The sequence below is a fragment of the Pan paniscus genome, chromosome 4, assembly GCF_029289425.2.
Source record: "Pan paniscus chromosome 4, NHGRI_mPanPan1-v2.0_pri, whole genome shotgun sequence".
Classification (NCBI taxonomy): Eukaryota; Metazoa; Chordata; class Mammalia; order Primates; family Hominidae; genus Pan; species Pan paniscus.
The window spans coordinates 38,955,675-39,532,390 of NC_073253.2; the positions used below are offsets into that span (position 1 = coordinate 38,955,675).

Sequence of the window (576,716 nt, forward strand, 5' to 3'; positions counted from 1 at the left end):
GCATGGCCTAATTACTGAAATTTATTGAGGGCTTACTCTGTGCCTGACACTGTTCTAAATACTTTACATTAACTCAACAACCCCAAGAGGTAGGTACTATTCTTCTTTTTTATTGATGAAACAAATGAGGGACAGAGAAGTTAAGCAACTTATCCAAGGTTAACTAGTTAGACATGATAGAGTATGGAAATGGACACAGGAAATTTGGCTCTAGCATCCATGTTCTTTTTCTCTTTTTCGAGACAGAGTCTCACTCTGTCACCCAGGCTGGAGTGCAGTGGTATGGTCTCGGCTCACTGCAACCTCTGCCTCCTGGCTTCAAGCAATTCTCTGCCTCAGCCTCCCAAGTAGCTGGGATTATAGGCACCCGCCACCACGCCCAGATAATTTTTTGTATTTTTAGTAGAGATGGGGTTTCACCATCTTGGCCAGGCTGGTCTTGAACTCCTGACCTTGTGATCTACCCGCCTTGGCCTCCCAAAGTGCTGGGATTACAGGCATGAGCCACCATGCCCAGCCCATGTTCTTAACCATTACTGCTCTACAGGGCACCTAAAGATTTAGCTTTATTATATAGAGTCACATTACTCATGTACAACCTTCTCTGGTACAGTTAGCTGCTGAGTTAAGTGGGCAGTGAAACCAAATGCTGACAAGGATGTGGAGCAACAGGAACTCTCATTCACTGCTGGTGAGAATGCAAAATGGTACAGCTTTGGAAGTCAGTTTTGCGGTTTCTTACAAACTAAACATATCCTTACGAATAATCCAGCAATCATGTACCTTGATATTTACCCAAAGGAGCTTTTACGTCCATACAAAAACCTGCATATGGATGTTTATAGCAGCTTTCCTTATAATTGCCAAACTTTGGAGGCAACCAAGATGTTTGTTAGTAGGTGAATAGATAAATGGATGCACCGTGGTACATCCAGACAGTGGAATGCTATACAGTGCTAAAAAGAAATGAGGTATCGGCCGGGCGCGGTGGCTCACGCCTGTAATCCCAGCACTTTGGGAGGCCGAGGCGGGCGGATCACGAGGTCAGGAGATCGAGACCATCCTGGCTAACACGGTGAAACCCCGTCTCTACTAAAAATACAAAAAATTAGCCGGGCGTGATGGCGGGCGCCTGTAGTCCCAGCTACTCGGGAGGCTGAGGCAGGAGAATGGCGTGAACCCGGGAGGCGGAGCTTGCAGTGAGCCGAGATCGCGCCACTGCACTCCAGCCTGGGCGACAGAGCGAGACTCCGTCTCAAAAAAAAAAAAAAAAAAAAAAAAAAAGAAATGAGGTATCAAGCCATGAATATACATGGAGTAATATGCATGGAGGAACCTTACATGCATATTACTAAGTGAAAAAAGCCAATCTGAAAAGGCTACATACTGTATGATTCTAACTATATGACATTTGGAAAAAGCAAAATATGAAGACAGTAAATGATCAGTGGTTGCCAGGGGTATGGGGTGCTGAAAGAGGAATGAATAGTTGGAGCACAGAGGATCTTTAAGTCAGTGAAACTATTCTGTATGATTCTGTAATGGTGGATACATGTCATTATACTTTTGTCCAAAACCATAGACTGTGCAACACCAAGAGAGAACCCTAAGGTAGACTATGGACTTTCGGTGAAAATGATGTGTCAAAGTAGGGTCATCAATTGTAACAATTACCACTCTGGTGAGGGGTGTTGATAATGGGAAAGGCTGTGTGTGTATCAGGGCAGGGGATATTTGGGAACTCTCTGTACCCTCTGCTCAATTTCACTATGAGCCTAAAACTGTTCTAAAATATAAAGTCTATTAAATAACATAGCTAGGACCGGGCACGGGTGGCTCACGCTTGCAATCCCAGCACTTTGGGAGGCCGAGGCAGGCAGATCACCTGGGGTCAGGAGTTCGAGACCAGACTAGCCAACATGGTGAAATCCTGTCCCTACTAAAAATACAAAAATTAGCCGGGCATTATGGTGCATGCCTGTAGTCCCAGCTCGGGAGGCTGAGGCACCAGAATTGCTTGAACCTGGGAAGAGGAGGTTGCAGTGAGAAGAGACTGCACCCCTGCACTCCAGCCTGGGTGACAGAGAGAGACTCTGTCTCAAAACAAAACAACAACAACAAAAAAACATGTCTGGGCATAGGTAAGAAATAGGAAGGTACGTGGTGGAATGTGCAGCCGCCCAGATCTCCCTTTAAGATCGAGGCACTCATTCCCCAGCTTCCCAGAGTTTTGTTTGCTGGTGGCTCACAGCCTAGTCCCTCTCCAGACCATGCCTTTGGCAAAGGGTGCTGTTTCACCCAAAGTTATCCCCCATCCATAGATGGCCCTCATTCAATCATGAGGTACAAATGGGGGTAAAAAGGCCCTGTCCTTTGCTTCAATATGGCACAATTCTGAAATCCATCCCATATGCTGAGCCTCCCGTCAATTTGGCTGAGGCCTCTGCTGCATCACAGCTCAGCTTTCTCCTGCCCAGGCCCACTTTCTTCACTTGTTTTTTCCCCCTCTTTTTTCCCTCTCATTTCTTTATAAGAGTTCTTACCAAGAGCTTTTTATCAATACACTTCCTGCACTTTAATCTCTCTCTTAGAGTCTGTTTCTGGGGAAATCTGATCTAAGAAAGATGCACGGTGGAAGGGCCTTCTAGGTAGCGGAGACAGCACAAGCCGAGTTGTCTTGGCAGTGTCTAGCAGCAAGCTGTGTGCAGGTGAGATGGATTCACTTGGGCATGGTGGGAAGGGAGGCGCCAGTGGGAGGCAGGGGCCAGATCACAGAGGGCCTTGTATGCAGGTTGAGGAGTCGGTTTCATCCTCAGCTTTTTCATTCATTTATTCATTCAACAAACATGAATTTTGTGTCTGCTATGTGTAAGGCACAGTCCAAGGCCCTGGGAATACAATGGCAAAAAAGTGCAAACAAAATATATACATGTATTAATCTCTTTCCTATGAGATCAAAGTGAGTGTAAAATGAAATAACATAAAGTACTGACCGCAGCACTGCCACATAGCAGGTGCTAAGTACTTGCTAAGACCTCTCCCTTCTCCCTTCTCTCCCTGGGGGTAATTTGTAGGGCACCTAAAGTTGCAAAGGAAGCAGAGGCAGGAAATTAGAGCTTAGACTCAAGCCAGAGAACCTGGGACTATATCCAGTGAAGTGCTGGAGTGTGTTGTACTGGCTCACAGAAGCTGATGCTAAATTTTCAGGAATTTTTGCAAGCCATCGTTAAACACAGCCATTGTCAAAAGCTAAGTTATATAAACTTAAAATTAAACAAATTACATTAAAAACAAAGGTAGCAAATCCTCAGAATGTATCGCGTCCTGATTGTTTTCCTACATATACCATTATGTGCGCACTTAAGGTTATTTACACCTGTTGTATCTGTATGGTGGAAATACTATAGAATGATAGGATTGCACTTCTCCCAACTCCACATTTGGAGACATTATACTGGTAGCTTGAAATTAACCATGGTGGAAGTAATTACACCAAGGAAATCTGCAAACGCTACAAATCTGGAGAGATCGTTGTTAAATACTTACCAGCACAGGTCTGGCTATATCCCTTTGCTTATTGTGAACAAAAATGACCTTTGGGCAACTAGAGCTCTGAGGAGTGGTTTCATGCATTTGGTATTTTGGGGCTTTCTACACAGAGAGGCAGTTGAGGGTGATGGAGGGGTGCAGATGCTGGAGCCTTCTGCCTGGGTGCCATGCTAGGCTCTTCCCTTGACTAGCTATGTGATGTCAGGTGGGTGACTCACTCTCACTGTGCTTCAGGTTCTTCTGTAAACAGAAGTGCTCCCAGCTAGGGTTCCTGGGAGGATGAAATGAGAAATGTTTTGTAAAGCACTAGAACAGTGCCTGGCTCATATTAAATGCTCTGTAATTGTTAGCTATTACTATTGAGTTGGCCAACAGATGAAAGAGTACTTTGGAAATCACCCTGACAGCCGGGACAAGCCAAGATGGCTCAGCAGTCTCTTGGCCTCACTCCAAGAGTATGAGCAGAGAAGGGTGGTGTTCCTGCTCTAGGGAGCCTTCCCTAACCCTCCTGTCGGGGCCTACTTCTAGGAGCCCTGATAATGTCAGAACTTCTGCCATCATAGTACGTGTCATATTGTCCTCGCCTATTTACTTGTCTGTCTCCCCAGCTAGACTGTAAGCTGGTGGAGGAGAAGCTGGGTCTATCTTTTCCACCCTGCCTGTCTCCAGCACCCAGCACAGTGCCATGCACATGGTGACTGATCAATAATATTATTGAATAAGTGTCCTAAATGAATGCTTATTTGCCGTTTGGAGAGTCTTCCAGGTGGAAGCTCTGTGAGGGCAGGGACTAGATCTGTTTTTCTAAGCCATTGTTTGTTGGTGCCTAGTTGAGAACTGGCATGTGATAAACTTGCTTACCCTTCAATGAATTCATTCTAAATACCAGAATGCTGACACTCTCCCTTCTACTTTTGAGCTTGCCTTTCCCTGTTGCCTAAAAAGGCAAAAGAGAGAATATCGAGGATGTAACATCTATGCTGGGTTAGTCCTGAATATGCAAGTATGGTAGCCTAGTAGTTAAGATTGTGCACGTTAGAATAAGATTGAGCAACTTAGGGTTGAATTGTGCCTGTCACTGACTAACTGTGCATTTTGGGACAAGTCATTTAACTTCCCTGAGTGTCAGTTTCCTCATCTATGCAATGAGGATAATAATATACCCACATGGCTATGAAATAACTGTAACAAAATAGTTCATTCTAAATTACTTAAGAAACAAATGCATCACAAATAGTTCATTTTTAATTTAAATTATTTAAAATACAAATATGTCATAAAATAAGTTTTTAAAAATTATTTACTTATTTATTTTGAGATGGAGTTTCACTCTTGTTACCCAGGCTGGAGTGCAATGGTACAATCTCAGCTCACCACAACCTCCGCCTCCCAGGTTCAAGCGATTCTCCTACCTCAGCCTCCCGAGTAGCTGGGATTACAGGCATGCACCACCACGCCCAGCAAATTTTTGTACTTTTAGTAGAGATGGGGTTTCTCCATGTTGGTCAGGCTGATCTCAAACTCCTGACCTCCGGTGATCTGCCCGCCTCAGCCTCCCAAAGTGTTGGGATTACAGGCGTGAGCCACCGCACCCGGCCTAAAATCATTTTTAAATAAATTAATACAAACAATGTCTGTAAAGCACCAAGTCTCATAGATGGAGCTCAGTTAATGGTAACCATTATATTATAAGGAAGTCTGGAAAAAGAGAGTGTCTCTTTCCCATAGAGATGTATTTCTTTTGTAACAAATCAAGGGCAAGCTGCCTTTTCTGAATTTTCTTTAGTGATCTTGGCATTTAAAATCATACTTATTTTGGAAGCTGAGGTAAAATACACTTTAGAAGGAATCATAAAAATGCTGGAAAACAGGGAGAAGTAGAATATATAATTCAGGCGGATGTGTGAATGCTAGAAAGAAGATGGGCAGGGGACAGAGGTTGGATGATAATGGGTGAGTCTAGGGTAATCTGATGAAGGCAATGTTTGTTGTTGCTGTTGTTATTTGAGACGGTCTTGCTTTGTTGCCCAGGCTAGAGTGCAGTGACGTGATCACCGTTCACTGTAACCTCAATCTCCAGGGCTCAATCAATCCTTCCACCTCAGCCTCCTGAGTAGCTGGGACTACAGGAATGTGCCACTACACCTAGTTAATTTTCATAGTTTTTGTAGAGGTGGGGTTTCACCATGTTGCCTATGCTGGTCTTGAACTCCTGGGCTCAAGCAATCCACCTGAAAGGCAGCATTTTTCCATGGTGTCCTATATTTGGCACCGGCTGCTACAAACCTTGTTGTACATGTCTCTTGGTGCACATATGCAAACCTTTCTATTGAGTGTATACCAAGAGGAATTATGCAGCTTTAGCAGGTATTTCCAAACATGTTTCTAACGTGGTCAGACCAATTTGCCCCCCTCCTCAGCAGTGGGAGTTCCTTGGTGAGTGCTCCTTGTCAGCACATGGTATTATCAGTCTTTTAAATTTTAGCCATTTGGGGGAGTCTCTAGTGGCATTTTACCATGGTTTTATTTGCATTTCCTTCACAACTAATGAAATTGAGCACCTTTTCATATGTTAAATGGCCATAATCTTCTGGATATTTTTTCGGTGAAGTTTATATTTAAGTCTTTGCTCTTTTTCTATTTGGTTGCATGTCTTTTTTGTATTGATTTGTAGGAATTCTTCATCTTGTCTGAATAAAATACCTTTCTTGGTGATTGCAATTGTCAATACCTTTTCTAACTCTGAGGCTTGCCTTTTTACTCCTTTAATGATGTCTTTTGATCTTCTGATGACTACTAAAGATACACAAAAATGAATTCCAGCTGAATGTAGATCTAAATGTGAAATGAAAAACAATAAAGCTGCTAGGTGAGGAGAATGTCTTCCTGACCCTGAAGTAGACAGAAATCAAAGCACTGACCTAAACGGAGAGGTTGATAACTTAGACTACATTACAATTAGGAACTTCTGTGCATCAAAATACATCATTAAGAGAATGTAGGCCAGGTGCGGTGGCTCACACCTATAATCTCAGCATTTTGGGAGGCTGAGGCAGGAGGATTGCTTGGGGTCAGGAGTTCGAGACCAGCGTGGGAAAGAAACATAGCAAGATCCCCATCTCTATCAAAAAAAAAAAAAGAGAGAGAGAGACAATGTGTTCTATGTATACCAACATACCATGTTGTACACATTAAATGTATGCAATAAAAGACTGAGTGTGTGTTTTAAGCACTTGGATTATATTATTCAATCCTTTCAAAGAAGAATATCCCAAATAAGTATCCTCATTTTACAGATGAGGAATTGAGGCCCAGAGAGGTTAATGAACTTGTCCTGGGCCACACAGCTTACAAGTGGAGAACTTAGGTGTGAGCTCAGGTCTGTGTGAGTCTAGAGACTGAGCTCCCAACTCCTGGCAGTGCTGCTCCACCTTTACCAGCTCCAGAGTGTGCCCTGTGGGGCCTGGCACAGTGTTGGGCTCCAGACATTCACTGTTGGCTTCCTGTGGTACCTTCCTGTGTGTATAGAGATCACTTCACATGGCCTTGCATTCATCCTCGTAAATTATTCATTTTCTCCACCACCGTTTTGTAAACTTGGCCTGCTGTGAACAGTTGCTCTTTGGTCTTCTTTTTAGTCCTGAGGAAGCAGGACTCCTTCTCCTGGTGTGATTTGCTGAGGCTGCACCTGGAAAAGACTCAGAGCCTTGGACAAACATTCTGTGCCTGTAGCTTCTCTGATCTGGCAGGATGAATGGCAAAGCCTTGGGTAGCAGGGGAAAGGCAGCCTTGATGAGTTGTGCCAGGTCTGCCAGGCTCTGTACTGTGTACTCACGGCCTGCAGGAGTTGGTAAGGTCCCCGTATATGCACGACCACTTCCCCTTCCTTCTCTCCTTCCTCCTCTTTCTGGCTGCCGGAGGCCCTCCCTTGGAGCTGGACATCTGTGCACTGAGAAGGGCCCTGTGCAGGCTGCTTTTGTGGGAAGCAGAATCACAGCAGGGTTTGGGGTATGTGGGTAAGTCACTTGGAGTTGCTGCCAGGGTCACCACAGGCCTAGGTACCTGCTATGCATGCCTATGATAATAGAAGCTAGGAATAATTCGGTCCTGCAAAAAGTCTTGTGAGAGTTAGGCAATGCCAAGGTTCCACCCCCTCCCCACCACCCCATTTCGGCACCCCAAGGGGATCTGGCTCCCATGATCACCACATGCCAATATCCTCATAGTGAAAGGAAGTGTAGCTCTGCCTCCAGGAGCAGATGTGAGCCAGTAGTGCTAATCACAGCGGCTATGATTTAGTGAGAATTTGTGTGTCAGGCACATTGCTGAACCTTTTATATACATTTTCTCAATCCTTATAAACCCCAGTGAAATACAAACTATCATCATTTCTAATTCACAGTTGCAGAAATGAATGCTTGGAAAAACTAATTTTTGCTTTCTCAATGCATCACATCACTGCTAAGTGGCCAAGTCAGGACTCAAACCCATATTGTCTGACTGTAAAGCTCAGAGAAATGTTTACTATGAAGCTACTGAGACTTAAGCCCTGGCACCTCCATTTGCATAAGTCCCTTCCCAGGTGCTAAGTGGATCCTAGCAATGTGTTCACTTGGTCATATGTGTTTTTGTTGTTGTTTTTTTGTTTCATGTTTCTTGTAGAGATGGATGCTGTTCAGGCTGGTCTTGAACTCCTGGGCTCAAGCAATCCACCTGCCTTGGCCCCCTAGAGTTTTGGGATTACAGGTGTGAGCCACCATGTGTGGCTGGTCATATAATTTTTAAAAATCTGTGGCTGGGCACGGTGGCTCACACCTGTAATCCCAGCACTTTGGGAGGCCGAGGTGGGTGGATCACCTGAGGTCAGGAGTTTGAGACAAGCCTGGCCAACATGGTGAAAACCCGTCTGTACTAAAAATATAAAAATTAGCTAGGCATGGTGGTGGGCACTTGAAATCCCAGCTACTCGGGAGGCTGAGGCAGGAGAATCTCTTGAACCTGGGAGGCAGAGGATGCAGTGAGCCGAGATTGCACTAGGGCACTCCAGCCTGGGCGACAAGAGTGAAACTCCATCTCGGAAAAAAAAAAAAAAAAAAAAAAAAATTTTGTAAAACTAGGCCAGGTGCACAGTGACTCATGACTGTAATCCCAGTACTTTGGAAGGCTGAGGCAGGAGGATAGCTGGAGCCTAGGAGTTCGAGACCAGCCTGGACAACATACCAAGACCTCGTCTCTATGAAAAATAATAAAAAATTTTAAAAATTTGCAAAACTAGAAAATTTGCAATCTTAGTAGTTTGTTTCCTTACTCAGTTAAAACTACTGTTTCTTTCCATTCTGCCTTGCTTTTCTCCAATTTCCTCCAGTGTTGGGTGGAGCTGGGCATTTTGCGGATAGGCTAAGAGGAATCTGAGTTGGGATATTCTTCAGTTTGAGTTGGTGGGATATATTAGTGTGCCTTGCAGTCCCTTCTGAGATTAAGTTATTGCTAGCTGTCCCACTGCAGGATGGCTTCCAGGAATATCCTGCTGCCCACTGTGCCCACATGCCTGTGTCCTGACTTGATGTACAGAACTGTTAACAGAAAGGGGTCCCAATCAGACCCCAAGAGAGGGTTCTTGGACCTCACACAAGAATTAGGGGTGAGTCCATGCAGTAAAGTGAAGACAAGTTTATTAGGAAATGAAAAGAATAAAAGAATGACTACTCCATAGGAAGAGCAGCAGCTTGGGCTGCTGGACTAAGGATACGTATAGTTATTTCTTACTTATATGCTAAACAAGGGGTGGATTATTCATTAGTTTTCTGGGAAAGGGGTGGACGATTCCTGTAACTGAGGGTTCCTCCCCCTTTTAGACCATATAGGGTAAATTCTTGATATTGCCATTGCATTTGTAAACTGTCATGGCGCTGGAGGGAGTGTCTTTCTGCATGCTAATGAATTATGATTAGTGTATAATGAGCAGTGAGGATGACCAGAGGTCACTTTCCTCACCATCTCGGTTTTGGTGGGTTTTGGCCAGTTACTTTAACTGCAACCTATTTTATCAGCAAGGTCTTTATGACCTGTATCTTCTGTCAGCCTCCTATCTCATCCTGTGACTTAGAATGACTTAACCTCCTGGGAATGCAGCCCAATAGGTCTCAGCCTCATTTACCCAGCCCCTGTTCAAGATGGAGTTGCTCTGGTTTAAACGCCTCTGACAAAGCCAGACACTGGACTACAAAACTGAATGTGGCCTGTGTCTTCAGCACAGAGAGTATGTGGGAAGTGGAGGAGAAATGAGAAATCTTCTTTTTTTTTTTTTTTTGAGACAGAGTCTCACTCTGTCACCCAGGCTGGAGTGCAGTGGCACAATCTTGGCTCACTGCAAGCTCCGCCTGCCAGGTTCACGCCATTCTCCTGCCTCATCCTCCTGAGTAGCTGGGACTACAGGTGCCCACCACCACGCCCAGTTAATTTTTTGTATTTTTAGTAGAGACAGAGTTTCACCTTGTTAGCCAGGATGGTCTCGATCTCCTGACCTCGTGATCCGCCCGCCTTGGCCTCCCAAAGTGCTGGGATTACAGGTGTGAGCCACCATGCCCATTGAAATGAGAAATCTTAAAAAAACCAAACAACTATTACTAATCAAAACCAGTTTTTATCTTTCTATTCTCTATATAGGCAATGATATCACAAAACTGTTGCCACATGAAAATGAAGAGGCAATCAAAGAATATGCACTGAAAAAATATAGAAAAATAATTTATAGAAATGTGTCAGGCAGTTAATAAAAAGGATTGTTATTTTTCTGGATTTTGTTAAAATTTGTGAATTTATCAGTTTTTTAAAAATGCGTAAATTGTGAGGACCTCTTTTCTCATTCTAGTTACTTTTACGTTAATTTTGTGTTTGTAATTTTGTATTATTTTTCTTAAAGAGGACCCGTCTTCCCAAACCTTGAGGTGACCCTGCTCAAACTCATGCACTTAGCAATGGTGACACAGTGTCTGCCTCTGAAGCTTCCAGTCCTCAGTTTGGAAAGAGAAATGGGGCTGTGAGGTGTGCCCAAGCCTGAGTGTACTTTAGAAAGTACTGTAAGCCGGGCGCGGTGGCTCACGCCTGTCATCTCAGCACTTGGGAGGCCGAGGTGGTTGGATCACCTGAGGTCAGGAGTTCAAGACCAGCCTGACCAACATGGTGAAACCCCATCTCAACAAAAATATAAAAATTAGCCAGGCATAATGGCAGGTGCCTGTAATCCCAGCTACTCGGGAGGCTGAGGTGGGAGAATCGCTTGAACTCAGGAGGTGGAGGTTGCAGTGAGCCAAGATCGTGCCTTTGCACTCCAGCCTGGGTGACAGAATGAGAATCTGTCTCAAAAAAAAAAAAAAGAAAGAAAATACTATGTTTGTCTTCTACTGAAGGTGGGAGGCTGAAGAGGGGGCAATAGCACAGCAAAGCCCCTCAGAGAGGGTTAGCAGCAGCAGACTGCAGTGGGGGTGGGATATGTCCAATGTTTGCAAAGAGCAAAAGAGGGGTGGGGCAACTTATACATCACTTAGCCCTTTGTAATGTATGGTGGCTTTCCTTATAGCCCCACCCAAACCTGAATTTGCTGATGCAGTTTCCTTGGAAATCTCAGTCCAAAGGGCATTTTTGGTACCACCTTGAAGGTGAGGAAGCAGATGTTAGGGAGTGGAGCTGCTTCACGTGCTGTCTGTTCAGCCTCCCTGAGGGCTCTGGAGTAGAGGAGGCAGAAATATGGCTGAAGGCAGGTGGCTGCTGGTGCACTTGGAGTCAAGGTTGGAGCTTATCCTGTCCTCTGTGACCCAGACTACCCAATCTACTTCATTCTGGCCCCAGGGAGTTCCAGTGGCTGCAGGGCAGGAGCCTGGCTTTCCTTCAAGAATGTGTCTCCTTTTGTGGTTTTCATTTCTCCACCTGGTGTCTGGACTGCAAATTACAGGAGAGGATGATGCATTTGCTCTCCCCACTGAACAAAGGGATTGCAGTAGTAGTAGGTGGCATGGTCTTATCCAAGCTCCAGGAATGCTGCTGCCCCTGGCTCCCCTTGGAGCCACCAGGGCTCAAGCTGGTCACTGTCTTGGAGGAAGCTTCCCCTGGAGACAGGCTCACAGAGAAGGCTGCTTCGTTCAGAGGCTGTGGTGTAGGGAGAGGAAGGATGTGCCTACTGACTGCAAGTTTGTTTTTTTTTAAATTACTGTGCAGAGAGAGCACATTCTCATCTGAAATTCTAATAAACGGAGAGACAGAGGGAGGCAAATAACCACAGTTCTCAGAGTAGCCTAGCCAGGCTGCCCTGAGGTCTCCCCCAGAATTATCTGTTTCTGGCTTATGAGTGCAGGACCCTTGTTCCTCAGCCTGTCTTTATCATCCCCTCTGAATGAACAGCATGCACAGGTGTGAATGCATGCACACAGCCCATGCTACCTGCCCATCAGACCATAGGCACATTCCATTCCCTTCTATAACAATATATACACAGCAAACTTCTATACACAGTATACAGTATACATACACAATCAAATAGGTAGTATTTGGGATAATGCTATGGGCTGAATTGTCTTCTTCCCAAATTCGTATGTTGAAGTCCCAACCCCCCAGTGCCTCAGAATGTGATTGAGTTTGGAGATAGGGTCTTTAAGGAGGTATTCGAGTTGAAAAGAAGTCATTAGTGTAGGTACTGGATGGGGTTGGACTACCTCCTAATCCAGCATGACTGGTTTCCTTATAAGAAAAGGAAATTAGGACACAGATATGTAAAGAGGGAAGACTATCTGAAGACACAGAGAGAAGATGGCCATGCACAAGCCAAGGAGAGAGTCCTGAGAAAAACCCAACCCTCCCTGACACTTGGATCTCGGACTTCTGGTCTCCAGATCTGTAAGAAAAGAAATTTGGTTGCTTAAGCCACCCAATCTGTGGTATTTTGTTACAGCAGCCCTAGCAAACAATACAGATAATGATAGCAACTTCATTGCATCAGATATCAACAAGCAGGAAAATGTATACCTCAAGACTTATGTTGCCTTGTTTTAACACACTGATTATTAGGAATTTCACATTTGGGGCTTTGGAGCCACTGGTCCATGCCAGGCCTGTTGTTTCCTTCAGAACTCGCAATGACTTTTGCTAAAGTTATCTGCACCCCAGCATCCTCTGGTGAATTCCTGTACTTGCCGTCATCCCTGATACACTAGGGGTTTTGAAGCCTGTGGACTTTTCTTTTCTCCCTCATTCAACAGCCTGATCATGAAGCAGGAAAGAAAGGAAAATGTGTGACTGTAGCTTTTCTTAAATAAGGAATAGGGCCTACAACTGGAGGAGTGGAAAGCTGGACAAAGGGTTAAGATCTATATAGAGCGATGGGCTGGGTATCAGAAAAGGGGGAAAGAAATTGCTACAGCAAAGAAGGAGGATCTAGCTGGGGGAGAGAACCTGGAAGAAGTGAGAGCTGGTTCCAAGAGAAGGAACAGCCTGCAGAGGGGTATGAATGCACAACTAGTAGGATAGCACTAGCCAATAGCACTTTTGGTGATGATGGGATATTCTATATTTTCAGTGTTCAATATGGTAGCCTCTGGTCACATGTGGCAATCAAGCATCTGAAATGTGGCTAAGTGTAACTAAGGAACTGAATTCTTCGTTTTAGTTAAGTTTAAATATAAATAGCTACATGTGGCTATCATATTAGACAGCATGGTTCTAGAGCTCAGACACAGCCCACTGTTGCTTGCTTACCCAGCAGTTACCTGCCTTTTTCCTTGCTTACAAACCCCCCATTTTGTTCAGGCAGTCAGGAGCCATGTGCTTCAGGAGAGACTGGGCCCCTTACAGCTATAGGGGGAGAGGTGACTCTTGATTAGTCTAAGCCAGTTATGGTAATTATGTTCCTCTTGCTCGTGATTGGTTTAGGAGTTGGCAGATGATGCAAATGCAGCCAATGAGACATAATGGGGAGTCTGCTGGAGGATTCCGAGAATGTTCTCCTTGATCTTAAAAAGGGGTCAAAAGGAGGGACTAGTTCTCCTTCTGGCGCTTAGATGTGTGAAGATGTGATGCTTAGAGTTGCAGCCACCATCTCATGCCCATAGGGACAAAAGCCAGTATGCTGAGGATGGCTGATCTAAAAGATGGAAAGAATCTGGGTCTCCAATAATGTTATCAAGCCACATCAGAACCAACCTTGGGATGGCCCCATCCTCTTTGTTAGTAAAGACAGTTTATTAGGAAATTAAAGGAATAAAAGAATAAAAGAAGACTTGTGTCTTCTGTTAAATGCAGTCACAGGAACTCTTTTGGGGATAGCAAATATGCGGCATTTCTGCCTCCAATGTGTTTCTGTGTTTCTGCCTCCAATGTGAATTCCATAAAGTATAGCACTTTTTCTCATTGTTCTTAAACCACTGTTCCAAGCAGCTACTACCAATCAAGTGGATTTAATATGCTAAATAAAAATCTGTTTGCTATTCCTACTCTAGGGCAAAAGAACACAAGCATCTGCTTTGCCACAAACTCCCCCACGAACATATTCTTCCCACTGGTCCTGGCTAACAGTTGGAAAATACTCACGTAAGATCAACAACACATCAATACCCGTGACACCAGCCCACAGAAACAAATCAAATAAACCTGAATTGGAGAAACAGGTTTTCTCTATACCTAAGGACATTAAAAAAGTGCTCATTTTTTGAAGGGTCAATTCATGCTTAGAAGGGAAGCCAGTCACACAGCAATCTGTATTTGAATATAATGGAGCAAAAAAAAATGCTCTTTTATTAATCTGATATACACTAAATATCTTTGCAGCTGTTACATGAATGTTAGATATCTGGCATATAAATGTATACACAATTCCAAGTTTGATAGATTTATGCTGTACACGAGCCATCCCACATGGAGCATGCCCTTTCACAAGGATACGCATGGCTGTCTCGGGATATTTGTCAAAACACACTTGGTCAAACATTTTGGCAATTGGAAATCAGACACAGAGGAGCATACAAGAAAGATGAGTTCACAACAGGACCAGCTGTACTTAAGATGAAAACTCCAAAACCTGAAACAGAATTTACTGGGGTTCACACATGCAGCACACATATATACAGTACAATAGGGATAACTGGAACATTCATAGCAGGAGATCTTACACAGCATTAAAAACAGGAAGAATAAAAAAAGAAAACAAAGCCAAACAATCCAAACACCAAAACCGACAGGACCATTGCCAAGATCTCATTAAAAAAGACAGTAGATAGCACGTTTAGCATATGTTCAAAATGGAAGTTCACCTGAAAGAGAAAACTCTTCTAGCACGTTATTTAGTGTATCTAGATAGTAACAAAAGACATATGATCTGTTCAATATGTTCCTAGATCAGGATGAGGATACATAACTGCATGGATGCTAAGAAAGTGTATATTAAAAAAGGACATTTCTTTTTTCTTCTGACTGACATAGGACATAGATTCAGTAAAGCAAATATATAACAATAGCAGCAGAGATGAAGTTAGGCCAATTTGTCAAGTTCTATCTAGGTAGGCCTGGTGAATAAGGCAAGGAAGGAGTTTCCTTCTTGGATGACTACGTGGGCGCAAGAGGGGAGACACTTTGCAACTTCAAACTAGTTTCATTTTGTTTGCATAGCATAAAATAGCCAATTTTACTGTACATTCTTTCTGAAGGAATGACACCCATAGATAACAGTGGATTCTCTGTACTGGGTCCTATTCTGAGTCAATACAAATGCAGAAAGAAACCCTTTGTGAATCATATGAGGTTGAGCTTGCTAAGTCTTTCCCCTTCCTTGGACTTAGGGGCAATGCTGACCCATAAATCCATGAAACTCAATGTGATGTGGCCGGGGTCTATGCAGTGGGAGGCCAAGCATTCTTTAGGGCTTTAGATGGTGGTATGCTGGCAAATGTTTAACAACTGTCTTAGGGGTTAGGAGGAGTCTGATTTGCATGGCTTTGTTGCTTTCCATGGTATAAATACCACCACTATAGCTGATCTCAAACTACAAAAATACTATCACTTGGGAAGGTGTGTGTAGTAGTATACCTGTATACAGTATTTCTACCATACAGACATAATAGGCATACATTACCTCATGGGCACAGATAATGGTAAAATGTAGTAAAATAAGTAGAAAGTGATGAGCTTTGACTATATGTTGCCTTTGCTTTTAGCTATAATTTATCTAATCTTATTTAATTTTTTAGTAATAGCTATGTTTCTCAACTGACTCTCAAAAGTTCTGAAAGTTTAACAATCAGTTCTGGTGAACTGGTTCAAAGCTGTTCCAGCTCATCACTAGCTTTAGATGACTCCAGCCCCTGTGAGCAGGCTGCCTAGTCACTCCCCAGGCACCACAAAGCTGTTTTGGACTTTGCACCCCTGCTGCTGGGGTAGATTACCCGCTTGAGTTGAAACCCGTCTGAGTCTGAACAAAGGGTTGAAAACTGCTTTCTGCTCCTAGTCCTGGGCACTCTTGGATCTAAGGGGAGCATGAATGCAGTAAAGTAGGCAGAGAGTGGACAATCTCTGCAATTTCAGCATTCAGACCTGACTGGAAGGCACCTAGCCTTCAGCACCAAGTGGGGAATCTTCTGCAGACATGGAGAGTACCATCTACCTCCACTAGCCAATGAATCTCGAGAACCCAGGTAGGAACATCCTGGTCTTCCAGGAGTCAAACGCTGAGCTCTCAGACTTCTGCTCTGGAGATGGGCTGCTCTGATTCCATACCAGCTGTGCCCATCCTATCAGGGCACAGGCACTGAAAAGCAATTGGAAATCCAGCCCTGCACAGGGAGCTGTGCCAAAGCCAGCAGCCTTGCATTCACACTCCCCCTGCACCCATTCCTATTCTTCACCTTCTCCCCCTCTGTGCCTCCACAACAGGCATGGATGGGCCTTTCATCCCAAGTGCCCCAGGAAAGCTTGGCCTTGCTTTTGTACACTGCTAGAATTAAGAGGTTGTCGACCAGAGGAGGAAAGGAAAAAAAACAAAAGGGAAATAAAGGAAATGAGTGGGCATGGCCCTGAGGAGGTAAGAAGAGAACTGGTGGGCAAAAATGGCAATGGAGCTCTCAGAGGAGGGTAGAGGGTCACTGACAACTACCCTCTTTCTGCTCTGCCCCCCTGCAGGCCCTAGAACCCCAAACATCCTTTGCAACTTCAAGACACTTGCAACAACACGCATCAGTTTTAAACTGAAACCCAAAATGCCCCCGCTACTGGCTGTCAGAACCTGTTTTCTGGATGGCTTATCTGCTGAGGGTAGAGAGGAGGGAAGCTGCTTTAGGATGTCTGCAAAGATAATTGACTCACCCACAAATCTTCAAAATCAGAAAGGAAACACCCTGGGAGGCACAGACCAGGGGAGTGGCAGCAGCTGCAGGCTTTGCTGACTTAGCTCTGAAGAGAAAACCCCAACACTATTCGCTGGGGAACAGACCCCCTAGCTCCTGTCTCTGGTTTCACACCATGAAAAGAACACCTCAGAAGAAAGCGGGACTTTAGGCCAGGTGTGGTGGCTCATGCCTGTAATCCCAGCACTTTGGGAGGCCAAGGTGGGTAGATCACTTGAAGTTAGGAGTTGGAGACCAGCCTGGCCAAAATGGTAAAACCTCATCTCTACTAAAAATACAAAAAATTAGCCGGACATAGTGGCATGCACCTGTAATCCCAGCTACCTGGGAGGCTGAGGCAGGAGAATTGCTTGAACCTGGGAGGCGGAAGTTGCATTGAGCCGAGATTGCACCACTGCACTCCGGCCTAGGTAATAGAGCGAGACTCCGTCCCCCGCCCCCCCAAAAAAAAACGCTCTAGAGAGATGGGGCTATCTCTGCTCCTGATTCTTTTCCTTGAATAATATCTTAGTGCAATATCCTGCTGAGATTATTTAAGGGAACAGCTTATGTGTGGTTTCATTTTTCTCATTTTCCAAGTACTAGTTAATAGTCTCTCCAACAAAAACCAGGTAATCAAGGAGCTTTCTCCTCTCATCAAAGGTAATCTCAATGACTGAATAGTTCCTGCACTGCCTGCTGAAGGCTATTATTTGTTTTACATATGGAAAAATAACACTTTGTGTTTATGGGGGGGGCGCAGAGGGTTCATATGTAATGGGGGTCAGTGTGAGAGTGTTTTCTCTCATTCTGTTTTCCTTGCCCTCATTTAAGTCCTCCGTAGGCTTAATTATTGCACACAGCAGTGTCTCAATACGTATTACATGGGAGGTGCTCAATAAGTATTTACTGGATAATCATATGAAATGACAAGAGATCAGTGAAGGCTCGGCTCAGCTCTTCCCCTGCCCAACCATGCTAGCCTTAAGTAAGAGCTGAAACAGACCCATAAACTGTATTCTTGTAACTCAAAATCCTGGGATTACTAAACTGCATTTAGATATTGTTTAAGAAAGACTGAAGGGAGCCCTGGCAATGGCTCTGTGACTGGTTGGTGAGAGACGGGCGACAAGAGGAATGGTCAACATTTAGAGCAAAAGAACATCACACGGAGAACTGTTACGCCATACCTGAAACAATGAAGGGACACGCAATACATCCAGAATATACTAACAGTTTTTTTTTTTTTTTTTGTCTACATTACAGATAACAAGAGAAGCTTTACTTAAAATACATACTTTGCTGAGCAGAAACAAAAACTGTGAGAAACGTATAGTCCACTTCAGAGTTTCAGAAGTTGTTGCAATACTGGTGTTTTTAGGCTTAGTAACCAGACTAAGTTTGGCACGATGTGAGGATTAAAGAAAACCTAACATACAGCCGATATGCCCCTTAACACCAATATCCCAGTTGTCTTTCTGTGATACCAGGTGAAGGCCAAATTCAGACATTCCTGGCTCCAGAGCCTTTAGTGCATGAACAGATCAGGTATATTACTGAAGAAATAGGTAAAGGCCATTTTGACATCAAACAGAAAAAAAATTGGAGAATATCATATTCTATCTATTTTGATTGGCAGAGGGAATCAGAAAGTATTCCCCTGGACTGCTTTGGAAATGATCCCAGCATTTAGAAAGTCTCTGCTGTGTCCTAATCTCTTTGCTGGAACCTTATCAGTGGTATCTTGGACTCTCCCTTCTGTCACTACATTTCTTTTCCCACCTCCCCTTTGATCTCTTAAGGTATCTTGAAAGACAACTAAGCAGTTTTTGGTGAAAACCTGAACTCTGATTTGGTGAGATTTGTCTATTTGCCAATATAGGTAAAATCACTGAAAAGCTGTTTCTGAAGCCTACGTATAATACTTAAGGCCATGTTTCAAGAAAATAATGGAATAAACAGTCAGGAGAGCTGTAGGGTAATATTGCAATTATAGTCTTCTAACCTAAGCGCGTTTATCTGGCAAGGCGGGGCCCTTTTCTGGCTGGGTGATGGTAACTGTCAAACCTGCAGTGAACAGAGATACTAGTCAGGATGCTGAGATGCTGGCAGGGCAGACAGCATGGGGACTGTGCTTTCTGGCCTATTCCATGCGGGCTTCCCAAACAACTTCCTACACTCTTTTTATGCGTGCCTATTTCCTAATTTTTCAGTTTATAAACTAAACCTATTTAGTGCTTGTAAAAATGAGTTGAGGCCTCCAGTGGCTCACGCCTGTAATCCCAGCATTTTGGGAGGCTGAGGTGGGCCAATCACTTGAGGTCAGGAGTTCGAGACCAGCCTGACCAACACGGTGAAACCCCATCTCTACTAAAAGATACAAAAATTAGCTGGGCGTGGTGGCGCATGCGTGTGGTCCCAGCTACTTGGGAGGCTGAGGTGGGAGAATCACTTGAACCCGGGAGGCGGAGGTTGCAGTGAGCAGAGTTCCCACCACTGCACTCCAGCCTGGGCAACAGAGTGAAACTCCATCTAAAAAAAAAAAAAATGAGTTTAGCATAAGAAGGCAGATAAGATGAAGCTATTTTCATTACTGTCTTCTAGAATGCTGGAGAGTGGAGAGCAGACTAGTCCCAATCCTTTATTTTGTGCACGGGGAAAGTGAGAACTAGAGATGTTCAACGACTTACAGTCTCCACAGCAAGATCTGGGTCCCTGTACCGCTTAGTGGTGAAGGTCAGGCTAGGACCCATCTATCGCGTCTCCCAGGTCTGTACTCTGGTGTGAGATGATTCAGGCAGCAGGACTGAATGTGAGTTGGGTGCCTTAAAACCCAATACCTGGGATAGAATGTGGTACATACGGAATTCACAGTTTGAAGCAGTTGTTTGTTTTTCCCTACTGAGAAGATTCTGTGATAATAATGGGACTTGGGAGCATTCTGGATTGATTCCAAAGAGCAACAGGGAAATTTTAGTTAGAAAAGGTGGTAAAAATATAGGAGCAAGTGGACTATTTCCTAGGTTTTCATTTTTGTACAAATTTTCATTTTCCTTCTACTGTAGGTGAAATGAGATGCCAGTTGCATGTTTAGGTGCCAGTGGCCTGCTACACTGATACAGCTGAGAGTTTCTGTTTAATATCCTGGCTGTTTCTTAATCTCCAGCTAAATCTGGAGCAAGCTATACAGGCCACACCACATGCTTTGGAAATGATTTGAGCTCTCTTAGAAAATCAAGGTGATGGACAGTCTCAAGGAGGCAGGGAAGAGTGCACAAAAGGTGGGAGAGGTGGTGACCAAGAAGGTTTGTGACCACAGACTGTCCAGGAGATGAGAAAAGATCCCTCTTAGGCCACCAAGGATGCTCGGATTAGGTAACAAGTAGGCCAAGAACGGTCCTTCTGCAGGGGACACGGATGGCAGGTCTCATGAAGTAAGGTTTTGCTGGTTTATCCTATGCTGACCCAACCCAGTGTTCAAATAAAATTCTGAATAACTGTGCTCTGCAGCTTGGGAGATGTTTTATGCATTTAGACCCCAGAGCAGACATTAGAGATATTTTGAAAAGTAAAGGTAGTCTAGTTAGCAAAGTGAACTATCACAGAGGACTAGAGACAGCGATGCCCATGTACATTTCTATTTTTCTTTTGATGGGTTGATGGAGATGCACTCCTGGCTTTTGTAGTTATTTCTGCACATGCTGCATTCAACTAAAAGACCTGCTCAGGTCCCCAAATGTCTTTTTAAAGAAGACAAATCAGGGAGAGATAGGTGGGAAAATGGGTACATGTGGAAGAAGAAAAACATACAGGGTACTTTCTTGGGTTGTTTGACTGCTGTCTTTGTTCTCCAATAAAATGATAGGAGGCAGAAGTGAGAGAAAGTTGTTTCTTTCCCTGTGCGGTTGGTATCTTTCAAATGCATCTTGTCTAGCCTTCAGTGATTTTTCTTCTTCCTGCCACCTTTGCAGTTTTTGGTTCAGGTTTTCCTGATGTTCTAGCCCTGATCACAGACCCCCAGGGAACCACCCTCTTCCCACTGCCCCCAACACCAGTCTTCCCCCCTCTGCAGACCTGAATTATTTCAAGGGGAAGTCGATTAATGGCTTATGTTAATGAAAGAAGCTTTTCACTTAGTCTGAGCTCTGCGAGGGATCATTAGGAAGGGGAGGGGGAGGCAGGGGGGCCTCAGGGGAGTTAGGACATCTCTGAATATCATGATCAGTGGAAACAAAAGCTTTCCCTTCCTGGAGGCCCCAAGCTATGGCTTGCCTGAAAATGCCTATAATAAGTAACAAGAATAAACCTCTATCGAGGCAGTTAAAAAAGGAATATTGTTTAAATATGGGATTTATTCCTGGCTTCTGGTCATTGGCTACAAGTCTACAAGGAAGGTTCAGATTTCAAAGAAGAGGTGTAAAAAGGACGAGCCTGGGGGAAGGGGAGCCTGAGAGGCGAGAAGGTCATGTAGCTGACAGCGGGCCCGTGGGAATGTCCTGGCTGATCTCTTTCTTCCAAGCCCAGGCAGATTCCAGAGGTAAAATGAGCAGTCAAACCACCACAGGGAGATGGTCTGTCTGTGAGAGGGGCCCTCAGGAGTCCAGGCGGGCTGTGATTTTACAGGGAGCCAGGAGCGCATTGAGCAGTGGGCCAGCCCTGGGGAAACTAGAGGGACAAACCCTCTTTGCTGATGCCAGCTGGGAAGCTGAATGTCAACTGCGGGCCAGGTGGGGTGGGGGTCCTGGCGGGCCAGTCCCACAGCAAAGAGGTACTGGAAAGAGGTACCATTTTGTATTTCCAAATGGCTCTAGGTGTGAATTTCTTCCTAATTTGCAGTTTACAATTTAGCTATCCACTGGCAATCTCTAGACTAGAGATAGTGTGGGTAAGTGGCAGAATCAGGTAGGCAGACAGTTTTTAAGAAGCAGCTTTCTTTCCCTGAATCTGCTGTCTGGCAAGACCAAGGGCAGCTGAAGGAGTGGGATTGGTAAATGGAGGCAGAAGCTCTCTCTCGGATCTCTGATTTTCAAACATTCTGAACCACATGCCACAGTCACAGATACTGTTACAGTTCTTTTTCCTCACACTCTTCAGAGGTTTAATTGGGCTTTCTGACAGAAATCTTGCTTATGCAGCTCACTCAGATTTTTGCTGCTAATTGCAGAGCTTTTATTTTTCTTGTCAGCAGAGTCACCTTAATTGTCTTGCCCCAAAGAGCCCCACCCAGCCCTGTTTGGTGCCACATGGTTTTCTTTGAAAGGCTCTGCTATAACAGTGAGAATTACTGGGTGTCCTTTCCTAAGTAAACAGGAAATATCACTCTGTTAGAAAAAAAAAAAAAAAGAATCCCTCTTCTCAGCACAAATGCAATAATGTGCCGACTTATATTTCCTGTTAATGTTAAATTAGGAGCAGGATCTATTTCTTACACCAGCCCAGTCTTCTTAGCTTCTAAACTTTCAATGAGCAGAACCCCAGGGAAGCCTGGCTGCCTAGGGCATTTTAGAAATGCTTCCACTGATTTGCGGGAGGCAGTAGCATCACAGTTTGGAAAGATAACAATGCATTCAAACAAAACAAACAAACAACCTGTGCAAAATCACAAAGGGGCAAGATGATATGCTTCTAAATTTTAAGTCACAGCACGTGTTTATGTTCTGATACTTGATCACCTTTCTATATAGGAAAACTGAAGCCTTGAGTCAGGAAGGAGAATTGACCCAGGGCAGGAGGAAGAAACGCAGGAAGGATGGCTTTTTTTCCCATTACATCAGAACCTGGGTTCGTGTGTCAGGCAGGCGCAGCCCAACGAGTCCTCCACACACGAGCACAGTAGAAGCCAGCAGGATGGGGATTGATTTGGTGATGCTGACCAGAGAGCCAAATATTAAGTTTCCCAGGACGGCTGCTGCCTTGCATAGCGCATTTAAGAAGCCAAAGCCTGTTGCCCTGCAAAGGAAAGAGACATGAACAAGGTTGAGAAAATGCCTCCCCATGATTCCAACTTTAGAACAAAAGATCCTAGATTTTCAATGATCTTCCCTCAGATTGTATTGTATATCAGTGGAGCAAATCAATGCTTGTTAGCAAATCTGGAAGTAGAGAATCCTAGCTGTTGGTATTGTTCCTCCAGCCCTCTGTTGACTTTCTTACCATAGCTTCCATTGACTCTTACTCTGCCTGTAAGTCCCAATGTATTGTGAACAGAAAGAGAGAAAAAATTGTAGGGAGTACGAAACATCTCTACTGGTTTAATGTTGTTGGAAGGAAGGGTCTTTTTCACTTTTATAGAGATTAGGTCTTGCTCAGTTTCCCAGGCTGGAGTGCAGTGGCATAGTAATAGTTCACTGCAGCCTCAAACTCCTGGGCTCAAGCAATCTTCCCACCTCAGCCTCCTGAGTAGCTAGGACTACAGGTGCATACCACCATACACAGCTATTTTTATTTTTATTTTTGTAGAGATAGGGTCTTGCTATGTTGCCCAGGTGAGTACACTGGTACAATGATAACTCACTGCAGCCTCCACCTCGCAGGTTCAAGTGATCCTCCTACCTCAGCCTCCTGAGTTGCTACCTGGGACTACAAGTGTGTACTGCCATGCTCAGCTAATTTTTTTTAAAAATATTTGTAGAGATGGGGGTGTCCTCCTGTGTTGCCCTGGCTGGTCTCAAACTCCTGGGCTTAAGCAATCCTCTTGTCTTGGCCTCCTGAAGTGCTGGGATTACAGGCATGAGCCACTATACCCTGCAGGAAGGGTCTCTTAAAACAAACTTTAATCTCCTCTATCCAAACTCTTCTCTCAGGAACAAAACAGGCATAAAGCACAGTTCATTAGAGAGAGGCAGGTCACCTCTGCTCAGTGTGGGAAAAGCTGGGTTACCTCCTCTTATCCCAGGCAAAGGGTGGAGAGGGTGATATAGAAAAATTGAGCAGTTTCTCATCTCCTTACAAGAGTGACTTGTTATTTTGTTTTGTAAATTCCCATAATTTCAGAAACATCTATGTTTAAATGGAAATTTAAATTTCATTCCAAAGTTAAAATGTATGGCAGGCTGAGCAGGGTGTCTTACACCTGTAATCCCAGCACTTTGGGAGGCTGAGGTTGGAGGATTTCTTGAACCTAGGAGTTTGAGACCAGCCTGGGTAACATAGACCCTGTCTCTATCAGATAAGTAAAGAGAAAAAAACTGTTGTTAAGTGCAACAATATATTTACTTAGATTGTTTACTCCCTATTTTCCTTAATTTATTTTCATGCTAAGTGTTTTATTTTTTATTTATTTATTTTGTATTTTACTTTCAGTTCCGAGATACATGTACAGAACGTGCAGGTTTGTTACATAGGTATACATGTGCCATGGTGGTTTGCTGCACCTATTGACCCATCCTCTAAGTTCCCTCCCCTCACTCCCCACCCCCTAAACAGGCCCTGGTGTGTGTTGTTCCCCTCCCTATGTCCATGTGTTCTCATTGTTCAACTCTCATTTATGAGTGAGAACAATTGGTGTTTGGTTTTCTGTTCCTGTGTTAGTTTGCTGAGGATAATGGCTTCTAGCGTCATCCATGTCCCTGCAAAGGACATTAGCTCATTCCTTTTTTATGGCTGCATAGTATTCCATGGTGTATATGTATCACATTTGCTTTATCCAGTCTATCATTGATAGGCATTTGGGTTGGTTCCAAGTCTTTGCTATTGTAAATAGTGCAGCAATAAACATTCATGTGCATGTGTCCTTATAGTAGAATGATTTATATTCCTTTGGGTACATACCCAGTAATGGGATTGCTGGGTCAAATTGTATTTCTGGTTCTAGATCCTTGAGGAATCGCTGTACTATCTTCCACAGTGGTTGAACCAATTTACATTCACACCAACAGTGTAAAAGTGTTCCTATTTCTCCACAGCCTCGCCAGCATCTATTGTTTCTTGACTTTTTGATAATAGCCATTCTGACTGGCATGAGATAGTATCTCATTGCAGTTTTGATTTTCATTTCTCTATGATCAGTGATGTTGAGCTTTTTTTCATATGTTTGTTGGCCATGTAAATGTCTTCTTTTGAGAAGTATCTGTTCATATCCTTTGCCCACTTTTTGATGAAGTTGTTTATTTTTTTTCTGGTAAATTTGTTTACATTCCTTGTAAATTCTGGATATTAGACCTTTGTCAGATGGGTAGATTGCAAAAGTTTTCTCCCATTCTGTAGGTTGCCTGTTCACTCTGATGTTAGTTTCTTTTGCTGTGCCGAAGATCTTTAGTTTAATTACATCCCATTTGTGAATTCTGGCTTTTGTTGAAATTGCTTTTGGTGTTTTCATCATGAAGTATTTGCCCATGCCTATGTCCTGAGTGGTATTGCCTAGGTTTTCTTCTAGGGTTTTTATGGTTTTGGGCTTTACATTTAAGTCTTTAATCCATCTTGAGTTAATTTTGCATAAAGTGTAAGGAAGGGGTCCAGTTTCAGTTTTCTGAATATGGCTAGCCAGTTTTCACAGCACCCTTTTTTGAATAGGAGATCTTTTCCCCATCTCTTGTTTCTGTGAGGTTTGTTGAAGATCAGATGGTTGTAGATGTGTAGTGTTATTTCTGAGGTCTCTGTTCTGTGCCATTGGTCTATATGTCTGTTTTGGTACCAGTACCATGCTGTTTTGGTTACTGTAGCCTTGTAGTATAGTTTGAAGTCAGGTAACATGATGCCTCTAGCTTTGTTCTTTTTGCTTAGGATTGTCTTGGCTATATGGGGTCTTCTTTGGTTCCATATGAAATTTAAAGTAGCTTTTTCGAATTCTGTGAAGAATGTCAATGGTAGTTGGATGGGAATAGCATTGAATCTATAAATTACTTTGGGCAGTATGGCCACTTTCACTATATTGATTCTTCCTATCCATGAATATGGAATGTTTTTCCATTTGTTTACATCCTCTCTTATTTCCTTGGGCAGTGGTTTGTAGTTCTCTTTGAAGAGTTCCTTCACAGCCCTTGTAAATTTTATTTCCAGGTATTTTACTGTCTTTGTAGCAATTGTGAATGGGAGTTCACTCATGAGTTGGCTCTCACTTGTCTATTGTTGGTGTAAAGGAATGCTTGTGATTTTTGCACGTTGATTTTGTATCCTGAGACTTTGCTGAAGTTGCTTATCAGCTTTCTATTTTCTTTTATTAATTAACATGCTAGGTCTTAAATAAGAAGAGCCCACGGAATTTTCTCAGAAAATTAGGGAGGGTGAGGTTCTATCTCTCATCTTTCAGATACTATGGAGGTGAAATACTCTGCTATCTTGCCAATTATTTTTGGTAGCAGGCAGAAACCAAATACTGAGCTGGGGAGCACACCAATGAGCCAATGTAACATTTGGGAAATCAAGTCCAAGAAAATATGACAGAAGAGAATCAGTTGTGGGCCTAGGAAGATCTTGTTCCCTCTCTTTAAGATATGCAGGTATATAAGTAAGACACATCCCACTTCTTAAGACATTTTTTAAAAAAGAAAAAATTTATTACCTTTAGTACACATGAACAAGTGATCTTCTAGGCAGAAAACTTAATTTTTTTTTTTTTTTTCAGAGATAGGGTCTTGCTCATGTCACCCAGGCTGGAGTGCAGTGGTGGAATCTTGGCTCACTGCAGCCTTGATCTACTGGGCTCAAGTGATCCTTCCACCTCAGCCTCCTGAACAGTTGGGACTACAGGCGTGCACCACCATGCCCAGCTAATTATTGTATTTTTTTGTAGAGATGGGGTTTCATCATATTGCCCAGGATGGTCTCAAACTCCTGGACTCAAGTGATCCTCCTGCCTTGGCCTCCCAAAGTGCTGGGATTACAGATGTGAGCCACCATTCCCAGCAGAAACTTAATTTTGTTCATGAGCCTGCGTACACCACTGACACCATTAGAGAGTATGAATTTCCTTCTGACTTCATGCCAGTTTACTCTTTTTTGGCTGTCACTGAGTTAAAGGCACATTGAATACAGGGCAATTTTTGGATACCTTGTTTTTTTTTTTTTTCCCTAAGAGGGAAATGCATCTTATAAGCTGCAAAATGCAGCACTTAGTACACATCTTTCTTTCTTTGATTTGTAAATTTGTAAGTGTGGGTTTTTCTTTGACAAGTCAGTCATAACTACTCATCACTACTTGTACTGTACCTAATGATAGTTTCCACAATGTGTGGACTCTTCACAACCGAGATATTTATTGTGGTTATTATCCAGCCATCCTCCTTTCTGCACCATGGGAAAGGAATAAACACTCCTCCCTGAGCTGCACAAATCCAGTCTGTGAGTTAGTGCACAGCCAGTGATTTTGTGGGTTACATCACACCTAATAAAGGGCAGTAAGCACGGATTTTCTTTTTGGCTAAGACACCTAGAAAGTAGAGTATGCAGGCTCCTGAAGTGAGGCAAAGTTGCCAACTGTTTGGAATGTGGGAAGAGTATGACGGAATCTCTGACTGAAAGAAACTTCTTGAGAAGAGGGTAAGCTAATTTCATATTCTTCCTCTTCTTTTTTTAAAGCAAGAGACTAGTAATGGCAGCAACCACTAAAAACATAAGGAGATTTAATATACTGATAACTACTTTCAAATGAAATTGCTTGAGCCTGTATGTTGGGTACCAAAGACTTAATTATACTAGAAAGACCCCATCACCACCTCCCCCACCTCCATGGATATGCCATGAGGCTAAACTGTCTTTTTGCTGTTTTTTAGAAAAATGAATAGATGTTTTTGAGCAGCTTTAGGTTTACAACAAAAAAAAGTGAACAAAAAGTAGAGTTCTCTTATACTCTCAGTTTCCACTATTAACTTCTTGCTTTGGTATGGTACATTTGTTACAACTGATGAGCCAATATTGACACGTCATTAGCCAAAGTTCAATTACATTACATTGGTGGTGTACATTCTGTGGGTTTTGACACATGTATAATGACATGTATCCATCACTACAGTATCATGTAGAATAGCTTTACTGCCCTAAAAGTCCCATGCTCCATCTATTCATTCCTCTCTCCCCGCAACCCTGAACAATCACCAATCTTTTTACTGTTTCCATAGTTTTGCCTTTTCCAGGATGTCACAGAGTTGAAACCTCACAATATGTAGCTTTTTAAAGACTGACTTCTTTCACTTAAAAAAAAAAAAAAAAAAAGGAAGACGAGACGAGGCTATTGATATGTTGCCCAGGCTAGTGTTGAACTCCTGGGCTCAAGCAATCCTCCCACCTCAGCCTCCCAAAGTGCTGGGATTACAGGTATGAGCCACCGTGCCTGGCTTTTCACTTTGTTAAACTAACATTTTAGTTTCTAGATTCTAGTGTCATAAATGACCAGATATATGTTGTAGTAGTAAGATAAGCTGGATTCTTCCGGGGAAAATGGCCTAAGTGTATGTTGCTGATAAGAAAAAGGAAACCATTTTTCTGTCATGAAGAAGTCTCTCAATGCTGAAACTGCAGAGTAACCCAGATAGGATTTGCATCTAGGTTAAAATAACCATATTTTCCCAAGCGACGAACCTCTGGTATAACTCAGAATAGCGTATAAAATGTGGGCTGCTATCTCCTTGTATCACTGAAACTGTATTCGAGGAATGGATGACTTCCTGAGATTCCTGGGCAGACTAAAGGCAGATGCGTTAGGAGCATCTGGTATCTGAGGGTTTTGAAAAAGACGATCAAATCCTTCTTAAGAATCTCCATTTTCATTTACCAAGCAAAGGCAGTTCTTTAGATGAAAATCTGGTGTGGATGCAAAGCACACAGCCTCCGTAAATTAGCGTCGGCATTCAAGAAAACGTGACTACCCTTTCCTTGGAAAAGTAAATTCTTCTTTCAAATATTTGCAGCTGAAGCGTGTAATTTTTCTTTTCTTTTTTTCTTTTTTTTTTTGAGATGGAGTCTCGCTCTGTGGCCCAGGCTGGAGTGCAGTGGCGCGATCATGGCTCACTGCAGCCTCGACTTCCTGGGCTCAGATGATTTTCCCACCTCAGCCTTTTGGTAGCTGGGACTAAAAGCTTGCACTGCCGCACATGGGCAATTTTTTTTGTGTTTTTTTTTTGTAGAGATGCGGGTTTCACCATGTTGCCCAGGCTGTTCTTGAACTCCTGGGCCCAACTAATCTGCCTGCTTCGGCCTCCCAAAGGGCTGGGATTACAGGCGTGAGCCACCACGCCCAGCTGGGCATGATTTTTCAATGCATCAGAGACACAGCTGTATTAGAAAAACCATTCACAAAGTGATTCTCCCTTGGGGTTATCTGTTTATAAAATAAATAGGCTTTTAGTTCATTTACTCTCTGTTCTTACTTAAAGGAAACTGTATTGCTTCTGCAGACACCCAAAGTACGAGTCACCTTGTGCTCATAAAGTCCTTTGAGGGTGGGGAGCTCAGAGCTTGCAGAACCCTGACTTGCCGATTTCTCAGCTGTAGAATGAGTTAATGCATTATTTTTCAGATCAAATATGTTTTCATGCCTTCTCTTAAACAACAAGCACTGAAGGGAAAGAATGAAATGATCTAGTGTCATTCTATTGCTCCATCCTTTGCTTCTCATCTCTTCAGCCAGAAGCCTTTGCTCTCAATTTGTACTCAATCTACCTATTTAAAATTTTTAAATGTAAATTATTTCCCCCAAAAGTACCCTGTGACTGCAGCTGCCTTGTTGCTCATTCCATTAAGGTGGCTCTCCTCCCTGCATCATAAACTTCCTTGGTCTGAGACACATGTGCTGGTATATGGAGCTGGTTTGCAGCAGCACTTAGACTCACCTGGTGGGGATGTGGCCACCTCTGCAGCTGGACGGTGGCTCCCTCTCTGGGGCCTTCACGATTTATTGGGTTCTAGTTTATTTATATTGTTTCATGCTGTTTTTTTTTTCTTTCTTTCTTTTTGAGATGGAGTCTCACTCTATTGCCCAGGCTGGAGTGCAGTGGCACGATCTCGGCTCACTGCAACCTCCGCCTCCCAGGTTCAAATGATTCTCTTGTCTCAGCCTCCCAAGTAGCTGGGATTACAGGTGCGCACCATCATGCCCGGCTAATTTTTGTGTTTTTAGTAGAGACGGGGTTTCACCATGTTGGCCAGGCTGGTCTCGAACTCCTGACCTCATGATCTGCCCGCCTTGGCCTCCCAAAGTGCTGGGATTACCGGCATGAGCCACTGCATCTGACCCATTTTATGTTTTAGTTGGTGGTGGGGAAAAGAAAACTACTGGCTCCATTCTGGATAAAATGAGGATAATTTTGTCCTCACATCCAGCCTCTTTGTGGATTTTTCTGTCTTTAGTGCAGGGCCAGATATGGGTTTTTTTTGAGGCTCCTAGGAAGAAGAAAAGGACACTGAAAAATGGTGGCACTTAGGGCAGTGCCTGGCATGTGGTAGGCACCATGTGACTATTAGCCATTGTTTAAACACTGGCTGAATATCTACCCCACCAACTGATAAGATTATTAGAAAAGAACAATTAAGTGCTACATTTTTGAGGCAGGGCCTTGCTCTGTTGCCCAGGCTGGAGTGCAGTGGTGTAATCATAGCTCACTGCAGCCTCGACCTTCCAGGCCCAAGTGATCCGCCTCCTCAGCCTCTCGAGTAGCTAGGACCACAAATGTGTGCCAGCAAGCTCAGCTAATTTTTTAAATTTTGTAGAGATGGGGTACCCACTATGTTTCCCAGGCTGGTTTTGAACCCCTGGGCTCAAGTGATTCTCCCACCTCGGCCTCCCAAAGTGTTGGGGTTACAGGCATGAGCCACAGCACCTGGCCTAAGTGCCACATTTTAAAAAGGCCTGAAATGGTGTAGATCCAGACTTAGCTCATAGAATTTACCTGTTAAAGGGTAAAAGTGTGTGTGTGTGGGGGGGTGGTTCTTTTTGTCTAGAATAAATTTTTGTAAATAAGCTTTTTCTGGACAACTCAGTTAAATAATTGGTAGAAGTTACAAGAGGGATACTCAAGACTCAGCATGGGGCATTTTGAAAAGTATAGGCAGTCCTTAAATCAGGAGGACATTGTGATCTAAAGATTCTTCTGGAAGTTGGTTATTTGAAATACACAATGAATTTCATTTATCTTAGAGAAAAAATATTAAAAATGATGGCTAGGTCATCAGGTTAGCCTAAAAGAACTTTTGTAACACTGAATCCATCTAAGCTATCACATTACAATGCTAAAAGTACAAGAAACCCTTAAATATTTGTCTAATACGCAGATTTGTCCTTAATACACTCCTAATTTACATATTCTATGCGTTTTTTCATATTCATATAATCATTCATTAAATATCTGCTAAGTGTCAAACACTGCACTAAGCTCCAGAGACCCCAAAATTAATAAGATGAAACCTCCATTTGCACTAAGACGGGTGAGACGAGATCATGGTAACATACATGCTGAGTGCAATGTTGAAGATACCCACAAAGTATTATGCAGCCAGGAGGATAGAAAGTGATATCGAGCTGAGGGTAGTGGCAGTTGAAGGAAAGCTTCTCAGGGGGGCTGGACAAGACAGGATTGTGCTGAAAGGAATAGTAGGAGCTTGCCAGGAGAAGGATGGCATGTGGATAGGGGTGTTCTCTGCCTCTCCCCATACTCTCACATCTCCCTAACTTCCCTCATGGTACCCATTCAGGTTTGCCTTAGACACACCCCTAAAGGCTTCTTGAGGGAAAGGCTTCTTGAGGGCTAAACGGCTTACCTCCCTCCAGCCCCTAAATAAATTTCCTACTCCCAAGCAGGTGTTTTCAACCTAGGATTAGGATAGCAATCTGATTGAACCAAAGTGCACGTATAACCATGCCCTCACCTAATGATGCTTAAGCTTGGGTGCATCAGAATCACCTGGAGGAGCTTTCAAACCATAGTGATGTGTTCAATACTGATGCCTAGGGCCACATGCACAGAGATTCTGAATTTATTGCTTTATTGGGGCCCAAGCATTAGTATTTTTTAGAAGCTCCACGTGACATGAAGGTGTATCCAGGGTTGAGAATCCTGCTGTCTTCCCAGGGATGTCTGCATTCTTTGAATTGATGTGGGTTTCATATACAAAGGAAATTATAAAAGCAAAACATCCACTCCACCTTTCTGACAAATGGTTTTCATTTCTGAATTCCCTTTAGTGTATTTCCAATCATATAAATCACAGGAAATCAGAGGATTTAGACAATTTTGCTTTCTGCTTTTTTTTTCATTCATATTACTGTTTTCTCATGTTGATGTTTTGTTTAAAATGAAATGATTTATTTAGCATGGAACCATTATTCTTGTAACCATGCCATTGGCTAATGGGAGCTTTCCAAATTTGGGGTAACAAATGATTCTGCAATTAACACCTTCACATATATGACCTGCTTCGTTTGTGCGTGTTCATTAGGGAATATCAAGCAGCATAAAACATCCAAGGGAAAGTGTTTATGATGTGATGCAGGGGATACTGAGGCCAGCAAAGTATGCTTTTCACACTGGAGAGGAGAGAGAGAGGGATCCAACCCAAAGGCTTCCCATCCCTTTTTTCTTCTCCCTTCCTGCTTAGGCTCTTATTAAACTCCCTTGTTTATTCTGCTTCTCACAGCACAGAGCTTAATTCATTTCACCAGAGGCAGCTTCTCACCTAACCTGAATTGTTTCCTTCTCTTCCAACTGTTACTCAGTTGCCTCAACTTGATTCCCTCCACGCTACCCTTCCCACTCCCCTCCAAGGGCTGGTTTCTACCAATCTTGCACATCTCCTTGTCCAGAATTAGCCTTGTTTAGGTCCAGGTCACCTCTGGGGGAGTGGAGCCTGGTAGTCTTTGTAGTCACTCAGCACCACCTCTTCTCAGGACCGGAACAGATACCTATGATACTTATTAAATGAAAGACTGAGCTAACAAATTTCCTGAGATCTTCCAAATATGTTGGAAGTCGATTTTTGTAATAGACATTTTAATGGAAATTAGTTGGGTCATATTTGTTTTTTTGATACCAGACTATCATATTTTTTTTCAGAGAGAAAAAGTGAATTTCATATTAAGTCAGAAAAGACTGAATGCAATTGTTTTCTAATCTTCAAAGAAAGATAAAAATCTGTCTTACCCTAGTATCTATTGTGTGTGTGTGTGTGTGTGCGCGCCTGGCTATGTTCCTTAATGAGGGCAAGATGGCACCCTGCACCCCTTCGAGCAGGGCCTTCCTTACACTCAAGTGGAGAAGGACTCACCTACAAGTTGTGAGCTGACAGGAATCCCTGGATCCCAAGTAGCCCTTTATCTCCCTCCCATCTCCACCACCATAAGGGGCTTTTGACTGCTTACTCCTGTTGAAATCAAATATTATGGGAAGGTAATAACAGCAGCCTTTATGTCTTGTTTATCTGATTAACCTAGCTAGGGAGTGAGGGACTGGGCCAGGGTAAATAATGATAGAATGACTGAGCACCCCTTGGAGTTCATCTGTGGCCAAGGTCATGAACATGGCTGTGCATCCCAACAGCCAAGTGAGGTGTTTAAAAATAGATTCCCACACCTACTGGGAGGGGAGGTAGATATGTCTGTGCTGGGAGCAGCACCACTGAGTCAGACATCTGGGTTTGAGGCTAAGTGATCCAGGACAAGTTACTTCCCCCTTCTGTGCCGCATTTTCCTCACCTGAACATGGGGTAAGAATACCTACTCTTACAGGATTGGGATGAGAATTAAATAAGTTGAGATCATTTAAAATTTCCAGCATCATGCCCAACCCACCCTCCACCACACAGATGAGGAAACCAAGGCTCAGAAGGGTGAAAGGCCTTTTCCAAATTATCCAGCTATTATTTTTCTGGCAGTGACTGCACCTGAATTCAGTGACCCCTAGATCAGAGCTTTCCTCCACTTTGTTGATGAAGTAGAGGGAGAGGGGGAGGTGGATCTCTAATAGGCAATGCTTTATGAGGAACGGGGAGCTGACAGCTGAAGGATCAGGAGGTCTCAGGCTGTGATGGAAGAAGTGGAAAGGGACCCAAAGGACAGCAGAGAGGACTGAAGACCAGTGCTCCCTCCCTTACACTGGCCCAAATGCTCACTCTGGAAAGTCGGGAGGCTGGACCCCATACGGGGAGGAAAACTATCATCCATAGCCAAATTAATTCTCAAATGCATATTTCATTCATTCATTCACCTAGAGTTATGGCAGTAAATAAGGAAGACAATGTCCTGCCCTCAAGGAGCTAACATTCTAGTGAGTTAAACAAGTACACATGCAACCTAACATCCTCTCATCATAAGGTCTGGGTGATAATTTCCTTTAAGTACTTCAGTATAAACAATATGATAGATAGATTGTCTCTAATGCATACCCATACAATTTAAAGCACATGAATCAAGAATCAACAGGCCAGAGATGGTTACTTAGTGCTTTAAAGATCATTTTAGAAATCTGCATGAGAAGGTTTGTTAATGACCACGGAGATGATTTTTTCTCTGGTGATGTGAGTGCTGTTCTGTATAAGCAATGATTGGAAAGAATGTTCTGCCCTTAGCCTAATGAACACACAAGCGTCCTCCAAGCCCTGCAGCCTCAAGTTGGTGAAATGGTACTCCTGGTCTAGACTCCAGATTCTAGAGCCCCCCTTATCCTGCACCCCACAATTAAAGGGGCATTCCCTTGTTTAGCTGGCCCACAAGTCTGGTGGCCCTGCTGTCAGCATATCAAGCACATGGCCCTTTCATGCAAGGGCTTGCTCAGTACCCAAGGACAGCGAGATGGACTTCCTTGGAGCTCAAAAACAAACTTTGTGACTGTTTTTGTGCTAGTACACTTGGCAGGATTTGCTTCCATTGTAATATATTGCCTGATGGCAAGTTTGTGGGAGCAGGAAGCATATATTCCCCACCCCCTCACCCTCTACTTCTAACTACCAGAGACAAAATGAATCTGACGTTTGCTGGATAGCCAAAGCATAAACATATATAATATAATGATAAGGCATATAAAGAAAAATCAAGCAGAGCAGAGGGCCAGGGATGGAGTGGATTACATAGGTTGGTTAGTCACCATAGCTGAAAGATTCCTCTGTACCAAAATCTTCACAAATAAGTGAGATATTTATCTTTATATTAGATGTAGAATGTATTCAAAAATGAATGAATGAAATTGCCATTACAGAATACCAGATGATGACAGTGAAGAGAATTCTAGAGCTAGAAAGGCCCTGAGATACTATTTATTTCATTCTGCTCATTTAAATCTCAAACAATCCAGGCCCAGTTAGGCTGAGTGGTGTCCCTGAGGTCGCACAGCTGGTCAGTAAGAGATCCAAGATGACAGACCTTCGGAACTGAAGAATGGGGAGGAAACAAGAGAACTCTGTCAAAACAAGGACAGTCCTAAGGGAAGGGCTTGGGTTGCTTAATTCTGGGAAAATGTTTTGATTTTAGCTCATCAAGGAAGAGACCAATCCCACTGCACTGGGTGATGGCAGCAGCTGCCCAGGACTCTCAGGGATTGGCAGGTGCGAACAATCAGATCCTCAAATCCTTTCTGACGTCATGTCTGAAACTGTGCATGCATAAGGGGGCATAAGGGGGAAAGAAAAGGGAAGAAGGTAGGCAGAGAAAGGCAGGAACATGCGGCCAAACGACACCATGAGACAGGCTTGCCTGGCTCTGGGAGTCTGTGCAGAGTTGCAGGACGGCCCTGAGAGCATGGGCTGCATCTCACAAGATGTGTGCTCCTGGCCCCGAGCGCCACGGAGGAGGGGTAAAGATGGCCCCTAATGGCTGGGCACACTGGCTCATGTCTGTAATCCCAGCACGTTGGGAGGCCGAGGCAGGCAGATCACTTGAGGTCAGGAATTCGAGACCAGCCTGGCCAACACGGTGAAACCCCGTCTCTATTAAAAATACAAAAATTAGCTGGGAGTGGTGGAAGGCACTTATAATCCCAGTTACTCAGGAGGCTGAGGCAGGAGAATTGCTTGAATCTGGGAAGCAGAGATTGCAGTGAGTGGAGATTGCGTCACTGCACTCCAGCCTGGGTGACAGAGTGAGTGAGACCCTGTCTCAAAAAAAAAAAAAAAAAAAAAAAAAAGTGGCCCCTGAGCCATAAGCACACAGGAAATGTGAGCAGGGGACTTGGCCACAGCCACATAGTGGCAGCAGAAAGTCAACACCTGGACGCAGAAAAACATGAAGGCCAAAACCTAGAACTGGAATGCGCTGGAACAGGCCTATACCGCGTGAGCTACATTTATGACTTTTGAGAGATTTACAACTTTCACAAAGGAGGGAGAGAAAAGTAGGGACCATGATGGATGGAAAAAATCCATTTCAACCTGTCATTACATATACTTTCGTTTTGAAGATTTCAAGATAAGGGAAAATTGACTTATTTTTCCCAGTTAGGGTATTGAGGGAAGCTGACCAGCACAGACTAAACCCAAAAAATGAAATGCATCTTCTGTTGGTGTTCTCAGTTCTACCGCAAAGAGGGTTGAAAGTAATTTTGCTGGTGGCAGGGACTGGGGACGGAGAAATGAGGGAAAAGGAAGCTCCCCTACACCAATATGTTAGATGGTTGGGGCTCCTTTCAGATTTATGGCAAGCTGGAAAATCCATTCTATGTCTGGCTCATGTCACATTTATATTTCATGTCTATTAGAAGAATCTCACGCCACATCAATTGTTTGTGATCTACATTACATATAATAGGCTCTCTGCTTATCTTTGACACAGGTGAGGGGCTGATGTAGAAACTGTCAAAAGACTATACAATGACTTGTATATTCAATAATGGCTCAAACTTCAAAGGTCTATCATTTTGCCCTGCTCTTCATTTCTTTCCTCATAATGCTTCTCAAAGCAATCTTGTCTTTCCAGCCTCACAATCAAGGACAAATTCCTGAATGCAACATTTGCTTTTCCATCTTCCCGCTTCACCTCACTCATCCCTGCAGAAGTATAAGTATTCCTCGCTTCTTCAAGTCCATGCCTAAGAATTAAGAACCTTGGGGAGAAGGGTACTGCATCGACTACTGCATCTCAATCATTGTGGCAGATGTACCACAGCACTGGGAAGTTGGCCTTGGCAAGAATCTCAAGCTGTTACTACAGAGTTGGGAAGAAGGTTTAGGATCAAGATAGAGGTGACTGACCAAGGTGAGTGCATGAGCAGAGAGGTGCCTTCAACTTCCACTGCAGACAGTTCTGACATCTTGCCTCTACCTGAGGCGAGTTCTAGTCCTGGGCAAGTCAGTCCAGTGAATGTCGTTGAGAACCAGCTGCAAACTATTACTGCCCTACTGACCTAAGCACAGAGGTTATAGGGAAGTCTAACTTGCAAAGCCTTCTCTCAATGTCACACACCATTTTTGAAGATCAAGACATCTCCTTAATACTTTGACCACTTGCTTCCAGGCTAGTTTTTTTGTATTCCACTCTGCCAGCCTGAGTTTCTAGCTCACTGAACTCTTGTCTCCTGGCCTGGTATCCTAACTCTGGTGTCTGTTATTTCTTAGTCCAGATCTGTGTTACCTCTGGATTTTCTTACGTTGATGGATTTACCCCCAGACTCCAACTCTTGCCTCTCAGACATGTTATTTCTATGGAGACCTTTGTTTTCTGTTTCCTTTGACTTGAACTATTCCAGGTCTCTCTCTTAGACATATTTTCAGAATCTAACCACTTTCTCACCACCTCCACTGGCACCATTATCTCTTGCCACATTTCTTGCTGTGGCCTTCATAAGTCAGTTCATGTCACTCATCTGCCCCAAACCCCACACTGGATTTCATTTTACTCAGCAAGAAGACCAAAGCCCTTTTAGTGTCCACTCTGACCCCATGGCTTCTTACCCTCTACCTTGGTCATTCTGCTCCAGCCAGACAAGCTTTGCCTCTCTTCCAACTGGTCTCTCACACTCCCACCTCAGGACCTTTGCACCTGCTGCTGCCTCTGCTGTGAATACACTCTCTCCAGATGTCTGCCTGGGTCTTTGCTCAAATGTCAGCTTTACAGTCACATCCCCCTAGACCATTCTACTTACAGTTGTAACTCTCCTTACCCCAGCATTCTCCACGCTCCACGTAGCTTTATTTTTCTCTACAGCACTTAGCACCATCCAATATACTACATCTATTTTACTTATCTGTTTGTTGGACTGTCTTCCTCAAACTATTATAGAATATAAGCTCTATCAAGGCAAAGCTTTCTGTCTGTTTTGTTCACTGCTGTCTCCCAATGACTAGAATAGTTCCTGGCACAGGATATGCATTCCATAATCTTTTTTTTTTTTTTTTTTTTTTTTGAATGAAATAGTGAATGACCTCTCTATCCCCAGCTCAGGTATCTTTCTGGCATCCAAACAAAAATATTCAAATGCCAATCGGACAGCCCCAGGTTGACGTAAAAACTCAACTTGTCCAAAATGGAACTTATTACCTTCTTGACCACAGCCCAGACCCACTGTCCCTCCTGTGTCCCAGCCTCAAAATGCCATTGTGCTCCTGCAGGTGGTTTTTAAAATTAAAAAACATAAACAAAACCTCCCATCTCCATTCACTCAACTGCACACGCAGAAACTGGAATCATCTTTGACAATCTCTTTTCTTCCCCCTAACATCTAATCAAGCACCAAGGTTTGTTGAATGTATCCCTAAATATCTGTGAACATGTTGAGTGTTGACTTTTCCCCTTTCCAACCTACATTTTTCTTTCTTTCTGTTTTTTTTTTTTTTCTTTTAGATGGAGTTTCACTCTGTCGCCCAGGCTGGAGCACAGTGGTGCGATCTCGGCTCACTGCAAGCTCCGCCTCCCTGGTTCACGCCATTCTCCTGCCTCAGCCTCCCGAGTGGCTGGGACTACAGGCGCCAGCCACGATGCCCGGCTAATTTTTTGTATTTTTAGTAGAGACGGGGTTTCACCATGTTAGCCAGGATGGTCTCGATCTCCTGACCTCGTGATCCGCCTGCCTTGGCCTCCCAAAGTGCTGGGATTACAGATGTGAGCCACCGTGCCTGGCCTCCAACCTACATTTTAAGTGTCTTAACCAGCCTCCCTGCCTTCTTTCTGGCCATTAGAGGGAGCTCTCTAAAGGCCAAGAATGATCTTGTCATTCTCTGTAAGACAGCTCAAAGTCTCCCCGTCCCCACACAATAAGGCAATGTGAAAGAGTCTTCATGACTTGTTCTTTGAGTAACTCTTTTACTTCCAGAGCTTGTTAGCTGGTATTTGCTCTAACTGAAATGTTCTTTCCATCTTTTTGACTGGTTATCACCTACTAGATCTCAATTAAATGGTTCTTCTTTCAAGAAACCCTCTCTGATGCTCTGAGCATCATGCACTTCCCACGTAATAACCCTGACCACTATATTACAACTGAAGTTTGCTTGTGCTTATGAGAATAAAGACCACAACTGATTTACTCACGGTTGTATCATAGGTGCTCAAAAAAATAGTTGTTGAGTAAATAAACAGTATTAAAATTCACACTGAGATGGAATAGATATACTTTTCTTATTCTTCTTGATAAGTACAACAAAATATCCTGGACATTATATATAAAACAAACAGAACAAGACTGAAAGAGGAAAAAGGCAGAACTGCTAGGGAGCTTGGGGATGGGGAGTTCCCTACGTTTGCCTTCTGCTCCATAGATCTCAGACTTGGAATTGAACAAGTTGCCAACCCAGAAATGCCAATAGGCACAGACAAAGAAAAGCCCCAACCAAAGCCTGCTCTCTCCAGCCCAAGGACCAGGAAAACGGCAGTCTAGCAAGATAGAAAACTTTTAGATAATAACCTCTCTCCTCAGACCAAACACCAGGAAAAAATTGTAGCTCAACTGCCAGCTACATCAGCAAAGGTCTGGTGGTAGCCTAGACTTCCACCCTTGTGAAACTAACAAGACCTGTCAACACTACCATTGGGATGCCATCAGAGAAGGGTAAGTAAGGAGCTGGGACTTTCATCCCTGCTGGGTGGTAATGAGCTCCTCCTTCCCTCCCTCCCATGGTATCCATGATCAGGAAGGGAGTGTGGACTCCCAGCAGTAATGAGAATGCCCACTCTTGGGTGTCACTGGAGCTTAAGTGGAGTACCTGGACTTCTACGTCCACCTGGTAATAATAAGGCAATGCCTCCCTTTCTCTTGCCAGAGAGGAGTCAGAGAAAGCCAATTCAAGCAAAAGGCTTAAATAAGATCCAAATTCTCATAACATAATATGTAAATGACTGCTTCCAATCAGAAACTGTTTGTCATACAAATAAACAGGAAGATTTCAAACAGAATGAAAAAAGACAATCAATAGATGGCAACACTGATATGACAGAGATGTTAGAATTATCTGATGAATATTTTAAAGCAGCCATAATAGGGCTTCAGTGAGCAACTATGAACACACTTGAAACACATGAAATTTAGAAAGCATCATGGAAAAAATAGAAAGCCCTAGCAAAGAAGTAGAAGAAATAAAGAAGAATTAAATGAAAATTTTAGAACTGAAAAATATGATAACCAAAATAAAAAGCTTAGTGGTTGGGCTCAACAGCAGAATGGAGGAGACAGAGGAAAGAACCAGTGAACTGGAAGACAGAACAATGGAAACTATCTAAAGTGAAGAACAGAGAAAACAAACTAAATCAGGGACCTGCGGAACTATAACAAAAGATCTAATATTTATGTTGCTGGAGTTCAGGCAGAAGAGAAAAAGGGCAGCACTGAAAAAGTATTCAAATAGTTAAATTTTATGGGAGGCCATTGTTTTGGGCTAGTCTCCTGCACCTAGGCCACAGCAGACCAGTCCTAAGCAGAATGGAGTCACTCATGCTAAGTGCCACCTAATCAAATTGAACTTCGAAAAGAGCCAGTTTTCCAAAAAACAGGTGATTCTGGCCAACCCAAATGAGCATAATAAGGAAGTCCCCTCTGTTTTAGCCCTTTACAGAAAGGGACTTTGAAAGGGCTATCTGCTTTTTGTTTTCTGTATCTGCTCTCTTTAGAGCTTTTCTGCCTATGAAGCCAACTTTCTCTGCTCAGCTCATTAGAGCACTCACCCCATTTTATAGAGTGAGGTGTTGCCTGCTTCTAGAATAGCAGATAAAAGTCAACTAGCTCTTTACACTAAATTTGTTGTAATTTTGTTTTTTGACAAAATAAATAATGGCTGAAAACCTCATAAATTTGGCAAAAGCTGTAAACCTACAGATTCAAGAAGCTGAGCAAAGCCCAAACATAGTAAACCCAAAGAAATCCATGCCAGGCAAAGAAAAAACCTGAAAAGCAACCAGAGGAATCAATAGTTTATTCCTACTGGGAAAAAATACTTAAGACTGTAGATCATCCCCCTCTACAAATGTGGTATCTGTTTTCAGAATTCCCACAACAGACTCAGCAGTAACCCCTCACTTGCCCCAGAGAACACTGGATCTTATCTATCTTTTAAATATTGGCTTCTCTGAATAATAGGAGAAAGCTAAATGTCATAATTGCTTTAATTTGTAATTAATTTTTACTATTAGTGAAGCTGAGCATTTTTATATGCTAAGTGTTTGTTGACATTTCTTTATGAATTTCCAATTTATATATTCAGGTTATTAATTCATTTCTGTTTCAACCCTCTCCTGCCCTCAATTTATCATTTATATGTGCCTATGGTATTTTTTGCTGTACAGAATTCACATTTTGTTTTACCCAGAGAATTCTTTTAACCTTCTCCCTGATGGTTTCTGGTTTTGAGGTCATGCTTATAACTAGCAGCTAAGGTTTTAGGGAATGTAGATTTGTTTTTGATTTGCTGTCCAGGGGTACAGTTTCCCACCTTTTGCATAGCTAAATCCTCTGAATAATAAATTGCACTTTAGTAATAATCTCCAGCCTTAAATATATGGTATAAGTAAATAATAAATATTTGGTCTTCATCCCCAGTTCCCAGCATTGAGCTCCTAAAACCCTTGGATAAGAGTATCTTTTGCAGCCTGGCACAATGGGCCATACCTATAATACCAGCTACTTCAGAGCCTGGGGCAGAAGAATTGCTTGAGGCCAGGAGTTTGAGACCAGTCTGGGCAACACAGTGAGACCCCATCTCTTAAAATAAAAAAAATAAAAAAAATTAGCCTGGCATGGTGATGCACATCTGTAGTTCCAGCTACTTTGGAAGCTGATGGGGGAGGATCACTTGAGCCCAGGAGTTTGAGGCTGTAGTGAGCTATGATTGAATCACTGCATTCCAGCTCTGGTTACAGACTGTAGCTCTGGGCAACAGAGGGAGACCCCATCCTTCCCCCTACTCCACCAAAAGAGTGTCTTTTGTAGGCTAATGAGATGACTCTTGGCTGAGAGGATCCTAGATAGCTTCTGGATTGGGCTGGTCTCCAGAAAAACCAACCATATGTCCAGAGGGTTGGAATGTTCAGTCCCCTGCCACCTCTTTTTGTGTCCCTTAAATCATCATGTCCCAGTCATTGTGTAAGTGCTCTCTAATCTGGGGAAAAAGCTAGAATGTCACCATGCATCTGTTTAAGATTGCAATTGTTATGCTCATTTTTGCTACTGAGGTTTTGAAGAAAGGAGGATGTTGATGGCATTTACAGAATGGAAAAATGGTTGTTTCATTTTTTTTGGCACAGAAAAGTGCTATTCAGTAAGTACATCTAGATTTAATTCCAAAATTTCCTGCCTCTTTATCAAACGATCTAGGTAGGACAACTTATAAAAGACATAAAATTAATAAAATGGGCATAAGAGAGGGCAAATCAAGATAAGGAAGAGTGAAACAAGTATCTGGACTATGCAGATTTAGCAGAGACACAGGCTCTCTGCTTCCTGATTGCACAACAGAGAAGGAAATGTGAAGAATTACACAATTTTTATCATATGAAGTGAGGACACATAACAGCTTCTCAAAGCATGGGTGGAGGAATACAAAATGATTCCTAGAACCCACCCCTGAGATGTTCAGTTTTCATGGTAGACTCTGAGTAGAAGAAGATGTGTCCTGTAATGAACAACATCCTCATTAGTATATTCATAGTAAATGCAAATGTAATCCTAATAGAGATTGGATGTGTGCCCCACCCAAATCTCATGTTAGAATGTAATCTCCAGTGTCAGAGATGGGGCCTGGTGGGAGATGATTGAATTATGGGGGCAGATTTCTCATGAATGGTTTAGCACTATGCCCTTGGTACTGTCCTCGCAATGGTGAGTGAGTTCCTGTGAGATATGGTTGTTTGAAAGTGTGTGGCACCTCCCCTTGAGCTCTCTTGCTCCTGCTCTTTACATGTGATGTGCCTGCTCCCCCTTTACTTTCTGCCATGATTGGAAGCTTCCTGATGCCTCCCCAGAAGCAGATGCCACTATGCTTCCTATGCTTCCTGTATAGTCTGCAGAACCATGAGCCAATTAAATCTCTTTTCTTATAAATTACCCAGTCTCAGGTATTTCTTTATAGGAATGCAAGAACAAACCAATACAAATCCCTAGTAAAATCAAAGGTATAATATTAGAGGTATAAGTCTGTAATGTGGTTGATAAATGTGGCTTGCAAGTGTTATAACTTTCATAGCACTTAGAATATACCTTAAATTATATTGCCCAAAGATAATTTTGACTGGGATTTTGGCAGGAGTTGGCCGTTCAATGGCTCAAGAGGGGCCTGGACTCATTGTTCCATTCTGATTATTAAGGGCAGATTCTAGAAACTGGGCAGGAAGTTGGCAGTGCTAACATTCTATGATGAAAATTACAGTCTGCTATGTTTTGAATGTTTGCACACCTCCAAAATTCAAGTTGAAACTTAATTCCCCAATGCAACAGTATTAAGGGAGGGGGGCCTTTAGGAGGTGATTAGGTCATGAGGGCTTCTCCCTGGTGAATGGGATTAAGGCCCTTATAAAAGAGGCTTCACACAGTGTTTGGCCCTTCCTGCCCTTCTGCCTTCCACCATGTGAGGACACAGTGTTCGTCCCCTCTGAAGGACTCAGCAACATCTGGAAGCAGAGAGTAGCTCTCACCCAAGACACCAAACCTGCCTTGATCTTGAACTTGCCAGCCTCCAGAACTGTGAGAAAATGAATTTCTCTTCTTTATAAATTACTTAGTCTCAGGTACTTTGTTAGAGCAACACAAGCGAATGAAGTAAAGCACAGCCTCTAGCCAGAATTTTTGTGTTCTATTCCTGTATTCTTGTATTCTATCCTGCCTCCATGGGGAGATGAGGCTATAGAGTATCTCAACTGGTTGGGATGTTCCTCTAATAGCTGAGTTAGAGATCAGTGGAGACCTCCTAATGCAACCCAGAGAAACATGGAAATGGTGGAAGAGGTTTTAGCCTGAAACATTTTCAGATACCCACTAATTAGCTCATACTAGCGAATTTACCATGGCCATGGTCACGCTGCTCTGGAGCACAAGTCATCTTCTAGATCACCAAAGGAAATGACTTCCTGTGATTATCTGATGACATCTACTTAAGTGCTGGAGAGTGTCTGCCAGCAACAGCGTGACCGCGCTGAGAATGCACCTGGCAGACCTTTGTGTTATCGTGCTGGTGTGCACAGAGGTGTTTTCCCACATGCTGCTCCCAGACAATGACTGGACATGACAGGACTATCACTGCAGGCTGCTTCCTGGGTCACACAGGACTCCTCTGAGGCTGATGTTGTCATGATCCCTGGGTCTCCAACAGCCTTGCCAAACCTTCCTTAGATTACTGGATAGTCTGGGAGATTCCACCCAAATGCTCCTTCCTCCCTCCTTCACTCAGGCTTAGAGTTGCATTGCAGCTCTCCCATACTTCACTCCCTCTCCATCTTCTCTCAGTCATTTCCTCTAATAACATTTTTGCATGTTTAATCCCATCCTGACATCTGCTTCATGGAGGACCTGAATTAATACAAATAAGCAACATTTGTTTTTATTTCAATTGATATTTAACCTTTCTGACAACAGAAACACCATAGGTCTGTACTTCTCACAGGAAGGACCTGACCAATTTCAATTTATGAGGGTTTTTTTTTTAAAGCCAGATTTTTGTCCTAGGTAAATATTCATCCTTCTATTCCTTATGGCAGAGGGATAAGCAGCTGATTCTCCTAAAACAGTATCACACTCTTACAGTATACAAGAAAAAGGAAGGAGGCTATGACCTAGCCTTGCTTTAACATTGAGGAGGTTATTTTATTTTATTATTTATTTTTTGAGACAGGTTCTCTCTGCTGCTCAGGCTGGAGTGCAGTGGCACAATGGGCTCAAGCAATTGAGGGGTTCATTTTAAATGTATAGTGTAATCCACATCTAAGCTCTGTTTGCAGAATGAGAGGTTGATGAAAGAAAGCTCAATGAAGCTGCAGAGTCTTAATCTTGCTTTTGGCCGCACCAGCCCTGGCAGGACCTCGTTCACAAAGACAGAGAATTAACATTTGTTGAATGAACGAAGGAGATGCCATACAAAGATTGTATGGTTCCTTTCAGAGCCTAAATATTTAATAGGTGGGTCACTGAGGGTCTGAACTAGAATATTTGATAAGCAGACATCCAGGGTTGAGTGTTAGATGTTCTGCAGGGAGATGGATGGAGGGGTACCTACAGGGTTCTGCAAGCTCAGTAATAGATGTTGTTGAAGAAGAAATATAAGTTAGAGACAGGACAGGACACACAGAGAATGCACCTCTTTGGGGTCAATAAAAAAAGGGAATGAGCCCAGAGGAAGCACTCAAGATCAGTTGCAAATTGATATCCCAAATGTTTTGGCATAGTTCTAGGAAAAAACTCTCCTACATTTCAAAGTCCAGATAATACTGACTCCATCCTCTGGCACAGAGGACTTCTATGGCAACATAGCACAGGAGTGGTACATGAAGGCAAAGTCCATTTGTCTTAGCTCATATCAAATGGTAAAGCAGAGCTTCTTTTATTTTAATTTAGCTATTCAAGCTGCTGAAGCTATACCCAAAAGCCCTAGCCCTTTCTCTGATATGAGTCTCTGTGTTTCCATATTGGGAGCAATTTTTTTTTTTTTTTTTTGAGGTGGAGTCTCACTCTTGTTGTCCAGACTGGAGTGCAGTGGCATGATCTTGGCTAACTGCAACCTCTGCCTCCCAGGTTCAAGCCATTCTCGTGCCTTAGCCTCCTGAGTAGCTGGGATTACAGGCACCCGCCGCCATGCCTGGCTAAGTTTTTTTTTGTATTTTTAGTAGAGACGGGGTTTCACCATGTTGGCCAGGCTGGTCTCAAACTCCTGACCTCAGGTGATCTGCCCGCCTCAGCCTCCCAAATTGCTGGGATTACAGGCATGTCCCACTAGGCCCAGCACAATTGTTTTTTATAACTAGAAATGTGTTTGGCTTTCCTCCAACAAACCAGGAAGGTCAAGAGATATGTTCTAGATACCTCTTTGTGGTTGCTTAATGCAGAACTCATGCAGACACATCTGCAAACCTAAGGAAACGACCCTCTAAGGACTGGTTAGCCACTTAAAATGTGGGCCAAGATAGGCTATTAAATTCTAATCCTCACTGCTTCATTACAGCTTCCTCATATTGTTAGCCTACAAACTAAGTTAAGGACACACTTAAATTCCTTCACTGGCTTCATTGCCCTATTAATTCCTTCTAGCACATATGTTTCCCTATATTTTCTTTTTAAAAGATATGAGTGGAACCTACAACTTTGTGAAGCCAGATATTTTTGGATTTTTACTTTTCTGGGGAAGTGACAGTTTGGCTTTTTTTTTTTTTTTTTTGAGATGGTGTCTCACTCTGTTGCCCAGGCTGGAGTGCAGTGGTGTGATCTTGGCTCACCACAACCTCTGCTACCTGGGTTCAAGTGATTCTCCTGACTCAGCCTCCTGAGTAACTGGGATTACAGGCACCTGGCACCACACCCGGCTAATTTTTGTATTTTTAGTAGAAATGAGGTTTCACCATATTGGCGAGGCTGGTCTTGAACTCCTGACCACAGGTGATCCACCCACCTTGGCCTCCCAAAGTACTGGGATTACAGGCATAAGCTACCGTGCCCAGCCAGTTTGGGTTGTTTTAAAATAATTTTTCAGTGGCCTCACAGGGCTTAGAGTGCCTCTTACTAGAGGCCCATTTCAACATACCTCCGGTCTGTGGGGTACAGTTCCACAGTGACCACGTCAAGAGAGTTCCAGGCTGAGATGGTCAATCCATTGTACAGACACAGCATGCCTATCATCATGGATTCACTGGTGCCGAACCAAAGGAAGAAACAGCTGATCCCCGAAAGCACCATAGAGCCACCTGCCAACAATGCAGACAAAAGGCTGGAATGTTTCCCGTCATCTTAGTAAAGCAAGAACCCTTGGGTCCTTGGGATTGCTCAAGAAAACTGAATTCTAAGTGGAAGCTGCAGGATGGGCTCCATAAAGCTCAAGAACTGGTGCATTCACCTGAATGAAAGGCTCTAACTGCCTCTGAACGCAGAAAGTATGAAATGCATATCATCTTTTACTCAGCTACTTAAGTGGGAAAATATACATTTTACACATAGTTTTTCAGTCTGTTAACTCATGGAAACCACTCAAATGAAATGTAATTAGACATAATTTTCACTATAATTTAGTCCCAACGTAAGGTCTAAAGGATTTCTCCTCATTGGATGCAAATCCCTAATAGATGGGAGTACAGGGGGAAACAGGGTCCCTCTGGATTGCAGGGGCAGCTCTTTTATTTGACATGAAACTGAGTACATACCTAGCATTGTTAAGCGCCCAATTCTGTCCATCAGCAGAGCAGACACAATGTTCCCTGGCAATACTGCCAATGTCCCCAGAAAGTTGACAAAATAAATCCAGTAGGCACTATAGTCATCATCAAAGGTAATCTGACATCCCGTCTTGTTGTGAAAAAACGAGCAGTTTTTAAATTCACTGTCAATGAATTTATATGGCTCAAAATCTGTAGAAACAACAACAAAGACAATTCATCAAGCTCTTACCAGGCATGCACCAGTATAAGAAAGCCTATGGAGAATTCGGAGAGGAATCCAGTATTGTAAATTCCTTGAGGGCTTTCAGGCCTATGCTAGCTTGACTTTTTGGGTCTTCTGGCCAAAGCATAGGATCTAGTCTGGGTCTTCACATCATAAAGTAGGTGAATGATGAGATACCTTTGCTGAATAAAGGAATAAATTAAATTAAGGGGTCCAGTTATCTTCTGATTTCCTATGGTTGGCCATTGCTAATTATATTACTTACTTACTCCTTTACAATATTACTTTGTCCTAATTATCATGTTACATAAAGACTATCATTGTAGTACTAATAGTGTCCATACTACAATTATAAAAACAATTTGTTTCAAAATGTGCATGGGCTGGGTGTGGTGCCTCATGCCTGTAATCCCAGTGCTTTGGGAGGATGAGGCAGGAGGATTGCTTGAGCCAGGAGTTCAAGACTAGCTTGGACAACATAGTGAGACACCATCTCTACAAAAATAATAATAATAATAATAATAACAATTTTTTATTTGAGGCCGCAGTGAGCTGTGATTGCGCCACTGTACTCCAGCCTGGTATGACAGAGCAAGACCCTGTCTCTAAGGAAAAAAAAGTGCAAGAGTCAGCCTTATCATTGCCATTTTATGAGACTAGAGGGCACAGAGAAGGAACAAGTCTTTCCTGAGGCTGAATTTATAATTTAAAGTCTATGTGCATGAATCTACTGAGGAACAAGAGTCAGCCTCATCTGAAGGTCACCAGCATTCATTGCTAATCTTTCCTTGAATTTGAAACCATCCAAGAAGAGTTGCAGATGGTGGTGGTTTCTGCTAAAAGGCTGTGAGAATTGAAACTATCTTCCTTGCTGATCAAGATCTGACAAAATGTTCGTCTTCTGAGGTTTAATGGGTTAGAAGACAGGTAGATAGCATTGCTCAAAAAACAAAAAAACAGAAAGACACCTGACCCCATTCTTCTTTGGAGCTAGGCAGAGCCCTTGTCTGAGCACTAAGAAGGCAGGTCTGGCAACAGGGCAAATGCTGATGCTCCTGCCAATGCCACGCTGTTATGCTGGATTCATTTTACAGGACACACAGACCAATGTTTGGGAGTGGGAAAGTGGAAGGCACAGGCTTTGAAATCAAATAAATCTGGGTTCAAACATCTGTTATTACTAGTTCTATAATTGTGGACAAATTACTTAATTTTCCTAAGCCTCAGCTACTGTGAAAACTAAATGAGATAATGAATGTCTAATAACCTAGAGTAGAAAACAGTATATAGGTGTTCAATCAATGCTTGTTTGCCTTCCTTTTTTCCCCCTGGGGAGTTTAAAATACCCCATTGTATGGATTTGGCCAAAATATATATCTATCTGAGCATAGCCACATGTTGTCTATCTCTGTTGGCTATAGAGTTGAGGCATTTAAACAAACACCAGATTTTGAACCCAGGATTATCAAAACAAATAAACTACAGGTTAGGTCTTTGCTTTAAAAATTTATCCATCAAAGGATTTTTTTGTTGTTGTTGCCAACTTTTGAACTTTGGCAAGCTCCATTTGCACTAAATCTGACAAAGACAAACAATACAAGCCAACCTTTGATCCAACCTGATTTAGAGAACTTGTTCCATTTATTCTTTAATATCCACTTCCCGCATAAGCCTCTGCCCACATTATCACATGGTTATCGCAGTGAGCCCTTGGAGAGGCCTCAGGTAGAGGCAGTACTAAGTAGCACACCTACCTGTGTTGTCAAAAACAGTGTCAATAAATGTGCAGTTCTTGAAGTAGGTGTTCACTGAAGTTACATCCTCAAAGGTGCAGGACTTAAAAATGGAGTCTTTGAAAGTCACAGATTTGAACTTGACCCCTATGAATCTGCCCAACACACAGAAAAATTCATATCAATCAATGACTGTGTCCATCAAAGTTCAAAGCTAAGTCAAATAGTTTTAGAGATGGAATGCCCCACTATGGACTATGGACTGTCTTAATTATAAAGAACACAGAGTTCTGGATTTTCTTAGCTCTCTGCTTTTTCCCCTTTTTCTCATCCAGGCTGACCTTTGGCTATCTTGTTGCTTACCAATATTATTTTTCACCAGGAAAAGAGATGACACTCCTAACTTCCCTTAGCTTTTTGCAATGTTGGTAAAAAGTTTTGTGGGGTATGCAATTGAAGATAGTTTGGGGATTACCTGGGGCTATTCTTTAGGTTTTAATCCTATCATCTCTTCATGTATATCTTTATTTGAATATTCTCTATTTGGGGTTAATGGCTCTAACTTAAGGATGTCCTCCTACCCGATCTTTTAATAACTTTATTTTTCCCTAGCTGAAAATCCAAGTCTTCTTCATTCTAGTGTAGGGACCTCTAATTATCCTGAAGAGAGAGCACGAGAATTCTGTTTCATTTATGTGAAGAATAACTGACTTGGGGTTGAAGAAACTCATAGGTGATGCTCATTTCCAGGATAATTTTTCTTCTCACAGCCAATGGATAGTCCTTGAACCAAAAGGAATTATGAGAACTCTGCTTATTTTTGGAAACATGAAGAATGATGAAACCTGTTCAGGTACATTTTTGGGTGTTATAAGGGGGAATTCTACGTGGTAAAGATGGTAACAGTCATAATGATCATAACATCTTAGAAGAGTCCATGATCCAGGCCTTATCAGCATTGATAAGGACTCCCAGCAGACACAGATAAATATTCATTAATGTGTCTTGGTACTTTATTAAGAGACTATGAATGTACACTTAGCCAGTCACTGAGAGGAAAATGCTTGTTCTCCTGGGGAAGGAGTTGTTATGTCAATACCACTCTTATTAGGGGCAGAAAGGGACTGATCCTTCTAGGTAAGTAGGTTGATTTAAAAGCAGTTTACTAACTATTGAGTACTTTCAAATTTATTCTCTCCCTAATACCCAATTACGTGTGTTGGCTCAAAATGCACATGGCCTCACAGACCAATCAGCTTAAAAAAAAAATCATTCCCATGGTACATTACCTGGAAATAATAATAATGATCTCGTTTCAATCCCCACTCCAGGGACCCAGAGTAAAAACATCTAAATGCACCAAAAGAGACTAAATAATGGCACATCTTTAAAAAGTTATCAATTTTTTCTGTCATGGAACTGAATTTGGAAAAGGGAATGAATCAGTTTTATTTTTTGAATGGATAATTCAGACAGTACACATGGTGCACAATTCGAAAGGTTGAAGACGGAAAAAGTCAGTCTTTTCCCATCCATCCCCAGGCCACAAGTTCCTCTGCCCAGAATAACCATTGTTGTCAGTTTCTTGTGTGCTCCTCCAGGAGCATTCTGTGTCTAAAGTACACCTGCTTTATCTCCTTCTAGTCTACCTTGGAGGTTATTCCGTACCAGTACATAAAGAGTTGCCATTTTATGATGCTGAATAAAAAAGCTATTTTTTAAAAAATGATTTTGTTAATGGTATTTCAAATTTTCCTGAAGGACAAAAAAATTGTTTCTATCATCTTTTAAAATAAATGTGTAACATATACGTTTTACAAAAACTGTAATACTATTAAAATTAGTAATCATTATATTGCTAATGTAAAAAAGTTCTAAGCAGTGACTGAATATCCAGTTTAGAACTTTAACATATATTACTAAAACTATGACTGTCAGAGACACAAACATATATTAGAAATTTCTAATGGAGTAACAATACTTTTGAAAGTCAATTTTCACCCTGGCATCACAGAGGACTTGACACTAAGCTTTCTGTGAAATGTTAAGTGCAGATTCAAGTCAGTATTTTATGTGGGAGAGTGAAGGTGATCCCACTTGGCTTGGATTATGATTAGTTCCTTCATTGAATTGCTAATTTGAACAATTACCTCCTAGTTAGTAACCCTCTTTTCCATTACATAGATCATAAGCATCCCACTGAATTCTTTTTCATCTTTCTAAACTGGTTTTTGCCCTGGGGAACTTTGATCATTTTAGAGTTTTATTTTATCACTTTTGAAATTGGGACAACTTCCTAAGAATGATGTAAATTATCATGAACGTACATTGGCAATTATTTGTTCAGGCAACAAAAATACTTGGATATAAACAAGTACTTGGTCTACTTTTTTCCATCTCTAAAAGAATGACCCAGGACCACCTCCCTGAGTCAGTTCTCTCTTGTCATCAAGAAGTATTTCAGATCCCATAAAGGAGACCCTTCCGTCTTTCAAAGCCCTTTACTTTGGGGAATGATTCCTGTTCTCTAATTGAAACTCTTCCTGATGCAATTTAACCTCAATTCTGGATTCAGTGTATTGGGAAGGATGAATTCTGAAAAGTGGCTGTTTCTCAGGAATAGAAGACTCATATAATCACATTTCAGATTTCTTCTGTGAATTAAATAATCCTATAGCCTGTCTTATTTTCCCATACTCTTCACTCTTCTCTTCCTTCCATTATTTTTGTTGCTCTCCAACATTGCTCTAAATTTTCCTTCCACACCAGTCAAGTCCACTACCTAATAAATATGAAGCAACTTAGCTGCAAAAATAGTTTTAAGTGAAGTAATGGATACATTTGTACCTTTTATTTAAAGCCTATTCAGAAGTATTGAAATTCACCATGAAAATGACTAAATGTACAAACTAAAACAAACAAACAAAAAACTATGCCTGTTTCAGTGCAGGGAAAGCTAAGAAGAAATAAGTTTTTGTGAATAGGTAGCAAATTAAATTATTTCAAGTTTCTAGACCTGCCATTGTCGTATTCCATTCCAGTATGAATCTGATTTTCCATTGTAAAGTTAATACTGAAATTTGCATATTTATCTCTCTCCACATTTCTGGTTAGCAATGCATATTCATCGGACTGCAGATGTTTAATGACATCAGGGAACCAAACAGATAATCCATAGTACCTGCAAAGACAAAGAAATGTGAGTTTGTAAAGGCGCTAGCATGCCAGAGGCCATGAGCAACTCCCTGATGTTTTCAGAGTGGTAATAACTCCCGGAGAATGGCTGGCTCCCTATAACATTATGAGTAATTCATCATACAGCAATCCATGTGTCCCTCTCCCCCAGCGTTAATCTGCAAAAATCAAGCTTGAGAGATGGCCTATGGTTAGCTGGAGAACCCCAGGTATGTAATTCCTAAACCCTTCCTTTGGGAAGAGACATGCAGAAAGCATCCGATCCTATGCCCATACATGGTGCCTGGTCTGAATGTGTCCTTCCAAAACTTATGTGTTGGAACTTAAACCCCAATAGAATAGTATTAGAGGTGGGGGCTTTAGGAGGTGATTAAGTTCTGAGGGCAGAGACCTCATGAATGAGATTAATGTCCTTATAAAAAGAGGTGCGAGGGTGCTGCCTCTCTCACTTTTTCCCTTCCATCCCTTCTACCACTGAGGACACAGTATTTGTCCCCTCTGGACGACTCAGCGACAAGCTGCTATCTTGGAAGCAGAGACCGTGCCATTACTGCACACTGAATCTGCCAGCAGCTTGATCTTGGACTTCCAGTCTTCAGGACTGTGAAAAATAAAATTCCTATTATTTACAAATTACCCGTTGTGGTATTTTGTTATAGCAGCAGAAATGGAGTAAGACACCTGGCATCCTGGCCCCAATATCTTTCTCATCATTCCAGTCTGCTCTGAGAAACTCTCTCTCCCAGTCTGGTGGTACAAACTCCTGGGATCTAAGCACGGTGAGAGCCCCTAAAGAATGACCTCTTTTGCTAATGGGGAATCTTTCTCGGTTCCTACAGTGCTGTGATACTGCTATCCTGGAGGTAGAGTTCCAGTTCCCAAGGTAGTTAGAGGCTGGGAAGAGGACATTCGTGTTATTCTCAGAGATTCCAAGTTATTTCCCCTTTCTGCCTCTTGACCTCTAATGTGTTATTCTAACAGCTGTGTCATGCTGCTGTGCTGTTCAGTACAGAAGCCACTAACCACGTGTGCCTACTAGGCAGTTGAGATGTGGCTGGTTCAAACTGAGATATACTATAAATATAAAATACCACAGGATTTTGAAGACTTACGGAAAAAAAGAGGGTAAAAATTGTTGCTAATAATTTTTATACTGATCATATGTTGAAATGACAGTGGCTCACACCTATAATCCCAACACTTTGGGAGGCCGAGGCAGGCGGATCACAAGGTCAGGAGATCGAGACCAGCCTGGTCAACATGGTGAAACCCTACCTCTACTAAAAATACAAAAATTAGCCGGGTGTGGTGGTGCACGCCTGTAGTCCCAGCTACTCAGGAAACTGAGGCAGAAAAATAGCTTGAACCAGGGAGTCGGAGGTTGCATCGAGCCAATATCATGCCAATGCACTCCAGCCTGGCAACAGAGTGAGACTCCATCAAAAAAAAAAAAAGAGAGAGAATGAATGAAACAAAATGTAGTATTAAAATTAATTTTATCTGTTTCCTTTTACTTTGTGTGTGTGTGTATGGCTACCAGAAAATCTGAAATGACATCTGTGGTTCACACGATATCTCTATTAGACTGTGCTGCTCTAAAGTAGTACCTCCCAAGGTAAGGTCCCCGGACCAGCAGGATCATCATCCCCCACAAACCCAGGTTCCAGTGAGACCTGATGAATTAAAAACTTTGGCAGGGGAGTCCTCCAGGGATTCTTCTGATGCACGTTCAAATTTCAGAACCACTGCTCTAGTTTATTCCCAGTGACACTTAGCTACACAGGGAAAGAAGAGGGTATGGGCATAGCCTTTGCAGGAGGACAGGCTGGGTTTGAATCCTGGTCTTGTCGCTTACTAGCTGCCTAAACTTGGGCCAGTTTTCTAAGCCTCAGTTGCCCATCTCTACTATTGGAATGATGGGAGTATCCACCTTCCTGGGTGGTTGCTCAGTTTAAATGGGATGTCAAGTACCTAGCACATAGAAAGTGCTCAGAAGACAGTATGAGTTATTTTTATCATCATTGTCATTAGGATTCCAGAAACATCTGTGCCTCAGGATTCCCACCCCTTTTCTTCATAGTAATGACTGTGGGGGTGTGAGGGTAGTTATTGAGGAAGAAATGACTTAGGGGTACAACATATATGGCATTGTTCTCTAGTCACATACATTCAGCACAAACCTTGAAATGGCAACAATGAGGAGGGCACATTACCCTGGAATGTCCATCCATCATCAATGATGTGGGGGGCTTTTGGCTAATTTGTCATTTATTTAGCAAACATTTACCGAACATGTACTAAATACTAGGCACTATTGAGGTTCCAGGGATATAGCAGTAAAACAAATCATAAAGCTTAAAATATGATCAATAATGAATTAGTAAACAAAATAAACAAGCCAGATAATGATGATTACTCTTTACACCTTGACAGCAGGACTTCCTTCTTGCTTATCTTTGTCGTCTTTGTCTTTAACCCCTTGCTTAGGTACAGAGTAAGCACTTAATATAGGTTAATATTCAGCCTTCCCTTCCTTCAGAGATTAATGGATTTTCTAGAGCTTGGGTGGGAATTACTTTACATATTCTAAGTCAACCCTCTTAATTTAGAAATGAGGAACTGAGAAATGTCTCCAAGTCACAAGCTAACCAAGTCACCCAGCAGAATGGGCTGCTAGGTCTCCTGACTCCCAGCTTCCTTCTTTCTCCATATTCCACCTCCTCAGGCACTAAGAAAGAGTGGTCACCTTTGATCACTTGCTTGGTTTGATTTAGGGATGTTAAGAGATGAAACTTGCAACATAAATGTTAGGTTCTATAAGGTACTGAGATCCTGCTGACCTGAAAGTGTAGGGTATTATCTAATTTTTCTTTTCTAAACAGCAAATTAGGCAACAATAGAGTTGTACACACACATTGTAAAGTGACTATGTCAGCGATTAACAAATAAAATCTTGTTATTTTCTCCCTATTTCCTCTTTTCCTAGAACACATATATGGCAGTTTAATTCATTTGGCAACAACTATTTATTGAGCTGCTCTTACATGCCAGGAATATACATCAGTGAACAAGACATAAACAAAATTATTATTATTTTTTTAGAAATGGGGTCTTGATATGTTGCCCAGGCTGGAGGGCAGTGGCTAGTAACAGGTGTGATTATAACACACTTAAGCTTCCAACTCCTGGGCTCAAGCAATCCTTCACCTCAGCTTCCAGAATAGCTTGGAATATAGGTGGATGGCACCGCACTCAGCTTTGAACAAGGCAGTTAAAAACCCCTGTCCTCATGGAGCTTCCAGAGAGGGAAGCCAGAGCTTTACTCTTTATACAGAATAAAGGAGTGTTTTGCATATTAGAAGGTAGAAAGTGCTGTGGGGTAAAGTAGAGCTGAGAAGGGGATAGGGAGTGTGAAGGGGCTGCAATTTTTTAAAAAGAGAGGATGACATCACTGAGAAGGTGACATCTGAGGAAAGAGTTGAAGAGGGTAAAGAAATGAACCGGGCAGATGTCTGGAGGGGAAAGCAACTCAGGCAGAGGAACACCGCAAAGGCCCGAGATGGGAACTGTTCTAGAATGTTCGAAGAAGAGCAGAGAGTCTGGTACGGGTGGGGCTGGGCAAAGGAGGACAGGACAGAGAAGTCATGGGGCAAATCATCCAGGGCCTTACTGGATTTTGCAGATACAATTGGTTTTGCTACCTTAGCTTTATGACAAAACAAATAAAATAACTGGTTTATAAAAACCATAACTCTCAGCAAAACTAAGCTGAAAAAAATTTCTTCCTTAGCAGGTTAACAGCATCAGGCAGTATCAGAAAAGAAAGCAGCATGGCTGGGAGTTACAATGTGGACATTGAACGATTTTGCTTGCCAAGAATTTAAATATCACTTACCCAAAGGACAGGGTGAACCAGACAATTGTAAGCTTTATTGTATTATCCCTGACTGGGTAGTTGAAACATCTCATAAAAGTCAACCAAATCTGTGAAATATTAGAGAGTTAGTTTTCTCATGCAGTTACTTAGTCAACCCCACTCCCCGACCCCTTCCACCAAATTATAAAAAATGCTGAGTTGTCATTGGGTTGGATTCATTTCACCTTAAAATGTAAAAGTTAAAGGTAATTGGAATTTTCATTCTTCAGCTTCCTGGATGTCAATGGACAAGGTAACTCAAGATTTGAAGGCACCCTGCCACTGCCAAGACTCCTGGCCTAACACTTTCCCTTCCCACAGATGGAATGTATTGGCTAAATGCTGGTCGAGTGGGATCCAATTACCTGGCTCTAGTCCAGGAGTCAGGTGTCCTGGGCAGCAGGAAAGAACCTCACTCATAGGGCAGGCCCAGTAAACCCCTCTTCTGACTAACCTCCAATGCAATAAATTAACATGCAGGTCATCATGGGACTTGCTACTTACTCCATACAGCTCGGTGCGGATCCGAACAAAACACCTCCTATACCATGTTCCTGTGTCACTCTCAATTTCAATCAGCTCATCTATTTGTTTAGGAGTTTTTATTTTGTTTACCTGTAGAGAGAAACAGACCAAAGCGCTAAGTTACCTTCTCTGAAGTTGCTGAGTGTAGGGTTATAATTTGTTTTTACAGGAGCAAAAACTGACTCCGGCAAGAAGTAGGCGGTATTTGGTAATCACTTCATACATATATGAGACCATTGGCGTAAGTATATGGATCCAAACAGCACCTGGAAGAACTGAAGAAGGAATGAGTGAGAGGGAAAACCACAAAGAAATGGGGGAAGGGAAGGGCAAGTAGTAATAGAATAATGTGAAACCAAAATGCCCTCCCTGAACCATTACTACAGAGACATACATTAGCAGACAAAACATCCAGATAAGTTAGATTCTGGATTAAGAATTATTTAGCTTGGGCTAAAGTGAGTGTGCACATTTTTTTCTTTGAAACCTACTTATTTGATGAATTTGACCCCTAACTATAGTTCTGAAAGCATTCCCATCATTATTCTCAGAGCACCACTTCCGGTCCTTTTGTTCCTTCTCCCACAGCCCAACCCACAGTGGCTAGTCAGCAAATACCCACAGGTAGCCATGATTCAAGATTAAGTGAAGGATTTTTGATTGCAAGCGTCAACATGAATTTCTCAGCCATATAAGGGAAATAAATGATACAGGTTCAGCATGAGAAGCAGCATCTATGACTCAGTTAGCCTCTTTTTGCTAAGGAAGAGAACCGCAAGACAGGAGAAGCACAGAGAATGAATCCTGAAAATAGAAAAAAAGGAAGAATGGGTCCTTTGTGGGCCTGGCCCGCCTTCTCCTGCTAATCAAGATTTACCTGTTTTTGATAAATCTGAGAGGACATGGAAATATGTACACATTACCCCTGCCAGAGGTTTGAACAGGTTTTTGCGGACATCCTGCCAACATTTAAAGGGGTAACTCTATTGGCAGAGTACAGGTACCTAGGCCAGTTTTGGATAGAGGTGGCTTGGGGACCCTCAGCACCTTTCAAATTATACCAAGTAGGCAGTAGCTTCTTTCTGGCCAGGTAAACAAAGATGTCTGTACTTAGCAAAAGTAATCTCTGAGTTAAATATGGAATTCCAAATCAAATGCAATCGGCTCAAAATAATCCATGTAGGAATTATGTTTTTTAAAACTCTAGATTAAAAAAGTTTTTTTTTTCTTTTCTTTTTACATTATGGGATAATCTTAATCCAACATACTACTTTTGGGAGGCTTCCGCTTTTTCACTTATCGATATTTGTTTGTTCATTTATTCATTGGCACCCATGCGGGATGCAAACATAGGCAGCCATGTGGCTCCAAACAATTACCATACAAAACGAAAAAAAGTACTCTAATGGGGATCTATAAAAGACGGGAAGGAAATACCGTTCAGAACAACCTACTTAACCTGGAAGTGAGAGAGAGGCTTCAGGAACTGCAGGCTTATAGAGAAATATGCTATCTGCCATGGATGTAACCTGCTTGGAGGACATTCCAAGTGGGAGAAATACCATGTGCAAACAAATGTCCAGAGTTAGGAGGGAAAATAGCGCACCGGGAAACTGCAAAGAGTTTGCGATTCCTGAAGGATAGTAGAAGGTCAGAGGGCGGTGAATAAGGAGGCCTGCACCAAATCAGCAGCAGTGGAGTGATATTTAGGAGGTGGAATAATAGAACATAATGGTTTCTTAGATGTACCAAAGATAAAAGAAGGAATATAGTTTTTGGGTTTAGGTGGTGCTGGTGGTACCTACTGATGAAATTTAGGGCAATGATGAGGCTTGGAGACTCCTTAGGTGATAAATTCAGATTTAAAGATGCCATTTTTCCCCACCCCTCACTGCCCAAAGATGCCATTTTTGAAGGGCCTATGTGATCTAGAAGGATGCCCACAAAGTCCTTCAACCTGCATGTGTGGAGCTCAGGAGATTTGTGCATTAGGATACATGCAGGAAATAGCTGAGATCAGCTAAGGAGAGTGAATAGGGTTAAAATGGAAGTTAGCTGAAAATGAAGTCTTGGAAAACAATATTTAAGGCAAGGGCACACTAAGAAGAGCTTCAGAGGACACCTTAAGAGGGCCAGGCATGGTGACTCACATCTGCAATTCCAGCCCTTTGCGAGGCTGAGGCAGAAGGATCACTTGAGCCTAGGAGTTTGAGACCAGCCTGGACAACATAAGGAGACCCGTTGTTAATTATCTACAAATAATTCAAAAATCAGCCAGATATGGTGGCACATGCCTGTATTCCCAGTTAGTAGGAAGGCTGAGGCAGGAGGATCACCTGAGCCAGGGAGGTTGAAGCTGCAGTGAGCTGTGATCACACCACTGCACTCCAGCCTGGGCAACAGAACGAGACCCTGTCTCAAAAAATAAGGAAAAAAAAAAAAAAAAGAAAAAAAAAAGAAAAGGAGACCTTAGGAAAATGCATGCAACTTTGCTGTACCGTGGATTTAAAAAATAAAAAGATAAATTTGTTATGGCAGAATCATGTAACAACTTTTTGAAAGTCACATATAAATGACTTTGAAATTATCAATCACTTTTGGAGTATATCCATCTTATTCTCTTCTAACCTTCATGTAACAACATTAACACATCGCCACTAGTGGACTTGGTAACTCAACCCTTTTGGAAGAAAAGGCAGGTAAGTAGGGCAATGAGGCCCTATAGAGACACCTTCTCAGAAGGTCTGGTAAATAAAGGGTTTTTCTTCATCTGGCTGAGAAGAGTTAAGTGATGTTGTATATCCAGATAATGTCTCAAGATTCTTCCAGCCTTATGATCCTTTAAATTAAAATTTTCCCCCTTTATTGTACATCTACTCAAAAGAAGAGAGTCCTCAAAAGCTTTCAGGCCTTAATTGAAGATATCCATTACTTATCTTCATTTCTCCATTATACTGCAGAGAAAATTTTGCTAATTAAGAATCTGTGATAATTTGGATAGAGGCCAAATTGCAGTTTATCTTTACAGTATGAAAAATTCATTTCCTAAATAAAATGAAATTAATAAATGAGATAGCAGGGGACTATTTAATCAGAAGTGATTTCATGTGTTTTAAGAACTGTAATTGATGTTAGGTATAAGCCACTGAAGATCTTATTTAGGTTCCCACTTATGTCTTACCGTATGTCCCTCCAACCTATTGTAGACAAAACACTTTTAGTCTATTTTTTTTTTTTTTTTTTGAGATGGAGTCATGCTCTGTTGCCAGGCTAGAGCGCAGAGGCACGATCTTGGCTCACTGCAATCTCTGCCTCCTGGGCTCAAGCCATTCTCCTGCCTCAGCTTCCCGAGTAGCTGGGATTACAGGCAGGTGCCATCACACCCAGCTGATTTTTGTGTTTTTAGCAGAGATGGGGTTTCACCATGTTGGCCAGGATGGTCTCGATCTCCTGACCTTGTAATCCGCCCACCTCGGCCTTCCAAAGTGCTGGGATTATGGGTGTGAGTCACCACGCCTGGCCATTTTTAGTCTAATTATATGACTGCGTATATCGAAAGATTTTAAACAATTGTTCCTTCCGAAACATTTCCTGCAACCAATTTAAATTAATTTATACTGGCTTTCCCCATGGAGAATCAGCTTTGTAACTAGAGATGGAGGAATGTTCCATGCAGAGGGAACAGCAGCACCGTGGCAGTGCTGTATAGTAAGTCAAATGTTGAGTGTGAGGAGCTGAGGGATGAATGTAGCTGCAGAGAGAGGGGAACTATAAAGCAGGCAGGAAGGAGACTGGCAGGGCCTTAGTGTCCGGAGGGAAGGTTTCTGTCTTTATCCTGAGAGCAATGGGAAGCTGCTAGAATGTGAAACTGGGGTATGTGTTATGTATGTGTGTGCCCATGTGCCTGCATGTATAATAAAATGAAATATATATTTTTGGAACTATATCTATGATTCTTTTATACCTTATGTTCATGTCCAGCTATATCAAGTTGAAGCCACATTCTTGGATTACCTTTCTCTGGTTTCCTATATAGCTACTTCCCTTTACCAAATTCTGATTAATTATTAACCTAAGAAATGGCCATGTGTGAAATGTCTGCCTTTATGTAAAAGTGTTACTGAAAATAATGTCCATTATATTGTTCAATATCCCTTATAATAAGGCCTATGAATAAACTTTTCACAAATTAGAACAAGATAAAATTGGCCTTTCCTGAAAAGTGAATACACTACCTGAAAAGCATTTCCTGAAAAGCGAATACATTGCTTTATATCAATAATGATATAATTCATTAAATTTATCCTTTGCTTTGGTTGTCAGGTGATATGGTTTGGCTGTGTCCCCACCCAGATCTCATCTTGAATTGTAGTTCCCATAATCCCCACGTGTTGTGGGAGGGACCCAGTGGGAGGTAATTGAATCACGGGGACAGTTACCCCTATGCTGCTGTTCTCATGATAGTCAGTGAGTTCTGACGATATCTGATGGTTTTACAAGGGGATTTTCTCCCTTTTGCTCAGCATTTCTCCTTGTTGCCGCCATGTGAAGAAGGACGTGTTTGCTTCCCCTTCTGCCATGATCAGAAGTTTCCTGAGGCCTCTCCAGCCATGCTGAACTGTGAGTCAATTAAACCCTTTTCCTTTATAAATTGCCCAGTCTTGGGTATGTCTTTATTAGCAGTGTGAAAATAGACTAATACATCAGGAAACCCAGAGATTAGTTTTATGTTGTTACATTGCTTTGATCCTTAGTATAATTGTTTTCTCACTTATTAGATACTGTTTTTTTTTGTTTTCAATAAATAATTTTACCATTTACTATGTATTCCAAGGTCTGTTAAAGGCCTCATGGTGGTCCTAATAGAGGCATACCTCTCTAAGATGTCTCTCTGACATCTTAGAGAAAATGTTATGGGGCTGCTATGAGTATACACCTTTGTGGGGGCTGAGTGTCACTTGAAAAGTTGTGACCTGGCCGAGTGGAGGAAATGGCCCTGCACAGCCTGGCTCTCTTCTGGTAGCAGGTCAAGGAGAATCAGCTGGCAGTCCCTACACCAAGAATCTCTTGTCCTCGGGTACTGAACCTGGGAGTCAGAGAGTAAGTAAGTCTGTGATGAAAATGCAGTCTTTCCACCTTAACCCCATCTCTTGGGTTGGTGTTATCATTTAACCAACCACAGAGCCCTCGAGTCCTAGATAGGCATAAGCAAGGTTGGCAACCTATGGGCCAAAAACAGCCCTCTGCCTGTCTCTGTAAATAAAGTTTTATTGACACACAGTCATCCCATTTATTTTAACATTGCCTATGGCTGCTTTTGCACTACAATGGCAGAGCTGAGTAGCTGTGTCAAAGACCGTATGACTTGCAAAGTCTAAAATATTTACAATTTTTCCCTTGACAGAAAACATGTCCCAATCCCTGGTGTTGAGGATTCTCTGGGGAGAAGACTCACCGTGAAGACCTTCTCAGGCTGACCCCGGGCTCTCATGTTGGTGTCATGAATTAACTTCAGAATCATCCAAGCTTCATCATGTTTTCCAACCTAAGAAATGAGAGTGGACAATGAAGCGCTAGGAGTGACACACTTACCCTCCCTGATTTTCCAATAGCCGTCTTGCATTGTCAGATCAAATGAGGTGTAATTGTGCAAATGTATCTCAGTACATCCCATTGGAACATACAGACTATTTGGATATCACTGAATACATGAGCAGTTCAAATAATATGGTTATAACTAGAAATAGTATCTCCAGATGGTAAAATTTCGCTATAAAACAATAAATCATGTTTTCTTCATTGAGCCAAGTTATTTGTTTAAGGAGAAACATGAGTGCTTTCTAGCCATAAGGCAGCTTTTTTACATGTTGGTTGTTGTAAGCAGGTCTCCATGAAACCAAACCCTCCATCATTCTATAATAGGAAGGGAAAATGTACCTCTCAAATAGGCAAATGTGCTTTCCTAGAATTAACAAGGAACTTTTTCCAATAGAGGTGGGCTACCTGAGTATCTGCAATAATAAGTGTTACCTCCAACAAGAATCGTGGGCTTTCAGGCATGAATGTGAGGGCCACCACGGAGGAGACACAGGGGAGTGCACAGACGATGACAAACACACGCCAACTGTGAAACTGGTAGGCCGATCCCATGCTGAAGCTCCACCCTGGAAAAGGAGGACAGGGAGAGTGAGGGAGAGCTCCTCCCAGACAGCCTCCTGGGAACATCACCCGGGATGCCCGAGCCATGGACTTATTAGTCAAGTCTTACAATCCACAGAGCAGTGAGCTGATCTGGGCATCATCCATGGTGGCCAGCTCAGCTTTAAGACCCATAATTGCAGAGCTGAGAAGAAGGGTGCTTGGAACCAAAGGGGTCAAGGCCTAAGTATGGGGGTGCAGGTATGCATGTACCAAACCCCAAAGGCCAACATAAATTTGGGATGCTTTTTCCAATAGACCACTGTGCTAGTTATCTTCTGTTTGCTCTTCCAGATCACTCTCCACTCTTTCCCACTCTGCTGTGTGCTAGGGAATGGCCCTCTATGGACTGCATCAACCGGCTCCCTTGCCCACTGGCTTGTAGCTAAGTTTGAATAAAGGAAGGAAGGCAAGAGAACAGAGTGAAGGAGTGTTGGGATATTATTTCCCTTGCTTCCCTTCTCCCTTCCCCCTGACTGGCTGGAGGTCTGGCAGTGGGTGCTCTCATTTCCTGGGCCTTCTTTCACAGCAGCCACAGCTCTTGTCAGGGTCTGGCCACCCCTCCCTCCTGTTGCTCTTTGAGGCATAGGTGGATCCAGGGTGCTTTATTATTCCTTATTGCTTTCTCTGAATGGTTCCCACATCTTCATAAAGAGTCCCTTCACTAAACACCTTTCCACGGCCCCTTTTGAGGGTGTCACTAGCTTCCTGCTGGCACCCTGACCAGTACAATTATTAGGAATTGGCGGTTGCTGCATGTCTCCTCATCCACCTCATGAAATAGATCCAGAGAATTTTACATTTCTAAATAGAACACTTTAACTTCTAAATATTATAAAAATATAAATTTTTATATAATAGAAAAATAAGCATAATGGGATATAAACAGAAATCCTTTCAAGAACTAAAAGAAAGCTAATATTTGAATAAACATAAAATGGTTGAAAGCAAACCATTTTATATCCATTCAAATGAATATAAAATTCATTCAAATGGCTGGTTCTGAATGAGAAATAATGAGGCATATCAAATCTAATTGAAAACAGAGAGGAGATTTATAAAGGCATAGATGAATTATGTGAGGTGAAATTTTAATTTATAGCAATGCTTGGTATTTATATGCCTTTTTGTGAACAAAAATCAGATAATATACATCCTATCTCCAGGAGAGCTGTATAATTACTCATTGTTTACCTGGGAGCCAAGTGAGATTCTGAAGGTGATGTAACTTCCTCAAGGCCACAGAGCTGAAGTTATACCTTAGTCTTTCCTGCCAGGACTTGAGACAGAATCTTACAGCCACACACAGCCTCATGTGTGTGCATGCTTACTCATTCTTAAATGCTGAATTTGTTGACAAATGATGTAAACATCAATGACAGGCTATATTAATCTTAGATTAGTAGACTCTGGGAATTTAATATATGAAGATAGTGTATATTACCATATTAATTATATCATAAACTGTAGGGTGTATGATTGCTATGATGTTTTATGTAGCAGAAGTTCAAAACTCTCACATATCCAAAATGCAGAAAAAAACCCTATGATGGATCAGAGAAAACAACTTGTTGACTTCACATTTGATCTCAGAGTTTCATATAAAGAACTTCTTTTTAAAAGCTCTAAATCCTATTACTTTAAGGCACTGAACGAAAAATAAAAGCTTTAGGTGGCTGAGTTAAGCAAATGCAATGTTTTAAATTTCAGGCCACAGCACATTTCATAAAGTATAGGGGGAAACAACGAAGGCAAGAGAAGGGAAGATCTCTGGTACCATTGTTCTTTTGCTTTTGTTTTTGTTTTTGTTTTGAGATGGAGTCTCGCTCTGTCGCCAGGCTGGAGTGCAGTGGTACAATCTCAGCTCACTGCAACCTCCACCTCCTGGGTTCAAGCAATTCTCCTGCCTCAGCAGGAGTCCCGAGTAGCTAGGACTACAGGTGCACGCCATCATGCCCAGCTAATTTTTGTATTTTTAGTAGACATGGGGTTTCACCATGTTGGCCAGGATGGTCTCGATCTCCTGATCTTGTGATCTGCCCACCTCAGCCTTCCAAAGTGCTAGGATTACAGGTCTGAGTCACCGCGCCCAGACTTGTTTTTGTTTTGTTTTGTTTTGTTTTGTTTTGTTGAGATGGAGTCTCACTCTGTCGCTCAGGCTGGAGTGCAGTGGCACGATCTTGGCTCACTGTAATCTTTTCCTCCTGGGTTCACGTGATTCTCATGCCTTAGCCTCCTGAGTAGCTGGGATTACAGGCGCCTGCCACCACGCCTGGCTAGTTTTTTTGAATTTTTAGTAGAGACGGGGTTTCATCATGTTGGCCAGACTGGTCTTGAACTCCTGACCTCAAGTGATCCTCCTGCCTCGGCCTCCCAAAGTGCTGGGATTACAAGTGTGAGCCACTGTGCCTAGCCTCTGGCACCACTGTTCTAATCAATTGTGGAGGAAAAGTTAAATATTAAATTTGAACTCAGATGAACATGGACACAAACAATGGTCACCAAGTCCCAGAACAGGTTGTGTGAGCCACTTGAGGCATTCATCCAGCACTGTTTCAGAGAAATCTCTATTTCAATCGACTCCTACACATTAGTTATTGAAAAACAATAGACAATCACAAAAACAGGTTGACTTTTTTGTGTTCCTTGAGCCTAGTCGAGAAGGGCCCTCATGACTGGGCCTCATGCCAAACAATTTGTTACAAAAAGAGCTGGGGTCCCAGACTGCGCCAAAGCTTCATGAGACCTCTCCTTGTCTGTACATGGATGAGTGGCTGACTTTGGAGTCCAGGCTGTTACTTCCCAGTCTGGGGGTGAATCCTCCATGTCTGGTGAATGTAAATCTCTTTTCCCTTCTCTCCTTCCCATTGCAATTTGCTTATTATGTCAATCTGCTTATTATATAAATTTGCTTATATCATTTGCTTATTATATCAATTTGCTTATTATATCTGCATTGCCATTTACGTGGGATAAAGCTTGTTTACCCTTAAAGGTATTGTGTGTGTGCCTTTTCTTCTCCCCTCACGTGTTTCTCACACAGAACCTCAATTAGTTCAGAAGGTAAGTTTTCAAAGGCAAATAGGATGAAGTGATTTAACCAAAGAGAAAGTCACTACAATGGATACAGCAGGAAGCTTCTTATGGTAGAATATTCCCTCACCCCTAAAGATGTCCTCATCCTAATCTGTGAATATGTTACCTTACATGCCAAGGGGCTTTGTAAGTGTTATTAAGTTAAGGATCTTGAGACAAAGAGATTATTTTATATTATATGGTTGGGCTCAATGTAAATACAAATGTCCCTAGAAGGAAAAGAGGGAGGCAGGGACAATGAGAAAGGGAGATGGGTTGAGGGAAGCAGAGATTAGTTTGGAGAGAGACTTGAAGATGCTGTGCTGCTGGCTTTGAAGATAGAGGAGTGGGTCGCAAACTAGGGAATGCAGGTGGCTGGTAGAAGCTGGAAAAGACAAGAACACATAATCTCTCCTAGAGCCTCCAGAAGGAGACTCTAGAAGCCCTGCGAATCCATTTAAACTTTTGATCTCTAGAACTGTCAGATAATAAATTTGTGTTGTTTAAAGCCAACATGCTTACAGCGATTTGTTACAGCAGCAACAGAAACCAATACACTTCTTCTTACAGTTAAAGCTCTACTGCTAACTTGGCTGATAGAAGTTAAGTTGGAGAACTGTAGCATTCTCTATAAAACTTCAGGCTCCCTGCCTTTTTTTTTTTTTTTTTTTTTTTTTTTACTTTGCATAACAAGTTTATTTTTAAAAAAGGCATATAGACAATAAACAAAGTAAATTTTAAATCAGATCTTAACTTCCGTCCTAGAATCGTTCCATTAAGTTCTAGTCTATGAAAACTTTTAGTTCAATAATCGTCATCTTCATCAGAGTCTATTACTTTTCTTCTGTTGAATTTCACTGTTGTTGTCTTTTCTGTTTGTCGGCTTACTTTTTTTAAGGATTTCTATTAAACCTAGTTGTGATACCTTCTCACTTAGTTGTCCATATCTTGCCATCTGTATAAGGTAATTCTCTACTGCTTTAGTTTTTTTAGTCTTTACAAGTGCTAAGTTACTTAACCTGGCCAGGGGCCGACTGATTTAGAACTTGGGCTAAGATACTGTTTCTCATTTCTGCCTCCCTGTGCTTTGCTTCCTGTTGGGCCGCATCACCAGGATCCTGTCATCCTGGCAGGCTCAGACCCTGTCGCGCTCTCAGCACCGGGAACAGAGCGGACCCTCACTTGTCGGCTGAACTTGGGTCAGAACAACTGAATTCCAGAAAAACTGAATTGGGCCCGGCTGCAACTGCTGGCTCCAAAAGCTGAGATTGTGCTTAGACCTAGGCCTGGCAGGATGAGCCTGCTCTGGGCCAGGGGACCCCACACCCCCACACCCGGGCAGGTCCCGCACCTGGAGGCCCCTGACGCCTGCCTCCCAGGCACCCCACGGGGAAAGCAGCCAGGCCACCTCGGAGCCGGCCACGAGGCCGCCGGGGCAGGCTCCCTGCTTTTGCTTGGACTTCTCCAGAAGCCTCTCCAAGGACGCTGGGCTCCATCTTGACAGCTGGTCTCGGGAATTTTGTTGAATTTTGTTCTTCACTCTTACTGCTCTGGAACATCATATCAGCTGATGGAGAGACTGATTGCAACATTATTCCAGTCGGGCGGTTTTCAGCCTCCCAAGGAATTGGACCACAATCAAAACCCAGAAGAGAGCTAACTGATGCAGAGTCCAGCTCTGCTCAGCTTAAAATCGTTTCTTCAGGTGTAGATTCTTTCATTGAACAGCTGAAGTTTAGCCTACTTGTTGCTGTTGAGGTCCTTCTCTCCTTCATTGCTTAGTGTGTGTGTGCATATGCGTGTGTGACACACACATATGAACACACACATGCTGGTGGTGTGTCTCTCTCTCTAAAGGGTGTGTTGTCCACTCATTTCTCTCTCCATTTGTTTGTAATATGCTTTTTTTCCCCAGTATCCAAAACCATTTTATACCTTTTTCCATTTCTCTTCGAATCTCCAGCAACCAACTCCACTCCTGGCACTTGACCTTACTTCCTATTTCTTAGAGGAAATAAACACAGAGAGAACTACATACTCCTCATCTTCTCATCCTTGAATCTATTCATCCACCTGCCCCTGTTCCATCTCCCTGTCTTCTCTTTGATTACAACAGATGAGCCGTCCATGTGCCTAGCTAAGGCCACCCTGCTCACATGGGCGGTGGAGCTCATCCTTCTCTTTCCCTCAAGGATGGAACTCCTGTAAGTATCTGTTCCTCCTCTCCAACCCTCATCGTCATGTTCTCTCGCTTTACTTGATGGGCCATTCTATCAGCATATCTCTTATCTGACACCTGAGAAAGAGCCCTTCCTCCACTCCCACAGGCTTCTCCAGCTGCACTGCTATTCCTCAGTTCCCCTTTACAGTAAAACCTCAAAAGGATGGTCTATAGCCAGTCTCCAATTTCTCCCCCAGTATTCTCACCCCAAACAGGCTGTCCCCAAATTCCACTGAAACTGCGCTAACCAAGGCCACCAGTCTTTGTCATATTTAATGGTTGCACTCTAATCAAACTCTCTAAATCATTCTGTATAGCTGTCCATTCCACTGTTTTTTGTAAAACTTATTTCCCTTGGCTTCCTCATCACTACGTGCTAGTTTCGTTCCCACCTCACTGGCTTTCCTTCAGTTTCCTTAGCTGGCTCCTCTGACTGGCCCCCAAAGGTTGGCACAGTCCAAATCTTGGTCATTAGTCATCTCCTCTCTCCATAGGCCCTTTCTAGGGGCACTAATCTATCTCCACGACTGTAAGTGCCACCTGCATGCCACTGTCTCTGAAATACATTCTTTTCTGTTCCCAGAGCTCCAGAAATATACCTCGACCTGCCTACTTACATCTTCACAGAGATGCCTAATGGGTGTCTCAAAGTTACCATGTCTAAAATGGAATTTTGGTTTCCTGCCACACTATCAAGGAAAACTCTTGTTTCTCTCTTACCCTTCCCTATTTCAGCACTGTCAGACCCCAGATACACGTGTCAAAAACCGAGACCTCATCCTCATCTTCTTTTTCCCTCACAATCCCCAATGTTCAATCCATCAGCAAGTTCCAGCTCTAAAATCTACCTCAAAGCCACTCACTTCTCCCTATCTCCATGGCACTGCACAGGTTCTGGCTGACGTGGACCTTCCCCTGACCTTTAGCAACAGCCTCCTGTTTGGTCTCCCTGTCACTCTTGGTCCTCCATAGTCCACTCTTCCTATAGCAGCCAGAGTTATCCTTTTAAAATGTCAATAAGGTCACTTCACTCTGTCACTTGAATGCCTCCCACAGCTCTGAGTACATTTGGAATGAAACCCAAATGCCTCACCGTGGCACCTAAGGCCTATGTAGACTGCTTCCTATTCATGTATCTGAGCTCATCTTCTGCTGGTCCTCTAACTGGCTTGAGCCAGTCCCATGGACCTGCTTCCAGTTCTCTGAACATAGAGCTTAATCCCATCCTAGGGGCTAAGCCTTTTTCCTGGAAGCCCAGCCACGCATGAGAAAGGATAGAAAGGATGTTTGTTGTATTTTAGCCAGGCTTTCTGAGTTTTGAAGTGAGGGTTTTCAATGTTGTCCCCTAGGAGTCTTGGAATGTGATGTTTTCCTGGTCTGGACAGCTCTACTTGAGTATTTGCATGCATGGCTGCCGGCTTTGTACCTTCCAGGATTCAGCTTAAGGTTGTCTCCTCAGAGAGGCTCACACACAAAATCCCACTCATGTAGGCCTGCTTTATTGTCTTGACAGCTCTTATCACTATCTGAAGTTGTCATATTCATGTATTGTTTACATATTACCTGTCCCTCTCCCACCAAGAGAGCAGGAACCCTGCTTTTCCCACTCATCAAGACCTCCTAAGCAAGTGCTAGTCCATAGGAAGTGTTCTTTTAATGTTTGTTGAACACACACACACACACACACAATGTGTACATGAGCATGGGCAAAATCACTGCAGGTTACAGGACCACAGACCCAGATTTTCTTTTGATTATTTTCTTTCTGAATCTACACTAAACAGCAAAATAACCTTGATTCACTTTTTCAAGTTAAGTTTGTATTATCTTCATAGAGTAAAACTTTATTTGTTTTTAGTTATACAGTTCTATGAGCTTGACAAATGCAGAGTCATGTAACCACCATCATTATCAGGGCACAGAACAGTTTCATTACCTCAAAACATTCCCTCCTGCTGCCCCTTGAGAGTCACCTCTTCCTCCAGCCCTAACCCCTGGCAATCACTGATCTCTTGTCTGTCCCTATAGTTTTGTCTTTTCTAGAATATCATATAAATGGAATCATATTGTACATAGCTTTTGGAATCTGTTTTTTTTTTTTTTTTTTTGAGACAGGTCTCCTCGGTCACCCAGGCTGGAGTGCAGTGGCGTGATCTCAGCACTGCAGCCTTGGCTTCCCAAGTGATTCTCCTGCCTCAGCCTCCCAAATGGCTGGGACCACGGGCAAGCGCCACCATGCCCGGCTAACTTTTTGTAGAGACGGAGTTTCACCATATTATCCAGACTGGTCTTGAACTCCTGGGCTCAAGCCATCCTCCTGCCTCGGCCTCTCAAAATGCTGAGGGTACAGGTGTGAGCCATTGTGCCCAGCCTTGGTCTGGTTCTTACACTTTGCGTTACAGTCGAGATTTATGCAAACTGTTGCACATACCTGTGGTTTGTTCTTTTTCATTGTGTTGTAGTATTCCGTTGTGTAAATATATCACATTTAGTTTATCCACTCACCAGTTGAAGGACACTTAGATTGTTTCCAGTTTTGGGTGATTATGAATAAAATTGCTATATACATTTCATACAGGTTTCTGTGTGCCCCCAAAATTTCCTTGGGTAAATATGTAGGAGTGGAATGGTTGAGTCACATAATAAGCTCATGTTTAGCTTTACAGCAGACTGCCAAACCATTTTGCACACTGGTTGTGCCATTTTGAATTCCCACCAGTAGTGTATGCAAGTTCTAGCTGCTTCACATCTTTCCCTTCACTTGTTAGGTTTCTTTTCTTAAATTTTAGCCTTTCTTATAGGTATCTAGTGGTATCTCATCACAATTTTAATTTGTGTTTCCCTAATGCCTAGTGATATCTTCATTTACTTTTTGTTCATTCATTCCTACTTTAGTGCCTATATGTGCCTGTCATAATGCTGTGATATGGAGACTGATTCCCTGATCTCAAGGAAGTTATAATCCATTGAAAAAGGCAGATATGTTAACAGACAAGGCCAGATGTGTTGGCTCACACCTGTAATCCCAGCCCTTTGGGAGGCCAAGGCAGCAGGACTGCTTGAGGACAGGATTTTGAGACCAGACTGGGTAACATAGCAAGGCTTCATCTCTAAAAAAAAAAAGAAAAGAAAGAAAGAAAGGAAGAAAAAAGCTAGTTGTGGTGGTGCATACCTGTGGTCATAGCTACTAGGTGACAGTGTGAGATGCTGTCTCAAAAAAAAAAAAAAAAAAGGCCAGGTACTGTAGCTCATGCCTGTAATTCCAGCACTTTGGGAGGCTGAAGTGGGTGGATCACCTGAGGTCAGGAGTTCGAGAGCAGCCTGCACAAAGTGGCAAAACCTCGTCTCTGCAAGAAATACAAAAGTTAGCCAGGCGCATGCCTGTAGTCCCAGCTGCTTGGGAGGCTGAGGTGGGAGGATCACTTGAGCCCTGAGAGGGAGTCCTGGAAAGGGTGTTGGGTGCTCCTCCTGCCTTGTGGCATGTCCCATGGCAGGGGGCAGGGTCAAAGGCTGATGGGTGATAACCCGTGGCTTGAATGAGAGATAGACACCATGAGGGCCTCAAGAAATGACCCTGCAAATGCTTTGTAAAACTATGATACCATTCTCCGGGTTAAACATAGATACAAGAACGAAGGTGTAAAACACTGACCACCATCACTACTCAGCCATCAATTCTCAGGACCTGCTTTTGAGCTCCATTTTAAGTGGCTTAAATTTGAATTTGAGAGCTACACAAAGCCTACACTACAAAATCAGAAAGTGGAGAGACAGCAACGTGGAATAAAGGACAGGAATGGGAAAACAAGCCACAATCAACTGGGAAAGTGGGTTGTTGCTTTTGGATACTTACCTGCAGTTAGTAAAATGGATTCTTTTAAATGAACCTTTTATATTGGCACCACACCTTTTTGTCTTAAAAATATGTCTCGTATGAGTGATGATTCTAATTATCCTTTGGACTTTGTTAAGATACTCAAATGTTAAGACATTCAAATGTCATACCGAGGAATTTATCTACAGATAATATAAGTTCCATGCAAGGAAGGATCTCAATATTACAGAAAGCAGTTCTAGCACAGCACTAATCAGTGTGGAGCTAATAAAAGTATTATATGTCATGAATAATAATCAAAGCTTTTTACCAGCCTTAAGCTGATGTGCTCTGTGACCGCAGAAAACAGCTGCCTCCCCAGTTGCCTGACTGTCTGAAACCTTTCAAGGTGCCAAGGCAGAGGTATGTGACACACATACAAGGATGCTGGCTTTCATGTTCTTGTCTGGGCTCTGTCCCTGATCCCCTGGGGACTTGACACCTACTTTGCTGATCTATATTTGTTTTGTTTTTGTTTGTGTTCGTTTTTTTTTTTTTTTGAGACAGACTTTCGCTCTCTTGCCCAGGCTGGAGTGCAGTGGCAGGATCTTGGCTCACTGCAAGCTCCGGCTCCCGGGTTCACGCCATTCTCCTACCTCAGCCTCCCGAGTAGTTGGGACTATAGGCGCCCGCCACCATGCCCGGCTAATTTTTTGTATTTTTAGTAGAGATGGGGTTTCACCGTGTTAGCCAGGATGGTCTCGATCTCTTGACCTCGTGATCTGCCCGCCTCGGCCTCCCAAAGTGTGGGGATTACAGGCATGAGCCACTGCACCTGGCCTACTGATCTGTATTTGACTGTCGGTTATGTGATATTATTAATGAAATAGTTTTTGGTAGGAATGCAGATTTTAGGTACAAGACACAAACCCAAGGTTCTAAACGAAAACATTAAGTATCATATGTGAGATCAATTTTGAAGCTAAGAAGTAAATCACCTGTATTGATTTGTCTATGGTCTTCTTTACTCACAAGGCACCTGGCCAACTAAAATTTTCTTTAAAAAGGGGCCCAAAATCCATTTTTTCAAGGGTCCAACAAGCTTAGGAAGAGGACAATGATCAGATAAATTTCTGATTTTGTTCCCACAGATATAAAATTTTATCCCCTCAACATGTCACAGGTTTAAAATATAAATACTATGTAATCTGCACGAAACATTAATCCTTGGCTGGAAACTCAGGTTGTCATGCATCTGTGACTCCACCAGATTTAACCAGATGCAGCTGGATGGTTCCTGTTGCTAATACCAGCAGAGATTTTTCATCTCCTTCTCAATTTGTAAAAAGAAAAAAAAAAAAAAGGAGAAAAAGGAAAAAAAAGGCCAAGTAGTAGGTGGAGGGGGGCACATGGAGGGGAGATAGTTAAATAAACTATGGTATAGCCTTACAATGGAACATCATATAACTACTGGGAAAGAATGAGGTCGATTTTTCTAAACAGATATATGGAAAATGTCCAAGTGACATTGCTCAGTGAAAAAAGCACTTTTAAATAATAGTGATTTCATTTATATATATATACATAAAACATATCAGTTTTTATATATATACATAAAACATATCTAGAAAATGACTAGGAGGAAAACCCACTAAACTATTTAAAGTGGTTACTCAGGGTAGGGAGGAGAAGCTCATGAGGACTTTTACTTTTTGAAAAAATTATAGTCCTCCATTCTGAAGATTTTCACTTGACATTTCTTTAATGTTTGAATTTTGTAGTGTCTTGTATAACTTTTTACCCAAAAAGGAAAAGAGAAAGCTTTTCAAAGAGTTGCAAGCCTTTACATTTTTTGAGACACAGGCCCTGATGGGAGAAGAGAGAGGAGAAAGAATCAAATTATAATTGTGCCACTATTCAATACTTACATATTTTTCTGAACTAAACGAATGTTAATTCTGATTGTGACAAATCTAAACACTGACAATACAGGTCTCACTTATGGATACCAAGGCAAAAGTGCCAGAGACTGGTATCCTGGTATCTCTGGGTGAAAAAGAGAACAATATTCACAGACCTTTAATCTTTTGATCTATAACCGCAGTCATATTCTAATCTTGGACCCTTGGGGCTGTGGCCGTTCTCCTTGAGCTGAAATCCTGTGAACACTATTGCCAACAGAGATGCACAAAGCAATCACAATAAAAATAATTGGCAGCGATCTGCCTGCAGCACATAATCATGCATTCAGGAAGTGAGAGCCAATTATACGTCCCAGGGAGAGAGTCCAGGGGTTAAATTCCAACAAACTCCAATAGTCATCTGTCTTTAAGAGCAGGCCCGAGCAACAAGCCAACCTTTCCTGCGAGTTTCTCTATTTCTGTTTCCAAGCTCTGGTCTTGCCCTTTGGAATGCGCAGAGGAGCAGCCAGCAGTGGAAGGAAGTCACATTATGCCTCTGCTTCCTGAATTTGACTTATGACCCTAACCGTGCTTTCGAAGAAGCACATTTTCTGGTGGCTTTTGAAACTCACAAATTCATGGGCTTATTTTTTTAGGGTCATTTTTTTTTTCTGGAATGTCTTCTGTGAGTGCCCCAAATATGCAAAGAGTGAATGAGGGGAACTTTTCAGAAAGGGTTCCTGGGGCCAACATGTAAGACTGACTCAAGCATGGTGCTTCCCAAACTCCAGTGAGAGAAATGATGAGTCTGAGAGTTGAAAAAAGCTGACAGCATGAAATGTGCATGTGTATGTATGTGTGTCTATATTTTAGGCAAAGGTCCTTTGGGATTTTCTTTTGTATATAGATAATAATATAGTATTAACGTTATGATAGTATAGGTCAATCAGCCTGAAGTTAAAAAAATATATATATGTGTATATATATATATATATATATATATCTTTTTTGTAAAAGATTTTTATGCAAATTTATACTAAAAGAGCCTGTAGGATAGTCAAATGTTGACCAAATGCAACTGAAGCTTATATCATAAATGCATGTTAAGTCAGCTCATTAGTCTATAAATATACATTGTATATATTCATGTTATTATCTTAAAGCACAAATAGGCACACATTAAGTTTCCTTCTCTATTTTACTCACGTAAATGTTTATTTAAAGTGAAATGTATACTTTTGTATTTATATATAAACTATTATATTAGCTGATGTCTGTGGATGAATAATAACAAATCAATTATGCTGATTTTATGAACACATACAGTCTTAGGAGACTGAAAAACAAACAAAAGTAAATATTGGCAATTCTTACATTGGGTAGAAAGTTGGAATACTAGCCTCTAAAGCTCATTCCAGAACTAAAGTTCTCTCTGATTCTAAGATCTTGAGTCTCGACCAGATAAGGCCACAAGAAGGTCCTTTCAAGTATAGATCTAAGGCAAGAAACGAAATACTTTCAAAACAAAAAACAAAACAAAACAAAACACCTTCTAAACTGCAGTTAGTTCTGAGACAAGTGTCCAAAAGTTGGTAGAGGACTTGCAGCAAAATAGTGGTGCTTATTTCACATATTAGCAACTTAGTCAATCTGCTTTTCAAAGTAGCTGTCCGTAAAAACCCAAAAAGCCCAACAATAGTATTCCAAACAACTGCCTGGTTCTCATTCTCTTCCAGATCAAATTTTCTTTTTGCTGTTTGCACATGGCCCCAGGAAGATCTTGCTCATGATCAACAAAGCTCTCTGTTTATTCCTAGAAGATTTTTGTGATAACAATACAAAAATTCTAGTGGAATCCATCGTTAGGTGAAAGATTTTTCTCCCGGGGGCAAGGGGGAGAGATTACAGAGCGGGCTATAATATTTCCAGCATTAAGACAGCAGAGGTCAGCCCAGGTGCTCTTTGTTGCTGATGCCCAAAGGGCACACTTGTATACCTGTGCTAACTTGTTGACCTCTGTAACCTGTTTCTTTTTCCTAGCCCCATTTCTTGCCTTATAGTCTCTGATCCAGAACAAATCATTTAACACTTGACAATTGAAACAGCTGCTTAGCTCATGACTTGGGCCCAAAATGACCCTTAGAGTTTTGTCATTTTTGTCAAAGAAATTCCATTCTAACGGGTGGGGAAATGCATGCAACTACAATGACTGGGAGCTCTAATTTCTGGTCCTTGTGCCTCAAGCAAGGGGACATCATACTCTCCCTCCAAGTACAGTGGATGAAAATGTGACTCTGGAATTTTTAGAAACATATTTATTATGTTTCCTAATTTTCAAAAAGCTGATTTCTTAGCTTAATTTCACTGTGATAAGAGCACATACGCCGGGCGCGGTGGCTCATGCCTGTAATCCCAGCACTTTGGGAAGCTGAGGCGGGCGGATCAGGAGGTCAGAAGTTCGAGACTAGCCTGACCAACATGGCGAAACCCTGTCTCTACTAAAAATACAAAAAAAAAAAAAAAAAAAAAAAAAGAGCACATGCTTGGTAGTTTTTTTGAAATACACTGGAGCTTGCTTTATAGCACAGTATATAGTCCATTTTTATAAATGCTCCACGTATGCTCCAAAAGATTGTGTACCCTACAGGTATTGGGTGCAGTGTCTACATACATCTATTAGGTCAAGTTTGTTGATTGTGTTGTTCAAATCATCTATACACTCACTGATTTTTTCCTCCTATTTGTCATGTTAAACTCTTTTCGGTTGTTTTTTGTGGGTAGTCCCAATAACATAGCCCATCACGTTACTGAAAATGGAACAATATACCTGTTATAAAATCAAGACACATCTATATTCCTTTGCCAATATACTTCCTGGCACCCTAATATCTGGCAGAGCGTATGTTAAGGAATTGGTGAGCCCCAAACTGTGGGATTGAGGAGGAAGAAACATAGAAATTCATGATTACTTGAATTACCACTGAAGACACAAAATGGAATCGTTCAATTTTTATTTCTTTTTTTTCCCTTTTGACATTTCTTCTTGCCTGATAATTTCACTTTTAAAAATCATAGCGATTAGGTCAGGCGTGATGTCTCACACTGGTAATACCAGCACTGTGGGAGGCCAAGGCAGGCAGATCACCTGAGGTCGGCAGTTCGAGACCAGCGTGGCCAACATGGTGAAACCCCGTCTCTACTAAAAATACAAAAATTAGCTGGATGCAGTGGTTGGTGCCTGTAATCCCAGCTACTAGGGAGGCTGAGGCAGGAGAATTGTTTTAACCCGGGAGGCAGAGACTGCAGTGAGCTGAGATTGCACCATTGCACCCTACCCTGGGTGACAGAGTGAGACCCTGTCTCAAAAAAAATAATAAAAATAAATAAATAAATCATAGGGATTAAAAAATGAAACACCTTTCTGTTGAGTAGCAAAGCCATAAAAGGCTTCGCATCTGCTTGTTTGAGCCCCAACACAATATACATCCTGCCCCAACGCAATACACATCCCAGCTAGATATGTCCCCAAGCTATTCTGTAGTGTCATAGCTGCCATTTTGTATTACCTTGTTTCAAAACAGTTTCCCATAGACTTGCAACTTTTTATAAGTTGGAGATGATCAGCAAAGGCTCACCAGCAAGAATAAGCAAATGCAAATCTCCAGCCCACTCTCAGGCTTTGCTGGGAGCCATCAGAATCATTTACTCTTGTTTTTCCTCCCCTGGGCTGTGATTACACTTCTAATGATTCATCTCACTACAGTCAGACAGGAACGGGGCTTTCCCCCAAAGCAATGAATGCATTTTTTTGTGAACAAACCTAGTACTTCCCCCACACACAACTTAGACTTCCTTCTGGAAAAATAAAACATTCAAGAGTTAATATACTGATATGTAACTCAAAGGAGGCTCTTCCTACAATACAGCTTTAAAGCATGTTTCCTGCAGGTTATATGAATCATAGAGATTAAAAGAAGCCCAAATTAATTAAATTGTTGGCAGAGATGCAATCCACTTTTGCCCATCCAGATTTATGACCCTGCAGGAGACATTCAAATGCTATTTTTCTTCATTCCCCATCCCCTTTCTCCTTTGTCTCAAAATGTCAGGCAACTACCCAGAGTTAAATTTCACCTCTGCTCTCTGGAAAGGCTATTTGGGTCATTCATCTTGGCTCAGAAATAAGTTCCTAGCTGCAACTGAATGTGGAAATGATTGGTCCTGCTGCATCCCAGTGAACGGTTTTCTAGGGCTATGCTGCCGGAAAAATCAAATGCAGAGTGACTGAGTCTGGGACTAATGCAGCAGTTTTTCATTCACTATCACTTCTCTGAATGCTACTTACCAGAAATGATCTAATGACTCAGGGAGACCACAGTGACAAAGTGCTCGAGCATAGGCAGATTGATGCTCCCTCCGGCAGAGGTGGATGTAAAACCAGCTTTGACCAGAATGCTAGTTCCCAGAACTTGCAGACTCACATGTGGGCTTTCTATCTCCTCACACCCACTCTCATGACAGTTTTGGCAAAGGATAGGCAGGCTTGAGTACCAATTGCAGACTACAGCAGGGACACGGGTAAAGTGGATTCAAAGGTACGCAGCGGATTCCTTGAATATTTATAATGCACCCACCATATCCAGGCACCTCACACACATCCTGTTTCGTACATCAACGATCTTGTTGGCTGCCCAGGTAGGGCAATCAAATAAAATACAGGCCAGCAGTTACATCTGATAAAAATCCGCTTTTAGTGTAAGTATGTCCAATGCAATATTTGGGACATACTTCTACTAAAAAGTTTGTCCATTATTTGGAATTCAAATGTAACTAAGGGTCCTGTATTTTTATTTTATACATCTGAGAACTATACCCCAGGAGACATTTGGTAAAGCCTGGAGACATTTTTAATTGTTATGACCTTGGGAAGAAGGGTTACTACTGGCATTTTGTAGGTAGAGGCCATGGATGCTACTAAACATCTTATAATACACAGGACAGGCTCACCACCTTCAAACAAGAAGTATCCAGCCTAAAATGTCAACAGTGCCTAGGAGGAGAAATCTTGCTGTGAACTAGTCACAGTGTCCATCCATGTCATAGGTGAGGTACTCACAGGTAATAGACCAAAAGCTTGAGGATACTTCGAAACTTCGTTTTCTAACAGAGGTGTGAAAACCGACTTTTAGGAGACCCCTTTTTATTCCTGCATGAATGTGTGTTGTTTTTGTGTTAGTTTGTGCTATGCAATTATAAGCTCTTTTGAATATACTTTTTTGTTATAAAGTTAAACTATAGGGGTTTCCCATACTCTTTTTATGCACCTGGAAGCAACTTTATGTACCCTGAAGTTGACAAGTAAAGGTGACACACAATGAAAGAGTAAAAAGAGTAAAGAAGTGATGGTCCCCCTGGGGTTTTAGTAAGAGTGTAGCATTCTCCATCAAATACTTTCTGAAAACACCCACAGCTTATAAATGGTTATTACCACAGAAAAGTAATAACCATATATTTCCTAAAGCGTTTGCATTCTTGTCTCATAAAAATGGGAGAAGTTGGTTCTCAAAATTCCCGTGAGTCCTCAGGAATAGGGAAACAGCATCCTTAATAAAAGCACCTGGCACTAACCACATGTCCCTACAAGTTTACACCAATAAAGCTGCAGCCAGGCAGCGGGACGGGCCCACACTGGGTTCCACAAGACCTGCAGTGAGAATGCTGGGAATCAGTGTTCTCTTCAGGTCTCTCGCAGCTCCTGCCTCCTGGACTCCACGCTCAGTTCTCATGCATCATCGAGCCCCGTGAATCCAGTATTCACGGCCGTGAATTCAGTATCACGGAGAGTGTTCATTGTCTCTCAGCCCTCATCCACCATCACAACTCACCTCTCATTAAGAAAACTTGCTTCACTGCAGCTGCACTTTCCCTTCCCCCTCCCACCGTTTCCAGAATCTGCCCACTATCAGGTTATCTCCCTTCTGTCTACCTTCCAAATACAACTGCCTATAGTACAAGATCCTTTGCAACCTTGCCCCAGCCTGCTTCTCCACACTCATTTCCAACCACGGGCTCCCCAATCCAGCTCAGTGATCCCCTCCACTGCACTTTTGTGTGCTAAGAATCACGAGGAGGATATCGTTGAAAATGCACATTCCCCTCCTCTGTTACTAGAAATGTCCCACTTAGGAGGGCTGGGCTGGGACCCAGGGATCTGCTTGTGTGGGATCCAAACAAGCACCCCAAGTGGTTCTTATGCAGGTCTGCACAATGAGAAACACAGCTTCAGTCCTACTGCATTAATTTCTGTTGCCTGTACCCACTGTCAATGTGATGTCCCTTGTGTCTCAGCCCAGGCTCTTTCCTTTGCTTAGAATATCCCCTCCTCACCCCTGTTGTCTGCCTGGAAAATTCCTACTGATTGCAGAAGCCACATCAAATGTCACTTTTAGAGCTTCCCCGACTTGTATCTTGCAACAGCCATGCTTGGCATCAATGCCTTTCTCTTTGGTATATTTACAGTGATGTAGACAACCACTCTCCCAGCATGTATCACCTGTTCTACATATTTGTTTATAATATATACTCTGCTAAATCCTGCTAAATTCCAGAGACTGAAAAATTTAACCTGTTTGAATCACCTTAAGTAGAATGGAATATACAAAAGAATACTTTACATTTTGATATACCCTCCACAGTTAAAAAGGCTTGAAAGGTACAGGCCATCAAGTAATGAAAAAAATCATCATATTGTACTTGGACTTCATATAGATGTATTTTTTTAATATTAAATTTTCTTTTCTTTTCAGGCAGCCTCCTGAACCAGAATAGGTTCAGAGACTCCCTCATATATATGCATTAACCATAAATTTCCAAATATTTTCCCGTACCCACACATCTGTAAAGTTTTGCCCTTGTAGCTAGTATGTCTCTGGCTACACCAGGTATATTTTAAAAATAGAATTAGAATAACCACATCAGTCACTCATTCCCACATGTTACTATGAGCTGTCTAGTCTCTTCCTCTATTATTTCTGGAGATGACCAGGAAACATGTCGTGTGTTCAGGAATGTCGCCCTCCCAATCACCGTGTGGTGGACATTTGTTTCTCTTTTTGGAGAATCTTTTGCCACATATTTATGCCTTTGATGTCCAGCAAGGACCAACAGATGCCTGCTAGCTGGTGCCACCTCCCAATTTGGAAGTGTCTCTGGAAAAGGTAGACAGTGCAGGCTCTGAACTGGAGCAACTGACTGTTAATCCTCATTCTGCTCATTACTAGCTCTGTGTCTTGGGCAAGTTACTTAACTGCTTATTTTGTTTTCATTGTGATAAAATATACATAACATGAAACTTCCCATTTTAACCTTTTTTTTTTTTTTTTTACTGTATAATTCTGTGGCATTAAGTACATTTACATTGTTGTGTAACCAGCACCACCATCCAGCTCCAGAACTATTTCCATCATCCCATACTGAAACTCTACCCATGAAACGATAACTCATCATTCCTGCCCTACCCTCATGCTCTGGTAACCTCTATTCTACTCTCTGCCTCTATGAATTTGCCTATTCTAGGGAGCTCATGTAAGTGGTATTATACAGTGTTCATCTGTTTGTGACTGGCTTATTTCACTTACCATAATGTCTTCAAGATTCACATATGTTGCCTGGGTGCAGTGGCTCATGCCTCTAAACCCAGCACTTTGGGAGGCTAAGGTGGGTGGATCACTTGAGGTCAGGAGTTTGAGACCAGCCTGGTCAACATGGTGAAATCCCATCTCTACTAAAAATACAAAATTTAGCCAGGGGTAGTGGCTCACACCTGTAATCCCAGCTACTCAGGAGGCTGGGGCAGGAGAATTGCTTGAACCTGGGAGGCAGAGGTTGCAGTGAGCCAAGATCACACCAATGCACTCCAGCCTGGGTGACAGAGTGAGACTCTGTCTCAAAAAAAAAAAAAAAAAAAAAAAGATTCACACATGTTGTAGCATGTGTCACAATTTCCTTCTTTTTTAAGGCTGAATAATATTCCCCTATATGTATATAAGATATTTTATTTATTCATCCTCTGAGGGACATTTGGGTTGTTTCCACCTTTTGAATCTTGTGAATGAACATGGGTGTACAATTATCTCTGTGGACTAGCTTTTAATTCTTTTAGGTATATACTGGATCACATAGTAATTTTGTGTTTAATTTTCTGAGGAACTGCCATACTGACCTAAGCCTTCTATATCTCAGTTTCTTTGTCTGTGAAATGGGGCTGTTGTACGGATTAATTTGAATGGGTTATAATGTGTGTCAGGCCCTGGTCCTGCTAGCATTACTGACAGGCCTAGACCCCAGGCTTCTCTGTCCACTGTTGAGATATCCTTTTCTCCTCTCTTGAACTGCATTAGGTTCCCATGATTTTTTTTGAGGACGTGTTTTTTAGTTCACTTGAGTTCCCTCTCACTGGTGTTCAAATTAAAAAAGGATAAACTAGCTGGGTGCAGTGGCTCACGCCTGTAATCCCAGCAATTTGGGAGGCTGAGGCAGGCAGATCACTTGAGGTCAGGAGTTCGAGACCAGCCTGGCCAACATGGTGAAACCCTGTCTCTACTAAAAATACAAAAATTAGCTGGGCGTGGTGGCACGTGCTTGTAGTCCCAGCTACTCAGGAGGCTGAGGCAGGAGAATCCCTTGAACCTGGGAGGCGGAGGTTGCAGTAAGCTGAGATTGTGCCACTGCACTCCAGTCTGGGTGACAGAGTGAGACTCCATCTCAATAAAATAAAATAAAATAAAAAAGGATAAACTATAATCTGTGGGCAAAGAAACTTCACTATCTCCAATGGCCATATTTGGGCCACTGGCCATATTTGTCTCTTTGGCTTTCTTTTCTCAGCATCTTTCTCTCCCTAGTGGCTCCTCTCACCTTCTGCAGGTAGAGTCCTTCTGGGCACACCCCACCTGCCTTTCAGATATGCTCAGATAACACACTTAGTTCAGGTTCCCCTGCCATAGCCCGTTTTGTAGATTTTAAAAGTGATGATTAAAAAAATCAGTCTTGAGGGCATCTGGCAAGATGGCCAAATAGGAACAGCTCTGGTCTGCAGCTCCCAGCGTGATCAACACAAAAGGTGGGTGATTTCTGCATTTCCAACTGGGGTACCCTGTTCATCTCACTGGGACTGGCTGGGCAGTGGGTGCAGCCCACGGAGGGCAAGCAGAAGCAGGGTGGGGTGTCACCTCACCTGGGGAGTGGGGAGTGCAAGGAGCGGTGGAGGGGGGCCTCCCTTTCCCATCCAAGGGAAGCCATGAGGGATGGTGCTATCCAGCCCAGATACTACGCTTTTCTCATGGTTTTTGCAATCCACAGACCAGGGGATTCCTTCGTATGCCTACACCACCACGGCCCTGGGTTTCAAGCACAAAATTGGGCAACTGTTCAGGCAGACACCAAGCTAGCTGTAGGAGTATTCTTGGTTTTTGCTTTTGTTTTTGTTTTTTTCATACCCCAGTGGCACCTGGAACCCCAGCGAGACAGAACCATTCACTACCCTTGAAAGGCTTCAGCCAGGGAGCCAAATGGTCTTGCTCAGCAGGTCCCACTCCCACGGAGCCCAGGAAGCTAAGAACCACTGGCTTGAAATTCTCACTGCCAGCACAGCTGTCTGAAGTCAACCTGGGACACTCGAGCTTGGTGGGGGGCAGGGGCATCCGCCATTACTAAGGCTTGAGTAGGCGGTTTTTCCCACTGTCAGCACTAAGGAGGCCTGGAAGTTCAGACTGGGTGGAGCTCAACACAGCATGGCAAAGTGGCTGTGGCCAGACTGCCTCTCTAGATTCCTCTTCTCTGGGCAGGGCATCTCTGAAAGAAAGGCAGCAGCCCCAGTTAGGGGCTTATAGATAAAACTCCCATCTCCCTGGGACAGAGCACCTGGGGGAAGGGGCAGCTTTGGGCACAGCTTCAGCAGACATAAATGTTCCTGCCTTCCTGCTCTGAAGAGAGCAGCAGATCCTGACAAGGAAGGTTCTCCTAGCACAGCGCTCAAGCTCTACTAAGGGACAGACTGCCTCCTCAAGTAGGTCCCTGACTCCCATGTCTCCTGACTGGGAGAGACCTCCCAACAGGGGTTGACAGACACCTCATACAGGAGAACTCCAGCTGGCATCAGGCTGGTGCCCGTTTGGGAAGAACCTTCCAGAGGAAGGAGCAGGCAGGAATCTTTACTGTTCTGTAGCCTCTGCTGGTAATACCCAGGCAAATAGGGTCTGGAGCCGACCGCCATCAAACTGCAGCAGACCTGCAGAAGAGGGGCCTGACTGTTAGGAGAAAAACTAACAAACAGACAGCAGTAACATCAATGTCAACAAAAAGGACTCCCACACAGAAACCCCATTCAAAGGTCATCAGCCTCAAAGATCAAAGGTAGATAAATCCATGAAGACAAGGAAAAACCAGCACAAAAATGCTGAAAATTCCAAAACCAGAATGCCTCTTATCCTTCAAATGATCGCAACTTCTCTCCAGCAAGTGCACAAAACTGGATAGACAATGAGTTTGATGAATTGACAGAAGTAGGCTTCAGAAGGTGGGTAATAACAAACTCCTCTGAGCTAAAGGAGCACATTCTAACCCAATGCGAGGAAGCTAAGAACTTTGAAAAAAGGTTACAGGAACTGCTAACTAGAATAACTAGTTTAGAGAAGAATATAAATGGCCTGTTGGAGCTGAAAAACACAGCAGGAGAACTTTCTGAAGCATACACAAGTATCAATAGCTGAATCAATCAAGCAGAAGAAAGGGTATCAGAGACTGAAGATCAACTTACTGAAATAGGTGTGAAGACAAGATTAGAGAAAAAAGAATGAAAAGGAATGAACAAATCCTCCAAGAAATATGGGACTATGTGAAAAGACCAAACTTACAATTGATTGGAGTCCCTGACATTGACGGGGAGAAGGGAACCAAGTTGAAAAACACACTTCAGGATATTATCAGGGAAAACTTCCCCAACCTGGCAAGACAGGTCAACATTTAAATTCAGGAAATACAGAGGACACCGCTAAGATACTCCCTGAGAAGAGCAACCAGCAACCCCAGGACACAAAATTGTCAGACTCTCCAAGGTTCAAACGAAGGAAAAAATGTTAAGGGCAGCCAGAGAAAAAGGTCAGGTTACCTACAAAGGGAACCCTACTCACCAGAAGAGAGTGGGAGCCAATATTCAACATTCTTAAAAGAATTTTTAACCCAGAATTTCATATCCAGCCAAACTAAGTTTCATAAGTGAAGGAGAAATAAAATCCTTTACAGACAAGCAAATGCTGAGGGATTTTGTCATCACCAAGCCTGCCTTACAAGAACTCCTGAAGGAAGCACTAAATATGGAAAGGAAAAACCGGTACCAGCCACTGCAACAACATACCAAATTGTAAAGACCATCAACACCATGAAAAATCTGCATCAACTAATGGGCAAAATAACGAGCTAGCATCATAATGACAGGATCAAATTCACACATAACAATATTAACCTAAAATGAAATGGGCTAATTGCCCCAGTTAAAAGACACAGACTGCCAAATTGGATAAAGAGTCAAGACCTATCAGTGTGCTCTATTCAGGAGACCCATCTCACATGCAAAGACACACATAGGCTCAAAATAAAGGGCTGAGGAGTATTTACCAAGCAGATGATGGAAAGCAAAACAAAACAAAACAAAAACAAAAACAAAAAAGCAGGGGTTGCAATTCTAGTCCCTGATAAAACAGGCTTTAAACCAACAAAGATCAAAAAAGACAAAGAAGGGCATCATATAATGGTAAAGGGATCAATGCAACAAGAAGAGCTAACTATCCTAAATATATATGCACCAAATATAGGGGCACCCAGATTCATAAAACAAGTTCTTAAAGACTTACATAGAGACTTAGACTCCCACACAATAATAGTGGAAGACTTTAACACCCTACCGCCAATATTAGACAGATCAATGAGACAGAAAATTAACAAGGATATTCAGGACTTGAACTCAGCTCTGGACCAAGTGGACCTAATAGACATCTACAGAACTCTCCACCCCAAATCAACAGAATATGTATTCTTCTCAGCACCACATCATACTTATTCTAAAATAAACCACATAATTGGAAGTAAAACACTCCTCAGCAAATGCAAAAGAACGGAAATCACAACAAACAGTCTCTCAGACCACAGTGCAATCAAATTAGAACTCAGGATTAAGAAACTCACTCAAAACCACACAACTACATGGAAACTGAACAACCTGCTCCTGAATGACTACTGGGTAAATAATGAAATTAAGGCAGAAATAATAAAGTTCTTTGAAACCAATGAGAATAAACAGACAATGTACCAGAATCTCTGGAACACAGCTAAAGCAGTGTTTAGAGGGAAATTTATAGCACTAAATGCCCACATCAGAAAGCGGGAAAGATCCCTTAAAATCGACACCTAACATCACAATTAAAAGAACTAGAGAAGCAAGAGCAAACAGCTAGCAGAAGATAAGAAATAACTAAGATCAGAGGAAAACTGAAGGAGATAGAGACACGAAAAACACTTCAAAAAAATCAATGAATCCAGGAGCTGGTTTTCTGAAAAGATTAATAAAATATATACGCTGCTAGCCAGGCTAATAAAGAAGAAAAGAGGGAAAAATCAAATAGACACAATAAAAAACAAAAAAAGGGATATCACCACTGATCCCACAGAAATACAAACTACCATCAGAGAATACTATAAAACCTCTATGCAAATAAACTAGAAAATCTAGAAGAAATGGATAAATTCCTTGACACATACACCCTCCCAAGTCTAAACCAGGAAGAAATTGAATCCCTGAACAGACAAGTTCTGAAACTGAGGCAGTAATTAATAGTCTACCAACCAAAAAAAGCCCAGGACCAGACGGATTCACAGCTGAATTCTATCAGAGGTACAAAGAGGAGCTGGTACCATTCCTTCTGAAACTATTCCAAACAATAAAAAAAAGAGGGACTCCTCCCTAACTCATTTTATGAGGCCAGCATCAACCTGATTCCAAAACCTGGCAGAGACACAACTGAAAAAGGAAATTCCAGGCCAATATCCCTGATGAACATCGATTCAAAAACCCTCAATAAAATACTGTCAAACCAAATCCAGCAGCACATGAAAAGGCTTATCCATCACGATCAAGTTGGCTTCATCCCTGAGAAGCAAGGCTGGTTCAACATATGCAAATCAATAAATGTAATCCATCACATAAACCGAACCAATGACAAAAACCACATGATTATCTCAATAGTTGCAGAAAAGGCCTTTGATAAAATTCAACACTCCTTCATGCTAAAAACTCTCAATAAACTAGGTATTGATGGAACATACCTCAAAATAATAAATCTATTTGTGACAAACCCATAGCCAGTATCATACTGAGTGGGCAAAAAACTAGAAGCGTTCCCTTTGAAAACCGGCACAAGACAAGGATGCCCTTTCTCACCGCTCCTATTCAACATAGTATTGGAAGTTCTGGCCAGAACAATCGGGCAAGAGAAATAAATAAAGCATGTTCGAATAGGAATAGAGAAAGTCAAATTGTCTCTGTTTGCAGATGACATGTTTGTATATTTAGAAAACCCTATCGTCTCAGCCCAAAAACTCCTTAAGCTGATAAATGACTTCAGCAAAGCCTCAGAATACAAAATCATTGTGCAAAGATCACAAGCATTCCTATACACCAACAACAGACAAGCAGAGAGCCAAATCATGAGTGACCTCCCATTCACAATTGCTACAAAGAAAATAAAATACCTAGGAATACAACTTACAAGGGACATGAAGGATCTCTTCAAGGAGAACTACAAACCATTGCTCAAGGAAATAAGAGAGGACACAAACAAATGGAAAACAATCCATGCTCATGGATAGGAAGAATCAATATCGTGGAAATAGCTATATTGCCCAAAGTAATTTATAGATTCAATGCTATTCCCATTAAGCTACCATCGACTTTCTTCACATAACTAGAAAAAACTACTTGAAATTTCATATGGAACCAAAAAGAGCCCATACAACCAAGACAATCCTAAGCAAAAAGAACAAAGCTGAAGGCATCATGCTACCTGACTTCAAACTATACTACAAGGCCACAGTAACCAAGATAGCATGGTACTGGTACCAAAACAGATATATAAACCAATGGAACAGGACAGAGGCCTCAGAAATAACACCACACATCTACAACCATCTGATCTTTGACAAACCTGACAAAAACAAGCAATGGGGAAAGGATTCCCTATTTAATAAATGGTACTGGGAAAACTGGCTAGCCATATAAAGAAAACAGAAACTGGACACCTTCCTTACATCTTATACAAAAATTAACTCAAGATAGATTAAAGACTTAAACATAAAACCTAACACCATAAAAACTCTAGAAGAAAACCTAGGCAATACCATTCAGTACATAGGCATGGGCATAGACTTCATGACTAAAGCACCAAAAGCAATTGCAACAAAAGCCAAAATTGACAAACTGGATCTAATTAAACTTAAGAGCTTCTGCTTAATAAAATAAACTATCATCAGCGTGAACAGGCAACCTACAGAACGGGAGAAAATTTTTGCAATCTATCCATCTGACAAAGGTTTACTATGCAGAATCTATAAGGAACTTAAACAAATTTCAAGAAAAAAATAAACGACCTCATCAAAAAGTAGGCGAAGGATATGAACAGACACTTCTCAAAAGAAGACATTTATGCAGCCAACAAACATAGGAAAAAAAGCTCATCATCACTGCTCATTAGAGAAATGCAAATCAAAATCACAATGATATACCATCTCATGCCAGTTAGAATGGTGATCATTAAAAAGTTAGGAAACAACATGCTGGAGAGGATGTGGAGAAATAGCAATGCTTTTACACTGTTAGTGGGAGTTTAATTAGTTCGACCATTGTGGAAGCAGTGTGGCAACTTCCCAAGAATCTAGAACCAGAAATACCATTTGACCCAGCAATCCCATTACTGGGTATATATCCAAAGGATTATAAATCATTCAACTATAAAGACACATGCACACATATGTTTATTGCAGGACTATTTACAACAGCAAAGACTTGGAACCAACCCAAATGCCCATCAATGATAGACTGGATAAAAAAATGTGGCACATATACACCATGGAATACTATGCAGCCATAAAACAGAATGAGTTCATGTCCTTTGCAGGGACATGGATGAAGCTGAAAACCATCATCTTCAGCAAACTAACACAGGAACAGAAAACCAAATACGGCATGTTCTCACTCATAAGTGGGAGGTGAACAATGAGAACACATGAACATAGGGAGGGGGAACATCACAACTGAGGTTTGTTGGGGGTGGGGAGTGAGGGGAGGGAGAGCATTAGGACAAATACCTAATGCATGCAGGGCTTAAAACCTAGATGACAGGTTGATGGGTGCAGCAAATCACCATGGCACACATATACCTATGTAACAAACCTGCATGTTCAACACATGTATCCCAGAAATTAAAGGTAAAAAAAAAATTCAGTATTATTACTGAATAATCATTGATCAACACCATTAGTCTTCAGAGAAATGCAAATTAAAACCCCAGTGAGATGCCTTCCCAGGCCTGCCTAAGGTTGGTGAGGACACGGGGCAAGTGGCATTCTCATACTTCACTGGTGGGAGTGTAAAATGGTCCAACTTACGAGAACTGACAGGTTTTTATAAAGTTAAACATACATCAACTCTATGACCCAGCAATCCCCATCCTGGGAATTTATCCAAGAGAAATGAAAACATAAACAGAAGTGAGGCTGCTCAAAAGACAGGTATGAGAATTTTCAGAGAGCAGCCTTAAAAAAATTAATTCTTTCCCCAACCCTGTAAAAACCCCACAAAAAATTGGAAACAACCCAAATGTCCCCCAATAGGAGAAGACAGGAATTAGTTGTGGTATGTTTATATAGTGGGATGCCATATAACAATAAAAAGGAACAAACTACAGAGCCACACATGCAACAACCAGGATGAATTTTAAAAACATGCCGAGTGAAAGAAGCCAGAAGGCTCCATATTTTATTTAAATGAAGTTCAAGAATGGGCAGAACTAATCTTCAGTGACAAAAATTAAACAGTGGTTTCCTCTGGGGAGGAGAGACAGTGACTGAAATACGGGTGATGGGAATGTTCTATATCCTGATTTGGGTGGTGGTTACATGGATGCATAAGATTGTCAAAATCCATTGAACTGTACACTTAAGATTCTTGCATTTTTTGAATGTAAATAATAACCTCAATCATAAAGAGTGGTGCGATAACAACAAAAAAACAGCAGCAAGATTACATTTCCACAAAATACCAAAGCTCCAGGCATAGACACTTTATAAACTAATCTGATTTGGTATCATTCAAAATGGCATTGCTGTGGATTTCGCACTATTTCAACTGGTTGTAAGGATTCATTTCCATCTGAACATTCTTCTTGCTGTTTACAGTAGAGGTGACCGAAGGTCAAGCTCCTTCCAGCCATCTCTGGCCATCATCAAGCTCTCACCAACTAAGATAGCTCCTGAAGAGGACATTTGCAGCCCTGGAAGACTAACAAAGCTGGTTAATTTCTCCTTGCCCAGGGGAGATTTCCTGAGGCAGTTGCCCCCTGCCCGTGTCCTTCTGTCTAGAATTGTCTGTAGTAGACCATCTGGGTGGATCAAATACATCCAAAGGGCCGGGCAGCAGTTACTGTTTCTAAGCATTCAAGCTGCTGTGCAGGAAGCTCTGACCTTTGTGGTCGAAAGAGTACTTCACCTCCAACAAACTCCTTACACACACATACACACACACACACACCCCATATACCATACACCACACCCCCACACACTTCACACACACCACACACCACACCCCCCATACTACATAAACACATATATCATATACCATACACCACACAATCCACACCCCACACACTACACACATACTACACACACACCCCATACTACATACACCCATATATCACACACCACACGTCTATACCCCACACACTACACATACACCACACGCATACACACACCACACACACACACCCATATATCACACCACACATGTTCAAACCCCACACACTGCACACACACACCACATACACCTACCACACACACCATCCATACTACATATACCCATATATTACACACCATAGACACACCATCTATACTACATACACCCATATACCACACACCACATGCGTCCACACCCAACACACTACACACTCATACACACACATATACACCTACCTACACACCTATACATACCACACACCACACCACACACACGCCACACTTCCATGCACACTACACCTACATACCCACACCCACACACACTACCATCTGCTGACACTATAGACACCCCATACCACACATATCCATGTCCCCCCACACATACACAAACCACAGACTCATACACCACACGCTCATACACCACACCACACACCACCCTCACACACAGGACACTCCCACACACCCATACACACCGCTATCCCCCACACTACACACACCCATATACTGCACATTACCCACACACAAACCATACCACACTACCCCACACATACTACACGCACCCCCCACACCCCAACACATACAACCATGTAGTACACACACCATACAGATACCACACACACACTACACACCATACAGATACCACACACACACTACACACACACACACACACACATACACTACAGCCCCCCACCACGAGCTATAGAGACTATTTAGCCTCAGTGACAACAATAAGTATAAAAATTAATATATAAGATATATGTTAATTAATAAGATTAATAAGTAGGAACATCAAGGAATTTCTTTGCTGAATTCAGTGGCTCTGGAAGTTTACGGCACATCAGAACACCTGTGCAGGTTTCTAAAATCTGCAAATGCTTAGAGTCTGACAACTGGCCTAAACAAAATGGAAACGTGCTTTGATACAGAGGTAGATTAAGCAAAACGAAAGGAAGAAAAAGACTTCAGATGTCTGGAGGCAATTTTCATTCAGCTAGAGGCAGGTAGAAGTTCAAATGCAATTTTAGAAACTTACAACCCCAATCAAGAAGAACTCGTTCATTAAGTCTGTTTAACAAGTTTTTTGGCCTTGTGGGAGCAAAATGAAGATGTAAACTAGACAGTGTTTGTAAGTTTTATGAAGGTCTGTATAAGGAAAATATAATGACATTTTAAAGGGGGGGGGCAGATTAAAAGATGATTTGGTAGCAGGCAGGATTCTTGCTGGGAGATGAATTTCCCTGGAAACTGCTCTCTTTCAGAGTTCAATTTGCACAAAGGCAAATCAAAGTGAGTTTTTAAAAGTACCACATAAGCCCTCTGATAGACTGAATTTACAGAAGTAACAAAGGCAGGAAAAAGCTTCTGCAGAAAATTAAGAGTGATGGACACAAGTCACAAAGCTAAAACGTTTAAGGGTTGCTTCATTCTAGGGTGTTCTCAGAAACAGTGGCTTGTGATTAACCCTAGCCAACACTTGAGGGCACCCTGGGTTCACAAGAGACACACAGACGCTGCGCTATTAAAAGCCTCTTCCCTGATGACTTTCACTTGCATGCGTGAGTGGATGTTCCAAGCAATCCAGACTCTGGGGTTGCCCTGAAAGTGTCAAACCTGGGGGCCACAGAAGTGACAGTGATTTTTCTTTCCTCCAGGGCTCGCATTCACTCAATGAGTCTGCATTCTAAGTCAATTGCTGCATTCTTAAATTCAGCCTGGAAAGGTACTCCCCAAGGGGACAGATACAGACTGGAAGGCCAGCCCCACCCTCTAGCTCTGAGGGCCAGAGACTCAGGCAGAGCAGGCAAAGCACAAAGTGGCCTTGGTGAAAGTCTTAAGAACCCAAGGGTCAAGCATGTGCCCTTGAGAGCAAGGGCTGCAGAGAAGAAATGTTTAATGGGGCATTTTTTTGCCTAGCATTTCATAAAAACAACCTAGCACATATTTTGCATTCTGTCCCCTTTATTGATTTTTAAAAAGGCATCAGGCAAACCGGCCTGACACTGTATTTCCTTTCTACGGAGATTCTAAGAATCTGAGCCCTCTTCCCCCAGAAGGGCTGAGATGGGAGCCAAGTTGAAGGAAGAGGCAGGAAGAACTGGGCATTTGGTGGGAGGTGGCTGCGGAGATGAGAGTCTCAGGTGAGGCAGCCCCTCCTCCAGTGGACCAGTGGCTCAGCAGAACCTGAGGGGTGAGGGGGGCGCATAAGGTGGCCAGGCGTGACCACTCTGATAACGATTTCACCAGGTGAGGGGCTTGGCTTTCACAGGCACGGTGCTGACAGGTAAGGGTTACTTGATGGCAACCCACAGACTGGGATTTGGTAGGGAAAATCTAATAGAGCAAAGGGATGCCTGGCTAGACAGACAGAGATCCAAGCTAGGACAGTGGGGCCAAAGGACCACTCTAGGGCCACAGTTAAGAAGGAAATGTGATACATTCCTGAAGGACTAGTGAGAAAAGGACTCTAGAACCAGGGACAAAGGAAAGGGACAACCATGGACATTCTGGGGTGGAGGAAGACAGGGTCCCTGCATGGGAGGCTTGGGTGACATGGGAAGATGGTCTCCAGACCGGCTGATCCTGTCTCCAAACCACGTGCTATCATTATAACCAGAATGCGTTTGTGAATTCCAGTCTGGGAAAACAGACAGATTCAAAAGAGTGAGCTAGAAACATATACTTTATGATTTTGATAATGCTTTATGGTTTTAAAAATCCCTGGCAGGAAAATAAACTTAATTTATCTGCAAAACAATCTTTGGCTACCTTGATGTATTAGAAATTACTGGAGAGATCCACAGAGCTTTTTAATGATATTAAGAGTGATCATTAATATTATATGAATAACTGTTCTTCTTTCCATAGGACAGAATAATAGGGAAAAGCTCAAAATCTTAGGTTAACAGAGTATTTCCTGACAGTGAGTATTAAAAAATGTAGACAAAGTAAAATCCATTTGGGGGTGGGGTGGAGAGAGGATTTATAAAAAATAAATATAAATCAACACTTAGAGTCTCATTTGTACCAGGAAAAGGGGTGGACCCCAGCCAATATGCCTGTCTCAGATGCTTTTGATCATTTTCTTCTACCCTCAGATAGCAATGTGATTGTTTCTTGGTTACAGTAATAATACATGTCTATGTGGCAAGCAATACAGAAAATAAAAGAAGTAAATAACTCCAAGTTTCATCACTCAGAGATAAACATAATTAACATTTTGGATTTAGTACAATTATTAGTATTTAATTAAGCCATGAGAAGATTTAGTGACAGTCTTGGGGAAAGTAGAAGCTTCATTCATTAAGATTTTTGAAATCTGAATTATGGTTCAGAACACATCAGAGGCAGTCTGTGTATTTATTTCACATTGAATGTTTGGGCATATCTATGTCAGATGTTACCTTCCATGCCTGGAAATTTCCATGGAAAATAGGCAGTTCATAAGGGCTAAAAGAGTGAGATCAAGTGAGTGACACCATTGTAAAGCTAAACATGGAGGTTTGAGTAATGTTTGCCTTCTGTCTCACTCCAGCTGGGGCTCTCAGAACCGCTTCCACCGACACTCTCAAGGAATAGATGGAAAAGTAGGGATGCAAATAATGCTGTTATTATGCCACATTGGCTGGCTGGATGTGTAGATGCATTACATTTATTTTTAAATTTTTAATATCTCTCTCTCGATATATATATATATATATACACACACACATATATATACACACACATATATACACACATATATATATACACACACACATATATATATACACACACACATATATATAATAACACATATATTTAATAATAGAGACAGGGAGGTGGTTTCTCCCTATGTTGCCCAGGCTGGTCTCAAACTCCTGGCCTCAAGCAATGCTCCTGCCTTGGCCTCTGAAAGTGCTTGGATTACAGGTGTGAGCTCCTGCACCCAGACAATGCATTACATTTCTACCTTCTGCCAAGTCTAATGAGGGAAGCAGTTCAAGTTTTTGAAACTCAGTAAGAATAGTCTGCAGCAGAATCTTTAAAAACTTATGATAGGGAGAAAATTGAACTAGTTTTTCTTCTCGTAATACATGGAGATAATTGTTTCTAAGTTAAATTATGCCTGTAGGTAAAGCTAAAAGATTTTGACTCGGTGATATTAAATAACTAAGAAACATTGATTTCACAAAGATAAAATCTTCGTAGTAAGGAAAGGTGAGATATTTTTTTTTTTTTCCCCTTAGGGAGGAGAGGTGGTGGGGAAAGGAATAGAACTGTCCCAGAAACGGCTGGATGCAGTGAGTAATTAGAGGCGAGTAATATGGAACCACACTTTATGCTCATCTAATCCCAAAGAATTCTGAGAAACCATTTCCCTCCCATCCTAAATGGTAAAATTTCTGGCATATTGCAAATAACAGCATCTTTAAATAAAACCATGTCATTAATCTTTAAAATGTAGCCAATGGAATCTAAGTACCATAGCAATTTTGAACCTGTCACTGGCCACTTGAAAACCCCACAGACAAGCTTTTGATCCAAAGGAGATTTTCGCTTGAGCCCGGCAGACTGAGGTTGCAGTGAACCAAGATCATGCCACTGCACTCCAGCCTGGGCGACAGAGTGAGATCTCGTCTCAAAAAAACCAAAAAGCAAAAAACATAAAAAAACAAAAATCAACCCACAAAAGGAGATTTTATGTTTCTTCTTTCTCTTTGACCTTGAATTTCCATTCCACTATCTGCACAGAATTCTAACCTAATGCAGTACATTTTTAGGCATGAATCATGCTTTTTCTGATTTTATTGATCAACCTATTATAATTCTCTGCAACAAACACATGTATCTAAATTTAAAAGGTAAGAGTCCTGTGACCACAAGCTCTTTAAGTGATAAAACTGTATCGATTGAACCATTATTGCAGTTATTATTACACAATTGATCAATATAACAATATGTATTACACAATTTTTGATAATTTTTAAACTAAAAAATAAAGTTTTATTGGATATTTATCTTTTAATAACATGAAGTGGAGGGTTTTTTCCCCAATTGGCTCATATATCCATGGATGAATATTACTTGTTGATAGAATGAGACAGAGTTTGTCATTAATTCTTACTCATATAATAGATACAAATGGAAGGAGTTTTACTTCTATGGCTACATCACTCAATTCTGTGAACTCTGAGTTCACTTAGTTATCCATCATCAAAATTGTTAACGATCTACTAGCTTATCTGATTCTTTTTCAATGTTGTTAAAAGAAAAATATTCGAAACCACCTGACCACAAAAGGATTTATTACTTGCCTATTTAGAGTGATTCACGTTCTCACCAGCTATACCAATATTTTGAATCACCTCTTTGTTCAGAGCCTAGAGGTTACTAACTTGATGCTAGTGAAAATTATATCTTTCTCTCATAGATTAGAAGAAGGTTGTGTTCTCAGGGAGATCAGTTTAAGGAAAGAATGCTTATGGATGTGGAGTTTCTTAAAATTGACTTTCTTAAATGTATCACTGCGGCTGGGAGCGGTGGTTCACGCCTGTAATCCCAGCACTTTGGGAGGCCAAGGCGGGTAGGATCACCTGAGGTCAGGAGTTTGAGACCAGCCTGGCCAACATGGCAAAACCCCGTCTCTACTAAAAATACAAAAAATTAGCTGGGCATGGTGGTGGGAGCCTGTAGTCCCAGCTACTTGGGAGGCTGAGGCAGAAGAATCACTTGAACTCGGGAGGCAGAGGTTGCAGTGAGCCAAGATCGCACCATTGTACTCCAGTCTGGGAGACAAAGTGAGATTCTGTCTCAAAAACAACAACAAAAAAAGCATCACTGCATATACTCCTTGGACAGTGAGTTTGCATACTCTAGTTTGAAGATCAAAAAGCTCTGGAATTAGTCTGGTTAATGCTCCTAATTCCGAACCTCAGTTTTGTCATCTGCAGAATAGAAATAATAACAATAATCTTTGGGCTTGTCTGCAGGTTTGAATGAGGTAATGGAGTAAAAGTGTTTTGTAAACTCAAATTCTATGTCAGTGTTATGTACTGTTCTTTTCATGCTAACAATCCTAGTTTAATGATTAAATTAATGATTAAGTGGTCATGTACATAAGTGATGTCAGTCCCTGGAATAAAGAGACCTTGTTAGCAAGCTCAAAACCCTGGTCTCCTGAACTTCAAACAATAAAATGAAGAATAGGTGCATGGATAGCTCTGACACTGGATACCACTGGTTCTTAAAGTGTGGCGCTTATATCAGCAGAGTGAGTATCACCTGGGGTTGTGTTAGAGATGCAAATTCCCTGGTTCCATCCAGACCACTGGAATCAGAAATGGTGGGGTGAGACCTGGCAACCTCTGTGTGTGTGTGTTTAATATTTTGTTTGTTTTTTGAGACAAGGTCTCACACTGTTGTCCAGGCTGGAGGGCAGTGACACAATCATAGTTCACCGAAGCCTCTAACTCCTGGGCTCAAGCATCTTTCCACCTCAGCCTCCTGAGTAGCTAGGATGACAGGTATGGGCTGCCACCCCCGGCTAATTATTATTATTATTATTATTTCTGTAGAGACAGGGTCTTGTCACATTGCCCAGACTGGTCTTGAACTCCTGGACTCAAGCGATCCTCCTGCCTCAATCTCTCAAAGCACTGGGATTACAGGCATGAGCCGCCATGCCTGGACACAACCTGTGCTTTGATGAGCCCTGCAGCTTTGATGTGCTTTGATGACTCTATTGCATGCCAAAGTCTGAAAACATGGCTGCTGTGATGCTTTATGTGTGGGGAACCCTACAATGTTTCTCAGAATAGTGAGTGACATGAATAATAATGCATGACATAAGAGGAAGCATTTAAAGGGAATCAGTTCTGAATCAACACGCTACTACATTTCCCTAGATGTGGGAAATGCTCCTGATGCACATGCTGTGGTAACTGCAGTGGGTCGGGGAAACAATAGGACCTCAGGAATGGAGGTGTGGGGTCTACCTGGTAGTTTTCAGATCGTAAGTAACTTAAGAGCTCTCATAATACACAGCTGATGGCTGCCCTTCTTGTAGGCAAGGGCAAGAAGTCCTTTTAATCTTCTCTTTTATAAAAAGAGAATCACAAGAAAAAAAAAACATCCATTGAGATTTCAAGAGAAATTAATCTGTGCCCATCTGGCTACAAATAATTGGGTTTTGCTCTTGATGATATCGTTTTCTGCTTAGTACTGAGCCAGCATAGCCAGCATAGCCAGTGTAGCCTGTTCCTCCTTCACTCCAGGCTTCTAACGCTGACCCAGGAGCGGAGACCCTTCTCAGACAACCTCAACCAAGTGCAGATAGGCTGCTCTCAGTGGGGCAGGGGCGAACCCCAATCCATTATGACTCAAAGAGGAAGAGTGTCTCTAGCAGTTTTTCCAAGTGGACACATAGCACCTTTCCTCTAGTACAACCTATTGGATGCATCTAGAACACAGGTGGAAAGCAGTGGCTCAGATGCTGTTTCCACAGAACGCTTATTTAGTGCAAATAAATAAGTGCAACAACAATAAACCACAGTGTGCCAAAGGAGAGAGGCAAGATTTCAGTCAGGGCATTGCTGAGAGCGCTAATGTCCTATTTTAAAAATATAAAGTATTTTTTTGGTTTAAAACACATGTAGGAAACAAAAATCAAGTTAAATAATAGCAATGTTAGGTATTTTATTTAATTTACCAGTTAGGTTTGAACTTTTCTTCATCATATTTTAAAAAAAGCAGGACGCGCAATAAAAGAACAGCCAGAATGACATGGAGAAGAGAGTGAGGCAAAGATGGAGCACCTGCCAACATTTCTTTACCAAGGCAGTAACCCTCGAAACTTGGGTACACAATGAAGAATTAAGGTCTTCAATTATTTGAATTTCACACCTGATTTCTATGTTGTGGAGGAGTGACTTTGAGAGAGAACTGAAAGATCATTCCACAAAGCAAACGTTCAGAATAAAACGTTCCCATTGAGGGGTAATGTTAAGCCAATACCATTGAAAAATCTCATTACCAGGATTGTGGCACAAAATTGAGCTGCTGTATGGTTGACTGAGTCAGAGACTCTGAAGATTTATATACCCCATGGCTCTGCAGAGTCTTCCATTGGGTCTCGCTCAGTGCTGCCACTGACACCGCACAAAAACACAGCCATGCGCATCAGCAACACACACCTACCTGCCATCATTTTCATCATAGCAGAGGGAGGCAATGATATCCTCACACTATCTTTTTTATGTTAAAGAGAAACCTGTACAAATGGACATCTTAATGACAAGATGAATATATTTTCAGTATATTTTTGTTAAATATATTAATTATAAAATTATTCATCTTACTAACCAAATAAAAGCAGCTGCTGGTATTAACACAATTATTCAAAAGCCTCAAATCTTATTAAAATGCTACCCAAATTGACTTTAAATTACAGTGCTACAATATTTTCCAAAGCCAATGTTGAATATTTAATGGATAATGGGACTGCATCGTGCATCTTTCCAATTTACTTCGCATGGTCTTTTTTTAAACTTTGTGACTATGGGGAGATGTAAAATTGATAAATGTTTTACATCTAGCATCAGGCATTTCTTGTTTGAATGCATTAAAATAAACAATGGGCTCTAGAGTAAACAAAATCTACTACAGAACCACCCACTTAACATTTTCATAAACTCAGAAGTGCTGCTAATTGCTTGCAATCAGCTTTAAATCACAAGATATGATAGAAGCAGCTCTTGGAGAACTCCTGTGTGTACACTTCCAACTGTGTCCCTCAAAGAGACACTATCCAAGTCTTTCCTCCTTGTCTCTTTATAGGGGATCTAGAATTTTACTTTTCTTCCAGGTTTATTAAGGATATAAATATTTTTTAAGAAACTGATTGCTATTTTCTCTGAATGGTCCAGTTGCAACCACAGCATCACCACACTCCTCCTAATAATACCCACCCTTTTCTCTCAACACAGGAACTTCTGGCTAATTCTTTTCATTCAGTCATTCAAAAATTATTCACTGAGGCCAGGCGTGGTGGCTCACATGTGTAATTCCAGCAATTTGGGAAACCAAGGCAGGTGGATCACTTGAGGTCAGGAGTTCCAGACCAGCTTGGCCAACATGGTGAAACCCTGTCTCTACTAAAAATACAAAAATTAGCTGGGTGTGGTGGTGCATGCTTGTAATCCCAGCTACTTTGGAGGCTGAGGCGGGAGGATGACTTGGACCCAGGAGGTGGAGGTTGCAGTGAGCCAAGATCGCACCACTGCACTCCAGCCTGGGTGACAGAGCAAGGCCGTCTCAAAAAAAAAAAAAAAAATCACTGAGCACCTACTATGTGCAGGGCACTGGGCTAGAAAGATGGCTGCTGTTATGGGCTGAACTTAGTCCCCTCCAAACTTATATATTGAAGCCCTAACCCCCAGTACCTCAGATCTATATTGGATACAGGGCTTTTAAAGAGGCAATTAAGCTAAAATGGGTTCATTAAGGTGGGCCTGAATTCAATACGACTGGTGTCCTTATAAGAAGAGCAGATTAGGACACAGAAAACAGAGAAATGACCATGTGAGAACACAGCAAGAAGGCAACCATCTAAAAGCCAGGGAAAGAGGCCTCAGAAGAAACCAAACCTGCCAACCCCTTGATCTCAGATTTCTAGCTTCCATATTTGTGAGAAAATGAATTTCTGCAGTTGAAGCCACCCAGTCTGTGGCACTTTGTTATGGCAGCCCTAGCAAACTAACATAGCTGCCTATGAACATGTGTGCTATGCATTTGAGGGGTTCTAGATGACGCTCGTGGAAGGCCAAAGTACACAATAGTGTGTTCTTCCCTTAAGAATATTTCCAGTTTTGCAGCATTTTAATGGCAAATAGGACATGCATATAACTTGATCATTAGCAGCTCTGAACCAAAAACTCTCCAGGTTTTGGGCAATTAATTTCTTTCCTTCATTATGGCCTTGCTTATTCTCTTTCAGTCACCTAATAATCACTTCATCAAATACCTTGCCAGGTGAGGAAGGGATAGCTGAGAGCTGACTTTTGCATGCCTTATTATTTATTTATGAAATATTAGCATGCATGTAGTCTTATATTGTCAAATTTAATCTCAGAAGCTAATGATATGGCATTGTAGAGGCTTTGGTTGGGGCAGCTGTTTTCTGTTTTAATACAAAAAGAAAGACTACTTTTGGTCCACAATTGTTAAAAACTTTGACTTAAATTCAAAATTCAAGTGCACAGACTTTCTTCCCAATAGATTGTTAGAATTACCCTAGTTCCCCGATGTTGTATTACCCTCCCCTTGGCATTTGATATTCGCTCCTGTGTGCCAATGCACAGCAATTGGAAGAAAGAACAGGCATTACCAGCAGTAATAATTCATAATCTGAAATGAACACACAGATAATAAATAATCACGTTGCAGGAGAAAATAAGCTGTACTCAGTAAACAATGTTTTTTCTATTTCTCATTCACACCTCACAGTATCCACTTCAATCCCTAGATATGGAAAGGGAAAGTTGGTTTTAAGTGAGTGACAACTACAGATGAATAAAGCATGAACAGGAAGCATACAAATAATCACAGCATATGGCCACGGGAAAGCATTATTCAATTAAAAGTACCTGTAAGTGTTTAGCGTCCCATCTGTTGCACACGGCAGGTCATAAGACACAATCATTGTTCTGGCTCAGTTATTTCCTCTCCTCTGTAGCATTTGCTAAGGTCAATACAGCACTGTGATCCTTAGTTAGTCCTTCTTCAAGGTGTGTCCGCCTCACTGGCCCCCGTCTTACCAATTAGGGAACTAGGACACTCTGGGGCTAAAAGATTTTGAGTTTCTAATCTTTAATCTCTGGTTCTTCAATTTCCATTCTGTAAAGGTCATCAATATATCTCTCAGCACATACATCATTCCTAATCATTTCTTTGATAGTTTCAGAGGAAAAGCAAAGATGCCACCTGAATCTCTTCATACCTCCACCCATACCATCCATCCATGGCTTCCATTTCTGTGAGTATTCCACTAACTTAGGCCCCAGATTCTTTTCACTTTAGAGTTGACACAAGAAGGGGCGTTAGTGTGGAAAAAGCAAGCATGTATGCATGTTCATGGGTGCATGTGTATATGTAGGGTAGGGAAGGGTGACAGAGGTGGGGACACTGAGTCTTAGTGTCTACGGGGAGGGAAGCAGCACCACTATGTCTTGCTTTGCTGGGCATAATTTTTCCCTCTTCCCTTTCTAACCTGATTTTCTAAGAAGAATTTCTCTTCTGCTGTGTGTGTGAGTGTGAGTGTGAGTGAGTGTGTGTGTGTGTTGCTATTTAGGATTTGTGCTGTGTGCACCCAGAAGGTGCCTACTTACACAGTCACAAACAAGTCAGAGATTTTCCTCCTGAAAGGACTTAACTGACCAATTGTTTTAATGGTCCACAGCTACTGAAAAAATGTCTAGCTACCTGTCAGAGTTAGGTCTTCAGCAATAAATAAGACAGTCCACTGGACAGGAGGAACATAAGTCTAGGTTAACTCTGAAGGCATAAATAAACAATTATTCAAGACAATCACTTTTATGTTACTGATAATCACTTATTTTTCTATTTAGATAAATACTGAGAACTTTTAACTTGCATTCTGGTTTCTTAGTGCCAGTAATTTTGACAAAGGTAACCACAGACCCACAGGCCTTATGATAAAAATGAATGAATACTCAGGAATATGGAAAGACGAAAACTCACACTGGCCCTTAAAAATTTGAATAAAAGGTATTGTCTTTTTTTTCCCACGTGGTGATTCCCCTAACTCCCAGGAGTCCTCAGGATGAAATCACAGGGCTAGGAACTTGACATTTCCTGATGGTGATGGGTACATTGTAAGCAAACTTAAAAGATAAATATATGTCCTTCAGAATCCCCCAACCATAATCTCTATATGCTGGAAAAAAATCCTTTTATATCCTGTTTATACCCTTTAACACACACACACACACACACACACACACACACACACACACACACACACACACTCCCCTGCCTCAATAGATGGAACTAGAGTTCCTGTTTTAGTTTATACTGCAGTGTTTTAGTGGGCCATTTACTGAATTGTCTTCTTTGATTAATCACATCTCTCTTCCTGGCTCCAATAATTCTATCCTTTAAGTATCTTTAGATCAGATGCCCATAAATCATATGAAATGCCCCAAGCCAGCTGCAATTCGCTCCCAATTTCAATTAGCATACAGAGTTAACAGCTGTCATTGGTGGAGACTGCAGTAACTAGAAGAACCACAGCTGACCAGACATTAAAACTGGACCATGGCCTTAGAATCCAGTCTACTCACAATATTTAAAATATCGAAAACTCTTAAACCAAGGACATCAATACATTTTTGAACTTATAAAAAAAGTATTGAGCTTAGGTTGATCTGATTGTCTCTTGTAGGCTCCCATAAAAGTGGCTTCCTGCTTATTAAGTCTGATCGTGTTTTCTTAGCTCACATCTCCTTGGACTCTTCAGAATCATTTGCCACTGGTGACTTTTGCATGAACTGAGCTTCTATCTTCATGCCTGGTCCTTGCACCATCCTGGAACCCCTTCCACAGCCTGTTTCTCCATTCTAGCAGGGCTAGTCGTTCCTCTTCCTCTTCCTCCAAGTCTTGGCCATTTCATTCATTCATTCATTCATTCATTCCTACAAAATTTATTGGGAATCTGGCATTGAGGAATTAACAGTGACAGCTCCTGGCCACATGAAGTTTATAAACTCGGGGGAAATGCAAATATAAATAGAGAGCAATTGAAACATAGAAGGGCAAACTGAAGATGGTAGACATACAGGGTACTCTGGGATCTTACACTTGAGGGGAACTAACCCAATTTGAGGGTACCATGGAAGATTTCCTAGAAAAGCTGATATATAAATTGAGTCCTAAAGAAAGAGACAGTTCCTGTCAGGAAGAGGTTGTGTACAAAGGCAGTATTCAGACTTTGACTCTCTTCTTTATATGATCTCTTCATGAATGTATTCACTTCCCCACATTTATACACCTCATCTATTCTGTTAGACCTGGACTGCCTAGTACAATATGGCAGCCACTAGCCACTGGTATTGAGCCCTTGAAACATGGCTAGTGTGACTGAGAAACAGAATTAGGACTTTTATTAATTTTTATGAATTTAACTTGATTCAGTGATTCAAAAACCATTAAGTATGTTTGGATCAACTTGAATATGAACTGACATTTTGTAAACTTTATGGACTCTAAATATAGAACAAGGGTTTCCAATAAAAACTTGCATCTGAATTGAAATGCATTGTAAATGTAAACTACATACCAGATTTAAAGGATAATACCAAAGAAAGAATGTAAACTATCTCATTTTTATATTGATTACATGTTGAAATGACATTTTGGATATTTGTTGGGTTAAAATAAGGTAATTATAAGAACTAATGGTACATATTTCTTTTTACTGTTTGATGTGGTTACTAGAAATTTTAAATTACATTTGTGGCTCATGTTATATTTCCACTGGACAGCACTGGGCAAGACCAAAACTCTTTGAAGGCAGGAACTTGGTCTTACTCATCTTTTGCCTTGGCACCATGTTTTGTGTACAACAGGGGCTCTATAAATCATTTGTCAATTAAGCAAGATATCCTACATGTGGCCAGCCCCAATCCACACCAGAAATACTTCATTTGACATCTCATTCTGCTTTTTGAGAGCTTACCGTGTTTGGTTGTTTTCTAGGCCTGGGGACAGAGTAGTAAGTGAGACAAAGTCCTGCCCACATGGAGTTTCATTCTAACTGAAGATGCCATATTGAATGTGTGTTATAAATCAGTGTAAGGAGCTAGGGGCTTGGATTGAGAATGGGTGTGCTATTTTAGGTATTTTAGGTAGGGTGGGAAGGGATGGCCTCTCCAAGCCACAGAGAACTGAATGCAGAGAGAGGGCAGTCCCTGTGGATGTCTGAGAGAACATTTCAAACAGAGGGGACTACATGTGCAAATGCCCTGAGAGGGAAATGTTTTTGGCATATTCAGAGCAGAGCAAGGCCAGTGTGGCTGCATGTGAGTTGGAGTGGGAGGATGTGAGGTAAGCCAGGACCTGATTGGGCACACCCAAGGAGGGCCCGGCCAGGACTTGAGGTTTACTTTCAAGTGTGATGAGGAGACACAGGGGGTCAAGAATAGGAAATGACAGAAGAGATCTAGATTTTTGAAGGACCACACTGGTTGTCTTGTTGAGAATAGACTGCGGGGCACGGCACAGAAGCAGAATCAAAGAGAGCAGGCAGGAGGCTTTGGCACCAGTCAGCAGTGACTTATTGAGCATCCAAGGGTGTATGCAGCAGGAAAATAAAATGAGATGTGTTCAGAATCCCACTGTGTATTTTACTACAAATTGAAAAAGATCCAGGAAAAGCCATCTTTTAAAAAAATCTCTCTTCCCAGTCAAAAGCATTATGGCAAGCCCAGAAGATGCTCATGTGGACTGTCTCTGTGCTCCCAGCTGCTGTCCTGCACTCAGCTGAAAAACCCTCAGAGGAAGTCTTTGAGCTATACCAGGAAATAAAATCCCCTCAATACGCATTTGTTGACTGTAGAACTGATCTGAGAGCATTCTTGTGGAATCCTTTACTTGAGGTTTGTAAGTCCCTAGCAGATTAACTCTGTTTTTAGAAAACATGCATTTTTTTTGATTCCATGCATTTCTGTAGTGCAAGTGTATTATAGCTCTGTGTGTGCACAGCAACCATTTACTGAGCACTTGCTATGGTGCCTTGCCCCTCACCAACCTCTTTACATGGCTCATCTCATTTTATCCTAGTAATGACCTAACAAGTAGATGCCACTATCTTCATTTTCTTTCTTTCTTTTCTTTTTTTCTTTTTTTTTCTTTCTTTTTTTTTTTTTTTTTTTAGATGGGGTCTCGATCTGTTGCACAGGCTGGAGTGCAGTGGTGTGATCTTAGCTCACTGCGGCCTCAAACTCCCAGGCTCAAGGGATCCTCCCACCTCAGCCTTCCGAGTAGCTGGGACTACTACTAATTTTTTAAATTTTTTGTAGAGATGGGGTCTTGTTATGCTGTCCAGGCTAGTCTTGAACTCCTGGCCTCAAGCAATCCTCCCACCTCAGGCTCCTAAAGTGCTGAGATTACAGGCGTGAGCTACCACACCTGGCATCATCTTCGTTTTCTTGATGAAGAAACAAAATGCTCCAAGATTATGCAGATGGTCAGTGCAGAGAATGGCTTCGAGTAAGACACACCTGGATTTTAACTCTAGCTCTGTACCCACTATCTGTGCGACCTCGCAGCATTTTGTTTCTGTACCAATAAAACAAAACATGTCTCACTTGAAGCCATGAGGCCAGCGTCTTTTAAAGTGTGGTTCCTAAACCACCTACATAAGAATCACCAGGGTTCCTTATTAAAAGTGCAAACTGGGCTGGGCGCATTGGTTCATGCCTGTAATCACAGCACTTTGGGAGGCTGAGGTGGGCCAGATTGTCAGGTCAAGAGATTGAGACCATCCAGGCCAACATGGTGAAACCCCGTCTCTACTAAAAATACAAAAATTAGCTGGGTGTGGTGGCGTGCGCTTGTAGTCCCAGCTACTCGGGAGGCTGAGGCAGGAGAATCGCTTGAACCTGGGAGGTGGAGGTTGCAGTGAGCTGAGATCACGCCACTGCCACTCCAACCTGGGTGACAGAGTGAGACTCCATCTCAAAAAAAAGTGGAAATGGGGTGGGATCTGGGAGTTTGTATTTTTAATAATAGTGGATCTAATCAATGATAAATATTTATCTGGCATCTGCCTGTAGTGTCATAACTAGGATTAATATACTTCAAAAAATTGGTCATTTTATATTTACATTACTTTTCTGAGGCATTTGGAGCCTCGTGAAATTCTGTGTTTTGAGGTGGTGTCTTAGTTTGGTTTCCCCAAATGGAGCCTGAGACAGGGACTTGTGTGCAGGTGGTTTACTTGAGAGGTGAACCCAGAGCACAGGTGGAAGGATCAGAGAGACTGAGAGAGGAAAGGAGGAAAAGCATATAAAGAGTATATAACAGAACTGCTTACTGCTAGGAACAAGAGGGACTCAATCCCACTTGGGGACCCTCTAAGGAATCATGTAGAATGTGTCACAGATGGTTCCTCCAGAGGACAATTATTCACTGCCTTCTGTTGTCTTTTAGTTGAGGGTTGATTCCTAGTTAGTTACTTCTCCTGCATTTCGAGGCTGAGTCTGTGTGGGGATGAGAGGTCTTCGGAGAGAGCCCTGAGGCAGAAAATCAGAGACCCTAAGGGGATGCTTGGGGTAAAAGATTGGTAATGTACACACTACTGTTTACACAGCTACACTGATATCAGGGGACAGGTGATGTGGTCAAAATATATCTGCTTTAAGCAGAAGTTATCACACAACTGCTGTGTAATTATTACTTGCCACATTTGGGGTGGGGGTGTGGGAATGCAGTCTCCCTTGGCTGGCACTGAACCAACACTATGTTCTCCCTCACACATGCCACAATTTTATGCTGTAGGGGTGCCACCAAAAAAAATAGTAGGCATTAGATTCTTCTCTTTTGCTTTCACATTCTTCATCTTTCAAGATTTCAAAGAAAAAGGGCACAATATTTGATGAATGGTGCAGAATAAAAAGCATAAGAAAGGAAAAGGAACAAAAACACCAACATCTTAGCTTAAGACAGGGAGAAAAATATTTTTTCTAACTTCTTTCCAACACAAAACCATGTTGCAAAGAAGGGAAGCAGATAGCCCTCCTGGGAGTTGGGCATTTGTGACAGCTAGCCTCCAAGATGCCCCTAGCGATCCACATCACCTGGGATTCATGCATTAATGAATTGTGGCTGGCATGGGTGGCAACAGAATGCTGTAGAAGTGACAGTGTGTGACTTCCCAGGCTAGGTCAGGAAAGGCATTGCAGATTTTACCTTAGTTACTCTTTGATCACTAGCTTGGGGTTAGGGGGTGCTAACCTTTGATAGTGAGGACACTCAAGCAGGGTGGAGAGGCCCATTTGGGGAGCGGCTCATGTGGAGATGAACCAACTTGCCAGGACCAACTTGGTAGCCATGTGAGTAAGCCCCCTTGTAAGTGGATCCTTCAGCCTTAGATAAGTCTTCACATAATACTAGGCCCCCAGCCTTTGATACTGCCAGCAAAGACCCCAGGCATCATGCGACAGAGACAAGCCATCTCCTCTGCACGCTGTCTAAATTCCTGACCCAGAGAAACCATGAAATAATAAATGGTTATTGTTTTAAGCCACGGAGTTTTGGAGTGATTTGTTATGCAGCAATAGAGCACAAATACAGCATTTATTTCCTCTGCTATCTCCTTTGATTCCACATGGAGAACTTATTCTTGACTGCTCAATGGACATGGCAGACTAAATATCATTCTGTCATTTCAAACATCACTACGTAAGGGTAAAGGAATAAAGAACAAGAACAAAGAAAACTGGAGAGGAGATAATGAGTGATGAGATCTCGACAAGATTTTGGAAGACAGCAAGCAGACAGAGGAAGAATAACTGGCTTAGTGGAGCCAAGGAAACTGTGGTGTCAGGACATACAGAAGGAGGGGGAAGACTATTTATTCCCTAGGACCCCAAAAGGGTCAGATGTTGAAGGCACCAGATACTTAGGAGGATAGGAGTGAGACACAGGCTGAAAATAATGAAATTCATTGAAAACCTGTGAATGCAGTGGGCAGACCTTCAGACCTCTCCCCAGCCAAGCAATCAGAGGACTACCCTTCACTCATGTTGCAATAGTCTGGACTTGGGTAAATCAATCAGAAAGAAAATGAGTTAAATGTGAGACTAAAAGTAGGGGATTTAAGTCAAAGTTTTCACCAGTGTGAATAGTGTGGCATTCCCCTCCACATCCTTCGCAGAACCCCAGGAGTCAGGCTTACTCCTCCAATCTGGAAAATGAATTGTTCGTTTTCACAGAAAATAGTCTTCTAAAAAAGAGACAAATTCAAACAATTAGAGTACCTTTGGATTAAAAGGCTGCCTGCTGCTAGAACACCTGACTGTGACACACCCTCACCCTCAATCCTAGTTGACAAGCTCCCCTTATTCAGTTTTCAGTCAGATTTTCGTGCTTCGCTCTTAAATATTAATAGATAACTGAAGACTTTCAGGTACTAAGAGAGTGTCCAACATGAAAGAGAGACCAAAACAACAGAAAAAAAGAAACTCAGAAGGACAGACACTACAGGGAACAAAACGCGGATCACTCCCATCCCAAAACCTCATAGTCAATCCCTTAGAGATGTAGGAGAACATGATACAGCCATGAAACAATGAAAATTTGGATTAAAAAGGGCAAAGAACATACACACACACACACACACACACACACACACACACACAGACCCCTCCTTAGAAATAAAAATATAGTAATAACAGAAATAAAAACTCAATAGAATGGTTGGAAAATATAAAGAAGCTCCTAGAAAGGAGAACAAAAAGACAAAGAGATGGATAATAGGAATGAGGAGATCAAAATATTAGAGAATCGATCCAGGTAGTTCAACACCCATTAGACGGACATTCCAGAAAGTGAGAACAACAACAAAAAAAATGGTGGTGAGGTATATATATGTGTGTGTGTGTGTATGTGTGATTGTGTGTATATGTATGTGTGTGTGTGTGTGTGTGTGTGTGTTAGTCCTCTGGACTAGGGCCATAAGCCTTCAAATTAAAATGGCTCAATAAGTCTCAGCAAAGTGCAGAGAAGAAACAGACGCATTTGAATATTATGATCATGATACCACAGATAAAGAGTAGATAAGAACTCACAGAAAATACAGGTCATATATAAAGCCAAGGGAATCATAAAGGCATCAGATTTATCAACAATGCTGGATGCCAGATGATAGTGGGCAATATCTTCAAACATTCTGAGGTAGAATGATTTCCAACCTAGAATTCTATGTCCAGCCATACTATCAATATAGTATGTGGTATGATAAAGACACTGTCAGTTGTGCAAGGACCAAAACACAATAACAACAGCAACCTACTTCTGTTTAACTTTTCTATAGAAATTGCCAAAGATTATACTTCACCGAAAAGAAGGTATAAGTCAGAAAGTCCAGGGGTTCCAGAAATAGATCAACTCAGGAGAGCAGTGGAGAGAAGTTCCAGGATAACAGATATGCAGCAGACGTAAGAAATGGAAGGACCAAGAACTCTCGGAGAAATGTCTTCAGTAAAAAAATGGTGGTAAGATAGTTCACCCAATACATTTCATTATGTTGAAAACCTACATTATGAGGCTATAGATATGGGAAGAATTTGTGAAACACACATAGAAAACTAGGCAAATAAAAACACAATATAATTGTTAACTCCAGGAAAGACAAAAGTTGTATGAGAAAGTAATCATACTCAATATACTACTTGATTCAGTAGAAGTCAGAATAATGTAAATTCTCATTACTGATTGGTATAGATTGGTGTGTTTTTCCATTCTCACACTGCTATGAAGAAATACCCATGACTGGGGAATTTATAAAGGAAAGAGGTTTAATTGACTGACTCACAGTTCCACATTGCTGGGAAAGCCTCAGGAAGCTTACAATCATGGTTGAAGGCAAATGAGAAGCAGGCACCTTCTTCACAGGGCATCAGGACGGAGTGAGTGCAAGCAGGGCAAATGCCCGATGCTTATAAAACCATCAGATCTCATGAGAACTCACTCACTGTCATGAGAACAGCGTGGGGGAAACTACCCCCATGATGCAATTACCTCCACCTGTTCCCGCCTTTGACATGTGGGGATTATGGGGATTACAATTTGAGGCAAGATATGGGTGGGGACACAGAGTCAAACCATATCAATTGGTTTCATGGTGAAATTTGACCCTCAGTGTTGGAGGTGGGGCCTAATGGGAAATATTTGGGTCATGGGGGTAGATCTATCATGAATAGATTAATGCTCTCCCTGCAGTGGTAGAAATGAGTGAGTTCTCACTTTATTTGTTCCGATAAGAGCTAGTTGTTAAAAAGAACCTGGCATCTCCCTCCTCTCTATTTCTCTCTCTCTCTCTCTCTTTTTTTTTTTTTTTTTGATACAGGGTCTCATTCTGTTGCCCAGGCTGGAGTGCAGTGGTGCGATCTTGGATCATTGCAACCTCTGCCCCTGGGTTCAAGTGATGCTCCCACCTAAGCTTCCCGAGTAGCTGGGATTACAGGCACCTGCCACCATGCCTGGCTAATTTTGTATTTTTAGTAGAGATGGGGTTTCACCATGTTGACCAGGCTGGCCTCCAACTCCTGACCTCAGGTGATCCAACTGCCTTCCTCCCAGAGTGCTGCGATTACAGGTGTGAGCCACCATGCCCAGCCTAGTGTATTTGATTTTTAGGACTATGGACATGTTACTTTGATTTTCAATATTGACTATAAAAGGTAAAATGTATTCTGAAGCTATGAAGTAACTTTTACGTGCTATCCATCGTGCCACAGAGCCAGTTTTGTTTGATAACTAAAGAGTTGTCTTAGAAGTCTTTGGGTATGCTGCTGACATGGTGTGTGGAGCATGTGCCACCAAAAAAGTTACCTCATTTTATCTTAGAGAAGAAACGGCTCAGCTAAGGCAAAAGATCAGTTTCTTTGTAAGAAAACATGGGAACCTCCACTGAGCTCTGCAAATACAATTTCTATATTAAGATCACTCTGTCTTCTACAATACATAAATTATTCAATTTCATATAGAACCAGCGGGGGGAAGACAACTCATATCACCAACTGTTCTCTATTTTAATCAATTTAGAAGCAAAAAGAGTCATGCTCAGCTGTAGGAGACACAATTAATGAAATGTACTAAGTAACTGTGAGCTAAATGGAAAGGAAAAAAATATGGATTCTTAAAATAATGATGTTTTTCTCTGGATCTGAAAATGAGTCCACAGACATTTTATTATGCTTGAAAAAAAATCTTAATCCCTTTTTTTATTGCACTAAGCAAAGGCCATGTGAAATTGATAGCCTGGGATTTTCCATATAAGCATTCACAATACACCTCAGTGACAGCATTCTGTGTTCTGAGTTTCGGCCACACTACAAACATTTAATCACACTGCAGTACTCTTCCTATGTAAATGTTTACATTGATATGATTTTTATTATTTTTATTTATAATTTCAATCTCTCTATAAATATACTTAAAATCATACTGCAAATGTCCCAGCTTCAGACATGTTTTCTTTCACCACTGATAAAGAAAGCTTTGCTGTCTTTCCCTTTACCAACCAATGTATATCATGCCTTAGAAAAATCCATAACATTACCAGAAAGAAAATCTACCGGGGCCTCATTTACCTTGCTGCCAAGACATTTCATGGCATTTCTGCATTTTACTAATGATATTCACTTATTCCTTGACTTTAGGCCTTTCAAAAATATCGTTAAATGTCTCATCTCTACTTTACTTCCTTTTTTTTTTTTGCCCTTTTCTCCATGGATAATTCTCCCTTTGTCTTTTTTCTGATCCTTTTGTGAAAAAAAAAAATCACTTAAAGCAAATCACAATTGGGTACAATCTTAAAAGGCCAAGTTAATTACGATAGGAAAAGTGGAATGTTAGCTGGCTTTAAAAGCAAAATGAAACACAAATGCATCGCCTTTAACTGTGTTAGTTCTTCCATCTAAACTGATCGAATGTCCCTGTCTTAGCAAATGCAGTAAATAATTCTGATGAAGTCTGGCCAGCATGTGTAGTTGCTCTAGCTTTTATCTCTTGATTACAGTCACTGTAGGATGAGCAGTGTGAAATCCCTCACTCGTGTCACCTTTCATTATAAATCAAGTAAGCACAGGCCACACTTTTGATTGGCTATGATATACTTCATAAAGGAAGCTTCAATTTCTCACTAAAGTCTGCACCAGAGGGAGGCAGGGGAAAATGAGCAAATCAATAACCTTTTCCCTAAAATGAAACCATGATTTATAATGCTCTTACAAAGGGCCAGAATGCTTGTTTTTAAGGACGGTGGCAGTGATTCTGTGGGCAACCAGGAGAAACAGAAGGCTGAAATCAGGTTGTTATGATGAAGTGGAATAATATATCAGAATAAAACTTCATCCCTTTGGATTCCTCCAATTCCGGAATCACAGTACCAAAGACAAAGCATTTGATTCTTACTGAGTAAAAACTCCGGAAAACTTTCCTCTAAGAAAATTTGCCAGATCTTTTGTATAAGATCATTGAAAGAACACCTGGAATATGTTACACTGAGTTTGATAAAATGGACATGTTATTTATAAATCGTGCTTTAGAATTTGAGTCATAATTTTTTTCAGAAACATGCACAGACTGATATAATAGTGACCCTATTGCTCAGTGTGAATTGATACACTTAATTTGTTGCAGCAAAAAGAGAAAATATTAAATTGCTGTGTGAGGCAGTTCTAGGAACATGTCATAGGTGTTTCTGAATTACTAGTTCCTTCACATTTAAATATTTATTGAATAACACACCACATCATATACTATAAACTGATATGCTCAAATACATTCCGGCTTATAAAAATTCATGACATATTAAACAAATAACATTTGTTTAAAATAATTATATACATAGAAGTCTCCCTAAAAGAGCTTGTCCCTCCATGTTGTGAATTAATGTAATTTCATTGCTATGACATAAAAAATATTTCAATAAAAAACTTCCCAAGACTAGAAAAAATAAAATCAGCCATGAGCTCAGAGACACAACCAAAAAAGAGAATTTTAGACCAATATCCTTGATGAACATTGATGCAAAAATCCTCAATAAAATACTGGCAAAACGAATCCAGCAGCACATTCAAAAGCTTATCCACCATGATCAAGTGGGCTTCATCCCTGGGATGCAAGGCTGGTTCAATACATGCAAATCAATAAATGTAATCCAGCATATAAACAGAACCAAAGACAAAAACCACATGATTATCTCAGTAGATGCAGAAAAAGCCTTTCACAAAATTCAACAACCCTTCATGCTAAAAACTCTCAATAAATTAGGTATTGATGGGACGTATTTCAAAATAATAAGAGCTATCTATGACAAACCCACAGCCAATATCATACTGAATGGGCAAAAACTGGAAGCATTCCCTTTGAAAACTGGCACAAGACAGGGATGCCCTCTCTCACCACTCCTATTCAACATAGTGTTGGAAGTTCTGGCCAGGGCAATTAGGCAGGAGAAGGAAATAAAGGGTATTCAATTAGGAAAAGAGGAAGTCAAATTGTCCCTGTTTGCAGACGACATGATTGTATATCTAGAAAACCCCATTGTCTCAGCCCAAAATCTCCTTAAGCTGATAAGCAACTTCAGCAAAGTCTCAGGATACAAAATCAATGGACAAAAATCACAAGCATTCTTATACACCAACAACAGACAAACAGAGAGCCAAATCATGAGTGAACTCCCATTCACAATTGCTTCAAAGAGAATAAAATACCTAGGAATCCAACTGACAAGGGATGTGAAGGACCTCTTCAAGGAGAACTACAAACCACTGCTCAAGGAAATAAAAGAGGATACAAACAAATGGAAGAACATTCCATGCTCATGGGTAGGAAGAATCAGTATCGTGAAAATGGACATACTGCTCAAGGTAATTTACAGATTCAATGCCATCCCCATCAAGCTACCAATGACTTTCTTCACAGAATTGGAAAAAACTACTTGAAAGTTCATATGGAACCAAAAAAGAGCCCGCATCACCAAGGCAATCCTAAGCCAAAAGAACAAAGCTGGAGGCATCACACTACCTGACTTCAAACTATACTACAAGGCTACAGTAACCAAAACAGCATGGTACTGGTACCAAAACAGAGATATAGATCAATGGAACAGAACAGAGCCTTCAGAAATAACGCCGCATATCTACAACTATCTGATCTTTGACAAACCTGAGAAAAACAAGCAATGGGGAAAGGATTCCCTATTTAATAAATGGTGCTGGGAAAACTGGCTAGCCATATGTAGAAAGCTGAAACTGGATCCCTTCCTTACACCTTATACAAAAATCAATTCAAGATGGATTAAAGACTTAAACGTTAGACCTAAAACCATAAAAACCCTAGAAGAAAACCTAGGCATTACCATTCAGGATATAGGCATGGGCAAGGACTTCATGTCTAAAACACCAAAAGCAATGGCAACAAAAGCCAAAATTGACAAATGGGATCTAATCAAACTCAAGAGCTTCTGCACAGCAAAAGAAACTACCATCAGAGTGAACAGGCAACCTACAAAATGGGAGAAAATTTTCGCAACCTACTCATCTGACAAAGGGCTAATATCCAGAATCTACAATGAACTCAAACAAATTTACAAGAAAAATACAAACAACCCCATCAAAAAGTGGGCGAAGGACATGAACAGACACTTCTCAAAAGAAGACATTTATGCAGCCAAAAAACACGTGAAAAAATGCTCATCATCACTGGCCATCAGAGAAATGCAAATCAAAACCACAATGAGATACCATTTCACACCAGTTAGAATGGCAATCATTAAAAAGTCAGGAAACAACAGGTGCTGGAGAGGATGTGGAGAAATAGGAACACTTTTACACTGTTGGTGGGACTGTAAACTAGTTCAACCATTGTGGAAGTTAGTGTGGCGATTCCTCAGGGATCTAGAACTAGAAATACCATTTGACCCAGCCATCCCATTACTGGGTATATACCCAAAGGACTATAAATCATGCTGCTATAAAGACACATGCACACGTATGTTTATTGCGGCATTATTCACAATAGCAAAGACTTGGAACCAACCCAAATGTCCAACAATGATAGACTGGATTAAGAAAATGTGAAAATGTGGCACATATACACCATGGAATACTATGCAGCCATAAAAAATGATGAGTTCATGTCCTTTGTAGGGACATGGATGAAATTGGAAATCATCATTCTCAGTAAACTATCGCAAGAACGAAAAACCAAACACCGCGTATTCTCACTCATAGGTGGGAATTGAACAATGAGATCATGTGGACACAGGAAGGGGAATATCACACTCTGGGGACTGTTGTGGGGTGGGGGGAGGGGGGAGGGATAGCATTGGGAGATATACCTAATGCTAGATAACGAGTTAGTGGGTGTAGCGCACCAGCATGGCACATGTATACATATGTAACTAACATGCACAATGTGCACATGTACCCTAAAACTTAAAGTATAATAAAAAAATAAAATAAAATAAAATAAAATAAAATAAAATAAGCCATGAGCTGCAGCAAGCCTCAGTACGTTAACTCCTGGATCTTTTCATAAATTGACAAATAATAACTGTACATATTAATATATTTATGGTGTACAATGTGATATTGTAACATATGTTTACATTGTGAAATGATTAAATCAAAGTAACTAACAAATCCATCATTTCACATACTTATTAAAAGGTAAAAAATTTCAGTAGGACATGAAGAATAAACTTTAGTGATCTATTGCACAGAATGGTAACTGTAACACTTAGGTCTTTGAAGGCCAAAGAAAAACAACTGAATCGATGAGGGGGTGTTTTGTAACCTTGGAAATGACTGTGGCTATACTGTATTCACAGGCACCAATTAACCCTGCAGGTTCCTGCACTGGGCAGAGAAATTTCATTCAGAGAGTTCCTAATCCATTCTTTGGCTTTTGCAAATTACTTACACAGGAACTCAGGATGTTATGTTAGAATTAAATAAACATGTTCTAGTTAATGTGTGTCAGGACTGAGGCTTCGAGAACCCAAGGGTGCAAAGGTGTAAGTAAGAAAATATAGCCTCTGATTCATAGTCCAGGACTATGTTATTCCTTTTCTTTTCTTACTTTCTTGCCTTTCTTTCTTTTCTTTTCTTCCTTTTTTTTTTTTTTTTTTTTCTTCTGAGACAGAGTCTTGTTCTGTCACCCAGGCTGGAGTGCAGTGGTGCAATCTTGGCTCACTGCAAACTCTGCTTCCTGGGTTCAAGCGATTCTCCTGTCTCAGCCTCCCAAGTAGCTGGGATTACAGGTGCCCGCCATCACGCCCAGATAATTTTTGTAATTTTAGTAGAGATGGGGTTTCACCATGTTGGCCAGGCTGGACTCGAACTCCTGGACTCAAGTGATCCACCCGCCTTGGCCTCCCAAAGTGCGTGGATTACCACGCCCAGCCATGCTATGTTATTTGTTCTTTACAAATCTTATGCTTAGACAATATTGCCTACATGAATAATTAAAATGAACTCCAATGAAACTCTTGACATTTTATTTTCTTTTCAACCTTAGGTGCAGAGAACTGAATTCATTACCCTCCCCATGACCACATCATGGTACCACATCATTGATGCTGTTGATACAGCATTGTGCAAATAATGTGCATTGTTAATTATCCCTTTTATGAACATTCTTCACTCTCATTCTCTTCCATGACTGCCATCATAGCCAATGTGTTTTAATTGTGGATTTGAATGTGAGTAAATCCTTGCAAGATAAATTTGTGTCTTTTCATTTACATAATGACAACACGATATAGTCCTCACATTTTTCTTACTTTACACTCAGCTGCTTTTATGATGTATCAAATTACCATGATTGTTTCTAATTGATGCAAAGTACTGCACTGTCTTGTGCATACCCATTCCCGTAGTGATGGACAGACAGATTCTCTAACTCTCTCCTTTCACAAACAACATGTTGTGAACATCCTTACTCATGACTTACATGTGAATTTCTCCGGCCATATACCAGAGATGGGGGTATGCTTGATTGGTGTGTATATATTTACATATTTTGACAAGCATCATCGATTGTTCTCCAGAATGACTGCACCAGCATACAATATCTCATGTACTTCAGAATTTTAGTTCAAGCTTCCTCTCCCCAACCTCTTCACCCTCCCCATCACTCTTCTTTCTCAGTTATTGAGGTCCAGCCTCAGCATGACTTTGAGAAAGAGGGAGGGCTTTCGCCCTTGTTATGCAAGCCCCCCAGGGGATAAGGGCATTGTCCACATATATGTCCTCTCTCTCCTCTGCTGGGTGCCATCTTGCCCTGTCTAAACAGGAAATGGTAGGGGCTAACTACACTTTAGCTTTGGAATTTGGAGGCTCAGACTTCATCAGAAAGTGACAAAGAACTTATGTACAGGTGAGCATGAAGGTGGGAAAGTCTTAAAGGAGTGAGGGTCAGCTGACATGGCTCCTAGTAACTAACCCCACTGAAGGACTTGCTCCAAGTCCAAATGGAAAGAAGAGGGCCAACAGCTTGGGCTGCCTGCCTGGAAGGAATAGTTCATCGCATCCATTTTACTACCCTCCTACCCATTTCTAATTGTCCAGCCTGAAGGAAGGAAGCAATGTGAAACCTGAGAGCAAATCCTGTCTGTCCAGAGATCCTCAAGCTCTGAAGCAACCAACAGCACTGCAAAGTTGGATGGGGGTAGGAAGAACTCTGAATGGCCACATGGCCATCCCGCACCGGGGTGAGGATCCTCAGCCTGGCAGACATAGGCAGCGGAGTGGGGAGGATGGAGGATGGGTGTTGGTGGGGTTTCCACTTTCACCCAAAGTTTATGCAAATATTTCTAGAAATTTCCCCGCTTTCTCAGCTGGGCCATTTGGAGGACACGTTTTGGGGGCAGGGGAGGAGGGGAAAAGGCATTGCCCTTGAACTTGAGGAATGTTTGACAGAAAGCTGGGCATGGGCCACAGTGAGTACCTGTGGCTTCTTGGGTGTCAGCCCAATGGAATGGAAAACCACATAGTAAAGCCACTAAGGTTGTGGTATCTGGAGGCGTGGCATGGCCCTGAATCCTAGCTCCTCCACCTTACTAGCTGGGTGACCTAGGGCAAGCCATTTAACTTCCCGGCCTCAGTTTCCTCACCTGTAAAACATAGATAATATTAATGCGTACTTCATAGAATAGTTGTAAAAATTAAAGACTATATCTTCACTTCTTGGAATGAAGTATGATACATAATAAATGCTCAATAAACATTAGAACAGGATGCTACTGACACCAAAGTTTTTATTCAAGGGGTGAGTGAGGGGTGTTTCTCCCCTACTCTCACCTCTCAGTTCCTCTTGTTTTCCCCGGGGGGAGCGACCTCAGTCTCAAAGATAAAACTGTGGCAGTCTGGAGGGCAGACTTACGGTTTCCTTGCCTTAATTTTCTAGCTGCTCAGTTACGGGTTTTTCCATCCTCCCCACCCTCCTGCTGAGCCTTCCTGAAGTGCATCATCAGGCAGCTTGCCCCGCTACCTGTGACAGTCAGATTTCTGATTTTCCGAAGGCTCTCCACTGTGTGATTCCTCTGTGAGTTACAGACCAACTCTGGGGTCACCACAGCCTGTCTTCTGCCCTGTCGCACTTCAACCATACAGCTCAGCCCTGTTCAAACCATTATCATGCTGACAGGCTTTTCTTTGAGAAACGCCCAGGTGAATCTGATTTGGCTGGAGTCGACGCTTAATAGCAGGGAAATTCTCCCTGATGGTGCAGTACTTAATGAATGCCTGACATGTTCAATAAATGCAAAAGTCTGGATCCCTTGAGCAGCCTGCAAAGGCCACTGATACAGTGCCTTAGAAAAAATGTGAGTCGCAGGCTAGAAAAAAAGAGAGAGAAAGAAAGAGAGAGAGAGAGATAGAGAGAGAGAACCCCAGAAGCCTGAGAACCATTTCAATTACAATAATCTTGCAGTAGCTTAGCAATGATAAAACCTCGGGTGGTGGGAGAACTACTTGCGATTCTGCTGGCCCGCGTGTAAGCTCCTGCAGAGGTCTCAGCTAAGTGAGCCGCGATGGGACAAGATGAATGCCTCCCCTTCAAGCCCATCAGCTAGGGCCACCACCAGGGTGGTAACCCATTCTGGAAATGCCAGTTCACAAAGGAAAAAACAGCCCCACAGCACAAGCTTATTTAATAAAACTGATCAGAACTAGATGGAACTGTCTCAACCGGATGTGTGGAGTGGACTGACACCCCTGAGTAGCCTGTTTATTACAGGGCTCTGTGACTCAAGTCAGCAAAACACTCACCGTGGGCTTATCTGGCTCATGCATTGTGTTCAGTGCCACGGAGGTTATAAAGATAACTAAGACTTCAGCTCTGGCCTCAAAGAGTCCAGAAATTGCCTAGAGTTCTAAAGAAACATATTTATTATTTTATTGCAATTATAAAGACAATTCTGTAAGATAGAGATGTGTATCAGGCACAAGGAGAGGGTGGTAGGATGCCCTAGGAAGGCACTGGGTTACTGGTGCCTCCAGAACCCCCTTTGAGCCAGACGGGGGGGAAATGCCCCTTCTACAGCTTTTCTTTCTCTATGTTTGTGGAACCCCATCCTCTGTCCACTACAAGACAGAAACCATACCCTGGCTTGGAGTATCCTCGAGCACAGACCACACATGGCAGAGGGAAGGTGCTCCTGCAAGGAGCTGGCCCAGCTGCTTGTTCACTGTGGGGTCTTCTGCCTGGCCAGCCCCTGTGCAGTACAGGCCGTCATGCAGTTTGGCTTTTATCTGCATCATGAGATGATGTTTCTGAAAATCTTCATAAATCACCAAGGGTACTTCTCATGTAAGGTGTCATCGCCTGCCAATCAGATGTTTGGTGTCTTTCCATCCCTCCCGGAAGGCCCCTGAGGTCCTTCCTTTCCTTGAGCAGGCCCTTTCTGTCATCACTTCCAATCTCTGTCTGAAACCAAGCTCTTTCTCTCTCTGATCCCTGGAACTCTTTTCCTGTGGGGCCCGCTTAACTTCCTTTGGTTTAAGGACACAACTGCTTGCCAGACACAGCCAGTGATCATGGGCATCCCACCTGCCTTTCTCCTAATTCTGAGAATCTTCCCCTATTCAGGCTCCCAGAGAGACACATCTTTCTCCATCAGCACAGGCCCATCACCCGTGTCTTCCTCTCCTGGCCAGTGCAGCTCTCCTTATCATTGGGACACATCTGACATCTGACCTGCACGTGTGTTCTGTTAGGCCTATACCTTGCTTTGAAACTTCCTGAATTAGCTGCCAACATTTAAACATTGGAGGATTATGGGAAAGTGACTTTAGAAACAGTTTAGTAGTTTCTCATCAAGCTAAACATGTACTTACCAAATGGACATCTTTGGGAGACCATTATTCTACTTACCACATATGTAAATTGTATATCCATAAGAACACATAAGAATTAGAGCATTAAAAATGGGAGAGATTTCATATAAATATCCAGAATTTTGCCTTTTTTTTTGGAAATCAGATCTGTCCAAACTGGGCTTTAATATCTGTATGGCTGGAATCTGCTGCAGCTCAGTAGCTGCTAATCCTCTATAGAGGGTGTGGGCTTTCTCATTTGCTTCTGTTCCCTTTTCTGCCAGCTTCATTTATTCATGCCACCTGCTTGGTTCCTAGGATATTTAAGTTGCCCATCTCAGTCTTAAATTGTCAAGCCAAGACCCCTGGGACTCTTCCCAACTCATTTTCCTTCTGCCCCACTGCTCCCCAGCCATCCACCTAACCGCTCAGGCTAATGTGTACCCTCCATCTAACTAGGAAGACCAGTGTAGGTTAAAGAACAGAGTGGAATTCAAAGTGGCCCCAGCAAGGCTGAACTCCCAGATCCATTACAGTATTTGAGGAAGCGGTTCGTTGAACTCATAAGCTGAAACAGGCAAGATGAGAAGCAAGGATTTTCATCTTCAGGACTCTTTGCTGTTACCCCAGACCAGAGATTTCTTCGCAGTCCAACCTTAGCCTAGAAGCATTTCTGGCTTCCAGCATGGGGCCAGGCACAGACGGATGCCCAATGAGCATTTGCCAAACCCAAAATGTAGTGTTATACTCTCATCAAGTAATTTAAATGAAGGCTCAATCCCAGTTTGTTTAGCTGTAATGGAGGCAAAGCCATTGAATCCACTTCTTTGTTGGATACTTTAGACAGAGAAAATATATTTGTTCCATGGCCCTCAACCAGTTGCCTAACCCATGCTGGTCATCTCATTAAGATGTGCTACTAATCATTGAAAAGACTGGGCATGGAATACATAAATGGCTTAAATGGCTCATCTCTTCGGCTACCACTAGATTACACAAGAGCAATTTTTTTTGTTTGATTAAGATCTACAGTAACCACTTCACTCTGTTCTAACCCATACTGTTTCCTTTCATCACACTCTGCCTCCTTTGATTTCACCAGATCTCAAGGCTGACCACTGCCATCTCCCGCCACCCAGTTCTCAGGCTCATTGTTTTCCAACCTCTTTGCAAGTATCCTGTCCAAGCCCCAAGTAACTCCCTTTTGTCTTATACATTCCATGGTGTGACAGACAGCACAGCTGAAGAGCTCCTTGAGGGCTGAGCATGGGAATGAGGAAGAAGTGGATCATGCAATTTAATTTATCCTCAAGTGGAAGCATGCCTCAGTGTTACATAAAAGATCAAAAACCTCCCAAAGAAGAAGCCCCTTCCATCATTGAGAAGGATCCCTAGGAATTACTTCACTGCATAATTAGATTCCCTGTCAAGCTTTCAACCTCACACTCTGTCGTATTTAGCAATCTATTTTTCTAATGCTCTACTCTAGGCAGTTGATTGTACATCTCAGGAAATTAGTCACATAGGAAACATCAATGTGGCCCAGTGGTGCTGAATGGCCACACTGGCTAAGATGCCATACCAAGTGTCCCCTTGGATTCTCTTGAGACCTTCTCAAAGCAACTCAGGGCAAATCTAAACTTGATTTTGACAGAGACAGCTGAATAAAATAGAAACACAAAATCAGCCCATAAGAGAATAGGGAACTGGTAGGTAATTTAACATCAATGCCTCTGATGGTAGGTTATGTAAAAAAATAAAGTTTGGCTTAGTCCTTGCAAATGAAAGAATACTGTGCTTGTGAAGAACAGATGGGTAGCTCTACAATTTTTTACCTTAACAACCTGGGCAAATTAAGGGAGTACTCCTTCTGGGGACCCCACTCTAGATATGGAAGAAAAAGGATTTTGAGGTTATTCAACTTGTACCCTAAGATATGAGGGAAGCATTCTCTCCCTTTCCACAAAATTGTAAGTATCTCTTGTCCTGTAAGTCACTTAATATTATTTATGGAAATCTGGGGAACAATTACAACACTCAAACAAGGAATACTTTAGAAAATGATGGCGATTTTTGTGTCCCTACAGGTGAAAGTTAATTTAGAAACACAGCGGTGAGTTACTAAGACTTGCTAATGGTGTTAATTGTAAGCCTTTGATAAAGGATCTAATTAGGTTAATGATAAATTCAGCCCAGCAAGGGTATTTTCAGAACAGTTATTTTCAAAGAAATACACACATACACACACATACATATTTTGTCTAGTGCAGAATATAAAAATGTGCAGGAAAATGAGATGGGGAGTTCTTATGGAATCATAATGATAGCACAAGACCTTATTTTAGAGAGAAAAGATATCCGTGTTTCAAGTTAGGTTTGCAGTAGGTAGCTAACAATAAAACAGCAGGAAAAAACCCCCCCAAAAATCCCAGTGCCTTCAAAGGGTGGAGCCCTTCTAGTAGCTAGAGGGCCCTTTGTTTGCTAAGATCATAATGGGTGGTTTTATGGACTGAATTATGTCTCTCAGATTCATTGTGGAAGCTCTAACCCCCAATATGCCTGAAAGTGATAGGGTCTTTGGGAGGTAATTAAGGTTAAATGAGCTCATAAGGGTGGGACCCTAGTCTGACAGGACTGTGGCCTTATAAAAACAGAAGAGAGAGATGCCCATCCCCCCACCACTTCCCCCTCCCCACCAAGTACAGACACAGCAAGAAGGTGGCCAGAAGCCAACTCAGCCGACATGTTAATCTTGAACTTCAAGCATCCAGAACTGTGAGAAATAAATTTCTGCTGTTTAAGCCACCCAGTCTGTGGTATCTTGTTATGGCAGCCTGAGCAGATTAAGACAGGTATGCAAGTTTGGAGCCAGAAGCTGGAAGAGTTTGATTTCTCTGACTAATAAGGGGTTGGGGGTGACAGTGGAGTTAATTCCTGGAGGAAGAGAGGAACTAGAGAAGTTGCATGCTGTGTTGGGAGAAGAGAGAAGTTATGTTGTCTTTGAGGGAAACACAAGTATCAAATCAGGATTTATCAAATGTGGGTTATAAAGCATGTGATGTAAAAAACCTCTTCAGTCTCTTATGAAATCTTTATATACATATATATATATATGTATATAAAGAGACAGGGTCTTGCTCTGTCACCCAGGCTGGAGTGCAGTGGCCTGACCATGGCTCATTGTAACCTCAAACTCCTAGGCTCAAGCAATCCTCCTGCCTCAGCCTCCCAAATAGCTAGGAGCACAGGTGTGTGCCACCATGCCCAGCTAATTTTTAAAATTTTTATAGAATATATGTTGCCCAGGCTGGTCTCCAACTCCTGGCCTCAAGCAATCCTCCCACCTCAGCCTAAGATAATTTTTAAAACAACAAAAAATTCTGCATGCAACTGGTTTTTCTCACGGCAAATGATGAAGGCTTGGGTCTCTGAATGCTTGGCAAGGGGCTGTGAGAGCATCGCCTGGACAGACAAGGGGTAGCTGGCATCTGGGCCACACATGCACACTGTAGAGGCAGTTGAAATGCCCCAGACACCATTCCAACTCTGTGTTGCTCTCTGGAGAAGTTTCTTAGCTTCTTCATGTACAGAGAACATTTTGAAGAAATAAGGATCAAATGATTGCTTCTAATGTCTAATCTTCCATTATCTGTGTCAATCTGGGGAATGGCCAAATTTCTATGCAACAGGATCTCTATTCAAAAAAGGGTAATAATAGTTACTGTTGTTTTTCCCCCCAAAATTGTTAGAATAAATAGATAATATATGTAAGACTGCCCTCTTGAAAGGTATTACTCATTTGTTTTCTACTTTTTATTTTGAATTAATTATAGATTCACAGAAGATGGTACAGAGAGATCCCATGTACACTTCATCCAGTTTCCCTCAATGGTTAATCTTACATAACTATAGACAACATCGAAAGCATGGAACTGACATTAGTGCAATGTGTGTATATAGTTCTGTTTCATTTTATCACATGTGTAGATTCACATAACCATATTGAAAACCAAGACACTCAACTATTACGTCAACGCAAGGTTCTCCCAGATGCAACTCCTTTATAGTCATACACCCCCCACCCCCCAATCACCCCAAACCTCTGCCAATAATTAACGTGTTCTCCCACCTCTATATTTGTCATTTCTAGAATGTTACATAAATGCCTTTTGAGATTGGCCTTTTCACTCTGCAAAATGCTGTTGAGGTCCATACATGCTGTTATAGCAATCACTTCTTTCTTATTGCTGAGTAGCATTTTATAGTATTGCAGGACATTTTGGTTATTTTCAGCTTTTGGGTGTTACAAATAAAGTTGTATGGATAACCATGCATACGCTTTTGTGTGGATACAAGTTTTTATTTCTCTGGGATAAACGCCCAGGAGTGATATGTTAGGTGTATGTTTGGTTTTTAAAGAAACTGTCAAACCACTTTCCAGAGTGTCCACAACTATCTTTCATTTCCACAAGCAATGCATGAGAGATGCTGTTTCTCTGTATCCTTTCCAGCATTTGATATTGCCATTAATTTTTTAAACTAATTTTTTAATACTATAAAATGTATTCACGATTTATTCACAATTTGTTTTCAGGACAAACCCCAACATCAACAGCTCCTGGAGTAGGCACCTACATCTACAATAAGTAAAACCAATGTTACTACTTTTATTTACCATAGGTATGGGTGCCTTTGTCTCTTCTGTATGTCAAGGTCTCCAGGATTTGAGGGGGATCTAGTCTGCTGGTAAGGCTCAGATTCACATTTGGTTTGGGGAAGACCCAGGATCTAGCCAACTGTGATCTGAGTACCAGGGAAGTCTAATCCACTCTGAAATACTAAAGAGGAGTCACACTGGCTTGAGGGTCTCGAGACCCCTGTATCTACATTCTCTGAAACCAAATAGAAAGGCCACAGCAGCCCAAACTATGCCTACCTTCAAATGGGCCCAGATTCTCCTCCCGACACACGTTAGTGTGTACTCAGCACTTATCTGAATGAGGGCACTGGGGTGACTTGTCCACAACGTCATGCTTGGGTAATTATGATTTACTAACAGCAGGCAGCACCCCTAAGGATTGCATCTTGCAAAGACAGCAACTCCCCATGACTTTGGAAGAAAATCTAACAATATTAAAAGCCCCTTGGGGCACTAAAACTGAAGTTGTGTAATTTGGGCCAATTTTTGTTAAACTGTAAGTGTTTTCTTTGGGTCGGAGTGCTGAAATTTTGAGTTTGCTGAAAGGCCATGTAAGCCATCTAAGGAAGGATTCCTTTGTCTTCTGCTGTTTTCTGAGCCTGTTTCTCCAGCCTTCCTGACCATTCCCTGAGCTATCCAATAGCCTTCCAAGAAATTCCTGTTGAGTTAGCCAGAGTTGCTTTCTGTTTCTGGCATCCAAAAATGGATGGAAGGGCCACACTTAAACATTAGATTATCAAATGCAGGAACATTCCTAAAAGATTTTCCAGAGTAAGAATGAAATGGTGCAGCAGAGATGGCCAGTTGCCTCCCTGTGTCCACTCTACACTGATTTGTATTCTCCCTGCTGCTGGGAATAAACAGCTACTCTACATTTCAAAGACTTTCTTTGTCTTGAAATTCTGGCCAATGAGATTCAAGTGGATTTGTGTGGGACTTCCAGGAAGATTCTTTCTGGGAGTACAGACATATCCTTATGAATCCTTCCCACTTTGTGCTGCCTAGAATTCCAACCCTACAGTTGGAACATGCTACGAATGGAGGAGCAGTAAGAAAAAAGGAATTGGGGCCTTTGATGATGACCGCTGAGCTACTACACCAGCCCCGGACTGCCTCTATCCAGACTGCTTTCATGTGATATAAAACAAACTTATATCTTGCTTATACCTTTGTTAATTTGGCTTTTCCTTTCTATCTAGTCAATTCTTTTTTTTTTTTTTTTTTTAAGACAGTGTCCCTTCCTGGGAAGTTCAAGCAATTCTGGTGCCTTGGCCTCACAAGTAGCTGGAATTATAGGCACCTGACACCATGCCCAGCTAATTTTTGTATTTTTAGTAGAGATGGGGTTTTGCCATGTTGCCCAGGCTGGCCTCGAACTCCTGAGCTCAAGTGATCCACCCACCTTGGCCTCCCAAAGTGCTGGGATTACAGGCATGAGCCACTGCACCCGGCTGTCAATTCTAATTTTTAACTAAAGTGAAGAAATGGATTCTGGAGAGAATCTGGGGTCCAGTGGTTTCCTAGGATTGAGGAGAATGCACCAGTTGATTTCCACCTTCTACACTTGTATCTACTTCAAAATTGTGGTAGCTACTAGCCCTGTCACTAGATGTTGTTACTTAATATGCTAATATATTTTGATAATACTATTTTGAAACAATTGATTTCATTTATAATCCTATTTATTTCGCTTTATGTATATAAAAACATTATTTTGGGAAGAGGTCTGTGGGCTTCACCCACTTACCAGAGGGACGTATGGTCACAAACCCCGGGTTGACAGGGTCACCTGCAGTGCTATCAGCATAGGAACATGCAGTTCTTCACATGAGCACCAGAGCAGGAAACCGCCATATTTTAAACCCCATTTCCCCATTTTAAGATCAGGTGCCTAAGATAACCTACCTGGTACAATGCCTGGGACACAGAAAGCTCTCAGTAAATGCCTGACATCACTTCCTTTTCTGGTGAGCTTGAATGGAAGAGTTCAGACTTCAATTCCACAATAATTGGCTTAATTCACAGTAGGGGAGGCAGCTCCTCTGAGTTCAGTATACATACCTCAAAGGTCAGCGTGAGAATGTTGAAAAGTGTTTCCCAGATCTGGCCAGAACTCTCAATCTCTCAAGAAAGTAAATAGATGTCTTTTGGGTCTGTGGGGACGATCTGCATCCTAGCTGATAGATGCCTTCCCTACAGGCTCCATATTACCCCTACTAAACAAAGAGGATGGGGAGAGAGACAAGAGGCTGGGCTGGGAGACCTGGCTTGTGGCCATGTTTCAGCACGTGAGACTTTCCAAACACTTGCTTCTGGGTGCCATGAACAATGAAACAGATGCATTCAAAGAAATGGCCATGCACTTAAACACATGATAATTTTTTTTTAATTTCACATCTACTTTTTAAGCCCTTAAAGACTATATCATCAATGTTTATTTGACCGATGCATCTTATTATTGCATGGGGAAAAGTGAACCATCACTGAAGGAAATCGGAAGCCAAGGGTTCTTTCGTTGAGATAAAATATAAGATTGATCATAAAATTAACAAATTAAATTAACAAATTAAGAAATAATACTGGTATAAGTCAATGTACCAAATCACTTCCCTCTGTCATGTCTTACTCTGACTCTTGAGCATAAAATCATCAGGGCTGTAACATTCAGTGAAATATGGCAAAGATGAGAGGACAGGGCTCTGGGCCACCTGTCACCTGCCTGTCCTGGCTGGGCTGCTGAGAGGAACCCCAGTTATCATGTGAAGCCTGCCCTGACACCCTAGAGTAGTGGGCACAGGACACTTTGGCATGCCTTACAAGTTCTGTTCCTGTACTTCTAATCTTTCTTATCCATCTCCACAACTTCAAATGACAGGTGAACCATTGAGAAAACATGGTTAGGAAAAGGTAAATACAATCTTTTAAATATTCCTCTTTTTAATTCTTCCTCCCTGACCCAAACTTCAGTCCCAAATATGAAAATATGAGACTACACTTAATGAACATTTGTGCCAGGCACTGTGCAAAGACTACACTTAATGAACATTTGTGCCAGGCACTGTGTCAGGCACTTTTTGTATGCCATCCTTTAATACAGCAATTGTATTTTTTTATTTTATTTTACTTTGAGTTCTGGGATGTGTGTGTAGAATGTACAGGTTTGTTACGTAGTTATACATATGCCATGGTGATTTGCTGCACCTATCAACCCATCATCTAGGTTTAAAGCCCCACATGCATTAGGTCCTAATGCTCTCCCTCCCCTTGCCTACCTCAACCAACAGGCCTTGGTGTATGATGTTCCCCTCCCTGTGTCCATGTGTTCTCATTGTTCAACTCCCACTTATGAGTGAGAACATGTGGTATTTGGTTTTCTGTTCCTGTGTTAGTTTGCTGAGAATGATGGTTTCTAGCTTCATCCATGCCCCTGCAAAGGACATGAACTCATTATTTTTTATGACTGCATAGTATTCCATGTTGTATATATGTCACATTTTCTTTATCTAGTCTATCATTGATGGGCATTTGGGTGTGTTCCAAGTCTTTGCTATTATAAATAGTGCTGCAATAAACATACATGTGCATGTGTCTTTATGGTAGAATGATTTATAATCCTTTGGGCACATACCCAGTAATGCGATCGTACAGCAATTGTATTAGGTCATACTATTATTATCCCTGTTTTATAGATGAGGAAACAGAGGACCAGAGAGCCTAGGTTACTGTCCTAAAGATGACAAAGCTAGAGAGGGCAGAGGTGGCTTGGAAGTAGGGCCTTCCCTCTAAGCCCATGCTGTTAACAATTGCACTGACTGCCTGTCTCCAGGATCTCTGACATCTTGGTGCTGCGATAGAGCTTGGCTCTGGTGCTGCCCATATAACCCGCAGAATCAGCGGGTAGTTGATGCTCACAGGTTGGAGTTGTCAGACTCTCGTTATTTCTATCTGGGAACGATAGCACCATGGCCTTGAAAATGGGTCTTTATATAGTACATGCCCCTTGAATATTAAATTACCCAACAGAAAAATGGAGGATTCTGATTTATTGGGTAAAAAGTCATCAAGATTTTACAGTATTGTTTTAATACCTTGGTTCTCTTTTATCTTACCTTCTATCCTTTTTTTTTTCTTTTCTCTGACTTCTCTAATCTCAAACTTTAGGCAGGGTTTATGCTTTTTAGTTCCTTCTCCCTCTTTTTTCATGTAGCTCACATTTGGGCTGCTCTGACAATCTGGGTATCCCATGTAGGATGACCTGATAGCAACAAGAGCTACCATTTTTGAGCATCAAATACACACTGGGTATTCTAACAAGATTATTTTGCTTAATCCTTACTACAATGCTGACTAGGAGAGTGGGCTGGATCAGACTGAAAAGCTTTGACAGAGCTCACAGAAGTAGCAGGTCTGAGACTCAAAATACCTCTCACTTTATACCTCTTTCCCTTGGCCACAGTGCATTCCTTCTTGTGAACAAGGAAGCTGACTTTCTTCTTCCTTCTTGTTGAATATCTGCCTGGTTGAGGAATCAGGAATCCTTCCCTGCTTCCTTCTTCAATTAGATAGCTATTGCCTCTCCTGCCAGCCAAAGGAAGTAGGGACGTTTTGGTAATTTGGACAACCTTGGGAATACATGTATTTTTAAGCCTGGACATCTCATCACGGCTGGAGAGGTAGGGTGGGGTAAGTCTGACGTTTATGGGAGCCCCAAGTTTGACCCTATAACATCTGCAGTGAAGGGCTAGCCAGATAGAGGCCATGGGGCTATTCTGGGGGCTAGATGAGGCCCAGTGTGCTGTGGGCTTTCAGAGCTGTGGCCTTTCATGCTAAAACAAGAACTTTCCCATTTAGCTAATTGAACGCCTTTGCTACACACTGTAATGCACACCACAGGGGAGAACACCTCATCTGATGCGCACATGAATTTAAAAGGGAAAATGATGACAGAGGGTTTAATGGAGCAGACAGTGCCGCAGTCTAGCAGCAATTCCAAAGCCTGGGCCTAATGAAAGCTCTCAGCCAACGTAGAAAGTGCCTGTGATTCAGCTCTCTGTTCCCATTTCCCCTGAGGTACTGGGGCTTCCATTAAATGCTGATGTGTCCTGATTATTACAGAGTGTGGAGAGAGAAAGGAAGGGCAGGAAGGCTGAAAGAGAACCTTTACACCTGACCTATCTGTTCTTGAAGATACTGCTTATTTATTTCTGAACCAGTAGCCAATTCCCACTATGGGTCAGAAGGCCTAGGCTTGAGAATGGGTGTTAGGTCAAGAAGAGCCAAATTTTCTCGAACTCCTGGCTTTAGGCAATTCTCCTGCCTCAGCCTCCCAAAGCACTGGGTTTACAGGTGTGAGGCACTGCACTCGGCCAAGCCAACTCTAAATACCTATTTTCAGCTGTTACAGGCACCTGATTTTTGAGGCAAGGGCATTTCCTTCTCAGTTTGTTGCTCTTCCTCCTCCCTTGTTCTAGTGGACTGCTCTTTGCCATGGGGGAGACACAGACGGCCCAGAAGTTCCTGAATGGAGTGGTGGCAGGGAAGGTGCTGGCGTGAACACAGCCAAGCACTCTGCCTCCTAAGGTCTTGTCAGCATTGGGTGAGGTCCATTCAAGTTGGGAACCTTCAGATGTTAGCAACCATCTGTCTCCGGGGAAAATTTCAACTCTGATAGCAGTGATATGAAGAGAAAGCACCATCATTATTCCACACTGGTACAAAAGCTAGGTCTCAGCAGGCTGGGTGGACTCCACTGTCCACCAAAAACTCCTGGCCACAGCCCATGTCTTAACTCACTAGCCCTTAGAGCAATCCAATCCCTTATTCCAGTGTCTAACTTCACAAGAATCCTTCCAGATTTCCTTCCAGAATCCTTAGTGACCCACTCAAGGTCTACTTTGCATCAGAGGCTCGTCAGGGGCCAGAATTCCAGTCTCACAGCATCAGGCTCAGGCTTTGTGCACTGACTGCTCTGCCCTAATTACTAAACGGCGACACCCAGAAACAGCGAACACCTCTGTCCACGAGCCTCTGTGTTATTTATCATTTGAAATACACTTGCAATGTGGATGCCAATTATCCATTCCTTCTCTCCAGAGCAAAGCCCATTACTAATATGAGAAGGCTGAGGTCCTGGCTCTGAGTCACTTTATTACACTCCTGTGTTCATTCTCTGCAGGGTGCAAACTCAATGCACAGCGAGTGGTGGGCACTCAAAGGCCTCCTCAGTGAAAGAGGACAGAGCAGCAGGGGCGGACCCACTCTTGTTTCTGTGGACTGTGGCATCATTTATACAATGCAGATTTCAGAGGAGAGATATAAGCCTTTAGTTTTTTTCAGAGGCTTCAGGGAAAGTGGATAGACTTTTAGCCCCTTGTCTATTTTAGGTAAAGTTAAAAGATGTATCACTGAAAAGAAGAGATATCTAGATGTCAAAATTACTTTTTAAGTGTGATTCTAAACCAGATGGACAGGAAAGTGTTTTTGCGTGGATGAAACCAACAATATGGAAACTCAAACACTGAACAGATCAGGCTCACTGTTCTCCTTATTCTCATTCACATCCCCCCACTCCCACCCAGTACATACCATCAAGTTCTAGGGGCCCAGCAGAAAAACAAACTTCTGAGGTCACCCATTGGGCCTTTCATGGACAGGAAGCTGAAGAATCTCAAACCTGGCTGCACATTAGAACCACCCAGAAGCTTTAAAAACTATTGATGTACCTTAACATAATCAAGGCCATCAATGACAAGCTCCCAGCTAACATACTCAATGGTGAAAATCTAAAAGCTTTCCCTCTAAGACTAGGAAGACTCTTGTCATTTCTATTCAGGATAGTACTGAAAGTCCTAGCCAGAGCAATTAGGCAAAAAAAGAAAGAAAGGGAATCAAAATCAGAAAGAAAGAAGTAAAACAAGAGTATGTTTCTGCAGATGACATGATCTTATGTATAGAAAATTCTAAAGATGTCACCAAAAAATGTTAGAATACATGAGTTCAGCAACGTGACAGCATACAAAATCAAGAGACACAAATTAGTTGTGTTTCTACACAGTAATAATGAAATATTGGAAAAGAAATTACTAAAACAATCCTACTTACAATAGCATCAAAAAGAATAAACTAGGAATAAATTTAACACAGAAGGTAAAAGATTTGTATGTTGAAAACTATAAAACTCTAATGAAAGAAATTGAAGATGGCAAATAAATGGCAAGATATATTGTATTCATGGATTGAAAGAATTATATTGTCAAAATGTCAATGCTACTCAAACAGATCTACCTAGTCAATGTAATCCCTATCAAAGTTCCAATGTCATTTCTCACAGAAATAGAAGAAACAATCCTAAAATCTGTATGGAACAACAAAAGACCCTGAGTAGCTAAAGCAATCTTGAGCAAGAAGAACAAAGCTGGAGACTTCCTGATTTCAAATTATATTACAAAGCTATAGTAATTGAAATAGTATAGTATTGGCATAAACACAGATACATAGACCAACGGAACAGAATAGAGAGCCCAGAAATAAACCCATGCTTATACAGTCAACTGATCTTTGATAAAGGCACCAAGAATACCCCATAAGGAAAGGATAGTCTCTTCAATAAATGGTGTTGGGAAAGCTGGATATCCATATGCAAAAGAATGAAATTGGAACCTCCTTTTGCACCATAGATAAAAATCAACTTAAAATGGATTAAAGACTTAAATGTAAGTTCAGAACTATAAAACTGTAAAAACAGTAAAGCTTTAAAACTGTATGTGTATACTTATGTACATACATACACACACACATATATGCACATATTGGAATTTTGTTCAGCTTTTAAAAAGAAAGAAATCCTTCCCTTTGTAACAACATGAATGAACCTGGAAGGCATTATGTTAAGTGAAATAGGCCAGACATGAAAAGACAAATGTTGCACAAACTCACCGATATGTGAAATCTGAAAAGTTGAACTCATAGAAACAGAGAGTAGTTCAGAGTGGTTACCAGGAATTGAGGGATGGGGGGAGATGTTGGTCAAAGGGCACAGACTTTTGGTTATAAGATGATAAGTTCTGGAGATCTAATATTCAGCATGGTAACTATAGTTAATAATATTGTACTGTATTGTATACTTGAAACTTGCTGAGAGTAAGTGTTCTCATCATACACACATGAAAGATGTTAACTAGCTCGATTGTGGTAATAATTTCACAATGTACACATATATCAAACCTTCAAGTTGTACATATTAAATGTATATAATTTTTACTTGTCAATCATACCTCAATAAAGCTGAAAAAAATAAGAATAAAAACTCTCAATGCTGCGTCTCTTGTCCAGAGAATCTGATTTGATTGATGTGGGGCAAAATCCAAGCATGAGTGTTTTCAGGGTATGGGGGAGGTGGTAAACTTACTAAAAAGTGTTTGTGAAAAAGTGTAACATTCATATAGTAACATGCACAAATCTTAAGCACTCAGTTTAATGAATTTTACAATTCAAAAATTCATTAAAAACCTCCACCCAGCTCAAGATATAGAATGTCATTAGCACTCCAGAAGCCTCAGCACAGGATTTAAAAAATTAAACTTTAAAACAAAAATTAAAACTCTTCAAATTGCAAGAGTACAACAAGGACCTCAGGAAAGTTATTTTTAAAGCTTTTCATTTTTAATTTTAATTTGTGGACAGAATTGAATGAAATATATGTTTTTTTGCCACACTTCTGGCCATGGAAAGCCTTTAGTAAAGCATGGGCATAAGGTTTTCATATTGACATTACTCATTTCCTAACCTGGTCATTATTTCTCAAGGTGTTGTCAACATAAAAGTTGATGTCAGCCTCCGACATTTAATTTTGTTGTGTCATCATTGTTTTTTGTAACTTTTCATGCATTGTTTATGATTCCCAACTTTCCCTCATTCTAGTTATATATGAATTAATTAGCCCTTGTAGCTATAAACAAGAAGTATCTTAAGTGTACTTTGGAAAAAGGAAAGTGGTGATCATGCTTATTCTTTGTGGGTTGGCCACTGACTGACCGGTGACAAGGCAGGAGAGAAAATCTGGAACCATCCAGAGTTCAAGGGCAGGGATGTGTGAAAGGCAGAGTCAGAGGAACTGAATCCCTAGTGAGAAAAAAACCTAAAAATAAAAACAGTCATGCCCGGGCTTGGTGGACACATGGACACACGTAGGCTGCAGAAGCCAGTGTGAGTTACGTGTTTAAGAAGGCCAGCAGGTGAAATTCTGAGTGATATGATGGGAAGGGAGGACCAGGAAAGAGCCATTAACCAGGGAGACAAGGGGCTCCAGAGAGCAAGCTCAGCGAGAGCCAAGGAGCAAGGCTCTCATCAGAGGCTGAAAAGAGAACAAGGCTGGCCTGAAGGCCGGCTAAGAAGGTATTAAAAAAAAAAAGAAAAAGAGAGAGAGAGAGAGAAAAAAAAAGCACTTCAGCTGCTGTATAAATTTGCCAGGTTGAGCCCTCTGTGAGTAGTTGGCAGAGATGATAAGTGGGGCAGCACTTCTGGCTACCTACCTGGAGCAGCCCTTATTTGAATATGCACAAAGAGTATGAATGGATAGACTAGCAGTGGCTCTGGAGCAATGATGGGTAAAGCTGGACTCTGCATTTCCTATTCACCTTCTTAAACATAGTTCCTATAAAGCAATTCCTGAGTGGCTTTTCCACTTGAACCAGTGAGTTGAGTGGGGCATGAGTTAGACGCTGCTCTACCGAGGAAGGTTCTGAGGGTGGCTGAGGTCCTGAGATCTCAAATTAAAAAAAAAATCTTGAATTCCTTGGATGGTGGCAGAAGACAAGCCTCATGGTGGATATGGGGACCTGCCTGTATGAGGGCATCTCTGGCCCAGAAGTGACCTAAGAGTTTAAAAATGAAAAACCCACCACTTGAGCTTGGCACCCTGAACTCAACGTAAATGTTCAGCAAAGAAGTTCTCTTCAGGCCAAGTAACCAATTCCTTATATCTTGCTTTTGTTGTTGTTAAATATGACTTCAGTTTTCATGTAACTTTTCAGGTTCATCAAAAGAAAGCGTGTGACATGATTTTGTAACTCAGCATGTTAAAACTCAGTTAAAAAAACAAGTTAAAGACATCTAAATACTAAAGTCTATGTCTGATTTTAGCAATGAGTCAACCTCACCAAGGTTGTTCCCTAACAGAACTGTGTTTTATAATGAAATATTACCATGTTCTAAAACAAAAGCAGAGAAATAAAAAATGAGCAAAGAATGAGTTTTTGAAATCTAATTTTTTAGATTAGAGCAGAGAGTGAGTTTCTGAAGTCATGTGGTTTTAATTTATACGGTATTCCTATTTTGCAAACTTTAGCCTGTTTGGGCACATGTGCACATGTGTGTGTGCATGTACACACACACACACACACACACACACACACACACGCAACCAGAACACTTCTCTCCCCTTTCCTGATATATTGAATTTGATTTCTGGATTCAATTGACCTTTCCATGCATTTCACTGCTTATAGATGAAGCAACTTGGAGCTTTTGGCTTCTGAGGGGTATTGCTCAGAAACATGCAACCTGTACAGGTTTCTGAGGCAGCAGAAAAGTAAGAGCTTAGGAGAAACTGAGGAGGGGATCTGGGAGTGTGGACAGGTGGAGTCACCTCTAAAGTTCTGCAGTTCAACAGGCCATACAACAGGAGTTTTCCTGCTCCCATTCCAGTTCTGAGTTGCCAGAAGAGGTGGGGCTGATGTGGAGCTGAGCTTTGGACTGAGCCCACAAGAGTTGAGTAAAGGTGCTTCTGTGTGTTTGATATGTATGGCAGTCCCAAGAACAACTATAAGTCATGTTGTCTTATATGCTGCTGCTGATCTGTGTATCCTCCCACCTCTACTTAGGGTAGGAGAGGCAGAGGGGAGAGGAATCCCCAGCATTGATAGCACAGAGGAAACAAATGAAAGAGATTACTTTAAACACAGTAAAATGCAACAGTACACTATGATGCTGTGATTATAATAAGAAACATATGTGTTCGTCGTCATTCATGGTTCCTGACACTTCTATTTCCTGGGAATTTCCTGGGTAATAGGAGCATCTTTTGTTCTAACGAGACAACTGTTTGTGGGCTCCTGAGTGGGACTGGTCACCAGAAAGACCAAGCCATGATCATAAGCTTGGAGCTTTCAGCTCCACCCCCATCCTCCAGGAAGGGGAGAGGGGCTGGGGATTGAGTTAATAATCAATCATACCTAATCAATCATGCCTATAGAAACCTCTATAAAAATCCCTGAACTATGGAGTTTGGAGAGCTTTTGGGTTGTTGAACATGTGGAGGCACTGGGAGGGTGGTGAGGCGGAGAACTCATGAAAGCCCCTCACCTCTTCCCACATACCTTGCCCTGTGTTTCTCTTCACCTAGCTGTTCATCTACATCCTTTGCCATATCCTTTGCCATAAACTGGTGAATGAGAGCTGTTTCCCTGAGTTCTGTGAGCCATTCTAGCAAATGATCAAACCTGAGGGTGGGGGGTATAGGAACCTCCCATTTATAGCTGGTCAGTCAGAAGTTCCAGAGGCCTGGACTTACAATTGGCCTCTGAAATGGGGGGCAGTCTTGTGGGACTGAGCCCTTAATCTGCGCCATTTGACTCCAACCCCAAGTAACATAGTGTCAGAATTGAGTTAAATTGTAGCACACCCAGCTATTGGAGAATTGGTCAGTGGGAGAAAACACCCCACACATTTTGGTGACCAGAAATCTTGTGAAAGCATAGTAGAGGAAAATATTTTCCCCCCATTACATTCATATAACCAGAAGGGCATTTGATACAGTCTTACTTTATACAGATCTCTACACAGAGGGGAAAAACTCCTGGACACTATGAAAGGGAGAAACATGATGATGAGTAGTTTTTCTCAAAGTAGCCCTTAGAAGAGAGGAAGAAGATGGGAATGGAGCCTGAAGCAAAATGAAGTGACTGCCCAGCTGGGGCAAGGCCAGCCTCTTACCGTAGTGCGGGATGATGGCCCAGGCCATGGCAGAGGCGTAGATGCCACCGATCATCCAGAACATGCAGAGCCAGCTCAGGTGTTCGCCCCGCTTTTCCCGGGCCAGCACTTCAGCAAAGTACGAGAACACAGTGGGTATGGCTCCTCCAATCCTGCCAAAAGGTACAGAGAATACATGAAATCAGGGTGTGGACAGCTCATGTGAGACGCAAAGGGCAGAGCCAAAGCAAACTCTAACAACACATGCTTTCTCCCTATCCCAGCATATCAACAAACATATATTTTCTATTATTTTACAATGTAAAAATTATAGTCTCTGTATTTAATATAGGTTTATTATGCCTCCAAAAACTTGAACCTGCAATTAAGCTATGTTACCAAGAGGTGGCAGTGGTGTTTGTCTCAGGTGGTTGATAGAGCTTAACATGAGATTCCGCTGGCTTTTCAGCTCATGGTTGTGTTTTGTGTGATATTTATCAAAACTTACATTGATTTCCTATAATCTAGTGAATATTTTAATTAACTTGTTTTTAAAAACTGATGCTGTGCCATGTCCCATTCCTGATGTGGGGACTTTGGAAACAGCTTCAAACACCTCTAGGGTACTGTCTGCAATCTGTATTTACTCACTGCTACCCCACAGCAGCACTAAATTAGGTTAATGTGTTGACAAACATTAGTTGAAATGACTCACGGGGTCATTTCCAAGATTAGCTCTAGTCCCAATCCAGTAGATATTACTGCTAAATAAGTAAACATGAAAGGGACACTTGTAGAATAAAATAAGGAGCTGGTGGTTTAGATATCAATAGAATGGAATATAATGCTTCCTTTCAGTAGGAGCTAGTTATACAAGCTGCTGACTGAGCTCTGGGGAGATGACAGAAACAGTGACCTCTACCCAGGGTAAGGGTGCTCAAATGAGGGTTTATGGAATCAAAATAGTGCTCATTTTTAGGAGATGGGCCATAGATTTCATCAGAATTTCAAATAGGTCTTGGCCCTAAAACTTTAGGAAGCACTGCCTCAAAAAGCAAGGTAGTAAAGAAAAATATTACTATCACTCCAAGCAATATGTGAATTTTAAAGTATTTGTTTAAAAAGACACACAATATAAGTACATTGTTGAGATGACACAAAATCTAATAGAGTTAGGAAGTGTGCACTGATTCATTTTTGTTCAGATTTCTGTAAGGTAAATTGCTATTGACATTTCATGCAAATTTGATGTCAAGGACTAAAGCATGTTTATTTATTTAGCAATAACTGATTTTCTTAGAGCCTTTGATATGATAAAGAAGTATTGGCAGTGTTCTTAACAAATGCAATTTAGGGAAAGGTCATTTTGGCAGCAAACTAGTGTACCAAATAAACCACGGGATTTACAATGTCATCCTGCATCAACTGGTAGGTGAAAATATGGCACCATTTCATGTATTTGCCTCTGTTTAAAGTGATGCCATAGTTACGCATCAGTGGACATGGGAAGACCACTTAGGCTGGTGCTTTTCAATCTATGGGTTGCAAAATTTAGTTTAGTAGCTATAAACGGTAAAGAGCATTTTAAAAAATGAGATAGTGATAAAAATATTTAAGTGCAACCTAAGTAATAAGGATAAGCATAAGTATCATTTCATGAAATTTGTGTTATAAACATATTTGTAATGTATAATATACATATATAAAATATATAATGGGTCACAGTGTGTTTCTTAGTGGGAGTTCCTGTTCAAAGAGTTTAAAATTCACAAACTTTAGGCATCTATATCAGTTTCTCTGGGCTATGACAGCGGTGGTTCTACCTAAAATTCTTAGAGGTGTGACTCAACCTGTCTTCAGATTTAGCACCATCACACACAGAGGCAGCCAACCAAGTCCAAGTCCATAACCAAACCCTCAAACAAGAAACAAATGCATGTGGTGGGGGCTCAGAGCTGGCTCTATACTGCACCGTATTAGACTCATACAATTCTCTTGCCTGGGCTTCTTGAGGAGCTCATACAATGGATAGCTAGTTGAATTTTATTTTATTTTATTTTTATTTTTTGATGGAATGCAGATAGTAAAATTGAAAGACATCATTTAATTAATCTTCTGTGCCATGAGACTCCACCAGGCTGTCTACAAAGACCATTGGGAGGCTGAAGATCACTTGAATCCAGGAGTTTGAGGCTGTAGTGAGCCTTAAAGGGCCACTGCACTCCAGCCTGGGTGACAGAGTGAGGCCCTTTCAAGGGGTAAGCTGCATGCTTGCTTGCTATCTGTGATCATTAAAAGCCCTGAAAACAAATATCACATATTAATCATGACAAAAAACAAATGTGTGATGCTTATTGATACAGTAAGCTGGTTGAATTTTAAAACTCAACAATATTTTGAACAGATTATAAGTGGTTTCACTATAACACACAATCCTAGTATGAAATAAAATGTCTGTGTCACAAATAATTTAATGCTACTCCTTTTTTTCATTTGATGTGAAGAATCCGTTTCTCTGCACCATAAAATCCCAGCTCCCTACTCTGTGGCTTAACTTCTTAATGCATAAAAATAGTCCTAGTTTTTACTGACTTTCAACATCCTCATTAATGTTTCATCAGGACTCTGGACATCCTCTTAATAGCTATAACTTAAACTTCATGAAGGCACTATTGTATGTCAGGATATGCCACCCCCTCTGGACCAAGATAAATGTACTTCAGTGTGGCTATAATTTCTTTCTTTCTTTTTTTTTTGCAGTGTGGCTATAATTTCAAGTGGAAGACTGTAGATTTGCCTGTTAGTTTTCTACAAATCATTGTTACATAAGAAAACACCAACTTGTAGGGGCTTCTAGGCAATCTGGCTGGTTTTTATTCAATGCCTCTTTTTCACGTGGTTATTTTTTCTGGATGTCTCTCAGTACTTGTTTGTAAAGCAGGCTGCAAGGAACTGCTAAGGAATACTAAGGGATAAGTGAGTCTGAAGAATTAGAGAAGGCTTCTATTTAAATCCTTTGCAAAGTTATTTAGACTCAGCGATATATAAAACAATCCAAGCATTCACATTTCTTATTGTGGGCTGATGATATATTTTGGGAAAAAAATTACTCCTTGTCCTACTGTGATGTCCTTTAAACAGAGAAGAAATTATTACTATTACTAGTGTTTCACATCCCATAAACCCCTTGAAGGTAGGGACTTCATCATATTCATTCTTGAGTCCCCATTAACTGGCCCAGTGGACATGTGCTAAGTGTTTACGCAAAAGAACTGAATTTCCCAGACTCTTCAATGTTGTAGTTGGCATACCAAGTCTCCTGGAGTAATCTGTTCTGATGATTTAAAGATCTCCAGTGAATAGAAAGATACACCTCACTTTCTGAACCAATATGACCATAATAGAAGTTGAGGGTGCTAGACTGAAAGTTTTGACAGCAATGGAGCCCCCAAAGGGTTCCTGAGTTGCTCTATGCCTTAGTTGCTGTGGTCACCCCTTGACCAAATGACCTGATGGTCCTTGTCGTGGAGAGAGCTCCCTTGAACTGCTCAGAGGACACTGGGCAATCCCACTGGGCATTCCAGGAGCTTCTATAACACCTGTGAGCATTTCAGAAAAAGGTTGCAGATGCTATAATGATCATCAGAAAAATATTTAGGGAAGAGATAAAGCAAGAGCTTTCAGGTCTTACAACATAATTTGGTTCCTCTGGTAAGTTTTGAAGATAAGAAAAATCTGCCACTCCCCAACCCCCAAATCTTATAAATTAAAAAGAAGTTTCCCATTATGATTCTACCTCAATATTGCATGTGAGGGGTTAAAAATTTCCTTATTTGTTGCTTTTTGGTTGTTTATTACACTAAGATACAATTTCTGAAAATATATGAAGAAATTAAAAAAATGTAAATGAAAGTCCTTAAATTCCCATGTATCAGTAGGTCTTAAATAGAGCTGACTTTGCTCCTCTTTGCTCCCTGAAGATATCTGGCAATGTCTGGAGACCTTTAGGTTGTCATACCTTGGGGGCTGCTGCTGACATCTAGAGGGTAGAGGCCAGAGATGCTGCTAAACACCCTACAACTCACAGAACAGCTCCTTACAAAAAAGAACTATCCAGTCCAAAATATTAATAGCGCTAGGGTTGAGAAAGTTTTGCAGTGGGGGGCTAATGTGGAAAATATAATTGGTTTTATATAAAAGTCCATAATATAAGACACAAATATCTTTTACATTAACTGATGGGTAACACATCCTTAAATCCAGTTTACATGGAGACCTTAGTGTTCGTTATAGAATGATCAGTTAGCTACTGTTGAAATCTGTTCAAGTTCATTTTTTTCCAGTTATATTTAATGGAACATTTACATAAATGAAGCAATGAGATCAGAGTGGCTTATAAAGAATTTTTCTCAGTATTGGATATTAAGTCTATTTTATTAGCTGTCAAAAATGTCAAATCTTAATTATCCTTGGTAATAAGAGGCACAGAAGGAATAAGAATAGAAATTCACACTCTACGTAGGTGTGAGATTAGCCAGATTCAAAATAATTTAATTTATACAAATGAAATAGAATGTTAATATTTGGAATTTCAGAGTTGGAGTTATTCCTTAAGAAATATTAGTTCTAGGTTTTTGCAACTTTAATTATACAAATATAAAGAAACTAAAACATTCTGTATTAAACACATTTCTAGAATGAATCAGAATCTCCCCAACGCACAGGCAAGCAGACACAGACACACACACACAAACACACACACGCACAACACCGCAATAGGTCTGCACATGACTCAATACTAGGCATCTGGTAAATATCATGAAATATATTCATTTATTTTCCCCAATAATCTAAGGCAAATTCACAAGTGGCAATATTGTGCAAGGCAAAGAATGTGTTAGCATTACAGACAAAATTTCTCCTCTGCTGGGAAATGTGAGGCACACAAGTTAAACCAGTTTAGCACAACAGGATGACAGAGTATGCCAAGTCTTCCTGTATGCACAAACCTCATTGGGAAACTGGGAAGCCTGACTGTGAATTTCACAGCCACGCCTCGTCTTACTCCAGTTCAGATGGCAACCCAGTGGGGATTATGTTTGTTGCTGTGCTTCATCACACTGATGTACGCTGTTTCAGGCAAAGGTGGGGAGGGGTTTAGGTTTCTTCAATGAAAGAGGGAGGTTATAGATAAAAAGAGTAATTGTACTTAAAATGGCTTGAAGCATGGCATTTTAGAGAGAAATTATGGAATGTTTGATGATTCTTTGTCTTGAGAAGGGATTCTACTGAGTAATTCTATTCTGCTTTAATTTTCTAGCTAGTATGTAACAAAGAATAATTCATTCTAACTTATTTCACCATATAATTGTCAAGCAGCCCTTTACCTCAATCTTCCATTTCCCATTTCCACTGGAAAATGGGACATTCTGCAAGAACATAATTAAGGAGACAGTTGAATAATCATTGTAAAGTCAATACAATAATACAATGTTCAATACAAATAATAAACAGAGGGCAGAGTCTACCAAGAGCTGACTCTGGCAGCTTTTATAAGACAAGTATTATAGGATTATAAAAAGATTAGTGAATGGTCTGGCCTATGTCAGGAATCACAATTACAAATAACTTGCATGAAAAATATTCTTTTAATTCTTACTCGGAATCAACAAAAAGGAGAGAAGACACTGAACTGTCAGGCAAATTGCAAAGCAATTCAGAGCCAATTTATTATGTTATAAATTGGACCCAGAAATAAGGGATTAGAGCAACAGTCCAAAGATGAATCTTTCAGTCTCTTCCACTTTATGAAAGTAGAGTATCACAGACCTTGGGGAGATTGCTCAGAGGCTTAGATGAAAGAGCACACACCTAACACTCTTTCTGAATAGGCTAGGTTGGCACAGAAAATAAGGTTGCTATATAGATCAGAAGGCACATGTTTGCTATCAGTGATAAAGATAGAAATGGGAGAAAAACACATACTGGTAACCTAACTCATCATCAAATCAAGAACAAGAATTTCCTTTGCCCAGTGGCAATGCCAAAGGATGGATGATTTGGGTAGCTTTAGTCTTCAATTTCCAAAGCCACAATTTGAAAAATAATATTCTTCGATATATGAAGTTGTCATTTTCTAAATATTATGTAAACTATGAATAGAATAATGAGTAGAAAATTTGGTTATTTAAAAAATATTGATCTTTAAGTATATAATTTGTGGGGAAAACTGCATTGCTAAGAAAACAGCTGCAATTCAACTCCCTTAGCCCTGGTTTGCTATCAGATTGGTGGCCTAACCCCCTAAAACTGTGGAGGTCTATGCATCCACAGTAGCAGACTTAGTACCACTGAGGGAAGTGGGGTAGTCATGGATCAAGACTTTAATACTGTCTTGAAAAAAAATTAGCTATTGATAGAGTTGGAAGAATGCCTTCCCATAGCATCTAAAGGTGCCATGAATAAAGATGGTGATGATCATTATGATGTTCTATAATTAATGATAAAACATGCAGATGTATCTAGCCTCTTGCTGTATACATTTCCTCATCCATTCCTGCACTCATCCTCCCACCCACCCTTCATTTACCCATTATCCACCCATTATCCCTCTATCCACCCCCTCGCCCAATCAAACTCTGGGCCAGGCACATCACCAGTTGTTGGAGGCGCAGGCATGAAGCACACAAATTCCTGCTGTGGGCTCCAGAGAGTGAATTCTAAAGAGTGCATATGGCTAATTTTTCACAATTATACACTGTGGGTCTGGAAGATCTTTTGTTCTGTTCCTTCTCCTTTGTGATCAATAGTACCTTTGCTAAAGGGTATACTGGGAAACAAAATGTGTCCAAAAGGTCAGCCTTTTTGTTGGAAAGTAAAAAGCATTGCCTAAGACAGTGCTTTCCAATAGAAAATGTGAGCCACATATGTAATTTTAAATTTTTCCAGAAGAGACATTAAAACAAAACAATCATGTAAAGTTAATTTTAATATATAGTCATTTAACCCAATATATGTAAAATATTATTTTAACGTGTAATCAATGTAAAATTATTGAGATATTTTGCATTCTTTTATATGTTCTAGGTCTTTGAAATCCACTGCTATGTATTTTATACCTACAACACATCTCAACTTGGACTAGTCACATTTCAAGTGCTTGGTAGCTACATGAAGCTAGTGGTTACCATGTTGGACAACGCAGCTCTAAGAAAACACTGACACACTGTTTACAATTTGGGTTTTATATTATTTTTGGATTAAAGATAATCTTGACTGTTGCCTCATTTTACATATTGGGGAAGGTCTTTCCATTCTGATGCTCTGGGGCCAGAGATATTTTTGGACTGATCTGTTCAAACACGTATGAGCACATATCATGTATACGTTGTGCCATATGAAATCAGAGACATTTCTGGTTGAGTCTGAAGCACAGCACAGCCTGATGGTTATGAGCATGGGCCCTGGAGCCAGACTGCCTGGGTATGAAACCTGATTACATTACTTATTGTGTGACCTCAGATAGGAACTTAACCTCTCTGTACTTCAACTTCCTCATTTATGACATACAGTTAAGATATATGAATAATGAATAGCATCTTTCTCATCGGGTCACTGATGAGAGTCAATATTTACTAATATAAAGTGCTGAACACAGCATCTCTCACGCGGCAAGCACTATAGAGGTGTTTGATAAAATACATTTTAAAAGTCTTAAACAATTTTAAATGACTGCATTTTTCCAATATGATTATTTTAAGAAAAAGACTACTTTGAAGGGAAAAACCTCATAGCTCAGAATCAGACCAAAATTCAGAAGACTGGGTGTCTGTTGAATATTTGGAAGCAATAATGAATCCGTGCCTCAATTTTCTTTTTCTTTTCTTTTCTTTTTTTTTTTTGAGATGGAGTCTCGCTCTGTCGCCCAGGCTGGAGTGCAGTGGCGCGATCTCAGCTCACTGCAAGCTCCGCCTCCCAGGTTCGCCATTCTCCTGCCTCAGCCTCCCGAGTGGCTGGGACTACAGGCGCCCGCCACCACGCCTGGCTAATTTTTTGTATTTTTAGTAGAGACGGGGTTTCACCATGTTAGCCAGGATGGTCTCGATCTCCTGACCTCGTGATCTGCCCACCTCAGCCTCCCAAAGTGCTGGGATTACAGGCATGAGCCACGGTACCTGGCCTCTGTGCCTCAATTTTCTAATAAAAAAGGCACACAATTTTTACATGAAAAATTATTTAAAACAATTGTGGAAATAAATGGGATGCTACATATAAAGCATTCTGAATAATTCCAGTTAATGGTGATGATTTCTACAAAGCCAAGGTATTCTTACTATAACTCAATACAGCTAATGAATGAATATTGCAAATAGCTATGAAGTACACATTTGGTAGGCTCTATTCACAGAGGAAGAAATTACTATTCTTTCATTTACGATATACAGACACGTTGAAATTTCATTTTAATTTCTGTTGCTGTTATATTTTTCTCCTGACCTTCCTGCTTAGCAGTGCCAGGCCCTCAGTGAGAAGCTCCCGACTCTGATATTGCCTAGCATCCAAAGTACTATCATTCCCATAATTAACAGTGACTGGCTACAAATAATTTAATTCTGGGTCAAATGAAAATGAATCAATGGTGCCAACTCCATTTCCCATCTTTCTAATTTTCTATAACAAAAGAGGGGAGGAAAGTGTCTGTTTCTTGGTGTGAGATTCGTTTAGGAAAGTGATAGACAGATGAGTAATTGGTGATGTCCTAGTCCTCCTTCCCACACAACGCTGTTGTCCCCAGGCAGGAAAATCATTCATTGTACCGAATAAACATTTAAAGTCATATACAATATGTCAGCTGGACATATTTGTGTTTCTAAGAAGATATGCTCATGACTTGGTTTGATGAATTAAGAGGAAAGCACATTTGGAGACAAAAAATATATAAACCCAAGTAGATCTCAGTTTAAAACAAGAGCTTGGCCAGGTGCAGCAGCTCATGCCTGCAATCCCAGCACTTTGGAAAGCCAAGGCTAGGAGGATTACTTGAATCCAGGAGTTTGAAACAAGCCTTGGCAACATAGGGAGACCTTGTTTGTACAAAACATTTTTAAAAATTAGCTGGGTGTGGTGGCATGCATCTGTGGTCCCAGCTACTCAGGATGCTGAGGTAGGAGGATCACTTGAGCCCAGGAGGTCAAGGCTGCAGTGAGCCATGATCGCACCACTGCATTCCAGCCTGGGTGACAGAGTGAGATCCCATCTCAAAAAACAAAATAAAACAAAAAATAAAATAAAATAAGAACTCCTTCTAGTCCCTTTTATATGCAGAAACAGTGCTGCTAATGATGCTTCAGCAATGAAATAAGACACAGCAACTGGAAATCTGTAGCATTTTTGATAAAATCAACACACAGGTAAACCTTGGATTCAGAATGTACATTTTACTTATTTACAGAGTTGCAAGTTTAAAATGACTTTAAGTGCAATTTAAGTCCTAGCTGAGTTATTCCTGGTTCCACCACTGCACCTCAATCTGCAAAATGAAAAGTCTGGACTCTCTGAACTAGAACTTCTCTTTGTTCTAAAATTCCTAGTAAATGTTGCTGATGGACAGGCCCTGTACCAATTAAATGTGGGGATTCTGTACCAATGTGGGAATTCTGCCAGCTGCTGAGTAGGTCTGTTCCAATTATGCAGTCCAGAACTGTGGAATCAGGCACGGGATGGATTCAGTGCCTGACTCACTGGGCCCACTGTGAAACAGACCTGAGCTAAAACACCATTGATTACCTGCCTTCCATAAGCCCCTGCTCTGACTGGTTGACCACAGTGACATTTTGTGTCTCCTGGAATTAGTGTCAGTTTAGAGCCAGTGTCCACAAGCCCTGAGAAGTCTGATTATTTCCTTTCTCCCATGCACAGTCATACTGGTAAAAGGCCTTCAGTCCCTTTGGGGAAGCTGGGAGAAAGACTAACAGTATAAATATTTAGCTGGGTACAAAGATCCTTCTTCAAGGAGGCCCAGCCTCCCCTTCATTCAGTTGGTTCTGGGTCTGTAAAGCAGCTCCAGTCTGGGAATGATGGAGGGGACATGACTCAAGTTAGATTTTCATTCACTAGTCATATAAGTTTTCTACTTATACAGATCAAGTAAGAATTGAGTAGGCTTCCTATCTATTTCATTTCATGATTAACTAGCCAATGACACAGATGGCTGCAAGTCAGACTATGCTGGTTGCTGCTTGAACTCCACTGTCTTCTACAATACCCATGCCCACTCTGCCATGGGCAATTAAGCAATGTTGAACAAGACGACAGTCCCAGCCCTTTGGAATTTACATGCTGGTGGAGGAGAGAAAGAAGAACATAAAAAGTAAATATTTTCAGGCATCAATTGTAAGTGCTGCCAAGGAGACAAAACAGGAAACTCTCTGAGACCCATTGGGTGTGTGGTCTCAGGAAATGCCTCTGGGAAGCTGTGAGTGGGAGGGCCCTGGGAGAAGAAGCTTCAAAGCAGAAAGGATGGCAAGTACTGTACTCCTAGGAAATGCGTGGAGTGCGGGGTCTCTGTGCACCAGAGGCCCACAAAAGAAACATTCCCAACATTTTGGAATGTTATTTCATCTAGTTTTTCTCAATTTAAAAACTGGACCAGATATGGTTGGAGGGAGTTGTTTAAGTAGATAAAACATGGTCTTTTATTTAAGGTCTCTAGGATGAGAATCTTAATTCTCTGGCTTAAGTTTTAATAAAGAAAGTTTAAATAAAAAAAAGAATATATAAAACTTCAGCTGCTTCTGTACTGAGTTAATAAGTAATAGGAATGAAGGGTTTAAATATGATATGCCTTTGAAAACAAGAAGATCATTTAAATAGAAATTTTCTTATTCCAATGTTATTATTGTTTTCTCCCTCCTCTTTGAGATTCCCGAGCCCCTTGTGCCCTCTTTTCAGGCTCTAATTCCTGGAAGGTGGGGACTGGAAGAGCTGCCTGTCTGTACAGACTGTAAGCACCTTGAGGTGAAGGCTCAGCTATGTCCATGAAAGGCCTTGCATGGTTCCAGTGAGTAGAGTAGGTGTTACAATGTTTTTTGAGTTGAATTGGAATGGAATTGGAGAAAAAGAGACTTTGATGAGACTCCTCAGAGATTCAGAAACAGAGTTCCCAGATAAACTCTAGACTGTTGAGAAAAACCCTGGGCCATGAAGGTAGCATTTCACAAAGCAAGCAAAAGTAAAATAGCCCATAAACTTTGGCGAAGAAGAAAAATATTGCAATGGTCAATTTTACATGTTAACTTGACTGGATTAAGGGATACCTAGACAGCTGGTGTCTTAGTCCATTTTTGTTGCTATAAAGGAATACCTGAGGTGGGGCAGTTTATAAAGAAAAGGGGTTTATTTGGCTATGGTTCTGTTGGCTGGAAGACTGGGCATCTGGTGAGGGCCTCAGGATGCTTCCACTCAGGAGAGAGGGCAAAGGGGAGCTGGCATGTGCAGAGAACACACAGTGAGAGAGGAAGCAAAAGAGAGGGCTGGGGGGTGCCAGGCTTATTTTTAAACAACCAGCTCTCATGAGAACTAATAGAGCAATAACTCACTCACATTAATCTATTCATGATAGATCCACCTCCAAGACCTAAAAACCTCCCATCAGGCCCCACCTCCAACACCGGGGATCAAATTTCAACATAAGATTTGGAAAGGTCAAACATCCAAACTATAGCAGCTAGTAAAGCATTATTTCTGGGTGTGTCTGTGAGGGTGTTTCTGGAGGAGATGGGCATGCAAATTGGTAAACTGAGTGGAGAAGTTCTGCCCTCAGCATGGGTGGGCACCATCCAATCGGTTGTGAACCTGGAGAGAACAAAAAGGCAGAGGAAATTCTAATTTGCTCTCTCTCGGAGCTGGGACATCCTTCCTCTCCTGTCCTTGGACAACAGATCTCCAGGTTCTCTGGCCTTTGGACTTTGGGACTTGCACTAGCAGCACCCTGAGTTATTAGGCCTTTAGCCTTGGAATGAGAGTTATATTATCAGCTTCCCTGGTTCTGAGGCCTTCAAACTTATACTGAGCCATGCTACTGGCATCCCAGCATTTCCAGCTTGCAGAAGGCCTGCCATGGGACTCCTCAGCCTCCATAATTGTGTGAGCCATTGCCTTAATTAGTCCTGTCTCATATCTATCTATCTATCTATCTATCTATCTATCTATCTATCTATCTATCTATTCTATCCATTCTTTCCTATTGGTTCTATCTCTCTGGAGAATGCTGACCAATACAGATTTCTTCCCTCATTTTCCTTAATAACTTCATTTCTCAGGTCCTGTCAGCCGCTGGATCCCACAAAACTCTGCAGAGATTTTGCCACCTGGACTAAGGTAACTAAGCTCACATGACTCCCCCCTCAGCCCTGTCCCCAGCCTAGGTACTCACCATTTATTATAGAGATTAACTTGATTTATGCTTGATTTTACTTGCCATGTTTTCTCCCAAATATTTTGTCCCTGATTAGGCCTTTCTGTTTCTTGCATGGGCCAGACTTGAAATTTAAAAAGCCAGAAAGGGATCTCTTTCTGCCTCCTCCCCTGCTGTCACTCCAAGGCAATCAACATAGAACAGCTTAGCAAAATGTACGTGAGGAGGAACAAAGGAGATAAGAAATGCCAAACTATGAGTGAGTGTTTCTAAACATTATCCTACATTATCTTCTCTACCTTGTACTTTCAATACATCATCTCATTTGATCTTCACACTCCAAGGTAAGAATGCAAAATCCTAATGTCTTCTTTTACAAAAGAAAAAGCAGGCAGGAGAGCCTGCGTGACCTTCCTAAGACTCCATGATAATGGGCAGGAGTAGGGCACACCTGGATTTCTTGATTCCCTGCCCCCGGCAGTCCTGACCTGTTGGCTGAAGAATGATTTGTCTGCAGTAGGAATGAGGATAATATCAAGAATACATCTAAGTTGTCTCCGCTTTTATGTTGCCCTTGAATTCGCTTCTGGACAGGCCATTGGTTTGGAATATTTTGCAGCCACCACAATGGACCTTTTTCTCTACAGTCTGTTGGGATGACCATGTCTCAATCCAGACTGGCAATTAAAATTGCCACAATAATTTGACCACAGTCATGTACTTTTGGGTCTTTGGATATTGCTTCAATTTCCCAAAAAAGATTGCAAACTGAAAGGACTGGAAAATTCAGCACTTATGCTGTTAGCCTTCTGTTGACAGGCTAGTGGTATTATATAGATAATAAAAGGGAGAAGGAAGCTTGGCCTTTCCTGGTGGCAAGAATATCTTATCCTATGGATCTACTCACTGAGAAGGTCCTTTAACAAATAGCCCCAAGTAACATCTGTTCTTCATTCATTCATTCAATCATTCAACATTTAGGTCTGCTGAAACCCTTTGAGTCCATAATCCAAAATCCATCTTCAAGTCAGCAGCGTATGTAGCCAATCTCACAGAAACTGAGCACCAAGGGGCTCCCCTGTGGAGAAAAAGCCTCCTCTCCCCTTTCTCCGTTGCTACAAAGCAAATGATTGATTCTGAACATTTTTTTTCCCCCAAGAACAAAATATTTTACACTTTCCCAAACTCTCCAGCCATCTTGGTTTACTGAAATGCACTGTCTTCACTCTAAGGAAAGCTCCTAAAATTTGTGTCACTTAGTCAAGTATTTGCTAAGTGCTCATTGTGTGCAGAATGTAGCATAGGAGCTGTGGGAAATGCTACTATACATAATTAAGAAAGACATGCTATAGTCCTCTGACCTCTTTTCACAAAACTGTGTTCTGCTTTGTAGGTTGTGGTGATGTATCACTAACAACCACAACTGATAGCTTTTAAAGTTTATAACCCAGCCCCGTTTCCCTCATTTTCTTCATTTATGTTTAAAAATTGTATATTATTCCTACAGATTCATTTTGTGTTAGACATCTTGAAAAAAAAGTCTAAGTTCTTAATCATGAATCAAAAATTTTATATATAGATATATTTAACTTTTAAGTTCAGGGGAACATGTGCAGATTTGTTATAGAGGTAAACTTGTGTCGTGGGGGTTTGTGGTACAGATTATTTTGTCACCCAGGCATTAAGCCTAGTACCCATTCGTTACAAAAATTTTATATTTTTACTATGTTTTTTTCTTATTGAAGCAAAGTTTCTCATATATTCCTTATTCAGCTATTAGGTTTTTCTATGCTTATGGATTCATTTAGTATAGTTACAAGTGCTTTAAGCTCTTTAAAGAAAATGACCATCGGCTACACTCTACCACTGCATTTGGGTAATAGCACAACTTCTGTTAATTCAACAGAAGTCAGGAACTTAATAAAAATTACATCTCAAGGAGGCTTTCTACCAAGTTAAATATGCCAAGTTAACATAGACCAATAAAAGTGCATTTATTTGAGACACTCTAATCCTGAATTTAAGAGCATGCTTGAATGGTTCAAACCTTTAATTAGTTCATAACAGGTAGGACGAGAGCTATTTCCTACTTACGTTAAATTTTCAGAAGCAGCATATATGTGTGAATGTGTTCTACCATAGAAACAGCATTCCATTTAAAACAATACTCTTCTTCTAGAAGTAATAATCAGCTATGAAAACATAGGTGTGTGTTCCCTTCTGTCCTGTATTAAGAGTTGATAATTATATTTCTAAGAACCAGCATTGTGGTTTCCAGGGCTGACATGAGGATATGGAAGGAGATGTGTGAAGGGATAATTTCCTCCCAATAAGGTTCTCTAGAGTGGAGAATTATGAAGAATAAACACATTACTATAAAATATGAAGGAGAAAACCTTACCCGAATCCAGAAAGTAAGCGACAGAAGAGAAAGAAGCCATAACCTTGGACAAATGAAGAAAGGAAGGCAAAGAATCCGTTGACAGACATGCAAATCAGAAGAGACTGTTTCCTTCCCACTTTGTCTGCCAGTCCTCCCCAGAAGAACGCCCCCACCATCATCCCGAGGTACACTATGCTGCCTGCAACACACAGAAAACAAAGAAACACATCAGAGATTGGGAGTCAATGACACATGTAACAGCAAGTGAACAAGGAACAAAATACATTCCAGCATTTTGCATGAGGAAAATTTCCTTTAAAAATATAACCTTCAGGACACAGTAATCAGTTTTCAAGTTGAAGAGTAAGCAATATGGAAAAAACACTTGGCAAGGTCTCACGACCCTCACATCAATAATGCAGGGATGCTGTTTTGCAGATAGCTGAGTACACTCAGCTACAGTGAATGGTGAATGTTGTGAGCAATTGTAAAATAAAAGCTGTCTTTATTTAGGCTGGGTTACTACAGAGAATAGGGTGGTCAACCTTTGCCTGGGTGTGGAGGGTATATTTTTCTCTGTACTATGGTGCCGACTATGGACAGATCATCCTTCTCAATGGAGATTCCTCCTGTCATGAGACCCAGTGTGTGTCCTGGAGACAATTTAGAGAATGTATAAGTGCAGCACGAGGGATTCCAAAAGCAGAAGGATTGACCCAGGGAAATGCCTATGTAGCCGATCTCTTATTTATAGCATAAGAGGCTCAAGTTTGCCGCTCATGCCTCTCAGAAGATAATCACTAGCTAAGCATCTTTATAAGAATATCTGTGTCTTTTAAAATGCCTACAAATCAGAAAGTGAGCTTTTATAGATCAGGAGCGGCCTGTGGATGCTGTGATCTAAAGACTTGGGAGTCTTTCATATAGCTCCAGCCCAGGGAACAAAGCCTCCCCCATCCCCTTCTCCTTATGTCTTTCAGAATTGCCCCCACCCAGACCCTGAGCCCTGGGGTAAGCCACCTTGATGGCAACAGTAAACCAAGATCTCTTGTGGTCCACCTGAATTATCTGACTACAGAAAGCATGAGTAACACAAAGACAAGCTGTCTGCATTCAATCAATAACCACTTATTATCTTTTAAAGATAATAGTAAACAACAGCCCCTGGTACTACTTTCACTGAGTGAGCATCTGTTTGTGCCAGGCACTCTTTGAGGAACATTCCATATGTTGGTTCACTTAATCCTCACCACAGTCCTGCAACGTGAGTATTATTAACCCATTTTACAGATGAGAAAACTGAGGCTCAGACAGATTATTCAACTTGATCTAACAGATAGTAAGTGGCTAGCCAGGGTTGTGAAATGATGTTTCTCTGACTAAAGCCTGGGGGTCTTTCTCAGGGCTGATATTCCATTTCACCAGGCTCAACTGCCCTGGCCCCTCCACTGGGAAGTCCTGGACTTTCCCTTGATCCAGTAACTAAAGGGTTAAAACCTGATGCTATAGGGTAAAGCTTAGAGCTATAAACATGCTATTTTGATTCCCTGGCTATCCTTGTTATTAATTATTTTGAATATTTCCACTGTTCTTTCTGCTAAGCTCAACTTGGGAGCCCCTGTTATGTGCAAACCAGAAACCAGGTGATGTGAAGCAAAGTCTTTAGCTGGGTGTTAATTTCTGCTTGAGCTCAACCCTGTTGTGTTTAAAGAAAATGCATCTGAGATCTTGGGGCAAGGCAGGTTAACCAAGATTCCTACTGCCCCCTAGACTATCACCATCCACTGCTTTCTGCATTCCTCCTACCACCTTTCCCTGAAGGCATTTGGACTTTCAGACCCCTGAGAGTATGGGATTTACAGTCTGGGGAAAGTGGCTTATCAAAAACGAAGGCAGAATGGCCTCCTGGGATCATAGGATCAGAACAGAACAAAGTGTAAACTCATGTACCTGTGCTCCAAGTCATCCAAATTTTTTTCCTACTCTGTCAGGATGGCTTAAGGAGCTCGTAATTCAGAGAAGGACAAAAACAGATACAAAACTAAATGAGCTCAAGCCCAACCATGTGGTGTGCACCCGAACAGCAGTGTAAATAGGAGCAGAGGGGCAGAAGGTGGCTACTAATTCTCACGTGGCCTCTGGGAAGATTTTACTAACAAGAGAACATCAGAGGGGAATCCGAAGGATAAGAAAGATTGCAAAATGGTATTAAATTCCTCCATGACTGACACAGTTAGTATAAAAAATGTCATATCAAACTGTATCTTTACTTGCACTCTGTTTAAAAATATTTTTAAGATCTAAAGGTAGTAATCTTTTGTGACTACACTTAGTTTGTATTGAAAACTAAACTGTTCCATTGGGCATTCTGTGGAAAGAATTAATCCTACCCAACAGCTTATTGGAGACAAACACAGCACAATTAGAACGTTCATTTGTGGATTGTGTGATCTAATTAAAGCCAAACCTTTAAATGTTGGCAAAGGCATCAGGTGAATAATTGTAACCACTCTGGGATTGTCAGACACAAACGGTATTTCCTTCCCTGTTTGCATTCACTTTTCCTTTCTATATTCACAGTGTTATAACGGGGAGTCCTTGAAAACTCAGAGCAGAGATCAAGCTCTAGACAATCTCCAGCCTTCTCTCTCTCTGTGCCTTGAGATGCTGCAGACGGGCAGACTTAAAAGGTATCTTCATCCAAAGCCTCTCATTTTACAAGTAAGAAAACAGTTGTCAGAAGTCAGAACTTGAAATCAGGACTTTTAGATCCTCACTTCTCAAAGTATGACCCATGAACCAGTGAAACCAGTACCCCCCCTCCCCTGCCCTGGGGAGCTTACTGGAAATGTAGACTCTTAGACGCCACTCCAAACCCACTGACTCAAAGTCTGCATTTGAATAAGACCCCCAAGTAATCTGTGTATACCTTAGAATCTGAGGGTGCTTTCCAATAACACAGACAACATTTCTAATACATTTTTAACTTAAAGTTTGTATTTTCTTAAATACATGTTTGAGGGGAGGAGATGAAGGCTACAGAGTATTTTAACTCCAAAGATGTGAAACAGGCAAGACCTGCTAGATGAGCTGGAGCTCTCAAAAGGGCAAGCAGGAACTGTGGAATTAGAAGCTGCTCACCTCCCCTGGGACCTGCCTTCCACAGAACTAGAAGCTGACTTTCCATTCAATTCCAGGAGAGCGATGTTAAAAGAGGCCAGGCTGTGACTCTTGTATCCTTTCATGAATTTAATGAAGACTTTAATTCAGCTGGGATTTCAGGAGGTTGAGCCTGACCTGAGAAATAAACTCAACCTACTCTTCCTACCATAGTTCTGGTGAAGGCCATTCCTGGCCAGTCCAGGCTCTTAGTCTTTCAGAAGATGACACAAAGGCCTCAAGTATGACTTCCTCATTAAGGTATTTTCTGACATGGAGGCTGGTTCCATTTTATTTAATCATACCCTCATTTCCCCTGATAAATACCACATTTACATTTCTGTCTCTTTGCTAAGCTGCTTTTGATTCTTTCTGACAATCCCTAAGGGGACATGTCTTTTCCCCCAACACCATTTTAAACCATATTTAAACAAAACAGAACAACTTTAGGAAATGATATATAGTGTTTTTCTCATACCAACTTTTAGTCCATCAGTTTTTAAAAATTATCTTAAGCACTTCAGTAATGCATGGCTAATGCATTACTCTAGAATTCCTTGCACCATTTATTTATAAACTGATTTTCAATGAAAAACATTCTGTACTAGTATTCAGAATTCATTGATGATAAGGTTTGGGTCTGTGTCCCTGCCCAAATCTCATGTCAAATTGTAATTCCCAGTGTTGGAGGTGGGACCTGGGAGGTGATTAGACCATGGGAGTAGATTTCCCTTTTGCTTTTCAAGATCTGGTTGTTTAAAAGTGTGTAGCACCTTCCCCTTCTCTCTCTTCCTTGTGTTCCAGACATATAAGACATGCTTGCTTCTTCTTTGCCTTCCACCATGATTGTAAGTTTCCTGAGGCCTCCCCAGCCATGCTTCCTGTACAGCCTGAAGAACTATGAGCCAATTAAACCTCTTTTCTTTATAAATTTCCCATTCTCAGGCATTTCTTTATAGCAGTGCGAGAATGGACTAATACAGAAAATTGGTACCAAGAAGTGGGGCATTGCTATAAGGACACCAAAAAATGGGAAGCAGTGTTGGAACTGGGTAATGGGCAGAGGTTCAACAGTTTGGAGGGCTCAGAAGAAGATGGGAAGATGAGGGATAGTTTGAAGCTTCCTAGAGGCTTTTAAAATGGTTGTGACCAAAATTCTGATTTCAATAAGGACAGTGAATTCCAGGCTGAGGAGGTCTCAGATGGAAATGAGGAACTTATTGGGAAATGGAGCAAGGGTCACTCTTGCTATGCTTTAGCAAAGAGACTGGTGGCATTGTGCCTCTGCTCTAGGGATCTGTGGAACTTTGAACTTGAGAGAGATGATTTAGGATATCTGGTGGAAGTAATTTCTAAGCAGCAAAGCATTCAAGATGTGGCCTGGCAGCTTCTTTTTTTTAATTTTTATTTTTCCATAAGTTATTGGGGTACAGGTGGTATTTGATTACATGAGTAAGCTCTTTAGTGGTGATTCGTGAGATTTTGGCGCACCCATTACCCGAGCAGTATAAACTGCACCATATTTATAGTCTTTTATCCCTTGCCCCCCTCCCACTCTTCCCCACAAGTCCCCAAAGTCCGTTGTATCATTCTTTTTCTCGTTTTCTTTTTCTTTTTTCTTTTTTTTTTTTTTTTTTTGAGACAGAGTCTCGCTCTGTCACCCAGGCTAGAGTGCTAGAGTGCAGTGGCGCAATTTTGGCTCACTGCAAGCTCTGCCTCCCCAGTTCACGCCATTCTCCTGCCTCAGCCTCCCGAGTAGCTGGGACTACAGGCGCCCGCCACTACACCTGGCTAATTTTTTGTATTTTTTAGTGGAGATGGGGTTTCACTGTGTTAGCCAGGACATTGTATCATTCTTGTACCTTTGCGTCCTCATCGCTTAGCTCCCACATATCAGTGAGAACATAACAATGTTTGGTTTTCCATTCCTGAGTTACTTCACTTAGAATAATAGTCTCTAATCTCATCCAGGTCACTGCAAATGCTGTTAATTCATTCCTTTTTTATGGCTGAGTAGTATTCCATCATATATATATCTTGCCTATGTTTATATGCATGAGCAAATAAATGACCTGAAACTGGAATTTATATTTAAAAGGGAAGCAGAGTGTAAAAGTTTGGAAAAGTTGTAGCCAGGCTATGCTTTAGAAAAGAAAAACTAATTTTCAGTGGGAGGAATTAAAGCAGACTACAAAAATTTACATAAGAAGAGTCAATTGCTAATAGCCAAGACAATGGGAAAAATGCCTCGAAGACATTTCAGGGACCTCCATGGCAGCCCCTTCCATCAAAGGTCTGGAGGCCTAGGAGGGAAGAATGGTTCTGTGGGCCTGGGCCAGGCCCAGGGCTCTGCTGCCCTGTGAAACCTCAGGACACTACTCCCTGCATCCCATCTGCTCCACCTCCAGCCGTGGCTCAAAGGGGCCCAGGTACTCAGCCTGCTGCTTCAGGGGGTGCAAGCTGTAAGCCTTGGCAGCTTCCATGTGGTGTTAAGCCTATGGGTGTACAGAGTGCAAGAGCTAAGGCTTGGCAGCCTCTGTCTAGATTTCAGAAGATGTATGGAAAAGCCTGGATGTCGAGGTGGCAGCCTGCTGCAGAAGTGAGACTTCTAGTAGAGGTTACTTCCTAGTAGAGGTTCATGGAGAACCTCTACTAGGGCAGTGCGAAGGGCAAATGCGGGGTTGGAGACCCCACAAAGAGTCCCCACTGGGCCACTGCCTAGTGGAGCTGTGACAAGAGGGCTACCATTCTCCAGACTCCAGAATGGTAGATCCACCGACAGCTTGCACTGTGTGCCTGGAAAAGCCACAGGCACTCAATGCCAGAGCTTGAGAGAAGCTATGCAGTCTGAGCCCTGCAGAGCCACAGGGGTGGAGCTGCCCAAGGCCTTTGGAGCCTACCTCTTGCATCAGTGTGACCTGGATGTGAAACATGGAGTCAAAGGAGATTATTTTGGAGCTTTAAGATTTAATGACTCTCCTGCTGGGTTTTGGACTTGCAGGGGCCTGTAGCCCATTTCTTTAGGTTGGTTTTTCTGTTTTGGAATGGCGGTATTTACCCAATATCTGTACCCCCATTGTATCTTGGAAGTAACTAACTTGTTTTTGATTTTATGAGCTCATAGGTGGAAGAGATTAGCCTTGTCTCAGATGAGACTTTGGACTTTTGAGTTAATGCTGGAATGAGTTAAAACTTTGGGAGACTGTTGGGAAGGCATAATTGTATTTTGAAATGTGAGAAGGACATGAGATTTGAAAGGGGCCAGAGGCAGAATGATAAAGTTTGGGTCTGTGTCCCTTCCCAGACCTCATGTCAAACTGTAATTGCTAATGTTGGAGATGGGGCCTGGTAGGAGGTGATTGGATCTTGGGGGTCGATTTCTCCTTTTCTGTTCTTGTGATAGTGAGTGAGTTCTCATGAGATCTGGTTGTTTAAAAGTGTGTAGCACCTCCCTCTTCTCTCTCTTCCTTCTGTTCCAGACATGTAAGACATGCCTGCTTCCCCTTTGCCTTCCACCATGATTGTAAGTTTCCTGAGGCCTCCCTAGCCACGCTTCCTGTACAGCCTGCAGAACTGTGAGCTAATTAATCCTCTCTTCTTTATAAATTAGTCCGTCTCACGTATTTCTTTACAGCAGCGTGAGAATTGACTTATACAGTTGATAATATCCATGAGGTGACAATCACAATCACTTTTTATATGCAGATCTTCTTAGGTTAAAACAAAATTTTTGAGTCAAAGAAAAATAAAAGTAGATTTTTGTTGAATGGTAAGGACATTTCTGGAAATGGTTGAAAAGAATAATATGGACTGACATTAAATAAAGCTTTATTACTCAAATAATGCTTCATTTTTTTAGATGTTATTACTTCTTTCATAAGAAGTAGGTGCATTTGTTTTCCCAAAGGTAGAGTTTCTTCCACAAATCTGAGGTGTGTCTACAATAGAGGCCCAGTGACACACAATCTCTCCTTGACCAAACCCTAGTCTTTGGACCACTCTTCTCAACTAGACTATGAAGTATGGACTTCTGTGTTCATTTCTGCATTGCCCAATTTTAGCAAGAATCCTGCCAAGTCAGAGAATCCCCGACTCTAGATGGCTGGTTGTCTTCAATATCTGATCAGATCCCCTGGGCAATGTCTGATCACCCTGCTCTGTCTTCAGCAAGAATCCAGTTAGGTCAACTTACCCAAAGTCTTCTTTACCCCTAATGTTTCCTCTTGGAAATTTTCTGATGAGACTGGGTGCATTCAGGGTGATATGGCGGTAGATCCCTCTTCGTAATTTTCTATCCACTAACTCTCCCACCCTGGACCTTGGCTCTAAATTCACACTTTTCCTTTTTGTACTAGGAGTTGAGCCTGATCTCTCTTCTATACTGCAAAACCCATTGCAGTGGTCCCTACACTTGTTATGATGGTCCTGACTATGCTTTAACAAGCATTACAAATAATTTTCCCTTTAACATCAGTTGGCCAGTTTTCATTTCACCAACCCAATAAAGTAACCACCCCTCCCACAAACACACCAAAAACCATCACTGAAAGTGTTTTCCTTTCACTCACTCATCTTTCTTCTGCTTCCACCAGCAGCACTTTATGCTTCTGAAGAGTTACCTATGTTTGTACCCAACTTTTTTATGCCAGTTCTGTTTGTTAGTAATTATGCATTTAATTTAACACCAATCACATAAATAATGAAATCTGAGTGTGAAAGGAAAGGGAGCTATTTCTATGAAAGTGAATGTAAGAAAGACTTGGGGAAGATGACTTGCAAAAGAAAATCATTGCAATGTGGGCAATACAAAAAAAAAGACTGAGAAAAATCATTAAGATGAAGGATCCTGTGCTCAGATTGAGGCACATGTGTTTTTACGGTCTCACTCCACTTTAAAGAAACTTAAGACTAAAAATCAAAGCTGCAGAATGACTGTAGTGATGCAAAGAAAACAATGGGGAACTCCAGTTTGAAGAGCCCAACTCAAAGGAAAAATCTCTCACTCTGCATCCAAAGATGGTCAAACGAATGTATGCTTATAGGTTAAAACACCATATTTACATACATATTTATATTTTTGCATGTTTTCCTGCATTTACCAACTTTTCTACTAACCAACTAATTACTAGACCTGATTTAGTCAGGTAAGGGGGTTTCTACCATGCCTCTGAAGACCCCTAAAAGTATGCTTTGTGCTTAAAGAAATCAGCTACTGGAATAGTCACTGCAAATTGGTTTGTTTTATTACTAAAGGCAACACTGAAAATGATATCTTCTTAAGGGCAATTCTAGGAAGCCAAGGGAAGACCACACTCAGCCAACAATTTTGGGGTTCCAGGAGCAGGGACAACAGGGCAGCAGCTGTGAAAGCTTACACATCAGTGTAAGCTCCGTCTCTCCTATTTCCTCAAAGAGTCATTTTTTTTTTCATTTTATGCTAGAAAAATCCTTGGACAAAGGTGCCAAGGTACCCTGGACTAGTTCTAGTCTCCCTCTAACTAGACTTAAGATCTCAGGCCAGTCTTCTAGCTTCCGCCTGTGTCAAATGCTTGGTTTGGGCTAGATGTTGGGTCAGTCAGTCCTGCAAAGTTGGCCCAGCCTTTCCTTTCTGTGTGCATGGGGGTGGGAGTGGGGTGCCTCTCTCCCTTTTTGGCCTCTTATGGACCCTCCCCACCTAATCACTGAGGTGTAAGCTTTCACAGCTGCTGCCCTGTTGTCCCTGCTCCTGGAACCCCAAAATGGTTGGCTGAGTGTGGTCTTCCCTTGGCCAGACTCCATCAGAGTCCATAGAAGGCTGACTCCAGGGACCACTGTCCCTCTCCAGCTGTCCCTGCCCCCCACCCAAGATGCTAAGTAGGCTGTAACATCTCCTTGTTATCCACAATTTGCTATTTTTTGTCATTACTGGTTACAAATTCTGTGTCTGATTAGAAATGATAGCATGAAATCTCAAGCTCAGTACTTGTTCTATTAAATTCTTTCATTAATAGTGCTGAGAAGTGAATCCATTATTAAAGTAATGGGGGTTAAGATGGGGGAAAAATAACTTTATTATTTTTTAAATCAAATGCAGTATGCTTAGTCTTCATTCTACTACCATTTACCACTCTGAACTTTGGGTCAGGTAGAAAATAGTTAAGAGCCTGGGCTCTTAAAACAGATGGCTTAGATCTGAACCCTTCCCCAACCAGTTCCTAGCTGTGTGACCTAGAGTTACTTAAGTTCCTTGTGCTGCCTCAGTTTTCTCCTCTGTATAGTGGGGCTAATAACAGTACCTACTTCACAGGGTTTTGAGAGATTAAATGGGATAAAGTGCTTAGTACTGTGTAAAACACACAGTTGTCCAATAAGCAACAATTATTATTATTATTTTTGAGAGGGGGTCTCACTCTGTCACCCAGGTTAGAGTGCAGGGGCATGATCTCAGCTCACTGCAACCTCTGTCTCCCAGGTTCAAGTGATCCTTCTACCTCAGCCTCCCAAATAGTTGGGACTACAGGTGCGTGCCACCATGTCCAGCTAATTTTTTGTATTTTTCGTAGAGATGGGGTTTCACCATATTGCCCAGGCCTGGTCTCTAACTCTTGAGCTCAAGCAATCCACCTGCCCTTAGCTCCCAAAGTGCTGGGATTACAGGCATCAGTCACTGCACCCGACCAACAATTATTAATATTACTATTGGCATCACGTGAAGAGAAAAGCGGAGAAATAAAATAGTGATGGAAAAGAAAAAGCAGGAATTAAAGAAGATGGATCTGGAATGGTAGAAAAAGTGGAATGACAACTTTTCACCTTCCTTAACTCAAGTTCTGAAAAGAAGATACCTGAAACAGCACTGAAAGAGTAATTTTCTAAATCCCAAAGACATATTTTTTTTTTTTGCAATTTGAAACTATTTAAATACATAATTAATAGGCTTCTAAAACTGATCCCTCACTTTTTCAATTACTATTTTTAGTAGCCACAAGTAGGGGCCATTATGTGTTCAAAAGCATCTGTGGACTTTCACAAAATCAAATAAAAGCAAAGAAAGTAATAACATCAAAGGCATATGTACAAAGGGGGGAAAACCTTTCTAATTTGCATGAGAGAATATTTACCACAAAAGCCAGCTCTTCTTAGCTAGAAAGAACTGTAAATATCAGATGCAGTCTATAGCATATCTTTGACTTTTACCTTAGGAAAGTCTGACATTTAAGTTTGCTGGTCCAAGCAGAGACCAAACATGGGCAGATAATGCCATGTCAAGCAATAGTGCTACTTGTTACCTAAGTTCACCTGGGCACTAAAAAGCACATGCGGGCCTAAGACACTTTTCCTGAATCCAATGAGCAAACTGTAGAAGAAGAGGCCTAATAATGAAGCCCAATCTATTCTCTAATGTCGTTCCTCAAATGGCTGTTGTACAGCATGCCCATCAGACAGGGGAGGAGACATTACAGTGTTTTGTGCATGTATGGCTCTGCAGGCCCCCTTGTTATTTGAAGCAATTTTTTAAAAGTCTTAGGAATCAAGAACATTAAAGCGAATCACCTTGTGGTGTACCATGGACATCGCATATCAGTTTAACACCAATGGGATCCCCATCCCTTGCGAGGTTCTCCTACTCCAAGTTCTGTGCTGAGGGAGAAAAGTGGTGATATGCTCTGGCTCTGTGTCCCCACCCAAATCTTACCTCGAATTGTAATAATCCCCATGTGTCAAGGGCAGTACCAGGTGGAAATAATTGAATCATAGGGGTGGTTCCCTCATTCTGTTCTCATGATAGTGAGTGAGTTCTCATGAGATCTGATGATTTTATAAGGGGCTTCCCGCTTTGGTCAGTGCTCATTCTCTCTCCTGCTGTCCTGTGAAGAGGTGCCTTCCACCATGATTGTAAGTTTCCTGAGGCCTCCCCATCCCTGTGGAACTGCGAGTCAATTAAATGTCTTTGTTTGTTTGTTTGTTTGAGACAAGGTCTCACTTTGTTGCCCAGCCTGGAGTGCAGTGGTGTAACCTTGGCTCACTGCAACCACCGCCTCCTGGATTCAAGCGATTCTCTTGCCTCAGCCTCCTGCATAGCTGGGATCACAGGTGTGTGCCACCATGCCCAGCTACTTTTTGTATTTTTAGTAGAGATGGGGTTTCACCATGTTGGCCAGGCTGGGATCGAACTCCTGATCTCAGGTGATCTGCCCGCCTTGGCCTCCTCAAGTACTGTGATTACAGGCATGAGCCACCATGCCTGGCCAACCTCTTTTCCTTATAAATTACTCAGTCTTGGGTATTTTTTCATAGCAGTGTGAGATGATTGTAAGTTTCTTGAGACCTCCCCAGCCATGCAGAACTGTGAGTCAATTAAACCTCTTTTCTTTATAAATTATTCAGTCTCAGGTATTTCTTTATAGCAGTATGAGAACAGACTAATACAAGTGGTAATAGACTGAACCTAATCTTCAATAATCCCAATCACTGACCGAACAAATGAAGCAGGTGATCATTAATTCCACAGCTCTTGCTTGAGCTCCTGCTATAAACCAGGCATCTTGCAAAGTATGAGGGTAGGGAGGGAGGAGAGGTCCACAAACTTGAATAGGACACAGTTTTCACTCTCCAGGAGATCACAGCCTAGTGCAGCAAGGTTTCAGACTCTGGCTGCTCACTGGAATCATCTGAAGAGCTTTAAGAAAAACAAAACACTGATGCCAGGCCACACCCAGAGGTTCTTTATCTATAATTTGCTTTTTCTTCTCTATCCAAGAGGCAATGTGAAGCTTAACACCAAGGTTTTGGCATAGGGTTCAGATGACAGTATTTCTTAAAAGCTTTCCACGAAATTCTAATATGAAGCCGGGGCTTTGAACCTTTGGTTTCCTGGGAGATTAAAAACATGCAAAAAGTAATTACCACAGAATGAAACACGTGCTATAATTAAGGTGAGTACATTATGCTTAAGGGGAAAAAAGGAAAGACTACTTAATTAGTTCTAGGGAATTCTGAAAAGCTTCACATACAGAGTGATGGTTGTACTGGGTTTTGAATAATGAATGCGAAGCCTCCAAGTAAAAGGCACTCTCGGAGGAAAGTTCCAAGGGAGGGAAGAATATCATCTTCAAAGGTTTGGAAGTGTGTCAGAGCATAGCACACTAAGAGGACTCTAGGTAGTTCAGGGTAGACGGAATGTGGAATTCATGGGTGGGGGGAGAGTGGCAAGAGAGGAGGCTGGAGGAAAAGTTGGAGTCAACACAAGGAGTTGAGCTTTATCCTTGGGGCAGCTGAAAAACAGACTAGATATTATCTGTTCCTTCAAATATCATTTTAGCAAGGATAAACTGCAAGGAGGAAAGATGGAGAGAAAGGGAGGGTAGAGGTGGTGATATACTTTGGATATTTGTCATGCCCAAATCTCATGTTAATTCCAATTTAACATGAGATTTGGATGGGTTTGAGAGCACAAACCCCAGTGCTGGAGGTGGGGCCTGGTGGGAGGTGTTTGGATCATAGGGGTGGATCCTTTATGTCTTGGTGCTGTCTTCAAGATGGTAGGTTCTTGGCTGGGCATGGTGGCTTACACCTGTAATCTCAGCACTTTGGGAGACCAAGGCGGGCAGACCACCTGAGGTCAGGAGTTTGAGACCAGCCTGGCCAACATGGTGAAACCCTGTCTCTACTAAAAATACAAAAAATTAGCCGGGTGTGGTGGCAGGCACCCGTAATCCCAGCTACTCAGGAGGCTTGCTTGAACCTGGGAGGTGGAGGTTGCAGTGAGCCAAGATCACGCCACTGCACTCCAGCCTGGGCAACAAGAGTGAGACTCTGTCTCAAAAAAAAAAAAAAGATGGTAGGTTCTCATGAGATGTGGTCATTTAAAAGTATGTGGCACCTCCCCCTACTCTCTCTCTCTCTCTCTCTCTCTCACATACACACACACACACTCTCTCTCTCTCTCTCTCTCTCTCTCTCTCAATCCTAGTTTCACCATGTGGCGTGCCTGCTCCCACTTCACCTTCTACCATGATTGGAAGCTTCCTGAGGCCTCCCCAGAAACAGATGCCGCTCTGCTTCCTCTATAGCCTGCAGCATCACAACCCTTTCTTTATAAATTACCCAGTCTCAGGTATTTCTTTATAGCAATGCAGGAATAGCCAAACACAGGGAGGGAGAAAGGCCACCAGGACTAGGGCAGGTCACTGAATCTCCTGAAGTGCCTGGAGCACAAAATTTAAGGAGCCTCACTCTCACGTGCTGGCTCTGAATGTGCACAACTCTGAGAGTGTGTGCTTCCTTTCATCTTACGCCCGAGGCACCTCGCTTTCCTCATTCTAGTACTGACCCTGGAAAAAAGACCAGCTGAAGGACTATCCCTGAGCACATAACTGTAGTAGGCCAAGGAAGAAATGATGGCCACCTGGTCTAAGGCAAGAAAAAGAGAGCAGGCTTGGAGAAGAGAGAAAAGGCTGTAAGTATTTTCAGTTATCAGAGTCCATAGTTGTTGTAAACTGACAGGTGAGGCAAAGAAGAGTTGAAGTTCACATTAAGGATTCCAGCTTGGGATAGGTCATAACAAAATTGATATAGGAAATACAAGAGGAGGGTAGGTCTGGGGGGTCATGTCTTAAACAAGTGAGGAAGATGTTCACAACAGAAACCCTCATTCTACTCTATGTGAACAGGGCAGGATAGGGCAGAGCAGGCAACACATGCAAATCAATAAAGCAGTGGTCAATACAGCTGACCATCAGGAAATGATTCAGGAGCTTCAAAAAATAAAAATAAAAACCAAGGAGAATATGAACAATGAGAGGATAGGTGGAATGGCATTTTTGCTTTCTTTCAGGACTACACAACAGTCCTGGAGAAGGTCTAACGTAGGAGGCATGAGAAGGTTGGAAAGGTCAGGAGGATAGGTGTCTGGCAGGAATGACTGGGTTTAGTGTGTGGAGAAATAAAATTGGGCTTGATGAGTATGAGAAGACTCCTAAATATCAAAGCAAAAGCATTTAAATTACTTATACAGACAATGAGGAGTCACTTACAGGTTCCTGCGTGGGGAAGGAAAGCAATCAAAGCCTGATATTGTTTGGCTCTTTGTCCCCACCCAAATCTCAAGTTGAATTGTAATCCCCACATGTTGAAGGTGGGGCCTGGTGGGAAGTGGTTGATCATGGGGGTGGTTTCTAATGGTTTAGCCCTGTCCCCCTAGTGCTGTCTCCTCACAGAGTTCTCACGAGATCTGATGGTTTAAAAGTGCAGCACATCCCCCCTTCCCTCTCTCTCCTGCTCCACCACGGTAAGACATGCTTGCTTGCCCTTCACCTTCCGCCAAGATTGTAAATTTCCCAAGGCCTCCTAGCCATGCTTCCTGTTAAGCTTGTGAAACTATGAGTCAGCTAAACCTCTTTTCTTCATAAATTACCCGGTCTCGGGTAGGTCTTTATAGCAGTGTGAAAACAGACGAATAGAAAGCCCTAGTGTGAAAAGGCGAAGGCACTGTAGAGCAGGACTGGCAGACTTTCTGTAAACGGCCAGATAGTAAATACCTCAGACTCTGTGGGCCATACGGACTCTACTGCAATGACTCAGCTCTGCTGCTGCGGCATGGAACCAGCCATAGACAACATGTAAACAGATGGGTGTGGCTGTGTTCCTACCAACCTTTATCTACAGAATCAGGCAGAGGGTTGGATCGGAGCTGTTGGCTGTCATTTGTGGACTCCTGCTTTAGAGGAAGCGTTTGCCTGAGGGTAGGTGTGTATTAATTGAACAGGTAGGGGGATGGCTGAGAGGCGATGGAAAGTGTAACACCCAGGCTGGGGTAAGGAAACGAAGAAACATACTTGGGAGGTGGCAGCATAGCAGGGCAGTTGAGAGCCTTGCGAAATGTGATTTCCCTGCAAGAATAAGTGAAAGGATATGACCCAGGCTCAAAGGATATGGCCAAGAAGAAGTGAAAGAGTCAACCCTTGAGGATAGTGACATTTAGACGGCAAGAAGGAAAAGAAGTCAGAGGTAAGAAAGTGTGGACAAGGAAATAAGAAGAAGGGTCTGGATAGAGCAGAGAAGACCTCAGAAGAAAAACTGAAGAGGAAAGGCTGCTCAACAGTGTCCACAGCATGAGAGCTCAGAAAAGACCTTTGGGCCCGTCCTGGAAGAGGTCACTGGCAAGGTTGAAGGGGCAGTCTCGGGCCAGGAGGAATGACGAAGGCAGAGAACAGGAGATGAAAGCAGAGGGGGCAGTGAGAGAAGGGAGGCCCGGGACGTAGCTAAGTACAACTGCAATTCAGAGGAGCAAGAGGGTACCATGTCACTGGATTGAAAAGAACTGGAACAAATGCGTCAGCACAGGGCATCAGTGAAGACGGAAGAAAAGCATCAAGTATATTAATATGGACATGACTGCCTTGAAACCATAGCTGCAGATGTAATAGACTATAGCAAAGGGCTTATGCTATTGGAAGAGTGGGCTATTTTGGAAGAAAAGTGCTACTATGTGTCTTGTCAGAAAATGCGTGAAAAACAGACTTATGAGAAATGTATTAATCTTAAGTTTAAGCATAACTACCTTAAAAATTTTTTTTCCAGAAAAGTCTCTTTTATATTAATATCAGCACAGTGAATAAACAAAGCATAAAAATCTAAAAGGAACTGGTATTTTAGAGGAACAAAACAAGAAAACAATTTTTGATCTATGTTCATATTAAATCTTTTGATATTTTACAGCAACAGAAAGGCCTGGAGGGGCAGGGACTCTCACTGCTTAAGTCCGTGCATTTCTAGATGATGGGAACATGATTGTGTATGGCAGGAAAACAGGACTGAAAATGAACTCAAAGATCACACAGTGCTTGATCAACATTCATAGGAAAATAATTGCACAAAGCCTCCAAGATCCCTCTCTTAAAAAATTATCTGTAAGTTTTTTTTCTGTTGTTGTTTTTAAAGTTCAGATGGCAGATATCAAAACAACCAGACTAGATCATAATAGATTCCAGTAAATGTCTAAAGAGAAAATCCAGCAGGCCATTACTGATACTCCTATGTGACCTTTTGTTTCCTGAAACAGGCAGACACCTAAGTTGTCAGCCCAGAGCAGTGAGTGAATAAATATCGGGATCTACTTTGCACTAATGGATGTTGCCCCTAATCCATTGCTGATGGCAAAGTCGAGGTGAATTCAGGGCAGCACTTCTTGACACTTGAGATTTATTTTGTCATTAGTGATGAAGCATCACACGAGGGCTCCTCGATCCCAAACTGTCAGAAGCACTCTTCGGCGTTTTAGGAAAGGTCACCCAGATATTCAGGTGCTGACCCACAGTACTGAAGCTGTTACTTAGTAGCTGATTCTTTTTATTATGACTATTAATGATTTATGTCTAGAATGAGCAGTCAGCCATCCGCTTCTCGGAGAAGAACATGGTCACTTTGAGAGTAAGAAAAAAGTAGGAATTTTAATCAATTATTATATTGTGACTCAAAAACAAGCAAAAAACAATGCTGAATCCATTTTCTTTTCTGCTCTGAAACCTAAGATAAGGCATGTTAAAAACCATTGCATCCTAGAATCCCTAAATGGCCCCTAAGCACACTGCATTCATTTATTCATTCTTATCCACGAATCCTCATTCAATTAATCATATATGCAACATGCTCCTCTTGCCTTTCATCCAAATTGTGTACCTTGAACTTCAACTCCACATTCATAGTGAAGACACCCAGACTACTATAGTTTGCGTGGGTAACTCCTATACATTCTCACCCACATTCTAACTTGCATTATTTATCAGCATTTCATAAGTATCAGTCCTATCTCTATAATTAATTTTCAATTTGACTCCTGGCAGGAACTATGTATTATGGCATCCTTTTCTGAAACTCCATGAGACTACACTATTCTAGGCACATTTTGAAAATCAGTAAAACCTCATTGATTTAATTTAGAAGGTTGAACTCAAACCGCAGTCCTCCTCACATAAAGCTAAGCAATTGACAGAACTAACTCAAAAATGAAATTATGACCATAAAATCTGGAGTGTCCCAAGAAAGTATAAGTGGCATACTTGAGACCTTTTGTCTAGAAGAATAATTCCCAAATCCAATCTACCAAAAAGGCAGGCTCCATGAGACAGTTTCCACCAGCCTGCAGTTAAACAAGAAAAACAAGGAAAATGATATGTCTTTTTCATAAAGATAAATTTCTTCAATTTAAAAAAGGTCCTTTAAGCACATGTCCTTCCTATTATTTTGACGTGAACATGCCTTTTGTTTTATAAAATGATAGTGAGTATAAAGAGTAGTGTGCATGTTATTGCAATCATTATTTTTAAATGTTCTTCCTTAGTAAAATAAAGGGGGGCTTCCCTTTGTCAATGTTGCTCATTCTTTTTTTTCAAAATTGGAATTAAAAATCCAAAAGACTGGGAGCCACTGCTATAAAACTCAATGGTGGGAACAATATTTTGGAAATACTACACCTGAAAAAGAAAAGAAATTTACTCTAACATGTAATAGAATGGAGATGTCTCCTGTGTGCATGTTTGGTGACTGTACAACACAGCTGCAAATTCTGCAATGCTCTTCCCATGAAAAGGTGAAGTCTATGTTGTCTCTCCTTGATTCTGGGTAACTGCTTGAAAGAATAGTGTATGACAGAAGTGATGCTATGTGACTTTCAAGATTAGGTAATAAAAGGCCATGCAGCTTCCACCTTGTCTACCATAGCACTTGCTTCTGGAGCCCTGAGGCCCCATCTGTACATCTGACTACCCTGAGACCGATATGCTGAAGAGGTCACAGGTAGGTGCTCTCACCTACTGTCCCCACTGGGCCCAAAATGCATGAGAAACAGACTTATGAAAAATGTGTTTATCTTCTTAAGTTTAAGCATAATTATAAATAATGAAAGTATGGTTTTCTTTTCAGAGAAATCTCCTTTATATCAGCACAGTGAACAAAGCATAAATATCTAAGAGGAACTGGTATTTTAGTGGAACAGAACAAGAAAACAATCTTTCAGCCATCCCTGCCCAGATGTCAGTCATCTTAGACTCTCCAGCAAAACACCACTGAGTGACCTCTGTTTAAACCACCAAGAACAGAAGAATCACCTAGCCAAGACTTGTCCAAGTTCCAAATTCACACAGGAGTGTGAGATACAATAAAATGGCTATTGTTTAAAGCCACTAAGATTTTGGATAGTTTGGGACATAATAACACATATCTGGAATAGCATACAGTAGTTCCCCCTTATCTGAGGTTTTGCCTTCAGTGGTTTCAGTTATTCGCAGCCAACCATGGTCTGAAAATATTAAGTTATTTTGAGAGACAGAAATACCATATTTAGGTAACTTTTATTATAGTATATTGTTATAATTATTCTAGTTTATTATTTTATTATCAGTTATTGTTATTCATATCCTACTATGCTGAATTTGTAAGTTGAACTTTACCATGGGTATGTATATATTGAAAAAACAGTATATATAGGGGACGGTACTATCTGCGATTCTAGGTATCACTAGCGGGTCCTGGAACATATAAGGGAAGACCTCTGTACTTCCCAAAACACTGCTGAAAATATTTCATTCACTGGGATACCCAGACTATAAGAAATACAGCATTAAGAATCATATATATAGATTAATATATTTGTATATATTATTTGTATATATTAATATATAATATATTGATTAATATAATTGATTATTAAATATATACACTTCTGTACTTTCAGTTTTTTTTGTTTTTTTTTTGTTTTTTTGAGACAGAGTCTCGCTCTGTCGCCCAGGCTGGAGTGCAGTGGCGTGATCTCGGCTCACTGCAAGCTCCGCCTCCCGGGTTCACGCCATTCTCCTGCCTCAGCCTCCCGAGTAGCTGGGACTACAGACGCCCGCCACCGTGCCCGGCTAATTTTTTTGTATTTTTAGTAGAGACCGGGTTTCATCGTGTTAGCCAGGATGGTCTCGATCTCCTGACCTTGTGATCCATCCACCTCGTTCTCCCAAAGTGCTGGGATTACAGGCGTGAGCCACCTTGCCGGCCTCTACTTTCAGTTTTAAAGAAAATCAAAATGGCTTAATTGCTAATATTTCTTTCAATGCTGCAAATCATTTCAAAAGAAGAACATCAAAAGCAATCTCATTCTACTTTTCCCCCACAATTCCAGCCATAAACTAAACAGGGATTGGGGGTTAGAAAGTTTTCCCTCTTGCTGCTGTCAAGTCTTCTCCAGGCAATCCCAGGAAAGATGTTTTTGGCTTTTGTTTTGTTTTAATGAATAGATTTTAAAAGTAGGGGAAAGATAGGAATTAAGTAAATGGGGACCAGGATTGAAGCAGAGGGTGTTTATGGGTGGTGGTGGTGGGTGATTTGGTTGTAAGATTGGAGAATTGATCATGATGCAAGGAGAAGAAATATGTAGAGAGAACTTTCTCACCAATAAAAATACATTAATTAGCTCTTAGAGGAAAGAGCACAAGGACATAAATTCTGTGTGTTCTGGAGCATGTCACCTACAATATGGCTGATTAATAAAGCTCTGAGACAGGATGAAACAAAACCGCAGCTCTTCTTAGAAAACTGGGTAGCAGATTCACTACCATGGTTTTCTATTTGCACAACCATTCTCCCCCGAACTGAGAACCTCCAGGCCACGTCCTATTTTCCCCATCGGTAATCACTTAAGTCTTGAACATTTAAATCTCCAAACCCAACTTAGACTAAACGTAGTAAACTTTGGCTCCCTGTGTGTGTGTTGGGGTGGGGGGTGAGGGAGAACACCATGCACACAAGGTTGTCACAAATAACAAATTGCTCCTGGGGGCCTGGCTGGAGCCTCACAGCTGCGTGTGCAGATAAGCAGAGCAGTGTGGAAGGTAGGGATCCCAGGGCTTTGTGTTACCTTCACTTTCTCATAGACTTTCGGATGATGCTGTCACCATCTGCAACCTGACCCATCCCCATGCAGAGATTCTGACAGAGTGCAGTGGGGGCTGTCAGACAGATCTGACAGGGCTGGACTCATGCCTTTATTACTGATTGCAATCCACCTCTAGGGGACACACACGCTGGCTTTCCCAAACAGACTCTGACTTGTTAAACCCTTGGGTTGTATGGTTAGCTTTTATTTAGAAAGTTCTAATTTCAGCTGTTGGAAATAAATTGTATGTGATTTTCTAGATCTTACATCTTAATTACTTAGCAATTTAACATACAATTGTAGATGATAATTTTTCTAAGGTCCACTGCCCTCAGGATTCGTGTTAAAAGTATCTCATCAGCACATCGAGCTGCAAACAGGAAGTTGTCTGGGATATGGGGGAAATTTTAGCACCATGTTACTCTTCTGTGTTAGATCTAATTTTCTCTCTGTACTTTAACAATGATGACTGTCACTAATACCTAAACATGCACTGTTAGATTCTGTGTCCATTTTTCTTTTTAGTTAAAGCCATATATATATATATCCCCCTACTTTAAAGGATAAATTCCCTTTTTAATTGAATTATACCTAACCCCTGGGCCATTTGAGTAAAATCTAGTCATGGTCAGCTTTCCTTTTGTTTTACAGTAAAGAGCAATTCATATTGTGTTTCAGGTCCTACCTGTCGTTGGCAAACTCTAGCCTCCAGGGGGAGCCAAAGACTCCCCCACACTTCATCTAGCAAAGAAGAGCTCTGATTCTGTGAAGGCCAACATGGAAACTGGACTTAAACACCAGGCCAGTGTAGGGGTTGGGGAACTGACCTCTTCATTTGGGTCATCTCTTTTCCGTGTAGTGTTTTCTCTGGTATCTCTTACCACGCCCCCTCTCCTTCCCTTCCCCTTCTCCTGCCTCTCTCAAGAACTGTGAGGGGTCTGAGATTTCACCTTACTTGAAATTTAGTCAGTTAGCCCGCCAGGCTCACGGGTGCCAGCAGAACACATGAGATTCTTGGCTCTGAGACTTTAACATTCACAGCAACAGCAGTAACCAGGGTATCAGCACTTGTGCTGGCCAAGAGGGCATGAAGCAGGAGCCAAAGCCTGCCTCCAGCATCAGCGTTGGGCTAGATGAACAGGAGGACCCTTGCTTATCAGGATAGGAGACCATGTCCACATTTGGAGACATATTCTTAGCTAGTAACAAAGAATGTGCAGGTCTGTAGCAGGGGTCCACGAACTATGCTTTCGTGCAGCGTACAAGCTAAGCATTCTTTTTTACATTTTTTAAAATGGCTACAGTAAAGAAGAAAATGTGATAGAGACCACAGGTGGCCTAAAAAATTTGACGTATTCACTATCTGGGCCTTCACAGACAAGCTTGGTGATTCCTGGTCTATAGCATCGTCTGTGCTTAGGGCCCGAGGTGGGAGTGGCAGTGCCATGGCAAAGAAGATTCAGGATCTCTCTCTTTCTTGTTCCATCAGAGACACACATTGCAGGCCTGATGGGAACAAGTACATTATGAGATTATTTTGCTCTTTCATTATTAACTCCCACCCCAACATAAACACCAGAGGCAGATGGATTTCATAAAATAGGATTGAGATGATGACTGCTTGTCACATCAACATTTTTGTGGAGAAAGTTGTTATTTATTTATTTATTTATTTTTACCAATATCTTTCTTGTATAGTTTGATTTCTAATAGCTGCCACCCAGCCCTCTAGAAGACATCTCTGACCTTCTTTGGGGAAACCACTTTTTTACTACCAGACACAATCTTTCTCCACAAATTGACACCACTATTCCACTAACATGGTTTCCACAGCTGGCCAAATGATCTGGCTACCTAGCAAGCTAATTCCTCGAGGGCTGCCTTTCTCAAGCCCCTCAAATTCCACGTGCTATTGTTGCTAGGACTGGTTTCCAAGCAGCATCAACAGTGTCTGTGAGCTTCCTTAATGGGTTTAATGTGAAGGAACCAGTTAAGGGCATTATGAATGCCAGTCTTCAGTTGATGCAGGATTTACCCAAGCTTTTGTTAATTGGGGAAGGTTTGATGCAGTTGATGGATTCCCCTAGTGCTACTGAGAAACATAACAGTTTTATGCTATCTTCTTTGATCCAGTAGTTCCATCGGCTTTAGAAAGAAAATCCTAACTGACAAGTCTGAGATAAAATATACCTACTTATGCCTTTGTAATACCCTTAATTCCCAGTTTTTCACCACCCTGCCCCCTACAACTAAGAGGGTTCCTGTGAATATTACGTCATGTCTAGATGCTAAGCACAGTGCCCTAGTCATACAGCTCTGAGCCCATCTCGTCACATCAGTAAATTGGAATGACAGCCATCATATTGCCACAGTGATTCTGGAAATTGAAGTGCTTCTAAACAGAGTCCCCAGCCAGACCTCACCAACTGCTGACCATCCTGGGCTCCTGCATTAATTCATTTCCAACACACATTCAGAACTTTCCTCCAAAGTGTTTGATGGGATAATTGTTCATTCTTCTACTTTGTCCAGTAAAATATATTTTATCCTTTTGTTTCATTTTATTTTTCTTTCATGCCCAGAGTAGTAGAACTGCCTGACTCAGGAACCCAGATAAGTCAGCAGTACTTTAAATAACAGTTCATTAATTAATAGGGAAAAATAGGGGAGGCCCACTAGAGTACTGACTTCAGACTTCAGTTACATTAGCACAAAATGAGATCCCCAGGATAAATGTCACGCTGGAGGAATTAGTAAGCAATAGTGTCTACAGGGCAGGCTTTGAGAGCAACTCAAGAGCGGGGCAGGGATTTCCTCTTCGGGGTTAAAAGTGTCGCTGGCACTGCCCTGGAACATGATGTCAGAACTACTGAAACCCCCACAGTCTACATATTCTCCCAAAAGGGAGGTGGTTTTATATTTTACGAGAAAATCTTGTGAGAACACAGTAGAACATAATTTAAGAGAGAAGTAAGGGCTGACAAGGAAGGGAAGATATATTCACTCCAGGCTATCGTGAAAGCAAAATGAACGGAGAGAGAGCAACGCAGCATAAGAAATGCAGCGCGGCCCGGAGCCGACCATCTTGGGGCATTTGGTCAAAGATCACCATACCTCCTTCATGACATCATCTCCAAAAGGAGATTCAGAATTTTATGAGCACATTTTCTGCTACTGTTTTTGGCCAACCTGATTAAAGGTGGTAAAGGAGTTCCACATATTATTATCTGACTGGATCCAAGGTAAGGAGGGGTCCAGGGTGAGTCATCCTGGTGGGCAGGGGTGGGGGCAGCTACTGTAGTTGGGCAAGCACGGAGTTGAGTCAGCTAAAGTAGCGAGCATTAGACAGGGACACAGGGTTCAGTCCCAGAGGTCGGGGAAGGCCAGTGAAGGCTGCACTGACAGAAGGAACCATCCAGTGAAAAACAGTTCAGCAGGACTGGGGAGGAGATTCAATTGGGCAGGAGTAGGTACCTCTGGGCCATGGACCTTGATTCTATCTGGAAGAGGTCAGTAGCTTGTGTTTAGGGTCAAGAAGCCTGAGGGTGTTTGGAGACTTGTGCATTTATACAGGAAACTCAAGGACCATTCTACCAAGATGTCCTAACCAGGATTTACAAACGACTGGATTTCATTGCGAGGAAGAAGAAAGCAATTAGAAGCTATATCCATGAATGTGGATTCCATGAATTTTGTCTCTAGATTAGAAGCTGTTCTGCCCCACATACTGAGCTCCTGACTTTCCTGTATCATTTTAGGACTAAAAAAGGGTAAAAAGTGCCTCTTCTAGGTTGGGATTAAAAACAAAAAGCTTCAGTATAACTCAGCTGATAAAGGTTTGGATTCGGGTTCCTGGGTCTGAAGACTCTTCACCACCAGCCACTCAGTGGAGCCAGACTGCATGGCTTCCTATTCAGCCTCTGACACTTATTGGCCATATGACCTTGGACAAATGAACTAACCTCTCTGACCATCATTTTCATCAATCGTAAAATCAAGATAATAACGGTCCCTTCTTCATAGAGTTTTTATGAAAATAAAATGAGTTAACTCTTATAAAGTGCTTAGAACTGTATCTGGCACACAGTAAAACCTACATAAGTATTTGCCACTATTATTATCCTGGCTTTCCCCATTTGTAAAGACAAGCTAATGCTGTCCACTGCTAGCTCACAAAAATAACATGAATGCAGAAACTCAACTCTGAAAGAGTCATGGCAGGTTGGGGCTTTCCCCCTCATACTAATCAATCATGTTCAAGGCTATCAAGACACAAAGACAAGGAAAATACAGAGCTAAAGGGGACGTGTGAAACTGAATCACACTACTCATTTTACAGATGAGAAAACTAAAGCTTAAAATTACTATGTCCCAAAGTTAATTTGTCAATAGAACAAGGAATAGAAATTAGTAAAGTGAATTTCCCAGTGTCTGAAGGTGTAGAATCACATATTAAAATCAGGTGCCTGCTAGGTCAGTGTTACTGTTGTTTATTGTCAGCCTGGCCTATTCTCCTTTCCAGTAGCATGACAGAATATGAAAACGTCTTGAGCTCTGCAGAAGAGGATCACTATGTAATTGTGTCAGGGCTGTCTAAGAGTGGGGCTCAACCATGATGCAAACCACAATATACTAAAATTGGAATGGCTTGACTTCCTTTAAGTGCTGTAATTCTTCTCTACCCATGTCAAGTGTAGAGGAGACCTCTTGGGTCATAAAACCCCACACCCAAGCATCCTTTCTGAAGAGAAGGACTCTTTACCCTGGCAAACTTGATCCTGAACACAGGATTCTATCAAATGGAAAAATATCTCTGCTGTTGAAAGCTTGGTCTGTGACGTTGAATGAGGTTTGTGGATGCCTAAAGAAGGGTTCTGGTGTTAGGCTGAGTAATCCAAATCATTTCTGTACAGCTTTGTGGAAGGGCCAAACATAGCTGCATTCAGAAACTGGAAGGGGAGGGGAAAATACTTCAATAAAAAATTTTCTGAGGCAGCACTTAATAGATGCTGCTATCTACTAGTTTGACCCTAGCTCCTAGATATTTGTGGGACTGCTCACCATAATACCAAATGATGACCTCTACAAAGGTAGCTTTTATTTTAATTCCTAGCTCCTAGATATTTGTGGGACTGCTCACCATAATATCAAATGATGACTTCTACAAAGGTAGCTTTTATTTGAATTTGTTTCAAGTTCCATTCCTTCTATCTCTTTACAATCAGATCTTGGCTAAGCAAAGATGTTTAGCTACCAAATAGGGGTTTGGTGGTCCTAATTATAAACTTGGAATTAAGAAACCCAGTTTCTTCTTCTCTCTCCTTCTTCCCCACCATGAAAAAGCCTTGGAATTTGAGCCAGATCACAGATTCCACACTGCAGGGTTGTGGAAGCTACTGTGTCATTATGTGTTAGGTCAATGCATAGGAATTTGCTTTACTTTGAAAAAATGCATAAAACTTTTGACCACGGGGTATCTTTATTTCTATTCTGGGCATAATATTAACATAAGATACTACAGAGCAGAAACAATATCAGGAAATTCCAGGAGAACAGTGTCCCCTAAGGCCTGGGTAAGCCAGGGACAGGTGGAGGGAACACTCGGCTATTATTCTCCAACTTCCCCTGCTCAACTTTCCTTCTGGGAACCCCTCATTCTTGACTGGAGTTGATTCTGGGCATGCCTCTGCTGCAGTTCTCACTCTCCTGGTCTGGGTTGGAGCATGGCCTCACCTGTCTCACTCTCAATATCAATTCAGTTCCTGCTTTCCACTCTGCTCTGTACTGCTGCCTCTCTCCCAGCCCCAACCTTGCCTTATTTGATTCCAGTTCCTGAATCTACTTAGCTACTGACTTGATCTTTCTGACTTTGGTCTTAACCTAACAACAAATACACCAACAAATCCAAGCTCAATGTATATTGCTCATACTATTCAACAATAAATAGGAACAAAAGATTAATACACATAACAACTGATGGGTGTCAAGGGCACTATGCTAAGTAAAAAAAAAAAAAAGCCAATCTCAAAAGGTTTCAGACAACATGATTCCATGTCTATAACATTCTCAAAATGAAAAAATTATAGAGATAGAGAACAGATTAATTGTTGCCAGGGGTTAGGGTTGAGGACAGGGTATGGCTGTGAAGGAGTAACATGAAGGAGTTTCTTTGTGGTGATGGAACAATCTGGACCCTGATTGTACTGGTGAGGTTATATAAATCTACATATGTGATAAAACTTCCTAGAACTATACCATTCCTCCACACACACAAACAGAAACAACAGTGGATGTAAAAAAATGGTGAAATCCAAATAAAGTCTGTATTTGAGTTAATAGTATTGTACCAATGCCAATTTCCTGGTTTTGACAATGTACTAAGGTTATGTAAGATATTATCATTGGGGGAAGCTGGGTGAAGGGTAAACAGGAATGTTGTACTATTGCTACAACTTCTAATGGGTCTTAAACTGTTAAAAAAATCACACACACATAAACACACAGACACACACACACAGTCAAGCCTTGCATACCTGTGGGTTCCACATCTGTGGACTCAACCAGCTGCAGATCAAAAATATTTTTTTTAAAAAAGGATGATTGCATTTGTACTGAATATGTACAGACTTTTTTTTCTTGTCATGATTCCGCAAACAATATAGTATAACAACTATTTACATAGTATTTACATTTTATTAGGTATTATAGGTAATCTAGGGATGATTTAAAGTATACAGGAGGATGTGGGTGGGTTATTTGCAAATGCTGCACTATTTTATATAAGGGACTTGAGCACTTGAGCATCTGTGGATTTTGGTATCTGCAGAGGTCCTGGAACCAGTGTCCCAATCCCACACAGATACTGAGGGATGACTATCTATATATATGTTTACACACACACACACACACACACACACACACACACACTGAGTTCCATCCCCAACAGTAGCAAATCCCAAGAAAGGACAAAAAGTGACAAGCAGAGTCTAATGCATGGCATTCTTAATGAAAGCATTATATGGAATTCAGTGTTAAGTTGAAAAAGCCTTGGTATTAAGAAAACCAAAAGACCAAAAACCAGCTTAGTCACATGATTTAACTTCAGCTGGCAGAACTCAAACTGTGGGCATATAAAATGGAGACAACATAAGTTAAATGTGCCACATCACTCAAATCTAGCTGACTTTTCCTTTGGCAATTGTTTTCTACCACATAGATCTACTACATAGGACATCCTATTGTGGAGATCGTAAATTTCCTTCTGACACAAATAATGGTCCCTAACGTATGTGGCTGTTGCATGAAAAATGATCTTGAGACTTTCTGGAAAAGGAACTAGGTAATTCTTTAACAATTTATAAGCTTCTGAAAGGTATCAAAGGAGCCAGGGGTATCAAAATAACCTTTAATACTTCTAAATAAGATTATTTAAAAGAAATATGGCATCTTAAAGAATTGTTTTCATATGACTTGAGTGCTTTAGGAACTTTAAGAAAGGAGGTAGTTGAAGTTCTTTGCTTAGACTTGACAACTGACTTAAGGCATAAATAATCCCCATCTTTGTTGAAAGAAGAGCATAGATGGGTGAATACCTATTTTCCCAAATTTCAGAAGACAGTAGGGTGAAAGTATTTACAGCATACCTATTGGACTCTGAGGATTGTAGAAGGCATATAGCCAGCCAGGAAGCTCCAACATCAGTGTCTGCCCTACTGTCCCTAACCCAAGAGCTCAGGAGACATTTATCTTTGCATTTGCAGAGGTTCCTTCCATTTGCCCTGAGCCTGAGTTTATGGAAACTCAAAAAGAATACATAAAAGTTTCTCCTTCTGAGGACACAGGGGAAAGTATCAGGTTCAAGGGTGCAAAGAAGATGTTGGTCTTGGAGTAGAACATTTATAATGATGGGGCATCATAGGTCTTATTTGGTTTTCATTATGAAAATTCTTAAAATGTTTAATCTGTGTGAGAAAAAGAAAAAGACCTCAAAGAGCAGAAGGGGGTCTGTCAGTGAGGCTGGAACTGCAGGGCTAATGGAGCACCAAGGTGGTGCTGGGGCAGAGTCAGGCCAATGCCACCAATAAAAGACATGGCACCAGTACAGGTGGTTATAAACTAGGTGGTGTGACAGCACCCTTCAGATCTCAAACCTGAAGCTCTGGTTCATGGGAAAAATCCTTAACAAGCAGAGCTGATTTATACTATGCAAGCTTAATGCGTAAATATTGATTAGAAGAGAGATTAGCTGGCTTTTGTCCCCCATGTACACATTCATTTGTTCATTCAATTATTATTCCACAGATATTTCTTGAGTAATAACTGTGTGCCAGGCTTTATAATGTCAGGAACTGTGCCAGGCACTGGTAACGCAAGGATGAATCAACACAGCGCAACCACAGAACAGGTCTAATTCGGTTTTCATTATTAAAATTCTGAAAATGTTTAATCTGTGTGAGAAAAAGAAAATGACCTCAAAGAGGAGAAGGGGATCTGTCAGTGAGGCTGGAACTGTGGGGCTAATGGAGCACCAAGGCGGGACTGGGCAGGGTCAGGCCCAGGTTTTCTGGCGGCAGTGAATTTTGATACCTATTTGGAGGTGTCCAAGGCAGGCAGGCCTCTAAACTGGATTCCTCTGAATTCTGGTTCAGTGAAGTATTAATATGTGCTCCATGATATAAAGGGCTTCATCAGAGTCTCTTCATTTTGGAAATGTTGTATTGGTTGTCTCAAGTTAGCATGTTAATAACTGAGAAGTCCTGCACTAAAGACATCAGGCAAACTTTATTACCTTACAAAATCCAGTTTGGAAAACCCTGCTCTCAGGACTACCGACTGGTAAAAGAGGTGGAGGAGCATATCTGTAGTGAAAAGACAGGATCAAGCAAGTCAGTTTTCATGCCCCATGAAACATTCCAGGGCCCAATTCGTGTAAGCCAGTTAATCTCCAGAAATGTCACTGCTACCCAATTATCTGAAAGGATTTTGTGTGAAATGTATGTAGTGCTTTTACTAATTTCCTTCTGCCTAAAATACAGAGACAATTCATCTTTCACAGGAGTTCAGCATCACAGAAGTTGGAGGTGATAAGACTGTCAGGAAGCATCTGGTACAATCCTCCTACTCAACAAATGAGTCTGGACTAAGCTAATCGGTAACCCAACTCTTGAGAAACCTGGGCTCCGGATTCTCAGCCCAAAGCCCAGATGAATAAGTACCTGTCTTCTATATGCTCATGCTCCATACAGCATTCAGTGTACTGTGGGTGCCGTGACAATTACAAAGTCCCTAAAATAAGTTACAATATTTGTAACATCGCAACATAAAGATCAGAACAATAACAAAACATTCTGCCATTTCTTTGGAAGCATTCATTGAACATTTCAGGGAAAAAAAAGTGTACTAGGGCTAAAGGGTTAACATTGCTTCAACCTCAAGAATATCATTATCTGACAAGATCCCCTCCCATCACCATGTCATTGAGATTTTTAAAAATATACCTTTGGTGTTGCTATAATCTTATTAACCTACTGGCTCACAGAGCTTATTACTCTGAAAATAGCTTCTTTTTTTTTTCTTCTAAGCCAAACTTATCCAAGAGCATCAGTCTAAAGACTATAAATAGCCCAAGTATAATGATCAGTGACATGAAAATGTAGGCTACAGCTAATAGAACTGAGGAACAGGTTTAATTTCAAACTGGAGAACTAGGTGATAAGGTCCCACCACTTTATTGTTTCTGTCCTGGATTTTATATAATCACTAAAATGGCACTGTTCACAAGGAATGTATACAGATATACTTGGCCTAACTTTACAACGCAAGCAGTCAATTTTCCAAGCAACCTTACATGTCTACTCTCTTTTTAAAAAACAGCTTTATTGAGATATAATTCATGTACTATCTAATTAATCCATTTAAAGGGTAAAATTCAGGAGTTTTTAGTATATATACAGATATATGCAACTGCTAAAACAATCCATTTTGGAAAACTGTCATCAGCTCAAAATAAGTCCTGTACCTAGGCTGAGTGTGGTGGCTTGTACCTGTAATCCTACCATTTTGGGAGGCTGAGGCAAATGGGTCGCTAGAGCCCAGGAATTCAAGACCAGCCTGGGAAACATGATGAAACCTCATCTCTACAAAAAAAAAAAAAAAAAAAAAAATTAGCCGGACTTGGTGTCATGTGCCTGTTGTCTCAGCTACACTGCACTCCAGACTGCATGACAGAGCAAGAAGAAAACAGAAACCCTGTACCTTGTAGCTGCCACCCCACCGCCATCCCATCCTCTCATCCACCGCATCCCTAAGCAACAGATAATCTACTTTCTGTCTCAATAGCTTTACTTTCTGTCTCAATAGCTTTACCACATTTCATATAAATGAAATGGGGTCTTTTGTGACTGGTTTCCTTCCTTTAGCATAACATTTTCAAGGCTCATCCAAGTTGTAGCATGCTTCTGTACTTCATTCCTTTTTATGGCCAAGTAATATCCCACTGTGTACATATTCAAAATTTTATTTGTCTATTCGTTAATTTATGGTCATTTGGGTTGCTTTCACCTTTTAGCTACTATGAACAATGTTATTAGAAACGTTTTTGTTTTTCCATGGCTTTTGTTTTCATTATTCTTGGGTATGTACCTAAAAAATGGAATTGCTGGGTCATATAATAACACTGTGATTATCTGTCAGAAACTGCTAGACTTTTTTCCAAAGTGGTCACACCATTTTACATTCCCACCAGCAGTGTGTGAGGGTTTCAATTTCTCCAAATCCTTGCCAACACTTCTTATTATCTGACTTTCTGATTCAAGCCATCCTAGGGGCCTTGAAGGGGTATCTTCTCTGGTTTCAATTTGCATTTCTTGATAATTAATGATGCCAAGCATCTTCTCATGTGCTTATTGGCCATTTGAAAATATTTCTTGGAGAAATGTCTACTCAAGTCCTTTGCCATTTTAAGTGGGTTGTCTTATTAAATTGTAAGAGCTCTTTACATATTCTGGATACAATTCTCTTATCAGATATATAATTTGCAAATATTTTCTCCCATTCTGTGGGCTGTTTTGTCACTTTCTAGACGGTGTGCTTTGAAGCACACAAGGTTTCAGTTTTATTAAAGCCCAATTTATTTATACTTTACTCACTTGCATTTGGGTGTCATATTTAAGAATCCTTTGCGAATAATATTTTTCCTACATTAGATGGTCTTGGCATTCCTGTTGAAAATCAATTAACTATAGAGGTTTATTTCTGGATTCTCAATTCCATTTCATAGAGCTGTATGTCTAATTTTGTGCCAGTACCACACAGTCTTTATTACTGTTGCTTGGTAGTAAGTTTTGGAATTGAGAAGTGTTAAGTGCCTCCTAGTTTATCCTTCTTTTTTGAGATTGTTTTGGCTATTTTGGGTCCCTTCAAATTCCGTATGTTTTGAAATCCCATATTAGTTTTGAAATTCTATAATAACCTATAAATTTCTCTAAAGAATCTAGCTGGGATTTTGATAGGGATTGCATTAAATCTGTAGATTCATTTGCGAAGGATTTCCACCTTAATCTTGTCTTCCAATCTAGGATCATGAATGTCCTTCCATTTATTTAAGTCTTAAAATTTCTTTCAGCAATTTTTTTAAAGTTTTTGAAGTATTTATTTATTAAAATTATTCCTAAGTATTTTATTTTTTAATACTATTATAAATGGAATTATTTCCTTAATATCATTTTCACATTGTTCAAAGCTAGTATATAGATATATAATTAATTTTAGTAATTAATTTTGTATCTTGTAGCTTTGCTGTTATGTTTGGATTGTATCCCCCACCAAAAAGATATGTTGGAATACTAACTCCCACTACCTCAGAATGTGACCTTAGAAGTAGGGTCATTACAGATGTAATTAGTTAAGGTGAGGTCATACTAGAGTAGGGTAGGCCCTTAATCTAATACGATTGGTGCAATTACAAGAAGAGAAGATAGACACAAAGGATGAAGACAGTCATATGATGATGGAGGCAGACCCTGGAGTGATGCATCTACAAACCAAGAAATACCAGGAAAGGCCAACAAATACCAGACACTAGAAAAGGAAAGGAAGGATTCTACTCAGTGTCTCAAAGGGACTCCTAACACCTCGATTTTGGACTTCTAGCCCCTGTAACTGTAAGAAAATAAATTTCTGTTGTTTTAAGCTACCCAGTTTTTGGTACTTTGTTATGGCAGCCCCAGGAATCTAATGTACTTGCTGGACTTGTTTATTAGTTTTAATGGTTTTTTAGTGGAGTTCTTGGGATTTTCCATATACACGATTATGTTACTTGCAAATAGAGATACTTTTGCTTCTTCTTGCCAGTCGGGATGTCTTTTATTTATTTTTCTCACTTAATTGCCCTAGCTAGACACTCCAGTACAATGTTGACTAGAAATAGCAAGAGTGGGCATCTTTGTCTTGTTCCTGACCTTAGAGAAAAAGTATCCACTCTTTTCCAATCAAGTATGATGTTACCTGTGAGTTTTTTGTAGATGTCTTATCGGACTGAGGATGTTTCCTATTACTAGTTTTTTGAATCTTTTTACCATGAAAAGGTGTTGAATTTATCAAATGATTTTTCTGTGTATTGAGATGATCACGAGGTTTTGTTTTTTATTCTATTGATACGGTATATTACATTAATTGATCTTGGCATGTTAAACCAACAGTGCATTCCTGAGATAAATCCCACCCTGGTGTATAATCCTTTTCATACGTTTCTGGATTCAGCTTGCTAGTATTTTGTTAGAAATTTTTTCCATGCATAATAAAAAATATTGGTTTGTAGTTTTCCTTCCTTGTGATGTTTTTGTCCATTTTTGGTATTAGGGTAATACTGGCCTCAAATAATGAGTTAGAAAGTGTTCCTTCATCTTCTATTCTTTGAAGAATTTGTAAAGAATTGGTATTAATTATTCACAGTGTTCTGAGAATGTCTACTAGGTATTGTTGGCTTTTAGTATTGTTCATGCCTTCTATTTTCTTATTGTTTTCTGCCTAGTTGTTATATCCCTCTTGAAAATTGGGTATTGGAGTCTTCAACTACCATTGTTATCTATTTCTTCCTTCATTTTTGTCAGTTTTTACTTCACATATTTTGGCACTCTGTTGTTTACTGAATATATGTCTATAATTGTTATATCATCCTAATAAACTGTCTTTTTTATCACTATAAAATGTCCCTCTTTACCTTTGGTAACTTTTTTTTTTTAACGTCTATTTTGTCTGATATTAACATAGCCTCTCCAGCTTCCTTGTGGGTGCTGTTTACATGGTATATCTTTTCCTTTCCTTTTACTTTCAGTCTATTTGTATCTTTGAATATAAAGTGTGGCTCTGTAGACAGTATATAGTTCAATCTTGCTTTTTGTTTTTAACTAAAGATTGTTTAACTCTCTGCCTTTTGATTGGACTGTTTAATTAAAAGTATTTAATGTCATTATTGATACAGTAAATTTATGTCTACCATTCTACTTTCGTTTTCTATATGTCCCATGTTGTCTTCTCCTCTATTCCACCTTTATTGCTTTCTTGTGCACTAAGAGAATATTTTCTACTATAGCATTTAAATTTCTTTAAGGATTTTTTTTACTACTTTAAAAAATCATTTTCTTAGTGGTTGCTCTAGGCCTTCTCAGATACATCTTATCAGAATCAGCTTCAGATTTACACCAATTTTATTCCAGTGAGATATAGAAATGTTACTCCTATATAGCTCTATTCCCTTTTCTCCCCTTTTGTGATGTAACTATACTATTACATTTAAAATGTTATAAGCCCAATAGTACATTCTTATTAATTATTACATTACATAACATTATGTCTTTTAAGGAAGCTAAGTGAAGAAAGGAGAACAAATATATATATACATATTTATATCTTTTGTTATGTTAACTTTATTTATCATTTGTGGATCCCTTCGTTTGTTTATGTGAATTCGTTACCACTAGAGTCATTTTCTTAGCCCAATATAATATTGCCTCCACCTATCTCCTTTGTGCTATTATTAGCAAATATGCTACATTTCTATAAGTGAAGTCTCAATGATAATATATATATGTATGTGTGTATATATGTGTATAGTTTAATGCAATTGCTTTTTAAATCAGTTTTTTAAAAGGGAGGTGATATATCCATTAATACTGTCTTTTACACATATATATATGCTCATTTTTTTTTCTTGAAGATTCAGATTATTGTGTGAAGTTACTTGCTTTCAGACTAAATAACTTTAGCATTTCTTGTAAGGCAGATCTGTTAGAAACAAATTATTTCTGTTTTTGTTCATCTGGGGATATCATTATTTTGCTTTTATTATGAAAGATAGCTTTGCTGAATATAAGATTTTTAGTTAACATTTATTTCTTTATGTAATTTGAATCTGGACATCACTATTTTCTGGCCGCTACTATTTCTGAGGAGAAGTCAGGTTAGTCTTCTTTGGGTTCCCTTATAAGTAGTAAGTCATTTTTCTCTTGCTGCTTTCAAGATTCTCTCCTTGTCTTTGGATTCTCAGCATTTTTACTATAATATCTCTGACCTCTTTGTGTTTGCTAATCTTCCTTGGAGTTTGTTGAGCTTTCTAGATATGTACATTAATATTTTTCCAATACATTTGGAAAGCCTGGAAATAATGAAAAGCTATTATTTCTTCTAAGATTTTTTCTGCTCCTTTCTCTTTTTCCTCTCCTTCCAGTATTCCCATTACATATAGGTTGGTGCACTCAATGGTGTCTTGTAATTCTCTAAGGCTCTGTTCATTTTTTTCTCTCTTCAGCTTGTATAACCTCTGTCAATCTTTCTTCTAGTTCATTAATTCTTTCTTTCGTCAGTTCAAATCTACTCTTGAACCTCTTTGGTTAATTTTTCATTTCAGTTATTATACTTTACAATTCCAAAATGTTCATTTGGTTCTTTTTTAAAATTTGTATCTCATTTATATTCTCTGTCTGATATGACATTGTCATATTACCTCCTTTTATGTATTTAATCATGGGTTTCCTTTAGCTCTTTGAATGTATTTATTATACATACTTTGAAGTCTTTTTCTTTTAAATTCAACACCTGTTTGCTCTCACAGCCAGTATCTATTGCCTAATTCCCCCTAACCCCTACCCCTAGTGTACAGGTCATATCTTTCTGTTTTTTGGCATATCTCATAGTTTTTCTGCTGGAAACTGGACATTCTACATAACATATTGTAGCAATCAGGATGATAGATCCTCCCTCTCTCCAGGGATTGCTATTGTGATTTGTTTATTTCTTTAGTGATTAGTTGGATTATTTTACTGAAGTCTGTTTCCTTCCCCCCATAGAATGAAGCCTCTGATGTTACCACTCAGGGGATGTAGCCTTGGGTATGTCCACAGCTACCCTAATAGGACTTTGGCAAGATTCTGTTTCACTATCTCTTTCCCTGACCATTCCTAGCTGTTGAATTAACTGAAGGTTGATTACTATGGGTATATGTTGTTTCCTAGATTGATTCAATCAAATTTGGCTCCTTTGAAAAGACAGTTTCCAAGGCCAGTGCTTAAGATTCACTCTGACTCCAGGAATGCTCCTCTCAGCTGTCTCTTTCCCTAGTTTCCAGCAAACTAGCTGGCCTACAACTTAATCCATATCTACAATGAATCTACCAATCTCTTCCCCATTGCCTTTCACTACAACCTCTACTTTTTCTTTTTTTTTTTTTTTTTTTTTTTTTGAGAGAAACCTTGGGCATAAATTTCTCCACAGTTTGTTGCAAACAAAGTCAGCTCCTTTGGTAAGATACTGAGAGGTCTCTGTTTTACAACCTACTTCTCCCCCAGGCAAATCTCTGAGTTAGGGCTCTAGAACTGCAGATGGAGACAATGGTATGCTTCTCTCTGAGTGACACCCCTACTCTTATAGTTGAGTTCTCAGTGGTGGTGGGGCAGTAACCATAGGTCTTCTCAGCTTGCTTCTTCCTGTGAGAAACCACAGCTTTCAAGCAAGGGCAAGGATAATGTGGGTCCCAGGATTCTCAGCATGCCACATTCAAGGTAGATTCCTCTGTCCTATGGGTGGAGGCTGGATGAAAGAAAGAACCCCACACCTCTGGGCTGCACTTGCCTGGAACTTAGTCTCAAAAACAGGTTGCTGAGGGCAAGACGAGAAAGGCTGACATACTGTCCTTTCCAAGACAACAGGTCTCCAATTAGGAGCTGGGGTAGAAGGAGCTCTGTGTTCTTGGTTGCACCAGTCTAGAGTGAAGTTTCCATCTCTCTGAGTTTGGAGTAGGAGAAGAAAAGTGGAGGTCTTGCTTCAAATACTACAGCTCTCACCTTTGTAACTGAATTTTAGTAGATTTTCCTGAATAAGTATTTCTTAATTTGCTGAATGTCCATATGCCTGGTGAAAGGAAAATAAAATCTCGGCATCCCAAATTCACTATGCCAGGGAAAAGTTAAGCTGGAAACTGAGTCATGTAAGCAACTGCCTTTCTTTTTGTTTCTAAACAAATAACTTAGAAGACAGAAGGCTAGATAGAAGGCCAGATGGCTCCACAAATAGCCACTCTATGTTTACTTTATCTTAGGTAGAGTCCTAATTTACTGAGTGTGAGATGAATGCATAATGACTATTTCTCTATGCTTTCTTTTCAAAGGTAAAATGTGAATTCAGTGAATGCTGATCAAAGACTCAAAGGAATGCAACCCCTCTCTTCTTTTATCTACCCTCCTCTTTTATTTTTCTCTTTCCTCTTTGTGCTACTACCTGCTCTTTTTCCCTTTAAATATAGAAGTCCCAAAACCCTCTTTGGAAAATAGCATGGATCACAGATTGTTCCTGTGGTTTTGTGTTCCTTTTCTCTGGACACATCCTTAACCTTGGCAAATAAACCTCAAAATTGATTAAGACCTGTCTTAGATACTTTTTGGTTTACAGGCCATTTCCAGATACTTTAAGTGGTTAGTTTTATGTTCTTTAGTAATTTTCAGTTTTTCTGTGGATCAGGTCCACAGAACTCATGCTATAATGGCGGAAGTGAAACATTCACATCTACTCTTAAGGGTGCCAGGTGTCCGTAGAGTCTGCAGAATACAAATTCTGCTATGCATGCAGCTCTGTGTGGTCTGGAGTGTGATGCAGGGTAGCACTCAGGATGAGCTCTGAGATAGATGCCAAATACCACCTAGTGATTCCATCCTCATTGAATAAATGCACAAATTTCCTCTAGGGAAATCCTATTTCAAACAATAAACGCTTAAGAGCTCTTAAATCTGTGGCTCTCAGTGGCCCCAGTGGTCATCATCTTCCCTTACATTCAAATCAGGCCATCACTGGTTTTATACATTAACAGAAAGAGAAGGCAAGGGAATATGAAGGAAGCAAAAGACAGAAAAGGCAGATACTAAAGCTGAGTGATCCTGGAGGACACCATTAGCACTGACAGCTGTGGAAGAAAAAGGAGGGAACAGGGCATTTTTGGAAGGTGAGTCACTTGGCTTTCTGGTAGCAGGTTGACAATGAGTGGGAGATGTATTGATTAGTACTGTTCTAGTACTAGATGCTTTTTGTACATTGTCACCAATCCTGACAGCACCTCACTAAGGTAACAGACTCTGTGGTCCATGCTTTCTTTACCTTGTAGTCCATGACTACTAACAGGTCACTGATGAGTCTCTTTACCCTGCTTCTTGTCTGCATGCTAACACCCCTCAATTAGGAACTGAGGATGAGAAGCTCTGGAAAAGTGATGATCACAGTATTTTTCAATCTGCAAGATAAAGAATATTATCTGTTTCCTTGTTCCAGAGTGGTAAACTCCTAACTGACAGATCTAGGATTCAAGTCCAGCTCTGCCTCCAAGCCTCTGTCCATTCTTTCTTTCTTTCCTGCACAACCTAATGGGAATATCTAACAAAACATTTGAAGCCACAAGCCTGGAAATCATCAGAAAAGTCTAAGGTTGCCTCTACTAAATCTTGCCAGTCTTGCCCTTGCCCCCTGACAGCACTAACCATTCCTTCTTTTGAATCTCCTTGGTATAGCATCTGTACAAATTAGGTGCCCTACTTTGTTATATGTCTGCTTCCCTCTCTGGCCTGTAAACTCTCAGGAGCAGGGATCATGGCTTTGCGACTCCATCACCCAGTCTGAAACCTGTGGCAGAGGTAGATATGAAATAAGTGTTTGCTGGATGACTAAGAAAGGCAATTTGAGTCACAAAACACAGACAACCAAGCACCAAGGGCCAACTCTTGGGAAGTCCCTCTTCAGGAAGCAGAGAGAAGACTACAGGAGGAACATTAGGAGAGCCGAGAGACATCAGAAGGATGCTGAGCTGCCAAGGCCGAAGGAAGGTACAATATCAGGAAGGGTGGGGTGGTCAACATTTTACTGAGCTCAGCCTCCCAACTTAGTTTCCTCCAAACTCAAGTCAGTCCACTAAGATGAGAGGAAGCTCAAGGAGACAGGCTACTCCTAGGAACTCCTTTCAGCCTCTGAGCTGGGGAAAGAGCTCGGGGTCCCTACAAAATAGGAGCAGCTCAAGATGCCCCAGAGGGTTTGGAGGAAGCAACGTTCCCAGGCTGGAGAGAATTTGGCAGTACCCTGGCCTTTCCTGGGTTCTCCCTTGGGCTTCAGGCTTCAGAGTGATCCATCCAGGGTGTGCCACTCCCATATAGCAGCTATATAATTTATTTCTCTTTAAGGAGGAAATAATGGCATCTCTGGGGGAATAATTCACTGCCTTTTGGCAGAAAAAATATGATCCGTGATCCCACACACCATGTGATGTGCAGTACCAGCCTACAGGGATAAACATCACATTAATATCAGCCACATAACTGCCTACATCCCTACCTTATAACGGTAGTGTGCCCAGTGTTGGGAGGGGCTGGGGGGCAGAAGAATTCTTTACTGATCCAGCAGAAACCCACAGGGCAAAGTTGTAGTGTGCAGTGTTAGAGGATCCTCTGACTTTAGTCAGCTCAAATCAAAGGAAGGAGTGATCAACTGGTAGCTGTCTTCCCACCACACCTCCGCCCTGGGCAATTCTGTACCACATTATAATTGCTATTTGACTATCCACATGTTAACATTTCAGCAAAGTTCATTTTATTTTTAATCCAGAGGTACTTGTAACTGACACAGTTTTCAATTTGGAAAAATAAATAAAATGAGATAGCAGCAGCTGACCCAGTCCTCTCCTATTTTGCCAACGTATCTCCTATATATACATACCCTGGATGTGATTACTGGCACTCAATGACCCAAATGGCTACAAAGATGGAAATTTTCCGTTGCAGAAGATGACTAATATTTTTTCAGCTGCTCTAGTCTATAGTATACTTTTGTTATTAGAAGCATTATCTAAAAAATATATCAAAGTACCTTGTAACCAATGTTTAAACACTGATTTGTTTCCTTCCCTTTAAAAATCTACATTAAAACCAAATCGAGCAGTTCATCTGACATCTGTCCCTGCCACCCTCCAGAACAGCTTTCTCATGGCCACTGCCTGTGTCCTTTTCTCAGCCCCGTCCCCTCAGAAGCACTCATCTATTGTGCCCACTTGCTCCTTCCTGAAATCCTTTTTGTTCTTGGCCTCCAGGCAACTGAGACTTTCCCTACATTCAAACCATTTATTTTAGGACTTCTCTCACCACCTAAGGCATCACTAAAGCTCTGTCTGTAGAGCTTTCTCTTTCCCGAGGGCTCTGTTACACTATTCCAAGATTGCCCAAGTTCCATCTCTAGGGCTAGGTTCCCCGTGAGGCCCCAGGAGCCATTTCCAACCGCCTTCCTGGACAGCTTCCTCTTAGCAGCTTGGCTGGCATCTCAACCTCAACAAAGATTCACTGGGCACCACTTGCCACCCAGGCTCTGCTAAGGGCACTGTGTGAAGAAGACACACTCAATTCTTGCTGTTACAGTTCAGGATAACCAAACACATCTTCCTTCCTACACGTGGGCTCTCCCACCTCCCCACCAACCTCAGAACTCTCGTATTAAAGCATAACACCTGGTCTGGAGGTCCCAGTACCATATGACATGGCCCTCCTCCCTGCACCCATAGCTCATGGTTGTTAAGGTTCAGGAATTTGCCCATAAACACCTTCTCCCCTCCATCACTCACAACAAGGCCCTCATCACCTGAAGGCTAGACTATTTCAGATGTGTCTCAGCTGATTCCCATCTCAAGTTTGTGCCTGTCCAATCCATTCCACACACAGCAGTCTCCCAAATGACATTTCACCATGTCCTCTTCTGCTGCTCACACGTCAACCACTCCCCATTGGCACCAAAATGAATTCATTTCAAGCTCTCCAACAACAGGTAGGTCCCACCCACGTTTCCAATTGCTTCCCTGTAAGCATGCTACACTTTGACAAACTGGAACTGTAATCTATTCACAATACTCCATCCAAGATTTCCATGCCTTTGTGCCTTTGCTCAGTTTGTTCTGTCTTTCAGAAACACCATTTACCCAGCTCCATCTCTGCAAGTCCAAATTCTATCCACAACTTGAAGCCTGGCTCAAATACCACAGTCTCCTGAAAGCTTTTTTTAAAAATCCACTCCTCCTTCAAACAGAATGAATCTCTCAGTCCTTTGCTTCCTGTGTCATTCTGATGACAAGTGACTTTTGCAGATAGTTTGTATCTGGTTGATCTTTGTATTTGCCATACAACAGATTACAGTGGCTTGCACCGACTAGGTAAGAATCTGGTGAATGGGCTGAGTGCCATGTTTCAAGCCTGTAATGCCAACACTTTGTAAGGCCAAGGTGGGAGGATCACTTGAGGCTCGGAGTTCAAGACCAACATGGGCAACAAAGAGAGGCCCCCATCTCCACAAAAAAATTTAAAAATTAGCCAAGCGTGTTAGTGCACATCTGTGGTCCCAGCTACTCAGGAGGCTGAGGTGGGAGGATCACTTGAGCCCAGGAGGTTGAAACTGCAGTGAGCCATGATTGTGCCACTGCACTCCAGCCTGGGCAACAGAGTGACACCTGGTCTCAAAAAAAAAAAAAAAAAAAAAAGAATTTGATGAATAAACAGACGAATAGTTGGGCCACTGCTGGTGTGCTTTCTGTGTGAGAACTGCTAAATTTTGAAAGGTGATATTCCACAAAGACATCTCCAATCTAACCTCTGCTCATCTCATAACTACAAATTAGAAAAATAAACAGAGGCCGGGTGCCGTGGCTCGCGCCTGTAATCCCAGCATTTTGGGAGGCCAAGGTGGGCGGATCATGAGGTCGAGAGATTGAGACCATCCTGGCCAACATGGTGAAACCCCATCTCTACTAAAAATACAAAAATTAGCTGGGCGTGGTGGCACACACCTGTAGTCTCAGCGACTTGGGAGGCTGAGGCAGGAGGATCACTTGAACCCGAGAGGCAGAGGTTGCAGGTTGTCACCAGCCTGGAGACAGAGCAAGAGTCTGTCTCAAAAAAAAAAAAAAGATATTAAATCAACAGATAAAGGGACTGAGAAGCTGACCACCTGTCACCTACATAATCTGCCTTCATTTGAGTGTGCGTGTTTATGGCTAAAGTGATCGTGCAGCAGGACTTTCTTTTGTCCTTGTGAGCAGTTTGATTAACTCTTTCGATTTTCCATCAGTTCTTTGACACAGTTGTACCTTAAATATTTCTGATCTAACTAGATTCTGCTGAGTAAACTAAGCTACTCTCAATAAAACCATTTACTTTCATGCAGCTAGGAGGGAAGAAAACGGAAGGAGTCACATTATAACTCTATCACCATGACTCTGGCACTGAGAAACTATTTCCACAAAGCCAAGTCACACTGTGCCCTGCACATCTGGAGTCCATTCTAGGATTTGAAGCTGTAAATGTGATTAGGGACAGATGTCCCCCCACTGTGTATAAGAAAGAAAGACCAGCGTAAATAAGTCAATATCCACTTAGTGGAGGAAAAAAATGTGCATCCCTCAGCTGCGGATAAGACATTTACTTTTTGGAAAAAAAAAAGTTTCCTAAAAAATGGCACACAAAACTTCACCCTTCATACATAGATGTTACTGTATATTGGTGAATAAGCCAAATACTTCCACTTATATCCCCACCTCTGATTATTTAAAAACATAGTATCATGTATAATCTTCATTATCACAACTCCTGGGGGTGCTGCTGCTTCTTGGCTGGGAGGCTCAGGACAGCACCACTCCAAGTGGGATTCACAACCAGCAGCCTCAGCGTCTCGTGGGAGGTTGTTGGCATGCAGAACCTGAGGCCCCACTCCAGGTCTGCAGTATCGAAACCTGCACTTCAGCTCTAACCTCAGGTGACCTGCATCTGCATGATGTCTGGGGGGCACTGGTCTAGGTCATGGTGTTTCTGTAACTCCCTTTGAATAGGAATCACTTGGAATGCTCATAAGACATACACACAATTTCCCAGGCTCCACACCTAGCACTGATTCAGAAGGTCTGGGATTGGATGTGATTCTGATTAAATGAGATAATGAAATTAATATGACTGATATGACCATGCCTGGCATACAGAAGGCAAGAATCAAACTCTAGTCTCTCCTCCCTCCTGCGGACATCAACACTAGTGGTAGGGTTGCCCGGTGACATTTGAATTTCAGATCAACAACAAATAATTTTTTAATATAAGCATCTGGCAACCCTAACTACACCGACCTTGGAATATCTTGGGGAGGAGAGTGAGTGGCAGATTAAGACTGGAAAAACAGGCTGAAATTGTGCAGTTTTGAATGCCATTCAAAGACGTTTAAAACAATCTATGTACTAACTAGCCAAGACTAGATGTGACCCGAACCCTCCACCCACTTTCTCCCAGGAAGAGTCAGAACAACAATGGCAAGTAGGCTGTGGGGACAAAAGCCTCTATCACAAGACCCATTAGAAAGGGAGGCCAGAGGCCAGACGTGGTGGCTCAGGCCTGTAATCTCAGCACTTGAGAAGCCAAGGTAGGAGGATCATTTGAGCCCAGGAGTTCAAGACCAGCCTGGGCAACATAGTGAGACTCTGACTCTACAAAAAAATTTTTAAAAATTAGCCAGATATGGTGGTGTGCACCTATAGTCCCAGATACTCAGGAGGCAGAGGTGGGAGAATTACTTGAGCCCAGGAGGTTGAGGCTACAGTGAGCAGTGATTGCATCACTGTACTCCAGCTTGGGCAACACAGTGAAACACTGTCTCTAAAGAGAGAGAGAGAAAAAGGAAGCGCAGAGGATGAAAAGAATAGTCACGGCCAGTGACCATATAACAAAGAATAAGGGAGTTAAAATTTTTAAATCTTAAATCCATTTTGTATTAATTCTAAACTCTTAAACTATTTATACCGCCAGACACATAAAAATAATTTAAGCCTACTACTTGACTTTTCTAACTGGTGCACAGTTGAGCACTGGCCCTGTTTGCAGAGAGCTATTTGCGGTTTGAAAAAAAAGATATATAGTGACATATCAAAAGCCAAATTTCCAGTGTCCTTAGCCCACTCTTCCAGAACCTTGAGCTTGGTTTCTGGACACCCCACATATCTGGCCCAAAGCCTGGTTGTAAAACCAAGCAATGACTCCATAACTATTTGCTCTTATTTAATATATAATTCTTAACGAGTCTCTTTATTTAGCATCCTAAGCCACAGCACAGAAACATCAAAGAATGAATTAGGGGCAGTTAAAATGACAGCAATAACAGCATGACAGAAAGGTGTATAGGAAAAAAAATGTATTACATAAAAAATAAAAATAGATACCCTGAATCATCAGGATGCATTTAAATTATGTATGATATATTTCAAAAAGAGTATATACAACATGTTTGATTTCCATTTAAAAAATAAGCTTAAGCAAAAAGAGCTTTGACTCTTGTAGAGGTAAGCTTTATTTACCTAAAATAAACATCTTGTCAAAAAAGTTACATAAATGAAGTCACATTTTTTAATCTAATGATGATTTTATCTGACTGCAAGTGAACTACAAATGACCTACAGAATGTTTTAGGTTGCATACTTGTTCCCCTCTGATTTCCAAGTAGCCTAATTCGGCCATAGCCAAGTCCCACCCTCTACTCTCAAATTCCCCGGGAAGCTCAACAGGAATTCAGCAATCCAGACAGATGAGAGGCCGTTGTGGCAAACTCCATGCTGAAGTGCTCTGGACCCCTCAAGAAGAAAGCTACAGGAACAGCTGGCACAGACACAGAATTGGGACCACATATGCATCCTGATTCCTGTGAAACTTCAAGACACAGAGTAGAGAAGGCTGTCCTGTTAGGACATATCTGCCTCTACATATACACACAGGATGCACTGCCAGTCCCAGGATCTCCTCAAACACAGGAAAAGAGTGAGCCCTCCCTATCTCTGAGTGTGACTAGGAGCACCCACTCACCTCCAAAAGGACTTCTTTCAGACTTTTTCTTTTTGTATTGTGTTAAAATTTATGTAGCAGAAAATTTTCCATTTTAATTATTTTGAGTGTACAATTCAATGGTATTGATTACATTCACAATGCTGTCAGCCATCACCATTGCCTATGTCCAAAACTTCATCATCACCACAAACCTATAGCTAGCTGTACACATTGTACCTTCCCATTCCCCTCTCCCTTGGATGGAGCTCTGGATAATTCTAAAAGAGTCCCTCATAATTCTAATCCATTCCCCATCTCCATGAGTTTGCCTATTCTAGATAATTCATAGGCAATATTTGTCCCTTTGTGTGTGGCATAATATCATGTTTTCCAGGTTCATCCATGTTGTGGCACATGTCAGCACTTAATTTTTTTCTTTTTAAAACTTTTTTTTTTGTTTATTTTCCATTTGGTATCCTTGTTTTGTTTTGCTTTAAAAACAAAAAAAAAAACTCATTCCTTTATCATCTTTCTTTCCAGTTCTGATGTCATTAGCCCCCATGTCAGAGACATTTGAACCAGAGCAACTCCATCTTGAATAGGAGCTGGGTAAAATGAGGCTGAGACCTACTGGGCTGCATTCCCAGAAGGTTAAGGCATTCTAAGTAACAGGATAAGATAGGAGGTTTGTACAAAATACAGGTCATAAAGACCTTGCTGATAAAACAGGTTGCAGTAAAGAAGCCGGCCAAAAGCCACCAAAACCAAGATGGTGACGAGAGTGACCTCAGGTCGTCCTCACTGCTATACTCCCACCAGCACCCTGACAGTTTACAAATGCCATGGCAATGTCAGGAAGTTTCCCTATATGGTCTAGAAAGGGGAGGCATGAGTAATCCATCCCTTGTTTAGCATATCACCAAGAAATAACCATAAAAATGGGCAACCAGCAGCCCTCGGGGCTGGTCCATGGAGTAGCTATTCTTTTATTCCTTTTCTTTCTTAATAAACTTGCTTTTACTGTGGAGTCACCCTGAATTCTTTCTTGCGTGACATCCAAGAACGTTCTCTAGGGGTCTGGATCAGGGCCTTTCCTGTAACACCCACATGGCTGCTCTTGTCCAAGCTTTCCCTGGTCGACTTAAGAGGCAGGAGATGCTGATGCCCCCTCCAGGTGAGTAGCTTCATGACACTTCAGCTCAGTCCTTGTCAGGAAGCACTTTGCTGCAGAGACAGCAGCCTTGCTTTTCACATGGAGTGGAACACATTGTGTTTTCATTTCCACATGAACCCCTAAGAGAAGAATTTTTGTGTGTGTGGTAGAAATATATTTGCTACACCAACTGAAATGAGCTTACAGAAGGCAAGGACATATAATTATTATTATATTAGTGTTGGAAGGAGAGTTCAAACACGGCCACAGGAGTAAATTGGATTCTTAAATGTGAAGGTGAAACTGTGTTCCCCCAATCTCTCCCAAATGTGTCCCACCTATCTTGACAATGGCACCACCATCTCCCAGGAGGAGAGGAGGGGCCACTTGGGTAGATTTGGTTTAATTTAGTCATTAGGAAAGGGTAAAAGGACCCCTCCCATCCCCACTCAAAGATCTTGGTTGGGAGCTTAAAACTGGGACTCTCCCTGTCGATTCTGTCTCCTCTTTGGTGCCATGCCATGTTCATATTAACTGGGTTAAGGGCAGGCCTTTGCATCATGTGGCATCAGCTTCTTTGCAGAAAAGGGGACACACAGACTTCATTCTCACTTTGGTTCAGCAAATCCCTCTCAAGGACTGAGATATTTTTGGTAATGACTTAAAGCATCTCTTTCTCTTCTCTTTGGACATCATAATTTTCTAAATTTAAATATTAAAATCCACCAGGACTCTAATTTATTTTGTGTATTGATCTTTGGCCATTCAAGCACTACAGAAATATTCCACAAATGCTTCTCTGAAGAACAACAACAAAATCTTAGTCTCTTAGAAGAAAGGTATGTTCCAGTACCTACTTTGAAGTAAGTACCTTATTGACATCCCATACTAAGTAGAGCAGCATCTGACTTTAACATCTTACCTCCCTAACCTCACAAAGTGCACACCAAACATTAAGGAGCTCCTTTAACTTCCACTCTAGGAGCTTGCTCTTCTGCTATGTACCTAAACAGAATTGCTCTCCCAAGAACTCCTGGAGAGGGCAGCTATGGTGATGCAAATTGCATGGGCCCCTCCCAGTACGGAGGTAATCTTCCCCACAAAATCCCTGGTGGCTGTAGCTTAGTTCTGCTCTGTGTGAGCTCTTCTCTTGGGCCTGGGACTCAGCTAGAGAAGATGGTCCATTCTCTCCAATTCTATTATTCTGGGTCATTAACATGCAGTGTACTTATAAACTCAAAATTCCCTCATTTCTCAGAATTTCCCAAATATTTTAAGTTAATTAGACACATGATTTGCTAAAAAAACAAAAAACAAACAAACAAAAAACACCTCCTATTAATCTGACTGTACTTAAAATCCAGAACTGTAACTGCTTACGTGAATATTTACTGAATTACATTTGCACTTTAGTTACATTTTCCCTTTGAACGGTTCTCAGCTTCTGAATATTCTGCATCTGCCCTCAGTTCTTGGAAGGGTCAGGTCATGGTTTCTTATATCCCTTCTCCTTTTGTATCTCCTCAGGTTCCCCACTGTCTAAAGTTGATCATCAAGTAACAGAGCCTCCTGGCACAGAAGACACTTCTACATGAATTGGGAAAAGGCAGATTCATCTGGGTGGATGAATTACGTAAAGGAGCTCCTTCAAGGAAGAGGAATTAGCAAAGATCATCCTTTCCTCCAGATAAATAAAAGCAGCCCTAAACCAAGATGAATGGTGAGTGAAAGGGCTGGATTCCAACCCCACCCCTTCCACAAACCCAGGTCCTTTTGTGCAGGTCACAACCTGCACAATTTTACATGGCAGCCCCACAAGGTAAGTTGGATCTGGAAAGTGCTTTCGTTAGGGTTTTCAGCAGTTTCTCAGCTGTCAGCTTCACTGTTTCCAGGCTCAGTCTTTCCAGTGAAAAAATAAATTTTATTGCAGAAATAAGCAATATTCCAATATTGATAAATAGCTCTTCATTCCTAAATGCATAGGAACACTGCATTTTTTTAATTGTATAAAACACACAGAACATAAAATTTATCATCTTACTATGATGTGATGTTGAGTACATTCACATTGTTGCGTAACCACCACCACCAACTGAGATTGTGTACTTTTTGGATGAAGAAAATCCCAGTCTGAAAATTAGGCACAGCAAGTTTTTATGCCTACCTCACTGGTAATGGCATGTGCCTCTATGTGAATCATTTCCTCTTTATTTGACTTCAGTTTTCTCTTCTTCAAATTTAGGGTTTTTGATTCTGTGAGCACTAAATCACCTTTCCTCTCTAAGCTCTACAACTCCAAGAACGGCTCAGTTGATGTCCAGCTTGATTTTCTAACACATATTCGTTAGTTTGAAAAAATTCAAGACCATTGTCAAGATCAGTAGAAGATCCTCGATGTTAAAACCACAATCCTAGAAGATGTAGAACCACTACCAGGAAGGCAGAAAGCCAGCACAAGAGACAACTCTTCTGTTTCCCCCACACTGAACTCCAGTCTCCACTGCTGTTGTGGTAATACCACCACCAGAGCCTGAGTCCTGGATCCTATTGCTTCCTGGGGATCAGGTAGAAATATGTATTTGAGAGGCCTTGTCTGGAGTGTGGTAAGGCACATGTTTTAAGGAATGCCTGGGAAGCACTGCTCACATTTTGTGGACAGAGGCCACAGCTAGTAAACATCCTGCAATGTGTGAGACAGTGTCACACAGCACAGACTTGTCCCTGTTACTAGGGCTCCTGTTGAGAAATGCTAACATAGAGTTGGACATGGGAGAATGAACTCATTTCTGGGGTAAGGGATTAGGGGCTACTTCAGTGTTTGGAGGGTAAGTACCTAAGATGGGACACCTTTATCGTTGCTCTGTTTCTCATCATCTGACCACTAATGTTTTCCCCTGGGCACACTAATGCCTTTTCATCATCATCATTGCAACCAATTTCCTTAAGAAAAAATTGAAGAGGCCAGCCAGGCGCGGTGGCTCACACCTGTAATCCCAGCACTTTGGGAGGCCAAGGCAGGTGGATCATGAGGTCAGGATATCGAGACCATCCTGGCCAACATGGTGAAACCCCATTCTACTAAAAATACAAAAATTAGCTGGGTGTGGTGGCAGGTGCCTGTAACCCCAGCTACTTGGGAGGCTGAGGCAGGAGAATTGCTTGAACCAGGGAGTCAGAGGTTGCAGTAGTGAGCCGAGATTGCACCACTGCACTCTAGCCTGGCAACAGAGCAAGACTCCGTCTCAAAAAAAAAAAAAAAAAAAAAAAAAAAGGAAAAGAAAAAGTTGAAGAGATACCATATTTGGAGAATATGCAAAGGACTTCCTAGTCAGCCTTGACTGTTCCCTGGGCCTGTGTTGTCTGGCATTTCCAACATTATTGAATATTTGCCATATTATTTTCTTCTTTCAGTATTACATATGTTAATGTTTTTAAAAAAGAAATTAAAATATCATATACTCATTAGTAACTTTCACTCCTGCTTTGGGGAAAACATGCCAACTAAATGTCCCAAACAAAAGAGTAATTTTAATAATGACATTAATTGGAGCATTATTTTCATATAATAAGCAAAGAACTGGATACATTCAAATGCTCAGTAACAGATGGCTAAGCAAGGGACTGGAACAGTGAATTATGAATGACCATATACTCACTGATGCCCACAACACACTGTATTGATTCTCCAAAATCTTTATGTGAAATAATGTGAAGTTAGCAAAGATGAACTAATCTGTATTTACATAATTGCAGTTATGATTATAAGCACATTAAACAGAATCAAGACAGAGAGATGTGAAAATAATTTAAAGATCATTAAATTCTATTTTTAAGCAAATTCCTGACAGTAAAAAAATTTTTAATTGGAAAAACTCATTGTTTCCTCATCATTTTCAATTTGATTAGAGACCTCAATTTTGAAATTAAAGGTAAGAACTACACTCATTTACTTCTTTTACTTTTTCTCTCACAATCTTACAGGCCAAAAAGAAATTTCTAAATTTAGGGTAAAAATGTTGGTTTGCAAATATGTGTGTTAGAAATACTTAATCAGTAATTTATCAGACTAATTCATTAAGATGAATGTGATGAACAGTTTCTTATACTGAAGTGTTCAGCAGGAAGCTCAGGCCATTTAAAGGCCCTTGCTCTTGTTTATGTGAGAATACTTGGATGTTAGATTTCACATGAAAGGGTGCAACTGCATACTGATAATCTGAAATCAAACCTATGAGTCTGTATTATTATATTTGGCTTGATCCAACTGTTAGATAATTAACAATTCAACTGCCTTATTTATTTTTAATTTTTTAATATTTTAAATTTTACTTTTTTTTTTGAGATGGACTTTTGCTCTGTCACCCAGGCTGCAGTGCAGTGGTGTGATCTTGGCTCACTGCAGCCTCCACCTCCCAGGTTCAAGCCATTCTCCTGCCTCAGCCTCCTGAGTAGCTGGGACTACAGGCACATACCACCACGCCTGGCTAATTTTTGTATTTTTAGTAGAGATGGGGTTTCACCATGTTGGCCAGGCTGGTCTTGAGCTCCTGACCTCAAGTGATCCACCTGCCTTGGCCTCCCAAAGGGCTGGGATTACAGGTGTGAGCCACCGCGCCTGGCTTCAATTGCCTTATTTAAAGTGAAGTCCACATGAACAAATTCTCCAACCTGAAAATACATCGGCAAGTTCTCCAGTGACTTTAGGTAGAGTCTCAGACTGGATCAATGTATGTAAGGCCAGTGCTCTCAGTGTTAGTGAGGATTCCTATCAGAATCCTCATCCTAGAATGTTCTAGGATATAGGGATACCATAATTCAGAGTGTAGAAATAGAGAAATCTGCCTTCAGGTTCAGAGCTGTATTATGGAAAACCCTCAGTGACCCTCAGGGTGGCAGAAGGATATTTTCCTATCAAATTCTCACCGTCTTAGAATGCTACTTATTGGCAAGTTTCAGGAATGAGGCAGAGAGATTCTGTTCATTTCCTGTCCTGTGAAAGTGAACCCGACTCTTTGGATGGAAGAGTCTTTTCAGGCTGCTCAGTCCACCTCCACTCGGATGTCAGAAGCCTCTCTCCTCCCAGGAGAATTTGAAAGGCAAGAGGAAATAAGATCCAGGACCATAATGGCGATAAATTATTGAATCTTCTTTTCCAATTCTGCAATAATGAATCCAAATAAGATTTTGCTAGTGTTGGTAGACAGGATGTGCTCTATGAGCCAATAACTTTTTAATTCCAATTAGGATCACTGTGATGCCTGAGAGGCTAAACAGAGACAGAGGGTGCATACACAACAAAGAATAAAGTTCCATGAGAGGTACCCACATAGATGCTGAGGACAAAGAGATCAGGCAGGGTATAGAGCTGCTGATCCTAAAGTCTGCAGTGTACACTTGTAGGGAAAAAAAGTTATGGGTCTTAAAATTTAGGCCACACTCAGATGCCAAATCATCACAAATTTGGAATAAAGCTAAAAGAGGAAAAACTCTGTGTCCCTCTATGTCATCAGCTTGGATATGCTGGTCTACCTGGCAGCACTGAGCAGGGGTTAGACACATTCTAAAAAGATTGGTTCAATGCACTGTGAGCCAGTCACTGCACTCCACCTGCAGTCTAGTGGAAAATAAGAGTCTATGAAACTAGCAAAGGGGAATCTTAGAAACTTGAAGGTGTTGTTTTCAGACCCAGCTATCTCTCAATAAAGCAGCTAGAAATCCCAACAGAATATTTATTCTTTTGTTAATCCCTAAAGGAATAAGGGTTCAGGTCATATCTATCCAGCTCTTCTCTCAAAGAAACTACCCTTCCTAGAAGTGTCAAACAAAGCAAAGGGGCATGGGAGGAATGAATTCTGTATATTTCAAGGAATTCCAGCATCCAAGTAAAAACTACAGAAAGAGAAGCTGAAAACATGATCAAGATCTACCAGAGATATTTTCTGTTTTATTACTATTATATGTCTAGAGTCTAAATAGTGCTTGTCACATAGTAGATGCTCAATAAATTTTGGTTGAGTGAACACTCTAGCTATCAATGGAAGATATAGGAATGCCAAGTAGTCTGACTTGGTACAGTTGATAGGAAAGTTTTAAGTAAAACAAAAACAACTACTCCATTTCTATCCAAAAATATATCCCAGATTTGTAAATATCTATATTTATTCTAGAATTATTTAGAAATATTTTTAAAACTTTCAAGAGCTTCTAAAAATGGAAAAAAGTCAAGTAAAATTCCAGTTATATGTAAAAGTATTGTCTTTTTAATGCTTTGATATTATTGGTCTAGCTCTGTTTTCGTCCAATATACCAATTGACTCTAGCTAATATTGCAGATGTTTTAAAGAAAACCTAGTATCTATGAAGTTGGAATATTTCTCCAGGAAACTAGGTGAACACCCAAGTAGGTCTACCAGGATGCAAGACTGGTTTGGACCTCAGTCTTATATGTTCAGAAACCCGATATGTCAGCACACTAAAGACAGATCTATCTCTTAGAAGCAGTCTCCCAATGGTCAACCTCACCACGACTGATAGAAAAAAACAGAATGCCAGTTGGCCAATTAAAATGAAAAACAGGACTCCCAAGAAAACTGGCATTCTTTGGCCAGCATATTTCTGATGGGCAAGCTCTAGAGAAAGCTGAATTTGAAATCCTTAAGTTGCTTTGGAACATGTAATGAGAATGAGAGGTCTTAGCTACAGCATTCGTGTCTTCACAAATTCCAGGCCAAGGATGTCTAATGCATCTTTCCCTACAATAGAGAAACATGTGGCCACTAGATAGATAGGCTAAATCTTTAGGTCAGGGCACCTCAACCCTGAGCACTATTTGGAAGGGCACTGCCAACATCTGCATCTATGACTTTCTCTTTGGTATTCCTCCTCTGCTGAGTTTCAATTCAAAATAATACATTCTTTTTTTTTTGAGATGGAGTCTCGCTCCATCGCCCAGGCTAGAGTGCAGTGGCACGATCTCAGCTCACTGCAACCTCTGCCTCCTGGGTTCATGCCATTCTCCTGCCTCAGCCTCCCGAGTAGCTGGGACTACAGGTACCCGCTACCACACCCGACTAATTTTTTTGTATTTTTAGTAGAGATGGGGTTTCACTGTGTTAGCCAGGATAGTCTAAATCTCCTGACCTCGTGATCTGCCTGCCTCAGCCTCCCAAAGTACTGGAATTACAGGCGTGAGCCGCTGTGCCTGGCCCAAAATAGTACATTCTTATTTTAGATATGTTCATATCTTGACTTAGGTCTCAAAGTGTTAAAGATCTCAGAGACTGTCATTCATTCATTCAACAAATATTTGTTGAGATCCTATTATGTACCACACACTGATCTGGGCAGGAGGATACAGTAGGGAACAACAGACAAAATCCCTGGTTCCCATGAGGCTTACATTCCCTTTCTTTATTTTTTCTGTCACTCTGCCTCTTTAAGATGACTTTGCGCTATGGGCTAATTTGATAGGTTAATTCTCTGAGGCAATCAAATTTCTCATTTGTGACCATATATTTGCCATTATGTACTGTTTATAATTACAAAAAACAGGTGATATCTTCTATTAAGGTTTTTGAAAAGTTCAACAGGTGATTACTCTGTTGGACTTCACAAGCAAAAAGTGAATTTCCAAATCATCTTTATCTTGCTTGACATACCAGAGTGGTGTATTTTCACCAAGAATGGAGAGCCTTGTGTTCTTCTCAGGGTTATCCCCATTGAAAGTGCTTTAAATGAAAATGTGAGGGAACTGGAAAGGAACATAGGACTAAGAGTGGGTATATGTGTTCCAGAGTCTGCCTCAGCTAATACCCAGCTACAGATCAGGCAAGCCAACCGAGCTCTCCATGTCTCCTATCTTCATCTTTAAAATGACAGGGTTTGCCTAAATCACAAAGGAAACAACAGCTGGGAAATATTATGATTCCCGCTGGTAATAGGAGCCAAACCTTATTCATCTCAATCTTTCTTTCAGGGCCTTGGGCCATGCCCCACACATCCTGGCTACTTCATAACACCACTTCATCAAACACTGAACCTGTAACACTAGTGTGACAGCTGAAGTCACTGATATTCCAGATAAGATATTAAAATTTTTTTGTTGTTTAGCTATGGAATCCTTTCCTCACCTAAATGGATGAATCTGAGTCTGCTCTGATGAAGAAGAGGAAAGGGATGCCAGAAGGGGTCCTGTCAACCCTCCTCCCCACTTCCACTCCAGCTTCAAAGAGGGCTCTGTAGAACAAGCACATCTAATTGGCATGTCTAGAGAAGCACATAGACCAAATTTTAAACATGGCCACTGGTTCTGAAGGGAAACAGGAGATTTAAGAGGATTGTAATATGATTTTTTAAATTAAAAAATATAAAAGTGTCATGCAGAGGAATTTACTTCTGGCTGTTAGTTATTTTGGGGCTGAAAGACTCTCTAACCCCTTGCTAAGCTGTCTGATACCTTCATTAGTCATTGTCCACCTCCTGTTTAGCTGTGTTCTCTGGTTAAACCTCCCTTTTCAGAATCTCACATCTGCCATTCTGGTCCTGACCTCTTCTACCTACCAGACTAACACCCTCCAAAATGAACTTCATCAGCCTCCCCATCTGCTCTGCCTCCCCTGTACCTGCCCAATGCCTTGGCTATCATCCTCAACTACCTGCTTATCTTTCTCATTCACCAAATTTTTCCATTTCTCTTCCAGAAATACTTCCGATTCTGACACCTCTGTCACCCTATAAACTGATACACTTAGGGATTTCTTCATGTTTTGCCTGGGCTATTGCATTAGCCTCCTAACTGAAATTCACACTTCTATTAATTATTATAGCAGCTATCATTTATTAGTGTTTGCTATATATTCAATGCTTTGCTAAGAGTTATACATATATTATCTCATTCAATCCTCCCAATCTAATTGGGTATTCTTATTGCCAACGTACAGCTATGAAAACCGAGGCACAGAGAAATTTAAATTACTTGCAAATGGTCACACAAGTAAGTGGCTTAAAGTCTATTTGACATTTTAAGTCTCTCTCCCATCTCATTCTCTCTCCACACTGCTGCCAGAGGCAGCTTTCTAAAACACAGGTCTAATGATTTCATGATAAAGTCCAAACCCCTATCTTGGCATTAAGGTCTTCACAATGTGACCTGTCAGCTCCAACACTACTACGCCTACCACAGATAAGTTCACATAATTGCCTACCAAGTCCAGGCTATTGGGCAATTATAACATCTTCCTGAAGTGCCATCCTTCCTTTTATCTGCCCGGTAAACTCTTGTCCAGCTCTCAAAACCCTGTTTATATTTTTTATTTTAAGTTCTGGGATACATGTCCAGAATGTGAAGGTTTGTTACATAGGTATACATGTGCCATGGTTCAAAACCCTGTTTAAATGTCAATTCCTAGATGAGTTTTCTTCAGTTTCCAAAGGTAAGCCTGGTAGTTCCCTCCTCTGCAATCCTATAGCATTTTATTCAGTATCTTTGTCATAGAAAAAAAAAACATAAAGCACTAAAATTTATCACAAGTGTATTTGTCACATTGTAACAACAACAACAAAAAGTTCCTGAATGACACAGATCACAATATACTAATCAGAATATCCTCTCAATATACTTTGCCAGGTACCTGGCTCAGAGTTGGTACTCAATTAATGCTTATCAAATGAAATGTTCTTGCTGTCTCCATTTTTCTCAACAACATTCATGTTTCTTCCCAAAGCAATCTGGCCCTGTCTCAATTATGCTGCTAAAACTCCTGTCCTGAAAACTACCAATGCATATGGGAATTAGGGGTAGCAGTTGATATTTGCCTTGAAAAGGATAAAAGAAGCACAGGATGTTTCACTATTAATTAGTTCAGGTTTAGTTATAAAAGTACATTTGGGGTTAGAATATGTTGCTTTGCATCTATTTTGTATTAGTCAACACCTGGCTGTGATAATATTTTAGTTCCTAAATATCACTCATCTTTGTAACCCTCAGCAATAAAGCAGTTGAACCAATAATGATCATTTTCTCTGCTTCACTGGATGGGTCTTAGGAGGAAATAAGCCAGTGAGTGGGAGGCCAGCCCCTCTGATGCAAGGGAAGAGGTGCCAGCAAGCTGCTTGTTCTGCCCTAATGGACTAGAGTCGGGGTAGGGCTGAGCTGAAAATGGTTGCACATCTTTCCTGCCTAGGGGTAATCTTAGAACCATACCTGCCCCCCTCAACAACCACTGAACAGAAGCTAAGTCAGAGGGCTCACTTCCACAGCATCCACTCTGAGTCCCAGCAAATGGGAAGGGAGAATGCCTGATGTCCTGGAAAACCCTGCCTTGTGACCAGGGGCTGGAAATCAGGAGGACACATTTTCACTTTATTCAATAAGAAGTCTTAAAAACTTACTAGTCTGGCTCATTGTGTTTATTGTGCTCACTGTGTTCATCTTAAGAGATGTCTGCAGCAGCCAATAACTCTTAATTGCCAGCCTCTACTGCAAGACTGCAGCGCCTGAAAGCTATACATCCCTTCCTTCTTCCAGCAAGTTCCAGACCTCCCCTTTCTCCTGGCTGCTCCTTTCTCTGGCTTCTCCTCTACCTCCTTAATGATTCCTCCTCCACCACCAGCCCCATAAATAGTATTCAGCGGGAAATGATTCTGTCCCTCATTAAGGTAATTGGCAGTGTTTTCTTAAACAAGATGACTTCCAAATCTCTGGGCATTTCAGCTCAAATGGGGAATAGCCCATTGGCACTCCTCTTTGATTGTCCCCAAGGACCTCAAAATGAGAGGGTCTCAAACTAAACATTTTCATCTTTCTCCATCCTGCTAAAATCTATATTCTGCCTTACCTAATTTAATGAACTGCCATTCTTTCATTAATTGGTCCCCTCCTCCCCACTTGAAGCTAATCAATGAGCAAATCCTTGCTGACTCTACCTCTGGAGTAGCTCTGAAATCCATTCCTTCTCTCCACTGCTTTAGTCAGGGCCTTACCCTGTAACATGTTCTCCCTGCTTGAAGTCTCTTTATTTACACTTGTCTTATGGCTACTGACACTTGGTATCTAGACTGGTAATCTACTCATTTGTGATTTCTCCATACTAGACTATAACTTCCTTGGATAGAGAAACCTTGCCTCTCTTTTTTGTCCTATTATCCTTGTGACAATACTGTGCTTTACACACAGTAAGTGCTTAATAAATAGACTTTGGCAATAGAGAACAGATTATCTTAAAGTGACTGCCCTTGTTCTTCCAAAGAGCAGATCATTAGATAATTAAATATTTACCCTAACTTCTTCTGGCCCAATTAACAATGTTATATATACACACAGACTACGTACACAGATACAGGCACACACTGTATGCCCTTAGATACCTTTAAGTCAATCTTTTAGCAAACACAAAGAGAGGCTCAATCTCCCAAATAATTAAAACATAAATTGGGCCGTATTTTTGTTCCTGGTCTTCCGTGAGGAAAATGACACAATGCTTAGTAGCAAATGAGAAATTATTTTGCAAATCTATATCCTCAAAATGCCACCAAACATGGGTCATGCATCCTGCTTTCTTGCATTTTGATCCTATTGCTATGACTTAGTGTGGTAATTATATTACAAAGCTATTATTTGATGAAATGAAAATGGCAAAACAATTTAAATGCTTGTCTAAAAAGACTCTGTTAGAATGCAATTATGAGTGAAATTACAATGGCAAAATAAATGAAATGCAAGTCTGGAAGGCACAGTTATGAAAGCATTAAAATGCTCCTGTTGGGGACTCACAACACTGAGTGAAACTATACACTCCTGGGGACATATTTTTAATTCACTAAAGCAGGCAACATTTATGGGCAGATGAGAATATCTGTGCTCCAATTGTTCTGCAGCATTATCTACACTTCCAAATGCCACATGGGGGTGGATAACATCACCAGGGTTTCTGGGTTTGGAGGATAGTTTGATAAGAGAACCGTATGTCATACTGTGCTTTCATACAGCACCAGGAAGATAAAGGCATAGGGCAAGTTGGGCTTAGATTTTTCTGTAGTGTTTCCAGTATAAATGGTGGGATCATAACATTAAAATATTTTTTATTCTAAATTTAAGCTGGCAATTATTAAATATTTGTGTGAGTATATTTCTAAGGGTCTATCTTCTTTACACATTCTGCTGACATATTCCTTTAGCAAAATCTGAATACATATTTTGATGTCTAGGCTTACATTTGGATATACTTGCTCACCAAAAGAAAAAAACCAAAAATGATATACAGTGCTAGATACAAAACCAGTCTGCTGAGATGATCAATTTGACAAATGACCAAGGACCCTCCTCTGAAGCGTGGTGATGTCTGCATTTGATAGTGGAACACACAAATGAGTGTACCAGTGAAATATGCACAATATGCTCCTGACTCCCACCCCTTCAACCTACACAATCTACTTTCATGGATCCATTTATTTTAGCTAAGCATAAAGAAACAAATACTAGGAGTGGGTCATATAAAAGAAACAAGTGTTAAAGGAATAAAAAGATGTATATCATTTTCTCATTCATGATTATCTCTCTTGTGTTGTCACAGAACAAATTAGGATATGGCATTTAATTTTAATCACCCAGGAAATTTCTCAGCCTCAATGATAATAACATTACTTAATAAAGTTACTAGGTTTCAAGAATTGTATACTTTTGTTTTTGAAGCTTTAGTTTTAAAGAAGTCCCTTGGAAACATAGATACTAAGTATTCTTTCTTTCATAGACTCTGAAACACGTAAAGATTTAATATGCACATAAACATGTTCTCTGAGGCAGGATTTGCAAAAGCAGTTTGAAAATCCTCCTGATTTTATATCCCAAGTGTTTGCTGTGGATCCTTAAACTGCTGAGGGGAGATTTCACTGCATGCTTGCTTCTTGCCTACTTATTTTCCCTCGTACAAACTCGGAGAGTGTTAACTATAGCTTTGTAAAAATATAAACCTGAGTCCATGGTAACTTCAAAACAAAAATCAAATCTGCTGTATAGATATTTTATAGAGAGGTTATATTATTTTTAACACACACATTTAAATATTTATATGATTTAAAATAATATAAAGAAATGAAGTTTTTCTAGTTTGGGCACAAAGTTACACAGCTTGAAAAAGATTAAAAATCACCTATAGAAAATTATACGAATAAGGCTAGTTGAAAATCTAAGCAAACATACACATAGATAATAGAAAAAATTAAAGTTATCAGGGTCCTAAAATATTTAAACTACTGTATTACACATAAAAATTGACATTTGAAATCACATTTGTCAGAGTTTTACAGAACTAATCTCTGTATTTAGAAAAGTGTTAAATATAACAGCATTATTAACTTCCAAGAGAGTAGCTTTGGAATTTAATAAAGGAGAAACCAATGCAACTATGATAAAAATATAAGTTAAAACATACTCTAACTTACTTTGAAATGCATAAAAATAAATTGGGTTGATGGAGAGATGATAAAGAAAATATAGTAAATGTTAACTACAGAATCTAGGTGGTGGGTATACACAGGTGTTCACTGTACAATTATTTTGATTCTTTTGTATGCTTAAAGTTTTTTGTAATAAAAAATTTGTTAGAAAAAATGCAGTACTCTAGATGAAAAGTATTTATTCTCTATGTTGATAACTGCTTAACAAATAAGCCAGTTTCAGAGTTGGCCTCACTGACACCACACACTCACCTAGCCATCCAGATCCTGAATTTGGGATGCAGAGGTCTGTCTCAGCACTGGGTAACACGAAGCCAACGACAAACACCTCTACACCGTCTGCCATAAGAGCCATGCCCAGGACGAAGAAAAGGGCCCACTGAAAACGACCATGACCGCATTCTTGGATTATCAGCTCATACTGCTGGGCTAACTCTTCCTCGTCAGCTCTCCTTTCTGATTCCAGCTCCCGCCGGTCCTTGTACTCATCGCCCTTGGGCTGCCCCACTGACACGATGCTGTCCTTCGCTTGGTTCATACTGGGGATGCCCTGATACTCCCCCTCGTAGATCTCATCATCTTCATCATGCCCCTCAGTGGCTTCACTTGAGCCTTCGTCATCGTTGGCCTCACCATTATAGGTTTCTCCAGCCGGGTAGTAGTCATCATCATCTTCTTCATCTTGGAACCGACTGTAGGACCTCTGGGTGTATTCATCCTGGGCTCGGTCCACAGCTTGATTCACCTTCTTTACTGTTTGTTTCTTCACCTCTCTGGCAATGTCCTTGGCACCCTTCATCAGTGAAGTCCTATCCTTGTAAGAGTCTTCCATCTTATCTCAACTGATGGCCAATGAGAAGATGGGAAATTTTCACAGCCTCCTTTCAGTGGTTCAGCTCTGACAGCATCATCCACTTTGGGTTCAAAACAGAACTGCGAAAGAAGAAATAGAGGAGATACTTATTATTCCTTTCTCTCTATATATTTTTTACCGTCTATTTCTTGACCTCTTTTCAGTGTCCCACAAACTACAACACAGAATTAGTTTTTCCTTTTTTATTTTTTGATCTCACTGTATATACATGTACACCCTAGGCTGCTTCTCTGCTTAAGTGTGAGCATCACTTGGAGTATTTAGGGTTTTCGCTGCTATTATTATTGTTTTATTTTAAGGAATTCTATCCCCAGGGTAACAGTACACAGGAATTCCCCTGAGAATAAAACAGAGCATCTTGCATCTTTAAAAGCATGCCCAACACATTTTGAAATGCTACAAGCATATACCTTGATTGAGAAAAATAGTATTGCTCACAGACACGTACAAATATTGCAAAGACAAACCAGGGTATTAGAAGAATCCTACTGGGCCTATTTCCTCACATTGAAAAGCAAGCAGCCCCATATACAATTGCTATCAATCAAACTATAGCTATATTTGTAAAATTGAATTTCTCCCCTACTTAACATTGTGTTTCCTTCCAACAAATGGTAACAGAGACTCACATGGCACCCCAAACTGGCAAGGAGTATATTCCCATAGCATAGTGTCATATCCACAGGATTGTCAGACTTCATCAAATGATTTTATGGCTGCATTTGATATTGAATTAGAACATATGGTTTGTTTGGTGGGAGTCTGCCCTTTCAGAAACTACCCCCAGGCCTTCAGGGACAGGTAAGCTCCATGCCATGTCCCTTCACAACCCCACTTCTATTTTCTTCATCTCTGGATACCCAGTATGCACACACACTCTCTCTCTCTCCCTCTCTCCCTCTCACATCCTCCCAACTGCCACTCTGGTTAGCTGCTGGTTTGGTAGTAAAGTCTGGACCTTCCAGGACCTGTTATTTGGTTTTCTTTTTCACTGATAGTCCCCTCATGCCTTGGTTCCTTAAATTCAGGCTGACCTCAAGGTAACTTATATTCCATTTGTCCACTCAGCTGCCTCTTCTGGTGGCTCATGTGAGTCACTGACAGGTTCATCCTTGTACACAGATGATAACAGAGGTTAAAAAAGTCTTTCTCCCCCATCATTAACTCCCCAAGCCTTAAGCTATGGCAGCATTCCAAACATTGATTTATATAATCGTCATTTCTACTTTTTCATTTTGTACCTAGTTTAAAATATTTAAAGTAGCTATTACTAACATACATTTAATTACTCCTCCAAATGTCACAATCAAACCCAGCAATAAAGACAAACAGATGTTTGTTTATAAATGGACCGTGCTTCATTCCCACTGAATACCTACAAATGCCCAGTAGGCAAAACAGGAGTATGGTTCTCACAGGCTGCGTTTTGGAAAATGATAAAATGAAATTAAAATAAACATATGATATGATTGCAAGGTTTTTAACCAAATGTTTTAGTAAATGATTTTTCTGTTTGTTCTCCCCCAGCTCTTTTTTTTTTTTTTTTTTTAGAACTGAGAGGAAGAGAAAGGGAGGAAGAGAGACATGGGAAAATCCATGAGAACAGTAGGAAAAAATGGAAAGGTGGTGAGAAGGGAGGCTGAGGATGGGGTGCTCAGAAACTCAAGAAGTCAGGGAAAAGGGGCAGAGAGGACAATGACGAAATTGAGAGACATTTCCTAGTTTAAAAATTAACAGAAAATCAGAATATTTCACACAATAAATAAAATAAACTGCCATCCTATCCATTGAACGGATGACCACATCAGACACTGCATATCAGCTGCTTCCTGTACATAATCAGCTCCAGAAACACCATTAAGTGAGTTCCAAATCCCGGTTAGTTGAAAGCAGAGTCTGAATGACCCTACGGCACTACCCCAGTGCCTTTCATAATGGAAAGCTTCTGCCATAGCTGTTTCCAAGAAATTGTTTTTTTTTTTTTTTTTAATTATACTTTAAGTTTTAGGGTACATGTGCACATTGTGCAGGTTAGTTACATATGTATACATGTGCCATGCTGGTGCGCTGCACCCACTAACTCGTCATCTAGCATTAGGTATATCTCCCAATGCTATCCCTCCCCCCTCCCCCCTCCCCACCACAGTCCCCAGAGTGTGATATCCCCCTTCCTGTGTCCATGTGTTTCCAAGAAATTGTATATCAACTGACTGCATTTGGCTTTTTTGCTTTTGTCCTCAGCCACAGGTATCCTTACCACATGCTTTACAGGGTTTTCATCCCTAAAGAGGTGCTTGTATAGGAGCCACCTCTGTAAGAGGCAAGAGGTATGATATCTTAAATGTCATAGTTATGGCTGGAAAAGTGGACAGTTCTAACCCCCTAAGTAGTCTAAGCACTTGAGCAATGAGAAATAAAATAAAATAAGAATTTTACAATTAAATATTCCAATTTTGAAAAAATTCTTGCAGAAATCTTAGTTTTAATTCCAGGACAAAACAAAGGATGTGCACATATAAGTTCTCTTTTTGTCTTTCAAGATTTCTCATCCCCCAAATCGAAGCTCAGGTAAGTTCTTTGAGGGAAGAGACTTGTTCTTTAGTTTGTAGTCTTACTAAAGCAAAGAAGATTTTTCTGTGCTCTTTCATAAACAAGAAATATGAATACTTATTCAAAAATGCTATATAAAATTAGATGTTTGTAGATATTGCCATTGGGGTTAGCTGGTGAAGGGTACAGGGGTCTCTCTGAATCATTCCTTACAACTGCATGTGAATCTACAGTGATTTCAAAATACGGAGTTAAACCAAAACCCCAAGTTTGTACTATCCTTATAAAGCCATCTTGGAATATGTGCAGGATGATTGGCTGGGGGCAGACTGTTCAGGGGCAGAGTTATAATTCTATGGCTATTATCTCCCTCTGGTAAATGGAAAAATGTGAAGAGCTTGGCTCATTCCAGATATTGCCAGGAAAATGGCAGATTCGTATCTACATGGGAAGGTTATGCTTGAATTAAAGCAGCACTTCTCAAGGGTGGGGCTTACACACCAGGTGTGGCCTATAAGAAGGTCCGCAAGCAACTGTTTATAGCATCATCAATATTTTCTTTTGTTTCTCGAATCGATTATGGAGTTATGCCACATAATATATGTCAGACTTTGTTTCAATGAAAAACAAAACAAACCACCTTGATTTGGTGCTTACTATATGTGAGGCATTGTGCTAAAAACTTCCTGTACATCGTTTTATTCTTTTATTTAATCTTTACTTCAATCCTACAAAATAGACACTATAGTCTTCCATTTTACAGATGAAAAATTAAGGCTTAGAGAGATTAGCCCAAAGTCACAAAGCTTGTTAGAGGAGATGCCGGACTCAAGCTCAAATGTGTCTGACCCCAAAGCCTTACCCCTTATCTTCATCTGCCTCACCCAGTGGTCTCACTGAGGTCTTATTAAATGCAGTGGCCTTCTTCCTAGTCATTCCAGTATTCCAGCAACTTTTTTCCTACACTAAAATTGTTTTATAACCGCTTCTCTAAATTGTCTTCTACATTCTGAAGTAAAGAGAATTGTTGTGAGACCTTTAATCAGTGACGAGCTTTATATGGGTAATAATTTTAAAATGTGGTCTTGTTTGTTCCAATAAACTACCCTAGGATGGTGGCTGTACTTCAAAAGATAATGTAACCCTGTTAAATAAGACATCAGTGGGCCAGAACGGCAGGAAAGTAGGCAAAGCAATGAAACTCTAACAACCTCTAAGTACATGATGCTCCTCGTTTACTCAAGTCAGTTTCCTTCTCCACGAAATAAGGGTAATAATAACCACCTTCCAGTGTTGTGAGAATTAAATGAGTTGTTTACACCGGTTTTAGGACAGAATCTAACATATATTCAGTGGTTTCAATTCAGTTTCCCCAGGAACAGACCTAGCCATAAGGAGTCAGCTGCAAATCATTTATTAAAGAGTAAGGGAGTCAAGGAGCAGGGCGGGAGGGAGCGATGGAAGCAGGGCGGCAATTTTAGGTGTTCTACCATGCAGCAAGCTTCAGGAAGAACTCTGGAGTATAAATTACGCCTCGGAATTTTTCCCCACTCGGGCAAAGGTGCTGGGCTTTCATAACCCCATGCCAACTGTTGGCTGAGGGGTCCTGGGGGCAATGGTGGAATGTAGGAACTTCCTGTTCTCTGCACCAAAAGGCAAGGCAGTTCCAGTAGCCTGAAGGCAATCCTCTGAAGGTGCTGGCCGAGGAAAGCAAAGGCACACTGAAGCCAAGTGGGGAGAGCACAGAGATGATGAAAGGGGTCCAGGGACCCAGGGCATTAACAGTACCTCCTGTAAAAGCATTTGATAAATATTTGTTTAGATGCCCTACTCATCATGCTAAGCTGCAGGATACATAGCTGATTGAAAACTGCATTTATAGAAGCGGCTGTTAAACCAAATAACGTTCACAGCAAAGTGAATCTGATATAGTCAATGACATACACAATCATTGTGTGTGATATTTTGCACAAATATGTAAAATATAAAGAATAATTATACACATGAGCATTATTCTGGCAAAACACAGTTTTTCTTCTTTTTGCTCCTTTGATGGTTCATGACAAACACACATATCCAATACCACTACGTACTATTTTAAAACTTTCCTACACAAGCTCCCACCCTACACAACCCCCAACACACAGATGTTTCTCTTGTTGTTTCCCCACACCGCCCAAACATGCAGTCTTCCCTTTGCTTTACTCCTCATCACCACCATCAATCAAAAGATCTTGGATAGCTCCTCCTCCCGCAAATGTTCTAGAATCTTCTGGATGCTGGGAGAGTCCATTCTTCTAACAATTGTATTTATGCAGCTTTAAAACCATTGTGCGCTGATAGAGTAATGATAGCAATAATAATGGCTAATCCGTTATGTCAGCCATGTGCCACGCACTTCAGATGCATTATCACACAATAATGCTCACAAACATTGTATGGGGTAGGTACTTTTAAAAATGCCCACTTCACAGATAAGAAAACTGAAACCTGCCCAGTAACAATGCAACCCTATGCAATGCTACTCCAGAGCCCAACCACATACCCACTACATCTGCCACGTTTTTGTGGAAATGGGAGCCTGTGATGGAAATAGGGATCTGAAACAGCATGGGTGTGTAGAAGGCAGCCCCCATGCCAGTAGACTCGGGCTCTTCTAAAGTACTTGCAGATATGTAGTGTGCTGGGATTGGGCAGAGGGGCTCATAACATCCCTCTTCCTCTCTTAAGCTTGGATCTAGAAGAGACATTCAACACAGAAGACAAATGGTGAACTACCTGCCAGCTGACTGGACAACTGTGTCCAACTTTATCCCTGATGCCACACCTCCCTCCCAAGTCAGGCATGCTGGGCTACACAGGACTCCTTCTGGAGTGGGGTGGGGTTGAGAGGGTAGCTTTCCAAGAAGTTTCCACACTGAGCACATCTTTGAGATGAAGAAATAGAAACTGACCCATCATCCCAGCCTGTCCAAATCCCTGACATTAAGTGTTTATTATTTAAAGACACCTCTTGCCCTCCAACCCTGTAAACTACCTGTATGCCTACATTCTCATTCTTTAAGGTGCAGTTCAAAAATCACGGTTCAAAAATCACCTATTTCATGAAACGATTTCCTTTCTTTATTGCTTAGCCTAATCACATCTTGCAAGTTAAGTGTAGCTGGTTTCCTCCCAGCATTCAATCACATCAATACATGTGATGGCCTTCCCTATTAGAGTGTAACTTTCCTGAAAACAGGAAACTAGTAAAAAGAAACACCATAAAGTAATGTTATTGGGTTTTTTGTTTGTTTTTTGAGACAGGGCTTCACTCTCCCACCCAGGCAGCAGTGGTGTGATCATGACTCACTGCAGCCTCAGCTTCCTAAGCTCAAGCGACCCTCCCACCTCAGCCTCCCGAGTAGCTGGGACTACAGGTGTGCACCACCATGCCAGGCTAACATTTTATTTTTTGTAGAGATGAAGTCTTTTTATGTTTCCAAGGCTGGTCTAGAACTTCTGTGCTCAAGCAGTCCTCCTACCTCAGCCTCCCAAAGTGCTGGGATTACAGGTGTGAGCCACTGCACCTGGCCTTAATGTTATTAAATGAGGACTCAAGCACCATAAGGGGTCAACTCTTAGTTCCTCCACTTTCTTTATCAGGCAGTTGTCTGGATCAGTAGTCCCCCAAGGTGCAATCTGCACCTTGTGGTCCTATAAAGTGCTCTGACTTTATATGACTTTATATACTCTCACACTTACTTCATGTGGAGTATGAGTAGGACGGTTACAGTACAAAGCCTGTTATAAGGAACCTTGCTTAAATTTGTTACCCAATCATTTCCAAACTTTCCTAATAACAGAATTCCCCACCCTCAGCATGACACCAGTGAGCAGTTCTCATTATATATTTTATGGAAATACTGTATTAAGATGAACACTAAAATCCTTTAAATTCTAATGTCTCTATTATAAAATACCATAACACTAATTAGAATTAATTGAAAGAAGCAGGATAAAAGGCAGAAAATCTACATTAAAATAATATTTCTAAAATAAAATACAGTATTTCTTTCAAGTGTATCAAAAACTGAAACTAAGTTTTCCAAATGTAATTGCTTATGATTTTTAAACAGACTTGCTATAAAAATAGAAAGTATTTAGCATATCTGTGTATTTTTAAAGCAATAAGTCATTCAAAGAGCCTGGAAATTTTAATTTTAAGTATATTAACGTTCATTTTTATGCAATTTTGACACAGTTAATTTGCTCTATGAAGAATAGATCTCATAAACCAGGGTAAAGACCTCAGCAGTTGTCCAAATCTCTACAAACCCCAGATTAGTGAAATCTAAAGGCCTCACACAAATGGCAAACCTGTTTGCATATATAAACATTTGTGAAGGTCCCAGAAATATCCTCAAGTGAGTCAAAGTGGGCACTATCCTTCTTTGAAGAAATACTTGAATTCAATTTAGTACAGAATCTTTCTTTCTGATTACAAAACCAAAGCATGCTTATTTTAAAAAGAACTGGACCAATGCATACCAATTTGGATGGCTACTAGCAAAAATCAACAAAAAACAAACAAAATAACAAAATAACAAGTGTTGGCAAGGATATGGAGCCATGTGCACTGTTGGTGGGAATATGAAATAGTACAGCCTCTGTGAAAAATAGTGTGGCAGTTCCTAAAAACATAAAAATAGAATTACCATATAATCTAGGAATTCCACCTCTAGGTATAGACGCAAAAGAATGGAGAGCAGATTTTGGAGAAGATATTTATACATCTATGATCCTAACAGTGTTATTAACAGTAGCTTAATCAAGGAAGCAACCCATTGGCCCATTGACCAATGAATGGATAGGCAAAATGTGGTATACACAGACAATGGAATGTTATTCAGCCTTAAAAAGAAGGAAATTCTGAAACATGCTATAATATGGGTGAATCTTGAGGATACTATGCTAAATGAAATAAGCCAGCCATAAAAAGACAAATACTATATGATTCTATTTATATGAGATCCTTAGACCAGTCAAAATAATAGAGACAGGATATAGAATGGTGGTTGCCAGGATCTGGGAGAAGTGGGGAATGGGGAGTTTTCATTTGATGGATACGGAGTTTCAGTTTTACAAGATGAACAGAGTGATGGAGATGAATGGTAGTGTTGGTTGCACAACATTGTGAACATATTCAATAGCACTGACTGTACACTTAAAAATTGTTAAGTGGTAAATTTTATGTGATGTGTATTTTATCACAATAAAATTGGGGGAAAGTAATAAGTTAAAAATCCAGGAAGTCATAAACAAGAAAATAAAAAACATTTGTATTTCTGCCACCCAGAGATGCCCACTCTTGACAATCAGCAATTTTATTTCCAATATTTAGACTATGCAGATGCATGAGCATATAATGAATTTAGACCACATCATACATTTGGAGTTGAAGTCTATTGTCTCTAACTATTTGGGAGTGAATTTTCTCATTTGTTGGGTTAGTGACTATCTCAAATAGGAAAGGACTTTATCACAAGTTTAGTAATTCTTGGCTGTGAGCATATGTTCCATAGTAGTGGTTCTCAAAGTCTGGTCTGAGGATTCCCAGAAAACTCCAAAGACTATTCAAGAAACCTGTGATGTCAAAACAATTTTCCTAACAATAGAAATGTTATTTGACATGAAGCGTTGTTGAACTTTGTCAAAGGCCTTTTCTGCATCCATTGAGATAATCATGTGGTTTTTGTCTTTGGTTCTGTTTATATGCTGGATTACATTTATTGATTTGTGTATATTGAAACAGGCTTGTATCCCAGGGATGAAGCCCACGTGATCACGGTAGATAAGCTTTTTGATGTGCTGCTGGATTCGGTTTGCCAGTATTTTATTGAGGATTTTTGCATCAATGTTCATCAAGGATATTGGTCTAAAATTCTCTTTTTTGGTTGTGTCTCTGCCAGGCTTTGGTATCAGGATGATGCTGGCCTTATCAAATGAGTTAAGGAGGATTCCCTCTTTTTCTATTGATTGGAATAGTTTCAGAAGAAATGGTGCCAGTTCCTCCTTTTACCTCTGGTAGAATTCGGCTGTGAATCCATCTGGTCCTGGACTCTTTTTGGTTGGTAAGCTATTGATTATTGCCACAATTTCAGAGCCTGTTATTGGTCTATTCAGAGATTCAACTTCTTCCTGGTTTAGTCTTGGGAGAGTGTATGTGTCGACGAATTTATCCATTTCTTCTAGATTTTCTAGTTTATTTGCGTAGAGGTGTTTGTAGTATTCTCTGATGGTAGTCTGTATTTCTGTGGGATCGGTGGTGATATCCCCTTTATCATTTTTTATTGCATCTATTTGATTCTTCTCTCTTTTTTTCTTTATTGGTCTTGCTAGCGTTCTATCAATTTTGCTGATCCTTTCAAAAAACCAGCTCCTGGATTCATTAATTTTTTGAAGGGTTTTTTTGTATTTCCTTCAGTTCTGCTCTGATTTTAGTTATTTCTTGCCTTCTGCTAGCTTTTGAATGTGTTTGCTCTTGCTTTTCTAGTTCTTTTCATTGTGATGTTAGGGTGTCAATTTTGGATCTTTCCTCCTTTCTCTTGTGGGCATTTAGTGCTATAAATTTCCCTCTACACACTGCTTTGAATGTGTCCCAGAGATTCTGGTATGTTGTGTCTTTGTTCTCGTTGGTTTCACAGAACATCTTTATTTCTGCCTTCATTTCGTTATGTACCCAGTAGTCATTCAGGAGCAGGTTGTTCAGTTTCCATGTAGTTGAGCGGTTTTGAGTGAGTTTCTTATAAATTAGGTATTGATGGGATGCATCTCAAAATAATAAGAGCTATTTATGACAAACCCACAGCCAATATCATACTGAATGGGCAAAACCTGGAAGCATTCCCTTTGAAAACTGGCACAAGACAGGGATGCCCTCTCTCACCACTCCTATTCAACATAGTGTTGGAAGTTCTGGCCAGGGCAATCAGGCAGGAGAAGGAAATAAAGGGTATTCAATTAGGAAAAGAGGAAGTCAAATTGTCCCTGTTTGCAGATGACATGATTGTATATCTAGAAAACCCCATCGTCTCAGCCCAAAATCTCCTTAAGCTGATAAGCAACTTCAGCAAAGTCTCAGGATACAAAATCAATGTACAAAAATTACAAGCATTCTTATACACCAATAACAGACAAACAGAGAGCCAAATCATGAGTGAACTCCCATTCACAGTTGCTTCAAAGAGAATAAAATACCTAGGAATCCAACTGACAAGGGATGTGAAGGACCTCTTCAAGGAGAACTACAAACCACTGCTCAAGGAAATAAAAGAGGATACAAACAAATGGAAGAACATTCCATGCTCATGGGTAGGAAGAATCAATATCGTGAAAATGGCCATACTGCCCAAGGTAATTTATAGATTCAATGCCATCCCCATCAAGCTACCAATGTCTTTCTTCACAGAATTGGAAAAAAAACTACTTTAAAGTTCATATGGAACCAAAAAAGAGCCTGCATCGCCAAGTCAATCCTAAGCCAAAAGAACAAAGCTGGAGGCATCACGCTACCTGACTTCAAACTGTACTATAAGGCTACAGAAACCAAAACAGCATGGTACTGGTACCAAAATAGAGATATAGATCAATGGAACAGAACAGAGCCCTCAGAAATAACGCCGCATATCTACAGCTATCTGATCTTTGACAAACCTGAGAAAAACAAGCAATGGGGAAAGGATTCCCTCTTTAATAAATGGTGCTGGGAAAACTGGCTAGACATGTGTAGAAAGCTGAAACTGGATTCCTTCCTTACACCTTATACAAAAATTAATTCAAGATGGATTAAAGACTTACATGTTAGACCTGAAACCATAAAAACCCTAGAAGAAAACCTAGGCATTACCATTCAGGACATAGGCATGGGCAAGGACTTCATGTCTAAAACACCAAAAGCAATGGCAACAAAAGCCAAAATTGACAAATGGGATCTAATTAGACTAAAGAGCTTCTGCACAGCAAAAGAAACTACCATCAGAATGAACAGGCAACCTATGGGATGGGAGAAAATTTTTGCAACCTACTCATCTGACAAAGGGCTAATATCCAGAATCTACAATGAACTCAAACAAACTTACAAGAAAAAAACAAACAACCCCATCAAAAAGTGGGCAAAGGATATGAACAGACACTTCTCAAAAGAAGACATTTATGCAGCCAAAAAACACATGAAAAAATGCTCACCATCACTGGCCATCAGAGAAATGCAAATCAAAACCACAATGAGATACCATCTCACACCAGTTAGAATGGCAATCATTAAAAAGTCAGGAAACAACAGGTGCTGGAGAGGATGTGGAGAAATAGGAACACTTTTACACTGTTGGTGGGACTGTAAACTAGTTCAACTATTGTGGAAGTGCGTGTGGCGAATCCTCAGGGATCTAGAACTGGAAATACCATTTGACCCAGCCATCCCATTACTGGGTATATACCCAAAGGACTATAAATCATGCTGCTATAAAGACACATGCACACGTATGTTTATTGTGGCACTATTCACAATAGCAAAGACTTGGAACCAACCCAAATGTCCAACAATGATAGACTGGATTAAGAAAATGTGGCACATATACACCATGGAATACTATGCAGCCATAAAAAATGATGAGTTCATGTCCTTTGTAGGGACATGGATGAAATTGGAAATCAACATTCTCAGTAAACTATCACAAGGACAAAAAACCAAACACCACATGTTCTCACTCATAGATGGGAATTGAACAATGAGAACACATGGACACAGGAAGGGGAACATCACACACTGGGGACTGTTGTGGGATGGGGGGAGGCGGGGAGGGATAGCATCAGGAGATATACCTAATGCTAAATGACGAGTTAATGGGTGCAGCACACCAGCATGGCACATGTATACATATGTAACTAACCTGCACATTGTGCACATGTACCCTAAAACTTAAAGTATAATAATAATAATAATAAAAGAAAAAAATAAAAAAAGAACAATTTTCAAAACAAAAAACAAAACAAAACAAAATCTTTGATGCGTAGCTGAAAAAAAAAAGAAATGTTATTTGACTTTTTCACTCTTATTTTTCATAAGTATATAGTCACATTTGCGAGATGCTACATGATATACAATTATATCACTGCTCTGATGATTTATGAAATGTGTGCTCGTAGATTCTTTTTAAAAATTTTTGACACATTATAATTGTACACATTTATGGAGTACAATGTTGTCTTTTGATACATGTATACATTGTATAAGGATCAAAGCAGAATTGTTAGCATTCCATCACCTCATGCACTTAATATTTCTTTGTCATGAAAACATTCAAAAACCTCTCCTTTAGCTTTTTGAAATATACAATACCTTACTGTGCTTGTAGATTCTTGTGTTTAAGGAAGGTTCTCAGTTTTAGTTTCTACTATGGTAAATATCAATAGATATTACCCATAAAATAAAATCTCTTTCATCGTTAATAATTTTTAAGAGTGAAAAATGGGTTGTGAGACCAGACCAAAAAATTCAGAACAGCTCTTCAATAGGAATGTTTGCCTGCTTGGACCCTACATTGTGGAGCTTCCTCATAAGGCTGTTTTTTTGTTTTTTGTTTTGTTTTTGTTTTTGTTTTCCCATAGGGTTTTGAGTTTGCCTCTGCCAGAGCCCCATGGGGTCACAAACTTCTCAATTAGTTTTTCTGTCGGTGGCTCAATTCTGGATTTCCACATTGTACAGAAATACTGGCAGGCTCAGGGTTTCCATTTCAGGTGGGTGATATTTCCTACCTCTCTTTATGCAGGGCAGTTGTGGACTGTCCCTTCTTCCAGGTAGGAATGGGCAGTATGGCTCCCAGCTTGCCTTCTGACTATGTTTATGTCCTGGTCATAACTTGGAATGTGCAGTGTCAGCTCCCACACACTGCTATATCTTCCTTTTCCACTTCTGGCATCTGAGATGTTTTTCTTCTTTCTTTTGAAGTCAGTCATTTGTTATCCAACAGTACTTTGAAATATCCTCCACACATGTGCAATAGGGTGCAGGGTGGGAAAGAGGGGGTTTAGCATGTGCTTCAGCCACCATCTTGACCCAGAGGTTGACATGTTTATAACCTGCTTTAATCACACACTTTATATTGAAAATGTCCTCATGCTTTAAAATATTCTTCTACCATTTTTTTCCTGTGGTACACCATAATTCATTTAACCTGTCTTCTGTCGTTGGGCATGTAGGCTGTTTATATCACCTTAGTGTTATTAATATGTGGTGATGCATACCCATATGGGAAGTCTTACTCAGATTTCCTGAGGTCAAAAGGAGCACATAGTTTTGATGTCTTTTCTTTTCTTTTCTTTTTAAGACAGGGTCTCGCTTTGTTGCCCAGGCTGGAGTACAGTGGCACGATCTTGGCTCACCACAACCTCTGCCTCCTGGGTTCAAGCGATTCTTGTGCCTCAGCCTCCTCAGTAGCTGGGAATACAGGCATGTGCCACCATGCCTGGCTAACTTTTGGTATTTTTAGTAGAGATAGCGTTTCGCCATGTTGGCCAGGCTGGTCTCGAACTCCTGTCCTCAAGTGATCCACCTACCTCAGCCTCCCAAAGTGCTGGGATTACAGGCGTGAGCCACTGTACCCAGCCAGTTTTGATTTTTTTTATATATAATATCATACTGCCCCTCAGAAAGGTTGTGACAATTTATAATTCCAGAAGCATGTAGAAAAGCCCCTATTTCCTTAGATTCTCACCTATACTGGAAAATATCAGTTGAGATTAGTTTAAAAAAAAGGTGTTTTATCATTTTTAGATACATTTGATTATTGGTGAAGTTGAACATGTCTTTTCTTGTGAAATCTTTTATCCTTTTCCCATTTTTGTATTGAGGTTTGTATAGATTGAACAGTGACCTCCAGAAAGATACCCTAACCTCCAGAACCTGTGAATGTGACCTTATATGGAAAAAGATATAAATATGTTAAGGATTGTGAGATGAAATAATCATAGATTATTCAGGTGGGCCCTATATCCAATGACATGCATCCTTATAACAGACAGAAGACAGAAGACACGGAGACAAAAGGAGAAGACCATGTGAAGATGGAGGCAGAAATTAGAGTTACACAGCCACAGGCTGAGGAGCACCTGGAGTCCCCAGAAGCTAGAAGAGCAAGGAGGGAGTCTCCTTAGAGAGAGTGCAGCTCTGCTCACATCTTAGTTTGGGACTCTGGCCTCCAGAACTGATAGAGAATACATTTCTATATTTTAAGTCATCCAGTTTGTGGTAAATTGTTAGGCAGCCACAGAAAATTAATACAAGATCCTTTTCTTGTTGAATTTTAAGAGCTCTTCATATAGGAAGGATATAAACTCTTTGGTTATATATGTTGTAAATTGTTTCTCAGATGGCCTTATGCACAGTGTTTTTCACTGTGAAAAGCTATTAAACAATTTTTATATAGTCTATTTTAAGGTTTCTTTGTTCATGTTTTCTGCTTTGTTGTAAGTTTATTAAGGCCCTCCTGAACTTCCAAAACATTCATCTATATTCGTTCTAATTAACTTTAGTTTTATTGTTTAATGTTTAGTTCTGGAACTTTTTTGTTATATGAGGAAGGGATTTTTTAAAAAATAAATAACCGAATATCTCAGGAATAGTTATTAAAATGCCCATTTTATAAGAGAAAAAATTCCTGCATGTATTAGTATCTGTTCAGTTTTTTATTCTTCTGTTGCCTTTATACCATTTAGCTTTAATTTTTGTCACTTTGTTACATGTTTTAATCTCAGTGCATGTATCCTCCATGCTTCATCTTCTGCAAGTATTTATTGATTATTCTCATCTCCTTTTTCCTCCAAATAAACTTTAGAATTGCTTAGCTACTTTTCAAAGAAAAATTTCATTAGGATTTTGCTAAGTTTATAAATTAATTGCAGAAGTGAGTCATCTTATTTAGAAAGACATCTATTATTCAAGCTTTCTTTTATGTAACTCAGTGAAGTTTAGATGTTTTCTTCTTACAGTGCCAGTTATTTAATGAACAAGATACATACCTATATATAGAAAACATATATTTAAACATTTTAAAATTCATTTTATATTTGCATATAGTTTTCTCAAAACCATGATATATAATTGGCCACAAACTAGTTTCTGCCAGATCCATTGGTTGGGTCAGGAAACGTGCTGTCTCCTGCAGTAAAACATCAGGATTCATGGGGAGCAACTCACTGAATTCCATTTGTGGAACAGAGTGGATACACTACAAATAAGGGACAGACTTGCTTAAGGATAATTCAGAAAGACAAGGCTCTAAACCATGCTGACAGTCCTGCCTCACTTTTCCTCTCCATATCCTTCTGTAGATCTGGACCCATCTTAGGTAAAGTATGTACAGGAGCAACTTTGCAAGAAGAACTGGCAAGCGCACCCAGAATGTCTTCATTCGAGCCCAGGAGGAGTGCAATACTCCTGGATTCCTGTCCCTAAGTAGTTACCAAGATCTCATAGCTCTTTGGGGGAAAGAAGATGCCCAAGGAGCATCAAAACAACCTGCATTATGAAGCATAATCAGCTACAACACTGTCGTATGTAATTCCTGCTCTTAAGTAACAGTGAGACATTCTCTTCCATCCAATGGCCAAAGGCATTCTGGCAGATGGTTTTCCCTGCATTAAACAGGCACCACCAGACTTGAAAGGGACCATCTGTGAATGTGGTAATGACCACTCAAAGTCAATGTGGTCAGTTCTGCCTCTTTCACTGGAACTTATGTGAGGGAAACTCAAAGAGAAACAAAGCCAGGACCTGAATTCCTTCCCAGAAGGCGAGGCTTAGGGAAGGCGGTGGGGACTGGGAAGAGCAGAAGGCAGAGGGGGGACTTCCCTCAACAATTCTGCTTCCCTCTCCTGGGTTTAAAAGGTCCAATCACTCATTCAGGAAGTATTTATTCTACACTTGTGATGTGGCAGGAACTCTTCTGGGAGCTAAAAGTCAGAGACTGAACAAAACACACAAAGTCCCTGATTGTAGGAAGCTTGCTTTCTTGAGGCAAGACAGATAGCAAAACAAAGAAATGCAACTCCATGTAGTGGTGAGTGCCACAGATAAAAATAAGGCAGGGTAAGGGGTTAGAGCAGCTCTGTCCCATAGAACATTCACAATGGTGGAAATTCTGTATCTGACTGTCCAATAAAAATACAGTAATTTAAATTCAAATGACCACACATGGCTAGAACCTACGCTATTGGATGGTGCAGGGTTATAGGGTGTGGGAGGTACTGCTCTTCTAGGAAGAGTGGCCAAGGTAGGAGACTGAGCAGAGGAAATTTAAAGAGAAGCCCAATTAAGGCTAGGGCATAGGCCATGCTGCTCCCCAGAGGCTCAGAGCTTTCCTGACATGGAAGACACCAAGAGTAAAGGGGCTCAGGCAGAGAATGGCAATGAGGCCAAGTGGCTGAGCAGAGCCAGGGAGAGGGGGTCAAGGAAAGTGGCTGGGACATATCACCCAGGACTTTTGAGAGCCACAGTAAGGGCCTTGGGATTTCTAAGAAAGATGGGTTTAGAGTAGGGGGAGGTGACAAGATCTAGAAGAATGTACCCTAGTGGAGCAAAAAACAAGAAGTTCTTTTAAAATCCTGTTTACCTAGATATTGGCAATGCCTCCTTTTCTTTTACTAGATCTCATTATCCCTGCTCTTTCACATTTGTTATCCTTTTTATTCCGACTACGATCACCTTATAATGAGCATGGCATCTTTGAAAATAGGTAGCATTTATTAAATCTCATTAAAGACAGGTTTGAGGAAGGAGGACAGTCAGAGCGAAAGTTCAGCAGTGCAGACAGAGCAGTCAAAGAGAAAAATCCAGCTCTTCATTGTACCTGGTAGGTGCTTGATACGTATCTATGATCAGCTACCCTTCTTCACCTCCACATTCACTCAGTCTCTCACCAGAGCCATTACAAAATAAGACTAGTTTCCCTTTCCCCTGTACGCCTATCACTAAAAGTAGAAGGAAAAGACAATCTATAAATTAGATATTCCTATCTTGCATATTTAAAACTTGGCTATAGAGCCAAATACTGGTGTCAAGCAATTACTTAGACTCAAAGATGGAAAACTAAAAGCAGTCACGCCATTCATATACTACCTCAGTGGGACCAACGCGCGATTGTTCCTAAATTTATACAGAAACTCTACAACATCCCTTGAGTAAACAGGTATCCCAGACATATTAAAATGACCCAATTTAACAGACATAAACAGTGAGTTTGTTTATGAGTCAGACACATACTTGGGCTCCCATACTGCCTTTAGCACTTACTAGCTTTGTGACATTAAAATGGGAAATAACAGTGCTGTTGTTAAGATGAAATAACATCAAAAAGGCAAATCATGGTACGTGGTACCCATTCAGTAAATGCTAGTTTACTTGAATTTAAAAAGAATAAAAGAATGTAATTTATAAATATAATTCATCAGCCAGCAGTGATAATACTGGCAATTTCCTATTTTGAAAGGAAACATGATTGTTAAACCTAAGTTGGTCAAGCCTTTCCCTAGCCGGCGAGCACAGGCTGGGAGCCATGAAGCCACAGCACACTATTTCAGAAAAGGCTCACCCCCAGTGTTTACAGCTGTTGCTGAGCTACACACCCTGGGGTTTAGCCCACAAAAGAAAGCTCAAAGAATGTCTACTTGTCTGCCTGTCTTTTCTGAGGGAATCAGGGCAATGTGATTAACATACTTGCAGAGTTTTAATGCAATTTAAAAGCATAGCCAGATTGATCAAGTCGGCCTCATTCCTATTACACTGATAACAGCAAAACACATTTTCCTGGACCTCAGGAAACTCTCATAGATGTCAACAAGAGGAGGAAACAGAGCCCCCAGAGCTTGCACTGTTCTCCCTTTACTGGCTAGAAATGTTGTATTTTCTCTTTCTACTTTGTGTTTTACTTAGTAAATATTTCATTTTGCAAGGTTCTTAGGGTGGTGGCTATAAAAAGCAGCCGCCTTTGTTTATTCAGCCCTTCCTGAACACCATGATAAAATCCACTCCCATGGCATTATTCCCATGGTGATGGGGGATGGGGAGGGATGCTGTACTCATTGTTTCCCTTGCTTGTGGCCTCTAGAAGGGAGGCATCAGGGACTTACTGAACACCTCCACCGGTGCTCTGTAGCTAAATGGGAGCACAGCTTTGAGACCAAGGTGTTTCAGTGGTGCACAAGTCCCCACAGAGCCATCTGCAAAGCATGAGAACTGGAGCATTCATTTACTTAGCATGCAGTGTTCTGCCCAGGGTTCTGTTGGTACATAAGAGATGTGTGCTGAGAAAATGCCATTCGAGGCAGGTCTGTGCTGCCACAAGCCTGGTGTGTATGTGTGTATGTGTGTGTGTGTGTGTGTGTGTGTGTGTGTATGATTGTGGGGAGGAAAGTACAAATCTATGCATTAGAAAGAGTAGCGTAAGAGATCTAGGTAGCCACTGAAAATGGGCATTCTTTCCTGTCTTTTCCAATAAAACCTTCTCTTTATTGTCATTGGGAGAGAGTTGCTAAACTAATTCACAAACAACATGTAAATAAATGGCTAAGGAGTTCCTTTCCCCGAGGTATTTCTCTCTTAATTCCTTAGTCCAAGAAAATGGGTAAATTGTGGAATTTCAAGCTCAGTAGTTGGGTTTATAAGTTAGATATTGGGGGACAAGGACTTCTCGGCTTAAATCCTCCCAAGTGGACTACTGAATATTCCACCAATGTTTGAGAACTGATCTGGCCTCCAAAGCAACAGTCACAAGGGAAGTCAGAATTCATCCATCCACCCTATCAGACTACAAGTGCCTAAGGGAAGGGACCATGTTTTAGCTCATCTCATATTCTTCATAGCCAAGACAATCCTGGACATTCATTCATTTACTCATTCTTCACACAGCTATTTTGCACCTGCTCCACAGAAGGGTGTAAACCATCCTTAGATGCTATGCATACAGGAACTAAAGGTACAGGCCCTTGCCAGCAACGTATCTTCCATTTACTGGGGCCACCCAGCAGACAAACAGACAATTATATTATGATGTGATAAGAGCAATGTGCTGGCACATGGTATTATGATATTATGGAGTGAGGTCTAAACTGAGCTGGCCAGGCAAAAGGTGGGCAAGTAGAGGTATTCACTGATTAAGGGCTTGCTTATTAAAAGACATATTAAGAATTCTATGCGTATAGGTATAGGCTGAAATTTTTTAAAAACACAAACACGTACTGAGAGGCTTTTGCAAACCTATACTTGTGCTAGATGCAAAACAAACAAAAATAAAAACAAAAACAGATTCCAATGCCTTCTTCAACTGTCATACCTCTGGGCCAGTACTGTAACTCCACCTTGGCCTTACTTGCTAAACTTAAAATTCTAAGTTTCTTTCTTTAGCTTTTTTGTGTCTTATCTCCCTGACATTGTTATCCACTATGAATTAGTGCCATGGAGGAAGGTATAAAGGCACTTTTGTGACTGACAGAAATACATGATCGACATCTGATTACATACAACAGTATTTTCCAAAATTCATTATGGGAAATAATTTTAAAGTGTTCCTTAAAAAGAAGGTTTATGGCCAAATATGTTGAGGAAACACTTGTCACTTTCTCACCACTTCCACTACTCTTTACCTGGTCTAAGCCACCATCACATGTCACCTGAACACTACCAGGGCCTCCCTCTTGGCATTCCTCATTCTACCTTTGTCCCTCAGAGTCCCTTCTCCACAGAGCAGCCAGAAAAAACTCACCAAAGGTGTGGCAGGAAACCTCACTCCCCTACTGAAAACCTTCAGGGTCCTCCCCCCCATCCCCTTGGCCCCACAAGGCCTCGCCTGCCTCCTCTCTGGTCTTGCCAGCCAGACTGGCCTCTGAGAGGCCAAACGCTTCCTGCTTCTGGCCCTTTGCACTTGCTGTTCTCCTGTGTTGCAATTATCTCCCCCCAGAGAATAGAGGCTGGCCTCCCTCCTGCACTTCCTTTTGGTGTTCTTTCAAATGTCACCTCTACATAGAGCCCTTGACCACACCACCTAAGAGTGCCAGTGCCTCACATCACCATGCCCTGATCCTTTATGCCATTTTTCTTATCATCTCTCACCATCTGACAACATACAACATATTTTGTGTTTGTTCATTGCCTGACTCTCCTTGCCAATCATAAACTTCATGAGAAAAGGAACTTTTCCTATTTTGTTATTAGCTAAATTCTAATACCTAGCAGAATGCCTGATACATTCTAAAATATTCATTAAACAAATGACTGAATAAAACACTAAGTTAAGCAAAGTTAAAACTTTTTTGCAGGCCTTCTCAGAGCCTTTGATATGCAAATGTGGATTGTGACCTTTTAAGAAAGGAAATGGGTGGCGTCACCCAAATTTATCTGACCTGAAAGCACTTTATTGACAAAGCATCTTACAGAACAAGCATTCCCGGGACAAGTGTCCAGAAACCAGGGATGACACACATCAGGGTGAAAACATTTTTCTGGTGTTGCCAACAGGAGAAGTTTCAAGAAAGACCAAGGCCTTCTCTTGCCAACAAACATGACTCACACGATGCAGGAACAGGAGAAATGCCACGGCCTCTCAGTATAATACTGAGAAAGTAAATTAACTTTGATATTTCCTGGTCTAATCCTGGGGAGGCAAATTAGCTTGATGCTGTCACTGAGTAGTGAACTGTTTCTGCCACGGCCAGTACGGTCTGGAGAAAGACGCCTGCCTTTGTCTTCCAGTCTCCATCGGCAGCAATGGAATCTAATTATAACAGTCCCATAGGTCACTCTCTAAATGGAAATGCACTGCTGAAAATATTCAGGGTGGAGGGAGAAGGACAAAATACATTTCCTCGCTGGAAAAGTGCCTTACTTTACCTTCTTTCAATTTCTCTCACATAATTCACATGAATTATTTAAAAATATTCATCATTAATAACCACCTTTGCTTTAGTCATAAGAAAATCATACATGATTCCTTAAGACAGACAGGTCTAGATATAAAAGAAAGAAAGAGTTAGTGAAGAAACTTACGATTCAAAGGGCATTAAAAAAGTAACTCCCAGAGCAGACAGATCTGATAGATTCTGCTTCCATTTAGAGGATCTTTTAGAATCCGTCCCCACCTCTCCTCCCCCAGAAAAGGTTCCTCACCTGGTGCATAACACAGAGATTCTAATATAGGCAATATTCAACTCCCAGCCCTTGGATTTTTAGGGATATGCATTCATGGGACATCATCTGCTTGCACATTTATACTTATAAAGTAATTTCACATGTTTTGTCTCACTTGATCCTCATAAGTACCTAGGGTAGATCTTATAGAAAAAATAATTGAGATGGAGAGATGCATTGGGACTGGCCCAGAGTCACACAGAGCCGGTTCTAGCAAATGTGAACCCATATGTAAGACTTCCTGGCTCTGAATCTTGTTCTCTCTCAGCTGCTGAGCCCTGGGGAACTCCCAACATTCATGTTCTTTGCACCACTGTGGCAAGCAGGCAACACTGCATCAGCTTTCCGATATGTTTCATGCCATCCTGGTTTCAGAATTCAGTTTCTAATTTCTCGATAAAATGTCCGTAAGGAGACAAATTGAGAACAACAGAGCTATGCCGTGAGGGTGGTGCCGACGGGCTGCTAGGCTGGCTCCTGTGCCCAGAACTCACTTCTGCACACCAACCTTGCAGCCTCTGTGATCAAATGCGTGCCTCAGCACAATTACTTCAATTCAGTGACTCCTGAGACTTCTCTCGATTGTCCGACCACAAATGTTAACTCCAGAAACCCCGAGAGTCTGCTGAATTAGAAAAATAGCTCTTTCAGGAACATGCCTTTGCTGGAGAGAGTGCCCTGCCTACTAACTTCATATGAAAATGCAGCAATTCCACCCAAGCAGATTCCTACCAAAGACATTCATGCCCCTACTTCCTGCAGTCACAGAGGAGGTACCAAGTGATACCGTCCACCATCCAAGCCATCCACTTCCCAACGAGCACAACAAATCACACTCCATGCCCTTGACTTCAAGTAAAAGGGGCTGCCTCAGTTTCTTTTTCTGCTGCCTCTGCCCCCACCAGCCCTTCTCATTGTTTTGACATAACCCCATAGCTTCTCCCCTATTCAGCAGGGTTCCTTTCCTAAAGATTTCAAAAAATATAGAAGTCAGTCCTTTGGGGTATGCATGTTAGAAAACACGATTTGATTCAGAGGGACACCACTTACAGTTGTTAGGTGACTAAAAATACTGTGGACGGCCATACCTCTGAAGAACTGGACTGGTCATAATGAAATGCAACCACTAATTGTTATTCTATTTCTATGGAAAATCAGAGTTGACTTAAGTCATTGTGGATTTAAATGACTTTCCTAGACATAAACCACTGTATTAGTTCCCCAGTACTCCTTTTCCAAGTAAAAATATACCACAAACTGGATGGCCTAAAACAATAGAAATTGATTGTCTCACCCATTCTGGAGGCTAAAAGTCTGAAATGAAGGTGTCAGCAGAGCCATGTTCCCTCTGGCACCTGTAGAGAACCCTTTCTTGCCTCTTCCCAGCTTCCTACGGTGGCCAGCAAGTCTCGGCATTCCTTGGCTTGTAGGTGCATCTTTCCAGTCTCTGCCTCAGTTTCTCCCTATGTGTCTGTGCCAAATTTCTCTCTTTTCATAAGGACACCAGTCATATTAGTGCCCACCCCAATGACCTTAACTTGATTGCATCTGCAAAAACCTTACTTCCAAACAAGGGCACATTCACACGTATGGGAGGTTAGGACTTTAACATTTCTTTTCGGGGACACAATTTAACCCATAACACCCATCCTACTAAAGAACTGACTGTATATGAAATGAACCCACATTTGATTATACTTAAGAAGAATTATAACATATTTCATTGGTGTTTTCCCTGTAATCATTCCCCCTCAAATTTTTAAGTGAGGTTTGCAGATACTTCAAATCTCAGCTAGATACTGTTCGTTGGACATAGTAAATGGCACTATTCTTGTAATCTCAAGAGATTGAGCCCTTTGCAACTCTTCTGATATTAGACTAGAAAGAAGAAAGATAGAATATTTATGAGCACACATGAACAATCCTATCACTTTCCTTTGCTCTTTTCATTCCTTCTCATTCACTGAAAACTTTCAACATATTTTAAAGTTATATGTAGTAATACAGTAAGCAGTTAAGGCTTGGAAATTCGTCCTCTAACACAAATTCTTCTTTTGAGTCTCCTCGTCCAAGTGTTTAAAAGCAAAAAGGATGGTTCTATAATTATAAATTCACAAAGATCATCAAAAGAAAAAGAAAGTCACTGACATCTCTCATTGGCCAGATATTGGCTGGGGACATTGGGCTATTCACATCATCTCTAACACTAACAGGACAATGTTGAGATACAAGAAAACACCACCAGCAGATAGCTCAAAAGTTAGTCAACTTCTTTGTCTACATGATGCCAAACAACCAAATTATATTTTTTTTCACCACAGTTAATGAAACTAACACTTTATCGCCATTTGCTTTAGTGTGGGACTCACATTTGATCGATTTGATCCCCAGGTCAAGCAGCAAAAGATAATTTAAGGCTTTAGCTTGAAACCAAAACATGATCTTTTATATCCTAAAAGGTTAAATGAAGTTAAGGTTATCCAATGAAAAAAAATTTTTGGCCTCGATGGAATACAGGTATTTATTTTTTGCATAAGAGAAAGGTATTCTCCCCTCTAATATGGTGAAGAATACAATTTTAAGAACACCTGTGCTTAAATATTTTATGTTAAAATATAGAAATTTAAAGACTTCCTTAGAGCAGCTTCTGCAAAAGTTGTGCATGTCTCTAATACTCAGACTCTCTGTTCCCATATTTCTATATTTGCCTTTCTGTGTGACTCTTCCAAATTCTTTTATCTCATTCCATTTCTTGTGTCCTCTTTTATCCCTAGAGAATGCACATCACTCCAATTTTATCTCTTTTAAGTGGCCACATTATATAAGTTAACTTTACTATTCTCACATTATTGTTTAACTACATATCTTTGCTATTACATTTTGAAAAGCAAGAACTTTAAAAAATGCTTTCTAAATACGCCAAAAAAATCCTTAAGTTGCTTTCATATTACATAATCTTTTGTTGATTCCCCACTCTCTGTCAATCACAGGTCAGTGGTCCTAAAATAAGGTGCCCTATGCTCCATGTAGACCAACATCCAAAAAAGTATCCTGAAAAACAAATATATGCAACATTTGCCTACTGTGCTGTATGGACAAAATGTGATTGACCTTTTCCCAAAATGTGATTTTTGCATACTTAGGAGCAATGCAAAGTTTAAGAAGATCTGTAGATATTTTACTGACTTCAAGAATTAAACATTATTTTAAAATGACAAATCTTAACAAAACCTCATGAAAATAAATTCTGTTAATAAACTTGCTTTTTTTTTTTTTTTTTGAAATAGGGTCTTGATCTGTTGCCCAGGCTGGATTGCAGTAGTGTGATCTTGGCTCACTGCAACCTCGACTCATGGGTTTGAGTGATTCTCCTGCCTTAACCTCCTGAGTAGCTGGGACTAGAGGCACACACCACCATGCCAGGCTAATTTTTCATATTTTTGGTAGAGACGGTTTCACCATGTTGTTCTCGAACTCCTGACCTCAAGTGATCCGCCTGCCTTGGCCTCCCAAACTGCTAGGATTACAGGCGTGAGCCACCATGTCCAGCCAAGACGATTGCCTTTTTTGTGGGTCTTCAAAGATACTTTATGTAACTGCTGTAATCAATTCTTAACTGTCACAGTATCAAATGAAAATGTAATTAATAATAATCTGAAAACTGCAAGGTATTATTTCTTATTATACGTAAATGCGTATATGCAAAATCTGACTCACGAGGTAGTCAGTATTTCATGGCAGCATTTCCTAAACCGTGTGAGGTATATTGTAGGTCAGAGAAGTATTAACAGGTGTTATTGTACACTAAACATTTAGAATTCACAAAAGCAACAAGCTCTCATCACTCTCAAATTGTTGGAATTAAACAAAAAATTTATAATCCTCATATTTGGAAACACTCTGTTGCTCCTAAATTAGAATATTTTGAAACTTGTTGTTAATCACCTCATTTTTGGATTGCTTACTGATTTTCCTGAGAAGTCTAATACTGGAATTGTATATTTTGCCATTGGATTATTTGGTTATTCCTGGCAGTCTTTAATTCCTTTGTATACTCATTTTTGTGGTCTACTTTACCTCAACTGCATAACACATCTCTTGAGTTTCTATTTATGATCTGTGAATACGTTCATTCTTTTAACACTCACGAGATATAAACTGCTATGTGTCAGGCACTATTCTGGGCACTTGGGATGCAACAATGACAAGCAAGACCCTGCCTTGTGGAGTTTACTTGCTAGCATGGGGAGAAAGACAATGAACAATAAGCACACTAAAATTAGCCACATGTTTATTCGAAGATGATATATGCTATGAAAAAAAAGAGTAAGGCAAGGGGGATTGTGAGTAGGGAGGGGGTAGGTTGTGTGATAATTAGAGAATTCAGGGTAGGTCTCATAGAGATGAGATTCAGGCAATGACTTAAAGAAGGAAAGAGACATCCAAGAGGATCTATGTAGTAGGAATGTTCCAGGCAGAGAAAACAAAACAAAATCCCTGAGTCAGGGGCATGCTTGATGCATTAAAGAAACAGGAAGGAGGCCAGTGTGGTTGGAACAGAGTAATGAAAGAGAAGAGCAGAAGATGAGCCCAGAAAGGTAAGAAGGGGTCATAGGATATAAAGCCCTGTGTACATCTGTAAGGACTTCGGCTTTTACTGTGAGTATGCAGAGGAGTCACTGCAGGGATTTGCACAGAGAAGGGACATGATCTGACTTCTTTTAAGAGATTGCTCTGGTTGCTATGCTCAGGATGAACTCCAGGAGGACAAAAGTAGAAGCAGAGAGGTACGTGGGAGGCTACCTCAGTAATTCAGGTAGTTCAGATGGGAGGGGGCACGGGATAATAGACAGCAGTGGGAGTGGCAAGAAGTGGTTACATTCTGGTTATAATTTGAAGGCAGAGGCACAAGCACTTCCTGATGCGGTACACAAGAGGAAGAGAGGAAGGGAAAGGATGCATTTCCTATCAACTCAGATGGGGTAGGGTAGAGAAGCAGCAGGTTTTGGTGGGGGCAGGTGCAGAGAAGGCATCAAGAGTTCAGCTTTTAGGCATATTAAATCTAAGCTATTGATTAGACATCCAATGGAGATGCTGAGTATGTAGCTGAAGTTCAGGGGATAGAGGTCTGGGCCAAACATATGCATTTGGGAGTGAACAGCATATAGATGGAGTTTGAAGCCATAAGAATGGATGAGATCACCAAGACTGTTAGTGCAAGATGAGAAGGGAGGAGAGATGAAGAGAAGATTGCTCCCTGGATCACAGGAAAGCTAAGAGATTGGGGAGAAGAGCATAAACCAGCAAAGAAGATTGAGGAGGTACCTAGGTGGCAGGAGGAAGACCAAGAGACTGCAATTTCACTTGAAATTAATGGTGAAAGACTATCAGGGAGGGTGTGTATATGTCAGCATCCAGCTGGGAGACTGAACGCAGATAATTTAATGTAAATAATTATTAAGTATGAAGTTGTTAGCAAGGTCACAAAAAGGGCAAAAAGAGAACTGTAAAATATCACAAAGGTAGCAACTGCAAGGAAGAAAAACTATAACCTCTAGGGCTGGGGGAGCAAAGGTATGAGTTTTAATTATTAAATAAACTTAGAGAAAGGGCCCTACAGAGCTGAAACTCAGACTTCTGAGAAGCAGGTGCTACTCAACTGGTTCGAGGAACCGAGAGAGAACCCCTGGGTTCCTTTGTTTAAAAAAGGGTGCTATCTGGGGCTTGTGTCTGTGAGAGGGCTATGATGAGGCAGTATCCATTTCCTAAGGCTGCCCCACAAATTACCACAATCCTCATGACTTAAAGCAACAGAAATGTGTCCTCTCATAGTGTGGAAGCTAGAAGCCTGAAATCAAGGCGTTGGTGGTGGCAGGGCAATGCTCCCTCTGGAGGCTTTGAGGAGGAATCTATTCCCTGCCTCTCCTAACTTCTGGTGGTTGCCAGCAATCCCTGGCATTTCTTGACTTGAAGATGTATCATTCCAATCTCTGCCTCGGTCTTCACATAACCTTCTTCTAAGGACACCTTGGATTTAGGGCCCACCTTCATCCAGTATGACCTCATCTTAACTACTTTCATCTGCAAAGATCCTATTTCCAAATGATATCACATTCTAAGGTTCTGGGAGAACATGACTTTTTGGAGGAAATTATTCAACCCATAGAGACAGCTTCTGCAACTGTGGGAAAAAACTGCAAACGAGAATCATCTGCTGAAATAGGAAGAAACTGCCTCTTCTGGGGTGAAGAAGTTTTTCTAAGGCATGACACCCACAACAACCGCATGCAGACAAAAGCCCATGAAAAGAGAATGAGAAAGAGCATGAAAAGAGAATGGCAAGACTCCAGCTTGCCAGTCTCTCTCATCTCCCTCTAGTGTCTCCTATTGGCAGAGCCTACCATGGAGCCATCTCAGGAATATAGTCTGCAGAGTCCCATCTCTAGTATCACAAACAGAATGTAGAAAGGTAGGTTAGGAGCTAGAGAGTATCTTAATAATTAGCACAAGAAGGAAGTGATTAACTATGTCAGAGGTTGCTGATAAAGCCCTATTCACTAGTATCTATTGAAGAAACGTTTTTGCAGCCAGGCACAGTGGCACACACCTGTAGTCCCAGCTCTTTGGGAGACCAAGGCAGAAGGATTACTTGAGCCCAGGAATTTGAGGCTGCTGTGTGCCATTATCAGGTCTCTGAATAGCCACTGCATTCCAGCCTGGCCAACATAGCAAGACCTCGTCTCTTAAAAAAGTTGCTGATAAATATAGAAATATGAGAACTGTGAATTGTCCCCTGAATTTAGCTTCAGTTGTTTCCTGATCAAATAAGTTGAGGAAATTCTGTTGTAGTGGGTTTTGTTGGACTGGCCAGGCATTTCAGCACTTTGGCCAGCTCCCTTCCCGTGGGTCTTGGCCAATACTGACATTAGAACAGCTAACAACTGTCACTTACAGGCAGGCATCTACAAAATGCTCATAGTGCTACCTACAGCTATCACATATCCTGTCACTCCTCTCTGCTGACTTTTATTCTGATGTTTGCAAATGAGTTAAAGTCACCTAAGAAATGAACATATTTCTAGGGCCTTCCATAGACTACATAGAATGAAGTTAGTCATGATGTATATACTTTTTATACATTTCTGGATTCAATTTGCTAGTATTTTCCTGAGAGTATTTGTGTCTATGTTCATGAGGGATATTGGTCTGTAGCTTTGTTTTCTTGAAATATCTTTGTATGGTTTTAGTATTAAAGTAACACTGTCCTCATAAAATGAGTTGGAAAGTGTATCCTCTTTTGCTATATTCTAAAAGAGCTTGTGTAAAATAGGTATTATTTCATCTTTAAATGTTTAGCAGAATTCATCAGAAAACACCTTAAAATTGTACCAATCTCCTAGAACTGTGAGGTTTAAATAAGATAATGCATACAAACAGTCTAGGTGCCCTAACAGCACCCAGGCATTCAATAAATATTTGCTATTATTAGTCTATTAATCAAGCTTAATATAAGTAACTAGCATATTGCTATAAGAGCATACAACTGTCTGGTGAAGCTATGGCTGTCTTTATGTGCCATAGGCTGACATATAAACCCATCTAGGTTGGCCAGAAGTGGTAATGGTGAAAACTCCAGAGATTAACATAATCTGAAGGAGAAGAATTTTAGGTTTCTTTGCACAATCATTATATTCCCTTCTAAGACACATAGTGAGGGGACATTAATATTTAAGATAATTTCAGTATTATACTACTTGAAATATTTTGTTTTATAAATTATTGTTTAAATTTCTATGTGCTCAGGAAAAACATAATGCTATTTACTAGAGTCCTTAAATTAGGAATAAGCTCAGATGCAGGTGAATAATACATCAAAGTTTCTCTCTCTCTCTCCCTGCTTTGCATTTCAGTGACTACAAAAAGGTATGAGGACTAAATACAGACTGGTAAATAATGAATCAAAGGTGCTACAACTTTAGAGACCCATTAAACAAAATACTAAATATTTCAGCAGTTTTAATTATGCATTATTGCATTCTCCATTTTATTTTTTACACATTCCTGTATGGTCTTATGGACTGATACTCTAACAGAATGGGGAGAGGAAGCAGTGACACATATCAGGTGCTGTAAGAAAAAGCACTTTGTCAATGTCCAATAGAATATTAATGAACAAAACTAAAAAAAAAAAAACCAAAATCTAGCTCTTCTAAATGTTAAGGCTGCCTCTGGATATAAACAAGTGTCAAGCCTTGGCAGTTCTAGGTTGGTGATAATCACAGAAGCACATCAATGAAAGAGACTACTAAAGTCAGGGGCATGTTTTTCTGAGTGATTAATAACATATATTTATTCAACATCTCTCAACAAGGCTACAAGTAAACCATCTAAGCCAAACGAGTCTTTATAAGGCTCTCACACGGCTCTGTAGAACACACAGATTCCCTTGGTATATGGGCAGAACTTGGGTTTTTAAGCCAGACAGGTATAAAAGCTCTATTTAAAACTCTGTGACCTTGAGCAAGTAATATGTGTTCTCTGGGATTATGCCCTTTCCTTTCTAAAATGCTGATTCATTCCATCTATAGTGATTGTGCCAAGCCCTGTGTCACCTCCTGGGTTCACCAGAGTGAACCTTCAAAATACAGACAAGAGAATGAGCATTCACAACATAGAGTAATTGCTACTGGATAACACAACCCACTGGGAGGGTGCACACTGGAAGGGTGCCTAAGGTGGACCTTAGAAGACAACGAATGACTTCCCTAAGGAAATCATCTTTAGTTGAGTCCTGAAGGATGAGTGAGAGTTAGCTATGTGATCTGGTGGGTGGGTGGGAGGTGGAGAGTCTCCAGGCAGGCATAAAGGATCAGAGGAGGCAGAGGAGAGCATGATGCCATCAAGGACTTGAGGGAGTGTACTGTGGTTCTGGTAAAGAATTGCTAATTTATATTAAGGGAAGAAACAGCCACTGGTGATTTTAAACACAAGAACAGACATGGTGCTTTTGTGTTTTACAAAGGTCATTCAGGTAGGATAATGGTATGAAGACTGACAAAACTGAAGTCCAAAGATCCTGTTAGGAAGTTGTTATATTATTCCAAGTGAGAGATGACAGTGACCTGGACTGAGGGTGTGATAAAAACTAAATATCAAGTGACCAGCAGCACAGCAGCATGTGTTGGGAACCTTGCAAATGTTAGTTGCCTTCTTTCCTCTTCCCCTTCTACTCTGTCTCAATGTCCTCATAATCATGCAGTAAAGCCTCTCTCCAATGAATAAATTTACCAAAAAAAGTTCTTAATAGCAGAGACTTTCATGTGCCAATAGGAGAAACATATATTCTATTTTACCTCTATTTTTGGCCACCTTTGGGTGAAATTTCTAATAAATGTTGATGTAAAAAACTATGAGTATGTCTGAGTTTCTTATAATGAATTTTATAATAATTATTAGCAGTCACTGTCCCTGACATCAACTGCTGCACTGTCTTCATAGCATTTAAGTACTGTTTGAAAGTTCTTCTGATAGTTTCATTTTTATTTGGTAATTGTCCATCTCAACCCCTCTAGACTGTAAACTCCATGAGAACAGGCACTTTGTCTTCTAGGTTCTACCTCCCACAGCTGGGGCAGTGCCTAGCACTTAAGAGACATGATAAATACATATGGGCTAGCCACTTCACAGAATGAATGAAGAACAGAATTTCTTTTTATTTTTTATTTTTATTATTATTTTTTATTATTTTTTTATTATACTTTAAGTTTTAGGGTACATGTGCACATTGTGCAGGTTAGTTACATATGTATACATGTGCCATGCTGGTGTGCTGCACCCACTAACTCGTCATCTAGCATTAGGTATATCTCCCAATGCTATCCCTCCCCCCTCCCCCTACCCCACCACAGTCCCCAGAGTGTGATATTCCCCTTCCTGTGTCCATGTGATCTCACTGTTCAATTCCCACCTATGAGTGAGAATATGCGGTGTTTGGTTTTTTGTTCTTGTGATAGTTTACTGAGAATGATGGTTTCCAATTTCATCCATGTCCCTACAAAGGACATGAACTCATCATTTTTTATGGCTGCATAGTATTCCATGGTGTATATGTGCCACATTTTCTTAATCCAGTCTATCATTGTTGGACATTTGGGTTGGTTCCAAGTCTTTGCTATTGTGAATAATGCCACAATAAACATACGTGTGCATGTGTCTTTATAGCAGCATGATTTATAGTCCTTTGGGTATATACTCAGTAATGGGATGGCTGGGTCAAATGGTATTTCTAGTTCTAGATCCCTGAGGAATCGCCACACTAACTTCCACAGTGGTTGAACTAGTTTACAGTCCCACCAACAGTGTAAAAGTGTTCCTATTTCTCCACATCCTCTCCAGCACCTGTTGTTTCCTGACTTTTGAATGATTGCCATTCTAACTGGTGTGAGATGATATCTCATAGTGGTTTTGATTTGCATTTCTCTGATGGCCAGTGATGATGAGCATCTTTTCATGTATTTTTTGGCTGCATAAATGTCTTCTTTTGAGAAGTGTCTGTTCATGTCCTTCGCCCACTTTTTGATGGGGTTGTTTGTTTTTTTCTTGTAAATTTGTTGGAGTTCATTGTAGATTCTGGATATTAGCCCTTTGTCAGATGAGTAGGTTGCAAAATTTTTCTCCCATGTTGTAGGTTGCCTGTTCACTCTGATGGTAGTTTCTTTTGCTGTGCAGAAGCTCTTTAGTTTAATGAGATCCCATTTGTCAATTTTGGCTTTTGTTGCCATTGCTTTTGGTGTTTTGGACATGAAGTCCTTGCCCACGCCTATGTCCTGAATGGTAATGGTAATGGTTTTCTTCTAGGGTTTTTATGGTTTTAGGTCTAACGTTTAAATCTTTAATCCATCTTGAATTGATTTTTGTATAAGGTGTAAGGAAGGGATCCAGTTTCAGCTTTCTACATATGGCTAGCCAGTTTTCCCAGCACCATTTATTAAATAGGGAATCCTTTCCCCATTGCTTGTTTTTCTCAGGTTTGTCAAAGATCAGATAGTTGTAGGTATGCGGTGTTATTTCTGAGGGCTCTGTTCTGTTCCATTGATCTATATGTCTGTTTTGGTACCAGTACCATGCTGTTTTGGTTACTGTAGCCTTGTAGTATAGTTTGAAGTCAGGTAGTGTGATGCCTCCAGCTTTGTTCTTTTGGCTTAGGATTGACTTGGCGATGCGGGCTCTTTTTTGGTTCCATATGAACTTTAAAGTAGTTTTTTCCAATTCTGTGAAGAAAGTCATTGGTAGCTTGATGGGGATGGCATTGAATCTGTAAATTACCGTGGGCAGTATGGCCATTTTCACGATATTGATTCTTCCTACCCATGAGCATGGAATGTTCTTCCATTTATTTGTATCCTCTTTTATTTCCTTGAGCAGTGGTTTGTAGTTCTCCTTGAAGAGGTCCTTCACATCCCTTGTCAGTTGGATTCCTAAGTATTTTATTCTCTTTGAAGCAATTGTGAATGGGAGTTCACTCATGATTTGGTTCTCTGTTTGTCTGTTGTTGGTGTATAAGAATGCTTGTGATTTTTGTACATTGATTTTGTATCCTGAGACTTTGCTGAAGTTGCTTATCAGCTTAAGGAGATTTTGGGCTGAGACAATGGGGTTTTCTAGATATACAATCATGTCGTCTGCAAACAGGGACAATTTGACTTCCTCTTTTCCTAATTGCATACCCTTTATTTCCTTCTCCTGCCTGATTGCCCTGGCCAGAACTTCCAACACTATGTTGAATAGGAGTGGTGAGAGAGGGCATCCCTGTCTTGTGCCAGTTTTCAAAGGGAATGCTTCCAGTTTTTGCCCATTCAGTATGATATTGGCTGTGGGTTTGTCATAGATAGCTCTTATTATTTTGAAATACGTCCCATCAATACCTAATTTATTGAGAGTTTTTAGCATGAAGCGTTGTTGAATTTTGTCAAAGGCTTTTTCTGCATCTACTGAGATAATCATGTGGTTTTTGTCTTTGGCTGTTTATATGCTGGATTACATTTATTGATTTGCATATATTGAACCAGCCTTGCATCCCAGGGATGAAGCCCACTTGATCATGGTGGATAAGCTTTTTGATGTGCTGCTGGATTCGGTTTGCCAGTATTTTATTGAGGATTTTTGCATCAATGTTCATTAAGGATATTGGTCTAAAATTCTCTTTTTTGGTTGTGTCTCTGCCCGGCTTTGGTATCAGAATGATGCTGGCCTCATAGGATGAGTTAGGGAGGATTCCCTCTTTTTCTATTGATTGGAATAGTTTCAGAAGGAATGGTACCCGTTCCTCCTTGTACCTCTGGTAGAATTCGGCTGTGAATTCATCTGGTCCTGGACTCTTTTTGGTTGGTAAACTATTGATTATTGCCACAATTTCAGCTCCTGTTATTGGTCTATTCAGAGATTCAACTTCTTCCTGGTTTAGTCTTGGGAGAGTGTATGTGTCGAGGAATGTATCCATTTCTTCTAGATTTTCTAGTTGATTTGCGTAGAGGTGTTTGTAGTATTCTCTGATGTTAGTTTGTATTTCTGTAGGATCAGTGGTGATATCCCCTTTATCATTTTTTATTGCATCTATTTGATTCTTCTCTCTTTTTTTTCTTTATTAGTCTTGCTAGCGGTCTATCAATTTTGTTGATCCTTCCAAAAAACCAGCTCCTGGATTCATTGATTTTTTGAAGGGTTTTTTGTGTCTCTATTTCCTTCAGTTCTGCTCTGATTTTAGTTATTTCTTGCCTTCTGCTAGCTTTTGAATGTGTTTGCTCTTGCTTTTCTAGTTCTTTTCATTGTGATGTTAGGGTGTCAATTTTGGATCTTTCCTGCTTTCTCTTGTGGGCATTTAGTGCTATAAATTTCCCTCTACACACTGCTTTGAATGTGTCCCAGAGATTCTGGTATGTTGTGTCTTTGTTCTCGTTGGTTTCAAAGAACATCTTTATTTCTGCCTTCATTTCGTTATGTACCCAGTAGTCATTCAGGAGCAGGTTGTTCAGTTTCCATGTAGTTGAGCGGCTTTGAGTGAGATTCTTAATCCTCAGTTCTAGTTTGATTGCACTGTGGTCTGAGAGATAGTTTGTTATAATTTCTGTTCTTTTACATTTGCTGAGGAGAGCTTTACTTCCAACTATGTGGTCAATTTTGGAATAGGTGTGGTGTGGTGCTGAAAAAAATGTATATTCTGTTGATTTGGGGTGGAGAGTTCTGTAGATGTCTATTAGGTCCACTTGGTGCAGAGCTGAGTTCAATTCCTGGGTATCCTTGTTGACTTTCTGTCTCGTTGATCTGTCTAATGTTGACAGTGGGGTGTTAAAGTCTCCCATTATTAATGTGTGGGAGTCTAAGTCTCTTTGTAGGTCACTCAGGACTTGCTTTATGAATCTGGGTCCTCCTGTATTGGGTGCATATATATTTAGGATAGTTAGCTCCTCTTATTGAATTGATCCCTTTACCATTATGTAATGGCCTTCGTCTCTTTTGATCTTTGTTGGTTTAAAGTCTGTTTTATCAGAGACTAGGATTGCCACCCCTGCCTTTTTTTGTTTTCCATTTGCTTGGTAGATCTTCCTCCATCCTTTTATTTTGAGCCTATGTGTGTCTCTGCATGTGAGATGGGTTTCCTGAATACAGCACACTGATGGGTCTTGACTCTTTATCCAACTTGCCAGTCTGTGTCTTTTAATTGGAGAATTTAGTCCATTTACATTTAAAGTTAACATTGTTATGTGTGAATTTGATCCTGTCATTATGATGTTAGCTGGTTATTTTGCTCGTTAGTTGATGCAGTTTCTTCCTAGTCTCGATGGTCTTTACATTTTGGCATGATTTTGCAGCGGCTGGTACCGGTTGTTCCTTTCCATGTTTAGCGCTTCCTTCAGGAGCTCTTTTAGGGCAGGCCTGGTGGTGACAAAATCTCTCAGCATTTGCTTGTCTGTAAAGTATTTTATTTCTCCTTCACTTATGAAGCTTAGTTTGGCTGGATATGAAATTCTGGGTTGAAAATTCTTTTCTTTAAGAATGTTGAATATTGGCCCCCACTCTCTTCTGGCTTGTAGGGTTTCTGCCGAGAGATCTGCTGTTAGTCTGATGGGCTTCCCTTTGAGGGTAACCCGACCTTTCTCTCTGGCTGCCCTTAACATTTTTTCCTTCATTTCAACTTTGGTGAATCTGACAATTATGTGTCTTGGAGTTGCTCTTCTTGAGGAGTATCTTTGTGGCGTTCTCTGTATTTCCTGAATCTGAATGTTGGCCTGCCTTGCTAGATTGGGGAAGTTCTCCTGGATAATATCCTGCAGAGTGTTTTCCAAGTTGGTTCCATTCTCTCCATCACTTTCAGGTATACCAATCAGACGTAGATTTGGTCTTTTCACATAATCCCATATTTCTTGGAGGCTTTGCTCATTTCTTTTTATTCTTTTTTCTCTAAACTTCCCTTCTTGCTTCATTTCATTCATTTCATCTTCCATTGCTGATACCCTTTCTTCCAGTTGATCCCATTGGCTCCTGAGGCTTCTGCATTCTTCACGTAGTTCTCGAGCCTTGGTTTTCAGCTCCATCAGTTCCTTTAAGCACTTCTCTGTATTGGTTATTCTAGTTATACATTCTTCTAAATTTTCTTCAAAGTTTTCAACTTCTTTGCCTTTGGTTTGAATGTCCTCCCGTAGCTCAGAGTAATTTGATCGTCTGAAACCTTCTTCTCTCAGCTCGTCAAAGTCATTCTCCATCCAGCTTTGTTCCGTTGCTGGTGAGGAACTGTGTTCCTTTGGAGGAGGAGAGGCACTCTGCGTTTTAGAGTTTCCAGTTTTTCTGTTCTGTTTTTTCCCCATCTTTGTGGTTTTATCTACTTTTGGTCTTTGATGATGGTGATGTACAGATGGGTTTTCGGTGTGGATGTCCTTTCTGTTTGTTAGTTTTCCTTCTAACAGACAGGACCCTCAGCTGCAGGTCTGTTGGAATACCCTGCCGTGTGAGGTGTCAGTGTGCCCCTGCTGGGGGGTGCCTCCCAGTTAGGCTGCTCGCGGGTCAGGGGTCAGGGACCCACTTGAGGAGGCAATCTGCCCGTTCTCAGATCTCCAGCTGCGTGCTGGGAGAACCACTGCTCTCTTCAAAGCTGTCAGACAGGGACATTTAAGTCTGCAGAGGTTACTGCTGTCTTTTTGTTTGTCTGTGCCCTGCCCCCAGAGGTGGAGCCTACAGAGGCAGGCAGGCCTCCTTCAGCTGTGGTGGGCTCCACCCAGTTCGAGCTTCCTGGCTGCTTTGTTTACCTAAGCAAGCCTGGGCAATGGCGGGCGCCCCTCCCCCAGCCTCGCTGCCGCCTTGCAGTTTGATCTCAGACTGCTGTGCTAGCAATCAGCGAGACTCCGTGGGCGTAGGACCCTCCGAGCCAGGTGTGGGATATAGTCTCGTGGTGCGCCGTTTTTTCAGCCAGTCTGAAAAGCGCAATATTCGGGTGGGAGTGATCCGATTTTCCAGGTGCCTCCGTCGCCCCTTTCTTTGACTCGGAAAGGGAACTCCCTGACCCCTTGCACTTCCCAGGTGAGGCAATGCCTCGCCCTGCTTTGGCTCGCGCACGGTGCGCGCACCCACTGGCCTGCGCCCACTGTCTGGCACTCCCTAGTGAGATGAACCCAGTACCTCAGATGGAAATGCAGAAATCACCCGTCTTCTGCGTCGCTCACGCTGGGAGCTGTAGGCCGGAGCTGTTCCTATTCGGCCATCTTCGAAGAACAGAATTTCATCTCTACAAAGTAATGGAAATTGGCCACTCCTAACTGGTATTTCTACCTCAAGGCTGTTCCTGACCTAAGCCACTGTACACCTGATTTCAAATTAATCTTTCTAAATGTGTGGTTCTGATAAAGGTAACTTCTGCTGAAATTGAACCCAAACTGCTGCACCTGACCTTCACAGAGTCCCACCCAACCTTCAGCTCAATCTCCCACCACTGCCTGTGTTTCTGTCCTCTCTCCCAGACCAAGAGGATCACTCGCCACTCCCCATATCACCCAGGGTGCTCCACCTCTGCACCTCCATTCACAAGATTCCCTCTCCTCATACATCCTGTATCTCCCTCTTTTGGCCTGATAAAACTTACTGCACTTTAGGGAGAATGTCAAAAGCCATTTTCTAAATCAGTGGTTATTAAACGAGGGCAATTTTGCACTCCCCCCAACCCCCAGCCTTGGGGACGTGTGGAAATATTTTGAAACATTTTTGGTTGTGGCAATGCAGGGGAAAATGCTACTGTCATCTACTAGGTAGATGCCAAGGCTGTCATAAGCCATCTTACAATGCACAGGACAGCCTCTGTCAACAAAGAATTATCTGGTCCAAAATGTCAGTAGTGCTGAGGTTGAGAAACCCTACCTTGAGCAAACACCAGACTGTTGCCTTCAAACCACCATGGAGTTCTGGACTTCTTTTACTGAATCCTCACTCTGTTGCACAGGGCTGATAGACAACTTGTCTGAGCTCTCCCTCACAGGTACGCATGCTTATTGAGATCCCACCCACCTCAGTTCTCCTAATTAGCATAGCATATCCCTTGCACAAGGGAGATGGTCAATTTGTTGATTGATTGAAATTTCTATTTCATTTTTAAAAATATTTCAGTTATCTCCTAATGTCTATTTTCTTCAATCCTGTTAAGAAGAGAAAATAGGCATTATCTTTTGGCATATGCCCTTTAAATACTTAAAGGCTGTTATTAAATCACTGGTGTGACTTCTTATCTCTAGAGAAATTCCAGCACCTTTTATGATCCCATAGGAAAGAGTGCTCTTTAAGGGCAATAACTGATGCTAAGTTGAATTAAGTTTATAATTTAATTCAAACGTAGAAAAAAGTTGAATTTGATGCTAGTTTTCTTACATACTGTGAAGTTGCATTTATTTCATTTAGCATAGCTGTAGCTTATGAGCTAATAAGCAAATAAGTAGCCAAACTTGACCTCCAGTTGACCCAAAGGCAGCTTTACACAAACCAGAACTAAAAAAAGGTCATGATTTCTCTAAAGCTCCTCCTTTTCCTATTATCCTAATATTTAACAAAGCTAAAAAGAATTTGCTAATTTTATGGCTAATTGATATAATAAATGCTTACTGAGCATCTTACAAATAAAATATTTTGGCCAATTTGCTGACATGGCTGTACATTCAGAGACTTTGGGCATGTTCTAAAAATTCAAATAAGAGCCAGAATTTACATCTAAACACAACTCTCAATGTTACCACTTCTGAGACATGAGAAATCTGAGCCTAAAAAATACACTGTCAGAGACACATATTAGTTCTTAGAATTAAACTTGACATGGTGGATGAGAAATTCAGCTTGGATGAAGAGAAGGAAAACCTGGTATGATCAGAAAATACAATACGAATCCTTCTTATTGTTAATAGAAGGTTAAGCTGAACTACCTTGAACATAAACCCAAATGTCCTACAGGCTAAGAATGAAACCAATAGTTAGCCTGAGAAGATGTTATGTTGAGAAGCTAGAGATCCTGATTCCCAGTGCTGTCAGTCAAAGACACAGTGAAAACTGCTATGAAAGAGAATTCTGTGTTGTCATATGTCAGCCAGACTAAAAATCAGTGGTTGGTTATCCTGAGAGAGAAGAAGGAAACCCTTATAAGCAGAAAAGTACAGTGTGATCAGAGAACCCTGAAAAGGCATTTAATGATGTCATGATTTCCTGAGTGAAGATGTTACAACTCATCACTAGCAGCAACAGGACATGAAGACAAGACACACAAACACACACACACACACGACCAAAATAAAGCACTAATATGGCAAACAGGAAGTACAGTAAAAATATTTCAAAAACATCACTAGGAGTCTCAGGAGCTCAGGTATACATTTTATAGCACTTCAATCTTAGGCAAAGATCATACAATTTTTAAATTTTGTAGTACCCAATTTCAAAATTATCTAGTAAGAAAAAAAATTCTAAGCCAGCAGATCACATACAGCATGAACTGTTATTTTCCATCATATCTGGGACTTTTATTAAGTGAAATATGATGTTACACCAACTGTCTGACATGATAATCAACATAGCAACTCATAGGGTAATAAGGTAATAATATATACTATGGTAATAAGGAAGTACATAATGCCCCAAAGCTGGGAGCAAATAAATTAGTTCTTCATTGCAAAGCATCCCTTTAATCTTGGCTCAGATTCTCCCCATCAGTGGGCAATTTAGGCAGCGCTCCAATGCCTCCACATCTTCTAGGGCCAGCAGGTTTTGCTGATGTCAGCCCGTAAGAAGAATTGCATCATTCTCCTGATATTAAATAAAGGTACAGGTATAAGATGACCTGGATTCATGTCTCACATTTAATTATATTAATCACTGGCTTTTCTCCTCAGGCTTTCTGGGAAGTGGATGTTAACCTTTACAGGTTTATTGTTTGATTATTTGTTGTTTTTGTTTTGTTTTGTTTGTTCATTTTGCATTTACTGCTGTTGAATATAATCAAACTTTGTGCACACACATCTGTATGCCAAAAGGCAGGCATGATCATTACGTATCAAGTTCAGAGTGATGAATGTTTGGGAAAATAATTAGCTGTAATGTATTTATCAATAAATGAGGATAGCTTTGCCCCAACAACAATGTCTTCTGCATGCCGCAGATAGAGTGTGATGCCCTTATCAATACTCCAGCTTTAGACAAAAAGGCACACTGAGCAGCATCTGTTATTTAGTCCTGGGTCACTCTTTCAATGTCTTCTGATTTATTTCTTCTGAATTACCCTTAAATCAGTTTCAATTAATAGGAAAATATAATATCCTTGAGCTTATGGACAAAGATTGGTCACCAGGCCTTCAGCCCCTCTTTTGTAAGAGTCTCTTCAGGAAGCAAGTCAGGAGGCTCCCACTCTTAAACACAGAAGACTCTGGCAGGGGACTCCCACAGGAAACACTGACTGACAGTGACCTCTAAGAATAACAGAATTTAAAAAATAGTATTAGAAAGAAACCACCAGATTCCTACTGGGCATCTCCCACAGTTGTTGAAGCAGCCATCTTTGAACACCTGTTTCTTTTCTCTCTAAGCTTCCCCTGTTCCTACTCATTACTCATCAAAATTAGAGCTGCACAGTAAAAAACTCAGGGCCTTCACAGGACAAGCCTTCGGACTGCCCAGGTTTCAGGAGAGCCTCAGAGTCAGAATTATGGTAAAGGCTTGCACATTTTCTCCAGATCACCCATCTCTGTAGGTAGGCCCAGCTCACACACTACCCTCTCTCAACTACTGCCAGAGAGAGAATAATGTGACTGTCTTCACAGAAAGAACATGTTCCCTTCAGACACAATGTTAAGATAGAAGAGCTCTCTGTATTATATCCTGCTCCTTTCCCACCTCCAAATATGACAGCTTACTACAATGTAGTGCTAAAATACAGAGGATTTAGAGATGTTCAAAAGCACCTAGTAATAACACATATTTAGCAATGCCTTATTAAATAATATTCATAGATATTATAATCTACCTCTACACATAAATTTAAAATATCAACATAATGCCTTAAGGGCAAATAGAAGAAATAATAACAAATTATGTTTTAAAATATGTATATGTTCCAGTGTAACAACTCTCAAATACAAAATGAAGACATCGGATGCTAATATCTAAGTGTAGAATCATCACAAATGCAACAAATGCCAGTGTAGACAAATACAGGTGTGCTTATTAGCAACTTAATGTCACAAATAGGTTTGTCACCAGTGGTAATGTGATATGCAGAAATGATGAACAACTCTCAGTAAGACTTTAAACACAACAAAATATAGTCTTCCCTTGATTTACAAGTAGTTTTACTCCTGGAAAATTTACAACATATCAAAATTGTGCAAAAGATACTGTGTTTATATATAAAACAGAATATAATTCTAGGCTTAAATTATTAGAAACAGATTTTTTTACCTAAATAGATATCTGCTGGGACACTGGAAAACTGTGCGATATGCAAGGCAAGGCTTTGCTTATGTGGAACTGTATTGTGCACTGTAGGTCTTTGGTCAATGGAATGTGGGCTGAGTGGCGGTGTACCAGCTCTGAGTCTAGGGTTAAGAGGTAGGTATTAGCTTCAGAGAAACAGAACCAGAAGGATGCATATGGATATAAATATAGAGAGATATAATAAAGAGACTTGTTATAAGGAATTGGCTCATGCAATTATGGAGGCTAAGAAGTGTAGACCCAGGAGGGTCAATGGTATAATTTAAATCAAAGCCTGAATCCAAAGGTAGAAAACCAATGTCCCAGCTCAAAGACAGTCAGGCAGAGAGAAAGAATTCTTTCTTAATCAGCCTTTTATTCTATTCAAGCCTTCAACAGATTGGGTGAGGCCTAGGAATCTGCTTTGCTCAGTCTGCCAATTCAAAAGGTAATTGCCTCTAGAAATACCCTCACAGACAAACCCAGAAATAATGTTTAACCAAATATCTGGGCACCCCATGGCCCAATTTAGTAGATCATAAAACTAATCATCACAAGGCATCACATGTTTCTGCTCACCTTTCACATACTTCTGCCACCTCCATGCAGAAAACATGAACTGGGTAATTTATTAACCCAGGAGGATAAAAGACCTGAATTCAAAATGCAACTTGAAAAAACCCCAGCCATGCTCAGTCTAGACCACCTAGCCCTCAGCCAATTTACAGATTTGTGGATGAAAATAAATGATTGTTGCTTTATGTCACTAACTTTTAAAGTGGTTGATGTAAGCAGCATGATGTGGTAATCAATGTCTGATATATCAAATGAGACAGTTTTCCTTTTTTCTCAGCATAAAGAATACAAGTATTCTTAAAAGAAGAATAGGAAAAGCCAATAAGAAATTTATGATGTTGGACATGGAATTGATAGATATTAGGAAAAAGAAGCAATGGGTAAAATATAGGGAAAAGATAGAAGTTAACCAGTGCAATATAAACATAAATGCTCAATCCAAGCTGTATGAGGTGCTGGGTATTAGAAAAACCCTTCAACAACTCATACCAATGTGTATCTCATGAACTCACTCCCCTACAATCACGTGGAAAGATAGAATATGTAAAGTTTCTGTATCCTGACAGATTCATGTAAAAGCAGGCAGAGATGTAATAAGGATTAAGACCCATAGTTTTCACAAAATAAAGCCTTTGTTATCAAAATTCAAATCAGAATTCATTTATCCTTTTAGATTTTAAACATATACAGCATTAAGTAATGAGTAGACCCAAAGAAAAACCCACGAGTAATTCATTTTTTTATCAACAGTTTTGCTTTCAAAGGGATTGGTATTTTCCACAAACCTGGCTTCTATCACTTAGTTATTTTTCAAATTAACTAAATATACCATTCTATCTAGTTACTAACATTCTGATATTTTTAGAGCTTTTATTCAATGACAAAGAAAATAAATTATGAGTTTAAAAAACTTGTATATAACCACAGGCAACTAATCTTCCATTTTCTAATGAAATAGAAATGATTCTTAAATAATTCATATATATTTTTAAAGGTCTTTGGATAATGCCACATGACTTTGGAAGACTCTATATAAAAACTTGACTGACCTTCTGAGAAGTCAAAGCAATGAAATAAATACAATTAGATACAAGAATCACAGAGTCTACAAGATAAAAACAAACTAGTGATGATAAATAACTATGCAATAAGTTTGACAATCCAGATAAAATCGACATATTTCTTTTTAAAGGCAGCACACTAAAGCTGACATAAGAAGAAACTGAAACTCTGGATAGCCTTTATTAAAGAAACTGATTTGTTAATTAATAAGAGGCATATCAATGAAATTCTACTACTTCAGTTAATAATAATGTATCAGTAATGGCTCATCAATTGTGACAAATCTACTACACGGATGCAAGAACTGGGAACTCATGGGGGTGGAGTAACTGGGAACTCTGTACTTTATTTTCAGTTTTTCTATAAACCACTCAAAAATATAAAGTCTGTTAATTTAAAAGCCTCTGAACTGTATATTTCATTTTAAACAAAAATTAAAATGGAGTATAGACCCAATTATAAAATGTAAAACTATAAAATCTCTAGAAAAAACATTGAAAGAAATCTATATAACCTTGGGCTTTTTGGTGAGATTTTTAGATACCACACCAACAGCATGATCCATGAAAGGAAAAAAAAGAGAAAAATTGGACTTTATTAAAATTTAAAACTCTTTTTCATCAAAAGACACTGTCAATAGTATAAAAAGACAAGCCACACTAGGAGGAAATATTTGCAAACACATATCTGATTAAATACATATCTGGTATCCAAAATACACAAAGAACTCTTAAAATTCAACAATAAGAAAGCAAGCAACCCAATTGAAAAATGGCAAAATATATAAACAGACACTGTATCAGAGAAGATATACAGAAGGTGTGGTATGCAGAAAAATGGTTCCCCAAAGATATATTCACTACTTGATCCCCAGAACCTGTGAATACTACATTACATAGCAAAACATGCACAAGGATGTTCATAGATACTTTATTGATAATAGCTCCAATCTGGAAACAACTCAAACATCTACCAACAGATAAACAGAGAAACAAATTGTGGTATATTCATATAATGTAATACTATGCATTCAGTAATGACAAAGAATTGACTATTGATACACAAAAAAACATGAATCTTTTCAAAAATACGGTGTTAAAAAAAGAAAACAGACACAAGAGTACATACTGTATGATTCCTTTTATTTGAATTTCAAGTATAAGCAAAACCAATCTTTGGTGATAAAAATTAGGACAGTGTCTCTAGGAAAGGAGGCAATGAATGAAAAGGGATACAGGGAACTTTCTAAGGTAATGGAGATATGCTTTTGGCTACACAGATGTATACACTTGTCAAACTGATCCAGCTATATATTTATAATCTATGTTTTCTGTGGAAAAAAATTATGCCATCATGAATTTAATTGATAAAACAAAATCATTTCTCAGGAGACTCATAGTTTCTTATAGTGCTGAAACTCCAAAGACATTTAATTTATTTATTTATTTACTTGTTTGTTTGTTTATTTACAGAGTCTCACCATTTTGCCCAGGCTGGTCTTGAACTCCTAAGCTCAAGCAATCCTGTTTAAACCTCCCAAGTAGCAGGGACTACAGGTGTGTGCTACTGCATCCAGCTCCAAAAACATTTCTTGAATAGACAGTAATGAATAGGGCAACGGGTAATATAATGGGCAACATCCTTAAAATAAATATGGGAAGTTCCTTAAAACTGTTTCTTGGAATAGTGATGTCAAAGGGAAAGACATTAGAAGCAAGTCTACAAGGGGGAAAAATAATTTGATAAGAGCCCAGGGTTCTCCAATGAGTTTTCTTGGCCTTGTGATAAGAATTCAGAATATTTAGTACAGAGAGAGGGATGAATGCAATGTGCTTTATCCAGATCACTGCGGCTCAGAAGCCAGCTGATAGAGGAGAAATTTGAACAGTCTGGAAGTCAGTTTGTTGCATTCTGATTCACTGGAATGAGTTCAAATTTGGAGGGTAAGAAGAATAAGGCCCAGGTCTAAAGGACCGTGCAAGAGCAGTTTTGTGAAATTCTGGACAAGGCATGGAGGTCAAATGATAGAATTGCTCATGAGGGGCTTAGAATTTGGTCACAAGCGAAGCTGCTTTGCAGGGCCAATGGCTAAGTGTGCAATTAATTAGGGGCTCTTTTCTCTGCCTCTACCTTGTGGACTGAAAACCTTGTGGACTGGAAGTTCTGGGCACCCAAACAACATTCTGGACACAGTCACACCACTCGCATGTCCACTGGCAGAAGCAAGACTCTGCCAAGCAGCTTCTCAGACCTTGCGCATGGAACAATGGAATTCAGAGCAGGAGAGGGAGAACTTGATAAGCACCTCCAAAGGACTGAAGTCAGGATAGTGGGAGATAGTTATGACTGGAAGGAGCATGCAAGGGACCTCTGGGGCATTAGAAATATTCTTTCTGATTTTTGATGGGTGATCTATAAAGAGACATGTTCAGTTTGTGAAAACGCAGCTATACCCTTATTAAATATGCACTTTTCTTTCTATATAATATACCTTAATAAAAAAGGTTTAAAAATAATTTAAAATGCTTCCAGCCCCTATGTGTCCAGTGCCAGGAGTTACAAATATCTCAGTGGCTTGGCCTCTTCCTCAAGGTATAATAGTCTAGTAGGAAAATACACATAGAGCAGCCACCATGACATAATATGAGAAGCACTCCACAGCTGGAGCTGCAAGGGGCCTAGGAGAGACTGAGAAAGAGCTGTGGAGTGTCATGAAAAGGGACCTTCGAGCTGAGGATTGAAGGATGATTAGGAGACTTTTCCATAGAAAATATGTGTATGGCGGGAGTTGGGGAAGAAGAGATGGTAGGAGGGAGAACATTCCCAGCCCACGGCAAGAGAAGATAAAAAAATGCCAGTCTCCCATCCTGTCAAATACATAGTCATAGTAGAGCGAAAAAATGTGCCTAAAAGCAAAATATTCCAAGTATTAATACAGGCTTTTGACAGCTATTGGACAAATAAGATTTATTGAGGATGGGGGTGGAGGAATGGGGGTTGATCCTCAGCTCTAGTGACCTAAATCAGCAATGAGCAGCCCCTGCTCAAAGGCCACTGTATTGAGTGTTTATAGCCATGTTCCTTTTTCATTCAAAATGAAAATAGTTGTATTGAGTACCAAAGCAATTTACGTTCTCACAACTTAGATGACCTCACCTACATTATTGCCTGGAAAAATATCCATGAGAAAAACTGGCACGCTTTTTTAGCCACTGGAACACTAATACTTTTTTAGCCACTGGAACACTAACACATATGCTTGAAAAACAGCATTGCAGGTGTATATTGAAATTAATATTTACCACCTCTACTGGTGCCTTAATTACAAAAGTCATGTGTGCTTATTGTTGAAAACTCAAACAATTCAGAAATATATAAAGTAAAATATGTAAGGTCCTTTCCATACCCTAAAAGATAAGAGAGTTTGATCTTTATTCTTCCAAACTCTGTAATGTACCTTAAATTCTTTTTAGTAGAATCATACTATATCGGTTCTACTAAATATATATATTTATATTCTGGTCATAAATTGCTATATTTTTAACTAACAACATCTTCAAAATATTTCCATTTTACCATGTAGGTTCACGTCATTCATTTCAGTGGCTGTGTAGTATTTCATTATTTGGAGTAACCATAATTAATGTGATCAGGTTCTGATAGACATATAGGTTGTTTCAGTTTTTCACCACTGCAAATAATGATGCAATAAACATATAAAATTCTGATGAGTATTCTGATACCTCTGAGCATGATTAGAAGGGGAGGGACTAAGAAGTCTCTTGGGATTTTATCTCAACTTGGAAGCTGAGCAGGGTCAGGCCTGATTAGTACTTGAGTGAAAGACCACCTGGGAACACGAGCTGTAGGCTTAAAAAAAAAAAAGTCTCATAGAAAGCTTATTCTGAGTGAAAGCCAATTTGAGGCCCATTATTTATGGTCCTAGGACAACGGACCTGCATTAGAGAGGGAAACTGATCATAAATACAGTACACTGTATCACTTGGCATGTTCGTACACCAGCCCTCATACATTCACAGATTCTCTAAACTCTCCAGGGACATCAACAGCACAGGGCAGCATCAGCAGATTCCACAACACTGGAACCAAGGCATTCTGGGCAGTGAGAGGCAGGCTGGGCAACACTGTGGTGATGTTGCTGCAGGGACCAGAGCAGGAGACAAGAACTACAGAAGCAATCTTCAAGGACTCAAAGAATAGTGAGGAATCTTTGAAGCAGGCTGGGAATGCCACAATTGGGGTCAGACGAGAACCATAGAAATGATTATGGTTGCTATTGTGAGTCTGTAATTTCTGCCTTCACATGGATGTGGCCAACAGGAAACACAGGTTGCAGATTTAATTGGATGCTTCAAAAAGTAATAGTCTTTACACTTAAATTGTTTTGTGTTCAATGCAGCTAGTGATGTGTTTAATATGCATTGACTGGAGTATGCTGTCTTGTGTTGAAGAGAATGGTGTGAGGGCAAACATGACAATGGCTCCATGGATTTATTAGAATATCACTTCTTAGATATGAAGCACAAAAATGAAATAAAGAAAATTGGCGTGCTTAGAGCTACTAAAAAGTGATATTAAAATACGTGTATTTTAAAAGAGGCTAGTCGGAGCTTGAAATGACAAAGTGGGTCACCTTCTCTACCCACTGCCAAAATGCATGGCTGTTCCTTGCTGCAGAAACTCCCGTGCTGCGTGACTCAGCTGGGTAATTTAAAGCAAAGAATAAAACATCTCAGATATTTCTCCTAGATAAATTTTAGCCCCCCAAAGTTCACTACTTATCTTGCATACATTTGCAGATTTTAAAACCTAAATATTGGAAGAGATAGCATCTTAGAAATCAAGCTGCTGGTGTTCCTGGTGTTTCTACAAAGGCAGAACTAGAACTTTAAGTTCCATTTGTTCAGCAATTACAGGAGCAGTGATGGCAGCAAGGATTCACTGCAGTCACCGAAGAATAGGAGACCTAAGGATATAGTCTTTAAAAGCTCCAGATGCTCATCTAAAGGTCTGAACACACTAGATGATTGTAATTAGGTGAAGACAGGCATGATGTAGCAGAAAGAACACTGAACTAGGTGTTTGATTACTTGGTTTAGTTAATTATAAGCCATGCATCTCAGGAAAATCACAAGTTCTCTGAGTAAGGAGAGGGCCAGGGTTACCATGAAGACTAAATACAATGCTCTGCATGCATTTGCTGGATACAAATATGCATAGCTTAACAAGACCACCTACACAATTGGCAGGGCCCAATGCAAAAGGGAAACATGGGACCCCATGCTCACAGAATTTCAAGAGGTGATAGCAGAACACTAAACCAAATGTAGCGTTCTTCTAAACGTGAAGCTTAGTGTGACTGTTAAGGTTAAAGACCCATGAAGCTGGCCCTAGGTGTTATCAGCCCACAGATAGGTGCTCCTTGAGAACAGGACTTTTGTAACTGCATAGCTGAATCCTCCGGACTACCTTGCATTTGGTAAATACTTGGGAAACATTGATTGCTTCTGAAATTGCAGTATAATGAAAACAAAGTGGAATTTTATACATCAAAAAGGTATCCTCTCATTTTACAAGATACATATGGAGACAAAAGAAAAGATACCTTTTAAAGTACAGTGCCTATGAAGTAACATGCTAGGAGCTTTGCGTATATTCTCCTTATGCTGTCTCTACATGCAATCCTAAAGAGTAGATTACAAAATCATCTTTTCACAGCTGAAAAAATTTAGGCTTAGAGAGGTTAAGAAACTTGTTCATGGTTTAAAAAGCTCAACATATCTGATCATTAGAGAAATGCAAATCGGAATCACAATGAGATACCTTCTCACACCGGTCAGAATGGTGATTATTAAAAAATCAAGAAATAATAGATGCTGGCAAGATTGCAGAGAAATAGGAATGCTTTTCCACTGTTGGTGGGAATGTAAATTAGTTCGATCATTGTGGAAGACAGTGTGGCGATTCTTCAAAGATCTAGAACCAGAAATACCATTTGACCTAGCAATCCCATTACTGAGTATATAACCAAAGGAATATAAATCATTCTATTACAAAAACACATGCACATGTATGTTCGTTGCAGTGCTATTCACAATAGCAAAGACATGGAATCAACCTAAATGCCCATCAATGATAAGGTGGATATAGAAAATGTGGTACATATACACCATGGAATACTATGCAGCCATAAAAAGGAATGAGATCATGTCCTTTGCAGGGACATGGATGGAGCTAAAAGCCATTATCCTCAGCAAACTAACGCAGGAACAGAACACCAAATACTGCATGTTCTCACTTATAAGTGGGAGCTGAACAATGAGAACATATGGACACAGGGAGGGGAACAATACACACTGGGGCCTGTCGGGGAGGGACTGAGGGAAGGGAGAGCATTAGGAAAAATAGCTAATGCATTCTGGGCTTAATACCTAGATGATGGGTTGATAGGTGCAGCAAACCACCATGGCACATGTTTACCTATGTTACAAACCTGCACATGTATCCCAGAACATGAAATTAAAATTAAAATTAAAAAAGAAACTTGTTCATGTTTATACTGTTTTTCTCCAACATGTTGGTCATTAATTCAATATTTATTGAGCTCCTACTATGTTCCAGATACTATTTCAAACACGAAAGACAAATCAGCAAGATTAATACAAGACCAATTTATCCCTAATCCTGTCCTCAGTCTTCTAGGGTTTGTAGATTAGTGAAGGGGGACTGGCATTAATGAAAGAATCCCATTTTTTTTTTTTTAAAAAGGAAATTGTAAAATTAGTGAGCTTCATAAACAGGATTGCTAGATTTGGCAAATAAAAATATAGGACACTCAAATAATTTTAAGTTTTCAATAAACAACAAATAATGTTTCAGTGTAAGTATGTCTGCTATGGTCTGAAAGCTGGTGTCCCTCTCAAATTCATATGTTGGAACTTAATCCCCAATGTGATAGTATTAAGAGGTGAGGCCTTTTGGAAAATAAGTAAGTCATGAGGGTTCCACCCTCATGAATGGGATTAGTGCCCTTATCAAAGAGGCTGAAGGGAGGTGCCTTGCTCCTTCCGTGTGAGGACATCTATGAGGAATAGGCCTTGACCAGACACCAAATCTTCTGGGAACTTGATCTTGGAATTCCCAGCCTCCAGAATTGCGAGCAATAAATTTCCATTGTTTATAAATTACCCAGTCTAAAATACTTTTGTTATAGCAGCTGGAAGGGACTAGGACAATGTCCCATGCAATATTTGAGACATATTTATACTTAAAATTTTTTATTGTTTATCTAAATTCAAATTTAACTGAGCATCTTATATTTTCTCTAATAACTTTATGAGGAAAAGCACACTGTATTAAAAGTAACCTCACAACAGAGGCGTAGAGGCTGGACTGAAATCTGAAGAGCATAAGGAGTTAATATATTAGAGGTAAGTTGGGGCAGGTTGCAGAAGGAGACTGATGATTGAAGGTTGCTGGGGATGGAAGTGGTTTGGGGCTCATGTAAAATGAGGCTGCAGAAGTGAGCAGAGGCCAGACCACCTAGGGCTCTGAAGGCCATGCAAAGGTTTTCAGCCTTTATTGCACTCAACTGACCTGTCATTACAATGTTCCTTCTGCCAATGCCCTTCCCTTCTTTGCTACCAAATATATAACTGTCTCCATGGAGTCATTCCCAACCACCCATGTCACTCACTCCTATGGCTTTTACCAAAGAAGTTAGTCCTCTTTACATTTGTCTCACAAAACAGAATGGTATTTCACTGAGGGCTTCCAGCAGATACTTGGTAAATATTAAGGAGGAAAACATAGCTTAGAAAGTCCATGCATTCTGGGTTCTTGCTATCCTATCTAGTACTAGTTCAAGTGCATCTGCATATGTGGTTCCCCTAATAACATCTGACTCACTTGGCAGAGCTTGATAAACAGCACATTCTGGACCCAAACATGGAACCATTAATTTAGAATGTCTAGAATGGGGCTCAGAAATTCCCACTTAAACAAGCTCCCCAGAAAAATATGATATACACAACTATTTGAGAATCGCTGGTCTATTTGGCTACTCTAGGATTCTAGGGTTTCCAAACAGTGGAAAATGATCAGAGAAAGCTCTCTTGGTTTCACTTGTCATAAATCTCACTCTACTCTTGACTTGTAAGAGGGTCCAAGGTTGTCAGAAGACTGAAGCCCATCCCTATAGTGTCCAGTCTTAATCATTTGTATTATATACTATCTATGGGAAAAGATGTAGCAAGCATAACGCACATTAGGTGATCAACAGAAAATATTTTAAATGTCACACTAAATTGATCTGAGTATCTTCTTTATGTTAAGCAGGAATTATTTTTCAAATTTGATCCCTAAAATTGTTTTAATTCATACATCTAATGGCATAATACAAAATCTAATGGACCACTTATCTACAAAAACAGAGCCTATAGCTTCATGTAAAATTTTAACATGAGTTAATTTATTTTAAAAACACATTTTCTATACTACTTATAAGCAAAGTTCAAACTTAAAATATAACTCATCATATATTTCTCTATTTCCTGGAAAGAAAGAATATTAGAACTAGAAAGGACCAAATCATCCAATCCATCCTGTCCATTTATTTCATTTTGTTCAATACCTCTCAATAGGGAAGCCATCCTCAAGTGCAAATACTACTGCTGTCCCTAATTAGGAGGGGTTGTTTGTGATAAAATAAAATTGTGTTTTAGTATCCCATTAAGACATATTTCTAGCAAGAATCAAAATCATAACTTCATTCCCATTGTTATTCTTAGCTGTCTCAAATCAAGAAAAAACCTCCAAATTCAAACCACTGCAACATTTTACGCTGGTTGCTCAACTGTGCAGAGATTGAAAAAGCAAAGCAGAGATTGAAAACAATGTGGCAATCTGTGCAGAGACTGAAAAAGCAAAGCAGAGATTGAAAATAATGTGGCAATGTTGCATCAAAACTATATATACCTGCCAGGGGCTGCCTTTCCTGGGTTTACAAACAGACTTCACTGAAATGATGAGTTTGTGTTTAAATGGAGAATACTATGTATGCTGTGAACCACAGTCAAACAGGAACCTCACCAACATGGAACCAAGAAATACGCTGGTGTATTGAAGGTTTTCCCCTGATATAGCTGCACAGAATAAGAGGCATTTTGCTTTCACTACTCACAGAAATCTACCATCATCTGGAGTAATATGAATAACAACAGTGGGCTGGTTAAGGAGCCATTTTGACAAATCACATGCTTTTATTCATACAATATGTCATCAAGTTTGCTTAAGAATAAGAGCTAACACTCCTAATTATAGGAAATGGGTTTTCTGGTACTTGTCGTCACGTGATATATTGCACATTATGATGCCTTTGCCGTAATCTCCTGGAGACTGGGAACTGGATCCTATTATTTGAAGCATTTCCACACTTAAGGAATATGATAGGGTTAATAATGAATAGGAGTTTTAGTACAAGCTGTTAGACCAGTCTGCTGCTCAGATCAGAGAAGCTACTTTCACTGTCATTGGGTCATGAAAAATAAATCTGATTTCTCCACTACAGGAACAAAACACTCAGATGTGATCCAGAGCTTCTTTTTTTCCTTCTCCAGACAGTCAGTAGCTAATGGCATTTGATTGCATATTAGACTGTTAGGAAAAGTCTGCTGTCTGCATTTGCTCACATTGAGGGCCAAATTTCATTAAAAAAACAATGCTGGGAAAAGTCTCTATAATTTTTTAAAAGATAAAATTCTCTCTCTCTCTGTGTGTGTGTGTGTGTGTGTGTGTGTGTGTGTGTGTAGGGGCTTTGTTTGCTAATATTTTCCATTCATGGAAAATTTGTATTTCCGAAGCCAAAGCTCTCTGAGATTATCTCTTTTGTCTTCAAAACAACCCTGTAAGGTACATAAGAGCTAGTATAAGCTATTTTTCACAATTCTCAGAGGTGGAAGATGAACCCAAGAGGGTAAATAACCTGCCCAAGGTGACATAACACAATATTTGGGGAAATGGTGACTAGCATCTGTGTCTCTGGGTTCCTTGATAACTGCTTTTCTTCCTCCCTCCCTTCCTTTCTTTCTTCTTTCCCAACCCCGTCCCCTTTCATTCATTTTGCCTACATACTGCAGATTTGGGCTCCTTCAGTAAAGCCAGTAGAAAAACTTTGTCACTGGGTTTCCAGAAAGTGGTCTTTAAAAAAAAGAATAAAATGGACCGTGGATTTGATTTATTATTTTCCACCAGAGAATGCGTTATCAGTAGTGTTTTTTAACGCGTATTTTTATGCCATGAAAGAGGAATGCGGCACATTGTTTTTTAAGACATTCTTAAACCTCACTTAGAGGCCTGGCCTCCTGCCAAAAATCCTGCAGAATGGTGGCGCAACGGGTTGGCACTACAGAACCTCACGAACCTCAACACCTAGGCGTTCACATGAAAACTTGCCACGAGCACGAGGCCTTTCGGAACTTGCCATGGAAAATGAGTGAACGCCTGAGAGATTAATGCCACATTCTTTAGAATTAAGGATAAGAATTAAACGGAAGCTACCGCGCTAGCAGTCAGCTAAGTATGAAGGCAGTAGGTTCAGCGGGAGAGGAGACCATCACGGCATCCCGGTCTCATCTCCTTAAGGCTCTCATGAGCCTTAAAAGACGCCTCATCTCCTCGGTCCCCCGGGGAGCGCCCGGTAGCTGCGGCTCCTTCCCGGCACTGCGGCGCACTGCGGAGCCGCCTGCCCGCCAGCCCAGGCTGTGCGGGGCTTTCCTCGCCGCCCCGCGCCGCCGCAGTCCTCCCGCCCCCCGCTGCCCCGCCGGGTCGCCGCTCTCCGCGCCAGGCGCGCCGCGGGGCATCCATCAACCCAGAGCTTTTGACGCACACACGCGCGCTCCCAGACGGAGACTCCGTCGCCTGCCCCCACCCGCCACCCCCGCCCGCCCCTCGCGGGTCTGCATTTGCATCACTCGCACACGTAGCAGGTGACGCGAGCGCCCCCAGCTCAGGCCGTCCAGGCGGCACCTCTAGCCCCCGTGGCTCAGTCCCTCCCCCCCGCCCCCGCGCGCCGCCTAAGGTCCCCGCACGCCCACAGATCTGCTCCCGATTGTTCATCTGCCGCGGGGTGCTGGCTGCCCCAAGCCAAGTTCATCCTTGTATTCCGCAGTCCCCGTGGGCCCAGCCCGGGGCGCTCCCCGCGACGCTGTGGAGAAAAGTCTTCCCAGTTCTAGAACCCAGGCGGAGGGGGAAAAGCCCACTAAGAGAAAGGGTCAGAGGGTCGGCTGATGGCTTTTGCTGCCCTCATCGCCATCTAAGATTACCTCGGTAGCTTATTTACTGGGATCGGTCCCTCTCCTCTCTGAGCTTCACAGCCTCGGGTCTGCTTCGCCTGGCCTGGCGCACAGCAGGCGCCCAAAAGGTTTTTGCTGAATGAAGACGTTGTAACGTAGGAAGTGCAGGCGCTGACAAAGAGCCTCAGCCCCGCGGGCTCCCCTGCTCTCCAGCCCTCTCTTGCTCTCTTTTAGACGCTAGACAGGCGCTTCGGGAATGTATGTGGGAGAGTTTGAAAATTCATGGTGTTTCTTTCAGGGTCTCTCAGCACTTACTGCGGCTACCTCTGCTCTCCCGCCACCTGCACGTCTGCAGAGGGATCCCCGCCGAAAAGTTGAGCCTAAGGCTGCTATGAAGGTATAGGTCCAGGTACCCAGCCCGGGGCTCTAGGCTGCTAGATTTGAATCTGCCTATCCCTGCCCGTCAAACCACACAAGCAAAAAAGAGCGTGGCGGTCGCTGCAGATGCGGCCCCTGCATCCCCGCTGCTGCCCACCCACCTCCTCTGGGAATCCCAGATAAAGTGCGACCCAGTCCCCAGACCTACCCTAGCGAACCCGGGGATCACTGCATCTATTTTACCCCTACTTTCCTGGTCCCTCTCCAACAAAGGCGCCTACACAGCAGCGGGCACCTGCAGCCGCTTCCCCGGGGGCAGGCGGGGCAAAGTTGCGCTTCCGAAAGGCTGCAAAAACTTCCCCAGGCTGCAGCGCCCGGCCACCAGTCGGGAAGAGAAATCCAGCAGCGGGGGAAAGTCTCCCCGCGGATGCCCGCTTCACCTCCCCCACTCACCGCTCCAGCCGTCGGAGACCCTTGCCCTGAGTGGTGTCAGCACTGTAGCCGCCTCAGTGCGGGCGCCGCTCCGGCTCGCTTCCCCGGGCTGCCTCCGTCTGCCACTCTTGCCTGCAGCGCGGAGTGGTGACTCCTCTGAGCGTGTCAGCGGCGAGAGGAGGGGCGGGAAAGTGGCTCCCGGCTTGCACGCTGCGGTCCTCCTCCCCTCCTCCGCCTGCCTCCTCCCCCTGGTGCTGCAGTGCCGGGCGGCGGCGTGGCGAGAGTACCAGCGGTGCGCAGGGAGTCACGGCGCGCGGGGGAGGCGGGAGCCGCGCGCCACTCGCGGTGCTCCGGCAAGTCGCGGTGCTGAGGCGCTGCTGCGGTGTGGGACTGGGGCAGGGGGCGGGGAAGGAGAGCCACCTCCAAGTGGTAGGTACTTCTGGAGAAGTCAGGGCTCTGAGTTTGTAGCAGGTGAAGGAGAGGGGCGGCAGTCCTTAATTAGTCACCAACTGTGACTGTGCGTTGCGCACTTGGCGGCGCCCCGGGTCAGGTCCAGCGTGAGACGCAAGGGAGTTCTGACTGCTGGACTTTGTTAGCACCGGACAAAAAGAGGGTTTGTATTCTATTTCCGGGCCTGGGACTGACTTGTTCACTTCGACTTGGCTTCCAGGGAGCAACCAGGCAGAGCTAGGTTGCCTACTTCCCCCAGCCCCCACCCCGACGCTGGCAGACAAGTCCAGAGGAAACTTGGGCACAGCAAGAGCAAACAGAAGAAAACTTCGCTGGGTTAAGTCTAGTGTCTCCCCAATGCTAGATAGGGCCAGACAGCTGGGCTCACAGGCAGATATTGAAAGTGGCCCCTTAGATGGGAAACGACCAAATATGGGGGGGGGGAGGAGAGAGATAGAGAGAGAGAGAGGAGGAGGAGGAAGAAGAAGAAGGAGGAGGAGGAGGAGGAAGAAAGAAAGAAAGAAAGAGAAAGAAAGGAGGAGGAGGGAGAAAGAGAGAGGAGAGGAGAGAGAGAGGGAGAGAGAGAATTTTGCTTGTGTTGTTAGAAACAAACATTTCTCCCCTTGGCGTGCAGGAGAGAGAATTTTGCTTGTGTTGTCAGAAACAAACATTTCTCCCCTTGGCGTGCAGGAGACCCCAACTCGAGCTTCACTGTTCCAAAGCGGTGGGCCAGGCGGCTGGAGAGAAACTCGCTCCCGCGAGGCCACACCCAGGCCTGGCGCAGCCACCCCGCGGCAGCAGTGGAGGGCGTCGCCCTCCCGGGCCTTCCGACGCGGACCCTGCCATCCGGATGCTGCGGGAAGTAGGGCATCCTCACGTCCCTGACTCCTCCGGCTCCGCGCGCTCACGGAACCCAAGTGGAGTGGGAAGCGGTCACACAGGCGTGTGCCGTCCCCGAAATCGTTGCTCCTGTGGTGGTGACCCAAAGCGAGACAAAGCGCCGCGCCAATATGGGCTGCAGTGATTGGAACTCAAACACACACATCTCTCCGCGAATGTGTTCCATCCGTGTAAATATGCCTGGGTGATTGAATGGATGGCTGAATGAACGCTGTGTGGATAGAAATATAAATGTTACATGTATAATACAGGCGCCGGGGAAGGAGAGCTGTCAGGCACCCCCAGGCTGGAGCCTCCCGCCCAGAGGAGCCGGTGGAGCCAGGCGGTTCGCCCAGGGCGGTGTTGTTAGCTTGGGCTTTCCAGTTCGATTTGTGCCACTATGCAGGATACTGTGAAGAGAAGAAAATGGAGACAACTCTTGGCCTCTCATTTTCCCTCCTCTCTGGTTCAGACACTCTGGAACTAAAAGTTATGATTCTCATGTGCTGTTGAACCTACACTTCCTTGCTGATCTGTCTTGTTCTGGTGAGAGGCTTTGCAGTCTGTGACCATGGTGCTATGAGATGGTCAGGCAACATGAAAATTAGTGAACGTGCTCATTTTCATTTCGTGGATTCTTCTTAGTAAAATAATCATTTAAATAGTTAAATAATTTAAATAGTTAAATAATTTAAATAATTATTTAGGCTAAAATTAATGTGCTGCTACTATGACAAGGAAGTGCCTATGAATCCAGCATTGGAAATACAATTGTGAAATTAAAAAATAACAAATCCTATCTGGATTCCCCGCATGTTATTTATAAAAATTTGAGCTTCCAACTGCAAAATGTGCTGGCAATTCACTGAGTTCTCAAACGGTTACCTTTTTGAGAACCTCCCCCAAACTGTTGCAGAATAATGGATTGTTTCTCCAAGTGATGGAAATTCAGAAAACCATGAAACAAACTTTAAACGTGATCAACGTTATTTGTGCTATGCTGTATCTTCCTTAAATCATTCTCCTATCTTGTCCGTGGAAGATATTTTTTTAAAGTGGATTGATTTTTCTACTTCTGGATTTTCGTGTCTTGATGCATTTGAAGGTAACAGCTCCTTTAGGAAAATCCCTGATTGTGAGTTTGCCGGAAACATCCCATTTAAGACCAGGTTGCACTGGAAAAGGCTATTTTAACGTTGTGTCTTTGGAGGACATGAAACATTTTGCCATGATGATGTTGTGCCCTGGTTCCTGGACTTGCCCTCTAAAGCAGTTCTGGTTCTAGGGTCCTGCCTGGCACACACCTTGGCCCCAGGCCCCTTGGATCCAGCACTCAGACTAGTTTTATTCATGCCTTCATTATAATGAAATGTTTTCTCTCTTCTGAAAACACTTGTCTTGTAGAAGCGGATGGAGTGAAAAGGGGTATACCCTCCATCCCCACAGAATCCCAGTACTCTAAAGTCATTGCCCTCCTACACCTGAGGACTTTTGTTCCTCAATGCAGGGTGTCGTCTTGTGATGCTAAAAAACAAGCTGTGAAAGACACCTAATGAGCATGAGAGGTCTGTTTTCGCATCAGCAAAGTGGTTTTCATAAAAATAACTCACACTAAGTACAGATGCTATAGTGGTTATATTTTATAATATACACAAGAAGCGCAGTGCCTAGTACACAATGGGTATAGAATAAATGTCAGTTGCTCTTCCTCTTTTAGTAGTCAGGGCAAGGTTTTCCAAAGCCTGCGCTTTGGAGAACTGGTTTTGTAAGATGCTCTGGAAAGTCAGAGTTACACCTGGCTTCCACAGCAGATGTCTGAAGACAGCCCCATACTCTTGGACCAAGTCCACACAGCTCTCCACTTCTCCTCACTATCATCAGGAGTCTATAGCAAAGTGCAGACACCTACTCTTCTTACCCCAACACTCAGCTTTCACAACACTCAAAACTATTTTTTGTCTCTTTTGTAATTTTAATCGAAGTATTACTATTCATTTTTTAAACTCTGTCTTATAAGCACCACATTTTAATATCTAAGTCAATATTGGGTGAAAGAAACACCACCAAGAACTTCCCTCCAGAACAAAACAATGATGTTCATTCCTCCAAACATCCAAATTGAAAGTCTATCACAACCAAAACAAAAAAACAAAGCCCACGGAGAAATAAAAAGTAACAAAAATCACATTCTAGGGTGTTAGTGCATTTGGCAGTCCTTGCTGTGCTGTTGAACCATCCTTCAGCTGGCTTTCAAAAAAAAAAAACACCCTAAGCTCATCAAAATATACATTTGCCATTTGCTTTTTAAAATTAAAAATAATAATTAAAAAGAAAACTTCAAGGAATTCACAATCAATTGCCTGACTTGTTTCAATGTCACGTACAGCATATGGAAGTGAAAAAGGCCATTTGCAGCACATGTGATTAAGGGATATTCATCTTCAGGGTTTAGCTTTCTTCCAGACAGCGTAAAATACCCACAATTCGAAGTTTGAAGGGACATAGACGATCTCCTTTGAGAATTCCACAAGGCAATACAGGCACCCAAGCTGTTCTTCATAGAGTGGCAGGGCTTCTGTCAGATTGACACAGTTTCCCTGTGTAAAATATTTCCCATCCTGTTTCAATACATTCATTCATGGGTCAAAAATCAGTCTGAGAAACTCCCACGTGGAATCTTGTTCCAGAGATGTGGAGATTGGAACAGCTGTCAAATCGTTAGTCACACAATCCAATTCTCTCCTTTCTTTGGTGTGCCTCTTCAGTATTGGAATGCAGTCTTCTATCAGAGCCTGATAGCAGCCTCCTTTAAGATTGTCTACAACATCACCACATGTTTTTTGCATATATTTCTTACATCCATCAATCACCATTTGGTCAATCTCTACCATAGTGACCATCTTTGATTTTAGTCTGACTATTTCACATAATATGCCCCCATCTCAGCCTCTGAGAATCAGTACCTCTTTGCCAGTGAAATCTGCTTTGCTGCTGCCCGTGATGGCCAAGGTATATGCCAAATCACTCTGCCGAATCAACATCCCTACTAAGGATGAGAATATTTCCAAATTGCTTCTAGTGTAGAATTGTAATGTTCCAATAAGGTGAATCTTCATTGTACACCACTTCATCTATGTCATATTCAACCAGGCACCCATTGGTGGTGGACCAATGTCTGTTGATGGCCCCTCTTCAAACTACAGGTGGTAATCGCTTCACCAGCCCAGTACTGTCTTGACTCAATTCTTTCAATCTTTTTTCTACATTGTTTGAAAGGCTGTCGATCTCTTCTTTGCCCTGCAAGTCATCATTGTAACTCTGAAGGTCCAGCAACACCAATCCATGTAGGTAAATTCTCAAACTGGCAAAGATGCTGTTTTTGTGTTACCGTTTGTAGGTTGCTAACTAGCCATTAACCTGCCAGGTGTGCAGACTCTGCCATCCCCTGCTCCTGGAAAATGGACTGGAGGCCTTTTAGAATGGTCTTGCCATCAGCTTTGGCACCGAGCATGAAGTTGATCTTACTGTGCCATGCTGCTGTGACAGTGAGGCGAGGCCCTCCCTGTGCCATGCCTCCGGTAGGCGGCTGTGGGAGCCAGGGGGTAGGGGCATGCCCGTGTCAGGCTGTGGCCCGCGGGAGTCAAAACAGTATGTTTTGAGTCTACCAATGTTCGTCTTGTTAAGCCCTTAATGCCTGCTTGTATCAGTGAACACAAGAAGCCCCAAAATCTCAAGTGCTTTTCTCATCTCTTACATTCTAATACTCATAAGGCTCAGCACATCCAGTATCCTGTCCCTTTCTCACTATCCAACTCCTGAAACCCTCTGACTATGCCTCCTGGACTTCAAAGTCCACTGTTAGCAAAATGCCCAATATCCTCAACCTCATCTCCAAGTATTCTCTTCACCTTTCTATTCTCATGGAAGTATGGCTTGCCCTCCTAAGAGGCTGCTCTCCCACAACCCTCTCAAGTGATGGCTGACTTTTCCCTCCAATGCTTGCATCACTTGTGCCTGGAGATAGGAAGGTGATGTCCTTGTTCTGCATTGCTACTTCCAGAACATTCTTCATCCCTCCTCCCTGAAACCTACTGCTATAAATCTCATCAGGTTATTTCACCCACTACTCTTAGATGTGGCTAGCATGCTCAGACCTCCAGGTCACTCTACAACTTTCCTGATTGACTCCTAAGTTGATGTCACTTCCTGAACACTAATCCTCCCTTAATCCTTGGCAATTTAATATACACACAGGTATTCATTCCAACCAGTACAATCCTTAGACCTGGGCAAACAAGGGGTTGGTCTCCATGCTACATATATTAAACAACTCTAAAGTTTAAGAGGCCACCTCTCTGGTGGCCAGGTTCTATTGGTGGGGTCCTTTAAGCCTACACCCAGATCCACATGGACCCTATCCCTGTTTCTCCCCTTCAGTGTGCTCTTCAGCTTTCCTCTGACTCCAAAACTCATTGTAGTCTTGACCAAATGCCCCAAGGAGCTGCAGAGCTCCCACTTATGAAGTCAGCCATGGACATGTGGACAGGTCCTGGTTCTAGGAAGAGGCAGTTTGGCAAGTGGATTGCTCTTGTGGCTGGTGCCTCCATTTCCTTTCCAAAATTGTGGAAGATCAGCAACCAGAACCAGAAGGGTGCTGCCACACTGAGTTTGGGTAACTCACATTGTTTCCATAGACACCCCTGTCTCCTACCTTCCTACTCGCCCTCTTATTTTATGTTTTTAAAAATTAGTTTGTTTGAATCAAGATCCAAATAAGGTCTACCATACATTGCAATTGGTTGATATGTCTCTTAAATCTCTATTTATCTATTGGTTCATCCTTCCTTTCTTTTCCCTTCAGAATTTACTATGGATGAAGAAACCATATGTCCTGTAGAGCTCTCCACAGTCTGGATTTTACTGATTTCATTCCCGTTATGCTATTTAACATGCTCTGCTGCTCCCTGTATTTCCTGCAATCCAGAAAATAGATCGAGAGGCTTATCAGAGGCAGGTTTTGTTTTTTTTTAATGAAACTACTACATATGTGTCGTTTAATTAGGAGGCATATACTAATTGTCACTTTTGTGATGTTAGCAGTTGTTGATGATTATTGCTACTTATCCACTATTTCATTTGGGTTTTGCTAAATGGTAAAATTCTAATGAATACTTCTTAAACAGCCATCCTCCTATCCTTTTACGAGATGTTTGATAGTAATATGATGGGGTAGGTTTTCGTTGCCTTTTTAACGTGAGGGGGATACAAGACAAAACCTAGGACCTGCCCAAGTTATTGAATCTAATAGTGAGGCACAGCCCACCCTCCATTACAAGCAACCTGAAGGTTCACACTTTCAGTGTAAGGGAAACCAGAGATCAATGCTCCCTACCTCTACCAATATAGGGGACTGCTGAAAATGTTGCCTTGATGCTTAGTAAAGCAAGAGAATGTGGCTATGGAGTAGAGGTAGAATATGCTTACCTGAGAAATTTCAACTGAATACAAGTCATAGAGCTCTCTAGCCCCAAATTCTCAACAAACTATGAATTCAGTTTAATATTGGGTTGGTAATTTCCCAGATCCCTGATAGAAAGAAATGCAAATCCTATGTGAAGGAGCCCTCCCTCATCCTGGACTTCAAAAAAAAATCACATGAATAAATGAAAGTTAGAAAATAATGAAGCACATAAAATAACAACACACAAGGAAGCATGATAACATGAAGTAGCACCAGCAGATATAACAAAAGAAACTTCAATCTTTTCCTGAAGAAAGACTTCTTTAGTTAGACTTCAATAGTTAGAACTATTGGTCATAATTTTCACTGTACTTGAAGAAAAATATGTGCAGGCAATAGGAAACTATAAGGAATAACCAATCATATTTAAAAAGGCACCAGATCAATCTTCTATCCAACTCTGCTGGTTGCCCTACCAACATCCACTCCAGCTTCCATACACATATGATACTTTATGCTTACCTCAGAGAATCCTGATTTTATTTAGGGATTTACCTTTTCAAAAACTACACACATATATTTAACAATACAGTTTTATACAGAATGCTAAGAGCACTTTTCATATTTTACAGCAGGGCTTGAAACAATATGGACCTTCTATTAATGCTCATTCCATAGCACAACCAAATATAACTCCTACATAGATGCATTATAGTGTGTTTAGAGTTTAAAGGCTCAATGGAAATAAGGTGAAAAAGACTATATAAGGAATTTTACATAACTAATTGGAAAATAAATGCAAAAAATAGTAAATAAAATTTAATATGGTCTCATGTGCCCTGAGAGAAGTGGTGCCTGGTTTGGAGGAGTAATTGCTATGTGCAAATAATCTATTTGGAACTGCTGCCACTTTAGGGTTATTCATCATTCACCCCTTTTCTACCAGACATGACACTTCCAGTTTCCTTTACTTGATAGCAATGTCTTTTAAGATCCATAAAACAACTGCAAAATTGAAGTTTGTGCCCTTCTTTCTAGCTTCTGGGTAGACTTCTTTTACTAATCTAGTCAGTTAATTCAAGGTTGCATCCATCTAAGTGTGGATCTGCCACTCACTGGACCACAGGACAGCTCGGACATGTCTTCTCTTGGTTGGTGGGCATCTCCAGATCTTTGTTAATTTCTTCCAGTGCAACGCATGACTCCACTGCCATCTTCTTCTGACAAGCTCTCGAGATTCTTGCCCAGAGCTCCGACCCCCTCAGCAAACTGAGATCTACCACTTTTCACATGACCTTTAGGGAGTGGGCTTTAGGGAATGGATTCATTACATTCTAATTGGTCCAAATCAGTCATGATAATTCCTCTCTCCCTTTCAGTTATTGGTTTGGGCATGGATTTGTTACACAATTCTGCTCAATGACATTTGCAGGGAAGATTTCTAGACAGTTTTTGGGAAAGCTTTCCTTACTCCCGAAAATATAAATGAAGCAAAGAAGTCCCATTTGTGTCTTCAGACATTATTTGCTTGAATGTGACATATAGAACTTTGCAAATATCCTGGAATCATGGAGGGGAGGGAGCCTGATGACATAACACATGAAGGATGTAAGAGTCAAGTGAATTTCAGAGAAGTGGTGCCAGAACCCTGGTGTGCCATGTCTGGAACAGCCCTACCTCTGTTGTGTAGTAATAACATTTCCTCTTTTTTATTTTTTAGAGCCACTTTAAGTTAGAGACTTTTGCTCACAGCTGAAAGCATCCTTATACTCTCTCCAGCCCTAAAAGAGCACCTGGCACACAGTAGATACTCCACAAATGTCTACTGATTTGAGTTGAGCTGTGTTTCAAGTTTATTTCTGTTGGGAAAACAAGATGGATGTCTCCATCTGTTGTATTCCAAGGTTCTAGCACAGTTACTACATCATAGAATGTGTTTGACAAATAATTGCCTAAAGTCAGAATGGCTTCAGGATCTTAACAAGCAAAAGGGAAGAAGCTGCCCCAGGCAGGGTCAGAGAAAGAAACTCGGAAGAGGTCTCTAGCCTCCTCTGGTGGCTCAAAGGGGAAGGCAGTGTGTCACTTAGAAGTATGTGGTAGGGTAGAGATGAGGAAGGAAGATGAAAATGCCCACAAGAGATACTTTTTTCTGAAAGAGGCAGATTTTGATGTCTGGAAAACATTCTTGTTAAGAAGGAGAGAGATGAATTAAAGAAAACTCTAGGCCATTCAGGGCCGTACCCTGAGTTTGCTTTATAGGCCCATAACTGAATCTCTCTATGTTGTTTGTTCCTATATTATCTGCACATCTAGGATAAGGTAGTTTTTGTCACTCAGAAAATGTCTCGCCTCAGTAAATGTGGCAACTGGTAAGATGCAAGGAAGGGGGATGTTCCTCATGTCTCAGTCCCAGGAAGAAGAGCTACCATTACCTGAATGGTGGCTGAGAAGAGTGGAACCGCATCACACAGCATTGTGGGGTCCCAGGGATTGGTTTGGAGACTCCAAAAAGAAGTACAGCTTCCCAGAAGAAGCACAATTTACCTGCTTTAAATCACTCCATGATTACACAGTGATTTAAAGTGCAAACTCCTTTGCCTGTTCGTGTGTCTCAAATCAATGCCCACCAGAGAGCCAGAGCCTTCACTGCAGAGGAAGTTCTGAATGACACAGGCCAGGATGGTTTGACCCATCTCTGCCCTTGGCCACCCCAGTGCTTGCACAGTAAGTCTGTGAACCCTCAACCAATGAGGGATGAGAAGACATGGATATTCTGGGCTAATTGGCATACCCCACAGACTCATCAAGTTTCTCTACTTCTTTTTTTAAAATTAATTTATTTTTTATTTCAATAGGTTTTTAGGGGGCAGGTGGTGTTTTGTTACATGAATAAGTTCTTTAGTGGTGATTTCTGAGATGTTGGTGCACCCATCACGCGAGCAGTGTGCATTGTACCCAATGTGTAGTCTTTTATCTCTCACCACCCTTCCACCCTTTTGCCTGAGTCCCTAAAGTCCATTGTATCATTCTTATGCCTTTGCATACTCATAGCTTACCTTCCACTTATGAGTAACAACATATGATGTTTGGTTTTCCATTCCTGAGTTACTTCACTTAGAATAATAGTCTCCATTTACATCTAGGTTGCTGCGAATGACATTATTTCATTCCTTTTTATGGTTGAGTAGTATTCCATGGTGTATATATATATATAATATATATATTATATATTATAATATATAATATATATTATATATATATATATATACATACTACATTTTCTTTATTCACTCATTGATTGATGGGCATTTGGGCTGGATCCATATTTTGCAATTGCAAATTGTGATGCTCTAAACATGCATACAGCCAATTAATCTTCGACAAAGCAAACAAATACATAAAATTGGGAAAGGACATGCTTTTCAAAAAATGATGCTGGGATAATTGGCAAGCCATATATAGAAGAATAAAACTGGATCTTCATCTCTCACCTTATATAAAAATCAACTCAAGATGGATCAAAGACTTAAATCTAAGACCTGAAACCATACAAATTCTAGAAGATAACATTGGAAAAACCATTCTAGACATTGGCTTAAGCAAAGATTTCATGATCAAGAAACCGAGCACAAATGCAACAAAAACAAAGATAAATAGATGGGACTTAAACTATAAAGCTTCTGCAAAGCAAAAGAAATAATCAGCAGAATTGATAGCCCACAGAGTGGGAGACAATCTTCACAATCTATACATTTGACAAAGGACTAATATCCAGAATCTACAAAGAACTCAAACAAATCAGTAAGAAAAAAATTCCAACAGAAAGTGGGCTAAGGACATGAGTAGACAATTTTCCAAAGAAGACATACAAATAACCAACAAGCATATGGATAAATGCTCAACATCACTAATTATCAGGGAAATGCAAATCAAAACCACAATGAAATACCACCTTACTTCTGCAAGAATGGCCATAATCAGAATCAAAATAATAGACGTTGGTCTGGATGTGGTGAAAAGGGAACACTTTTATACCATTGGTGGGAATGTAAACTAGTACAATCACTATGGAAAAAATGTGGAGATTTCTTAAAGAACTAATAGTAGAACTACTATTTGATCCAGCAATCCCACTCCTGGGTATCTACCCAGAGAAAAAGAAGTTTCTCTACTCTTGTGTAAAGTTAATCAAGCTATACCCACCACCTGAGATACCAAATACCACCTTCTCTACTGTACCTCTGCAGCCATTATAGGGAAAAGCATCCTGCCCAGCTTCACACTTGTTAGCTCTTAGGGTCAACTGCATATATGGCTCTCATTACTTACCAGTTTCATTATAAATAATTCCATTTCATTTCCTGTAGTACAACAGCTTTTTGAGGGCAAGGACATCACATTTTCTACAATATTAAATCCCACAAACTCTCCAACACAATGCTTTTCATATGAAAGGTGCTAAACACATTTTGAATAATTGTTCACACAATTAATTAATTTTTCACATTTTTTCTTGAACTTTGTTTTCCAAAATAAGGATTATCAAGAGTTTTTCTAAATAAGGAACTCATGGCTTTAAATTCTGCAGTGCCTTCTTTGGAGGGGTAATGGCATAACAATATCTGGAGAAACCTGCATATCTATAGTTTTTTTTAAATTTAGTTAAAAAAACAAACAAACATGTGCCCCTTTTCTGACAAGGGTAATCTCTTTGAATTTTTTCTCTCTCCTTTTCGTTCAGTGATTTCTCCTGCTGCTCTAAGCTCTGTAGCAAGTGTTGTGGATCCTCTGTATCCAGATGATTTATAGCTCAACTCTGAATATTCCCGTAGGTCTTCCCCATTCTCACTGCTAGAATTTCTTTTTAACATTCTACTATAGGTCTATTAATGCATTGAGTTCTATTAAATTATTTTCCTGCTCAAGGGAAAATTATCATCTTCATGTTCAGAATTTGTCTTGTATAATCTTCCTGCTCCAAATTAGTGTTCTAACACTCAGCTTTTCTATTTTAATAATAGACATGCTGATTTCCCTACATGATCTAGTTATTAAAAATGCATGTAGTAAGCTCTCAGGAAGTTAGGTTCACTTCTATTTTTAGCATGATCTAAAGGTATTGGTGCTGACCAACTTTTGGGTCACAAATGGCTTTTTGAGAAGCAGCAACACAGTGAGTGTTAATGATGGAAACATTCAGTATTAATAGTCTGTCTAATTGGTTTTCCCTTTCTCTACACTTAGACTACAGCTCTTCCCTGATAATAAAGATATTTTTAAAACTATCTCTTCACTCAACTCCCAGTCCCAAGTTTGGTTTCTGGGTACTCTATTAGCCATTTCCTGCATGACAGTGCATCCTATACCAACATTAAATCTCCCATAATGCAATTTGTGCCCACTTTTATATGCGTCGGCAGCTCAGAACTGCAGGTTCTTTTATAACTCCTGCTCGGTGCCTCTTCTCCACATACTTTCCAGAGATTCTCTGCAAATCACACTTTTATGACTGACATAAAGTCAAATCAAGCTTATCCTAGGTTATTGTCAATTCCAAGGGAAGGAGAAGGAAGCCCCATTTTGGCATTAGGTCTAAGCTATAGTTTACTAAAAGCTCTGTGTTTGAGGACTGTGGAGCACTTGCCTGCTCTCTCAAAAAACCTAGGAAAGAAGCGTCTACCCTTTTTCCACCTCCTTCTCATTCATCCCACGGGAGGTGGAGTCACATCACTAATGGGTACCCTAAAAGTATGGTGGGCTCCATCTTGTCCCTCTGCCTCACTGCCTCAGATATCACCTTAAGGCTGTGCAACTCCTGCATCCAGAAGAGGTAACTCATCTCCGAAGACTTCCTGAAAATGGAGGCATAGGGAGTCCTTGGAAGAAGAGAAGCTGGTATAGGATTTCCATCAAAGAGATCTCAAGACACATTTCTCCAAACTGTCCCAGAGGGAATGCAGAAGTAGCATAGTGGATAGAAGATATTCCAGATCATCACTTCTCAGAATGCTCAGTGAAGAGATTTCCTTGATAGGTAAGACCAGAAGAGCATAGAGCGCAGTGTTCATGAACTACCAGAAGATGGCTAGAACTTGACATGCAGGCTTGACATTTTGGTACCATATCATTTTTATGGCCACCTTCTACATACCACCCTTCCCAAAGAAGACAAAGTCCAGACAGTGTTCAAAGATAAGTGGGAATGAGCAGTGCTCTTAGAGGTGATTGTGCTGAGACCTCAGAGTCCCAGAGAAGGCAGAGCTATGTATTCTTACTTACAAAGCATGTCCAGATTTACCTCAGGGGAGAAGAAGAGACTGAAGTGCCACTGAAAATTGCTATCTTCTTCCTTACAGAGTGCCTTAACCTTGGGGACAGTAGAAACCTGCCTGATAGAACAAGGCCTGGGCAGGAGACAACCACAGTTGTCTCTGTGGTGCGAGATTTCCTGTTACCTGGAAACACATGCACATAAACAGGACACTTGATGAGGCTCTTTAGAGTAAAAGGAGCAAATGGAAAGAACTCTGCTTGGATCATGGGCAGGTGGGCAGTGGAAATCTGATGAGGGTTCAGGTTGGTGAAATCCCCCAGGAACTGTCTCCTCTCCAGGATGAGAGAAGCCTAGCATCCTGGGTGTGGGCTGGGGCCCTGGAGACCTGGGCTGTTCTCAGGTGTGGGGCAGGACTGGACTCCAAGCTGCAGACTGTGGAAGATGACCTGAGAGACAGTTTCCAGGAATAAGTGATAAGCCAGCACACAGCACAACTGAGGTGTCGACCCAAAGGGGCTGCACAGACCCGGAATCTAATTTTATGTCCTGTTATCAGTGTAGGATCTGCAAACATCAGAAAATGAACCTGAGACTAACTTAGGCCACGAAAGGGTGTGTGTGTGTGTGTGTGTTTGTGTGTGTGTGTGTGTGTGACAGAGAGAGAGAGAGAAAGGGGGGTTGAAGACAGTGAGAAAGAGAGAGAGGAGAGAGGTTGGAAGAAAACCAAAGAGAGGAGAAGCAAAGACAATCCCCAAAAGAAATGAAGAACCAGGTTTGGGAAAGACAGGAGCCAGGAGATGGCTGAACTCTCAGAAGCATCTTTTCAGGCTCTGCCTTTAGAATGATTCAGCTGCCTCTGCATTTCATCCTTGTGTGACTAGCCTGGGATTCCCAGGAGAGTCTGAAAGGCCCAACCTGGGGCACATGACAAGTGGAGGGATAAGCTGCCTGACTGATATACTCACCAGGACCACAGGGAATGTGAGGCCTGAGCGGAGGGGCCCTGTACAGGACAAAACAAGGACCTACACTACAGGGCAGCAGAATGACGATCAGGGATGTCAGAGGCTTGACTGAAAGGTAGACAGTGCAACATGGAGAGATACCCAAAGGCAAGGGTCACTCTCCAGCACTTCCACAGCCTCATTGAGGTGAGAGGATGGAGCCATGAATGGAGCTGCTCAGACAGATGGAGCAGCCATAAAGTCAGACAGATGGCCTGGAAGGGGAGGCAGCCCCTGTCCTCCTTGATTGATTCTCAAAGCATATGGTGTTGATATAGAGAATCTGCACCCCAGATTCTTGGCAGAGAGCAATTACAACTTCAAACCTTCTTCTGCTCATTTCTTATGAAAAGATCAATTGTAACTAAAACATATTTAGGAAGGAGCTGAAGACCATGCAATGCATCCATTTGATACTTTGAATGTTACACCCCTATTATGTGAGACCAACTGGGTGAGCTGCATACCTGAGCTGTTTTTCTTTTCTTTTCTTTGCACTTCATTTTTTGTATACTTCGCAGATGGTATTAATTACACTGATGCATTTGTGTTATGCCATGAACCTGTATATAACATATTATAAGAAACATTTTACTACTGTGGGGATGGTGGCAAGGGCTTTGCTCTCTAGGTCGGGCTGTGTATCCTTTAAGGTGACCTAAGGAACTTTTCTTTCAACTCTCGGTATCAGTAAAAATTATGATACGTATATGCAAATAGTTTATTTTGTCTTAGTTACATTTTGTCCTCTTATATAGCTTTTGGTAAAACCTCTTTCATTCTTCTTGGAATGTTTTAAGATATAAATAAATAAGAATATAGACAAAATTATTTCTTCAACTTTTTTTAGATCAGATAATTGCTACTATGTTAACTATTTTGAAGAGTACAAAGACATTGAAAACTTTCCAGTCAATTATGAACCTGGAAAACCATGACACACAAAAACCTACAGTGATAATACAAACACACACATGCACACACACACTATGGAACAATCTCAAGTGTGGACGAAGATGCAAAAATCCTGAACAAAATCCCAGCAAATTGGATATGGCATTATATATATTTTTTAAAAAAGAGTAAACACAACCTCATAGGTTTCATCAGGATGAAGGCATACTCTAGTGTTAGGAAATACATTAATAATAATCATATGATCACATAAGAAAATTCCATGATTGTATCTCAATATATGTTAAAATGTTAATTCTTAAAATTTCACACCCACTCCTGACTCTTTAGAAATCTAGGTATAAGGAAATACATTCTCAGGAAGATAATATTTATGTCAAACGGACAACCATGTTATCCTTACTAAGCAAACACTGGGGGCATTCCCATTAAAGTAAGAATGAAATAAAGAGGCCTATTATCATCAACATTATTTAGCTTGGTTTTACAAGCTCTGGCTAATGGAATACAAATATGGACCAAAGATTTGAGACGTAAGAATAAGAAAAAAGTAGAAGAAACTATCATGATTGATAGTTGTTAGAACTGTAAATGGGTAAACATCAAGAGAAAGTTAATTTAGTAAAATGGCTGAATATAGACACATGGGCAAAAAATTCATAACTACTCTACATGTTGGCAATAATCCATTATAAGGTATTATTGGAAAAGATACTATTTATAAAAGGAAGAGAAAACATAAAATACCTAGAATAAACTTAGCAAGAAAATTGTGACAACCACATGAATAAAATCACAACATTTTACTAAAAGATTTATAAGAAATGTTGAATACATAGAGACACGTATACTCTTGAATGGAAAATCTGAATATTTTGAAGATATCTATTCTTCCAAAGTCAATGTATAGATTTAACAACATACAACATCTTAAAGGAATTTTAGGGGAATGAGAAAAAAATCAGTCTAGATCCTAACCACATGAACTTTACCAAAATTAATTTCAAATAAAGAGTTATTATAAAATTATTAAGGCAGTTAAATACTAGATAAAATTGAAGTTTATATTTGTCAAACCTCTCAGTCAGTGGAGAATTTCTAAGCTTAAAAGCAATGGAAGAAATTACAAATAACAATAATAATAATTCACTGACTGAATGCTTCCAAAGATACTGTGGAAAATTATACTAAATAACAAAGAGACTTTTTTAAGTCAAAAAATCACAGTCAGAAAAAATAACTGGAAAATATTCCTGACAAATGTGAAAAAGTTTGATAGGCTTGATAGTCTTACCACACAAAACACAAATTATAAAGGAAAAAAAAAAAGACCTCAGTAAGTAAATGGACAAAGAAAATAAATTGCAAACCACCAAGGAGGAACTATAAATGAGTAATGAAGAAATACTCAATTTTACTAATACTCAGTAAAATACAACTCAAAGTGACAATATCTTTTTGACAAAAACATTTTAAGGGAAAATTATGTATTAGTTAATTTAGATCACATCTTTTTTCTTTAAGAACTTAAAGTAGTTAAAAAATCAATTGTAAAAATTGTTTTTAAGGTGAGAAAACCAGATTGAAGCCAAAATAAAGTGAAACAGTAAGCCTTCCATGACACTGCAAAGTGAGCTTTTAAACTCCCTACTGGCCAATGGCAAAATAAACACACATAGCTGTAAGACTCCAAATGACTATGGATACCAGTTGTTCACTTTTCCTTGGCAATGAAGTCTGAGAGCAATTTCTCTACCATGCTTTTTTTTTTTTTTTTTTTTTAACAGGGTCCTTTGGTGACACAGAGGACCATGTCTTCAACAAGATCTGTACAAAGACAGTTGTGCATGGTTCTTTCTCAGAGCATCCCTTCATGTGAACCTCAGTTCAGTTACTTTTTAAAACAGGGAGGAGCATATGAAGATGAAACAACACAGAATTCTGGTTCTTTTTTTTCTTCTTCTTCTTTTTTATTATGCTTTAAGTTCTAGGGTACATGTGCACAACGTGCAGGTTTGTTACATATGTATACATGTGTCATGTTGGTGTGCTGCACCCATTAACTCGTCATTTACATTAGGTATATCTCCTAATGCTTTCCCTCCCCCCTCCCCCCACCCCAAGACAGGCCCCAGTGTGTGATGTTCCCTTTCCTGTGTCCAAGTGTTCTCATTGTTCAATTCCCACCTATGAGTGAGAACATGCAGTGTTTGGTTTTTTGTTCTTGTGAGAGTTTGCTGAGAATGATGCTTTCTAGCTTCATCCATGTCCCTACAAAGGACATAAGCTCATCCTTTTTTATGGCTGCATAGTATTCCATGGTGTATATGTGCCACATTTTCTTAATCCAGTCTATCATTTTTGGACATTTGGGTTGGTTCCAAGTCTTTGCTATTGTGAATAGTGCCACAATAAACATACGTGTGCATGTGTCTTTATAGCAGCATGATTTATAACCCTTTGGGTATATACCCAGTAATGGGATGGCTGGGTCAAATGGTATTTCTAGTTCTAGATCCTTCTAAAATGTCAGGAAAGGTCCTTTCTGATAGACCCTGACAGTGGTTTAAACTGGTGCTGCTATTTGAGGGGTTAAGGAAAAAAATTGCAACACATGCCAAGAGCTCTAACACCATTCCTACTGTTTGGTGCAATAATCCCCCTTCCGGAGTCTATCCTAAAGTAGAACCCTAAAAGGAAACATTGCCCGCAAAGCTGTTCAATGCAGTGTTATTTCTAACAGCACAAACTGGAAATATCTTAAATATCTAAAAATAGAAGACTGGCTTAGCATATTATGGTGTATCTGTTTGATAAAATATCAAGTAGCCATTCCAATGATACCAATGGACAGTTTCTAATAACATAAAGCATTAAATTATATTAAGAGAAAAACCTAGAGTGTAAAAATTGATGTGTAGTGTGATCTCAACTACATATACTACATCTAATAGAAACACAGGAAGGAAGTATTCAAAATGTTAAAGATTATTTCTTATTTCTCTATACCGTTCATAAAAAATTACGTATTTCTTAACTAGAAAGAATAAATTCTGAAGTTCATTGTAGGCAGACGGCTTACTAAACAGATGTAATCACTGTGCTTAGTGTGAACTTTGATCCCCATGAAGAGGAAGCTAAGATAAATGTGGTTTTCCCATGTCTTTGATTTTTATAATTTCTGGTTTGCCACCTTCTGACAGACATTTAGACTTCTGGCCTCGAGGTATTGATGCACGATGTTTAAAAAGAAATATTTTACTTTAAAAATGTATATTCCATTTTATATTTTCAGTCACAGGTTGCTGTTGCATAAGGTATTATAAGAAAATTTTATCAGGCAAGAGATACAATTATATTTTAAAAACCACAAAAGTTTCTATTTGCTGAAGCTACATGCACTGAAGATTCAGATCAGTATTTTGTTCTTACTTGAAATCTTGTTTTTATATTATATGTAATAATTTTGGGGAACCAAAACATTCAGAGAATTTTTTCCAGCGAAGCTAAAAATGTGATATTAAATAAGCCTATCAACAACATCAAAACCAACCACTCACATAACAAAGGCAGTAATAAATTACAAGGTTTGTTTTCCCTTTTAAGATTCTTTTAGATCTAATACTTACGAGAAAAAGGAAGACAGGAAAATAGCTTTCTCTGTTGTTCTTTTGATTATTCATAAAGACATTGTTCTTAGAATTTAGATGTGTTTGATCTTAAAATCACTTTAACAATAGAAAAAATATTAGCAGTTAATATAGCATTTTGATGTTCTCAGAACACGATATTTGAAAGAGGAAAGGTTAGGGAAAGGTTGACCTTAACCTTCTGACCATCTCAATCCAGTTCCTGCCAAAATATAAACTGGATTTCTGCTACAAGGGATCCGGAGAAGAAGGAAAACGATGGGGCCCTTCCTTGGTATTTGAATTGTAGACTCCCAGTGGCCAGGAACCATCTTTTCCTGATTTGCTCTGAGTAGGACCTAACACAATACCCCACAAAGAGAAGGCTTTAATAAATGCTTTTGGGGATGATGACGGAGCAAGTGATGTGCAATATGCAAAACTAAAACAGAGGCTCTTAGGGGCTTCACTCCAAGTAGAAACAGCTATTCACATAACAAGTTTAATGCACACATTTTTTATTCTTTTTTCTTGTGTTGCTTTTGCTTGTTTGTTTGCCACATTCATGCTTCAAGGAAGACTCCCGCCTGGTGGGAGGAGCCCTTGTGGAAGGCTCACATCTCCTCTCACGTCCAGGGCCTGAGCTCTGGACACATAGGACACATAGGACAACAGAACAAGACAAACTTGCTCTCGTTAGGAGTGAACAATTCATCAGCCCCAGGAGGGAGAGGAGTCCAATGAAGGGGACAATTGCCTTCTGACTGGGTAAAGATTATCACATATTATGAATACATAAACTAATTTTATCTTCCAGTGTAAAGCAGGTCATTTTAATAGAGCAGGTAGGGTGTTTATAGAGTTAAACCAAAGTATGAAGAAAGCCCTCACCATCTCAGGAGGAAGGGCAACATGGCGGATAAATAAGATGAGATAACACTCCACGTTTCTCCATAACATGCAAATTTGAATGCCTGCTTCGTGGTCAGAAAAATCAATTCAATTCAAAAGAGGTATTGCTTTATTCTCTGTACTGCTGTAAGAGCTCATGTGGGTTTAATTAAAAGCAACCCCAATGAGTTGGCTGGCTGCCATGGTAAGAAATGTAATATTACTTTTGATACTTTCATCTTCAAATTGACCCAGGCCTGTGACATGGTTACAATAAAGAGCCTTTCTTATTTCACTGATGTTTTTGCCAAGTCACCAGGGTAGACAGCCATAAAGCAATAACAGAAATTAAACATAGGAAAATTACATAGTTTTTTTTTTTCGGACACAACCAAACCCTGATATCGAAGTTCATGTAAACATCTGTCTTAGTCCATTTGTGCTGCCACAAATCAAAGTACCACAAACTGGGTAATTTATAAAGAACAGAAATTTATTTCTTACAGTTCTGGAGTCTGGAAAATCCAACATCAAGGTGCCAGCAGGTTCATTGTCTGTTGAGGATTTGGTCTCTGCTTCCAAGATGGTGCCTTGTAGGCTGCATCCTCTGGAGGGAGGAACATTGTCTGTCTCATGGCAGAAGATGGAAGGGCAAAAGAAAAGCTACTTCCATCAAGCCCTTTTATAAGAGCACCTAATCCCATTCGCAAGGGCTCTACCTTCATGATGTAATCACCTTCTAAAGGCCCCACCCCTTAATATTGTTACATTGGCAATCAAATTTCAATGTGAACTTTGGAGGGGACACAAACATTCAAACCATAATACCATCTATCAGACTCCTTCTCATCCCCTCCTTTCCATACTCTAAAAATTACACCAAATAAAAAAAAAACTACCCAGTTTCTATTAGATTGAAATGGCAGCAGGTTCAATAAACGTTTTAGGGGTCACTAAGCTACTATACCCAGGGATAAAGAAACATCAGGAAAAATGGAATCATTTCAGCTAAACACTCCTTCCTGATTTTGTATAATAACAGGTAAAAAAAAAAAGCCAAAATTTGCATCATTCTCTGTAAAGAAAATATTGTATCTTTGCTTTGCACTTGACATTAATATCATCGTGATTACTTGATCCATTTTTGCAATTATCTTCATGTACATTTACTTCAAAATGTCCATTTTAGAAAGAAAGTTTCAAATGAATGAACACAGTAGCATAAAGTTTATGGGGCACGTTCCTATACCTCTCTGAATACTCTATAATTCTGCATGTGACAGGGCTTCAATTCATATAAGCAGATAAGGATAATAATGTTTGATTCTCTATCGCCAAAATTAAAGCACAAAGACGAGGTCTGGTTTTATTCCACATAGATACAACACACTTAGATATAATTCTTACCCAGAATAAAATCTGGGGGGAGAGGAGGACAGAATTTTATCTTTATCTGACATAGCTATCTCTGAATCAAACAGGGTTCCTTGCTGGAATAAAGGTGACAAATCCAGACTTTGAGAAATTATTAGAAATTAATATGGGGAAATGATTTTAGTTATTTGATTTTGGTAACAAAGGTAACCCAGTGATTCACTGTTTGTCATGAGTCAAAATATTTGTGATCCTTTACAGACCTTTGGAAATGATTTAATACAAGCATACTTTGTTTCTTAAATTGCACTTGGCATTATTGCATATTTTTCAGATATTGCTTTTTTTTTTTTTTTTTTTTTTTTACAAATTGAAGGTTTGTGGCAACCTTGCATCGAGCAAATCTATGGGGACCATTTTTCCAACAGCATGTGCTCATTTTGTCTCTGAGACACATTTTGGCAATTCTCATAATATTTCAAACTTTTTCATTATTATTACATTTGTTATAGTGATCTGTGATCAGTGATCTTCGATGTTACTATTGTAATTGTTTTGGGGCACCACAAACTATGCCCATATAAGATGTCAAACTTAATCAATAAATGTTGTGTTTGCTCCACCAACCAGCCATCTCCAAGTCTTTCTCCTTCTCCTCGGGCCTCCCTGTTTCCAGGGACATGAAAATATTGAAATTAGGTCAATTAATAACCCTACAGTGGCCTCTAAATGTTCAAGTGAAAGAAAGAGTTGCACACCTTTCACTTGAACTCAAAAGCTAGATATTAATAAGCTTCGTGAGGAAGGCATGTTGAAAGCTGAGATATAGGCTAAAAGCTAGGCCTCTTGCACCACACAGTTAGCCAAGCTGTGAATGCAAAGGAAAAGTTATTGAAGGAAATTAAAAGGGCTACTCCAGGGAACACCAAATGATAAGAAAGCAAAGCAGCCTTATTGCTGATACGGAGAAAGATTCAGTGGTCTAGAGAAAAAAATCAAACCAGCCACAACATTGCCTTAAGACAAAGCCCAGTCTGGAACAAAGCCCTAACTCTCTTCAATTCTATGAAGGCTGAGAGAGGTGAGGAAGCTGCAGGAGAAAAGTTTGAAGCTAGCAGAGGTTGTTGGTTCAAGAGGTTTAAGAAGCTGGTTCCATAATTCAAAAGTGAAAGATGACGCTGCACTTACACAAAAGTGCAAGTAAAAGTATTGATGTAGAAGCTGCAGCAAGTTATCCAGAAGATCTAGCTAAGATCGTGATCATCGGTGAAGATAGCTACACTAAACAATGCATTTTCAGTGTAGACGAAAACAGCCTTCTCTTGGAAGAAGACGCCATCTAGGACTCGCCCAGTTAGAAAAGTGAAGTCAATGATTGGCTCAAAGGACAAGTTGATTCTCTGATTAGAGGCTAATGTAGCTAGTGAATTTAAGCTGAAGCCAATGTTCATTAACTACTCAAAAATCATAGGGCCCTTAAGAATTATGCTAAATCTACTCTTCCTAGGCTCTATAAATGAAATAAGAACGCCTGAGCGACAGCACATCTGTTTACAGCATGGTTTACTGAATGTTTCAAGTGCACTGTTGAGGCCTACTGCTCATTAAAAAATTTTTCTTTCAAAATGTTACTGCTCATTGACAATGCACCTAGTTACCCAAAAGCTCTGATGGAGATACACAAGGAGATTAATATTGTTTTCTTGCCTGCACACAACATCCATTCTGCAGCCCACAGATCAGAGTCACTTCAGTTTTCAAGTCTTAGTATTTAAGAAATGTATTTTGTGAGGCTATAGCTGCCATAGATAGTTATTCCTCTGAGAGTTCTGGGCAAAGTAAATTGAAAATCTTGTGGAAAGAATTTTTCACTTTAGATGCCATTAAAGAATATTTGTGATTCATAGGAGGAAGTCAAAATATCAACATGAACAGGAGTTTGGAAGAAATTGATGCCAACTCTCATGGATGATTTTGAGAGGTTCGAGACTTCAATGGAGGAAGTAATTGCAGATGTGGTGGAAATAGTAAGAGAATTAGAATTAGAAGTGGAGCCTGAAGATGTGACTGAATTGCTACAATGTCATGATAAAACTTGAATGGGTCAGGAATTGCTTCTTATGGATGAGCAAAAGAAAAAAAAAAAGGATTTCTTCAGATGGAATCTACTCCTAGTGAAGATGCTGTGAACATTGCTGAAATGACAACAAAGGATTTACGATAGGACATAAACTTAGTTGATAAACCAGGGTTTGAGAGGATTTGCCTCAGTTTTGAAAGAAGTTCTACTGTGGGTAAAATGCTATCAAACATCATCGCATGCTACAGAGAAATCCTTTGTGAAAGGAAGAGTCCATTGATGCAGCAAACTTTATTTTTATTTTATTTTAAGAAATTGTCACAGCTACCCCAGCTTTCAGCAATCACCACCCTGATTGGTCAGCAGCCATCAACATTGAGACAAAACCCTCCACCAGCAAAAAGATTATAACTCCCTAAAGGCTCGGATGATTGTTAGCATCTTTTAGCCATAAAATATCTTTTAATTAAACTACTTTTTATAGACATAATGCTATTGCATCCTTAATAGACTAGAATATAGTATAAACATAACTTTTATATGCACTGGGAGACCAAAAAATGTACGTGATTCTTATTACATTATTTGCTTTCTTTTAGTGGTCTGGAATCAAACATTCAGTATCTCTAAAGATAAGCATACATTCATTCTAAAGCATTCAAAATTTGAATAAATGCGAAAGATCATAGTAAAGTATTGTAAAAGGCTATTATAATAGAGTTTTATAAAATCTACATGTACTTAACTTAGTATTCAGCAGGAATCATGAACTATTCTTATTTATATTGTAAACTGTGATTAGATTTGCTTTATGATACTAATTTTGAATTCTAACTTCTAGTCACATTCTTATTATAAGGCAAATTATCTCACAATTTATTCTGCTCCAGATTTAATTTTATAATAATGAAAAGATAGAATATTTAGCACTTGGAATATTCTCCTTCAGGTCTTAAGAGATTCTTAGTCTATGTCTCTATTCTAATAAGCAGTTATGAGTATGTCTTTGCTAACATTTATTTCTCTTCACTCTAAGTTCCATAGAAATGAGAATTTAATCAGATGTGATAGTTGGAGCAAATAAACCTGACTTTGTTCTGGGCAGGCTTCAGGGATGTAAGTCAGGATCGGATAAGAGACAGTTAGCTTGAAGTTGTCCTGGCAGTAGAACACTGAAGTGTTGCAACAAGTTTTTTCCAGGGTTGATGGGGGAATTTGGTGCACTCCAGGGTAGATCAAAGATCTGAAATGAATTTCCTTTGGAACAGAGCATAATTCTCACATCAGACCCAGACCCTGCCTGAGTTATTCATGGTCATTTCAATTAAGGAAGCTCAGGTGTAGATACAGTTTTAGGACTCTCCTTGGGTGCCCCTCCTCTCACCATAGCCAATTTTCTGTCTGCACCTGCACCTCTGGCATTTATCCAGACATAAGACCCAGCTCAAAGTAGATTTATCAAATACATAAATGCAAATGAAAGAAGAAATGAAATATGCCATAATAGTATCTCTGTGTTAAACAAGTTTTAACCACACCTTTAAAAAGTTCCCTCTAAAATAAAGAAATGGATGTTACATAGTCCCTATAAAGTACATCATTGTCAAATAAAGGATACAGGAAAAAGAAATTACTGAATAATTCAAATTATTCATAAACACTAACGCTGTTTCAAGGAAAAATATTTGCTGTTTGCCATAATTTTTCAGGTTGGCCATAAACCTTGATCAAAATTATTAGTCCAATTGGTGAAGCCTTAACTTCATTTAACCCAGAATAATTATGATAATAATAATCGTAGTCAGTCACATTTCTCTGTGTTTTTGCATACTATGTAATCTATAATACTCACAAAACCCATGGATAATAGGCATTGATATACAGTAGAGGTGAGAAAACTGAAACATTTAAATAGCTTGTTTAAGGTCACATGTCTAGTTAACAGCAGAACCAAAATTCAAACCTAGGATATTGAGCTTATAAACAAAGACCTGCAGCTTCAGTTATATTATAAAGCTAATTTTATTTAAAACTTCACCATCATTCTCAGCAAACTATCGCAAGCACAGAAAACCAAATACCGCATGTTCTCACTCATAGGTGGGAATTGAACAATGAGAACACATGGACACAGGAAGGGGAACATCACATACCGGGGCCTGTTGTGGGGTGGGGGTAGGGGGGTGGGATAGCATTAGGAGATATACCTAATGTAAATGATGAGTTAATGGGTGCAGCACACCAACATGGCACATGTATACATATGTAACAAACCTGCACGTTGTGCACATGTACCCTGAAACTTAAGGTATAAAAAAAAACAAAAAACTTACTTCATTATTCGAAACCAACAAGAACAAAGAGACACTGTATTAGAATCTCTGGGACACATCTAAAGCAGTGTTAAAAGGGAAATTTATAGCACCAAATGCCCACATCAGAAAGCGGAAAAGATCTCAAATCAACACCCTAATATCACAATTAAAAGAACTAGAAAAGCAAGAGCAAATAAATCCAACAGCTTGCAGAAGACAAGAAATAACTGAGATCAGAGCAGAACTGAAGGAGATAGAGACACAGAAAACCCTTCAAAAATCAATGAATCCAGGAACTGTTTTTTTAATTAACAAAATAAATAGACTGCCAGCTAGACTAATAAAGAGAGAAGAATCAAATAGACACAATAAAACATGATAAAGGGGATATCACCACTGATCCCACAGAAAAACAAACTTCCATCAGAGAATATTATAAACACCTCTATTCAAATAAACTAGATAATCTAGAAGAAATGGATAAATTCCTGGACACATACACCCTCCCAAGACCAAACCAGAAAGAAATCAAATCCCTGAATAGACCAATAACAAGTTCTGAAATTGAGGTAGTAATTAATAGCCTACCAACCAAAAAAAAAAAAAAAAAAAAGCCCAGGACCAGACAGATTCACAGCCACATTCTATCAGAGGTACAAAGAGAACATGGTGCCATTCTTTCTGAAACTAAACAATTGAAGAGGAGGGACTCCTACCTAACTCATTTATGAGGCCGGCATCATCCTGATACCAAAACCTGGCAGAGATGCAACCAAAAAAGAAAACTTCAGGCCAATATCCCTGATGAACATCCATGCAAATATCCTCAATAAAATACTGACAAATGGAATCCAGCAGCACATCAAAAAGCTTATCTACCACAATCAAGTCGACTTCATTCCTGAGATGCAAGGCTGGTTCAACATGCACACTTCAATAAACGTACTCCATCACATAAACAGAACCAATGACATTCAACATGCACACTTCAACAAACGTACTCCATCACATAAACAGAACCAATGACAAGAACCACATGATTATCTCAACAGATGCAGAAAAGGCCTTTGATAAAATTCAACAGCCCTTCATGTTAAAAACTCTCAATAAACTGTGTTGATGGAACATATCTCAAAATAATAAGAGTTATTTTTGACAAACCCATAGCTAATAGCATACTGAATGAGCAAAAGCTGGAAGCACTCCCTTTGAAAACCAGCACAAGACAAGGATGCCCTTTCTCACCACTCCTATTCAACACAGTATTGGAAGTTCTGGCCAAGGCAATCAAACAAAAGAAATACAGGATATTCAAATAAGAAGAGAGGAAGTCAAATTGTCTCTGTTTGCAGATGACATGATTCTATATTTAAAAAACCCCATTGTCTCAGCCCCAAAACTCCTTAAGCTGATAAGCAACTTCAGCAAAGTCTCAGGATACAAAATGAATATGCAAAAATCACAAGCATTCCTATTCACCAACAACAGGCAAGCACAGAGCCAAATCATGAATGAACTCCCATTAACAACTGCTACAAAGAGAATAAAATACCTAGGAATACAGCTTACAAGGGACATGAAGGACCTCTTCAAGGAGAACTACAAACCACTGCTCAAGGAAATAAGAGAGGACACAAACAGATGGAAAAACATTCCATGCTCATGGATAGGAAGAATCAATATTGTGAAAATTGTCATACTGCCCAAAGTAATTTACAGATTCAATGCTATTTGCATCAAACTACCATTGACATCTTCAAAGAATTAGAAAAATCTACTTTAAATTTTATATGGAACCAAAAAAGAGCTTGTATAGCCAATACAATCCTAAGCAAAAAGAACAAAGCTAGAGGCATCATGCTACCTGACACTAAACTATACTACAAGTCTACAGTAACCAAAACAGCATGGTACTGGTACAAAACAGATATATAGACCAATGGAACAAAACAGAGACCTCAGAAATCATACCACACATCTACAACCATCTGATCTTTGACAAACCTGATGAAAACAAGCAATGGGGAAAGGATTCCCTATTTAATAAATGGTGCTGGGAAAACTGGATAGCCACAAGAAGAAAATTGAAACTGGACCCCTTCCTTACACCTTACACAAAAATTAACTCAAGATGGATAAAAGGCTTAAATGTAAAACCCAAAACAATAAAAACCCTAGAAGAAAACCTAGGCAATACCATTCAGGACATAGGCATGGGCAAAGACTTCATGATGAAAACACCAAAAGCAATTGCAATAAAAGCCAATACTGACAAATGGGATCTAATTAAACTAAAGAACTTTAGCACAGCAAAAGAAACTATTATCAGAGTTAACAGGCAACCTACAGAATGGGTGAAAAGTTTTGCAATCAACTCATCTGACAAAGGTGTAATATCCAGCATCTACAAGGAACTCAAACAAATTTACAAGAAAAAAACAAACAAACAACCCCATCAAAAAGTGGACAAAGGATATGAACAGACACTTGTCAAAAGAAGACATTTATGCAGCCAACAAACATATAAAAAAAGCTCAACATCATTGATCATTAGAGAAATGCAAATCAAAACCACAATGAGATACAACCTCATGCCAGTCAGAATGTCAATTATTAAAAAGTCAAGAAACAATAGATGCTGGCAAGGGTTTGGAGAAATAGGAATGCTTTTACACTGTTGGTGGGAATGTAAATTAGTTCAATCATTGTGGAAGTCAGTGTGGCGATTCCTCAAGGATCTAGAACCAGAAATACTGTTTGACTCAGCAATCCCATTACTGGGTATATACCCAAAGGAATATAAATTATTCTACTATAAAGACCCATGCACACATATGTTTATTGCAGCACTATTTACAATAGCAAAGACTTGGAAACAACTCAAATGCCCATCAATGATAGAATGGATAAAGAAAATGTGGCACATATGCACCAAAGAATACTATGCAGCCATAAAAAAGAATGAGATCATGTCCTTTGCAGGGACATGGATGAAGCTTGAAACTATCACCCTCAGCAAACTAACACAGGAACAGAAAACCAAACACCACATGTTCTCACTCATAAGTGGGTGTGGAAGAATGGGAACACATGGATACAGGGAGGGGAACATCACACACCGGGGCCTGTCAGGGGGGTGGGTAAAGGGAGGGAGAGCATTTGGACAAATACCTAATACATGCAGGGCTTAAAACCTAGATGACCGGGTTGACGGCTGCAGCAAACCACCATGGCACTTGCATACCTATGTAACAAACTTGCACCTTCTGAACATGCATCCTGGAACCTAAAGTAAAACAACAACAACAACAACAAACTTACTTTAACCATTAAAAAAATTATAAATTATTATTAATAATTTTCATTCCTATAGTATCCTAATATATAATATTACATTTGATCTTCACCACAGCCTATGAGATTTGTAGGGCAGATACATGGACCTTCTTATGGACAAGAGAAACTGAGATTAGTAGTTTTGACTTTGCTAGTCACAAAGCTGTGTGAACCCAGAATCCAGTGATCTCTTCAAGATACACACTGCCTTCTCAAAGCTTATCTCAACATTAACAGAGAACTGCTATTAAGGAAGCACAACTGAGTTGCCTAAAATCCAAACCAATCCAAACAAAAAACACCATGGATGTTTGACAAAATGATAGCCCCAAACCGGAACTACTGATAGAATCTTTTTTTTCTTTTATTGTGAAGGAGAAAGCCATCACAGTATCATTTCCTAAAAAGTAATTATGGACAATGAAAATATCACACTTGGTCTTTGACTAGTATAGCTTAAACAGACCATTAATTGTCACACGTTAATCAATTCACTTTCTCCCAGTCCACGACTAGAAGCTGAATGATATGGAACTCCAGAACCATAGGATCAGAGTATCTGATATTTGGTCTGATGGCTCACACGTTCTGGACTAAAAATATATTTCCCTTATTTCAATTCCAGAGACTAGCATTGTATCACAGAACTTGTGTCAATTGGGAGTTTTATTGAGCAAAGTGACATAGACGTGTGACCTGAAGTGCTGAGCTGAAAAGACAAATGACACTTGGAACAAAAAAGGTCAGCTTTCTTCAGGCATGGATGCTTGTTACAGATTTTAGAATCCGCAATAGCTCTCTGAAGTTCTTGAGTATTCTACTCTTTTTTTTTTTTTGGCCCATATTGAAAAATTAGGAATTAAGATGTCTTGTACCACCTCTGGGCTAAGCCAGAATACGGAGTGTGGTATGGAATGTGCGGGAAGTCCTGACTCAGAAAAGCTCTCCCCCATTGGTTTAATCACCATGTCTGAAATTTTGTTATAATGTTTTTTAAAAATCTTGGACTAATATTTGAATGTTAACATAATATTAATATATAATATTATAATAGTAGATTATTATATATAACTTATAACATAAACCCTCCAAGAGGGGCTAATAAACATTATTATAGTAGTCAGAATTTATTTCTTATACTTTATTTTGAAGTAACAGCTAGTTTTCAGAGTTGCTTTGTTGAAAGAAAGCAGATTTCAAAAGGGAGATATTGTAGGGACTGAGTGTTAATAAGAACCTATGCTGGTGATGACAGACCTTGGTCAGGACCCACTTAGAGAGTCTGAGAAGCCAGCAGCATGATGTGTTTGTTGGGCACAGGCCATGTGTGACACACATCCTTTCCTCCAGCACCCTGGCCATCAGACGGGCTCAAAAGGATGAAACACGACAGACATGCATTCTTCCTAGGTCCAGGTCCCAAGTCCCTGGTAGTCACAGCACCTTAGGGCTTCAGAATCTTAGGAGGCTTTGATGCCACATGGAGCCCATCATTCCATAGAAGTCAGCCAGGAGCCATTAATAAGTTTTAATTCTTCAGTCCCTTCTTTATTTGTCTCTCTGTTATAGCCTGCCCATCATGAAGGCAATTCACCTAACAAATGAGACAGCAGTATTTTACCTTATGCCCGCAATCCCTGAATTTAAATATGCTTAAAGCTTTCTCTTTCTGAAGCACACTGATCTCAAAACTCAAAAGATGTTTAATCAATAATATAACTGAAACTCTAATGTTTTAGAAAAATGAAATTTAAAAATTTCTCAGAATTGATTGGAAGAAGGAACATTTTCCTTTAAAAGCAAGCACTAAAAGCCTTGGGGTTTCTTTTCAGTTTTTAATATAGCTCCCAATGGTGTCAAGACTTGGGTTTGCAGACCCAGATGCTATACTAGAGGGAAACTTTGGGAGATGACCTGGATTTAACATGCAGGCTCCACATGCTGATAATGGGCTACAATTAAGATAAAATAAATTGATCTATTACTTTGCAGACAATAAAATTGATCTATTACTCTGCAGAGAATAAAGAAGTGACAGTTCGATATTTTCCTTTCCTCACAAGTTTACTTTTTCAATTATTACCCTCATTTTTTTCTAATATGAAAAGTAAATATCCTTATTAGAGATCATTCAAAGAATGCATACAATCATGGATCAATTGAAAGAAGGAAAACTTTATTCCTAGTCCCACCATCCAGAAACCACTGTTTATTTGCTATTTTGATATATTTTGTTTGTTTTTTGGGTGTGATGGTTAGATTTTTATGAATTTATGAAAGTTAGTTTTTAACAAAGTTTTTGCATTATTGCAGCCATGCTGTATTTTTATGACCTGCTCCTCTCACTTAACATTATTGTAGAGCTCCTCTGTTATATTGCAAATTATGTAAACATTATTTTTCATAGTTGTATTTAATAGAATACATAATAATTCTTCTAATTTTGAGTGGTTTTTACTGTTTCACTGTCTACATAACACTGATGGATATTTTTGTTGATTAAGTTTTGCTAAATTTTTGAACACTTACAATAGATTTACAGAAGTGGAATTATTGCATAAAGTAATGAACATCTATATGACACATACTTTAAAAATTAAATCCAAGAATATACTAATTTAGTCTCTCATCTACACAGTTACTGTGTCCATCTTCAACACCTCTGAGTATTACCATTTCAACACATTAATCCAAGAATCTTGATCAAAAGAAATGCTTTTCTGTTGTTTTTATTAGCATTTCTTTATTACTATTGTTGTTGAACATTTTTTTATATTGGCTAAGCAGTTACATGACATTTTCTGTGAATATTTTACTCACAGACTATTAAGGTCTACATTTTTGTTAATGTTTTCTATGAATATTTTATAAAGATACTTTTTACTCATTACATTTGCTGCACATTTTCCTTGTTTAATTTTTGTTTGGGTTGACTGTATTTTTAATTTTGAAAACTACAAACATTTTAAATTTTCATATGTATTAATACTTTACTTTTTAATCTGGCTTGCTTATCATCATTTTTTATTCCAGTCAAAAACAAGGAGATTTGGACGTATTCCTCCCTGTAGCTTTCCCTTAGAAAGTAACTTATCTATATTTGATAAACAGGAAGAAAATCACATCCTTCCAAACTAAAGATTCATCTTGGCTTTACTCTGTTTCTTGGTACAATTCTGAATTGTTACTGATCACCTCCTTTTGACACTTCTGTTCCAGAACACACGGATAAAATGTAATGAACACAAGTAGAGGCTTATGAACAGGTTTAATACCAGAGCTTTAAGTGCTCTGGAGGGTTTTGACGAGGCTTTGGGTAGAGAGTACTAAGGTGGTAGATCCTTTATAGGAGAAAAAGAGAGAGAGTGAAAGAGAGAGAGAGAGAGAGAGATCAAGAATTAGATGAATTACTAATGAACAAATGAGTGAAGGAATATTGCATTATCCATGCATATTCCAACATTCTCCAGCCCTTGTGGGGGAACCTTGTTGTTACCTGGGGCTCATTTTATCTAGTTCAGTATCTCCAAGGCTCTGACAATGAAGATCCTCTAGAGATAACCCCAAGGATTTTCCTGCACATTCTCTTTCATGCATACCAGTGATGTCATCCTGCTGGGTTTGTGTACTTCTCTTTAACCTCCCTGACATGTTTAGTCATGAAAGAAAAGGTGATCACCCTACGTTGAAACCAAGTACAATTTATAGCATCTCTTTAACACTAAGCATTTTCATGAATATTAATTAAATATTTGGGCAGTATGTAACGAATGTCTACAATATGAGTGACAGCATTTATAACAAAGGCTAATGCTGATCAAATGCTTACTATGTGTTGGGCATTATTTCAACCACCTTAGGTGATTATTCCTCTCAATGCCTTTATGGGGTAGGCACCATATTGGCCACATTTTGCAAATGAGGAATTCAAAGCATAGAGAAGTTAAATAAATTGCTCAAAATTACACAATTAATAAGTAGTGGAACTAGGTAAGATTCAACCCAGGCAGTCTGGCTCCTGAATTTCTGCTCTTCATAGTCATGATGTACTGTTTTACTAAGAATTTTGTTTTGTTTTAGTAGAAACAATAATATCACTAAAGCCACTGATGTAACTATAGAAGCTTTATTACAAAATAAACAAGAAAATTAAGCAAAATCAACATATAGTGAAAGCTGCTACTCATTGAAACACTGGTTTTCTTTGCTGCTTTGGGGAAAGTGTTTAATGTAAAACAAAACAAAAAATAAAATCACCAAAACCCAATAACCTACAAACAACTTATTTCCTCTGCTCTTACTGACTTTCAACTCAAAATGACATTACTTGTGTAATTACAACTTATTAAATAGAATTCTAGCACCTTAGAATTGGGGGCACCTACTTCTAGCAGCCCATACCCATTGCAGAAATTTCTTCTTCAATTATCCTGCCAACCATCATTCACCCTTTGCTAGAACATCTCCATTGACAATAAGCTCGTTGATTAGTAAGATGGCTTCCTATGTAGGTATTTTTCTTACCTAACAATGAAATCTGTAAAGTTCATTTATAAATTCATCAAATATTTGCTGAACTCACTGCATGCTAGCCTTGGATACAGACCTTGATTTTTTTTTTCTTTTTTCTTTTTTTTTTTTTTTCGCTTTGTCACCCAGGCTGGAGTGCAGTGGCGCGATCTCAGCTCACTGTAAGCTCCGCCTCCCGGGTTCACGCCATTCTCCTGCCTCAGCCTCTTATGTAGCCGGGATTACAGGCACCCACTACCACGCCTAGCTAATTTTTTGTATTTTTAGTAGAACGGGTGTTTCATCATGTTAGCCAGGATGGTCTCCATCTCTTGACCTCGTGATCCGCCCACCTCGGCCTCCCAAAGAGTTGGGATTATAGGCGTGAGCCACCGCGCTCAGCCCCTCCCCTCCCCTCCCCTCCCTCCCTTCCTCTCTTTCTTTCTTTCTTTCCTTCTTTCTTTCTTTCTCTTTTTCTTTCTCTTTCTCTCTCTTTCTTTCTTTCCTTTTCTCTTTTTTTTCTTTCTTTCCCTTCCCTCCCTCCCTCTCTCCTTCCTTCCTCTCTCTCTCTCTCCCACCCCCTTCCTTTCTTTCACCTAAACAGCCAAAAATTATTTTTTTCACAATCTGGAGGCTGAAAAAGATTCATCAGGTTGATTTCTCTTGAGATTTCTCCTCTCAGCTTGTACATGTGCACCTTCTCACTGTGTTCTTACACGGTCTTTCCTCTATGTGTGCAAATGTCTGACTCTCTGGCTCTAGCTCTCTCTCATGCTCTCAAAATGTCCTTTACTTGCAAGTACACCAGTCAGGCTGGATTATGACCCAGTCTAATATCTCATTTTTACTTCATCACTTTTTTAAAGGCTTGTGATAATTGATTTTTTGTGTCACCTTCACTGAGCTAAGAGATGCCCAGATAGCTGGTAAGACATTATTTCTGGGTGTGTCTGTGAGGGTGTTTCTGGAACAGATTAGTGTGTGAATCAGTAGACTGAGTAGGGAATATCACCCTCACCAATGTGGTTGGGCATCACCTAATCTGTTGAGGGCCTGAATACAACAGAAAGGCAGAGGAAGGGCAAATTCATTCTCTTCGTTTGAGTTGGGACATCCATCTTCTCTTGCCCTCGGACATCAGTGCTCTTGGTTCTCAGGACTTTGATCTTGGACCGAATTACATCACCAGCTTTCCTGATTCTCCAGTTTGCAGATAGCAGATTATGGGACTTCTTAGCCTCCATAATCACATGAACCAATTCCCATAATGTATCTTACTGTGTAATAGTTCTCAAAAAAATTCAATCAACAGAAAAAATTGTATGTATTTATTGTGTATAACATGATATTTTGAAGTATATATACATTGTGGAATGACAAAATCTTACTAATTAATATGTGCATTACCTCAATTATCACTTTTGTGGTGAGAACACTTCATATCCACTCTCTTAGAATTTTTTTAAGAATACAATATATTGTTAAAATACAAAAAAATTAGCCGGGAGTGGTGGCGGGTGCCTGTAGTCCCAGCTACCAGGGAGGCTGAGGCAGGAGAATGGCGTGAACCCGGGAGGCGGAGCTTGCAGTGAGCTGCGATCGCGCCACTGCACTCCAGCCTGGGCGACAAAGCAAGACTCCGTCTCAAAAAAAAAAAAAAAAAAAAAGAAAAGAAAAAAAGAATACGATATACTGTTAACTATAGTCCCTATGTTATACAATAGATCTCTTGAACTTATTTTTTCTATCTAGACCTTGTTTTCAAGGAGTTTACTCTCTAGCATAATTTTTTAAATTTAGAATTCCGCTGATAATGATAGAATATCCAATAGCATAATATTTTTTTCTTTTCAATCACATATAATTTTCACCAATTTAAAGCAATCAGCTAAATGGTTTAACCCCAAACTGGGAACAACCCAAATGCCATCAGAAGCAGAATGAATAGATACCTTGTGATCTATTCACTCCATGGAGACATTCTACAACCTGAGAATACACAAACTGCAGCCATTGGCAACTGCATATCCAAACATAATGTTGGATAAAATAAGCCACACACAAAATAATACATACTATGTGATTCCACTTATATTTATATAAAGTTCTAATTAGGTGAAACTAATCACTTGTATTAGAAGTCGAATCATGGGTTACTCTTGAGGGTGGGAAACAGTGACTGGAAGAGGAAGAAGAGGGCTTCTGGGGGGCTGGGAAGGTTCTGTTTCTTAATTTAGGTGCTGGTTATCTAAGTGTGTTCACTTTGTGAACATTCATCAAGCTGCACGCTTATGATTTTTGTACTTCTCTGGATGTACATTACATTTCAATCAAAAGCATACAAAAAGAAAGCCATTACTAGACACATTAGAAAAAAGGCCATCCACTTAAGAAGAACATGAGTCAGATAATGGAAAAAATTCAATTCACATTCTTCAGGAAATGCATGTAAGCACTCAGTTAAGAAGATGGTTTGGAAGATAGCCAAAGCATTACAATTAATAAAGACAGGCCTGAAAAAATAGTCCCAATTTCCGTAATGGGTGAAGCCACGGACAGAGCTCTGTGACAGACAATGAATGAGCAAGGGCAGTCATACTGCGACCTCCCCTAAGGCCTGAGGAGTTACTGCAGTTGAGAGGCCATCTGAGAGCATCCCCTCAGGAGGGGCTTGAGCCTCAGCCACCTCCTTTTTGGGAGAGGTCTTTCTGGCTCAGAGCCACAGGATTTTTTTTTCTTTTAAAAATGCTGACTTGGCTGCTCTCTTCCTTATTATGATAGCACTTATTTATGTCTTGGCATTTTATTTGAATGTTGTAGTGCTGTGGAATGCAGTTGGCTTTTAGTAAATAAATTCCCATTCAGTAGGAAAACTTTTTGAGGTTTCATGTTTGAGATAGTAAGACCTTTACACAATCGTGTGGATACGAGCTAAAAAGTCAATGTTTTGAAATAGACATATACAAATGTATTCTGAGTTCTCTCTTGGATCATCCTCCCTCTCCTCTTTCAAGACTCAATTTGATGTCACCTCTTCCATGAAGCGTTCTGGGAAGCCCCTTCAGAATTCACTGCTTTCTTATTTGCTTCCATTGAACTTTCCTTGTGTCTTTATTTTAGCATATTTTAGCACTGTACCATATCATATGGTACAGTGATGGGGTGGCCTTTGGATTATAAAGATCAAAGTGTCTTAGTTTCTCTAAACCTGAATTTTCTTATTTTTCCAATTACAGGATAGGATTATTTTGATAATCAAGAGTGCCTGTGAATAGCCTGACTTATAGAAGACACTTCCTTCCCCCTCACCCTGGTCTAATTTTTTGTGTCACCTTCCAGTGGGAGATAACTCTCAAACATTAAGCTTGTGATTTAGTGCCTATCTCCTCCCACTATAGTAAGCTCTACAGACTCATAGTCTGTTTTGTTCACTGATGAGTTCCAAATACCTAGCACCTGCAACATTATAGATGCTCTAAAAGCATTTGGAGAGTGAATTAATTCCTTTTTACCCCTCCCCATGTCCCACTCAGACAGCCTACTAAACCTATTAACCATCACTAGATTTAAGCTTTTTGCAGGCAGGAACTCTCCCCAACACAGCTTCTTTTAGCCCCCACAGAATAAGGAGGCCTTGCAAGTAAGAGTCAATTGAGAAGTAAACAGCAAATTACCATGCTATTAATACTCATACCTAGAAGCAAAATAAAATAGATTTAAATAATAAAGTTCAAGGCAACCAAACACTGGCATTAGCAGCATGAAAGAAAGCAAACATCTTAGCCCAAAAGCAGCATTCTGGATCATAATAGATTAATTTATGTGTTTGGCTTAAGATTGCAGCTAATTCGCTCAAAGCATATTGGCATACAAAAATAAAATGAGGCTCATGGATAGGAAGAATTAATATCATGAAAATGATCACACTGCCCAAGGTAATTTATAGTTTCAATGCTATTCCCATCAAATTACCATTGACATTCTTCACAGAATTAGAAAAAACTACTTTAAAATTCATATGAAACCCAAAAAGAGCTCATATAGCCAAGACAATCCTAAGCAAAAAGAACAAAGCTAGAGGCATCATGCTGCCCAACTTCTAACTATACTGCAAGGCTACAGTAACCAAAACAGCACGGTACTGGTAGAAAAACAGACACATAGACAAATGGAACAGAATAGGGATCTCAGAAATAAGACTACACATCTAAAACCATCTGATCTTCGACAAACCTGACGAAAACAAGCAATGGGGAAAGGATTCCCTATTTAATAAACGGTGCTGGGAAAACTGGTTAGCCATAAGCTGAAAATTGAAACTGGACCCCTTCCTTACTCCTTATACAAAAATTAACTCAAGGTGGATTAAAGACTTAAATGTAAAACACAAAACTATAACCCTAGAAAAAAATCTAGGCAATACCATTCAGGATATAGGCAGGGGCAAAGACTCCATGATGAAAACATCAAAAGCAATTGCCACAAAAGCAAACATTGACAAATGGGATCTAATTAAACTAAAGAGCTTCTGCACAGTAAAAGAAACTATCATCAGAGTGAACAGACAATCTACAGAATGGAAGAAAAGTTTTGCAATCTATCCATCTGACAGAGGTCTAATAGCCAGAATCTACAAGGAACTTAAACAAATTTACAAGAAAAAAACAAACAAACAACCCCATTAAAAAGGGGGCAAAGGACATGAACAGGAACTTCTCAAAAGAAGGCATTTATGTGGCCAAGAAACATATGAATAAAAGCTCAACATCACTGATTATTAGAGAAATGCAAATCAAAACCACGAGGAGATACCATCTCACATCAGTTAGAATGGCAATCATTAAAAAGTCAAGAAACAACAGATGCTGGTGAAACTATGGAGAAATAGGAATGCTTTTACACTACTGGTGGGAATATAAATTAGTTCAACCATTGTGGAAGACAGTGTGGCGATTCCTCAAAGACCTAGAACCAGAAATACCATTTGACCCAGCAATCCCATTACTGGGTATATATACCCAAAGGAATATAAATCATTCTACTATAAAGATACATACACGTGTATGTTCATTGCAGCACTATTCACAATAGCAAAGACATGGAATCAACCCAAATGCACATCAATAATAGACTGAATAAAGAAAACGTGGTACATATACACCATGAAATGCTATGCAGCCATAAAAAGTAATGATATAATGTCCTTTGCAGGGATATGGATAGAGCTGGAAGCCATTATCCTCAGCAAACTAATGCAGGAACAGAAAAACAAACATCACATGTTCTCACTTGTAAGTGGGAGCTGAACAATGAGAACACATGGACACAGGGAGGGGAACAACACACTGGGGCCTGTTGGAGGGAGAGCAGGGGGAGGGAGAGCATTAGGATAAATAGCTAATGCATGTGGGGCTTAATATGTAGGTGATGGGTTGATAGGTGCAGCAAACAAACATGGCACACATTTGCCTATATAACAAACCTTCACATCCTGCACATGTATCCCAGAATATAAAATTAAATTAAATTAAATTAGAAAAAGAAAAATGAAATAAGGAGGAATAAAAGTCAGGAGGGAGCACTGCCTGATGTTACATTGCTAAGTGAAACTTTCTTCTACTTTTTTGCTTTGTTTTGTTTTACACTATGGAAAAAGGAATGATGTACAAATACACATAAAGCAATGAAACAAAATCCTTGGACAAAGCACTAGAAACATTAAAAATAAATAATTAAAGTTATACACTCTGTGGCACTTGGCTTCACTAAAATAAAGTTTGGAGTATAATAAAGCTAATGCTATTTCACCTCAAAACAAAATATGCATTAACTTGTGTATGAGGTGGAATGGGGTTGGGAGATTATTACTAAGCAATAAGAGAAGTATATTTTGGGGTCTCCTAAATTTTACCAGAAGAGGTAGAAAGTACAGTGGTTAATTATCTGGGCTTTGAAATCCTGCAGCCTAAACTTGAATCTGGGTTACTAGCTATGAGTGACTTTTGACAACTTATTTAACTTCCATGACAGCTAGACTTCTCCAGAGCAAGTGAGGAGTGAGAAAGACAGAGCAGTATTTTACACCTTAACCTTGGAAGTGATATACCCACAAGTACTTCAGCCATATGTTATTGGTCACACAGACCAATCCTGGTACTAGATGGGAGGAGACTAGACAAGAATATGAATACCGGCCGGGCGCGGTGGCTCACGCCTGTAATCCCAGCACTTTGGGAGGCCGAGGCGGGCGGATCACGAGGTCAGGAGATCGAGACCATCCTGGCTAACACGGTGAAACCCCGTCTCTACTAAAAATACAAAAAATTAGCCGGGCGTGGTAGCGGGCGCCTGTAGTCCCAGCTACTCGGGAGGCTGAGGCAGGAGAATGGCGTGAACCCGGGAGGCGGAGCTTGCAGTGAGCCGAGATCGCGCCACTGCACTCCAGCCTGGGCGACAGAGCGAGACTCCGTCTCAAAAAAAAAAAAAAAAAAAAAAAAAAGAATATGAATACCAGGAGATGGGGATCACTGAAACCATGTTGGAGGCTGGCTGCCACAGATGGCTAACACAGCTGGGGGTTGGCAGGCATCCTTCTCTCTCCAAATGGGCTTTCTACATGGCTAGTGTAAACTTCGTTATTGCGTGGAAGTCTCAGGGTGGTTGGGTTTCTAACAAAACAATTCGCCTAACAGAGTAAGCATTCTAAGGTATATCATGGAAGCTGACAGTCCTAAAGCCTGGGCTCAGAAATCTTGGAAGACACATCTGACCACTATTCTATTGGCCAAACCAATCAAAGTCCATCTAGGTTCAAGGGGAGAAGAAATAGACCTCATTTCTTGGCAAGGTCACATTGCTATAGAGTATGGGATCAGAGAGGTCAGTTGCAGCGATTGTCAGAAACATACTCTACCACCTGTGGAAAGGAAAATGCAAAGAGAAGACAGCCATTGGCTCTTTGGAAGATGTGAGTACTGAGGTAGGGCTTGAGATAGACTGAAACCTGGAATTGGAGAAAGGAGGTCCAATGGCAAGACAGTTCAGGGGCTGAACACACTGCATTTGGAATAACAGGAGCAGAGCCATGGAGGACAGAAAGTGTGAGTCACTTGCAGGGATGTATGAAAATTACTTGGCAGAAACAAGAAAGTCATCTCAGGGACAGACAAGAGATGAGGACAGAGGCAACTGCCAAAGGGCCCTGAATGCTAAACTGAAAACCTAGACTTAGAAGGAGGATCTACAGATTTGGGAGGAAATGACCTCCTTAAAAATAGTTTTGAAGGAAGGGCCTCAACATTTATGAAACATTTCTGATGTGTCAGGTACTGAACTAAGTATTTTACATACATCAGTTTATCTAATTCCTATAGCAAATCTACAGAGTGAGTATTGTTCATTTTTTAGATGGTGAAATGGAAGCTTAGGAAGTTTGAGTAACTTGCTGCAGTTCACAAAGCTAGTAAGTGGAAGACCCAGGTTTCAAACTCAAGTTTAGTTGAAAGCCTGTAACCTTAACTCACTCATTTTTTTGTCATTGTAAAATCCCAAGATAAAGAAATATTTAAGGTGTTATTAAGAAGAAGGGCCTGAATGAGGCAGACCCAAGGGACTGACTTGTAGTGAAGACTGCTACAACATCCAGAGTAACCAGACCCTGTGAGCAGCACCCTGGACAGAGCCAAGGGCTGTCCTGAATGGCGGGTGGCAGGCTACACAGGTGGGATGGAGGAGCCTGGGCAAACATCGGGCCTGAAACATGGAGCCAGAGGAGCTGCTGTGGGTGAGAAGGCAAAGCAGGGGGAGCGTTCTGGATTTTGGGGGGAGTTCTGCCAGGGGAGGATGCTAGATTCTCTTCCGTCAGTGAATAAACTCGAAGTCCTGTGGTACAGCTTTAGGAAGGACTTGTATAGAGTAATGAAAGATGACAACAAGTTCCTTATCAGAGAGCCAGATTGGCTGAATCAACCCTGATGCACAATGGAGCTGAGGAGGGGAATGTTGGTGGGCAGATCTTGCACTTAGATTGTGCTTACAACCAGTGTTTAGTTCCTCACCACCACCTTCAGACCAAGGCTAGAGGGCTTTCCTATGACCCGCCTCTGGCTGCACATAGTTCATAAGATGAGGGGTCTACCAGCCAAGGAGATATGTGTGTCCATGTGGAGCCCATTCGCTGTCTCTAAATACCTGGGATCCCAGAATTCCTTGCCCAGATGTCCTGAGCTTGCTTTTAGGCTCTCTGCAGTCCTGCTACCTGGGTCCTTCTTCTCTAGAGTGAACTCTGCTCTGCTCTGTGCATCCCCAGGGATGTGCAGGCCTAAGGGGTAGCTTTCTAGCTGTCTGGAGAGAGGGTAGCAAAATTTCTTGGATATGCAGGCTAGGATGTTCACACACATGTGCATGAGGCCCTTTGCAACAAGGGCTAAAGCCAAAGGTGAGAAGAGAAGGAGCTGACTGTGTGAGTCACAGAATTTGAGGTTTTACATTTGAACCTGGCCTTCTAGTCCAGGTACATTTATGCAAATAGAAGGATAGGAGATATTTTATCTATCGTTGGTTAGCTTGATTTATAATTTTAAAATAGTTGCACAAACAGAATGTGGGCTTCTATTTGTATTCTTGCTCAAGCCCCACAAGAGTGGGCCAGTGAATCAGCCCTGGTACAAGCTTGAAGAGGCTTCCCTAGACCTGCCCTCTCCCTTCTGCCCCTCCCAGACAGCTCAACTCACTGGTTACTCTGCCAGACAACAATACCCCACACTGCAGTTCCTCAGACTTGACAGAGGTAATTTTTAACCACATACCTTGAGACCAGTAAAAAGTTGCCTGTTTTGGTAGGCTATGATACTGCAACTTCCGCTACTTCTTAAAACAGATGCTTTTTAACTGTGCTGTATTCCTAGTTTCTTGATTTGAAAACATGTCAAGAAGAGTAGCATTCAAAATTCCTGTGACTACTCAAGGTAGCCAGCACTGTGAGGTTACAGAGTTGTAAATGAGGGCTCAGTTCTCATCATTATCAACTGACTAGAGGCTTCTGAGGGAGACTTGCACTTCCACACTTAGTTGTGCAACTGTTCACATTCAGCCCATTTGCTTCGAAAGAGGCAACTGGGGTCTAAAATATTACCTCCTGGCCACATCATTTTCCTCTCCATTTTTGCTTCCTTTGTGACAACTCCCTTATACCAACCTACACATATAATTCAAAAAAGTCTTCACAGAATTTAATATTGTACTTCTATTCAAGTGAATATTTTAATTTGGCACATGAAGAGCATTTTTGCATCTTCTATATGATTGTATCAAAGGCATTGTCTGTTGCATTATTCGATATCCTTTGAAGAAAAACCATGCAATAAAGTTCTCTTGTAATTACTTACCAGGAAACTGTTTCACTGGAAGAACTGGAGTGGTTCCTTTAAACAGATAGCAGACGACTTTTTAACCCATTATCTTTCCTTTTTGCATTGGCTGCTAAAAATCTCAGAGTTCAATTTAATGCTCATTCTAATTATCTTTTGCCAATTTTCTAACTTAATTATCTTCTGTGTTCCTTAGTTGATATGCTACTAGTCTCACTTATTAATCTTTATTTTTAACTATTGTATCATATATGTGTTTTACTGTTAAAAGTTAATGTGAAAGAGTTAATTCTTTATTAGAAGCAAGGAGATATATATAACTTATTATAAATTAATACACATATACGTACATGTATTATATCTTGTTATGCTGTCCTTTGTATAAAAGATGCCATTACTATTACTAACCTCTTATGTAGCTTGAAGTTTCGTGGTAATGAGTTAGACAATGATACCCATTTTCTCTTTTTCAGTTCCCTTTAAGCTATAGTAATCTACAGAAGATTGGGCATCTATCCATATGGAAAGGGCATTGACTGTTCTTCTAATCACTGATGCAATCCTCCATAAGTAGTTACCACTCTTTAGAGGACTCAATTTCTTTTTTCTTTTCTTTCTTTCTTTTTTTTTTTTTTTTTTTTGAGATGGAGTTCCACTCTTGTTGCCCAGGTTGGAGTGCAATGGGATGATCTCAGTTCACTGCAACCTCTGCCTTTTGGGTTCAAGTGATTCTCCTGCCCCTGCCTCTCGAGTAGCTGGGATTACAGGTGCCCACCACCATGCCCGGTTAATTTTTGTAATTTTAGTAGAGACAGGGTTTCACCATGTTGTCCAGGCTGGTCTTGAACTCCTGACCTCAGGTGATCCGCCCACCTCAGCCTCGCAAACTGCTGGGATTACAGGCGTAAGCCACCACACCTGGCCTCAATTTCTTTTCTATACAAGGTGGGCGTTGGGCTAGTTAAGCCCTTCTAGCTTTAATGTTTTCTATTATATGACTGAAATTTAACCAACTAAAGGCAGCAAACTACACGGACATGAGATGATCCCTAGTTTTCCTACTTGGTCATCTGGCATGCTCTAGTAGGGTTAGCCTCCCCATGAAGGAGATATGAGCTGTATCTCCAAGATTGGACAGCAAAATGTCAAGAACTGAACCAAGTCATGGGCAACAGTTGGTCCTCATTGTTGAAGGCTGATCAGGAAATAAAGGACAGAGCAGAAGTGAAGCCCATGCTGACCAAGCTTAAGCATTAGACTTGAGGCCTCATCAGTTCCACTTCTTTCTCCAAGGTGTGTCCGTTTCTTCTGCTGACACAGCTTGAATGTCTAGTCCTGTATAAAGCAATTGCTAAAGAAAAGAATAGCCAGCATCTTTTTAGAAACATCCAAATTGGAACCTTTGAGAAATGAAGCTTCGTATGTCATATTGTGCTGTTCTACTGTTTCTTCTGGAAAGGAGGAGACCTGATTGAAGTTTCCCATGTGCTTATCTGAGCATTTACAAAGTAAAGGTGCATATTGACTTGATTATGTGATTTCTCTGAGCTGTTACAGAGTTATTCATTAATGCAAAGAAGCAATGATTGATGTTTTCTCAGTTGTCTTGCAGAAAGCTTTAATTTTCTTGAAGATATTTCATGAGCAATTCAATAATTATGCAAAATATAATTTTTCGACCATTGGTTCAGGGTATATTGAGAACATCTGTCCTTTATATAGTAAGATAAGTTCAATTATGCTTAAGGATTAATATTTTTAGTGAATAATGAGGGGCCAGTAATGTGATAAAGTTTCCACATTTGTATCACTCATTATGTGCCTGAAGCTTTATCTGCCTTATTAACACTTATATGACAACTCTGCAATGTAAATATTACAATATTACTTCCACCCCACAACCTTCATTTTCTAGGTTTTGAAACCAAGGCAAATAGAAGTTAAGTGATACACACAAGGCTATATGATAGGAAAGTGCCAGAGAAACCTGGGATTCTGGCCAAGATCTGCTTGGCTCCAAAACCCATGCTATTCCCACTTTTAGAGCGCTTTCCCCTAACCCTCAATCCCCTACTTCTAGCTTAAGGAGGGGCCTTCATTTATCCATTCACTCATTGATTTACTCATTTAAACATTTGGTTTACATATTCAGTGTACTGACTCTTACATATGGGCTGGAAGAAGAATAAATAAGAAGATATGGGATTTCTGCATTTCCATGTGAGGTACCGGGTTCATCTCACTAGGGAGTGCCAGACAGTGGGCGCACGTCAGTGGGTGCATGCACCGTGCGTGAGCCGAAGCAGGGCGAGGCACTGCCTCACTCGGGAAGTGCAAGGGGTCAGGGAGTTCCCTTTCCTAGTCAAAGAAAGGGGTGACAGACGGCACCTGGAAAATCGGGTCACTCCCACCCTAATACAGCGCTTTTCCGACGGGCTTAAAAACTGGTGCACCAGGAAATTATATCCGGCACCTGGCTTGGAAGGTCCTACGCCCACGGAGTCTCCCTGATTGCTAGCACAGCAGTCTGAGATCAAACTGCAAGGCAGCAGCGAGGCTGGGGGAGGGGCGCCCGCCATTGCCCAGGCTTGCTTAGGTAAACAAAGCAGCCAGGAAGCTAGAAGGGTGGAGCCCACCACAGCTCAAGGAGGCCTGCCTGCTCTGTAGGCTCCACCTCTGGGGGCAGGGCACAGACAAACAAAAAGACAGCAGTAACCTCTGCAGACTTAAATGTCCCTGTCTGACAGCTTTGAAGAGAGCAGTGATTCTCCCAGCACGCAGCTGGACATCTGAGAACGGGCAGACTGCCTCCTCAAGTGGGTCCCTGACCCCTGACCCCCGAGCAGCCTAACTGGGAGGCACCCCCCAGCAGGGGCAGACTGACACCTCACATGGCCGGGCACTCCAACAAACCTGCAGCTGAGGGTCCTGTCTGTTAGAAGGAAAACTAACAAACAGAAAGGACATCAACACCAAAAACCCATCTGTACATCACCATCATCAAAGACCAAAAGTAGATAAAACCACAAAGATGGGGAAAAAACAGAGCAGAGAAACTGGAAACTCTAAAAAGCAGAGCGCCTCTCCTCCTCCAAAGGAACGCAGTTCCTCACCAGCAATGGAACAAAGCTGGACGGAGAATGACTTTCACGAGCTGAGAGAAGAAGGCTTCAGATGATCAAATTACTCCGAGCTATGGGAGGAAATTCAAACCAAACGCAAAGAAGTTGAAAACTTTGAAAAAAATTTAGAAGAATGTATAACTAGAATAACCAATACAGAGAAGTGCTTAAAGGAGCTGATGGAGCAGAAAACCAAGGCTCAAGAACTACATGAAGAATGCAGAAGCCTCAGGAGACGATGCAATCAACTGGAAGAAAGGGTATCAGTGATGGAAGATGAAATGAATGAAATGAAGCAACAAGGGAAGTTTAGAGAAAAAAGAATAAAAAGAAATGAGCAAAGCCTCCAAGAAATATGGGACTATGTGAAAAGACCAAATCCACGTCTGATTGGTGTACTTGAAAGTGACAGGGAGAATGGAACCAAGTTGGAAAACACTCTGCAGGATATTATCCAGCAGAACTTCCCCAATCTAGCAAGGCAGGCCAACATTCAGATTCAGGAAATACAGAGAACGCCACAAAGATACTCCTCGAGAAGAGCAACTCCAAGACACCTAATTGTCAGATTCACCAAAGTTGAAATGAAGGAAAAAATGTTAAGGGCAGCCAGAGAGAAAGGTCGGGTTACCCTCAAAGGGAAGCCCATCAGACTAACAGCAGATCTCTCAGCAGAAACTCTACAAGCCAGAAGAGAGTGGGGGCCAATATTCAACATTCTTAAAGAAAAGAATTTTCAACCCAGAATTTCATCTCCAGTGAAACTAAGCTTCATAAGTTAAGGAGAAATAAAATACTTTACAGACAAGCAAATACTGAGAGATTCTGTCACCACCAGGCCTGCCCTAAAAGAGCTCCTGAAGGAAGCGCTAAACATGGAAAGGAAAAACTGGTACCAGCCACTGCAAAATCATGCCAAAATGTAAAGACCATCGAGACTAGGAAGAAACTGCATCAACTAATGAGCAAAATAACCAGCTGACATCATAATGACAGGATCAAATTCACACATAACAATATTAACTTTAAATGTAAATGGACTAAATGCTCCAGTTAAAAGACACAGACTGGCAAATTGGATAAAGAGTCAAGACCCATCAGTGTGCTGTATTCAGGAAACCCATCTCACATGCAGAGATACACATAGGCTCAAAATAAAAGGATGGAGGAAGATCTACCAAGCAAATGGAAAACAAAAAAAGGCAGGGGTCGCAATCCTAGTCTCTGATAAAACAGACTTTAAACCAACAAAGATCAAAAGAGACAAAGAAGGCCATTACTTAATGGTAAAGTGATCAATTCAACAAGAAGAGCTAACTATCCTAAATATATATGCACCCAATACAGGAGCACCCAGATTCATAAAGCAAGTCCTGAGTGACCTACAAAGAGACTTAGACTCCCACACATTAATAATGGGAGACTTTAACACCCCACTGTCAACATTAGACAGATCAACGAGATGGAAAGTCAACAAGGATACCCAGGAATTGAACTCAGCTCTGCACCAAGCGGACCTAATAGACATCTACAGAACTCTCCACCCCAAATCAACAGAATATACATTTTTTTTCAGCACCACACCGCACCTATTCCAAACTTGACCACATAGTTGGAAGTAAAGCTCTCCTCAGCAAATATAAAAGAACAGAAATTATAACAAACTATCTCTCAGACCACAGTGCAATCAAACTAGAACTCAGGATTAAGAATCTCACTCAAAACCGCTCAACTACATGGAAACTGAACAACCTGCTCCTGAATGACTACTGGGTAAATAACAAAATGAAGGCAGAAATAAAGATGTTCTTTGAAACCAGCGAGAACAAAGACACAACATACCAGAATCTCTGGGACACATTCAAAGCAGTGTGTAGAGGGAAATTTATAGCATTAAATGCCCACAAGAGAAAGCAGGAAAGATCCAAAATTGACACCCTAACATCACAATTAAAAGAACTAGAGAAGCAAGAGCAAACACATTCAAAAGCTAGCAGAAGGCAAGAAATAACTAAAATCAGAGCAGAACTGAAGGAAATAGAGACATAAAAAACCCTTCAAAAAATTAACGAATCCAGGAGCTGGTTTTTTGAGAGGATCAACAAAATTGATAGACCGCTAGCAAGACTAATAAAGAAAAAAAGAGAGAAGAATCAAATAGATGCAATAAAAAATGACAAAGAGATATCACCACTGATCCCACAGAAATACAAACTACCATCAGAGAATACTACAAACACCTCTACGCAAATAAACTAGAAAATCTAGAAGAAATGGATAAATTCCTCAACACATACACTATCCCAAGACTAAACCGGGAGAAGTTGAATCTCTGAATAGACCAATAACAGGAGCTGAAATTGCGGCAATAATCAATAGCTTACCAACCAAAAAGAGTCCAGGACCAGATGGATTCACAGCCGAATTCTACCAGAGGTACATGGAGGAACTGGTACCATTCCTTCTGAAACTATTCCAATCAATAGAAAAAGAGGGAATCCTCCCTAACTCATTTGATGAGGCCAGCATCATCCTGATACCAAAGGCGGGCAGAGACACAACCAAAAAAGAGAATTTTAGACCAATATCCTTGATGAACATTGATGCAAAAATCCTCAATAAAATACTGGCAAAACGAATCCAACAGCACATCAAAAAGCTTATCCACCATGATCAAGTGGGCTTCATCCCTGGGATGCAAGGCTGGTTCAATATGCGCAAATCAATAAATGTAATCCAGCATATAAACAGAACCAAAGACAAAAACCACATGATTATCTCAATAGAAGCAGAAAAGGCCTTTGACAAAATTCAACAACCCTTCATGTTAAAAACTCTCAATAAATTAGGTATCGATGGGATGTATCTCAAAATAATAAGAGCTATCTATGACAAACCCACAGCCAATATCATACTGAATGGGCAAAAACTGGAAGCATTTCCTTTGAAAACTGGCACAAGACAGGGATGCCCTCTCTCACCACTCCTATTCAACATAGTGTTGGAAGTTCTGGCCAGGGCAATTAGGCAGGAGAAGGAAATAAAGGGTATTCAGTTTGGAAAAGAGGAAGTCAAATTGTCCCTGTTTGCAGACGACATGATTGTATATCTAGAAAACCCCATCGTCTCAGCCCAAAATCTCCTTAAGCTGATAAGCAACTTCAGCAAAGTCTCAGGATACAAAATCAATGGACAAAAATCACAAGCATTCTTATACACCAATAACAGACAAACAGAGAGCCAAATCATGAGTGAACTCCCATTCACAATTGCTTCAAAGAAAATAAAATACATAGGAATCCAACTGACAAGGGATGTGAAGGACCTCTTCAAGGAGAACTACAAACCACTGCTCAAGGAAATAAAAGAGGATACAAATAAATGGAAGAACATTCCATGCTCATGGGTAGGAAGAATCAATATCGTGAAAATGGCCATACTGCCCACGGTAATTTACAGATTCAATGCCATCCCCATCAAGCTGCCAATGACTTTCTTCACAGAATTGGAAAAAACTACTTTAAAGTTCATATGGAACCAAAAAAGAGCCCTCATTGCCAAGTCAATCCTAAGCCAAAAGAACAAAGCTGGAGGCATCACACTACCTGACTTCAAACTATACTACAAGGCTACAGTAACCAAAACAGCATGGTACTGGTACCAAAACAGAGATATAGATCAATGGAACAGAACAGAACCCTCAGAAATAACGCCGCATATCTACAACTATCTGATCTTTGACAAACCTGAGAAAAACAAGCAATGGGGAAAGGATTCCCTATTTAATAAATGGTGCTGGGAAAACTGGCTAGCCATATGTAGAAAGCTGAAACTGGATCCCTTCCTTACACCTTATACAAAAATTAATTCAAGATGGATTAAAGCCTTACATGTTAGACCTAATACCATAAAAACCCTAGAAGAAAACCTAGGCATTACCATTCAGGACATAGGCATGGGCAAGGACTTCATGTCTAAAACACCAAAAGCAATGGCAACAAAAGCCAAAATTGACAAATGGGATCTAATTAAACTAAAGAGCTTCTGCACAGCAAAAGAAACTACCATCAGAGTGAACAGGCAACCTACAAAATGGGAGAAAATTTTCACAACCTACTCATCTGACAAAGGGCTAATATCCAGAATCTACAATGAACTCAAACAAATTTACACGAAAAAAACAAACAACCCCATCAAAAAGTGGGCAAAGGACGTGAACAGACACTTCTCAAAAGAAAACATTTATGCAGCCAAAAAGCACATGAAAAAATGCTCACCATCACTGGTCATCAGAGAAATGCAAATCAAAACCACAATGAGATACCATCTCACACCAGTTAGAATGGCAATCATTAAAAAGTCAGGAAACAACAGGTGCTGGAGAGGATGTGGAGAAATAGGAACACTTTTACACTGTTGGTGGGACTGTAAACTAATTCAACCATTGTGGAAGTCAGTGTGGCGATTTTCAGGGATCTAGAGCTAGAAATACCATTTGACCCAGCCATCCCATTACTGGGTATATACCCAAAGGACTATAAATCATGCTGCTATAAAGACACATGCACACGTATGTTTATTGAGGCATTATTCACAATAGCAAAGACTTGGAACCAATCCAAATGTCCAACAATGATAGACTGGATTAAGAAAATGTGGCGCATATACACCATGGAATACTATGCAGCCATAAAAAAGGATGAGTTCATGTCCTTTGTAGGGACATGGATGAAATTGGAAATCATCATTCTCAGTAAACTGTCGCAAGAACAAAAAACCAAACACCGCATATTCTCACTCATAGGTGGGAATTGAACAATGAGAACACATGGACACAGGAAGGGGAACATCACACTCTGGGGACTGTTGTGGGGTGTGGGGAGAGGGGCAGGATAGCATTGGGAGATATACCTAATGCTAGATGACGAGTTAGTGGGTGCAGCGCACCAGCATGGCACATGTATACATATGTAACAAACCTGCACATTGTGCACATGTACCCTAAAACTTAAAGTATAATAATAAAAAAAAAGATTATTTATCACAGGAAAAAAAAAAAGAAGATATGGTCACTGTCCCTAGAGAAATCATATTATTTTCTTGCATGTATCAGTTAATCAATAACAATAAAGTAACTCTGTTCTTTGAATATTCATTAGTTATCACTTAATAATCTGTGCTTATACTCCATCTCATTCAAAAGGAAAGATTTTAAAAGGCTCCTTTCAAAAATAGAAACAAATATATGTAGAGTCTTCCCATTTCAGTAGGTTTGCTTTGGGTCTTATGAACTAATGAGTAAACTACCTTTCCATCTTACTCAGGCTGGGCTATGAGAATGGAATCCATATACTACCTCAGGGAACTCAAGCAGCCAGTAAGCTTTTGGAAAGCTGAAAACCAAATATTTCGGAAAGTCCTTGGACAAGTTGCTAAACTCTTAAATCAGTTCTGTGCCAGTTGTAAATAATATAACGATAGCAGAAATATTCTTAATAACATAATTTCTAATGTCAACTAATTAATTCAAGCTGATGGTATTAGAATATCACTCTGTCCTTTAATAAATGGGCCTCCTGTTACATTGTGACCTAGGTAATAATAAAGATATTGAATATATTAAGGTCTCAGGCAGTCTTTTATGGGCAAGATAATCCTTAATGTAATTGCTATTTGATCAATAGAGGGTTTGAGAGGGTTAAGCACCTCCATCAGGAAGTGCAATTTCTTAGTTACTGAACCTACAAGCCACTTGATGATGCTGCCCAACTGCAGAGTCAGGTAACTGGGCCTGGGAGCGGACCCTGGCAGGCACCGAGTGGATCAAGGTAACAGCAGCAAGAAGGGGTGTGCAGGTCTTGGCTACTGCTCCAGCGACAGCCAGCATTGCCATGTGACAGCCCAGTCAGAGGGAATGGTGATATGGGCAGTGGATGCCAGTATTGGCAGGGTCTGGGATACAGGCCCTCTGAGTGCATATCATGTGGAAAGCACTGGCATCAGGTGTGTAGCTGGCTGTGATGAGCAGGCAACATGCCCACTGACACTGGCTGTAATGAGAGTCAGAAGCCAGGGACCAAATGATGATCAGTTTGGTAGGGAAGTTGTGGTAGAGTCTGATGCAATCCCTTCACCAAACTGTGACTTGGAGGCATTATTTCATCCGTGACAGTTAGATCAAACAAAAGATCATACCTGCAATATTTAAAACTCATCACATCTTTTCAAAAATATCATGATATGCTGATGAATATTTTGCACCATTTATATTGCTTGGTAATCCATTGTATGCTCTATTGTTTAGTTGATTTCGAGAACAGAAAAAAATTGTTGAAATATTTGATTTATGTATTAATTTATATTATCATACTTATTATTAACTATTGTTAGGTATTTTGAATATCACCCCTGGAGAGGCCCCAGATTGTAGCCAGCAAAAGATTCAGTGGCTAATCTCCACTCCAGAGGGAGGCACAAACCTTTCTTTTTTCTTTTTTTTCTTTTTCTTTCTTTCTTTCTTTCTTTTTTTTTTTTTTTTTTTGAGACAGAGTCCCACTCTGTTGCCCAGGCTGGAGTGCAGTGGCACGATCTCAGCTCACTGCAGCCTCCGGGGAGGCACATTTCTAAGCTAGACTGCCCTGAGAGAGACAGAATACGGCTGCCAACCACATGGATGGTGCTTCTTAGAATTGTGCAAAGTGATAGCTCCAAACCATATACATATCATGAACACATCTTTTCTTAATACAGACGACATCACTATTAGAGCAAATCAGCATTACTTACTTCTGTAGGTCCCTTTCATTGCTAGGGTAATAGTTCCCAGATGGCATCTACCTCTGTGAATCCTTGATCTGTTACTTTTAGAATATTCTGTGACCAGTGAGTCTGTGAAGTGCTCAATACGCCCTTTCTTCTCCAAAAGATTTCTGGATGTGCGGGCAAATAATTCTTATTCCCTACACAAATGAGATGGAAACTTTTCCAAAAAGAACTTTACAAGAATAAAAAAAACAAAAACAAAAACAAAAACAAGCCTCTGACCAAAGCATTCTGTCTTGTAGGAAAATTATTAAACCAAACCAAAATGCGTACATATTTACACATTTTGTCAAGGAGTCCCTTGACAGTGGCATATACTAAGAAATAAAGCCTTTTTTAGTTACTCAGAATTTACTGGAATTTAAAAAAATAAATAGGTAATCATTAAAATCCTTCTATTTAAAGTGGTTTCCCTGACCCTTCAATGCTATGAAGTACCCACCATAGAAACCGGGGTCTGCAGTCACCTGGATCGAAATCTGCCTCTGAAATCGAAAGGCTCCATTCAATAAGTCCTGAAAAGAGGCAACTGAAGCAGAGACAGAACCTACTTCAAGAACTTGCTCTGATTACAGAATCTGGTCAATGGCTGTACCCAGAGCTGTTACTAAAAGATGCCAGACTGAGGTCTAAGCTGACATTCTGCTGATTTTTATTCCAAAGTAAACATCGCCACGGTAAATGGTATTGTAATGGACAGTTGCAGGTTAAGCTGAATGTTTTTAAAGCAAATTCTTCTTGGATCTGTAGAAGAGCCAAATATTTGTTTACTTGTCCCTGAAATTACACATGCTGGCTGAATAGGGTGGATAAAAATGGCTAGAGACTTTCTAATAAGTGTAAAAGTAATAAGTGTAAATTTTTGCCTCAAATACTTCTTAGTACTGTAGTCTGATTTAGTACTGTAGTCTGAATTTTTGCCTCAAATACTTCTTAGTACTGTAGTCTGATTTAGTACTGTAGTCTGAATTTTTGCCTCAAATACTTCTTAGTACTGTAGGGCTTTCTCAGATTTTGGTTGAGGAATCACTGTGGTGTTTGTTAAAATGCAGATGACTGTATCCCACCTCATGTCTATTCAATGACTCTCTGGGAGTGGGATTGAGAATCTGTGTTTTAACGAAAACTCTACTGATCATTAAGAACAGAGAGGTTAGGGGGTTGGGGAGATGGTCAAAGAACACAACATTTTCAGTTAGGTAGAAGGAATATGTTCAAGAGATCTATTGTATGACATGGTGACTATAGTTAACAACAATGTATTGTATTTTTGAAAATTGTAAGAGGATAGATGTTTGGTGTTCTCCCCAGAAAAGTAACTGTGTGAGGTAGTGCATTTGTTAGTTAGTTATATTTAGTCAATCTACAATGTATACATACTTCAAAATATCAAATTGTGCATAATAACTACATACAATTTTTTCTGGCAATTTAAAAATCATGAAGTTTGAGAACACTTGTTCTATAAGACAGGATGGGTGGTATTCATTCATTTATGTTGCTCATTCATTTGTTCACTCCACAGCCACTTACTTATTGCATTCTCCTGAGTGCTGGGGTTATAGACATGAATAAAATACGGTTTCTGTTCTCTGGCAGCTCAAGGTCTAGATTTAATTTGCAACTGTACTTCTCAGCTAGAGGCAATATTGCCCCTCAGGAGACATTTGGCAATTTCTGGGAAACATTTTTGGTTGTCACAACTGAGAGCAAAGATGGCATCTAGTGGGTAGAGGCCATGATGCTGCTATACATCCCCAGTGTACAGGAGAATTCCCTCCCTGGCCCAACAAAAATTATCCATCCTAAAGTGTCTGCAGTGCTAAAGCTGAGAACCCTGATTGGCCCTGTACTGATTCATTCAGCCAGATCAATCATCAGAATCACATAGAAGCTTTGCCAATACTGCATATTCCAGATTATTGTCTGGGAAATGTGCATCTAAGTTCAAAAGCGGGGCTGGAATCCAGGCCATGATGATTTGCTGCCACTGTGTAAACAAGAGAAGACATTTTCATTTGTGCTATAAGAAACTTCCAGGGACACGACATAATTACTCTTCTCACAGGATTTTTAAAAACCTACAGCCAAACTGGTTTTACTCTATCTATATATTTGTTCAATTAACTAAAATTCCAGAAAATGTTTAATGAATAATTTACCATCCTTACAAAATATTGTGGACTTCCACTTCCAGCCAAGATGGCAAAACAGGGATTGGGTTACCCTCCCATTTGAAACAACAAAGACAATAACAGCAAAAAATCCAGACAAAATACATAAAAAAAATTTTCAAGATGCTGAATGAAGGACAGTGATCCAGAGAGACAAAAACAAATATGGGGAGCCCTATGGTTGTTTCCAAGCTGAAGCTGGAAGACAGTTTCCAAGCCATGATGCGGGGAGGGACAATGGATTTTCTGAATTGAGGAAACATTGCTGAGACTTCAGGGAGTCCAAGGCGCCCACATTTTGCAGGATAGAATATCAAAGAGGAGAATGCTGCACAGAGAGATAACTACAGAGATCTGTGTAGGGATCCCCTCAAGTATTCAGTGAGTACTGATAACACATGCACTTGAAGAAACTACCTGAGAGGAGAACCACCTAAGAGAATTAGAGGTAATAGTACTCATGCAGGACATGTAACAGTGTCTGTTCCCACCATCCAGAATGGAAAACCTCATGATTCACGGAGCACAGAGTAGAGTATGCAGAGGGTGTTGACTCAGTAATGAAGAATATTTAACTCTGGACTGAGCATTGGTCCAGTACCACTTAACACATCTTAAAAGCAAGATCCAGAAAGGATCAAACTGTTTCTAAGTAACTTAACTGCATCCCAGGACAAAACTCAAGAATATTTACTGATATAAATATGATAATTAGTAGAAAAGACTGATTATAATTGTATTCTGTATATTCAAAAAGTTAAACAGCACTACAGATTATATCAATGCTAAAACAACTTCGAAAAAGAAAAGTTGGAAGACTAGCATGACCTGTTTTCAAGACATTTTGTCAATTAGAATGTAAATAAATAAATGTTTCAAAAAATTCCTTTTGAATAACAGAAAGAACAACTGCTTTCTAATTCATTCAATGAATAAGTGAGAATGGACAAGATATAAAATAAGAAATGACAAAAAAAAAAAGGATAATAAAAACTGAAAAAAGGTTGGGCTTGGTGGCTCACACTTGTAATCCCAGCACTTTGGAAGGCTGAGGCGGGTGGATCACCTGAGGTCAGGAGTTTGAGACCAGCCTGGACAACATGGTGAAACCCTGTCTCTACTAGAAATACAAAAATTAGCTGGGAGTGGTGGTGGGCGCCTGTAATCCCAGCTACTCAGAATGCTGAGGCAGGAGAATCACTTGAACCTGGGAGGTGGAGGTTGCAGTGAGCTAAGATCATGCCATTGCACTCCAGCCTAGGCAACAAGAGCGAAACTCCGTCTCAAAAAAAAAAAGACAACTGAAAATAATACTTTTTTTCAAAAAATAAAGTTTACCCAAATTGACTTAATCCAAGCTAAAAAGCTGGCAGAGTAATTCCCTTAGAAAAAAATAGGAAAAGTCTAAAAAGTGGGGGTTGGATGACAACGTCTGGATGCCAGCCCTCCAACTGAGGTGCTTGTCCATTTGCACCTCATCCACCTCCATCCTCAGGAACTCCCACTTCCCCAGCGCCATCCTTAATCTTTCCCATTGTAGCACCGTCTGCTCTTTCTGTGAACAATCTCCAGGTCTCTCCTAGGATCATCTTTATTTGTTCTCTTTATTTTAAGCTTTCACAATAAATACCTTAGTTAGGCTCACTATCTCTTTTTATTCACCCCACTCCGACTCTTGGAATTCCTGTAATCTGGCTTCCTACGTCTAGCTCTCTAGTGATTGATTTCTCAAAGTTATCAGCATTCCTTGTATTCTTGATCTTCATTTTGGTAATTATGGGTTTCTCCAGTGGGAATTATTTCTATGTATTTGCAGTGGGAGGATAAGGATGGCAGACCTTGCTTTGTGTTGTTTCTCTTTGTGTACTTGCCTGAGTACATCAATTAGACTGTGAGCCTCCAGAGGGTAAGGATCAACCATTAGACATTTTAAAGCATAATCTCCCCCTAATAGATCTTCCATAATTATTTGTATGGTCAATAGTATTATGTTGGGCTCAGGATTTTGGCTGAAAGTTGAATAAAAGTACATAGAAAAAGTCTTCATTTGCACACTTCACTGTGCCTAGCTCAGTCTTGCCTATAGCCGCCTTTTAATATTAATAGCATTGAAGTGTGTGTGTGTGTGTGTGTGTGTGTAAATTTGCCAGGCTGGTTTCTACTTGAAGAAATCTCTTTGAGGTTTTAGATCAGTAGTTCTCAATCCTTTTCCATGCTCAATTCACCTGAGATGCATTATCCATTTCCAACTATAATTGGCTTACCTGATTGTCATTTTTGTGGAGGTGATGGATAGGATGCCTTATAAAGGGATTATCAGAATCCTGGGTGAAATGTGTCATTTTAAAATATCTTCTCCACCCACCTCCCACCATCCTGGTTGAAAATCACTGCCTTAGTCATCCAGACAAACTTCTGAAAAACATGTCTCATCTAAGCTAAAATTTCCCAGTGTTTGTTGTTCACTTTGCATCAATATGTGTTTGGAATGGCCAGGCATGAACAAACATTAATGCTTTGACTGGCTTCCCCAAAGCCATACAGAAACCTAATAGAGTGATACAGCAGAAATGGGCCATCTGGCTTCCATTTTTCTCAATGTGCTATTAAACACACAAACTCATGGTCACCATACTACATTTCTTTTGGTATCCAGCTGCAGGCATGTATTAAACAGTGCTGCAAATCATGCATACAGAAATCAATGGGCTCAATATCTCAATACAGAGAATAAAAATTTGGATGTTTTTGTTGTTTTCAAAAACATATACTTTTAGCACATGTGATGATATTTCAGGAAATGTTTTCCTACTACATCCACTCTCTTAAAGGGAAGTGATTTCCACTGGAATATGATGTTTAAGGTGTTAGGCAGAGCTTTTTAAAAGCCTTATTTCCTTCTGCTACGAATAAACAGCCCAGCAGTTTGTGAAAAGGCATTATGCCATCTGAACATATTAGTCTCCTGGCTGTCTTATTCAGACTAGCTTTGCACCTCCTCACCAATGTTTGCTGGCAGAATTCCCAGCCAGGAATGCCCCTCAGCCATCTGCTCTGTCTCTGGTACCCTGCCTATGCTCCAGTGGGACAGCAGTCTCTTCCCCAAGCACTGCTTAGGTGTTTGGGTTATTATAAAAGGGCAGCATAAAAAAAAAAAAAAAAAAAACGTGCTCAAGGCATGTGAGCTGTTTTTGTGTTATGATATTTTATTACACTTTGCTGTCCTGTGTTTTCAAATTGATTCCATTTGCTGTGAACACACACAGATGGAGTGTGGTGGAATAAGAGCAGAGTGGGAAGAGCAGCTTCCTGAAGGCAGCACTGGGTAAGGAAAGGGGGCCTAGGTGAGGATCCGTGTCTATCTCTGCTCTGCATTTAACTGAACATGCAACTTGGAGCAGGCCACTTCTCCCTTTTAGATTCCATACAGTTGACCCTTGAACAACACAGGTTTGAACTACGTGGGCCCACTTATAAGCAGATTTTTTTCAACCAAACACAGGTAGAAAATACGCTATTCCCAGATTAAAAACCTGCATATAGGGAGGGTCAACTTTTCTCATAAGTGAGTTCCACAGGGCTGACTGGAGGTCTTGAATATGCCTGAATTTGGTCTATGTGGGTGTCCTGGAACCAATCCCCTACACACACTGGGGCACAATATATTTTAAATGAGGGGTTTCCTCACATGATTGACCCTATAAAATGGGAAAAGGATTATTGCATCTAAAATAAAATCCAAAACATAAATGATTGACTGGAGAAAAAAACTGGTTTGTAATGCTTATGGAAAAGGGTGACTATCCATAGCAAAAAGCTCCTACAAATTGGTGAAAATAAAAAACGCAAATAACCCATAAAAAGAGGCAAAGGATATGAATAGGTTTCACGGAACATGAAAAGCAAATGACCAATAAATAAGTGACAACATGTTCACAAACGGTCAGGAAAATTAAACATCAAAGCAACATTGGGACACCATTTTTATGCATATAACCAGCCCAGCAAATATATATATTTTGAAAAGTTAGCTACTGCTAAGTGCTGGTGAGAGTGCAGGGATGCTTTCTGACATCGTGGTGGGTATATGTAAATTGCTACAAGCTGTTAGGAAGGTAAGCTAACAATGCCTATAGAAATCCCCAGAAATCTCATTTTGGTAATCTATCCTATAGAAACAGAAGCAACATGATTTAAAGATACATATATGGGGATATTATGGCAGAGAGTGAAAGAAAAAACAGAAAATAACCTGAATCTCCATTATTAAAGAAATGGTTGAATAAGTTACTCTCTATCAGTGATTCTCAGCTAGGAGTGATTTTTGTTTCCCCTACCCCAGGGGATATTTGGCAATATTTGAAGACATTTTTTATTGTTGCAATGGGGCAGAGTGCTACTGGTATCTAGTGTGTAGAGGTCAAGGATATCATTAAACATAAGGCATGGGAGACCCACCCCAAAGAATTGTCTGGCCCAAAATATCAATAATGCTGAGGTTGAGAAACCCATGCATATGTGGGCATATATATTTTGAAGGCCAGTCTCTGAGAAAATATTAAGTTAAAGAAAAAGTTACAGAGTAATTTATAATATTCCATGTTCTTAAAATATAGAAAACAACTCTGAACAAACATACATACATACACACACACACACACACACACATACATATATATGTATATATACACACACACATTATATGTGCTAGGGATGGAGGAAAAGTATGAAAGTATTCATACCAAACTGATAACATTGCTTACTTTGGGAAGGGCTAGGGGAAGTGGCATGGAAAGAGGCCCTTGCCCAACACACACACACGTCATACACAAGCTCTTGTACTCCTGTTCTGGGATGGCTACATAAAAGTCCTATGAGACGCATTTGAAAAATTCATATATCCTGGCCATATTTCAGAGCTCTTGGATCAAATACCATTGACCTAAACATTTTAAAAGCTTTTGAGTCCCCCCACAAAATGATCCTTTGGAAACGAAGGAGCAGCTTCCTATTTAAGTCTTTGCAAAGTATCTCATCCCACGGGGTCTCTCTTGACTATTTTATTTTGACAGCACTGTACTATTTGGGGGAAAATACAGTAGCTTGAAAGCTGGGAACAATGCTTATAGAGGTCACCTGACAGACTCAGCTGAACAAAAATTAATATCAAAAAAGTAGGAAAGAAATTTAACTCAGATTTAGTAGCTATTCCAAGAATAGAACCTCACATCTACAAATATTGGGTGTCACTGTGAATCAGCCTTTAAAAAATGACTATAAAAGTACAGTTAGTTGTTTCACTGTGAAGTGTGGATATACATCTACAGGGGCAGAAACCACCGCTGCCACAACAAAGTATTCTAAGGTTGTATAAATTGGGACAGGTGGCTTGGGCCATAAATTTTCCAGTGCCAACATATCCTATACAGACATTATTAAAATTGCTATGTGAATCTCAAACAACTTAGATGTAAAGATAATATGCATTGGAAAACTGCATTAATAAATCAAAATACAACAAAGATGCTGATGTAGCAGAAGCACATAAAGTGATTTCATGAAATTGAAGGGAAAAAAAGTATTTCTAAATTAATGCATTATTTTATATGTGATTCTAAACATGTCTATCGACCAAATTAATAAACTATCAACAAAACCAAAAAGCTTACAAGGGAATTTTCGGGTGCAGACAGCTTTGGGAATGACTGGACAGAGTGGTTCCCAAAAATTATCCCTGTTACCGCATCCGGTACAGAAGGTCAGCCATTGTGGGTGTTTATGACCCTGCTATGGCTGATTACTTCATGCCTTTGCCTTCTGAAGGAAGATGAAGTTTCCCAGGGGAGGATTATATTTTAGCTGGTATAAAGGAGAGAGGAATTAATATGGGATAGGCTTAGCAGGTGAAAGAGTGAAAAACACTCCTCAATGCTAACGCAATTTGTTGTAATGCATGAGGCAGTCTGGGGAAAAGAAAATACGGAGCAGCATGGGTCAGAGGCTAAGCCTGATGATCCTGAAGTGTGCACTGTTCTGTTCTCCTGGCATCTGTCACTCATGGGCAGTCAGGTACTTGGGAAGATACTTTGACATTTTAAGGCCAAGAGGGCATCTGTTGATGCACCAGGCATGCTGAGAAAAGCAAATCATCCTTCAGTGTGCTAAATGACACCAGTGAGTTAATGCCGCTGTGAGGCATTAGGCACCAGAGAGAAAGAGTGAGAGGCAGAAGAGTGCTGTAAGCTTCAATTTCTCAGCCTAGCCTTGTCATGACTGCAAAATGGTTGGGACAAATCGTTTTAACCTTGGCTCCTTGTTCTGTTAATTATAGGATTATTAATACCATACCTTGAGAATGAGGACTAGAAATGATCCAAGAATAGTTTAAGAAGACACAACACAACATTAATAATTTCAATGATTTTGACTGTAAGAACAGGATGAAGTAACTTTTACTCACCTATAAGATCCTAAGGCCAGTTAAAAGCTTCCATAGTGACTCAATATCCCAAGCACTTTTAAGTATTAAATTATGAAACAAAAAACCTCCATAAACTTTAATGGGATGAAATGAAAGGTAGAGAAATTTCAAATGAATCATCAGCGAAAATGTTCTTTCAATTATAAAATGACTTTTCCAGGAGTAAAACTGATGTTGAAGGAATAAAACTGATGTTACTGGATAAACACCTAAAGGATTTTTAGACCTGTCCTGTATCACTTGTAATTTCACATTTTCAAATTAAGTTCAGTTCCCCAATATTAATTTGGCCCTTACTATGAGTGAGGCATATTGCTGGGTACTGAGAATAGTGAGATAAATGTGAAACAAGACAAAGGTGGGACATCAGAGTTGTCAGGAAGGCAGCTGAAGGGATTGATAAACATTGATCTGTACCATGGTAATTGATAGGAAACCTGATGCTATTAATAAGAGAATAAACATTCATTTGTTTTGTCCAAATAGTTTTTCTTTCAGTGCTTGGGAATGTTGCTTTAAATTTATATAATGCACACATTCAAGTTTTAAAATAAAACAATTCAAGTCATTGAGTATTGATGGTAAATATATGAATTCAAAAAAACTGAACAAGTTAACATAACTTGCATTATTGTTTATTAGGGTAAATAAAGTTTCCAGAAAAAGCAATCTGATTAATCAGCATATTAATCTTATAAAGAGCACTGCTGCCTTATCTCCTTTTTGGCAGATGCCCAATCAATGGCCTCAGACTTCAATTAGGTGGAAAACCAAAACAATCACTGGATAGACCAATGATTTCTTCATGTATCTGCCTGTGTATTAACTAACTGCTGTACTAGTAAGTCCTCAAATTGTAGTGACCTGATGCAGTAAAATTTTATTTCTTGCTCACTTATTAGTCCAATGTTAGTGTTCCTGTTTGGTGACTTCAGTAAAATCATTCAGAGATCAGCTCTTTTCATCTTGTGACTTGGCCTTCCCTAGTGTATCAGAATCTTCTGCCTTCAGTAAGCAATGTGGAAAGAGAGAGGGTGGAAAAAGCACACCTGCTTTCTTAACCCATCTTGTCCCAGAAGAGACACCCAGCACTTCCACTTACATTCCACTGGAAAAAAAGCAGTCACCTGGCCGTGCCCACTTGCAAGGCAGGCTGAGAAACACAGCCTAGCCTGTTCCTAGAAGAAGGAAGAATGGGCTTGTTTCATAGTCACACTCCAACCATCAGGTCCTTGCAAAGGGAAGACATTCACTACCTCTGAGAGGGAGACAATAAAAAGTTCTGCTCAGTTACTGATTCCAGTGCTAAGTCCAGGATTTCCAGGTGATGAGCTACCCTCGCCGTTAGATCCGTATGTGGCTTCGAATGATCATGTGACCTATGAACTAAAAAGTCAGGTTTTCTGCTACTTTATGCCTCCCATTCTCTACAATAGTAGAGCACGGACAGAATGACTGTAATAGAACTCTCATCCAGAAAAGTGAAGAATGGAAAACATACAATGGCCATTGGTCCATAGCAATGATGAAATTCCGTAGACATTTGTAGAGTATCTTGTGCCCAGTGTAGATGGATTTGACACAGACTCTACACTCTGCAAGGAACTCCTTTGTCCGTTATTCTTCACAGCCCCTGCTCTTCCCTTCAGGAAGTTCTTCCATATCTAGCTTCTTCCATTCTCACATCCAAAATAGGCCTAGAAAGCCATATAGCCCACTTTGAGCTAATGTAAGCTTGGGGACTCGAAGGCTGTTTTAAAGCTGTAACAGTGAAAGGTTTTAAAACCTGAGTTTTTTTTGACAATATAATTCCCACACAGCCTCAGTGGGCTCCTGATCGTTTTACGTCATTAAGTTTTGGGCTGCTACATAACCTTAGTAACTGGACAACTACCAGAGACTTAATCTAATGACATGCCAAGTGTGAGTATCACTCAACACTTAGAGCAATTCCACTATTTACTCGTATCCGTCAAAGAATTTGCAAAAGCATCCAATTCATTATCCATGACAATGTTTATTAAAATCCCTTTCATTCGTATTATACTGTTTTAAACTTCCCTCCTTACCCTTCCCTCTCTACCAATATTTTGTTAGTTTTCCCCAATTGTATGGCCTTCTTGTCTTCCCCTCTCCCTCTTTAATGTTTTTTCTCTCATTCATGCGTACAAGACACAAATCTCTCATCCGAGAGTCTTGGGTTTTTTCACCAATTAGCCCAATTTATAGAATAAGGACCAGATATGTGGCAGTGGTGAAGCTATGAAGCAAGAAATATCCAATTTTGACACTGTAGGTAGAGAGAAGGAAAAGAGGTGAGCAATACTCTTGTAGAAATACTTTTTACCCTCATCACATTTGAAGGTTTATTACCTCTTCTTCACTGAACGTACTAAAATATACTCAGTACAATGCTCAAGCTGCTGCCCCATCGGTCTTTCTTTTACTCCTCTTCTCAAAAGGAGGGTGAGCACATACATTTAGTGTCTCCATTTCTCACATTCCATTTACTTCTCAACCCACTGAATTCTGGTTTCTGCCCTCAAAAATCTATTAAAATTCCTCTGAGGTCACCAAATGGTCAGCAAATTGTTGCATCCAGTGCTCTCTCTAGAAAATACAGTACCTTTGTACTACCACCTAGAAACTATTCTCTTGGCTTCCAGAACTCCATACATGCTTCTCTTTCTCCCTCCTGTACTACAGCAGAAACAGTGAACTGGCTGTTGATTAGATTTTCCAATGATAGGGGTTTTTATTTTCTCTCTCTCTCTTTTTATCATAGTCTCCTTTCCCCAAGGAAGTTGGGACAATTCCCCAGGAGGGAGGTGAAAGGGTGATCTCCTAATACCACACTCAAAAGGATCCCTATTGCAGATTGGAAATCCATAAGAGCCTCTAGAATTTCTTATCATTTTCCCATTTCAGGTTACGTTTTCTATCGACCCAGCACTGTATAAAGAATAACTGTAGTTTTACTTCTCCAATTTACTTGTGAAGCTTAATCCAATCTTCAGGGAATCAATGGTCAGCTTTTAAAACCTCTTAGGGTTCATGTACGAATAGGATTCTTTTCCTTGAACAAATACGTGGAGTTCTTGTCGAAACAAACATTTTCCCTTAACATTCTTCCCCAACCTCTTCCTTCTGGCCTTTTCCATACTTAATTACATCATTAAAATAGCCGCATTTAGGGAGATATCCTATTACCATTGATACCTTATTGAAAAATCAACTATTGGCCTGAAAAATGGTAGACTCATTCTCTATAATTTATATGTTGTAAAATTTGGGTTTAAAAATTCAAATATCTTAGCAATATCTTGCACATATCTCTGTTTTAAGCAATGTCATTATAAAACACCTTTTCAAAAATATGCTGATGTTTCTATTATTTTTCCCTTGAAAAACCCCTTTACATTTATTCATGTATAATTTAAAAGTCTGTGGAGAAAAGACTTTTTGAAATTAGAAGGAAAACAAAGGCCCATGATTATGATTATATGATAAATTTTCTTAACTTTTTAGGAAAGAGATAAGTCAATTACTATCTCAAGTTGAAATATGATTATGAAATAAATAGAGAACTGAAGACTTTTTAATAAAATTTGAGGGTTAAGTTGCAGGGAACAGTGTCCACCATTACTAATTTAATCAAGATGAAAATTATTACCATCTATTAAATGGCTTCAGAATCATGGGGATGGCTGAAGAAAGAGCCTCTTGGATCAGTTTCCACACTATAGAATCAGGTCACCCAGGGATCTGCTGCCTTTTCTACAATCAGGAAGCCACCAGCTCCAGAACAACACTGCCACTGCCACAACCAGGACTCTAAAATCATGAGGCTGTGGCACCGTGACCACATGCATGAGCAAAATGGATGCCTCATGCCTCACCTCTCAAAACCCATGAAACCTGTGACAGGACAGTGGGATCATGATCCCCCCAAACTGTGTTTGTAGCAAAAATAGTGGAAGCAGCATTAGCGTAGTTTTTCTTCCTACCGCCACTTCCCAAATCTTGCATGAATGCATCTGATTGGCACCTCAATCAGACACAGAAACAGCAGCAAGTCAATTTGAGGGAGGTGGATTTTAGCTTTCCCCTATCCTCTTATCCATCCCAACATGAAATATGGAAACACACTCCTAAAAACAAGTGGCTGTAAAATGATTTTTGTGTTGGTTAAATAATGAAGTTTCAGAAGAAATGCTAACCTACACTATGGAGATTAATGAGGAAATGCTAAAATGCCAGTTTTTAAAACCAGTGATAGCCTGGCTCAGTGGCTCACACCTGTAATCCCAGCACTTTGGGAGGCTGAAGCAGGTGGACCACTTGAGGTCAGGAGTTCGAGACCAGCCTGGTGAAACCCCATCTCTACTAAAAATACAAAAAATTAGCCTGGTATGGTGGCGCACACATGTAGTCCCAGCTGCTTGAGGGGCTGAGGTATGAGAATCGCTTGAACCCAGGAGGAGGAGGTTGCAGTGAGCCAAGATTGCGCCACTGCACTCCAGCCTGGGCGACAGAGCAAGACTCCTTCTCAAACAACAACAACAACAACAACACTTCAGTGATAGACCACAAAATTAAACCATTATTATTAATAAAATATTAGACATTGTGGAATGGCAGTTTCTCATTAGGTCTCAGAGTACATATTCTGTAGAAAAGTAAAACAATGCTGAAGGTAAAGCTAAGAGCTGATGAAGTCTTGAGTGGAGCCACGGAAAAAGAGACAATGAATATTGCCCAGGGCAAATGTCATGTTTATCTTTTCATGATGAAATTATACAAGGTATATTTATAATCAAGTAAAATATAACTCTTCACTTTTTGATAATGAGTAAGAAATTACTGTGGAAGTGTTGGTAAATTATGACAACAAACACAGATGCTTTGATGCACAGTGCAGGTGGCATTTTAATGATATTAACGACATGCACCACCTTTGCCTGCTGAGCAAGGAAAGGAGATTCCCTCTTTGAGTGAAGTGAAGCAAAAAGAAAGCCATGCCTCCAAGTTTTCTATAATGGCAATTATGAAGGGACAATGTTTCATGCAGTTCTTTTACACAAAGAGAACTGGATTCACAGTACCATTTATTGAGTACTCTCTGCAGTCCACATTGAATCAGATGCTTTATGTTACTTTCTGCAGTCCACATTGAATAGGATGCTTTATGTTGTTTTACTCATTACATCATCACAAAAACCCTGGAGAGCTGGTATTCTTTACCATTTATACCATTTTACAGATGAAAAATGTCAGCTTCAGGAAGGATAAATAATTTACACAAGGCCATGGAGATAGTAAGATACTGAGAGGTTTCAAGTTCAATATCTGAATCTATAGTGGAAACATGTTTTTGCTCTCTCACATTCTCCCCCTTGTGGTGAGAGACCCTTTGGGGAGCAATTCCCTCCTCATCCTCATTCCATGTGGTTTGGTTGGGTTGACTGCCCCTCTCCAGGTTGGTCTGGGACCCAGGTAGGGTCCATCAGGTTGTTATGTCGCAGTGGGCACAGTGGTCAGGAATGTCATGTGATACAACCACAGCCTATAGAAAGAATTGCACAGCTTTTTTTTTCTTTTTTTTTTTAGAAAATTAAAAAAGGAGACCTTCCTCTTTTTTCTGCTGCACTGGAATTTTGAGGATGTAATTCCTATGATGGCTGGCAACCTTGTGCTTCCAAAAGCAAAGAGAGCATGCTAAGAATGGGGCCACCCACACAGTGGAAAGCAGAGATGAAAGATGGAGAGAGACTAGTCTTAATTATATCTTTTATAATTAAAAATCCAGACATCCCTGAACTCAGAGAATTCATGGACTTTTTCAGGTATATAAAGAAACTAATTCCTTTACTTTCTAAAAGCCCATTTAATACAGACTCCAAAACCCATGTTCTTTCCATTGGATCACACTGTCTTATATATCAAAGATAAAACAACCTTCAAAAGGAAATAAAAATAAGATTTACTATAATAATTTTATACATAGTTTGTTTATGATATATTCTCTAGCTTCTCTGTAAAAGTAATTATTTAAATCATTTTAAAAGTTTGAGTAAAAAATATTTAAATGATTTTGCCGCAGGGTAAATTAGTTGAGCATGTTGTTAAATTTTATTGGGAAATTTCTCCAGACAATTATACATTAAAAATAGCTTACCTCTCTTATAGTTTGATTGTGCTTTTGTCCTTCATCATAAGCTAATGATAAATGACATGAATTAAGAGGATTTTTAAAACAGAGAAAACAATTAGTTCATAAATATATAATATATTTAAGATTATTTCTAAGAATCAGATTTATTGGCCATTGTAATGTTTACCCACAGAATTTGACTCAAAAGCATAGGTTATACTAAAGATAGGCAAGATGCAGTGGCATTGTGGGTGGGGAAGAGAGGATCCAGGATACTAGCACCTTCTTACTCATTAAATTATTAACAAAGTGCATCTATCAGACAGGCTAGGCTAGGCTAAGGTAGGCAGTTAAGTCCCAGATTTCAGTGGGCTTTATTTTTGTTTGGCTTTATTTTTTGTTCATGCTACATGTCCAGTGTGAGTTAGTGGGGACTGTGCTCCACATAAGTCATTTCATGATGCAATTTAGTGAAGGTTACTCAGAGATGGAGACTTCACTAACTTATGCCATCTAGGAAACAGCTCTCTAATCTGCTGTGGCAGAGTAAAACAGAGAATGAAGAACTCACACCTTTGTTAAGCACCCATGCTAGAAGTGACATATATATCATTTCTCTACACAGCCTTAGCCAAAAGTATTCACATGACCCCAACCTTAACTACAAGGGAAACTGGAAAATTATATGAATCATATGGAATATTGGATGGGCAATGACTATGTCTTCTACGGTGTCCAAGAGCAAAGAACGGAATGAATTTAACTGTGGTCCCTTAACTAGGCTGTAACTACATAAGTTTATAGGTATATCTTTGGTTTCTCTGTTACTTTATGTAGGCTTTTTAAAAAAGGAAATTTCTACATCAATCAGATGGGCTGTAGTAAATGTAGACATTGAAATAATCAATGACTTTGGAGTGTGTATAATTATATCTGGTAACTTGCACCTTAAGTTAAGCTGATCAAGTAGGCAGAACATCCTAAGCTGTGAAGGGCAAGGTGTGTGAGTGTATGTTAGGGTGTGTGTGTGTGTCCATGCATGTGTGTGTGTGTGTGTGTGTGTGTGGCAGTATTCAATGGGTGCCCATCCTTACTCAGTCTTAGGAGAACCTGTGTGTGCCTGTTTAGTCTGCCTCATCTTAATGGATGTGTGGGAAAGATGGAATATTCAAAGTTGAAGAGTGATTCAAGAATGCTTTGATATAATTTCACAGAGATCTGAAATTTCTGAAAACAGAATTTTTTCTTTCAGTAGTCTGAACTCTTAAAAGTCTAAATTATGCCAGTAGTTCTTAATGGGAGTGGTACTGCCCCTTAGGAGTGTTTTGAAATTTTGCAGTGGGGCTTTCTGCTGAGCTTTTAGTTTTTCTTTCTTTCTCTCTCTTTCTTTCTTTCTTTCTTTCTTTCCTTTCTTCTTTCAAAGAGAAAGATTTCTTTCTTTCTTTCTTTCCTTTCTTCTTTCTCTTTCTTCTTTTCCTTTCTTTTTTTCTTTTCCTTTCTTTCTTTCTCTTTCTTTCTTTCTTCCTTCCTTCCTTCTTTCCTTCCTTCCTTTCCTCATTCCTTTCTCTCTCTCTTTCTCTTTCATCCTCTCTTTCTTTCCTTCTTCTTGGCTGTTAAAATAATTTGCAGGCCCCCAGTGGCATTTAGCTGGTAGAAGTGCTGCATTTTTTGACATTCAGAAGTCCCACTTAGCATTCACAATCTAAGCCTCTATAACTAAAATATGCTTTATGTATAAACAACAAAAATGGACTTTTATAATTATTAAATTTTCCAGGAATACAACTATTGTATAAATGGAGGGAAAGTTGCACTTTGTTTCTCACAGAGCCTTACCAAATATTGTTTTCTATTTCAGAAAGTCATGTTGCCTCTGGCAACACTGCTCATAATATTTACATTCATAATGACTCTCCACATACATGCAAGTGCCTGATGACATTATTATATCTTCTAATGTGGTCATGCTTGATTATTTACATACTAGAATATACATTATTTTTATAAATTACTTTCTTTTTATCTCTCCTTTTCACTATGTTTAGGGTACTTTTCATTGGAAGTTCTGGCCAGGGCAATCAGGCAACAGAAAGAAATAAAGGGTATCCAAATAGGAAGAGAGGAAGTCAAATTGTCTCTGTTTGCAGATGACATGATTGTATATTTAGAAAAGTCCATCTTCTCAGCCCAAAATCTCCTTAAGCTGATAAGCAACTTCAGCAAAGTCTCAGGATACAAAATCAATGTGCATAAATCACAAGCATTCTTATACACCAATAATAGACAAACAGGGAGCCAAATTATGAGTGAACTCCCATTCACAATTGCTTCAAAGAGAATAAAATACCTAGGAATACAACCTACAAGGGATGTGAAGGACCTCTTCAAGGAAAACTACAAACCACTGCTCAAAGAAATAAGAGAGGACACAAACAAATGGAAAAACATTCCATGCTTATGGATAGGAAGAATCAATATCATGAAAATGGCCATACTGCCTAAAGTAATTTATAGATTCAATGCTATCCCCATCAAGCTACCATTGACTTTCTTCACAGAACTAGAAAAATCTATGTTACATTTCATATGGAACCAAAAAAAGAGCCCGTATAGCCAAGGCAATCCTAAGTAAAAAGAACAAAGCTGGAGGCATCATGCTCTCTGACTTCAAACTATACTACAAGGCTACAGTAACCAAAACAGCATGGTACTGGTACCAAAACAGATATATAGACCAAAAGAACAGAACAGAGGCCTCGGAAATAACACCACACATCTACAACCATCTGATCTTCAACAAACCTCACAAAAACAAGCAATGGGGAAATGATTCCCTATTTAATAAACGGTGTTGGGAAAACAGGCTAGCCATATACAGAAAACTGAAACTGGACCCCTTCCTTACACCTTATACAAAAATTAACTCAAGATGGATTAAAGACTTAGATGTAAGAACTAAAACAGTAAAAACCCTGAAGAAAATCTAGGCAATACCATTCAGGACATAGGCATGGGCAAAGACTTCATGACTAAAACACCAAAAGTGATGGCAACAAAAGCCAAAATTGACAAATGGGGTCTAATTAAACTAAAGAGCTTCTGCACAGCAAAAGAAACTATCATCAGAGTGAACATACAACCTACAGAATGGGAGAAAATTTTTGCAATCCATCCATCTGACAAAGGGTTAATATCCAGAATCTATAAGGAACTTAAACAAATTTACAAGAAAAAAACAACCCCATCGAAAAGTGGGCAAAGGATATGAACAGCCACTTCTCAAAAGAAGACATTTGTGTGGCCAACAAACATATGATAAAAAGATCATCATCACTGGTCATTAGCGAAATGCAAATCAAAACCACCATGAGATACCATCTCACACCAGTTAGAATGGCGATCATTAAAAAGTCAGGAAACAACAGATGCTGGAGAGGATGTGGAGAAGTAGGAATGCTTTTACACTGTTGGTGGGAGTGTAAATTAGTTCAACCATTGTGGAAGACAGTGGGGTGATTCCTCAAGGATCTTAAACAAGAAATATCATTTGACCCAGCAATCCCGTTACTGGATATATAGCCAAAAGATTAGAACTCATTCTACTATAAAGACACATGCACATGTATGTTTATTGGGCACTGTTCACAATAGCAAAGACTTGGAACCAACCCAAATGCCCATCAATGATAGACTGGATAAAGAAAATGTGGCACATATATACCATGGAATACATACAATGCAGCCATAAAAAAAATGAGTTCATGTCCTTTGCAGCGACATCGATGAAGCTGAAAACCATCATTCTCAACAAACTAACACAAGAACAGAAAACCAAACACCACATATTCTCACTCATAAGTGGGAGCTGAACAATGAGAATACATGGACACAGGGAGGGGAATATAACACACTGGGGCCTGTTGTGGGGTGGGGTGCTAGGACAGGGATAGCATTAGGAGAAATACCTAGCGTAGATGACGGGTTATAGGTGTAGCAAACCACCATGGCACGTGTATATCTATGTAACAAACCTGCATGTTCTGCACATATATCCCAGAACTTAAAGTATTAAAAAAACATAAATAAAAAACAAAAACAGGAAAAGTATAGGTTAGTCGGTAATATCTATTAATTTGACTTCAGAATAATAAAGGAACGTAAAATATTTGCTATGAAAAGGGGTTGGATCTGATAAGGTTAAGAAGCAATGTGTTAGGCATCATGTTTAAAAGCACAGAGTTCAGAGATAAATAGTTCTGAGCTCAAGACCAGCTCTAGTATATAACCTCAGGCAAATCATTTAACTTCTCCAAATCTTATTTCTCTCATCTCCAGAATGGGAGAACTAGCTATTATACTAGTTATTTTGAGGGTTAAATGAGACAGATGTTTAGCCTGATGTCTGGCCCTTAGCAAGCAGTAGATAAATCGTGGCTATTATTTCAAAGTTTCTATTAATGATGAAACTTAAAACTCAACTCAACATAAAACATATAGAAGCCAGAGTCTCTGTGGGAAGTAAAACTTGGTGTATCTACATAGAACCTCCGAATTTCTTTGTCAGTATCTTTCTGTCTTCTTTTTTCCTTTTTAAAAATGATCACTTTATCAACTAACAATGCACTGTCCACTCTCACCAGTTGCCACATTGGTGGGTGTGGAAGAGGGGCCCTACCTGCCTTCGCAAGTGTGCTCTTTGAAAACAGGCAGCTTTGCTTCATAGGCTAGCAATGGGTTTCTCCACTTTGCTTTAGGATAATCAAAACAAGGTTCAATGAGCCCACCAGTAAAATGTGTTTCATGAGATTAGCAGTCTACACAAAATTGTGCAATTAGAACCCTCTTCTTCTAAGTTTAGTTTCATAATATGACTGCTAATTGCACAAAAAGAGACATTTCCAACTCTTACTTTGGACCCATACAGACTTAATACATACTGCCTGGACCCTTTTTTCCTTCAGAACACCTAAAAAATTGTGTCATGCCAGAGAAAATACACTTAAGCTAAAGTTTCTAAGTCAGTACCCAATTTTAATGTTACAGTTAGAAGTAATTTTAATGTCATTGGAATAACTTAAACTGATCTCTTATCTTGATTTAATATCCTTTTTTCCCCAAAAGTTGATCAGCACATTACAGGGTTAACAAATGGAAATAAGGAGGAAAAAGATGATTTCTTCAGAGAATTTTGGAGCTCATTTTTCCTTCTATCTGAAAGCTATTTTCCTATAAAATCCCACAAGACTGAAGTCTAAAATTGTGTAGGATCCATACCCTTGAACACGCACATTAACCAATTTTAAGCAAATTGCTGCATTTTGCAAGCAATACCATACATAATTCAACCATCTTTTCCCTGGATAATTAGCAGTGAGTGATTCCCCCACCCTGACAAGCAGGCATGAAGGCTTGATTGAGCCCACAGCTGGGCTCCCGTAATTATGAATTTCTCTGCATCCTGGGAAGAGCCTAGGGAGAGAGGGCCTGATGCCTGTTCACTCTACATTCTGGACTGCAACTGTGTCTTTCTGAAAAGATGACATACTAATTCAACAAATAGGTATCGAACTCCTCCTATGTAACAGGTGCTATTGTAGGTGCTGGGGATACAACAGTGAAAAACAAAACAAAACAAATCCCTGCCTAGGTAGAGTTTGCAGGTTAGTGGGAGAAAACAGACAAAAAAAAAACAAAACAAAATAGATAAGTAAATTTTACATGACATGAGAAGCCAATATGTCTTTTTCAATTTATTTATTCTTTTATTTTATTTTTCACTTTTATTTGAGATTCAGAGGGTACATGTTCAGGTTTGTTACCTGGGTATATAGTGTGATGCTGAGGTTTGGGCTACAAATGATCCCATCATCGAGGTGCTGAGCATAGTATCCAATAGTTTTTCAACCCTTGCCCACCTCCGTCTCTCTGAGCTCTAGGAGTCCCCCGTGTCTATTGTTGCCACATTATGTCCATGTGTACCCAATGTTTAGTTCCCACTTATAAGGGAGAACACGTGGCATTTTGTTTTCTTTTCTTGAGTTAATTTGCTTAGGAAATGGCCTCCAGCTCCATCCATGTTGCTCCAAAGGACATTTCATTCTTCTCATGGCTGTGTAGTTTTCCATGGTGTATACGTACCACACTTTCTTTATCCAATCCACCGCTGACAGGCACCTGGGTTGATTCCATGTCTTTGCTATTGCAAATAGTGGTGCGATGAACATGCAAGTGTGTGTGTCTTTTTGATAGAACTATTTGTTTTCTTCTGGATATATACCCAGTAATGGGATTTCTGGGTCAAATGGTAATTCTGTTTTAAGTTCTTTGAGAAATCTCCCAACTGCTTTCCACGATGGCTGAACCAATTTACATTCTCATCAACAGTGTATAAGATTCCCTTTTCTCCATAGCCTCGCCAACATCTGTTGTTTTTAGACTTTTTAGTAATTGCCATTCTGACTGGTATGAGATGCTATCTCATTGTTTTAATTTGCATTTCTCTGATGATTAGTGATGTGGAACATTTTTTCATATGTGTTTATTGGCCAAGAAGCTAATAAGTCTTAATAGAAATAGCAAGGAAGGATATCGAGCATTCCAGAGGGTGGGTTGCAGTTTTCTTAGAATGGACATGGTGGGCCTCACTGAGCAGGCAACATTTGAGTAAAGACTAGAAGCAGCTGAGGAAGTGCACCATGGAGATCTCTAGGGGACAGCGTTCTAAGCAGAGGGAAGAATCCACAGAAGGGCCTGTTTGAAGAACAGGCTTGGAGTCTACTGTGGACAAAGAGGGTGAGCCAGAAGGTTGTATTGGTGAGGCCAGGTAGGTCACGGGAGCTAATAGGCCTGTGGACCATCCTCAGGACATTGACTTTTACTCTGAGTGAGATGAGAAGTCATTGCAAGGTTTAGATTGGATAAGTGAAATGATCAGAAATAAGTTTTAAATGGACCATTCTGGATTGGGAATGTCTTGCCTCGGGACAAGGGTGGAAACATGGTCTCATGGTAGGCTCCTGCCATAACTCAAGTGGGAGATGCTGGGGACTTGGACCAGTGTGAAAACTGGGAGGAGATGAGCAATAGTTGGATTCTGGACATATTTTTATGGCAAAGCCAGCAAGATTTCCTGTAGTATGGAGATGGAATGTGATAGAAAAAGAAGAGTCCAGGATGACTCCACAATTTTAAGACTAGAGTTTTGAATCATCTGGACTCGTTGCGAGGAAAAAATGGTCTTGAATTCACAGTTAACTGTGTACCCTTCCTGGAATGTGTGTGTCTCTGTGGATATAGGTGAAAAATATTCCTTCATCCCCAGTGGCTTTTAACTCCTTTTGAAGAGTCTCTGAGCTAACAAGTCAACATCAGCATAAAGTAATGCAGCCTGTTTGAATTTCACAGGTTCCCCTGCTGAGACAGACAAGTGTTCACCTTCAGTTCATCCTTAGCTGTCTTTATGACTTCCCCCTGAAGAGGACATTTGTGTTCAGACATTGTTTCTGTAAAATATGTAAATGAAACCATCTAGTCATTCTGTGAGAATGTAAGCAAGAGGAGACATTTTCTCTTGGTCATTGCTGTGGGAAAAATTCACACAGCTTTTGACTCTGCTGAAACCTAGAAAGAATCTAGTAGCTTGCCTACACCCTCACGGAATGAGGCAAATGGAAAGGACAGCACCTGTTGCCACCGGCATTAGGTTTCTTTATGGACCTTGACCCAGGCAAGGATCCTTGGTCACACATTACCACGAACAGCAGTCAAATCCTAACAGAATCTCCCTGTCAGCAACAGGTGAGGAAAGCAAAAGATTACTACTCTTAATAGTTATGCTTTGAAGTATTGCAGCTGATTTCCATAAGTCACATGAGATGGAAGACTTCTCATTCATTTGGAGACAAACATAGAGAGGGTCTCCTAAAAGTTTCATTAATACAGGCTCGATGAGAGCAGAGACTGTTGATCACTGTCATGTCCCCAGCACCTTTCAGAGTGTCTTCAACATAGTAGTTACTCTATAAATATTTTCTAAATAAATTAATACAAGGGAAGATATTCCTAGTTTCCTCTCAAATGTACTAACTTACTCCAACAAAGTACTGTACAGTTAATAAGCTAAAAGGAACTCTACTACAAGTTTCAGTGATGTAAACACAAAAGAGAAGAGTGCCAATGTTTATTGAATACCCATGATATGCCAGAGCCCCAACTAAGAAACTTTTACCTATTATTTCATTCACTCTTCCTCACAGTTACACTGTAAGTTACATGTTATCACTCTCTTTTTACAAATGAAGAAACTGAGACTCAGATAATTTCAGTCATTTGTTCAAGCCAAGTCTGTTTGCGTTCAAATGCCATGATTATTTCACTATACGCTTATGTTTTCATTGTTTGTGTATGCCTCCCTTCCCCTAGTCTACAGGGAGCTTGCAGGCTAGGGGAAGGGAGGCATACACAAATAATGAAAACTTTAGAGGCCAAGAAGAACCATGAGATGTTTTAGCAATACATTCTAGAAAATCCCTGCATAGACTCTAGAGCCAAATAGCTTAAATTCAAATCATTTCTCTGACACTCGCTGGCTGTGTAATTCTCCTCGGGGAAACTGTCCAACATCGCAGTGCCTTTATTTTCTCATGTGTGAAATGGGAATAATTTTAGTACTTACACTGTGAGGTTGTTGTGAGGATTAAGTGAGTATGTATAAATACACATAGCATGTGACATGTACATGTTGTTGATGATGACGAAGTCCAGGAAGTGCTTCAAGGGAGAGAAGGCATTGTAAGAGTGAGTGAAATTTGGATAGATAGGAATTCAGGCAAAGCTCTCAAACATAGGGACTAATGTGACTGAAGGCATGGAAGCTGTAGAATATCAGAGGAACAACAATGATAGAGTTTGGCTGGAATGTAGACCAGCGATTATTGATGGGGTGGCATGCCTAAGTTTTCTGGGAGTGCTGTGTCAAAGAACAGCCCCAGGACCAAATGCTGATTTAGGCCTTCCTCCAGGAAATTGGAGGTAAGGGGACCAACACTCCCAATCCCAGGGAGAAAGCAGGCAGGAGATGAGGCAAGAAGGCAGACTGGGGTCAGATCATAATGTCAAATGCCAGGTTCAGGGATTAGCCTTTATATTCTGCACACATTTTCTGCTAATAAAGAGTTCTGATGGTGGAATGCTGTAATCAGAGATGTTCCTGCATGGGAAACAAGGTAAAACAATTCCAAAATGACTTATGAACTGCCCCCATATTGTACACTGCAGAATAAGCTACATTGCCTAAACAAAAACCATTTTTCCTCTTACATAGCATCTCTTTCTGAAAGCAGGGAAAAGAAGAGGATGGGCAAAAAGAGACCACGGAAATTCACATATATGAAGGGAAGGCATGTGGTAATGACCAGAGCTGAGGACATGGTCACAGCACACATGTCCATGAAGCTGGCACTGGGTCAGAGTTTCTAGAAGAAGCAGACAGTCACTTCCTACTATAAAAAGGCAAAATGTTCAGCTTTCTGTAACCAAGAAGCGTTACTGTCCTCTAGAGAAGTCAAACACTCAATCATTATGAGCCACTGAGAGGTTATAGATATTTAGGCAGTAGCCCCTTCCCTGAGGAACCTGCTTCCGTGGTTGAGGAAACAGACGCTGTCTCTGTTTAGAATAAGTAAAGGAAGTTTTTTCACAATAGCATTACCAACATGCACACATGAGTATTGCACAAAACCTCAAATGCAGGGAGACAGCAGATAAGATAATCAAGATCAATGGGATTAATCTTGGAAGGCATTCAGAAAGAGGTAAAATCTTGGCTTACTTAAAAGGGAAAATTCAAGTATGAAAATGCCTTCAGGTTCAGCTGGATCCAGGGGCTGAAATGATGTCACTGGGACTCTGATTTTCCCTCCATTCTGCATTCCATTCATCCTTGCATGGTTTCATTTGTCAGCTAATGCTTTTTGTACATTATGAGCAAGAAGTCTATCAGCTTAGCAACCTCAGCAGAGTGTTTTTCTGTCCCAATAACAGCATATTGATCTAGGAAGGGACTCAAATTTATTCTGCTACAGCCACATATCCATTCCTGAACCAGTCATTTTGACTGTGGGATGAGATGCATGATCAGCCATGTCTCAGTAATGAGCCCTCCTAGTCATACATGAAATTATTAGAGGGAGGTTCTCCAAAGGAAAACATTGTTCAGGGAAAACCAACTAAAAAACCATGAAGGGTATATAGAGCAGAAACAGACAATTATTCCTCAACTCTTAGAGGGTAAGAAATGAGAAGAGCGCATATTTGCATACATCATTTTGGAAAGATAAATACAAGTGTTCCCAACAACAGTTTAAGGCTTTGGTTTTTCAAACATTTATACTTTTAGTCACTGAACTTTTTTTTCCCTCCTAGTAGATATCTTTTTATGTGAACCATAAATATAAAACAGATAAAAGCAAAACAACTGTGAATGAGGCAAAGAGAAGGTGTGAGGCTGGAAACTGCACCCACTTGGTCTCCTCCTGTGATATTGTATTAGCTACAAGGCACTTCAGAGAAACCCTGGGGCTATTTAAAGTCCTGCTGGCTGAAAATATAAACAGCTTCAAGAAAGGTTTAGAAAACACTGGACAAACCTATAAATCTATGATGGACTATAAGGAAAGTGGAAGAACTTGGTTGATATATCATGAGATTTAGGTCGTGCTCACTCCTCAGGCCCTCTGACAAGGTATGCCCCAAGTCACTGTGAAAGCAAAACACTGGCTTCATGCTCCTGTGGCTTCTCTTATTCCAGGTAGAGGCTTTGGAATTACACAGGACTAGATTCAAGTTCCACCTCCAGACTTACTGGTTATATGACCTTGGGCAATTTGCTTGCTTTTCTAAACTTGTTTCCTAATGTATAAAATGCATTTCTGTTTATTCACAGGGTCATGATGCAGGTAACAAGAGATCACATAAATAATGCATGCACCTGAGGGCGTGTCACACAATGAGCACTCAGGAGGCCAATATCTTCATTTTCTTGGCCAACAGCATTATCAAGAAACCTAGGGATGCTGCTAAATTGCCAGATAAGGATCCTTTTTTGATTAGTACAAGCCCCAAGATTGTGGGCCTCAATGTTACTAAGAGCAACACAAATATAAACATTAATACTGATTCTGGTGCTGAAAGTAATGCATACCATGTGACAAGGACCAGTCTATATGCTTTATACACCTCATCCCTCTAATCCTTACAATAATTCTAGAAGGTAGGTCCCATTATTAGTCCCATTTTACAAACAAAGAAAAAAACTCTTAGAGAGATTAGTTGACGTCCAACACATCCATAGCCAGTGTGTGTTGACAGCCCAGCCAGAAAGTGGCCAAGATAAGAAATGTACTGTTTGATGTAAGGAAGAATTTTCTGGTAGCGTATGTTGTTAAGAAACAGATCTGGCTACCAGCCCAGAGATCCTTAAACATAAGCACCATTATCCTTGGAGGTTTTGCTGACCACCTGGCTGGTGGAATTATTGGATATCATAATTTCTTGATTTGGCTCTAGGAAAAGTTAAGATGGAAGAAGGAATAGGGATTGAGTCCCTGAGTTTGAGCTATATCAACCTTTTTTTTTCCTTGTCCCTCCTGTGCTCCATTCATCAGAGCCTGCAGCTCTCCATAAAAGCCACTGGAACCACCTTTCAGCTCCATCTCCACCCTTTGCTCCAAATCCTCCCTTCTCCTCTGGTTTCTCTCTGGAGCCTGTGCATTTAGTTCTCTCTCTCAGCTTTGTGTCTTCTGACTGGCAACTTCATTAGATAGTCGGCTTGACTTTTGCTTTGATTTCTCCCTCTGAGCTCCACACCCTATGGCCCTGGGCAATATGTTGTCCTTACCCAGAGGCCAAAACCTCCTAAACCAAATGACCCCTGCTTTTTATACAGGTAAGTTAAATGGTACTAAGTTTGCTCACCACTTGGTTCCATTTTCTGAGGTTTGAAGGGCTCATTACTTAATCATCATATTTTGTTGTTTTTGACTCCTTCTCACCCTCCCTAAAGCCCTAAAGTGTTTTGGGTGATGCTGCTTAAAGAAAAGACGTTATTGTTACTGAGCCTTACAAGCACACAAAACAAAACAAAACAAAACTGAAGAAAAGGATTTCACGGTTCCCAAAACATCAAGTGGCAACAGAGGATACAGGCTAGCAATTATAATTGCCTATCTATAAATTCCTATTTTGGAAAATGCAATTACTATAATAATAGCCCATGAAGGATCTTACTCATATCACCCAGCCCATATCATCTCAGTGTCTGCTCTTGAGATGTGCTGTCATACGTAAACAATATATTAAATTTTGGCTGAAACGTAGCCCACACTCCCACCTCATCTTTATAGTCTGTGTTAGTCCGTTCTCATGGTGCTATAAGGACATACCAGAGACTGGGTAAGTTATAAAGGAAAGAGGTTTAAGGTTTAATTGACTCACAATTCTGCATGGCTGGGGAGGCCTCAGAAAACTTACAATAATGGCAGAAGGGGAAGCAAAGACATCCTTATTCACATGATGGCAGTAAGGAGAAGTGCCGAGCAAAAGGGGAAAAAGCCCTTTATAAAACCATCAGATCTTGTGCGAACTCACTCACTATCACGAGAACAGCATGGGGGAAACCACCCCCATGGTTCAATTACCTCCCACTGGGTCCCTCCCATGACACGTGGGGATTATGGAACTACAACTCAAGATGAGATTTGCGTGGAGACACAGCCCAACCATAACACATTCCCTCTGGTTACTTTACTTATATATTAAAAAAAAACACACAGAAGTAATGGGTAGCTGGGTTGCTGATGCAAAAGAAACAGATCTTTTTATTTTTATCATTTTTATCTGCACTTCTTAGTGTTTCATAATTACCTTCACCCACCTTGGATAACAACACATTTCCTGCAATTTTCCCTCAGCTTTTTTGCTGTGTAACTATCAATGCTTGGCCAGAGAGTCAGACTGGAATTCACAAAGAGGCTTCACCCTTTTCTGTTCTTTGTGCCCCTAGATATGTTTCCGGTGATTTTTAAAATGTATATAAACAACTTTATTGAGATCTAATTCACATAGCATACGATTCACCCATTTAAAGGGTACAGTGTAATGGTTTTTAGTACATTCACAGAGTTGTGCAGCCATCAACACAATCAATTTTAGAGCTCTTTTATCACCCTCCAAAGGAACCCCATATCCACTAGCAGTCACTGCCTCTTCTTCCTCCCTGCAGTGACCCACCACCTGTCAAAAGTGAGCAGCAGAGATTGTGGAAATACTGTTGCACCTTTGATTCACTCTTCATTCCAATTTCAATCTGGAAGGTTCATGACTGGTATTACATGAAAAAGACACATGCACACACATGTTTATAGCAACACAATTCACAATTGCAAAAATATAGAACCAACCTAAATGCCCGTCAACCAACGAATGCATAAAGAAAATATTATATATATATATATATATATATACATATATACACAATGGAATACTACTCATCTATAAAATGGAATGAAATAATGGCCTTTGTCGCAACTTGGATGGAGCTGGAGGCCATTCTTCTAAGTGAAGTTACTCAGGAATGGAAAATCAACCATTGTATGTTCTCACTTATAAGTGGGGGCTAAGCTATGAGGATACAAAGGCATAAGAATGATATAGTGGACTTTGGGAACTCAGGGGGAATGGTGGGAGGGGGATGAGGAATAAAAGACTACATGTTGGGTACAGTGTACACTGCTCAGGTGACGGGTGTACCAAAATCTCAGAAATCGCCACTGAAGACCTCATTCATGCAACTGAACACCACCTGTTTCCCCAAAACTACTGAAATTTTTAAAAACAAGGTTCATGACTGGGCTGGGGGAATGGTGCACTCTCCCATGAAGCTCAAAAGGAACTCCAGTGCAAATGACTAAGGGTGATATTTCAATATTTCTACCAACATCTGCCAATAATTTTCCACACAGACCTAACTCCCTGTAAATAGCGTATTTACAACTTTCCTTTTTCCCAGGAACCATTTCTGAACTGGACAAAAGATTTTTTTTTTTTTTCTGAGATGGAGTCTTGCTCTGTCACCCAGGCTGGAATGCAGTGGCGCTGCAAGCTCCACCTCCCAGGTTCACGCCATTCTCCTGCCTCAGCCTTCTGAGTAGCTGGGACCACAGGTGCCCACCACCAAGCCAGGCTAATTTTTTGTATTTTCAGTAGAGATGGGGTTTCACCGTGTTAGCCAGGATGGTCTCAATCTCCTGACCTCATGATCCACCCACCCCAGCCTCCCAAAGTGCTGGGATTACAGGCATGAGCCACCGCGCCTGGCGGAAAAGAGATTTTTAAAAATTCCTTGTTGAAATTCTGTATGCAAAATTATTTTCTTCTGGCCCTCTGAGCCACCCTCTGCTCCCTGCAGCCCCCAGACCCCCTTCCTCTCTCTAAGCACTCTTGAAATTCTGGGCCTTCTTATGGCCCCAGCAAGCCAGGGTCCCCAACTTTGGTGCATCACCAGGCTCAGACATAATTCCACACTTCTAGTGGGTTCTTTCTGCCTGTCCATGCTTCATCCCCCATCAGAGCTCAACTGTTCATCTCTTAATGCATCTCTTACTCCAGGTGTTAGTTTTTTTTTTTTTTTTTTTTTTTATTGTACCGAGTGGTACTAAATTACAACATCATCTTCCTAGTTCACATAAACTCTTAGCCTGGTGTGAAGAAAGCACTCTGAAAGCTGTTGCTCTATTTAAGCATGAAAATCAGTGTTCTGAATAATTGTGTGGAGGAACAACAGTGGGTAGATGAAGGGGAGAGAAGGGAGGTGTGATTCTTTTAGGAATTAAATGCAGCTGAGTCAGAGCTCTGTGCCAGAAGCCGAACTATAAATCCAGTGACACAGCAGTGTGAGAAACAGCTCCCCCATCAAGCAAGGAGTGTTAGCTCTCTGGATGTGATGTGGTATCATTCTCTGCATGTCTTAATGTTGAAATCCTAACGTAACCAGCTGAAAATAATTTTCAGTGCTAATTGGTGTTCATAGTAAATGCTGCTTATAGGTAATTTTGGTGCGGTTAAGTGTGGAGTCAGATGCTAGAGCAGGGCTTCTCAAATTTGAGTGTGCACAGAATCATGGGGAGCTTGTTAAAATTCAGATTCCTGGGTCCCACCTCCAGAGTTTCAGCGGGTGTGAGGCAGGCCCAGCATTATGAGGCAGGCTCAGCATTATGCAGGTTCACAGTGAGTCCAGGCCACACTTGGAGAAAAATCACGTGGGGAATATCCCAGGTAGGAATAACAGGTGTGTGGTGCAAACTGGGAACTTGCAGATGGCACAGGCTTCCCTCTGTGTTTCTTCTCTCTGCTTGCCATGGAGAGGGTAAAAATATATGTAGGGGTGGGTACCTGGGAAATATTACCGGAAACTTTGCTGGTTGAAGTTAAATGTCTCAAAGGCTTCATGAAAGATGGCTAAATTAAACATTATTTCTGGGTGTGTCTGTGAGAGTGTTTCTGAAAGAGACAAGCATTTGAATTGGTGGACTCAGTAAAATAGATGGCCTTCCACTATATGGGTCGACATCAACCAGTTTGTTTAGGGCCTTGCTATGGTTTGAATATTTGTGTCCCCTCGCAAATTTATGTTGGAGCTTAATCCCCAATGCAACAGTATTAAGAGGTGGGGCCTTGAGAAGGTGATTAGCCCATGAGGGATCCATCCTTATGAATGTTAACATCTTATAAAAGATATTGCCTCTCTGTCTCTTCCTCCATGTGAGACTCACAATTCATCCCCTCCAGAGGATTCAACAACAAGGCACCATCTTAGAAGCAGAGAGTAGCCCTCACCAGACACCAAATCTGCCAGTGCCTTGATCTTGGACTTCCCAGCCTCCAGAATTGTGAGCAGTAAATTTTACTGTTAATAAATAACTCAGCCTGTGGTATTTTTTTTATAGCAGCCCAAAGGATTAAGACAGGCTTGGGTAGAAAAAAAAAAGGCAGAGAAGAGAGGAATTCACCCCACCCACCGATTTTATTATTTTGCTTCACTGCTTGAGCTGGAACATGTTATCTTCTCCTGCTCTCAAACTGGAAGTTATACCATAGGCTTCCCTACTTTTCAGGCTTTGGACACAGGCAGAATTACACCATGGGCTTTCCTGGGGCTCCAACCTGCCCATGGCAGACCCTGAGACTTCTCAGTGTCCATAACTGTGGGAGCTAATTTCTCACAATCATTCTCTCTCTCTCTCTCTCTTTCTCCCTCCCTCCCTCCCCCACTCCTTCTCTCTCTCTCTTCCTATATATAAATATATGTGTGTGTATCTATACTGTATATCTATACTGTATATATATGTATATACACACATACATACATATATACAAATTGATATGGTTTGTCCCCACCCAAATCTCATCTTGAATTCCCATGTGTTGTGGGAGGGACCTGGTGGGAGGTAATTGAATCATGGGGGCAAGTATTTCCCATGCTGTTCTCGTGATAGTGAATAAGTCTTATGAGATCTGATGCTTTTAAAAAGAGGAGTTCCCCTGCACACGTTCTCTAATTTTTCCCTGCCACTAACCATGTAAGATGTGACTTGCTTCTCCTTGCCTTCTGCCATGATTGTGAGACTTCCCCAGCCATGTGGAATTGTAAGTCCAATTAAAACTCTTTCTTTTGTAAATTCATCAGTCTTGGGTAAGTCTTTATCAGCAGCATGAAAATGGACTCATACACAAATATAGAGATGTATTATATATACATATGTGTGTATATATACAATAGAGAGAGAGAGAGTGAGAGAGAGAAGGAAAGACAGAGAGAATGAGAGTGAGATTTATTATGAGGAATTGACTCATGTGATTATGGAGACTGAAAAATCCCATGATCTTCCATCTGCAAGCTGGAGACCTAGGAAAGCCAACCAGTGGTGTAATACACACACACACACCCACACACATACACACACATGCACACTCACATACATACTCACACATACACACACACACACTATCATGTTCTGAAGAGTAAAGGCTAGTTGTGCTACAGAGCATTCCATGTTCTAGATTCTCTCGACATTTTCCTTGCAATTCAAATCAATTCAATCGTGATTCATCCATTTATGGCTAGGATGCCACCCAGCTGAGGATGGGTACCTTCCACTGCATGACTTCAGGGAGCACATAATGAAAGGTAACCCATTACTAGTGATGGCATGAGTATACTATTGTTCTCAGTATTTCTCTACTACCCATGGGACTTTTTTTTATTATTATCATACTTTAAGTTTTAGGGTACATGTGCACAATGTGCAGGTTTGTTACATATGTATACATTGTGCCATGTTGGTATGCTGCACCCATTAACTCGTCATTTAACATTAGGTATATCTCCTAATGCTATCCCTCCCCTTCCTCCCACCCCATATCAGGCCCTGGTGTGTGATGTTCCCCTTCCTGTGTCCATGTGTTCTCATTGTTCAATTCTCACCTATGAGTGAGAACATGCGGTGTTTGGTTTTTTGTCCTTGTGATAGTTTGCTGAGAATGATGGTTTGCAGCTTGATCCATGTCCCTACAAAGGACATGAACTCATCCTTTTTTATGGCTGCATAGTATTCCATGGTGTATATGTGCCACATTTTCTTAATCCAGTCTATCATTGTTGGACATTTGGGTTGGTTCCAAGTCTTTGCTATTGTGAATAGTGCCGCAATAAACATACGTGTGTATGTGTCTTTATAGCAGCATGATTTATAATCCTTTGGGTATATACCCAGTAATGGGATGACTGGGTAAATGGTATTTCTAGTTCTAGATCCCTGAGGAATCGCCACACTAACTTCCACAATGCTTGAACTAGTTTACAGTCCCACCAACAGTGTAAAAGTCTTCCTATTTCACCACATCCTCTCCAGCACTTGTTGTTTCCTGACTTTTTAAAGATCACCATTCTAACTGGTGTAAGATGGTATCTCATTGTGGTTTTGATTTGCATTTCTCTGATGGCCAGTGATGATGAACATTTTTTCATGTGTGTTTTGGTTGCATAAATGTCTTCTTTTGAGAAGTATCTGTTCATATCCTTCACCCACTTTTTGATGGGGTTGTTTGTTTTTTTCTTGTAAGTTTGTTTGAGTTCATTGTAGATTCTGGATATTAGCCCTTTGTCAGATGAGTAGCTGCAAAAATTTTCTCCCATTCTGTAGGTTGCCTGTTCACTCTGACAGTAGTTTTTTTGCTGTGCAGAAGCTCTTTAGTTTAGTTAGATCCCATTTGTCAATTTTGGCTTTTGTTGTCCATTGCTTTTGGTGTTTTAGACATGAAGTCCTTGCCCATGCCTATGTCAGAACCAATGACAAAAACCACATGATTATCTCAATAGATGCAGAAAAGACCTTTGACAAAATTCAACAACCCTTCATGCTAAAAACTCTCAATAAATTAGGTATTGATGGGACATATCTCAAAATAATAAGAGCTATCTATGACAAACCCACAGCCAATATCATACTGAATGGGCAAAAACTGGAAGCATTCCCTGTGAAAACTGGCACAAGACAGGGATGCCCTCTCTCACCACTGCTATTCAACATAGTGTTGGAAGTTCTGGCCAGGACAATTAGGCAGGAGAAGGAAATAAAGGGTATTCAATTAGGAAAAGAGGAAGTCAAATTGTCCCTGTTTGCAGATGACATGATTGTATATCTAGAAAACCCCATCGTCTCAGCCCAAAATCTCCTTAAGCTGATAAGCAACTTCAGCAAAGTCTCAGGATACAAAATCAATGTGCAAAAATCACAAGCGTTCTTATACACCAATAACAGACAAACAGAGAGCCAAATCATGAGTGAACTCCCATTCACAATTGCTTCAAAGAGAATAAAATACTTAGGAATCCAACTTACAAGGGATGTGATGGCCCTCTTCAAGGAGAACTACAAACCACTGCTCAAGGAAATAAAAGAAGATACAAACAAATGGAAGAACATTCCATGCTCATGGGTAGGAAGAATCAATATCATGAAAATGGCCATACTGCCCAAGGTAATTGATGGATTCAATGCCATCCCCATCAAGCTACCAAAGACTTTCTTCACAGAATTGGAAAAAACTACTTTAAAGTTCATATGGAACCAAAAAAGATCCCGCATTGCCAAGTCAATCCTAAGCCAAAAGAACAAAGCTGGAGGCATCATGCTACATGACTTCAAACTATACTACAAGGTTACAGTAACCAAAACAGCATGGTACTGGTACCAAAACAGAGATATAGACTAATGGAAGAGAACAGAGCCCTCAGAAATAATGCCGCATATCTACAACTATCTGATCTTTGACAAACCTGAGAAAAACAAGCAATGGGGAAAGGATTCCCTATTTAATAAATGGTGCTGGGAAAACTGGCTAGCCATATGTAGAAAGCTGAAACTGGATCCCTTCCTTACACCTTATACAAAAATTAATTCAAGATGGATTAAAGACTTACATGTTAGACCTAAAACCATAAAAACCCTAGAAGAAAACCTAAGGACTTTCTTTGATAATGGGGGGAGATTTTACTCTTATTTTACAACTGCTAGTGCCTGCCTGCAGGATCTGCCTGACTCCTCACTCTCATATAGCACATGAGTTGGCTCTACTGTTTTCACTTTTCTACCACATGTACATTGGAGAGAAGAGTATTTTTTTCTGTCATCTAGTTATGTTGTGGGCTCAAGTTATAGATGATTTTATATATTCTCCTTGTTGATATGCATGGTTCTTGGAAGACGTGTGAAAAATTAGGATTTAGGAGTCCTGCCATTATTCTATGGGGATTTGGAAGTCCTGAATGAGCTTCTAATGTCAAGTTTCCTTAAAGCTTATAACAGTTGGAGCCAGACATGAGCTCTGAATAAAATCAATTGACTTTGACTCTAAGAAAATACTTATAGTGAGTCAAAGCATTTTAACCTACATCTGAGATGAAAATAAAGGTTACACAGATAGTGATGGATAGTTCTTAAAATGAGTATGGTTGTTATCTTATTTGTTTTTCTTCCTTCATATTTTGTTTCAAATTATTTGATAGCATTTCTAACTGACTATTGCATTAATGATGTTTTATTTTTAATATACTGCATTTCCATAGGGAAATCTTAGTTGCCTGCAGTCATGTGCTAATCTGTTCTGCCAATCAATCTAGGAAGCAATATAATATACTCTTTAAAACCTCTGAAACCTCAGCCCATGCCTCAGTTTAGTTGAAGGTAGCCATAGTGCAGGGCTAGGAAAAAAGAAACTTCTCATACATGCAAGCCAGAGCAATAATGTAATGAGAAGTCACCTGCAAATGGTTAATTTCATGTCTTAACTTGACTGGGCTAAGGGATGCTCAGAGAGCGGGTCAATATTGTTTCTAAGTATGTCTGTATTGGTGTTTCTGGAAAGGATTAGCATTTAAGTTGATAGACTATGTAAAGAAGATCTGCCCTCACAAATGCAGGCAGGCATCATCCAATCCTTTGAGGGCCTAAATAGAAAAAAAAGGCAGAGAAGAGGTAAATTTGCTCTCTTTCATTGAGTAGGGACATCCATTTTCTCTTGCCCTCAGACATGGGAGCTCCTGATTCTCAGGCCTTCAGACCCTGGGACTTACTCCACTAGTCTCCCAGTTATCAGGTCAGCTACACCATTGATTCCCCTGGCTCTCAGGCCTTTGGCCTTGGACTGGAATTTACACCAATGGCCCCCTCGTTCTCAGGCCTTTGAACTCATACTGAATTATAACACTAGCTGTCCTCGTTCTCTAGCTTGCTAATGGCATAGGGTGGGACTTGTTGGCCTACATAATCTGGTGAGCCAGTTTCTATAATAAATCTCCTCTTACATAGCTGTATGTTTCCTACTGGTTCTGTTTCTCTGGAGAACCCTGAATAATACCTCACCTTAAATCCTTTCTGGAGAAAGATAGGAGTTTTAATCCATTCTTTAAAATTAATTTATTGATACTAAATATTCCTTCAGTTAAAAATATTTCTTATGCAGAAATTTAGAGAGTCACAAAGCCATTTAGAGAGAGATCTTCTCCTTCAATGCCCTCACTTTATGGCAAAGAATCTGAGGTCCAGTTATTTGTTCAAGGTTATATTACTAGTCAAAGGCAGATTCAGAAAGACTCTTAAGAAGTCAGGATAAAGGCAGGAAATACAGGAACTTAGCAAAGACATACATTCAGTAAGACAGGTCTGTGAGTTCCTCAAATTAGAGCTCAGAGCCAGAGGTGGAACGTCTATAAATAAGGCTTTCTCTGCCTTTTGTGTACCTCCAGGGACATGGGAATGTTGCACATTTTGTCTAAAATTACATCTCCCATCTCACTGTCTGTTCGGCTTTCTCCTCAAGGCTCCCTCTTCCTAAATTGATCACATATAGACAAGATTTACGTTTTTAAATTTGCTCATGTGTACCGTTGCAGACTCTTTTATTGGGATAAAAATAGAAGCAGTCCTATTTGAGGCATTAAAATTAAATGACTCCATTAAGCCCAGCCAGTCCTTGTCAGCCTTATAAATCACTTTCAAAACATTGTAGAGTATCATTGGGATTTTAAGGAAAAATTTTCACTCAGGGCCATTAACAGAAGCAGTAATTTCTTTTGTTCTCTTGTTTCTCCCTTGGCTTGAAAAATTCTTTGTGCTTTCCATCACATCATTGTGCTTCTAAATCAGCACATCAATTTCTGGCTATTGGCCCAGGAAAGATGTGCCTGAACCCATTAGCCTGAGAGAATTTCATTGCATCACTGCACCAGAAGATTAAGTGGCCAGGATGACATCACGTGAAAAGCTGGAATAAGAACTATCCCCCTCCCTGACACCACAACTAATGCAAGGCAAGACAGTAGGTATTTTGGACCTAGACAATCTCCTCCCTGAAGGAAAGAGAACAAGGATGCAAACTCAGGTAACCCAGGGCCAGAAATTCCTTCTGTTCCTACAAGCAAAGTTTCAGGGAAATACATTACATTAAAATAAACCAATTTTGGGGACGTGCCTTCTTAAGTGCAGTGTTCTTGTGTAACTCTAGAACAATATGTTTATCCTTTGAGCCAGTGTCCATTTCGTGGGAGTTATTTTTCTTACCAAGGTGAAAGCATTAGCTTGGTCTTTCTCTTTTTCTGCCAGCTGCTCTGAGCTGGAGGATTTTCACTCAGCTTGTCATTCTTGCCTCTCTTTGCCTCCCCACTCCCTTGAATACAGGCCATGCTCACTTTGCATAGTAGCGTGAGATCATAAAAATGACTGCACAAGCTGAAACCATGCAAGACGATCTTATTAATCAATGGAAAAATGTTACAATGTTTTGTGACTGTTACAAATTTTTGTTGAAACATTAAAAACTCTCTTACTTTCAGTTATAAATGTTTAGAAACATGAAAAATAGTAAAATTATTTAGTATACTGTAATTTAAAATATTAGACATATTGAGATTTAAATTACTTTATTTCTCTAAAATACTCTATTTCTCAAAAGCACTTCGAACAGTAATTGCCTTCTTCTTGTTGTATAGTTTATGATACAAAGCAGGCATCCTTTCACTGCCTATGATTTCATCATACTCTTTAAGTTTGGATTAGCTCCCAAGGTTATATCCTCTGTACTTTCAATGTCATGAAATATCTCTGAGAGTTCCTTTAATGTAAGGTTTTGTTTTTGGTTTTTGCCAGTATCACTTCCTCTGGGACATATGTCAGTAAGTTTGATTTGCTCCTCTGCCTGCAGATCTCTCAAAAGCAGTGGTGCTGACATTCTCACTGCCACTATTCTATAATTTCATTGATGTTCAATACAAATTTCACTTTCAGCATTATCACTTCTTGTTTATTTTCTGCACTTTCATCTTTATTGACCAATTTTTGTCAATGATCCATTTTTGTGAAATGTCACATGGATTTACCACTAGGAGACAAGGAGGCAACATAGCTACACACCTTGCTGTCTGTGCATGAACTGTGAATGACAGATGTGCAATGACCAATCATTGACAGATACTGAAAGAGGAAAAATGACCGGTCACAAATCAATTTAATAATCTGTATTTTATGTAGTGATTTGTAGACTGAAGACACAGCAGTAAAATTTATACTTTATGCAATTACTCATAGCTAATACAAAGTAGTAACTAAATTTGAATCATGTTGGGGACTGATATTAACTAAACTATGACAGTTGAAATTCATGTATACCAAACTGTGCAAAGTGAGGACTGCATATATAGATGTAGATACAGATATACATATATAGTATGTGTAAACCATATTTTATACGGTTTTATGGTCCTGATATAAAAAGGCTTATCCTGCTTCCACTTAGGCAAAATGGAAAAATCGTATCAACAGAGCCTTCTTGCTCTTGTTCAATTAAGAAATTTATTTTTATCCCTATCGAGTTAAAAGCTTGCCCAAATAAATTGGATATATAGACCATGACGTGGATAGGAAAGCTCAGTATTATAAACATGTCAGTTTTTCAGAAATACATCTAATAATATACCATAAACCCAATTGAAATCCCAGTGGAATGGAGGGGGCCCAGGGAAAGAGGGACTTGATTAAGTGATTCTAAAATTTGCCTGGAAAAATAAATGCATGAGAAAGGACAAGAAAAAAATTGCAAAACAAAAATAATGGAGCAGGTACTGATGCCAGATTTTTTAAAATTAAAGTTATAATAATTAAAATGATAAGAAACTAACACCAGAATAAGCAGACAAATTTAGTATATGATAGAGCTGGCATTTCCAATCAGTAGGTGTTGCTTATGGTGTTGGCATAGCTGGCTAAATTACTGGATCATACCAAAGTAAGAATTGTTCTTAGAAACCTGACAAAATACATTCCAGATTAATTGATGGTTTTGCATATATATATATATATATATATATATATCTGATGGTTTTGAAAATATGTATCTATATATATATCTGATGGTTTTGCATATATGTATCCATATATATATATATATCTTGCTAAGAAACTGCTGGAATCATACAAGGTATATAATTGCATAACCTTGGGTTACATAGGTACTCTCCAAATAAAGACCATTAAAGACAGAAACCATAAAGAAAAAATTACAGATTGCTTATAAATATATTTAAATTTTCTATATTAAAAAACTCTACCATAAACAAAAACAAAAGCAAAACTAGAAATATTTGCTGTGTATATGACTGACAGAGGATTGATATAATTTTTAAAACTCAAAATTAAATAAAAAGGGATAATAACTCAATAGGAAATGGGCAAAAATATGATGATAATAAACAAAAAGTAAAATACTACAATGTGCCTATTGTCAGTAAATACAGAAAGGTGTTATATTTTCCTGGTAACCAGTAGAATTTGAATCAAGGATAGAACATTTTAAACAACATATTGTTAAATATTTTTTTAAAAAACAATAATTCCTGGTATTGGTGATGTTGTGGTAAGACTGCAAATTGTCACATTTCTCTAGGATGTTATGTACAAATCCTTAAAAACATGTATATACTTTGGCCCAGCATTTATGAGGAGGCTGGCTCCTGGTTACAACTCTGTGTGTGATTTTCCAGGCCTGACGATAGGCAATTACAAAAGCTTTACCTGGCAGTCCTCATGGGAGAAATCTGCCCTCCTCATATCAGACTTGGTGCACAGCCAATGCATTATAGTCTCTGAAGGGAGTTGCAGTCAAAGTCTCAAGCTCTTCTAGCCTTGAGGTATACCCTTCACTTTTTTTTTTTAATTATACTTTAAGTTCTAGGATACATGTGCACAATGTGCTGGTTTGTTACATATGTATACATGTGCCATGTTGGTGTGCTGCACCCATTAACTCGTCATTTACATTAGGTATATCTCCAGCCCTAGCACCTTCATTCCCAGGACTTGTTGTCTAAGACTTTGGGTAGAGGTCCCACTTTGACTCAGGACTTTTCTACTCCTAGTCCTTCCCCTTCACACTCTCTGAAACCCCAGGTATAAACTGCAGAAACCTGTAAGAGAGAAAAAGTAATTTTTTCCTTAATGCTCGTGGATTCTTAGTTGGAACAGAACTCTGTAATGAAAGAAAGATTAACAAGAGAAAAACAAAGAGTTTATTAACTCACGCAGTGCACATGATGCAGGAGAAATGTCAATGAAAAGTAATTTAAAATGGTGGCTTATTCTTGAGGACTGGCTAGACAGATGCAGAAGACTGAAACTGGACCCCTTCCTTACACCATATTTAAAAACGAACTCAAGATAAACTAAAGACTTAAATATCAACCCAAAGCTATAAAAACCCTAGAAGGAAATCTAAGCAATACCATTCAGAACATAGGCATGGGCAAAGATTTCATGATGAAGATGCCAAAGGCAACTGCAACAAAAGCAAAAATTGACAAATGAGATCTAAATTAAATGAAAGAGCTTTTGCACAGCAAAAGAAACTATCATCATAGTAAACTGGACAACCTATGTCATTCTGTAGAATGAGAGAAAATTTTTGCAATCTATTCACCTGACAAAGTCCTGATATTCAGCATCTACAAGGAATTTAAACAAACTTACCAAAAAAAAAAACCCCATTAAAAAGGGGGCCAAGGACATAAACAGACACTTCCCAAAAGAAGACATACATGTGGCCAATAATCATATGAAAAAAAAAAAGCTCAACATCAAAGATCATTAGAGAAATGCAAATCAAAACCACAATGAGATACCACCTCACACCTGTCATAATGGCTATTACTAAAAAGTCAAAAAACAACAGATGCTGGTGAGTTTGTGGAGAAATAAGAATGCTTTTACACTGTAGGTGGGAGTGTAAATTAGTTCCACCATTGTGGAAGACAGTGTGGCAATTTCTCAAAGACCTAGAGGCAGAAATACCATTCTACCCAGCAATCCCATTACTAGATATATACCCAAGGGAATAGAAATCATTCTACTATAAAGACACATGTACATGTATGTTCATTGCAGCACTATTCACAATAGCAAAGACATAGAATCAACCTGAATGCCCAACAATGATAGACTGGACAAAGAAAATGTGGCACATATACAACATGAAATACTATGCAGCCACAAAAAGGAACAAGACCACGTCCTTTGCAGGGACATAAATGGAGCTGGAGGCCATTATTCTCAGCAAACTAACACAGGAACAGAAAACCAAGCACCATATGCTCTCACTTATAAGTGGGAGCTGAAGGATGAGAACACATGGACACATGGGGCCTGTCACAGAGTCGAGGGGAGGAGGGACAGCATCAAGAAGAATAGCTAATGGATGTTGGACTTAATACCTAGGTGATGGGATAATCTTTGCAGCAAACCACCATATCACACGTTTACTTATGTAACAGACCTGCGCATCCTCCTGCACGTGTACCCATGAACTTAAAATAAAAAAGGAAAAGAAAAAATGGTGGTTTATTGGAAAGTGGGAAAACTCCACCTATTGACAAATTAATCCTTTTTTGTTTAAATTTCGAAAAAAAGAACTCCACTTATGTAGTATATTTAAGAAAGAACAATAAATTTTTAGAGAAATGACAAGACAAAGGAAAGTGGTTGTAGTTTTCTAAGGGCGGGAAACTATGGGAAGGTAAATATATGGGAGGAAACTAATGCAGTGAGGTCTGTTTGCAGATTCAACTGGTACCGTCTGGTCTCTGGGCTGGTAACATTCTAGAGTTATTCCAGTAAAGGAGAATTTCTATCCTGTCTGTAGAGTGAAAAGGGGGAGGATAGGTAGGGCTTTTCCTCCATTTGCTGCTTCTTAATTGCCTTCAGCTCAAAATAACCAAAGAGGCATATTTTGGTGTGACATATTCTGGTTTCCTTCAGGCCTTTTGTTCTGGGTTTCCTCAAAATAGAGACCATCCTTATGTCTGCACTGATCCACCTAACACTTGACCAGTGTGCTCTTCCATGGGGAAAAATAGAATGGGAGAGTCAGTGGCTTTCTCCAGTTCCAGCCTTTTACTTATACTGTCAAAGAAAGTGATGACAGGCATGACTGTTACTTTCATGTGGGCTTATTTTGCTTTCATTGACTTCAACACTTGACAGTTCAGATTTCCCTCCAGGTCAGCTGAGGTCCTAATTATTTGTATTTCTGGGAAATGATTAGAAGAAAATACTATGATAAATAGTTCTTATTTATTTAGTATTTAAAAGTGACATATAAATATGTTCAACACGGCTTTGTTTACCATAGGGGGAAACTTTATAAAGCGTCATTGATCATCAGAGACTGGTAAAGTAAAGCAATGTGCATTTACATACTGAAATACCTGACAGCCACTAGAAGTGGCAATGTGTATTATATTTATTGACATGAAAACATGCCTCTGAAATAATGTTAAATAGGAAAAAATGACAATATGACATATACAGTAATGTCCTATCTTAAATGTATATGTGTGTGTGTGTACACATACATGCACATGAACTCACAGTGAAAGTCTGGGAGGATGAAAATAACCACATTTAATGTGTGCCCACTCTGTGTAAAGTACTGTTCTGAATGTTTTATGTATGTTGACTAATATAATTTTCAAAAGGTAGGTGTTTTATACTCATTTTACAAATCAGTAATCTAATGCAGGTAACATTTAAATAACTTGCCTTAGGTCATAGCTAATAAGTGATGGAGTTAAGATTCTCACACAAACACCCTAACACTAACACTAGAACCAGCCCACTCTGACTATTCTACAAAAACATTAACTAAGACAATTAGTGGTGGTCACTAGTAGTAGATGGCAGTAGTGATTGCTTTATTTTTATGCTTTGCAATATTGTTTAAGGTTTTCAAGAATACACTTGTTTTATCATTTAATACAACAAACCTACTTTTATTTTATGAGAGAAATGAACACAGCAGAGATTTAGAACTAAATCTTTGTTTTCACTTTTGATCTGAAATGCCTTCAGCTCTGAGTAACAATATCTACTCAACATTACAGTGAACAAACAGGGGTTTTGTTTTCTTCACATAATAAGAAATCTGGAAGTAGGTAGTCCAGAGCTGGTTTTCCTGCTCAAAGATGCCGTCAGGCATCCAGGTACTTTCCAACTCTCTGCTCTATCATCTTTAGCGTTTTGGTATTTGGCCTCATGGTTGCAAGATAGATGTTGTACCTGCATCCTGTCTGAGTTACAGGTCAAAGGAAGGGGGAAATTGATGGAATAATCAAGAAAGTACCTTCAGTCACACCCTCATCAGACTTCTGTATACATTTCACAAGCCAATACTATGTGACACAGCTACCCCCAGCTGGAAGTGCATCAAAAACTGTTAAGGGTCAGATTTTACCTTACTTGCAAACTAACAAATTTGCCTGCTGCTGGTTCATGGACACTGGCAGGAGGCATAAGACTCTTGGTTCAGAAACAATGGACTTTACAACTTAGAACACAGCGAGCAGTGTGAGCTTCATTTTGCATTGATTTTCCCTGTCCTTCTTCCCCAAAGTCCCATGGACACAATGTAGAGGCAGGTCTAGGTTGATATGGAGAGCATGGTGGGTTTGTGTCCCAAATGAGAAATGCTAAATTTAGTAAGCCCCTATCTTTTAAAAGCATTGCCAGCAAACATGCCTAACCCATACCCCAGAGGAAAACATTATCTTTATTATCCTGGACAGCAGGATACTCTGGCCAGCAAATGCATCTGGCCTCTGCCTCAAAGGGAGACAGTATCTCTATCTGCGAAGGTTCTTGACTATACAAACATCCTTGAAAAGACAATCCAGAACAAACAGACACAAGACATAAAGAAATGCAAGAGACTCACGGAGACATGTATCCCAGCAAAGACCATCTCCAGCTAGTGAGAACGAGGTTATGAATGGAACCAGTGGTATTTGTTACCTGCCCTTCGAAGACTGTCCTAAAACTAAGCCTAGAATAATTAACTACCAAAAACTTTCTCTATTGATATATTAGTTTTCTATTGCTGCTGTAACAAATTACTACAAACTTAGTGGCTTAAAAACAACACAAATTTACTTCCATATCGTTCTGGAAGGCAAAAGTCCAAAATTTCACTGGGCTAATGTCAAGGTATTGGCAGGGCTGATTCCTTCTGGCAGCTCTGAGGGGACAATGTTTTCTTGCCTTTTCTAGCCTCTAATAGCCACCTGTACTAGTTGGCTTGTAGACCCTTTCTCTCCTCAGAGCACACCACTTCTCTCTCTGCTTCTGTCATCAGTCTCCATCTCTTCTGGCTCTGACTCCTCCTGCATCCGTCTTTCAGGGATTGCACTAAGTAATTTCATTGGACCAATTTGGGTAATCCAGGCTTATCTCCCCATCTCGAGATCCTTAGCTTAATCATATATGCAAAGTCCCTTTAGCACACAAGGTAACATTCACAGGTTCTGGGATTAGAACCTGGATGTCTTTGCAAACTAATATTTTACATACTAAAGTCGGTTGTGGTAGGCCAAATAATGGCCTACCACAACCGACTTTAGTATGTAAAATATTAGTTATTTCTTTAAATGGTGTATATTGTAACACTACATTTATTCACAATCAATTCAAAAACACTGAGAATACAGACACAAACACATGATTGTCCTTTTCATTTACTTAATAAGCCCATTATCCTGAGATTATTCAGATTAATATTTTAAATAAGATTGAAAAGGTGTTTCCAAAACTAACAATAAGCTGTTTATAAGCAGCCTTATTAAATATTGTGAATGCGCCTATTTCACATATTGCCCTTTAGCATTCTCTATCTACTAATGTGGGCGCTCTAAGAGCTCCTACTAAGCAAATCTTAGTGACATTGACTATTTGTTACTAAGTAGTAACATTACTTTTTTTAACATTACTTTTGTTACTACTTAGTAACAAAAGACTACTGAATCTCAGCCCTGGAATGGACTCTAGTCTAACTTCCATCTAGAGCAAGGACATCTTTCCCCATTTCTGACAAATCATTAAGCAGCTTATGTTTGTATATTTCTGGTAATAGTGAGGATGCAATTTTTAGGAGCAGGTGCTTATTAGAGCACTGGATGAAATTATGTCCTGGAGAGAGCACTGCTTTGTGTGTGATGGTTGATTCTATGGGTCAACCTGACTGTGGTTCCCAGTTGATCAATTGCTATGGGTTGGATACGGTTTCTCTGTGCTAAAACTCATGTTGAAATTTGATCCCCAATGCAGCAGTGTTGGGAGGTGGGGCCTAGTAGGTGGTGTTTGGATCATAGGAGCAGATCCCTCATGAATAGATTAATGCCCTCCCTCTAGGGTGAGTGAATTTTCATTCTCCAAGGAATGGGTTAGATCCTGCTGAGAGTGGATTGCTAAAATGAGTCTAGCTTCCAGGATTTCTTTCTCTCTTTCTCTCTCCCATGTGATCTTTTTGCACATAGCTGCTCCTCTTCTGCTTGCCTTCATGAGTTGAAGCAGCCTGAGACCCTCACCAGATGCAACTGTGTACTCTTGAACATTCCAGCCACCAGAATCATGAGCCAAATAAACCCCTTTTCTTTATAAATCACCCAGCCTCAAGTATTCTGTTATAGCAACACAAAAATGGACTAAGACAGCAATCAAGCACTAATCGAGGTGTGCTGTGAAGGTAAAGATGTGATAAAAGCCTATAGTCAGTTTAAGCAAAGGAGATTATTTTAGATAATCTGGGTGGGTCTGATTCAATCAGTTGAAAACCTGCAGAGAAGAATTAAGACTTCCCTGGGGAAGAAATTTTGCTTGTGTATTGCAGCTTCAGTTCAAGTCTGAAAGTTCCAGCCTGCCCTTCCTGATGGTTTGCCCTATGGACTTCAGACTTGCCTATGCAGTCCTCACAATCACATAAGCCAATTTCTTGTCTATTCCTTAGGTAGATAGATAGATGACATCATCTATCTAGATAGATAGATGATAGATAGATAGATAGATAGATAGATAGATAGATAGATAGATAGACAGATAGATAGATAGATAGGCAGACAGATCTCTTACTTCTCATGGAACCCTGACTGATACAGTGGGTAAATTACTACCTCGCTGATTTTTAACTTCTTTATCTATAAAATGGGCATAGTAATAACCTCACAGGCTTGCTGCAAGATTTATATTAGGTCATTTGATAACTGAGGCAAAGCACCTAGCCTAGCATATAGTAGGCCCTTTTATTACTATCATTTACTATTTGCTATTATTATTATAAAAAGAAGATTTCATATTCCCTTTCTGTCAACTTATTATTTTCCTTCACTGGAATGTAAATCTGCTTTTTGGTAACTTATGTCTATAGATCCTAATTCTACCTCCACAACCAAGAACAGTATATCTACTGCATTGTTCATGCAGTTTCCATTAGAGTCTTTTAATCCATCCATTTTGCATTTATTTAGTTCTATATGGGTGGGCAGTTTAGAAGGGGTTTGATCAGACACTCTTCTGATCTTGGCAGGGTTCCCTCACATGGCTATGGTGGACTGACTTAAGACAGCTTCAGCTGGAGTAGCTGGGCTGGCCGAGATGGCTGAGACAACTAGGCATTTTAGCTCTCTCCTCCATCTGTCTCTTATTTCCCTCCATTACAAACATGCAGCAATATACTCACAGTTTGAGTAAAGGATTAGAGTGCAAACCATTGCAAGAAGGAGAGCAGAAAGGACAAGTGATTTTCAGTCCTTTCCTTGGGTCACATTTGCTAGCATTCTATCGACCAAAGCAAGTCATCAGGCAAATCTCAGAGGCAGGGAAGGCACTATGCAGTTACTGGGCACAGGGCGCAGATACGAGGAAGCTATCAAATGAGACTATGAATGCAACTATCACAGTCTGTCCTACAACCGCCATTGTTCACATGCCTTCTACATGCAAAATACACTCATCACCTATAAAGTTCGCCAAAACATCTTTTTTTTTTTTTAAAGCTGGCCCATAATTTTGCAACCTGCATCAGATTTTGATGTGGCTCCTCTTTATTAGGAGAACTGTGAATGACAAGACAAGATATATGCACTACAATTATCATCTTCTGCACTCATGACCATCGGTGATTGCAGCATTTCTTAAAAGAATGCCACTATGAGCTCCAGAGTTTTCCTCCCAAGCCGCAGACCTTCTTTCTGCAGTTTTTGATGTCATTTTTCTAAACTTACATTTTTTCCCTCAATTGAATCACTTGGTGCTGAAAGTTAAGTAGTTCTGTTCAAAGTTTCTGACAGCTGCTCTTTGGCCACATAATGATGGTCCCGAGTGACACACAGATTAGTCACACCAGGTCCTCTTTTTTTTAACTGTTATTTTAAGTTCAGGGGTATGAGTACAGGTTTGTTACATAGGTAAACTTGTGTTATGAGGGTCTGTTGTACAGATTTATATTACAGATTATTATGTTGTGTTTGTTACATAGGTAAACTTGCTTGTTATAGGATTGTTACATAGGTAAACTTGTATCATGAGGGTTTGTTGTACAGATTATTTCATCACCCAAATATTAAGCCTAGTACCCATTGGTTATTTTTCCTGATCTTGTTCCTCCAACTATTCACCCTCCCCCCTCCAAAAGCCTCCAGTGTGTGTTGTTCCCCTCTAAGTGTCCATGTGTTCTCATCATTCAGCTCCCACTTATAAGTGAGAACATGCGGTGTTTGGTTTTCTGTTCCTGCATTAGTTTGCTAAGGAGAGTGGTCTCTAGCACCATCCATGTCCCTGCAAAGGACATGATCTTGTTGTTTTTTATGACTGCATAGTATTCCAGGGTATATATGTGTCACATTTTCTTTATTCAGTCTATCATTGATGGGCATTTAGGTTGATTCCATGTCTTTGCTATTGTGAATAGTGCTACAATAAACATACATGTGCATGTGTCTTTATAACAGAATGATTTATATTCCTTTGGGTATATACCCAGTAATGGGATTGCTGGGTGGAATGGTATTTCTGTCTTTAGGTCTTTGAGGAATCACTATATTGTCTTCCACAATGGCTAAACTAATTTACACTCCCACCAACAGCATAAAAGTTTTCCTTTTTCTCCACAATCTCACAAGCATCTGTTGTGTTTTGACTTTTAAATAATAGCCATTCTGGTGGGTGTGAGATGGTATCTCATTGTGGTTTTGATTTGCATTTCTCTAATGATCAGTGATGTTGAACTTTTTTTATATGATTGTTGGCCATGTGTATGTATTCTTTTGAGAAGTGTCTGTTCACGTCCTTTGCCCACTTTTTAATGGAGTTGGGTTTTTTCTTGCAAAATTGTTAAATTCTTTATAGATGCTGAATATTAGACCTTTGTCAGATGCATAGTTTGCAAAAATTTTCTCTCATTCTGTAGGTTGTCTGTTTCCTCTCTTGATAGTTTCTTTTGCTGTCCAGAAGCTCTTTAGTTTAATTAGATCCCATTAATCAATTTTTGCTTTGGTTGCAATTGCTTTTGGAATCTTCATCATGAAATCTTTGCCTGTGCCTATGTCCTGAATAGTATTGCCTAGGTTGTCTTCCAGGGTTTTTGTAGTTTTGGGTTTTACATTTAAGTCTTTAATCCATCTTGAGTTGATTTTTGTAAATGGTGTAAGGAAAAGGTCCAGTTTCAATCCTCTGCACATGGCTAGTGCAGTTATCCCAGCACCATTTGTCAAATAGGGAGTCCTTTCCCCACTGCTTGTTTTTGTCAGGTTTGTGGCATATCAGATAGTTGTGGGCGTGTGGTCTTATTTCCGGGTTCTTTATTCTGTTCCATTGGTCTATGTGCCTGTTTTTGTACCAGAACCATGTTGTTTGTTTACTGTAACCGTGTAGTATAGTTTGAAGTTGGGTAGTGTGATGCCTCCAACTTTGTTCTTTTTGCTTAGGATTGCCTTGGCTACTCAGGCTCTTTTTTGGTTCCATATGAATTGTAAAATAGTTTTCTCTAGCTCTGAGAAGAATGGCAATGGTAGTTTAATGGGAAGAACATTGACACTATAAATTGCTTTGGGCAGTATAGACATTTTAATAATATTGATTCTTCCTATCCATGAGCATGGAATGTTTTTCCATTTGTTTGTGTAGTCTCTGATTTGTTTGAGCAGTGGTTTGTATAGTTTACTTTGTAGAGATCTTTCACCTCACTAGTTACCTGTATTCCTAGGTATTTTATTCATTTTATGGCAATTGTGAATGAGAGTTTGTTCCTGATTTGCCTCTTGGTTTGACTGTTCTTGATGTATAGGAATGCTAGTGATATTTTTGCACATTGATTCTGTATCCTGAGACTTTGCTGAAGTTGTTTATCAGCTTAAGAAGCTTTTGGGCTGAGAGTATGGGGCTTTCTAGCTATAGGATCATGTCATCTGCAAATAGGTATAGCTTGACTTCCTCTCTTCCTATTTGGATGCTCTTTATATCTTTCTCTTGCCTGATTGCCCTGGCCAGGACCTCCAGTACTGTGTTGAATAGGAGTGGTAAGAAAGAGCATCCTTTCCTTGTGCCGGTTTTCAAGAGAAAAGGCTTTCAGCTTTTTCTCATTCAGTATGATGTTGGTTATGGGTTTGTCATATATGGCTCTTATTATTTTGAGGTATGTTCCTTCAATACCTAGTTTATTGCAAGTTTCTAACATGAATGGACATCGAATTGTATTAAAAGCCTTTTCTACATCTATCAAGATAATCATATTTTTTTTCCTTTAGTTCTGTTTATGTTGAATCACATGTATTGATTTGTGTATGTTGAACCCAACTTGTATCCCGGGGATGAAGCCTACTTGACAGTGGTGAATAAACTTTTTGATGTGCTGTTCGATTTGGTTTGCCAGTATTTTGTGGAGGATTTTTGCCTTGATGTTCATCAAGGATATTGGCCTGAAGTTTTCTTTTTTTGTTGTATCTCTGCCAGGTTTTGGTATCAGGATGATGCTGGCCTCATAGAATCGGTTAGGGAGGAGTCCCTCCTTTTCAATTTTTTGGAATAGTTGCAATAAGAATAGTACAGTCTTCATTGTCTGTCTGCTAGAATTCAACTGTGAATCTGTATGATCCTGAGCTTTTTTTGGATGGTAGGCTATTAATTAGTGCCTCAATTATAGAGCTCTTTACAGGTCTGTTCAGGGATTCAATTATTCCTGGTTCAGTTTTGGCAGGATGTATGTGTCCGAGAATTTATCCATTTCTTCTAGATTTTCTCGTTTATGTGCATAGATATGTTCACAACATTCTCTGATTGTGTGTATTTCTGTGGAGTCAGTGGTAATATCTCCCTTATCATATTGATCGTGTTTATTTGCATCTTCTGTCTTTTCTTATTAGTCTAGCTAGCAGTCTATGTATTATTAATTTTTTCAAACAAACAGCTCCTGGAATCACTGATCTTTTGAATTTTTTGTGTGTCTCTATCTCCTTCAGTTCAGCTCTGATTTTGGTTATTTCTTGTCTTCTGCTAGCTTTGGGATTTATCTGCCCTTGGTTCTCTAATTTTTTTAGTTGTGATGTTAGGTTGTTAACTTGAGATCTTTCTAACTTTTTGATGTGGACATTTAGTGCTATAAATTTCCCTCTTATCACTTCCTTAGCTGTGTCCCAGAGATTCTGGTATGTTGTATCTTTGTTCTCATTAGTTTCAAAGAACTTCTTGATTTCTGCCTTAATTTCATTATTTACCCAAAAGTCATTCAGGATCAGGTTATTCAGTTCCCATGTAATTGTAAGGCTTTAAGTGAATTTCCTAGTCTTTATTTCTAATTCATTGTGCTGTGATCCCAGAGGCTGTTTGCTATGACTTCAGTTCTTTTGCATTTTCTGAGGAGTATTTTATTTCCAATTATGTGATCAATTTTAGACTAAGTGCCATGTGATTATGAGAAGAATGTATATTGTGTTGTTTTGGGGTGGATAATTCTGTAGGCATCAGGTCCATTTGATCCAGTGCTGAGTTCAGGTCATGAATATTTCTGTTAATTTTCTGTCTCAGTGATCTGTATAATATTGACAGTGCGGTGTTAAAGTCTCCCACTATTACTATATGGAAGTCTAACCCTCTTTAAGGTGTCTAAGAACTTGCTTTATGAATCTGGGTGCACCTGTGTTGGGTGCATATATATTTAGAACAGTTAGATCATCTTGTTGAATTGAACACTTGACCATTATGTAATGCCCTTCTTTTTTTATCTTTGTTGATTTAAAGTCAGTTTTGTCAGAAACTAGGATTGCAATCCCTCCTGCATTTTTCTGTTTTTCATTTGCTTGGTAGATTTTCCGCTATCTCTTTATTTAGAGGCTACGTGTGTCATTGCATTTTTATTTTTTTTCTTGAGACAGGGTCTTGCTTTGTTGCCCAGGCTGGAGTGCAGTGGCATGACCTCGGCCCACTGCAACCCCTGCCTCCCAGGCTCAAGCAATCCTCCTGCCTCAGCCTCAAGCCATCTATCCTCCTAAGCCTCAAAGTGGTGGAATTACAGGTATGAGCCACCGCACCCAGCCCTGACACGAGTCTCTTGAAGACAGCATACGAATGGGTCAGACCCTCTTTACTTGAAATATCTTTCATCTCTTTCAAGGTATTTGGCAATTTCTCTCCATTTAGTTGCAGTGTGTTGTGTGTGGTACCAACATGAGTAATAGCCACTGTACATATAACTGAACTAAATTATTAATAATCTAAACAATAATATATTTAAATTTTTGTGGAAACATATATATTTGTGTGGATAAGAGCAACTACTTCATTACCCCTTCCTGGATGACAAAGATTATAAGATGGGCATCAATTGTAAGACACAGCCCAATTTCAAATGCAATAAAGTGTGAAAAACAGTGTGTCTTAGAATTGATGGAATATAATAAATTTTAGAGTGATTAGACTACAGAAGATATTTGAGGACACGTGACTATTTGACATTGTCTATGTGGTTAGAGTATGTAGAAGAGAGGTCTCAGAGCCAATCCCTGAGACATTTCAATATTTGGAGAATAAGAAGGAGAGGAATATCCAGCGAAGAAGAGCTACAAAGTACAGCTAGTGTCGTATAAGGAGGGCCAAGAGAAATGGTGTTGCATAGCCTAAGAAATCACTCAAAAAATGGGAGCAGCCAGGTGAGTCAGAAGCTGTTGATAGATGGAGTAAGAACAGGACTGAGAATTGACTCTGCTATGCAGCAATATGGGGGTCATTGGTGACCTTGGCAAGAGCAATTTTGGTGAACTGGTAGGGGGCAAATGCTTAACAGGCATGGTTCCAGACATAATCAGAGGTCAAAATATACAAAAGGTGGTTAAAGACAACTTTTTAAAGGAGTTTTGCTGGAAAGGGGTGCTAAGCAACTGAGCAGTAGCTGGAGAGTGATGACAGCCCAGGAATGGCTTTTTGAAATGGAAGCTACCATACAGTGTTTGCATGTTAATGGGAATGGTCCAGCAGAGCAGGAAAATGTGATAATTCGAGAGGAGAGGATAAGTGTAAGAGTGATGTCCTTAACTAGGTGAGGGAGGATATGAGCCAGTGCACAAAGGAAGGGATAGGCTATGGCTAAGACCAAGGGCAGTACATCCATTAAGCAGGCACGAAGGCTGTGCATGTGCTGGCAGATGCACTGCCGGAAGTATATGGAAGCTTGCCTTTGATGGGTTCTTTGTTCTGAGTGAGGCTCCCTTTCAGCCCACTATGGGTGAGGAGAAGGCTCTTCTTTGAAAGGAACAGAACACATGGACTAGAGCCTCCAGTGATTTTTTGGTAGTGCTAAAAAACAAAATTTCAACAAATTTAATTTAAAGATCTAATTGGCTTTTAATAGTGATTAATGAATCAGGCAACATCTCATCCATAAAACAGGAGTTCCAGTGAACTGAGCAGAGGAAGTGGACTTTCTGTAAAGGCAAGAGAAGGCTGAAGAAAACAAACACGAGGAACAAAAAGCAGATTGGTGGTTACAAAGTTACTTCCCTTATAGGGTTAAAACAAAGAGGACGTCCTTATTGTGCCAACTCAGGTAAACTGGGCCTTTCTGATTGATTGCTGTAAATCTCCTGTTTTTTTGAGAACTGGCCCATTTTAAAATTCAGCCTGATTACAAGTATCTAACACAAGGGACTCCATTCTGGTTTGGTCTGGTCTGTTGAACACAGGGTAGGAGCTCAGTCCCAAACAAAATGGCCCCTCATAATTTTTATTTAATAGTAGATTTTCTTGGGTTTGGTAAATAATTTATATTTTTCATTTATGCAAAAATATATTTAGACTATAAATAATTTTTCTCCATTCCAATACCCTTTTCTGTCATTTCTGTTTCATTTGTATTGCACTGTCTGGAACAGCTATAAGGTTCAATGTTATGACTTGTAATGAGCATCCTTGATTTGTTTCTGAAATTAATGGAAATATTTCTAGTGTTTCCCCATTGAGGGGGATGTACCACTATGTTGGAATAGAGCTAGCTTTTCGAATTACAAAAGTATCCTATTTCTAAAGTTTTAAGTTGGAAACATAGGATTTTTATCAAATACCTTCTAGGTAACAATTGAGCATATCATTTTTTCATATTTAAGTTATTGATAAGCTATATTAATAGATATTTTTATTCTATAAAGAACTTACTGAACTTAACTCAAATACTGAGAAATATCCATTGAGTTGCTGCTTTATAAATGGATCTAGAAATGGATTTTGACATTAAGATTAAAAGCATGGTATTCTTCAATTGGTCATGTTGCTTTTCATTGTACAAGCTCTCTGGGAAGACTATATAAGGAAGGAAGGTAACCACCGAGACTGGACTCTGTCTGAAAGCCTGTTATTGTTATGCAGGCTGCATCCTCTCTGCACATCTCATTCCAACCTGATTACAGAAAAAATTATGAATTAACAGTCAATGAAGAGTTTGACTTCCAGTTTTTTCCCCTTACCAGCTCTAAGGCCTGAAACAACTATAGGTCTTTCTCTGTACTCCATAAATGATCTCCACATTTCTTATTTTATGACTATTCCTGCTCCAGAGAGAGAGAGAAAGAGAGAGAGTGAGAGAGAGAATGAATATGAAATCTGAAAACATCTCTTTAAAAAAATGATATTAGAGAAAATGAGCAGATTGGCATGGAAATGAGCAGACTGACATTGATACACTGCTTTTGAACAAGTCATTATTAAACAAACATATTAGTTCCATTTTCCTTTCTTGCATACAATTTTCGATTAACTATACCTGCCATTCAAACTATAATTAACTATACCGGCCATTCAAAGGCAGTCTTCAAACGAGCCATTGCTGTAATTCCTGCACGGTTTCAGTAAGTACATGTGCATCCTAGCTCTTCTGCCATATGGATTTAAGTTAATGACTTGAGATTATAGCTAATGATACAAAACTCTTTTATGAACAGGAAAGCATAATCTCTGCTTCTTCTCTCTTTGCCTATCAGAAAGGACAGTTTTATGTAGAGCTGTAAGGGATAGAGAGACCGATGCTGCCTGAGCTTTGGTGCTCTTCTAAGTTTATGTCACTGTGTGAAGACAGCTGTGCTCCAAGTCTTTCCTCAGAGCCTCAACACTCTAATCCCATCTCTATTTTATAATGCCTGTAATATATGCATCCCAAGGCTCTGCATATAAAGCATCATTAAAACAGGCTTTTACGCCTAGAAACCAGAATGTCCTTCCTGTTGCGAGTTCACAGAACCAGAAGGAGAGGTTCCAGGATTTTAATCCCTCTCTGAAGTGTATATCTTGTCACATGGAGCTTGAGAAAGCTTAAAAGATTCACACCCAGTGCACATTATCGTATTCAACATGAGACACAGGAAAGTGTCAAGAATAGGTCTTAGACATCCTCTAAGTTTTAAGTAAATTCCTACATGAATTGGAAATAAAATATGTCTATAGACATGGAGCAAGGATTTTGACAGATGTGGTCATTTATATCCAAGTTCAGGTGATTAATTTACAAGTCCATCCTTTCATTTTAGGCAGACATCAAACTGACTTGAAGAGTGACAGTTGCTTCATCATTTAATAAATATTAAAACCATAAAAATACATACAAATAGGGCTTCACTAGGTGCACTCCTGTGATCTGACCTGAATTTATGCTTTAATAAGCCTCACATATCTGTATTTGAAAATCACTTATCCTGCAATACCACAGAAGTGCTATGGTTTTTGGTTTGGCTCTTCAGTGGTACTATGTCAAGGTCAGATGTCGCATGCTTTCTAGTGGAATGACCCTTAGGACAACTGCAAAGTAATGGATTCAACTGTCATTGATAATTCTATCAGTTTATGGGAATCAGCATGCTATAATAGTTAAGAGCAGAGGCTGTAGGAGCAGACTATTATGACTTGAATTCTTGCCTCTGTTGCTTGCCTGCCCTGTGACTTTGACAAGTTTTTTCAAAGCCTCAATTTTTAAATCTGTAAAATGGCAATAATCATAGCATATACCTCAGAGGGTTGTGAATAGTAAACCTAAACCTCTGGCACAAAGTAAACTCTCAGCAAATGAGAGCCATATTGATTTACATTTTTAACCCTATACTCTATAGGTATATTTTGCTTAGTGGAAAGCCAAAATGCAAAACTTAGATGTTATAAAATCTAACAGGTAATCTATTATTATCCACGTATGTGAATTTAGCTTAAAAAGGTGAAAGCACAGCTCTTGTTATAGGAGGCGTGAGACCACTCTCACCGTCCCAATATGCCATCACTGTTCATATTACTACAAATCAATCAGGTAAAAGGATTCCAAACAGAGTGGAGAGAGTTCTCTCTGAGGACTCATGGGGAGTGACTGTTATTCAGAGACAAATGAGAAGAATGGTCATTCCATTTGATGACAACCTGAGATAATGATATCAGCAAAGGATATATCTTTGAAGGGAAAATGAAAATAACTTGGAAGAATCTGACTTATTTTACTGACATTTCCCTTAACTTTCTAAGAGTGTGTTCTCATATATTTTAGAAAATTAAAAGTTATTACAATGCTGTATTTAAGGTCATAATTCTGAAAGCAAATCATTTGCTAAGGTAGATTCGATGGTTCCATTTAAAATATTAGCAAATGAAGTTTTTGGCTGAACCTGGGTTTCTGCCATGAAACTCAAGAATGTGAGAAATCCAAACATCTATGTAGAAATTAAAAACCTCATCATTAACTCAGGATCATTATTGTTTCAATGAAGGCAGAACTTCTTAAAATAAATAATAATAATAGTAATGATAAAATAATGACAAGAATACAAAAAGTGAATTTATAAGTTGATCTCCCTGGATATTAGTGTTACATTTGCAGTCATAACTCATTTTTTTGACCATGGTTCTCAATCCCTTTAATAATACCATATTCCCATCTTTAACAAAAAAATTCTCCCTAAAAAATAGCGCAAATAAGAGACAATCAATGTTCCTAGATGTTTTGGGGCAGAAATGTTCTCAATTGCATATGACATGAGGTTAGTTTACCTATAGTTACCAAATAGTTTGAGAGATCCTGCTGTATACTAGACACCATACATCATTCATTCAAATTAAATATATTAATTCTCTCAACAAGTACTTACTGAGTGCAGATAAAGAGAAAGAACAGCTTCCTGTTTTGTAGTACTTACTCTTCTATATAGTCTGTCATAATCCTGATCTATGGCTAAATATAAACCTAATCATCAGAACAGTGTAATTATTATGTCACTCATTCAAAATGTTACACATGTATCAATCTCCCCTCTTCTATCTTTCAATTGATAAGCTGACCCTCCTGGAAAAACATTTCTTTACTTTTTTTTCTTTTTCCTTTTTTTTTTTTTTTTTCTTTTGAGGCAGTCTTGCTCTGTCACCCAGGCTGGAGTGCAGTGGCATGATCATAACTCACTGTAACCTTGAACTCCTTGGCTCAAGCCATCCTCCTACCTTAGCCTCCTGAGCAGCTAGGACTACAGGAACATGCTACCATACTTGGCTAATTTTTTTTTATTTTATTATTATTATACTTTAAGTTTTAGGGTACGTGTGCACAACATGCAGGTTTGTTACAATATGTATACATGTGCCATGTTGGTGTACTGCACCCATTAACCCATCATTTAGCATCAGGTATGTCTCCTAATGCTATCCCTCCCCCCTTCCCCACCCCACAACCGTCCCTGGTGTGTGATGTTCCCCTTCCTGTGTCCATGTGTTCTCATTGTTCAATTCTCACCTATGAGTGAGAACATGTAGTGTTTGGTTTTTTGTCCTCGCAATAGTTTGCTGAGAACGATGGTTTCCAGCTTCATCCATGTCCCTACAAAGGACATGAACTCATCATTTTTATAGCTGCATAGTATTCCATGGTATATAGGTGCCATATTTTCTTAATCCAGTCTATCATTGTTGGACATTTGGGTTGGTTCCAAGTCTTTGCTATTGTGAATAGGGCCTCAATAAACATACGTGTGCATGTGTCTTTATAGCAGCATGATTTATAATCCTTTGGGTGTATACCCAGTAATGGGATGGCTGGGTCAAATGGTATTTCTAGTTCTAGATCCCTGAGGAATCGCCACATGGACTTCCACAATGGCTGAACTAGTTTACAGTCCCACCAACAGTGTAAAAGTGTTCCTGTTTCTCCACATTCTCTCCAGCACCTGTTGTTTCCTGACTGTTTAATGATCGCCATTCTAACTTGTGTGAGATGGTATCTCATTGTGGTTTTGATTTGCATTTCTCTGATGGCCAGTGATGGTGAGCATTTTTTCATGTGTTTTTTGGCTGCCTAAATGTCTTCTTTGAGAAGTGTCTGTTCATATCCTTCGCCCAGTTTTTGATGGGGTTGTTTGTTTTTTTCTTGTAAATTTGTTTGAGTTCTTTGTAGATTCTGGATATTAGCCCTTGGTCAGATGAGTAGGTTGCAAAAATTTTCTCCCATCCCATAGGTTGCCTGTTCACTCTGATGGTAGTTTCTTTTGCTGTGCAGAAGCTCTTTAGTTTAATGAGATCCCATTTGTCAATTTTGGCTTTTGTTGCCATTGCTTTTGGTGTATTAGACATGAAGTCCTTGCCCATGCCTATGTCCTGAGTGGTATTGCCTAGGTTTTCTTCTAGGGTTTTTATGGTTTTAGGTCTAACATATAAGTCTTTAATCCATCTTGAATTAATTTATGTATAAGGTGTAAGGAAGGGATCCAGTTTCAGCTTTCTACATATGTCTAGCCAGTTTTCCCAGCACCATTTATTAAAGAGGGAATCCTTTCCCCATTGCTTGTTTTTCTCAGGTTTGTCAAAGATCAGATAGTTGTAGATATGCGGCATTATTTCTGAGGGCTCTGTTCTGTTCCATTAGTCTGTATCTCTGTTTTGGTACCAGTACCATGCTGTTTTGGTTACTGTAACCTTGTAGTATAGTTTGAAGTCAGGTAGTGTGATGCCTCCAGCTTTGTTCTTTTGGCTTAGGATTGACTTGGCAATGTGGGCTCTTTTTTGGTTCCATATGAACTTTAAAGTAGTTTTTTCCAATTCTGTGAAGAAAGTCATTGGTAGCTTGATGGGGATGGCATTGAACCTATAATTTACCTTGGGCAGTATGGCCATTTTCACGATATTGATTCTTCCTACCCATGAGCTTGGAATGTTCTTGCATTTGTTTGTATCCTCTTTTATTTCATTGAGCAGTGGTTTGTAGTTCTCCTTGAAGAGGTCATTCATGTCCCTTGTAAGTTGGATTCCTAGGTATGTTATTCTCTTTGAAGCAATTGTGAATGGGAGTTCACTCATGATTTGGCTCTCTGTTTGTCGGCTATTGGTGTATAAGAATGCTTGTGATTTTTGCACATTGATTTTGTATCCTGAGACTTTGCTGAAGTTGCTTATCAGCTTAAGGAGATTTTGGGCTGAGACGATGGGGTTTTCTAGATATGCAATCATGTCATCTGCAAACAGGGACAATTTGACTTCCTCTTTTCCTAATTGAATACCCTTTATTTCCTTCTCCTGCCTGATTGCCCTGGCCAGAACTTCCAACACTATGTTGAATAGGAGTGGTGAGAGAGGGCATCCCTGTCTTGTGCCAGTTTTCAAAGGGAATGCTTCCAGTTTTTGTCCATTCAGTATGATATTGGCTGTGGGTTTGTCATAGATAGCTCTTATTATTTTGAGATACGTCCCATCAATACCTAATTTATTGAGAGTTTTTAGCATGAAGCGTTGTTGAATTTTGTCAAAGGCCTTTTCTGCATCTATTGAGATAATCATGTGGTTTTTGTCTTTGGTTCTGTTTATATTCTGGTTTACATTTATTGATTTGCATATGTTGAACAAGCTTTGCATCCCAGGGATGAAGCCCACCTGATTATGATGGATAAGCTTTTTGATGTGCTGCTGGATTCGGTTTGCCAGTATTTTATTGAGAATTTTTGCATCAATGTTCATCAAGGATATTGGTCTAAAATTCTCTTTTTTGGTTGTGTCTCTGCCAGGTTTTGGTATCAGGATGATGCTGGCCTCATAAAATGAGTTAGGGAGGATTCCCTCTTTTTCTATTGATCGGAATAGTTTCAGAAGGCATAGTACCAGTTCCTCCTTGTACCTCTGGTAGAATTTGGCTGTGAATCCATCTGGTCCTGGACTCTTTGGTTGGTAAGCTATTGATTATTGCCACAATTTCAGCTCCTGTTATTGGTCTATTCAGAGATTCAACTTCTTCCTGGTTTAGTCTTGGGAGAGTATATGTGTGGAGGAATTTATCCATTTCTTCTAGATTTTCTAGTTTATTTGCGTAGATGTGTTTGTAGTATTCTCTGATGGTAGTTTGTATTTCTGTGGGATCGGTGGTGATATCCCCTTTATCATTTTTTATTGCGTCTATTTGATTCTTCTCTCTTTTTTTATTAGTCTTGCTAGCGGTCTATCAATTTTGTTGATCCTTTCAAAAAACCAGCTCCTGGATTCATTAATTTTTTGAAGGGTTTTTTGTGTCTCTATTTCCTTCAGTTCTGCTTTGATTTTAGTTATTTCTTGCCTTCTGCTAGCTTTTGAATGTGTTTGCTCTTGCTTCTCTAGTTCTTTTAATTGTGATGTTAGAGTGTCAATTTTAGATCTTTCCTGCTTTCTCTTGTGGGCATTTAGTGCTATAAATTTCCCTCTACACACTGCTTTGAATGTGTCCCAGAGATTCTGGTGTGTTGTGTCTTTGTTCTCGTTGGTTTCAAAGAACATCTTTATTTCTGCCTTCATTTTGTTATGTACCCAGTAGTCATTCAGGAGCAGGTTGTTCAGTTTCCATGTAGATGAGCGGTTTTGAGTGAGTTTCTTAATCCTGAGTTCTAGTTTGATTGCACTGTGGTCTGAGAGACAGTTTGTTATAATTTCTGTTCTTTTACGTTTGCTGAGGAGTGCTTTACTTCCAACTATGTGGTCAATTTTGGAATAGGTGTAGTGTGGTGCTGAGAAGAATGTATATTCTGTTGATTTGGGGTGGAGAGTTCTATAGATGTCTATTAGGTCTGCTTGGTGCAGAGCTGAGTTTAATTCCTGGGTATCCTTTTTGAGTTTCTGTCTCGTTGATCTGTCTAATGTTGACAGTGGGGTGTTAAAATCTCCCATTATTATTGAGTGGGAGTCTAAGTCTCTTTGTAGGTCACTCAGGACTTGCTTTATGAATCTGGGTGCTCCTGTATTGGGTGCATATATATTTAGGATAGTTAGTTCTTCTTGTTGAATTGATCCCTTTACCATTATGTAATGGCCTTCTTTGTCTCTTTGATCTTCTTTGGTTTAAAGTCTGTTTTATCAGAGACTAGGATTGCAACGCCTGCCTTTTTTTGTTTTCCATTTGCTTGGTAGATCTTCCTCCATCCCTTTATTTTGAGCCTATGTGTGTCTCTGCATGTGAGATGGGTTTCCTGAATACAGCACACTGATGGGTCTTGACTCTTTATCCAATTTGCCAGTCTGTGTCTTTTAATTGGAGCATTTAGCCCATTTACATTTAAGGTTAGTATTGTTATGTGTTAATTTGATCCTGTCATTATGATGTTAGCTGGTTATTTTGCTCATTAGTTGATGCATTTTCTTCCTAGGCTTGATGGTCTTTACAATTTGGCATGTTTTTGCAGTGGCTGGTACCAGTTGTTCCTTTCCTTGTTTAGTGCTTCCTTCAGGAGCTTTTTTAGGGCAGGCCTGCTGGTGACAAAATCTCTCAGCATTTGTTTGTCTGTAAAGTATTTTATTTCTCCTTCACTGACGAAGTTTAGTTTGGCTGGGTATGAAATTCTGGGTTGAAAATTCTTTTCTTTAAGAATGTTGAATATTGGCCCCCACTCTCTTCTGGCTTGTAGAGTTTCTGCCAAGAGATCAGCTGTTAGTCTGATGGGCCTCCCTTTGTGGGTAACCCGACCTTTCTCTCTGGCTGCCCTTAACATTTTTTCCTTCATTTCAACTTTGGTGAATCTGACAATTATGTGTCTTCCAGTTGCTCTTCTCGAGGAGTATCTTTGTGGTGTTCTCTATGTTTCCTGAATCTGAATGTTGGCCTACTTTGATAGGTTGGGGAAGTTCTCCTGGATAATATCCTGCAGAGTGTTTTCCAACTTGGTTCCATTCTCCTATCACTTTCAGGTACACCAATCAGACGTAGATTTGGTCTTTTCACATAGTTCCATATTTCTTGGAGGCTTTGTTCATTTCCTTTTAGTCTTTTTTCTCTAAACTTCTCTTCACACTTCATTTCATTCATTTCATCTTCCATTGCTGATACCCTTTCTTCCAGTTGATTGCATTGGTTACTGAGTCTTGTGCATTCGTCACGTAGTTCTCTTGCTGTGGTTTTCAGCTCCATCAGGTCCTTTGAGGACTTCTCTGCATTGGTTTTTCTAGTCGTCCATTCGTCTAATTTTTTTTCAATGTTTTTAACTTCTTTGCCATTGGTTTGAACTTCCTCCTTTAGCTCAGAGTAGTTTGATCTTTGGAAGCCTTCTTCTCTCAACTCATCAAAGTCATTCTCCGTCCAGCTTTGTTCAGTTGCTGGTGAGGAGCTGCATTCCTTTGGAGGAGGAGAAGCGCTCTGATTTTTAGAGTTTCCAGTTTTTCTGCTCTGTTTTTTTCCCATCTTTGTGGTTTTATCTTTGTGGCTTTGGTCTTTGATGATGGTGACGTACAGATGGGTTTTTGGTGTGGATGTCCTTCCTGTTTGTTAGTTTTCATTCTAACAGTCAGGACCCTCAGCTGCAGGTCTGTTGGAGTTTGCTGGAGGTCCATTCCAGACCCTGTTTGCCTGGGTATCAGCAGTGGTGGCTGCAGAACAGCGGATATTGGTGAACCACAAATGCTGCTGCCTATCATTCCTCTGGAAGTTTTGTCTCAGAGGAGTACCCGGCCGTGTGAGGTGTCAGTCTGCCCCTACTGGGGGGGGCCTCCCAGTTAGGCTACTTGGGGGTCAGGGACCCACTTGAGGAGTCAGTCTGCCCATTCTCAGATCTCAAGCTGCGTGCTGGGAGAACCACTACTCTCTTCAAAGCTGTCAGACAGGGACATTTAAGTCTGCAGAGGTTATTGCTGTCTTTTGTTTGTCTGTGCCCTGCCCCCAGAGGTGGAGCCTACAGAGGCAGGCAGGCCTCCTTGATCTGTGGTGGGCTCCACCCAGTTCGAGCTTCCTGGCCACTTTGTTTATCTACTGAAGCCTCGGCAATGGTGGGTGCCCCTCTCCCAGCCTCGCTGCCACCTTGCAGCTTGATCTCAGACTGCTGTGCTAGCAGTGGGCGAGGCTCTGTGGGCATAGGACCTTCTGAGCCATGTGCGGGATATAATCTCCTGGTGTGCCATTTGTTAAGCCTGTTGGAAAAGTGCAGTATTAGGGTGAGAGTGACCCGATTTTCCAGGTGCCATCCATCACCCCCTTCTTTGAGTAGGAAAGGGAATTCCTTGACCGCTTGCGCTTCCCGGGTGAGGTGATGCCTCGCCCTGCTTCGGCTCATGCACAGTGCACTGCACTCACTGTTCTGCACCCACTGTCCAGCACTGCCCAGTGAGATGAACCCGGTACCTCAGTTGGAAATGCAGAAATCACCCGTCTTCTGTGTCAGCTGTAGACTGGAGCTGTTCCTATTCAGCCATCTTGGCTCCACCCATACTTGGCTAATTTTTAAAGTTTTTTTGGTAGAGATAGGGTCTCACCATGTTGCTCAGGCTGGTCTCAAACTCCTGACCTCAAGCAATCCTCTTACTTCAGTCTCTCAAAGCACTGGGATTACAGGCATGAGCAATTGTGCCTGGCCCGAAAGGAGAATTTTTTAAAAAAATCAAAGTAATGATAGTGTATATACCTTATTAATTCAATGCTCAACAATCATGTTAATTGTGAATATATATATTAGTAAGTTTTAGTAAGTTGCCGCAAGTCATGTGATTAGTAAGTACCAGAGCCCAGGGCCTAAATCTGTCTTGAGACTGTGCTTTTTCTACCATACAATGCAGTAGTGATACAGATCAAATGAGCCCCCAAACTGGGGCTTAGTCCAGGAGGGTTCTTGGCTTCACTCAGGAGGAATTCAAGAGTGAACCAATGGTGAGAGAAAGCAGGTTTATTGAAGTGTCAGTGTACAGAAGAGTGATTGCTCCTTGCAGAACAGGGCTAACCCATAGGCTGTGCACCCAGAGTAGTGGCATGTGGCTGTTGGCTAGCAGGATTTATACCCACTTTTAATTACATGCAAATTAAGGTACAGATTATTCAGAAAACTCTAGAATAAAGAGGTGGTAACTTCTGGGTGTTGCTGTAGCATTTGTAAACTGTCATGGCACTGGTGGGAGTGTCTTATGCTGATGAGCAGCGAGGGCAACTAAAGGTTGCCTTTGGTGCCATTTGCTGATTCTGGCCAGTTTCTTCATTTTATCCTGTTGGGACCAGGAAATAAGTCCTGCAGTCTCCTATTTCAGTAGGGTAGCATAAAAATTTATGTGGGGTCTGGTAGTTTTCATATTTTGACTACCAAAAGTATGATTTCCTGCACAAAGCTTTGGTTTACTTGCTTCTTTCTCACTTTCAGTGAATATATTGTATTTAATAAGATATTCAAAAGAAATGCTAAGCATAAATCTCAATCATAACTAACTTAGAAAGAACTTAAAATTGGATCATATAAAACTCGCAGAAGTTACTTCAGTTACTTATAGACTAGAAAAGTTTCCTTTTTCACTATACTTTCCTCCACAATTTGTTTTGAAGGCAGTTAATCAATAATGTTGAAAATACAAGACTGTGGGAAGCCAGACTGAATGCAATTGTAATAGTGTCTTTGCTTCCACAGTTGTACATTACTTTGTGCAGAAGCTCAAGACAGTGACAGTTTTAGCCCCTTCTCTTACTGCTCCAAAGCTGACAAACTGAAAAGAATTTATAGTGAATGTTAATCTTTTTGTCTTTCCTTATATGTGAGCATTTTTGATAGCCAAGTAAAATTATGCTATGTACTTGATTTTTCTTTTTTTTTTTCTGGAGAACTGGAGATAATCTTCCAGCACTTGAGACATTATGGTATACATCTTCCTGTATCCCTAGCAACAATGCCATAGTAGGTAGAATAAAAAAAACTCAATCTAGAATAAACTTGTCAAAACTATAGAAAGAGGAGAGAAATAAATTCACTCCACTTTCTTACTCCATAGTGCTCTTTGTCTGTCTAAGCTACTATAACAGACTACCATAAATGGGGTGGCTTATAAACCATAGAAATTTATTTCTCACAGTTCTGGAGGCTGAGAAATACAAGATCAAAACACTGGCAGATTTGGTGTCTGGTGAGCACCTGTTCTCTGGTTAAGAGAGAGTGTCTTTTCACTGTGTGTCACATGGCAGAATAGGCAAATAAGTTCCCTTAAGCTTCTTTTATTAGAGCACTAATCTTATTCACAATGACTCTGCCCTAATGACCTAATCACCTCCAAGAGGCTCCACCTTCCAAAACCATCACCTTGACAGTTAAGATTTCAACATTTAAATTCATGGGAGACACAAACATTTAACCCACAGCAGTTCTGAACCAAGGACTATTGTTAATGAGTTCACTTTGTGAGATCCTAGTGGCTTGAAGGCCAGAGTGATTGGTTTGATCTCAGGTTGGTTGTAAGCCCCAATCTCTTATGGTCACAAATGGTGCCCCTTCCCCTTAACTGCAGTTCTGACAATGAATGTGCTCCTGGTCATAAGCAGGAGCAAGTGAAAGTGTCTGCAAATTCATGATCTTTACATAAAGAAAACCCCATGTACATGCCCTAATACTATCATGTTAAATATAAAAAAGGAGAGTTTTTATTTATGTATCATACTGGGCTCTACCAGTAAATATACTATTGTAGTTGTGGTTTGTATTGGAATGCTAAACATTTTTAAATGCTCTTCCAGTTATCTTTTTCTCTCAACTAGTTTAAAAAATTGCTGTAATTGTTGCAAAAGTAACAGAACCTTCATAATGACAACTGCATATATGTGTTTCTTAATATCCTTCCGTACCCCAAGACTCCACTAATATGGTAGTAAAAGAATAAAGAAGGAATAAACTCATAGTAATACAGAGAATGAGAAGACAGACTTGATTAGATTAGAGATTTTGACAAATTTTTGAAAGACAGAAAGTGGAGGAAGGGTGTTGATTGGTAGAATCTGGTAAAGAAACCCTTAGCCCAGAATATTTTGTGGAAGCATTGATGGAGGGGGATGCCCAGAGATCCTCCAGTCTTGGATCCAACAGATAAAAAGACTAAGAGTCTAAGAGACTGAGAAGGAGGCTAAAACCAGGGAGGGAGTGGAGCTTACCGAGAGTCTGACAACAAAAGAACTATGCCAGTGGCTTTCCTCCCCTATCCCTGCACACAGAGGTGGCAAGGAGTTGGCTGAGCCCCCACTATATCAGGCAAGATAACTGATATCTTTATTTCAAATAAAGTAAAAGAAATACTTGAGAAGGACTACTCTGCTAAAATGAATATCGTGACCCAGAGTAAAGCCTCTTGTTGTGACAAACTCCTGGTGAGCAGGTAGTTCCTCTTTCTCAATTCAAGGCAAGCCTGTTGGTAGAACAGCCTCACCAGTGTGAACAGAGCTCCCAGTCAGTCCTCTCACTTCCTAATTATTAAATATAAACTACAACAAGGACCGTAACACACATGACAAAAACCAACAACACCAAGAAGAAAGAAAACATGAACAGACAGGTCCTTGGGGGAAACAGAAATACTCCAAGAGACAGGAGGACCTTAAACAATCCAGGACCCTTGTAATGTCCTCAAAGAGATTTGGGATTCTGTTATATCCCTAAAGGAAAAGCTATGTGCTATGAAAAAGAAAAAGAATAAGAGAAAAATCCTTCCTGAAAACTAAAAATATGTTGGCCAGAATAAAACAAAATTCAATAGAAGAACTGGAACATGAAGCCATACCAATTTTATTAAGTAGAACAAAAAGAAAAAAAGAGAAGAAAAATATGAGAGAAACACTAAGAGACATAGAGTATCTTTCTAAGACAGTCTGACATTTGGCTTATAGGCATTCCAGGAAGAGAGAACAGAGAAAATGGAGGTGAGGAAAGTACCAAAGAAAATATATAATCATTTCCCCAATCTGAAGAGACACTCGAATCTTTCATATTTGAGAGGACCAATCAAGTACTGAGTAAGATGAATTAGAAAAGACTCACACCTAAGCACACCGTGGTAAAATGTTGGAACCTAAAGTATAAGTAAAAAATATATAAAAGCTTCCAAAAGGAAAAATAAAAAGGAACCCAGAGTACTTAAAAAGAAGAAGAATCAGACCCAAATGAGACATGTCTTGAATAATATCAGATTTTAGAAGACAAAGACAAAACCTCTGTCCAAAATATTGTAAAAAGATCATTTGAACCCGGATTTACATACAAGGACAAACCAGAATCATAAGGGAGGCCAGAATACATGTTTAGATATGCAGAGTCTTATAATATTAACCTCCCATACACTCTTTCTAAGGAATTCGTTGTGAGTGTACTCAAGCAAAATGGAGGTAAAACCAAATAAAAGTAGCATACAGGACAAAGAAATGGTGGGGCTAGCCTAGCAGTGCAGTACGATGAAACTCAGAGGTTTTCAATTTTTCAAAGGTGATCAGTGGAACGAGTAGGATGTTTTGGATGATATGAAAGACGTTCACTCTCTAGACTCTGTCAGTCTGACCTTCCTTCCCATTCCCTGCCTCACCTTTTTGGGAGGAGTGTCCACTCCTTTCCTCAAGTCTCCACTGCATTTTGCACATTTTTTTTTATTGTAAGTCACATCACAGTGTGTTGCCATTAGTTGTTTTCCATTTCCCTGAGCAGGTGATGATATTAACTTGTACATGTATTTGTTCCACAAACATTTGTTGTGTACTTTTGAGCAAACAGTTTTTATATTGCTTCTTTAGCATCTTTTCTCATTTTTCTGGCTATAGTAATTCAATTATTCTGTGGGAACCATTCCCCTCCCATTGATGAGTGTCTCTGGAACAACATTGTCAAACACATAGAAATGTAAGAAAGGGACACTCAGCACTACTGGGATGCAAAAATATATAGTGTTCATGCTATCTGAAAGAAAGGAATCCACAGCTTAGTCTGTGCTGAGTGACATTCAGATCCTCCCTGTGCTCTGAACGCCTGTTCCTCTCTGGCATTAGCAGTGGCACAGCACACAATCCTACTTGGCACTGGACACAATCACCTCTTCTTTCAAAGATATAAGGGCAAGAAACAGAAAATGCATTTCTCCAGGACCTGAAGGACTTGGTCATGAGAGTGGGTATTTAGGGTTATAAATCATTCTGAGCCAATGCTAAGCAGCAGAGCTTGAGTAACAGACACCCATGTGTTCTTCAGTAAACTTGAATTTCCTTTATAGTGTTTGTGATATGCAGCTATCTCTACAGCACAGGACCCAGGGTAAGGACATGTGTTGTTCAGATGCAAGGGTGGTTGCATCTTTGTATACTTAGAGCCTATCAGAGCTCCTGGTACATAAAAAAGAGTATTAGAATATTAGTACTCATTTGGTTGCAGTTCAAACTGACAAGTAAAATAAGGCAATGTATTGACTTAGAGAACTGGAAAAATCTGAGGGTACATATTCAAGCACAACCAGATTCAGAACTTCAAGTAACATTGTCAGGACACTGACATGTCTCTGTATGTTTGCTTTCTTCTGTACTGACTTCATTTTCATGAGGTGTCAGTGATAACCCACTGGTTTACATCATCCAGGTTTACATCTACTAGGTTAGTAACTCCAAGAGCAAAAAGTTTCAGAGCTAATGTTCCTTGGCTGATAAGCATTTTTTAATATTAAATAATTTATATTTATTTCACATTTGCATATATGTTGATCTAAATGTAATATGTGTGAAAATTAATATTAATTCTTTACATTGCAGAGAGAAGAATCTTGAACACTAAAATTGAAATGGGTTTTAAAAATATTAAATGGTATGTAATTAAAATTTTAAAACAGAAATTGAATTTCAGGTTTTAAAAATAATTATATTTAAAATTCTGATATTTCTGAATCAGATTTTATAATTTTGAATAATGTAATAACATTTTTGAAAACAAAATAATTATGATTTTATTTTTATTTTTCTTAAATACATTACATTGTTGTAAAAATATTCTAATTATACTTTGCATTTACCTTTAAGTTTTATTCCTTTAGATCATTCCTTTTAATATAATACAAATTACTTAAAAATATTGATTACAACAACATAATTAGTGATTTTGCTAAAATAAAGGCAAGAAAAATAAATTTAATGGAATAAATAGACAATAATTTATGAATTATGTGTCTGTATTACTCATCCAAACAGCAGCAGCCCATTGACAGAAAACCTAGACATATGCAAAAAAATAATTAAATCCAGTCATCTTTGATATCTGCTGTCTTCCAGTCATACAGAAACTATAGCTTACCATGTATTTATCATTTTGTTTTTATGAAAATATATTGGCAAGGTAGAAGGAAAGAGCATATTTTATTGAAAGATCTGATCACTTAATGTATAATTTTAAAATATTTAGATACGTGGTATATGGGCTTCCATTTGGATTCTTGCTTTGGCTCACAAATACTAGGGGTGGGCCTTCCAAGAGACATAACACAGAGTTCCTAGGAATCAGATAAATTCACTTGAACAGCCCACTAAATTTGGCTATGAAAGAAGTATATGCAAAGTGGTATTAGAGCACAAGGAAGTATTACATCCTATTCACCTTTGTATCTCTAATACAAACAGTCTGTAGATATTTGGGGAATTAATAAATAAATGAATGCAGGCAGATATGAGATACTTATAAATACAATCAATAACAAAGCAACAAACATAATCATGTGTCCTTTAATGACAGGGACACTTTCTGAGACATGCTTTGTTAGGTGATTTTTGTCACTGTGTGAACATCATAGAATATACTTACACAAACCTAGATGCTATAGCTTGGTTTTTAATTTTTATAGCTTTAATTTTTATTCCTTTAGATCTGTACAAAGTAAAAGACCTAGGCTATATGGGATAGCCTATTGCTTTTTGGCTACAAATCTGTACATTAGGTTACTGTATATTGAATACTGTAGGCAATTTGCAGCACAATGGCAACTATTTGTGTATCTAAACATAGAAAAAGTAATGCATTGTGCTACAATCTTATAACAGCTATGACATCACTAGGTGATAGGAATTTTTCAGCTCCATTATAATCTTATGAGACCACCATTGTATAAGTGATCCATCATTGATAGAAACATCATTATGTGGTGCATGACTGTATTAGAAACAGATTGTAAAAAGCCATAAAAGAGCAGAGCAACAGATAGCGTCAGGCACTTGTGTTAACACAGTTATTGCATTAATAGAGTTGCAAAAAAAATCAGTTAATAGGGTTATAACAAAGAAAACCATAGTTATTACAGAAAACACTCTGAGTTTCTAGGATTTTTTCATTAAAAGTTCCATTGACCTTCAAGGTCATATTAAAATAGCATCAGGAAAAATTAGAATTATGAAAAGGAATGCTAGCTAAAATATTCTGTAATCCTATGATGCCACTCTTAAGAAAGTTTTATATCTTAAGGCTGAATATCATTTTTCACTATAGTCTTTTCAGCAAATTTACTCTGCAATAAAAATGTGAAGTAGAAACATTACTACAAATTTTGTCTAAGGAAGCAATAATGGTGCTCTAGGTCTTTAAAAGAATATTGATTTTTAGTATACTTTCTCATTTCTTTGTGAATAGGACTGGTCTTATCTTTCCTTTTACCTCTACAGGAAAGAGAAATATTTGCAAAATCAGGTATTTCTACCTTTGGACTGACAGAAGATAAATGTGGAATGAATATGTGAGCAATGGACCCCTCAAAATAACAATGAAGTGATGTTGCCTGAATTGTACTTTATGTCTTCTCTGTGGATTTAATAATTGATATTTCCCCCAATTATCATAGAAGCTAGATTAGATTCCTTGAGCAGAAGTATAACTTGCTGATGTGTTTGCATATATGTGTGCACACATGTGCATGTGTTTTGGGGATAAACCTCAACCCTGGCTACATTTTAAATTCACTTGAGAAGCCTTCAATAAATATCAATGCCATGTCCACTACTCCAAAGATTAAAGAGAGACAAGAACTGCAGCATTCAGTACAGAGGAATTATCAGTTCTAACTACTTAACACCCACATGAGATGTTAAACAGGATAAGCTTTGAGGCCATTCTGATCTTAACTGAAATGTTCTTAGAAGAAACACTGAATAAACGACAGAATCTCCAAAGAAGATGTTTTATGCAGGCAGCATGCAAAGAGAGCAGATCTTCTCCTAGGACAGTCTGCCCCGCTAAACTCCAGAAAATTAGAAAAGAGGTCCTTAAATGCTTGTTCTCAGGGTACAAGTTGTTCAACTCTGGACCGTCACAGGTCAGAAACCCTATCGTTTTTATCCTTGCATCATCAGCAGCTACCATGGTGCAAAGAACACTTGCTTAATAAAAAATGAAAAATATATGCATAAATGAACAAAATCTGATGTCAAATGATGTTAATAAGGGACTTTTTCTGTCACAGTTTTAGCATGAGGTCTTAAAATATTTGAGGGGGCATGGGTATAAATCACTCACATTTGCTGAAGTGAACTACTAGACCACCTACGCAGATGTACAAAGAAAGTGTTCTAGAACTCTTATCCCAATGAATACTTCATGACCATCAAAGGGTTGAGGTTGAAAAGGTCAAGGAGAGGGTTTCCTTGGAGATAAATGCTGGTATGCTATGAATCCGCCTCCACATCCCACCCCCATTCCCACTACAAGAGAGGGAGAGGGCTTCCCTTATTTCAAGCATGATGATAGAGTCTCAAAAAGAAACGGAGAAAATGACGTGTGTCCTGAGCCAAGGAGACCATTAGAAATCTATATTTGAGAAACTTCCAAAGCCAGAAGTAGTGACTAGAAGCTGTTCAGCCTTCAGGATGCAGCCAAAGGGCCAAGTTGGAAATGCTCTACATTCCCAAAGTCAGGGCGAAGGATGCAAGAATGTTTTCTGTGGTACAATTGGTGCTGCCTTAAGATAATCTGTTATTGTTAGAAGCAATGTCGCTACAACAGAAGGAATCAGGAAAAATACCAGTGGACCCAGAAGTTGAGGAGGGGAGAGTGGCTAGTTTGTAGACAGATAGGTTCCCCCACATTTAGGGAACTTCATATGAGAAATTACTAGTGATGAGGGTTTCAGCCAGAAACACCCTCACAGACAGAACCGAAAATAATGTTTAACCAAGTATCTGGGCACCCCATGGCCCAGTCAAGTTGAACAGAAAATTAATCATCACAATAAGCATCTCTGGTCACATAGTCAGTTGATGTCCCATGGTCATGCACTTAGTTTCTGTTAGAGTTCAGTAGTATGCCAGGAGCTTATTTTGGAATGATAACGAATTCTCTGATGCAGATGGCATGACTTTGCCCAAAAACTCTATTGAGGCTTTCCAGAGATTCTGCACTGTGTCACATCAAGGTTACCTGTAGCACCACGGGCTATGCTCAAAAGGCATTTTGAACCTATTTTAGAGTATCCTTCTGTTGGGGGCACCCACTGAAAACTGGTAGCCTTCCAAGTTATCTGACAAATAGGATGGAACAGTATTCCCAAGGGAGGTATGTCCTGTATCCAAAGTCCAAAGATGCCTACCAAGAACTATGAAAGATACAATGACTTGTCTATCTAGGAAGTGCAAGGTACAGTGATTTGCCTTTTACTTAAGAGGAGATGGCTGGGCATGCCCCATTTTTTCAGAGGCTTAGAAACTTCATCAATATGGCAGACTTTTAAAATATTTGTAGGATTTATTTCCTATGGTGTGTCACACATGTGTCTTACCAAGGAAACCAGTGTACTTGCCATATGCAACTTCTTAGATTTAATTAACATGATGTCAATGATATCAGCCTGATGTTATGTGGAATGTCAAGCTGATCAAAGAAAGTTTGGATTTACTTTGTGACAGAGCAGAAAAGTTAGTATAGCCCTGGGGCAAGAGTCTGAATACATAGTGCTACTGCTATCCATTCAAGGGGATCCTTCCTCCCATTGTAGATTGAAGATAAGACAGTCACCAGATTAATAGCTGCATGTCAAAAGGTTGTGCCAATCTCCTCTAGTAAAGATACTGGCTTCCAGCACAGCAATTGCCATTGAAGCAATTGGTAAGGTTTATAGCAGCTCATAGTTATTGGCTATAATCTACCTTTTTATTGCAAGGACTACACTGATGAATTAAACAAAGATACACTGGGAACCAACATTTCTGTATCCCTTATGTCTTAGTAGATGTTACTAATCTCTACCATTCTACTCAGAATGTGGTCTTACTCCTGATTTACTATCTTATCTAGGGTTGAGGAAAATTTTAGGAGCTTCTAGGCTTTTCCCATCATCATTGCTCTTCCTCAATAAGTGAATAAATCAATATAAAGCTTCTGCCAGCTGCTAAGTATATCTTTCTTGATTATGTACTCAGGGAATGAGGAAATGACGGAGTGTGTTCATGAATCAGTTGCAACTATGTGACATGGACTTGGGCCTGGACTTAATCTATCACCTTGCCTTTGTAGACTGTAATAGGGAGGAGGAGAGTAGATGGCTGAGAAGTTACAAGGGAAGGTATGTGCAAATCTGTAGGAGGATATGTATTAACTTGAGAGACAGCTACCTTATGTGAAACTCTGCATGTTTTATAGTCATTGAGTAGCTGTTATCTCTACCAGTGGGAACTGGGCTAGTTCTGAAAGCCCAGAGGTTTCCCAGAGGAGAATTTGGGGCTTCAGTGTTCTCAAGGACATCCACATGAATATCAACATTTCTGTTCTTAGAAAATCAAGGATTCTACTCCCTGACTTTGGTGTAGTATACTTGCGGGGATGGTGAATTGAGCCTTATTTACAATGCTACTGCTCTCATAATCAGATTCTGGTCTTAATTTTCAACCCGAGCTACCCTCCATCTACAAGAGATGATAGGCTCTTTTTATCATTATTATTATTATTATTATTTTTAAACTTTAAGTTTTAGAGTACATGTGCACAATGTGCAGGTTAGTTACATATGTATACATGTGCCAGGCTGGTGTGCTGCACCCACTAACTCGTCATCTCTCATTAGGTATATCTCCCAATGCCATCCCTCCCCCCTCCCCCCACCCCACAACAGTCCCCAGAGTGTGATGTTTCCCTTCCTGTGTCCATGTGTTCTCATTGTTCAATTCCCACCTATGAGTGAGAATATGCAGTGTTTGGTTTTTTGTTCTTGCGATAGTTTACTGAGAATGATAATTTCCAATTTCATCCATGTCCCTACAAAGGACATGAACTCATCATTTTTTATGGCTGCATAGTATTCCATGGTGTATATGTGCCACATTTTCTTAATCCAGTCTATCGTTGTTGGACATTTGGGTTGGTTCCAAGTCTTTGCTATTGTAAGTAATGCCACAATAAACATACGTGTGCATGTGTCTTTATAGCAGCACGATTTATAGTCCTTTGGGTATATACCCAGTAATGGGATGGCTGGGTCAAATGGTATTTGTAGTTCTAGATCCCTGAGGAATCGCCACACTGACTTCCACAATGGTTGAATTAGTTTACAGTCCCACCAACAGTGTAAAAGTGTTCCTATTTCTCCATATCCTCTCCAACACCTGTTGTTTCCTGACTTTTTAATGATTGCCATTCTAACTGGTGTGAGATGGTATCTCATTGTGGTTTTGATTTGCATTTCTCTGATGGCCAGTGATGGTGAGCATTTTTTCATGTGTTTTTTGGCTGCATAAACGCCTTCTTTTGAGAAGTGTCTGTTCATGTCTTTTGCCCACTTTTTGATGGGGTTGTTTGTTTTTTTCTTGTGAATTTGTTTGAGTTCATTGTAGATTCTGGATATTAGCCCTTTGTCAGATGAGTAGGTTGTGAAAATTTTCTCCCATTTTGTAGGTTGCCTGTTCACTCTGATGGTAGTTTCTTTTGCTGTGCAGAAGCTTTTTAGTTTAATTAGATCCCATTTGTCAATTTTGGCTTTTGTTGCCATTGCTTTTGGTGTTTTAGACATGAAGTCCTTGCCCATGCCTATGTCCTGAATGGTAATGCCTAGGTTTTCTTCTAGGGTTTTTATGGTTTTAGGTCTAACATGTAAGGCTTTAATCCATCTTGAATTGATTTTTGTATAAGGTGTAAGGAAGGGATCCAGTTTCAGCTTTCTACATATGGCTAGCCAGTTTTCCCAGCACCATTTATTAAATAGGAAATCCTTTCCCCATTGCTTGTTTTTGTCAGGTTTGTCAAAGATCAGATAGTTGTAGATATGTGGCGTTATTTCTGAGGGCTCTGTTCTGTTCCATTGAACTATATCTCTGTATTGGCACCAGTACCATGTTGTTTTGGTTACTGTAGCCTAGTAGTATAGTTTGAAGTCAGGTAGTGTGATGCCTCCAGCTTTGTTCTTTTGGCTTAGGATTGACTTGGTGATGTGGGCTCTTTTTTGGTTCCATATGAACTTTCAAGTAGTTTTTTCCAATTCTGTGAAGAAAGTCATTGGTAGCTTGATGGGGATGGCATTGAATCTGTAAATTACCTTGGGCAATATGGCCATTTTCACAATATTGATTCTTCCTACCCATGAGCATGGAATGTTCTTCCATTTGTTTGTATCGTCTTTTATTTCCTTGAGCAGTGGTTTGTAGTTCTCCTTGAAGAGGTCCTTCCCATCCCTTGTAAGTTGGACTCCTAGGTATTATATTCTCTTTGAAGCAATTGTGAATGGGAGTTCACTCATGATTTGGCGCTCTGTTTGTCGGTTATTGGTGTATAAGAATGCTTGTGATTTTTGTACATTGATTTTGTATCCTGAGACTTTGCTGAAGTTGCTTATCAGCTTAAGGAGATTTTGGGCTGAGACAATGGGGTTTTCTAGATATACAATCATGTGGTCTGCAAACAGGGACAATTTGACTTCCTCTTTTCCTAATTGAATACCCTTTATTTCCTTCTCCTCCCTGATTGTCCTGGCCAGAACTTCCAACACTATGTTGAATAGGAGTGGTGAGAGAGGGCATCCCTGTCTTGTGCCAGTTTTCAAAGGGAATGCTTCCAGTTTTTGCCCATTCAGTGTGATATTGGCTAAAAACTCTCAATAAATTAGGTATTGATGGGACGTATTTCAAAATAATAAGAACTATCTATGACAAGAGATGATAGGCTCTTTAAATCCTGCCTTGAAGTTCTTTCAGCTTTCCTACCTTTCCCTGAAACAACTTAGCCTGTCATTTTCTTCTTTCAACACATTAAAGTACTTAAGAAATAAGAGTGCAACTCCATAGTCCTTTTAATTAACATTGCCACAGACAGGTATCTCTCAAATTCTAGAGAGAATGCATAAGGCAGTGCGTCCCCTTTGACTGTATCCCATCCTAACCCACCATCAATGAGAATCTTAGTTATTATTATGTTCCAGTGTGCCAGGACAAATCACCATCTCACTTACACCTGGCAGTAGGCTCCTTATTGTCACTAAGTAATGCAATTACAGAATCCTATCCTGAGAATCTACTCCTTTGAATTACTTTGGCATCAACTGTCTTGGTTTGAATGTCCCCAGAAGCACACTCCAGAATAAAGATTCAAAAGCAAACAGTTTATTTGGAGGTGCAGGGAACACTGGTATAGGAGTGGGGAGTAGGAAGTGATACAAAAAAGAGAAAGTAGCCAAGAAAAGGTACATTTTGTAGACAACTTCCATCATGGAAAATTGAAGCTTAATTTCATGAAAAAGAGGAGAGGAAAAGGGGCAGAGAAATCTGAGAAATGGTATAAAACGCAACTCAGATTTATCCCACTTAAGGAACAAGGGAGCTGAGGCACTCATATATCATTTGTCGTCAGTCATTGCTTCTGGATGTCCACTCTGCCACTTCTAGCCTGTAGCATATATGGGAAAGGCCTTCTGGGTTTCCGGATAAAGTACTCATGTATGGAGGCACAGCTACTGCAAAGTTTGAAGTTGATTTAAGCACATTAGGTTAAAAAGTTGAAGGACTTTATTATAAATTTGTGGGATCCTGAAACATCTACTACGTATGGTGAGGCTGAAAATGAATCCATGAAAGAAACAGGTTTTATGAAAAATGAAATAGGTATTTTTGATATATGAAGTTTGAGGTACCTCTGGGATTCCTGTAGTTTGGATGTTCATTCCCCCAAACTTCATGTCGAAATGTGACCCTCAGTGTTGGGTAGGGGCTTAATGGGAGGTATTTGGTCATGGAAGCAGATTCCTCATGCCTAGATAAATCCTCTCCTTGGGAGGGAGAAGAGCTAGTCATTATTCTATTAGTTCCCACAAGAGCTGATTGTTAAAAAGAGCCTGGCCCCTCCCAACTCTTGCTTTCTCTCTCACCATATGCTGTCTGTACATGCCAGCTCCTTTTCACCTTCTGCCATGAGTAGAAGCAGCCTGAGGCCCTCGCCAGATGCTAAGTCTTCCAGTCAGCAGAATCATGAGCCAAATAAACCTTTTTTCTTTATAAATTACCCACATCAGATATTCTTTTATAGCAACACAAATGGTCTAAGATAGTGATATACAAGGGGATACATCTAGAAGCACTTGAGTATTTGTGTTTGGATCTTAGGAGGGAGAAGTAAGCTTTGGAGATATGTGGAAATTTGTGAGGCATTATAATAATAGATGCTTGAAACCACATGTATTAGCCGGTTTTTCCATTGCTATAAAGAAATACCTGAGGCTGGGTAATTATAAAGAAAAGATTTAATTGGCTCACGGCTCTGCAGGCTGTACAGGAAACAAGGCACTGCCATCTGCTTGACTTCTGTTGAGTCCTCAGGAGCATTTACCCATGGTGGAAGATGAAGCCAGTATATCACATGGCAAGAGGAAGAGGAAGACAGAGAAGGAGGAGGTCTCAGACTCTTAAACAACCAGATTGTGAGTGAACTAACTGAGTGAGAACCCACTCAACACCAAGGGGATGGCACTAAGCCATTCATGAGGGCTCTGACCCATATGATCCAATACCTCCCACCAGGCCCCACCTCCAACATTGGGGGTTACATTTCAACCTGAGATTTGGAGGGGACACAGATCCAAACCACACGACCACAATAATGAAAAGGATTAATCAATTCAGAATGGCAGACGATGGAATGTTGAGAAATGTCTCTATTTAAAGGAAGATGAAAGAGAAGCCAGTGAAAGGAAGGGAGTTAGAAGAAGTTGGAAGGAAGGAAGGAAGGAAGGAAGGAAGGAAGGAAGGAAGGAAGGAAGGAAAACGCAGGAGAAGAATACATTGGAAATCAGAATAAGTTAAGTTATTTCAATTCAGCAATGTCATGATTTTTTTGATCAGGGTTGTTTCATTTTTCTGTTTCAGTTCACTAAAAATAAGTTAGAATATTAATCTTTATTTCATTTTTACTGCTGTACTTAACTGAACTCCTTGGATTATAATAAAGACTCATAAGTTCTTTGGGCTACCTGCTTATCATTCTTTATTGTTACTACTTGCCAATCACTTGAAAAGATTTCCCTGCTTGAGAAGGGAACAGAAGAGACAACAATCAGTCCTTTATATATCCTTACTCCCTTTGCTGTATCACAAGTTTCTTAGTGAAAAGAACTGTTATGTGAGATACCATAATGCTGAATAAGGTTTTCTTTGAGTCCACAAATAGTGTTGTTGGAAGAAGCGTGGTGAGCAGAAAAGGCAAATTCACAACTATATCCAGAATGAGTGTCTATTTCAGCAAAAAGTCACTGCACAGTCCTCGGTGAAAATGATCCAACATAACCAGTTACACTTCGATTGAAAGAACAGGCAAGACAGAACTTACAGGGTTTTCTGTTTCCCGAATTTCTTCTGCATGAAGCATCTCTACATGTTCAAGTAAATCCCTAGATTGATACAGTTACATTTAATTGGAATCTCTTTTATTACCTTCTGGCTTGGCCAGAGAACCCCTTGAAGCATGGATTGGAGTTCCTTGGCATGGGAGACAGTGGAGAAAGGCTCTCCAACCTTGAGAAAGTTTGAAACCTTGGATCTGAGAGAGCCTTACTGAAGTGAAATAATTTCTTCATTTAGCTTAAGAAGCCCTGGCAGTTCCTATTTCCCAGCAGGCAAAAGCAGAGTGATCAATTCTGAACAGCATCTCTACTGAGAGCATTTTAATCAGCCAGAATGAATACAGAGCAGCTGGCTCACCACCAAAAATTCGCAGACATGTTTGCACTCAATTGGAAAACAGTAAACATCAGGCATAAGGCCAGATCCATTTGGTATATTAATTTCTTCCTCTAAAATAGATCTTAGAAGCAAATTCTTTTTTTTGCTCTCATCCCTCTGTAAGACCACATAAATTTTTATCCCTTTCTTCTTAATATCTAGATTAGCAGGATGGAACTAGCTCAAACCCAGCTTATAATTATCAAGATAGTTCTAATGTTCTATGGCATTTTTTATTCAAAACTATAGACCACTTATAGAATAAAGAGAGAAAGGATGGGTGGTAGGAGTCAGCATAGCAGAATCTAGTTTCACCTCTTTACTAATTTCCCTCATTTTAAAGATAATTGGAATCATTCATTTGACTTTGATCATGTGACTAGAATGTAAAGAGATGATAACAGCAAAGCTTATGTATCTAAATATAGGTAGACACTATGGAAGAAATAATTGTTCCGGGGATATTACGATTGTTTAAACATTTTCTAAAAAATCCTTCTTTGGAATAACTCTCAAGGCCACTAGGAAACTCAGTCTTCATAGACTTAAGCCACATTTAACAGTAAAATATTTCTCAATTTATTCATCCACTTATATCTAGCTTGACTCTGAATGACTTATGGCAATTTTAGCAACTAAAATCCACCCAAAAGGACATTTTTTTCATATATAAGGATTCTCAAAGCAATATGTCTATAAAAAGTAGTCCAGATATTATTTCCAAGCATATTTTGACCAATTGTAGTATCATTACAATAAGTATTTAGCCATCTCAAGGAAAAACTTCAAAAAGGCAGTACTCTTTTGGATATAGAAGTTTTCATATATTTGTTAAAAATTAGTCATATTACTTTGTAATATTCATCATTTTATAAATTTAACAAGATGGACAGTAACTTCCTAATTCATCCCCTCCATGTGGGGTCTTTTTGTAAGCCATAGAATATTGTGTATTGGTAATGATTAAATTCATTTGTAATGGCCTATTTCTCAGCTATGTTCTCTTCATATCACCTTCTGGTTTCGTTTCATTCAATTATGTTTATTACTAAAGTGTGCTCCTTGAAACACTAGGTCCATAAGATCAAGCATAAGTTATGTAATGAAATACACTTAAGAAATGTAGCTACTATATTCCCTCTTGGATTTTTGCAATGCGTATAAACACACCAACAGTGCCCCAGGGCTCAGTTCTAGCTGAACCTACTTCCCTGGGAGCTACATCAAGACTCAGGCTTTTTTCCCACACTCCTCTCCTCTCCTGGTTCTCCCCATCTCAGTTAATCTCAGGCAACATTATCCTTCCAGTTGCTCTAGCTAAAGTCCTTGGAGTCATCCTTAACTCCCCGTTTTTCTTACAACTATATCCAATCCCTCAAGAAATCCTGTGGGCTATAATTTAAAAATAAAATTGTGTCACCTCTTTAACACCTCCACCACAATCACTTTGGTTCAGTTATCACCATCTGTATTAGCTGGTTTTCACACTGCAGATAAAGACATATCCGAGACTGGGTAATTTATAAAGAAAAAGAGGTTTAATGGACTCACTGTGCCACATGGCTTGGAGAGGCCTCACAATCATGGTGGAAGGTGGAAGGGATATCTTACATGGTGGCAGACAAGAAAAAATGAGAGCCAAGAAAGAGGCAAAACCCCTTATAAAATCATCAGATCTGGTGAGACGTATTCACCACCATGGGAACAGTATGGGGGAACTTCCCCTATGATCCAGTTATCTCCCACCACGTCCCTCCCACAACATGTGGAAAATACAGGAGCTACAATTGAAGGTGAGATTTGGGTGGGGACACAGCAAAACCATAGCACCATCTCTCTTTTAAATTACTACACCAGTCTCCAACTGGTTTCTCTACTTTTGCCCCTACTCTCCTTTAGTCTACTGTTAATATAACAGCTTGAATAGGTCACTTCTCTGCCCAAGCCCCACCAATGGGTCCCTAAGTCAGTGTACTAGTCCATTCTTGCATTGCTATAAAGAAGTATCTGACAGTGAGTAATTTATAAAGAAAAGAGGTTTAATTGGCTCACAGTTCTATAAGCTGTACAGGAAGCATGGCACTGGCATCTGCTTGGCTTATGGGGAGGCCTCATGGAGCTTTTACTCATGGCAGAAAGTGAAGCAGGAGTAGGTACATCACATGACTAAAGCAGGAGCAAGAGGGAGAGGAGGTGCCACACACTCTACAGGATCGATTCTCAGGAGAACTCACTCACTATGGTGAGGATAGCACCAACCCATGAGGGATCCACCCCCATGACCAAAACACCTCCCACCAGGCTCCATCTCCAACACTGGGGATTACAATGCAACATGAGATTTGGGAAGGGACAAATATCCAAGCTATATCAGTTATCACAAAAGCCAAAGTTGTAATCAAAACCTTCAAAGTCGTATGTAATCTGTTTTTCAGCTCTCAGACCCTGCCTCCTTTCTGTATACCATTGTTCTTATCTCCTTTCCTATCTCCCCACAGCCCACCCCAAGATTAATCCACTTTAATTATACCAGCTTTCTTGCTATTCCTGGAACATACCACGCATACTCAGGGCTTTTATATTTACTCTTTCCTTAAACATCCCTTCTCCAGATATTTGCATGGCTCACTTCCCTATTTCCTTGAGGTTTCTACACAAACGTCACCTTATCAAATAAGCCCTCCCTGACCACCACCCTATGCAATCACTCCTTCCACTTCCCCATCCAGGACTTTCACTCTATTTCCTTATCCTGCTTTGTTTCTCCTCATGGCACTATCACCACCCAACACATCATATATTTACCTACTCATTTCTTGTCTCTTTCCTGCTATAATGTAAACTCCATGAAAGCAGAGTGTATCATTGCCTTCACCTGACTTTCCAGTGTCGTAATGGTGGCTAGCATAGGGAGTACTCAATAATTATTTGTTGGATAAACAAATGTATGTGCATTTCTGAGAAACCATGCAGTAAAGAAAGCTGTTTAATTATCATTCCCAAACATGTGTATCTACAAAACCACGTTTCAAAACATAATACTGAGTAACATCTCACTGAATACATTTTGGAATTCCATGGATGTAAGGTGCAGTCCTAACTTACATGTGCTTTCAGCCTAGTTGGGGAGAAACATAAACAAATAATTCAATGTAACTTGATAAGTGATAAAAATAGATGTATATGAGGGATGCTATAACAGGACAGGATAAGGCCATTTTATCTAAACACGTGCCTCTGGGAAGGCAGCTTCCAGGAAGAAATTCCTGATTGTGCTACTACAAAATATGCTTTTGTAACTTTGGCCATTATATAGATCTGCCAGTCATTTTAAGTTAATAGCGTTCACTGATGTTTTATGGAGTAGAATAAGACTTCCTACTCTTGATTTTTAAAAAAATGGAAAACAGAAAAATCATAATTTAGGAGCCCCTTTGATAAAAGCAAGATCAAGGAGAAGACCAATGTTATTTAGTCCAATAACGCCCAGGGTGATTATTTTGTAAGAAGAAGCTCAAAGAAATGTTAATAAGGGGTTATACATTAATAAGGGGTTATATTTGAGACATGACGTTTTTGTCACTAGGAAAAAAATTACATTTTCTCTAATGAGGTACACTCTGCCCTTGGGTAACTCAGGAAGAAATGAGCTGTGGCTGCCACTGGTGAAATTAGGATACCCCTCAACTTCCTTTCACTCTGCATAGTGGAGCACATGTCCTTGTCTCTCCCTCCCACACTCATATCCAGCAAAGCCTGAGTAGAAGAAATCTCTCAGCATCCAGAGTCTGAGGGACAAGAATTTTCAAGACAAAAGAAGAGTCTTAGGTCTATGATGTCTTCCTAGTATGGAAAGGGATGGAATTTTCCAAGGGGGGCAGATAGAGAAAATACATAGTAGGGTGTGCTGAATGAAGCCTGCAGGAAGAGAAAGAAAAAATAAAATAAAAAGGAATATGGAGGGAGTGATCATTGAACAACCTCCAAAGACATAATTTGGAGGCTTCTCTTTTTCTTAACATTACTTCCACAGGGAATTGGGGATTCCACTCCACAAGTTAATTGAATCAAGACACAACTCCTGATCTTCATCCTCTATACTGATTACAATATTCTAGTAGACATTTATCTTTATTCCCACTGGCACCTCCAAACTCTTCTCATTTTAGAAAACTTCCCAATTGTATGAAACTTTGTGAAAGTGCAATTAAAGAAGCCAAGAGCAACCCAAGACCACCTCTCCCTACTTTCAGACGTGAAGGCATGGTCACTGACCAGACTCAGCCAATCAGACTCTCGCACTTGGATCTTTCAGTTTTAGCAACAAATGCAAAAATAAAACAGTAATAAACATTGTTTTAAACTGTATTTTTATCTGGCATACAGTAAATTCCATTCATTTTATAGTACAGTTTCTGTAATTCTCATGAATGGATAGAGTCATGTACCTATGAGCACAAATATGATAGAACAGTACTTTTGACTCCCAAAATTCTTTTGTGTTGTACCTTTGTAGTCAAACCCTACCCCCCGGCAGCCACTGATGTGTTCTCTGTCCTTACAGTTTTGTTTTTCCAGAATGTTATACGAATGAAATCATAAAATAGGTAGCCTTCGAGTCTACCTTGTTTTGCTTAGGTTAATACATTTGAGATTCACCTATTTTGTTAGATGTTTCGACAGTGTTATCACTGTGCCATATTTCATTGTTATTCATATGGTAATGCAAAGGACCCGGAATATTTAAAACAATTTAAAAAAAGGAGAACAAAATTGGAAGACTTGCATGATCTGACTTCAAGATTTACTATAAAGCTATAGTAATAAAAACAATGTGGAATTGGTGAACAGATAGTCATGTAAACCCATGGAACTGACTAGAGAGTTCAGAAATTAAGTCACAGAAATATGATCAAATGATTTTTGACAAAAATGCAAGCAAAGGTAATTCAATGGAAAATGATGATCTTTTCCAAAAATGATGCTAAAACATTTGGATATTCATATGCAAAAACATAAAATTCTTACATATACATCACACTATATTCTGCTAATATCTGTAGGTTCTGTAGTGGTATTTCCTCTTTCATTCCTGATGTTTGCAGTATGTGTCTTCTATTTTTTTCTTGGTCAATCCAGGTAGAGACTCATCAATTCTTTCATCCCTACACAGAACCAGGTTTTAGTTTCATTGATTTTATTGTTTGTAATTTTGATTTCTTTTCTTAATTTGCATTTTCCTCCTTGCTTTGAATTTCATTTTTTCTAACTTATGTATGTGGAAGCTTTGGTTATTAATTTGAGATCTTTCTTTTTTCTAACATAAGCATTTAATACTATAAATTTCATTATCAGCACTGCCTTTCCTGCCTCCCATAAATTTTGATATGTTTTGTTTTCTTTTTTGCTTTATTCAAAATACACTCTAATTTCCCCCCATTATATTCTTTTGACCCATTAATTATTCAGAAGTCTGTTATTTAATTTCCAAATATCTAGTGATTTTCTAGGTATCTTTCCATTATTGGTTTTTAAATATAATTTCATTAAGCCTAGAGAACATACTTGTATGATTTTAATTCTTTAATTTGTCAAGGTTTGTTCTATGGTCTAAGATATAATCTATCTTGGTGAATGTTCCATGTGCACTTAAAAATAATGTATATTTTGGGCAGGCATTGTGGTGCATGTCTGTAATCCCAGCACTTTGGGAGGCTGAGGTGGGCAGATTGCTTGAGCCTAGGAGTTTGAGACCAGCCTGAGCAACATGGTGAAACCCTGTCTCTACCAAAAAAAATAATAATAATAATAATTAGCTTGGTGTGGTGGCATGCACCTGTAGTCCCAACTACTTGGGAGGCTGAGGTGGGAGGATCACTTGAGCCTGGGAGGCAGAGATTGCAGTGAGCCATGATTGTGTCATTGCACTCTGGATGACAGAGTGAGACTCTGTGTCAAAAAAAAAAAAAGAGAGAGAGAGAAAAATAATAATGTATATTTTATGGTAATTCCATGAAACTTTCTATAAATATTAATTATTTCAAATTGATTGTCTTGTTCAGGTCTTCAGATACTATATTTTTCAGTTCTAAAATTTCCATTTGTTTCTTTTATGTAACTTCTACCTCTCTACTGGGAACTTGTATCTTCTTACCCATTTTAAGAGTGTTCACCATGACTTTATGTAGCATGGTTATTTTAGCTGCTTTAAGTCTGTTTCTGATCATTCCAACATCTGGGGCATCTCAGTGTTGCCCTCTGTTAATTCTGTTGATTATTATTTCCTGGATTTTTTTTTTTTTTTAATTTATTTTATTTTTTTATTTTTTTTTATTTTTTATTTTTTATTTTTTTATTTTATTTTTATTTTTTATTATACTTTAAGTTTTAGGGTACATGTGCACATTGTGCAGGTTAGTTACATATGTATACATGTGCCATGCTGGTGCACTGCACCCACTAACTCGTCATATTTCCTGGATTTTTGTGTGGGTTTTTTTTCACACATTGGTCAGATGTTTTGATTCTCCTCACAGTCTTTGAGCAACAGGGACCCCTTTTTCCAGTTTTTTTTAGCCAAGAGAGTCCATCTTTTTGGGGGGTTTTAGGTGCCTGCACCAAATGGTGAAAGTGCAGTGTCACAGCTGGGGCTGGCCCTGGGTCAGGGCTGGGAGAGAAAAAACATAAAAACTGTAAAAGAAATGGGTATTTTTCTCCTGCCACAATCTCTGGAAAGCAAGAGTCCCTTTTCCTGTGCTCTGCTAGAAAGAGATGATTTCTGCCAGAGTTTTTCTGTCAGCACTTGCTGACAGTTAGCATATATATTAGCCTGTCCTTAGTTCAAACCCAGGTGTCAAAGGAGAAAAAAATCCATGAAACCCTTCTCCACTATAGGTTGTTAATCAAGTTTTTACTTTAATTTCCAATTCTTGTATTATTGTTTGCTTTTCACAGCCCTCAGGCAGTTGCTTTTTGTGTTCTATCCAGAGCTTTAGTTATAACTAGGGGGAGAGATAGGCTGTAGTCTATATACTCCATCTTGGTGAGCACAGGAATTTTTGTAATAAAAATTTTTTACCCAATGAATAGAATTAATTTAATTAGCTTGCTAACATGCATATATATCAATCAAGAAATTAGTAATGACTTGATTATTAAATATTAATTTTTCAGGATTAGGCCAAAAAGACAACATGAAGTAAGTTATGCTACATTCATAAAGCCACAAAAGTGGGTGTGGGCAAACCACTGAAGTAAGTAGGTAAGTAGTTTCCAAGTTCTTAGTCAACATCATAGAATTGGTTCTCTTGAGCAGGCATGGTGACACACTCCTGCAGTCCTAGCTACTCAGGAGGCTGAGGTGGGAGGATTGCTTGAGCCCAGGATTTTGAGGTTATAGTGAGCTATGGTTGTGCCACTGCACTACAGCCTGGGAAACAGAGCAAGACCCTGTCTCTTAAAAAAATAGAATTAGTTATCTTTGTTTTCTTGCTTATTTTGTTTTGCAATAATTCATGCTTTATACCTTTTAGTGTATAAAAACATGGATACACTTCTGCTCAAATAAATTAATTCTCCCAACTCCACAGACTATTCTGGCAGTAATAAGTTCTGTTGCCAAAGGAAATATGGAAGGGTGAGGATACACATCAGGAGAGGGACAGAGAAAGCATCTAATACATATCAGTAGAGTCCTGGCACCTCCAAGTGAGTCTTTGGCAGAAAAGGAGGCCCTGAGCATGGTGTTAGAGAGGGAAAAGACTATCTAGACCTCACTTGTTTCCACATTTTAGGACAATAAAACTAAAGTCAAGAGAGGTGAAGTGTTTTGTTCAAGGTCAACCATCTATCTCCTTATTGCTCACGTTTCAAAATTTAGCATAGCAGTTACAGATGGGGCAGTTCATTTTGAGAAACATGGCTTTGTGATTTGGGAGCTCATAGATTAAAAATCTTGTTGAGCAAACAGGATAGAGAAATCAAAGATGAAAAATACTAGAGCTAGAAGAAAAAGATAAAGAATAAGCTGAAGAAGAGAACATTGTGTTCTGAGAAAAAGAAGGGGCAAAAGGCACAGAAAAGCAGAAAAGACATGTCTTCATGGCAGCATTATTTTAAGTTCCATGGCCAATGTTATTGGGAAAAAAATGTTTGCCATTCAGGAGAAAAACTACATAAGACTAATACCCATCAGTACTTGTACCCATTTAAAAGCCAGTTGCCAGTTTAAACAGTATCTAATTTATTTCTCTTCCAAGCAATAGCGTGAGCTTGAGACCTCTTCACCCACACTCCCATGAATTATTAGTTAGACCCTGTTCCTGAAGGACCCCACTCTTTGTTATCTTTCACTTTAGAATGTGATCTTGCTTTCTCAGAGAGTGCTTAATGCTACACTAATGGCCACTTTCAGACCCAGCTCTGTGCAGACACAGCTGAGTTCTCTGTCCCAAGTCAGGCATTTGCTTATTTATTTGTTTGTTTTTGTTTTAATGAGATAGGGTCTGACTATGTTGCTCAGGCTGGTCTCCAGCTTCTAGGCTCAGTAATCCTCCAGACTCAGCCTCCCTAGTAGTTGGGATTACAGACATGCACTATCGCATGTGGCTCCAAATGAGATTTCTTAATTTGATTAACACAGTGTCAACCTTAACAAATGAATCTTCCTTTAATCCAAAACCCTAAAACTAGTGAAGGAATAAAAGTAAATTGATAAACTAATTCATGTTAAGAAGTTACTGACGAAAGCACTTTTCCCAAGATAGTTGAGTTTGAACAGGGAACTCAAGATGATATAATGATTTGATCCCTAGGAATAAATTATGAATGGTAGGAATGTCTGCATATTGTATATCATTTAGGACACAGATTCGAGTCTAGCTGTAGAAAAGGCCAAAGGAACAATAGCTTACATAAGTTCATTTATTTTTCTCTCATATAACTGACAGGGAGGCAGCCTAGGCTGATTGATAGAACTGCTCCACAGTGCTGGACACCCCAGTCTTTTCTGTTTCCTGGTTCCACCACTCTCATCCCAGTTTCTGTCTCATGGTCTAACATGGCTCCAGCTCTAGCCATCACGTCTTCCCACCAGTCAAAAGTCTGGGCCTCTGGAACATCTGATCAACCAACTAAAGGTTGTGGTTTCCATGACCCTCTCTTTGAGTTCAATTAATTTTCTAGAGGAGCTTATAGAACTCAGGGAAACCCTTACTTATGTTTACCAGTTTATTACAAAGGATATTTTAAAGAATACAAACAAACAACTGGATGAAGAGATACATAGGGCGAGATCTAGAAGGGTCCCAGACATAGGAGCTTCGGTCCCCATGGAGCTGGCACCCTCCCAGCACATGGATAAGTTCTTGTTCACCCTCCTGCAAACCTCCATGTGTTCATCTGTCCAGAACTCTCTTAACCTTGTCCTCTTGGGCCTTTTATAGAGAATTCATTGGATAGACATGATTGACAACCATGTAGAAATGTGATTGGACAAAAAGGATATGAGCTAATACTATAGGCTAAGTTGGGGAACTCACCAAAGCCTATCTGTTCAGATTCTTCCTGGCCTCTCTGTGCAGCATTCCTTTCTCCAGGGTATGGGTAGGACCCCATCTGAAATGAAGGTCTTATGACCTACAATCAGACAAGGTAGGTCAGAGAATTTATTTATGTCCAGCTCCAAGGTAGAAAGGCCCAAAAAGATTCCTACCTTGGAGAAAGAAAGGAGGTAAAGGAAGGCAGGAGAAGGTCAGAGAGATTCTGCTTCCTGAGGCCTGCCTCTGAGGCCTAAAGTGCCCCAACATTATAACAAAAGACTATAACAAGGGTTATAGGAGTTATGAGCCAGGAGCTGTGGATGAAAACCAATGTATGTATCATAATATCATAGGTATTTTAGCTGGACAGCCATATACCTACCTTAAATTTCTATTACTAGAATTAAAAATGAGAACATCTATAAGGAATAAAACTGTCAGAGTCTGCCACAGTAATTTTGATAAGGGTGATTTTTTTGTACACCCTTCAAATACCTGGTGGCTATTTTATAACAAGCATATGTTGAATAGAAAGGCACTGGGCTTTATATTATAATGTAGATATTGGCTATAGAAGATGTTTAAAGTAACATTTTAAAGCCAATATCTGTTTTAGAAGTTGTAGATAAATCGAGCTTTTGATTAAGAATTCTATCTTAAACCATGAATGGCAGTATTTTCAGTTTATTAAAGACGCAACCAATTTTTGTTTATTTACATTTAAGTGAGCAAGAAGTAATGATGAAAGAGGAGATGAGCTTCTTTTTTCTTTATTTTTTCTAATAAAACTGAAGCTGGTATTGCACCAACTGAAAGGTTCTCTGGGTTCAAAGCAACCTGAGACATCACTTACAGAATGATCATTCATGAAGAAATTTGCATAATGTATGAAATTCCAAGAAAAAGCCATTGAGCTCTTTAGCTTATAAACTTTAACAGCTAATAAAATCTGCTGAAAAATAAATTATTTCCCTTAATTCACCAAACCAATAAATTAAGTTTTACATGTGGGTAGATAACCTTATAAAGAGCTTTAGGATCCTAAGCAAGTGGTGAAGCAAGCACAAAATTACACTTTAAATACACACTTTAAATAATATATTCTTATGACCTAAGGGTTATCTACTTCATTTATAAAGTAACCAAAGATTAAGAATCTCTTGCACTTTAAGTCCCTCCAACCATTAACCTTCCAATCTTGTTTTCTCATCATGAAATAGTGTTGTAACTACTGTTAGGATCATTTGCCCTTTCCCCTAATTCTCTTTCATCGATTTGGTACAAGTCAACTCTAATAGCCAGGAGGACAGTCACACTCTGGAGTAAGAAACATACCCATTAAGAAGTAAATCAAGTGTGACAGAGACTCCTGTCTACAGGATATTAGAGTCTTTGTGAATTGTGCCTGGCCTGCAAATTTTCTTGTAAACCAAGAGAACCATTAACCAGTGGGAAACAATTTTATTCCCATCAAAACAAAGGCATCAAATATTAAGAAGAACAAAACCTGACTGCACAGGCGAGTGAAAAATGCCAATTATCACTTCAATTCTTTTTTCTTTTTCTTTTTTTTTTTTTTTTTGAGACAGAGTCTGGCTCTGTCATCGAGGCTGAAGTGCAGTGGTACAATCGGCTGAAGTGCAGTGGCATAATCTCAGCTTACTGCAACCTCTGCCTCCCATGCCCAAGTGATCCTCCCACATCAGCCTCCCAAGTAGCCCGGACTACAGGTGAACACCATCGTGCCTGGCTAATTTTTGTATTTTTTGTAGAGATGAGGTTTTGCCATGTTGCCTAGGCTCAATTTTGTTTGTTAAATAAACATAAAATGCCCATTGTATACTAAGCATAGTGCTTGTACTGGAATTACACGGATTAAAAAGCAAGGTTTCTCTCTTCAGGAAGCTGACAGTCTTGTGGTGGAGACACTCCTGCACATATAATTTCAACATGGAATGATAGTCGCAGGAATGAGGTTCAGTTCTCAGGACAATGGAAGGAGATCTTGGGTAGAACTGAAGGCGGGGCAAGGGAAGGGTTGCTGGAAAGGATGCAACTGAGCCAGACTTGAACTAACCAACAAAGGAAGCCAGGTGAAGATGGGGAGGAGAAAGGTTCTAGGTAGAAGGAACAGGTGAGTGAAGGCACAGGGACTGTAATAAACATTGTATGTGCTGTGTGGGATGCCAGAGCAGGGCAGAGGGCAGGGTTGGAAAGGGTAGATTTGGGAGTCAACTGCATTTCAAGTCGTGTGATGCTTCTGGGTTCTAATTTCACCTGACCTGACTAAAATTATCGCACAATTAGACAGAGAGAAGGGGGTTGGGAAGTGTGACTGTGCAGTGAGGTTAAGGAAATGCACAACCTTGAATTTCCCCAGTTGGAGGTTCAATAGACAATGTCTGCTTTGGACTGAATTGTGTCCCCCTACCCCCCCAAAAAGTTCATATTTTGAAGCCCTAACACTATGATGGTATTTGGAAGTGGGGCCTCTGGGAGGTAATTAGGTTTAGATTAGGTCCTAAGGATGGGGCCCTGGTCTGATGACTTTAGTGTCCTTATAAGAACTGAAATCAGAGAGGTTCCTCTCTCTCTCCCTCTTCCCTGTCTGCCATGGGAGGACATAGAAAGAAAGTGGCCCTCTACACTCCAGGAAGCCGACCCTCACCAGGAACTGAATCTGCTAGCAACTTGATCTGGACTTCTCAGCCTCCAGAACTATGAGAAATAAACACCTGTTGCTTAAACTACCCAGCCTATGGTATGTTGTTACAGCAGCCCAAGCAGACAAATGTATATCAAAAGATGAAAAACCAGGAGGCTGGGGCTGGAGTATATGGTACATTGAGTGCTGGCCCTGGCAATAATGGTGAAGGGTCTGGAAGTATGATTTTGCACTTCATGCTCTGGAGCCCCTCCCATCTTTCCTGTTTAAATGATAGCCTAGTGACAAATGATATTAACTTGTACAAGACATTCCCCTGCCTCTCCCCAGGGTTATGAACCATTTTGCCATTGTTGTAATTCCACCCTTTACCACCCCCAAATCAAGAAAGGAAGTGAGTACTGTTACTCTAGGGAGCTCACAGAATCCACTGTGATTTGTATTAAAAGAGTGAAGGTATTATAAACTTTGGTCCTCAAGTTAGAAACATGTTACTTTTTTGGTAAAAGATATATTGAAATATACATATAGAAAAGGAAACTAATCATAAGCATACAGGTTGTCAAATTATCAAAACTAAAAATATACGTGTTACCAGATCAAGAAACAGAATATTAGCAGTGCCCCAGACCCCGCTACACTCCCTTCCTGTCACCACCTCTGCCAATGACAATTACTGCCCTGAGCTCTGGTACCACTGATTCATTTTGCCTGTTTTTCGAACTTTATATAAATGAAATCATATCCTATGTATCTTTGATGTTTAGCTTTTTTAGCTCAACATTTTAAGATATTCATTCATATTATTCCGTGTAGTCGTGTTTGTAAAACCCCATTGCCAGAAGGTGTTCCATTTTATGATTAAACCACAATTTATTTACCCATTCTACCACTGATGGGCATTTGCATTGTTTCCACTTTATCAGCATGATGAATGGCACCACTATGAGCATTCTTGTGCATGTCTTTTGGTGAACACATGTATGCACTTCTATTGAGCATATACAGGCAGTTCTCATCTTGCATAGTACCAAAATGCACAAATTTCATTTACCACAGTGTAGTTAGATAACACCAGTCCTCCAACAACACAGTTTAAATTTCAATTACCACTGTATATAAACTATGAGAAATTAGTATATAAACTAACTTTGCCACTAGCCATCCAGTCCACAAATCATCATGTAAATAACAGACGGGCATCATGGTCAGAGACCAATCATGTCTCTTCTTTCAAAGTCTTGGGTATTACACATCTGTTATTCAGTTCACACACAGACAGCAAAGCCTATACTTGTGTGGCCTCCTTGTCTCCCAGTGATAAATCCATGAGATTTATCAATTTTTTAATCAATTATCAATTTTATAAAAATTGATAATTAAAAGAAGAAATTGGCCAACAAAGTTGAAAACGCAAAAAAAAAAAAGAGATAATGCTAGAGGCAAAATTTAAATTGAACATAAATGAAGTTATAGAAGAATTACAGTTGGTCATGGGAATGTTGATGCTACCACTGACTGGAAGACCCTAGCTGTTGCAGTTAGAGAAATAGTAATGGCACAGTTTTGTTTTGTTTTGTTTTGTTTTTTTGTTTCTTTAGACAGAGTCTCCCTGTGTTGCACAGGCTGGAGTATGGTGACGTTATCACAGCTCGCTACAGTCTCAACATTCTGGGCTCAAGAAATCCTCCCACTTCTGCCTTCTGAGTAGCTGGGACCACAGGTGCATGCCACAATGCTGGGCTAAGTTATTTATTTATTTATTTATTTATTTATAAAAAAGATGGAGTTTTTCTATGTTGCCCAGGCTGGTCTCAAACTCCTGGGCTCAAATGATCCTCCCATCTCAGCCTCCCAAAGTGCTGGGATTCCAAGCATGAGCCACTGTGCCCAGCCAGGGCTTGTTTTTTGACATAAATGATGAAAGTGATTGTGATGAAAAAGAGGAAGATGTAAAAGAGGAAGTAATGCTGAGAAAAAATCTTCACAATAAACTCTAAGATATTTCACAACATTGAAAGCAAAATGAATAAAATGTTGGAAGCTGATCCAAACTTCACAAAGAGTATGACAATTCACTAAGGCATAGAAAAGATGCTTGCTCCATATGGTATGTAATAATATGAGAAGAAGGTAATTATTGTTTAAGCTGTTTGACAATATTTTTACAAAGAAATTAAACACTTTAATTCTCAATGTTTTTAATGTCTTAAATTGCTAAATACAGATTAGTGTTACTATCTTTTTAGATTTCTTTATGCCAATGTGACAGAAAGAGAGGGTTTAACGTTTTGACAAAGTTTTCTAAAGATCACGAGACAACTGCAATTTTCCCATTGATTATTAAGATGGTTTTACACAGTTTCAGCTTGTGTGGCCATTTTTATGTCTCCCACTACTGTGCAAAGCAAGGACTGCTTGTGTTGATAGCATAGTTCTAGATTAAGGTAACGAACATTTGACACACTGCTCAACTGGCAATCAGTTCCTCTCATAAACCTCTGTCCATTGGGTTTGCCTTAAAGACTATGTTCCAATGAGAATCAATAGACCAGTAAGTCAACTTTAGTCCTTATAAGGTATAAAGCAAAATGAAGAGTGAATAATGATTAGACACTGGTTCAAGAATATCTCAATACCAGCTATCCCTTTTCTTTGTTCATAACATATAATGGCTGTCTTTAGCCATATAAACTCAAGCTTCGTCAAAGTAACGCATCTGTTAGCTGTGGCCCACCCCATATGTCACTGCCCACAAACTTCTGCCTAAACAGGCCTTTAGATATAAAAATGGCTGCACTTTAGTAGCTGGAGCTGAACCAGAAACAGTGACTATTTATGGATGAACCTTTACATACTATTAATAGTTGGAAATTAATTTCACAATTCAAAAAGTAAAATATTAAATGGAGTAAACTGACACAATCAAAGTCTTTCTCCAAAGTATTTTCCAGAATTTCCTCAGCCCAAGATGGTAGTGAACCTGTACAGACATAGACCCAAGGATGATTAAAAACAAGCAAACAAAAAGCAGAGGAGGACAGTCCCCAGAGGAGAATTGTGCAGATGTGTCAGGAGAAATAGATGTCAAAGAACCTGGGCGCTGGAGAGAGAGAGGGAAGACATAGCTTTTGAACTTCCCTACTCCCTTGAGGCCAGATTGCATGAGTTTCCTAAGATTCTCCTACATCCTTTCAATAAACTCCCTTAATTCTACTCATGCTTTTTAAATCAGTTTCTGTTTCATGTAACAAAATATACCCTAATGTCACATCCCAATAATATCTCAATAATTTAGCATAACTTGATGCTACATGAAGCATACATAGAGCTTAAAGTAGAAATCTATAATTTAATCTATCAAAAGTTTTATAGTTTTGTAGTTATAACTTTTTCTGTTTTAAAATTACAACAGTAACTTACGTGTGGATAGTCAGTGTACAAAATCTAAATGATACAGAAATGAATAGAAAACCTGTAGCTATGAATCCTTTTACTTCCTCACCACAGATTAGTCAATCCTATCCCCTCTCCAGAGGTAAACACTAATAACAATCTCTCTGATCTGTTGCATGCCTCTACATATATGAATGTTACGTATTTCTTAACACAAACAGTATAATACTATATTTATTCGTTCGCAACTTGCTTTTTCAATCATTCGTGTGTCTTAGATAGAGTTCTTGTCAGTACATTTATGTCTTCCTGATGCTTTTCAACAGCTCTATAGTATCTATAGTGTTGATAATTATGCTCTTAATTATACCCATAACTTTTACCCTTTCCCTATTGATGGTTATTTTCAATTTTATACTATTTAAAATTACACTGCAATGATTTGTAAAAAAATCACTGTGCATGTGACTATTTCTGAAAGGTAGACTCCTAGAAATGGAATTACTGGGTCAACTTTCATACCTAATTCCAAGTTACCTTCAAAAGCAGGTACTTATTTACCCTCCTACCTCAATATATAAGAAACCACATTTCTCCTACACACTAACCAACCCCAAATACTAGAGATTACCAATCTTTTTATTTAAAAATTAGTAAAATCTTTACGAGCCTAATGGGAGAAAAATGTTTTGTTGTTTTAATTCTTATAATTCATAGAGCAAGCATGTAGTGAATTTTTTATTTTATTTAATTCAATTTTGAATATCTATTTTAGAGCACATAACTTCATATTGGAAAATCAAATATGAAATTTCAATCATGTCTGAGAAAAATCAGTATATAAACTGTAACCATATAGGAAACATATTTTAAAAATAGCAACATTTCTTGTAAGTTAGCAGGTAGTTAAATACATTGGTAGCATTTCTATATATTAATATTTTGTGAGCATATGCTCTTTTCCATGATATAACAAAGGTTAGTGCACAAAATAGAGAAAAAAGGATGATGTAAAATGCAAAAAAAAAAAAAAAGATAACTTTGCTCGATCTGCTCTTGCCCATGATATCAGCATCAATATGTGCTCACTACTCTTCCTTGACTCTCTATAACCCTGTAGAGGAGAGATTATAAGTGCAAATGGCCCACAGTGATCATGTACCCCCACACACCACCATAGGACAGTAGAACTCAAAAGCTAAATTAATAAGAAGGCAGTGACACAATGGAACTGATTTCTTTAAGGCCTAATCACTCTAACATCCTTTTTCAAAATTTCTTACTGTAAAACAAGGAAAGAAAGAAACCAAAGCTGAATTTAAAACAAACTCTGAGGCCAGGCACGACGGCTAAAGCCTGTAATCCCAGCACTTTGGGAGGCCGAGGCAGGCGGATCACGAGGTCAGAAGTTCAAGACCATTCTGGCCAACGTAGTGAAACCCCGTCTCTACTAAACATAGAAAAAATTAACCAGCTGTGGTGGTGTGCGCCTATAATCCCAGCTACTCAGGAAGCTGAGGCAGGAGAATCATTTGAATCTGGGAGGCAGAGGTTGCAGGGAGCCGAGATCGCGCCATTGTACTCCAGCCCAGCGACAGTGAAAAAAAAAAAAAAAGAAAGAAAAAAAAACAACAACAACTCTGTTTACTACAAAATAAAGCAATGTCATTTGGTCTCAGTGGAGCAAGTTATCCAGTCACAGTCTAATGCAGTGAAGAATTAAGGTGCTCATTGCTCCTGCAATCAGATCATCTGGGTTTGAATCCCAATGTCACCTCTTACCTTGGATAAATCACTTTCAGCTGTCCAAACTCCATAAAATGGAGATGGTAGTAGTAAATTCTCCATATAATAGTTGAGATTAAATGAGAATTGAATGTGATAATCCTTATAAAGTTCTCAGCCTCTGTCTGCTACTACCTAAATGTTAAGTAACAGTGTCTAAATTTCATTGGGTTGAATCTTGATCCTGTTTTACAGGCTGCCTGTGCCCTACAGTGAGAGGGTATCCCCAAAGGGCTATGAAAGTGTAGGGGAATGAGCTTTTCCTGAAGCTAGATACAGTGGTGAAAGCAAAGTTAGGTTTGGTCAGGCAGGCAAGATGAGAATATAAAGCTTGGACAGGTGATAGACAGAAAACTGGAGCAGGCTGCTATAGAAGAAAGGGGTAATTAAGACAGGAAAGTGAGGAGGAAGGCATGGCAGCAGTTGGCCTGGAGCCGAGATGGTTCCTGCTGCATGCAGAAGGTACTTGCCTGTGTCAAAACTTCCAGGTGGGCAACTGGCTACAGTGCTGTTGGTTATCCACTGATGGTCCTGCCCTAGGGTAGTTCTTCCCAGTCTTTAAAGGAGTCTGGCTCCTTGAATAGCGACTTCAAAGAGAAACAGCCAGGAGACTAAAGAAACTCAGGCCTTTCTTAGGAAGGGGAGAAATTCAGTCCTTTCATTCATTCAGTCAGTATTTATTGAATATCAACTAGGGGACAAGAACGGGGCCAAATGATGAGGATATAATTGATACAAACTGGCAAACAGAACATGAGAAACTCGTCTTTGAGAAGTTTGCTGTCCAGTAGAGGAAGACAAACTTAAACACGTGAGTAAGCAAGTGAATATATAATCACAAATTGCAAGCAGTACTATGAAGAAAAAAATAGGATGCTATATAAGAGAACAGGAGAAAGATTCTTATTTATACTCTTAGGTTGGTGATGATGCGGGGGTAGGGTTAGGAAAGGCTTCTCTGAGGAGGTGACAGTCAAGTTAAGCACTAATGGATAAGGAAGAATTAGATAGAGTTGTAAGAAAAACTCCCATAGAGAGGAAACATCAGTTGCATAGACCCTGAGGTCGGAATGAGCCTAATAGGATCCAGGAACTGCAAATAAACTGCAGACCCATGTGCCAGGGGCAGCAGTGACACAGGATGGAGCCAGAAGTATAGGCAAGGACCAGATGATACAGCGTATTATGATGCCATTGTCATCATTTATTCCAGAGTTCCCTTTGTATCAGCCCCTGTGGAAGAGGGGAAGGATGTGAGAAATGGGGGGAACACGACCTAGGCCTGTCATAAACAGGCCTTAAAGAAACTGGCCATGAACGGGATTTCTGTAGCAATGTGACATGCTCATGACAGCTATCACGCACACTTCTAGAAGTTGTTGGTTTACTGGAGCAGGGCAAGGAAAACCTGGCCCGCCCAGAGTGGAAAACTGCTCAAACCACAGACAATAGCAGGAGCAGCCTGTGCCTTAACAACATGCTTTTGCTGCAGATAATCAGCCAGAGGCTGTTTCTCTGCTCTTCACTAAGAATGCTTTGTTTACTGTAAGGAATGCTTTTAGTGAATCTATAATCTATAGAAATAATGCTTATCACTGGCTTTCTGTCAATAAATATGTGGGTCAAACTCTGTTTGTGGCTCTCAGCTCTGAAGGCTGTTGGCCCCCTGATCCCACTTTGCACTCTGTTTCTGTATGTTTGTCTTAATTCCTCTAGCACTGCTGGGTTCGGGTCTCCACGACCGAGCTGGTCTTGGCAGAGAAAGATGGGGCAGAGCAAGACATGAACTGAGTGGCAGACCCAGATGATAGCCACAGCCGATCCCATGTGAAGCTCTGCAGCTAGAATGGCTATCCAGAGTTGCCCAGAGTTGGCCAAGCCTTTATACTCCCACGATGAGTGGACCCTGGATGTAGGGCTCCCCGGGAAGAAGGAAGTGGCTCCCTGTGTCTGAGGCCAGCCTGCAGGGGCTGACTGTTGAAGACATCTACCAACAGCATTCCCAGAAGCCAGACTGCTCACCGTGTTCACCATAGCCATGGTCTGGGATGGTTGGGATTTATTCAAATGCAGTGGGAAGCCTTCAAATGATGGGAATGAAGTGAGCAACACAATATGGCTGCTGTATGGAGCCTGGATCAGAGGCTACAGCTTGGAAACAGAGAAACCAGTCAAGAGGCTGCTGTTCAGGTGAGGGATGCCGGATGCTGTGGCTAGGAAGGAAGGAGTGGAGGTGGAGCGACGTGGAGAAATTCAAGATATACAGAAGAAGCACAAAGAAAGGAATTAGTGAGGGCTTATTTCCAGCAATATGAAATCCATAACACGTTATGAGAGAAAAATGTGAAAATCAAAGGCTATGCAAAAGAACCCAATCAATATTCTTAAAATCAAATTTTATTTATCCAAGTGGCTTTTGTAGGATATTGCAAAGAGAATCTGATTACTTTGGGATATAGCTTTGAACTTGCTCTCTTTCAACCAGTTAGGTTTAATGTGGCCTTAGCCTTCCATTTGACATAAACATAAAGGGCCAGCAGTGGATTGGCCCCCAAACAAGTGACCAAAACAACATTTATGGAAAAGCCAGCATTTCTTTTGGAACAAAACTGCCAGACAAAGATTTGCCTATAGTTTACAAAAGTGAGAACAAAGTTACATGCAGTTACAAAGCATTTTGATTGATCACCACCTTGAAACATAGTATTCTGGAGCAGCATATGATCCAAGTATCCCATTTTATAGACAGGAAGACTGAGACTCATGGCAGATGATTGACTTATGACCACATAGAAGATCTGTGACCAAGTGTAAACTAGAATTCAGCTTTCTTCTCCGGAGCATTTCCCTCTATGGCTCACATCCCTTCAAATGGTTAGATGTGGAGGAAAAGCTGCAGAATTGAAGCTCCTAGACAGTTATTCCTAAAACTAGGATTCTATCTCATAAGATAGGACAAGGAAGGTTTGCTCATTATTGTTTTCTGTTTTTTTAAAGACCGGGTCTTGGTCTGTCACCCAGACTGGAGTGCAGTGGCACAATCTCGGCTCACTGCAACCTCACCTCCCAGGTTTAAGCAATTCTTGTGCCTCAGTTTCCCTAGTAGCTGGGATTACAGGCATGTGCCACCGTGCCTGGCTAATTTTTGTGTTTTTAGTGGAGACAGGGTTTCGCCATGTTGGTCAGGCTGGTCTTGAACTCCTGGGCTCAAGCAATCCACCCACTTCAGCCTCCCAAAGTGCTAGAATTACAGGCACAAGCCTCCAACCCAGCCTGCTCATTATTACTCTTCACCAAAGAAACTGATGATCAAATCAACATAAATGGTCCACAAAAGATCTAACATATTATTCTCTAATCTGTCTTATCTTTTGAATATAGACTTTATTCACATTTTCAAATTTTTGAAAGCTCCCTAAAGCTTTAAATGTGCCATTAGGACAGTGCTCACATCCATGGATTTCCAACTTTTATATCATCAATTTTCAGTGTCTTTATTCTTTTTCATAAAGGTCAGTGAACAAAAATTGCATTCTGAGATGCAATCTCTTGGATTATAGACCTTCTAGAGAATCTGCCTAATGTTCCAGTCATCACACACACACAGCAAAGACAATTCCTGACCCAGGAAAGAAATAACATGTCACTGAGACCTTTGGTATGAATCTTTTTGTTAATAGAACCAGTGAGCTTCAATTGAATTCAATCTTAAATTTCCAGAGCACCACTGCTGGATGCTCACAGAAAACAACTGGCGCTCCTCTAGGATATCTTAAAATTTAAAATTGGTAACTTCTGTCTTTTTCCAGAATAATGTGAGGAAGCATGAAACTTTTCCCTGCTTGCATTTATTCCTGGTCCCCTTCCCAAACGTCTGCACACTGCACCTGACAATAATATGTCAAGAAGGGAGTAAGGAAAGAGGTAGAAAAGATGAGGCGAAAAGTAGGGGGAGAAGCGGGGGAAGGGAGGGAAGAAAATTTAAGGGTTAGGGAGGGGAGGGGAAAAAATAGTAGGGACTGGAGGAAAAAGGAACAGATCAGGGAAGAAAGCAGAAAGGAGAGAAGGCTTATGAATTAGCTCTCATTAAGCTTTTCCTTTCATTCTTTTCTCCTAGTAGCTAAGAGGAATTTGAAGACATTTCCATAAAAATTTATTTTTGTAGGTACAACAGATAGGACTTTGACAGCAAAAGTTCTGATAATTATCCAAATGTATATTAACAGTCTGTATTCAGGACTTTCAGAGCTTTTAAGATACAACCAATATTTTACAAAACGTAGTTTTCTTCTCTTAAAATGAATTAGATAATAACCATGCTTAATGAGCAAATAAATACTGGAAACAGAGTATGAGACTACATAAAATAATTTCTATAAAGTGATTAAGATGGTAGCTGGCATGTAGAAGCTCAGCAAACAATAAATTATTGTTATTTGTGTAATGTTGCAACCCAACAAAACTTACAATAAAATTAGTTGTGTACATATACATAAGTGTATATGCATGTGGTAATTAGCCATAAGTTCATAAATGTTAGTGCATGTGGTAATTAGCCATAAGTTCTCACAAATTCTTGTAATTAATATTACCTTTACAGAACCAGATCTAGTTTTTCTGTTTTAGAGCTCTGCATCTTTATAATGTACCACTGTTTATGTTTTCCCTAAATGCAGTTTAATCCTCTTTGCACATTCATGATAATCCCATTCCTAGAGGCCATAGAGGCCAGATAAGTTCCCCCAAGCAGATGCCGCAGCTTCCCCACCATGCCTTAGGCAAACACTCCCTGGGCTCATCTGGAAGGGGGCTGGGCTGGGCACCTGAGGGTAGAAGAGCTCAAGGGTCCTGACTGTGGAGTATGAACTGTGCAGCATCCCCCAGAGAAAGGACAGGTGTGAGGGGACAGGCTGGGCACAGGGAGACTCAGAGCGAGGTGGTTGATGTGTTTGAGAGGACAGAGTGACAGTCAACCCTGGACACAGGGGTGTGGAGCAGAGCTGACTAGTAGGTTGGGTGAGTGGGATCTAGTTGGGCCAGGACTGGATTCAGGCAGGGCTGGGGACACCAGGGAACTTTTTAATGATTTGGGGGAGGCCTCTAAGCAGAGAGAATTTGAAACCTAGCCATAATGAGTGCAAAATGGCAGAGATAAGGTCAAAAGAACACAGGGGTTCCTCTCTATGCAGGCAGAGGAAAGAAGCAAAATTATTCTCCCCTTCCTGTCCTGCTTCATGTACTTGTTCTTTTTATTCCAATTGTACTATCCAGGCATTTCCTCCAGTTCTCCCATCTCTCTAGGCTTCAAGATGCAGACTATAGATAGAAGTTGGTAAGGTGAGATGGGGTCTGGAGAGTGGAAGATGGAGAGAGGAGACTGAGAACAGAATTTCTTCCAAGCTTCCTTAAACCAAATTAACCACAGAGGGATCACACAGAGACAGTAAAAGTACTTAAACTCTGTGACTCCATCACGAAGTTTTGAGGGTTCAGTGCCTACTCCCCAGCCTCTATCTTCAAAAATGGGGATTGTAATCATTTTGGGGATTATATATCCTTCTAAGGTTGAGGAGGAAAAAGCTACATAATCATTTCCCAAGCAAATGCATCTGCAACCAAAATTCTGATTACAATTGCAGGGAGTTCATAGACCCCCTGGATAAGTCCAGGGACCACAAGTTTAAAATAATTAATACCTACATGTGTTTACCGTGAATCACATCCTAATACTAAGTAAATACATGCAGCAGCATAAGGGACTGAACATCATCTCCCTGGAGTTTTCAGGGCCCAAACTCCCAACATTTCTGCAGTTTCCAGGGGATCAAATGAGAAAGCTAAACAATGAAAACAAAACCTGCTTCATGGTCATTTCTCTCAGAGTTTGAAATGAAATAAAATTAACGACAAGGACAAAGCATTTTTTAATGGATACAAAGTTTCTGTTTGGAGTGATGAAAAGTTTTGGAAGTAGATGGTGGTGATGGTTGAATATCACTGCAACCTTCATTAATGACACTGAATTATACACTTAAACTGTTTAAAATGGCAAATCTTATGTTATATACTGTACCACAATTAAAACCAGGCTAAAAAATTGTATTTTAGAAAAGGAGGAAAGTGTGAGCAGACCAATAAAAAAGAATCCAATACTATGTCTGGCATGTAATAGACACTCGATGAAAGTTACACTCTTCTCTCCCTCAACCCCGGATATGGGAATTCCTGTAGGGCTACCACACTTCCTGGTCTTTGGTGGCTCCTGTAGAGGGTTCCTTCCCTTGCTCTCTCACCCTTTCTTTTGAAATTTTTTTTAGCTTTATTGAGGTATAACTGATGTACCAAAAATTGCACACATTTCATGTGTACCTCTTGCTGAGTTTGGAAATGTGACTACACCCATGAAACCATCACCACAACCAAGGCACTAAACATATCCATAACCTTCAAAAATGTCTTTATGTTCTTTTGTGGGGTTTGGGGGGGTTGTCGTTATTGTTTGTTTGGTAAGAACACAACGTGAGATTATCCTCTTACATTTAAAAGTATACAATACCATTTTGTTAAACCTAGGTACTATGTTGTACAGCAGATATCTAGTACTTTCTCATCTTGCATAATAGAAACTTCATACCCATTGAAAAATAATTTCCCATTTCCCCTTCCCCCCATCCCATAGCAATCACCGTTCTAATCTCTGCTTGTATGGGTTTGACCATTTTAGATACTTCATATAACTGGATTCATATAGTATTTGTCCTTCTGAGACTGGCTTATTTCACTTAGCATAATGTCCTCTAGGTTCACATATGTTATCAAAAATGGCAGGATTTCCTTGTATTTTTTAAGGCTGAATAATATTCCATTGTATGTTTATATCACACTTTCTGTATCCATTCATCTGTCGATGGACATTTGGGTTGTTTCCATATTTCGGCTATTATGAATAATGCTGCAATTAACATAGGGTAGGGAACACATTTAAACCATAGCCCCTTCCAGCTCTCAATCTATAGGATCCATAGCTCCTCTCCAACAGGAAAATCATGCACTGATATCCACCTGCATTACACATAATCTCGTACATTAATGGAAAAACTTATGCCTCGAGTCCTCTAGAATCTTAGATTTTCATATTCAAAATTCAGGCTTTTGCAGTCAAATCTTCTTCCGCCAAATAGTAAAGAGGCTCAAGAGCCCATTTTGAACCTCAAACTTGAGAAGTGGTTTCTTATTTGTTTTCTCTGCTGTAACATTCCTTCCAGAGGAAATTGATACCTCTAGTCTAGTTTGAATGGTGAGAGTACACAAGAGATTAAAAGGAACGGGAATTTTTTCAAATGGTTAATATATTAAAATGTTGTATCCTATTCCTCAACTGTGAGTGTTTACCAAAGGATTTTATCTTTGTGTGGCTGTGCATACATGCAGTTTGGCAGGAATGCCGACCATATGCACAGTCTGGCCCCCATCAGCCTGTTCTTTTTTTCTATTTGTCAGCAATATCTGGTTATATGTTCATCAGAAATATTTTGTTTGCATCATTATTATAGTGGCTTGGATTCAGAGCCACTAGATCCATAGAATATGCAGATAAAAAGTAGAATCAGCCTATTCAACATATTTCAGTAGTAGCCAAGAAAATTCAGGCACCAAGCAGGAAAAACAAAAATGGAAAAGATTTATGTGCTTAAGAATTAATAATTGGGTATCACTCTTTGAACCAAAAAAGAATGCAAGAAATACTTTATCAGTAGCAAAGCTCATTAGTTCTTTTAATACCAGTTGTAATGTCCCAAATCCCTCCTGTCTTTCCAAAAATGTTTTATTATATTTGATAATTTTTTCATTGAAATGAACTGAAATAACTCTGAAAGAAACTTCTATACAGCTTGAAGCAGATGAGAGTTTGGGTAAGCTCAAAGATGAGAGTTTGGGTAAGCAGATGAGAGTTTGGGTAAGCCTTGGAGCAGATGAGAGTTTGGGTAAGCTCAGTGAGAATTTATATCTGTGTCAAGCTACCCTGGCTTCTAATTCTTTTCCTAATTTATATACAACTTTGATTGAATATTGCCATTTTCTATCAACCACAGTTAAGTGAGATCTTAACAGAAGCCATTTCAACCTGAAACTTTAAAAAAGTTCAGATGTTAGTGTTTCAATGTTCAATAATTTTTATAGACTCCTACTGTCTCTGGTTTAAATATGAGTCAAAGAAAGAGAAAGTCCAATGAAACCCAAGTGATTCATGGAAACCTAAGATTAACTTGTTGTCCAGTTCATTTCCAGGGTCACATTGCAGGGGATGGTAAACCATCTTACTTTAAAAATCTGCATAGAGGTAGATTCTATAATTTTTTTAAATTGCTTACTCTAAGAATCTATGTTCTTTGTGCTTTTTTTTGTTTTTTAAAAAAATCTTTTAAGATTATAAAAATATTTATTTTTTAAATGAACATAATATAGAAAATATTAAAGAGGAACTCTCCCTCTCCATCCCCAAGATACTGCGATTAGCCTGGTGCTAATCACCAAATACAAGCAGAGGCATATGCAAAGGCAGCATATGTGATAGTTAAGATGTGAGATGTAGATTCTAGAGTCAATGGCATGGGCTTGCCATTTATTAGCTGTGTGATCTGGAGTAGGTTTCTTATTTTAGCTCAGCAATTTTTTATTTTTTTTTTATTGTATAAGACAAAAGGTTTGACCAAGAAATACATTTTAAAATGAATATATTTTTTATTTCAATAGTTTTTGGGGTACAGGTGGTTTTTGGTTACATGGATATGTACTTTAGTGGTGATTCCTGAGATTTAGTGCACCTGTAATCTGAGCAGTGTACACTGCACCCGATATGTAATATTTTATCCCTCATCCCCCTCCCAAACTTCCCCCAAGTCCCCAAAGTCCAGTATATCACTCTTATGCCTTTGTATCCTCATAGTTTAGCTCCCACTTCTAAGGGAGAACATATGATATTTGGTTTTCCTTTCCTGAGTTATTTCACTTAAAATAATGGCCTCTAGCCCCATCCAAGTTGCTGCAAAAGACATTCTTTTATTCCTTTTTATTGCTGAGTAGTATTCTATGGTGTATATATACCACATTTTCTTTAGCCACTCATTGGTCAAAGGGCACTTAGGTTGGTTCCATATCTTTGCAATTGTGAAATGTGTTGCTATAAACATGCATGCGCATGTGTATTTTTCTTATAATGACTCTTTTCCTTTAGGTAGACACCCAGTAGTGAGATTGCTGGTTCAAATGGTAGATCTACTTTTAGTTCTTTAAGGACTCTCCATACTGTTTTCCATAGTGGTTGTACTGATTTACATTCCTAGCAACAGTGTAAAAAGTGTGCCCTTTTTACCACATCCATGACAGTATCTATTGTTTTTTGACTTTTTATGGCCATTCTTGCAGGAGTAAGGTGGTATTTCATTGTGGTTTTAATTTGCATTTCCCTGATGATTAGTGTTATTGAGCATTTTTTCAGGTTTGTTGGCTATTTGTATATCGTCTTTTGAGAACTGTCTATTCATGTCATTTGCCCACTTTTAGATGGGATATTTTTTTATGCTGATTTGTTTGAGTTTCTCATAGAATGTGGATACTAGTCCTTTGTCAGATGCATAGTTGGCAGATATTTTCTCCACTGTGTTGGTTGTCTGTTTACTCTGCTGATTATTTCTTTTGCTGTACAGAGCTTCTTAGTTTAATTAGGTCCTGTTTTGTTGTTGTTGTTTTTGTTGCATTTGCTTTTGGGGTCTTAGTCATTAATTCTTTGCCTAAGCCAATGTCCAGAGAGCTTTTCTGATGTTATCTTCTAGAATTTTTATGGTTTCAAGTCTTAGATTTAACTAAGTCTTTGATCTTTCTCAAGTTGATTTTTGCATGAGGTGAAAGATTGGGATCCAGTTTCATTCTTCTACATGTGGCTTGCCAGTTTTCCCAGCACCATTTATTAAATAGGGTGTCCTTTCCCCACTTTATGTTATTGTATGCTTTGTAGAAGATCAGTATTTGTCTTTATTTCTAGGTCATCTATTTGGTTCTATTGGTCTACATGCCTATTTTTATGCCAGTATCAAAGCTCAGCTATTTGTTTGCTTTGTGACCATGGGCAAGTTACTTATCCCTCTGTGCCTCAGTAGCCTCATCTGTAAAATGGGGATAAAATATTTTGTTATTTTCATTAGTTGATATGTTCTGTTGTGGTAACAATTCAATTCCCTATGCTCAGTGCTTAACACATCAAAGGTTTATTTCTTGCTCTAGTCACTGTCCAATGTGGGCCAGGTGGCTCTCTTTGGTGGCTCTTCTCCATGTGATGATTTTGGGATCTGGGTTGCTTCAAACATGTGGTTCCTAAATTGCCATGGAAGAGAAGACAGAGCTGAAGTGTCACTCTGAGTGATCTTTGGACTTAGGTCTATAAATGGCATATGTTACTTTTGCCTGTATTTATTGACTAGAGTCACATAATTTCCAACTGAACTGCTAGGGAATCTGGGAAAGACAGTCTTCTTTTATTCCCAGGATGAGGAAATGTTTTGATTAACACAAAGTGCAGTCTCTGCCATAACTATTTGCCTTCCAGAAAGGTTATACTGATTTACATTCTCACCTTTAGTAAATGAGACTACTTACTTCTATTCACTATTGCCTATAGCAGTTGCTATATTTCTTACTTTACTTTTTACGAGTTGTATAAACTGAGAAAAATGACAACTTCAATTTTTTTATTTAATTTTATTAATTTTAAAATTAAAATTAGCCACTTACACTTATTTGTCTTGTTTTATAAATTTCCTATCCATTGAGCATAATAACAGCTGAGTTAATTAAGCAGCTTGATAGACTGGGGGGAAAGGACTAGATTTTGAATTAGAATATTTAGCTTTGAGTACCAGATCTATCACTTATGGCCTGCATTATTTGGTCCTCCTTAACTTCAGTTATTTAAATGTGAAAGAGGGAAAATAATATATATTTCACAGGACAATATAGAAGTTAGTAAAATATATGTAAACTATACATATTTTTAATATATATCATTTATCTATGTTCTTATAAAACTTCATACATTCCTTTATTGAGTCATATATTCAGTTTTCGATGATCTCTTCTATCTGTTTCTTCCACTAGACCATGAGCTTTTTGAATGGGTGCATTTGTGTTTGTATTCCTGGAGCCTACTACAATTTCTAACATACAGAAAACTTTAGATGATTGTTTCTTGAATGAATGAATGAATGAATAAACAAATTGATGATATTGGATCCATTTTAGACTTTACAGGCTTAAAAAAAACCCCTGCTATATATTTGTTTATTAAATCTTCACAACAATCCTTGGCACGAGCTTGGTAGATACCATGAGCTTCTGAAACAAAATGCTGGAGAGTCTAAAATATTTTATACCCTCTGTTCTTTGCTGGGTATATCCATTGCTGTTTACCAACAGATAAAAGGGGGCCCCTGCATTGGCCAGTGGGACAGGAAAAACATTAAGAAGGGGGAGAAGAACACAATTGTCACCTCCTACAACAGGAACTTCACGGGCCGCAATGACACAAACCCCAAGACCATGCCTTCATCATCTCCCCAGAGATTGTCACAGCCCTGGCCATTGCAAGAACCCTAAGTTCAACCCAGAGACCGACTGCCTTATGGGCAAGGATGGCAAGAAGTTCAAGCTTGAGGCTCCAGATGCAATATGAGCTTCCCCAAGTGCAGTTTGACCCAGGGCAGGACACCTACCAGCACCCCCCAAAGGACAGCAGCAGGCAGCATGTGGATGTGAGCTCCACCAGCCAGCACCTGCAGCTCGTGGAGCCTTTTGACAAGTGGGATGGCAAGGACCTGGAGGACCTGCAGATCCTCATCAAAGTCAAAGGGAAGTGTCCCACTGACCACATCTCGTCTGCTGGCCTCTGGCTCAAGTTCCACGGGCACTTGGAGTACATCTCCAACAACTTGCTCATTGGTGCCATGAACATTGAAAACAGCAAGGCCAACTCCGTGCACAATGCCCTCACCCAGGAGTTTGGCCCCATCCCTGACACTGCCCGCTACTACAAGAAACATGGCATCAGGTGGGTGGTGATTAGGGATGAGAACTACCGCGAGGACTCGCGCAGGGAGCACACAGCGCTGGAGCATCACCACCTCAGGGGCCGGGCCATCATCACCAAGAACTTTGCCAGAATCCACGAGACTAGGGCCTGCAGGGCCTGCAGGGCCTGCTGACCCTGACCTTCGCTGACCCAGCCCATTACAATAAGATTCACCCTGTGGACAAGCTGACCATTCAGGGCCTGAAGAACGTCTCCCCTGGCAAGCCCCTGAAGTGCATCATCAAGCACCCCAACGGGACCCAAGAGACCATCCTCCTGAACCACACCTTCAAGGAGACGCAGATTGAGTGGTTCCGCGCCGGCAGTGCCCTCAACAGAATGAAGGAGCTGCAGGAATGAGGGCGGTGCCTCCCACCCACCCCCCACCACCCACTCCCTACGCAGTGCTGGCATCATGTTCAAGTTCAGGTCCACATGTGCTATCAGAGGATCCGATCCAGCCAGCCATGGCTTCTTATTCCAAGATGGTGTGACCAGACATGCTTCCTGCTCCCCCCTTAGCCCACTGGTTGGCTGTGGTTGAGGGGGTTTCTTAAAATAGCTTTTTAGCCTCTGCCTTCCTATTTTTAGTTTGGTTCAGATCTTAGGCAGCTCCATGCAACTGCATTTATTTTTGATGACAAGACTCCCATCTAAAGTTTTTCTCCTGCCTGATCATTTGATTGGTGGCTGAAGGATTCTAGAGAACCTTTTGTTCTTGAAAGGAAAACAAGAATCCAAAATCAGTGACCAAAAAAAGAGGGCCCAACCTTTAAACCATGAAGTCAGTACCACATCCTTGTTCTCAGCTCCTAGATAATGCTCTCCACCTGTATAACTTCACCAGCGTTTACTCTCAGAATGCCTGCTGTGCCCTTAGCCCCCTTCTAAGAGTTCCTGTCCATAGATTCTTACTTAAGAAAGTGACATAGTCAATTCCTTTAACTTCTATGGCCATGTGTTTTACTGCATATCTCTACCACCCACCTATGTTTTGGTCTAGCAGAGAGACCAGACCGAAAGGCAATGAATCTCTGAGCTGACCATTAGTCCAGAAAGAGGCCATATACTTCAGCTTTGTCCAACAGGTATGACAGCAGTTAACCAAAACTTATCAAACTCTTACACTTTGGGAATTGGGGGTTTGAAATACAGAATTTGGCAGAGAGTAAATGATACCAAAGCAGAAAGACAATGTGAATGCTGTACACAATTGTCAAAGTCAAATGCTTGCTGTCCAAAATATCACTACAACAGCCTGTGGATAAGACAAAGCTGAGTGTATTGTTTACCTACTAAGAAAGAACATCAACAAAGCCTTATTAACGGTCAGGATACTGATTGACATTTCAAAGTCTGGTTTAAGGTAGGTTCTTTTGATGATGGAGAGGAGTTTAATTAGGATGAGAGCAGGGTTATGATAAAATAATTTAGGATTGTTGCAGACAGCTAGGTGAGAATTTTAAGAGAACAAGGTTTAGGATGCATTCTATAGAAGAGTTCATGGATCTTTGGGGAAGTTACTGGAACAAGCAATAATATTATTTGAAATTTTTATCTTCCTGGGAAAGAATTGCATTTAATAGTAAAGTTATATTGATGAAGACAGCCAGCTGCACAGACAATTTTGATTCTCATCACAAAGCAAAAGAAGCAAATAAGTAAACAGAAGCATAAGGTAGAAAAACACTGTCCAGAGAAGAAAAATAGAGGATCTGAAACACACCGATAGGGGAGGGCCCGGTGACCAACCTGAACAGCAGAAAGGATGTTTTTTTCTCTCTGATCCAGCCTTTCTTGCTCTAGACAATCTGGATCATCATGCTATCCAATCAGTAACTTGTACACTGTTCTCATGTTGAGCAAAAAGAGTAAACCAATCCAAACAGAGTATTCCATACTAAGCTTTGGGATCACAAGTTTAAATTCTCACTTACAGTTCCATTCAACAACTTTGGAGATGGAGGGAATCCCATTTGGATATGAGAGAAAAAATTACCAAGTCAAGAAATCATGAATTCTGCCGGAATGTTTAAAACTTTCAGGGCATCAGGCAGGGAGTATAAGCTCATTATGCAACAACTATCAGATCTCACAGCTCGCTTCATATACGTACTACCCTGTGAACTGAAACATGTTCATATTGGAAGCGCATTTGTTTCCAGTTACAAAAATGTGCTGGTTATGATGGATTTGGGAAATATGCTTGTTCTTCTGCATATCCACTCTGTGGCATAACTCTTCTTCCCTCTTGTTATCTGACATCTGCTTCCACTTGGGATATCTATCACTCTTGTTATCTACCACAAGCTCCCAAAATTCCATCATTTAAGAGTTAGTCCTTTTTGTTTTGATTAATAGCAACACTCTGAGTGGTGGATGATGTGCAAAGAAGAGCCACTCATGAGGGACAGACTATAGCTTCTCACACACACAAGCGGCATGGGCCATAGAGTAGAAAAACTATTAGGTCTGTTTTGTGCCAGAAATCTTTGTGATGAGTAAGTTCTTCCTCATATTTCTAAACTTGGAGCTTTTTCCCCCTTAGAGCCTACATCTTTCACGAAGATATAACATTTGCTGAATTAAAAAGTCACACCAAACTGTCATTGAAATAAAAATACGTATGCAACTATCATTCTGTTCAATAGCCTATAAATTACATAATGTATAGGAAAAAGAATATAAAGCCCCTGTTTATTTCTTCTGGACACACCAAAAAGAAATTTGTCTGCAATCGTTGTATTTACCAAAGTGTTGTAGTGTTGCCTGGGACAATCAATAGAAGGTTACTTTTCCTTGAGTATCACAAGGTAATGCAATCCCAGCTCTGCGAATAACTGGTTCTGTGACCTTAGACAAGCTACTTAACATATTATTTGTTCACTTACCAAATAAATATTTCTTAGGATTTAACTATTTGCCAGGCTCTGTGCTGAAAACTGGATAAAATGGCAGGTAAAATACAATCCTCACCCTCCATGGCTTTATAGTATAATAATATCTTCAGCTGAAAAATAAGGCAATAACTTCTACTTCAGAAGTTATTTTTATTTTTAATTTTTGTGGGTACATAGTAGGTATAAATATTTATGGGGTATATGAGTCTTTTATATAGGCATGCAATGTGAAATAACATCATGGAGAATGAGGTATCTGTCTCCTCAAGCATTTATCCTTTGAGTAACAAACAATCCAAATACACTCTTTATTTTAAAATATGCAACTAAGTTATTATTGACTATAGTCACCCTATTGTCCTATCAAATAGTAGGTGTTATCCATTCTTTCTAACTATTTTTTGGGCGTACCTATTAACAATTCCCACCTCCCCCAGTCCTCCCACTACCCTTCCTAGCCTCTGGTAACTATCCTTCAACTCTCTATGTCAATGAGTTCAATTGTTTTGATTTTTATATCTCCAAAATAAATGAGAACACCTAATATTTGCCTTTCTGTGCCTGGCTTATTTCACTTAACATAATGACCTCCAGTTCCATCTCTGTTGTAAGGTTATGAGATTTACATGAGATTATTATATGTGAAAAGTGCCTGATTCTGTGAAAGCTCTGTGGTCAATATTTATTTACTGTTATTTCTCTTCTTTTTCTTCCTTAGCAGAGTGTCAAGCATAATTCACTCTGATATAGTGCTAAACCTAACTTGTACATGTCAGAAGTTATATACAGGCAGAGAAGGTAAAAATGCTACACATGCCTGTCAGGTAGTCATGCTGCTTCCAGAGGCCAAATTCGCCGTTTGGGTTTTTTAAAGGTTTGGTGGCGGGCTGATTAAAAAAGAGTCTGCTATTTTGAAAAAAATAACTATCTTAATTTGGATTCTCCTAGAAGCAGACCCTGAGACAAAGATTAAAGTACAAATAGTTTCACTGGGAGGTGATCCCAGGAAATCTCCGTAGAGGAGTGGGAAGGGAGATAGGGAAGGAAAGGCAGTGAATAAAGGCTGTGTTACCAAGCAAGTCCTGTTGTTGGCAACTAGGGTTCAGTTCTCTGGGGAACATTTGGAGACGGTGGAGAATCCACAACTCAGAGTTGCTTCCACTGAGGGGTGAGGAGGTTGGGGTATTTGTCCAGGCACCTGCCAACCTCCGTTGGCTGAAAGCTACTCCCAGGGCATAACTCCTAGGTATTTTCATCCTGCCCAAGGCTGGCACTGGGTGAACAGCACATTCCCTGGCCAGAAAATCTCCCAGAAAGGTGTAAGTGCTGGAGGTAAAGAAGATGATGAGGACTGGGCATGGTAGCTCATGTCTGCAGTCCCAGCACTTTGGGAGTCCAAGATGGGTGGATGGCCTGAGATCAGGAGTTCAAGACCAGCCTGATCAGCATGGTGAAACCCCGTCTCTACTAAAAATATAAAAATTAGCCAGATGTGGTGGTGTGTGCCTGTAATCCCAGCTACTCGGAGGCTGAGGCAGGGAGAATCACTTGAACCTGGGAGACAGAGGTTGCAGTGAGCCAAGATTGTGCCACTGTACTCCAGACTGAGCAACAGAGTGAGACTGAGTCTCAGAACAAAACAAAGAGGAGGAGGAGGAAGAGGAGAAGGAGGAGGAGGAGGAGAGGAGAAGGGGAGGAAGAAGGGGGGAAGAAGAGGAGGAGGAAGAGGACGAGAAAGGGGAAGGGGAGGAGGAGGAGGAAGGGGAGGAAGAAGAGGACGAGGAGGAGGACGAGGAGGAGGAAGCAGAAGGGGAAGGGGAGGAGGAGGAGGAGGAAGAGGAGGAGAAGAAAAAGAAGCATCTTCTGCAATGTTCAAAACGTTTTGACTTGCCACTGAATGATTGTGTTGACTGGAGGTCTTTTCATTCTTATTAGAAGTCAAATAAGATCACATAATACCACAGACCTTGATGTAAGTAATTCTCTATTGCCTGAAAGATATTTCCATTCCTTAGCCTGACAGTCCAGTTCTTCCATGAGCTAGCTCTATACTACCTGTCTCTCTCCACTCCTTGATAAGACCCCTTTTGCAAGCACGCAAGAGCCCCAGATGCATATTCCTACCCCAGGAATTATATTCATTCTCTTTCTCCTGCTCAGAATGTCCCCTGCCTTGACCAGTTGCCCCTCTTCAAGGCCCACATCAAGCCCTAAGCCTTTCGTTAAGCATCTTGACCACATTCCTGACCTTAACCTACCCATTCCTGGAGCTTCTTGTCTGCATCACTCATTGAGGACCTTGTACTCCTTGCCCTCCATGGTTTATCATCAAGTGAACAATCCTGTCTCTCCAAGTGGACCACAAATCCTATTCTCATGAGTAGGGAGACTGCATGTTCCTTCTGGAAATAGCCACATCCTTTTTATTTTCACGCTTTCAATAGTCAAGTGCTTAACAAATGTTGAGTTGTTACAGTGACCTGTGTTGCTCATATCTAACTATATATTAGGCAGTCATACCTCTTTAAGTGCAATGAAGTCTCCTTGAAGTGTAATCCAGGTTTCTGAGAACCAGAAAGCTTAATTGATTCAACAATTACCTTGAACTTTAAAAGGAATTACTAAAAAGTGTTTTAAGGAATCCTACTTACTTCATTGTTTGGCAGCTTCTGCATATCAGGTCCCTTTGCATTTATTGGCATTTATTGCTGTAACATGAAGCAGCATGGTGTCATGATTAGGAGTATGAATTCAGGCACCAAATAGATGTGGGTTAAGAGCATGGGCACACTGATAGTTGTGACCTTGAGCAAGGGAAATAGCCTCTCTATGCCTCAGTATGTTCACTTGTGAAATGGTGATATGGTTTGACTGTGTCCCCACCCAAATCTCATTTTGAATTGTGACTCCCACAATTCCCATGTGTTGTAAGAGGAAATTGGTGGGAGGTAATTGAATCATGGGGGGATCTTTCCCATGCGGTTTTTGTGATAGTGAGTAAGTCTCAAGAAATCTGATGGTTTTAAAAAGGGGAGTTTCCCTGCACAAGCTCTTTTTCTCTTGTCTGCCACCACATGAGATGTGCCTTTCACCTTCTGCCATGATTATGAGGCCTCCCCAGCTATGTGGAACTGTTAAGTCCATTAAATCTCTTTCTTTTGTAAATTGCCCAGTTTCAGGTATGTCATTATCAGCAGCATGAGAACAGACTAATAAAAATGGGGATAGCATTATCACATCCATAAGTTTTCATGTAAAGCATTTAGCTCAGGCTGTAATAATAGAAACCACTCATTACATGTTGACTATCATTATAAGATAGATCAATTTTATATTATAATATGTACCCAAAATTAAATTTAGATTTGGATATACATTAGCAGAAATTTCAGTTAATTGTACTCTCTCCTGTTAAGGAGTACAGCTGGAACTCTCTTAATACACCTCCATTGAACCAATTCACAAAATTAACAACCACTCTCCATTCCCTCTGTAACAAATGCTGACTGACACTTGTGGGAGGCTGAATTCTCCACATCAGGAGGCCATGCTTCTGGACACAACCTAGTACTTCTGTTCCCACCTGTGGAGCTGTATTTTCACTAAAGATTCAGCTGGGTTTACTCCCAAACCTGGTTATGCTAGTTCCCTTCATCATAATTATATAATTTGATTGAATATTACTCAAACTGACAAAATATGGGTATGAAAAAGTAGTAATTATGTTAATAAAAATATAAGTTGAATATTTTGGAAGGAAAAATAAATTTGGTAAATGTTTAAATGAATGAGGTGTGGGGAAGGCAACTATAAAAGAACTCTAGAAGAGTTCTACACTCACATTTTGTTTTTGTTTTGGTTTTGTCTTTGCAGGAGGCTTTAAATCCTCATTGTACTTTAAAGATGAAACCGGGAATCATAGAGAAAACAATATGGGGTTAACTTACACATGAAAATGATGCAGAGCCATGATTATCCAATTCATGCTCAATGAAAAGACCTTAGACCCACATTGGCAAATGGGTGAATAAATGTACGTGTATAGGTTTCAAGTTAAAATATAATGTTAAAGATGTGTTTTTTTTTTAACTATTCTCATTTATGGCCTATTTGATTTCTGACTAGCTATGATCTTTATCACAATAAAAATATTTCTTCCCTAGTTTGCATTTCCATACAAAGGCTGAAATATAGCTTAGCCTCACTTGTAGGCTAAAAGTCCTGTACAAGTAATCTAGCTTTTTGAGAAGAATCCAGAATCTTTTGCAAATATTCACCTTAGGGGCTGCATTTTGACAGCTCCATTTCTGAAACAGGGCCAAGAGATGGTTCACCAGTCCTGGTCTCCCCAGTTACTTTTCAACACAACCAACCTGCACTCTGGAAGCCAAGAAGTCTCCAGAATGTTCAGTAGGAGCATCCCTATCCCAAGATGTGGTCTGGAATTAGTCTTGTCATCTTACACACAATATACATGTGGTGAACTTGGACCTCTACGTACTTTATGAAATATAGTCCCCCTCCACTCCAAAACTGTCTACGTCTACCTAATCCCTAACCCTTTCAAGGCTTTCTAATTATTTCCCCGCTTTCCAGCACCTGGACTTAAACCCTCTATGAGCTCACCTGCCTGGGACCCTGAGGCTCAGCTTGCTCTTATTTATACCATGCTTTGTGAGCTGGAACTTTCCCCTAGATGCAATGGCATATTCAGAAGCATGATACAGTTATCTTCCTGATTTCAAGTGTGGTCCATATCTGGAGACTCCTAATTTATATCCTACTCGCTGGATCAGATCCTGGGGACCTCCATACTGGCCAAACCCACTTTCACCCTGCTGGCTAGGATACTATCACTTGGAAAGCCCTGCTGGTTAGAACACTATCATTTGGAAAGCACTATCATTTGGACTAGATTCCTAGGCTGGGTCCAAGCCTCTGACTCCTTATCCCTCACTGGCCTATTCCTGTGGCATGGTTTACCTCATGGGAAACCTAGTATGGATTGATTATGCCATGAATGAGGGCCATTCTTGGATTCTTGCCTTCATGGCTTCCACCATATTCTAAATCAAATGCACTCTCCTGCCATTTGGGAAAACAAAGAGTTTAGCCTAGTCTAGGTTTATTCCAACTCACCTGGCTTGATCATCTTCTTGGGCAATGTAATTTTAGGATATAGACCAAAATCTTTTAAGCAAAAGTACCTTACTTTGGATTTATCCTGAAATAATTCTGCAGAAATTTTCTGTGGAAGACTTGAAAACAATCACCTGTTTTGGTTTGTTTCCTCTCCTCTACTTCATGAGCTGTTACCTAAGAATAAGAAGAAACATAATAGGGCTTTCCAGAGTTTTCATGTAAGGGCCCCCCACCCTCATACCAAGTAATGTTTAGAGAAATGGTATGAGGTCAGAGCAAGAATGGGGTCATGTCTGATCCTATCCTACATACTAGTTATACTTGCTCCAATAGTTGCATATTTTTTGACATTTTTTACAGTCAAGAGTTGTGGGGGTTTTCTATTTCAATAAGGAGAAAAAACTATTTTATTTTTGTTTTTTGAGACAGGCTCTTACTCTGTCACACAGGCTAGAGTACAATGCTCCACCTCACTGCAGCCTTGACCTCCCAGGCTCAAGTGATCCTCCTGCCTCAGCCTCCCAAGTAGCTGGAACTACAGGTGCCTGCCACCACACCCACCTAATTTTTGTATTTTTTTTTTTGTCAGAATCAGACTTTATTTAGCAATCTGAAAATGTGTTCTTCTGGCTTTAAGTCTTGCAAAATGGGTCATAAGTCAGAGACAGATTTGTTCACTATCTCTGAGTATGTGTGCTTATGTTTCTGTATAGACAAGTGTCTGTCTATAGATGCTTTTGCTTTTTATAGTGATTATAGTTCCACTTTAGTTAATGTATAAAGTCTTATTCTAATAATTCTAAAACCTGAATTAAGTATTCCTTGAGTCTAATGTTCTCTTCTCCTCAGCCTGCCTCCCTCCATCTCTCCCATAAGGCTTCTCCTCCGCCTCCATTAATGCCAGGTCTTTAGAGAGCACCAGCATTCCTACTGAGAACCCAGGGATGGTTGCTGGCTCTTATATCCCTCTGACCTATACCCTCTGGTTGAAGAGCTTCTTTGGGGAGGTGTGGGGTGAGAGGAGTCTTGGCAGTTTCTCTTCAGAGTTGTGCATTTTCACTTGTAGATACCTATTCTTGAGGTTCAGGTGCTGTGAGGTTGCTCTTGTCTGGTACTGTGGAGACTTAAAGCTGGTCTTGGCCCTCCGAGGAGTCAGCTAAGACAAGCTTATTATCCTCTTTCTTGTCTTCCATCTTCTTTGCCTCTCCAGGCTCTGAAGCAATCTGAGATGTCATTAAGGTGGGAAAAGTGCAAAGTTCTTCGGGGTTCTGATTGTGGATGTTTTCATTTTCTTTGACCTCAGTTCTTACTGGCTTCTCTGGTAGTTCTGGATTAGGGGAGAACTCTAGGGAGGTCCTAGGACTTGGAGTCTCAGTCCCCAAGGAGACCCTTAGGCCAGTGGGTGAACCCTCTTCAGAGGCTGGAGGACTGGAGGGTATGTTTCCTGAGGAGAGCCTGGGCCTTGGAGTGGCTCTGGGTGGAGGAGGCCTACTAGGGGGTGCTGAGGTCCTCTGGATATAGGTTCTCTTCTTTGGTTGTTCAGATCCTTCACTTTCTGTGCAGGTTTGGAGGACTACTTCTGTGGCAGATGATGAAGGCTGCCCTGAAGGGCTCAGGGTTCTGCGTGGTGATGGAGCTGGGGAGCTAGGGAGAACTTCCTCCTGGGACTTGCCACTCCCAATGGTAGGAGAGGGCTGGGTCTGGGCAGGGCCATTGCAGGCTGGTAGAGGCTCTTCTTCCTCAGAGGAGCTTGCTTCAGATCCTTCCTTCTCTATTTCCTCATCTTCTAAGTGCTCCTTGATCTCAGAATTATCTTCCCCTGGGCTGCATCAGGTGCCAGATCTTCAGTTGTTGCGACAGATTCACTCTCACTCTTCAAGGAAAGTGTAGAGGGACTAGTAGGTGAGGTAAGAGGACTGGAGGCTACAGATGTTTGAACTGGGGGATAAATGACTAAAGACAGCCTGCTGCTGCTTGATAGTCCCTTCACCACAAAGACTTTATTGGAATGTTGCTTCTGCAGTTTGCTCATCACCTCCTAGAGATTGCAGTTCAGGTTGCTCATTTCCCTGTAGAAGACATCCCTCAAATTGGAAATGTTTTGGAAGATGGTCACATAGCAGCCAACATGACTATTATAAAGAATAGGCATCTCCTCTAGTAGTTTTTGGTTCAGATCTTCAAACATAGTCTGGGCTTTGTTGAACTCTTCCTCTGCCTTGGCAGTCTTGGCCTCATCTTTCTTCTTGGCATTCTGTACTGCATCCAGATGATGTTGGGCACCATCATAATCCATGAGTTTTCAACCCCACTTGGCAATTCTCTCCTCAATCTCACTGAACTGGGTGAAGTAGTAAACCAAAGGTGAACAATTTGAACAAAGCGCCAACAACTTCTACCAACAACAGGCAGAAGACCACAAGCTATACAAGGACCTCAAGAACTTCCTTAGTGCAGCTGAAGTGATGCATGAAAGTTTAAAAAGAGTATCAGAAACCCTGCAGGAAATCTACAGCAGCGAGTGGGATAGTCATGAGGAGCTGAAGGCCATCGTAGGGAATAATGATCTCCTTTGGGAAGACTACGAGGAGCAACTGGCTGACCAGGGTGTGAGGACCATGGAAACTAATTTCTTTATTTTTTGTAGAGATGAGGTTTCGCCAGGTTACCCAGGCTGGCCTCGAACTCATGCAATCCACCTGCTTCAGCCACCCAAAGTGCTGGGATTACAGGCTTGAACCACTGCGCCTGGTGACAAAACTATTTTAAACTGGAGAGAAGTGGATGGAATCAATCAAATGTTTGTTGAGCCTACTGTGTGCACTGATTCACTCATCCCACAAGTATTTATGGAGTGTCTGCTCTGTGAAGTCCCCATGCTGGGTGGGCCCTGCCTGAGGATGCAGAAACTAACAATAGGGCATAATCCTATTGACATGGAGTTTACTGGGCAGGACAAACTTATATCAAACACCGGCTATTATTGTGTCTGTGGATGGATCATCCTGACATCTTGGTGTTTCAGTTGCTGAGTGGTGATTGTATAATTTTTGTGATTTTTATGTCTTTTGTGAGGAGGATGGGCAAATAGGTACAATTTTACCATGTATTATTTTGGAAGTTGGGAGGATAAATGAAAGAGATGAAAGATAGGTTAATTGGTTTGCATATTTAACAGTAGCTTACAGGAAAAAGGAGTTAAAATGAAAGGTCAAAATAAGAATTAAAGAGAAATGTGTATTGATGCTATGCATGCTCTCCTGGTTTTCCAACAGCAGTTTAATGGAAAATCAGAAACAATTTTACCACTTTACAATAGTTAAACAAAGAAAACATTACCAAGAACAAAACCCTCCCTCTACTACCTTGAGCCCACTTGTCTCCCCTCTTGCTGGTGTCTCTCTCTCCCACAGACAACAATTTCCAGTCCTGGCACTCCTACAGTATGTCAACAGAAATAAGAGCGTGTGCCCAGCAGCTACAATTAGCTAGTCACAGAGACTGTGAAAACCCATTCAACTCCCTGGTTTAGACTAAGTGGCATTTTAAATATATCTGTGGTACTAGAGGAAAAGCAGGCAGGAACAAAGACGCCAGTACTGTCTCCAAATAAGAACAAGGCTTCAGTGTCCCTCCACTGGGATAGCAAAAGGATTCAGGACCCTGACACACATGCACAGGTGTTTTCTTTTGCAGACCAATCTGGCCACATTTTGCTGTGGTTTGCATGGCACCGTGGAAATCAGTGTGGTCCCTTAGGAAAGAGGAATGGAGGATCTGTCAGGAAACCTGGATTCTGGAGCCAATGCTGTGGCTTCCTCGAGGCTTCTAAGTCTCAACTTTTCTGCCAAGTGAGGACAATAATGTTCAACTTCTTACCTCTCAGCACAGAAATGAAAATTAAATGGGTTAATATGTCAAAGTGATTTTTCAAATCGTAAGGAATGATACATATAGGAATCATTAACACTGAATGACATTGTTGAATATCAAAGGTTTTTCAATGCAAAATAAGACAACTACATAAGAGTTTATTATACACAATTATGCTGCAAATCTCTGCACTGCTGCAGAGCTTATCTAGCACTTGAAGAGGTACTGTTTGAGGCTGGTGGAGCCAAAACCACTGACAATGATAAATCTACAGTGTCAGAGGAAAGGATAACACAGGAACTAACGATATTGCAAAAGGTGCTGAGTAGTCAGCATAACCAAATCCAGATGTCCATGGAAGAAGGGCAGGGGGCATTTCTGACAATTGAAATTCACAAACGAGCCCTGAGCCACCATCAAGTGAAAGACGTCTCTCGCCTTCCTACCATATGGCCAGAGTGACTTACAGGTAGCTCAACCATGGGACAGGTTTGGCCTCATTGCTTTCCTTGCTCACCTGGCACATAAAACTAATAAAAATCATTGCTGGAAACAACCCAAATGTCCCTGACTGATGAATGGATGAGTAAAATGTGACACATCTCTATAATGGAATATTATTCAGCCATAAAAAGGAATGACATACTGATATATACTACAGTGTGGATGGATCTTGAAAATACATGCTAAGGGAAAGAAGTCAGATACTATGTGACTGGTAAGATACATAATATGTGACACAAAAGGCAACATATTATGTGACTCCATCTGTATGATATGTCCAGAACAGGCAAATCCTAGAGAAAGAAAGCAGATTGGTGTCACCTAATGCTGGGGAGTTGGGGTAAAACAAGAGCGACTGCCAATAGCAGGTGTTACAAATTATCTAAAAATTGATTGTGACAATTGTTGCACATATCTGTGAATATACTAAAAACCATTGAATTGTGTACTTTAAATGGGAAACTTGCAATTTTTTTTTTAAGTCACGTTCCCTCTCTGACCTGTTCCTAACTAACACTGGCATTCTCTGGCCAAGGCCAACAGCATCACACAGTTAAATCCACTCTCTCCCATTAGTGCCCCTATGAAGAGATGGCTGTGTGTGCAGGGACAGGGCTCTGAAACCTTATCGCAGACCCATGCTGCAGTTCTCAGGCGAGGCTTCCTCAGGGCACTTTTAATAGTCTGTCTTCCTTCAAGCCTCTATTAAATTAGAACAATTTAGGTATTTTGGTTTCTCTGTTTTCTTTCATGGTCTTCTCAGAATCAGATTAGAGAGACAAAAATAAACAAACTCTCTGCTTTTCAAAACCAATGACTATTTAAAATGGATCTGTCTCGGCTAGGGACAGACAGCCTTGGTCCCAACCAGTAGCCACTAGCTGACATTTCTGCACAAACCCACAGTTATCACCTTTGCTCTTACTTATGCCTTATGATGTTTCCCATTTACCCAAAATAGGTCATTCTTATTACTCTCTCTCATGGGCTCTTCTCTTTCTTAGCAGTTTTGTGTGGGTGTTTGCTTATATCCCCATATCCCACCCTCCCCCCACCCCACCGCGCTGCTCTGTAACCTGCAAGGGTTACCATAGTGTAGCAGCTCTGACAGTGAAGTTCACATTCCTGGCCCCAGAACCTGGCACAGACAAGACCTCCAATAAACATTTACTGAAGACGTAATAAAGCCCTCAGAGTGCTGCTTTGGAGGTGAGCCATGATCAAGATTGCCTCATTTCCTTTAAGTAATAAGTAATATTTAGTCAAAAGAGTCTGAGCTCCTCCACCTGTCCTTAAACCAATTTGTAGTGAGCACACATTTTCTCCCAAGTGTTCTTCCCTTTGGAGACCACCCATCATCTATGGAATCTTGAGGGGTTGGTCATTTGGCCCCACACCTGGTCAATGATATGGCCAGTGGTTGTTATTCTGGCCACTTTGATTGGCTAAAGGTTGGGCACATGACCAAAACTTGGGAGATTGAAGTCCTCTTGAAACATCTCCACCAGCACTTTCAGGAGAGATGTTCTAAGACAGAGTTTCTCAATATCGGCACTCTTGACATTTTGTTCTGGATAATTGTCTGTTATGGGAGCTGTCTTGTACATTCTAGGATGTTCAGTAGCATTCCCAATAGATGCCAGTAACAAGCCCCAGTTGTGACAACCAAAAATATTTCTAGACATTGACAAATTTCCATGGGGGTGGGGTGCAAAATTAACCCTAGTTAGGAACCGCTGATGTAAGATGTGCCAGTGAGGACAAAATAAACTGGACTTGCCTGCATCTGTGCTCCTTGTGGCTCCCTGGAAGGAAGCTTCCATGGAGAAGCCATCTGCAACAAGAGAAGTTGAAGTCACCAGAAAAAGAGAAAGAAAGCTCAGATGTGGAGAAAGAGACCTAATAATATCTGTTAAATTTCACTTGAATTTGATTTTGGGGGGTTACTTGCAACTAAAGTAGACTCTTGACATATATAATCCATCCATCACCTTAATTCATAACAATCCAGTTTTTCTTCTAGAAATCCATTTGCCTATTCTAACCGAATAAGATGAGCTGGTCAAAAATGTCCATGATTAGGAAAAAAAAAAAAAAAAAAAGCAGACATAAAAACCTCCTGCCCATCCTTGGATACATCTTGATCAACTTTTGCATTCTTCATACCTGTTTTAGCACAGTGTGGGACACAAAGTAGCTATCATCCAAAGGAGGTAAGAAAATTTCCTGGCACTGCTGTAACAAATTATCACCAATCGAGTGGCTTAAAGGAGCAGGAACGTATTCTTTCACAGTTCTGGAGGCCAGAAGTCTGAAATCAAGGTGTCAGCAGGATTGTTTTTCTCTGGAGACTCTGAGAGAAGCCTTTTTTGGTTGTCACAACTGAGGCTTGTTACTGTCATCTACTGGGAATGCCTCTGCTCCATGCCTTTCCTAGCTTCTGGTAGTTACCAGCAGTCCTTGGTGTTCTTTAGCTTGTAGCTGTGCTGTTCCATCTCCAATCTCATCATCACATGACCTTCTTTCCTGTGCACCTCTGTGTATGAGAGTCCTCTCCTCTTATGAGAACATCAGACACTGGAATTAGGACCCACCCTATCTAGTATGACTTCATCTTAACTAATTAAATACACAAAGACCCTATTTCCGAATAAGGTCACATTCTGAGGTTCCAAGTGAATGTGAGTTTGGGAGGATGCTATTAAACCCTGTGCAGATGGCAGAACAATACCTTATATTTGCAGAAAACTTTACAGTTTCTAAAGCATTTTTAAGAAAAGAAATAGGGCAGACAGTTATGCAAGTCCCATTTTTTCAGGGAGGCCCTGATGATGAGTGAAGAACACTGAGCTCCATAGAGTGAGCTAGAGAACCACCTGACACCACCAGCTGGGAGACTGGAAATGAGCTGGACAGCCCAACTGCAGACCACTATCCCTCTCTTCTGTACTCTGCCTCAGTTTTATCTGCAGCCTCAGCTCAGGGATCTAAACGCTTACTACCTTGTTTTAAGAGCCATCTGAATTTCCATTTGGAATTCTATCCAAAGCAATACACCACCAAAGCCAGCCAAAGAAGCTGCTATTTATTTTTCCAGTTTATTTTGCAACATGGGCATGCATCTTTTAATGCATATATTAATCAAACTGCTTTCTAGATGCTTTGACCCAGAAGCTAAGTTCAAAGACTCCAGCAAGGCACTGGCAATGGCAGCCAGAATCTTGGCATTTGACAGTTATTACATATCAAGGGTCTTTGTTCTCATGTGATCACTAGCAGTAGCTCCTGGATGGAAGCAAATGAAATAATAGAGGTAACTTTGCCTTGCTTCATGGACATATCCTGGAGTAACAAAACTCAGCATCACTAGAGAAACTTGGAACATTCAAGAGTTCTTTAAAATAAAATAACTCATTAGTTCATGATCATAATGTAATATGGCAGGACTAAAATCTAAACTGAAGCTTAAAGTAGAACTCTGGGAACACATTTTGAAGCACGGTCATTTTTACCTCCAGTTATCAGTGATAATCATTTGAAGTGTTGGATTATCTCCAATCATTCTTGCTTTCCAGTAAGAAATAGGACTTGAATTTCATTTGTCAGAAGGGACGCTGTTTTCTCTCTACTTACTGTCAGTATCTAGCCAACTGAAGAATTTGACAGAGTGTTAACTCTCGCTAAGATATACTGTCCTTAGGTAGCAGTTATTAATCAAAGCAAGACTACAAATAGCACTTTAAGTGAGGATTTACTAAAATCAGTTTTCGCATTGTAGACATTAGTGCTGCCTATGTCTACGTTTACCTAGAGTTAGGATGACAGATGGGAACCATGTTTTCCCTAGGATCCAGTCCCAGAAGTTCTGGTGTAAGCTTGGGAGGAAGACATGAAGGCAAGCTCATTGAGTTGTGCAGACAGATGAATCATTTGTTGGGATTCAGGGCTCCATTTTACATTTACTCCTCACATGGACAGATAACTTTGTTCTTGACGCTCTGGACAGGGGCAGCCCATCCTCACAGCTCTGATCAATTTGCACCAAGAGGGTGAGAAGTCACAAGACACTCAGAGTTGCTGGGCTATTTCACTGACCACCGACAGCCTCTCTCTCTCTCTCTCTCTGGGTTTGTTTTGTTTTGTTTTGTTTTTTTGAGGACTGTGGCTTCTGAGACCCCTGATTCCAAGTAATCCAGATCAGAAATATCTTAAGAGCCCCCTTTCAGTGAGCTGGTTCTTTTTGCCTTCCAAAGACCTGTTGTCAGCAAACAAAATACCCTAGCCAAAATAAATGATATTTTTATAGGCAGGACTTTAATCACCTGAATCAGGAAAAAAAAGTTTATCTCTCCCTAACCTAAAAACCCACCAAACTATATCAAAACTACCAAACATCCATTACTGAGATGTGAAGAGCACATATTTGGTCTTGAGCTATAAAGTGTAATTCAAGCTTTAAACACAAGTGTGCTTACGTAAAACTCTATAACCACCCCCCAGAAGATTTTATGCCATGAGTACACCTTTCACAACACTGTTAATTCATTACTTTTATTTTTTTCTTTGAATAAAAGAGGAATGCAAGTAGAAAACTGAGTTGTAAACAAAATTTTAAATCTCAAAACAGAATTCCGAAGATAAAGTTGATAATTCTGCCATGAGAATAATATGTAATTGTCAATAATTTGGGTGATGATGAAATGTAGAAACTTCCACACAAGAAGAGAGTATGAGTCAACAATTTACAAAGTTGAAGTCTAAAAGAAATGCTGTGTCAAAATTTGTAACACCCTGAAGTAAATGGAGAAGGTTGACATGAGCTCATTTACCATAATCTGAGCTGTGAGAACAAGGGTCTCATCATCTTCATCATTGGTGGTTCTCAAACAAATGGAAGATTTTAACAAGACTGTGCAGGCTGAAATTCTAAACAGATTTAATACAGTTAGGCTTCAGGTTAATATGCAGGATGCTAAGAGTTCTGCGGTGGAATGAAAGAAAAGTTCGGGATGGCTGGGAGAAAGTGTAGGTCACACTTGTTTTGAGAATTTGGTGTGAAAAGACTGTCATTAGCAAAGACAAAAACCTGTGAAGAATAAACCATAGGTTCAACAGAAAATGATAAAACTTTCTTTTTTTTAAAAAAAAAAACAACTTTCTGTGGTACTTCTGACTCCTACACACAACACTCAAGGGTCCTATCACCTTTCATAATCTTGGACAAATCAGGTCATCCAGATGGATTTCAGTTATGCATGTGTACAAAATGAAAGGTTGAATAATCTCTAAGGGCACTTTGAGCCCTGACATTCTATGCTCTTATTTTTAAGAATCATTTTGGAATACTGGAACAATGATAGACACTGGAATAAGAGAGACAAGTATTTAAATCCTAGTTCTCTTCCTTAATAGCTGTTCACTTTTGAATAACTACTAAGTTGTTCAAAACTATGTAAGTTTATTGAGCTCAAATTTCTTAACTGAAAAATAAAAACAAGAATCCATCTCACAGGATTTTATGAAGATTAGCTCTAACATATATAATATACCTAGCCCAGTGCCTGGCACCCAATGCACAGTCAACATTAGCCTTTTAGATCATCCTGCTCACCAGTTCCCCTTCCCAGCTTTCTTCACATCTTACTGAATAGACTTGCTTCCCAATACAACATCACACATCCCATATAAATACCTCTTTTCATCAGGCTAACTTTGTAATCATTTTGTTAGCCCTATTTCAGTTGATCAACTTTATGCAAATCCCAAAACAAATGCCCAGCAAATTATGAGCCAGTTTCATAATGTTAGAGATCCAAAGGGAAGGGAAGACATAAAAGTCTGCATTAAAAACCAAGGCTCTTCCATGGCTATGGCAAACTACACTGGAAACAGATTTCACAGTTTGGAAATTATCAGAGGCAAAATAGACCATTTGAGCTCTGGGAAAAGCATTTCAACCCCGAAGGATAAGAACAAAAGGAAAACAGTAACTACAACAAATGGCCAAATCCAAAGGTTCCTTTTTACCTGGGTTGAAGCACAGAAACCTAGAGCTGAAAGGGATGACAGCTAATCCAGACTCCTTATTCTACAGATGGAGAAATTGCTTGCCCACTCATTTCTTAGCCCCATACAGCACCTTCTGTGAAGGCACAGTAGCCTGAATTTCTTGCACACAGGGACATAAGATTTCCTATGTGTTAGTGTGAGTGTCTACCACCTTATTAAGAAAGAAGACCCAGATTACTGTTCAAAAGCAAGTGGTTAAGAACTATCCAGGTGTGAGAGCCAAGATGGCCGAATAGGAACAGGTCTGGTCTACAGCTCCCAGCGTAAGCGACAAAGAAGACGGGTGATTTCTGCATTTCCATCTGAGGTACCAAGTTCATCTCACTAGGGAGTGCCAGACACTGGGCGCAGGACAGTGGGTGCAGCGCACCATGCACGAGCTGAAGCAGGGTGAGGCATTGCCTCACTCAGGAAGCACAAGGGGTCAGGGAGTTCCCTTTCCTAGTCAAAGAAAGGGGTGACAGACGACACCTGGAAAATCGGTTCACTCCCACCTGAATACTGTGCTTTTCTGACGGGCTTAAAAAACGGCGCACCAGAAGATTATATCCCTCACCTGGCTTGGAGGGTCCTACGCCCACGGAGTCTCACTGATTGCTAGCACAGCAGTCTGAGATCAAACTGCAAGGCAGCAGCGAGGCTGGGGGAGGGGCGCCTGCCATTGCCCAGGCTTGCTTAGGTAAACAAAGCAGCCAGGAAGCTCGAAGGGTGGAGCCCACCACAGCTGAAGGAGGCCTGCCTGCCTCTGTAGGCTCCACCTCTGGGGGCAGGGCACAGACAAACAAAAAGACAGCAGTAACCTCTGCAGACTTAAATGTCCCTGTCTGACAGCTTTGAAGAGAGCAGTGGTTCTCCCAGCACGCAGCTGGAGATCTGAGAACGGGCAGATTGCCTCCTCAAGTGGGTCCCTGACCCCTGACCCCTGAGCAGCCTAACTGGGAGGCACCCCCAAGTACGGGCAGACTGACACCTCACACGGCCGGGTACTCCTCTGAGACAAAACTTCCAGAGGAACGATCAGACAGCCGCATCCGCAGTTTGCGAAAATCCCTTGTTCTGCACCCACCGCTGCTGATACCCAGGCAAACACGGTCTGGAGCGGACCTCCAGCAAACTCCAACAGACCTGCAGCTCAGGGTCCTGTCTGTTAGAAGGAAAACTAACAAACAGAAAGGACATCCACACCGAAAACCCATCTGTACATCACCATCATCAAAGACCAAAAGTAGATAAAACCACAAAGATGGGGAAAAAACAGAGCAGAAAAACTGGAAACTCTAAAAAGCAGAGCGCCTCTCCTCTTCCAAAGGAATGCAGTTCCTCACCAGCAACGGAACAAAGCTGGACAGAAAATGACTTTGACAAGTTGAGAGAAGAAGGCTTCAGACGATCAAACTACTCCGAGCTACCAGAGGAAATTCAAACCAAAGGCAAAGAAGTTAAAAACTTTGAAAAAAATTTAGACAAATGTATAACTAGAATAACCAATACAGAGAAGTGCTTAAACGAGCTGATGGAGCTGAAAGCCAAGGCTTGAGAACTACGTGAAGAATGCAGAAGCCTCAGGAGCTGATGCGATCAGCTGGAAGAAAGGGTATCAGTGATGGAAGATGAAATGAATGAAATGAAGTGAGAAGGGAAGTTTAGAGAAAAAAGAATAAAAAGAAATAAACAAAGCCTCCAAGAAATATGGGACTATGTGAAAAAACCAAATCTACGTCTGATTGGTGTACCTGAAAGTGACAGGGAGAATGGAACCAAGTTGGAAAACACTCTGCAGGATATTATCCAGGAGAACTTCCCCAATCTAGCAAGGCAGGCCAACATTCAGATTCAGGAAATACAGACAACGCCACAAAGATACTCCTCGAGAAGAGCAACTCCAAGACACATAATTGTCAGATTCGCCAAAGTTGAAATGAAGGAAAAAATGTTAAGGGCAGCCAGAGAGAAGGGTCGGGTTACCCACAAAGGGAAGCCCATCAGACTAACAGCGGATCTCTCGGCAGAAACTCTACATGCCAGAAGAGAGTGGGGGCCAATATTCAATATTATTAAAGGAAAGAATTTTCAAACCAAAATTTCATATCCAGCCAAACTAAGCTTCATAAGTGAAGGAGAAATAAAATCCTTTACAGACAAGCAAATGCTGAGAGATTTTGTCACCACCAGGCCTGCCCTAAAAGAGCTCCTGAAGGAAGCACTAAACATGGAAAGGAACTGGTACCAGCCACTGCAAAATCATGGAAATTGTAAAGACTATCGAGGCTAGGAAGAAATTGCATCAACTAATGAGCAAAATAACCAGCTAACATCATAATGACATGATCAAATTCATACATAACAATATTAACTTTAAATGTAAATGGACTAATTCTCCAATTAAAAGACACAGACTGGCAAATTGGATAAAGAGTCAGGACTCATCAGTGTGCTGTATTCAGGAATCCCATCTCACATGCAGAGACACACATAGGCTCAAAATAAAAGGATGGAGGAAGATCTACCAAGCAAATGGAAAACAAAAAAAGGCAGGGGTTGCAATCCTAGTCTCTGATAAAACAGACTTTAAACCAACGAAGATCAAAAGAGACAAAGAAGGCCATTACATAATGGTAAAGGGATCAATTCAACAAGAAGAGCTAACTATCCTAAATATATATGCACCCAATACAGGAGCACCAAGATTCATAAAGCAAGTCCTTAGTGACCTACAAAGAGACTTAGACTCCCACTCAATAATAATGGGAGACTTTAACACCCCACTGTCAACATTAGACAGATCAACAAGACAGAAAGGTAACAAGGATACCCAGGAATTGAACTCAGCTCTGCACCAAGCAGACCTAATAGACATCTACAGAACTGTCCACCCCAAATCAACAGAATATACATTTTTTTCAGCAGCACACCACACCTATTCCAAAATTGACCACATACTTGGAAGTAAAGCTGTCCTCAGCAAATGTAAAACAGAAATTATAACAAACTGTCTCTCAGACCACAGTGCAATCAAACTAGAACTCAGGATTAAGAAACTCACTCAAAACCACTCAACTACATGGAAAATGAACAATCTGCTCCTGAATGACTACTGGGTACATAACAAAATGAAGGCAGAAATAAAGATGTTCTTTGAAACCAACGAGAACAAAGACACAACACACCAGAATCTCTGGGACACATTCAAAGCAGTGTGTAGAGGGAAATTTATAGCACTAAATGCCCACAAGAGAAAGGAGGAAAGATCCAAAATTGACAACCTAACATCACAATTAACAGAACTAGAAAAGCAAGAGCAAACACATTCAAAAGCTAGCAGAAGGCAAGAAATAACTAAAATCAGAGCAGAAGTGAAGGAAATAGAGACACAAAAAACCGTTCAAAAAATTAATGAATCCAGGAGCTGGTTTTTTGAAAGGATCAACAAAATTGTTAGACCGCTAGCAAGACTAATAAAGAAAAAAAGAGAGAAGAATCAAATAGACACAATAAAAAATGATAAAGGGGATATCTCCACCAATCCCACAGAAATACAAACTACCATCAGAGAATACTGCAAACACCTCTACGCAAATAAACTAGAAAGTCTAGAAGAAATGGATAAATTCTTCAACACATACAGCCTCCCAAGACTAAACCAGGAGAAGGTGAATCTCTGAATAGACCAATAACAGGCTCTGAATTCTGGCAATAATCAATAGCTTACCAACCAAAAAGAGTCCAGGACCAGATGGATTCACAGCCAAATTCTACCAGAGGTACAAGGAGGAACTGGTACCATTCCTTCCGAAAGTATTCCAATCAATAGAAAAAGAGGGAATCCTCCCTAACTCATTTTATGAGGCCAGCATCATCCTGATACCAAAGCCAGGCAGAGACACAACCAAAAGAGAGAATTTTAGACCAATATCCTTGATGAACATTGATGCAAAAATCCTCAACAAAATACTGGCAAACCGAATCCAGCAGCACATCAAAAAGCTTATCCACCATGATCAAGTGGGCTTCATCTCTGGGATGCAAGGCTGGTTCAATATAAGCAAATCAATAAATGTAATCCAACATATAAACAGAACCAAAGACAAAAACCACATGATTATCTCAATAGATGCAGAAAAGGCCTTTGACAAAATTCAACAATCTTCCTGCTAAAAGCTCTCAATAAAATAGATATTGATGGGACGTATCTCAAAATAATAAGGGCTATTTATGACAAACCCACAGCCAATATCTTACTGAATAGGCAAAAACTGGTAGCATTCCCTTTGGAAACTGGCACAAGACAGGGATGCCCTCTCTCACCACTCCTATTCAACATAGTGTTGGAAGTTCTGGCCAGGGCAATTAGGCAGGAGAAGGAAATAAAGGGTATGCAATTAGGAAAAGAGGAAGTCAAATTGTCCCTGTTTGCAGACGACATGATTGTATATCAAGAAAACCCCATTGTCTCAGCCCAAAATCTCCTTAAGCTGATAAGCAACTTCAGCAAAGTCTCAGGACACAAAATCAATGTACAAAAATCACAAGCATTCTTATACACCAATAACAGACAAACAGAGAGCCAAATCATGAGTGAACTCCCATTCACTATTGCTTCAAAGAGAATAAAATACCTAGGAATCCAACTTACAAGGGATGTGAAGGACCTCTTCAAGGAGAACTACAAACCACTGCTCAAGGAAATAAAAGAGGATACAAACAAATGGAAGAACATTCCATGCTCATGGGTACTAAGAATCAATACTGCAAAAATGGCCATACTGCCCAAGGTCATTTATAGATTCAGTGTCATCCCCATCAAGCTACCAATGACTTTCTTCACAGAATTGGAAAAAACTACTTTAAAGTTCATATGGAACCAAAAAAGAGCCCACATCGCCAACTCAATCCTAAGCCAAAAGAACAAAGCTGGAGGCATCACGCTACCTGACTTCAAACTATACTACAAGGCTACAGTAACCAAAACAGCATGGTACTGGTACCAAAACAGAGATATAGATCAATGGAACAGAGCAGAGCCCTTGGAAATAACGCTGCATATCTACAACTATCTGATCTTTGACAAACCTGACAAAAACAATCAATGAGGAAAGGATTCCCTATTTAATAAATGGTGCTGGGAAAACAGGCTAGCCATATGTAGAAAGCTGAAACTGGATCCCTTCCTTACACCTTATACAAAAATTAATTCAAGATGGATTAAAGACTTACATGTTAGACCTAAAACCATAAAAACCCCTGAAGAAAACCTAGGCATTACCATTCAGGACATAGGCATGGGCAAGGACTTCATGTCTAAAACACCAAAAGCAATGGCAACAAAAGCCAAAATTGACAAATGGGATCTCATTAAACTAAAGAGCTTCCGCACAGCAAAAGAAACTACCACCAGAGTAAACAGGCAACCTACAAAATGGGAGAAAATTTTCGCAAACTACTCATCTGACAAAGGGCTAATATCCAGAATCTACAATGAACTCAAACAAATTTACAAGAAAAAAACAAACAACCCCATCAAAAAGTGGGCAAAGGACACGAACAGACATTTCTCAAAAGAAGACATTTATGCAGCCAAAAAACACATGAAAAAATGTTCACCATCACTGGCCATCAGAGAAATGCAAATCAAAACCACAATGAGATACCATCTCACACCAGTTAGAATGGCAATCATTAAAAAGTCAGGAAACAACAGGTGCTGGAGAGGATGTGGAGAAATAGGAACACTTTTACACTGTTGGTGGGACTGTAAACTAGTTCAACCATTGTGGAAGTCAGCGTGGCGATTCCTCAGGGATCTAGAACTAGAAATACCATTTGACCCAGCCATCCCATTACTGGGTATATACCCAAAGGACTATAAATCATGCTGTTGTAAAGACACATGCACACGTATGTTTATTGCAGCACTATTCCCAATAGCAAAGACTTGGAACCAACCCAAATGTCCAACAATGATAGACTGGATTAAGAAAATGTGGGACATATACACCATGGAATACTATGCAGCCATAAAAAAGGATGAGTTCATGTCCTTTGTAGGGACATGGATGAAATTGGAAATCATCATTCTCAGTAAACTATCACAAGGACAAAAAACCAAACACAGCATGTTCTCACTCATAGGTGGGAATTGAACAATGAGAACATATGGACACAGGAAGGGGAACATCAGACTCTGGGGACTTTTGTGGGGTGGGGGGAGGGGGGAGGGATAGCATTAGGAGATATACCTAATGCTGAATGACAAGTTAATGGATGCAGCACACCAGCATGGCACATGTATGCATATGTAACAAACCTGCACATTGTGCACATGTACCCTAAAACTTAAAGTATAATAATAATAAAATAAAATAAAAAAAGAACTATCCAATTACTGACAATTTAGATAATATATGCATACATAAATTATGTATGTACATTTTGTGTGTGTGTATATAGTGCAAATGTATTTAATATATAAATAACAGTTCTATCTTTATAAGATAGGTTCAAATAGAAACCCTAAAGATACTACAATAAAAATTAATGTTTTTGTGGAAAATTTCAATTCTGAAGCATTCTCCAGATATTTTTAAATGCAACATTAATCCACATGCTCTGGGAGTCAAGACAGAGCCCCCAAGCTCAAATAATCCAGAAAAGGTCACCTTCTCTACTCTCACATCACCCTTGACAGGAGTGAAAAAGAAGCAACAGAATGCTGCATGCATGTGGCATGAGGCACACACCTCCAAAAAAAAACAGCCCAGGCCCATGAATTGCTTGGAAACCATGAAGTCTGAGCCCATCATGCCCTTCATCACTTTTCCCATCTGTTACAAAGTCTGCTAGGTTATCCATCATCCTGACTCTAATCTCTGAATTATTTTGGGCACTGAGGCAATTCCCCACCATCAAGCTTCCTCCCCACAATTTCTATTTGGTTTGTAATTAAACTACTTTATGTCACTTTACTGATATTCTCTATTTGGTGAGAGCTCCTTCTCATATTTTTCTTTGATTCTTTAGACATAATTTCCTTCAGTTATTTGAACATATTTAAAATAGCTGATATAGAGTCTTTGTATAGTAAGTCTAATGTCTGAGCTTCCTCAGGGACAATTTCTATTGATTGCTTTTTCTCTTGTGTGTGAGCCATACTTTCTTATTTATTTCAATGTTATATAATTTTTTGTTGAAAATTGGACATTTTAAATAATATAGCATGGGAACTCTGGAAATCAGATATTTTTCTCTCTCCAGGATTTGTTGTTGTTGCTGCTGTTGCTGCTGTTTGTTTATTCAGTGACTTTTCTGAAGTAATTCTATAAATACCGCATTCATTGTCACGTGTAGCTGCTGAAGTATCTGCTTGGTAAGCGTGGTGATCAGCAACAAAGTAGACAGATATTTTCTTTAATGTATGGAATCAATAAGTCTTTACCAAGAAACTCTGTATGCATCTTCAGAGAGGCCTTCAACACTCTGTCAGTCAGTTTACAACTCTGCTTTAGCAATTACCTCCTGCCTGTGCACAGCCTTAAGGTCAGTTAGAGGTGAGAGCACAAGTCCTTCTCAAGTCTCTCCTGGGCATGTGCACAGCCTTACACATGAGCATGGCCTTCTAGATTCCCAGGAATGTGCAGGACCTTTTTAAAATGGCTTTTGGTCATTTCATTTCCCAGATTTTCCTTTTAAGCTTTTTGATTGGGCTATTGTTTGGTCAAACTGTTATCTATCACCTCAGGTTGCTAGGATATTAAACAATTGCCATTGATTGTTTTTGACAAATCCTCCTGGAGAAAGCAGGCAAGCTCTGACTCAGGTTAAATAAAAACAAACATTGTGAGTGGGGCCTTCCATGAAACCACCAGACAGGTCAAATAATGACAATTCTCTGTCAATGGAGCTTTGAAAGGAGCTCCAAACACACTTTGCTCCCTCCAGAGACTGTCCAGCTGCTGGTTTTCACTGGCATCATGAGCTGTTATTTTTCAATACTACCACAGAGCTAGAGAGAACAGGATCAGAATAGGGCAAATTAAAATGCCACAAAGTCCATGATTTTATAAATATTTATCTAGTTTTCTTGTAAAAACCACTCTCTGGATTGCTGCAAACTTTTAGTTAATTTACAGAGTTCTGGGGAAGCTGATCCTGACAAGTATGCCAGTGTTCTAATTGTTTTTATAAAGAAGAGGATTTTTGAAAGTCCTTACTCTGACATTCTCACTGATATCCCTCTGGGCTAGAGTACTGCCACAGCCATCTAATTGGTCCTAGTGCCTCCAGTCTGTCTTCTCTCCAATCTGTCTGTATAATGCTGCCAAAGTAATGAACAATTCTAATGATGTCCTCCCTCACTTAAAAACCTACAATGATTTCCCATTCCCTTCACTAAAATTGAGATATTTTACTGTGGAACAAAAATTCTCCATGATCTGGTTCCCACCTACCTTGCTGGCTTCATCTCCCACAATTCACCTTAATTTCCAGTCAAATGGACTGGCTGTCATTCGCAGATCAAAATCCCTGGCTCCTTGGTGACATGTCTGATCTTTTCAGCATGAAGTTCTCTCTTTCCCCACCTTCTTCACTTCCAGAGACTTTCCACTGCTTTCATATGGCAGGGGTAAAGTACATTTGGTGGCTCAAAACTCAATGTTTTTTTTCTATAATTTCAACTTCTATTTTAGATTCAGGAGGTACATGTACACATTTGTTACATGGGTATATTATATGATGCAGAGGTTTAGGATACAATTAAACCCATCACCCAGATAGTAAGCATAGTACCCAATAGGTAGTTTTTCAACTCTTGGCCTCCTTCCTACCTCCCCACTCTAGCAGTCTCCAGTGTCTATTGCCATCTTTATGTCCATGAGTACCCAATGTTTATCTCTCACTTACGACAACATGCAGTATTTAGTTTTCTGTTCCTGCACTGATTTGCTTAGGGTAACGGCTTCCAGCTGCTTCCATGTTGCTGCAAAGGACATGATTCTGTTCTTTTTTATGGCTGCAAAACCTCAGTGTTAGAAGCAAAGACCCTTTAGTTAGACCCAAAGAATCTTAGAATACTTTACAGACCTCATGATGGTACATTTGCATATATCCAAAATCTCTAATGATCTTAAAAAAATCAACAAGCAAAAAACAAATAATGCCATTGAAAAGTGGACAAAGGGCATGAATAGACACTTCTCAAAAGAGGACATACAGGTGGCCAACGAATATATCAAAAAATGTTCAACATCACTAATCATCAGAGAAATGCAAATCAAAACCACAATGAGATACCATCTCACACCAATCAGAATGGCTATCACTAAAAAATTAACAGATGTTGGTGAGGCTGCAGAGGAAAGCGGATGCTTATACATGGTTGGTGGGAATGTAAATAAGTTCAGTCACTGTGGAAAGCAGTTTGGAGATTTATCAAAGAACTAAAAATAGAGCTACCAATCATCCCAGCAATCCCATTACTGGGTATATACCCAAAGAAAAATAGATCATTCTACCAAAAAGACACATGCACTCATATGTTCATCACAGCACTATTAACAGTAGCCAAGACATGGAATCAACCTAGGTGTCCATGAATGGTGGATTGGATAAAGAACACTTGATACATGGAATACAATGCACCCATAAAAAGAATAAAATCATGTCTTTTGCAGAAATATGGATGCAGCTGGAGGCCTTTATCCTAAGTGACTTAACACAGAAACAGAAAACCAAACACTACATATACTCACTTATAGGTGGGAGCTAAACAATGGGTACACATGGACATAAAGCTGGGAATAAGAGACACTGGGGACTACAGAGGGAAGATGAGGAAGGGAGCCAAGTGTTGAAATCCTACCTATTGGGTACTATGCTCACTACCTGGCTGACAGATTTAATCATACCCCAAACCTCAGCATCATGCAATATACCCATGTAACAAACCTGTACATGTGCTCCCGAATCTAAACTAAAAGTGGAAGTTAAAAAAAAAAAGAAGGGATAAGTTTGATATTTCATAGCAGATAGGATGACTATACTTTTAAAAAATGTGTTGTACTCAGGTGGCAAACACCCTAGATACCCTGACTTGATCACTGCACATCATATACATGTAAAAAATTTATCATACATTTGCACAAATAAAAAAATAAAATTTTTATTAAAAAAATAGGGTAGTGACTAATGTGACATGAAACACAGCAAGACCCATACCAGGGGCACATGAAGATACACAATACCAGGGAAGAAACGGACTCCTTTAGCCTCTGAGGTAAGAGCTGGAGTTTCAGTGCAATGCCAAAATCAATTCTGAGGAATTTGAATGAGAGATTACCAAATGCTATGAAAAGCAGTTAAAAAGGTTCTAACTTCGAGATAAAGATCAAAGTTTAGGAACCTGGGAATCAGGGAGTAATACGAAATAGGTGATCAGATTTTGCTGGGGAGGTCAGGGTTTATCTGGCCCTAAGCTGTTTTTAATGGACCAGGGACCATTGCAGGCCCCTCTAGCATCCGATAGATCTCTGCAACATGAATGGGTGGTGCTGGCTCACAGACTAGATGAGGCCTTAATACAGACAAAAAGGAAGAAAGAAATGTACTCTACAATTCAATTATGCTAGTCAGTGGCACATTCCTTTCCCAAGTCACAAACACATTTACATGGTCTGAGATTGCAAGGCAGATATCTCAAAAATAAATGTCTCAAATGAAAGAAAATGGATTTTAAATTGCAGAGGTAACATTTCTATTTCATGCCATCTGTTATAACTCAAGTTTTTCCAGCTAATGGATTATTCATCAGAAACGATGAAAACATTTTTGAGATCAAAAGTATGTTATTGGAAAGAAAGATATTCAAAAATGTTAAGATAATTTAAAAGTATTTACTCAATATAGTTTTTCTCTTAAAACTTACAGATATTGATTATGCATCAGTGTACTTGGACAGACCAAAATGATGATATATTAAGCCCTTTCCTCAAATAAACCTAGAAATGTGAGTGAACATGTTATCTATTTTACAAATCTCCTTGCACTACTACTAAAGTGTGGGCAGTTACATGAAGAGAGTTCTACCTTGTAGATTCCCTTCAAACTGACATGATAGACAAAAGTAGCTGACCAAAGATTAGGAGACCCAGTTCCTGGTTATCTCTCTGTTTCCCCTCTGCAGACACAGTTAATCCCAGTGGTCTAATCTGATCAAAGCAAAAGTCTCAAAGTCCCTGGTTTCCATCCCAACCAATACTGACTGCTGATTTGTATCAGAAAACAATTAGTATTTCCTAAATTGGGGCTTGCACAAGTACCTCAGAATCAGAAGGAATCAAGACATTCGGTCAACTACATGGTGTGGTTAAGAACAAGACACAAACAAAAAATAGGACGAGATATCTACCATCAGCCTCCCTACATAATCAACACAGCAACGTTGCTCAGAGGAGAAAATGAGATTGCAGTAATATCTTGACTCTAATATCAACATACGGCCAACCAGAAACAAATGGTAGGGGAAGGCTTTCCCTAACATGATAGTTAGAAGGCAGCCATTGAGTGGTCTATCCTCATTCACCTCTGCTGACACTGACGTAGAAGCTCTCTCACCCACCTCCACTGCAGGCCTAGCCCCACCCACATAGTGAGCAAGTACCAAAGTCAGCAAATGACTAACTGTAGCATTCTAGCTTAGAGCAATTCCTATGCTCACTTCATTAGACATCACAGGAGCCTCGCAATGGGAGACTAAACAAAGATGTATAGGACTCTGGAGACCCCCAATTCACAGAAATGCATAAATGTCCTCCTCTAAGCAGGAGATAGACCTGGTGGCATCTATCTGGGTGTTGCCATCATGCCTTCAACTTCTGATGTTCTTTTTCCTTTCTTTTATCAGTGATGGAATGATGGAAATTTATAGAAATAAGGAGTGTAGGCATTTGGGATTGTATGCAGGTAAGCACCACCTTTGAAGGCTTCTAGGCTGTTGCCACACTCCAAAGCAATGGCTAGGCTTTGTCCCCACTCTGCCTTTCCTAGGAGAAAGTGATTGACACACTATCCTGTAGACTATAACTGTATTCTATGTATAATAAAGATTTACTACAATGGGAGGAGGTTTGCTAACACTTGCTGCTTTGCTGAACAAGTGTACCTGCTTTGCAAAACATTGACCTAGGCAAATGAAAGAACAGTGGCACGCTCCTGGAGTGCTGACTTCATTTTCCTTCACAATTTAAAGTCTACATTGTGGGTAATTTTAGCATTCATTATGAAAATGTGGCTACCTTTAAATATAATGCATTGAAAATAGCACAGGAAGCCAGATGTTTAAGCTGACATACTAAATCTGTAACTCTTTAATTGTATTATCTTAACTGTTTAATTGTATTATCTTGGTCACGTCTCTAAAATTCCTTGGCCTTTCTTTCTTCAAAATTAGGGTGACTGAAATGGATTAGTGATGCTTAAGACTGACTATACATTCGAATCACCTGCAAAAGTTACAAAAATCCCAGACAGCACTGCTCAATCCAAACCGCTTACAGTACACATCTCTAGAGTGGGCACCTTGGACAAGCTTCAAGCTTCCTTTCCTTTTCTGTTTTACAATCTTTGAACTCAATGATAATTTTGAAAGCATTTATCCATTCAGTGGATGTGTATGAAGTGCCTATTATGTGCCAGGGTTTTATGAGGTGAATTGAGCCCTCACCCCTAATTCATACATTGAAGTCCTGACCCCAGTGCCTCAGAATGCGACTGTATTGTATTTGGAGATAATCTTTAAAAATTAATTAAGTTAAAATGTGGTCACTAAATCATTCTACTATAAAGACACATGCACACATATGTTTATTGCAGGACTGTTTACAATAGCAAAGACTTGGAACCAACCCAAATGCCCATCAATGGTAGACTGGATAAAGAAAATGTGTCACATATACACCATGGAATACTATGCAGCCATAAAAAAGAATGAGTTCATGTCCTTCGCAGAGACATAGATGAAGCTGCAAGCCATCATTCTTAGCAAACTAACACAGGAACAGAAAACCAAACACCACATGTTCTCATTCATAAGTGGGAGTTGAACAATGAGAACACATGGACACAGGGAGGAGAACATCACACACTGGGGCCTGTCAGGGGGTGGGGGGCTGGGGGAGGGAGAGCATTAGGAGAAATATCTAATGCATGTGGGGCTTAAAACCTGACGAGTTGATAGATGCAGCAAACCACCATGCCACATGTATACCTATGTAACAAACCTGCACGTTCTGCACATGTATCCCAGAACTTAAAGTAAAATAAAAAATAAAATAAAATGTGGTCACTAGGGTGGAACTAACTTAATATAACTTGGATCCTTATAAGAAGAGAAGATTACACAAAGGAAGGCCACGTGAAGACATAGAGAGAAGACAGCCAAGGAGAGAGGCCTCAGAAGAAAACAACCCTGCTGACATCCTGATCTCAGACTTCTGGCCTCTAGAATTGTGAGGAAAGAAATTTTTGTTGCTTAAGCCACCCAGTCTGTGACGCTTTGTTAAGGTAGCCCTAACAAACTAATATAAAGGATAATATGCAAGATTCTAGGTATAGCATAGGGCAAAACACGGAAACAGGCCACCCCCATGGCATTTACAGTTTAGCAAGGGTCAGATAAGAAAAAATTACAAATTATGCTAAGCCACGGGAACCTGTTACAAGGTGCTGTAACAGAATGCCAAGACAGGTAGTAGTTGGCTTACATTAGATGAAGTTGGTAGAGAAGGACTCTCTGAAGAAGTGATATTTATTAAAAGCTGTTAAGTTGAGACCTAAAGGCTGAGAATGAGACAGCCATGTGGCAGCGAAAGGAAAAGCCTTCCACTCAGAGAATCAGGAGAGGCAAAGGCCCAAGGTAAAAAGAAAATGTGTGTATTTGGGGAAGTGAAATGCCTCTGTGGCCAAAATGGAGTGAGTGATGAAGGGAGTGACGTGAAATGAGGTTGGGTAATTGGGAAAGGGGCCAGTCTGTTGAAATCCATGGTAAAGAGTTTGGATTTTATTTCAAAAAAAAATTTTTTTTTTAAAAAAAGCAAGGAGACTTTAAGCTCGGCTTCAGATAAACCATGTCTAATGGTACCATCTTTTTATTTAAATCACAAGGTTGTGGCCAAAGCATCGCCCCCACCTGGTTGCAGCGGACTACACCATCTTTCATTCTTTTGAGAGGTACAGAAGCCCCCTTTGTCAGGTTTAAAATTTACACAATGGACTGAGATGAACAGAATGTTACTTTTAAAATTTTCTAAACTTGAACACAAATTATGAGATCCTATTTTCGATAATGATAGAATACAAATTTACTCTCCTTTTTAAAAAAAACAATTGAACACTTTTAAGCAGGAAATTGATGTTTATGTGTAATGGGAAGTAAAATAAGTTTCTTGCAGTCTCAGCTTTGGCTACAGCATCAAGATAATAGACACCATTTTTTGAAATTAAGCCCATGCTGATATTTCAAAGGGGTATTTTAAAAACCGCTTCGAGGACACCTAAGATCTGCTCCTACACTAAGTATATAAAATCAGGATTTGGAGATTTTAAAAGATAGCTTATTCTTGTTTTTGTTGTTGCTTGGTTTTTGGGGGGTTTTGTTTGTTTGTTTTGTTTTTGCTTTTTCAGAATTTTTGGAGAAAGCTGTAGGAATGCTCTAAGTCCCATCATATATACATATATACATTGTCCAGAGCATCATATTTGTGCATTATATTAATGATATATCAATTTGACTGAATGAGCAAGAAGCAGCAAGTCTACTGGAAGCCTTATTAAGGTACCTGCATTCCAGACGATGGAAGATAAACCCTGAGGAAATTTAAGGCCTTAACTCATCCAGAAGGATTTTAAGGATCCAGTGGTCTGAGGCATGCGAGAACATCTTTAAAGTGGAGGATAAGACAAATACTACAAGATCTCACTTACATGTGGAATCTAAAAAAGTTGAGCTCATAGAGGCAGAGAGTAGAAACTTGGTTACGGGGGGCTGGGGTGGGGGTGCTGGAGAGATACTAGTCAAAGGGTTCAAAATCTCAGTTAAACAGGAGGAATAAGTCCAGGCAATCTATTATATAATATCGTAACCATAGCTAACAACAATGTATCGTATGCTTGAAAATAGCTAAAAGAGTAGATTTTAAGTGTTCTCAACACAAAAAAATGATAAATCTCTGAGGTAATGCATATGATAATTTAGCTTGATTTAGCCATTTCACAATGTATACGTATAATCAAAACATCATATTTATACATCATAAATACATGTAATTGTATTAGTCAATTAAGAAATAAATGCTAAATATTTTAAAAATAAAAAAATAAAGTGAAGGACAAATTACATCTTGCATCTCCTACCACTAAGAAGGAACTGCAATGCCCAGCAGGCTTAGGTTGAACAACCATCCCAGTTTGCCTAGGTCAGGGGAATTTCTGGGACTCAGGATTTCCAGTGCTAAAGCTGGAACAGTTCCAGGAAAACTTGCCTGGTTAGTCATCCTAGAAGACATCTTATTTTTTTAAAGCCACTTACAGTCAAGTATCTGTTTCTTGCAGCTGAAAACATTCTGACTGATACTATTTCAAAGTCTCAAAGAGAACCACCCCACCGCCCCTCGACCACCAAGTAATAACTCTGTAAATGTCTGTGGATTTAATTGAGCTCTGAGTTGAATTAGTTGTTACTGAGTTAAAAGAAGGGCATCTCTGTCAGTTATATCCTAAGTGTCTAGCACAATCCCTAGACCATAGACGGTGTTTGGCAAATATCTGCTTAAAGCCAGAATGGCTTCAGGATCTTAGCAAGCAAAAGGGAGACTTTAGGAGTCCACATGGAAGGCTGAAAATGAGAAAAACTAGTTCAGTGAAACTAAAGTTCTGGAAGAATCTTTCTGCTCAAATGGACAAGGAGGAAGCTGCCCCAGGCAGGGTCAGAGAAACAGACTCTGAAGAGGACTCTGGCCTCCTCTGGTGGCTCAGAGGGGAAGGCAGTGTGCCACTTAGGAGACTGTGCTAGGGAGGAGATGGGGAAGGGGAACGTAAAAGACAGCCACAAGAGATTTTCCTTAGCAAAAAGAGACAGAATATGATTTCTGGTAACTTTCTTAGTAAGAATTAAAGAGCTGAATCAAATGAAATTAGAGGCTGTCTTATCTGTACTCATAGGAATGATGAGCTCCTAGGAGTGATGGCAAATGACAGCTCTCAGTAGAGTCTCATCTCCTTTGCTTGCCCTCAGCTAAAAGGGGCTGACTCACCCAAGGTCAAGCCCACATCCTGGAAGAAGCTTGTATTCAAAGATTCGTCCATGCAAACAGTATAGAGGCCCAAGGCCCTCAGTTCCACTAGGGGCAGCTCTGAAAGGCCATCCTGGCTTCAGAGCTCCCCATGGAACTGAGTGAGGCTTTTGTTTGACTATACTGAAATCCAATAGCTTCTTGTCCTGCAGCAACTCTCTTTTCCTCATTGCCACAATGGTGTTGATCCAAGAGCATTTCCCATTGATTTGGGACATGCAAATCTCCTTCTTGGAGTCTGCTTATTAGTGTCAAAAACTAGGAAGAGTCTGAGATGTTTAACCTACTTGTAAGCTAACAAGTTCATAGATGCCAGCAGAAGACACAAGACTCCTGATTCAAGAAAAAAGAATGTTAGCTGACATGGTGGCACAACCCTGTAGTCCCAGCTACTTGGGAGTATGAGGTGGGAGGATTTCTTGAGCCTAGGAGTTCCAGGCTGTAGTGCACTACAATTTTTGCCTGTGAATACTTTTTTTAAAAGAATGTTATTACTCATAGCATAGTAGTTAGCATGAACTTCTGCTTAAATTGATTTTTCTTGCTTCTCATATCCCACAGGTGATGCAGATTTCACAGTGGGTTTGCGTCACAGCTGAGAAACCCTGAGCTTAGGCAATCTCAATCTTTTAAAGACTGCTAGCAAATCTGCCTGTCCTTTGCCCCAGAGGGAGATATGACATTTATTATACTGGTCAGGAAACTGGACTTGGAGGCAGATACTGTCTCTATTTCCTACACCTCTTTAGATATAAACATTCTAAAATAGATAGTTCAGTACAGAGGCTAATAAAATATTATGTTATAGTTGAGTAAGCTGACAAATTGATAAATGTCCCATCAGCTCAAAATGTTAGACATCCCTGGACTCTAATTAGGGTTTGGGGATGGGAGGGTGACAATAGGGGGAGTATTTTCTTGGAAATCTCTAGAATTTCTTTTGCACAAAGAGCCACACTTTAAAACAATCAGCATTAAATTTTCTTGTAGGTGTCACAGCTTAAGCTGGTTATGTAATAATTTTCACTTGTTGAGTCGTGAATGCATTACAGATGCTCAAAATAGCCTTTATTCTATTGTTAAGTTTCTTTTGTTTCCTTGAGTTTCAAGTGTTATTTAGCATCTTAAATGTTGCAAAGGTTTATTTTATCATTATTAATTATAGTCTGAAGATTCAGTATTTTTGCACACTAGAATGAAGTACATTGTTGCTAAGTTCTGTACAATATGGTTTTTTCTTTATTTTAATTTTTCATTATTAATTTTTTATTTATAATTGACATATAATAGTTGTACATACTTATGGGGTATAGTGTGATGTTTCAGTGCATGTATACATTGTATAAGGATCAAATCAGGGTAATTATAATATCCATCACCTTAAACATTTATTAGTTATGTATGGTGATAACATTCAAAACCTCCTCTTCTTGTACAATATGTTTTTTAAGTTCATCATTTAGTTAAGTTTTCAGAACAGTCAAGAAGCATGTATCAACCCAGTTTTACATTGTAAAATAAAAATGACCAACTCCATCAACACTATGAACAATACCCAATAGTTAGAAAAGGCAAGTCTTCCTTTAATGGACATATTGAGCCATTATCCTATGATGTAATGATGTTGCTTCTGTAGGATATTATTTAGCTATGTAAAAACAAAGTATGTTATTTGTTATTGGAGTTAAAACAGTCTCTAATTATGCACAGTTTGATATCAATGATATAAAAGCAATCATGGTGCAATCAAGCAAAATGGCATTGTTGGCAGGTTCCACTTAATATTCCTAAATTACCACGTTGGCAAAAGTCAAGCATTTATGAGTGTTACTGCAAAGCCAATCAAATAGTCCATTTGCATGGTCCCCTTTGGTGTTTCTCAAAAGTTGATGCTCACACCCAGGGAGCATGGTTAGTTCACAGGGTTATTTTTCAGTTTACCTTCCTGAAGAAAATCTCCCAAGACTAGGGTATATCTTCCCGAAGTTCAATAGCATCCAAAATCACTTTTGCTGATCCCCAGTCTTTATTAATTTTTATTAATCAGAATTTGCAACTTCTTGCATAACCTTCAATTATCAGACTAATAAATAATACCATTGTGAAAATTCCATTAAATAGAGTACTCAGACAATTGTCTGCTCCAGTTAGTTCTATTTCCCAGTTAACAGGATAAACCAGAAATACACCTGAAAGAAATGGTTTTTTTTTGTTTTTTTGTTTTTATATTATTATACTTTAAATTTTAGGGTACATGTGCACAATGTGCAGGTTAGTTACATATGTATACATGTGCCAGGCTGGTGCGCTGCACCCACTAACTCATCATCTAGCATTAGGTATATCTCCCAATGCTATCCCTCCCCCCTCCCCCCACCCCACAACAGTCCACAGAGTGTGATGTTCCCCTTCCTGTGTCCATGTGTTCTCATTGTTCAATTCCCACCTATGAGTGAGAATATGTGGTGTTTGGTTTTTTGTTCTTGCAATAGTTTACTGAGAATGCTGATTTCCAATTTCATCCATGTCCCTACAAAGGACATGAACTCATCATTTTTATGGCTGCATAGTATTCCATGGTGTATATGTGCCACATTTTCTTAATCCAGTCTATCATTGTTGGACATTTGAGTTGGTTCCAAGTCTTTGCTATTGTGAATGCCGCAATAAACATACGTGTGCATGTGTCTCTATAGCAGCATGATTTATAGTCCTTTGGGTATATACCCAGTAATGGGATAGCTGGGTCAAATGGTATTTCTAGTTCTAGATCCCTGAGGAATTGTCACACTGACTTCCACAATGGTTGAACTAGTTTACAGTCCCACCAACAGTGTAAAAGTGTTCCTATTTCTCCACATCCTCTCCAGCACCTGTTGTTTCCTGACTTTTTAATGATTGCCATTCTAACTGGTGTGAGATGGTATCTCATTGTGGTTTTGATTTGCATTTCTCTGATGGCCAGTGATGGTGAGCATTTTTTCATGTGCTTTTTGGCTGCATAAATGTCTTCTTTTGAGAAGTGTCTGTTCATGTCCTTTGCCCACTTTTTGATGGGGTTGTTTGTTTTTTTCTTGTAAATTTGTTTGAGTTCATTGTAGATTCTGGATATTAGCCCTTTGTCAGATGAGTAGGTTGCGAAAATTTTCTCCCATTTTGTAGGTTGCCTGTTTACTCTGATGGTAGTTTCTTTTGCTGTGCAGAAGCTCTTTAGTTTAATTAGATCCCATTTGTCAATTTTGGCTTTTGTTGCCATTGCTTTTGGTGTTTTTTTTTTTTATGGTTTTAGGTCTAACATGTAAGTCTTTAATCCATCTTGAATTAATTTTTGTATAAGGTGTAAGGAAGGGATCCAGTTTCAGCTTTCTACATATGGCCAGCCTGTTTTCCCAGCACCATTTATTAAATAGGGAATCCTTTCCTCATTGTTTGTTTTTGTCAGGTTTGTCAAAGATCAGATAGTTGTAGATATGCAGTGTTATTTCTGAGGGCTCTGCTCTGTTCCATTGATCTATATCTCTGTTTTGGTACCAGTACCATGCTGTTTTGCTTACTGTAGCCTTGTAGTATACTTTGAACTCAGGTAGCATGATGCCTCCATCTTTGTTCTTTTGGCTTAGGATTGACTTGGCGATGCGGGCTCTTTTTTGGTTCCATATGAACTTTAAAGTAGTTTTTTCCAATTCTGTGAAAAAAGTCATTGGTAGCTTGATGGGGATGGCATTGAATCTGTAAATTACCTTGGGCAGTATGGCCATTTTCACAATATTGATTCTTCCTACCCATGAGCATGGAATATTCTTCCATTTGTTTGTATCCTCTTTTATTTCCTTGATGAGCATTGATGCAAAAATCCCCAATAAAATACTGGCAAACCAAATCCAGCAGCACATCAAAAAGCTTATCCACCATGATCAAGTGGGCTTCATCTCTGGGATGCAAGGCTGGTTCAATATATGCAAATCAATAAATGTAATCCAGCATATAAACAGAACCAATGACAAAAACCACATGACTATCTCAATAGATGCAGAAAAGGCCTTTGACAAAATTCAACAACACTTCATGCTAAAAACTCTCAATAAATTAGGTATTGATGGGACGTATTTCAAAATAATAAGAGCTATCTATGACAAACCCACAGCCAATATCATACTGAATGGGCAAAAACTGGAAGCATTCCCTTTGAAAACTGGCACAAGACAGAGATGCCCTCTCTCACCACTGCTATTCAACATAGTGTTGGAAGTTCTGGCCAGGGCAATTAGGCAGGAGAAGGAAATAAAGGGTATTCAATTAGGAAAAGAGGAAGTCTAATTGTCCCTGTTTGCAGATGACATGATTGTATATCTAGAAAACCCCATTGTCTCAGCCCAAAATCTCCTTAAGCTGATAAGCAACTTCAGCAAAGTCTCAGGATACAAAATCAATGTGCAAAAATCACAAGCATTCTTATACACCAACAACAGACAAACAAATCATGAGTGAAGTCCCATTCACAATTGCTTCAAAGAGAATAAAATACCTAGGAATCCAACTTACAAGGGATGTGAAGGACCTCTTCAAGGAGAACTACAAACCACTGCTCAAGAAATGTTTGTTAAAAAACTTTCATAAACATATAATGTACTTTAAAGATTTAATAAGTATCCTAGTAAAAAATAATAGCTAACACTATGGATTACTTGCCAGGGGCCAGTCACTGTCTTTATATATGTTAACGTATTTAATCTTCACAGCAAACCAAGGATGTAGCTACTATTTTTCTCTTCATTTTACTGACAAAATTATTAATTTCCTCAGATTAATTGAGGAATTAGGTGAAATGAATGGTGATATGGTTTGGGTATTTGCCCACTCCAAATCTCGTTGAAACATAATCCCCAGTATTGGATATGGGGCCTGGTGGGTGGTGATTGGATCATGGGGGCAGATTCCTCATGAATGGCTTAGCGGCATCCCCTTGGTGTTGAGAGTACTTGCTCTGAGTTCATGTGGATCTGGTTGTTTAAAAGTGTGTGGCACCTCTCCACTCACTCTTTTGTTCCTTCTCTCACCGTGTGAGATCTGTTCCCCCTTCACCTTCTGCCATGAATTTAAGCTTCCTGAGATCTTCACCAGAAGCAGATGCTGGAGCTGTGCTTTTACGTCTTGCAGAACCATGAGCCAACTCAACCTCTGTTCTTTATAAATTACCCAGCCTCAGGTATTTCTTTATAGCAATGCAAAAATGGCCTAATACAGAAAATTGGTACTGAGAAGTGGGGCATTGATATAAAGATACCTGAATATGTGGAAGCAACTTTTGAACTGAATAACAGGCACAGGTTGGAAGAGTTTGGAGGACTCAGAAGAAGAAAAGAAGATGAGGGAAAGTTTGGAACTTCTTAGAGACTGGTTAAATGGTTTTGACCAAAATGCTGATAGTGATATGGACAGTGAAGTCTAGGCTGATGACGTTTCAGATGGAAATGAGGAACTTATTGGGAACTGGAGCAAAGGTCATCCTTGTTATGCCATAGCAAAGAACTTGGCTGCATTGTGTTCATGTTTTAGGGATCTTGAAATTTAAACTTAAGAGTGATGGTTTAGGGAATCTGGTGAAGAAATTTCTAAGCAGCAAAGCATTCAAGATGTGACCTGGCTTCTTCTAACAACCTATGCTTAGATGTGGGAGCAAAGAAATGACTTAAAGTTGGAACTCATATTTAAAAAGGAAGCAGAGTGTGAAAGTTTGGAAAATGTTCAGCCTAGCCAAGTGCTATAAAAGAAAAGCCCGTTTTCAGGGAAAGAATCCAAATCGATCTTGGTAGAGTTATTTGCATGTCTAAAAGGCAGTCAGGTGCTAATAGCCAAGAAAATGAAAAAAAAAAAAAAGGCATTGAAGGCATTTTTCAGATATCTCTGAGGCAGCCCCTCCCATAACAGATCCAGAGGCCTAAGGGGAAAGAATGGTTTCATGGGCCAGGGCCAAAGCCCTGTGCCACCCCAGAACACTGCTCCCCATACCCTTGCTACTTCAGCTCCAGCCATGGCTCAAAGGGCCCTAGATACAGCTCAGGTTGCCACTTTGGAGAATGCAAGCCATAAGCCTTGGTAGATTCCATGTGGTGTCAAACCTGCAGGCACACTCAATGCAAGAGTGATGGAGACTTGGTGAGTTCCACCTAGATTTCAGAGGGTGTATCAAAAAGCCTGGGTGCCCAGGCAGAAGCCAGCCACAGAGGCAGAACCTTAACAGAGAAACTCTACTAGGGCAATGTGGAGGAGAAATGTGGAACTGAAGTCACTACACAGAGTCCCCACTGGGGCATTGCCTAGTGGAGCTATGGGAAGTGGGCTACTGCCCTCCAGAACCTAGAATGATAGATCCACTGGCAGCTTGCATCCTGAGCCTAGAAAAGCTGCAGGCACTCAGCTCCAACCCATGAGAGCAGACATGTGATTGGCATCCTTCAAAGCCACAAAGGCAAAGCTGCCCAAGGCCTTGGGAGCCCACCTCTTGCACCAGTGTGCCCTAAATATGGAACATGGAATCAATGGAGATTATTTTGGAGCTTTAAGACTTAAGGACTACCCTTCTGGGTTTCAGACTCGCATGAGGCCTGCAGCTCGTTTCTTTTGGCCACTCTTTCTCTTTTGGAACAAGTATGTTTACCCAATGTCTGTATCCCATTGTATCTCGGAAATAACTTGTTTTGATTTTAAAGGTTCATAGGTGGAAGGAGATGAGTATCAGATGAGACAGAACTTTGGACTTGATGTTGGAATGAGTTGAGACTTTAGGGGACAGTTGGGAAGAGATTATTGCATTTTGCAATGTGAGAACCTGAGATTTTGGGGTGGGCCTGGGGCAGAATGATATGGTTTGAATATTTGTCCACTCCAAATCTCATGTTGAAATGTAATTCCCAGTGTTGAAGGTGGGGCCTGGTGGGAGGTGTTTGAATCATTCATCCCTCATGAATGTCTTAGCGCCATACCCTTGGCGATGACAGAACTCGTTCTGAGTTCACATGAGATCTGGTTGTTTAAAAGTGACACCTCCACTGTCACTCTTTCTTGCTCCCATTCTCACCATGTGAGATGCTGCCTGCTCCTCCTTCACCTTCTGCCGTGATTGTAAGCTTACTGAGGCCCTCACCAGAAGCAGATGCTGGAGCCATGCTTGTACAGCTTTCAGAACCATGAGCCAAATAAACCTCTTTTTTTAATATAAATTATCCAGCCTCAGATATGTTTTATAGCAATGCAAAAATTGCCTATTACAAATGGTAAATTCAAGTGAGGATTGGAACTCAGCACTCTGGCACTGCTCATGTAATCACTATGGTATGTGGTATGGCCAGAGTAGGGTATGTATTTATGTGTAATAGCTCCTCAATGATTATCTTATATCAGGACCACCACTATAGACATGAATTTCCATTGAATAACAGTATACATAAAACAGCTATGACAGATTGGGTAAAGGGTATGAGCTGGGGTGGGGGAAAATTAGTTTAGGGCTTGAACTCAGTTTATTTTGGGGTTTTAATAAAAGTATGGAGAAGAAAGAATAAAAATTGCCAATTATTCCTACCATTAGTAACATTTTAACAGATGTTTTGTCAGTCTTTTACTACACAGTATAGATGCATTAAAAAATTAAAGGCAGTTTATAATAAAATAGGTGAGCAGATTCTGAAAAAGAAACAGACATTTAAACCTAAGAGCTCTAGACTTCAACTTCCTCAACTGCAAAATGGATATAGGACTAGAACTTAAACTCACTGAAGAATAGGAAGATATTTCATATAAAATACTAAATATGATGCTTGGCACATAGGAAACACTCTATGAAACTTAGATATTGGTATTCATATCAACTATACATAGCATTTTCAACTTCCTTTCCTACCCATCTAGATTGTGAGCATTTTCTCACTTTATTAAATATTCTTTAAAAACAATTCTCAAACTTTTAATAGCTTTATTGAAGTATAATTTGCATGCATACAATTCACCCTTTTTAAGTGTACCATTCAGTGGTTTTTGTTATATTTACAGATGTGTTCCAGCATCTCCACAGTCAATTTTAGAACATTTTCATCACTTCAAAGAGAAACTTGTTTTTTTTTTTTTCTATCACTCCCTGCATTCGATAAGTTTTGGTATGTTGTGTCTTCATTTTCATGCATCTCAAATTATTTTCTTATTCTCCTTTTGATTAAAAAGTCAAAAAATAACAGAAGCTGATGAGGTTTCTGAGGAAAGGAAACACTTATACCCTTCAACACTGGGAATTACATTTCAACATGAGATTTGGAGTGGACAAATATTCAAACCATATCATTCTGCCCCAGACCCACCCCATGTCTTATTCTCCTTTTAAATGCATTCATCTTGGATGCATTGGATATTTAGAAGTGTGTTGTTTAATTTCCACCTATTTGTGAGTTTTCCAATTTTTTTTTTTGCTATTGATTTCAAATTTCATTTCACTGTGATCAGATAATACACTTTGTATTATTTCTTTTAAATTTACTAAGTTTTTAAAAAATGATCCAACATATGGCATATCCTGGAGAATGATGTGTGTGCATTAGAGAAGATTGCCATATTCTGTTGTTGCATGGAGTGTTGTAGGTCTAGTTGGTTTATAATGTTCTTCAGGTCTTCTATTTTTATGCTGATCTTCTATCTTGTTCTGTCTACTACTGAAAATGGATATTGAAGTTTCCAATTATTGTTGTTGAATTATTTATTTCTCTCTTTATTTGCTTCATATATTTTTGTGCTCTACTAGGTGCATACATGTTTATAATTATCATATATTGCTGATGGATGACCTTTATTATTCTAAAATCTCCCTATTTATCTGGTAATATTTTTGGTTTTAAAAGTCTATTTTGTCTGATTATCAGTATAGGCACTCCAGCTTTCTTGTGGTTGCTTTTTGATAATATGTCTTTTTACATCCTTTTGCTTTCAATCTATTGTATCTTTCAATCTAAAGTGTGTCTTCTGTAGATAGCACAGAGTTGGATCATGTTTTTAATCCAGTGTGACAATCTCTGCCTTTTGATTGGGTGATTTAATCCATTCACATTTAATGTTGTTATTGATATAGATTTACGTCACTGTTTTACTTTTTGTTTATTATACGTTTCATGTCATTTTTTCCTCCTCCACTTCTCTTTCATATCTTTCTTTTTCCTTAGGTAACTATTTTCAAATGTAGCATTTTATGCCTAATAATATTAACCACTTTTAGGTGGTTGCGCTAGGATTTGCCATACACACCTTAAGTTATCAGAATCCACTTCAAATTTACTGGCTTAATTTCAGTGATACACAGACACATTACTCCTACATAGCTCTATTCCATTTCTCCCTCTTTATGACGTTATTGTTATGCATATTACACCTATCAATTTACAAACCCAACTATACCCTGTTGTTATTATTACTTTATCATCTCTAGTAATTTCCTTTTTTAACTTTTATTTTAGATTTGAGGGTACACGTGAAGCTTTGTTACATAGGTAAACACATGCCACAGGAATTTATTATACATATTATTTCATCATCCAGGTATTAAGCCCAGTACCCAATAGTTATCTTTTCTGCTCCTCTCTCTCTTCCCACCCTACCCCCTCAAGTAGAACCCAGTGTCTGTTTCCTTCTTTGTGTTCATAAGTTCTTATCATTTAGCTCCCACCTGTAAGAGAGAACATGCAGTAGTTGGTTTTCTGTTCCTGCATTAGTTTGCTAAGTATAATAGCCTCCAGTTCCATCCATGTTCCCAAAAAAGACATTATCTCATTATTTTTATGGCTGCATAGTATTCCATGATGTATATGTACCATGTTTTCTTTATGCAATCTGTCATTGAAGGTCATTTAGGTTGATTCCATGTCTTTGCTATTGTGAGTAGCATTGCAGTGAATATTCACATGCATGTGTCTTTATAGTAGAATGATTTATATTCCTTCGGGTCTATAGCCAGTAATTGGATTGCTGGGTTGGATGGTAGTTCTGTATTTAGCTCTTTGAGGGGTTGCCATTCTGCTTTCCACATGGTTAATTTACACTCCCACCAACAGTGTATAAGTGTTCCCTTTTCTCTGCAACCTCATCAGCATCTGTTATTTTTTGACTTTTTAATAATAGTTATTCTGACTGGTGTGCAATGGTATCTCACTGCAGTTTTTATTTGCATTTATCTAATGATCAGTGATATTGAGCTTTTTTATATATGCTTGTTGGCCACATGTATGTCTTCTTTTGAGAGGTGTCTGTTCATGTCCTTTGCCCACTTTTTAATGGGGTTGTCTGTTTTTCTTGTAAATTTGTTTAAGCTCATTATACATGCTAAATATTAGACCTTTGTCAGATGCATAGTTTGCAAAATTCTCTCATTCTGTAGGCTGTTTACCCCATTGATGGTTTCTTTTGCTATGCAAAAGCTCTTAAGTTTAATTAGATACCACTTGACAATTTTTGCTTTTGTTGCAATTACTTTTGGTATCTTTGTCATGAAATATTTGCCTGTGCCTATGTCCTGAATAGTATTGCCTAGGTTGTCTTCCAAGGTTTTTATACTTTTGGGTTTTACATTTAAGTCTTTAATTCATCTTGAGTTGATTTTTGTGTATAGTGTAAGAAAGGGGTCCAGCTTCAATCTTCTGCATATGGCTAGCCTGTTATCCCAGCACCATTTATTGAGTTGGTAGTCTTTTCCCCATTGCTTGTTTTTGTTAGCTTTGTTGAGGATCAGATGGTCATAGATATGTGGCTTTGTTTCTGGGCTCTCTATTCTGTTCTATTGGTCTATGTGCCTTTTTTTGTACCAGTACTGTGCTGTTTTGATTACTGTTAGCTTGTAGTATAGTTTGGAATCAGTTAATGTGATGGCTCCAGCTATGTTCTTTTTGTGTAGGATTGCCTTGGCTATTCAGGCTCTTTTTTGGTTCCATATGAATTTTAAAATAGTGTTGTTGTTGCTGTTGTTGTTTTTGGTTTGTTATTTGAAGAATGTCATTGGTAGTTCAATAGGAATAGCATTGAATCTGTAAATTGCTTGGGCAGTATAGCCATTTTAACAATATTGGCTCTTCCTATCCATGAGCATGGAATGTTTTTCCATCTGTTTGTGTCTTCTCTGATTTCTTTGAGCAGCGTTTTATAATTCTCATTGCAGAGATCTTTCACCTTCCTGGTTAGCTGTATTCCTAGGTGTTTTATTCTTTTTGTAGCAATTGTGAATGGGATTGCCTTTCTGATTTGGCTCTTGGTTTGGCTGTTGTTGGTGTATGGGAACACTAGTGATTTTGGAAATTGATTTTGTATCCTGTAACTTTTCTGAAATTGTTTATCAGCTGGAGGAGCTTTTTTGGGCCGAGACTATGGGGTTTTCTAGATACAGAATCATGCCATCTGCAAACAGAGATTGTTTGACTTCCTCTCTTCCTATTTGGATGTGCTTTATTTCTTTCCCTTGCCTGATTGCTCTGGCTGGGATTTCCAATCCTGTGTTGAATAGAAGTGGTGAGAGAGGGCATCCTAGCCTTGTGCCATTCTTCAAGGGGAATGCTTCCATCTTTTGCCCATTCAGTGTAATGTTGGCTCTGGGTTTGTCATGGATGCTGTTATTATTTTGAGGTATGTTCCTTCGATATCTAGTTTATTGAGAGTTTCTAACATGACACGGTGTTGAATATTATCAAAAGCCTTTTCTGTGTCTATTGAGATAATCATGTGGTTTTTTTGTCTTTAGTTCTTTTTATGTGATGAATCACATTTGTTGATTTGCATATGTTGAACCAACCTTGCATCCCAGGGATGAAGCCTACTTGATCATAGTGAATTAGCTTTTTGATGGGCTGCTGAATTCAGTTTGCAAGTATTTTGTTAAGGATTTTTTCATGATGTTCGTCAAGGATATTGACCTGAAGTTTTCTTTTTTTGTTGTATCTCTGCCAGGTTTTGGTATCAGGATGATGCTGACCTCATAGAATGAATTAGGAAGGAGTCCCTGCTCCTCAATTTTCTGGAATAGTTTCAATAGGAATGGTACCAGCCCTTCTTTGTATGTCTGGTAGAATTCTGCTGTGAATCCATCAGGTCTTGGGCTTTTTTTGGTTGGTAAGCTATTTATTACTGATTCATTTTCAGAGCTTGATATTGGTCTCTTCAGGGAATCAGTTTCTTCCTGGCTTAGTCTCGAGAGGGTGTATGTGTCCAGGAATTTGTCCGTCTCTTTCTTCTAGTTTATGTGCATACAGGTGCTTGTAGTAGTTTCTGATTCTTTTTTTAATTTCTGTGGGGTCAACGGTAACATTTACTTCATCATTTCTAGTTGCACAAAAACAATTTTTGAAGTGTATCAGAGATGTAATGTTTCCTGTAATTTTTTTAAATTTTAAGTATGCTACAATGAATGTTCTCATAAATAAATGATTTTGTAGTCTTCTGATATTTTTCCCCTTAGGATAAAATTCCAAAAGCAAAATGGCTTGTTCAAATAACATAAATATTTTGAGACTTTTAATGTAAATTTCCAAATTGATGTCCAGAAAGAATATGCTACTTACATTAGTATCTGAGATATGAGAACATGTAAATCTGTAGAATTAAATTATTACAATTATTTCTAAACTTTGCCAGTTTAATTAGTGAAAAAATGATGACATTTATTAGATGTGTTTTATTCTAATGAAATTAAATTTTTGTATGTATGTTGAAAATTTGTATCTCTTTTGTGAATTCCCTATTCATGTCCTTTGTCTACATTTTCACTGGGGCTTAAATGTCTTTATCATTGTTTCATAACAGTCCTTTTAATTTCACCAATTGATTCATGTATTCATGAATTCATTGTATTAAACAAATACCTATTATTAACACACACTTTACTACATAGATTACCAACATATCTCTTTTTCATTTGCTTTTATATTTGTACATAATGATTTTGATGTACAGATATTTTTAATTTTATGTATATAATCTATCAATGCTCTCCTTTGGTTTCTGGCTTTGGTAGTAGGCTTTAAAAGGCCTTACCTAGAGATGTTATGTATGTCTATATATTTACGTTTTTCTACTTTTTAAATGACTATTATTTTTCTTTTTCTTTTTTTTTAAATTTTATTATTATTATACTTTAAGTTTTAGGGTATGTGTGCACAACGTGCAGGTTTGTTACATATGTATACATGTGCCATGTTGGTGTGCTACACCCATTAACTCGTCATTTAGCATTAGGTATATCTCCTAATGCTATCCCTCCCCCCTTCCCCCATATTTTTCATATTTAAATATTCACATTTATATTCAAACTATCTGGAATTTATTTCATGATAAATTATAAAGTAGGACCCTAATATGATCATTTTTCTTTCAAAACAGCCAGTTATTTACATTTCTCTAATAAGTACATTTTCTCTAATAAGCATGTTTTCCAATACTTGTATAAAATATGATATTCTTCTATTCACTAGGATCTTTTTCTAGTTTGTCAATTCCCCTCTGTTATTCTCTCTATACCTTCTTGAGCCAATATCTTACTGTTTTAAATACTGTATCTTAAAATTGTATTCTTTCACCGCTATGTTGTTTCTGCTGTTTTTCCCAAAAAATACTATTCCAGGGAATTTCAGAATCATTTTGCCTGGTGTAAGAAGAACCAAATTGGAGTTTAAATTGGAATTAGTTTCAAGAAGATATAAATTAATTTGGGAAGAATTTTTATAATTTTTATTTCTTTCAGTACTAAGCACTGGTAAATCTTTTTATTTATTCAGGGCCTTTTTTCATATTACCTAATAAATTTAGCAATTTTTCTCATATTGGCCCTATATATTTCTTGTTAAGATTTTTCCAAGTTATGTGGTGGTTTTGTCCCATCATTGATGATATTTTTCCATTGTAATTTCTGATTGCTTCTTGCAATCTATCATATATATATTCATATATACTATCATATATTCATATATATGTATATATGAATATATGATAGGTTTTGTTATATATTGTTAATATATTATATAAAATAAATAATATATATTTTGTTATATATATTTGTTAAATATACATGTGTGTACCAGCATGGCACATGTATACATATGTAACTAACCTGCACATTGTGCACATGTACCCTAAAACTTAAAGTATAATAATAATAAATATATATATATATACGTTTGTGTATATATATATTTGAGACAGAGTCTCACTCTGTCGCCAGGCTAGAGTGCAGTGGCACGATCTCAGCTCACTGCAACCTCCGACTCCCCAGTTCAAGCAATTCTCCTGCCTCAGCCTCCCTAATAGTTGGGATCACAGTCACACGCCACCACACCCACCTAATTTTTGTATTTTTAGTAGAGACGGGGTTTCACTATGTTGGCCAGGATGGTCTCGATCTCCTGACCTTGTGACCCGCCTGCCTTGGCCTCCCAAAGTGCTGGGATTACAGGCATGAGCCACTGTACCTGGCCTATATTTATTTTTTAACTGGCAAACTTAAATCGTTTTTTAAATAGTTTTTCCTTACTTTTGGGGGCTTTCTACATAAACAGTCTTATCACTTGCAAATGAAAATAATTTTTATTTTCCGGTATTTATACTTCTCAATTCTTTTTCCCATCTAAATATAGTAACAAATATTTCCCCAAATCATCAGCGGTTATACATCTTGTTCTCATTGATTGCAGTCCTTTCATTGCTTAACTGTTGGGCACAATGTTCACTTTGGGTGTTTTGATTTTGAAAAAAGCCTCATTTCATTTCTACTTCAATTAAAAACATTTTTAAACCAGAAATAGGCATTGAATTATATGAAATGTCTTTTTTGCATCTATCTAGATGATCACATACCTTTTTTCCCTTTGGCATCTATTGGCATATTATATAAATAGATTTCCTAATATTAAACCATTCTTTCAATTCTGAAATAAACCTCATCTAATCTTGGCATATTGTCCTCGTATTATGCTACTGAAACAGTTTACTGAATATTTTACTCGGATTTCTAAATCTCTATTTATGTGAAGTTACTCTGTCATTTCTTTTGTTGCTTCCATCAGATTTTGGCATTAGGCTCACACTAAACTTGTTTAAATAAATGGAAAATATTTCTTTAGCAGTTTAAATATGTCATGCGACTCTCTCCTGGCCTGTAAGGTTTCCACTGAAAAGACTGCTGCCAGATGTATTGGAGCTTCATTATACGTTATTTGTTTCCGTTTTCTTTACGCTATTAAGATCCTTACTTTATCCTTGACCATTTTGGAGTTTGATTATTAAATGCCTTGAGACAGTTTTCTCTGAGCTAAAACTGCTTAGTGTTTATTAATCTTCTTGTACTTGGATATTGATATTTTTCTCTATGTTTGGGAAGTTCTCCATTATTATCACTTTGAATAAACTTCTTACCCCTATTTCTTTTTCTACTGCCTCTTTAAGGCCAATAACTCTTAGGTTTGCCCTTTTGAGATTATTTTCTAGATCCTGTAGGCATGCTTCATTTTTTTAAATTTTTTTTACTTTTGTCTCCTCTGTGTATTTTCAAATAGCCTGTCTTCAATCTCATAAATTCTTTCTTCTGCTTGATCAATTCTTCTGTTAAAAGACTCTGATGCATTGTTTAGTATGTGAAATGCATTTCACAGCTCCAGATTTCTGCTTGATTCTTTTTAATTATTTCAATCTTTTTGTTAAATTTATCTGGTAGAATTCTGAATTCCTTCTCTGTGTTATGTTGAATTTTTTCTTGAGTTTCCCAAAGCAGCTATTTTGAATTTCCCGTCTAAAAAGTCACATGTCTTTGTTTCTCTAGAATTGGTCCCTTGTGCCTTATTTAGTTCATTTGGTGATGTCATGTTTTCCTGGATGGTGCTGATACTTGTGGATGTTTGTCTGTGTCTGGGCACGGAAGAGTTACATATTTATTGGAGTCTTCACAGTCTGGGCTTGTTTGTACCTGTCCTTCTTGGAAAGGCTTTCCAGGTATTTGAAAGGACTTGAGTGTTGGAATATAGGCTGTATCTGCATTTAGAAGGCACCCCAAGCCCAGAAATGCTGTGGTTTTGCAGACTAGACGTACCACCTTGATGGTCTTGGACAATATCTGGCATAATTCTCTGGATTACCAGGCAGAGACTCTTGCTCTCTCCCCTTATGTTCTCCCAAACAAACGGAATCTCTCTCTCTGATCTGAGCTGCCTGAACCTGGGCTGGTGTGACACAAGCGTCCCTGTGGCCACCAATGCTAGGACTGTGGCAGGTCAGATCTGAAGCCAGCCCAGCACTGGGTCTCACCCAAGGCTTACTGTAACAAATCTCCGGCTACCACCTATGTTTACTCAAGGCCCTGAGAAGCTACAATCACCAGGTGACAAAGCCAGCCAGGCCTTTGTCCTTCTCTTCCGGGTGGTGAGTCCTCCCAGGGCCAGGGCAGGTCCAGAGGTGCCATCCAGGAGCCAGGCACTAGAGTCAAAGACCTTAGAGGTCTACCTGGTGTTCTATTTTACTGCAGCTGTGCTGGCATTTAAACCACAAGATGCAGTCCTTCCCACTCTTCTGTCCCCTTTCCAAAGGCAGATGAGCCTCACCCTGTGGCCGTTACCACCACAGGCCCACCGGGAATACTGCCAGACTACCACTGATATTCCCTTAATGCCCAGGGCTCTTCAGTTAGCTTACGGTGAATGCTGCCTCACCTTGGACTCACCCTACAGGGGAGTGGGCTCCCCTCTGGCCTAGGGTAGGCCCAGAAATGTCATCCAAGAGCCAATCAGGACCCCAAGAGCCCACTTGGTGCTGTATCCCCCTGTGGCCAGGTGGGTACCTAAAGTGCAAGACCCCAAGAGCCTAGTTGGTAGAATCAGGGACCCCAAGAGCCCACTTGGTGCTGTATCCCACCTGTGGCCAAGCGGGTACCTAAAGTACAAGACCAAGTCCCCTTTATTTACTTTTTCATCTGCTTTTCTCAAACAGAAGGAGTTTCTCCCTATAGACACCACACACCACATTTGGGAATGTGCCGAGTCTCACCTGAAGCCAGTAAAGAAGGAAAAACTCATGCTTATGATGTTAATCTCTCAAGCAAAGCCTACGCCCTGCAATTCATGTCAGGGAACCAGGGAAAGCTTCTTGGTAGAGTGCTGGTCAGAGGACATATTTACAGAGACATGTTGGGTAGGAAGAATTGTGGGCAGGGGACTCTGGAGTGGCAGGATGGGGTTTGGCTCTGAGTCTGACTTCCCTTTAACTCCACTGACACCCAGCCCTGGGACTCTGCCCCCAACTCCAATTCCCTTCTCAATTCTCAGCATTATATGTCACCACCCTCAGCTTATGACCTAATAGCTTTGGATTGGTGGATACAGTAAAGTGAAGGTTTTATTTTGCTTTGGGGTTTTCTTAGTTAGTTTACTATTGGAAGCACTTGCTGTCTTCCAGGAGCAGGTACTTCCTAAAGCAAGCAGCCAAGTTTTTTTGTTTTTGTTTTTGTTTGTTTGGTCTGGTCCCAGTATTGTTTACCAGAGCAACCCTTTCCCTCTAGTCTCACTCTCCTCCAACCCATCCACACATAGTAGCCCGAGTGCTCATTTAAGAGAACAAATCTGTTTGCATTACTCTCCCAAAGTTTTGTTTGGTTTTGTTTGTTAAATACCCTTCATAAATGGTCAGTGGGAAAAAGCCATTCCAGAAAGAGTTTTGTATACATGGGTTTTATCATTTGGCCTCAATCTTTCTCCAATCTTTTCACTTTCCTTCCTATACCTTAAGTTTCAAATATACCAAAATACTTAGTCCTTCTTTGTTTCTCTTGAATTTCTACGCCTTTGCAAATGTTTATATTTCCTCTCTTAGTCCCTTAAGAGTGGTCCAGTTATTCTTCAAAATTCAGTTCAAATGTCACTTCTGAGCTTTCCTTGATGTCCTGGCCCTTCATAAATGTTCCTCACATATCCTGTGCTTATTTCTGTCATAACTCTCATCCCTTTTCATTGTACCTATCTGTTTCCTCATCTTTCTCTCTCCCAACAGACTATGCACCCCCTTGAGAGTAGGTACTGTGTAGTTTATGCCTTCATGATCAGTACTCAGCATGTGCCTGGCACATAGTATGCACTCAGCTAAAGTTTTCTGAATAAATGAATCGCAGATCTCACCCTCAGCACACAGCTTTTGCTGAGAGAGGTAAAAACAGGACCCTGGAAGGGAAAGATCTCCCAAGATGAGAAGTTGTTAAGAGTGAGAAGAGACAATGAAGGGAAAGACAGGAAATCTTCACCATCAACAGGAAGGAAACATTTCAAAGATCTATGTTCTATGGAAATTCTTCTTATGTAAGAAACATCCAGGAATCAAATATAACAGATGTATGCTTTACAATCACAAAACTCCATATAAAAAATGTAACTTTATTTCTATTATGCATTTGTATCTCTGACCTAATGGCAGACCATTTAATCAAAACAATTCTATAGCTTTCCTCAGTCCAGTCCAGGAATTTTTAGCATTTTTCAAGATTCTTCCCCTTCTCCTTTCCTTCTCTCCTTTGCTCTCAGGGTGGTCTAAGTTCTCCCAGCATATTGTCCTGGCTTTGGAGAAGGAGCCTGTGGTCCGCCTACTGTCCTCTGTCCCAGCCAGCCCTTTCCAAGGAGACTTGATCCGTCTTGTGTTGGGTATTGGCTCTGACCCCTGTTGCATCTGCTACTGAAGAACACACATCCCACCACGCCCTCTGGTTGATAGGTCCGTGTGTTCTAAGTCTTCCTCTGCCAAACTATCCATGATTGGCCAAACATCAGGTGGCTTTCCTACTCTTACCCAATCCTTAGTCTCCTCTCAAGGAGACTTAAGAACCTTGGAAACTTCTTCAAGGCACAGAAGCCTGGGGGTGTGGAGAAGCTATCTTAGGTTCTCTCTCTGCCTATATCTACCTTGCTACCATGTTTTTCCCACTGTGGCTGCCCTGCATTGACACAGAGAAATCAGCAAGACTTTCTTCTCTCAGCATTCCAGCAAGAAAGATGAAAACACATTTTCTCAGCTGCCAGATACTTAAATCCACCGAGGAAGCCCTGTCATTTCCTCCACTACACCCTAAGAGGGGATAGGTAGAAAGCCCCTTTCTCAGGGACCCTCACTAATGACTCACTGTCTTATTTTCCTCTCCAAGTTCTCTCTAAGCCCCTCCTCTGCCTAGAAACTAACCTAACTTTTCTATCTTGGAGCCTTACTGTTTATGGCATAAATTCTAGGCTCTGGATTTGTACCATAACCTCTTCAAGAAAAATCTTTTCTCTCTCAAAGTTATTCACCTGCCATCAGGTTACCTGGTTTGGATTCTGGAGATATGAATTTGAGGCTTCATTTCATACTGGATTCTTAGGTGTTTTGTCTTCACTAGGAAAATAAGCTTCAGCCTTGGCCAATGATAATGCTAGAAAGTTGGCAGGGTAGACCCAAATTTCAGTTCTATCACTTATAACTCTGTGATTCTGGAAATATTCACTATCTTCTTTGAGCTTCAGTTTCCTCGTTGATAAAATAGGGGATAGTTGTGCCCCAGCCATAGGTTTATTGTGAATATTTATTAAAAGTAATAGCTTTGCCACATCGGTGCAGTGCCCAGAACACTGTAAGTACCCAATGCATAGGAATCCCTTACAACTAACATCAGTATCAGATTGCATAACGGTTAATTTTTAAGAATAATAAAACTACATAATACTGACTACCTGTTTAGCATAAGAAAAGATCAAATTGAGTCTTTTAAAATGAAAAAAAAAATGCATTGGAGATGAACTGATGCATGTGGACATGGCAGTTGAAGTAAACGTGTTATGAAAAATAGGTAAAAGACTGATCTTCTTTGTCTTTCTTTCCATTCTCACCTTCACTGAATCCCCCATAAGTGGCAGCCAGGGAAGTAAGTGGCTGAGAACTCCCTCCAGGAGAGAACTTACTGCAGGGGATGCATTTTTGATAGTTTCTAGATGCAGGAAACTCCTCCCAATGGCAGGAGTTACAACAGGTTTTGTCAGTGGGAGTCCAACCTGCAGGGCACATGTGCAGGCTCCATCTCTGTCTCCAAGGCCACTCCATTCATGTGCCCACTGTGCCAGTTCCAGAGTGGCTGGTGACAAAGGTTGGCTAACCCAAGTTATTTGTCTACTTGGTTAACAAGGGCCTCTTCCATAGAAGATGCTTTCTACGGGGCATTAACGTCCTACGGAAATCTTCATACTTTGACTGACTCCCATTTGTTGGTCCACATGCTTCTCCCCAGACATCCTTGTCTCTGATCTTCCAATCCTTTTCTTCCTAGGCTCCTGAACAGTTGGCAAGGCTATTGGCCACTGCCTAGAAATCTGAATGTATTCTCACATCAGGTCACTTCTCCTTCCACGCAAAGTAGATAACCAGATGTACTGTTCACAGCTCCTCCATGGGGAAGATTCTTCTTCTACATCATCTTTCAAGGCCACTTCTGGATGTGGCTCTAATGCAACTGATGTCCTTTTCCACCCTATTCCCACATACCAAGGTAGCCCATCTATAAACCAAGCATGAGTTTTTTCCTTCTCCTGCTGGTCACATGGGACCCTTTATATGACCATTGACATGAGTGGCACTGATGCACCCAAGAAGGACCACATGGGGATCTGGACTGATCTGCTCATTAACTTTCTTATAGCCTCTGGCCCTACTCAGACATAATGCCAGATGGACTGTTCCATCTTTTGAATGCTGCCAGCCTTTCTGACTTTATTCCTCAGTTGCTCTCATAGACCCAGCTTATAACAGGCAATTCCAGGTATGTGGTCACTCAGTGTCCCATGCTCAATTGTTCCTTTTCTACAGGAGCCCAGTAACATGCCAGGAGCTGTTTCCCAGAAAGTGTGTTAAGTCTCTGCTGCAGATGGCACAGCCTTGCTCCAGAACCCCAGGGGCCAGTGCTGTGATTCTCCCTCTGGAGCTTTCTGTAAACTTTACAATGAATCTTTTCCCACCACCAACACCTCCAACACTTCAGTGGTAGGGTTGCTTGCATAGCAGTCTGGACATGCTGCAGAACCCTTTCTGCTCTACTCCCACTCAAAGCTGGTAGCTTTCCATGTCACTCATCACATGTGCTGGAGAATTTTTTCTTGGTGTGAAATCTGTTGCCTCAGAACCCAAAAGGCTATCAGCCAATCTGTCTACTTCTTTGTAGTAGTGATGCAGAATGCAGCAAGGTTACTTTTACTTTGAAGGAATTATTCTGGCATACCTCTGAATACTTGCTCCCATGCTGGGAGGGACCTCCACAGCATCTCCATGCATGGGGAAGTACCAGCTCTCAATAGGGTCATGGATGTAGCCCCTGCAGCTTTCAGGCTTCATGGTACACCACAGAGCCAGATTCTGCAGGGACATCTACCCAGATGTCCTTGTCCTTGTTTCAGGGACCCAGGTTGCCCAGTCAGGGAAAAGGAGTATAACAGATGTAACAAGTCTACCTCGGCAGAAAAATTCTGTCTCTGGGGATCTGTGATTCTATCAAGCTTTGTGTCTGCCCCTTGGCTATGTCAGCTTTTCACTGCAGGAGATAGGGGCCTGGTACCTATTAGGTACTATTAATTAAATGGATGGATGGATGGATGGATGGATGGATGGATGGATGGATGGAGTGGCACTGGACAAGCAGTGGTTTGGAAAAGCATAGAACTTATTTTAAAATCTTAGTTTTATATTATTTCTGAACAAGGCAGGAAATATAGATGAAAAGATAAGAGAAAATCAGGCTCGGTTTTTCTATAAAAAAAGAATTTTTGTCCTTTACTGTGTCTCTTTATCCAATAAATCATAACCATGAATTATTTAATGAAACCTTTATGTTGTTTCTCATGTCTTTTATAAAACAAGAAACTATAACCATGATGTATAGAATATTACACTAAAATTATTTTGCATAAAATAAAATAATGGAGAGATTCAAAGTTACAGGGCTAGTTATAACCTGCTTCCTTTATGTAATAAGCAGAAAGTTGAATATGCCTCACATTTATATTTGTCATTTATTGAAAATTGAAAGCTTGATATACCTTAAAGATACCTTAGTAAACAAACTTATTCAGCAGAATAAATCAACAGAAAAATATAGGTTGGGGCTATGGAAAACAGCAGGAAAGAGTGACATTTAATCTTCTCAAAATGATATTTGGACATAAAATCTTGTTTGGTAAATGTTTCACTATCGGAACATCGGTCTTTAAAAATATCTCAGGCAATTAATGTCACAAAGCAAGTCAGAACCAAATAGTTGAGTAAGACAACAAAATCTGAAGCCAAGCCACTGCATACAAACCCTTCTGAACCAGAGCAGCTGAATGTAAAAAGGCCATGTGGAAAAGCCACAAGGCAGGAAAAACTGCCAAAGAAACCTAATTGTTCCACATGGATAATCAGATTATTTGCAAGTAACAAGATATTTACCTCTACATTTCCAATATTAAAAGCAAAGGTAATAAATTCTCAAAACTCATCACTTTCCAATTTTACGACAATTTACTATTATCTCTGTGGTCTTTAGATTGTATTTGTTGTCTTTGCATGGTAGAAATGCTATATGATATTTGGTAAAATGGATCTTCTTTAGTTTTTCTATTTCAACAGTTTTTGGGGAACAGGTGGTTTTTTGTTACATGGATAAGTTCTTTGGTGGTAATTTCTGAGATTTTGCCGCACCCATCACCTCAGCAGGGTACGCGTATCTTTTCCCAAGCCCAAGTTCAGGGACATCACCTTGGTAGCTTGAAATCAGCCATACTGGGAGAAGTAGGCAAATGCTATACATCAAGGCTTTTTCTTTGTTCAAAGACCTTGTCATTAAACATTTACCAGTTTCCCCTGGCAACACTCTTTCTGGCTGTAAACATTTGAGAAAGGTGTTGGTCCTCCCTGACCAAGGACTGAAATAGTAAATATTTTGGAATCCATACCAGGTAACAGATGATGCCTGAGTTCACACCAATAGTGTTAGATATGCTCCCCGTTCCGTGATTCCTGAAGCCAACCACTGCACTGTACCACCATCGCACAGCATGGAAATTGTTCTGATCAAAAAGAAGCAGTTTAGTGTCACACCCTACTCCTATTATCACGTCTTCTCTTTCTGTATCTACTGAGATTTGGATATCACTGTGCAACACAAGAAGAAGCAGAGGGATGGATAAAGATGTCTTTTGTCTTGGGAAGATTAGTCCTCCAAGAAAGGGCAGAGAAAGGATGAGTACAGGATGCCTCAGCCACAGTTCCATCTTCTCCAGCGGTAAGTAGCTAGGCCTGAAAATACCCAAAGGCAAGAATTTGCCACAGCAAGAGATTATTTTTTTTCTCATGAAGTCCAGCTGGTTCAGACTGCATGAAAAATGCCCTGGTTTGTGGAAGGCTCATTTTATTTTACTATTTGCCAAATAATCTCCCTGCCTTAGTAGGCTAAAGGACATTCAGCTCTTTCCTGATCTGTAAATTAGATGTATTTTTTTCTGATTCCAAAATTCCCCACACTAAATCATTATGTTTTTTCTAAAGTTACCTGGGCTTCCATGTAGGTTCTAGGCAAATGGCATTAGGTCCACATAGTTTCTATCTAAACCCAAGCTGCCTCCCCAATACAACTGATGACTAGTTCAGTTCTTCCCACCAGCAAGACAGGCCTGTAGCCTCATGTTAAATTAACAATGGCGGTTAAGGGAATGGCTGGGGCAGAGAAAGGAGGGCAGAATTATATAAAGTGCACTAAGTTCCTTGTCAGAGGAAGGAGTCTGAAATTAGTAATTTATTCTTGATGCTAATTTTAGATGTAAGTAGGTTTTTTCAGATATCACTAACTGGGAAATGATCATGTTGCTTCATATAATGGGAACTTATTTATGATGTAACAGGCAAAATGTACACAAGTTCTATGAGAGATGGAAGTAAATAAAAATTATTCAATCCCACTCTCTTTTTAAAATTAACTTCAACTTTCATTTTAGGTTCAGAAGATACATGTACAGGTTTGTTACATAGGTATATTGCATGATGCTGAAGTCTGGGGTGTGACTGAACTCATCACCCAGGTAGTGAGCATAGTACCAAAATTGCCCTCCTCTCTCTCTTCCCCTTCTAGTAGTCCTCAGTGTCTATTGTTCCCAACTTTATGTCCCTGAGTACCCAATGTTTAGCTCCCACTTATAAGTGAGAACATGCAGTATTTGGTTTTCTGTTCCTGCATTAATTCACTTAGGATAATGGCATCCAGCTGCATCCATGTTGCTGCAAAGGACATAATTTCATTCTTTTCATGGCTGTGTGGTATTCCATGGTGTGTATGTACCCTGTTTTTTTAATCCAGTCCACCACTCATGGGCACCTAGGTTGATTCCATGTATTTGCTATTGTGGATAGTGTTGTGCTGAACATATGAGTGCATGTGTCTTTTTGGTAGAATTATTTATTTTCCTTTGGATATATACCCAGTAATGGGATTGCTGAGTTGAATGGTAGTTCTGTTTTAAGTTCTTTGAAAAATCTCCAAACTGCTTTCCACAGTGGCTGAACTAATTTACATTCCCATTAACAGTGTATCAGCATTTCCTTTTCTCCATAGCCTCACCAGCATCTGTTGTTTTTTGACTTTTTAATAATAGCTATACTGATTGGTGGGATATAGTATAGTATTTATATTTGAATGTCTCTGATGATGTTGATCATTTTTTCATGTTTGTTAGCCACTTTTATGTCTTCTTTTGAGAAGTCCCTGTTCATGTTCATGTTTCTTGCCCACTTTTTAATGGGGTTATTTGTTTTTGCTTGTTAATTTGTTTATGTTCCTTACAGATTATGGACATTACATCTTTGTCAGATGCATAGTTTGTGAATATTTTCTCCCATTCTGTAGGTTGTCTGCTCTTTGCGAAGGCCAGTGTCCAGAATGGTGTTTCCTAAGTTTTCTTCTAAGATTCTTATAGTTTGAAGTCTTACATTTAAATCTTTAATCCACCTTGAGTTAATTTTTGCGTATAGTGAAAGGTAGGGGGTTGGTTTCAGTCTTCTGCATATGGCTAGCCAGCTATCCCAGCACCATTTATTGAATAGGGAGTCCTTTCCCCATTGCTTATTTCTGTCAGCTTTGTCAAAGAAAAGATGGCTGTAGGTGTGTGGTTTTATTTCTGCATTCTCTCTTCTGTTCCAGTAGTCTATGTGTTTTTGTACTAGTACCACATTCTTTTGGTTACTGTAGCCTTATAATATAGTTTGAAGTTAGGTAATGTGATCCCTCCAGCTTTGTTCTTTTTGCTTAGGATTGCTTTGGTTATTTAGGCTCTTTTATGGTTCCATATGAATTTTAGAATAGCTTTTTTCTACTTCTGTGAAAAATGTCATTGGTAGTTGAATCAGAATACCATTGAATCTATAGATAGCTTTGGGCACTATGGCCACTTTAATGATATTGATTCTTCCAATCTGTGATCATAAAATGTTTTTCCATTTGTTTGTGTCATTTATGATATTTTTTGCAGTATTCTGTAGTTCTCATTGCAGTAATCTTTCACCTCCTTTGTTAGATACATTCCTATTAGTTTTTAAAGTAATGGCAAAAACCGCAATTACTTTTGCACCAACCTAACAGATATTATTTGTGTGTGGCTATTGTAAATGGGATTGTGTTCTTCATTTGATTCTCAGCTTGAATATTACTGGTGTATAGAACTGCAACTGATTTTTGTACGTTGATTTTGTATCCCAAAACTTTCCTGAACTCATTTGTCAGTTCCAGGAGCCTTTTGACAGAGTCCTTAGGATTTTCTAGGTATAGAATAATATCATCAACTGTTAAGGAAACCAGCCCCACACCACCTGGTGGGTACCCCGAGTCCAGCAGAGACAAAGGAGTTAGAAAGAGACAGAATAAGAGTTTAAAAGACAGGTCTAGGGGACCGGAGCTTCGGAGGCTTGCTCAGGGCCCAGAGCTCTTCGGCTCCACCTAATTTATTGGTTTACAAGCTCTTTGTTCTTAGGGCAAATGGGAGGCGTAGGAAGGGATGAGGAAAAGGATTAATCAGTGAAGGAGAGCTAGTAAGTCATTCAATAAGATGTATAGCAGTGGCGGTTTCTGTGAATTTCCTGTGAGCAACGGCGTGTGTCTAAACTACTTAAGATCTTTAACTTATCAGGACTGAAATGAGTGGGAGCAGTTTTCAGGAGGAGCCAAGATGTTTGATTATACTCCACTGCTTCAAGGGAGTGTTATTTCCCCGAGCAACCTGTGGAATGCCGCGGAGTGGTTATGCTCTAGGGGCATAAAAACACGAAGGCAATAAGGAGACTTTTCTCCTCAGAGGCCGCCCATGGCTCCCCATGGGTGTCTCACACAGGGGAGACCAACTCATCTGGCACTCCAGAAATTCTCTTTCCCACGTTAACGAAGAGAGATAGTTAAACTTCTTATTTTCCTATTTGGTTTCTATTTATTTCTTTCTCTTGCCTGATTGTTCTGGCTAGGACTTCCCAGAGCCCACTTTAAAAGAATTTATGAGTACCTTCAGATTATTTTGAAGAGAATGTTTTGGTTTTTCTCCCAGAGACTTTAAACTTTCGGAATGTAAATGCCCTCGTATGTGAAGAGGCAAGAGACAGAGGTTGAGAGATATCAAGATCCTCATTATTTAATCTGGATTCATTCAAATGATAGATAATGACTTCATTGATGCAATATAAGTGAATCTTATATCCTTAGTTTTATGGGCTCAGTCAATAAATTGCTATTTTCCCTTTAGTGAACATAGGAAAAAATCAGATCAAGAGCAAACCAAAACCAAAATCAGTAGAAAAAAATTATAAAAATCAGGGGAGAAATAAAATTGAAACAAAATAATGATACAAAAGATCAATGAAAAGAAAAATTGGTTCTTTGGAAAGATAAACAAAGCTGACAAACCTTTAGCCAGACCGAAAAAAAAGAGAGAAAACCCAAATAAATAAAATCAGGGATGAAAAAGAAGACGTTACAAGTGATACCACAGTAATTCAATGGATCATTAGAGACTACTATGAGCAACTGCATGCCAAAAATTGGGAAGAGAAAAAATAAATTCCTAGACACATACAACCTACCAAGAGTGAACCATGAAGAAATCCAAAACCTGAAAGACCAATAACAAGCAACAAGATTGAAGCCATAATAAAAGGTCTCCCCACAAAGAAAAGTTGGGACCCAATGGTTTCACTTCTGAATTCTACCAAACATTTAAAGAAGAACTAATACCAATTCTACTCAAACCATCTCAAAAATTAGAGGAGAAAATACTTCCAAACTCATTCTATGAGCTGAGTATTACCTTGATACCAAAACCAAAGACACATAAGAAAAAAAGACAATTACAGCCCAATGTCCCTGAAGAACTTTGATGCAAACATCCTCAACAGCAAACTAGCAAACCAAATTCAACAACACATTAAAAAGGTCATTCATCATGACCAAGTGGGATTTATCCCTGGGACGCAAGGATGGTTCAACATACACAAATCAACCAAAGTGATCATTAATATCAACAGAATGAAGGAAAAAAACCATATGATTATTTCAATCAATGCTGAACAGTCACTTGATAAAATTCAACATCTTTTCCTGATGAAAACCCTCAAAAAACTGGATATAGAAGGAACATACCTCAACACAAAAAAGCCATATACAATAGACCCACACCTAGCATCATGCTGAATGGGAGAAACCAAAAGCTTTTCCAGTAAGACCTGGAATAAGACAAGGATGCCCACTTCCACCACTGTTACTCACCGTACCACTGGGAATCCCAGCTAGAGCAATCAGACAAAGAGAAAGAAATAAAGGGTATCCACGTTAGAAAGGTAGAAGTCAAATTATCCTTGTTTGCAGATGATTTGATCTTATATTTGGAAAAACCTAAAGAATCCACCAAAGAACTATTAGAACTAATTAAAAATCAGTAAAGTTGCAGGATACAAAATCAACATACAAAAATGAGTAGCATTTCTATATGCCAACAGTGAACAATTAGGAAAAGAAATCAAGAAAACAATCACATTTGTAATAGCTGCAAATAAAATAACATGACCAGAAATTAACTAAGGCAAATAAGTGAAAGATTTCTACAATAAAAATTATAAAACCCAGATGCAAGAAATTGAAAAGGACACAAAAAATGGAAAGATATTTCATGCTAATGGATTAGAAGAATCAATATTGTTAAAATGTTCATACTACACAAAGCAATCTACAGACTCAGTGCAATCCCCACCAAAATACCAATGACATCCTTCACAGAAACAGGAAAAATAATTCTAAAATTTAGGAACCCCAAAAGATCCAGAATAACCAAAGCCATCCTGAGCAAAAGGAACAAAACTGGAAGAATCATGTTACCTGACTTCAAATAATAATACAGAGCTATAGTAACCAAAACAACATGGTAATTGCATATAAACAGACACACAGACCAATGGAACAGAATGGAGAACCCAGAAATAAAACCAAACATTTACAGTGAACTCATTTTTGACAAAAATGCCAAGAACAAACAATGGGGAGAGGAATATCTCTTCAATAAATGGTGCAGGGAAAACTGGATATCCATACGCAGAAGAAAGACACTAGGCCCCTATCTCTCACCTTAAAAAAATCAAATCAAAATGGATTAAAGACGGCCAGGCGCGGTGGCTCACACCTGTAATCCCAGCACTTTGGGAGGCCGAGGCAGGCGGATCACAATGTCAGGAGATCGAGACCATCCTGGCTAACATGGTGAAACCTTGTCTTTACTAAAAATACAAAAAATTAGCCAGGCGTGGTGGCAGGCACCTGTAGTCCCAGCTACTTGGGAGGCTGAGGCAGGAGAATTGGCTTGAATCCGGGAGGCAGAGGTTGCAGTGAGCCAAGATCGCACCACTGCACTTCAGCCTGCGCGACAGAGCGAGACTCCGTCTCAAAAAAAAAAAAAAAAAAAAAAAAGGATTAAAGACACTTAAGTCAAAGACCTCAAACTATGAAAATGCTACAAGAAAACATTGGGAAAACCTCTCCAGGACATTGATCTGGGAAAATATTTTTTTACTAATGTTCCACTCGCACAGGCAACAAAAGCAAAAATTGATAAATGGGATCATATCCAGTTAAAAAGCTTCTGCACAGCAAAGGAAACAATCAACAAAACGAAGAGACAACCCACAGAACGGGAGGAAATGTTTGCAAACTGTCCATTTGACAAGGGATTAACACCTAGAATATGTAAGGTGCTCAAACAACTCTCTAGGAAAAAAATGTAATAATCCGATTTTTTAAATAAACTAAAGATCTGAATAGACATTTTTCAAAAGAAGACATACAAATGGCAAACAGGCATATGAAAAGCTGCTCAACATCATGGATCATCAAAGAAATGCAAATCAAAACTACAATGAGATGTTATCTCACCCCAGTTAAAATGGCTTATATCCAAAAGACAGCATTATATAACAAATGCTGGTGAAAATGTGGAGAACAGGAAATCCTTGCACACTGTTGGTGGCAATGTAAATTACTACAACCACTATGAAGAAGAGTTTGGAGCTTCCTCAAAAAACTAAAAATTGAGTTACCATCCAGCAATCCTACTTCTGGGTATATACTGAAAAGAAAGCAAAACAGTACATGGAAGAGATCTCTGCACTCCTATGTCTGTTGCAGCACTGTTTACACTAGCTAAGATTTGGAAGCAACCCAAGTTCCATCAACAGATGAAAGGATAAGGAAAATGTGATACATATACACAATAGAGTACTACTATTCAGCCCAAAAAAGAATGAGTTCCTGTTATTTGCAACAACATGGATGGAACTGGAGATCATTATGTTAAGTAAAATAAACTAAGCACAGGAAGATAAACTTTCACGTTCAGACTCATTTGTGGGAGCTAAAAATTAAAGCAATTGAACTCATGGAGATAGAGAGTACAATGATCTGGGGCTAGGAAGCGTAGTGGGGAGGGGGAGAAATGGAGATGGTTAATGGGAACAAAAACATACTTATAATGAATAAGACCTACTCTTTAATAGCACAGCAGAGTGACAATAGTGAATAATAATTTAATTGTCCATTTGACAATAACTAGAAGAGTATAACTGGATCATTTGTAATTCAAAGGATAAATGCTTGAGAGGATGGATATCCCATTTTATATGATGTGATTATTATGCATTGCATGCCTGTATCAAAATATCTCATGTACCCCATAAATACATACACCTACTATGTACTCAAAAAATTAAAGTTAAAAATTTTAAAAGATCACTGATCACAGATCATCATATCAGATATAATAATAATAAAGTTTGAAATATTGTGAGAATTACCAAGATGTGACACAGAGGCACTAAGTGAGCACATGCTGTTGGAAAAAATGGTGTCAATGCACTTGTTTAATGCAGGGTTGCCACAAACCTTCAGTTAGTAAAAGAAAAAAAATTATCTGCAAAGCACAAATGAGGTATACCTGTATGTAGAAAATCCTTAAGAATCTATCACAAAAGTCAGTAGAACTAATTTGTTAACTCAGCAAGATCACAGAATAGTCACTGTGTAACAATGAATTGTATTTCTCTCTTCAAGCAATTAAAAATTGGAAATTGAAATTAAAAGTCCAATGCCATTATAATAGGAAAAAATCATTAAGTGTTTAGGGATTAATCTACCAAAATGTGTGTAAGGTCAATAAATGCCCAAATCACATCTACCTATAGATTCAATGCAATTCAAAATTCCAGCAGGAATTTTTCTAGAAATTGAGGTGAGCCCTAAAATTATTTAAAAATGCAAAAGATATAGAATTGTCCATTTTTTAAAAGAAAAACAAAGTCAAAGGACTTAGGCACCTAATTTCAAAACTTACTATAAATCTACTAGAATAAAGACAGAGTAGAGCTGGTTTAAGCATAGACATATAGATCAGTGGAATGGAATAAAGAAATGGTTCTGGAACAACTTGCAATCCAGCTGGGGGCTGGGGAAGAAGAACCTCAATCCTTACTTCTCATCATAATAAAAAATTAATTGGTAATAAATGATAGTCCTAAACACAAAAGCTAAAACTATAAAACATCTAGAAGAGAGCATAGGAAAAACATCCTTGCCACTTTGAGTAACCAAAGCCTTCTTAGGATGCAATAGGCACAAACAATAAGAGAAGGAAATAACACATGGAGTTTGTCAGAAGAAAAAACTTCTCTTCAAAAGATACCATTATGAAAATGTTAAAAAACAAAGCAAAAACTGAAACATGAGCACTACATATATAACTGACAGAGGACTTATGTGCAGAATATATAAAAACTCTCAGAACTCAAAAGTTAGAAGAGATACAAATCAAGGAAAGATGGGCAAAACATTTAAAGAGGCACATCACAAAATAAGATACTTGAATGACCAATATGAGAAGATGTCATTAGGGAAATGCAAGTTTAAAGAAATACACAATGAAATAGTTTGATAGTTTTTATACAAAAACATACATTTACCATACAACTCAGACATTTCAGTCCTAGGTATTTTACCTTTAAAAAATGAAAACATTTGTCCACAAAATGACTTGTACATGAATGTTCTTTGTAGCTTCATCCACAAGATGAAACAACCCAAATATCCATCAATAGGTGAATTGATATAAATAAGTGGTATGTTCATATCATAGAATGCTACTCAGCAATAAAAAGAAATGAAGTACATATATGTGTAAAAATGTCTACGAATCTCAAAACATTGTGCTGAATGAAAGAACTCAGAAAAAAAAAGAGTAAATACACCATTCTTTGGTTCATATGAAATTTTTAAAAGGAGAATCAAACCTATTGTGAAAGAATGCAGATCTACAGTTGTAAGGTTGGGTGGGGACTGACTCCAAAGGAACAAGAGGAGGTTTTTTTTTTTTTTTGGTGATAGATGCATTCTATATTTTAATTGTGGTAGTACATATATATATATCTGTCAAAGCTAATCAAACTGTACATTTAAAACATGCAATTTTAAGATTTTTATTTTATTTACATTTTACCTGAATAAAGTAGAGTTTAAAAAGAAATTTTTAAAGACTGACAAATGGTCTCAAAGACTCAGTCTTTACAGAATTTAGGAAAAGAATGTAATGTAAATTAATTTGCTGACACACTTCTGTAATACTTTTGCCCTACATTTTCAGCTACTTGATCATTGATTGCCTCTTCATTTGACAATGAATTTGTAATATTTTAAAAAATAGAAAAATAACTTTTTCTTTAGTAGATGTAACAATTTTTAAATTCTTTTTTCTTTTTTTTTTTTTTTTTTTTTTTTTTTTTTTGAGACGGAGTCTTGCTCTGCCGCCCAGGCTGTTTTTTTTTTGTTTTTTTTTTTTTGAGAAGGAGTCTCGCTGTGCTGCCCAGGCTGGAGTGCGGTGGCGCGATCTGGGCTCACTGCAAGCTCCGCCTCCCAGGTTCACACCATTCCCCTGCCTCAGCCTCCGGAGTAGCTGGGACTACAGGCGCCCGCCACCACGCCCAGCTAGTTTTTTGTATTTTTAGTAGAGACAGGGTTTCACCGTGTTAGCCAGGATGGTCTCAATCTCCTGATACTGTGATCTGCCCGCCTCCGCCTCCCAAAGTGCTGGGATTACAGGCGTGAGCCACCGCGCCCGGCCAATTTTAAAATTCTTGATGGTTTAGGTAGGAATGTTTACTTCATATTCAAATATTTTCTAGTATTCGGTATTATGCCCCTTATTGACTTTTTGCTTATACCTTTTTGGTTTATTTCTAGTTGTTGTTGTATGCATCCTTAACTTATCACAGTTTACATGGAACATCTCTTCACATATAGCATTAAGAACTTGCGACAGTATGTATATTTCTATCACTTCCTCTCTTTTTGATATATTTATTATGTATTTATGCTAATTTTGTCTTAGTCAAATGCCTTTCGAAAACTAAGGTAAGTTTTTAAATTGTTGTGTATTTATTACTTATTTTATTTTTATGGCATTCCTCACTCATTATTGTAGATCCAAGCTTTCTACTGATACCAGTGCTCTTCAACTCAAAACTTGCCTTAGGCAGTTTTTTTTCTTTTTTCTTTTTTCTTTTTGAGACGGAGTCTCTCTCTGTCGCCCAGGCTGGAGTGCAGTTGCGCGATCGCAGCTCACTGCAAGCTCCGCCTCCTGGGTTCACGCCATTCTCCTGCTTCAGCCTCCCAAGTAGCTGGGACTACAGGCACCTGCCACCACGCCCAGCTAATTTTTTATATTTTTTAGTAGAGAAGGCAGTTCTTACAGTGAAGATCTATAGAAGAAATATTCTCTCAGCTTTCATTTTTCTGAAAATGTCTTCATTTTGCCTTTATGTTTGAAGAATATTTTTACTACATATGAAATTATAGATTGAAAAGTGTTTTTTGTAGTGTTTTAAATATGTCATTCCATTATCTTTTTACCTTGCATTGTTTCCTATGTTAAGTCAATCATAATTCTCGTCTGCATGTGTTACATCTTTTTTCCCCCTCTGGTAGCCTTTAGGACTTTTTATTTATCTTTGTTCTTATCAGTTGATAATTTTTTGTGTATTTATTTAACTTGGGGTAAATTGACTTTTTAAATTATTATTATACTTTAAGTTCTGGGGTACATGTGCAGAACGTGCAGGTTTGTTACATAGGTATGCACGTGCCATAGTGGTTTGCTGCACCCATCAACTCATCATCTATATTAGGTATTTCTCCTAATGCTATCCCTCCCTTAGCACCCCACCACCTGACAGGCCCTGGTGTGTGATGTTCCCCTCCCTGTGTCCATGTGTTCTCATTGATCAATTCCCACTTATAAGTGAGAACATGCGGTGGTAAATTTACTTTTACCTGCCCACTCCTTCACCAGTGCTTCTGTTGGAATCAGTCAAGTCTCTTGAGTTTTGACACTTTCTCCTCCTCCTGCCTGTATTAAGATCCAATGTTTCGGCCAGGTGCGGTGGCTCACGTCTGTAATCCCAGCACTCTGGGAGGCCGAGGAGGTTGGATCATGAAGTCAGGAGATCGAGACCATCCTGGCTAAGACGGTGAAACCCTGTCTCTACTAAAAATAGAAAATAAAAATAAAAATAAATTAGCCTGGCGTGGCGCCATGCGCCTGTAGTCCCAGCTGCTGGGGAGGCTGAGGCAGCAGAGGCAGCAGAATGGCGTGAACCCGGGAGGCGGAGCTTGCAGTGAGCCGAGATCGCGCCACTGCACTCCAGCCTGGGTGACAGAGCAAGACTCCGTCTCAGGAAAAAAGAAAAGATCCAATGTTTCCACCCAGAAGTTGCCGCAGCATACTGCTCACTTATGAAAGACTTTTCTTTCTTGTAATCACTTTGTAAAGGCTTACCTACATCGGACACTCTTCAAAAATCCCATGGGTACATATGAATTGTATGTTGTCTGGGTTTTTCATGGTGTTACCATGGGCGAAAAAGCCATCCACATCTTTTCACATCCTAGCCTGAAGTAGAACTGCCTACACCGGCTATTTCCTAAAGTGGTCTTATGAAAAGAATATGGTCTTTTGGATTCAGACATACCTAAACTCAAAAATTGAATTCTGTATTTACTAGCAGAACATATTTCAGCTATGCACATAGCAGAACTGTACTTACTAGCAGAACACTTCTGCTAGTGGCTAATATTGAAAATATCATCTAGCTGAGGAAAATCTTTTAAGAGATTCCACTAAAAAAGAATGAGCTACTGTTAGATGATAATTTCTGCTGACTTTTGCTGGGTCATCCCGTGTAGCTGAAGCTGGAGCCAATGACTCCATCAAAACTGAATACCAAATTGTGTGCCATCCTGGGATTTAACGATTAAATTCTGACAAGTGTTAGATGTGGAGTCCTATTTAGGGAAAAGGAGTTAGGCTGGTGGGAGTAGGGGAAAGCAAAAAGAGAAAGCAGATAAGCTATGAGTCTGCCTTTCTTCATGATACAGGACACATAGCCCTCCTGTGCAAATAACTCACAATCTTCCTGTGCCCGACTTATCACCAGCCCCTCGGCTGATAGAAAAATCCAAGTTAGCTCACTGCAACACTGGCATTATTAGTACAAAGCCCTCTGCAGCACACAGCACAGCACTATTCTATAAAATCCCCAGCAAGCCTTTGTCTCCTTGCAGTCAGCTCCTTTCTTGCTGACCTGTTTGTTGCACCCTTACAATGTATTTTCATACTTTCTCTAATAAATCTGCCTTTCCTAACCTAAAATTGTCTCGGTAAATTCTTTTTATACATATATATACTTTTTTAAATTATACTTTCAGTTCTAGGGTACATGTGCACAACGTGCAGTTTTGTTACATATGTACCCACACCACCAACCTAGATAGTCACTACCTACCTATGACATTAGGTAGTCATAGTAACAAATTGGTCATTTTGTTCTTAAAAATGAAAAGCAATAGTCCACTCACAAATCTGATTTCATGTTGTTGATTAGAAAAAAATAAGAAGCTATAGTTTCAAAGCTTAAAATCCTAATAAAAACATAAGTATTTTGTGATTTTTTTGCAAATATATAACAAATTGATAGAAAATTAACTTGCCTCAGAAGTGAAAAACATGATCACACCAATCACGGGAATGGTGTGTGTATACATTTTAATTCAGGGCATCTGTGATTTAGTAAATCATTCTGCACAGAAAGAAGTACTTAATAGTCATTTGTTGGTCTAACATCTAATTTTTATCTGCTAAATCTGCTTATGAACAGCTTGATGAGAGTGTCATAATATTAGGGAAGATTATTTTATACGTAGGACATTCCTTATATACCTAAAACTATGAAATCAAATGAAGATTTTCAAGGAAAACAGAATTAAACAGCATCATTTACCATGTCAAAGATATTAAATCTCTTCAAAAATTAGAAATACAAAATTCTTACTTCAGAAAACCATTAGCCATCATTCTAAGCAGTTATGATAAAAATAATAAAAACTATAAACATGAGATTTTAAAGGTTTCTTATTTTAAAAAAAAAGAAAAGAAAAGGAGGAAAAGAGGAAAGGCATACTATGTCCTAAACCCAATATCGTTTAAGAGTTTGCTCTTACTCCAAGGTCAAGTCTGTTACTCATTTTATAAACGAGCCAGGTCTAAGGGTTAATTGCATTCTAAAAACCTACAGTGATCTTGAAATTTCAAATTCAAATCTTTTAACACTTTCTTCATCTTTACAAGCTCTCAAAGAATCATAAAGCATTACTACTGACCTTGTGATGTAGTTAAATTCTATTTACATTTTTAATAGAGAAAAATTCAGTTTGCATAAGATAGATGATAGAAAGATTGATCAAAAAGCTCAGGTAAGATTGAAAAATCTAGGCCAAGTATTTTATACACATTCAGAAATACACAGTAACATACACACGGGTACTTCCCCACAAATGTATACCACACTGTTGGAAAACACAAATGGTGGTCTATACAGTGGTCTTTTTTTTAAATATAAAGGTATTGCTTTATAGCACAGGATTTTTTGTGTATACAGACCATAGATTTCTGTTCCTTTTCTATTGTAAATAGGTGTATATGTAATTGTGTTATGTTTATCTCACTCTCATCAAAACCTACTTTCCTGAAGCTTAGCATTTGTAACCACCTGCTCTTCCATTCACTCCACTAAGTTTTATCCTTCCATTTGAGACTTATCTCACATGTAGAACCTGCTTTAATACTCCCAGCTGTCTTCCTAGAGTTCCACCCAACTTATTCACTCAACAAATATTTATTGGGAACTTACTATGTGCCAGACACTATGAAAACAGAAGTGAATAACATAAAGTTCTACCCACTCAGAGACTTCTTTCATGCATACGGGGAGATAGAAGGGGCTGGTGGGGGTGGGGATGAGGGAAGAGCACTGGAGGTCAAGGATATGATACACTGTCATTACATTCTAGGCACTACGTGCCGAATATTTAATGTATATTATCTCAAAACCTCAAAACAACCATATGGAGTTGAATATTATCATGTTTCTGCAGATAAGGAAAGTCAGATTCAGCAGATTGAAGAATTTGCCGCAAGTCACAAAACTGGTAATTGACAGAGTCGGGATTCAAACCACAGCTGCTTGTGTCCAGGTAGCCTATTCTTGATCCTATCACCAGACTGTCCCATATAGGATATATGTTCCAATACACTCAGACTTACCACCTCCTCTGTCCCTTCCCATACACACCCCCCAACCCCTCCTATCTTGAGACACAACCAGGCTGACCCACACAGGTATGAACTAAACAGTGCAAACATGTTCAATTGTTTTATTCATATAACCCAAAGTTGTTTCTGTGGATTTTCTAATGGCAGACAACTTAAAACAAGAACTTTTGAGATTTCTCAGTCCAGCAGTGATTCTCATCTCAATCAATTCTGACTTGTTATCAAGTCACTTACCAGGTTAAATTTTAGTGAGCTGAATGTTCTGTCTTCCTTCATCCTTCTCCCCAGGGCAGTTTCTGAGTCCTAGGGAAGCCTTTGGGAGCACTGTGGCCTTGGTAGAATATATGTAACTACTCTAAGGCTCTAAGGTCCTGTCTCCCTGTCTCTGCTAGTGTCTACTACTGATATAACTCCCCTGCCCTCTTGGTTCAAGTGGTATACAATGTGACCTTGAGCAGGGCTCAGAGCTCTTGACAACAGGCTCTTCTTTGCCTTCTGGTGCTGCCAGTCCTCTGGATTCAGTTCCACACTCCATCTGGACCATGGCTGGAAGTGCATGCAGCATTCTTTCAGTGAAGACCTTCTCAGACCAATAGGTGACTTCCTGGGAGGCATTCCAGTTCCTACACTTAGACAACTTCTGTGTCCCCATACTGGATCCCTAGGAAAAACTGGATTCCAGATCCATGGGAAAAGTTGAGGAGAGGGTGTTGTCTCTGGTTTACTTTTTTTCATAAATACCATCTCCCATTTTGCTAAGCTGGCATGGAGCTGGGCTTTTCTCTCCATCTTGCTGTTGTTCTAGATCGTACCTGGGACTTTCCTCTTTAGGATCCTGAGACTTAAGGAAGATTTTATAGGGTGGAGACAGGTGCATAGGTGGAGTTCAGAGAGTGCAATCATTACACTACTTCTCATTTCCTTTTTTCCTTTCTCTAAAATCTCCTCTCCTCTAGCTTGGAGGTCATTTACTAATTCTGGGGGTTGGGAACAGAAATTCAAACCTTTCATTTCCTCAAATCTATTTCTGGTCTCTTCTATCTTACATCCACCTCAAACTTAGAATCAAAGAGGAAGTCAACTTTGTTATCAGCTGTGAACTACTCCTACATCAACAGAACTTTCTGCCAAATGAGAAAATGTGGGCAGCTACACAAGTTGGACTTGAAATGGCAAAGCAATTAATGATTTGAAACACCAACAACAGATATTCCACTGAAGTCTACCTTTTAACCCTTTCCCCCTGCAAGTCAGTGTACATGGGTGGACACAACCATAAAAAGTGAAGTTATGGGCAAGCTGTCCTCATGCAGTTCACATTTTCTTAAGAGCAATATAGATGCTTGATTAACAGAAAGAGGTGAAATCAGAGACAGAAGCCAAGAGAACATTCATATGATGCAAATTTTGATATACAGGTTTAAACAAACTCCAGACTGGTGGTGTTTGAAAGCATTTAGAATTATTCAGAGAGAAACTGGGGATTTTCATGATTTTTTGCAAGTTTCTATCCTCAACTCTAAAAAAGCAATAAGAACAGAGATACAGAAAAACAGTAGGGAATACGACAATGTACAGATAATCATTTGGAAGTCTCACTTTGTTCAAAGAGAAATAATGATCATAACAAAGGTGGCTTACCCTAACAGAATTTAAAAGGCAAATAATTTGAAATAAAAAGCACAGGGACATTTAATGTGTTGAGTTGCTTAAGAAGTGGTTCAATGCAAATTTGTTGAATCAGTGTTTCCCTGGCAGAGAGGCAATTACATTTAAGAAAGTTTTAAAAGGTGGTTACTAAGCAACTACACTCAGCCTACACACATTGTTCATAATCTCTGGTAAATTATAGAAAATGACAGCCTGCCATTAGAGAACAGAGACATACAAAATTAAAGCATTATTATTCTATGTTCCTCCTACAGGAGAAAGATCCATTATATCTTTGGTACGGTTATTAGGTTAAATAACTACAATAGGTATTAAATGTTAGTGTGTTATGGTATAAAAGAGTAAAAACCCAGATGTTTTTCAAAGAATGACCCTTGTAAGTAGGTACAACCTTCCCTTGACTTGATTTCACATTGTATCCTCTCTGTCATAGCAAGAGCAGCTCAAAACACTACTTTATTGGCAGAATTTTAAGTGAGTCTTTGGTAAAGGAAAAAAAAAAAGAAGAGAAGGAAGGAATGAAGGAAGAAAGGAAGGAAGGAAGGAGCAAGCGAGCCCTGTAAGACAACTATACATATCAGTATTATTCACAGTGCAGAATTCTCTCTTCTAATAAAATAATGATATCTTTGGCATCAACACCTTTTTGATAGTGGTACTTTAATGACTGCCTACTATTTCTTTAGAAGAGAAAATCAGTATATAGCAGTAGATAAAATCAAAATGTCCCATTTAAGACATCGGGAAAACAGCTAGTTTCTTTCTTTTTTTCTTCCTTTCTTCCTTCTTTTTTTTTTTTTTCTCTTGAGTCAGGTCTCACTCTGTAACCCAGGCTGGAGTGCAGTGCTGCAATCACAGCTCACTACAGTATCAACCTCCTGTGCTCAAGCAATCCTTCTGCCTGCGCCTCCCAAAGTGGTAGGATTATGAGCATAAGCCACCATGCTCGGCCCTAGTTTCTTGGGTAACAAATATTTCTATTAAAAGAGTATGCCACTATACATGCCTGTAGTCCCAGCTATTCAAGAGGCCAAGGCTGGATAATCGCTTGAACCCGGGAGGCAGAGGTTGTAGTGAGCCAAGATCGCGCCACTGCGTTCCACCTGGGCGACGGAGTGCGACTGTCACACACACACACACACACACACACACACACACACACACACACACAAAAGTATGCCACTAAATTTAGTAATCATGTGGCTAATGTCTACTAGATAAGGGTTCTCAAATTTCAGGGAAAAGCTATTGGCCAAATGTATTTTGAAATTTTATTCATTCTCTTATTTATGAAAATAATCCCTACAGTTGGATAAAACCATATATCTACTGTTATCCATTTCCATTTCAATGTGCATTATAAAACAATACATCTTTGGAAATAGTGAAGTAGTTTCTCTTCTTGCTCCTGCTTCCTATACCTCTTCCCAGCCTGTAATAAAGTGCAGAGGCAGTAATAAGTACACAGTGGCTCTTTCTTACTACTCAGCAGCAACTGCTTCTCACAGTTATTTCTCTTTCTCTCTAATGTGGCTCTCACCATGTCAGTAAAAATTCTGAGGAATGAAGAAACCTGCTGCCTAGCCCCGCTCATTTCAGTATGTCCTACTGCCATGTAGGACATTGTTATTGACTGTGACCTAGAAAAATGGGTAAGAAAAGTAAGATCAGTGTCAAAAACAACAAATGAATGGGAACTGAATAGGAACTGTCAGAAAGAGTTGGGCATTCTAGAGGCTCCCTGCCTTGTCATGATCTCTCTCCAGGACTATATGAATTTTCTTTTATTCCATTTCTCCCTTTCTCTTCATTGTATTTCTACTCCGTAGATGTTTTGCTTTCTCATAGTTCCTGACTCTTTATAACCTGGACTTACCATGGCCTTGTCTATACTTCATAGTATTTTTTCATCTCTACCCACCACTTCTAACTAAAGTGTTCCTTTGTATTCCTTAGTTCAAATTTTTGAAAAGAGAAAATAATTAACCCAGTTCATCTTTTTGAGCCAGACCATGTTATAGATCACTGCCTAGCCTATGGGATGTGTGACAGTTTTTAAAAGGTACACAAAAATATTTGACACTTCTCCCATCCAGAGACAGGGTTCATGTCTCCTCCCCTGGAATCTGGAGAATACAACAGAAGTGGCAGTGTGCAGATTTCCAGGATTAGGCCTTAAGACACCAGCAGCTTGCTCTTGGAATCTGACCACCGGCTATGAAGAAGCCCAGGCCACACAAAGAGGCCAGGTAGGGGCTGTGGCTGACTGTTCCAGCAGAGGTCCCAGAAAACAGCCAGCATCAAGCACCGGACATGTGTGAGTAAAGCTATCTGCAGAGGACAACAGTCCCCAGTCGATCACTCCCAGCCTTTGAGTCTTTCCAGCTGATGCATCAGATATCATGGAGCAGCGACAAGCCATGCTTATTGTGCCTGTCTGAATTCTTGATATACAGCATGTGTGGGCATAATAAAATGCATGCTTTATACCCTAAGTTCTGGGATAGTTTGTTATATAGCAGTAGACAATTGGAAAATATTTTGGTACCATAAGTCAATTACCTATAGCTGTGTCACAAAACTACACACTTCAGTGGTTTAAAACAATGACCGTTTTATTTTTTTTTTCCTGTTTCTGGGAGTCAAGGATTTGAGAAGCATTCAGCCAGGTAGTTCTGGTTCAGAGTCTGCCACATAGCTGTAGTCAAAGGCTGGAGCTGGAAGACTATAACTGCTGAAAGAGTTGGGGGCTGACTAGGCACCTCTCTTTCCTCTGAGGTTTCAAGGGCTCTCGGCTCTCTGCAGGGTCTCTCCATGTACACTACTTTGGGCTTCATCCCAGGATGATGGCCTCAGATGACAGAAATTCTTACATGGTGGCTCAAGGTTCCAACGTGACTGTTCCAGTGAGCCAAGCAAAAGATGCATTGCCTTTTTTGACCTAGCCTTGTAAGTCACGTGGCATCACTTCCACCATACTCTTAGCAGTCAGCTGCTCACTAAACTCAGCTCAGATTCAAGGAGTTGGAGGAGATATATCCACCTTTCAAAGAGAGGAGTGTCAAAGAAATTTGTCAAAGTTTAGTTCTGGGCCAAAGCTTATACCTATTCTAATCAACTATGCCCAAGGCTGGTGGGATCATAGGTGCACCTGCGGCCTCTCTTCTGTTAGGGACTGGAAGCAGGGATAGCTCCCTTAGAAGGAACTACATTGGCCAGTTCAGAGCACTACATCCCTTGCCTGCCCAGAACCCAGGGTCCTTCTTCCTCTTCTTTATGTCCTACACACATCTGCATCCTGTTGACCCCATCTATTGAACATCTCTTAAACTCTCCACTGGCAGTTAATAGATGATTTTTATAGAAAATTTGGAGAACACAAAAAACTACAAGGAGAAAAAAATACCCTTCCTCCCACATACACAGTTCCAGAGCTGCCCACTCCCAACATGGCCTGTCTGACATTTACAACTACAAATATGCTCGTCATCTGCTAATAGAAAGACATTCCAAAGTCATGACCAGTTATAGCGCCAGGAAAAATGTCAAGGACCACTTCAAAAGCTGCTTGCCTATCTCAGAATCCAGAGTTTTCTGTGGTGTCTAGCCTATTTCTTTGTTCTCCTTTTTCCGTGCTCCCATTCAGAGCTATTTCTTACCATTTTATGGGCTCAAAATGACCACTGGTAAACATCAAAGCACCCTGAATACAACAAATGAAAAGTAAATAATATCTATAATAACTATTTTTTTTGGCATACAAAGGGAACATAAAATCTATCTTTTCATCCTGAAACTCAAGATTTACATATGTGTGATCAAGCAGTATTTACAAATTTGTAGTCTGCATTTTTCCCTTGTATTATAATTTTTGTTGTCATTATAATCTTTAAAACCATGAAAAGAAAATGTAAAGTGAAATATCTAATAGCTAAAGCAATATGTTCATTTTTCTTCATCACTTTACTATTAATAAAAAAATTATTTTTTAAGTTGAATTACCCAGCAAATAAATTAACCCAATTATAACTTTACTAATCACTTATTTTATTTCAATTTTTCTCAATTAAAATAGAATTATTAATTAAAATAAATTTATGGGTAAGCTTGGTGGACTGAGTATAATTGTTTTTTCCTTGTTACCTTCTAAAATCCCACTAAAATAAAAGGAAAAGGAATTTAAAACTATAAATCCACAAAAAAGAGAAATAATGACAGCATATGAGAGATATCAACAAAATCTAGAAACTGAAAAGCAATAAATAAGAAGTGGCCTCATAGACCAAAGAGAGATGAAGCTTGAGTCTATAATAGGATATCTAATAAGAAGTAAGCTAATTATATGCCAAACAGTTAAGAAGTTACAGAACCTTGAAAATTCTCAAGAATTGAATAAACCAGATATCACTGAGTCCAACAGTTTAAGCTGGTCTGAAAGCAAGAGGACTGTCTGACAATCTTTATAAGGAATAGATAGGACACCACTGAACTCCACCAGCCCATTCAGTCAGAGCATGAAGAACAACAGGTGCCTGAATACAGATGAACCCGGAGGGCATGATGCTAAATCAGGCACAGAATGACAAATACCACATGATTTCACTTAGAGGAATCTAAAAAGTTGAGCTCATAGAAGCAGAGTAGAGCAGTAGTTATGAGGGGCTGGGAGTGTGGAGAGATAAGGGTTTAGAGAGATGTTGTTCAAAGAATATAAAATTTCAGTTAGGAAGAATGAGTTCAAGAGCTCTATTGTACAACATTGTGACTATAATAAATAACAATATATTGTATACTTGATTACTAATTTTAAGCAGATTTTAAGTGTTCTCATTGCACACAAAAATGCATATGAGAAATGCACATGTTAATTATCTAAATTTAGCCATTTCACAATGTACATGTATTTCAAAACATATTGTATAAATATATATAAATTTGTTAATTAAAAATTAATAATAATAATAATATTATATTGGCAGGCCTAGTCAGTATAAGAAAAATAAATTTAAGGCATTAGACTAGGGGCAAAAATCAGTGAGATAATAAAGCATTACCTTCATAAAAACAGAAGTCAATTAAAAAAGGGACATTTCAAGAAAAGAAGTTTTTAAAATTAAAGTACGGATATATACTTTTTAAATTAAATCCCACAATTAGAAGATAAAGTTAAGGAAATCTAGAAAGTAAAAGCAAAAAAGACAAAGAGATGGAAAATAGTGGTAGGAAAAAAAGAAAGTTAGAGGAAGTTCAGCATCCAATTTAATTATTAAGAGTTCCAGGAAAAGAAAACAGAAGAAATGGGCAAGAGAATATCTTCAAAAAATAGCACGCACGTAAAAACATCCCAGACCTGAAGGACATGAGCGCCAGTTTGAAAAGGTCCACACAGTACACAGCAAAATGAATAAAAATGACTCTCACCAAGGCACATTATGGTAATACTTCAGCACGCAGGGGAGAAAGAAAAGACCTAAAATTTTCAGATAGAAGAAAATGGTTCGCATCAGTGTATCATTAGACATCTCAAAGTTACATTGTGTAGCATACTATAAGAACCATCGTTCTCAGCAAAAAAACCAAACACCACATGTTCTCACTCATAGGTGGGAATTGAACAATGAGAACACATGGACACAGGAAGGGGAACATCACAGACCGGGGCCTGTTGTGGGGTCGGGGGAGGGGGAAGGGATAGCATTAGGAGATATACCTAATGTTAAATGACGAGTTACTAGGTGCAGCACACCAACATGGCACATGTATACACACGTAACAAACCACATTGTACACATGTACCCTAAAACTTAAAGTATAATAAAAAAAAAATGGTGCTGGGAAAACTGGCTAGCCATATGTAGAAAGCTGAAACTGGATCCCTTCCTTACACCTTATACAAAAATTAATTCAAGATGGATTAAAGACTTACATGTTAGACCTAAAACCATAAAAACCCTAGAAGAAAACCTAGGCAATACCATTCAGGACATAGGCATGGGCAAGGACTTCATGTCTAAAACACCAAAAGCAATGGCAACAAAAGCCAAAATTGACAAATGGGATCTCATTAAACTAAAGAGCTTCTGCACAGCAAAAGAAACTACCATCAGAGTGAACAAGCAACCTTCAGAATGAGAGAAAATTTTTGCAACCTACTCATCTGACAAAGGGCTAATATCCAGAATCTACAATGAACTCAAACAAATTTACAAGAAAAAAACAAACAACCCCATCAAAAAGTGGGCAAAGGACATGAACAGACACTTCTCAAAAGAAGACATTTATGCAGCCAAAAAACACGTGAAAAAATGCTCATCATCACTGGCAGTCAGAGAAATGCAAATCAAAACCACAATGAGATACCATCTCACACCAGTTAGAATGGCAATCATTAAAAAGTCAGGAAACAACAGGTGCTGGAGAGGATGTGGAGAAATAGGAACACTTTTACACTGTTGGTGGGACTGTAAACTAGTTCAACCATTGTGGAAATCAGTGTGGCGATTCCTCAGGGATCTAGAACTAGAAATACCATTTGACCCAGCCATCCCATTACTGGGTATACACCCAAAGGATTATAAATCATGCTGCTATAAAGACACATGCACACGTATGTTTATTGCTGCACTATTCACAATAGCAAAGACTTGGAACCAACCCAAATGTCCAACAACGATAGACTGGATTAAGAAAATGTGGCACATATACACCATGGAATACTATGCGGCCATAAAAAACGAAGAGTTCATGTCCTTTGTAGGGACATGGATGAAACTGGAAACCATCATTCTCAGCTATCGCAAGGACAAAACACCAAACACCGATTGTTCTCACTCATAGGTGGGAATTGAACAATGAGAACACATGGACACAGGAAGGGGAACATCACACTCCAGGGACTGTTGTGGGGTGGGGAGGGGGAGGGATAGCATTAGGAGATATACCTATATACCTAATGCTAAATGACAAGTTAATGGGTGCAGCACACCAACGTGGCACATGTATACATATGTAACAAACCCGCACATTGTGCACACATACCCTAAAACTTAAAGTATAATAATAAAATAAAATAAAAAATAAAAAAAAAGACATATTGTTGCTATAAGTTTAATGATGGCCAAAAGTCCCTCTCAAATATGTCACAGGGTCTACACTATATGTTCACTTAGCAGTATGGTGCAACCTGGCCTAAGATTTCCAACCACGGCCTGGGAATTACTGGGTCTGTATGACAATGAGACCTAAAAATGCTGGTTGCCCTAGGGACAAGACCACTCAACATAGATGCAACCTTAAAACAATGCTTACCCTCACAAGAATAGCTAATACTTCCTTTATGAAAGAAACACCTGGCAACTGACCTGGACTGAATAGTATGAAAAAGGAGAAAGAATCCCCCAAACTCTGAGAATGGTCTCCAGATGGAGACTCTCCCAGTCATCTGACTCCTGACTCTATCTGGCCCATGCCACCAGCCTGCTCCCGCTATCTGTCTTGTAAGAGCACTTCTGGAATAAACTGTCCAAACATCAGACAATGTCTAAGACTCGTCTTTGGAAGCTAGGAGAGACTGATGTCTTCAAAATATTGAGGGAAAAATATTTTCAACCTGAAATTCTGTGCCCAACCAAACTACCCATCATGAATAATAAATAAAGTTACTATAAATTATGATCTATCAAAATCAAGAATAAGATAGGGGATAGAGGAAACAGGACATTCAAATAGGTGACAGGCAAAAAGAATTCCTGGATGGTGCTAAAGTGAAGACCCAGCATAATAGCTGAGGGCTCAGCCTTCAGAGCAATCAGTTCTGCTTAGATAATAGAGAGCATCAGAGGCAAAGTCACCAGGGGAAAAAATTAATTGATAGATTACCTGATGTGTTTGATTGTTTTGATAAGTAATTCATTGATATTTTGGAGTATTTAGGGATTAAAAATTGGTGACAGGTACATAGAAAATCAAGCAAACAATTTTAAACTTCAGAGTAAAAAAAATTGTCTTTAAAAAAATGGAATGTGTATTTAGTAAAATTCAGTACCCTTTAAGGATGAAAAAAAAAATCACTCAACAAAACAGGAATAGAAGAAAACTACCTCAACACAATAAAGGCCACATAGGAAAAGTCCACAGCTATCATAGTCAAGGTGAAAGACTGAAAGCTTTCCTGCAAGATCAGGAAATAGACAAGAATGCTCACTTTCAACACTTCTATTCAACATAGTACTAGAAGTCTTAGCCAGAACAATTAGTCAAGAAAAAGAAATAAAAGGCATCCAAAAAGAAGAATTAAAATTATCTCTATTCATAAACAACAGAATCTTGTATGTAGAAAATCTTAAGGATTCCACAAAAAAACCTGTTAGAAATAATAAACAAATTCAACAAAATTACAGGATTCAAAATCAAAACACGAAAAAAATTAGCTATATTTCTACACACTAATAATGAATAATCTGAAAAGGAAATTAAGAAAATAATTCCATTTATGATAGAATCAAAAAGAATAAAATATTCGGAATAAGCAAGCCAAAAGACTTGCACCCTGAAAATTACAAAATGTCACTGAAAGATATTAAGGCAGACACAAATAAATGGAAAGATATCCTGTGTTTATGTTCTGGAAGACTTAATATAGTAAGATGTCAATACTCTACAAAGCGATCTACAGATTCAATGCAATTCCTATCAAAATCCCAATGATTTTCTTTGCAGAAATAGAAAATCCCAGCAAAGGAATTGAATAGATATTTCTCCAAATAAGATATACAAATGGCTAATAAGCATATGAAAAGATGCTCAATGTCATTAATAATTTTGGAAGTGAAAATAAATCAAAGTCACAATGAGGTATTGCCTCCCACCCATTAGAATGGCTGCTATTGAAAAAAAAAAAAGAAAATAGATATTGGTGAGGATGTGGAGACATTTGAACTCTTGTGAACTTTTGGTGGTAAAATGATACAGCTGGTGTGAAAAACAGTATGATGGTTCCTCAAAAAATTAAAAACAGAAATACCATATAAATCAGAAATTCTACTTCTGGATATTTAGTGAAAAGATTTGCAATTAGGATCTCAGAGATATTTATACACCCATGTTCATAACGGCATTATTCACGATAACCAAAAAGTAAAAGCAACCCAAACATCCATTGATGGATGAATGGATAAACAAAATATGGTAGGTAATACAATGAAATATTATTAAGCCTTAGAGAGGAAGGAAATTCTGACACATGCTACAACATGGATGAATCTTGAGGACATTAATTAAGTAAAATAAGCCAGTCACAAAAAGGTAAAAATCATATGACTCAACTTGTATGAGATATCTCTAGGGAAGTCAAACTCAAAAAAAAAATAGAAAATAGAATGGTGGTTCCCAGGGGCTCGGGGGAGGGGAAAACAGGAAGTTGTTTAATAGGTATGAAAAAATTCTGGAGATTGGTTGGACAACAAACTGAATATACTTAACCTACTGAAGTGTACACTTAAAAATGATTAAGATGGTAAGTTTTATATTATGTGCATTTTACCACATTAAAGCAACTTCTATTTTGAGACACGGTCTCACTCTGTCATCCAGGCTGAAGTACAAGTGGCATGATCACAGCTCACTGCGGCCTTATGCTCCCAGGCTCATGAGATTCTCCCACACCAACCTCTCAAGTAGCTGGGACCACAGGCACATGTCACCATGCCTGGCTAATTTTTTAATTATTATTATTTTTTGTAGAAACAGGATCTCACTATGTTGCCCAGGCTGGTCTCAAACTTTTGGGCACAAGCAGTCCTCCTGCCTTGGCCTCCCAAAATACTGGGATTACAGGCATAAGCCACTGCACCTAGCTAAAACAACATTTTAATATACTACATTACATGATTCAGCTATGGACAACATCTACATACATACTTATAATAATTTAGCACTCATTATTTTTAGACAAAAATTTGCAACATAAATATTTGCAAGATAGAGGAAGTTTAGAGTTGGGTAAGAGAGGAGTAGTGGAAGAGAACCAAATTTTCTAAGTCAGGAAGTCAATAATAGATAATGTCTAAAACTGGAAAATCAATGTGGGGAAACATAAACACATTATTCAGAAACAGAGGATAAACACCTGTGCTAGTCTTAGTGTGACTGGCCTCAGCTCTATGTTTTATCCTTTTCCTGCTCTCTTCTAGTAAGAGTGTTATCTGTTGTCTGCATGCTATATTCTCCAAGTTGCCATGTCTATTGGAGATAGCTAGTTTGACTAATGGGAAACACTGTCAGGAAACTGAATGTGAAGAGGAAAAGACAGGATATTTTCCTCCTTCCTTCTATGTCTCAGGTGACATATTAAGTAATGTCTGTGTTTCTTCCATGGCTCCAGCTTCTGACAGACAAGCTTCTATGGTCCTAGATTCTGCAAGATTAACCTAGCTACTGGGCTTACCAGTATCTCTTCTCTTTTTCCCTCCAGCCTAATCTATCTAATGTTGCTAGTCTCTGAGTTGCTCACCAACCCCTGTTTGGCTTCTCAGCTTTTCCACGACTAATGCCTGCATAAAAGCTTATTGCAAGAGTTTTGTTTCTGCCTAGTATTTAGCTGGGAAGGTATCATTCCCACCCCAAGTACAAGAAAAATGTATGAACTACAGAATCAGAATATTTCTTAATCTCATTAGAGAGCTGATATAAAGAGCAACCAAATAGACTGAAAGCCAAGGAAAGACAGGAGCCTCCAAGATGGTATAAGCATTGGCTTAATTGTGGCAGAGTATTGGGGGAAGAGACACTGAGCATCATCAAAGTGGGTAAGATGAATTCAGTTAAAAAGTTTAAGTTGCTAGGCCTCACTTGGGCTAGTGGGACATCATAGAGCCCCTGGGAGTTTCAGACATGAGGGAAGTTTATGTCCACTTGCAGTTCTTCTCCACATACCTTCAATGGGGGTGTGTGGAGAAGAACTACAAGTGGACATGAGAAATATTTGGGGCAGCGTGGGAGAAGAGGGCCTCCATCAGTAGAGTGAAAAAGGCACAAAACCCATCTGGCTCCTCTTCTGTGGAACAAAGGCCTTAAGTCACTGGGGAAAGGTAGCAAACCCTGTCACCCACAGTAGAAGTTGATAAGCAAAGGATGCACATTCAAGAATCAAAAATAACCTTTAAAAACACAAAAGCAAAAACCTAAGTATAACTAATAAGTAATAGTGGAGATAAACAGAAGTATTATAAAATGCTCAACTGACCCCCACCCCCAAACAAAAATAAGAGAAAAAAAAAGGAACAAAGAACAGATGGGGCAAATAAAAAACAGGTATCAAAGTAGTAGTTTTAAATTCAACCATAGCAATAATCACATTAAATGTAAATGGCCTGAACTTTCTAATTAAAAGAATTAAAAGGCAGAGATTACCAGAGTGGACTACAAGAAGTGGATTACAGATAAAAGGACAAAATAAGATATACTCTGCAAAAATTCATTGTAAAAAAAAACTGGAATGGATAACATCAGACAAAGTATAGTTCGGAACAAAGAATATTACCAGGAGTAGGAGGTAAATTTCATAATGATAAAGGGGTAAACTTATCAAAAAGATATAACAGTCCTAAATGTGTATGCATCCTGTAACAGAGATTCAAAATATCCAAGGAAAAAGCTGATAGAACTGAAAGGAAAAATAAATTCACAAATACAATTGGGAGCTTCAACAGTGTTTTTTTCATTAATTAATAAAACAAGAACACAAAAAAATCAGTACAGACATAGAAGACTTGAAAAATACAACCAACTGGACCCAATTGATAAATGTATAGAATATACCATTCAAAAAAAGAATAAACATCCTTTTCAAGTGCATTCACAATAGTCACCAAAATAGACAATTTTCTGGGCCATAGGGAAATTTACTCAGATTGAAATCATATGGAGTATGTTCTGTTACAAGATAATTAAATTAGAAATCAATAACAGGAAGATATAAGGAAAATTCCCAAACATTTAGAAATTAAACAACACACCTCTTAATAATGCATGGGTCAAAGAAACGTAAGAAAATTAGAAAATATTTTAAATGGAATGGTAATAGTAACATCAAAATGTGTGGGATAAGACTAAAGCAGAGCTTAGAACATAATGTATAGCCTTAAGGACTTATATCAGAGAAGACCTAAACAAGCAAAAATTATAAAATTTCCAGGAGAAAACATGGAAGAAAATCTTTGCACCCTTGATATAGCAAAAATTCCTAGGTGGGAAAGAAGCAGCATGAACCATTTAAACAATTAATAAATTAGACTTCATCAAAATTAAAAAATTCTGCTTTCTTTAATTTTATTTAATTTTAAGTTCCAGGATACCTGTACAGGATGTGCAGGTTTGCTACATAGGTAAACATGTGCCATGGTGGTTTGCTGCACCTATCAACCCATCACCTAAATATTAAGCCCTGCATTCACTAGCTATTTATCCTGATGCTCTCCCTCCCCTCGCTCCCCTACAGACTCCAGTGTGTGTTGTTCCCCTCGCTGTGTCCATGTGTTCTCATTGCTCAGCTCCCACTTATAGGTGAAAACGTGAGGTGTCTAGTTTTCTGTTCCTGTGTTAGTTTGCTGATAATGGCTTCCAGCTTCATCCACATCCATGCAAAGGATATGATCTCATTCCTTTGTATGGCTGCATAGTATTCCATGGTGTATATGTCCCACATTTCCTTCATCCAGTCTATCATTGATGGCCATTTGGGTTGATTCCATGTCTTTGCTATTGTGAATAGTGTTGCAATGAACATACACATGCATGTATCTTTATAATAGAATTATTTATATTCCTTTGGGTAGATAACCAGTAATGGGATTACTGGGTCAAATGGTATTTCTAGTTCTAGGTCTTTGAGGAATCGTCACATTGTCTTCCACAATGGTTGAACTAATTTACATTCCCATCAACAGTGTAAAAGTGTTCCTGTTTCTCCACAGCCTTGCCAGCATCTGTTGTTTCTTGACTTTTTAATAATTGCCATTCTGAATAGTGTGAGGTGGTATCTTACTGTGGCTTTGATTTGTATTTCTCTAATGATCAGTGATGTTGAGCTTTTTTTCGTATGTTTGTTGGCTGCATAAATGTCTTCTTTTGAGAAGTGTCTTTTCATATCCTTTTCCCAGTTTTTGATGGTGTTGTTTTTTCTCATAAATTTGTTTGAGTTCTTTGTAGATTCTGGATATTAGACCTTTGTCAAATGGATAGATTGCAAAAATTTTCTCCCATTCCGTAGGTTGTCTATTCACTCTGATGACAGTTTCTTTTGCTGTGCAGAAGCTCTTTAGTTTAATTAGATCCCATGTGTCAATTTTCACTTTTGTTGCAATTGCTTTTGATGTTTTTGTCATGAAATCTTTGCCCATGCCTATGTCCTGAATGGTATTGCCTAGATTTTCTCCTAGGGTTTTTATAGTTTTGGGTTTTACATTTAAGTCTTTAATCCATCTTGAGTCAATTTTTGTATAAGGTGTAAGGAAGGAGTCCAGTTTCAATTTTCTGCATATGGATAACCAGTTTTCCTAGCAGCATTTATTGAATAGGGAATCCTTTTCCCATTGCTTGTTTTTGTCAGGTTTGTCAAAGATCAGATGGATGCACATATATGGTCTTATTTCTGAGATCTCTATTCTGTTCCATTGGTCTATTTGTCTGACCCCACAGAAATACAAACAACCATCAGAGAATACTATAAACACTTCTACACAAATAAACTAGAAAATCTGAAGAAATGGAGAAATTCCTGGACACATGCACCCTCCCAAGACTAAACTAGGAAGAAGTCGAATCCCTGAATAAACCAGTAACAAGTTCTGAAACTGTGGCAGTAGTTAATAGCCTACCAACCAAAACAAGCCCACGACCAGATGGATTCACAGCTTAATTCTGAGGTACAAAGAGAAGCTGCTACCATTCCTTCTGAAACTATTCCATATAATTGAAAAGGATGGACTTCTCCCTAACTCATTTTATAAGGCCAGCATCATCCTGATACCAAAACCTGGCAGAGATACAACAAAAAAAGGAAACTTAAGGCCAATATTTCTGAGGAACACTGATGCAAAAATCTTCAATAAAATACTGGCAAGCCAAATCCAGCAGCACATCAAAAAGCTTATGCACCACAATCAAGTCGACTTCATCCCTAGGATGCAAGGCTGGTTCAACATACACCAATCAATAAATGTAATTTATCACCTAAACAGAACCAATGATAAAAAGTGACCTTAGACGCTCCAGAAAAGAGGTTGAGAAAATTTAAGTACTAAGGCAAAGATGCATCTCTGAGGCGACAGCAGAGGATAGCAGTCAGCCTGGAGCTCCGAAAGGCCAAGAAAGATGAACAGATCTTAAAGAGAAAGAATATCACCAGCTTCTGCCCTGATACAGCTTCCAAAAAACCAGCCAAAGGGGTGGCAGTCAGCTTCACTCTGGTGAAATAATCAAAGGTGTGAATAGCTCAGATTCAGTCCCACGGTTCCAGGCCACCGAGACAGCCAGGAAAATGCTATCCCAGGAAAAGAACCCCCTTCTGAAATTGATCATTAAAGCAGGCCTCATTCGCAGGATGGTAGAGTTCCTGAAGTCATCACTTTACCCCTGCTTGCAGTTTGAGGCCGCCTGGGCCCTGACCAACATTGCTTCAGGGACTTCCGAGCAGATTTGAGCCGTGGTAGAAGGGGGACCCATCCAGCCCTTGATCAAGCTCCTGTCTTCCCCCAACGTGGCTGTGTGTGAACAGGCAATGTGGGCTCTTGGTAATATACCCGGTGACGGCCTGGAGTTCAGAGATAATGTCATTTCAAGCAATGCCATCCCACATCTGCGGGCCTTGATTTCACCCACCCTACCAATCACATTTCTGCGGAACATCACGTGGACCTTGTCGAACCTATGCCGAAAAAAGACCCCGTACCCTTGCGAAACTGCAGTGAAGCAGATGCTGCGTGCCCTCTCACTCCTGCGGCGCCACCACAGCGAGGTTCTCTCGGAAGCCTGCTGGTCACTGTCCTACCTCACCTACGGCTGCAAAGAGCTCATCGGCCAAGTGGATGACACAGGGGTCCTGCTCAGGCTAGTAGCCCTCATGACCATCTCAGAACTCAATGTCTGGACCCCTTCTCTCCCGTACCATGGGGAACATTATCACAGGCACAAATGAACAGAAGCAGATGGCCATTGACGCGGGCATGCTGAACGTGCTGCCCCAGTTCCTGCAGCACAACAAGCCCTCCATCCAGGAGGCGGCCTGGGCCCTGAGCAACGTGGCGGCAGGGCCCTCTCACCACACCCAGCAGCTGCTTGCCTACAACGTCTTGCCTCCCGTGGTGGCTCTGCTAAAAAAAATGGAGAATTTAAAGTCCAGAAAGAGGCTGTCTGGACGGTGGCTAACTTTGCAATGTGGGTCACCGTGGATAAGTTGATCCTGCACTCTGGGGTCCTGGAGCCACTGGCGAATCTGCTCATTGCCCCAGATGTTAAAATTGTTCTCATCATTCTCGATGTAATCTCTTGCATCCTCCAGGCGGCAGAGAAACGGTCTGAGAAGGAAATCCTATGTTTTCTGATAGAACAGCTCAGTGGGATCGATAGAATTGAGGCTTTACAACTGCATGAGAACTGTCAGATTGGCCAGTCTGCTTTGAACATCATTGAGCAGCACTTTGGTGAGGAAGAAGATGAGAGTCTAACTTTACTGAGCCAAGTCCTAGACCAAGATTGTGAATTTATAGATTGTGAATGCTTAGCAAAAAATAGCCAAGCTCCATAACTCCTAAACCAACAACCCAATGCTAAAGGATAACTTCTTTAAGCAGCAGTAGTCCTATATCTTAGTGTATCCCAAATGTGAAGCTTTCAAAACTTAACATTAATAAAACGTTCAATACTTTCAAAAAAATTATCTCAATAGATGCAGAAAAGACCTTCAATAAAATTCAATTCATGCTAAAAACTCTCAATAAACTAGATATTGATGGAACATATTTCGAAATAATAAGAGCCATTTATGATGGACCCACAGCCAACATCATACTGAATGGGCAAAAGCTGGAAGCATTCCCTTTGAAAACTGGCACAAGACAAGGATGCCCTCTCTCACCACTCCTATTCAACATAGTATTGGAAGTTCTGGCCAGGGCAATCAGGCAAGAGAAAGAAATAAACTGTATTCAAATAGGAAGAGAGGAGGTCAAATTGTTTCTGTTTGCAGATAACATGATTGTATATCTAGAAATCCCCATCATCTTAGCCCAAAAGCTCCTTAAGCTGATAAGCAACTTCAGCGAAGTCTCAGGATACAAAATCAATGTGCCAAATTAACAAGCATTCCTATACACCAACAACAGACAAGCAGAGAGCCAAGTCATGAGTGAACTCCCATTCACAATTGTTACAAAGGGAATAAAATACCTAGGAATACAGCTCACAAGGGATGTGGAGGACCTCTTCAAGGAGAACTACAAACCACTGTTCAAGAAGATAAGAGAAGACACAAACAAATGGAAGAACATTCCTTGCTCGTGGATTAGAAGAGTGAAATGGTCATACTGCCCAAAGTAATTTATGGATTCAATGCTATTCCCATCAAACTACCGTTTACATTCTTCACAGAAATAGAAAAAACTAGTTTAAAATCCATATGGAACAAAAAAGAGCCCATATAGCCAAGACCATCCTAAGCAAAAAAACAAAAAACAAAAAACAAAGCTGGAGGCATCACACTACCCGACTTCAAAATTCTGCTTTTCTAAAGACGCCATTAAGAAAACAAAGTGGTAAACCATGGACTGGAAAAAAAAATTCACAATATGTACATCTGATAGAGCATTTGTTTCCAGAATATATAAAGAACTCTTAAATTCAATTACAAGAAGACAACTCAAGCCAAAATTCGGTAAAATGTTTGAAAAGATTCTTCACAATAGAAGATATACAAATGGCCAATAAGCACATGAAAATATGCTCAACATTACTAGTCATCAGATAAATGCAAATTAGAACTACACTGAGATTTGCTATACTCTCACAAAACAGTTAAGAGTAAAAATATTGACATTACCAAACATTGGAGAATATGTGGAACAACTAAAATTCTATTCATTGCTGGTGGAAATGCAAAATTGTACGATGACTTTGGAAAACAGTGTAACAATCTCTTCTAAGATTAAACCTACTCTTACCATAAGAACTAGAATTTCACTCCTAGGTATTTACTCAATTCTTTGTCCACACAAAGAATTGTACAAGAATGTTCATAGAAGCTCCATTCATAATAGCTGAAAACTGGAAACAATCCAAATGTCTATCAAATGAGAATGGATAAAAAAGTTGATCTAGTCCTGCACCAGTGCCATCAGGTCTTAATAACTACACTTTATATTACGTGTTAATACCTTGTCTGGCCAGTCTGCAATGCTTTCTACTTTTTCAGAATTTTTTTTTGTGAATTCCTGCATTCCAAAGTAACTTTTGAATAATTGTTTCAATCTCCTAAAACTCTTGTAAGTATTAATTTAAAGAGAATACATCTTATACAAGATTGAATTTACCTATACCGAGATAAGGCATCATCTCTGCTTATTAAGGTATACCGCAGAAAACAGAATTGCTTTTACTGGCTATCTGCTAATCTATACCACAACGTCACTCCCATATCCCACCCAGGGCACTTTAATTTTTCTACTAACAGAGTTTTATTCCAGAATTTGGGGCTTTGGTGATTGCAAGATTTGCAGTATTCATACCAGCACTCATAGCATGTGCTCAATGCTAGTTCTTCACAGTCACGCTCAGAATTAGAAAGCAGGTGTTTGTTACCTTGATTGAATTCAGTTCACCTTAATTTGAGAATCATATATTGTACACCTACGACGTGTCAGCCAAGGTGCTAATTTCTATGAGGAGTCAAAGATGAAGAAGTCACAGCTCCATTCTTATGAATTTTTTCATTCTATGGCAATGGCAACCATATAAAGCAAAAGTTTCATGGAAGACAGAATGTCCTGAGGGCACAGAGAGTCTGTGTGGGCACAGAGGAAAGAGTTCCTATTTAGGTAAGAAAAAGAACAACACGAGAAAGACAAAACTTTAACATTCTGTATCAAAGTGTTGATTTAACTTCTGTATCTTCTTTCTAACAAACCCTGAGACCTAGAAATTTGCTGAACTTGGTGCTTTGTGACTGAGTCTAATTTGCTTCACTGCTCTTGAACCGCAAGGTTTAGAGCATCCTGAGCTTGTAATTTTGGTATTTCTCATATTACTTGCTTAGGTGGTAATTCTTATTTAGCTAATAATAGAACTTGACAAAGAAATTTTAAAGAAATTAATGCAGGAATGAATGGTGGGGCAACTCTCCATTCAACATTTTATTGTTCATTATAAATTTGCTGCATAATTTCAGTTCCTAAAGAAGCTTAAATTGGCCAGGCGTGGTGGGTCATGCCCGTAATCCTAGCACTTTGGGAAGCCAAGGCAGGCAGATCACCTGAGGTCAGGAGTTCAAGACCAGACCAGCCAACATGGCGAAACCCCATCTCTACTAAAAATACAAAAATTAGCCAGGCATTGTGGCAGGCACCTGTAATCCCAGGTACTTGGGAGGTTGAGGCAGGAGAATTGCTTGAACCCAGGAGGCAGAGTTTGCAGTGAGCCGAGATCGCACCACTAACTCCAGCCTGGGTGACAGAGCAAGACTCCATCTCAAAAAAAAAAAAAAGCTTAAATATTTTTCTAATTATAAGAGACAAGTGGTGTGATTAGAAGCAGCTGCTCCAGAGAGTGTTTGCCAACAGTCATTTCCAAATTACACACACACAAAGGTATTCAGCGTTGTTTCTTTCCACTTCAACCTTGATATGGGTAGGTTTGTAATTTTTTCACATACAATGTAAAGAAAAATCACTTAATATCTCAAGATTTATTGTGTCTATTCTCTCAATCCTATGAATAGCTGTGCAGAATAACCAAGCTAAAGTCACTTTTTAAAATATGAAGATGGAGGGAGAGAGGGAAGAGAAAAGATGGGTGAAAGCAAATAAGGAAAGGATAGAAAAGATGAATGGGAAAAGGTGCAGACAAAATGCGCAGATGGCAGACTACTGGAAAAGTACAGAATGAGGAGAAAAATACACCTCCAGGCTCTGTTTCTTCATTTTAAGGATGCATATTGGCCTAACAGTGAAGTGTAAGCTAACAAGTTACAGCAAGAGAATTAACAGCATGAATTTTGGAGTTAGTTTGCTCCAGGATCATTCCTGACTTCCAGTCTCCTACTAACTATAAGGCCTTGGACAAATTATTTCCTCCACCTCATTTGTAAAATGGGCTTAATAAGAATACCCTCCACCTAAGATTGACATCAGAGAGAAGAAAATAAGAACTGTAATGTGGTGCCATGTCACACCCATCATGTAAGCAAAAATGTTTAAAAATTTAATAACAACTGTTGCTGGGGAAGTCAAGAAATATAGTTCTCATACAATGTTAACAGCAATATAAAGTGGAAATTAATTTAAAAATCAAACAAGTTAGAAATGCACACACTCTGATTCAGCTATTCTTCTCCTAGTTAAACATATCCCTGAGAAAAACTCCTGCCTGTGTAAACAGAGAGACACAGAATGTTTACTGCTCTAATATTTATAATTGTCAACAATAGAAAAATTCAAATGCCCTCCAACAGAAATATGGGTAAATCAGAGACTATTCATATAGTAGCAAAAAGGGATGATTTTGAGTTACATGTGTTAGTACAGATGACTCTCCAGTACACTAAGTTTTTTTAAATCAAGTTTCAGATTTCAGAATATCAAGGCAGAATCACAATGAAACTAGAAGAAGGCTGGACTTCACCCCAAGAGGCTGAACTTGAAGCTAGATACAATAGCTAAAGTATTCTTAATTGTGCATAAGATAAATTTATTTATATTAGAATGAGGCATTTTAAAACCTAAATGCATGAAAAGTCATACGTGATGTAGGGGGAGGGTAAGTGAGCTTCAAAGTGGTGGAATGTGGATCTATTCTTTTTGCCTGCCAAGCATCCCTATCCTTTTATATTTGTTAATCAAACCTTTTGTTTCTGTCTATCATAATCCCCTTAAACCTCCATTCCTGATCAGTGGTTGGGCACAGAATTCAATCTCTATTTCCTGGGAATTTAAATCTTGGGTACAATCACAAAAATATGAAAAGTGATGCCAGTATCCCCAAAGAGCCGAAACAGAACTGGTAGCAGATTAATTACATTGAATCCCCTCTGTCATGAAAGGGGCAGCAATTTAAAATCACTATAATTGATACTTATTCTGGATCTTCTGGATCTAGGTTTGCTGTCCCTGCCTGCTATGCTTCTGCCAGCAAAACTATCCCTGGTCTTACTGAATGGCTCATTCACCATTATGGTTGCCCATAAAATATTGTTTCTGGTCATGGGCTCCATTTACAAGGAGGGAGAGGCAATGGGGCTCAGTATCTCATATAATGTGTTAATGGTGGTTAACTTCACATTATTGAATATAAATTGTGGAATACGAATGTGAGTTGTGCAGAGCTAGATGGAGCTGGATTTGAAAATGTGGTAACTGGTGAAACTTGGCCTGTCTACCTCTCTGGAAAGAGACAAGTGTACTTTCAGATGTATGGAGAAATAATTGCATGATGTAAGGAAGGCAGTTTTTCTTTTTTTTCCCTTTTTTCTGGAACTGAGCATGTGAAGTAAGGTGGGCTTTGATGTCAGGTAGCCAAATACTATGGACTATAGTAGGAATGCATAGTCCATTCCTACTAGACAGCTCCAAATCCCAATAGGAGCTGTCTAATTTTCTGTATCTCCTTCCTGATGAGTCTTAGTGGTAGGCACATGACCTAGGGCATTTGACCCGGGAGAACGTAATCAGATATAGAAACTAAAATTTTAGATGTATAGCTAGGAATACAAAGAAATAGGGCAGGGATAAAATTTTTCTAGTGTCAGTCAAGATAACGTGTTCCAATATCCAGGGCCAGCAAAAGTTGGAAAGAAACACTAATCTAATTCTGTTGTAGATTCTGTTGCGAGGCCTCCAAATAATCTTGCCTAGAATTGACATATGTTACTTCCCAAAAGTAGGCACCTAAGGTTTACGTCAGAGAGAGAAAAATAAGAACTATGATGTGGTGCCATATCACATCCATCAGAGAAGCAGAAATGTTAAAACCAGACTACATCTGGTTTAAAAAAAAAAAAAAGCACTTGATTGAAGAATAGTAATTCAGCAACATAGAACCCATTTTCCCTGTAAGTTAAATCACACTTTTTATACTGCAAAGAAACTACTTGATTAATAATATAAGCTGGGCCCAGAATTTAAGCTGTAAGCCCCACAAGTCTGTCACATTCCTCCTGGAATAATTTTTGGCTGCAGCCTAGCTCCTCTGAATCCCACTCCCTCAGTTCTGCCTCTAAATAAGCAGCTATGCAATCTTTATATAGTTCTATATTTTTTATGTATGGAATCTGCTGCATGGAACATTCTTATGGAAAGTGTTCACAGCCACGCTTTATGGCTTCTTTAGCACCATAGCTTCTGGAAGAGTCAATAAGGAAAGAGTGCTGGTACAAGGACGGAACTAAAGGCCCACCATTTATCTTATTAGGAACAAAATACTGTTTCTCCACTCCTAGCCTGTCCCCTAGGTTCAAATTTGCCTGTAACTCAGGGTTAGGGTGTAAGGTGTCTACTCTGTTCGACACTACGTAATAAGAGGCAAAAATTTAACATTTAGACTCAGCTCTTTTGGGTCTTCTTTTGTTTGGTTGATTGGGTTTTTTAAAATAATTTCAACTTTTATTTTAGATGTAGGGGGTATATGTGCAGGTGTGTAACATGCATGTATTGCGTGATGCTGAGGTTTGGGGTACAAATGATCCCATCACCCAGCTAGTGAGCCTAGTACCCAACAGTTTGTTTTTCAACCCATTCCCTCCTCTTTCCGCCTACTCTAGCAGTCCCCAGTGTCTATTGCTCCCATCTTTGTCCATGAGTACCCAGTGTTTAGTTCCCGCTTATAAGTGAGAACAGGTGGTATTTGGTTTTCTGTTCCTGCATTAATTCACTTAGGATAATGGCCTCAAACTGGATTCATGTTACTGCAGAGGGCATGATTTTTTTTATGGCAATGGTATTCTATGGTGTGTATGTATCACATTTTCTCTGCCCAGTACACCACTGATGGGCACCTAGGTTGATTCCATGTCTTTTCTATTATGAGTAGTGCTGCGATGAACATACAAATGCATGTGTCATTTTGGTAGAATAATTTATTTTCCTTTGGGCATATACCCAGTAATAGGATTGCTTGATTGAATGGTAGTTCTGTTTTTTAAGTTCTTTGAGAAATCTCCAAACTACTTTCTACAGAGGCTGAACTAATTTACATTCCCATCAACAGTATATAAGCATTCTCTTCTCTGCAGTCTTGTTAATATCTGTTGTTTTTTTGACTTTAATAATAGCCCTTCTGACTGGTGTGAGATGGTTTCTCATTGCGGTTTTGATTTGCATTTCTCTGATGATTAGTGATTTTTTCATGTATTTGTTGGCTGCCTGTATTAGACTCAGTCATTTTTATTCTATGCTTCCAAACAGCTGCATTGTTATAGCATCATCAAATGTCTCCCATGTCAGAATAGCCTAACCAAACCCAAAAGTCAAAATAGTTCTCTGTCTTTGTGGCTACAGTGGCTGCGTGAATGCTGTGGGCCACAATTCTGTGAGAAGTAGCTCCTTGGATTTGCTCTCTGCATTGAAGTGGGCCCCTGACCAGGAATGCCTTGAACTGACCTCCAGAGAGAGCTGTGTCCATGTCGTTGGCCTTTCTCTTTCCCTCACTGGGCTGTCGCCTGCAGGTAGAGATGGTCCTTGCTGTATAGTCACCCACAATAGGGATGTCACTGCAGCCACCTTGACAGCTAAGGGTGTGATGGAATGAGAATCCGGTGCCTCATGCTTCTGACTCCTTACTCCCACACAGGTGAAGAGACCTTGAAGATGGTCCTGAACTCAGGATGGGGGTGAGGATGTTGGGGGAGTGTCTCGCTGGACACTTCCTCTTTCCTAATTATCCCCCTTCTGCCTCCTCCTCCCACAGCCCTCTTCCTTTAACTCTTTTCTCTTCTGGTATCCCTGTTCCACAAGCTTCTCCCCTGGGGTTTACCACCACTCCCCATAAGAAATAGTCTTATCTCAATCACCATCATTTCCCTCCAAGTCTTGCAGATTCCACAACCCCAGGTGTTTTTTAATGCCAGAGGGTTTCTGTTGCATCCATTTACCACTGATCTGCAGAGCGCAAGGGTGAGCTCTGTTAGTTCTGAGCTGAGGGGGCTCCACTGAAAGACAGAAAAAAACTTCTACTCTGGGCTCAAGCTCCTTCTCTCTTAAAGGATCAAAACTATTGAACATATTTCATCACCATAGGATTAATTTTCACCCTCAATTCCACATGATAAATTGATAGCATAACTTTGATCTTATTTTACACTAACAAATGTCATGGCATTGTTATAATGATAATATTTGATCCTTCTTGTCCTGGATTACATAACAAAGCATTCTGTATTAACTGACAATAAATTGTGACATGCTCAAATTCTAATCACTTGATTTCCTCCCTGACTATGGGGGGTAGGGGCCGAGTGTAATTTGCCCCCCGAATATGTTACAGCAATCTGAGTGGCCATAATTTTTTTTTTTCTTGAGATGGAGTCTTGCTTTGTCACACAGGCTGGAGTGCAGTGGCACGATCTCGGCTCACTGCAACCTCCACCTCCTGCATTCAAGCAATTCCCCTGCCTCAGCCTCCCAAGTAGCTGGGATTACAGGCGGCACCCACCACCATGCCTGGCTAATTTTTGTATTTTTAGTACAGATGGGTTTTCACCATGTTGGCCAGGCTGGTCTCGAACTCCTGATCTCAAGTGATCCACCTATCTCAGTGTCCCAAAGTGCTGGAATTACTGGCATGAGCCACCGTGCCTGGCCATGAATTTTTGTTGAAACACTATACATGTCAAATTTGGCAAAGTAGTAAAAGATGCTACTGGAAAATATCCATGTCCATGATCAACACGCACCCTTTTTATCATGGGTTATCATTTAATAAATTGCTTAAATAGGTTGCCATCTCACCTCCAGTATTTTCACATTTTCCAGGAGGATTTGGTGTTCTCTGCCATATATATATTTCTTATAAATATACCATATATATAAATGTATTATTAATATATATGCCATATATTTATGTATATATGGCATATATATATTTTTATATATATATATATATATATACTTTAAATTCTGGGATACATGTGCAGAACATGCAGGTTTGTTACATAGGTATACACGTGCCATGGTGGTTTGCTGCACCCATCAACCTGTCATCTACATTAGGTATTTCTCCTAATGCTATCCCTCTCCTAGCCCCCAACCCCCCAACAGGCCCTGATATGTGATGTTCCCCTCCCTGTGTCCATATGTTCTCATTGATCAACTCCCACTTATGAGTGAGAACATGTGGTGTTTCGTTTTCTGTTCCTATGTTAGTTTACTGAGAATGATGGTTTCCAGCTTCATCCACGTCCTTGCAAAGGACATGAACTCATCCTTTTTTATGGCTGCATAGTATTCCATGGTATATATGTGCCACATTTTCTTTATCCAGTCTATCATTGATGGGCATTTGGGTTGGTTTCAAATATTTGCTACTGGGAATTGTGCCCCAATAAACATACAGGTACATGTGCCTTTATAGTAGAATTATTTATAATCCCTTGTGTATATACCCAGTAATGGGATTGTTGGGTCAAATGGTATTTCTGGTTCTAGATCCTTGAGGAATTGCCCCACTGTCTTCCACAATGGTTGAACTAATCTACACTCCCACCAACAGTGTAAAAGTGTTCCTATTTCTCCACATCCTCTCCAGCATCCATTGTTTCTTAACTTTTTAATGATCGCCATTCTAACTGGTGTGAGATGGTATATCATTGTGGTTTTGATTTATATTTCTCTAATGACCAGTGATGATGAGCATTTTTTCATATGTTTGTTGGCCACATAAATGTCTTCTTTTGAGAAGTGCCTGTTCATATCCTTTGCCCACTTTTGGATGGTTACTTTTTTCTTATAAATTTGTTTCAGTTCTTTGTAGATTCTAGATATTAGCCCTTTGTCAGATGAATACATTGAAAAAAATTTTTCCCATTCTGTAGGTTGCCTGTTAACTCTGACAATAGTTTATTTTTCTGAGCAGAAGCTTTTTAGTTTAATTAGATCCCATTTGTCAATTTTGGCTTTTGTTGCCATTGCTTTTGGTGTTTTAGTCATAAAATCTTTGCCCATGCCTATATCCTGAATGGTATTGCCTAGGTTTTCTTCTAGGGTTTTTATGGTTTTAAATCTTATATTTAAGTAAGACTTTAAGTCTTTAATCCATCTTCAGTTAATTTTTGTACAAGGTGTAAGGAAGGGGTCCAGTTTCAGTTTTCTGCATATGGCTAGCCAGTTTTCCCAACACCATTTAGTAAACAGGGAATCCTTTTCCCATTGCTTGTTTTTGTCAGTTTCTCAAAGATCAGATGGTTGTAGATGTGTGGTGTGATTTCTGAGGCCTCTGTTCTGTTTCATTGGTGTATATATGCTGTTTTGGTTACTGTAGCCTTATAGTACAGTTTGAAGTCATGTAGCGTGATGCCTCCAGCTTTGTTCTTTTTGTTTAGAATTGTCTTGGCTATATGGGCTCTTTTTTGGTTCCCTGTAAAATTTAAAGTAGTTTTTTTTTTCTAATTCTGTAAGAAAGTCTATGGTAGCTTGATGGGGATAGCATTAAATTTATAAATTACTTTGGGAAGTATGGCCATTTTCATGATATTTATTCTTTCCATCCATTAGCATGGAATGTTTTTCCATTTGTTTGTGTCCTCTCTTATTTCCTTGAGCAGTGGTTTGTAGTTCTCCTTGAAGAGGTTCTTCACATCCACTGTAAGGTGTATTCGTACGTATTTTATTCTCTTTGTAACAATTGTGAATGGGAGTTCACTCATGATTTGGCTCTCTGTTTGTCTATTATTGGTATATAGGAATGCTTGTGATTTTTGCACATTGATTGTGTATCCTGAGACTTTGCTGAAGTTGCTTAAGGAGATTTTGTGCTAAGACGATGGGGTTTTCTAAATACACAATCATGTCATCTGCAAACAGAGACAATTTGACTTCCTCTCTTCCTATTTATTTCTTTCTCTTGCCTGATTGCCCCGGCCAGAACTTCCAACACTATGTTGAATAGGAATGGTGAGAGAGGGCATCCTTGTCTTGTGCCGGTTTTCAAAGGGAATGCTTCCACCTTTGCTCATTCAGTATATTAGCTGTGGGTTTGTCATAAATAGCTCTTATTATTTTGAGATACATTCCATCCATCAATACCTAGTTTATTGAGAGCTTTTAGTATGAAGCAGTGTTGAATTTTATCGAAAGCCTTTTCTGCATCTGTTGAGATAATCATGTGGTTTTTGTGATTGGTTCTGTTTATGTGATGGATTACGTTTATTGATTTGTGTGTGTTGAACCAGCCTTGCATCTCAGGGATGAAGCCAACTTGATCGTGGTGGATAAGTTTTTTGTTGTGCTGCTGGATTCAGTTTGCCAGTGTTTTATTGAGGATTTTTCGCAACGATGTTCATCAGGGATATTGGCCTAAAATTTTCTTTTTTTGTTGTGTCTCTGCCAGGCTTTAGTATCAGGACAATGCTGGCCTCATAGAATGAATTAGGGAGAAGTCCCTTTTTTTCTTTTGTTTGGAATAATTTCAGAAGGAATAGTACCAGCTCCTCTTTGTATCTCTGGTAGAATTTGGCTGTGAATCCCTCTGGTCCTGGGCTTTTTTTGGTTGGTAGGCTATTAATTACTGCCTCGATTTCAGAACTTGTTATTGGTCTATTCAGGGAATCGACTTTTTCCTGGTTTAGTCTTGGGAGAGTGTATGTGTCCAGGAATTTATCCATTTCTTCTAGATTTTCTAGTTTATCTGTGTAGAAGCATTTATAGTATTTTCTGATGGTAGTTTGTATTTCTGTGGGATCAGTGGTGATATCCCCTTTATCATTTTTTATTGTATCTATTTGATTCTTCTCTCTTTCTTGTTAGTGTGGCTAGCAGTCTATCTATTTTGTTAATCTTTACAAAAAGCCAGCTCCTGGATTCATTGATTTTTTGAAGGGTTTTTCATGTCTCTATCTCTTTCAGTTCTGCTCTGATCTTAGTTATTTCTTGTCTTCTGCTAGCTTTTGAATTTGTTTGCTCTTGCTTCTCTAGTTCTTTTAATTGTGATGTTAGGGTGTTGGTTTTAGATCTTTCCTGCTTTCTCTTGTGAGCATTGAGTGCTATAAATTTCCCTCTAAACACTACTTTAGCTTTGTCCCAGAAATTCTGGTATGTTGTGTCTTTGTTCTCATTGGTTTCAAATATGATATCCTTCTTAATGTTCTATTTTTCATTCACCAAGTAGATCTATTAATTTGTATCATGAATCCAATAATTCCAGAGTTATAATCTTTCTCCTCATAGAATGATTGGCAGCCCCGAATGATCAGGGAACTATGGCGGCAGCTGCTGACAATACCATCATTACATTTTTCACAAGAAATTATGAACAATGGCATTGTCTGAGTCAAGAGATACTGTAGTCAAAACATATCAAAAAGAATAGGGTGGATTCAATGAATCATTTTGATGACATAGGCTGTTACTGTAAAGGTTTTCCATACTATTGGCAAGACTCCCCCATAGCCTGGCTGTCTTATGAGTGTATAGTGTTTTGCATATACAAAATTACCAGTTTAATGGTGTTCTATTATTTCAAAATTTTTAAGGTTTCCAAAATGGACGTTTTGAGACAGCAATATACGTACTGAACCCTCACCACCTTTTTTTCTAATAGAGAAATGTAAATCTGATGCTGCTGATGAAAAGGAAATCTGTTCAAGTCTCAGTCCTAAACAAACAGGTGCAATTGAGATCTTTCCAAGGCTTATGTTTGGGCATCACAGACTAGCAGGAGAAGCACATAAGTCTCTTTATAGTCTATTTTGACTGTTTCAAAATAGAATAAACCTGTAACTCATACACACAAAAAGGCTGACACAAAACACTTTTTTTTTTTTTTTTTTGAGACAGGGTGTTGTTCTGTCGCCCAGGCTGGAGTGCAGTGGCACTATCTCGGCTCACTGCAAGCTCCGCCTCCCGGGTACACACCATTCTCCTGCCTCAGCCTCCCGAGTAGCTGGGATTACAGGCGCCTGCCACCACACCTGGCTAATTTTTTGTATTTTTAGTAGAGATGGGGTTTCACCGTGTTAGCCAGGATGGTCTCGATCTCCTGACCTCGTGATCCGTCCGCCTTGGCCTCCCAAAGTGCTGGGATTACAGGCGTGAGCCACTGCACCTGGCCCACAAAACACTTTTACCTGTCCCCCCACATACCACTTAGGCTGGAGATTGTATTATTTACTAGTAGATCATGAGAGTAGACTAACACTGCTAGTTGTTTCCAGACTTTCCAATTTCAATTAATCTGAAAATGTGTTTTGTTGGATAACAGATCTTTTTAAAAGTAAACTTTATTTTTTAGAACAGTTTTAGTTTTACAGAAAAATTGGAAAGATAGTACAAGGAGTTCCCATACACCTGGGTGCCCAGTTTCCGCCACAGTGGCTCACGCCTGTACTCCCAGCACTTTGAGAGGCCAAGACGGGCAGATCACCTGAGGTCAGGAGTTCGAGGCAAGCCTGACCAACATGGTGAAACCCCATCTCTACTAAAAATACAAAAATTAGCCCAGCATGGTTGCGGGCACCTGTAATCCCAGCTATTCAGGAGGCTGAGGCATGAGAATCAATTGAACCCGGGAGGCGGAGGTTGCAGTGAGCCGAGATCACACCATTGCACTCCACCCTGGGTGACAAGAGCGAAATTCTGTCTCAAAAAAATAAAAAATGCTACATTAATGTGTATATTTGTTACAATCAATGAACATATATGGAGACAATATTATTAACTAAAACTCAGTGTTTATTCAGATTTCCTTAGTTTTACTTAATGTCCTCTTTCTGTTCCAGGATCCCATCCAAGATACCACATTATATTCAGTGGTCATGTCTCCTTAGACCCTCTTAGCTATGATAGTTTCTGAGACTTTCCTTGTTTTTGACATCCTTGACAGTTTTGAAGAGTACTGGTCAGGTAAATTGAAGGATTTCCCTTTATTTGTCTGATGTTTTTCTCATGAGTAGACTTTTGGGAAGAAAGGTCACAGAAGTGAAGTGCCATTCTCATCACATCATATCAAGGGTATACAATATCAACATGATTTATGACCGTTGATGTTGACCTTCATCACCTGCCTGAAGTAGTGTCTGTCAGGCTTCTCCATTGTAAAGTTACTCTTTATCCCCACCCCTTTTTGTACTGCATTCTTTGGAAGCAAGTTGCTATGCACAGCCCACACTTAAGGATTGGGGTGTTATGCTCCCTCCCTCTCTTTTAGGGCAAAGTACCTACATAAATTATTTGGAATTTTCTGCATATGAGATACGTAATTGTTAAATTCCAGTATACAAGTATAGTAGTAACAAAATTGTTAACCTGTATCTCTCTGAGACACCACTTTATCAACTAGAGTACAGTGTTTATATACAGGTCCTTTTGCCTTTAGTTCTGTAGCTTCCTCTCACTTCCAAAATTAGGTCTGCACTTTCCCCCAACACTTCCCATTCCAGTAAAGTTATTTTAAACATTTGTGATACATTTAGATTCTCTTGTCACAGTCTGCATTCCACACTGGGTCTCCTTGACCTCCTAAATGGTTTTTTTCAATTTACATATATTAAAGTTTTCTCTTTTTGCCATAAGGTTCTATTTGTTTTGACAAATGTGTAATATACACTATTGCAGTATCATACAGTATATTTGTACCATCCTAAAATCTCCTGTACTTGACCTATTTATCCTTCCTCACTCCCCTCAAATCCCTGGCAAACACTGATCTTTTTACTTTTGCCTTTCCAGAGTGTCATGTTGGAATCACAAAGCATGTAGCCTTTTCAGATTGACTTTTTGTTTGTTTGTTTTAGACAGAGTTTTGCTCTTGTTGCCCAGGCTGAAGTGCAATGGCACCATCTCAGCTCACTGCAACCTCCACCTCCCAGGTTCAAGCGATTCTCCTACCTCAGCCTCCCAAGTAGCTGGGATTACAGGCATGCACCACCACGCCTGGCTAATTTTTGTATTTTTAGTAGAGATAGGGCTTCACCATGTTGGCCAGACTGGTCTCGAACTCCTGACCTCAGGTGATCTGCCCTCTTTGGCCTCCCAAAGTGCTGGGATTACAGGTGTGAGCTACCGCGCCCAGCCTCAGATTGACTTCTTTCACTTAGCAACAAATATTTAAGTTTCTTCTATGTCTTTTTGTGCCTTGAGAGTTCATTTCTGTTTTTTCACTAGATAATATTCCATTGCATGAATGTACCAGTTTGTTTATGCATTCACCTGTTGAAGAATATCTTAGTTGTGCCACGTTTTTTAGAGATTATGAATAAAGCTGTTATAAACATTCATGTGAAGGTTTTTGTATAGACATAAGTTTTCAACTCATTTGGTTAAATATCTGAGAGCATTATTTCTGCATTATATGGTAAGACTATGTTCAGCTTTGTAAGAAACTGCCAAACTATCTTCCAAGGAGGCCATACCATTTTCCCATCAGCAATAAATAAGAGTTCCAATGACATTTTTTTTAAACTTTGAGAATAGGCAAGTCTTCAATTACACAGAATCTCATTGCTGCAGAACAGCTCCATTGTGAGGATTAGGTGGAAATTCAGTTTCCATGGTTCATGCCTTCTTGGAGATGAACAACAATCTTCTATAATTGTGTGGAGACAGCACTTATCTTTGAGGGAACACAAAAGTGTAATTTTTTTCTCCCCTGCACAGCTAATACACCATAGCAGCATGTACTGACAAGCTGCTAACTGTAAAAGGCTACTGGGAGAATTAAGCAAATAAATCTATACTTAATCCCATATATACCAATATTTTATCAGGGAGGATGAGGATGTACTATTAACATCACCACTTTAGTGGGATCATAGTGGACAGGAGGCAGGACTAGAATGCACCTCCCACTCATATAGACAGAGCAGCATATAGAGGCTCACACTGTGAACTATTGCTCCAGAAAGATTGCAGGAATACATTAGGAAAGCCAAGAGAACCCACAGACCCACTGAAGGAAGCAGATTGTTCCTGTAAGACTCAGGAGACACCTCAAATACTGTGAATACCCAAACTGTGGAAGTGGGAAAGGGAAATCATCCACCCCAGAACACACACCCCCACTGGGGAAACTGAAGGTTTAGATTACAGGAGAATATTCTGACTTACCTGCCACCTGAGTCAATTTAGAGAGCCAAATGAAATACAGGAGTAGAAGAAGCAGCAGGAACAGTCCTGTGGGCTCGCTGGGTCCCTAGGAGCCATTTCTGCCCTGCTTCACAGGGTCCTTGGTGGGGCAGGGTGGTGAGAGGCACTGGGAAAAGGCCACAGAGAGAAGAAAACCTCCCGTTGAACTTTGTAACAACTCAAACCAATCAAGAAGTCTCCTGGCCAGAACTCGGCGGGTGGGGGGGCATGAATCCAGTGTGCAGACTCCACAGGTTGGGGAAAAACAAAAGCCCTACTTGCTTTCACAGCTGGAACGCTGGTAGCCTGGGGCAAGTTCTCAGCCCTGCTCACCCACTGCCTGAAAACAGTTTCAGTGCTGTTGGTGCGGGGGCACAGTGGGAGTGAGGCCGGCCCTTTGGGTTGCATGGGAGCTGGGTGATGCCTGTGACTGCTGGTTTTCCCCTACTTCCCTGACAACCTGCATGACACAGTAGAAGCAGCCATAATCTTCCTAGGAACATAACTCCATTGACATGGGAACCTCACCCCCATCCCCCAAAAGAGCTGCAACAAGACCCATCCCAGGAGAGTCTGAGCTCAAACATGCCTAGCCCTGCCCCCACCTAATGCTCCTTCCCTACCCACCCAGGTAACTGAAGACAAAGGGGATATACTCTTGGGAGTCATAGGGCCCCGCCTACCACCTGTTCCTCCTCATACTGCCACAGCTGATTCTCTCTTGAAAGCACCACATCACGGCAGAAGGCCAACCAGCACAAAAACAGAGCATTAACCCACCAAAGCTAAGAATCCTCATAGAGTCCATTTCACACTCCTGCCACCTCCATCGCAGCAGGTGCTGGTACCCACGGCCGAGAGACCCACAGAGGGTTCACATCCCAGGACTCTCTGCCCACAACTCCCAGTACCAGCCCAGAGCCTGGTAGACTTACTGGGTGGCTAGATCCAGAAGACAGATAACAATCACTACAGCTTGGCTCTTAAGAAGCCATATCCCTAGGAAAAGGAGGAGCTTACTACATCAAGGGAACACCCCATAGGACGAAAGAATCTAAAGAACAGCCTTGAATCCTGGACCTTCCCTCTGATGGCACCTACCCAAATGAGAAGGAACCAGAAAACCACCTCTGGTAATATGACAAAACAAGGTTCTTAACACCCCCACAACTACACTAGCTCACCAGCAATAGATCCAAACAAAGAAGAAATTCCTGATTTACCTGAAAAAGATTCAGAATGTTAGTTGTTAAGCTAATCCTGGAAGCAACAGAGGAAGGTGAAGCTCAATCTAAGGAAATCAAAAAAATGATACAAGTGAAGGGAGAAATAGTCAATGAAATAGATAGCATAAATAAAAACAATCAAAACTTCAGGAAACAATGGACGCACTTACAGACATGCAAAATGCTCTGGAAAGTCTCAGCAATAGAATCAAACAAACAGAAGAAAAAACCTCAGAGCTCAAAGACAAGGTCTTCAAATTAACCCCATCCAACAAAGACAAAAAAGAATAAGAAAACAAAGAAGAAAATTTCCAAGAAGTCTGGGATTGTGTTAGATGACTAAACCTAAGAATAATTGGCATTCCTGAGGAAGAATAAAAATCTAAAAGTTTGGAAAACATATTTGAGTGAATAATCAAGGAAAACTTTCCTTGCCTTGCTAGAGACCTAGACATCCAAATATAAGAAGCTCAAAGAACACCTGGGAAATTCATCGCACAAAAAGATCATCACCTAGGCACATTGACATCAGGTTATCTAAAGTTAAGAAAAAGGAAAGAATCTTAAGAGCTGTGAGGCAAAAGCACAAGATAACCTGTAAAGGAAAACCTATCAGATTAACAGCAGATTTCTTAGCAAAAACCCTGTAAGCTAAAAGGCATTAAGGCCCTATATTCAGCCATCTCAAACAAAACAATTATCAGCCGAGAGTTTTGTATACAGCAAAACTAAGCTTCATAAATGAAGGAAAGATACAGTCTTTTTAGACAAACAATTGCTGAGAGAATTTGCCACTACCAAGCCAACACTACAAGAACTGCTAAAAGAATCTCTAAACCTTGAAACAAATGCCGGAAACACATAAAAACAGAACCTCTTTAAAGCATAAATATCACAGGACCTATAAAACAAAAATACAGTTGAAAAAAACAAAACACCAAGGTATACAGGCAACAAATAGCACAATGAATGCAATGGTACCTCACATCTCAATACTAACGTTGAATGTAAATGGCCTAAATGCTCCACTTAAAAGATGCAGAATTGCAGAATGGATAAGAACTCACCAACCAACTATCTGCTGCCTTCAAAAGACCTAACACATAAGGACTCACATAAACTTAAGGTAAAGGGGTGGAAAAAGACATTCTATGCAAGTGGACACCAAAAGCAAGCAGGAGTAGCTATTCTTATATCAGATAAAACAAACTTTAAAGCAACACCAGTTAAAAAAGACAAAGAGGGATATTATATAATGATAAAAGGCCTTGTCCAACAGGAAAATAATCATTATTATATAATGATAAAAGGCCGTGTCCAAAGTCCTAAATATATATGCATCTAACACTGGAGCTCCCAAGTGTATAAAACAATTACTAATAGACCTAAAAATGAGATAGACAGCAACACAATATTAGTGACAGACTTCAATACTCCACTGACAGCACTAGACAGGTCATCAGCACAAGACAGAGAGTCAACAAAGAAACAATGGATTTAAACTATACCCTGGGACAAATGGACTTAACAGATATTTACAGAACATTCTACCCAACAACCACAGAACATACATTCTCTTCAACAGTGCATGGAACTTTCTCCAAGATAGACCATATGATAGGCCACAAAATGAGCCTCAATAGATTTAAGAAAATTGAAATTATATCAAGCATTCTCTCAGACCACAGTGGAATAAAACTGGAAATCCAAAAGGAACCTTCAAAACCATGCAAATACATGGAAATTAAATAACCTGCTCCTGAATGATCATTGGGTCAAAAATGAAATCAAGATGAAAATTTAAAAATTCTTCAAACTGAACAACAATAGTGACACAACCTATAAAAACCTCTGGGTTACAGCAAAGGTGATGCTCAAAGGAAAGTTCATAGCCCTAAATGCCTATATCAAAAAGTCTGAAAGAGCACAAACAGACAATCTAAGGTTACACCTCAAGAAACTAGAGAAACAAGAACAAACCAACACCAAACACAGCAGAAGAAAGGAAATAACCAAGATCAGAACAGAACTAGATGAAATTGAAACAAGAAAAAAATACAAAAGATAAATGAAATTAAAAGGTGGTTCTTTGAAAAGATAAAGTTGATAGACCATTAGCAAGATTAACCAACAAAAGAAGAGAGAAAATCCAAATAAACTCAGTTAGAAACAAAACAGGAGATATTACAACTGACACCACAGAAATACAAAAGATCATTCAAGGCTACTATGAACACCTTTATGCACATGAACTAGAAAACCTAGGGGAGATGGATAAATTCCTAGAAAGATACAACCCTTCTAGCTTAAATCAGGAAGAATTAGACACCCTGAACAGACAAATAACAAGCAGTGAGACTGAAATGGTAATTCAAAAATTACCAACAAAAAAAAAGTCCAGGACCAGATGGATTCACAGCAGAATTCTAACAGACATTCAAAGAAGAATTGGTACCAATCCTATTGACACTATTCCACAAGATAGATAAAGAGGGAATCCTCCCTATATTAGTCTATGAAGCCAATATCACCATAATACCAAAACCAGGAAAGGACATAACCAAAAAAGAAAACCACAGATCAATATCCCTGATGAACATATATGCTAAAATCCTTAACAAAATACTAGCTAACCAAATCCAAGAACATATCAAAAAGATAATCCATCATGATCAAGTGGGTTTCATACCAGGGATGCAGGGATGGTTTAACATCGGCAAGTCAATAAATGTGATACACCACATAAACAGAATTAAAAACATAAATCACATTATTATCTCAATAGATGAAGAAAAAGCATTTGACAAAATCCAGCATCCCTTTATGATTAAAACCCTCAGCAAAAAAGGGCATACAAGGGACATGCCTTAATGTAATCAAAGCCATCTATGACACACCCACAGCCAACATAATACTGAATGAGGAAAAGTTGAAAGCATTTCCTCTGAGAACTGGAACAAGACAAAGATGCACACTCTCACCACTCCTCTTCGACACAGTACTGGAAGTCCTATCCAGAACAATCATACAAGAGAAAGAAATTAAAGGCATCCAAATCAGTAAAGAGGAAATCAAACTGTCGCTATTTGCTGATGATATGATCGTTTACCTAGAAAACCCTAAAGACTCTTCCAGAAAGCTCCTAGATCTGATAAAAGAATTCAGCAAAGCTTCTGGACACAAAATAAATGTACACAAATCAGTAGCTCTTCTATACACCAAAAGCAACCAAGCTGAGAATCAAATCAAGAACACAACCCATTTTACAATAGCTGCAAAAAGAATAACATACTTAGGAATACACCTAACCAAAGAGGGGAAAGACCTCTACAAGGAAAACTACAAAATACTGCTGAAAGAAATCATAGATGACACAAACAAATGGAAACACAACCCATGCTCATGGATGGGTAGAATGAATACTGTGAAAATGACCATACTGCCAAAAGCAATCTACAAATTCAGTGCAATTCCCATCAAAATACCACCATCATTCTTCACAGAATTAGAAAAAACAATTCTAAAATTAATATGGAACCAAAAAAGAGCCCACATAGCCAAAGCAAGACTAAGCAAAAAGAATAAACCTGGAGGCATCACATTACCTAATTTCAAACTATACTGTAAGGCCATAGTCACCAAAACAGCATGAGACTGTATAAAAATAGGCACCAGGACCAATGGAACAGAATGGAGAACCCAGAAATAAACCCAAATACTTATAGGCAACTGATCTTCAACAAAACAAACAAAAACATAAAGTGGGGAAAGGACACCCTAGTCAACAAATGGTGCCAGGATAATTGGCTAGCCACATGTAGGAGAATTGAAACTGGATCCTCATCTCTCACCTTATACAAAAATCAACTCAAGATGGATCAAGGACTTAAATCTAAGACCTGAAACTATAAAAATTCTGCAAGATAACATTGGAAAAACCCTTCTAGACATTGGCTTAGGCTTAGGTGAGGATTTCATGACCAAGAACACAAAAGCAAATGCAATAAAAACAAAGATAAGTAGCTGGGACTTAATTAAACTAAAGAGCTTTTGCATGGCAAAAAGAACAGTCAGCAGAGTAAACACACAACCCACAGAGTGGGAGAAAATCTTTACAATCTATACACCTGACAAAGGACTAATATCTGGAATCTACAATGAACTCAAACAAATTAGCAAAAAACAAAAACAAATGAAAAAAACAAAATAAAAAACCTAAACAATCCCATCAAAAAGTGGCCTAACGACATGAAGAGACAGTTCTCAAAAGAAGATATACAAATGAAATGGCCAGCAAACATCTGCAAAAATGCTCAACATTCACACTAATGATCGGGGAAATGCAAATCAAAATCACAATGCCATACCACCTTACTCCTGCAAGAATGACCATAATCAAAAAGTCAAAAGTAGATATTGGCATAGATGTGGTGAAAAGGGAAAAATTTTTACACCGTTTTTGGGAATGTAAACTAGTACAACTGCCATGGAAAGCAGTGTGGAGATTCCCTAAAGAACTAAAAGTAGAACTATCATTTGATCCAGCAATCCCACTAGTGGGTATCTACCCAGAGGAAAAGAAGTCATTACACAAAAAAGATACTTGCACACGTATGTTTCTAGCAGCACAATTCACAATTGCAAAATCGTGGAACCAACCAAAATGCCCATCAATCAACAAGTGGATAAAGAAACAGTAAGATATATATATATCACATATATATACCTTATATATATATCACATATATATACCTTATATATATATCACATATATATACCTTATATATATATCACATATATATACCTTATATATCATATATATCACATATATACCTTATATATCATATATATCATATGTGTCATATATGTCATATATGACATATATATCATATATATGATATATGTGTCATATATGTCATATATGACATATATATCATATATTATATATGTCATATATGTGTCATATATGTCATATATGTGTCATATATGTCATATATGTGTCATATATGTCATATATATCATATATGTGTCATATATGTCATATATCATATATATGACATATATGTGTCATATATGTCATATATATCATATATATGACATATATGTGTCATATATGTCATATATATCATATATATGACATATATGTCATATATATGACATATATGTCATATATATGATGGAATACTACTCAGCCATAAAAGGGAATGAATTAATGGCATTCACAGCGACCTGGATGAGACTGGAGACTATTATTCTAAGTGAAGTAACTCGGAATAGAAAACCAAACCAAACATCATATGTTCTCACTCACAAGTGGGAGCTAAGCTATGAGGATGCAAAGGCATAAGAATGACACAATGGGCTATGGGGACTCAGAAGGAAAGGGTGGAAAGGGGGTGAGGGATAAAAGACTACAAACAGGGTGCAGCGTATACTGCCTGGGCGATGGGTGCAACAAAATCTCACACATCACCATTACAGAACTTACTCATGTAACCAAACACCACCTGTTCCCCCAATAACCTATGGAGATTTAAAAAAATTTAACTTAAAAAAATCACCACTTTAATATACAGAATTTTTTAAAAGAAAGTGATTGTCTCCAGGAGACTAAATACAAGACAAGTAGAGAAAGGTGTTACAATTATGGGCCCTTTACTTGAGCTCTGTATTCAAAATCTGCCTTTGCTACTTACTAGTCATTTGCCACTAGGCAAGTCTCTTAACTTCACTTGGACCTGGCTTCCCAATCGTAAAATAGGAATAACAATAATAATATTCATCTCACAGGGTAGTTGGAACCAACCAGTAAACAATGACTATCAATGCTTATCTCCCTTGCTACAACCAGGGCAACTCCTGAGCTCCCAGTGGGATTGGCAGATTTTTCTATTGCAATTGCATCTTATTCCAACTTCTTCTTCTGCCCAATCCTGCTTCCCTCATTCCCTTATAAATATTGTTCCCAAGAGCTCATCCTCATAAACCCCTGTATGCAAATCTCCATCTTGGGAAATCTGACCTAAGACAGCTAGCATTCCCATCATAACCACTATTATTATGGTTGCTGTTTGTTCCAAGGTCCCAGATACATGCAAGATTCATGGCTGTGTGTGCACTGCAAAAATATACATCCCTCAGTTCTTCATTTGAAGGACCACCCTGCAGACAGACTCACGCTCCTCAAAGTGATGAGCCACTTGAATTGGCCAACCCAATCTAAAGTGTCAATCTTAGCACAGCTAGTGATGGTGGAAGATGATGGGCAAGGATGAGCCAAAAGGACAGAAAGGAGACTTTCAACTGATGAAAGTTCCCCAGTGCAGCCTAGGATAAATCAATAGAATAGAATCAAAAGTGAAATTTGGCTGGGCATGGTGGCTTATGCCTGTAATCCCAGCACTTTGGGAGGCTGAAGCAGGCAGATCACTTGAGGTCAGGAGTTCAAGACCAGCCTGGCCAACATGGTGAAACCCCATCTCTACTAAAAATGCAAAAAAATTAGCCAGGCGTGATGGTGTGCACCTGTAATCCCAGCTACTCAGGAGGTTGAGGCAGGAGGATCACTTGAACGTGGGAGGCAGAGGTTGCAGTGAGCTGAGATCGCACCACTGCACTTCAGCCTGGCTGACAGAGTGAGACTCCATCTCAGAAAAAAAAAAAAAAAAAGTGAAATTTGAAGGATGTTTAGTTGCAGCAGGCAATGTATCAGAAATAAGCCCATTCCCAGAAAAGCAGATGTGGCCAAAAGTTGGTTATACAAATAGAGATTTCATAATATTCTCCAGAAGAGTGGGATTTCAGAGCTGTGTTGATTTGCACACAGCCAAGGCCCACAAAAAAAATTCAGAGTAGGATCCATGCCTTGGAATGGTAGCAATCTGGAGCAGGAAAAGAAATGAACCTAATGGCACTGGGGTCCCAGCAGATCATATAGAGAGGAAATTGTGTTGTTAAATGTCAAAGGTTGACAATTTCTTTTCCTTGCTGAGAAAAGCCAGTTGCTTCCATGTAACATTTTAAGAATATACGTATATTCTCTATATGCAAATATACAGAACATGACATGCTTCCTTTAAAAACAGTCAGGGATATTTTTAGTAAATATACCCATAGCCATCCTGTTCTGTGCATTTCTCCCAAAACTATGTGGGTTCACTCTTCCCATCAAGTTAAAACTTAGATCTTTAAGAACAATAATAAAAGAGGTCTCAACAGTAGCAGTCAACCTGTCAAGAAATTTTTCTCTTTAAAACTGAGATGTCAGCTTTTCCTTTATGCATACAGATTTAATTATCTGATGACTACAGTTTCCAGAATTACTCTAGTTTTCTCTGGAATAGTGGCTATTAGGGTGCAAATAGTAGGTACTGAGAAAAGTTGTCCAAAAGATATGAATGCCATTTTGTGACTTCTAGGAATATACCAGGTGCAGTGAACCAACTCCAAATGTGGAAAGCATGCTCCCATTTAAAATTTTTGTCTCATAGGTACTTACAAAATACACTAATGTCTAAATTACTTATGTACAAAGGAAATGCATTAAAATGTAGAGACAGAAAAGAAATTCAATTAAGCCAGCTCTGCTAACCTTGAATTCACCAAAACGGAAAGCCTAGCTCATAAACCGTGTCTTCCCTTCAAGTGAATCAAACCTATTTTACTGAAGTTCAAGTTCCTCTGTAGAGATCAAGAAGGCATGGCTACAGGCATCCAGGGACTCCAAAGAGTTCATTTTCTGGGCTCCTGGGGATCTAGTAGAGGTAACGAATGCCCATGACCTTGAAGGCCAGTGGGGATAGCAACACAACTGGATGAGGAGACGCAGTGCTGATCTGGAGGCCATCATAGGCACAGGCAGGACACTGGATACCTTAGGTAGAAACCAAATCAGAATTTGATGTGACTCAAAGTTGAGAGGGAAGGTACTCAACAGAGTAGACAGAGCGGCACACAATAATATTTGATATCCAACATGGAAAAACTAACCAACAAAGAGAATGAATCTTAAATAACTTGTTTGCAACTTTAACAAAAAACAGCTAAAAATCTTTATTTCTATAACACCTCTTTCTCTGATGAGTGCAGAACAATTAACACATACAGCTAATTAGTCCTCACAGTTTGAAGTTTCATATAATTAAGATTTTCCAGGGATGCTATTCATGAGTCATAGACAAGACACCGAAGGAGTCTTTTTTAAAAGGAAAAAAACATCTATAAATATAATCAGGTCATTTCAGTCCACTGCCTGGTGGAGGGAATGTGGTCTGCCTGGAATTGTCGTGAGTGCTCTCAGCACTGGCAGACCCTGGAGCTGGGAAGGAAAACCTCCTGATCTTCCCTCTTGTGGCAGTAGCCATTGGGAGCTCTGTAGGGAAAGGCATTCAGTGCACAAGGTCCATCTTAGTAGGGAAAAATACTGTGATCAATTATAACATCTTGCACTGACAAAGAATCGGAACAAATACTTGACAACGAACTTGCCCTAAGAGGTTCTACTAGAGAGGGCTGTCCAGGAATTCACAGTCTGCATGTTGCCAGCCTGCCAACTAGAGCAGATTGGACAGTTACACATCTCCCTAACCAGGCTGAGAAACGGGGCCAGAACAAGCATTAACGTATAGAAGCAAGGCATTGGGTGAGAAGTGTCCAGCCTATGCTGTGGCCTGGTAGGGTTTTTATTCCCCTTCAGCTGTCTCATTCCTTCCTACATAGTTAGAAGACTTTTAGTAAAATTGATAAGCCAGGAAAATTGATCCTTACTAGCAATAGAAAGGTTTGCTTGTGTTATGGGTGTTCCTGCTGCAATGGAGGGCCTAAGGAAGCTGCTGACTCCAAGAACCTGTATTGCCCATTCCAAACTTGATGGCTTAAGGCAACACACATGTGTTCTCTTATAGTTTACACTTCTGGAGGTCAGGAGTCCAAAATCAATTTCACTGGACTGAAAAATCAAGGTGTTAGCAGGGCCACACTCCCTCCAGAGGCTTTAGGAAAGAATCCCTTTCCAGCTTCTAGATTGCATTCCTTGCTTCCCTTAGCTCAAGGCCCCTTTATCCATCTTCAAAGTCACAGAGTAGCATCCTGTTTCAGCCTTCACATTGTCTACTTCTGGTCCAATTTCTCTCTGCCTCCCTCTTCTAAGAATACTTGTCATTACATTTAGGGTCCACCTAGAGAATCCAGGATAAACCTCCCCATCTCAATATCCATAATCATAGCTGCAAAATCAATTTTTCCCTATACAGTTACATTTATAGTTTCCAGGAATTAAGATCTGGATATCTTTGGGGGCCATTATTTAGCATATCTCAGCCAAAAACAATGACTCCCCCAGCCTTTACCCCACTAGAGAAATAAAAGTGGGCATGTGGAGAAAGGGAGAACGTAGGAAAGAAAAGAAGGAAGGGTATCAGGACAGGGAGGGAATCAGCCTGCAATTGGGTCTGAAGGGCTGCAAAGAGCAAACGTCAGACACCCTCCTCTGGGCTCCAGATTGTCCTCTTTCTGCAATGTTGTGCACTCACATGCCTTTCTAGACATAACGATGCTCACTGGTGAGGCTTGAATCCATTTTTCTTGTCTAAATTATATGTATTAATTTTTCCTAATTATAATACCAATATTTATTCATGGCAGAAATTTTGGCAACTACAGGAAATGAAAATCACCGGATACCACCACTGTTAATAATGTAGCATATTCCCAAGCAATCCGAGCCCATCTTTCTTGAATTAAGTCCTTGGAACATTTTGGGTTCAGCACTGCCAAGAAATCCTTACTCAGAAGGTCAGAGACAGTCTTCACATTGTGTTTTATTGATGAAAAGACCACTATGTAAAAAAGGTGAAGTGCTTCATCCAGCCTCATTCATTAGAACCAAGAGTGAACGGTGAGACTTGGACCTCTTCCTTCTCCTTGTTGTCTTCTGATCACTATCAAAGACCTCTCGGTATTCCATATCCAATTAAATATGTCCAGAATTCCTAGTCAGTCTTGATGATTCATTTGTTATTCAACCTGTTTTTGGCACATCAATGTTTTAACATTTTTAAGTCATAAATCAATATCTACTTTTCCCAAGTCAGAAACTATATTGCTATTATAAATCACATTGAAATATAAAAGTGACCAATTACTTAGCCTGTCAAATATCTGGAGAAGAGTGGGAGAGGAATGGAGATAAGCTGAATGGTATTATTTTGTCGTTGTTATTGAGTATACTTTGAATGGTGAGAAAACTAGCAGATGTTATTCCTCACTGTTGATCATTTTGAATCTCACTGACAAGTAAGTAAAATCCGCTTTAGTTATTAGACAACAAATCAATACTCATAGTGCTGGTGCACTTCAGGATGGGTTTTCTTCTTTACTGAGCTGAAGAAGACTCACAAAGGAATGGGAGAGTGCTTAATGAGCTTGAAAATGAAGCTGTTCATTTGATCTGAAGAAATCAACACGTTCTCCCCTCACTCCACATTAATTCATTTTCCTGTTATGGAGACAATGAGAGCTATCAAAACCATAGAGGCCAAACTGCAAACACTCAGAGTGCAGTATCTTCAAGATCTTCAGCACTGCTGCTGAACACTAAACAAATTCTTACTCACTAACTCCTCACTCTCTAGCCTCTTCACCTCATACTCTGTTAACACAATTTTTCTTCAGACAGATTTCAGTACAGTCAGTCATTAAGCAACTCATGACTGCATTTCAAAATAAAGAGCTATGTTTTAAAAGTTATAGCCTAAGCTTTATTATACTTTGGGAAATTTGGGAGAAGGGCCCGTCCTATTCATGGAATGAAGTAGACAAGAAGTCAAGCATTCAGTACAATTGGCTAACCCAACTACCATTTTATAGAGGCATACATATATATATATATGATGTTGGCTGTGGGTTTTTCATAGATGGCTCTTATTATTTTGAGGTATGTTCCTTCAGTACCCAGTTTATTGAGAGTTTTTAACATGAATGGATGTTGAATTTTGTATTAGCCAGGGTTCCCTAGAGGGACAGAAATAATAGGCTATATGTGAGAGTTTATTAAGTATTAACTTACATGATCACAAGGTCCCACAATAGGCTGTCTGCAAGCTTGAGGAGCAAGAAGAGTCAGTCCGACTCTCAAAACTGAAGAACTTGGAGTCCGATGCTTGACAGCAGGAAGCATCTAACATGGGAGAAAGATGTAGGCTGGGAGACTAGGCCAGTCTTGCTTTTCACGTTTTTCTGCCTGCTTTATATTCACTGGCAGCTGATTGGATTACACCCACCAGATTAAGGGTGAATCTGCCTTCCCTAGCCCATTGACTCAAATGCTAATCTCCTTTGGCAACACCCTCACAGGCACACCCAGTAACAATACTTTGCATCCTTCAATCCAATCAAGTTGACACTCAGTATTAACCATCACAAATTTTATCAAAAACCTTTCTTGCATTTATTGAGATAATCATTAGTTTCTGTCTTTAGTTCTGTTTATGTGATGAATCACATTTATTAATTTGTGTATGTTGAACCAACCTTGCATCCCAGGAATAAAGCTTACAATCATGGTGTATAAGCTTTCTGATGTGTTGCTGGATTCAGCTTACCAGTATTTTGCTGAGGATTTTTGCCTTGATGTTCATCAAGGATATTTGCCTGAAGTTTTCTTTTTTTGTTGTATCTCTGTCATATTTTGGTATCAGGATGATGCTGGCCTCAGAATGACTTAGGGAGGAGTCCCTCCTCCTCAATTTTTTGGAATAGTTTCTGTAGGAATGGTATCAGCTCTTCTTTCTACACCTGGTAGAATTCAGCTGTGAATCTTTCTGGTCCTGGGCTTTTTTTTGGTTGGTATGTTCTAATTTCTACTCATACAATCACTGCAGCCTTTCTGCATCTTACTGAATGGGCAATTACATATTGGGGGCATTGTTTTTAGGCTTCCTAAATTTTGAAACATTACTTTGAATTGGTTGAAAATGTATTTTCATCTCTGTTTCATTTCCTGCTGATTGAAAAACATCTCATTTCAGTGAGCAGGAATGTTACTGTTGTACAATTATTTATTCTCTTACTATTTTCTTATTTAATATCACATGATCTCTCTTCTGAAAGACAATATAATTTTTTTTTTTTTGCCAAAATCACAAGTGATTCTTCTAAAGGCTTTTTTTTTTTTTGGTATGCCTTAAATTGAGCTGTCATCTAGTTCACTGATTCAACAAAAGAGTGATAATACATTTTATATAAATAATTTAGGAGTATGTCTCCTGTCAAAACAAAAAGTGCATTTGAAAGTAAACCAATATTAATAGTAATAATTCATAAAAAATACTACAACAAATCCTAAATTTGAAATAGATTATGTTTAACATTTATCTTATGCCTTATATGTGAAAGCCATATTGCATATTGCCAATAATTAACTATATTTTAATATCAGGTTCTCAATTTACAATATCATGTAGCAATTGAAGGGATTGAGTGAGAGCATAAATTTTTTTACAGAAAATATAACAAAAAACAATCACCAAACAAGTAGATTAATAATTTTCCCCAAATGGCTAGCACATGAACAATACAAATTGGAGTCTGGATATTCTGATATTTTATATTAACTCAGAATACTTGACAGCCTTTACTGGTGGTGGACACGTTTTTCTGTGAAAGGCCAATAATAAGTATTTTAGACTTTGTGGGACCATTTGGTCTCTTGCAACTACTCATCTCTACAGTTGTAATGCAAAAGCAGCCATAGGCAATAAGTAAACAAATGGGTGAGGATGTGAACCAATAAAACTGTTTACCAAAACAAGGGGGTAGGAGGACTGGAGTTTGCTGACCCTTGTCCTATATGATAGATATGACATATACGAAGTGGAGCTCCACAATGTCACTGTAAGTCCAAAACTTGATTGTTGGGAAATATAGGAACATTTGTAAAAACATGTTATAAAAAGTAGGAAGAAACTATACATTGAACATGGTTAAAAACAAACATAGGGAGATAAAGTCTGAAATAATGTCATAAAAGCTTTTTTTTTCCCCAATACATCATGATGTTCAAAATAAAAGTTTTAAAAGCTGAAATGAAAGATGTGAGAAGAGAGTAAGATATAACAGAGGAGTCCCTCTTCCCTCAAGCCAAGAGGGAAAATGGTTCAAAGGGTTCAGGGTGTGGGCCAGGACTAGGGACTGTTACTCCTGCACAGACTGCAACCTGGTCTTAATGTCAGAATCCCCTTGAGAAACAACCTTGTTTCCTCAGGTATCTGCGGGAGGTAAGAGCTACTGAGATGGACTTAGCTTGGTGTGTAGTGAGTGGTTTCTACTTGATCTCACTCTGCTCTTCCCACAGTGGCAACCCTAGGGGCCAGCAAGGGAACTGTGTTACCCAAGTGTAACCCAAATTATGGTGGCCCAAGATCCACTGGCTTTATTTATCCTCCTTAAGAAATATCCAGATATGTCAGAGAGGACCTGATGTGCTGCCTCATATGTGGTAAGCCCCACTTCGTCACACTGTTACTCTCCAGTGTCCCTGTCACCTCTGCAGTATTGCCTCTCTGACCAATGGCGTTCATGGTCTGCATGGCACAGCTGTACCTCCACTGGTGAGCCTCACTGCCTCAGGAGAAAAGATGTTTTTCTCCTTGTAGAGATGGAATTTGGCTTTAGCTAAACCATTGTGGTTTAAATGGATACAGATTTATTTTTGCTACAAAACAATTTCACACACACACACACACACACAAACACACACACACAGACTCCTTTTTTACCACAGTTCTTGGCCTGTGGTTTTAATCCTTATGGTTGACAAGTGGCTGCTTGGGGGGCAGTTCCAAGATGGCCAAATATGGACAGCTCCAGCCTACAGCTCCCAGCGTGACCAACGCAGAAGATGGGTGATTTCTGCATTTCCAACTGAGGTACAGGGTTCATCTCACTGGGGCTTGTTGAACAGTGGGGACAGGACAGTGGGTGCAGCCCACCGAGTGTGAGCCGAAGCAGGGCAAGGCATCACCTCACCCAGGAAGTGCAATGGGTCAGGGAATTCCCTTTCCTAGCCAAGGGAAAGGGTGACAGATGGCACCTGGAAAATCAGGTCACTCCCACCCTAATACTGCACTTTTCCAATGGTCTTAGCAAACGGCACACCAGGAGATTATATCCCATGCCTGGCTCAGAGGGGCTCATGCCCACAGGGCCTCACTCATTGCTAGCACAGCAGTCTGAGATCAAACTGCAAGGCAACAGTGAGGCTGGGGGAGGGGCACCCGCCATCGTTGAGGCTTGAGTAGGTAAACAAAGCCTCTGGGAAGCTCGAACTGGGTGGAGCCCACTGCAGCTCATGAAGGCCTGCCTGCCTCTGTACACTCCACCTCTGGGGGCAGGGCATAGCTGAACAAAAGGCAGCAGAAACCACTGCAGGCTTAAATGTCCCCGTCTGACAGCTTTGAAGAGAGTAGTGATTCTCCCAGCACAGAGTTTGAGATCTGAGAATGGACAGACTGCATCCTCAAATGGGTCCCTGACCCCCGAGTAGCCTAACTGGGAGGCACCCCCCAGTAGGGGCAGACTGAAACCTCACAGGGCTGGGTACCCCTCTGAGATGAAGCTTCCAGAGGAACGATCAGGCAGCAACATACGCTGTTCAGAAATATTCGCTATTCTGCAGCCTCCACTGCTGATACCCAGGCAAATAGGGTCTGGAGTGGACCTCCAGGAAACTCCAAAAGACCTGCAGCTGAGGGTCCTGACTGTTAGAAGAAAGCTAATGAATAGAAAGGACATCCACAATAAAACCCCATCTGTCGGTCACCACAATCAAAGACCGAAGGTAGATAAAACCACAAAGATGGGGAAAAAACAGAGCAAAAAGCTGAAAATTCTAAAAATCAGAGCACCTCTCCCCTGCCAAAGGAATGCAGCTCCTCACCAGCAATGGAACAAAGCTGGATGGAGAATGATTTTGACAAGTTGAAGGAAGAAGGCTTCAGATGATCAAACTTCTCCAAGCTAAAGGAGGAAGTTCGAACACAATGCAAAGAAGTTAAAAACCTTGAAAAAAGATTAGACAAATGGCTAACTAGAATAACCAGGGTAGAGAAGACCTTAAATGACCTGATAGAGCTGAAAACCATGGCACAAGAACTACATGATGAATACACAAGCTTCAGTAGCCGATTTGATCAACTGGAAGAAAGGGTATCAGTGATGGAAGATCAAATGAATGAAATGAAGGAAGAACAGAAGTTTAGAGAAAAAAAAAGTAAAAAGAAATGAACAAAGCCTCCAAGAAATATGGGACCATGTGAAAAGACCAAATCTACATCTGACTGGTGTACCTGAAAGTGACGGGAAGAATGGAACCAAGTTGAAAACACTGTGCAGTGAGCCAAGATGGCCGAATAGAAGGAACTCCAGTCTACAGCTCCCAGTGTGAGCGACGCAGAAGACGGGTGATTTCTGCATTTCCAACTGAAGTACCAGGTTCAATTCACTGGGGAGTGCTGGAAAGTGGATGCAGGACAGTGGGTGCAGTGCACTGAGTGTGAGCCAAAGCTGGGCGAGGCTTCACCTCACCCAGGAAGTGCAAAGGGTAAGGGAATTCCCTTTCCTACTCAAAGAAAGGGGTGACAGATGGCATCTCAAAAATCGGGTCACTCCCACCCTAATACTGCGCTTTTCCAATGGGCTTAACAAATGGCACACCAGGAGATTATCTCCCGCACATGGCTCGGAGGGTCCTATGCCCACGGAGCCTCACTCATTGCTAGCACAGCAGTCTGAGATCAAACTGCAAGGGGGCAGCGAGGCTAGGGGAGGGGCGCTTGCCATTGCCGAGGCTTGAGCAGGTAAACGAAGCCACCGGGAAGCTTGAACTAGGTGAAGCCCACTACAGCTCAAGGAGGCCTGCCTGCCTCTGTAGGCTCCACCTATGGGGGCAGAGCACAGACAAACAAAAGGCAGCAGTAACCTCTGCAGACTTAAATGTCCCTATCTGACAGCTTTGAAGAGAGTAGTGGTTACCCCAGCATGCAGCTTGAGATCTGAGAATAGGCAGACTGCCTCAAGTGGGTCCCTGACCCCTGAGTAGCCTAACTGGGAGGCACCCCCCAGTAGGGGCGGACTGACACCTCACACGGCCGGGTACTCCTCTGAGACAAAACTTCCAGAGGAACCATCAGGCAGCAACGTTTGCAGTTCACCAATATCCGCTGTTCTGCAGCCACCGCTGCTGATACCCAGGCAAACAGGGTCTGGAGTGGACCTCCAGCAAACTCCAACAGACCTGCAGCTGAGGGTCCTGACTGTTAGAATGAAAACTAACAAACAGAAAGGACATCCACACCAAAAATCCATCTGTACGTCACCATCATCAAAGATCAAAGGTAGATAAAAACACAAAGATGGGGAAAAAACAGAGCAGAAAAACCGGAAACTCTAAAAATCAGAGCGCCTCTCCCCGTCCAAAGGTATGCAGCTCCTCACCAGCAATGGAACAAAACTGGACGGAGAATGACTTTGATGAGTTGAGAGAAGAAGGATTCAGGAGATCATACTACTCCGAGCTAAAGGAAGAAGTTCGAACCAATGGCAAATAAGTTAAAAACCTTGAAAAAAAATTCGACAAATGGCTAACTAGAATAACCACTGCAGACAAGACCTTAAAGGAGCTGATGGAGCTGAAAACCACGGCATGAGAACTACACGACGAATGCACAAGCCTCAGTAGCTGATGCAATCAACTGGAAGAAAGGGTATCAGTGATGGAAAATGAAATGAATGAAATGAAGCAAGAAGAGAAGTTTAGAGAAAAAAGGAATAAAAAGAAATGAACAAAGCCTCCAAGAAATATGGGACTATGTGAAAAGACCAAATCCACGTCTGATTGGTGTACCTGAAAGTGATAGGGAGAATGGGACCAAGTTGGAAAACACTCTGCAGGATATTATCCAGGAGGACTTCCCCAATCAAGCAAGGCAGGCCAACATTCAAATTCAGGAAATAGAGAGAACGCCATAAAGATACTCCTCGAGAAGAGCAACTCCAAGACACATCATTGTCAGATTCACCAAAGTTGAAATGAAGGAAAAAATGTTAAGGGCAGCCACAGAAAAAGGTCAGGTTACCCACAAAGGGAAGCCCATCAGACTAACAGCAGATCTCTCAGCAGAAACTCTACAAGCCAGAAGAGAGTGGGGGCCAATATTCAACATTCTTAAAGAAAAGAATTTTCAACCCAGAATTTCATATCCAGCCAAATTAAGCTTCGTAAGTGAAGGAGAAATAAAATCCTTTACAGACAAGCAAATGCTGAGAGATTTTGTCACCACCAGGCCTGCCCTAAAAGAGCTCCTGAAGGAAGCACTAAACATGGAAAGGAACAACCAGTACCAGCCACTGCAAAAACATGCCAAATTGTAAAGACCATCAAGACTAGGAAGAAACTGCATCAACTAATGAGCAAAATAACCAGCTAACATCATAATGACAGGATCAAATTCAAACACAACAATATTAACCTTAAATGTAAATGGGCTAAATGCTCCAATTAAAAGGCACAGACTGGCAAATTGGATAAAGAGTCAAGACCCATCAGTGTGCTGTATTCAGGAAACCCATCTCACATGCAGAGACACACATAGGCTCAAAATAAAGGGATGGAGGAAGATCTACCAAGAAAATGGAAAACAAAAAAAGGCAGGGGTTGCAATCCTAGTCTCTGATAAAACAGACTTTAAACCAACAAAGATCAAAAGAGACAAAGAAGGCCATTACTTAAGGTAAAGGGATCAATTCAACAAGAAGAGCTAACTATCCTAAATATATATGCACCCAATACAGGAGCACCCAGATTCATAAAGCAAGTCCTGAGTGACCTACAAAGAGACTTAGACTCCCACTCAATAATAATGGGAGACGTTAACACCCCACTGTCAACGTTAGACAGATCAACGAGACAGAAAGTCAACAAGGATATCCAGGAATTGAACTCAGCTCTGCACCAAGCAGACCTAATAGACATCTACAGAACTCTCCACCCCAAATCAACAGAATATACATTCTTTTCAGCAACACATCACACCTATTCCAAAATTGACCACATACTTGGAAGTAAAGCTCTCCTCAGCAAATGTAAAAGAACAGAAATTATAACAAACTGTCTCTCAGACCACAGTGCAATCAGACTAGAACTCAAGATTAAGAAACTCACTCAAAACCACTCAACTACATGGAAACTGAACAACCTGCTCCTGAATGACTACTGGGTACATAATGAAATGAAGGCAGAAATAAAGATGTTCTTTGAAACCAATGAGAACAAAGACACAACACACCAGAATCTCTGGGACACATTCAAAGCAGTGTGTAGAGGGAAATTTATAGCACTAAATGCCCACAAGTGAAAGCAGCAAAGATCTAAAATTGACACCCTAACATCACAATTAAAAGAACTAGGGAAGCAAGAGCAAACACATTCAAAAACTAGCTAGCAGAAGGCAAGAAATAACTAAGATCAGAGCAGAACTGAAGGAAATAGAGACACAAAAAAAACCTTCAAAAAAATCAGTGATTCCAGGAGCTGGTTTTTTTTGAAAAGATCAACAAAATTGATAGACTGCTAGCAAGACTAATAAAGAAGAAAAGAGAGAAGAATCAAAGAGATGCAATAAAAAATGACAAAGAGGGTATCACCACTGATCCCAGAGAAATACAAACTACCATCAGAGAATACTATAAACATCTATGTGCAAATAAACTAGAAAATGTAGAAGAAATGGGTAAATTCCTCAACACATACACCCTCCCAAGACTAAACCAGGAAGACCTTGAATTCCTGAATAGACAAATAACAGGCTCTGAAATTGAGGCAATAATTAATAGACTACCAACCAAAAAAAGTCCAGGACCAGACAGATTCACAGCCGAATTCTACCAGAGGTACAAGGAAGAACTGGTACCATTCCTTCTGAAACTATTCCAATCAATAGAAAAAGAGGGAATCCTCCCTAACTCATTTTATGAGGCCAGCATCATCCTGATACCAAAGCCTGGCAGAGACACACAAAAATATGAGAGAATTTTAGACCAATATCCCTGATGAACGTCAATGCAAAAATCCTCAATAAAATACAGGCAAACCGAATCCAGCAGCACATCAAAAAGCTTATCCACCATGATCAAGTGTGCTTCATCCCTGGGATGTAAGGCTGGTTCAACATACACAAATCAATAAATGTAATCCAGCATATAAACAGAACCAATGACAAAAACCACATGATTATCTTAACAGATGCAGAAAAGGCCTTTGACAAAATTCAACAACCCTTCATGCAAAAAGCTCTCAATAAAATAGATATTGATGGGACGTATCTCAAAATAATAAGAGCTATTTATGACAAACCCACAGCCAATATCATACTGAATGGGCAAAAACTGGAAGCATTCCCTTTGAAAAGGGGCACAAGACAGGGATTCCCTCTCTCACCACTCCTATTCAACATAGTGTTGGAAGTTCTGACCAGGGCAATCAGGCAGGAGAAAGAAATAAAGAGTATTCAGTTAGGAAAACAGGAAGTCAAATCGTCCCTGTTTGCAGATGACATGATTGTATATCTAGAAAACCCCATTGTCTCAGCCCAAAATCTACTTAAGCTGATAGGAAACTTCAGCAAAGTCTCAGGATACAAAATCAATGTGCAAAAATCACAAGCATTCTTATACACCAATAATAGACAAACAGAGAGCCAAATCATGAGTGAACTCCCATTCACAATTGCTTCAAAGAGAATAAAATACCTAGGAATCCAACTTACAAGGGATGGGAAGGACCTCTTGAAGGAGAACTACAAACCACTGCTCAACAAAGTAAAAGAGGATACAAACAAATGGAAGAACATTCCATGCTCATGGATAGGAAGAATTAATACCGTGAAAATGGCCATACTGCCCACGGTAATTTGCAGATTCAATGCCATCCCCATCAAGCTACCAGTGACTTTCTTTGCAGAATTGGAAAAAATTACTTTAAAGCTCATATGGAACCAAAAAAGAGCCCACATTTCCAAGTCAATCCTAAGCCAAAAGAAGAAAGCTGGAGGCATCACACTACCTGACTTCAAACTATACTACAAGGCTACAGTAACCAAAAGAGCATGGTACTGATACCAAAACAGAGATATAGACCAATGGAAGAGAACAGAGCCCTCAGAAATAATACCACACATCTATAACCATCTGATCTTTGACAAACCTGACAAAAACAAGAAATGGGGAAAGGATTCCCTCTTTAATAAATGGTGCTGGGAAAACTGGCTAGCCATATGTAGAAAGCTGAAACTGGATCCCTTCCTTACACTTTATACAAAAATTAATTCAAGATGGATTAAAGACTTACATGTTAGACCTAAAACCATAAAAACCCTAGAAGAAAACCTAGGCAATACCATTCAGGACATAGGCATGGGCAAGGACTTCATGTCTAAAACACCAAAAGCAATGGCAATAAAAGCCAAAATTGACAAATGGGATCTAATTAAACTAACGAGCTTCTGGAGAGCAAAAGAAACTACCATCAGAGTGAACGGGCAACCCATAGAATGGGAAAAAAATTTTGCAATCTACTCATCTGACAAAGGGTGAATATCCAGAATCTACAAAGAACTTAAACAAATTTACAAGAAAAAAACAACCCCATCAAAAAGTGGGCGAAGGATATGAACAGACACTTCTCAAAAGAAGACATTTATGCAGCCAACAGACACGTGAAAAAATGCTCATCATCACTGGCTGTCAGAGAAATGCAAATCAAAACCACAATGAGATACCATCTCATGCCAGTTAGAATAGCAATTATTAAAATGTCAGGAAACAACAGGTGCTGGAGAGGATGTGGAGAAATAGGAACACTTTTACACTGTTGGTGGGACTGTCAACTAGTTCAACCATTGTGGAAGATAGTATAATGATTCCTCAAGGATCTAGAACTAGAAATAGCATTTGACCCAGCAATCACATTACTGGTTATATACCCAAAGGATTATAAATCATGCTGCTATAAAGGTACATGCACACTTATGTTTATTGTAGTACTATTCACAATAGCAAAGACTTGGAACCAACCCAGATGTCCAACAATGATAGACTGGATTAAGAAAATGTGGCACATATACACCATGGAATACTATGCAGCCATAAAAAAATGAGTTAATGTCCTTTTGTAGGGACATGGATGAAGCTGGAAACCATAATTCTCAGCAAACTATTGCAAGGACAAAAAATCAAACACCACATGTTCTCACTCATAGGTGGGAATTGAACAATGACAACACCTGGACACAGGAAGGTGAACATCACACACTGGGGCCTGTTGTGGGGTGGGGGAAGAGGGGAGGGAAAGCATTAGCAGATATACCTAATGTAAATGACGAGTTAATGGGTGCAGCACACCAACATGGCACATGTATACATATGTAACAAACCTGCACGTTGTGCACATGTACCCAAGAACTTAAAGTAAAATAATACATAAATAAATAAATAAAAATAAAAAAAGAAAAGTGGCTGCTTATACTTCTAGGTCATGTTCACAGTCCAGGCAGGAAGAAGGCAGAAAGGAAAGAATTTGCACCAGCAGACCTCTACTCACATATTTTTGGCCAGAATGCTGTCAAATGGCCATATTTGGTTTCCATAGAATCTGAGAAATGTGTGTGTGTGTGTGTGTGTGTGTGTGTGTGTGTGTGTATGGCTAACCCAACTACCATTTTCTAGAGGCAGATTCATGCTTAATCTGGTGGGTGTAATCCAATCAGCTGCCAGTGAATATAAAGCAGGCAGAAAAACGTGAAAAGCAAGACTGGCCTAGTCTCCCAGCCTACATCTTTCTCCCATGTTGGATGCTTCCTGCCGTCAAGCATCGGACTCCAAGTTCCTCAGTTTTGAGAGTCGGACTGGCTCTTCTTGCTCCTCAAGCTCACAGACAGCCTATTGTGGGACCTTGTGATCATGTAAGTTAATACTTAATAAACTCTCATATACATATATATGTGAGTGTGTATATATATACACATTATATATATACATATATATATACATATATATAATGTGTATATATATATATTTTATTAGTTCTGTCCCTCTAGGGAACCCTGGCTAATACAAAATCCAACATCCATTCATGTTAAAAACTCCCAATAAACTAGGTATTGAAGGAACATACCTCAAAAATAATAAGAGCCATTTATGACAAACCCACAGCCAACATCATACTGAATGGGAAAAAGCTGGAAGCATTCCCCTTGAAAACTGGCACAAATCAAGGATGCTCTCTCTCACCACTTCTATTCAACATACTATTGGAAGTCCTGGCTGGAGTAATCAGGCAAGAGAAAGAAATAAAGGTATCCAAATAGGAAGAGAGGAAGTCAAACTATCCCTATTTGTAGACAACATGATCCTATATCTAGAAAACCCCATAGTCTCAGCCCAAAATCTTTATGAGCTGATAAACAACTTCAGCAAAGTCTCAGGAAACAAACAACAGTTTAGGTTCAGCAAAATCCCAGGACACCAAGAACAGTCAGGCCCAGAGCCAAATCAGGAATGAACTCCCATTCACAACTGCCATAAAAAGAATAAAACATCTAGGAATACAGCTAACTAGGGAGGTAAAAGATCTCTACAAGAAGAACTACAAACACTGCTCAAAGAAATCAGACATTACACAAACAAATGGAAAAACATTCCATGCTCATGGATAGGAAGAATCAATATCATTAAAATGGCTCTACTGCCCACAGCAATTTATTGATTCAATGCCATGCCTGTTAAACTACAATTCACATTCTTCACAGAACTAGGAAAAATTATTTTAAAATTCATATGGAACCAAAAAGGAGCCCAAATGGCCAAGGCAATCCTGAGCAAAAAGAACAAAGCTTGAGGCATCATGTTACCTGACTTCAAACTATACTACAGGGCTACAGTAATAAAAACAGCATGGTACTGGTACAAAAACTGACACATGAACCAATGGAACAGAATAGAGGATCCATAAATAAGACTACACACCTACAACTATCTGATCTTCAAAAAACCTGACAAAAACAAGCAATGGGGAAAAGATTTCCTGTTCAATAAATAGTGCTGGGATAACAGGCTATCCATATGCAGAAGATTGAAACTGGACCCCTTCCTTACACCATATACAAAAATTAACTCAAGATGGATTAAAGACTTACATGTAAAACCCAAAACTATAACAACCCTGGAAGACAACCTAGGCAATACCATTCAGGACATAGGCACAGGCAAAAAGCTTTCATGAGGAAGAAGCCAAAAGCAACTGCAACAAAGGCAAAAAATGACAAATGGGCTCTAATTAAACTAAAGACCTTCTGCACAGCAAAAGAAACTATCAACAGAGGAAACAGATGACATACAGAATGGGAGAACATTTTTGCAAACTATGCATTTAACAAAATCTAATATCCAGCATCTATAAGGAACTTAAACAAATTTACAAAGAACCCCTTTAAAAAGTGGGCAATGAACATGAATAGACACTTTTCAGAAGAAGACATTCATACAGCCAAGAATCATATGAAAAAAAGCTCAACATAACTGATCATTAGAGAAATGCAAATCAAAACCACAATGAAATACCATCTTACACCAGTCAAAATGGCTTTTATTAAAAAGTCAAAAACTAACAGAGGCTGGCAAGGTTGTGGAGAAGAAGGAATGCTTATACACTGTTGGTTGGAGTGTAAATTAGTCCAGCCACTGTGGAAGACACTGTAGTGATTCCTCAAAGACCTGAAGACAGAAATACCATTAGACTCAGCAATCCTATTACTGGGTATATACCCAAGGGAATAGAAATCATTCTATTACAAAGACACATGCACACATATATTCATTGCAGCTCTATTCACAATGGCAAAGACATGGAATTAACCTGAATTCCCACCAATCATAGACTGAATAAGGAAAATGTGGTACATATACACCCTGGAGTACTATGCATCCATAAAAAAGAATGAGAGCATGTCCTTTGAAGGGCTGGTGATAATGCTGATGGGAGGAGAAGTACATTATCTTGTAGAGCACTCCAGACACAGGAAACCAGAATTTTTGAAATATTAATGCCAAACTACAGACTTAAAGTGCAGGTATTTAATGTTGTAGACACTTGCATTTATTTATATTTTATTTTCTGAAAATATAGAAAATTCCCTTTTTTAACTTTAAACTTTTGTGACTACATAGTAGATGTATATATTTATGGGGTATATGAAACATATTGATACAGGCATACACTGCATAACAATCACATCAGGGTAAATGAGGTATTCATCACTTCAAGCATTTCTCCTTTCTTTGTGTTACAAACAATCCAATTATACTTTTAGTTATTTTTAAATGTACAATAAATTTTTGTTGACTGTAGTCACCCTGTTGTGCTATCAAATTCTAGATCTGATTCATTCTATCTGACTATATTTTTGCACTCATTAAACATCACCACTTTCCCCACCCCACTGCCATTCCCAGCCTCTAATAACCATTGTGCTACCATCTCTGTATTAGTTCATTTTCACACAAAGCAGCAAGGTCCTAGGCCCAGCCCACAAAACCATTTTTTTCCTCCTAGGCCTCTGGGCCTGTGACAGGAGGCGCTGCCGTGAAGACCTTTGACATGGCTTGCAGACATTTTCCCCATTGTCTTGGTGATTAATGTTTGACTTCTCATTGCTTATGCAAATTTCTGCAGCCAGCTTGAATTTCTGCCCAGAAGATGGGTTTTTCTTTTCTATTGCATTGCCAGGTTGCAAATTTTCCAAATTTGCATGCTCTGCTTCCCTTTTAAACATAAGTTCCAATTTCTAACCATCTCTTTGTGAGAGTATATAACTTTTAAGAGCACCCAGGTCACCTCTTGAGTGCTTTGCTGCTTAGAAATTTCTCTGCCAGATACCCTAAATAATCTCTCTCAAGTTCAAAGCTCCACAGATCCTTAGAGCAGGAGCACAATGCCACCAGCCTCTTTGCTAAAGCACAGCAAGAGTGACCTTCATTCCAGTTCCCAAGAGGTTCCTCATTTTCATTTGAGACCTCCTCAGCCTGGAATTCACTGTCCACATCACTATCAGCATTTTTGTCACAACCATTTTAAAAGTCTCTAGGAAGTTCCAAACTTTCCCTCATCTTCCTGCCTTCTTCTGAGCCCTCCAAACTGTTTCAACCTCTGCCTATTACCCAGTTCCAAAGTCACTTCCACATTTTTGAGTATCTTTATAGCAATGCCCACTTCTGGTACCATTTTACTGTATTAGTTTGTTTTCACACTGCTATAAAGAAATAACTAAGACTGGATAATTTGTAAAGAAAAGAGGTTTAGTTGACTCACAGTTCTGAATGGCTGGGGAGGCCTCAGGAAACTCACAATCATGGAGGAAGAGGAAGCAGGCACATCTTACATGGTGGCAGGCAAGAGAGAGGAAGTGAGCAAGAGCAGGGAAACTGCCTTATAAAACTATCAGATCTCATGAGAACTCACTCACTATCCTGAGAACACCATGGGGAAAACTGCCCCCATGATCCAATCACTTCCCACCTGGTCCCTCCCCTGACACATGGGGATTATGGGGATTACAATGGAGAAGAGATTTGGGTGGAGACACAGAGCCAAACCATGTTAATCTCCATGAGTTCAACTGTTTTAGTTTTTACCTCCCACAAATAAGTGAGAATATGTGAAGTTTGTCTTTCTGTTCCTGCCTTATTTCACTTAACATAATAACCTCCAGTTCCATCCATGTTGCTGCAAATGACAGCATCTCATTCTTTTTTATGACTGAATACTACCCCATTGTGTATATATACCATATTTTCTTTATCCATTTGTCTGTTGATGAACACTTCAGCTGCTTCCAAATTTTCACTATTGTGAATAGTGCTACAATAAACATGGGAGTGCAGATATCCCTTCTGTATACTAATCTCCTTTCTTTTGGGTATATACCTAGTAGTGAGATTTCTAGATCCTACAGTAGCTCTATTCTTAGTTTTTGGGGAACCTCCAAACTGTTGTCCATAGTGCTTATACTAATTTACATAGCCACCAATAGTATACGAGGGCTCCCTTTTCTCCACATCTTCACCAGCATTCGTGTTGCCTGTCTAATCAGCCATTTCAATTGGGGTGAAGTGATATCTCATTGTAATTTTGATTTGCACTTCTCTGATGATTAATGATGTTGAGTACCTTTTCATATGCCTGTTTGCCATTTTTATGACTTCTTTGGAGAAATATCTGTTCAAACCCTTTGCCCATTTTTTAATCAAATTATTAGATATTTTCCTATAGAGTTATTTGAGCTCCTTACATATTCTGGTTATTAACCCCTTGTCAAATGGATAGTTTGCAAATATTTTCTCCCTTTCTGTGGGTTGTCACTTCACTTTGTTGATTGTTTCCTTTACTGTGCAGAAACTTTTTAACTTGATGTGATCCCATTTGTCCATTTTTGCTGTGATTGCCTGTGCATATGGAATATTACTCAAGAACTTCTTGCCCAGACCAATGTCCTTGGAGTTTCCCCAATGTTTTCTTATAGTAGTTTCATAGTTTGAGATCTTAGATTTAAGTCTGTGGTCCATTTTGATTTGATTTTTGTATAAAGTGAGAGAATTAAGTTTTGTTCTTCTGCATACAGATATTCAGTTTTCCCTGCACCATTTATTGAAGAGACTGTCTTTTCCCCAATGTATGTTATTGGCAGCTTTGTCAAGAATAAGTTCACTGTAGGTATGTAGATTTATTTCTGGATTCTCTGTTCCATTGGTCTACGTGTCTGTTTTTGTGCTAGTACCATGCTGTTTTGGTTACTATAGCTCTGTAGTATAATTTGAAGTCAGGTAATGGGATTCCTCCAGATTTGTTCTTTTTGCTCAGGATAGCTTTTGTTATTCTGTGTCTTTTTTGACTCAAGATCAATTTTAATACTGGTTTTTCTATTTTTGTGAAGAATGTCATTGGTATTTTTATAGTGATTGTATTGAGACTGTAGATTGCTTTGCATAGTATGAACATTTTAATAATATTAATTCTTCCAATCCATGAACATGGAATATCTTTCCATCTTTTGTGTCCTCTTCAATTTCTTGCATCAATGTTTTTAGTTTTAATTGTAGAGAAGCTTTACTTCTTTGCCTAAGCTAATTCTTAGGTATTTTATTGCATTTGTAATTATTGGAAATGGGATTAAGTTTTGGTTTCTTTTTCAGATTGTTTGCTGTTGGCATATGGAAATGTTACTGATTTTTGTACACTGATTTTGTATGCTGCAACTTTACTAAACTTCTTCATGATTGCTCATAAACTTTTTATGGAGTCTTCAAGTTTTTCAAAATATAAAATTATACCATCTGCAAACAAGGATAATTTGACTTCTTCCTTTCTAATTTTAATGCTCTTTATTTATTTCTCTTCTCTGATTACTCTCCCTAGGACTTCCAGTGTTATGTTGAATAACAGTAGTGAATGTGGGCATCCTTGTCTTGTTCCAGAAGTTAGAGGAAAGTCTTTTAGTTTTTCCCCATTAAGCATTATACTAGCTGTGGGTCTGTCATACATGACTATTACTGTTTTGGGATATGTTCCTTCTATCCCTAGTTTTTTGAGGGTTTTCATCATGAAGGGATGTTGCATTTTATCAAATGCTTGGTCAGCATCAATTGAAATGATCATATGATTTTTGTCCTTCATTCTGTTGATATGATATAATACATTTGTTGATTTGTGTATGTTGAACCATGCTTGCATCCCTGGGATAAACCACGCTTGGTCACAATGATGATCTTTTTAATGTGTTGTTGAATTTGGTTTGCTAGTATTCTGTTGAGGATTTTTGCATCCATGTTCATCAGGGATATCAGCCTGTAATTGTCTTTTATGGGATGTCTTGTTCTGGTTTTGGTATCAGTGTAATACTCGCCTCATAGAATGAGTTTGAAAGTATTTTCTCCACATCTAATTTTTGAAATGGTTTGAGTAGGGTTTGTAATACTTCTTCTTTAAATGTTTGGTTAAAAATCAGCAGTGAAGCCATTGGGTCCTGGGCTTTTCTTTGCTGAGAGACTTTTTATTATGACTTTGATCTTACTTGTTATTGGACTGCTCAGGTTTTAAATTTCTTCTTGAATCAATATTGGTAAGTTGTATGTGTCTAGGAATTTGTTCATTTCTTCTTGATTTTCAAATTTATTGGCATAAAGTTGCTTATAGTAGACTCTAATGATTCTTTGAATTTCTGTGATATCAATTTGCAGTATCTCCTTTTTCATCTCTGGTTGTATTTATCTGGGTATTCTCTCTTTTTTTCTTTATCTGGCTAAGGCTTTATCAGTTTCAAACTTTTCAAAAAATCAACTTTTTGTTTCATTGATCTTTTGTATATTTAATTTGTTTCAATTATGTTTATTTCTATGCTAAACTTCACTATTTCTTTTCCTCTACTTATTCTGGGTTAAGTCTGTGCCTACTTTTCTAATTCTTTAAGATGCACCATTAGGTTATTTATTTGAAGTTTTCCTACTTTTTTGGCGTACTTAATTATAGTTACAAACTTCCTCTTAGTACTGCTTTCACTGTGTCCGATGGTTTTTGTGTGTTGTGTTTCTATTAACATTTGTTTCAATAACTTTTAAAATTTTCTTCTTGATTTCCTCATTGAACCACTGGTTATTCAGGAGCATATTGTTTAATTTCCATGTGTTTGTACAGTTTCCAAAATTCCTCGTTATTGATTTCTACTTTTATTCCATTGTGGTCAGAGAGGATACTTCATATAATGTCAATTTTTTTGAATTTTTAAAGACTTGTTTTGTGCCCTAACATGTCTATCCTTGAGAATGATCCATGTGCTGAAGAGAAGAATGCATATTCTGCAGCTGTTGGATGAAATGTCCTGTAAATATCTATTAGGTCTTTTTGCTCTACAGAGCAGATAAGTCTGATTTTCCATTGTTAATTTTCTGTCTGGATGATATGTCCAATGCTGAAAGTGGGATGTTAAAATCTCCAGCTACTATTGTGTTGGGTTCTATTTCTCTCTTTAGCTGTAAGAATATTTGCTTTATGTATCTGGGTACTCCAATGTTGGGTACATTTACAACTGTTATATCATTTTGCTGAATTGATTCTTTTATCATTATATAATAATCTTTGCCTCTTTTTATAGTTTTTGTCTTGATATCTATTTTGTCTGACATAAGTATAACTGTTTTATTTTTGCTTTCTACTTCCAAAACACCTCTTTTTTTGCTTTTCTCCTCCAAGGTATATCATTTTCCATCCATTTCTTTTCAGTCTTTGTATATTTTTATAGGTGAAATGTGTTTCCCTTGGGCAACAGATTATTGAGCCTTGGTTTTTTAATTTCAATAGTTTGGGGGTACAGGTGGTTTTTGGTTACATGGATAAGTTCTTTAGTGGTGATTTCTGAGATTATGATGCACCCATCACCTTGGTAGTGTACACTCTACCCAATATGTACTCTTTTATCCCTCACACCCCTTCTGCCCTTTTCCCTGAATTCTCAAATACCATTGTATAATTCTTATGTAATTGCATCCTCATAGCTTAGCTCCCACTTACAAGTGAGAACATACAATATTTGTTTCTTCATTCCTAAGTTACTTCACTTAGAATAACGGTCTCCAACTCCATCCAGGTGGCTGTGAATGCCATTATTTTGCTCCTTTTTATGGCTGACTACTATTCCATGGTGTATATATATTGCATTTTCTTATTTTTTTATTATACTTTAAGTTCTGGGGTACATGTGCAGAACGCGCAGGTTTGTGTCATAGGTATACACTTGCCGTGGTGGTTTGCTGCACCCATTAACCCATCATCTACATTAGGTATTTCTCCTAATGCTATCCCTCCCCTAGGCCCCCCACCTCCAGACAGACCCCAGTGTGCGATGTTCCTCTCCTTGTGTCCGTGTGTTCTCATTGTTCAGCTCCCACTTATGAGTGAGAAAATGCGCTGTTTGGTTTTCTATTCTTGTGTTAGTTTGCTGAGAATGATGGTTTCCAGCTTCATCCATGTCCCTGCAAAGGACATGAATTCACCCTTTTTTATGGATGCATAATATTCTATGGTGTATATGTGCCACATTTCCTTTACCCAGTCTATCATTGATGGGCATTTTAGTTGGTTCCAAGTCTTTGCTATTGTGAACAGTGCCACAATAAACATACGTGTGCATGTGTCTTTATAGTAGAACAATTTATAATCTTTTGGGTACATACCCAGTAATGGGATTGCTGAGTCAAATGGTATTTCTAGTTCTAGATCCTTGAGAAATCATCACACTGTCTTCCACAGTGGTTGAACTAATTTACACTCCCACCAACAGTGTAAAAGAGCTCCTATTTCTCCACTTCTTCTCCAGCATCTGTTGTTTCCTGACTTTTTAATGATCATCATTCTAATTAGCATGAGATGGTATCTCATTGTGGTTTGGTTTGCATTTCTCTAATGATCAGTGATGATGAGCTTTTTTTCATGTTTGTTGGCTGCATAAATGTCTTGTTTAGAGAAGTGTCTGATCATATCCTTTGCCCAATTTTTGATGGGGTTGTTTGTTTGTTGTAAATTTGTTTAAGTTCTTCGTAGATTCTGGATATTAGCCCTTTGACAGATAGATCGATTATAAAAATTTTTTCCCATTCTTTAGGTTGCCTGTTCACTCTGATGATAGTTTCTTTTGCTGTGCAGAAGCTCTTTAGTTTAATTAGATCCCATTTGTCTATTTTGGCTTTCGTTGCCATTGCTTTTGGTGTTTTAGTCATGAAGTTTTTGCCCATGCCTATGTCCTGAATGGTATTGCCTAGGTTTTCATCTAAGGTTTTTATGGTTTTAGGTCTTTATGGTTTTAGGTCTTACATTTAACTCTTTAATCCATCTTGAGTTAACTGTTGTATAAGGTGTACGGAAGGGATCCAGTTTCAGTTTTCTGCATATGGCTAGCCAGTTTTCCCAACACCGTTTATTAAATAGAGAATCCTTTCCCCACTGCTTGTTTTTGTCAGGTTTGCCAAAGATCAGGTGGTTGTAGATGTGTGGCATGATTTCTGAGGCCTCTGTTCTGTTCCATTGGTCTATATATCTGTTTTGGTACCAGTACCAGACTCTTTTGGTTACTGTAGCCTTGTAGTATAGTTTGAAGTCAGGTAGCATGATGCCTCCAGCTTTGATCTTTTTGCTTAGGATTGTCTTGGCTATGTGGGCTCTTTTTTGGTTCCATATGAAATTTAAACTAGTTTTTGCTAATTCTATGCAGAAAGTCAATGGTAGCCTCATGGGGATAGCATTGAGTCTATATATTACTTTGGGCAGTATGGCCATTTTCACGATATTGATTCTTCCTATCCATAAGCATGGAATGTTTTTACATTTGTTTGTGTCCTCTCTTATTTCTTTGAGCAGTGGTTTGTAGTTCTCCCTGAAGAGGTCCTTCACATCTTTTGTAAGTTATATTCCTAGGTGTTTTATTCTCTGCAGCAATTGTGAATGGGAGTTCACTCATGATTTGGCTATTATTGGTCTATAGTAATGCTTGTGATTTTTGCACATTAATTTTGTATCCTGAGACTTTGCTGAAGTTGCTTATGAGCTTAAGGAGATTTGGGGCTGAGACGATGGGGTTTTCTAAATATACAATCATGTCATCTGCAAAGAGAGACAATTTTACTCCCGCTTTTCCTAATTGATTACCCTTTATTTCTTTCTCTTGCCTGATTGCCCTGGCCAGAACTTCCAATACTATGTTGAAAAGCAGTGGTGAGAGAGGGCATCCTTGTGTTGTGTCGGTTTTCAAAGGGAACACTAACAGTTTTTGCCCATTCAGTGAGATATTGGCTGTGGGTTTCTCATAAATAGCTCTTGCTATGTTGAGATATGTTCTATCAATACCTAGTTTATCGAGAGTTTTTAGCATGAAGCGCTGCTGAACTTTGTCGAAGGCCTTTTCTGCACCTATTGAGATAATCATGTGGTTCTTGCCATTGGTTCTGTTTATGTGATGGATTACATTTATTGATTTGCATATGTTGAACCACCCTTGCATTCATGGGATGAAACTGACTTGCTCGTGGTGGATAAACTTTTTGATGTGCTGCTGGATTCAGTTTGACAGTATTTTATTGAGGATTTTCACATAAATGTTCATCAGGGATATTGGCCTGAAATTTTCTTTTTTGTTGTGTCTCTGCCAGGTTTTGGTATTAGGATGACGCTGGCCTCATAAAATGAGTTAGGAAGGATTCCCTCTTTTTCTATTGATTGGAATAGTTTCAGAAAAAAATGGTACCAGCTCCTCTTTGTACCTCTGGTAGAATTCGGCTGTAAATCCATCTGGTCCTGGGCTTTTTTTGGTTGGTAGGCTATTAATTACTGCCTCAATTTCAGAACTTGTTATTGGTCTATTTAGGGATTCAATTTCTTCCTAGTTTAGTCTTGGGAGGGTGTATGTGTCCAGAAACTTATCCATTTCTTCTAGATTTTCTAGTTTATTTGTGTAGTATAATAAGATATAAAGAGAAACAACAGAAAGTCAAAAAGTGAGAAGAATTAAGTTAAAGTATGGAGTTTTTATTAGTCTTTTTGCTTATGTGTTATTTCATTTATGCAATCAGTGTTAAGTTGTCATTGTTATCAGTTTAAAATAATGGGTTATAAGATATTATTTGCACGCCTCATGGTAACCTCAAATAAAAAGAAATACCACAGATACGCAAAAAATTTAAACATACCAGTAGAGAACATCACTTTCACAAAAAAGAAAACAGGAAGGAAAGAAGGAAAAAAAGACTGCAAAACTAAGCTGTTTACCTCACCTTCTGAGAAATCAGGAGAGAGAGAGAGATAATAGTCAAATCACCAATAGGCCAGTTTTTCAAAGTGGCATGAGAAGGAAATCCCCTTTGCTTTAACCCTTACAAGGCAAAAAAGTAACCCGAAGTAACCTGATGTTAACCAAACTACTTTTTGTATTATGCTGTTTCTTTGTTCCTGTTCAAGATACCTTATAAAAAGTAGCCATGCCTAATAGAGCACTCTTTCCAAATTTTCTGATGAGATGCTGCCCAACTCACAAATTGCAAACTTATAAAAGCCAATTATCAGTTAGATAAAAGAAATAAGTTTGGCCGGGCATGGTGGCTTACGCCTGTAATCCCAGCACTTTGGGAGGCTGAGGTGGGTGGATCACAAGGTCTGGAAATCAAGACCAGCCTGGCCACGATGGTGAAGCCCTATCTCTACTAAAAATGCAAAAATTAGCCAGGCACGGTCGCAGGAGCCTGTAATCCCTGCTACTCGGGAGGCTGAGGCAGGAGAATTGCTTGAACCAGGGCAGCAGAGGTTGCAGTGAGCCGAGATCAAACCACTGCACTCCAGCCTGGGTGACAAAGTAAGACTCCATCTCAAAAAAAAAAAAAAAGAAAAAAAAGAAAGAAGTTCAAGAGATACATCATACAACATGTGACTATAGTTAGTAACAATGCATTGTGTTTATACATGTTGCTAAGAGAATAAATTTTAAGTGCTCTCACCACGCCAAAAAAAAAATAAGTACATGCGGTAATGCATGTGTTAATTAGCTCAATTTAGCCATTCCACAATTGCAAAACAATGTTACTTAGATGATAGATATATATAATTTTTATTAGTAAGCAAGTATATCAAGAAAATTAGATCTTTAAACTAAATTTGTTGAAATTTCATCCTTTGAGAACCCCAAGGGCACTTGCTAATAAACACACTGCATTTTTTCTCAGAGTACACTTCCCAGGAGAGCCAACCTGGGCCGCTAATCTTATACCTTCTCATGCAGCAAATGTGCAAAATTGACAAAAGTAAGTTATTTTAACTGTATTTGGTTAATATTGCTGTCTCTTTCTATCTCAACATCTGCTCCTTCACACTTCTCATCATGTTGTGTGGTGCTAGAGAAGCTATGGACATTTGGAGATTCCGTTAAGTATAAGATGAGTAAGGGATATATTTTATCTGGGTTGGTGGGATACCTTTATCACAGGCACTTCCTGTATAGGCAAGTTATGGATAGCTATTCTATTGTGGGAATGGTGTCACGACACAGTGGTGCAAGGGCAGATGTCACATTGAGATGTGAATGTGTTCTATGGTGTTCGGCACTGGAATTTTGTGGGTTGTGTTGGGGAAGGTTGATAGGTAAGGAGACAGAAGCATCTGTGGAAAATCTTTTCAGCATCAGACATAGAAAATAACAAGTAAAAGATATGATTCTCATCAATGCCTAGTCAAAATGAAATTTCTCTTCTGTCAGATAACATAAAACTCAAAATATGCCAGGACAATGAAGACAACTGATGATAAATTGGCAAATGAGTGTCATCAATTCAAAGAATATTTAAGATTAGTTACTACACAAGAAAATTTGAAATGCCCTAAAATCTTATAGTTCATATATAAAAGAAAATTGCCAGATGTCCCAAAATTTAGCAACAATCCTAGATAGTACATGACATTACCAACAATGAGTAATGAAACGGAACAAATCTTTACTAAGCTATTATAAAATATATTTTAATCAACCATAATAGAAGAAATATTAAATAATCTTTCTATTCTCTCTAGAGAAAATAATATTACAAACTTATTTTCATATAAAAAATATGATAAAAAATTATGCAGCCAAAAAAACATAGGCGAGAAAAGTGCTATAGAGGTATTTCAAACAGTTAATTAATTAAATTATGTTACTTTTCTAGATTTTTGTGACCCTTGTGTATTTGTCAGTTTTTGATATCTTCTCTTATTCTAAATAAATTATGACATTTGTATCTGATTATGCATTATCTTCTGAAAGATGGACTAAACATTTTACTAATCTTCAGGCACTACAAAATCTAGATCCACCCATGAGAGCCACACTTTGAAAAAAGATGTATATACTATTATTACTGTATTAGAGGTCCATAATGGCTAGAGGGTCTTTCAAGACAGAAATCCTTGCAGTGAGAAAATCATATGTCCCCAGGGGATGTCCATGGAGGAAAATAACACAGCATTCTCCTGAATATTAGTGCATGCTGCTGCAGACTGTACCAGTAGCACAATACTCACTAGACAAATTATTAACATTTCTGATTTAACATCATTTATACATTTGTTTTATTCTTTCAACCATATTTCATAGTCAAAGCATTGTGCAGTAAAATTCTTACCAGTGCTATTTAACGATTAAGTGTGGATATACAGCCTTGAGAAACTTCCTTTATTTTTCCCATTTTCTTTGCCAGTTTCCTATTTCTTTCAAATTTACAATCTTCAATTCATGTTCAGTAAGCAGAATAATAGACATATGCCACGAATGTCACTGGGTAAAATGTGGACAAAGCAGAAAAAGCTTAGTGTTTCCCAATGATTGTTCACATGAAAAGACAATAGATATAATTCTTATTGGGATCATATGTTTCAGCTCACACATTTGCATATAAACTGGTTCCTATCAAAAAGGATGGCATTGAATTGAAGAGTGTGAATGTACCTTAATATTACTCTGAATAAGAAAATCAGATGTTTCTGATCTCATCATTACAAACAGAAAACGGCTAAGAACAGGAATGTGGCAGAAACTGCTGGGTGTCTGTCAATATTCATTCTTCTTCCTTACCAACAGAATTCTAATTTTGAATGTGCCCAGCTGATAAGCTACATTTCCCAGCTTTGCTTGAAGCTAGCAGTGTCTGTGTAACTAAGTTCTGACCAACGAGATGAAAGCACAAGTCACTGGGTGGAGCTCCCAGGAACGCTCTATAAAGATGGAAGACTCAGCTAGCAAGCCTTTGCCCTCTCCCTATTTCCACCTGGAATTCAGAGGTGATGCCACAGGAGAGACAGACATTTTACAATTCGAAGGCAATGAAAAACGAGGTTTACAAGTTGCACAACCTGCAGCTAGGAAGGCATGGTGGTGCATTACTTACCTTTCCTGGGCTGCCTACCTCTAGGCTTCTGTTAGGTTTAATGTAAATCCTTGTTTGTTTAAGCCAACTGTAGTACAGTTGTGTCATACACAATTGTAAACAAATTTCTACCTGATACAAGGAGTAACTGAGATCTCTATTTTTATTTTCCTTACTTTGTTTCTGAATACCTATTATTCCTAAAAAGCTAAAATATTGGCCGGGCGTGGTGGCTCACGCCTGTAATCCCAGCACTTCAGGAGGCTGAGGCAGGTGGATCACTTGAGGTCAGGAGTTTGACACCCGCCTGGCCAACATGGTGAAACCCCATCTCTACTGAAAATACAAAAATTAGCTGGATGTGGTGGTGGGCACCTGTAATCCCAGCTACTCAGGAGGCTGAGGCAGGAGAATTGCTTGAACCCCGGAGGCGGAGGTTGCAGTGAGCCAAGATCATGCCACTGCACTCCAGCTTGGGTGGCAGAGTGAGACTCCATCTCAAATAAATAAATAAGTAAATTTAAAAAGCTAAGATAAGCTACGATATTTAGAGAGAAGGAGGGAAGAAAAGGGGGAGAGGAGGAAAGGTGAAGATGGATAAGGAGCTACAGTAAAGCTAATAGTAAAGACTGGTGGGTCTGGAGCCAGACTAACTAGATTAGAATCCAAGCTGTGCTACCCTGATTCAGTTTACTTATTCATTCAACTAATTCAAATTGAGCACACACTGTGTGCCAGGCGCTGTTCAAAGTTTTTGGAAATGAAGTTACTTAACTTCTCAGTACCTCAGTTTCCTGGTTAATTAAGTGGAGATATTGATAGTACTACCTTATGAGGTTATTGTAAGGATTAAATGAGCTACTATTTGTAAATACCTAGAGCAGTACATGGCACCAGGTAAGTGTTCAATAAATATCAGCTATTGTTATTTAAATTAATTTTATAGAAGTTTTAATACATGAAAAACAAATTTACTTGTATTATTAAATTAAAAAATGAAGCTGTAAAATGGTATTATCGCATTTTTATCTTGGAAAAGCCATATGTATATTTAGCAAGAATACTGAAATCATATCCAATAAGACATTAACAGGGGTTATCCATGAGTCGTGAGATTATGAGTGGTGAGATTATGATGAGTGAGTGAATGGTGAGATTATGATGAGTGAGTGAATGCTGAGATTACGAGTGGTAAGATTATGATGACTTTAATGAATGGTGAGACTATGATGACTTTAATAGATTTCTTTATATTATTTAAAATTTCACAGGAATAGATGTTAGCTGAGTGAACATGTATTCCTCTTGCAATAAGACTAATAAAGTTGTGCCTAAGTTACATTGTAACACCCCCATGAGAAACATTGCTTTATAGGGTCATGGAATCTGGCCACATTTATGTAGTTTGGGCTTCCCCCTAAAGGGAGCAGGCATTCTATTTGTCAGTCATTCTAGAAAGAAGTCACCCACATGTTCAACTCAAATTCAGGGTTTCTATTACTGAGGGAGAAGGAGAAATGGATATTGAGGAACAACATATTCTCTACCATAAGTGGGAAGTGAATTAAAAAGAATTCACCCATATGTTAGTTCGGTGAATTGAAGGCCTAATGATGGCTGCCCCCAACAAATTTCAGTGAGCTGAAAAGAAAGTACATGAAGCAATTAATAAAACAAGGCAGGGGAGTAGAAGAGAGAACGGAGGATGGAATTGAACATAGCATAAAAAAAATAGGCATACAGTACACTCAGGGAGAAGACATACTCCAAGAAACAGAACAAAATTCAGGAACACAAATCTTTCCTGCCCTTAAATTCTCCACATTTAAGAAAATATTAAATCTGTGTTTTAAAGATCACAATCAGATGACAGATGGTAGAATTTAATTTTTTTAAGTGAGATTGCAGAATTAAGGGGAAAAAATATCAAAAGTAAAAACAACACGATTAAGGACCAAGCAATAAGCTAAATGCATAAAGGAACATAATCAACATGACAGAAATCCAAGTCAGTGATTTATAAGACAGCTTTGGGAAAAATCACACAAGGGAGGACATAAAAGACAGAGACAAAAGCGACCTTATGACAATAATAAATAAGAGGGACAAACAAAGAACAGCCAACATGTGGTCTGATGTCACAAAGCAGAGGACAAAAAATAAAGGAACTACCACTTTCTGAAAACTACTACTAATAAATCCTGAAGATTTTCCTAAAAGAAGGAACAGAATTATATTCCAGAAAAATTTAAAGAGGAAAGTAAACTTTTTATAAAACTCAACACTTCTTCCTAATTTAAAAAAAAAAAAGGAAACAGACTCTTAGTGAAGTAGATGTTAATATAAACCATCAAATAATGGTTTATATTACAAATAAGTAACAAATAAGTATTGATATTTTAAAATAATATTAAAAATAAAATAAAATAAAAATAAGGAATAATGTATCCAAGAAATATATAAATACCAAAGCTATTGATATGTAACACCATCCATTGAAAACATATATTGTGGAAAGAAGCAGGAAAATGGCAGATAGGAGGCAGGACTAACTTGCAGCTCCCCCTTGGACAGAGAAGCATGTGGAGACTCACATCATAAACTTTTGCTGCAAGAAATACCACAGGAACATATGAGGAAAGCCAAGAGAATCCACAACCCTTTGAAAAAAGCAGCTTGCCTCTACAGGCTCTGTGAGACAAGCTGTGAGTGCCTAAAGTGTGAGGGGGGAACATCTGTCCCTGAACATACATCCTCACTGGGAAACCTGCAGGTCAAGATGACGGGAGAAGGATTAGACCTTACTTGCACCTGAGATGAATTTAAAGAGACAAGCAAAATATAGGAGTAGAGAAAGCAGTGGGAAGAGCCCTGTGGCCCTCTGGGTCCTCAGGGAAGCCATTTCTGACTTTGTCTCACAGGGGTCCTTGGAGAGGGCTGCCAGTGGAATTGGGAAAAGACCACAGGCAGAAGGGAACTTCTTGCTGAACTTTGTAACAATTTTGACCCAATGCAAAGTTGCCTGGACAGAATCTGGGAAAGAGGACAAACCAGATGTGCAGATACCAGCACAGAAGCTGTAGCTAGCAGGGAGGCATGAAACCTGAAAGCCCTGCTCGCTTTCTCAGCAGGGAGGCTTGTAGCCTGGGGCAAGTTCTTAGCCCTGTTCTCCAGCTGCCTGGAAATAAACTGAGTGCTACTGGGGAGTCACGGTGAGAATGAGACTGGCCTTTTGGACTGTGTGGGAGCTGGGTGAGGCCTGTCACTGTTGGCTTTCCCCCACTTCCCTGGTGAAGTGTACAAAGCAGCAGAGGCAGCCATAATCCCCCTGGGAACATAACTTCATTGGCATAAGAACCACAGCCCCATCCCCCACAGTGGCCTCATCAAGCCCCACTCAAGCACAGTATGAGCTCAGACAAGCCTAACCCTGCCCCCACCTGATGATCTTTCACCCACCCTAGTAGTAGACAAAGAACATAATCTCATGGGAGTGCTATGGCCCCGTCCACCACTTGAGAAACCCGAATACTTATCCAGGAGACCTTAGAGCAAGCTTGTATGCTCCCTATACTACCACAGCTAATGCTTTCTTGAAAGTGCCACCTCCAGGCTGGAAGTCAAACAATGCAAAACTAGTGCACTAAACAAAACTACAACCAAGAACCGTCACAGAATCCATTTCACTCCCCTGCTACCTCCACTGGAGCAGGTGCTTGTACCCACAGCTGGGAGACCTGAAGATAAATCACATCAAAGGACTCTGCAGACACTCCCCAGTACCATACTGGAGCCCAGTAGCTCTGCTGGGTGACTAGACCCAGAAGAGAAATAAAAATCACTGCAGTTTGGCTCTCAGGAAGTCCCATCCCTAGGGGAAGGGGAAGAGCACCACTTCAAGGGAGCACCCCATGGGACAAAAGAATCTGATCAGTAGCCCTTGAGCCCCAAATCTTCCCTCCGACACAGTTTACCCAAATGAGAAGAAACCAGAAAAACAATCCTGGTAATATGAACAAAACAAAGTTATTCAACACCCTTAAAGGGTCACACTAGCTCACCAGCAATAGATCCAAACCAAGAAGAAATCTCTGGATTGCCAGAAAAAGAATTCAGAAGGTTGATTATTAAGCTAATCAAGGAGGCACCAGAGAAAAGTGAAGTACCACTTAAAGAAATAAAAACATGATACAGAATATGAAGGGAAAATCTTCAGCAAAATAGATATCATAAATAAAGAACAATGACAACTTCTGGAAATGAAGGGCACACTTAAAGAAATGCAAAACACACTGGAAAGTCTCAGCAATAGAAGTGAACAAGTAGAAGAAAGAACTTCAGAGTTTGAAGACAAGACTTCCAAGTTAGCCCAATCTGACAAAGACAAAGTAAAAATAATAATTAAAAAAAAAAGGACAGGGGGGAGGAGCCAAGATGGCCAAATAGGAAGAGCTCCGGTCTACAGCTCCCAGCGTGAGCGACGCAGAAGACGGGTGATTTCTGCATTTCCATCTGAGGTACCAGGTTCATCTCACAAAGGAGTGCCAGACAGTGGGTGCAGGTCAGTGGGTGCACACACCATGCACGAGCTGAAGCAGGGCGAGGCACTGCCTCACTCGGGAAGCTCAAGGGGTCAGGGAGTTCCCTTTCCTAGTCAAAGAAAGGGGTGACAGACGGCACCTGGAAAATCGGGTCACTCCCACCCTAATACTGCGCTTTTCCGACGGGCTTAAAAAATGGCACACCAGGAGATTATATCCCGCGCATGGCTCGGAGAGTCCTACCCCCACGGAGTCTCACTGACTGCTAGCACAGCAGTCTGAGATCAAACTGCAAGTTGGCAGCGAGGCTGGGGGGAGGGGCACCCGCCATTGCCCAGGCTTGCTTAGGTACACAAAGCAGCCTGGAAGCTCGAACTGGGTGGAGCCCACCACAGCTCAAGGAGGCCTGCCTGCCTCTGTAGGCTCCACCACTGGGGGAAGGGCACAGACAAACAAAAAGACAGCAGTAACCTCTGCAGACTTAAATGTCCCTGTCTGACAGCTTTGAAGAGAGCAGTGGTTCTCCCCACACGCAGCTGGAGATCTGAGAACGTGCAGACTGCCTCCACAAGTGGGTCCCTGACCCCTGACCCCCAAGCAGCCTAATTGGGAGGCATCCCCCAGCAGGGGCAGACTGACACCTCACACCAATATCCACTGTTCTGCCACCACCGCTGCTGATACCCAGGCAAACATGGTCTGGAGTGGACCTCCAGCAAACTCCAACAGACATGCAGCTGAGGGTCCTGTCTGTTAGAAGGAAAACTAACAAACAGAAAGGACATCCACACCAAAAACCCATCTGTACATCACCATCATCAAAGACCAAAAGCAGATAAAACCACAAAGATGGGGAAAAAACAGAGCAGAAAAACTGGAAACTCTAAAAAGCAGAGCGCCTCACCTCCTCCAAAGGAACGCAGTTCCTCACCAGCAATGGAACAAAGCTGGATGGAGAATGACTTTGACGAGTTGAGAGAAGAAGGTTTCAGACGATCAAATTACTCCGAGCTATGGGAGGAAATTCAAACCAAAGGCAAAGAAGTTGAAAACTTTGAAAAAAATTTAGAAGAATGTATAACCAGAATAACCAATAAAGAGAAGTGCTTAAAGGAGCTGATGGAGCTGAAAACCAAGGCTCAAGAACTACGTGAAGAATGCAGAAGCCTCAGGAGCCGATGCGATCAACTGGAAGAAAGGGTATCAGCGATGGAAGATGAAATGAATGAAATGAAGTGAGAAGGGAAGTTTAGAGAAAAAAGAATAAAAAGAAATGAACAAAGCCTCCAAGAAATATGGGACTATGTGAAAAGACCAAATCTACATTTGATTGGTGTACCTGAAAGTGATGGGGAGAATGGAACCAAGTTGGAAAACACTCTGCAGGATATTATCCAGGAGAACTTCCCCAATCTAGCAAAGCAGGCCAACATTCAGATTAAGGAAATACAGAGAATGCCATAAAGATACTCCTCAAGAAGAGCAACTCCAAGCCACATCACTGTCAGATTCAACAAAGTTGAAATGAAGGAAAAAATGTTAAGGACAGCCAGAGAGAAAGGTCGGGTTACCCTCAAAGGGAAGCCCATCAGACTAACAGCTGATCTCTCAGCAGAAAC

At 39.9% G+C, this 576,716-nt stretch overlaps 1 protein-coding gene and 4 pseudogenes across 1 annotated transcript; 2 read left to right on the top strand and 3 right to left on the bottom strand.

Annotated features, from left to right (window-relative positions):
- Window positions 1–14,293: 14,293 nt before the first annotated feature.
- Window positions 14,294–267,653, bottom strand: SV2C (synaptic vesicle glycoprotein 2C). Its single transcript, XM_003810450.5, has 13 exons — window positions 267,448–267,653; window positions 212,292–212,972; window positions 153,041–153,221; window positions 138,246–138,397; window positions 63,215–63,348; window positions 62,640–62,729; window positions 57,164–57,274; window positions 56,639–56,727; window positions 52,565–52,729; window positions 49,570–49,703; window positions 47,578–47,781; window positions 46,965–47,124; window positions 14,294–22,859 (listed from the first exon to the last, which is right to left on the bottom strand). The coding sequence occupies exons 2-13, from the start codon at window positions 212,869–212,871 to the stop codon at window positions 22,676–22,678; spliced, it is 2,184 nt and encodes a 727-aa protein (XP_003810498.2). The 5' UTR covers window positions 212,872–212,972; window positions 267,448–267,653; the 3' UTR covers window positions 14,294–22,675.
- A 2,932-nt stretch (window positions 267,654–270,585) lies between these two features.
- On the bottom strand, window positions 270,586–272,326 carry LOC100974505 (spermine synthase-like; annotated as a pseudogene).
- A 145,675-nt stretch (window positions 272,327–418,001) lies between these two features.
- Window positions 418,002–428,367, top strand: LOC100974836 (aconitate hydratase, mitochondrial-like; annotated as a pseudogene).
- Window positions 428,368–437,089: 8,722 nt separating this feature from the next.
- LOC100975158 (bridging integrator 2-like) lies at window positions 437,090–463,005 on the bottom strand (annotated as a pseudogene).
- A 36,682-nt stretch (window positions 463,006–499,687) lies between these two features.
- On the top strand, window positions 499,688–517,567 carry LOC100975495 (importin subunit alpha-8-like; annotated as a pseudogene).
- Window positions 517,568–576,716: the final 59,149 nt, after the last annotated feature.

Excerpts from the sequence above, each read along its gene's own strand:
- SV2C (XM_003810450.5), bottom strand. The coding sequence starts at position 212,871 with ATGGAAGACTCTTACAAGGATAGGACTTCACTGATGAAGGGTGCCAAG. Across the intron at positions 138,398-153,040 it reads CGCTTACTTTCTGGATTCGG|GATTGGAGGAGCCATACCCA; the intron begins GTAAGGTTTTCT and ends ACCTTTTGGCAG. Across the intron at positions 22,860-46,964 it reads CTGTACCCCACAGACCGGAG|GGCAACAGGCTTTGGCTTCT; the intron begins GTATGTTGAAAT and ends TTTCCTTTGCAG.